The following is a 408,833-nucleotide window of genomic DNA, read 5'->3' on the forward strand; positions in this document are numbered from 1 at the left end:
ACTTGCTTTGGTTTTTGGCCGATCTTGTAGACATTCTGGTGGACAGATCGATGCAAGGGGATGCTGAAAAATGTTTTGATTTTTGGGTTGCCTTTAGTTTTTATGTAAACTTTCTAGGGCCCTTCCCCAAAAACATGAATCTTACAGACGGAAGGGCCATCCAATAAGATGTGTTATCTTGGTATTAAAGGAAAAACTCCATTTTGTGAGATGGAAAAAATCGTGTCTTTATTTCACAAAATATAGAGAAAGGTGTGCCGAAGCATGCCTACTGGACACTATCCTTTTCACGATGACGGTGTAAGATGGTTTGAGGAATGCCCATCTGGAAAAATGATGATGAATGAACCAAACTGAGTTTTCTTCAACACTTTGGGCAGCAGCTGCAATATTTTCAGTTGATCTTTAGCAATATGCATGGGGTTTCGAGGTCGAGTGTTACTGAAGCGTGTATTGTTCAATGCTCCAATTCAATGCAATGGTAATTGTCACTTGACAAATGACAGTTACCGAAATACCTCGTTTAATGAATGCTTAGTTTGTAATGTCAGTTTGGAGTTTTTGTTTTATGCCACTTTTTAATGCAATGGGCGATTTGTAGAATGAGAACTCTTATGATCCGCCGGGTTAAATTTCTTTTTTTGAACGATTTCCTTTTTTCACCCTTATCCGTCACTCGATCCCATTATGAATTTTCATTGTCATTTTTTCGTATTTTACAAAATTTAAAGCTTAGCTGCAACTTGTTTTAGAATAAGAATGGTACCGTCCAGTTTTAAGGTTGCTAACCACACCCTACTTGTCCGCATTAACAGTGCGCTACTGTTTCTAGGCTATAGCGAACAAATGCGTCCGACTTCTTAGAATTGTTTTTGCCAAAAAGGCAAATTTATCGAAATAGAATCAAAGTTTAAACGACCTTCTTCTCTCTGCCTTTAGTTGATCTTTGCTCAACAAGAACATGCATTTTCAGAAGTTAAATATTTTATTGAAAAAGTTGACATATTTAAAAAGTTTCCAAAACCTTTTTTTTGAAATTTAGCTTATCGTTGCCGTGACCACATATGGTACCCAGGTTTTGACATCCAGGAATGCTACGCACCGTTTATGACACAGACATGTTAGCGTTTACCCGACTTTGCTGCTTCGGCTGCTAATGAAGTGGCGGACGAGTTGCAAGTCAAAGTATCCTCAAGTGAGCATGGACACATTTGACATTCACAGTGAGCGAATCGCCGGGCCAAGTCACCAACCAACCAACTAACTAGCCAGTCAGTCAGCCAGTCGGTCGAGGTAAACAAAACAAGAATTTGACAGTCATATGGCCAAATGGTTGAAAGCGACGAGAGCAGGGGAGTGGGGAGCGGGAGATAAGTGCAACATTTTGGCTTGTATTTTGTATTTCGCAATCGGATTGCTTCATATTGGTTCCCAGTCCGCAGTTTGTACTATTCCATACTGGATATCTGGTGGTGGACTTGTTTAGATGATGATTTCGTGTTCATTTAGGCCCAGTTACGTGATGCAACACAAGTAACGGTGAAAAATGCCTGTTTTTCCTCTTTTTACTTGCGAGATTCTACTTCTAATAGCGGCAATGATCCGGCTGATGATGCTACGACTGGCTCTGCTTCTGCTGCCGAGGTGAGATGCCTGCTTTGCCGCATCGACTCAATGCTCAGCGAAATCCATATGCTGGTGATGGCTTTGTTGTTTTGTCCGTTTCTTTGTTGGTTTTTTCGTTCGGTTGTTTGTTTGTCTGCCCGTTTTGCTTGGCTTCTGATGATGCACTTCTCCTGAGAATTGTAGCAAAACATGTGTAGACGTTGTTGCTGTTTACATTGCCTAAAGCCTATTATAAATGGCCAATTCGGAAACGAGTTGCAGAAAATGAAAAGAATTCCCGACTGGTTCTGTTCTTCTAGTGGTTATCCCATTACTGTTATGACCGAATATACCATGTGTGTGTGTGTGTGTGTGAGTGCGTGCGTTTGTGCGTGTTTGTACTGCGACACCATTATTAAAAGTTAATGGATTTCATTATCAAATTGAATTGAACAAATTTGAGTGTGGCCAGAGACGATCAACAATGGCAACAAAGCCGTCGCCACAAGTAACCTCCAGCGCACATTTTCCTTTTCATTAAAAGTGTTAATAGATAAACTCGACATGGGACCATCCATATGTGCCGATTACATACCAAACGGCAGACACACCGACAGACACCCCAACGATCTGTCGGTGCAATTGCATGCAAATTGTGGCGGTTCGCTTCCATCTGCGCACCTGCGCCGATGGGTTGTATCTGCAGCCAGTGAGCAAACAAAGTACAACACACAACATGTCTCTTGCACCTATTGACTCCCCCACACCCCTCCACCCACAGCCAGCCAAGGCATGATCTATTGCAGCGCTGTTGTGGAGACCAACAATGTGTATGTTGGTCAACGACGGCATGCATGACTATTGCATGTGTGGTGCTGCGGCGTTTCCGCCAACCTCCGTCGCGCCGTCAAGGCAAAAGACCACTCGTGCCGAAAACGTGACCCAGCCAATATTAACTTCAACCGTGTACACTTGCACCTCTACTCAGCCAGCCACGGAGGCAGTCACTGTGGCATCCATCCGAACCATCGTTTTAGGCTATTTGCCACCGCCACCATCCATATCACCGCCACCCGCGTTTCGAGGTCTCCGTGTGAAGGTTGCAATCATTCCCTGGTGTAGCGCCAAGTTATATGTACATATTCAGATACATACAGACACTCATTGGCCACAGAGCGATGCATCAGTGGGCCTATGGCGGTTTCTGGGTCCGCCACAACTATTTACCAGCTTTTGCAAATTGTTTATTTAAATACGTCTTGACTGTGGGTTACAATGTTTTCGTGTTGATGTGGATGTTGTTATTGTTGTGGTTGTTGTTGTTGTTGTTGTTGTTGTTTTCAGTTGTTACTTCTGGCCTCCGGGGTGATAAATTGAGATTGCAGCCGGCATGTTAAGCGATGCGGGAGGAGTGGATGTTGGAACTACTGTAACTGCTGTTGTTATTTCTCACTTAGTTAATGTAACCGAATTAATCTCAATTTGGTCATGCTTGTCTCTGCCACAGGCGATCATGTCAATGCATACGAATATGTTTTCAATTTTGTTGCACCAAGGAAATGAAAGCAGGCGCAGATAGGAAGGGGGGGAGGGGTTTGGCTTAAAATTGGCCAAGTATAATTTCCATATTGATGAGTGGTAAGTGACTTAACCAAACTTCCGGAGTAGAATGGATTCATATGGGACGAGATGACTTACAGATAATGATTATAGTTCTGTTCATGCTATAGCATTGTGAACTTTATCGAATATTCAAATATTTAGTTATAAGAGGAAGGACATATTGTCGGCTACATAACCTCAGCATAACCTTAAAAGCCCGAAAAATATTTGTGAAAAAAGGTGAGCTTTGCTGTCCAATTTAGGGAACACGGTACACTTTTTCTAGTTCCCTCCATTCGAAAATGTTGAATTATGTAAGGGCAATAGAATAAGATCTCCGTGGACATTAACACTCGAAGAGTGCAAAAAATTAAAGCAAGGATTTACACATCGTGATATATCAAATCATGGCACAAGGCCAATTGGGCGATTTAGTATCAAAATTAAAAATTAAAAAAAAAATGCAAATATCATACAAGGAAGTGTCCGGATGACCAAACATTTTGCCCAATAACATTTCTATGATTTTGCTTCCAACCATTTAAATTTTGTAAAAAATCGTATAAAAATTCAAATATACTTCTCGAAATAGCCTTGCAACGTTCAAAACAGTATTTGTTTATAGGTCACAAGCTAGGGGTCGCCAACAAAAATCAAGTATCTAAACTAGGGGCATCTTCTCGCCTTTTCAGGTAAATGTCCACTATTTCGATATTCCAATCCAGTTGGCAAATCTCTTCATTCTGCATTGAGCCTGCCAGTGTTACATTAGTGGGCAAAATAATTCCAACATTTTTGCAGGTGTTTCTTTGGTTTTCCTTGGCATTGCAACCTATGCCGTCTGCCATTAATATTCAGTGCAAACGGCATCCAGAGCCTGTGTCATCAATCACAATTAGTGTAAACCACCGAAGCGACAGGGAAACCTACTGCCGCAACATGGAAACGTGGAGAGATATGGGTTGTGATATGTTAACCGATGAACGGCGGACACGCCTTTAATGGTTCATCAATTAACATTTGTGGCGGATGCCAAGTAAACGACTTCGCAGGGGGCACAGTGGTGTGACTTGGTCGCCGAAACTGTGGTGTCAAGAAATTAGGACGACTTTTCCATTTAAGAGATCCCGACTGCTTCAAAGGGCGTCGAATCGGTCATGGTATTGCTTGCATTGCCTTATTATCATTTATCATTTTTGCACAGATATTGTCTTCTGTCGAGCTGACTTTCCTAAATGTGTAGCTTCGGTGATACGCCCATGTACTTAGTCGATTCCCAGTCGCTATATTGAAATATTTTGTAAAAGATTTGCAGATAAGTGCACGCAGACGTAGATTCGGATGGAGCATGACCATGGTGGCCATAGCTATTCACATTCATGCATCGGCCGATGGCTTTCTGTGTGTACAAAGTGGTCGCCAGTAGATGGTGGAGCATCCGCTCCAGTTAGTACCGTCTGAAGAAGACGCATTGCGTACAGGTACTCCCAGCTGTTTGGTGCATGCCACAAAGATTTGTGGCATCGGTTGATGTTTCGCAACGTCATGCCTTGGAAACATACAACTTTATAAAACTGAGCAAGATTCGCTTCATGGCAAACATGAGTTTCCATTGGCGGTTTAAGGTCGATTCGTTCCCGATTTATTGGTTGTGTGGCATCGATCGTACATCCACTATTCTTGACCGCCAGCGACCACCATGTTTGGAGGCATGTTTGGGCGGGCTGCTCTCTGCCGAATGCCGGCCCAATCGGAAAAAAGAAAGTTTTTTATTATTCGCATTATCAAGTGGTGATACTCGTATTAAGGCGATTAATTTTATGCAATTTATCTAAACTTAATGCAGCCGAGCTCAAAGTAGAGCTCATGCAACCTCGATTGCCCATATATACACACACAGAGATGCACCATCCATCCATCCAAGCACTAGTCCATCCTTCGATCGGTCTGTACCTAGCAGTCAGCCAGGCAGCCAGCCACGTATGTGGACGAATGGTTGGTCCAGCAGACGGATAGACAGACATTAACATTACTTAACTCGAACTCCAAGAGCAGCAACAAAACAAAGCAAAGTAAAGTAAAGCAAAAACAACAAGATAAGGAGTGAGGCAAAACAGGTTCAATGGCTTCTCCGCTGGGCCAAGAGAAGCTGGCGGGCCAAGAGGGGCAGACGAAAGCAAACTTTTAAATGTAATTAAATTGATTGCATTGAAAAGCCTTAGGTGGTGGCATTTGTCATCGCCATGCAAAAGACAGACAAACTTAAATCTCTGTTTAAGGCCGGTCCAGTCGAGTCCAGTCTGGTCGAGTCGAGTGCAATTCAGTGCAAAAAGGTTGCAGGTTGCACATGAAAACGGGAGGTGATAGTGGTGGTGGTGTTGTTATTGTTGTTCGACCAACTCTCGAACACTGCCGCTCAGTTGGTACGTTCCAAAGTAAGCCGGCAATTCGCTTTGCCTATTGTTGTGTTCAGTTTTGTTGTGCCCCACTAAAAGGTAAATTTTCACTCATCAACATTTTTTCGAAAATATCTGGACATCAGGGTGGGGATTTATTTGCAATTCATTTCGTCGAGCGATCAGGCTCTATCTGATATGACGGGTGCTGTGGGCTCCCGCAAATTTCCCTTGCTTTCGATGTTCTAGATTGGATGACTTCGACTTTCGGAATCACTTGGAATTGTGTTACTTTCCTCTTTTGTCAGTCATTGACCTAGTCCAGCGTTGGCCAATGTATTGACCGGCAATTGGCCATAAATCTTCGTTGTTTCGCTTCTTATAATCGTTTCGTTTCAACATTCAACTTAATTGTTATCTGCAGTGGTTGCATGCCTGAAATCGCTATAATTACTTGTCCGAAACACGCACACAATCCAACCAACACACACACACACACAACTACATTCAGGTTGTGCGACAACCACATTTTTGAGAGAATTTCTGAGATGGCCTCATTTTGGAAGGAGGAATTTTCCCTTTCCACTTTCGAATATGAAAAGTTAACTGTTTATTTGCAAAGGATTAACAGCATGGTCAGACTTCAGGAACGAACCGTATCAGTGTCCAAAGTATCGAGATAGCCATAAAGATAAATGCTCTGCGCTCCAGGTCACTCACCCAACCCATCAACATGAAACACCTACCTTTCCAGATGATAAAATCATAATTGTAGTCATAACATAAATATGACTGAACGTACACACACACATACACACAAGAACAGTTGAGTGGATGGGTATTCACACACATACACACACATCCTCTAGTCGAACACATCCGCGGAAGAATTCATCCATAAATACCAGTAATTACATAAGAACTCACGCGTATTTTTGTAAAATCACAAGAATTAGGATTTGACTTGTCAAACAAGCATGAAGAGAAACGTCTCCAATATTTCACACAAACCCGCTCTGCCGATACCCGTTCGAGACAAGCACATTTACAGTGAAGTGCAAAACTGTATGGGGTATTCGGTAGCGCCACCAATGTGGGTTTCTGTGCCACAGATAATGGAGATAATCAAGTTCGATCTCGTGTTTGAAATCTTTATGAGCAACCAAATCAAGATCCGTGGAAGCTGGACACTGACAGAGGGAGGTTGAGACGATGAAGTGGGAAGGAGAGACGTTTAGGTTGGAATTATTCAGTTTTTGGTAGTTCTCAGCAATCATTTGTACAAGACCTCAGAGTATTCTAAGACTGCTTCACCGCACACCTTTTCTTGTCTTCGAAAAATAGGGCACAGTTCGAAAAACTGAAAATGAAATACTTTAGCACCGCAACACGGAAATTGGTAGAAAAACTTGAGCTGTTGTGACAAGTCAGTGATGCGAAGAATAAAAGCTTAAAAACAACTGAGAATATTGCTGATATCTTCCCAAGAGTGTCTTAAGAACTTGGTCCGTTAATTTAATTTCGATTTTTTACGAGATTAAGGGTTTGCAGAGCTTTTGCAGTTAAGGAGAGGGAGATGTGATGGACATAAAAGTATTACTATGTTCGATTGATTCGACCACTGTCTTCGCTTTGTATCAAAAAGCCACAATCGTTTTATTCAAGAATCACAATTGTTGACTTCTTGTCATAGAAATTTTGACAAAATCCTTAGCTCAAGCTTTGGAACAAATGGGTCCACTCCTTCTGGTACCTCCCCCTCAAGGGGTCAAAATTTTGAATATCCTCGAAGCTGATAAAACGCGAAAGTAACAACTGAGACCATTCAGTCTTGCCTCAATATTTCTATCAACAAAATATGTTTTATAAAGATGGTAGAGATCAGACCATTCCTTCTGGTACCTCCCCAACAAAGTGTAAAATTTTGAATGAAACCAAAACAAAAAAATAAGCATCCGGTTCTCTTCATGTTTCACACATCCCATTATTTCTACTAATATAAGATCTGCTGTGAAGATGGAATATATCGGCCCACTCCCTCTGGTACCTCTCCCATATAGGGTTAACATTAACCCGTAAAACGGGAAATTAACATTCGATTTCATTCAGACTTGGTACATCTCAATCAACACATAATCTGTTGTGAAGATGGTTGAGATTGGACCATTTCTTCACGTACCTCCCCTACATAGGGATCAAAATTTTCAAAAACAAAACGGTCAAAGAAAGCGAATTAAGCATCCAAGTCTCATCAAAATTTAAACATACAAAAAATTTTGCTAACACAATATCTGTTGTGTTGATTATACATATCCTTTACCTCACCTCATGTCTTTCAACCAGAAACTGGAGATGAATATGGAATTTATGATTTCGATTTTCTGTAATTTTTCCCATACCAATATGTTTATCTGTATTAGATGAAGCATAGAATAGAATATGTGAGTCGACTATACCTTACAACTCACGCACATTTTACATTATCACTTATCTCATATAAAGTAAAGGAAGTAGCCCATATAGTCCGAACCTGGCACATCGCAATATGTATATCTTTTATTTATTTGGGTCCGATATGAAATGTTACAATTTTGGTCCATTCCTTTGAAACCTACTTCATAGGGGGCCAAAAATTTGAATAATCTATAACAGGAGTCAAAATATACTTAAGTAATAGAACATTGGCTGAAGGTATACATCTGTGGGCAAAACCGAAGTAATACTTTCTAACTTGTTAATATATCCTATGTTCATACTGGATTTGCAAGTGGCAAAAATATTGAAATGTGGGAAATTTAAAGGGAATCTCAAATTCGCAACATTTGGTGAGGGAGTTACCAGGAGGAGTGTGTACATTGCATGTGTTAGTGCTGAGGCAATTGTTGACTATATCAAATGAAATGAGCGCACTATAGGCCGAGATAATAAATACAGTATGTGTCTTAAGTCTTTCGTTTTGAACGAATGCTTTCACCATTACCCAATAAATTCAGAAGTAAATTGATATGATTAAGACTTTTGTAATACCTTCCACCCTGTGATGGACGACATATAAATTGCATCATTCGCCTTACAACCCCTCAAAATATTCGCTCAAGACCTTAGATAGTTTGTCTAAGAATGTAGGACCTCTTAATAACATTGGGGTGTAGCAATGGAGCGACATAGAATAAATGCCATTCAAAAGTATATGCTTGCACATTTGCCCGAGACAGTATCGAAAGTACGCTGTTATAGATATGTATTCGTGTTTTGGCTGCGTATGTTTTGAGCTTTTAAATACAATGACAACAACTGTAAATGGCAATGTAATAAAGAACAAATTAAATTAGTTTAGTTAATCTCCTCTAACAAAAGTACACAACAGCCAGCCGTCAGTTAGACAGCCAACCAGCCAGTACACTATTGCCATTAACATCAACAGCAGAAGAATAAGAAGCAGCAGCAGCAGCAGCAGCCATCAGCGGCACACGAACATGAAAAATAAAACGGTGAACCTTAAGCAGCGAAGCGAAGTAGCTATCAACTAGGAGCAGCTAGGTAGGTATGTATGTAGGTAGCTAGCTCAAAGGTGCCTTTAGTCTGTCACACTATGGGAACATTTGTATAAAACCGCTGGAGCTGGGCCCATAAGTGGAGAGGGGTGGGGGATGGGGGTTAGTTGGATGGCAAGAGAGACTCCACTCGCCATAAATACACACATAACAAATGTTCTTTCCCGGCAATAACGCCAAAAGTGATTTAATAACTTGGTAACCAGGTACGACAAGGTGAGGAGAGGTAGGTAGTGGCGGAGCGACTTGTAATTGTTGCTGTTGTTTTTGGCTTAGAACATTGACAAGGAAAGCACAGCACAGCCACAGACACAGCTGAATATGTGGTTTTATCCATAGGTATGTATGACTGAAGCTATTATGGCCTTCATGGTGGCACAACTTCTCGTTCTGGAGGCAAAACAGAACTGGACAAAGAAAAGATGAAGGGAATGGTTGCGGGCGCTTGTTTGTAGACATGTTTATGCAGGGAAACTCCAAGAAATATTGACAAGAATGTTTGCATTTGAAGAGGAAGACAGGTTCGACACTACTTGTTGTTTGTTTTGCAAAAACAAAAGCGAACACTAACAAGTCGCTTATGTAATACCCACTAATGCTGCAAACGCTTTAATTTGGAAGGGCCGAATGGCAAAGTATGTAATGTTTCCCTGTCGATGTTGGTCGGAGAAAGCAGTGGAGGATATTCTCATTCAAGCAATGACCATTACAACCTCATACAGATCCGACTTGTTGGTTTAAGAATGGCAATTATGTTACGTACATCTATCGATCGAATTAAGGTGTTGGTGACAGAACCTTGTAAGCTTTGTAGATTCCCGAGCGATCGGCGTGAATTTCCACTGAATATTAGTAATACCGCCCGCTAGACAAACGCCCACAAAACTGGCATCAGTTGGATGGCAAAGATGAATCAGACGATATGAAGAAATTGATCCATAATCGAAGCATAACAACAAACAACCATTGTCTATGTATTGGTGTGTGTGTGTGTGTCTGTTATATTCGATTGAAATGCCATTACTCATTGATTAGCACGATGTTTGAGGGCAACTGGGTTACATGTCTGCAGACAGAGCATTTGTGGCCAAAAAGAGAACATCCAATTTCTCTTAGCCACAGCTGCATCTCTTGGCAGACATCAGCTGATGACAAAGTCACACATCAATCGAGAGGCGTTCCACTGCAAACCGAAGTCAATTAAGTTCGCCAACAACACCTGTGCTCACCAATGCTCCGGCCTGCATTGCAGTGCCGGTGGAGAAAAAAGAGCGCGTGCGCAGCATCTTCACAAGCACAGCTCTCTTCGGTTCGGCTTGGTTCGATTATGTGCACACACATATCATCCGACTGCTCTCGCCCGATACGTATGGTTGGCTAATGCGCTCCACACCACACAACACCACACAACCATGACACACGGCATGCCATGACTGTTTGTCGGCCTGCTGATGGGTTCGTTTTGGAGGTTTTGTGCTGGAGTTTAACACAATTACTGCACAGTTCCGTCATAAGTCTCCATTAGAGCGGTTCGTCGGCGCGGCTGGCAACATAACTCGTAGAAGTACCCGGTCGCTACACAAAGCCAATATTTGCTTATCTTAAAGAAATAAACAAATGCGGTTAGTTTCGAAAAAGTGTTTAAGAAAGTCTAAGAAAACCTCTCATCCTCTGTGTCGCGGAAGAGTACTCGACCGGATTAGCGCCTGCAGATGTGTACTTGTGCCTCTAATTGAAACGAAAATGAATTGCAAATTGAGGCAGGCCCATCGGCAGATCGGTAAAAAATCAATCTGAAAATAGACATCGACAAAAAGAGAGCAACAGTTGATCGAACTTAATTCCTTGAGTGTACGGATGTTGCTGTCGTTGTGTTGAAAACTAAAAAAGAAAGAAAAGAAAAAGAAAACAAAACAAAGGCAAAACAAAACAAAAACAAAACAAATTGAGTAGAGCGAAAGAAATCACAATTGCCGAACCAAGTGACAAGGTAATTTATTGATAGCCAGCAATTGTTATTATTACATATGAGAGTGGGGGCGGGAAGGGGCCGCTTAAGTGGCCTACGCTTTGCCAAAACGGCCGGAGGGGTGAATGCGTAATAAGAAATCTTTGCTGGCCACAAACGCTGCTCTGCCAACCCAGCAACACTTGATGCTGCCAATGTGGCTCACGGGTGTTATGTGTCAACAACACCAACAACAATGTCTCCTCTTGGTGTTCCTAGCATCTATGCCTCCTCCACACTTGGTATTCCAAGGGGCGGGTTATTTTTTTCTTTGACGAAAGTGAGAGTTTTGATTTTGTCCATGTATTGATGTGTTTCATTTTCGTTATGATTGATGGCAGCAGCACTGATGGCTGGTGTTATTATCCCAGCGCTGCCATCTACAAAACTATGGTGCGGGGGGTGAGATAAGTTTTGCACAAAAAAACCAAAATTTATTATTGGTGACATTGACAGCGTACGGATAAAGTACCAATTAAAATCTAAGGCACGTATAATCTATTACAAAATCCTCAAGAAATTGCGGCAGCATTAACAGCCATCGAAGCCTCTAATAGCTGCACACCATCCATACAAACGTGCAGACGAATGAACGAACGAACGCAGATACGGGCAGCTTGGCAAAGGCAGGCGACCGAACGTCCAAGACAGCATAGTGGCCTTTAAGTACCTCCATTAGTTTTTGTACAAGTGCAGTGTTGAGCAATCGCTTCATTGTTGCTGTCCGTCCATTCTTAAAGACTTTGCACACACACACACACACACACACGCAAATACATACATACATGCGACACAACCTAGGCCTGAAGAGTCGCATTGGCAGGTTTTAATATGCGTGTCACGCAGTCGTGTATCAAGTTCAAACTTCGGTGCACTGTCAACAAGAAATGCAGCAGTGCGCTCCCGTACTTATCATCCCATCCATTAAACCAAAATGGTATCAAAGCCCAGACGGACGCGGACGAGCCGTGAGTGGCAGATGTGTTGACGATACTTAACGACATTGGAGATGTACATAGTTGTTGCTGCTGCCACTGTGGCTGGACTGGGTTGAGGCTGAGGCTGAGATGGAATGGGATGACACATTTTTGTAAAAATATCCTCTTTCTCGAGCTGGGACTAATGCTTTGATTTGTAGCCGTCGTAGCTGGGCACAGAAAACTAGTGTTGAAGTATTAAAATTAACAACGAGCGGGCGCTGATGCAAATTAAGATATTAATCATAAACGACAAAAAGGCGATTCGGGTATGAAGGGATATTCATTCGGATGCAAATCCAAAAGATTCGAGTAGCAACTTGTGTCGAGACATCTGGAAATTATCCAGAAGTATAGACAGGCATAGACTATAGATGGGTACGGTAAGTTCTCAATGAGAATAACTCAGTAACTTCGACAGACAGAACATTCTCTTCCAAGTGCAAATATAGCAAACAGTTTTCGAAAGGACTTCAGTGAAAAGAAAACAGCTGTTTCGCAAATTCAAGACGTCACACTTAAAAATTGTTGAGGAAATCGAATTAATAGTTATTTGATGGTGTCATACAATATTGAAAGCCTCTCATTAGACAAATATTCAAAAATAATGACTCAAATTTTAAAGTGACAAACAAACATCTAATAATTCTGACTGGCATAATTTGAAGGAAACTCTCAGTAGCTGCATTGCCAAAGTTTCTCTCTTCACTCGTTCTCGCTGAATTAGGCAAATTATTGAGTTATAGTACCTTATATTGACCAAATAGTTTAACAACAAACGGTGTATAGAAGTTCATTTTCGTCAAACGCAGTTCAGGGATTTTTTTTGCATAAACTACGTATTGGGGTATAAGGGGAGGACCAACAGGGTCTGGAATTGCCAAAATTCTTCTGTCCCCATCGTTTCTGCCTTGAGTTTAGATTAAGTAAAGAGTTCATAAATTTCTCATTTGGCTGCAGTTGGGCCATAAATTAATGCATAAATTAATAATTGGAGGTATTCCATTTTAATTCATGGCCATTTGTATGTACATATGTAAATGCAGACTAAACAAACTTGGCGATGATATATTCCAATTAGCACCCATCCGTTACCTCAACTAATCCAGCAGAAAAATCTCCATTACTGACTCAATAGGGAGGTGTTGGTGTGGCACCCTTTTATAAACCACACACAAACACAAACTCATACAGACATTTAAGAATTGGATAGGCACTCACAAACACACACACACATACACACACACCCATTCACAGCCATAATCCAGATTGGATAGTTCAATTTAACAAAATGGTAACACAACTAATCTACGATCTTTGATCGGCTTCGTCAACATCAAACACAAAACCAACAGAAAACAAAAAAAATCTGGAAATAAAACGCTCTTTCATGTCGCTGTGGCATCGCGCAAATGTCAGAAAGCAAAAACTCTGCATACTTGAAGCCATGTATGGATCCAAAGATAACAATAAAAGTGCTTTCGGTTCAAGTCGAACGAACTTACAGCTACATAGCCGCACTGCAGTGCAGCAATTCTAACAGGTCGTCCAGCACTTGAAAGGCACGCGCGCTCTCTCTCTCTCTCTCTCTATCTTTCTTCGCCTCTGGTCTGAGATGTCCGGCGAACTTTTCGCAAACATTGGCAACGGAAAAATTAATTAAACGGCACATGTGTGTGCCCCAGCCAGCACACCGGAATGAGAGGAGAGCCGAGACCCACAGTAACCGAATTGCAGCCATGGTCACCAGCATCAGCCATCATCATTTTTGCCTCGACAACTTGAAAGCTATTATCGCATTGGCTGAGCAGCATACATGCGCTCGCTTATGAAAATAAAATGGTTAAAAGAATGTGGCTGGAAAACCTACCCGTTTTCCAACCCTCCCAGCCGGCTAATTCATATAGAAAATATTTGTATATGCTCAAGAGACTGGCCTCATATACTAACAGACATGTTTGTGTGTATGTGAGTGTGTGTGGTTCACCATTTCCTTGGTTGGACAGACTCCATAACGAATTGACGAACTTTTAACTTGAGATTCTAAACTTTACAAATGACCTGGCCAATCGGTCCAATTTGTGCATAAGAATACCACTGGAACAGAAAAGCGCTAGGCTTTATCGTTTTATCCACGAAGGGATAAAAAAAGTAGCAGCCAAATTGTTGGTAAAAATCCTTTAAGTAGAGCCAACTCAGCCATGAGGGAACTTTCTATAGAATGCATTACAAGCACAGAGAGGAAGTAGTGCAGTTACAGACATCCTGAGTTATTAAGAGTAGGAATGTTTCATATTGGACCTGGACCAAAGAGAGAGAGTACATACATATTTCAACAAAATACTCAAAGCCCTTCCGCTGCTGGGCTGGATGCAAACTCAAACACATATCCTCCATTAACGTGCCCGCTATTCAAATAAACCCAATTGCCGTCTGCTCTCCTGGGAAATTGTGTAGATCGTCGATCGTTGATGGTGACTGGAGTATGTGAATGTCCCTGTCGGTTGCTGAAAACTCTTCAAAGATTTTTACTTCATTTAATTTTTATGTGCCGTTTTGTCGTCGTTGTTTTTCTTATTCTTGTTGTTGTTGGGTTTTCATACAGAAACGACAGGCGAAAATTACTTATTGTCTGAACATGGAATCGTTCGGCCGTTGTTGCTGTTGGTGTTATTGTTATTGTTGTTGTTGCTGTTGTTCTTTGGTGATTTTCTTTTTAATTTTTTGTAGTTTGCTGTCGCCGTTGTTGGTGTTACTGCTGCTGCTGCTTTCTTTCTTTCTCCCTCTCTATCTGTCTCTCTCTCTCTTCGTCAATACGCCATAGACTTGGGGAACATGCTTCAAATGTCGACTAATTAGTATACGTGTTTTGTTACAGTTATCATCTGCAGCTTTGAGCAACAGCTGTAGTTGCAGTAAAAGCAGCAGCAGCAACAACAACAACCATAAACCCGACCAAGGACCGTAATATGCGGTCTTGTCAGCTGTATTTGTATGCACTGGCGGCGGTATTGGTCTGAGACAAAACACTTCCAACAGCAGTAGTGGCAGCAGCCGAACCGCAGAACAAACAAACAGACACAGTCAAGAACTGGGAACAACGAAAAGCAATCCAATCGCTTAGCCATTATTATGTTATGCCATTTGTCTATTGGATTTGCCAGCTAATGCGGAAATTGTTTCCTATGTGTCGCTAGAGTCAGAGCAAAAGCACGAGTGTATTCCCAGACACAAACAGATGCAACTTCACTGGCGGGTTCTAATTAATAAAATAATTGCTTTTATTTACTTTGCTCCTCTTTGAATTGAATTGAACTGGTCATAGCCTGACTGAGGGTAGAAACCGTTCGTGTCTAAAGTCTTTTGTTTTGGTTCTGTTATTAGTCGACTCGGGTTAGGCTAATTTGTTAGCGACATTTTTTCCGATTGCACATTTATCGTTATCAGAAGAGCATTTGCTGAAAAAAATGATGCGATCGAAATGTGGATGTCTGATAGTTTTTCCATGATGGATGAATCTGGCCCCTTTGTGAGGAGGATATTATAGCTTGGTTTCAGTCTAAAATTATGGGCCCGCATCTAGACCAAAATTAATGTTCAAGAGCTGCACTAGGTGTGTCCGTAATAATAGTTCTACAATATTTTCCGATTATTATGGAAATAGCCTAATAAAGTTTGAAACTCACAGAAGAGGTAATGTCAGGCATTTAGGGATAATTTGGGCTTATTTTGCATTAACCGTCTCAGTGTTGTCGCTTTCCTAGACGGATTATTTGCAGACTGTCCTCTCATCTACAACAAATCTTTACAAATTCTACGACGAAGAATGCTTTCAGCTGTGTCTCGCAACTAACATGCAAAGCATGAATTGTGTGGGAGGAAGCTTCCACTTCCACACAATCATAACAATAAATTAGTGTGTGTGTGTGTGTGACCCAATTTCACAAGCGGCAGCATCATCTTTTGTTCTGAATGAATTGTATTCCAAAACAACGAATAGTCCAAATAGTTTATGGCTTGATTTATGAAAACCATTTAAAAACACTTGGGATTAGCTTTTCTACTCTCGTGAAAACAAAGCGAACTATCGAAGAGGAGTGAATAACGATTGGCAGAGCATTAATCAAAGGCAGGCGACACCTACTTTTTCAATTAGAAAGAAATACAAAAAAAAAAACACAACATCTGTTCCGAGTGATGCCTACTAGCTGATTCAGCAATTTTTTAACACATTCCCATGATGAACATAAATTTAACCCTCACATGACCGACACGAGTAATTGCCCTAAACGATCCTATGCAAATTAACTAAGATGCTGTTATTTTAGCATTTCTTGGGTCTTGGGTCTGTTAGAGTAGGCCATTACAATATTCCAATACGAAACTTGAAACAATTTCGGTGAATAGTATCGCACAATCATTAAAATACCGAATATGGGGAAGTACCGTTATATGCGGACTATACGAAGAAATAGACCTGCATAGGCAATTTTCTTTTGCGGGTTGTAGTACCAATTGGCAACATCAAATACGAAATTTGAAACAATTCCAGTGAATACTGTAGCTAAAATCATCAAAATACCGAATATATGGAGGTACCGTTATGGGGGACCTATACGAAGACATAGTCATTGACAACTTTCGGTTACAGGATGTAGTACCCATTATGAACTATAATTACGAAATATGAAACAATTCCGGTGAATGATGTAGCTAAAATCATCAAAATACCGAATATGGGGAAAGACCGTTGGGGGCTATATAAAGACCTGAACCTGGATAGACATAGGTCAAACACACATTTGAGTAACATGTTATCAACCTTCTTCAATTCGTTGAAAGGCTAGAGGGACGGACGGATATCGACATAGAATCCATATATTTGTGGGGTCTAAAATTTATATTTCGAGGTGTTACAAACGGAATCACAAACTCAGCACGATGGTGGAGGGTATAACAAGAAAAGGGTAAAGACATTTCATTGGAAAACGGAACGGTTTTAAAGTTGTACCTTACCGCTTCTACATAGAATAAGTCCCGTTTACTTTTTGGATTTGTTCCAATTACATTTTGTAGCGAATCAAACCAAAAAGTATTCAGATTTACCCGGCGCACATTCGGGGGTTAATTAATTAAAGGTTGGTTTATAAAAAACGGCCTAACAATAATAATAACAACAAACATAACTTTTACTTTATGTTTTTCGTTGTTTTTTTTTTTTTCTTTTTGCAGATGTTTATATTTTCTAAGTGGATCTACAGTTGTGTGATAGTCGAAGGGACGGTGTAGATTGCCAGCTAGCCAAAGGGCATGTGTAACATTTCATTTGACTACCAAATCAAAAAAAAAAGTGCGCGAACGCCAATGTAACCAAAAGGCTGATTAATGATTATTAAAAATTAAAAAAACAAATTCAAGAAACAAAACAAAAACAGAACGGCAGCAGTGGCCGAACAAAGTGAAAGAATTAAAAAATAAAACAAAAAGTTTAAAAGTGCAATAAAAAATAGTGAGCAATCGTTTTTCGTTTTTTTTTTTCTTATTTTAAATGAGCAAAAAAACATAAACGCCAAAGATTTCGGTGTAAAGTAAACAACAGCAACAACAACGCTCACAAACCGATCGAATGAAAGGAGTTAATGATACGTTTTTTATGAGTTATGGTGAAATAATTTTGTGCGGCGGCTTTTCAGTAGACTGCGATGGCGGTGGCGATAAGAGTGTATTTGTAGTTGTTGCTGTTGGCAGTAATGAGTGTAAATGAGTGCGTGTGTGTAACTGTGCTATTCAACAATAACATTTAGAGTAATTAAAATGAAAACATTTCGTTGCTTTCTTCATGCAACTCCTAAAAAGTCGATTCGTTACAAAAAGAACAACGACAACAGCAATAAAACTCACATAAAATAGCTGAACTGTAAGATATACCGAAAATAGCAATTGGCCCCAGCAAAAAACAAATCACAGAGAGAAATTGCATTCCACACAGAGCTACAGCTACAGCTACAGCTCAGCACCACATCAGCGTCTATAGATCACCAATTATGATGGCATTTTCACGTTCAGTGTCAATTATTTAAAGTTTACTACTGCCGCTGGTATCTGGAAAACAAGCCAAGCTTCCATCCATCCATCCATCCATCTAGCCATCTATCCATTCAAGTATCGGATGTTGCATCAAACACAACACAACCCAACACCACAGCAAGAGTTCAGTTCATCTCAACGGTAGCCATCATCGTTTCATCCAATATTGTCTGACTGGCTGGCTGACTAACTGACAAGGCCAACAGCTTAGAAAAGCAAACACAACCGCAAAGGAATTGCCACTGCAACAGTGGCAACGAGGGTGGCAGCAGCCGCCACAACGCTTCATCATCTTCATCTGCTGTTTCATTTTCATTTTCTTCTGCACTGCATTTGGTGGCATCCATGACTTAATGAGATTGCCGACTTTCGTGCTCGAAGTACAACGGCGACATCAACGGCAACAACAGTGGCAACAAATTGGTAAGTCAACAACACAAAAAGAAAAAAATAACGAAATTTTTGAACTTCCTTGTTTTGATGTTGGCACATGAGTGTATGTGTGTGTGTGTGTGTGCGTATGTTTCGAAGATGGCTTTGTCTCTAACTCTTGCCTACTGCCTATGAAATTTGTTCAATTTTACGAAAAATGCCAACATTACCCAAAGCCATCAAGCAGAATAATTACAAAGAGACACGTAACATTTCAATGCTAGACTTCTTCTTCTTTGACGCAAACACTCCGACATACAAACATTCACACACACACACATACACGTTAGGGTCTTGTGTGATATGACATAAGTCTGGATACAATTAGCCATTCCCCTCCTCCTCTTCCTCTTGCTCCAGTGCTTGTATGCTGTTGGAAACCAAGAAAAACGCCGATACCTCAGAAACCCCTCAACCTGGATATGCAGGCTGCCGGGTACCTCTTGGATATCAGCTGAACATAATCTGTGGCAGCAATGCATTCATTAAATGCATTTCATCATCATTTCTTTGGCTGTTTAGCGAGCGAGCGAACACAAGACGCCTTTGTTTACATTCCGCAAAACTAAATAAACGAAACAATCACCACCAGCACCGCTACCACGACCATCAACACCGACACCATTATCGTCATTAACATCATAACCAACTGTTGCTGCCGCCACCGCCCCAGCTTTTCGGTGACGTGTGCCGGCATGCGTTGAAGATGGCTTCCCCACCGCCACCACTGCCGCCGCCGACGTCGTCATTAAGCAAGCGTAAAAAGAGAACACCGCCAGCTGGGATGGCGTGACGCACTTGTTAATTTTAATTGGTAGTTGATTATATTCCAATTGCGGCACTTATATTCCGTCATTAACACGATCATTAGGTGAGAGGCTCCCCACATCGACTTTTTGTTCGAATTTCAGAATGACAAGGAACAAATGAAAGCTGTTATTTCTGGGAATAGTGTTGCAGTATTTCGTTACGGTTAGGAAGGAGCAGTGGTCGTGCGGGGCTTACCCTGAAAGTTTAGCAGTGGTGATTCCTGCATAGAATATATGTGTCCACTTGGTGTTGAAATAAGAAATGTTATAAAACCTAAAAATAGGCGCTACACATTCCACTTTCTCACATCCCTTGCTTAGATCTGGTTGGTTCTTACCCTGAGAGGTAGTATTCGAATTTGTACAAGTTTTACATGTGGTTACATATCTATCACGGCCATATCGGTCCACTGTTTCTGAACCTCATATTTGAATCACACTAAGGCCAGGTGCGAAAATGAACGATATCCCTATTTTGGGCTCACTCTCTTTGGTACCTCTCACACCAAAGTTAATTTCTTTGGACAAATAATAAGTCACATAAATAGTGAACAGATTCAGTCCACGGGTCGTACTATTTGTATCAATCTTAGGCATGGTTCGAAAATGGGACTTCCCAAGAAACAATCACAATTTGGAAAAGAATCCTTAGATTTGATAAAATGGAATTCGCCTCATTCAGATAAAATTCTAACAAGTGACCATATTGAAAAAAAATTGTAGCAACGGAAGTAGACTTGTACAAGACGAGGGCTACTATCCTGTTTAGATCCGGTGCGAAGGTAGTCGATAGTTGATACACATCGACCTCTGACGCAGATGACCCCCGGGGTTATATGGCATGGAAGTAAGGGGTCAAAATTCTTCTAATTGTATCTGTATGGATTTGAGAAGAACAAAACTTCATGGTAAAATATTCGAAAATGATATTTTAAAACCATATTCATGTATACGACCAAGGTCTGAGGGTAAACAGAAAAGAATTTTCGATACTCGATGTTCCAAGAATTCCCAAAACAATGAACCAGTACATATTTCCAAAATTTTGGATTTAGTGTGTTGATGTGACAGCAAATAATGAAATACTACTCATATGCTATTTTATTGAATTGGAAACCTCAAAATTAATAATATTAATAATAATTTTTTATGCAGTTCTCAATGCCGATAACGAAAGACCGACCACCTTCCGACATATTAATGGGTTTCGCTTTTTCATAGTCATATATAGCAGTCACGCTATATGTAAAACTTACTGTTCTCAGAACTCCCAATCCATTCAGATCATGTCAGGGACTTCTAAAACACAGATACATGTGCATATGCTACAACACCCTATGCCAATCCAATTTAAATATCGCCAAAAAAATAAATAAAACAACAACAAGAACTTGTCGACCCACTTATTTGCGAATGACAGCTTCAGATAGGTCGTCAAATTTAGGCCAAATTGTATTGCGACTTGGCTTGGCTTGGCTGCGCAACATCGCATCGCATCGCAATGCTTTCATCCAGAGAGCAAACGCTTCATAAATGTTTTAAATGACAAAACAAGCGCATTTTATTGCCGATTTATTTGCCCGAACATGCTTTTTTGGCATGAATAAAGCGAACCACTGCTGTCTGGATAATTTATTTTTATTCATACGTTTTTTACGCATGCGTGACTTATTTGTGTCACTTTAAGCTCAAGCCGAATTATGCAATTCTCAGCGCAAAGCGTTGAGCAGAAATCCACAAACACTGGAGCGCACACACACACACACACGAACAACACGACGACATTGGTGCGCGAGTAAGTGTCACTTTTAAAGCAATTACTTGATTGTCTGGCTGCCTAGCTGCCAGGCTGCCTACCGACGACCTGCTTGCATTCGAACGAGAATCGTGAGTTGAAAATTTGCTGGTCGTGGAAAATAAAAGCTATGCAGTTGTTATCACTTATATAATAATAAAGGTCTATAATGACACACGCATGCTCACACACATACGCACACTGCTAAGGCACATAGTTGTTTCTTCAGGCCATGTTAACGTTGGCCGCTGTGTGATCGGATCGTAATTGTTCTGATGAAACGTTTAGAGCGGTGTTAATTGACAATCTCTGGCGGAAATCTAAGCAAGTTTCAACATTAAGTGGCACTTGGTGCGACTGAAAGAAAGTGAATGACTGACTTTTGTCTACATTAGCCCCGCTGACGCCCTGCTTTGTGTGCCAATGTTTCATAACCTCGATTCCACAAACTACTGCTGCTGGCAATGGCCCTTTCTTGGGGTTTAATGTTGTTGTGAGATTCAATTTTAAAACTCGGAAACAGGGGCGATGAGACACATAATCCAAACAACAAAAGAAACCAAAAAAAGTTTTCCGTTTTGTTGGCTCTTAAATGCAGATGTTATCAGGTCAAGTGTTAAAGTGAACGTACAGAAGACATAAAATATGAAGTAATAAAAGCTTGGCTCGCTGACGGGGAATAGCTTCAAGATTATTTATGTGCGAGTGTGAGAGCTAGTTTAGATTTAATGTAACCGAAATGTAAAGCAACTCCAGATTGATGGGCTCCACTGGAGCTACTTTTTTGGCTTACGAGAGTAAGTTTCTCGGGGGTGAGAAATAGAGAATTTATGTTTGTGTCTTAAGTCTTTTGTTTCGCGTTTGTTCGATGGCTACATTTTCGCAGTTTATGTACTATTTAAGCTACGATTTAGACTATATGTTTGACTGTGGCCAAGTTATATGTAATTTTATTTTATTTTTTTTTCTAATTTTTATATCGGGCAGGTTAATTTCCAAACCACACTTTGCGGTTATGCAAAGTTTGCACTAATTCGGATGCTCACTTTCACAAAGAAAATGTATATGTATGCAAATATAGGAAGTAATTATACATACCGGAAGGAGTAGTGCGATATGGCCCATTGTCGAACCCGATCTAAGTTTTACAAATTTCATTTTGCCATATTTAACAAATAGTTTTGAAGAGAATCGGTAAATCATTACACGTAGAGGAGGGAATAGCGGCTTACTATTGTCAATTTTCTCAGCAGAATGGGTTCGGTGAAAATATTCCTAAGAACTCTATTTTTTATGATTTTTCAAAATATTGACTATTGGTGTAAATTCGCACTTACACGTTCCTCTTATCATGGACTTCGAATGCATTTCTTGCTTGCTTCATATTGTTTTTCCCTTTCCAACCCTCTCCCCTCTCTACTCCTCTGTGTAATAGTTTTCTTCCAATAAGAAGCGATTAACTTTTGCACCTACATACGTGTATGTATGTGTGGATCGAGATAACTACTGATTTGCATTAAAAGTCGACTTCTTAATTGATTGTCGATTTCCCCCATCACACCAGCGAACAACACTTGATTCACCACGCATTTTACACCCTACAAAGTTGCCGAGCGGACAGATCTGCTGTTGCCACAATGAAAGTTACGGTGAAGACGTGTAGCCATCGTTGAAAGCCAATAACGTTTGCTTAGAAAGCATATTTCACATATCGGCGTTATCGAACAAATAAGGAACCACAGCAGCGGGGTAGCTCGATGGCTCCATAAATGGAAAATGTCCGCATCTAAAAGCGTTTTTGATAAGCTGGAGAAACCAAGCACATTAACGCGTGGTCGATCAATAGAAAACGCTCATCATTCTATTAACAACAAGTCGCACTCGAAGCACATCCCCATCCATTCATGGAAGCAACGGTCATGGCTGTTATGGTCATCCATTGTTGGCATCGATTATATCCATCACATCGATTGATGATGACTGATCCATGTGCATGACCATTCACACACCACGCACGCACACACCCTCGTATAGAGACTGTATGTGAGCACGAGTACCTTCGTTTTCTAAGTGAATTCCGACATGGCACCGTTTTCTGTGGTTAATGGCTATGGGAAAAAGTTACTTCCAGCTCCCCCAATATCTAATTGACGTTTAACACGTTAACGATTTATTGATTTATTTGTTTGATTTGGGAAAATGGACATAAGTACAAATGATGTTGTAAGATACTAGATATATGATTTTGGTAAGTTCGTGTCAGAGCAAGCAGGACAATAAATACTGTTTTCATTGAAGATATTTTATTAAAATTAATTTCTTAGAAAAGGAGTAGGGTTTGTTTAGACAACTCAAGGATAATTGGTTTGTGTTTACACAGTAGAAAAATTAGACGGAAAATATTAGAATTGTTTTCAAATCATCTCAAAGCCAAACCGATATTTTATACCTTCTTTTAACGCCCATTCATATGATACCCGTCTTTTCTTTTCATAGCTTCATTTAGTGCTACTTTAGAATACCCTTAGTCTGTACAATTTTTAATGATGGCCATTAGCGGGTCAGGGCTACAAAACCGAGTAGAGGGGAGTACTAAGAATCTGAATCATCAATGAAAGAACAACCTGCTACTGACACAAATAAATCAGCGCCGTTGCGAAGAAACCAACAAGCGTCAAAGAGGCAGACGGATGAATGAACGGGTAGACCGACAAGATGTGTTTATTTACCACACAGAATGAATGTGAATGAGCAATAGCACAGAGAGCGAGGGGGAAGAATGATCGGACGCTGTACGTTGAGTTTATTACAGTCTCAAGATGTGAATGTTCGCTACAAAACAATTATGCCAGCGGTTAAGTTGTAATTACATGTTTTGGCCAAAACAAACAGCCGCCTTTGGCCAACAGCCCACAACAACGGTAATAGGGAAAACCGCAAAGCCCGGTAACCCTATCAACCGTTGGTGTAGACGGCAGCTAGCACATACAACATTGAGATATTCAATTAGGTTTAGACTATTTTTCGAATAGAGCCGTCTTGAATTTGTTGATCTTTGATACATTGGACCACAGTTCCGTACCTGAGTGTTGAACGGCGACTCTAGGAGAGTTCCAAGTTTGTAACACCACACACTTTAAAAATACATGGTGTAAGAATGTCACTCCGTCCGTCCGACAAAAAAACAACATTTACATTTACAAAAATGTGACATATACATTTTGGATCAGATCGTAAGGAAATTGTATGCATGATAAGAAGGATCTTCAAGGAAGGGTTACTATTGTTTAGGGCTCCGAATCGAAAAAAAACATCGGTGGAAACTATTTTTCAAGTACTCGCCTGCCAAAATTGATATATCTATTAAATTGTGATGGCGTTCGAGGTTGGCTGTATTCAATCGTTCTGGTTCCTTCAAAAATACACAAATTGTTAAAGTCATATCTTCCATAAAAGGTGAAACATATCGAAAATATCGACATTTAGATTAATTATAACTCTCCTAAAACCCGTGGTTTGAATATTACAAAAGTGTAGGTCCATTTTTCCAGGTACAAATGGTAAACATTTTTAAAATGAATAGAGCAACCTATTTTCTTGGCATTTCGCTTATCGTATTATTGGTATCTGGTTTAGGTCGCAAAAAACCTAACGAAGGATCAACATGGCTTTAATAAAATGCAAAACGTTGTCACGTTCCTCTCAATATTTTCGTCAGTACTCGACGTCATGTAAAAAATAACTTATGCGAGTTTGCAGTTTTTGCCTGAGGTTGTACTTCCCTTACTGCCTTATTCAATTGCTAATTGTATTCTTCGCAGCTCAGTCAACTCGATTAAAAACTGATTCTGATCGATTCCTTAATATTCTATTTTCAGTCTCCCTTTTGTTTAAGACATTTTCATGAAATTAAGTAAATCGAACCAGCCTTTCAATCCACTTAAATCCCCCCCAGAACATAATTCAAAATAGGAAACTTTAAAAACCAATCTCTCCAAACATATACCTACACAAACACACACACTCTCATACAATTGAAAGTTAAATCAGAATGTGTGTTAAAATCTATCGAGATCTTTTCCGCATATTCAAAATATTATATTTCAATTTTTTCTTTAAAATTTCCAAACAAGCGTTTTTATTTTTCATAACTCGCACTTTTTGTAAACCTTTTCACCGATGCTGTGGCTGCTGCTGCTCTTACTGTTGCTGCAAATGAAGTTATTTAAAAATATCACAACGCAGACACATTTGAATGATTGATTACTCTTTGGGAATATGAATAGATGTTTGTCGGTTATCTTCGGCTTAAGATAAATTGATCGCTCAGTCATTAGGGGTGGAGAAGTTGCTGGGAAGAGAAACTATCATGTTCACATGTACATACTTACACATACATATGTGATGGGAATAATTTAGCCGTTGAAACAAACCCGAAATGGCCAACAAAAGATAGCGAAAGCTGTCCTTGAAAACGAAAGTCAAAGGAATAGACAAAGTTTCACTTTCGTTGCCAGTACTGCGTATGGGGAGTAACGAATTTTTAAGGTGTACGTGACAATGCACAGTATGTTTCCGAAACACTTGGATCGGCCCAATATTTCCGAATAATAATATAATAAAATAATTTCCAAAGAAATTTCGGACACTCTCCCGCTCTCTCTTTCGATTGCTACTTAAAAATGCCTCACAATAACAAAGGAACAAGTTTGTAAAGGGGGTAAAAGAAATTCGGAATCACAATTGACCTTAGCAAATAATATTTTCATTTTTTATACCTCTAAATTACGATTTCCCACGAATTTCCCATTACTTTTCGAAATGTTGGGATTACACCTTCTGGCAGATGGAAGGGGAGCGGGAGGCCCCTCCCCTTTGCGGTAGGCCGTGTTGTGAATCAAAAGTGAAAAGTTACAATTATGGCAACACCATTCCATGTTGCAGATGCTGCACCAACGTAATTTGCTGTGTGCATGTGGACAGTGGAGCTGCCTCCGACTACAACAAGTGCATCAGGTACTGAACCGTGGCGCACAGATTTGGAGTACATCTGCGGAAACATCTTCAGTCTGTGCCAAACAAGGATGGAAGAAGCAATTTATTAATCGCAGACCCAACTGCACGAGAAGCGACTTGATTGTGGCCGTCATTAAATTGCCGTTGATAAACGTTTCCACAGTGGCAGGTTGCAGACGAAACGAATCTGTGCATTGAGCGCCAGTTGGTGGCACCACAAAACAACAAATATCTGAACAATGGAGCCAATAATAAGCGTGCTCACGCAATAGTCTCGTGCTCAATTTGAAAAATGCAACTTACGCTTGTGCAGACAAGTGGCGCAGGGAAGTAAAAACGCGGAGGGGGGTTTGGTGCCCCCTTTAATATGGTTACTATTAAGACTTTTTTGTACTTTTCCGAGGGTTTTTTTAACCTATTACCTGTGAGTCCCCCACGACATTTCGGCATACGCCTCTGAACGAACGGAACAACTTTCGAAATTCCCTGTTAATGTTTTGATATCTTTTGTCGTTTCAGATTCACACACGCTTGGAAGATGAGGAAGCATCGCTATAGTCGACAATGGCTAGTCAGTCAGGGTGAAGATGACAGTGTCAAGGGTCGAAGAGGTGTCCTGCACCAAAATGCCAGACCTGCACCTTCGCCTGCTCAACTGGACATCCTTGAGGTAGTTCATGTCACGGGACGAAGCAAATGTGAACGTCAGGGGTATACCACGCGCACTGCGAGAAGTCACCTCCGGTTGTCGGAAAGATCAGGAGATCGTTTTTACCAAATACTAGAAGTATTATTAGCTATAGTATTAGTCAATTTTCTAGCGTGTAGGCTAACAGACTTCCCAATGGCCGTGGCCGCGTTTGGTTATGGGGCCCCAGCAGCCAGTTTCCCGAGTCACAATTTGCAAGGCAATTTCGGGGGGAGCCATCAACCATATACGGACTCGGACGAAATTGAAGATCCCTATTATCGCCAGGCGCACAGCATTGGCGGATCCGCATTCGGATATAACGGACTGCAGCTGCAACACAACCTGGACGACAATTTGCTGAGAAGTCAAAACTTTAAGATCAGTCCCAAGCCATGTTCGGTGGGCCGCATAGAGGGCACCTGTATGTTTGTGTGGGAGTGTATAAAATCAGAGGGTCGCCATGTGGGCATGTGTGTGGACTCGTTCATGTTTGGTTCATGTTGCGCCCACAATTACACGGACAACATTGTACTGCCCAATACGTTTTCGTACACCCGACCGACTAAGCCCATCGGCATGGGAAGCATGAATCACAGGCCCAGGCCGCCACAGCATCCCCACAAGCCGAGCATAATGTACGAAGCGAACTGCAAACAGAAAATCACATTCAATGCTAATTTGTATTTTATTTCAGAGGTATGACAACCATCGAGAGGCCCCACGGAGCTGGAACGTTAGTCATACGTCCCTCTGGTCCTCATCATCAGGGGCCACTGGTGAGGCCGCAACAGTCGAAACCTTCATACAGCACAGCCACAGGACTGGTCACATCAACCACAACGGATAACCCCACTTTGATTTGGACTTCGAGTGCGGGACAGGGGGATTTACAATCATCGGCCAGTATATCTTCGGCCACCACAAGTAAGTTCTCTTCTTACGTCCTATCTAGCAGTGATGACATTCATTTGAGACCTATTTTCTTTACCCCAGTTAACCACCAGCAACATTGGCACTTGACAACCGAACCGAACTTTATAACCAAGCCTAGACCTCCTGCATGGGATAAGCCGGGAACGTTCAGACCCAAACCTCCGAAGCCCAGTAAAAAGCCCATAATGCCCTCCCAAACAGATTGGCACACCACCCAATCCCAAGTGGCTTACATATCGCCCTCCTATGGTTCATATTCCACCAGGAAACCAACAACAACAACAATTTCTCCCACATTGTCATCAACCACCACATGGAAGACGAATGCAACAAGCACAACAACTACATCAACAACAGCTTTAACACCGTCATCATCAACAACAACGACGTCGTCTACATCAACAACAACAACAACAATGAACAAAACGAAGCCCCAGGTAACATTGTCTTCTTTATTATATCCTTTCCGCACCCTCCCCCCCACTTGTCCTCGTAGCTCACTATGCTGAAGTAGAGGCAGAAATGGCAAAAAGTCCTACGACGCTGTAATAAGCCAGACCCGACCCGCCATTCGCGTCCATCATAATGAATCTGCTGCCCAGAGCGACATTTTATTGTTTGAAAATACCTGATGAAAGATTGGCTTAACTTGGGAGTGGCATTGGCCAGATGACCGCGCATTGCGTCGATGAGCAAATAGAACCCCGATCTTTGTTCTGTCAGTAAACATTACATCTTCACATTTCCATGTCTGCCGCCTGGCTGGGCATTGCGATACCCCTGGAGCGCCAATGCCCTTGATTTAAATTGATGAAGATCAAGTAGAAATGCGCTCACATATATGGGGCTATCCACACGGAATGTGATAAAATATTTATTCTTGATCCTTGGTCGAGTAAAGGTTAGGTAGGTCTCCTTTGGTCCAAAAGTCCAAAGGCACTGCTTAATATAGGAAAAATGCAAGCAGCAACAAACACTAATGCACTATTGAGGAAGAGTGGGCTCAGTGGACCAAAATAGTGCTTCAATCGGTTCTAACTTGTAACGTACCAACGCCGAGATCACATTCTGACTCATTTATATTTATACACTCCACCATACGATGAGAGTGTTAGTTAAATTTGACATTTGAGATCAGTAAAAATCCAAAGTCTATTAAGATCTAGATAGCTTGAGATTTGGCAGAAAAGTTTGTACTCTGTGTAGGATGATTGGTATTGGGAATGGACTTTATTGGTCCACGTCACACCGATTTTATTTATCCTATTTAGCATCTCAAAATTGGCTTAGTTTTAGTAGAAAAGCTCCCAGCAAATTGCGAGGTAGTTCGTCACGAAGTTTAACCTGGTGACTAATCGACATCTTTGGATACGAATAATTTATGGAGAATAAACCATAAGTGGAGCATTGGAAAACTTGATGATATTTTTCTGTATTGTAAATGGGTTTTTTATCAATTTCCGAAAAATATCAACGAATTACCCATTCCAGGGAACGACTCATATGTATATTGTTGGGCGGGGAATGGCGAAATGAAAAATTGATTCTTTGCATGGCCAAGCACATTTGCAAACAGTGCAATTGTTGGGCGGGAGTCATTAGACTGCATCATTATGTCCAAATAACATCAACACTGATGTCCAATTCTTAGTCCCCTCCTTGTTTTCATTTCGTTTTGAACATTTTTTCTTTTTTTGCATTTTCTATCTCTCCCGGGGCAGTTTGTGGGACAAAACAGCAGACCGACAACAGTGCCAGCATCTAGTTTCACCTATGCCAAACCAACCTCAAGTAGTTCGGCAGCAACGACGACGGCGGTAACAACACCCATCAGCACGTCATCCCCGAGGCCTCCGTCATCATCATCAACAGCAACCACAACAACAGCATTCAATACCAAGAAACCGGCGACGACAACGATGACGACGGCAACAACAGCAGGTGTTTTACCCACCAAAACAACAACACAAAGACCAACGTCATCTTCCCGACCGTATACCACGACCAGCTCAACTTCGCCCTCATCAGCGTTGCATACATTGCCCGCCACCAATATTAGCGCCATTGAATCAAACGAAATTGCTGATAACTCCGTTGATGGCGGCGACGTCATAAAAACCGTTTCAGCAGCACGCAGTGGTAAGTCCAATTGGTCACTCACTGTTCCCTAATGTACCGGCAATTTTCGATAAACGACCATCTCTGTTTGATTTAGAATGTGGAGTGCCTGTGTTGACGCGGCCGGAAACGCGTATTGTTGGCGGTAAGAGTGCTGCCTTTGGTCGATGGCCTTGGCAGGTGTCGGTGCGTCGCACCTCTTTCTTTGGGTTTTCAAGTACGCACCGGTGTGGCGGTGCTCTCATCAATGAAAACTGGATTGCCACGGCTGGCCATTGTGTCGACGAGTAAGTACATTTTCTGGTCAATAGATATTCGCCTTATGTCTGAGCCGAATCGAATCGAGTCGAATCAAATGAAAACAGAAAATAAAAGTCATTGTCGGGTGATTAGTAATAAAAGTTTGTGTGTGTTCGTTTGTGGCGCTTTGTACTTTCAGCCTATTGATCTCGCAGATTCGAATACGGGTGGGCGAATATGACTTTGCACACGTGCAGGAGCAATTGCCCTACATTGAGAGGGGCGTGTCGAAGAAGATTGTCCATCCGCAGTATAACTTTTTCACATATGAGTACGACTTGGCCTTGGTGAAAATGGAACAGCCATTGGAGTTTGCCCCACATGTCAGTCCCATCTGCTTGCCCGAAACCGATAGCCTTCTGATCGGTATGAATGCCACCGTAACGGGGTGGGGTCGATTGAGTGAAGGCGGTACATTGCCATCAGTTCTTCAGGAGGTAAATGTCATTGTTTGAACGAAGTGGAAAACAAGTTCAGTAGCTAATAATTATCCCCATTTGAATGCCGTTCCTTTTTTTGTTTTGTTTTGATTCTGCATTTATAGGTCTCAGTGCCCATTGTTAGCAATGACAATTGCAAGAGTATGTTCCTTAGGGCGGGTCGCCAGGAATTCATACCGGAGATTTTCTTGTGTGCGGGTTATGAGAACGGCGGACAAGACTCTTGCCAAGGTGACTCCGGCGGCCCATTGCAGGTGAGTTCAAAAGAAACTATTCCAAATTTTGTACTTCATCATTTAAACATCGTCGTTTCAGGTGAAATCGCAAAATGGCCATTACTTCCTAGCCGGCATCATTTCGTGGGGCATTGGTTGTGCTGAGGCAAACTTACCCGGTGTCTGTACAAGGATTTCGAAATTCGTGCCTTGGATAATGGAGAATGTGACGTGATTGGCCAAAAAGCTGCCAAACTCTAAGCCAGCTTAGTGCGCTTCGCCTTCCACGCTGGTTGCACCAATGTAAATACTCGATGTTCGATAAATTTGTTAATTATTTGTTTTTGTAGTTGTAGTTGTACTCTCTTTGAGAGCTTAACTTTGTCCTTATTTTTTATTGTGTATTTTATTTTAATTTATTTTCTAATTTGTGATTTTATTTATTTCCCAATATTTCGTAAGCTGTAGTTAGCTCCAAACACACAATATTTGAGTGTGCGCCTACCCAAAACCATATTGTAAATATATATTTATTATTATAGAAAAAGAGTCATGTCAAATATAAATATTAACACTAAATCTTAGAGGAAGGAAACGTATGAAATTAATTTAATTAAAAAATAAATAAATAAAGAAATATATCGTCTTGCCCAAAGAAAATAAACCATTGGTTGTTATTGCCAAAAAAATGCATTCGATTTGTAGGCACAGATTTATGAAATTGTATGGTGAACATTTTTTTCCCCTAAATTTTTTGGATATTTTAATTGTTGTGTCATTTGATCATATAAACACCGATATTGACCAAATGGACTAGTTTGCCATTATTGAAGAAATAAATGTCAATCCATAAGTTATTATCGATACATATGAAATTGCTCTTTATTTTATTGCGCGGAAAATATAATAGAACTTCCACAAAAACGGATGATCCGCATAATAATTTTACCTCGACAACATTTTAACAGCATTTTGGTGTAGGTCGTAATTCAGCATAAGCAACTTTATATTCTCTATCCTTTTTTAATAAAATTCTCTATTACTTTTGAATGAAGAAAAATTACTTTGGTAATTCTGAAAGAAGGTAGACACAGCTGGAGATTTGTGTTCCCTTAATTTTTACCGATCTGTGTTGCCTTCTTTTTCTATCGATATTGATAATATTTCACTATTGGAATTATGTCCTCCGATCCAACATTTTAATAATTTTTGTGGATCGAAAACTCCTTCTAATAATTTAGATTAACTTAATTTCAAACAAAGCCATTTTGTTCGTTTGCTTTTCAAAACTAGCAATGTCGAAAATTTGTTAATAATTTATTATGAAAATTAGATCTACTTCTCGAAACATGATACTGTTATCAGTCATTAAGTCATTATGCATCTTCTTGTATTTGTCTTTAGGCTACCACCATGAAACGGTCTAAGCTCAGCATGGCAGCAAGGGAAGAAACACATTGAGTATGGACACATTTCTTTCTTTTGCTACGCGGAACAGATAACAACAAGAAAAAGCAAGCATATCGAAAGAATTCACCCTTGGGCGTAGGGAGTAGCGTGAAGTGTAACTTTATTCCAACATTGGAATGGATACATCTTCTTAGCAATTAATTTTTTGCACACAATACAGCCATAACAGCCGGCTCGTGTACATTTGAACTTGTTGCTTCGTTGTTTGCTATCATCTTTAACACCGCATCTGTCTGCTAGAAATTCAACTCGCAGCGTTTGTCGGCATTTTTTCCGTCGTGTTGTTTCGTTCAGATGAAAATTTCACTTTCTCATAACTTGTCAGACAGATTGCGATTCGTGAATTGGAAGTTGATGTGACATTTGACTTCATTCGATCATTAATCATTGAGATTTACAAAAAACCATGGCAATAACAATAGAAAATCGAATGGAATTATGAGATGGACGCACATAGACAGGTAAGAATTTAGCATTCACTTTCGGAATTTATGTACTTCATGCTAAATGTGTGTTCGTTTACTCATTAATTTGTACAAATAATTACTGGATGTTGTGTGTTTACTCAACAATTGAATGTAAAAGACCGAAGTTGAAACAAGAAGTTACCGAATAAATCATTTTGGAAAGGGAAACTTACAGATTGGATTCAAGTTATTTTTATAAATACTTTTTCTGGAAAATTTATTTCATTTATAATTTTTATTAAAACAGTATGGTCTAATTTCTCTTAAAACAAATAGTCATGATAAATTAAAAGCTCGGGTTTTGATTTGGATTATTAATCACATCGTTTGTTTTGCATTTTTAATAATTAGTTTGGTAACACAGGTCCCCTTTAATGCGGGCTGCTATTTTGTGTAAGAGAATATTTTTGGACTTAGGTTCTTCTAAATAAATGTAAAACTGTTATACAATGTCGTTTAACGTTTAAACGACATTGTATGACAGTTTAAACTTTAAACATCGAAATATATTAAGACGACCCACGCGCTAACGTGAGATGATGCTCATGCCAAACCTACAGTCTTTAGCCCACATCAAGGTATATCATTTAGCATTTGTGATCATTTAAAGTGTATGTGCTACGCTTTAGTTCGACATTTGGGTACGTCAACTTTGTATAAAATAAACCGGATTTGGTTAGGATCTAGCCGCCTTACAACGTGTTTGACTGATTTTAGGTATTCTAAAAGCTCCTCACGATATAAGGCATTTTTAAGGTCAACACTTCCTTTTAAATAGAATGGAATGAAACATACATATTATATTTCTTATATTGGAGGGCACAAAACGCTTGGCCTAACCATTTCTACTTCTATATATAAAAACTCGTCGTGTCGTTCGGTCATTTAATTAACTGAAAAATTCGCGTCGGAACATTTTATAAAAATGCATAAATATCGGGAACATAAAAAAACGTGCTACGCTACAAACACTCTAAACTTATAGAAGATCAAGATTTTCAACTATTACTTTTATACTTAGGAAACATTTTTGTTTTTATAGTAATAATGACTTTATTCTGATTTATTCAGTATCAGACCATATATTTTAATAAATAAAAATAAGTACTTGTCAATTAAAAGAAAAACATGTTAATCTTACCTGTTGGATATAGGTACCATACATGTCCACGAGTATTGCAAATGTATTATGTTAGTCTATTCTAAAATCGTTCGATTTGTAGGTAATTTTCTTCTTGTTAAGCGTTTATTCAACTTAAAATTAAAATATCCAATATTTCATCGACATCAACCATGTAGCCGTAGTAGTCTTAATATACAAGAGTTGCTTCTTTACAAATTTTGAATTTTTTTTTATTATCGTTTCATTTCTCTCGAACTATTTAATTTAATTAACAGCACACAGAATTTACGCATTTATACGACTAATCAACCACAAATGTTCGCTGCAGAAGAAAATTATTTCTTCTTGGGGAATAATGCCTCCTTGGCTTCGTCGTACAAATCGAACACCATGAACTTAACATCTTCTAAGGTTGTGGGGAATTTGCTAATGGGTTCTACAGGCACTTCTTCGCCTGGTTTAACACCCTTCACAAAATTGTAGGCAATAGCGTAGCCTTTGCGTGCTTCGAAGAGTGCCTCCTTGGCAAACTGTTCTGCCTGACGGGGATAACACATAGAAGCTATTGCACCAGCGCCGACGGTAGTGTAGACTACCTTCTTGATGAAACCACCTCTAGCAGCAAAAATGAAACCAGACAAGCCGCCCATGGCTATGGCACCAGTGCGTGGCATCACATTATGTGGCTGATTCAAGTAATCGATAGTAGACTGTGTGTGCTCCTTTGCTGTGTTAATGTAGTCGTTTACAGTGTCTGTTTGCTTTTCCAAAGCTTTGTATCCGGCTTGAATTTCGGTACGTATAGCACGAACACCACCTTCTATGGCATTACGAAGTTCTGATTCCTTTGGAGGATGGGGTCTTCTCTTGGGCCTACAAGTTGTACATTTGGTTTGTGAGATTTCAAAGCAATTTGAAAAATGCAAAATCGACTTACTCATCAAAGGAATGCAGTGGGGCATACAAGGGCAGCTCACTGGGCTTACAGTTGTAATGGGGTTTTTCATCCTGTTGTTTGGCAGGCTCATTAGCTTGCTGAACAGCCACTGCAGCGAAAATGGTTGGTACTACTGTCAATTTGCGGAACATTTTATTTTGTAGGATGAATTGTAAACGGACAATGATAAGTAACCAACCCGATACCAGCCGAAAACTATAAAATATTTTGCCGAAAGTAACCAACAAATGTTCAAATGAAGAAAGCGCAAAAATTAATCATATTATTATGAAAAATGTAAAACTTATCAATTTTCATCTTTACTCACAGTTGTGTAATGAAAAAAAAAATGCAGCTTTCTGTCAAAATACTCTCAGTTGTCAAAACCCATTGTCAAATAATCGAATGAAAATGTAAACAAAATTTTGACAGCTTGAGGTTCTTCTAATCACAGTAGAGGATTTGGCGTTTTTACACCGGCATGCGCAAAAGGTGTAACTAGCAATTGTGAATGAAATCATTTCTGCCATTATGGCGCGTTTACATGCCAAAACTCTACCCAGGCTACCAGTGATGTTTGACCAATCACAATATATTCGAGGCATCATGGTAGAAGAATACAGGTAGTCGCTGGGACAATTAACTGTCAAATGAATTTAGAAATTGAAAAAAAATATTCAAATTTGTCATAATTCTTAAAAAATGCATTTCATAACAATCTTCGATTGGTGTCCTCTAAGAAAACCTATAAACATATACCTATTTAAAAAAAAAACATAAAATGTTGACATATCAATGTTCCCAAGCGTTGAACCGTCTAGATGTATTCTTCTACCATGTAATATATGTTTCCTATAATTACATTTATTGTAATTTGTTAATATGAGCGTTAATATTTCGTACATAAACGTATTACTACATTTCAAAATAATAAAATTTAAAATAGTAAAGATACAACTATCCTTTCAATACAATTACCTTTGCGAAATAATGAGTACCACCAAATTTTCAGAATAATTAAGAAAACAATTCCTCCATCATATTACCCAGCTCTAGAACTGCAAGAATGTAAAAGTTTTCAATACGATAATCGACTTTCCCTTTATGATATCGAAGAAAATTGCAAAACTAGAAGATACTTGTAGGAACTGGAACAGAATAATACTATTTTGTTTGTAGTAGTACGACCATGGCAGAAGAATACAGGTAGATGCATCAACGCTTGGGAGCATTGATATGTCACAAAATATATATGTATATATTTTTTATATGTTTTCTTATACGACGTTATTCAAAGGTAATTTAATCTGGGTTTTTTCAACAATTTTTACAAATTTAAATAATTTTTCATTCAAAATTTTCAATTCCAAAATTAGTTTGACATTTCATTGTCCCAGCAGCTGTGTCAATGCGTCTACCTATATTCTTCTACCATGAGTAAGACAATCCATGCTCAAATTTAGTTGACTGAATAACTTTAGCTATCAGAGGAAAAGTTTATTTTACTGAAAATTTAAGCAACTAAATTGGTATGTTAACATTTCAATGCCCATCCATTTGTATGTAAACTTGCTTTGAATGTTACTGCTCAAATAAACGACGAACCTATTTTGTTTAGGTGTCATACGGTTAATTCACAATGAATGAGAACTATAGGTGATCAGCTGACTATGCTCAAATGTCAAATATCCAGCTGATTGCGTTTCGCTCATGTCTCATTCGTAAACAACAGAGGTACTCGGGCATTTAGCCTTTTCGTTATATTTCATCGTTCATTCCTTTTTGCTTTCTTATTTGTTTCGTTGGGGACGTCTTTCATTTTGTTTTATATCTCTGAGGGTTGCATTTTATATCTCTGAAAATTGTATTTAAGCAATTAAATTGGTATTATAGAAACATGCCAATATTTCAAAATTCACCGGCCACTTTATTACCGGACCATACCACTCACAGCCAGAATGAACAAACGAAAATGTTAATTTAAAGTTACAAACGTAAGTATACGCAGAAGAAATCGATACCAGCCCACCTTAAATCCAACGCTCTCGACTCGAAGAGTACCAAAATACTCCCACTAAAAAAGTGATTGCAAAACCTTAATCGCACACAAGAAGAAGACGCTAGTGTGAGTTACGCGTTGAAAAAAATACTTTTAAAGAAATGTAACCAATATTATTTTTGTGTTTCAGATACAACTTTAGATGGTGTACGCTTTGTCCCAATAATTCTCCCAGTACCAGTAACAATGTTCGCTGTGTAAGGTGGAAGTATTATTATCTATTTCATTCATTAAATTTACTTCGTAACCCCCCAATTATAAAAGTGGAAAATATAGGCTGCTTTAAGAATATCTAACCAAACGACATGGCCGCTGCTACAACACCGATATCATCTAAGTTTAGGTAAGCCAACTAGTTAGTTGTTGGTGTTGCAATCCGATAACTGACTTTTTTATGGCCAGGCATTGATTAATTATTCTACGCACAACACCCATGGGTTATGAAGTACTTATTCTTAGCGACTTAGTAATGGTCATATGAGCAAGTGTCTTTTAAAATATCACATTGCTTGGCTGCTTTCTTTTAGTGGTGGCAAGATTTCCGGCTGATATTACTAACCACAAATATTTATTTTTAATTCACAGCGATGTCGATGAATATGGCTTCAAACGCCCAGAGAATTTCGACTACAAGGCGTACGAACAATTCATGTCAAATTATCTGAAAACACTGGCTAAGCGTCGCAAAAGATGGGAGGAAATTTTAGAGGAAAATGTTGATCTCAGTAACATTAATTCCAAGCTGAAGCGCTACATAAGGAAAGGAATACCAGGTAATTTCTGATTTAAATCCTGTACGCGAGCATGCATTCACTAGCTTTCCTTTTTTAACGTAGGCCCATTCCGTCCTGATGTATGGATGCGCATTTCTGGTGCTTATAAATTACAAGCCAAGTCTCCTGATCTCTACCGCAGTTTATTGAATGCTCCACACGAAAAAGAAATCAGTGATTCCATATCAATAGATCTACCTCGTACTTTCCCCGACAATATATTCTTCGAAACTAAAAAGGATAGTCTTTATAATATCCTTATTGCCTATGCTCACCATAATCGTGATGTAGGATACTGCCAAGGATTGAACTATATAGCCGGCCTGTTGCTTATCGTCACCGAGGATGAGGAGAAGTCATTTTGGTTGCTCAAACACATGGTAGAAAACATTGTGCCACAATATCACACCAAGAATATGGCTAATCTTTTACGGGACATGGCGGTTTTCAAGGAGATGGTGATACGCAGGGTTCCTGCTGTCAACAAGCACATTGAAAACCTAGGTAAGTTCTACTGCTAGGTAAGCAAATGACATTCTGAAAGTGTATATTTAACATTTAACTTTTTTTAAGGATTGCCATATGCCGTAATAGCAAGCAAGTGGTTCATATGCGTATTCGCAGAGGTTCTTCCAGCTGAGACAGTTTTAAGGATTTGGGACTGTGTCTTTTCTGAGGGATACAAGGTAAGGGTGATCCAGGCATATTCATTTAGAGAACACACAAATAAACGACCTTCTTTTACAGATCGTTTTCCGTGTGGCTCTCACCATGTTCAAAACGCACAAATCGGCTATACTAGCAGCCGATGATATAGGCGCATTGGCCAATTTCTTCCGCGAGGTATTAATCCACGACGAAATCGTTACTGACTGCCATACATTTATGCAAAAGGTGTTTGAACTGCGCTTGAAGCGTAGCGAATTGGAAAGTTTACGAAAAGTTTGCGTTGGACGCAACAATACCTAAAAGACTTCCGACTTAATTTACATTATCGCATCGTAACCATGACTAATATTATAATTCTAATAATTTGCTGAACTGCTGCCCAATAATTGAGAGGTTCAAATGACAAAAGACAACATCACACGCGACACCGCAAATAGTGTCACATATTGTAAGCCAAATATGTTTTTCTTCTTTTCCCCCCACTATGATGCCAATTAAATACGCCATTAGTAGTATTTTTCAATTCGTAGTTAAACAATAATGTACCATAATGTGTAATGAGATGGTTACACACATATACCAGAAAAGTATTCATTATTCCCAAAAATTTACACAGCAAAAGGCGATTTAGTTCGATGCCAAGAATAGCCGTACATAATATGTGTATGGCAATTAAGTCGCTGGATGGTCGCTTCACAGTGTAGAACGAAAAGGAGAACAACTAATTATTTCATTAGGAAAGTTGTAGCTTAGATTATTTCATGTTCCGAAAAAAGACAAACAAAATAAACCTATGATGAACCGACAAATTACTAAATGCTCGGATACTGTAAAAATGACTCAAAGTACAATTCTAGTTATTATATATTAATGCTATTTATGTTCGTTATGATTTTTAGCTTTTTACAAATATTAGAAGCGTAGATGTGTTTCTATTGCTGCTTTGTTGGTATGTTTAATTTTGTTAATTTTGTTTTTACAGTTTATTTTCTAACAATGTTTTACTGCATAAAAGAAATGTCAGACCAAAATTCAAATAATTTAAGTTTTATTGCTTCATTGTAATCAATGCCGTAATGCGTAACAGAGATAATAATTATATAAATACATAACTAATAAAAACAAAAAATAACAAAAATACGAAATTGAATTCACTACGTCCACTTATTTTGTGTTGGGTATGACCTAAAAATGGAAGACTAGAGTAGAGTTGAAAAAAAAAACATTGAATCACTGGAAACGTTGCATTTATGGAGGTCCACAGTGTGTTCCACACATAGGTTCAGATGAGAGAGCCAATGATGTCAATAGAGTTCTTCGCCCTGGATGCACTCCCAAATTTTCCCAATTTATCCACGACAAACGGGCAGTTAAATCTGCAATTAGGTTGTACAAATGTTACATTGAAATGTTTACTATTCGAAAAGTGGATCCATACCACTGGTATTCCAATTGGCCTTGTCGGCCTTAATTTCTCCTCGCAAACATTTCTCCACATATGTCAATGGGTCGTAGTCTGATTGCAAAACTTCACGCAGCAACGAAATATATGCAATAGCCAAGCGCAGAGTATCTATTTTGCTTAAACGCTTCTCGTACGGAAATGTGGGTACGTGGACCCTTAACTCATCAAAGGCTGAATTGATACTACTGCAAGGAGGTAAATGACATGGAAATAAGGAACGAAACGAAAAATGTTAGAATCATGTTATACCATAGAGAGGTCTTTTTTACGAAACATAAGACGTAAAACAAAAGGACAAATCTATTTGAACAAATATATATAAAGACCATATATTGTTGTACCCAGTTGGTGCCGACCTCTGGATTCGCTTCCTCTCCCGCACATTCGCCTGCTGCCTTTGAATTTTATAAGACGTCGTGTTATACGAATTGCTGCCACTGTTGTTGGGGCTGCTGCCACACATTAGCGCTGCGGTACTGTTTGAATTCAGTCCGATGTTGTTGCTGGATGAATCCAGTATATTTTCTGCAAATCAAAACAAATTTCATTGTAAATATGAAAGTAAGTGTGTTAAGAGATTGTGCCACTTGCCATTACTTTGTTGTTGTTGTTGCATATACTGCTGTTGAATTTGTCGAAAATTATTCGAATTCATTCGCAAGTTTCCATTTCCCGTGCCAACTGGGCCGCCAGCATAGACGCACGAAGGCAAGTCATTGATCATGTCATCATCAAAATTGTGAAAAGAGATGTGGCTAAAATAAGGATTCAATAAAATTATTTAGGAATCGTTTCAGGCCTATCCGTTCGTCTGCTGTATTCACGTTACCCAGCAAAAAATCCCAATTTAAAAAAGTTGGGTTTAATAAGTATATGGAAGTAACTTCCTACCAAAGTGAAATTAAGAGTCAATAAATGAGTTCAAAGAAGCAGTCGTTATATTTACAGAATCGTTTTCCTGATGGTATCGACCTTCTGATTGATAGTCGAACACACCATGCACTCAGCCACTGTTACAAACATTTATTATTCTTTCAAGCATGTATGTGAGTCGAGTGAGATCTTCATATGTCCTTATAATTTTGTTTGATTCGAAGATGAACAGCATCACCGAAGATGGACAGCATCAGTCCACGTTTAGGTATAACCCCAATAGAAAGCTACCCTCGATTTGGGGTTAGTTGGTGAGTAATTTCGAGATTTTCCCACATACATGCCTGAATTTGGATATTTCGGGTTCATAGTGAGGGATGAACCTTTATAGGGAAAAAATAGAGTGGAGTTTTTTATTTGGTGTCTTGATGGGTTTGACCACAAAGTAAACGATTAATGTTCACATTGAATACTAAAACCCTAGGAAATATTTCTCAGTTTTATTCACTTTTGTTTTATATTTAAATACATATTTTGAATTCATCGACGCTAGAAACGATCACTGCAAAGACTGTCTTTATAGGCCCAAATTTAAATATAGATTCACGGCACGGTACAACATTCCTAATTTTGAAGGTTTTACTTGGAATTTTTATATTCTGCACCATGGAAATGAGGGTATATTACATTTTTAACACCTCCAAATATTTGTCGGGAAACGGGGAATAAAACATAAACATCCGTGATCAGCGTAAAATTCGATGTCGACCTTAGCAATGTCCGTCTGTCAGTTGAAATCAAGATGCAGGGCATGACTTAGAGTTTTGAAATTTGACATAATAGTTTGCATGTTTGCCATGGAAAATGAGGAATATCGCTCCACATTTTTGTACAGCCCCCATACAACGGAATCTCCGGATACTCGGGTTTTTGATGATTTTAGTATTTATTTTCCACAAAATTGTTTAAAATTAACTATTTAGAGTTTGTAATGTGTTCTACCTCCGATGGCATAACATAGTCTATATTGGTACACGGTTTCCTGTAGCTCCCATATAAGGGTACCGCCCGAAATTCGGTGTTTTGATGATTTTATCCACACTTTCCAAGCCACATTTGGTATTCGTTAGGTATGACGCCCATGGAACGCTACCGCCCACTATATAGTATTTAGTAGACCTTGGATTCTCCAACTAATTTCACCGATAATTTCAATTTAAAATGGAATTCGTTCGAATGGTAAATCCAGATACTTTTCTTTGTAAATATTTTCTTTATTTCATGGTGTTTGGGTCGCCCAACGTAACATTTTTTCACTTGTTCCTTTTTAGTGGGTTACAGCATACTTCTATATATCTGCAATACATAGTTAAGGGCATTGTGAAGGCTTTGACCACTTTTTTCCATCGATTTCTCTATTTTCAATTAATCGCATTTTCAACTTTGCGGAAAGTATGAAATGCTCGGTCCATCCAAATATACGACTTTTTCACTTACTCAATATTGTTTTGGTGGTAAATTATGATATTTTCTCAAAATGAGTCACCGATTCAGTTTGAAATCTTTTAAATATCGTCAAAAAACGTCATATTGGTTTCAGGTTTCTCTGCATCCTCAAGGTCCGAAATTTTCGACGAATTTGAGGCTTGAAAACAGCGGTGAAAGGTTCAAACATTTGGTAATCCCGAAATTCCTGCTATTTTTGTTTAAATTCTGATGTTTAATTTTTGACGAAAATTTTGGACTAATGATTAAAATTGGACAGACATTTGAATAATAACAATTTTTTTGTTTTGAAGAAACAAAAAATGTACATCCAAGGATTCTTTAATGTTTCGTATTTTAATTTTTATAAAACAAATTATTTTATTCCAATATTAAAAAACAAACATCTTCACTTTCATTTAGATTTTTTTTCGATTTAGTTTTTTCTTTAATCGGTCACTTTTTTCGTTTAACCAATTGTTGTAAACTTTATTAATTTTATTGAAATACCAACCTAATTGGTGGCGATGAGGATGAGTCCGGTAATTGATTTCGAGACATATTTTTTTTTTAATTTATTTATTTCAAATCTCCAATTATACTATCAACCGCACTCTAATAAGATTTGCAACGAAATAACAGCATCTCCTGGGAATACATCAGCCTTTTATAGCAGGATAATGTTCCAACAAGAATAGCAGAACATCAATCGCAGACATGGGATTTGCAACCCCTAAATGCTGTGAAGGCAGTGATTTCCTTTGCTGTCCCACCTTCTGTCATTGCATTCGTCGATGGCGACCAAAGGGGCGGAGTCTCTAAAGTATATGATTTAATACACAGTAATTATTCGACGAGTATGACAATTAATCTGAAGGGTTTATTTAATTTTTCGTGAGAAGATTTAAAGGAAAAGTGTACATTTTACGTAATTTATATGGAAACAGAAAAGGTGAAAAGATTTTCACATTTCATACCATAATACTAAACATTCCAAGGCCAATGAATAGTATTAATAACGTAATTATGTTCCTAATTAATAACCAAAACTACAAAAAATTAAAAAAATATAAATAATAAATAAAGGGCGTTGGAATGGACGTTATCTTAATTTGCAAGATCATAGATATGTAAAATTTTTGTTTAAAAGATTAGAAAATTCGGGATCTCTAGTGAAATCAATTGGAGAATGCAGTTGAAGTCTTCAAAATACCATACCATGTATCCATTGTGGGTTTAAATCCAAATTTGAAACTCTTCCGTGAAAAAAATGTGTTATTTATTATTATTATTATTTATTAAAAGATTGGTAAATTACAATTATATGTTATACAATTGGCATGTGTTACAGAATAAATGTGACAAATTACTATCTATATTTGGCGTAGCAAGAATGCTGTGTACCAATATAATTAAAATGTGTACATTTGTAAATTTAGAATTATTAAAAATTAAATTCGCGTATTAATAAATGTCTGTACCTAATGCAGTTTTCAAGATATAAGTATAGCGATGATAAATTTGTGTCATTTAATATACTTATTACTTTATCTACACTCATTAAAATTTTATTAAAATATTTCTTTCTGTAAACTTTAAATACTGGGCAGAAACCAATAAAGTGGAAGGTATTTTCAGACTGGTTTGTATTACATAGAGAACAGATTCCATCGGTATTGGCTTTAAATGCCTTTGAGTTTAAGTCAAGCGAACCGCCTCTAGCTTTTATGATTAGGCTGGTTGCACGTGATGGGTTAAATTTGGGATCTCAATATAATCTAGCAGAGGGTACAAATCATGGAACTGAGAATTTCGAGCTGCTACTTCAAAATCAATTCTTTCTTTGGAGTGTAGATACATAATAACACCTTTCCAATTGAAGCATAGTGGAATGCTATTGTTGGGATGTATGTAATTTATGACTTGGCATAGGGTTGTCCATTCGTTAGCCCATGAAATTTTCAGTTCTAAGATGTATTCAGCCAAGATTCGAGGAAGTCGATTTGAATGCAATTGCAGGACTTTTTTAATATAACAGAAATGTGTTTTGAGTGTAGAAGGGAATATGGAATTTAGAGCAGTTTCCAGACACAACATGTAGTTCAGTGTGTTTTTAGGCAGATATAACATTTTCTTTATGAAAAAGCTAAACAATTTTTCCACATCATCATGCTTCTGGTATCCCCAAACCTGAGAGGCATAACACAATATTGATTTAGAGCTAGGTATTCCCTGCCTTACCCCCTGGTAAACATTACCATCGTTCTCCACTAATAAACAAACGTTATTTTTATAAAAACAACAATAAAGGGATAAAGCCTGACCATTTTGCAACAACAAAATACTACGGTATCCCGAACAAACAAGCCACACTGTTCAAGATTCAAATATTTTTAACTTGTTAGATTTGGAAATTTTTGGACTTTTGATATATTTTGACCACGTCGAATTTATAGCAATTTTTGATGAAAAAAATGTGTTTAAAATTATCAAAATATCGGATACTGGGAGGTATCAATTCCAATAGATATATTTTAAATACAACAGAAAGTAGAATCCATTATGATCTCTAAATACCGAATGTTAAACAATTCCGTCATTATCCCCAATACTGGGGGAGATTTTCAAAGCTTGTCTGTGTCTATCCTACATTCCTGAAGCATGGAGTGAAGTCACAGTTACTTATATCACCAAAGCGGGGAAGGACTATAGACCAATAAGTCTCTCATCCTTTCTATTGAAAACTTTGGAAAGGCTGATAGACATAGAGATCAGATCTCTAGTACCCAAGACCGTCATTAGCAATGCTCAACATGCCTATATGAAAGGTAAGTCTGTTGAAACAGCGCAACACGATGTCGTAGGGTATATAGAGAAGAACATGAATGGTTCCTTATTCACCTTGGCTGCCTTCCTCGATATTGAGGGAGCCTTTAACAACGTCACGCTAGAATCCATTCATGATTCCTTATCAAAACTCAAAGTACCCCAACTCCTCATAAACTGGATTGAATCATCAACTCGAGCATTGGGGAAATATCCGTCAGGAAATCGGCCACGAGGGGCACTCCGCAAGGGGGTGTCCTATAACCATTACTCTGGCTTTTGGTCATCAATAATATAATTATGGATCTAGAGGTAACAGGAACGAAAGTAGTCGCATACGCTGATGACGTCGTCCTATTAATCGCCGGGAAATTCCTGCAAACAATCTCGGATCTAATGCAAGGAGCTCTAGTCACCTAGCGTGAACCCATCAAAGACAGAGCTCGTCCTTTTCACTAAAAGACGTAAATACCCTACATTTACACCACCGAAACTAGATGGAGTCAGTTTAAACCTTTCGCTAGAAGCCAAATACCTTGGCACTATCCTTGACCACCGACTAAGTTGGAAGAGGAACACCGAGGAACGAGCTAAGAGAGGCTTAATTGCACCTTTTTCCTGCAAGAATTCTATAGACAAGAGCTGGGGCGTCAAACCGCACATCATCAAATGGATGTATGAGTCAATCGTTCGCCCCATTCTAACCTATGGATCTCTAGTATGGTGGCATTCTTTAAAGAAGTTAACTTATCTACGACATATTAACAAAGTTCAACGGGCCGCATCCTTACTAATAACGGGTGCCTTCAGGAGCACGCCTCAAGCAGCACTGGATACTCTACTGGGCCTAGGCCCACTGAATTTATATGTGGAGGAACAGGCATCCAGGAGTGCTCTTCGACTCAGAGAACTAGGTGAATGGCGCAGTCAACCCTTTGGACATTCTGCGATTCTAAGGCTTGTAAGGAATGTGGGAGAGACAGACTTTGCAAGTGACTATATTTCACCACGACTAAGCTCCTACCCACCTGCCATACACATACCTGACAGAGACACCTGGGCTCAAAACAACCCACCTTTCCGCGGCATAGCTGTCTATACCGACGGTTCAAAGATGGAGTGTGGAACGGGAGCTGGTGTCTTCTGTGATACTCTTAACGTTCGTGAATCCTACAAGCTTGGAAACAACTGTAGCGTTTTTCAGGCGGAAATCATTGCAGTCAAAAAGGCCATTGACCTGCTGGTCACGAGGAACATTGAAGTCAGTAGTCCGGTGACTATATATGTCGATAGTCAAGCGGCACTGAAGGCCTTGAGTTCCTTTACAATCAAGTCTAGGGCTGTTTTGAACTGCAGGGAAGCCTTGGAAAACACTGGGTTGTTCATCAAGCTTTGTTGGGTTCCTGGACATTTTAACATCCCAGGTAACGAGACTGCAGACGAACTGGCCAGATTAGGATCCGAATCAACTACAATTCAAATAGACAACTCGGTTAAACCACCACTGTGCCATTTCCTGCAGGTTATTCACAAACACTACTCTGAGAAAATCCAACAAAAATGGCTAGATGAAATTGGTTGTACCATCCCCAAACGAATCTGGCCCACGCTCTCGGAGAAGAGAACAAGGTCACTGATGGCATTGTCAAAACCTGATTTAAAACTCGTGGTGGGCATCATCACAGGTCACTGTAAGGTGAGGGCTATGACATCGAAATGGGACAGCGACGGCATTGACTACTGTAGGATCTGTCAAGATGAAGAAGAAATCGAGACAATCGAACACTTACTCTGCCACTGCCCAGCACTCATTAATGTGAGGCATAGGCTAGTGGGGAGTTTTGAAATTTATATGTACATTTGTAAGGATAATTTTCTAAGTTCTTCAGGTCAGACTAGAAGATATTCTGAAATAAGAAATATATTGTTATTTTTGATTTTAGACCAACATTCAACGTCAAATACTGGATATATTGATATTCGCCAGAGACTGCAAGATGAATTTAATTGAGTTTTAAAATGGAAATGGAATGCGATGTTAACATGGCAGACATCCGTCAAACTACACAAATCCTCAAAATAAAAATATTTTTATTTCCCACACACTTGGCTCATTGGAAGGAAGTTCTTCGCCAGTCACACCTTGGCCTAAAGCCACCAGCAATGGCTTAATTCCTTCATAGATTTGGTGCTGCAGCAAGGAGACGCAACACATTTAACCCCATATTTGTTTGTGTTCATTGTTGTTGTTACTATTGCTGTTGTTGTTGTTGCTGTTATTGTTGAAATGCGATAATTTAATTGTGGTCTTGTGTTTTCAATTCCTGAGAATTGTTCGATTCCGATTAACAGTCATGTTTACAAGGCTTTCTGGGAAGGGGGTTGTGTGCGTACTTGAATATGTCCTTGTGGCAATTACTCGTGTTCCTCTCATCGAAACCAGCTTCCATCACTTCTGTCCATCCCCCTTGCACCCGAAACACAAGAGGGTTGTTGCGATCGCCACTCAATCGCAGAGATACATCTACATCAAATGCGATTACTGTCATCGTGTTTTTATTGCCGTTATTTGTGCGACAACGACCGGTTGGTTGTGTGCTTCGTCCTTAGACACACACACACAAACACGCGGTGGAGTGAGCGTTGCAGGGCAATTTGCCGGTAATGAAAAGGTTTGTTTCCGTTTCACTGCTCTGCGACATATTGTTCCATTGTTTGGCTTCAGCGGTTTTTCTCGCCTCGGGAAATTTGTTTGCGTTCATCATCGACAAGAACAATCTTGGGAACGTGTGCCGTGCATGCGTTCGTCCTCCGTCCAACACTCGGCAACTTGTTTGATCGTTTCGCAGTGCGTCAAATGAAAGAAGTCGCTCTTTCGCTCACAATGCCCACGCACATGCTGTAAGTCATTCGAAGCAGAGAGGGAGGCGGGCTGGTAGGCGGAACCAGCCAAGTTCATTCTGCCGTCCTGAAGTTGACGTAGCTAATTTGTGTTTTGCTTCTAATAAAATTACAATAATTCTATTTAAACAATTGTCGATGACAGGCAGAAGGACGACGATGATGAAGGGGAGTTGGGCGAACAGATAAATGTAAGTTTGGGTTTCGTTACGCAGAAATGAAATTGCCGTTAGTCTAGAAAGTTGATGTCGTTTACGGTGTCATTGTGTGGTTAACCAGTTTCATGCTTGAGAATTCCTAATGACATTAGGAACATTTAAAAGTTGTGTGGGAAACATTGGAAACTAGAGCAATTGCAATGAGCGGTCTGTGAAGTGTCAATAGATGTCCTTTAGTTTCGATATCGCAGAATAGGAGAATTAAAATCCATCCCTAAGACCTCTGTAGTCATGACTTCACTTTCTTTACTTTCGTAATTTAGTTACAAACATAAATATGAAATCAAAAAAAAAAAAAAAAAAAAAAAAAAAAAAAAAACAAAAGTTCGGCCGTGCGAACTTTACACGATTACCAATTTTTTCTTTATGATATCGAAAAAATTCTTACATTTCTGTAACAGAGCAAATGAATTTCAAAGCAACTTTAACAACCTCTAGCGTCACTTCCTTGGCTCATGATTCTGTAGTCATTTTCTTTCGGTGTAAATAAGCTCCACCTCAAATACACACAACAAACATGCCGTTTCATTCCTACCCCCCATTATTCCACGAAAGTGTGCATTGAACTACGCACAAAACGGAGGGGAAGGGGGTAGACGTTGCCATTTACCTCCATAAATGGAATCTGTCAAAAGCAGACATATACTCACAGTCAGATGTCACCCACTGTATTGTAGGAAATTTTCAAGGATGTGAGTTGATTTGATTTTAAGTAATAATTATTTCTCAGATTTGAAAAGTATTTAAGCAGTCCTGATAATATATAGAAGTATTTTCTTTAGATTTTGATCTAACTCATTTCTCATTAGGACAATAAAAACAAGAAAAAAAGCAGTTAAATTCGGCCGGGTTGAACTTTTAATACCCTCCACCATTTTCTAGGATCTTCAAAAAAAAAAAAAACAGTCGAAAAATACCACTTAAATGAAACCGTTATATGGGTGCTATACTGTAGTATCTATTCCCAACTTCAAATACGAATTTTGACACAATTCCGGTAAATAATGTTGCTAACAGCACCAAAATACCGAATAAATGGAGGTACCGTTATATGTGGGCTATACGCCCACGTGGACCTTCATAGACCATTTTCCTTCGTTGGTTGCAGTATTCATTACGAGCTTCAAACTGTAAATACGAATTTTAAAACAACTCCTGTCAAAAATGTTGCTAAAATCATATCAGGAGGCAAATTTCTCAGAAGGAACTCCTTGTGTGGATTTTGAGACAATTCCATTGAAAAATGTAGCTAAAATAATCCAAATACCGAATATCGAGTGGTACTGTTATATGGGGGATATACGATATCGTGGACCTATATCCACAATTCTCTTCCTTAGAAGGAACTTATTGTGTGGATTTTGAGAAAAACGTGGCTAAAATTATCAAAATACCCAATACCGAGAAGTACTGTTATATGGGGGCTATACGATATCGAGGTCCTATATCGACAATTCCTTTTCAGGAGGTAAATTACCCTCAAAGAACTCCTTGTGTAGAATTTCCTATCCTAATTCGTTTTGACTCTAGCGTGATTACAACATACGGACAGACAAACGGGCGGACAGGGTAAAATTAGAATTTTACGCTGATCAAGAATATATATATAATATTAGGTCTTAAATTAATATTTCGATGAGTTAGAAACGGAATGACAAACTTAATATACAATTATGTATGGTGGAGGGTATAAAAATCTTCCTTCGCCATATCGTATTAACGCTGTTTGAGTTCCGAATTCCATTGCCATTTTCTCGGCAAGCCAGCTGATAGGCAAGCGAAGTTTTAAAGATATCGGGACCTGACCTACTTATGGATATGTATCCCTATAGCAATACGAAAGAGATTAAATAACAATTAAAAACGTGTTATGTTCGACCGGGCCAAACTTTCAATGACCTCCACCATGAAGTAAGGTAAACCTTTAACAATAAAAGAATCCGGATTGAATATTGGGAACATTTCTATTTCTGTCAGTGAAATTGTTTAGTAGAAAGTCTTAAAAATGCCGTATAGTCATTGGCACCGATTTTCTGCTAATTGGTTGGTGTCTTTTGGGAGTTTAAAATTCCAAAATATGGCCAAAATCACCAAAATACCATATATTCGGAAGTAGCGCCTCATGAGTGATAAAACAAATTAGGAGCCTATTCCAGCAGTCTTCTGTCATAGGAGACACAATTCAATACAAACTCTAAATACCGAATTTTAAGCGATTCTCCTGAAAAATGTGGCTAAAATCATCAGAATACCGTTTTCGGGAAGTACTGAAAGATGAGGTGCTATAGCAAAACGTGAACCTACATGGGCAATGATCTACCACAGGAAGGAGAACCCATTATGAACCCTAAGTACCGAATTTTACCCAATTCTATGAACTAAATATAGCCCATCAATGAACTTAACGTGTCTACTGACAAAATACACATGTTTGCAAAATTTTAGCCTTCTATCTCAGCTCGTTCGAAAGATAGCGTGTTACATCGCGAATATTAACACTCCATTGGGTCTAACATTAGTATTTCGAAGAGTTACCCTCCATAGTATGGTGGAGGGTATAAAATACTGAGATACTCCGACTTATCTCCTGCAGCACAAAAGTGTTTAACCGACGCTAAAAATGCATATTTGTCATGGATTATAACCGATGACTTGTGGCTAATGCGGCGAAATAATCTTTTCTTCTGTCTTGTCTTTTGCCACATTGAATTGATCTTAATAGCTCAACTTTTCATTCTCAACTTTTAATTCTGATAAAATTTCGGTCATTACAGAATCGTACAGCAATAATTGGAAAAGAGGGATAGACCCAAATGTTCCCACCAACCAACGCCGCAATTGTTATGTGAAAAGATTTCTTCGGCAATTGACACTAATATCTGTAAAATATCGATTTGTGTCTGTCTGTCTGTCTGCCTGTCTGTCTGCCTGGCTGAGAGTTTGTGTGAGAGTGTCTGTGTATGTGCGTTGGTTGTGGTTGAAGGTTGTGGTTGCATACGCGCTATGAGGATTTAACTGTGGTTAATTGTTTGCGTAACGTTCAAGTCCTGCCGCAAGTCCACTTCTTGTCTGCTTTCATTTGTTTTGGTACTTAACACACTAGCAGTGGCCGCTTGTTGTTCCGCTTGTTTGTTTGTTTGTTTGTTTTGATGCTTACGGATAACCATAGCGAATGTAAGAGAGTGTGCGCTGGCTATGGCATTTATAAGTATGTTTGTTTGTTCTGTGTGTCGCTTTTTCATGGGAAAAACAAATAGTGGGGAAATTCTTGTTGAGCTTTTTTGTTCGGTTTGTGTTTGTGGTAAACGGGGTCTTGACGAAGGTGAATGAAAACTTTTATCTTAACAGCAATTGGAGCTTTTGGGAGCTAAACTTGAATATGTTCAAATGGAAATGTGAACGTTTTACAATAACATCTAACGGTGGGCGGGTAAAGTTTTGACAAAACGAATTGCAGTTATGTATTTAGATTTGTGAAAAAAGTAAACAGCACATTTTATGAAATACGCGATGAGAGTACTCCATGATTTATATTTAATGGAATAAAGGGTTCTCCTCTTTGACGACTTCTTCTTCTTTGATTATAGCGATTTGTTATATCTAAAACTATGTTTTGTAAGAGAATGTTGCATAATCACATGCAGTACGGCTTTACCTCTAAAAAGTGTGTTTACTTTTAATGCATTCCTGCATTTAGGTAAGTTCAAAATACCGGTTTTGAAACAAATCCGATAGAAAATGTCGCCAAAATATCCAATATTAAGAGGTACCGTTATATGGGGGCTATAGGAAAACGTGAACTTATATAGACAACGTTCTGACATAGGATGTAAAACCCATTACGAACTCTAAGTACCGTTAGAAAATGTGGCCAAAAATAGTAGTATAAGGAGGTACCATTATATGGGAGCTACATGATCAATTGCACGAGGTAAACCCCATTGCAAATTGTAAATACCAAATTCAACAAATTTCGTGAAAAAATGTGGTTAAAATGATCAATATATCGAATATCTGCAGGTACCGTTATATGGGCCTATATTAAAACGTGGATCTATACACACTATATTCGGCCATCAGAGGTAGATACAAACTATTGTGCCATATTTCAAAGCTCTACGTCAAATATTGTGGACTATATCGAGACTTCAATAGACAGGCGGACGTCGTTAAATCGAATTTTATGCTGATCATAATTATATATACTTTTTAGGGAAGATGGAAAAGAAAAAAGGCCACACAGAATGTGGTTAACATTTCCGATTAAAATATTCCGAAACTGTAATGAGTAATATTGCCAGAAACCGATTATATCTGGAATTTAAGGATTTCAAGGAACTTTAACGGAAAATTTGAAAACAAAAATAGAGAGGGACGAGGGAACTTGCACCAAATCGCCAATACACGTGTATTCTATTTGTAGTTCTACTTTCATAAACTACTGACTTTATTTCGGAAATTATTAACAAAATTAATTTTCTCGCACATTGAGTTTTTGTCGACTGTATCATTCTCAGTTACCAGATCTGAGATCGTTTTACAGGTCTTGTTGTAAAATAATAAGGATCAATTGTTTTTACCGAATCATTGTAGAAGTTACAATTCTAAAACTTTGACCTTAAATTGTATTCCAATTTATCACATCTATAGAAGGTGTAAGAAGAGTAAGGGCGTGCATATAGCTACTATGTTGCTGTTTTTTTTTATTCCAGAAGGGATAATGTTTCATCAGAATTCAGTAGCACAATATCGAAAGGTGATGATGACGATCACATTAAATATATAACATTTTGTTCGACATCGCGGATTGGGTTGGGTTGGGTTGGTTTAAACACTCATTTCAAAGTATATTTATATCCTCCGTATCCGTTTAATATTCTTCAACCCAAATTATAAAGGAAAAGTAAACAGCCCTGTGTATAAATAACATATAATTGAATTCAGGTTAAATCGATTCGGCGATTAAGGTGTTCGGTTATTTTAAAGTATTCTAATTAAGGAATTGAGCTCAACATTCGTATAGAGGTAGAAAAAATTAATATGGGTGGAGGCAAATATTAAATCAGCAGGTTAAAAGTATGGCAACTTGGGATAAAGCGGACGATCTCTATGACGTGGCATTCATTCTCGTTATATCTGATCTGAAAGAAGAATACATATACTTTGTATTCTTTGTACCATGTTTACTTGGATTCCATGCGGGCAAATATATAGAGATGTGTGAGGAGAACATGATATCACAGTTATGATTATTCAAAATTTGAAGCTACCTGAATGAGACTGAGAAGGATTTAGGGAAGGGATTTAGTCTGCAGAGATGTGAGCCGTTTTTTTTCGAGTCTCACTTTTGACCTATCAAATGATATGGGAGTAACATTTATAGTCACAATGAAGGTATAACCTCCCTCCCCCCCTTCCCATGCATCGTATGGGGCTATTCGAACATATTCACAATTTGATATCCTCATAACAATTTTGTAAATCCAGCAGATCTGCAAGCGTGACAAAAATGTTGAAAAACAACAACAACAACAACAACAACAACAACGACAACAAAAACATGATAACAAATGTCAGCTGCAACAGCAACATGAACGATAACGATCTATCAATGATCGCTAAAACGTTGCTATGAATAATGCTTGTTATTTTAGATTTGCACTTGTTGATGTCGCTGTCATCGCCGTTGATGCTGATGCTGATGTTGACGTCTGCATCTCTGCTTCTGTGTGTTGTTGTCACATTAATTGTAATCGAGCAGAAATGCGAACGATCTGACACTGACGTTTTCATACCAATGCATGTATGTTTGTATGTTTGTTCTTGTGTGGACACCGCTAGCCAGATATCCATCCATTCATTTAGTCGTCCGTGTGGCTAGATATGTGTGACCGTACTACTCTGGGAACGCTGTTTACAGAAAAGAAAAAAACACTCTGGGGGGTACGACGCGTCACCGTGTATGCATGCCTCGTCTATGCCATTCTGATCGAAACGAAAACAAAACTACATTCAAAGGCTATCTAACCAAACGCAAAAGCAAACAGACAGACAGCCTGACAGGCGGACAAACGAAGCGAAAACAAAATTGTTCTCATTTGCCTAGCATGGACACACTTACTCACCGCAATGGGACAGGCGTTTTGGGCCATTTAATCAATTGCCTGGTGAGGCTTAGAGTGCGCCTGGCTACTTTGTTGACGTACAGATCTCAAGCTTCGAGTCAAGTGAAAATGTGCAAAAAAGAAAACAACAACAAAAACAACAGCAACGAAAAACTGAAAGAAAAACAAGCAAACAAAAACCGAGTGGACACATCGCAAATCGCCGCACAGCACAGCACACAGATATCAGTTAAGGTCTACAGTTTTTCTGCTCAGTCTCGAATCTTGAAACAACGGTTACGGACGTTCCATATCACTGCACACAGCACTCGCGCTACAGAAACTAACACGGCACGGTACGGTACGGCACAGCACAACTTTGGTAGACCGCAAATTGGACGAGGCAAAAACAAGAGTGTAAAAAGTGTTGCGTTAGACGCAAATTGCTCTAGGGCAGTAGCGATTGCTGTCAATTGCGAATATTGTTGCAATGGCACCGCTCTAGTGCCCAACAACGACAACAACAACAACCAGTGGCAGAAACAAAATATTAAATCAAGTGTATCGCTGATCAGAAATTAATTAATTCGACCGAGAGAAGATACCTGCCGAATGACAACAACATTGACAAAAGAAAGAAATACCTACAGCAAAAAAAAAAAAAAAAAAAAAAAAAAAAAACTAAAACAAATAAGTGAGAAGAATATCAAAACAAAAGAAGCGTGACGAATCGATTTATCTTCTTTTATACGATCCGATCTTTCGTCAATGAGCATTGTGCGGATCGGCCAATTCTGAATTCATTGAAATTGCAATTTGGGTGCGCAGAGAGCGGAAGATCGAATCTATTGAATTGTAGCAGAGATCTATCGAAGCCGAAAAGGGCTAAAAGATCGGTCGATCGGTTTGATAATTTATTAATTTCCTATGGTCTGTGGTGAATGAGAGAGTGAGTGTAGGGATGTTAATATGTGAAAGCAATGGAATGTTGTAGTTGTTTGCTCCTGGGGATAGATTACTTTTGTTTTTATGGTATTCCAATGAAAAATCAATCATTTCGCCAATGTCTTTAGTGAAGTTGGGATTCGAGTAGTGGGATGTTCTAACCTTTTTTGATGTTAATTTTCAAACGCAAAAATTTTCATGTAAAATGTACCGAAATTATAATCTATCAAAAAATTCCTATTTCCGATAATTATCCTTAATTTTGCAGGACTTTTATCAATAAAATATATTAAACAAGTTAAAGTTTTTTCATATAAAAACATTTCCAAGTGATTTACGTTTCAAATAAAGATAAACTGTTAATCAAATAGTTTGAAATTACCATTAAAATATGTTCTTGAATCTTCCGATCAGCATTTTATTTTGCCTCAAAGAAAGTTTGAAAGTTATATTTTTTCGATGAATCCATTCTACACTATCTCAAAAAAAGTGCTCATATTAGTGTGTCCCAATCTCATGTGGTGCAAGTAGTAGGTTTTGCAAAATTCGAGGAGAGAAGAAATGACACAGTCAACATTTGTATGCCCTCCAAAATCACGAAATTTGATGTAAGTCTTACATGACTGATATCTTAGGAAATAAATAAATCGTAAAGTATCAAATTGCCGCCCATTTGGTTGGGAAACGTGGACCGGAAATTTGAATTAATCACACATTTAGATAACACCCATCCTATGAGAAAGGCCGCAGCTTCAGGAATTGTAATGGGGTGGAATTTGAAATGCTCCTGAGCGGGAGAATAGATATTTTTATTCCAAATTGGATTATAAGTCTAAATGAGCAAAATAAGTAATAATTAATTTTGAGTTCATAAAAGTTGAAATTTGTTTCATGCAAATCTTTGAAAAGACAGATTGCAAGGAGCATATATGTATAGAAAAATAGAAGAATACATGGATTGGGAAACATTAAATTTATAACACAATTATGTTGGCAAATTCATGCGTTCAGGAAATGTTGGGTTTTACACTCTCTCGTGCACCAAAAGGCCGCTCAATCATTACTTTGTTTTCTACAGAGAGACAGAGAGGTAATTGGAACACCCTAATGTAACGATTGTTAGACCAATATGAATCGTTATCAATTTTAATTCCCGTGCTAAAAATACTCGTAAACATATCACAAATCGTATTGAAAGTGACCCAGTGTACGTACGAACAAATTAAAAGAACAAAACAAAATATAGAGCACATGGTCAAATGTGATTGAGATTTGCAACAACAACAACAGCAAACACAAAACAAAACAAAAAGTCAACTACGACGACGACGACGACAAAAACAACGGCCAAAACAATCACGGCTAAGGAGCACGTCATACAACGTCACTGTTCCTCAGCGTGTGAGAAGAAGAAACACAAAGCGAGCAGACAGAGAATGAAAACCCCCCAAATAACAAGTTTCTTTATTGTTTGTTAATCAATCGCGAGCGAGAGAGCGGGGGTTCGTTACGGCTGATAACAACGAGCGTTGAAAAACACCGCAAATCAATTGCTTGAGCTTCAAACACTAATGAGTGCCGCTTTTTGGCGCAATTTAAATTTGAAACGCTGATTTGAGAAACACCTCGTCATAAAATGCCAACAAAACGAAATGCCAGGCGCAACAGCAGTAATGCGCTGGAGGAAGAAGTCCTTGAACTCTTGGGTGGACTGGCGGCAAAGAACACATTTCACACAGCCAATGGGGAGAACAAGATTACAGGTATGTATGTGGTTTGTATGTAAATATGTAGGTGTCAGTGTTAGTTCGCTGTAATGAATGCGAATCTCGCTCGTTCATTGACCCTTACAGCTCTGCACATAAGCTTTTCTTCGTTTCCATGAAGTAGACAATCCTTGGAATTTGACTTTCTCACAAAAACAAACAATTTACATTAAAGACCGCTTCAAATTGTTTTTATTCTGCTACCGCTGTCACCGGCATCGGAACTCGGTTTCGGGTTGTTTTCGTTTGGTTGGTCATGCATGTGACTGCAAGTGAATGGCACATTGTAAACATCTCCATTGCCACTTAAATTCAATTTAATCAATTACATGAACCACTACCACTACCACAACCACCATCATCATCCTCGTCGTGGCCGTCGCTATGTTCATCACACATATGAATTTATATACAAAAACAAACTAATGCCAACAACAATAATAATAATGATAATAACAACAATAATCCATTTGAGACAATACTGCGGTCAGCGACTGGGTTCGCTGTTTTGCATTCGAATGAGGAGGACTCCCACCCTCATTCGCAGAGAGATCGTCCGTGAGTAATTGAGAAATGTGACACATTAAAAGACAGGGGTCACATAGCCTACACATACGTACATATGTATGTGGGAGGTGCAAAAACTTGGGAGCTGCATGCATTGGGAGGTAGTGTAAACAAAGTGCCTTTTACAATAACAGTAACAGTTTGAAAAGAATGAGCAATTCCTTGAGAAAAAGTTGTGATTTAGGGACTCGCCGTCGGCAAAAGAAGAACATCAACTATAAAATACGACGAGTTGTTAATGTAGATGTAAGTGGTAGTGTAAAAATAATGTTGTGTAAATACCCTGCAGAAAACGGTGGAGGTATTGATGAACTGCGAGTGGTGCTACACTGATGTAAAAGTCAGTAGTATCAATGGTTGTAGGCGGCGAGTACTGCTTGACTACTCGCAAGTGCTGCACTGTTTTTTTATAATCGCATCTATTGGTAACACTGTCAGCATCTGATTATGCTTATTTGTGATTTGTGTTTTGTGCATTGTGTGGACTTGCAAGTAAAATATTTGTTTTTTTTTTAAGTGAAAAAGAAAAGAAAAAAATATTGTTTTGAAATAAAAATAGCTGAATGAAAACAAAATCTGTCTTTCATTCTTTTAATTATTTGCAATGGCAATGCGAATAATTACGATCGTGCAGTATGTTCAGTTACTTTCTTTCAATGGCGACTGATGCAAAATTCAGCAGTCGCTCACCCCTCACAAAGCGCTGCAAAAGCGAGTACTGATTTTCACACGACAGTCCAGTGTAAAAGTCAGCAGCTCTTACCGTTAACGGGGAAATGAAGAGCGAGTGGTCGGTATTGCTTGGCGAGTACTCGAGCAGCACTGCGGTACTACTCTTTTTTTCTGAAGAGTAGCTACATCACATTTGGGAGTCTTAACTTGCAATACATACATACATACATATGTATGAATGAGTACGATGTGTAAACATCTAAGCATGAGTACAAGCATTTATAACAATGTATGCGAATAAAAATAATATTGTAAACGGGAAAGAGCGCGAAGAGCACAGTTATGTTTATCTGTAAAGAAACTCTGAAACAAAAATCGAAGTGAGTGAGTATTAATTGAAACTGAGAAGGACGCATGTCAGTGGCGATTATTAAATTAACGACCTTCAGATGTGAAACACAAAAACGAACTTCATGCGGTATACTTAACGTGTGACGACTTCAGCGATCATACGTTTTGGGGGACAAGAACAATCATGGAATAGGAAATTCGATTGCACGATTCTTTGTACGAATAGCTGAATTTTTTTTACATTTTATATTTAAAATAAGTTCAGTTCGAAATTTATATAAGGTACATAGGAATGTGTTGGAAATTATTTTCAAAATGTTAAAATCGATCGATGTAGTAATAGGACAATAAATAAAAAAGTAGGATATTTTTGAATACGGCTTTGATTTTTAATTAAATATACCAAAAACATTTTATCTTAACGAAAACAACTTGGACATTTTATTGTTCTAGCAGCACTTTCGCAGAATTCCAATGGTATGGTATTTAGAACAGATTGGATAATTGGTACCTTTTCAGTGCCAACCATACTTTACGATTTCTATTTCCTGATCTTTGAATACGGATGTTAAAATAACTGGAACATTTTCGTACTTTTTGTGGTAAAAGACAAAAATTCAAGTTTCTGGTTCTACCCCTTTAATTCATACCAATGGAACATTGGTTCTGCACACTCCACAAATTAAATTTTCTTTACCTTTTTTGAACTTTTCTCAATTGCTCAATATCAATAAAACTATAATTAGTACCGAATAGTGGCTTTTGTAGTTCTTTTACGAATTTCCTAAAAAAACGTTTTTTATACAAAATGTTTCCATATAGTTAATCAAATAAAAATATCCACAGCGTTACTCCATCTCTAAGTACAAATAGAATTATTATAAAAAAATAATTGTAGAACAAATTTCTATCAAAACCTATAATACATTTTGGAGTTCTAACCCCCAACACTGTGCCCTTATATAAAATATTTTCGTATTTTTCAATCAAATAATTCTTAGTTTATTGCAATAGAAAGTTACGAAAATCTTACAGAAGAAAAACAAAAACCTGGAATCTATCGGAACCGTTTTACTTGTAATTAATACATTTTTATAGTTATTCCTTAATTAGATTTTGCGGTCACAGATGTTTTGTTTTGTGTGTGTGTGTTTGTGTTTTTGTTTTCTTTCAAAGCCATTGTGTCAAACAATTAACACCTTGGATAATATTCAACGAAATTAACTTTTGATTTTACACTCAGTTAGCGTGACAATATTCAATGCACATCTATGTGTTTGCATGAGAGTGTGTGTGTGTGTGTAGGTTATTTAGCTGCTAGCACCAACAAACAAAGAGTTGGTATTGTATCAGACACCTGTTCAGTTTGCCTCCATTTAGTAATACCGACTCTCATGTCCATTTACCAACCAAACACCCACCCATCCGCCACTCGACATCGTCTTCTATTGTCGAAAAATAAGGCATTAACATTTTCCCAACACATGTTCTGTGACGTTCCGTCGTTCGGGTCGTACATACGGTGTGTATGTGTATGGTTGCGGCGGTGTGTCGCTCTGTGCTCTGCGACACGTTCGTTTGCATCGTTGAATGGCAAGAACCGGCATTCTCAAAAAGCAAACAACGGACGTGGCGCTAATCAGCAGGAATTCCGATATGCAACAGCTAAACAAATTCAATTAGAACATTGTCACAATGAATTGGCTTATCACACCAGCAGGCCAAACATTCACAGCGAAGCACACACACACATACACGCACACACAAACACTTGTTTCGCCAGTATCATTCATGGACATCCGTTTCAACGAAAAAGTCTGTTTCTCACCGAAGAGCATTTCTATTTGGCATCATTTGAGAAACTTAAGAGAAACCAGAAGCAAACTGAGATATTCCCAGTGATGTGTATGTGTGTGTGCGTGTGTCTGTTGAGAAATTTATTTTGGCATCAATCTCTTTGGGTCCAACCGCCTGTTGTTCCAACCACTCAATGAGCCTTTTAATATGAGGCTGCGTTTACTCTTAACTTTTAGCATTTGGGAGAGAATCAGAGCTGGGATTTTATAATTTCAAAATAATTATAAATAGTTATAGTAGTCGGAAGAATTATATTATATACCTACAATTTGAAAAGTGTATGGAAAAAACATCAAAAGCGATGGGAATACTAATGAGTGTTTTTTGAATTTTTGAGTTTTTTACTTTGGCACATGGCACACACAAATATTAAATGTTTTCCTGCAGTACACACTTCCGTATCATTTCCCAAAAAACCGCTTTTCATATTTTTTCAATATTGAAATTTTGCTAGAGCAATGGCGAAATGTCAAAATTCGGACCATTTTATAGGGCACATTTTCATCAATTAGAATCCAAAATAACAAATTTCAGTTTGTTTTGTTTGAAATTGAGTCTGAAACCTTCAATACAAAAAAAAAAAAAAAAAAAAAACCAGTAAGCAAAGGCTACAGTCGAGCGGGGCCGACCGTTGAATACCCTACAACACTATAATAAACGATACATTTTATATAGACGAGATACTCGAAAGAATTCCACAAGATATTGTGACAAATAATAAAAGAAAACCATCAGGTTTCGTTCTCTAATTTTCGAATAATAGCAACATAAACTAATTTGCTAATTTCCAATTTATTGGTAGATGTTGCACGTAAATGGTCTTCCTAGATCTGGAACCAATATTTCCCAAAGACCCTCAGAAGTGGCAAAAAATTAACATTTATTATTGGCTTTTGACTGAAACGCATCTATATGAGATACAGACATTTGACTATATTCTTCCACGAAATCAGCGTTAACGGAATAGTCAGAAGTGTGTCTTTCCTGTATTTGTGAATTCTCCAAAGAGTCACTGGAATGGACATTTTCGTATTTTGTCTACAAAAGTTGGCAAACTATTTCACACATTGAATATTTTTGGATGGCCATCCAAAACTGCTTGGCTTTTGCAATGTGCGGTAACCCCCATTCAAATGTGCGTGAGGATCGGGCGATAATTACGACCTGCTGACAATTTTGCAGTTTTTTTGTCCATTTCAACCCCTAAATATATGGCGATTATCTCCAAAAAGAGTAGGCTTCTATTCTGACCCTCATCTTATCCCCATGCAAAATTTCATAAGGATCGGGCCATAAATGCGATCTGTATATGATATCCTGATATCCTAACTACTTAGTTTTATTAGCTGTAGAAATATTACCAAATGTTTAATTCAAAAAGAAAATATGCCAAAAATGTGACAAAATTGAAAAAAATATGAGAAAATTTTACAAAATCAAGATTTTTTAGACGTTGTTTTTTTCCTGCCAAGAGGCTATTCTGAATTAATGAAAACTGTCGAAATCAGTTCAGCCGTTCTCGACATATAAGAGATTTTTCAAGCATATCTTCTTTGATAAACATATATATCGCACATATTTTGCTATATATCCGTTTTGTTGGATGTTAACATCAATGTAAAGATCAGAGGTAACCTTGTCATGGCTTTGTGATTTCACCGGGATTTAAAATATTCGCGGTTTAATGAAAAATTTTGAATTTTTTCAACACAAAAGATATGGTCTATTTTACCCGCTAAATATTATCCGATGACCACGGTATCGGTAGGCTTCTTCCCCGCCCTAAACTCTAGCTACATGCGAAGTTCCGCGTCGATTGGTCTATAATTGCGACCCGTATAGCTACTGCAAAATCCGAAATTTTTTCAGTTTTTGGTCCATTTCGACCCCTAAATATTATGCGATCATCTCCAAAAGAAATAGGGTTCTATTCTGACACTAGCCCCACCTCCATTCTAAATTTCGTGAAGATCGGGCCATAATTGCGACCTGTAGAGTGATTACAAATTAACATGGACAGACGGACGGACGGACATACATAGCTAGATCGACTCAACTCGGCGAGATAGGATGATCCATATATACTTTCCTATGTGGGAAACCAATATTTCGTGGTGTTACATAATTTTTGGCCCAATCAAACTTATAATACCCCCAACACATAGTGTTGTAGGTTATAACTAGTCCGCATTACCCCGCTATACTAATTATTAAAAAGTTTGTTGATTACCCATCGGATACATTGACACAGAATATCAGTTAATTAACAAATTATCTATTTTTTTAGAAGGCCACTGTTGCCTTGTTGTCTTGGTGTTGCAATTGAATTGGGAAAATTCATATTCCCTCACCTTATGGTCCAACGGGTTATTGTGTTTATTATTGAGTCCAATTTTTTATAATAGACAAATGCAGACCCTACTGTTCATAGTTCTAGTTCGGAAAGTGAATTTCTTCGTAATGAAATGACATGTGGGACATTGAAGGACTTTTCGTATGCCTTTTGGTAAGAAATTCCTTCTCTTTGATAGCTCTTAATACTCATAAATTTCAATACAAATTTTCATTAATGTTCAAATGTATATAAGTCTGCGATCCATATTACGATACCCCAGATATTCGATATGTTCAAGATCTTAGTCATATTATATTTGTGGCTATCTCTACCCTAGCAGAAAAAACGTGGACGTAGATTTAAGTTCACCTTCATATAATGGTACCCATGATATTCGGAACTTTGACGAATTTAGTAAGCCACTATATTGGTGTTCGATGCTTTTCTTGCCACATTTCTAATATTTGCACATAATAATCATTTTGCATCTGTTAGAGTTTTATTTCTGAAATTAGCAATTCTAAATGAATATCTATATTGGATTTTTTGCTTAATGGTGGAGGGTATCCAAAGTTCCGCCTTGCCGAACTTAAGTACTTTTTTACTTTTTTCACCATAGAAAAAGCCACGAGCAAAACTATAGATATAAATCTAGTTTCTCTTTATATTCTAATAACAAGGGTACAATATTTAGAATTTTTTAGCATTTTTTCTATTTTCGAATTTAAAAAATGTCCTTTTTAATAACGACGAAGCCAGGTTAGAGCTATCCTGCTGTACTCTTTGACTCCATAGCCACAATTTAAATATTTTCTTTTCGTAATTCACTATTTCAAGATTGTGGATTTGACTGTGGCATCTGAGCGTTGATTATCATTCACTCTTCATGCAAGCGACTTGTATAGTTTGTTTTAATTATGGATACAAATACCGGTAATTGAAGAGCGTATCCGGTACAATTATGTTGTCACATGTGTTAAATTGGTCATTGAGAAATAAGAATATGTATAAAAAATAACTTATATTTGTCTTCACATCTTTGGCTTTCCGGCCCTGTCCGATTACGAATGAATGTCACAAATGCAAGTGTTAAGTGTTTGATAATAAGAACATTAACTCATTATATTTTTGTGCCTTTTTTTTAATATTTTGCTTTGGCAATATTATGCCATCTGCTAAAAGGTCGCGTATAATTTTAAACGACCGACAGCCTCATTAAGTTAAAAACAAGTTAACAGCTATAATTGCAGTGTGTGTGACTAACAAAAACAAAGCAAAAACGAAAAAGCGAAGCAGTAGTTATTTTTTGCGAAGAGATGGTTAATATGCACACTCATGAAATACCACGGAATCAAGGACGTTAATTGAAATACGGGGGTTCGAAACAACTTTCAACACAAATGTATTCCAAATTCATATTTTTGACACTCTCTGTACGAACGGAATTTAAGAGATTCGTTTGTGCTCTTCCATTCCCTGAGTTGGAGGCACATAGAAAGTAAAAGTGAATTACTTTTGGGGGGTGAGAGGCAAGTAAGAGATTCACACGGTCAACTGAGGGCAACAATGGCTGCCGCACAGCATCCATCCAAGTCAACTTACGCCAAGGTAGCCAAGGCAGACGGGTCGAAATACGGCCCACCGAATAGTACCAATGAGACAGGTGATGTTGGCTGGTGCGACGATGATGCTGCCGATGCTGTTGCCGATGATGTACGCCAACCAAACGTGCTGCGAGTGGCGAGATGTTTGTTGGCTCCATGGGCTAAGGCATCGCAGCGCCGACACATTCACGCTCTGCTCTGCAGCCACAGAGCAACGCATAAAAGTACTTTGCAAAATATCTGAGTTTTCAGTATCTCTCGGGACTCAAATGTGCGAACATCATTGGAACCAACAATAACCAAAAGAAAACAATAAATAATTAATACCAATAATAAAATAGTGAAAGAAACAAACAAACGACTGGCAGGACAAGACGCCAAACATACCAGCATCCGATACGGGCAGATGTTTTCCTTTGTTAGAACAAGAAAAGAAATAAATAAATAAAAATAAATATTGAATAAAAAACGCCAAACGCATATACTCTGCGAAATTGAACGAGAAAAACGACGACAACAACAACAACAGCAGCAGCAGTAACAATAACAATAACAAAACATTAATAAATTGACGCGCTACAAATTATAGAAAAATTCCGGTAATATACACGAGTATTTTCTTCATTCCATTTCGTTTTGTTCTCTTGTGAGTTTTCCGCCCGACAAAGAGTTCAAAGCATAGACAGCATTGATGTCGTCTTTGTCGTAGTCGTTGAACGACTTAGACGATGGACGACGGACTGTGATAAACATTTAATAAAAAATCAACAGAAATAGCCCCCAAAAATGAATTGTGAAAAAAATTGAATAACATCACACATTGTTGTGTCTTTGCCATGGGCACTCCGCCACCCCACTTACCCACCCACCCACAAGATGCTGCCAGACAGACAAATAAACTTAACAAAGTGTACAAAGAAAAAAAAAAAAAAAACAAGTCAACACCGTTCCAAGAAAGGGAACTCGCGTTGTTCACCCAATTGATTCCCACACTATTTGATAGAGACATTTTCCAACGGCAACAACGATGAGAACAATGACGTTCTGTCCGTTGCCAAATATAGCGTTTGTTGTTATTAATACTTTTTATGTTCTCGATGACATTTCATTGGCATAGGTCTGTTCGATTGGGCGCCAGTTGTCATTGTTATTGTTTGAGTACCAGCTGGCCAAGTAATTCCAACTTTACCAGCCACTTTAATTAGCTATGGCGTATGAGCAATAATCCATTTGAAAAATATTTATACCAACCCATGTCCCCCCCCCGAGTGTATGACCCTCATACACACACACACAAACGCTGTGTGTGTCAATGGTTTGCAAATATCCTCCCGCCTTTCCCCCCTAATCAATTAAAGCAATTCCCAGCATAGAATGTGCAATGGCTAAAAGAAATCTACCAACAAATACTCGATGGCACGGTTGGTATATACACACATACACACACTCCGCTACAAACACACATACATTCGCCCATAGACACAATCAGTGTTATTGTGATTAAAATCGTAAAACATAACTTGTTCATCCTGCAAAATAAACGAACTTCCCCACCAACTATTCGTATTATATTCGAACGATTCGATTCGACTCGATTTGCAATCATTGCAAAAACAAAAGCAACAACAACAAAAAACAGAATTGAAACTGAAACAAACCCCAAGGCAGCATCTCAGCAATGTAAATATGCACCCCTTTCCCCGACACTCCACTCAAAATAATCCAGGTTCATCAAGGATGTGTGTTTGTCAAAATCCCATAGCACAGACACACACACACACACACACGCGCACACACAAACAGTCTCACACCCACTTAAGCTTACAAAGAGAAATGAAGAAATAAAATATAAAACTCTCTGTTGTTATTTCCCGTAAGACTACAAATGCCGATGCTGGTGCTTGTTCTTCTTGAAATTCTGTGTGTTCGCATTGCTTGGCTGTTGTTTTTATTTTTGAATACCCTACTCCATGCAGGGAGGTGTGAGTGTGTGGGTTCGAGTATGAGAAAAAACCATCTCAATCTTGTCTACAAACTGCAATTTGCTGAGGATTATCTGTCACATTACCATTAGTTGTCTGTACCGATCGATTAGAACTCTGTTCAGCTGTGTGCTTTAATTTTTTGATATACATTGTCCTCGTGACAGTATCTGGGATGAACGCTTCTCCTAACTTTCTTATTTTTTAGAATAAAACCAGTTCACTTAAATTTTAATCTTAGAAGTCGGACCATGTTCCACTTCCACAACGAAATAAGAGACAGTTTTTTCCTGCAGTTCGAAAAGAATTTTCCCAACGTCTTACAATGTCTTCGAAGTAGGACATCACAGAGTCGGTCTTACCTCCTAAATGGTTTTTTCTACATTTCCCTTCCATGCAGGCTTGTTGTTGTTGTTGTTTTTTTCATTGTTTTTGCTAACCATCTTTCACATCATTTCAGTTCCGTTGTTTTTGTAGCTCTTGATGTTGTTGTTGTCCCATAAAAAATTCTCCTAATGATAATTTGCCTCAAGGACACTGGCAACATGTTGTCTGTTGTCTTTTTCCTCAATGTTTTTGTTGTCACAGATGATGTAGTTGTCCTTATTGTTGTTGTTGATGTTATTGTTGAGCCATTATTCTTCTAAGCCCTTGGTAGTAGAGAGGGGAGTTGGGATTTTCCTGTTTGCTTCTCAAGGAATTGTAACTTCCTTGTTTCTCCTTTTGAAGATGGCTGTGATTTAATGGCTTCCATTTACCCTCAACGCCCCTCACCTCTTGGCCGACACTTGAAGTCTAGTGTTTACACCATGTAATTGTCACACAATGGCATGGCTGGATTGAAATGCCTTTGGAGCATTCTCCAAATTTCCCATCGAACGCACATACACACACACACACACACTCGCATAAAATATCGACGAAGGCTCTTAAACCTATAACATGTGTTCCCAGTAAATGCCAATAACGTTAAGCCGAATGAAAGTGTGGATGTGTGCGTGTGTATGTGGATCTATACATTTGGCCACACTCTCGAGGCCATGGCTTGATTCCGTAAGATGAAGTCTCATTTGGTGTTGTTTTCCACTTCTGAACACTCGTCTGCTTGCCATCGTTGGCAAAGTAAATAAATGGAGTCTTTTCGCCGGCATTTTGACATAAATGAAAAATGGCACCGCAAAGTGGCGGCGGGAGTGGCGCACACACACACACACACATTAGTATCCGTATTTTTGCAGCTACTGTAACTTGAAGAGGCTCACGGCTGAGTAGAAGGAAGAGATAGGAAGAAACTAAAAGGATTAATATTTCTTAATTGCCATTCATTTTAGGTATTTATGACAATTCGTTTAAACACAATTACACAACATTTGTGCGTGTGTGTGAGTGAGTATTTTAATATGTGGCAAATGTTGTTTTTGAAGAAACAAGCAAGGAAACCAAAATGGTTTGAACTCAAATGTACGACTAATTTATCTAAGCAATGGTATCATATGTAAGAATCTTCCGATTCCAGTGCCAAGTGTGTACGACTTTGACTTTAAAATCAAATTCCTATTCATTCTAGGGGAAACCAGTCTTATTATTCATTAATACATTGAAGGGGGTTACTACCTTTGGCATTCTACTGACATTCAGTCAATAATAACTGCTGTCAAATTTTTATACCAACAGAAGACTCCACAAACTTCCTAAAAAAGTAAAAAATGCCTTCTTTTATAAGACAAGGAAGGTCGGACTATAGAATAGTCTGACAACAGAGGGTCAGACTATATAATACTTAGAAATTAAAATATCACATGAAGCTCAGGAAGTATTTATGTGGAAGATGCAGCAGATGGCCTTTCTATACAGATTGGGTCGTTCTTTCAATAGACAAACATGAAGTTTCCTCATCGTAAAGAGAAAGGTCTTCCTATAGGGAAATCGATACTCCCTGATAAATCTTAGAAAGTCTCGGAAGACTTCATCTTGTCTTCTTCCTACTATAGAAGTTCAGACAGTCTTCTTCTTTAGTCAATGACAACATTTAAAACAGAGGTTATTTAAAACATTTTCCATCAGTTCAATATACATTTTCAAAATATTTTCCAAGAAGTGTGTCCGAATCAACCAAGTGGTAAAATATTTCAATTTGGGATTGGCTCTTCAGAATTTGTATTTTTTTTTTTTTTTTTTAATTTAAAAAATCTTGTTTTAGGTTCTAATATCTGAAAACTAAATTAAAATAAAGTTAGAAAACAAGGCGATATGCAATTATATATTGTTAAATATTCTTTGTCTTCCTATAAAACAGGTTCCTCGAACAGGCTTACCGAATGCTAAGAGAGAGTTTGCCCAAAACATTCGTTTTTTTAGTTACAAAAAAAAAAATAAAAATAAGTAAGCAAAGGCTATAGTGGACCGGAGCCGACCATGTGATACCATACAGTATTAAAATATATTTGAAGCCCCTTTCGATTCATTTTGGTCGCTCCACAAATGTTACCCTTGGTGTTTGACCGGGGCATTTGCTCCATATTGGTATTCAAACAATTTTACATAAAAGTTGTGGTCCATTTTACCCGCTTAATATAATGCAGTGGCCATCAAAAATCCTAGAAAAATTATGTATCGATTGGATTTAAATTGTGACCCGTAGAGCGACTGCAAAATCAGGAAAAGTTTAATTTTTTGGTCCATTTGAACCCCTAAAAATACATCTTCTAAAAAAATAGGCTTTTATTCTGACCTTAATCCTACCTATATGCACAATTTCGTGAGGATTGGGCGATAATTGTGATCTGAATATAATCAAACAAACCCAACACATAGTGTTGTAGGGTATAAAAATGTTCACATGTGTTGGGTTAAATTTTTATTAAAGATTTGGAAGTAGTATTATTTCGGACAAATAAAGAGTTGTTATACCCTGTACCGAATATTTGTAACATAAGCTCTGGGCATGGCACAAATGGAGTCTGTGTTTCAGAAATCTGCCACAGCATTCTTAAATCACTAAATATAAATAAATGAGGTTCTATAAATATAGTTTACTTCAAAAATAGGACAACATCAAACAAAAGTAAACTGCAAATGCAATTACCAACTTATAGTTGGTTGATTGAAATAAAAGTTAATTACACAAGGCCTTTGAAATGAATAACTACGAATATATTTTAATCAAAATCGCTGAGAACAAATTCAATTATTCTTATCTCTCCAATCTTATGACCAAGTATTATATTGCAAATCCTCCAGCTGGACCCGTTTTGTTGGCCAACAGCACCTTGACATTGTAAACTTTTATGGCACGTAAATGAATGGCTAAATGAATGCGCCCAACTTTTATGTCCGCTTATCTGTGTGGCTGATGCCGTCATAAATATTTTACGAGCATTTTTAAGGTGTTGTTTATGGACTGGCGGAAATATAGTCATTGAATCGACGTCAACTATATTATATTTTCAATTACATTTAAATATTTCTTTTTGTTTTGCAAACTTAACTCGTTTTTTGTCCAAAACAATGATTCGGATATGGAGGCTGAAGTGACGAAGCTAGGAAGTGAGGGTCAGAGTCAGGTTTGTTGTTACGTTTCAAGTTCTATTGCCGAGCATTTCTTCTGACTTCCCCTTTCACAGTTCTAATTCGATTTATTTTGAATATTAATAAGGTGCTGTTTACATCACGTGCGGCGTTCCATCATATTTGAATATTGAAAACACAAATTTGAAAAAAAAATACACTCTTTCATTTTACTACGGGAAATTTGAAAGCATTTTTTTTTTGTTTTTTCATTCACACATGAACTATGAAACGTCTATCATTAAAATTGTTTAAATTAAAATGGAATAAACAAATTATTTAAAGCTTCTTTCAATGTCTACCATCAGATACACCAGATAATTGATTCTTAGATTAAATGCCATTCGGTCTATACTCAATAAAAAAAGTTTTCAAAAATTATTTAAAACAGACCAAAAAATGAGAAAAGAACAAATAAATTGATTGAATTCGATCTACACATATAATCTTTTATTTCGATTCAATTGCAAATTTATTGCCGAAAAAATCCCTTTGATACGAAAGATTTATTTGGTTTCGCTAGTGTCTGTTTTGTGTGTGAATTTAAATCTCTAAAGAATTATTCATTTTAGTATAAACATAAATAATAGTACCGTCTTCTCCCCCCATCCTCTGGGATCAATAACATGATCCGTAGGTATTATTGAAGCTGAATACCAGTGGAATCGAAAACGTCAAAAGGAAAATCAATGTTCTCATTCAACCATTCAAAATATTGAACTTCTTTAAAAACAGATCGTAACGGCGAAAAGACAAGCAAACAGAAACATCCAACTAATCACCCATACAGAATACAGAACGCAGAACACACACAAACAATCAAACATATCAATTTTGCATTTCCATTTGTTCGGATAGCTGTTGCTGCAGCCAGCCATTCGTTATTTTTATTCAATGAAGTGAATTATTGGAAACTCACCAAATGGCCGATCGTAAAGCTTATTAGTGGAAGAAATTATTTTGGCAGATCTTGGCATATGCAGAAGCTATGATCAACATAAATGGTCTGCCACATTGATCTGTCGACGGTATGGAGGTCACGATTTAAAAGTGTTTAGTTTTGTTTTGTTTTCTTTTTTCTTGAAAAGGTGGGTGGCTTTTGAAAAGTGCCGGTAAAGTTGGCGAACTGCCATGAAGTTCCTGCTATATCGACCAGCCAACCGCCACCTGAGGGACAGCAAGTGCCTGAATGCGTGACACATTGATAGCCACAAGACATTTTACAAACATGCCCAACAAGGCATAAGGTCTGCTCATAATTTTAGGAATTGTGCAGCAGTTGCTTTTTGAGTCAAATATGTCTCTTATTTTGGATTTCCCTTAGAAAGCATGAATTTTTGATGATTTTGACTGTAAATCTGGAGATGGAGATGGGCACTGAAAAGCCGGACCATAAAAATTGTCCACCTTCTAATCCGCAGTCCTTATTATGTCGAATTTGGTTCTCTCAGGGAATGGAAATACTTTGAAAAAATGATCAACTAGTCTTTGACAAAATTGTCCAAACCCATGACAACACATGGGGGAAGTGGAACTAAACGAAAGAATTTTCTATTCGAAAAAAATAAACTTTGACAATTGCCGCATCAGTGCTGTCATTGCAATTTGTCGACTATTCTTTTATGGGGTTTGGACAAATCTAAATTGTTAATTAAAAAGAGATTTATTTTCCAATTCATTTGGAAGATCGTAAATTTTAGAAGATTATTTGCAATAAGCAATCGACAATTTATACTTTTGACAGTGCATCGTATCGCAACGATCCCGGCACTCACTCGCACACATCTCAACTTATCCAGCATCTCGGCTTTAAATGGGTTTGCGACAATAAAAACAAAGCTCACTTGTTTTCTACTCATCGCACTGGCGTCAGTCGTACAGCTTGCCCATTGGAGCGGACGCTGCTGCCGTCACTGGGTGAATGGATGTTGCTCCCCAGCGTAGTTCCCCATGGCATGAAACCGCTTCGGGTGTTATCATTGTTAAGTGTTAATAAATAAATTTCTAGGCACACACACACACACACACACACGAGCTTAGACAACGCTTTAGTGAGTGGTTCTTTTTGTTTATTTTTTAATTTATTTTGCTACTGTGAGAATATAAATTCTTTAATTAATATTAATCGTTGACAGAACTGGATGGGTAACTGGAGACTGGGGAATGAAGCGTGTTTCCAGTGTTTCAAGTTCAAGAAATGTGTCAGCCGATAAAGCAAACAGTCCGCAAAGATCTTGAAATGTTTGTTTTGTGTCAGCGATTATTTATGTTTTCATGTGCGACGCTTCGACCCGCCGAACGGGCATAAATCATATTAATTATTGTTAAATGATAAAAATAGCAACGAAAATGAAAACTGAATTTAAAAAAAAAAAAAAACTCGCAATAAATAATATTGATAAGCCATTAGGAATGATTTTCTATTTTATTAATTTTTATTTATTTATAGAGTTATAGACTGTTGTCGCACCTTGCCTTACCTTTCAATTCTCACTTGACTGCTAGATTTATTTTCACTATTGTCAAAAGAATTTAGATAGAAGGTTGCAAAGCTCTTTTAAAAAGAAATTCTTGGAAGAAAAGAAAAAGAAATTCCCGGAAGCTTTTACACTGATTGCCAGAAAAAAAAAATACAATTTATATAAACGTAAAAAAGTATTTAACAAGTCAAGTCGATTTTGCCGACTGATATATATCCTCAGCAACTAATCGTTTATTTGAATATACGATTAGGAGGTTCCAAAGGAGGGGGCCAATGTGGTGTTATATTTGGGCTATATCAATTACTTCATTCACCTTTTCATGAGAAATGTAGTAATTTTTGGAATATTATGTTATGTGCTTACATAGTGGACCCAAGAAATAATATTGGGATGAGCATCTAACATTAATTACAAAGTTATATTAATGGGCGTAATTAATCAACCTTTAAACCTTTTATGGGGGATGCACAAGATGCCAAGAACCGATGAATTCTGTATTCACATCAGATCTCAGGTTACCAAGTTTTAAAAGAATCGCTGACTTTATCGCAAAATTATACCTATAAATATTGAAAATTGTTAGGCTTTGTGAGAGAGATACCAAAAGAAGTGGGCCGATAACTTTCATCTTTACACCAGATCTTGTGTTAATAGAAATATTGAGATGTGTGAGATTTGATGGGAATCAAATGCTTATTACTGATTTATAAGTATGTTGGTAATTCAAAATGTTGACCATTTGTGGGGGAGGTACCAGAAGGAGTGGTCTGATATATTTTATTTTCACGCCTGATCTTGGGCAATTAGAAGTATTTGAAGATAATCGAATATATATTTTGCAAATTATAAGATATATAAATATTCACAGCGTTGACCCTTTGTGGGGGAGATACCAGAAGGAGTGGACCGACATATTCCACAAGATCTTGAGTAAAAAATATTATTGGGAATGCGAAAATTGTAGATAGTCGGATGCTTACTTCGCATTTATAAGAGCTATAATTATTTCAAACTTTGACCCTTTGTGTGGGAGGTACATGTTGCAGTGAACCGATATTTTCTATTATCGCACCTGACCTAGAACTAATAAAAATATTAGGATTTGCAAAGTTTGCCCAAAATGGGATCTCCTTTTCTTTTTATATAAAAGGAAAATAATTTTCTGTGAATATTTTGACCTTTTGTGGGGGGAGGTACCAGAAGGAGTGGACCGATATTGCCCATATCCGAACTCGATCTAAGTTTGATAATAATATTTCGATATACCAAGTTTGGACCAAGAGTTATCGTGCGATCAGTCAGACAGACGGACGGACGGACAGCGATAGATCGACTCCAAATGTCCAGAAACGGATTTGGTCAAAAGAGACTTAGGGTACAAAACCGTTAAATCGACTAGCCACGTTTTGACCGTATCAAATGATTCTTGGCCAGGAACTATTTGAATTGAGGATCTGATTTCACAATTTAGTAGATTTATTGTGTGTCCAAAAGTTATATTTCCCATTGACCTTAATTTGATATGAATATTACCACCGACCAAACTTGGACCATTTCGAAATTTTTGAACTATGATATGTTATTTTGAACTATCAAAGGTTAGTACCCTCAACTACAGTGGACCGATAATATGGAAAATATGTTGGGATGTGAACATTTTTCAGATGATCGGGAGTTGCTTTTCCACGTTAAGAGAACCGTTGACCATTTGGGGGAGATACATGAATGAGCCATTTGGGCCCTTCGCTCAGAATTAGAATTTGTTTCAATTTTATTTAGATTTATGTGAGAGAGCCAGTAGATAACTTCAATATGGACACTTACTATAACATTGGTAAAAAATGTTAAAATGAGCTACGTTTTTTCGAGAGTTTTGCTAAATAGAATCCAAATCACATGAAACGGAATTCATCCAAATAAACTTTGAATCGAAAACAGTGATTTCAATGAGGAACGTTTGGCCGGCTTCATACCCTCTGTAGGCACTTAGACTTGGTGTATGTAATTGGCTCATTTATAGGACACTTTCATGCTGCCATAATACACCTACTGAGTACATTTTAAATTAGATACAGTATTCAAGTGGCAACAATTTACCTGCTACGATGTTAATTGGTCGGAATTATCCTATAGGACATTTCGCATCCTTCTACAGTATAATAATTCTCTCCATGCTGTTGTTGTTTTTTGTAATTAATCTACAGTTGTCTTTACAAATGCGAAACATAGTCATTCAAGAGTTCACCCACACACATACATACGTGCGTCTGCATATGGATGTAGACTCACACATGTTCATACATATGGAGCCAAACATTGAATAGACAGTTTTTGTTCACTTGGCGGAGTGTTTGCATTTTAGCTCGTTTAACAAAAATTAGAACACATTAATTGCACCGCTGCAGACTGCCGCTGCCAGACGGGGAGGGAGTGGTTCGGTGCTTAGAAATGAGAAGTTCTCACAATCAACTGAGGCACACACGCACACATTTATGACTTGATCCAGAAGTACGCAGAATAAAAGTTTCTGGGATGTGGAGTTAAGAATGTGGACATTAGGGTGTACTGAAAGTGATGCAAACCAATTGTAAATGTCGACAATACAATGGTTATGGTTCTCTATCCCCCTGTAGGGAGCAATCCAAAATTTGGGGCACAGGTTGTTGCTATTTCGAAGAAATATCATTGCATTTTGGAACACGGCAATGAAGTACCAACAAGTCACAAAAAGCAATGATTCACTTTAAAAAATACCTATATGTCCGCCGCATGCACAGGTGCCCACCAGTCAAATTTCAAAGCCCTCAAAATGCATCAACAGAGGAACTGCTCAAACGAAGCTCTTTGCTGCATTTCATTGTTGACGCCAACGACACGCTGTCTGTAAATGACGACAAACAAAACCGAAACTACTCTTCTGCCAGACATGTGGCCGGCTGGTCTGCTGATGGTGGTGACGACGATGTGTCACAGTCAACAGATTGCACAGCATGCACTCTATCAGACGACTGTCGATTTTGATTATTTTGCCACTTGGTGCTTTCGTGTAATTTGTGGCTAAGTGCCTGTCACTTTGCTTACCGGCTCATCCATGTGTGTGAGTGTGTGTGTGGGAGTGGGTGTCTAGTCGACAGTCTGTTGTGACTGCTGACTTGTTTATACAGGAATTGTCAAAGACACATAGCGTCAAAAAGAAAAGAAAACAAAACAAAAAAGCGCCTTTTGCACTCAAACACAAGACGAAAATCATTCATTCAAAACAATATTCAACACTCACACACACACACACTTCAAATTCAACAAAGATTTACATACAGAAGCAAAAAAGACATGTTCGAGTGAATATCGCATGCACATCTCTAAACAAAGTGACTAAATTAAAACAAAGTGCCTAAATTATATGCTAATTATCGCTGGCGTTACAAGACAGCGAGCGTCCCCACTTGAGGTTCATTTGCATATTTCGCACGCATCTCACTTTCAATGATCCGTCCACTTAGTCGATCTAACCAGGCATCACCATCGCCGTCGAATTAAGCAGCTAATCAGCATTTTGTGACTGGCAAATAGACAGAAAACGTGATTTTGTAAAAGGCAGGTCGTGATTATTCACTTAATCGTCGATTCGAATAATTTATGCCGAACATGTAATGTCGGGTTGTAAACTCCGATAAGATCGGAACATCAGCTCATTGCGATTGTAAAACATGACTCCGGTCTTCCACATTTTAGGAGATGAGTATGCCTCGGCGGGTAATTACTGTGGCTGGGAAACGAGATTTCCACAAAACAATGAACATAACGAAAGAATCTAATTCGTTTTTAAATTCAAAATCCATATGAACTTCGAGATGCATGCACCACATCTAACAACAATGAACAACTTCGAGTTATGTGGTTGTGCAAATAGGCATGTAGGCAACAGCGATGGTCTTGTAACGATGACCAAATTTTTGTGAAAACAAAATAGTTTAACGAAGGGATGTTCGAACTAAAGACAAAATAAATTGGAGAGATATGTACCCTCAGAAATTGACTGCTATTTTGATTAGGCCCATTTTGGTCGTATCAAATGATATAGCCCAAGGTGAGGGTATAATGAGATGCTGGATAATTACAAAAAATTTTTTTGGCAATTTTTGTGAAGTAGATGATAGCAAGTATGAACCAAATAACATTGCTGTATATGACTTCGACAAGGATAATATCGAAAACTATTTATTGGTGCAATAGGTGTACCCGACCCAGTTTCATCAAATTGTAAAATTCTCTTGAATATCAGAAAATCTATACAATTTTGCTGTTATTACGTATATGGTGAGCAATAACGGTAAAATCAAACGAAGATGTACATCGAAGCTATAAAAAAAAACTGAACCGATCTCGATAAAATGTGGCAGGTATTTTCGAGCAATATCTGATGCCCGGTATCAAATATCATTGTTGATCGATTGTTGTTACGCATGTGAGGGACTTTAACACCAAATCGGATGAAATATATAGTATATGGGTGCTATAGCTATATCTTAACCGATTTTCACCAAAATTTAAAGAGCTTGCTTCTGGGCTGAATTCCGTCGCATGTGCCAAAATTCAGTCCATTTGGGCTGATATTACCCATTTAGTGTACAATAAACCTGAAATCGGATAAAGATTTATATAGGAGCTATATTCAAATCTGAACCTATCTTCTCAAAACTTTGTGCACTTATTTCTAAGCTGTATCTGATATCTGGTACCAAATATTATTGTTGTGGATTGCATATCACGCATGTGAGGGACCCAAACGTATATATGGGAGCTATAACTATATCTGAACCGATTTTAACCATGTTTGCTTCTAGCCTGAATTCGGTCAGGTCATTTGGACTGATATGGCCAATATCTTGGTGCTCAATTAACCCGGAATCAGTAGAAGATATATATGGAAGCTATGTCTAAATTTCAACCGATTCTCACCAATTTCAATAGGGTTCGTCCTTGGACCAAACAAATCTTGTTTGGATAATTTCATCTCAATCGGATAATAAATGCGACCTGCATTTTGTTCACAAAAATACATGGACCGACGGACAAACAGACTGATATGCATAAATCGGCTCAGAAAGTGATTCTATGAAGATCCTCAAAAGTAATTATGTGTCTATCTCGCTTCCTTCTCCAAATTACAAACAAATGCACAAAGACATAATACCCTTACCAATATGTGTATATTAGGGTATAACAAGAATCCTGTCTCTCAAGAGAATAACTTTTATCAGATCTGTGTCGTTTAGTGTTTCTTTCTGCTACTCATGAGTTCCAACTTTTTTGAAGAGAGAAAAATAAATTTCGAATTGGGTTGTCAGTGAACAAATTCAAGTGGTGCAGTGGATAATGAGACCATTAGGCCAATTCTTTGAGTAAAATTAAAACTTATACTCAGTGATTGGACATACTATTTTTGAGATTCTTTTGAAGGCACATAATGCACTTTTTTGTGTACCGATATTTTATTCAAATATTTTTATGTAACACAACCTCTTGACTGCAAAAGCGTTTATGAAATATGCCAAACTATCCAATTTCATATTTTGTTAACATTTTTCTTCTACTTTCAATTTATGATTGGCCAATGCATTGCACATTTCATCGCCTCACAAAAAATAAAAACCTACATTCATGGCAGACGAACTATTAAATTAGTCAATTTATTCCGTTATTACACCGGCGTTCTTAGCACCGCTTAGAAGAGGCAATAACATTAATAAATTAAACAAAACAAGCCATTAGGCACATAGAGCGCATTCCCGCACTGAAATCGGCCTGCAGTTTGGCCGATTAGCGAGGCGCATTGCTCGATTTGTTTGCTTTCGCTCAGAAACCAAAAACAAAGCAAACCAAAAACACAAATTAGCAATTTCGAACACACATTGTCGGCGCGGTTGTTTAGTCTGAATGAAATGAAAACAAATAAATAATTCAGACAATTCTGGGGGCGCCGCTTGATTTGTAACCAAAACTGGCGTAGATGGCGGCGTCCACCCTCCTGTCAATGGACTGGCACGACAAGCATTCCAAATGTGGCCTTTTTCTCTCCTGTATGGCCAGCCGCCGAATGGCTTTATAATTATTTGAGGCCAAATGGAATTCCGAGCACGGTTTTCTTGTTTTAATTTACGACAGAAGATAATCGAAACAATAAAATAATATTTAAAATGCAAAAGCAGAGTCAGCTGGTGTTCAGGGGGATATGAGTTATGGAGAGCACAAATACGCTTCTTTTTAGCACAACATTGTAATATGCATATTGGCGGGTTCGGTTCTGCGTTCGTTCGTTCGTTCGTTCGTATGTCACTATTGGTGGCGGCAAATCATTGTCAATGGATATGGGAGCAAGAGCGGGGGAATGTGGGCGCCTTTGGCCAATAATCCATTACGATAATGGAATATAATTTAATCTGCGCCGAGTGTTGACACTTTTAGAAATTGTTTACAAATCGTTTTTCGAATTCTAGAGCAATACCAATTAAAGTAAATAGTTGCGGTCATTTGCATTGCATTTTCCCCGCATTCAAGGTTCCATCAAAAGTTGTGCAACGATTCTTATTGTGCATACCAGATGAGATCGATTGAAATGAAATAAAAACAGACAAAAAAAAACAATAACATATTGAAATTCCTGAATGGGATCGAAATTAAGGTATTGTAACCTTTATAACTTATATATAATGTCAAATCGAAAGGAATCATTCAATGATGGTTACACCAGATCGTAGTTCTACGCCTTAGACCATCATTTGACAGAGTGAAAACTCCGTAATATCTGCTCGAATCGTCCATGAGTTTGACACCCACATTGGGAAATTTTTAGAAGGCCAACCATCTATTTGTTAATACAAAAAGGCTACCAAAGTTTTAGCCTCCAGAAAACCGTTGTCCGAAAATTACATATTTTTTAGCATGTTTAGTCACATCTTCGAGATGTGTTGGGCTACACCAAAGTGAGGGTGACATGTTTTTCAGAATGCTCTCTTTTTGGACAACTCCATGTTGAATAGAGATTTGTTGTACCGTTAAATAGCTCTAACTTATCACCCTTCTCCACATTGTGGGAGATACAAAAGAAAATAATACCTCGTCCACCAAACTCCGGAAACTAAACAATGTTAGAAATATTTGCACAGTTCTATAGAATCCTATATCGGTTCCCCACTGTCTCACTGTCTCTTGGCCGTTCATTTAACTTCAAGTACCTAATTGGGCCTTTATTTATGTTTGTCGTGTGTCGCCGATTTATTTAGTTATCATTTTCAAATGAATGATAGACTGAATAGGCGAATTGAATTCAAAAAAGAAAACAAAGAATAACGAACGAATGAATGAATGAAGGAATTAAATAAATTGAGTTAACACCAGGCCAGGCGAGAGCAGACCGTGTTGGAATTTTCATTGTCTATTCGTGACTGTTTGTTTGTTTTTTTTTTGGCTGTCTGTCTCCCGCAGACAACAGTGAGCAACAAGTGTCGCCGTTGTCGCTGCAACAACAATGGAAGAACATGACACGCTTGCCGAGAACACGCTCAGCATCCAGCATGTGGCCAATAGCAATAAATAGCAATACTGACTGTTGACAGTTGGTGTAATCAAATTTGACACAATAACTGCTGAATACAATGTCGGCTAAAACAACAAAGCGGCTGAAGCGGCAAAAGGTGTCTATTTAAATATTTAATTAATTGCAGCCAAGTTTAAATTGAAGTCTAGCTATAACTAATTTGCGAATAATTGTCAGCCATTAGTTTTTATGACAAGGTTTCGGCGATTAAATAGATGTACATTTCATTTCTCAATTATATCCGAATAGTGTCACTGACAATTTCACTCCAAGTGAAATATTCACTTTCAAAAGGTGGCTATCAAATGTTTATATTTTGTATTACAAAATAATCTGGTCCGATCCGATGGTTGCTCCTTTAATATTTTCATATATAAACGAAAAATGTGTTGCTTATTATTGGGGAAAATATCCTATTCGCCACTCTGTCTGTTAAAAAATTATGAATATATCTACAATTGAAGGGACTAACAATTCTTCCGAATCAAAAACTACATAAAGTCAACTAATTTTTCGCGGAAGCTTCCTTCTATACGCAACATTCCATAAATATCCACCATTCTCGTGGCTGTGTGTGTGTGTGTGAGTGTGGTGTTCATGCGGTCGCCCGCTCATGGACAACTGCATTTGTGTTTTATTTGTTGGAATATCCCTTGAATCGTCTGCCTGCGTAGATTGTAGCATTGAGTGGCGTGCACACAGACACAGAAACACACACACACACACACTCTTACATGTACCAAGCAATGGATGGATGACCTTCACTGATGGTCGCCACATGGCCATGGCGGTTCATGCAGTTTGTACTTTATAGTTTAACAGCCATTAACTGTGACATTACATGGATAAAAGAGCGACGCGAGCGAGTGTAAGTGTGAGTGTGTATGTGTGTGTATGTGCGATGGTTGTGTTAAAGTAAACTCAAAAACTGGCCTTTGGAGCCATCTATTATTTCACTTCCTGTCGGTGTCGTTTGTTGCGGTTAATATTGCATTAAATATACCCGACAGGAATGCATTTGTTAGGTAGCGGGATGGATGGAAAACAGCTGTCGTTGTTTATTATCGTCTAAAAGGATAATTAATTATCCTGATAGTAGTTATGTGTAAACATAAGTGGTTTAATGTGACCTAATTAAATTGAATGTTATTTTCTGTATTTATTGGAACAGCGAACTGGATATCGAACAACATCCAGTCGAAACAACCGGTGTCACCATTTAAAGATTTTTTCATGGAAGGAGTTTTAACAGATCGTATAGCCTATATATACATTTTTGAAATAAAGACAGAATCCTAGAGCTTTAGGTTTTGACACTAGAATTCGCATTATAGACATATTTAATATAGGCTACATCGGTCCGGTTAAATTGCAGCTCACATTTATAGGTACCACAATATCCAACTGAACCTGTTGTAATTTGTCATTTCGGGTCCCCAATAGGTTAAATCCCTTTCGGTCAAAAAAGTTTAATGTTCCAAGAGAATCGACCCTTTCTAATAGAAGATGCAACATCAACGTTTCTAATATTAAATAATGTTGGAGTAATTGCCCTTTAGATTCAATCTTCTATTATTATATTTGGATTAATTCGTTTGTAGCATAAAAAGGATTGCAGAATATTTATCCAGCCCTTTTCGCTGTTTCTAAAATGAAACCTGAGCATTGGTGGAACTAATTTGCTAAAACATGTGCGAATTCTAATCACAACCCCTTTCTTATTCCAACAAAACTTAGACTTGAGTTGAACACTCCACTGTCACATAGACGGCTTTGTTAATCCTACATAGCTGGAAAAATTCCAAAAGTCTTTTGAGGACTAGAAAAAAGATTAGAGTTCAACAAAAAAATAACAACACACACACACACACAAAACTAAACAAAGTAAAGTAAAAACAATATCACAAACGAGCAACACGAATTGAAACCAAAGTGAAACTAAGGAACTGGAAAATTCCATTTATTTGAAATCCATGGAGGGAGACGACAAATACAACGACCAGCCATCATCTTCATCAGTGATCCAGAACAAAAAGTCCATTACTTACATTGCTCACGTGTTCGTCCTTTTGGCTTTGTTTAGCGACCACACTCACACACACATACACACAAGGACTACAAATGTGTAACAAATTGATTAACAACCGACCAACAACACAAGCCCCTACCTCGCTCGGAAAAATTATCTTCCGCACATGTTGGTGTGCACTTGTAAGCTATACGACCATCGTGGGTTATGTTATTTACGTAGAAGCCGTGTGGAGTTTTCTGTGGGAACGAAGAAAGTAATCTGAAAATTTTTAGAAAATGTTGAAATGTGCGTGAGTTAGCAGATATAGTCGATCGAGGTATTCCATGCTCATACTTCATCTAATACCGATAAAAATAAATAAAAAACGAAATCTAGCATGTATATCCAATTTTAAGCGAAATCATAAATTCCATATTCATCTCAGGTTTCTGGTTGAGAGAAATATTTAGATATAGAAAATTATAAAGAATCGTTGACGTGTTATGACAGATAAATCTATTGAAAATTGTGACCCTTTGTGGGTGAGGTACCAGAAGGGGTTCGCAGGTATGAATGATCATCTTCACAACAGATCTTGAGTTAGCAAAAATGTTTGTATGTGTACAATTTGAAAAGAGTTGGATGCTTATTTCTCTTTCTTGGAGCCTTTTTGTTTTTCAAAATCTTGAACCCTTCCATCTTTACACCAGATCTTGTGTTGATGGAAATATTGAGCTGTACCAAGTCTGAATGGAATCGCATGTAAATTTCGCGTTTTATGAGCTTCATAGATATTCAAAATGTTGATCCTGTTGTAGATCCTGCAGTAGATCTTGTGTTAGTAGCAATACTCGGATTTTATAATCGTTTTAGTTATTCAAAACTTTGAGCCGTTGAGAGGGAGATACCAGTAGAAATTGCCCGATCTCTACCATCTTTATAACAGATCTTGTGCTGATAGAAATATTGAAATGTGCCAAGTCTAAATGGAATTGGATGTTAATTTCGTGTTTTATGAACTTCATAGATATTCAAAATGTTGACAATTTTGTGGGGGCGAGTGTACCTGAAGGAGTGGGCCTATATATTCTATCTTCACACCAGACCTTGGGATAAAAAGAACATTGTGATATGTGTAATTTGAAGACAATCAATTATAAGAGCTATAATTACTCAAAATGTGGATACTTTTGGCGGGAAGACCTTTTGGGGAGAAGTACCCATAAAGGGTCAAGAGTTTGAATAATCATAACTCTGGAGCTGGAGGTATACCTCTGTCGGAAAATCCGACTAATACTATTTTACTTGCTTTTGAAAATTTCGACCTTTTGTGGGGGAGGTACCAGAAGCGATGGACCGATATTGCCCATCTCCGAACTCGATCTAAGTTTAATAATAATATAACAATGTACCAAGTTTGGACCAAATCGGATATTCCCTTCGAGAGTTATCGTGCACATCAGCCAGCAAACAGACAGACGGATATCGCTAGATCGACTCCATAAATGTCCTGAAACGGATTTGGTCCAAAGAGATCTATATAAAATAAAATTGTTATTTCATAAATACATTTCTTATACATATGCTGAGATACCCTTTGAATTACATTCGAAACTTAACTGTTTTTTTCTGACAAATTTTCATTCATGGGAAACAGTCTTTCAAATAGTCTAGAACAACGACAATAAGTGGAACAATAAACGCGGCTTGTGTTTTTAGAGTTTTCCCTCTTTTTTACATCTTAACAATAAAGGGAATTATCATCGGTGGCACCAGTACCTTCCAGATTGTACGAGAACAGAAAAAGAACATCGAGAAGAAGAAAATCAATTTCGCCATATTTCAAAAACATATTTTTAGATCCTTAATCACAATATTTTTTCTGGATTAATTGCATCCACCTTCTTAGCAGTCACACTTACACACCTACAGAACACCAATATCGACAATAGGATGGCGTATGAGCGTTGGTTGCAAGTACCCATTACTCATACGCCTCACTTTAAATTATTTTTAATCAACCAAGAATAGTCTATAATTCTTCTAAAAATCTTTCCAATATCAAGACGTACACAAATCAATTCACATCTCCAAATGTTCTGCACCAACATTGTCCTCATAGAAAATTAGAAAAAAAAACAACCATATATAGTCTTGAAGTCGTGAAAACTCTCCAGCACACCTTCGCATGCCTTTGGCAAGCGAGCGTATTTAATCTCATTTAATGTGATTGACTTTCTTACGACGGAACAAATCAAAATGGGATATAAGGAAAATCAGGCGGAAAATAAACTAAATAACACAAAAAGGGGGAAATTAGAATTGTATTTAACAGCGGAATTCCAGAGGACGATGAATTTCAAATAACCATTGGTACACACAACAGTCGGAAGAACAGAACAATGGAAGAAAGCACACACATACACACACACGAACATTACAAAGTTTGTGTGGAGTTTTTTCCTTTTGTTCAGATTGCCCGCGTGTGGGTAATCTCAGGTCAGCAGTGGCATTACTTTGTTGTTGTTGCAGTTAATCATCAATCGTTTGTGGTGGCAACGAAGAAAAAAGAAAACCAAATGTTTCTGACATTCGTTCCGAATCTAATTAATGAGAGATTTTGTTTTTGCCAACAATAGGCCTCGAAACTATTGCTAAGACCTACTAAAATGAGGATTTCCGGATTAAAAGTTGTTATTAAGTTAAAAGTTTTCTTTCTCTCTATCCCTCCTCCTCTCTTTGTTCACATAGCGCACAACTGGAAAATGCCAACTAGCCAGCCGTCCTCGTTGGAGCACGATGATGACAGCACAAATCCCAACAAGACTTCCAATCAGGCGGACAATGACCAAAAGAATTCCACAACAACGGGACCCAATGAATCGAACCTAAGCAAACGGGGTTCACAGTCACACAATGCCGAAGAACACAGAGGGTCCGCGGGAAGCACTGCCATAACGCAACACAGGAACAGTGGGTCGAGAGACTCGAACGGCGGCAAGGCCGTAGACCTCTACATACGGGGTCCCGATGGCGGAGGAGGTGGCGGCGGAGGCGGAAGCGACAGTGTCGAAGATGCTGGCGAAGAGACTGATGTTATTGGCGATCTGGTTGGTCATTTCGGCAAGTGGCAGTTCCTGATGACCATACTGCTGTCGCTGTTCCAAGTACCCAACACCTTTCACATATCGTCGTCCATATACCAAGTGCGTCCGTTGACTGACATTTACATAATTCTCTCCCCTTTCTCTAAAGTCTGTTTGTCATGTCTGTTTTAAAGGCGGCCAGCAAGGATTTCTGGTGCAAACGACCCACTCACCTGCAGCACTTGCCCGTGGACGTGTGGCGCAACCTGAGCAATTCCAATGACAATTGCTTTCAGAATCTGGTGGACTGGGGAGGCATTAGCAACGAAACCATGCAGCAATTGCAACAGGTACGTATGGCCGGCCTGTGTGGGAGTGACCACACGGGATTTTCGGAAATGGAAGCTCACATTGTTTTTGTTTTTGTTGGCATTGCCGTCTTGTCTGGTATTGTTACAGCAAGGATCCGTATTCAAGAGTTTCATTGGCAACAATGAGACACGGCGAGCCTGCTCAGCCTGGGAATATGCCGTCGACGATAACGTGGGGAACAGTTGGACCTCCCAGTGGGACCTGGTGTGCGACAAGGAGTATTTGAAAAATGTGGCCGAAATGTTTTTCCTGTTGGGTGTGGCAACGGGTGGCATCATCTCCGGTTATCTTTCTGACAAATTCGGCCGCAAGACCATGCTCTTCATATCGGCTGTGCTGCAGACCATATTCGGTGAGTATGCCTCTGTCAATTGTAGATTGCAAACCGACACGAACGTGCAAGGACATACAAGGACACACATTGAGGAAGCAACCAGTGAATGAGATTCACTGTGACTTTGAACTTGACAGCCTGCTTTGCGGTATTCACCTCTACACCTGGCCAATGACAAAACTGGCACTAGGAAGCACCTTCACTTGAGGTGGCCACAAACAAAAAGACAAACGGACAGACACACCGACCGACAGACACGTGGCTGGCTGAGTCTTCTTAATTGTTTTAATGTCACTTATCAGCCGTACTCGATTCGTTTGAAGAACAAGGTTTAATTGAGAAGGTCCTTTTGATGAGGATGCTACAATGAGTGCTGCAGCATGCATGGCCGAACATGACTGGATTGCAATACCGATGTTGTGTTCCAACAACACCTACACAAACGAGTAGGTGTCCCAAACACCCAGTTGATTGTTCGAACCACAATGTGAATGAATGTTCAACATGCACCCACACACACACATGCACACACTCACACAATCACAACTACAGACTATGCAAAGCAATTACAATTGTCCTTTTGTGATGTCATTGCTATGACTACTGAAGTGGTGGTGCTCTTTCCCAGCAGCACTTTAATGGAAATTTAAAAATAGCCATTATTTAAATTTGTATTTCGATTTGAACAATTCAGATTTAAAATAGAATCGATGTAGGATATATGAAACACACACACACACACGAATACAGGTATACCATCGAACATAAATAAAAAATACAAAAAAAAAACATTGATTTGTTTATCTCTCATTGACATCCTGAATATCCTGTGTATTTTTTATATTTATCGTCATAAATACAGTTATGTTTAATTTCAATTTCAAGGAATTGAGAGGCGTTACTCTGCATCCCCGATAGAACGCAATTGATGCTGCTGACATTATTCAAATCAGCAGCGAAAACAATTCTGGGAAACTTTTGAAATTGATTTTAGGAATCTCCTGAACTGCCAACAAGGAAGATGTGAAGATGTTACGTAAACATTTCCAGGGAAATATTGTTTTGTATTTGTGACCATTTTTTCAATAACAATTGAGTCAAAATAAAAAAGGAACTCCCACCGGCTTGGCACTTTGTCCCATTCTGTGGCATGGTAGGTGTTTCCGCACGTGTTGCATAAGAGGAAAGCTACACACACTGTTAGTGGTTTACACAATTAGCCAAATTTTGATGAGCTAATGTATAGCTCAGAAATTTATGGATTCAATACTTCTAAAAAACATACATATCCACTTAGTCAGAGTAAAATAAATAAACGGCTACAAATAGCATTTGAGAGGGGAAAAAATGTTGTATCTGCGAAATGAGATGATTCCTGCAGAAATTATACTCCAGTGGAGCTGTCCATGTAGTCCGATCAGGTCATAATTCCAGTTTGAAGTTTGGCAACAATTCGTAGCCGACAAATAGACTGACAGCCGACACATAGCTATATCGACTCTGTCCATGGGTATACTACGATCACTAAAAGGCTGGCTTATGACCAAAATTTCGAGGTGTTACGAACTTCACAGCTGAGACATACCCCGCCCTCTCCTCATAGTTGTGTGGCACATCTGGTTCGAATCAAAAATTGTTTCTTTTATTTATGTATTTATGTGTGTGTGATTTTTTTCTCATTTCAGGATTGGCATTGTACTTCCCCCATTCATTCGAATTCTATATAACGCTCAGAGCCCTACTGGGTCTGGTATCAGTGTCCGTAACCTATTCGGGCCTGATATTAGCCATTGAATATGTTGATGGCAAATGGCGTACCATAGCCGGCATGTATAACCTGTTTCCACTGCCAATATCATACATGGCTATATCCGGTATCGCCTATCTGACGCAGGATTATCAGCGGCTTCAGTTGTGCATTGGAATACCGGGCATTTTCCTTTGTTTTTTGTGGTGAGTGGAAATTTTAATTGCTGTAGCTTCCCATAGATAAATGGGAGTAATAAATTATTATGCCATCGTATCGCCCTCTTTCTAGGTTCGTAGTGCCTGAATCGCCACGCTGGCTGCTTGTCAAGGGACGCATCGACGAAGTAAAACAAATTGTGGAAGCCGCAGCCCACTTCAATAAACGTGACTTGCCCAGCGACTATGAGACGCTGCTGAAACCACCGCCCCAGGAGGAGAACTCCCAGGACTTCTTTTACTTGTTCAAATCACGCTACCTGAGGCGAATTACGATTTGTTTCCTTTGCATTTGGTTCACCATGAATTTGGCCTACTATGGCTTCATCCTGAACATGAACACGTTTGGTGGCAATGTTTATTTGAATTCGGTAAGTGAGCTATGGCAGCCGCAACGTACCATCCCATCAGCCCACTCGCATTCATCCATCATTCGCCCAGCGTTTATTAAACACTTGTTGATTTTATTTTTCTTTAATTATTCACACCGAAATGGAGAAAACAATTTCAGATTTCCAAGACATGAATGCTGAGGAGGAAGCGATGCGGGGGAGGTGGGCGGTGGCATAATATTCTAATGGCCTTTTCAATCAGGCAATAAACATCACGGCGATAAACATTTAAAACTTTCAGCATTCAACATGTGGAAAATGTTTACATGGAATGTTTCCCAGACAGTTTTGCACCCTGGCATACACGCACACATACACATAGGCCACATACATAATTGCTTGTATTTTGATATCACAAGCAAAGCAACAATACACGGCTGGCCAATATTTTGGCAAAATGCCCATGAATTGTTAAAAATTATGTTTCGCTGGGTCTCCAAGACAGTGGTTTGCAAATCACAGACAAAGGACAATTTCTCTTTTTGTGAAGGGTTCGACGTAAGCCTTTGTCAGGAACGCCATCTATAATGTAGCTTATTCCAATATGAAGGAACCATTTTTAATACTGCTTTCATGGATAGTAGTTCCGATGGTCAGAAATGTGAAAAGATATGATAGTTTGCGTTGAAGTCTTATTTTAAAATTGACCCAATTTAATACCAAAATGGGGGTTAAAATTTTGACTTTTCGTCAAGAAGGCCAAAAAAGAATTAGACCAAATACTCGTCATTTTCGGAACGGACAGACTCAGAGCGACCTGAAAATGACTTTATTCAAACATATCAGAAACCGATCCATTTATAGTCCTGAGTCTAAGTGTTAAAGGTATTTCAGGGTTGTATAAGACGGGGCTCATAACCAAACGGCGCATTGATTCTTCTGATAATTCTGGAATGATGTCTTACAAGTTATGTTATTTTAATATCAGTTTATTTTTCACCCTTTGTGATAGTTTTGCATAGCTTTTAATTGCATAAAAAAAGACTTTCTATGAAAGACGCTTCCTTACCAATTTGCTGTCGCAGTGCCCCCGTGCTGAATGTCAGTTCATCTGACAGGGGAATGTGTAAACATGGATAAATTGTTGTTGATGCCTGCTCACATTTCGTATTGTTTGTTAAGGAGAAGCATTGCCCATTCACTCCCATCCCCCCGCCCTCCCAATCCTTTATACACATTAAAATGATGGATGGTGACCGCAGGCAGATATTTCTCCTCTTTTTTGTTGCAGACATGTATTTCAATATTTAATTTTTCGTACACAATGTCGAATGCAAAAGTGATGGTCGATGGAGTTTTACACTTAACTAATTATGTGATTTTATTTCTCTTCACTTCCTAATTTAGGCTCTAGCTGGCCTGGTCGAGATACCCGCCATTGCAATTGCCATGTACATCATCTCGAAGGTGGGTAAGAAGTGGCTCTTCAGCGGTACTCTAATTTGTGCTGGCATTGCCTGCTGTTGTGCAGCCATCACCGAGGGCAAGGAGGACATTTTGTGGTTGAAAATCACTTTTATTATGATAGGTGAGGAGGGTGGGGGAGTGGAGTGCGAATAAAGATAATATGAAGTAATTGAAATGCATTTCTTGTGCCTTGCAGGGAAATTCACAATAAGTGCTGGCAACACAATTATGCCCGTTTACACAGCCGAATTGTACCCGACCGCCATACGTAATGTGGGTGTGGGAGCTTGTAATGTGGCTGCTGGCCTGGCTCTAATATTGACGCCGTATTTATCGCTCTTGGTAAGACTGTCGAGAATGTCCAACTTATGCGAATAAAACTTTTTAATGGTTTCGTTTCGTTTCGTTTTATTTGTTTTAGAATAAAATCGAAGATCATTTACTGATGTCACTTCTAACCGCTTGGTGTTTATTTGGCGGATTTGTGGTTCTCTTCTTGCCGGAAACAATGAAACAGCACGCAGCTAACACAAAAACCAAGGAAGAAAAGTAAGAGAAAGTAAAAGTAAAATGGAAAGAGATCCCCAGAAAATGTATTTCTTTTAAAATAGAGAAAAGCTTTTATCTTCTCTCTCTTGCTGATTTTCATAATTGAAATTAAAAATACGTATTTATTCAAATGTTTTTCACGTTTAAACCTTTGGAACGTTGAACTTTAAAAACAACACTTGTTGAATTGAAAAGGACACTACGTTGTCTATAAAATACGAAACAGGAATTGAGTTTTGGACCAAGATCATCATACTATTAAAAGAAGCTCTTTTTTAATTCCCCTTCTCTTTTTTTACAGATGTTAGAATAACAGCGGCGGCACCAGTAGCAGCAGCTGCAAAATGAAGCAATTCATATTTTCCAGTATAGCACGACTTGCTCGGATTTTGGCTGGTCCAGAATATTTTTCAATGGCTTTTACACATTTGAAACGCGCCCCGCAACCTTTTTTCGTTATCGTTATCGTCATCATACATACAACATTTGCATATCAACCTATTTACATACATACATACACATCAACATATGTACATGTGTAAGTCTGTTACTCGCTCATATATTTGTTACTATAATAGAAGAATTCCTTAGATTTTGATTTTGTTAATCGCAAAACCGCAAACAGGCAGGACCTTTAAGTTAAACATTCGCAAACACAAACTTATGCCCAAGTCGGAGGACTTTGATCATATCGTAAATTTGTCAATTGTTATGTAAGATGGAAACCACTCCCACTCCCCCAACCCCAACCCCAACCCCAACCCCAACCAAAACACGTACACACGCTCACACCTAGATTGTTGTAAAGATATTTTGAATTAATTAAGTATTTATATACATACATGTATATATAGTACTCATTTATACATATGTATTTACATAAACACATATACACACACGCATATATATTCATGCAGACAAAGCGATTATTAGTAGATATTTTAAAAGGAAAATGAAATGAAATTGAAAAGCCCAAAACCCAAATACATTTAGTCTGTAGTCAATTATTTACTAAGTGTTCCAAAACACCACACACCCACCCACCCACACAATCAAAACAAAAACTACAATTTATAGAAGAAGCAGGAATAATGTTGTATTTGTCAATTAATCCAAGAAGAATAACAACAACAATAATACACCCACATACATACATGCATAGATAGATGTGTATTAACAACTCAATTCAACTCGAATCAATTCTAATGAAAGAGAAAAACCAAAACAAACCTAATATTTATTATTGTGCATTTCCTTTTGTTTCTAATATATTTTTTTTTATAATAATGTAATCTTAAATCGTATATATATAGATATTTGAAAAAAAAAACAACCTGACAGGTCACAATACATACATCTATTCATAAGTGATGCGGTGCTACTGCCATGCAAAAATGAAGAATAGTCAGGAAGACATAGGAGAAGAGAGGAATGTCCTCTATTCACACACACACATACTTTTTTGGTGGCATCGTGTAGTTGTTAGTCAATTGGAAAATGAAAAGCAAAGCAAAAAATCAAAACGTGAAATACAATTTGAATGTTGTTAACAAAAAAAAAAAAGAAAAAGAAAACTAAACTAATCAGATCTTCGAACGTTGTTGTGTTGTATTTGTCGTATTGTTATTGTAAAGTATTGTAACAACATATGGATGTTGCTTGGCACAAACACACACACACAACAACCCACAAATTTATCTAATTATAAAAAAAAATTACAATGTACTTAAGAAATACAAAAATATATATATCTGACATTCTATAGAGATATATATATAAATAAACACTTAATTACCTGGATATATTTATTGTTTTGTCTACTCCTCTTGTGCCCCTCCACCTTCTACTAACCCACCGTCAAGTCAGACGAACCACCAGCCACCTACACCCACAACATCCTCCAAAGCTCTAATAGAAATTTCTTGTCAAATAATTATGTACTTACAATGTAAGCCAAATAATTGAAAAATTAATAAACAAAAAAAAAAAAAACAAAAAAACTATTTGAAACATATATTTAATTTGAGTGAATGATATTTATCGTATTTTTATGTGTTTTCATTTTTTTGTTTTTGTAACAACATTACAAGAGAAAACAAAACAAATAAAACTACTTGTATAAGTGTTTGTGTAGTTTGCAAATTGATCAAATAATAAAAATAAAAATAATAATATGTTAATAATTAAAATGTTGTTTTAATATTTCGCATCGCAGGATGTTAGGAACACAGAGAGTACATTTCGATCTTCTTTTATTGGGAATACACTGATGAATGATTTACTGAATCTTCAGCAATCTATCCAATCGGAAAAAAGTCTGAAAATTTGTGAAATTTTGTTCCGGGGTCGCATGACAAAAAGTGTACGAAAAGTACTCAGATTTACTAAATGTAGACGGCTTCTAATCATTTGACAATAAGACCACTTTCAGTTCCAGGGAAAAGGTGAAATTGGAGTTTTAGTAAATCATATTTAACACATAAAATAGGTACTAAGAAGTGTTAAATATCTCACCATAAATTAGGTTTTGAAACGTACTGAAAATCACTTGATATAAAGATTTGAATTAGTAAACGTTAAGCCTGTTTATTTACGTCGAAAGAAAACAAAGTCCAACGTCATAATTTTTACATTTTTTTTTACATTTTATTGAATGAAAGCAAAAATTTTGGATGTAGCATCAAATTTTAGAATAAGTTTTGATTTGTTCGAATTGGTCACCTTTGGCACAAATTATGAAGCTGAATGAATAATGAAACCGTCACACACTGACCGAATCTTTTTGGGCCATTCCCCACGAAGCGCATGATTGAGGTGATCGATCTATTGGTAATTTTTAGAGCCAACCTTGCTTTCCAAAATACTCCAGACACAATAGTCCAACGGATTGGTATCCGAAGATGTTGGTGGCCATTGTGCCCTGGAAATGAAGCGAGGAACCTCATTTTGTAATCATTCATGGGTTGCGCGTGCTGAGTGCGATGGTGCTGAGACCTGTTGGAATGTCCATGGTCTGCGGCCAAATGTTGCGTGCCCAAGGCTTTAATACACCCTCCCGAATATTTTCGCTATAATATTTGGCATTTATTCTGATGCCACGGTCGATTAATACGAGCGGAGGGCGACCATTGGCTGTTATGATGGCCCACACCATCACCATGGTCGGCGCTTGAGTTCTGGTGGCCGACCGAAGGTGCACATTTTTAGCTGACCTCTTTGACAAGTAAACACAAACATTTTGTTGGTTTACAAACTGCTGGACAACGAATGTTTTCTCCTCGGAGAAAATCAAATTCGGCAGTTCACCACTTTCGGCCAAGCGAAGCAACTCTTTAGCTCTTTTAAGTCTATTTACTTTCTGTTGCGGTGTAAGTCCTTGCACTTTTTAGAATTTCAACGGTTTTACCCCGAGCTCATTTTTCAATATTTTCCGAATGGAATATTGCGATATGTTCAGCTCACGAGCCATTTTATGGCCACTGCGACCCGGGTTTGGATCAAGTCGCTTCTTTACTTTTCGAACCATTTCTGCCGATGTTGCTGTTTTCTTCCGCCCACTTCCTTGACGACGGGCTACGCTACCAGTGTCACGGTAACGAGCGATGGTACGAGACACAAAAGTTGTATTCACAATTAAATGCCGGAGTGCTCTAATGATAGGCACTTGTGAGTTTCCAGCCAAATATAAAGAAATCACACTAACTTTCCATCACGAATAACTTTTTTCTGGCAAATTCTCACCAAAATGCTTTTGTAATTGTTAACTGGAATAATTTTAACAGCTGTCGGACGAGTGGCTTAGAAATGGCAGCAGTCTGAAGTTGGTTACAGTTTTTTCATCTCACCCTGTACATTTCAAAGGAAGTGGACCAATGTGTTTCATCAACTCGAAAAGCGGTTTCTCAAATGAAAAAACAAATATAAACTTTCAAGCAAACGCTGTACTGAAAATGGCGCCCAAAGTGTTCTTGAGCAGCAACTCAAATAAAGAAATGATTATCTCTCCCAAGAGAATTATTGCCTTAGCTCCTCCGCCCTTGAGATATTTATTCCAAACGAGTGACTTTTATTTTATTCGCATGCTTTAATTTAATCGTCCTCTAATTGGATGCAATATCGTTGGCCGAAATTCATTCTACTGGTTTAAAACTCACTGAACTGAGACAGTTTGCAATGTTTAATCGTTCAAACAACAACTTTTGTTTAAAAAAAAAATAACAGCTAAATAAGCTTTTTAAGCTCCAATTTTTACATTGCGATGGAAAGAGCTTTAAGCATTCAAACATTTTGCAACAGAATTGGGATCGCCAAAATCAGTGGTGTTGACTTGACGTTTTGTGGAGTGTGATTTTTCTCTTGGCAAATTGGCGGCCCCAACCGTGCAGGGTACGAACGGCACGCCATTTATAAACAACGAGGCAACCGTTATCGAAAGTAGATCGTTACCAGCCTTATCGAAGGCAACACAACACCAATTTCAAATTGCGGACCAAAACAAAAAAGGAAAATAATTAACAATAACAACAATTGAATTGAATACAAATATAAAAAAAAAATAAATTATTAAACATTTGAATAAACACACAAAAAACATGAGCGGTGTCTTGAGACGGGGGTCACTAAGTTTTGACCTTGATAACCGATCGAAACGCGGTAGCATCGAATCGAATTTGTATGGCGGATATCGGGATATGAAAAATGCCCCAACTCCCGAAATCAGTGTAATATCCTTTGACTTTCGGCGGCATTCGGCCGATTTGAAAAAAGACAACACCAACAATGGCGACAGCGACCCAATTCATCAGCTGCAAATACCCGTGGATGTGCCAAGGAAACCCAGCGACGATCCCGACAGCGATATAATATCCAATTTCATTGGCCATTATGGCAAATGGAACTTCATTTGGACATTTGTCTTGAGTTTGTTTCAAATAACTCCCACTTTTCAAATGTTTGCCTTTGTGTTTCAGGTGAGCAATAAAATCAATAAGATCGACAACAAAACAACAACAACGAAAAGTGAGACATTCAAATAAATAAATCGTGAACTTAACTTTAACCATTACCTGTACTGAAAATGTCGATATCTTTACACCAGCTGTGAACTAATATTTGTGTCTATGTATGTGTGTGTGTGTCGTCCAATTCCTTGCTATTTAAATCGTTTTACCTTTAAATGGAAAAATAGCCAAGCAAAATGTGCTTTTTGAGAAATGCCGCCGCCAGTTAAAAAAAGTTGTAAAAAAGAGTGTTTTTTTATTTTCTTTAACCAAAAACAAAAAAAAAACGATTAAATAAATTTGTATTTGGAATACAAATGGCCTAATGATCGGCTAATCATTTGGTTCTTATCATCCTCAATGAACGGCAAGACCGTGTCTATCATATCTGAGTGCGTCCAGTTATCTAAGGCCTAATTATCAACAACCGTTACATTGACTGTGGCAAATTGTAACTTACATACGTTGCACATACATACATACGTATATCTGCACATGTTACATATTTCTATTGAGACATCAAAAACCTTTCAAAAAACAAAACAAATTTGAAGTGTTTGCGGTTTGTTTGTTATTGGAGCTGGGCATTGTTTGCACAGCTTTCAAGTGCCACACAAAAAAGTAGCTGCGGCTAGTAGAGGCCAATATGTTGACATTCGAACGACGTCAAACGTCAAGCTAAACTTCCAAGCGCCGCAATGCAAAATATGACCCTTGACTGCGGCCATACCAAATTTTCGAAGACATTAATCCAAAGAATAAACAATTGTTGATAGATAATTGATAAAGTCTGTAGGTGGAAATAGATATGCGAATGTGAATAGTTATTTGACTGGTGATCTTGTAGTGAGCTATAAAATGGGTTCGTGTATGTATATGTTTTCAAAGACTAAGTTCATCTTTGAGATAACATGACTTCAGTCAAATCGCATTTTTCAAATCTGCCCATGTATTTTTCATTATCGTTTTTTCTTCTACAACAGCTTATGTGCCAAAAAATAGTTCATTTAGAGTTTACTGTACAAAATTGGGACTCCAAAGATTTTAGTAAGGATTCCTTTTAGGAAATCCCTGTAAATGTCTCCGGAACCTGCGTATCCCCCATAAATAAATGTCTCCCCATTAATTCCAACCAGATTAGGACATTAAATCTCTTTTCAGCAAATGACGAATAGTGATCTACTATCCACAAAATCTTCAATACAGGTATATGGTATGATAAACCGTACTTATCAACATTATACGTACTCAGGAGTTCCTTGTACTTTAACACAACATTTTTGGTTGGGGAAAGTGAAATGCTGCCATAGATGTTACAATCACATACATGTAGAGATTTTCCAAAAATGTAGCAAGAATACTACCTATGTCATAAATCTGGCGTTTATGATGCCAAAATTAACATTCGGAAACATACTTCTTGTTATAAAAGTAGATAATTAAACCGTTTTATTTTTTTAATTTTTTTTAGATAAACACATTAGAACTTATGGACTATCCCGAAAATTTCCCAATTATTTTTCAACCCAATTTTATAGAACCTTTTCAGTTTTCAAAACTGTCAAGATACAATTTGCATTTCCCAAACAGAGTGAACAACAAATTTCATTTCCTCTCGACTAAAATATTGAAAACATCGATCGAAAATGTTCCTCCCTTCCACGACGTCAACAAACAATTAATTATTCTTAGAATTTTACAATTGCCTTTTCGGCGAGCATTATCAGAGCAATTCTATTTGCTCGGCGTTCTCGAAGTGAAGTTGATTTATCTGAACGTCGTCGTTATTTGTCAATAATATACCTGTCTGTCTGCACTAATTGGGTGGGGAACGGTAGCAAGTGAAGTGTTCGAAGTGGAATCTTTATTGCAAAGAAGCGGTAGTAATGCCCTCTCAAATGTGATTTATGCTGATAACGGGGCTTTATCTCTCTCGTGTTTATTATGGTACTCCAGTGTTGGCATTTGCTTTTATTTTTATGTTGCTTATCACCTGTATCGTCTACACGACTCATGTTGCGGATTGTCACAGAAGATATGCTAAATGAGTTTGCGATTTGTATACCCTGTCTGTTTCAATGGAACAACAATGTACTCTGCTGCTTCAGGGACCAATACCACGTTGTCCCGTCCATTAATTTTTCTATAATTTAATCATGCCAATTTTTGTACAAAATGTTAACTGCTTACCCTTCCCCCCTAAAAAGACAATGCTATACGAATACCACAGTAATTTGCAAAACCAAGCAACCCAATCTTCTCAAATAACAACATCTCATATTCTTCGGTTACATAAAAGAATCACTTGTGGAGGCAAGATTCTCGACTCATACACGCACGCACATTCTCTTCGAAACGACATCATTTATTTTGACAATGACAGTGCAGTGCGGTTAAACTAATACCAGCATTTAAATCTTAATAAGCTTTACTTGAACCCAACTAATGACAGCCATCAATGGCACGCACCCGTCCGAAAACTCAACAAGTTAATCGCAAGCGGGCCATATGTGCGTTCACAATTACGTCGCATGCAAATTACACAAACGAACAAACACACATACATACACACAACAATGGAATACCCATACTACTGCATTGAACAGATGCACTCTCGCACTGTGTGCTCGCTCCCGCATGTTTCAAATGCACGACAAGTTCCGGTAATATATCACCGGCAACAGGTTTCACAAAAATTGACAGTTATTTCGTGTACAGTGAGATGCGATAATAAGTACAGAAAACAAGTGTTCTGTATACGAACTAAAGGTTGGGACACATTAGCAGTTCGACGTCGTAGCATGGCATATTAAGGACACATTATGAAATTATGAAAATGGTATTAATGGCTTTCATGTAGTATGCAGATTGATTGATTTAATAAAAACATAAATCCCATAGGCATATAAAGACTCGTACATTTAGGGTACTATCCATGTTTCATAAAAAAATTAAATGCAATTCTGTGCTGGAGTCTTATATTGTCAAATAGACTTTTACATATGCAACAGTTGGTTTTGTTTATTTTTCATTTTTTAACAAAATTCTTGTATTGGGGAAAACCCGCAAAACAAGAATGAAATTTTGAGGTTATTCCACAATATTGATTGAAATATCTAAATTAGAAGGACAATGCAGTTTTATTTCAAAATTGTACAATGTGTCGTCCATTAACGTCGAAAATATGCATTTATTTTGCAACTGAATTTGAAATAATTTCAAATTATTGTATTTTTTTATTCAAAACAATACACACACACACAAAATGTGTATATGTTTAGACAGAATAAGGGCACCACAAACATGGATTAAGGGGGTAGCTTTGTTAAACCTTCTGTAATTGTGTCATGGTACTAGAATAAAAGAAGATTTTTCATATTAATAAAAAGTGGTACTATATATTGATGAGAAATATACTTGAGTCGAAACATAAATATAAATATATATATTTATGTTCAAGCAATCACCAGTAAATTAGATTTTATCGAGAGGCGCTAAAGAATTAAAAATGTTTGTGCATAAATGGAAGCTTACATTCGTCCTATATTTATTGCTTTGTTTTTTTTTCTTGAATTTCCATTTTTGTCTTGCTTTTGCGGGGTAATTTTTTCGTAGTTAGGATGAATCGTTTATGTCTCAAAAAGTTTGCCGTTGTCTCAAAAATATATACATGCATACATAAAACTGTATTATTGTAATACCAACTCAATGACGCCTACTGTATATCACAAAGGGTGTTGACACACCCCTAACTAATCGCAAATCACGTTATTTTATTGCCATCCACCATGCCATGAAATCCTACATCCAATAATTCTTCATCGAAATTAAAATGTCGGATTTCGTCATAAGTGGCGTTTAATGAAATGAAACGCTGTTCATTGCCTCCGTGACGATGGCATGTGCTCCGCTTGCAGCCAATCGATATCGCTCGTCACCTGTCGACAGTACCGCAGCACGACTTGAAAATAATTTGATAAATGAAATTAATTTACAAACAATTTGGCAATTTTGCAACAAAAACAACAATAATGAGGTGTAAGTAGTGTGACAAAATAATCAACAATGATTGCATAAATTATTATCATTGTTGTTGTTGTTATTGCTGTCATACACAGACCAATATATCTGTGTATGTCTATTAAAACAAAGGTCTGTCTGGTAACTTTTTCTACAAAAAATTTTCATCAACTTCTTTTAGAGAGAAAGAGAGAGAGAGAGAGAGAGAGAGAGAGAGAAAAGGTGGGTCTATTCTATTTAGTAACAAAAAATGGGAAAAAAGTAAACTGGTAAAAACCTGCAAGCACCATAAAAAGAAACAAAGCACTTTTCTATTAATAATAATATTAAAAAAGGAAACAACTAAGGTGTGGATACTAAGCAGCTTGAAGTCTTCGCATGGCATATTTTGCCACATATCATAAAGGTATGCCAGAGCCGCTCTCGAATCCTGTCGTCGTTTCCCCTAATAATTTGACATTAATATGCCTTACAGCAACAATGTGAAAACATTGTTAAAACTTTTGGCTAATCAGACAGACCTAATGTCTGTGCGGAGTATGGTGCGGCGTGATTTAATGATGGTGATTAAAGGCAACTACTAACTAAATTGGTAAAGGATGGTGAACGGTTTCGATTGACAATCATATGTTGCGTATAGATGCACGCACACACACACACACATGTGAGTGTTGTACCGCACTCTGGTATTTGTGAATTTCAAGTTCAATGTCACACTCAAACATTCTCCGTAGCATAGCAGCAGGTTTGCATACGATCTTGCAGTTGTTTTAAGGAAGTGTTTTCCCTCCACTCTGTTGACCCCCTCGACAAACTCTTTGACTGCAACTCGCCATAACTTCCGTTTAATTTAGTTTTGTCAATGATTTTTCGCACTTCAATGTTTGTCAACTTTCTAAAACAAACGTTCGTTCGAACCAAAAATACGCGGACTTACAAACCGGTTGTCATTGATATTGGTACTGGTACCAGTCAAGAGATTACACTTGGCAAAAAGTGAGGTAATATTACAAACATACTTACATTTGTGTGATTAGAGCGCAATAGCAATAACAAAAATAATAACAATAACAACAGCTGGGCATAAGCGTGGTTCATAACTAGCGTTGACCTAATATTCCATAGCTTAGGCTGGTACATAAAGCTGCTGTGCGTCGAAGCACTTTAATTGCCCTGATCCAAATGTCACAGCCTCATTTGGGGGACAGATGAACTATAAAACCGAGAGTTAAACAAATGTGCAAATCTTAACGTGAGACAACAAATGAAAATAAAAAAAAACATTTGCTTTAACCCAGGGGTTGTTCTATTCAGGAAAAGTGAACAAAAATCTACCCTTCTATTTCATTCGAAAATCAAGGCAACAAATTTGCATGAAATATGTCAGTACATTGTGTTCTTTGAAATAAAACTTATACGAAAATATTTGCCCATAAGTCTCATACCAAATATGGATCAGATCAGGTACCAAAAGAAAAGGTCCGATTTCGACCGATCCGATCTTGTCTAGATGAAAGTATTGAGATGTACTAAGTCTGAATGAAATCGAATGTTAATTTCGCGGTTTATTAGCTTCATAGATATTCAAAATCTTGGCAAGTTGTGGGGGAGGTACCAGAAGGAGTGGACCGATATATACCATTTTCACACCAGTTCTTGGGTGAATAATATTGTGATGTGTATAATTTGAATACAGTTGGACCCTTACGTCACATTTTATAAGAGTTATAATTATTTAAAATTTTTTACCCTTTGTTGGGGAGGTACTTGATGGAGTGAACCGATATTGTCCATTTTCCACCTTACCGAGCACTGATACAAATATTAGAATTTGAAAGTTGAAGAAAAATCGGATTATCTTCTCTCTTTCCGTTATTTCGATGAGGCACTACCCATATGGCTTAGGGTATACAAAGAAGTTAGGAAATTGTATCCACCTGATTATAATGTGTAGAGTTTTTGCTAAATTTTAAACCATGCATACACGATAAAGGTTAAATAAACACTTGGTTAACTTCTCTCAGTATAGGGTAGGTTATGGTCAACCCCACAATATTGTTGTTATCACTGAATGCATTTAAAGTCATCACGAGACTACCTAACGGTGCCATCGCCTTAACTTTGTTAGGAAGCGCCGATCACATTCCACACACATAATGGGAGAGAATAATTATTGCCTAATTGACATCTGTTTCGCTCGGTGTAATTGTTTCGAATTCTTCATAAATACCTGCCACATTTGCAATGCACAACCTGGATGACCAATAATTCTCCGAATGTTGGGTGTATCAATTTCATTTGCGAGACTTAATTTATGTATTATTTTTAATGAATTTCATTTGCTAGGTGATTGTGTGTATGTACGGCAAGAATCGATCACTTCACTGAGGATAGATATTACAGGCATTTTATCTAGCGACGTGATATATATTAGGTCATATCGGATCTAGCTGATGAAGTTTTAAGATAAGATAAGTCTGTTGGTATGGCCATTAATTGGCACCGGAGCTATCAAAATGCTGCGATAGCAATTTGCACATATATATTTTCGGGAGGGAACTCTTTTGATCGAGATCATATGGCCTAATGTAGAAGAGACACTCACACCAACATACGTACTTCATACATGTGTGCATAAATCTTTAGATTATTTCTGTTCTTGGCGGCGCAACTGGGGTATCTAACATTTTTCTCAATCAGAGTGTTGTCAGTCGCTAAACGACCTTAAAAGTGGTAAAGTAACACTCAACCAGCTACCCAACGAACGAACCAACGAAAATCTGTGACACCCCAGCACTCGTCCCCCTTCCCCAGTATCGAACGTTGCCCGACGCCATGGCACAAAGTGTAGAACAGCAATTATTTTTGGAAGCTGAGAAGATAGATTTTAGCCAACTTAGCCAAGATGAAATCGAAAGTCTGCAATCGAAGCGTTTATCGTCAATTTTGAGGCATGGTGGTCTGTGGCAAGCCACCTGGTGCGGCATTCTATCCATCTTCCAAGGTGTTTCCACATTTCATATTTTCACCTTTGTCTTTCAAGTGAGTACAAGATATAACCACCAATTCAGCCATGCGAATGGCATGAATGGGAAATGCTGTAGTTCTGGGACTGACGAATTGCCAATGCGAATAATCACGTTCACCACCTACCTACCTGGCCACAAATTCGTCTATCGATTGATTGGTAATGTTAGACTTCTTTTTTTGAATTTGCCGCTTTAATTAGTTGCAGTGTTTTGGTTTTATTGTTGGCTTGCACCCACCAACATCGTGTTGTTGTTGTTGTGATTAATTTTCATGGATATTGTGAGACGTTTTGCAATAAATTGCTGTTGTGTTTTTTTTTTTTTTTTGGTTTGGCTTCATTGCACTTGTTTGTTGGTCGGTCGTTCGCTCGGCTGGTTGGCTGGTTAGTTGGTTGCAAGCGGGAACACCATCGTGTTTGGTTTTTTGTTACAATAGCCCTCACCCACTAATTCAGCAATTGGGGGAAGGGCAAACCAGCCAACGATTTGTAATCAAGGCAAAATTATTAACCACAATTTTTAGAATTAGCCTCTGCCGCACCGGCAACATGACTTCAGCCAACATATTTACTAACTGTTCATTTGTCCAGTGATTTGTGTGTGGTTCTTCTTTTGCCCACTGGTGCTTCGTCAGTTGTTCCTTATCATGGAACGAACGCTTGACATTGATGCCGCAGCAATGAAACCAATCACAGGCAATTAATTATGCGAATTGTTTTCTTGTTTCCTGGCAATGAAATAAGGCTACGACTTTTTTGCGACACTTAAAGTCTGTACTTGCAAAGATCTGGTGAGATTCAAGGCAAGGCCAATCATACAGAATGAAGCGATAAGCCAAAAATGATGCAAAATTCGTCAATATTGGATATGTCTGATTACTTACCCAGTAAGATTTACTCGGTAACTACTAGCCGGAGCGTAATTTCACTCAAATGAAAAAAAGTATGGCAAAAAGTGTGGGGGTGTATTTAATAAAAATAGCTGATTTGTTTGAATAAATATCACCAACGAATGTGATAGTGTAAAGAAAAATACTAAAATACTAAAAAATAAACTAATATTTCAATTATATTTGAAAATAACAGCTGGTTGGTTGAATTTTCTAGATCTTGCCAGAGATCAATTTCTGCCAGAAAATCCAACAGCTCCCAGAACTGCCAAAATATCTCTCTTTATTCACTCTCATCTACTGGACTTTTGAGAAAACGGACAACTGTTTGGTGACAACAAATGTTTGGTAACAATTGTTACAGTAGAAAAGAAATCTCCCACAAACTCTTTCTCTCTTTCTCATATTAGTGGCCACCTATGTCGTAAAGCGAAAACCAGCGAAAATTTGTTAATATGATTATGGTTTTTTCTAGATGTCACATTTTGATACCCTCCAACATAGAATGGAGGACATATTAAGTTTGGCGTTTGTTACACCTCGAAATATACATTTTAGACCTCACAAAGTATATGTATACATTCTTAATCAGCATAAAATTCAATGTCGTTTTAGCGATGTCCGTCTCTCTGCCCAATATAACTGTAATGGCTATACGCGGATCTGATCTGGAGGTACAGTTGTATATTGAGTATACCAACATTTGGATCTTTATAGACAGTTCTATGCAGGGATACAGGAAACGTATACTGGAAACACAAACTGCTAATTTACAGAAAATTCAGTTTAAAATTTTGACAAAAAAAAAAAACCAAAAAGGCTTTTTGGTTTGTAGCAAAATTAGCAGTTTGTGTTTCCAGTATACGTTTCCTGAATCCCTGCATAGAACTGTCTATAAAGATCCAAATGTTGGTATGGTCATCATACAACTGTACCTCCTGATCAGATCCACGTATAGTCCCCATATAAAAATACTCCCCAATATTTGGTATTTTGATGATTTTAGATACATTTTTTAACAGAATTATTTCAACCTTGTTATTTGGAGTTCGTAATAGGTATTTAAAAATGTACTGGGAACTCTGTCAAATACAGAATATTGGTGCTGCTTTTCGCTGTCATTTCTAAGCCACTCGTCCGACAATTGTTAAAATTATTCCAGTGACATCTCATTATATTGTTAACAAGTGTAAAAACCATTTTGGTGAGAATTTTCCAGAAAAAAGTTATATTTTGATGGAATTCAAGCGTGATAGTGTGATTCCTTTATATTTGGCTGGAAAACCATAAGTGACTATCGTTAGACCACTCCAGCACTTAAATGTGAATAAATGTTTTGTGTCTCGTACCATCGCTCGCTGAACATATCGCAAAATTCCATTCGGCAAATATTGAAAAATGCGCTCGAGGTAAAGTCATTGAAATTCCAAAAATGCAAGAACTTACACCGCAGCGGAAAGGAAATGGACTCAAAAGAGCGAAAGAGTTGCTTTGCTTGGCCGAAAGTGGTGAACTGCCGAATTTGGTTTTCTCCGATGAGAAAACATTCGTTGTCCAGCAGATTGTAAATCAACAAAATGATCGTGTTTACTTGTCAAAGAGGTCAGCTGAAAATATGCACCTTCGGTTGGCCACCAGAACTCAAACGCCGGCCATGGAAATTTTGATGCTATTTCCGACATTTTTTGCTTTCATTCAATAAAATTTAAAAAAAAAATGTAAAAATTATGGCGTTTGACTTTGTTGCAGTTTTAAAATCACACCCTGTATATAGGCGACTCCAATTATGAACAACATTTAAAAAGTAAATTGTTCATCATACATTGACAAGAACATATATCGAAAGTCGATGTGCAAATCAAATTGGATCATTTGAATTCTGATCACCTGTTGGCTATTTAAACCGATTCGGGGTATTTTTGCGGTCATGAATCCACAGCATTCTAAAGTATTCAAAATAAAAATATACATACCCGTACATATGTACACTTATGTTATGAATTTTGATGTTTGTGAAGTTATAAACGATTATTGTTTTCATTCATGGGTGCTGCTCACGCAAAACTACAAAAAAAGAGATCATGTCACCGGAGAGGCTTGGCAGAATAAACTTAAGTAAATTATTGATAAAAGCCGCATGACAACGTGAATTCAAGTAAAAAGTTTTCAATCAATTCAGATTGTGTTTACAAAACGAATGTTAATGTACCCGAGTTTGATGACCTAAAACAATCGGAGTATTAATTAAAAATGGATAATAACTTCTTAGCATTATTTTAGTTTTCTATTTCTATTCCTATAAAAGCCAGTCCATTATTCGTGATTAACCTCTTTCCAAATGCGATCAAGTTCAAGTGTACAACTACTTGTACCTGCCTGTGAAATGTTGATAGTTGCACTCAAGTGCCACCGTATTTGGCCATGATATATATTTTTCCCCGTCAAATAATTGCATTGGCACCTGAGTATCTCCAATGCAATGAAGCCAATTAAATATCACAATGATATTTGACGCTTCAAATTATTGGAGTTCCATGGCATTTCTGCAACGTGCAACATTGTGCCACCTTTGACATTTCGAATTGGAAAACTCACATTCAAGTCGACAAACATTCTTGTCTCTCAATAACAAAGAACTGATCTATTTGGTCACGTTTTCGATCGTTATGTAAATTTGATATCTGATACAACTGTTTGTATATTCGTTCGTTCGTATTTGTCACCTGTTGCATGTCAATGGAACGGACTGGACTGGGGAGACCACACCACACAATAAACACCAAAGCCGTTTGGTGGACATGCTAACGTTCATTCAGTTCATTGTTGACACATTTAACAAAAGAGTACTTCCCATAATTGGTTTTATTGATACAGAGTTCTTTAAAAAAATAGTTGCATACATCAAATTACTCAGTTCGTTTTGACCCAATGAAACTATTCGCTATTCCAACTACAAGACTTATATCCACTCTCAAATTCTATTTATAAACATTTTATTTCTGTTCTTGGAGAGAAAACAATTAAATACACAATAAATTCTCTTCTTCCCCTTTCCTCCAAAACAACATTTCTAGACAGCCGACAAAGATTTCTGGTGTGCCCGACCACAAAATATGATGGACATGAATGCCAGCGAATGGAAAAATCTAACCCAGACTACCGATTCGTGCTCAATCTGGAATATTGACTTTAGTTCGATGGACTCCATACAGTCCCTATTTAATTATATGGCAACATCGGATGCCCCGCCAAACTACACCCAGTGCACCCAGTTTGAATTTGATGGAGACCAATCCATGACATTGGTCCAGGAATTTGGTTTGGTTTGTTCAAAGCGTCAGCTGCTGAGTGTGGTTGAAATGTGTTTCTTGGCCGGGGCTGCAGTGGGCAGTGTTTCTAGTGGTTGGATTTCAGACAAATTTGGTCGCAAACATACCCTGATGAGCTTCGCCCTATTGCAAACGACTTTTGGTAAGATTTAGTTTTCCCCCAAATCTATTCACATGTCCAATTAAATGGAATTATCTCTACACACACACCCACAAACAGGCACTCTCTTGGCCTTCTCGTCGTCCTTGGCCATGTACATGGCTTTACGTGTGATAATTGGATTCGCCTCGATGACAGTGGCCGTTGTTAGTTTCGTGCTAGTGGTCGAATTGGTCTCCGGCAAGTGGCGCACCGTGATTGGCATTTTGAATATTCTGCCGGTTGCGGTAACGTATGTTCTGACAGCTGGTATATCCTACTTCGTGCGAGATTGGCGCACATTGCAGCTGGTCATATCGTTGCCATGGTTTGCCATATTATGCATTTGGTGGGTAGCATTTGCTCAAACTTGTCCATGCGGTCAAATTAAATTAAATTTTCATTTTTCTACCCCCACCCCCACAGGTACTGCGTCCCCGAATCGCCACGGTGGCTTTTGGCCAGAGGTCGCCTGGAGGAGCTGTATGCCATTGTTGAGAGGGCGGCTCGTCTAAATGGTACCACATTGCCGGCTAACTACAAAAAATCACTGGAGGCTGCAGTGCCGCCCTCAGCGTCCAGTGACCAAAATGCGCCGACGTCTGTCGTCAATGGCTCTGTCGACGGCGATGCAGTCAATCCCTCAATGAATGATACAAATACCAAGGCAGCGGAGCTGGATGCCAACGCAAGTCCATTGGTTGTAGTTTTCAGCCGAACCTATTTGCGTACCACCTGTTTGACCCTGGTTGTCTGGCTGACTTTGATAATTATTTATTTCGGCCTGACTCTACATCTCAGCAACCTTGGTGGCAACATTTATGTAAATACGGTAAGTGTAATCCGGAATGGCCTCTGGCCCCAACGGCCTCCACCACCTTGCTTTTGCTCGCTACGGCAGGGGGTGATTCGTTCTTGGCATTTACAAACTTATCTGGATATCCCTGATAAGTTTTCTGAATTGAGTGCGGTCGTCGGCAGGTCTCCCTCTCTCTGCTCACATTGGTTTCCATTAATGTTTTGCATTCAAACAAAAACGATGAAATCTATTGACATATGTATTTCAATAACTCAAACTGACACACACACACACAGCTACATGCATATTCATTCACACTTACGTTAAGGATGTTAAATTACAAAATGCACTAAGTTGTAATTTAACAATGCACTATTCCCGATTCAGGATCGAGTAAAATTTTGACACTTTGTGGAAGAGTTACTCGAAGGATTGTTGTCAGGCCTAAATTTAATACGAAAAAATTACGATCCGCTAAGTTTGCATTAAATCGTTCATCGTGGTGTGTGATTATTGAAAAAGTTGAAGAGTAGTTTCATGTATCTCATTTATTCAGATAAGCATTCCCAAGTAAGCAGAGGAGCCATCAACAATTTCTATTGCGCTAAATGTTCCCCCAAGATTTTCCATGTAACAGGTGCATCTGTTTGTGACAGATAATGCCTAAAATTAAATATTTCTAGTTTTTATAACCCTACAAAAACCAATAGGACCGCCATATATCATTGTGTATCATTACAAATTATGTGGGGAAATGAAGATGAAATTGCAGTGACATCGACTTAGTTCGCTTTGCATAGCAGTGTAGTTAGCATCCGACTTCTCTATTGCTGTGACACATGGAAATTGTATACATACTTATCAACAATTTACAAATATGAATTTTCTATTTATCTCTTTTTTTGTGTGTTTTCCTGTGAATTATGAATTTATTTATGTTTTGGCGCCCAAACACACACACACACACACACCGCCACAATCATCTACAATATGCATCTCGAACAGGCCATTGCGGGTGCCGTGGAAGCCGTTTCAATATGCCTGAGCGTGTTTGTTGTCCTGAAATTGGGTATTCGCTTGAATTTAATAGCCTATATGCTGATACCGGGCATCTGTTGTTTGGCCGTCAATATTGTGCCCAAGGGGGATGAGAATCTTATTTATGTGATAGCATTGGCCATGATTGGTAAGTGTCATCTGTGATCCACGACAATACGAGTGTAATAAAAAATTGAATTTCCTTTGAACTTCGAACAAACAGCCAAATGTATTATTGGGGCAAACAATGCCATTATCCCCACCTACACGGCCATGCAATACCCAACGGTGGTGCGTAACTTTGGTGTGGGCATGGGCAATCTGGCTGCTGGCGTCGCACTGATACTGGTCCCATATATGTGGCTTTTGGTAAGACGAATTAAATCAAATTTAGATTTTCGCCCTTTTCGATTGACACAAGGATGGCTTTCTTCTTTTGGCATATTTTCAATAGGAACACATAGATCCCTTGTTGCCGATGAGTATAATGGGAGTGTGCGGTCTTATTGGAGCAATTGCGTTGGCAATGATGAAAGATGTTCATCCGTGATTTGGACACCGACCCGACACTCTGTGCGTGTCTTTGTGTGCATGTGTAACATTAATCATCAACCATCTGTGATAAAAAGGGATTCATAATTTGAGGCACAGAAATAGTTATAACAATTTGTATATTGTTTAACTTTCGATTAAAATTTGCTCGGTATTTCATTCGAGTTCCATAAATGTAAGTGTGAGAATAATTTCATTATTCATAACATATCCGGGACAAAATCTACTTCTTAGACCTAAATTAATGTAGGTGGCTATGTTTACTTTATTTTGTGGTAAAAGGTAAAAGCTATTTGATTTAAGCACTCCCATTGCCCAGTCGGCGAAAATGATTGTTATTCGCCATGGGTTTCAATTCAAAATTGCACCCAGGCTTATGAATGGATTTGTTGGTAAGCCGCCTTAATAGAACATAGTAAGTTAAGTATTCCTATATAGGTATATGTGTTAAATTTTGCCCACCAATTCACATTCATTTAATTTGAGTTAAGAAATATTTTATTTATACCCACAAAAATACTATGTTGATACTTTATTCATTAATGGTCCTTCATAAAATTCAGAGAACGATGATGAAAATTCCAAGAAAGGTGAATCTCGATTCATGAATGAAAATTGTTTTATAAAGCTATTGGTTATTATTTCACATTGTTCTATGTAAATTAAGCTATATGTATCTAGTTTAAGTTTAATTTGTTTATATGAAAATAAAAAGTTTAATTTTTGTTAAAGAAGACAAAACTAAGATTCCTTTACTTAAATGAAATATGCTCAATTCAAAAAGAAAATAAAAATGAAACTTTTAGAACATATCACTTGGTTTGCCTGGGGCGTATATCTCCCCAAACATATAAATGGTTATGTGCTTGGGGCATATGAGTGTAAATGTACGAATCATAAGCCGACACTTATTGCATGTTTTTGAGAGTTATTATTTTTTCAAAATTTTAAAGAAACGCGTAAAGTAATAGCAATAGTGTTCAATATGTTGACCCTTTGTGGAGAAGGTATCGGGAGGAGCAAACTGGAATATTTTGTATTCACTCTAGTCCTAGTTTTTGTAAGAATGGTTAAAGTTTAAAGAGAGTTGTAGAACTTTTGAATTTAAATGAGTTGTAATTATTCAAACTGTATACCCTTTGTTAGGAAGGTACGGGAAAAATGGGTCCAATCAAATTGGATATTATTTTCGATTTCTAAAAGACATTTGATTTTTTTCTTGTAGTACCACAGGAAGTGGAAACATAAATCCATTTTCTCACTCTAGATCGAAATAGAAATATTGTTACGTGCATAGTCCGAAGTAAATCAGGGAATCTTTGCGCGGAATGTTGACTTTTCTTACAAAAAGGAGTGAGCCGATTACAATTTGTAACTTTTTCTGAAAATCTTGAGCTTTTGTGATATAACGAGATAACAATCTTGGTTTTAGAAAAGATGTTTAGATGTGATATGTGTGGATCGTGCCCGTGGGCCAGACAAACTGACGGATGAACATGACTCGAACATATCCAAAGAGACATGTGGTCTAAAGTTATTATTATTTGGAGTCATAGGAAGTTTTTAAGTATTTGGCGGTTAGTCAGCAGATACATACCACCACTTTAATAAACACTTCTATAACCATATTTAGGAATTAAGGGCTCAGTTTTGCTGGCATTAACTATACCTGGTTAAATGTTCATATCTTTGAACGAATCGAAGTTATATCTAAAACACCACGTGTTAGAAAACAAAAAATTTCAGGATACATACACGACTTGGAACAGAGTTATTAAATTTAACGATTTAGGATTCAAATATATAATCCATTTTCCCGCCGGTGCCAAAAATAGCAAACCTCAAAAAGGCAAATTTCAAGTTCCTCATGAACCATAAATATAGAACCGTGTTAAATATATTCGCTAATATTCATTGGAAAGAAAGCTATTTAAATATTTAGAGTGAAAGAGGAAGGTCATCAAAATATTAAATACCTTCATAACATTAACTCTTTTGAAAAGAAATATAATAGATAAAACATATTTTATAGTAATTTTATTAATAGAAAATATTCTAGGCAGGGATGTCAATGTGTCTAAATATTTGGTTTTCAACTGAGCTCTAAAAGTACCAGACTGTTTTTAGAGGTTACATTGCAGCAGCTTTATATCGTTTCAAAAGCTATACCATCAAATAAACTTTTATATTTTTTTTTCATTTTAGACACCAACCAAAAGCTGTTGCTCTTCTCAATATGATTGGACGCAAGGCAAGCTCCATGTATGAAACAACGAAATATACACCACTGCTCAATCGAATAGATTCATAGATTTTATAATTATTTATTGCTTTTACCCCTTAGAGAAGAAGAAATGAGGGCATTTATCGATTACAATGATATAAGTTTATCTTCAAGGTGCTGGGTAGGATTGTTTTAAATATTCTCACGAAAGTCCTAAATTAATTGCCCCGGCATTTTGTACGAAAATAGTATTTTTCATATAATTTAAGGCAATATATAAAGCAATATGAACTTGAATAAGTTTTAAACCCATCTCGGACGTTGTCCAAATTTGCAAAACATAAAAGGATAAACATGAACACATCAGTCTATTGAGTTCAACAAAGTTTATGTAAAATACACAAATTATTGGAAATTTCTGTTTCTGTTTAACATTTCAGAATGCCCTTCATCCGTCGTTTTTTTTTTTTTTTTTTTTTTTGTTTTTTTGCAAACTCCCTTGATGAAATATTCAACCCATAATCGGTGAAATAATGATGTCAGTTACGTCATTGTGAAACTGCGATAGGAATATTAAATCAGTGCGTGAAATAAGTGCTTTCGAGTTGTACATCAACATTTGGCTCATTTAATATTCTCTACGCGCTTGTGAACTGTCTTCATAACAAGTCATTTTCTTATTTAGCTTTTTTCGTGCAGAAAGATTTTATACAAAACCAAATAAACTCGCCGTTGTGGGAACTGTATCGCCACCTCTATCTGTAGCTATATGAATGAATGTGCAAATTACCATCGAAAAGGAAAATTCAAATTCCCGAAAGCCGTTATATCCGTTATTAACACTCTAGATGAACGAATTGGAGCACAATAGTATTCCTCTAGTCAACTCTCTGTGCATTCACACGCCTGCGCACGACCAGGGCTCAAAGAAAGACAACGCCAAAGAAAAGTTTTAAAAGCTCTGGCTGCTGGTGTACAACAGTCGGTAGACGCACTCATTTGAAGCCACGTATAAAACTGCAAAGCTGCCTCAAAAGTAAGACATTTTATCAAAGTGTTTTGTTGGTAACGGTTATAGAGTCCAAAAATAAAATTGAATTGAACAAATTTAGAGCGCTGCCAAGCTGCACATACAAAAAAAAAAACAACAACATGAAATTACAAAATCCCCTGGTAAGTAAGAATTAATTAGCCATTAGCTATAAGTCAGCTGCCAGCAGCCACCACAGCCCAAGCACTCCAAAAACTGGACTACAAAATCGGATTTTGGATATTTTGCTCAAATATTGCGCTACTCGACATGCCCGTTCTAAGTCATGTTTATGGAATGTTGAACCGGATCAAACGTTTTTTTTTTTTTTTTTGGCAACAGCAATCATTAATCGTACGGACCCAAATAATCAATGGCGTGGAGTGCCAACAAAAGTTACCTACCCATTTAACCATTAAGTGCGAAACATGGAATTCAAAATACAAGAATAGCCAATCTTTGGGCTAATTAAAGACATTCTCTCTGTCTAATTGTGTGCGTGTGTGTGTTTCTGTGTTTGGCGGTAATTAGTGTTCCCATTAAAATCTTATCTGAATGCAGTCAATTCAAATCGGATTTATTGTCTCTTACTGTAATTGTTATTATCCAAGCCAAGGTCTAATAACTATTCAACAACAACAACAATTGAAATTTTCGGAATTATTTTATTGTATGCAACAACAGCAAAAATGTAAGAAATAACATTGTTCGGTATGCATACAGAAATAAGTACGCCGTCGTAATAATAAATCCAATAACTGGGTATTGATCACACTTTGCAACCAACCGCTTGTCCGTCACAATGGCCACAGTCAAAGCGGACCCAAAACGAGATCGAGTCAATCAAATGTAAGCAAGCCATCATGTTGGGCCCAAGAGCAACAACAGCACTCAGTCCCATGGAGTGGGGCGGCTACCAATAGACTTGGCCAATTTGTTTTGGTCCATAGCCCGGGCAAGTGTGCGTACCAAGTATGAATGAACGAATGACAGTGCGGACTGAAATATGAAACTGATTTCAATGAATTGACCTTTAAGAGGGGGATTAATTAGTGGAGTGTATTTGTGCCTCACAATTGCTACAATTGCTGGTGGCATTCACTCGACTGGCTGTGTTCCGGCCACGGTTGTTACGCTGGTTACATTGGCCATTTGAAGGTAGCTCATTGTAAAAAGTATTGTTGGAATTTTTTGGCTTTGCTTTAAGAAGCAATTTGTGTAACAGTTAAATGCCGGCTCGCACAGCTACCGCCCGCCACCTGAAGCTCTTTTATTTTGTTTTTTTTTTTTACTTCTCGGGCTAGTTAATTGTTAGTTATTTTGCATTTCGAAGCATAAAGTTAGCAGTCACAAGAATGTCGGTGACTGTTCTCCCATTTCTACTGTGTATCGGAGAATATGAGAGCTGCTCCGCCGCTTGGAGTTCAGTAACTGTTACAGTTTTGCAGAACTGCATTTGTGTTGATATTTACGTTTATAGCTTTACATACGTACGTATATCCATCATTTTGTGAGATTTTATGAACACACCCAAGGACGTCCACACTTTCAAATGTATCTAGATTAATGTATCTGTATTTTACAGAGCTAAAAATGCATATGAGCGTTGCAAGGCAAATGGATCACATTAAACTTTAGAAAAATAAACTATAACAATTACAAGGTAATTCTGTAGAGTGTTTACGCAAATGCGATGCCAGTTTGAAAGCGAGTTCCAAATTGCTGATTAACATCAAGCGGCTTAAAACGATCGTAAACAAATTCAATAATATTACGGCATTATGCCAAGATGTGTGCATAGAATCGCCGAAATTGCTTCAATTTTTCTTAATAAATGTTTAAGAAATATGAATAGTGCTCTCCTGTTGGAGTATTTGTATGTATGTGTACTTCTGTATGAGTCAGAGAAGATCTAGGTAGTTGCGATGCTCCATATCAGTGATTGTTCAGCCATTAATATTACTATTCTGGATTTCTGGCAAAGAGGTTTCCTGGGGGTTGGGTGCACCAGTTGTCTCATACCAAATATAATTCCAAATGTATTCATGTCACCACTTAAGTACATTTCAAATTGAAAATCGAATAAACGATTTATATGGGAATTAAATCTCGATCTGAACATGTATTAACCAAAGTGTCCTGAAGTATTTTACGTATTAGCTTTCTCGTACCAAAAATCTCTGTTTTGGGAAGCATACATGTATATTCAGATAAAACATATATCTGGAAACTATAGATATATCTAAACAGATTAGATCCATGTTGGATCGTTCTATTCGAAATATACTTTGAAGTTCCAAAAATCATCTTTTTCATCTGTTAGGCAGAAGGAGAGTGGAACCGATTTTATGTAAATGCCTCGACTACAAATAAGGTCTCGAATCTAAACGGGGCCAGGCCAGGAAAAGGTCAAATTGACAGAAACATATTAACGGGAGCTACAGTTGCATCTTGAGACCATGTTTGCTAAAATCTGCCCTACTTGGGAGAGTTCTATGTGTAAGAGCTCTATTCAAAAAATTTTTCTATTTTAGCAATTATTATTTGTGTTTTACACCGTGAACTCATATTTTACGAGAGTTATTATTATTATTTGAAATTTAGACCATTGCGAAGGTATCGGATACTTTCTTCTCTTAATATGCGATTTAATTTTTTTTTTTTTTTTTTTTTTTTGTAAAACATTGCCTTTTGTTGGGAAGTTATCAGAAGAAATGGTACATATAGACAGACAACACACTGAGGGCACTTTCAAACGGCAAGGAACAGTAAAAGTATTAGCAAATACAAACGATTTAAGTATTTTACAATTACTAATGTAGACTTTTTACCACTGGGACCGAGTCAATAAAATGTATGCACATGTACACGATACTATTCTGTGAAATTATTTTCTAATGTGTCTTTCCTTAAAGACTTCCGCATGCTCTTGCTTTTAAAGTGTTAGCCCATTAGTCATCCAGCTAAGGAATTAAAAACTTCTTAAGTTAGTCAAACATACATAGATAAAAAAAATAAATAAACACAATCATGTTATGGTAATGCATGTGATCGTAGTGTGTCCCATTAAAAATTCTTTTGAAATAAATGCACTTTCGATTGCCGAGGAAAAGACAATAGCGGGACATGCCAAGAAAATCTGACTGCACAAACCAGTTTCTAAACAATTCATTTATGGTATCTGAAATTCAATTGAAGCTGAAACAAATTAAATCGCAACGTTTGTTCACTGTGTCTGCCGACATCGACAATGAAGTGGTATAATATTGGGCATAGCCAGCCAACCACCTAGCTAGCTAGCTTACTGACCCGTTGGTTATGATGTTAAATATGTTCGGAATGCACGTTTTTGTGGCTTTGCTAGTTGAATTCATATAATTTACCTAAATAAATAAAAATATTATATTTGCCGGAACGATTATGGTAATGGCGTTATGCTTTAAAATATTGCTTAGTTTTTTAATGCTTTATACAACTTATTTATTTCACTTTTATTGGGTTCAATTTTCTAAGGACCATATACATTGTATCGCAAATATTAAAACTTTCGAATTGTTTGCTCATAGTTCGTTGCAATTAGGCAACCTCTAGTGTAGCGTGTTTATTAACCGACCACACCAATCCAAACCATTTTACATATATTTTAACTACATCTCGAGCATCTTTCCAAACCCACATACAAAAACATGTCAATATTATTGAAGAAGTTCTTCACAAAGCAATCAGGGTGTGGGAGAGCTTATTCCGCCAATGAATGCGATATTCAAAACATATCATTGCGTTTTGGCAACAAATTGTAGGCTTGAGCTTAAAAAAAATAAAACAAACAAAAAACAACATTGGTAGAAGAAATCAAGTTCCTTGTTTGTGGTTACCCAATCTACTGGCAATTTTTCCACCTGAACGATTCCAAGTATCGAAAATGCAACTACACCAAATATCTGCGCAAAAATGAAATGCAATGCAATTTATTGAGGGTAACAGCCGCACTCACGGACCAGCGAGCGAAGGGAGGGAACATATATTTTTATGTCGATCAAACTAGTTTTATAATATCTGCTGCTCTAATGCCTTACATTCTGTCTGCATGTCAGTTGGGTTGCTTGCTAGCCAGTCAGGTATTCAATGACGTAATCGTCCAAGCAGTGAATTGATTTAATAACCGAGCCCAAAAGAAAGTTACATTTGGCGAATTCAAATCGAATTGCCTTATGTCTAATGGGGGGAATAAACTGCCACAGAGATGAAAACCCGCAAGTGAGTTGGAGAGCGTGATAATGACATTGGAGGAAAGTCGTTGCAATTTAAATTACATTTCCACATATTTCCTCCAGAAAAACAAAACACAAGAAAAACCAGTCGATTTCCACTTGTCGTCAATGGTAGCCGGTAGTAATGCTGAAAGAAATGCATCAATGGTCAGCTTCCATTATGGGCAGTTCGATGTAGACAAACATTAACTACACATTCAAACTGCATTACGCCATAACATGTCATGAACAGTGAAATAAATCAACCGCCTCAGGGAACTGGTGCACAAACGGATCAGTGATTACAAAAAGTTCAACTTAAAAAATAAGTTTTTCGTTTGCAACTTTAATCTTTGGAAGTATCTGTATTCTACATTCAGTTTCAACAGCAATCCTAGTTGGTTATTACAATTAAGGAAACCAATTGCAGCTTATTTCAATCCCCGTAAAACAGGTTTCTTGAAATTCTGAAGTCATCAGTCACGTACTCGTATTGTCAGACCAAAAAAAAGCCCAGATGCGAACAAATCTATGCCAGTACATTTCCCACTAGATAAATATTTTCAAATCAACCAAACCGAACACCAGCCAATTTAAAGCCAAGACACGCCGTTGTATTTGGTTTCTGCGCGTATGGGTGCTAAGACATTAATTTATGTGAGTGAGTTTTTGTAAAAATAAATCTGTATAAATGTTTTTACAAATAAAAACAATTAGAGGATTTTTTATCCTACACTACACTGTGGTAAAGGGTATTATGTCCTTGAGCCTTGGCTCTTAATAGACAAAAGAAGACATTATAGACCCCTAGTTCATTTAGATAAACTACATGGGGTAACTTTTTAAGTCGATTCGTCCATATGGTACAGATTACAGTCCACTGACGAACACTATCGAACTTGGCTGCCATCGGGTCAGATTTGGAAATAGCTTCCATGCATAATTCACGTTTATTGTGAAATAAATGTGAACCTTTAGCCCAAATAGAATAGGTTTTGGCATATACGACCGAATTCGACATAGATACAGCTCAGTTCGTCAAAGCCACAAAATAACGGTATTTGGTAAAATAAATAAATTTCGAAAAATTTGTATCTGAATACACACTAGAAGTATCTCTTACAAAATTTATCGAAATCGGTTCAGATATACATGTAGCTTTCATATATAATTCCCTTAAATTTGATGTAAATAATTCACAATACCATCAATTGGGGTGAATTTTTAACCTCGCGATCAGATTTTAGTTTACCAAGTCAGAATTTAGTCTACCAAGTCTACCACATCTTGACCAAACCGGTTCAAATAAAACTTTGGTTCCCATATATGTGTATCATCCGATTTTATATTTAGGCCTACTCAAAGTTACGATATTCACTCTATACCAATATTTTGATTGTGTAAGAGTTCCATGTGCCATTTTTACTTTCTGAGGTATGTCTGACATGTCCGAATTTTCCGATATCTGCTTTAATTTTCGAGATGTACGTATTAGAAAACTAAATTTGCAATGCAATGAAATAGATTGTTTAATATTCTATTTAAAAAATTTGATATTTATAGACATCGAAGGTTTCCATTCTTCAGTAAGCCATACTCAATGACATATGTTTCATGTTCTTAAGTTTATCAAAGTTTTCCATTTCTTTTCAATTTTTCAAATTTTAGTCGCTAATTGTGGTCGCAGTTCTAATCACTAGCTGCGTAGTTGAGGCACAGCTGCCGCCACGTCTATTAATACCAGGAGCAATACCTTTGCCTGCCCCACGATCAGCACCTCAAGCACGTCGTACACGTCCACCAACTTTGAGAGCACAAAATAATTTGATTCCAGCAAATATCCCATCACGTATTGAGGAAGCCAAACCGGTCACCGAATCAGGAGAGGATGAAACACCTGACGTATTTTTGCCGAACCTATTAAGAGAACAACAGCTAGCCCAGGCACAACAATCACAATTCCAACAAGCAGCCGCCGCCTTCCTCAATAATGATCCAAGTGTAAATGCTCTTCAAGAACCATCAGTCGACTTTGAGTCATACACCACGCGATTCCCTGATCGCACCTTACCTCCACCAACAGTCCAACCCAGCCACAAGCCTAATTACAATGACTTTGGCATAGGTTCAAATGTCATTAGTACGCCTAGATTTAGCCAGGAAAGACAGGCACCCCCACCACAAGTTCAAGCTCCCGTACCACAACGTGAACGTTCCAATGTAATCAGAAATCGACCAACTGCAGTACGTGAATCTAGGCCTCAGTACGAACCCCAACCAGTCCAAGTAGCCCAACGGCCAAGACCCAAACCCATTCAATCACGCCCATTGTATGATCAAAATCAAATAGAAGATAATCAGCAAAACAGACGCCAAAGGCCCGTCGCACAAACCACAAGGAAATGGCGCGAAGAAAATGAGGACGGCACCATTGTGTGGGGTTATGAAAACGATGATGGCTCGTTCAAGGAAGAAATTATTGGCGTTGATTGCATAACAAAGTAAGTACTTTCACACCACCTCATCTTCCACACATTAACCCAACGAATCTGAATTATTATTATTTTAGGGGAACTTATGGCTACATCGATCCTGATGGTAACAAACGCGAATACCACTATGAAACTGGTATCAAATGTGACCCCAACAAACGTGACCAGACTGATGAATACCAGGAGAACAACTTTATCAACTACGACGACAACAAAGCCGTACTTCCAAACGGCATTGAAATCGATATGACCCAGCTGGGCAAGAAGAAGTCCAAGAGACCCGGTGTAAATTACCGAAACTGATGTGTCCATCGTCTCATGCTAGTTCATAAGTTCTGCACTGTATCCATATCTTGTAATGTTTAGGTTTTATTATTTTATAGAACATACAAAGTCTTACCATTACCATACAAATTGTTCGCATTCAGATGTTGAAATCGTACCTTCAACAATAAATTAAATGATATGATAATTATTGTATTCCTTACGACTAGTTTATTGATGGATTGATTAGTTACTGATTGACAGGCAGGCAGACACACAGCTGTATTGAGTTGTTGTTTTACATAATCTGCAAGAATGAAATGAAGGGAAATTCAATTTTGGCGTAGCACTAGTACGGTCTTTGGCGTCTAATGGGTGGTAGTCGATTTGGTGGCGTGATGGAAATATCCAGAAAGTCGCCGATGCAAAATTTCGCCTGAGCTAATGTCTTGTTGTCGTCGGCACCCTTTTGTCCAGTACATGTTACGCCGATTTCTCGCATTTGAAAGTGGTTATTACGAAAATTAGGATACACAACAGCAAAATCAAAGTAAGTTCCTTTCTTGCGAGTGTCGGGGTTGACGTCGCGCACCAATGAGGTCAGTTCATGCAGTGAAGCATCCATCCATGTATAGATCTGTAGTTCATTGGTAGGAACATTTCCATACATATATTCGGACACCGAATGATGTCGCCCCGTCGAGCAAAACACTCGCAAAAGCAATGGACATGTCTGCAAAGAATCGCATGATAAAACCTTTAGTATTCTCTAATGTTCTGAATGACAATGTTTACCTTTTCACGGTCAATTTGTTTAATTTGGGGCTTCTCTTCCACAATCATAGATTCTACATTAGCCATGTTTTATAGTTGTCCAAAATATAGCTATTGAATTAAATTGTCCTTTATCCTTTGGGGAGCGTGCAGCAGCAAGACAAGCGTCTTTCCTAAATGAACTATGAATTATTGTACGAAAAGAACTATCGGTTGTCAGTCCCGCCCTATCGTTCATATTGTTTCCTTATGCCATGTTCTCACTGAAATAAGAACGATAAATGTCATATTAAGGTGAGAACATGGTAGAAGAATATAGGTAGACGCGTCGACACAGCTGCTGGGACAATGAACTGTCAAACCAATTTTGAAATTGAAAATGTTGAAGGAAAAATTATTTATATTTGTAAAAATTGTTAAAAAAAACGAGAATTATAATAGCCTCCGAATGACGTAGTATAAGAAAACATATAAAAATCTACTTATATTTGAAAAATAGGTTATGGTAGTAAAAACTTTTATGTTTTTGTAGTTCTGGAACAGAGCTATAGAACTAGTTTTTTTATTAGCTTAAGGCATTGACTGGCTTCTTCATAACTATGTGTATGTTCCAGAACTTTCAAAAGTCTACTACTTTTGCAATTTTTTTCGATATCAAAAGGGAAAATCGGTTATCGCAGTAAAACCTTTTAGATTCTTACATTTCTGATGCTATGTTCCCATTACACCTTCAATCACGTTGTTCGCTCTCAGAATTATGTACACGAATTAACCCGTTCATACGGCACGATTCTTAATTCGAAGTAAAATAATTCCCTTTTTCAAAAATTTTGTTTGTTGATTTTAATACGACTTTATACGAATATACGTGAAATTCTCACTAATATGAATAGAAGATATTATTGTTCTTCTCCCAAATTTAACAAATTTCATTCATGATTCAACTTTTTGTGTAAATGTTGACATTTCGAACATATTTTTGTAATTTTCTATATTTAAATTCTGCTGGAGAGACACTTGTCAAACATTTTTTCTGCCGATAAAAGCATTTTGAAAATATTGCCTCTTTTGTTTGCAGTTTTCTGTGGAAATTTCAACTCGTGGACAAAATGCGTACCTCGAATGAGAGAGAAAATTGTCTAAATATGGGTTGAGACATATTTTTTCATTGTTGTGAGAGTGATTTGATTTGAACAATGTACAAATACGAGTGTTCGCTCAGGAAATTTTGTGTGAAGAATTAGGTAGTTTTTTCATAGTTAAGGGTCAAACAACGAATAGAGAGCGAATCAAGTGCAGTGGAAACGCCACATGAAACAGACGTTATGACTTCAACCAGAAAAAAAGCATTCTGTATACTTGCACCTTAGAAAAGGGCTGTAAAGAACAAACCAATTGTTTTTTGCAAGAAAACGCTTAAAAATAATCATATTCCTTGCCCTATGATTTAAAACAAATGTTGCAAATTGTAACTTCAATTCGTCTGTTAACAAAAGAGTAGAGCAAAAAAAGAGCGATTAGTAAATCAGTAATTGCAAACCTTTTTATATTGGAATCCATCGCATAACCTAATGTTAGTAATTATTTTGTTGTTTTTTCAAATTTTAAATGTTTCCTTGCAAATGAGAGTTAAACAACGTTAAATTCTCGGAAAGAAGTTGTTGGACAACTACCACTATGGAAAACCGTTTTGTACGTCCACACTACCCACATACGCCAGGCCCGTACTCTCCCATACGCCAGTATCCTAATATAATCAACTAATAAGGTTGTACAAATTTGACTTTTTCAAATCCATGTCTTATTCATTTCTATTTTCAACACACAAAATAAGAAATTTAAATGTCTGTGTTTAAAATGAAATTGTTAAACTTTGAAATTTCGTACGCTCGACGTATTTGGGTAAAATTCATATAAATATGTGAGTTTCACTTATTTGGTGAAAAACGTCGACCGAGTACGTCGAATTTTAGGTAAAGCTCTTAAGGTGGGAAAACATAAAACGCATTTTTGACTGGTACTACCCCTATGGTTGTTCCATTAACTGTACAACCCTGAAATATATTATCATTAGATGGTCAACTAAAACCCAACTACTACAAAATTAAACAACTGTGTGTTTTTAATGGACGAATAGGAGAGCAAAATTAAGAAAAATATTTCAAGTTGTAAAATATAATTAATTTAATTGTAAAGAATCATACAAATTTGCCAGAAGAATACCTGCTGCGAAGTGTAATTGATTGAATAATATAAAATAATTACAGTGAAATTTGAGAGACTTGTGTAGAAGAAAAGACAAATTACGAATGTTGAAAGAAAAACAAAGATACTACGATTAAGAAAGAGAGAAAATATAGAATTAGTTGTTGAAAGGAGATTGAGAAGATTATTGCCCGCCACTGAACATACCCATCACAGTTTTTTTGCATTGGCCTGTGTTTATTTTTCAATAAAAAAGGAAAAATATTGTATATCGTATTCGTACGGCTGTAAGTAAGAAAATATTATTGCGAGTTTGGTTTTTTTACTGTCAGATTAGCTATGTGCAGCACCCGTCTTATATAAGATGGTGAAAATGTGACTTCGTCCTGTGTGTATTTGATGTCCTTCCAAATTGAAAACAGAAACATTTTCCATACATACAGACGTGGAATCAGTATTGATTGGCGTCGATCGATCGACCTGTATGAGACATTGTTAACGCCAGTAACAGGGAGGGTGATATGTGGGTGTATGACGGCTGAATCGCGATGTGACGTCTTTCGTTTGTTTTACAATAATTTTAAAAGATTTTTTCAACAAGTCTGTTCGGTGTATTGGTGATGGTGCTCTACAACCTATTTCGTGTATTGACGTGCATATGTACGTACAAACGTGGCATAAGTTGAGTTTAGGGGCTATGCTTGGATTGACCTGAAATTTTTACCGCAGGTAGGTATTTGTAACCTGATTACGGCAATATAATTTTTTTGTGGGGGAAATACCCGGTTACCCGGTTATTCGACCCAAAAGTTCGAATACATACTACGTAACCGATATCAATAATATGGGTATCATTTGAAAGCTTATGAAAATATCTATCCAACAAGTGGTCATATGACGGGGTAACTGGAACCTGTTTCGGAGAAATTTAGGAAAATGTGCATTTTTGTATGAGTAATTTTTGAAAAACCCATAAAAACTCGAAAATGGACCCATTATAGGGTCTTAAAATCTATACACAATATTATAGCTAACACTATTGCCTTTCCAAAATGGTGTCATATGTGTTGATATCTTTGTAGTTCCGAAGATATTGACTTTTAAAGTCGTTACTTATGAAAGCAGTTTGAGTGAACCCAAGTTTTGTGTCGGGTTTAACGTTCTTGTTAATCTGCTTTGTTTTTAATTTGGTGTTGTTAGAATATTATGGAACGCGTAGTCGGTGTTGGACATATCCCAGAGGAGAAAATCTTAAGCCCCGGCCGAAGGCCGGCTGCTTACAAAAATTACAATTTTTAGAAAAACTATGGATCGCGTAGCCGGTGTTGGACATACCCCAGAGGAGAAAATCTTAAGCCCCGGCCGAAGGCCGGCTACTTTCGAAAACTACAGTTTTTAGGAAACTATTGATCGCGTAGCCGGTGTTGGACATACCCCAGAGTAGAAAATCTTAAGCCCCGGCCGAAGGCCGGCTACTTACAAAAATTACAATTTTTAGAAAAACTATGGATCGCGTAGTTGGTGTTGGACATACCCTAGAGGAGAAAATCTTAAGCCCCGGCCGAAGGCCGGCTACTTACAAAAATTACAATTTTTAGAAAAACTATGGATCGCGTAGCCGGTGTTGGAAATACCCTAGAGGAGAAAATCTTAAGCCCCGGCCGAAGGCCGGCTACTTACAAAATGTACAATTTTTAGAAAAACTATGGATCGCGTAGCCGGTGTTGGACATACCCCACAGGAGAAAATCTTAAGCCCCGGCCGAAGGCCGGTTGCTTAAAAAAGCTATAAAGGTCAAAGTCAAATGCATCTAGACTGGAGAAAAATATAATTTAATGAATTCAATCTCTTATATCCACGGAACCACAAAAGATATCGACACATATGACACCATTTTGGAAAGGCAATAGTGTTAGCTGTAATATAGTGTATAGATTTTAAGACCCTATAATGGGTCCATTTTCGAGTTTTTATAGGTTTTTCAAAAAGTACTCATACAAAAATGCAAATTTTCCTAAATTTCTCCGAAACCGGTTCCAGCAACCCCGTCATATGACCACTTGTTGGATAGGTATTATCATAAGCTTTCAAATGATACCCATTTTATTGATATCGGTTACGTAGAACCGGATGTTGTATTCGAACTTTTGGGTCGAATAACCGGGTAACCGGGTATTTCCCCCACAAAAAAATTACATTGCCGTAATCAGGTTACAAATACCTACCTGCGGTAAAAATTTCAGGTCAATCCAAGCATAGCCCCTAAACTCAACTTGCTCCCAAACGTTCATAAATCATGAGTGGGGAATTCTCAAATGATTTGTTCGTCATTTGTGATTTTGGGGGAATGTGTACATATACATACCTTAGCATTGGAAATAGAATGCACGGTTTAAGGTATCAGATCTATGACACAATTATGCGGTCCCGGCATGACATGCTGCACATAGCCACTCTGTCTTTGCTTCAGTAGGAAATTCATATACATTCCAAATTAATGCATGTACCCATATTAAAGTGTGACTCTTTTTAGGAAAAATGACATCAACACCACCAAAAAACAACTGCAAATTAAAATCAAGCCACAACAGCAGCGGTTCTCCAAGCATTGAAAAGCTATCTCCAGATCAGGATGTCTTCATAAACCCAACTGATGGCCTACCCAGCCAACATCCCACTTTGCCCGATGGTGAAGTTGACAGTAATAGCGAGCCAGAAGTGGATCCAGACTCGTTCGATGATTTACCGACTTCTATTATTGTGACGAACATACATTCAGAAGTATTTTCCAATCCTCAATTGAAGCAGGAAATGGAAGACCTGTTCCGTTCGTTTTGCGACTCGGCAACGTTTCAGTGGTTGCGAAGTTTTAGACGTTTACGTGTTAACTATGATAATGCAGTGGCGGCTGCCAATGCACGCATTAAACTGCATCAGTATGAGTTCAACAAGAAGACAGTTATTACATGCTATTTTGCCCAACCGGTAACACCCGTGTCAAACAAAAATCTACAGCCTCCAGCTCCAGTGAAACAGTTCCTAATATCGCCTCCAGCCTCCCCACCAGCTGGCTGGGAACCGAGGGAAGAAAACGAGCCACTAGTGAACCATGATCTTCTGGCAGCTTTGGCCAGTCTCACGCCTGGGGAATCTCATGAGCTTCATCCACAAAGTGAAGACCAGCCAGCAATAGTGGTTCACACAGCAATGTTGCCAGAAGCTGCTGTTGAAAGTGCAGTTCGTCCAAAGTTACCCATTGTTCAAACCAAATGTCCGGAAAGGGCGTAAATAGAAATATCTAAATGTACGATTGTATTGTATTTTGATCGACAAAGTGTGGGAGAGAGAGTGAGAGACAAGGATTTTCGGTTGGTTCGTATATAGAAAACATTCTTAGGGCATTATGTTGACTATGCTATGAGCTATTTCTGGATATGGAGGTAATTCCCACATGTTCCAAGAGAAAAACTGTTCCACTTACTTGGCTATTAGCAGATGTTACCTTCTAGTTGAACAGTTCATTCTTCTCGGATCTTGCATTGGAATTGAACGGTATGAGAGTATGTAAGGCTGTTGTTTGTTTTAAAACTAAAGCTGTACACAAATTATTTGAGAATTATTAAAAAAAAAAAACAAACACACACAAATATCAATAACCTTGAGCATTTCCAAAAAAAAAATCATTACGAATCGAATTAGTTTGAGAAGCCTTTGTTTAATTTGGTTAAATAATTTATTTCGACAAATTATTGATTACTTATTGTGATCCTTTTGTTTCGATGTAGATACTGAAATTATAAAATAAAAGCAACAAGAGCTCATAATGGTTCGTGTATAGTTTAAGTTATTTAGTTAGTAATTTATTATTGTACAAATTCACACACACATATACACACTCATATACACTAAACGAAAATGTGGCACAGAAATAAAATAATACGCTGTGCTTTCCAAAGGAATCAGAAGGAAAAATTAGAGAATTATTATAAATTATAAAAAAAAAATTGAAATCCAAAGAGTTATTATCTTCGACTTCCTTTGGAATTTAGCCAATAATTTGCAATTGATTCTAATTTTGCATTGATTGTTATAAGATTTTAAATTATTCAAAATAAAATAGAACTGTATGTATTATCATTAACATATGAACGAATTAATAAAGGCTCTGATTCAAAATATAAAAGGAAATGAATTGATGTCAATGAGAACCGTTTAAATGCAAGTCTGTAGCATACATGCAGTTGGGTGAGTAACGATAATAAAATATCCGGTATCTAACTTTTACTACATTGCTTATTTTTTCTTTTACTTAACAAATGTATTATTTAGTTTACCTTATTCATTTATTGTGTTTTCATCAGCGTCATAATTTCAATTTATGATAGAAACATTAATTTTATTCTGAAACTTTAAATCGCCGGTAAATTACATGTGACCTAAAATCGCGCGATTTTGATTACATAATTACGTTTTAAACAAGTAATAATATTGATAAAATATTGATTTTATGAATAATTGATGTAGCTACAACGACTCTACAAATTGTAATAGTAAAATATTTTAGTTCAGAATGATTTCTACTTAATACTACACGGACATTATTATTTAAATGGTTAAAACGTTTTCTAATATTGTGCTTGCCATAGGTTATTAACATATATAAATATTGTATTATTTCAAGCCATAATATAAACTCTTTGATTTTAAAACACATATCAGCAAGCAACTGGCATATTTCTGGTGAAGCCCGTGTTTTGGAATTACTTACTTATTCGCCGGTCTGAGGCTCTTTAAGAGAATATGTTTCTATGGAACAACCTAAGATCAGTTATTTTTTATATATTAGCTTTTATTAAAATAATCAACGAGGTTTTTATGATATGAGTGCATTTAACGTGTCAGGAGTAGATCGAGTAGACAATGGCCCATCTTCGCTTTAAATCTAAATGCAAGCTTTGGACCAGATTTTCCCTTCCGAAGTTATCATGCACACCAGCCAGGTAGGCAGACATTTTGGCCTGAGTGAGAAGCAACACTTAAATATAAAGTTTGTACCCCATCAGACGGGGAGCAAGGGAATAATTTCAACATTTAGAGACACTCTCACATTATGTACCGGAAATATTTTGATAACATATTGAAATATTTAGCAGATTCTATTAACCGCATCAAGTGAGTGCGAATAATATCTCCACAATACACTTGAAAATTAGAAGTTAATTAAATTTTTTGTATATTTTTCAACTTAAATTCATATAGTTTATTTCATCCAAATATCAATTTATTATTATCTAATTAGAGTAGACCGTAAATATTAGTTCGAACTTTGTATAAAATATTTGACCAATAAAAAACAAGTCTGTAACAATACAATTTACAATGAATGCTTACATATTTATGTAACAAAGAACTAAAAAAAAACAAGAACAGGAATGTATTGGAATGTCCAAAACTAAAAAAAAAACGCTCGGTCTAGGGCAGCCATTTGAGTTTCTGAGTGATATGCGTGTTTGATAGATACCTTTTTACTTCTTCTCAATGGTCTTAAGGGGCACCATTTGTTCCGGATCATCTTGGTAAATTCTATCCCTGTTGGGCTTTCTGCCAGCACACTGACTAAACCAGGTGTCGCCTCGTCCAAAGTTTTCACCATCTTCTATGGACTCGGGCATAGGTTTGTTCATGGTCTCCGGCAAGAACATTACCCACACCCCAGAAATAAGTGCTATCACGCCGAATAGAACAGCAGGTATCTTTGGATCAAAGGAATCGAGCAGTGTTATAAGCGGAGTAAGAGCGCCGGACAGACGAGCACACATGGAACCCAAGCCCATGGCAGAATTGCGCACAACCGTTGGGAAGAGTTCCGCCGAGTAATTGTAGATGACAGCAAAGGATCCAGCAATCAGGAGTTTTCCTACCATAACAATGGCTGTGGATGTGGTGCTACCTTGGGCAATGTAAGCTGCCACAATACAACATATACCTCCGCCAATCATCAAGGTGCTTGTAATCGGTCTCCTGCCCAATCGATCGAGTACCATAACAATGGTAAAGTAACTGGGGAATTCGACCAGGCCCATTATGAACAATATCAAAAATGGATTTCCATACAGTTTGCCAGCACTCAACGACAGACCGTAGTAGACGAGGGAGTTGGCGAACCAGCAGAGACAAACATTCAAAGTTTTGATGCGCAAGTTTGGTGTCTTGAAGAGATCACTTAGACCAGCACTGGACTTTTCCTCTGTTGCTTGTTGGGCCTTTGATTTTTGTACATAGTATTCTTTGTCGACGGGAATGCCAGATCCATTCATTCTTAGACCCTTGGCCACAATATCCACCGCTTCTCCGGCACGACCTTGCATCCACAGCCAACGGGGAGATTCGTCCAAAAGCCACCAATGGGCCAGGAAGAGCACACCATGAAGGCCATACACAACTTGTAGAAACTGTCTGTCCTTAATCAAGGCACCCCATCCAGCAACCAACATTATACCAGCTGCAAAGACGGCCTAGAACAGAAAAATATTTTTAATAGCATGTCCAATACATCAGTAGTTTTTTCATTCGAATACCTGGAAGGCTATGCCACAGGCAGTTCGTTTACTCGGTCCCACCAATTCCATTGTCAGCACAAAGCCGCAAATATAGGCTCCAGCCGAGCCGAAAATGCCCAAAAGAAAACGTGCCACCATAAATGAGAAATATTCGGGAATGAATGCAACCGAAACGCCGATGATCAGCTGCAACAGGGCTGACCAGCAGAACACCGTTTTGCGACCGACCTTGTCGGCCAAGCCGCCGAGCGTAACGGCCCCGGTGAAAACGCCCAACATGAAAACCGTCTGAACTATGCTACCCATCCAACGACGTTCACAGACGAAATTCCAATCGATTGCCCGCGACGTCTCGTAGTAGGTCTGATCGTAAACGTACGAATCGCACGATACAGTGTTGTTCTGGCTATCGTACATGTGACATGAATCCAATTCGCCGTTGTCCTTCAAAGGAATAGCTGCCAAAATGTCTGATGAATTCCATGGGACATAAGAAAAGCTGGAATTGTCTACACCTTCAATGAAGCATCGATGTTCGGGCACAGCTTGTACGGTAACAAGTGAGAGCATGTGAAGACCAGCCGTAAGAGCGGACAAGACTTGCAAGAAGAATTGGAATGCCTGATAGCGTCCGAATTCCCCTGTAAATAGAAACAAACAAAAAGCATTAACAAAGTGAATAAAGTTGGTGCGATTCAATGGACACTACTATATTCTGCGGTATTTCCGATACACATACAAATGAAGGTGTAAGGATTTTTATATAAGTGGTTTTATTCCCTGGTTCTAGTCCAGTGATGGTGTAGTGACGGAAAAGGGTCGGTGCTATTTCATTTGATATTCTCTTGGATCCGCTAAGAAGACAAGCCGATTCAATTCGAGAGAGAAAAAGTTTGTTTGCTTTTTAAAATATTATCAAATCTAAAAAATTCGCATTCTGTTAAAACTTTCAAACAAAATATTGAACAAATTGAAGCAAAATATTAAATACACAAACACACCTAATGTGATTTGCTACAAAATATCACATACAGCTCATTAGTACCACAAATATTATTCAGCTCAGGGGTCAAATTTTTCGATTCGATATCGGAAAAAAGTTCGATCGAAATCAATTTATATATGTCTATTTTAGATTGATGTAAATGAAAATATTTTCAGAAACAACTGGTAAACTCTCACATACGTTATTTAGTCGTTTCTACTGAAATTTTCAATAAAATCAAGAATCGGTATCGAATGGGAGAATGAGAGACCACAGATAAGAATAGAATTAAAAAAAATTGCAACGGGAAGCACTCTTCCTGCTTTTGTAATGTTTTCCCCGCAAAGAGGACTTGATATGCCTTGGATGGGGATATGAGAAAAGTTGTATTTATCAGAAATATGCGTTTTCCAGAACAAGGAGTTTGAAAACTGCTGTTACTATGCTGCAAATGCGCGATTTGCAGGTGCCCTTGGCGTCATTTGCGTCGCATTCGTTATTCAAATATGTCTGCAATATTTGAATATTTTTTTATTCTATTTGAATAGTTTCTTCTTCATTGTTATACAAGCCAAATAAAGCTTGCAGACACAAAAATCATAGGTATTTACATGTGTTCATTGATTTTCTACAAAATTTATTTTATTTCAAAGTGCGAACTGAATGCGGTAACCAACCATGGCGGTGAATCAAGTGTATCGCAGGGGCAGCTTTGTAATTGTAATTTAGATTTCCACATGTCGAACATTTTCGATTTAATTAATTCGGAACATTCGGCATTAGTTTCGCATTTAATTCGCATGATTTCCGATTCGCAAGTGTTGCAGAAGCATGCATTGTTGTAGACGGCTGTCGACACGAATCTCCTTGAGAACTGACCACGGTGACCTTGAATACGACGCTCATTTCGCATTTGAAATGTCAATTTACATTTGTTTTCCAGCGTTGGAATTGAAGTGGCGAATAACGCATTTGGAAGCAAGTGAAGAGCAGAATAACTTTTCAAACTTTCTCCTTATTGTCATTCAGAATGAAATATTTCACCAGAGCGCAATAAGCCAGAGGCTTGTCATAAAGATAAGTGGCATAAAATAGATAATACCTATGCATTATTGCAGGTAGTTAAAATCTTGTCCAGTTATGGCAACTGGAAACAATCTTTTGAACAGATTTGCAAACACTTGGTCTTATCTCTGAGGAGATTGTAATCTTTAGAATAATTTTAATTCTATTATAAGCGTTTTTATACCCTACAGCACTCTGTGTACAGTCTGTAACACCTCGAAAGTCGCAGTTATGATCCGATCCTCACGAAAATTTGCATGGAGTCAGCCTTGGGTTAAGAATAGTTTAGATGGATTACCAATGAATGCAACAATGTACAAATAAAGATTGGGGAAATGAACCTGTTGTCTTAAAAATACTGTAAAGTGGGAGGTACTGCGCCTGTACCACCACATGGACCAAAGTATCGAATTTCGGAAATGCAAAAGGGGATTGGTACCCATTTTGAAATTTGAATATGAAATTGCATATAATACGGTAGAAAAATATGATCCAAAACGAATATGTGGGCGCAATACGAAAACGAACTAAACATGAAACGCAACGGACTTGACGTACATACAGGGTGAGATAAAAAAAAAAACTGCAACAAAGTCAAATGCCATAACTTTTACATTTTTTTAAATTTTATTGAATGAAAGCAGAAACTGTCGGAAATAGCATCAAATTTTAGACTAAGTTTGATTTGTTCGAATTGGTCACCTTTGGCACGAATTATGGCCTTCAAGCGACCAATGATACCGTCACACGCTGCCCGAATGTTGCCCTGCGGTATCTTGGCCCATTCTCGCCGAATAGCTTGCTTGAGTTGATCGACACTTTGGTATTTTTCAGTGCCAACCTTGCTTTCCGAAATACTCCAGATACAATAGTCCAACGGATTGGTATCCGGAGTTTTTGGTGACCATTGTGCGCTGGAAATGAAGCGAGAAACCTCATTTTGTGTGCGATGGTGCAGAGTTGGAATGTCCAAGGTCTGCGGCCAAAATGTTTTCGTGCCCAAGGCTTTAATACACCCTCCAGAATATTTTCGCGATAATATTCGGCATTTATTCTTATGTCACGAGCGGAGAACGACCATCTGTTGTTATGGCGGCCCACACCATAACCATGGCCAGCGAGTTTTGGTGGCCAACCGAAAGTGCACATTTTCAGCTGACCTCTTAGGCAAGTAAACACGATCATTTTTTGTTTACAAACTGCTGGACAACGAATGTTTTTTCATCGGAGAAAACCCAATTCGGCAGTTTACCACTTTCGGCCAAGCGAAGCAACACATTAGCTCTTTTGAGTCTATTTTCTTTCTTTTGCGGTGTAAGTTCTTGCACTTTTTGGAATTTCCCCCAACATCTTGGGGGATCGGCTTTTGCTTGTCAAAAGGGTTTAGGTATAAAGAAATTTTTATGTTTATTTCTCTTTCCTGAACATGTAGTATTTTGGGGTATGACGCCCAACTTTGCTAAACTGTTGTTTTGTTTTTCTTTTATTTTTAATTAAATATCAACTTACTTTCAAAATAATATTCGCATGCCATTGGTTAGTCAATGTTGCTAATAAAATGTACAAATAATGGGAACGACGCACACATACATAGGCACACGTTAAATAGAACTAATTAAGCGAATTAATATTTTCAAGGATCTGTTATAGTCAGCAAATATACGTTCTGTATTCAAGGTAATTAACAAAGCATATTTAATTTTGAAAAAAAAAAAAAATCTAAAAGCAAATAGTTATTAAATTGGCAAATAAACATTCAATGGCAATTGGTGCCTGGTGGATGGGAATTAGTACTCGCCAGGAAAACCGGAAAACCCCTTCAATGTGGAGAGTGTTAAAATAATTCGCATTTCACACAAACAACGAAAACGTCAAATCATTGCCATTTCGCCAGATATGAGCTTCGTACAGCATAATCTCTTGTTGAAGCCAGAAAAATATGCGTCAAATCAACATTTCCATGACAACTTGAATGAACTCTTCAAGGTGAATTCCGAGCTATGATAAGCCCATATCAACAAACAGAGTGGAGAGGAATAGTAAACATTTGTTTATGGTGAAATCATATCAGTACATGGGTACAGGCATGAATGCTCATGTTTTTATGGGGGCAGGAATTTATAAATCAGTCATAAAACAGAAACAAATAACGATTCCTAAAGATCGCAACACAGTAGGGAACAGTTGTATTAATTCTATTGATTGTAGACACCATGTGTTAATGTCACGATAACATAGGACGTTTGAGGATCTTACGAAGATTAAGCTTTTTAGAGAAGGATCCCAGCTAAACCTTTAAATCGTCGCTCAGTGGTGGGTGCATATCTTTCCTCTATTTCAAACGTAGCTAAAAATCTACAAATACAAAAACAATTATTGAAACATAAACTGTGTTGCCGTATATTTTTTCAAATTTTTCTTAGCAACGTCATTGCGGTTTTGAACTAATGAATTGAAATGCAAGACCAACCGCAAAATAGATATTTGAAAGATTTGGTTGGATGCTCGGTTGAATGTAATTCGCCAATCAGACATTCATTCAATAATAAAAATTAAAAAAAAACGACGACAGTCTATTGATTGTCAACTTCATTTAAATGATCGCAAGGCCTTGGCATAACTTAACAACATCGGCGGGAGTTTCGTCAACAATTAAACATTTACAAATGTGTTTGTTTCTACATGTAAGTATGTACTGCTGCCGTTACTGTTTGACATTACACACATATTTACAGAGGGTCGAAAGTGTTTTTCAATCTGACGATATGTTTTGTGCGAATGTTATCACTGTAATTGCCTGCGTACGAGAATTGTTGATATTGGATAGGGGAAACGTTGGGCGCCAATATCAACAATTTGACCATCCATAAACACAAATTCATTTGTATGCGTGCGCATGCTCATGTATGCACATCGCAAGAACATTTAAATCAATTATTTATCTTGCCTACAATCATACAAATTGATTATAATTGAAAAGCTTTGCACTCAATTCAATTGATCAGCTGAAATAGGCCAAAAGTTGATTTCGTTTTGTAGCAATCGACAACAGCAAAAGAATACTTGAAAACGAGAGGTGATACTTGTCACATTTTTTCAACTTTTTCAAAGACAACATTTCAAGAGTAATTGCAACAAAGAACAATTGGCACGTGACATTCACTCCAAACAGAGTACGGAGCAGTGGTTCAAGTATGTCCAGTTCGGGATTGCATAACACTTATTCCTAGCACTCAGTTTGTATTACATATGTTTCCACATGTTTGTCGAAAATCTTCAATGCATTCCAAAAACTACACAAAAAATCACTCAGATCGCTTAAAATTGTTTAACGTTAAAAAAACGTTATATAGGAGAAATTGGTGGATTAAAGGTCTTTTAGTACCCACAATTTCTAATTGTAGCAAAATTAATTCAAAAGTGTATAAAACATCCTAAACAGGTTCTTCTTCACATTTCAAGTAGAGCTCTGATATATACCTATAATTAAGGCTTAAGAGTTCAGCTATAGTAGTCGAATTAAAGGTAGGAGTCTCCATCTGAAGCTGGATTTTGAATTAATTTCAGTCATTCAGAATCCGGCTATAGACAAAACCCTCCACCTCGACTCCGGCTCTGCTACAAAGCTGCATGATTATGAGAGAATTCGGACTAGAATTAGGTCTGTTAATTTTTAGGCCAAACCAAGCGTGTGTAGAGTATCATATGTTAAGCTCGAACGGCTTTTGAGCTTTTCTTGCTGTTATTGTGTTGTAGAAATTTGGCTAAAAATAAACGTTTGGTGTTTGGTGATAAAGAAGGAGGGTGTTGAATGAGGTAAATTTGACTTTTCATCGGCCCTCTCTCTCTCTCCATGTAAGTCACTTTCTTTTAGGGAAAAATATCTACATTTCAACATTACATTGAAATTACTTTCGTCCAATTAAAAGGATGTTTACATTGGAACTATTTGGCGGGTCAAGCTTCTTTTTGAGTATTTGTTTGAAAATTGTGAAGCAGTTTCCAAAGCTTTACATGCATGCGTAAGAAACAAAATCGTTTCCTTTCGGAAATTGTTCACGTCTGAATGAGGACTCAATTGTTCGGCAACTAGGATGCGTTAATTATTTCCATTTGATAACAAAAAAACACACACACACACATTGAACAATTGATGCTACATGTCATGTCAGATTTCCAACTAGTTTTCGAACGCTGATGATTTTTTATGAAAATATCAGGTTATTATCCATCATTGTAATTCGGGGTTTCCAGGTTTCCAATCCAGGTTTCTTACAATTTTCATGGTGGCAGGGTAACTCTCTACTTTCGGGGAGTGGTGTAAATCGCAAAGTTTTACATAATTAATATTACTAGTCACTCATTTAAACCGATCAAATGACCATCCTGTGGAAGCTTACATTTTTCTAAATATTTACCTGAATGCAATTAGGGTTGAACTATAAATCTTAGCAACATGTCTTTTTCGTTTTCGAATGCCTGCTTCATGGTCAGCTAAGAGAGCCATATAAAATCTGTAGCTGACAATTTCAAGGTCTTTTACTGATAACTGCCCAGAATACTGAGACCACACAAGACAATGTTTTATGCGATAACTATGGTAATTACTATTCATTTGATTGTGTTTTTATCGTGTTGAGCTTGTATTTTATTTATTTTTGTACCACTTTAGACGGCCATTCATGTTGTAAAAAGCGCTTAATGCATTTTGTTATTGCTTGCCGTTCGCTCATGCATCATAGGAAGTAATTCAAATTCGAAAGTGAGAGCAAGTTCAGTAAACCATGTTGTTTTCGTGATCTATAAAAAAATGAAAATGTGGTACAAAACTATGATTCATGATTCCACGGTCGATTCTCTTTGATAATTAATAGTTTAATTTGCACGTTTTATTGCGATCATTTCGACATAGCTTCTTCTTCTTCTTCTTTGGATTTTTGTTAAAAAACACGTTGAACAAATACTCACATGTCTGGGAGCTTAAAATTGTTTGACCCCTCGGTTATCAAAATGAAATCATTTTCTGTTGGCGAATTCGAGCGTATTAGCAATGGTATCAGCCGACAATACTCGGACACAAAATTCGTATACGCATACATGTACATGTGGATGGATCGGTGTTCATTTGGTGTCCAAAAATTAAGCCCCCACCCATCGACATATTAAAAACAATAATTGTCGTTTCTAGCGATGATAACTCAATAAAGAAATATAGATTAATTGAAATTAATCAAAGAAAAGATCACTGGAGCATTTGCTCTAGCACGTTCTCATTGATACAACGTTCTCGCCTCTTAGCGAATGTCTGTTTAAACAAAACAAAAAAACATGTTTAAATATTTAATTGTAATTAAAATCGGCATGTTATTTGTGGTATTAGGGTTAGCAGTTCTAATATCCCAGATGGTGTAGTTTTGCCAGCATCTAAATCCAGTGAAAGTTCCCCAAATGAAGTATAGGACTATAATATCTATCAGGGTGTGGATTCTAGTTCTATGAAAATAGGAAATGTAAAATATTTCCTTTATTAAATTTTTCATTTGGCATTTCTTTCCTTTATCAAAGTTTTAATTTCACATTTACATAGAACAAGAATTGAGGCCCAGGTAAAACTTTCGAAGATTTTAAATATTTGAAATTTCCAATTTTCCAGGGCTGTAAGAACTTTGACGATTGGCTAATAATACATTTCGGTATTATAGGAAACCAAGTATCCCCAGATACACTTTAAAATCAAACACAAATGTAATCAAAAGAATTTTGAGAACAAACATTTATAGCCACGATTTAAATTTTCAAACTAAAATTTTTATATTTCAATTGCAGTTAAATTGAAATTACCCAGGTAAATACTTTTACAAAATTCCTGATACCCCACAACTTACCGTTATCGACAGCCCTATTTTCTGATAATACGTACAAGAAATAACAACTAATAGTTTGCCTTTTTCGGTTCATGCAAATTTGATTTAGTTGCTACCTTTCTAATATTCAGTAATTAGCGCCTTCACTTTAATTCTATTAACTATTGGAAACCGTCACCAGTGGCATAATTTGTATGTAAGTGTGGGAATTGATTAAGTGGCTACAAGTCACATGAGAACAAAGCTAATAATGTGATCACTGCTTGACTACGCATTGATGCTGGAAACCTTTGATGATTGCAAGGCTCCATCTCATCTGGTTGCCAACGAATGAATGGATGGAAATTTTAAATCGCAACAGACAAATATAATTAGGATAATACTTTAAGTAGGAAGTTAATCGCACTGATAACGTGGTCTCAAAGCAAACAGCGCCGACACTCTACGCTCAATTCAGACAATAGCATTCCACGGCCGGAGACCAGTCATTACGATAAGAGAAGTGTTTCTAGTGGCTTACTTTCCTTCTCATTGTGTTTTGTTTTACTGCCAGATAAGCAAAACATTTTGTAATCAATTGTTTAGTGTCCATAAATCAGGCGTAGATACGCGACATGCGGATGAAGAGCTTACCTAATTTGCCCATTAAATCTTCCAGTACGAAATCAACAGCCATTTTTGTGCGTTTGTGTGTGGCTGTCTGTTTAGAAATGCAACTTCGTTGAGAACTTCACCGATAAAGTTTATTAATTACAGATACTGAAATGAGTGTTTCGCCAAAAATCACATATCCGGGGTTATTAAACCTTTGAAAATCTGAGACGAACACACGAACCAATCGAAATTATTTACTGTGTGGCCAAGAGTAAAGCGCGTTTTGTTATTGAATTAACATTTAAATCAGCACATAACGTTAATAACGTTCGATTGTAATCTTCTCGGTTTCAAAATCCGTTTCCGAACTTAACTCAAGAAAACAAATATCTCTGAAGTGGCCAATAAGCAGCCAACCGCCGACCGATTCGCGTGCGAAACCTAACGCATTTATAACACAACTAAAGTTCCACAACAAGCAGGTCGCTGGAAGTTGCTGTTGGTGGATCTTCCATAAACAACAGCAGCAGAAGCAGCAGCAGCAGCGAACGAAATAAACAATATCTTTAGCCGTCACATTAGCTGTTGTTTTTCTTTTCCAACTACGCTCATTTATTGGCGATCATTTGATAGTCTCATTGCTTTGTGCGACTGCTTGGTCTTGGTTTTCCATTCTCTTTTCGCCAAAAAGAATTGTTAATTGTTATTAGTTTTCGGACTGCTCTATGGCGTCTAATACCAATCAACCAAGCCTCCTGCTCTCACCCGACGATTGGCACATTAATATTTGGACACATTGTGCTCTCCAATGGGTGTTATGACGCCAACAATGAAACTGGTTTCGCTTGCTGAAAGAGTGCAAAAACAGCAGCACGAGCGTTACTGTTTGCTTATCGATCACATTCATCGCTGTTGTTGGTAACAAAGCAACATTTCTTGTTTAACCGTTAACAGTCGACTGATTCTTGTGGGGCATAGTCATAGATAGGCACAGACATGTGTAGGTAAAATTGTTTGGATGCATTATTATTCCTGCAAAAATCCCACAATGACGACATTTGCGTCATTAACTCCGTCATGACATGAAAACATGAAAAAACATTTTTTACTAACGACAATGTAGGCAGTCATTCCAAAAATGCAAACAGTAACATCTGACGTTCATCCAAAACCCGGTTTGTGGGTATTCCCAAAAACCAATTGAAAAACATTTCGTAAGAAAAAAGTTTGAGTATTTCTTGCAATGCGTTGGAAGAAGCAGAATTCCAGAAGCTTAATTAACAAAAATTCCCATTAAAATAAAATAACATCTGGATAAGATTTACCTTTAACCCCCCCTTGATTGGGAACTGTCTCTAAGACTTTATAACGTTTTACAAAGCGAACTAAATTATTTGTTTTCAATATTTTCTCGAGCTTAAGGCTTATTGTAATGTTATTCTCAAACCATTTTGGTATTTAGGTCTACACTTTGCATATTTTGTAGAGCTTCACATAAAAGTTTTTATGGGGAATTTGTGAGAATTAAATCATACCAACTATGATTATAGTTATAATCCAAAGTCCAAAGAAACTAATATATGAGAGGATTATCCTCCTCTGAATCGATTTCTACTAAAATTGAAGAGGCATTTGTGCCTTTTCAATTCGGTCTTGTATTACACATTTGGTGCACAATTAACATAAAATCGGATAAAGATATGTATGTGAACTGTATTCAAATCTGAACCGATCTCGATAAGATATGGCAAAGGTATTTCTGAGCTGTACTCGATATATTTCCCCGAATATCGCTGTTACAGAGTGCTTTTTTTGGCTTTGGAGAACAAATATAACAATTCGGATGAACAATATATGACCACCAAATTTGACATACTACTTTCTAGACTCAATTTGGTCGTAAGTGCCACATTCCATCCCATTTGGGCTAAAATTACACGTTTGGTGCACAATAAAAGGCAAATCGGACGAACATATATATATCCAAATCTAAATCGATCACGATAAAATTTAGCAAAAGTATTTCTGATCTTTATTTTATATATTTCCCCAAATATTGTTGTTGCAAAGTGTATATTACGGCATCGGATGGCAAAAATAACACATCGGATGAACAATATATATGGGAGCTATATCTGAACCGATTTCGATTGAATTTGGTATACTCATTTCCAGACCTAATTTGGTCGTATGTGCAAAATTGTATTCTATTTGGGCTGATATTACACTTTTGGTGCACTATGAAAGGCAAATCGGACGAAGATATATATGTGAGCTATATCTAAATTGTGACCGATTATCTCCAATTTCAATAGGGTTCGTCCTTGGGTCAAATAAAAGATTTGTGCATAATTTTATCTGGATCGGGAAATAAATGCGACCTGTACTTTGTTTACAAAAATACATGCACACAAGTCGACTCAGAACGTGATTCTATGCAGTTCATCAAAAAAAAAAAAAAAAAAAAAAAAACGATGGGTCTATCCCGTTTCCTTTTGCCTGTTACAAACAAATGCACAAAGCCATAATATCCTGACCACATTGCAATGTAGGGAATAAAAAATTAAATTAAAACACAAAACGACATATCGATTTTGATACTAACATTACAAATTGATAACAACATGTTTTGTTGTTGTCTGTCGGTAATGTCCAAATACGCAAAAATATTTTTAATTTCACTTTTCCATAAAACAAGAATACAGCCCGATAAACTAAAAAAATTATAAAAAATGTCAAAATTTTGTAGCAATTTTGGCACACTAACATATCTTGAATTAGATATTTTAAGAAAAGGATTGATGCTCGAAACAGAATCTGTACATCAGGAGTACTTAACAAAAGCCCGACATGTAAATGATTGCACAGCAAGTATAGGCACAAATGAAAATCAAGTAAGGATTAATTTAAGCAAGCACTTATATATACAAATATATATAGTCCTTATATAGTTGATTCACATAGATAATTGCATGGAGATGTTAAAACTGAATATAGCAAGTTTGGAGGAAGAGTTACTACTCATTGAATGCGATTTGATTGAATGCTCTAAAGTTGTGGAGACCATAGAAAATTCCCAAAATTGTAGCATTTGCAGGTGTCTTGGAATTCCACCAAAAACTGAACGCGAAAAGTTCATGGACTTGTTGCAAAAAACTTCATTTCATATTTGGCAATTATATGATTTTTCATCGCACGTAGAGAAGATTATAAAACATTTTTGTGTTCCAAAGACCACCTACGATATTGTAAGTTTACTGATATAAATATATCGCAAACAACACATGCAAGATCATAAGTTCAGATTTTCTCCCCTCTGAAAAATCTCAGTTGATCATATCGGCTGCTTACTTTCAGATTTTTCGTATTTTAAATTGTCATAATGTCATTTTATGTAATACCGAACGGAACATGGATTTAGTTATGGACAAATTGCTAGCAATAACCAATTATCTAACCTGGAACAAAAGTTTCTTCCGCAGACCACTTGGCAAGCGTACATTGAACTCCTGAAGTACACAACAAATTGAAAGCGGTATAAATTTATGTTAACATCTGTTTACTTTGGAACTATAGTTTACACTTTTATACATACTCAGCATGTAATTATAGATTATAAGAAATATATATGATATACACTGGTGAATGAATAACATTTAATGAATTATGATCCCTAGACTAAGTTATAACAAGCGCTAATTCCTATGCTGTCTCCCGGAAGAAGATTACATCATCAGCAATAACACTAGTGCTGGTCTTTTGATTGCCTTGCTGGTCGGTAATTTCACCATAAGTGACTTTTCCTTGTACCATGGCTCTTTGGCCTTTCCTCAGGTACTGCATTACGGTTTCACGCAAATTTGGTTTGAAAACAACAACGCGATGCCAGTCTGTTCTTTGAGCCCAATCGCCATTTTCGTATCTGGAATTGCATGCAATATTCCAAATTAATTTTTGAATCAATTACATAAAGTCCAAATAATCCATACCTGTAATTTGTGTGAGTGGCCAAAGAGAATGTGACAACGGGATGTTCTGTGCTTCCTCGCGATTGAGGATCGGCTCCAACTCGCCCCAGGAGTGTAATAGTGTTGATAGCTATATATAAAATAAACGTTCATTAGCTACATTCTAAAAACTAAATGCACGAATTCTTTGTTATCTTACTCTTCTCGGTGCGAGCCGGGGCTTCATTTGAGTAGCATCTGTTGAGAGCCGGTATCAATGACTTTGATATCAAAATGGGCCGCATCTATTTGCAAAAATGTAAGTAACGCAGCATTTATTTGAAAAGGAAGGTATTTACCAAGGCTCCAGTCTGTTTGATTAAGGAATTCATCTTTATTTCAAATGTCAATAGAATAAAAACACGAGTAACACGCGTCGCGCCTCCCTACAATCAAAATTACAAAGCACCCAAAAAATCCGACGCCGTGGAAGTCAGAAACCTATGAAAGTGATACCAAGACAATATAAGTAAAAAGTGCTGCCAATTCACTTGTAGAGAAATTTGTATAATTTGGCATCACTTACACTAGTTCGTCCAATGTCCGAAGGTGTTGCCACAAAATTAATATGAAAAACACTAGCGACACTTACAATATTTTTGTAACACTTTTGTTCACTGTTCTTTTCACTGCAATGAAATGATTTACTTGAATAAATTGTAGATGTCGTCCCACAGATGTGTAGTGACAACTGTTAGGAAAACAAAATATATTTAATTGTTTGTTTGATCTCAAAAACTTAAATATAAAAATGCACCTTTTTTAAATCCATCTGCGTTGCTTAACCAACACTTTAGCCGATAATTCAACCAACCGCTCACATTGATGCGGGAATGCGGGGTTGAACTCATCGCTTGTCACAGACGTTGTAGTTATTTTCGTTGGCCTGCGTTTCATGGACAGCCGAACCGTGGATTGAACGATGCCTAAAATCAAACATCTGAATTTGTATTTTTGTGTGTGTGAATGTAGTCATCAAATACATGGACATCACTGCAGAATGATTGTGATGAAGACAGCGGTAGGGGTGTTAAATCCAATGGGCTTGTAAAGTTTGGGACTGGAACTAGCCTAGGTTCAAGAACCGAGTACCTACATAGAAATGTAGATATGTTTCAAAGAAGGGATTTGCAATTGGAGCCCTTTTTCACGCTGGGCCAGGGACAAAAGGTTTAATACTAATCGGAAAGACTACAATTTTTTGTGTCACATATGTCAGAACTTAGCCGTAAGGTAAATTGCAATACTACTCTTAGCATTGTTTTTGGATAAAAAAAATGCTAGATGGAAAAAATACTGACAAACCATAGGTTACTTTCTTCATTGCCAATAGAAAACAATAGAAAACAAGTAGGATTTTTTTAAATATTCTAGTCAAATTAACAAAAATGTGCCTCCTTGAAAACAGGAATTTTTTCATATTTGTATGAAATTCTATTCTTAACATTTATTGAAGATCTAGCCACAACAGCTCGTACGTCTAGCTGGTCCATACTTAATATTTCAATGATATTAACATCGATTTTGGAAATGGACTACATCTTTAAAATAAAATGAGTGTTTAGAAGTAACAAAATAATTAGATGGGAAACATAGTTCTTACATAAAGCGAGCGGAAAAAAACTCAAATTCAAACACTTCCGAAATAAATAAATCTTTTGAATTTTTAAATTAGACAGACATATACTACGTCTCTAAGAAAAACTATAACTATGTGTTCAATTGGTATTGAAAATCGGCTGTAGAAAGCTCTTGCAGATAAACTGACTGGAGATTGATGGAAGTACTCATTTGAGACGACTCAAATATTGAGACTGATATGGGTTTCGCCCAAACAGACTTTTAATATCAAAAGAACAAATAGGTCCCGACATTATCGACAAAATATATGGTAGTACTGGGACGTGGTTAACACTTCTTATACCCTCCACCATAGTATGGAGGATATATTGAATTTGTCATTCCGTTAGTAACAACCCGAAATATACACCCCACAAAGTATATGTATTTGTGATCAGCATAAAATTCTATACCGATTTAGCGATGTCCGTCCGTCTGTGGAAATCACTGTAGCTTCCGAACGAATTGATGTATAGATTAATATAATTTCACTCAAATGTATATTATGTCTGCAGGACTTTTGGTATTAAAAATGGGCCATGTAGGTCAACGTTTTGGTATAGCTCCCATAGAACGGTACCTCCCGATATTCGGTATTTTTATGATTTTAGCGACATTATTCAACGGAATTGTTTCAAATTTGGTATTAGAAGCTCGAAATGGATACTATAGCCTAAGACAGAAAATGATTTTACGATTTTGATGATTTTAGCTAAATTATTCACCGAAGTTTCGCATTTGAATATTGTAATGGCTTATGCCAAAAGTTACCTATGCTGGTCCATGTCGTCGTATAGACACTAATATAACAGCTACATGCTGTATTTTTAAGATTTTAACATAAAATTTTAACGGATTTTATTGTTTTTAAGAATTGCTAAATTCGTTCCAAATGGTGTAGGGTATTCAAAGTTCGGCCCGGCTGAACTTGCAGCTTTTCTACATGTTTTTATTAAGATCAAATGCATTCTATTTTCAATGGTAAGAAAATAGTATATCGTTCCTGAAAAGCATGTCTTCTTAATTGAGCATGCGGGAGGGTAGCTGGAGCCAAATGTTTCCAAGTAATTACTGCGCCAATGTATAAAATACAAATCAGGATCTAAGGTCTCCTTTGACTAAAAAACGTCTACAATATTCTGCAAAGAAGGTGCTTAAAAGTACCATCTTCCAGAATAAATTGACCTAAAATACTACCGTAAAGCCTTTCTTTTCTAGATTAAAATTCTATTGATTTAACTTGAGAATATTTCAAACCATGCTGCAGAAACATTACCTAATACAGCCTTAAGAATTGATTGATGGGTGTATCAGGAATTTAACTTCCTCTTGCTTTAGCACGAATTCATATCGAATATAAAGGCTTTTAGTTTCCCTTAAAATATAGTACACGTGTCTACAATGGTAAAATCTAGATCGGAAAATTAAAGTTAAATATTAAATTCTATGAGATTTTGAGTTAAGATTAACAGCAATTGCAGTAGTAAGTACATTAGCCTTTTTATTAGATTAGAAGGAAATTTCCAAACTCACTCCAGAGCTAAGCCTGATAGAAATATTGTAATATAGTCCGAATTCAGCTCATCATTTAAACCAAAAAAGTCAACAGATGACTTCTGAATAAATAATTCTCCAATCTACGAACCGCTTAAATATTTTATTATTTTTTAAGATTTTACCTTCAACGAGCATTTCATTGCCCTTGAATCCAATTGACTGCACCAATCCAATTTTCTGAAGATCGTACATACTATTCATCTTCTCTCCCTTACCCAATGTAGAAGACAACATTCAAATCTGTAATCTGAAAATGCACAAGCGAACAATACACTTCTGTTAACAATTCCAATTTATTAATTACACTTACCACAATTCCATTTCGTCCAGTAACAACTACAAATGCTCTGATATTAACATCTATTGGTTCACCGAAGACCGACAACAGCTAACGCGTGTCCTTACTTCGCTCACAGTCATTGGCAGTGTCATTGTTGTTGATGTATGACATTGGTGTAGTCATAGGAAAGGGCAACGTATCTCCTGCAAATGTAAATCATATTTTTCATATAAATAGCATTGTTAACAAAAAAAAAGGGGTTAAGTCAAAGGACCTGCAATTATAGCAACATCATTTAGTTAATAATTCTTCATTGGTATGGTGAGATTGTTGATGTTTCGCCAAACCCGCTTTATAGGTACCAATAGTTTAATAATTCTTTGTTTTAACGATAGGTTTAATGATAGGTCACTTTTCATATATTGCGCATTTCGCAATTATGCTGCGAAGGAAATTAAAATTTCTTGAGAATTCTTTTGGTGGATATGTAAATTTCGCTAATTATTTCCACTGCGGTTCCATGAAAACTAGTTACACACAAAAGCATATTCGGCATGTACGATCACTTTCCCAGTAAAAAATTACTCAGTACCATGTACTGAGTGCCATACACTGAGTACCATGTACTGAGAGTTTTTCTCTCTCGCTTGCAGTTATAGAACAACATTTTGTAGAATCCCGCAAAAAACATTTGTTTTATTAAAGTTGTTAAAAAAGGAATACAAATTGCAATATTTACGGTGATTAGATAAAATAAAATAATATGGGGTGAAAAGATTTTCACATTGGCCACAAAACAAGTGACTTTCGATCGGCTGATGATACTGGAGAATAGGTGTGCAAAAAGTAAACAGAAGGTATTATTGCAGTAGCTTGCAACTACTCAGCTGTTTTGTCAAAACAAAGCAATTTGTTCCCCATTTGTCCAGCAAGAATTTGCAAACTATCACTGAAAGAACTCTTAAAATTTCTCTCTCCAACCGCTCTCTTTTGCAGAACCTTTGACCTAACAGACGAGTTCCAGTAACAATTTGTAACAATTGTTACAAATTTTAGGGAAACCAGACACACTAAATTCTTACTGAGCGAATTTCCCCCAGTAAGAGTAAAGATACTCTCAGTAAATTAAACATCCAGTAATAATTTGTACAAATCATATACGCACACATATATATTCCCATTAAAATCTATTTCTGATGGTATGCATCCTTTAATGATGACGTAGGTACCAATCATCAATTTGTACACAGCAAAAATGTACTCCAACACAACATGACAGTTGCTAACAGTTGTACCCGCCAAGGAAATGCACATTCAAATTGAATTCCATGTGGCGGAACATAACAGAACTCATTCCACATTCCACCGAAGCACGAAATATGAATTTATGTGCGATCTCTCGCTCTCTAAATGGATCTATATTTACCACATTAAGAATTTCTCTAATGCCCTTAATATCAACCCCCACCCAATAGCCATTTGTCCATGCATCCATCCACCCAACCATATTTTCTTCTGTTGGTCTTAAAACTATTCCGAATCTTAAAGACCTTAAGAAAATCACCCAAAAACCCTCCAGCCCGTGAGTGTTCACATTAAAGTGAATATCTTTCGAAACCTAAACTCGAATAGAAAACAAAACGAGCACAAAATAATACAAATGAAGTATGTACATACAGACACACATACATACACAAGCGCTCAAATGTCGATATGTATGCATGTCTGTTAGCCTGTATATCCCACATTTATGGTGAATGCTTGGAGGTTGGCAGTTGGATGGCATAGAGAAGGAAAAAACCAACACAAAAATTACGACGACAACAACCCGAAATCGAAAGAAACACTGCCTTTACACGGTGACATTTTTTAACCATGCCATTTTTTATTGTTGGTAAAAGGTGTAGAGAGACAAGGATAGAAGAAAAAATGGCACGATAAGCCACCGCACAGGGTTACATGCCATTTTCTTTGCATTTCTCTTTTTGCTTCTTCTGAATTTTTTATGATTTTGACATTTCATATCGTTTCTTTATTGTAATTTTTGATGCGTTTCTTTTATTGTGATGTGATATTTTTAGTGATTGAATTGTATAGTGAATTATATGAAAATTAATTGGAAGTATTAAAAAGTAAAAAAAGAAAGTTAAAATAAAAGTTAATAATGCAATATTTAACACCTCAATAACTTTTTCCATCATTTCTTCTTTAGATTCACACATTTAATTTTAAATCACTTCTTTATAAATATCTGTTACAAACAATTAGCTCTATACAAAATACTGAATAAAATAAAATGTCAGAAAAAATGCCAAGTACTATTATCGTAAAATGCCACCGTGTAAAGGCGCGAAGATTTACGCAGAAATTTTAAAAGAGAATTGATAAAAATGCCAGCTAAAAATTGCACCGTGTAAAGGCAGTGAAAGAAACTATGGACGACGACTGTGTGTTATGGAAAAGCAGGCAAGCACCAAGCAATTCAACGAGCCAGGCAGCCAGCCAGCCAGCTAGCTAGCAACACACTTCGAACGGAACGAAAAGATAAGGGAGGGCCGCATAAGGAACGAGACATGAAGCACACATTAAGGCATCAAAATTGTGACGGCAGAATGAAGGTACCAAAGAAGAGGGGCCTTTAAGCGATGTCAAGAACAATTCAGTTTCTCTATCTCAAAGAATACTCGCTAGCAATGAAAATTCCAATTAACTCAATTTCGTCTGTTCTGTACTAGTTATAAAGCCGTACTGGTACAAAATGGGTTCCTAAGTAATGCGAAGGGAGCCAATTGACACTTATTTGTCCGCAAGTAAACGGAAAGGCTACAGCTGCGAGAAAATAAAAAACTAAGAAAACAAGTAAAACGAACTGTCTCACTGGTATATGACTGTAAATGTGGAACTAGTAAATCACCAACTACAGGTAATGCAAAGGACGTCAATTGGTTATCTTGTATGGTATTGTGAGGGGTCTTAAGTGGAACTAGTTACTGTAATCCTGAAACTCGATGAGTTTCCGATGCCGTAACGAATAGTAATGATGATAAATGTCATGAAAATAGTCGGCAACGCAAAAAACACGATTTTGTACAAAAACTGGAGCTTTGTTGCGGTATAGGTAGCCATTTGTACTCTCTGTACCAGTAACACTGCCTTTACACGGTGACATTTTTTAACCATGCCATTTTTTTTTGTTGGTAAAAGGTATAGAGAGACAAGGATAGACGAAGAAATGGCACGATAAGCCACCGCACAGGGTTACATGCAATTTTCTTTGCATTTCTCTTTTTGCTTCTTCCGAATTTTTTATGATTTTGACATTTCAAATCGTTTTTTTATTGTAATTTTTGATGCGTTTCTTTTATTGTGATGTTATGTTTTTAGTGACTGAATTGTATAGTGAATTATATGAAAATTAATTGGAAGTATTAAAAAGTAAAAAAAGAAAGTTAAAATAAAAGTTAATAATGCAATATTTAACACCTCAATAACTTTTTCCATCATTTCTTCTTTAGATTCACACATTTAATTTTAAATCACTTCTTTATAAATATCTGTTACAAACAATTAGCTCTATACGAAATACTGAATAAAATAAAATGTCAGAAAAAATGCCAGGCACTATTATCGTAAAATGACACCGTGTAAAGGCGCGAAGATTTACGCAGACATTTTAAAAGAGAATTGATAAAAATGCCAGCTAAAAATTGCACCGTGTAAAGGCAGTGTAAGAAGCACTCGACAGTTCTATTCGGAGAGTAAGAACATTGTTTCTCTTTCGTGTGTACATAGAGGAAAAAAAGTGAAAATACTTCGTTGAGAACCCTCTCTAAGAATAATCGTGAGCATTAACAATACATTGACTTGGAAATTTTTAAAAATTGCACAACATGTCAGAACTTGTTTACTTTTTTTTGTAATTCTCTCTTCCGTTGGGAAAAATATGTATAGCAAGACAAATAAGGCCAGTCAAAATGTTCATATTTCGCTGTACAATATTGCCAATGAGGAAAGTTAGTGGAAAACTCTCCTAATTTTGGTTAAATCACACCGATTACTTCTTGCTATATTTCTTTCGAGGTACTTTACTCTCTCTCTCTCTCTCTCTAGTGGGAAATAACTGAGTCAATATATCAGTTACCCTACAATGTATTCGCCGCATGAACACAGCGCCCCAGAAGGCCTTTTTCCCAAATGAGTCGGCTCATGAACACAACACTCAGCAAATGGAAGAAAATGAACGATCTGAGTTAAACTGAACTGAACCGAACTGAAGGAAAAACCTCTGGAAACAACATAAGCCATCACAAAAATTGTAATAAAAGCAGCTCTCTGCGACACAAATAAAACAACAACGGCAGCGACATCGAACGACGGAGAAGAATAACACCGAGGCAAACAACATTGAGGGTTCCAGAGTTGCCATTAGACCAGTGATACTTCTCGTGGATTGTTTTCTGTTCCAAACAATTGGTCTTTAGGAAAATGTGTGCAACACTCACCCAGATAATAATCATCGTCATGCTTTAGATCTATAAAAACCCTGACACCCCCACGTATTGCCGTGCAGTTTTAGTATTTTTGATATACCCGTATTCTACAATGTTCAAGACATTAACATAAAGTATTGACAACATGTCAAGTAGTAGATGAAGTTCACCTGCGTCACCTAGTCAAAATGTGTTTTTTTGCTTAAGTTATAACACCCTTTAAATGAATATCCGATGTTCAAAAAATCCAAACTTATAAAATAAAACAAGTTAAAATACCCTGAATACCCTCCACCATTTGGAACGAATAATAATAAATGAAAAATAACAGCAAATAAATTAATAAATGAATAAAAAAATTCTATTAAAATCTTAAAAATACCGAATATAGGGAGTTACCGTTTATACAAAGACGTGTACCTGCAAAGGCAATTTTCTGCCACAGGCTGTAGTGGCCATTACAAAGTTCCGCATATAGGGAGGTACCGTTATATGAGGGGTTATACGAAGACCTGGACCTGCATAGACAAGTTTCTGTCGTAGGCTGTAGTACCCTTTAGGTACCATTAGTAGTAGTACCATTGTTACAAATATGCAATCGCATTGGCAACAGTGGCTGGCTGCCATGGCGAATAAACGAACTGAACCAACTTTACTTTACAGCAAAGCAGCCAGCCAGCCAGTCATCCAACCATTCATTGATATTTTTGTACTTTTATAGAGGGAAGTAGGTAGGTATGGATGTGTATATATCTGTGCACACACACACAAGTATGTCTGTATGTATCTGAATATCTACGGATTGTACGAACGTACGTACGTCAGCCAACCCCAGTTTTCAGATATAACAGCGTCGCATCAACCAACCGAGCCAGCACCAAGGCACAGGCAAAACGGCAAAAGCAAGCAAACAACTTATGGAGGGTAGAGAGAGCATTGTACAAACGGGCATTAATGTTGAATTTTTTCATCTGTTTTTTTTTCTTTAGGTTTTCGTAATCAGAATAAAATGAAAACTCACTTAAATGGATACGGTGGGCATGCGATTCACAATGGATACATTAGCTGTTCTCCTGGATGAACAGTTCTCCAAAATTAATTGCAAAGCCATGGTTTTGTATCTGTCATCAGGTGTGCCTCTTCTATCACGGATCTAGTCAGAATTCTGCTCAGAATTGTTCTAATATGCTGGTACTTAGGAAATTTGAGCGAATTTTCAATCGATTTACGGAATTTTGAAATGCACATTCATTACAATTCAAGTTTGGAAAATATTATGTTTTCAAGTATCGCGATTTTGAATTACTTTGATTGTAGGCCAAATAAATGATGGATCTATCTTCGCAACATTCGTAATTTAGGTGCCAGTGTAATTGGTTTCTGTAGACCGAAATTAAAAGCGGTTCTAGCCGACTGCATCCCACTGTACATAATAAAATATCGTAACTCCACTCCAACGTAAATGTCAAGACACACCAGAATAAAAAGAAGCATTTACGTACGTACGGACGTACTTACTTACGTCGATGTTCGTACGGACAAACAAACGTTTCCATGTGCTGCATGGGCGAAGAACTTGCCAGAGCGAATGAGTACATTCAAATATTCACCTCAATACCCGCCCGCCTCCCGCAGCCATCCAAATCTGAAGGAAATTCCATTCTATCAGAGTACACATTTTATGGAGCCATCCAGCCCGCCCGCCAGCCAGTCAGCCGGGCAGGCAGGCAGTCAGCCATCCACAGTTCAAGTAAAAACTTTCTTATACGAATTCGAATATGAACATCGTCGGATGGGCGGAATGGGCGAGTGGTTAGATGAATGCTATAGTGTATACTGTGTGGTACACGCGTATACTTTTGCACAAACAAATGAACTCGTGAAAATGTCGTACTCACAGTGAGTCGAAAGTTTGAATTATAGACGAATTTAAAGACGGCCAACTTCAATGGGGGGACTGTTTAATGCTGGTTGTAATCTGCGGCCGCTCATCTAAATATGTTCTAGACGTAACGTAACTCGGTAGAAACCAAGTTTGGAAAAATCGCCAACGCCTGGTCTCTTGCAACACCTGAACTTTGGGAATCTACAAGATTGGATAGTCCAGAATGAGCCTTCTTAGTTATAAACAGGTCTTGTTCTGTGTTGTCCGTCCATCTGTCCGTCTGTGGAAATCACTCTAGCTTCCGAACGAAATGAAGTAGGTTGATAAAATTTTACTTATATGTATAGGGTTGCCCATATTCTGGCAACGCCATAACTCTTGACATACCGCGTTTGAAGCGTCAGTCCAAGCAGATTTTTACCATGAAACAATATACGCCACGCGAGCGCTCTGAAATTTACATTCAACAGAAGAAGTCAATTGTGAAAACTCAACGTGATTTTAAAACATTAAAAAATTTGAGAAGTGCGCCTTCTACAAACACCATTAAGCGTTTATACGAAAAAATTTCGACTGGTAAGGCTCTTTCTAATCCGAAGAGGCCATATAAAAGTCGACCAAGGCGATCGGCCGAGAATATCGCTGCCGTACGAGCCAGTGTTGAGAGATCCCCAAGAACATCTCAAAAACGCCGTTCTCAGCAGTTGGTCGGTCCACTTTACAACGGATTATTCGCATTTGTTCCGTACAAAATTCAATTGACGCAAAGAATGTTGCCTGCGGACAAGCCTCGTCGATTGGAATGGGCCCAAAGGGCCCAAAGGTCCGTCGAATATGGGCAAGCCGTATATTATGTCAGCAGGACCTTTGGTATTGAAAATGGGCCATGTTGGTCCATGTTTTGGTATAGCCCCAATATAATGGTAAAAAAGCAGTAAGTTCGGCCGGTAAGTTACCCGCCACCATTTGTAACGAATTTTCGAAATTTTCGAAAAAAAAAACAAAATCCGTTAAAAATTCTATGAAAATCATAACCATATAGACATATGGGGACTAAAAGAAGATCTGCACTTGCATAGACAATTTCCCGTCATAGGTTGTAGTACCCACTAGGAAGTGCAAATTCGAAAATTGAAACAAAATACCGAATATAGGAAGGTACCGTTATATGTGGGTTATATAAAGACGTGGACCTGCATAGACAATTATCCGTCATAGGATGTAGTACCCATAGCGAACTGCAAATACGAAATTTGAAACAAACGTGGACCTGTATAGCCCATTTTAAATACCAAAAGACCTGCACATCAAACACACATTTGAGTTGAATTTTATCAACCTACTTCAATTCAATCGGAAGCTAAACTGATTTCCACAGATGAACGGACATCGTTAAATTGACATAGAATTTCATGCTGATCAAGAATATCTGTACTTTGACAAACTTAATATACCCTCCAAACTATGGTGGAGGGTATAAAAATGCAACACACATCTGACAATAAAAATTGATTTGAAAAATAATTTTCCCGGGTATACTTTAACAATTTCCATTGACTGTTCGTAGATGCCAAATGGAAACCATGGTTTTTTCCTACACCACACAGAAGTTGAGCATGGTGGTGGTGGTGGTGGGGCATCATTGTGGTGCGCAATACAATTTCTTGTTGCTGCTAGTGCCCAGCCACCTCCTCCCCCGTCAGTACCATCGTCAGCGTAGCACAACAAAAAGCTATCTAGTTTTGTACAAGGCAAAAGTGGAATTATTTTCTGGAAGGTTATCCTACACTCTACTTCAGGCAACGAGGAAGTTGTATGGATGGATGACTGGATGAGCGAAGGCTTTTTGCGTTTCTCAGGCCATTGAGAAGAGTTCAGCCCTACCCTCGCGCATAGAGTGTTTCGAATTCGTTGTCTAGTGGCCAAAACAAAAAGTTGTTTGTATTTGAGTTGTATTTCGACGATGCGCAGTTTACTTCGTCCCCATTTTTTTTCGTTTTGTTTGTTATGGACGACGACAACAACAAGTTGACGATGATGATGATGATATTGTTGTTGCTCTCGGCGATGATGATGATGATGATATTTCATGGTTATTTCGTAGAATATTCGTACTGTTTATAAGTTCGCAAGGTTTCGTTGTTCACAGCCGGGATGGAAAAGTTAAAAACACTATTGCCGCTGAAAAAAGCGGAATGTTTTCGATCGATAGAGGGCATTGCTAGTTCCCACACAACTTCATAAAGGTATTCGCATTCCATCTGTTCAATTCTGTGCTAGGACACCAATCCATTCAAAACTGATCCATGCTCGAAAAGAAAAAAAAAAAACAAAAGATGGCTATGTGACAACTTCCAAATAGCTTCAATGAAATATCATTAATAGTATTTAAGTAAATATATTTAAATTTGTATTATTTTGTTAATATGGCTATGATGAGATGCAAAACGCATTTCTAAGCGGTACTTTGCGTTCGGTGTAGTGATTTCTTTAAATTCATTAATTTGCCGACTTAGGTCTTCTTATCTCATTTATCAATCGGTATCGCTGTATGTATTGGATTTCGTAAAGGATAGCAGGTTCTTATTGGAGAGTAATTAATTATATTTGGAATATAATTATTTTAGATAGTAGAAGATACAAAAGTTTCGGATTGTAACTACACTGTTGATTAACATGGTATTGGTGGATGTTTTGATTTGTGGAACTTAAAAATGTCTCGGTGGAATTTAATTAAGAATTAATTTGATTTAAATTCTAATTTACAGTTATGAATCAGATGTGCCCTCCCATTTAAAGGCATCGAAAAAATGATATTTTTGAAAGAGATACAAGTGACGGAACTCTCTTAAAACAATCTTGTACTCTTTTAACAAATGAAATGTTAAATAACAGTATTCCATTGAATATAACGAGGAGCAGGATTGGACGAGTCGCAAACCTACTAATGTGCCCTCGTACTATTGCAAAAGAACCTATTATGATATTTTGCTGATTTAAATACAATATATAAGCAGTAAAATAGTATCAGTCGGTTTAGCCAAAAGATGAATAACCCCAACCTTGAGTAATGATTATTCAAACGGTTACCTCTTTATGGGGGGATTTCTGAAAAAGTTGGCCAATATTGACGAATTCGTATCTGACCTTAGACTTATATAAATATTACAACGTGCCAGATTTGGACTATATCGACTACTTCCTAAACTTTATATGAGATATGTGAAGAGATGTGTGATAAATTTTGGGAAAATGTGGAAATATGGGTGAGGTAGCAGATATAGCGGATCGAAGTATTCCGATTTCAGATAAAAATATTGGTATGTGCAAAATTTGTAAATTCATATCCCATTTTATGCGAAATCATAGATTCCGATAAATTACATATTCATATAAGATTTCTGGTTAAGAGAAATATTTAGATATAGCAAGTTGTAAACAATCGCTGACTTGTTTCGCAAGCTATGACAGATATAAGTATTGGAAATTGTGACCCTTTGTGTGAGGTACCAGAAGGGGTCGGCAGTTGTATATTATCTTCACAACAGATCTTGTGTTAGCAAAAATGTTTGTATATGTGAAATTTGAAGAGGGTTGGATGCTTATTTCGCTTTCTTTGAGCGTTTTGTTTTTCAAAATCTTGGACCAGAAGAAATGGTGCGATCTGTACCATATTTTTAACAGATCATGTGAGATGTATCAAGTCTGAATGGGATCGGATGTAAATTTCGCGTTTTATGAGCTTCATGGATATTCAAAAATTTGACCCTTAGTGGGAGAGGTACTTGAAGGAGTGGACCGATTCCATCTTCACACCAGAGCTTGGGTTAGTAGAGAACCGGATGCTTATTTCGGATTTATGGAGGTACCAGAAAGAATGGGCCGATCTCTACCATCGTTATAATGGATCTTGCATTGATGGATATATTGAGATGTGCCAAGACTAAATGGAATTGGATGTTAATTTCGCGTTTAGTGAGCTTCGTGGATATTCAAAATTTGCCCCTTTGTGGGGGAGGTACTTGAGGGAGTGGCCCGATCATGTTCATTTTAGCATCTGATCTAGCACTGATGCAAATATTAGAACTTGCAACGTTGGGGAAAAATCGGATTATCCTTTCTCTTTCTGTGCAGTAAATTATTTTCTTTGAAAATATTGACGATCTAAGTTCGACTTATTGTCGATGTAACAGGTTTGGATCAAATCGGATATTCCCTTCGAGAGTTATCGCCAGACAGACGGCCGGACATCGCTAGATCGACTCCAAATGTCCTGAAACGGATTTGGTCCAAAGAGACCTAGGGTTGTCTAAAACCGGTATTTCGATGAGGATTTTTTGGCCGTATCAAATGATATATACCCTCTGTAGCCATATGGCTGAGGGTATAAAAAAAGAAATGTATTCGAACGTATAAAGTGGCCATTTTGCAAAAACTTTTGCTTAAATGACATTTAAAGGCATTCTTGAATATGTCAGGGTGTGATCCGGAAGCAGTTCCAGTTTCCTCTCTCGAAAACGGTAGCTGTTGTGACCCACAATATCGCAGTCAGTCACAGTCACAGAAATATATTAGACAGACCACTTTCTAAAATGTCTCCTCAAATACTATCTAAAACGAACATCAGGATGAAATATCAAAAACCATTGGAGCCTCACAACTTTCAAAATAAAACGCCCCTGATCAGCTTAAATTAAGGAAACCTCCTACAGGACATATCCTCTTGTCCCGTCTTGCACTATTACAATACAGACTGATAGCTGATTTACATAACTTTCGATACGTAAAATTAAAAAAAAAATGTTCTATTATTTCCATATTTTACGGAAAAGGAACACCATAACTGCTAGTGGGTGTCTTCACTAGTTCTAACATTGGTTTAGGCGAAACTTTTTGATACAGAATACTGACGGCGATCATATTTTCTAAAACGTTTTATTACGACGACATTTCAATTTTCAAAATTAAATAATGGTCCCGCCATCTTAACAGTTCGAATCAAGTGGCGGCGTTGCCATACGTGAAATTGGGGAAAAACCAGATAAAAATTCCATTCTCCGTCATTCGTTGCTGTGGGGTCTGGTGTGGTAATTGAAAAAAAAACTCAAAGAATAACAACAGCAGCAGCGAACGTGTATTTACACACTCACACATACTCACTCGCACACTTAACAACAGAACGGCAACAAATCGAAGTGGACAAAGAATTGAATGCGTCATGCGATGAAACATTCCTCAAGTCCGACAATGTCGTCGTATTCGTCAGCGTGTTATTTTCAGAGGAACGAGGAACGTAGCATTCAGATGAAGGAACGAACGAACGAACGCATGCGAGCGTTACTGTATCCATCCAGACCAGAAGAGCGCCAGCGACACATGCGGCACTCAATGAGTGATACACCCCAACGCTTTGACTTCCATGGAAGACAGAGCACCAGCGAAAAAAACCCCGAATGGAATAACGAAATGAATACAACAGAGTCTTGATGTAAATATATGTGTAGACGGGCACAGAAATGACGAACTGTGTTGGGAAAAAAACAAAAACAAAGTTAACAATACTAATTTTATTTTGTTTAAAAAAAAATGTTTACAAACAAAATTAAAACTAGTTTTATCGCTAATCTTCGAATTAAAGCTAGTCATAAGAGTTTGATAATCTGCAACCAATAGTGTCCGTTTTGAAGTAGTCCGGAACAATATATTTAAAAGTGAGTTGGAGTTTCTGCTATGTGTTAAGATCCTCCAATATTAGAACTATAGTATATTCAATAAGGTAGGGGTGAAATTTTATTTCTAAAATTTTAAAGAGCCTTAAAATGTTTTAATTGTATTTTTAAACTAGCTAAAAAAAAGCTCCAATTGTAAACGGAATTGGTGGACAAATTTTGGAGAATATTCTTTAAATTATCCGGATTAAGCGCGATAATTGAAAATGTATTATCGTAAAATATTAATGAATTTGAAATACCCCGTAAGTATCGACCATCTGTCGGGTTTTTAGGGTCTAATGGTCAGAAAATGTCTTATATTATTGACTTGTTTCCCATGCATCTGAGATTAAAGGCATTCCCGTCTAGCACCCTTTGATATGGCAATTTCTTTTGTGGGTTCTCCACTCCAATAAACATGTTTGACGGCGTCGAAGCCCTTTTCATATAATGTAATAAAACAAATGAACACATCCTACTGGACATCTCCGGACTTCGGTGTTACAACTTGAATGCAGTATAATGCTTCTCTTGTGTCCATTCCTTCTTTAAACCCGAATTGGGTATTTCCCATATGTGCTTCACATTTTGTGTAGATTCTCCCATGGATTATTATTTTTTTTAGATATATCTTCAAAGCATGACTCAATAAGTTTATGAGTCTGAAGTCACTGAAATTCTTTGCATTATTTTTCTTGGAAATCGCGATCGGTCAGTAGTTAGATATTAGGTGCCTTTGATCAGAGTTTTGAGTAGTTTTGAATTTGGGTGTGATAAAGGTATCGGTAATTAATATTTATACATATAAATATGCTGGTATCTTTATGGTAGCAACAAGTTCTATATAAAATCGCCAAGAATATTCATAGTAAATATCACATGCAGTTTGTTATAAGCTCATATATATGGCTACAGAGGGTATCATATAACGTACCCATTCCAAATAACGATTTAAGTCCCTAAATCCTCTTCAGAAGTGGAATTCTCTCACTAATTTTTTGAGTTACCGACAAATATCGGCCAAAATAAAGTAGTCGACAGGACCCTAGCAAAAATTCTGTCAACAATAGTTAGATGAGTTAGATAATCCCACTACAAGACATTTGGAGTCGATCTGATTTATCTGTGTGGCTAGGTCACCCGATAACTCAGTGCTAGGTGATGTGCAGGCTATGCGACCCACTCCGTCCACAAAGGTTTAAGATTTTGAACATCATAACACTTGTGAAATTATCTTCTACCAACACAATATCTGACCCCACAAAGGCTCAACATTTTAAATAATTATATATCTTGTAACATGTTGACCAAAAGGGCGGTTATCTTTAAACTCCGAATATCTCAATATTTTTACCACAAATATAATTTGAATATGGGGTATATCAGACAACTCTTTCTAGTAACTCGCACACAAAGGGTCAATATTCTGAATAATTGTAATTCTCATTAGATTAAATATAAATATGGGGTATGGAGATCCGATCTTTATGGTATGACTTTATAGCTGTCGCAAATCGACTGATACATTTAAAATTTTATAAATTCTATTTTCTGATTAAATTACACAAATTAAATACTGCGGCATATCCAAACCACACAGAATTTCATATTTTTTAACATTTTTATCCTTCCTTACATCCGATACAACCTCGATGACTTCTAGTTCTAAGTTTATGACTTCTAGTTCTAATTTAGTTAACTAAACACCTCATTTACCAAATTTAGAACTTTTCTCACACTTATAATACAAAATTTTTAAGTCAGTGCTATGTACCAATGTGCTTATATACCAAATTCCAATACAACTAGACGATTTGACAAGTGAATCTTTTCGAACAAATATTTACGAATATCAGAAAAATTCTTTACAGGGTTAGATAACTGCAACAATGTCAATCGCCAAATTTTTTAACATTTTTTTTAAAGTTTATTGAATGAAAGAATAAATTAAAATGTCGAAAATAGGATCAAATTTTAGAATAAGTTTAGATTTTTTCGAATTGGTGACTTTTGACAGGGATTAAGGCCTTCAAACGGCCAATGAAACCGTCACGATTAATACGAGCGGTGAGCGACCATCGGCTGTTATGGCGGCCCACACCATCACCATGGCGGGCGCTTGAGTTCTGGTGGCCAACCGAAGGTGCACATTTTCAGCTGACCTCTTTGGCAAGTAAACACGATGTTTTATGCTATATGTTCAGCTCACGAGCCATTTTTCGGTCACTGCGACGCGGGTTTCGATCAAGTCGCTTCTTTACTTTTCGAACCATTTCTGCTGATGTTGCTGTTTTCTTCCGTTCACTTTTTTGACGTCGGGCTACGCTATCAGTGTCACGGTAACGAGCGATGGTGCGAGACACAAAAAATTTATCCACATTTAAATGCTGGAGTGCTCTAACGATAGCCACTTGTGGTTTTCCAGCCAAATATAAAGAAATCACACCATCACGCCTGAATTCCATCACGAATAACATTTTTTCTGGAAAATTCTCACCAGAATGCTTTTGTACTCTTGTAACCAATACAATGAGCTGTCACTGGAATAATTTTATCAGTTGTCGGACGAGTTGCTTAGAAATGACAGCATTCTGAAATTGGTTGCAGTTTTTTCATCTCACCCTGTATGTTTTGTTTATCCAAATCCAATTGTTCAGAAATTCGTATACTTACTTACCAATTTCTTAAACTACCTGCATGCCTCAATACTTCAAACTAATCGTGTGATTCATAAAAAAATTAAAATTGCAGTTCTATACATTTCCCTTATTCAAATTAATCCATTTTCGGAAATTTGAAGTTCGAACTTCTAGAAAACTATGATACCAACATTTATATTCAAGATTTATTTGAATAATAATCAATTTTTATAGCACGAGTCACAGGTCGAGCACAAGTTTTCTCTTCCCTCGGTATAACACAAATAAATTTCAAAGATCTAGCCATTCCCATTTACCCAATAATTATTATATGAATCTCCTTAATAATTAGTAATATCTATACACATATTTCAAACCCACGTCTTTTTTCAACTCTACACAAAAAATTGAATCCTTATTCATTACCAAAAACTATATATATACTTCGAACCCAGACCAAGAGTGGAGGTCTCATAACATTTTATAATTTGCAACAATGGTTTGGATAGCTAATTGGCATCAAATCAGTTCTCATATTTTTTCTGAGAGAATGATTTGGGTGTAGTGTATAACAGAAAAGAAGTCCCACTTTACAATATTCAGCGAGCATCGAAGACCAAACATTGCTCCCTGTCCCTGGAGAAGTTCTGTAGAAAATATCTGTTCTGCGTTTCATATTCATTTTCTCAGAATTAAGATTTTTGCTTTCGAAACACAAAAAAGAAAACTATTTTAAATTCTCCGCAAATACGTTTGAAATATGCATTTTCCATCTTTAAATAGAACGGATACTTTGCGCCATTGTTGTTATGCCTGTCAAATGATACATGCCGATCCGACAACAGGGTTGTATTCTGTGCAGCAAAAACATGGTGGTGCGTTTTAAAGGAGATTTGAAAGTATTAAACTAAAAACAAGAAACAAAAGCAATTCCGCATAATATACCTACCCAGCGCCAAGCAACTGTTCAATTCCAACTGCAACGCTGAATAGCAAGAAATTGCATCCTTGGATTTGAGCACATAGGGTTGCCAAACGATTTTTTTCTCGTCTTGCTTCTATTGCCTCATCGTGGAACGTTTAGTGTTGTCGAGTGCTGTTACATTTTAAACATTAAACCCAACAACAAATGAAAAATTCAATAACGGTCATGGCAAGAGCTGAACCAGCAACCACTGAACCAGCAACGAATAATGAAAAGAGAAAAAAAGCACTACAGGGTGACGCCTAGTTGTTCGTCTGAAAAGAGTCCCCTGTGTATTGAAAATATATGTTGAATTACAGCAGGAACCAATGTCTGGGAACCCTGTTTTTGCTTTCACACAAACTCGCGCACACACACACATACACATTGCATATTCTCTATTTTATTTGAGCAAATGCGACGAACATGAATGTAGAGCTTGAAATGATGTGACTGCTCGCCAGCTAGCTAGCTTGCCAGTCGAACCGACAATGAAACTGCCGCAATATAATGTAGAGAAACCTCCACCATCAACGACACTATTTTTTTGCTGGTAGTAAGACCAGAGTTGCCACAAGGGGCTGATTTTGCTGGATAGGGGGGAAATTCCATTGTTGGGACTTCAAAAAACATGATCCTTCCTTGCGCTTTGCAATTTAAGTTAGTCGTTTAAAAATGGAAAATAACAGAGTTTTAGGTCACAACTTTAGAACTTTAGAACTATTGGGCTGGCTGATAATACGAATGTCACAGGGACAAACTAAGAAATGACGTTCGAAATCATTTTGAGACTACAAAAACCGGCCATAATAATGAAACATTTCAGAGAGTGGCTGTGTCCCAGCTCCTTCACCCATCTGCCTTCGTCGCTGGCAAGACACTTTCTGAAGGAATCATTCCGGTTTCAATTTTCAAAACATATATTCTTTTGGATGGATGACTTGTTATCAACTCAAATACCAATTAACAATCCATTTCGACCCGTTCACTCTCCAATGGCAACTCCGATACATACTACCTTACAAACCTTATATCAAACGCCAGACCGAAAAAAGAAGCCACCCACCAAATGACACAGAACTACTACAGCCCACACCAGCCATTCCACTCTGCATCGTTGGCAGCCATTACACTATGGGACAGGCCGGATGGCACGAGGGGAGGGAAGGTGAGGATGATGACGGCAGCGGTGACGTTGACGGCAATGGCTATGGTTACGATATTGAGTTGGTGAGTTAACCTATTCACCATCTAGCAAGGTAAATATAAAATGTATACACACACCCATACATAGTTACATACACATCACATATACACACACACATACACACTCAGCCACATATAACCAAGGCAATATGTAAAAATACGAATTTATCGAACCGAAAATTCAACCCACCGCCCCCACAGTGTCAGTAGTCACTGCAACGAGCGACAACAACAATTGTTCCGACCAACCGACCCTCCGACTGTCTGTCGGTCGGCCTGAATTCACATCAGACTGACGAGTCGACACCAAAAACCAACAGAACCGAGCGAACGAACATCGGGGGATGCAAGTTGCTTCACAGTATGCCAATATTTAGGGGGATGGTGTGTGTGTGTGTGAGTGTGTGTTTGTGAATGTTGCCATTGGTGTCGGCCTGTCTGTCTATGTGTGTGTGTGTGTGTGTGTGTGTGTGTGAGGCAGTCAGTGTGAGGTCGCAAATGTCTGTGACTCACTCACTGACTAAAGGATACAGATGCGATTGCAGATACATATTCAACCCACCAGCAGTGCAAAGAAGAAACATCGGAGGAGGGGATGGCAAAAGGACCACACAACACAGGCTGTAATAAACCAATATCTAATACACACACACGCACACACACTCACATCCATCTAACTGAGGCATTAGCAAAAGAAAGCAGGGATACCAAACCCCACTGCCACATCAGTAGTCAGCCATGGCATCCTTAGTCTTCTTCTTCTTCTTCGTTGTCTTGTTTTCATCATTTGCAATTGTCTATGTCGTTGCTTCTGTTCCAGCTCCTGCCATGGATTCAGAATCGACTTCCATCCTTCGTCCTAAGCATATTACATTAGAAATAACGACGATAACAATACAATGGGGATAACAGGCGCCCAAAAATCGACTCATTCCGCAGGCCAACAACCCCACACATACACACACTCTCTCAATGGCACAGACTAGCATCCCGGCCCGTTCCAACAATCCATCCAAAAACACAATGCTTTTGGCACACAAATCCATGGCCGACCAGCCCAAGCCCAAGCCCAATGCAGAGGCGACGAGCACAGCAACACAAAGGGTACGAAGGCTATTGCGAATTGCCAGGCCAGGACTGGCAGTGAGGGCAAAGTTGTTGATTAAATTTCTTGCACCACGCCATTGCTTGCCTGCTCGCCTGCCAGATGAACGGACGACCAAAGGACGATAGTGACAACGACAATTGATGAAAATGGAATACCGTGTTTTGGTTCAAGAACACCAAGCTTGGTTCGTGGGATGGATAGATGGATGGACGAACCAAGTGTAAACATCGTAAAGGGAATCTACGAAAAGCAGCAGCAGCAACAACAACGAGAACGGCATGATATTAAGACACCGTAATGTAGATAAGGACACAGATACATACACACTCACACCTACTTGCACACAAAGGATATCTTCTAATGGCCCAACTGATGCAAACCAACAGACCGACCCACAGACTAACAGACAGACCGAAAGACATTCGAATGGATGAAGAAGCTGGATATGGATGGCTGGAGTATATTTGTTGTTGTTCAAGGATGTTTGTTGTCTTTGCGTTTAGATGAAATGTGTAATGTCCTCTCCCCAAATACAAACTGTCGATGTAAATATGTATGTACGGCTGGGGTGAGTGAGTGTGTCAGGCTCTGTGTGCGCCTCAATAATAAAAGAGCTTTTTATGTAGGCATGTCACTGTGTGCGTGTGCGAGTAAATTTATACAATTTGAAGATCTTTAAGCGATGCTTAGCAACTTTCGTTGAAAAGCTTTATGAGCTGTCCAGGTCAACGCCGAACTCGCAAGTGATAGCATTTGCGTTAAACACGATTTAAGATTTGAAAACGTCGCCAAATAGGCTGTTTTAAATATCGTATCCCCGCATTATCCGTCTAGAAAATATATAAGGAATATCATCAGAGTGTAAGATTTGCAATTGTAAGTAAGTAAAGTATTTAGCTTCTTTTTGTCATTTTGAGAATTATCGAAGTCAGCAATTGTGTATATACACTCTCCAAAGGTTTTTGTGAAATGATTTACAACAATTCTGTAAAAATTTAAAATAAATTTGAGACTTTTTTTGTCACGATGGCACTTAACATAGACCAGTAATATACCTTTTCGTTGATGCAGCGACATATTGGACCATCTAAAACATTTGCCATTCCATGTGGTCAATCCAGTAAAATATATCCGATCAAGTTACATCGGACACTTTAGTAAGTAAATTCACAATTTCCGAAATTATCCCTGGTCCGTTAAGAGAGCTAGCTCAATCTATCTTTTAAATGATCATTAAATAAAAAATGTTAATATTACTTGTATTTCGGTACTTGTTATAAACCAATAATTGAGGCGAATGACATTTCATTCTTCTGATTGGTCGAGATTTTGATTTTAAGGATAAAGAGGATATTTTGAAATTTTAACTTGTGTTCCATTCTCGTAATTTGGTAAAGAAAGGTAAAGAAGATCTCTCTTCTACTTGTCAGAACATTATAAAAAAAAAAACGGGAACATAATCGAAATTTCCTAAACATTTTCCTAGAGGCAAATTTTTCAACACCATATGAAAACAAAATATAAATATAAGTTATAGCTCGTCATTACCCAGCTTATTTATCTCAGTATGTAAAAAGCCTAAAGAGCACAAGAGGGTTGCTGGGTGTTAAGGGTATGTCCCCAAGGACATTTTGCGATTCGATCATTCTCTATCAAATCTAACTAACTAATCAAAATATCGATGAGGAGGTTTCATAAAAATGGGGCCAACTAGGCCAACATACAGAGTAAGATGAAAAAACTGCAACCAGTTAAAATTATTCCAGTAACAGCTCAATATATTGTTTACAAGCGTACAAAAGCATTTTGGTGAGAATTTTCCAGGAAATGAGTTATTCATTATGGAACTCAAGCGTGATAGAGTGATTTCTTTTTATTTGGCTGGAAAACCACAAGTGGCTATCGTTAGAGCTCTCCAGCATTTAAATGTGAATAAATCTTTTGTGTCTCGTACCATCGCTCGTTACCGTGATACTGGTAGCGTAGCCCGACGTCAAGGAAGTGGACGGAAGAAAACAGCAACATCGCAGAAATGATTCGAAAAGTAAAGAAGCGACTTGATCGCAACCCGCGTCACAATGGCCGAAAAATTGCTCGTGAGCTGAACATATCGCAACATTCCAAAATCCAACATTCGGAAAATATTGGAAAATGAGCTCGGGATAAAGACATTGAAAAAAGAACATAGACTCAAAAGAGCTAAAGAGTTGCTTCGGTTGGCTGAAAGTGGTAAACTGCCGAATTTGCTTTTCTCCGATGAGAAAATATTCGTTGTCCAGTAGTTTGTAAACAAACAAAATTAGAGGTCAGCAGAAAATATGCACCTTCGGTTGGCCACCAGAACTCAAGCGCCGGCCATTGTGATGGTGTGGACCGCCATAACAGCGGATGGTCGCTCTCTGCTCGTATTAATCAACCGTGGTATCAGAATAAATGACTAATATTATTGCGAAAATATTCTGGAGGGTGTATTAAAGCCTTGGCACGCAAACATTTTGGCCGTAAACCTTGGACATTCCACCAGGACTCAGCACGCGCCACCCAAGAATGGTTACAAAATGAGGTTCCTCGCTTCATTTCCAGCGCACAATGGCCATCAAAATCTCCGGATGCCAATCCTTTGTCGACCCGACATTTTTTGCTGTCATTCAATAAAATTTAAAAAAAATGTAAAAATTGTGGCGTTTGGCTTTGTTGCAGTTTTTTTTTATCACACCCTTACGGATTTCAATACTGAACAACATAACGCTGATGAAAAAACGTATATGTCTCTTTATGGGGTCCCAGCCGATGTGTTACAGTCCAAAATGCCAGTGGAATGTATACAAAATGTGTAATTTTCATTAGTTGTCTATTGATGGGATATTGTCATTATTTTTTTATTTGTTGCAAAGTTAATTCAAACCAAAAATGCAGATGTTTAACAGCAAGACGGCGATAAGAATTTTTTCAATTTCTTTCTTTTAAAAGCTTCTTCTAATAGATCAGATCCGATAGATCGGACTCGTCACTTTCTCAATATTAGGAATACATTTTATTCAGTGGTGATCACACGCATACCATCAAAAACCCAAATAGCATATGCAGGTGTTTAGGTATGAGATTGTACGAAGATGTTTGTTTTTGTTCACACGAATATTGTACGGGCAGGAGAGAAGCAATTTCAAAAACCCCTTAAATTCTGTTTTGGAGAAAAGCCGGCCCTGATTAAAATGTATTTTTCTGAATCTTTGAGAGAAATCAATTGGGAATTGTTAATAGTCCTCTATAGAAAACACCTCAATCGGAAGTTCCCAATATAAGATAGATGGAAATGTAATGGTGTTGATTTCAGCAAATTTAAACTAGTACTGAATAAAGTAATTTAAATACAGATTTTTTACCCAGTTGTTGTCGTTGCTTCTCAGAAAACATAAGGTTTTGCCATTAACCCACTCCCATTTGTATCTAATAATCCTATTTCTCCCTTTATTTATAACTTGAAATAAAACTTTGATTCCCTTTCGCTTTAAAAGAGCAACGAAGGTTTGTGAAATGGACCTCCCACCTTTTTATTATATAAATATCTATATTATCTAGTTGTTCTGAAATCTCAAACGTCGAACGAAAATTAAACTAATAACCAATTCCAATGCAACGCAGTTGTTAACTGCAACTGTTTGCGTATGGCCGACAGACAAATTAATTCAAATTCGAATTCAAAGTCATTCAAATTGTAGAAGAACAGCCCAGCGCTGTTACCTACCATCACCACCACTCGAAAACGAATGGCCCAGTGATGCGTCGTTTAGCAAATTTTGTGAATATTTTTTGTAGTTGCGCTTCGTTTGACCTACATACAAAGAGCGAACACATTCGAACAACAGCTCAAGGATTTCGACTATCCTTCGTCGGAGCACATGTGAGCGAAACAGCGCACCGCACCGCCACACCATTACCAATTGCAAATATGAATGGAGCTCGCTGAAGCCAGAAGGCAGCCTTACAACGATTTTAAAATGCAAACGTCTAGAGGTGGTGGTTGGGCCGGCGTGCAACGACAACACACACACACATACGCACGCACGCACGCACGCACACACTCACCCACCCACCTACAACAAGGAGATGCAAACGATAAACGCAACAAATCTTAACGACAATGCCAAGTGGGAGTGAGTCTGCCGATGGATTATCCTGTTGAATTTCATTGAAAACGAATTTCCCAAGAATTCCCTCACAACCAGAGATGGGCTTCGAATTCCAGTAACAAAAAATATCGAAATGTTCGTGTGTGTGTGTGTGTTTTACTTGTGGATGTTTGTAAAAACACAAAGGCTAAGGCTATCATTTAAATGTGTTGGCATTTCTATCGGCCACACATCAGCTGCTCATACCTGCAAGGCCAGCATTCAGACGACATCCATCCAGATATCGCCAGGATATGTTGTTGTCTGTCGGTCGGTTGCTTCTAACAACTCGACTTTCGATACACGATTCCCGACTCTCGACTATAGTCGACTTAGTCGGGACCATAATGTGTGGAATGCAAACAAAGAAACTGACACACGCACGCACCAATACCCCCCTCCATCGTCTATCCGCCACACGTTTAGGATAACAAACTAAACAAATACTCACATTTATGTATGCATGTCTGCGACGCAAATGCATAGACATGCCACGGTGATAGTCGCCCAGCGATAGACGATAACACCGACGACGACGACAACAACGACTACGGCGAGGACGATGAGTATTTTACCACTACTACGTGGTTGAAATTCACGTCTGGCTGCCTTGCACGTAAGTGGGCCTATTTAGGATGCCCAATATTATTATCGTGGCCCATGAGGAGAAGGCACGACAACGCGTGAGATTCGTGCGTACGTGTGTGAGTGTGTGTGCGTGTACAATCCTTTGGAGAGTCGAGCATGCATCGTGGTGCGTCCTCCTTGCTTCTTAATGAAAGTGGAGTATGTTTACAAATATTCTCGCACAACAACAGCAGCATGGTTCTGGACCCATTTTACAGGCAATCAAGTGAAAGTTGCCGGCACCATGTTGCTGCCCCGTGCCGCACTCTCCTTGGGTCTGCACATTGATTTTTTGGATGAAAAGTGAAAAACGCCACTACAGCTAACTTTTCAATGAGGAATGTTCAAAAGCACACAACACGGCTGGCTCATAAGTAAGCGACCGGACAACGTGTCGTATGAGTGTTTCGGCATTCACATTGATTGCCTCGTTGTCCGTCGTCCACTATCACAACCGGAAGTGGCAACAAGCAGGTCCCCCGAGCAAGTTGGACAGACAGACAGCCAGACAGAGCGGCATACATCCGTGCGGAAGGAGTGCGTTTCATATTTTCGCATCCTAAAATCATTGAAATAAATCAAAGCCTTTGCATTCGTTCATTCAGCCATCCATCCAGCCAGGCAGTCAGTCATTCGGCTGGCGTCAGAGTGGCAGCAGAGGACGTGTACCAACCCGAACATCATCACTCAACCAAACCGCCTGCCTGCCTGCCTGCCAATCTTAATGTTATGCATTACGTATTCTGCTGATTCGGTTACAACGACGCCGTGGCCTTGACTTTTGTCAGGAAGGTTTTTAGCTTCTGGTGGTATGCAAACACTTAGCCCTGAGTATGGCAACAGAAGACGGAGAAGAAGAAGAAGAATGAAATACTTGTCGAGGACTTGCTATTCGACAACATTCGATACACAGGTGTTAAGTTTAATCAAAGTTAGACGATTTGAGGGCGGGGGGTTAGTTGCGGCTATACTCGTTGTGAGGGGATTTCTTTACAAGCCAATACAAAGTAGACACAGTCTCAACGAAATTCTAAATCAATTCACTTTCGCTTTCCGACACTGACGGGATTATATGAGAATTTGGTTCGACGTGTGGCAGATATGAATGCTCCTTTCTGGCCAGTCGGAAATAATTTGTTTACCTCGTCCATGAAGGCTAAAAGCGGACCGTTGTATTCATGTAATTTTTGTTTTCCAGTTTTATCTTATTTTCGGGTCATCTGAAAAGATTTCTTTCGGTTGACTAGGCCAAAAATAAATTTAATTTATTCCTTTAATAAAGTCGTTATTGAATGTTTGAATTTGTTTTTCGTGTCTCTTGGTTGTCAATGAAGGTATGGATGGAAAGAGCCCACCTTATTTACGTCGATTGGGTGCTGTGAAATAATTGTTTGCCAAAAAAAATATATATCAACCAATAAAAGCAGACATACCAGAAAACTTAAATGATGAACTAGTTAAATATTTCTGTGAGTGGCCAATACATTCCCATAATTGACTCTGGTTAACAAAAAAAAAAAAATGGAAGTAACGTGACTGCTTTGAGATTGTGGGGTTAGAAAGCAAGTTGGAATATATGCTTCCAGGTATTTTTTGATTATATCCTTTACCTAATGAAACGGCGAAGTGGGCATTCGATTTGGTCTAAACATTGAATATCGTAATATTTTTGTCAATCTAAGACAGAGTTCGATAAAGAGTCATATTGACCCACTTCTTCTGGGACAATTTCTCCTCTCCACCGCAAAAATTTCAAATTAAAAAAAAAACTAATATAAATCTGGAGTATTCGACTTGGTACTGCGTACTTCGCAAATCGTTACATTGATATCGCACTAAGGTCAGATGCGAAAATCGAGAGCATCGCTCCATTTCTTCTACCAACTCCAAGTGTCCAAATGTTGCGTAATCATAACTTGTATGCTTTGAAGCGTTTCTGCTTCTTTTGAGTCAAAGGCGAATTAGCCAATTTAGACACATGCATTTTTGTGGATCTGATCGCCTGAAAATCTTCAAATCTCTAAGTTCTGTAAGATTCGTTTGTTTGTCGATTTGTTTTCTTTTTAAATCATCGAAACTTATAAATTTAGCAACAACTTTATGCCTTTAAGAACAATTTGGAGCTCCAAGGTTCTAAACATCGAATGACAAGGATTTATCCTCCAATCATTAGTGGCAAAGAATAGAGTAGAATTTTGGTTTCTAAGTCGACTCGTTCATTCAGAAAATGTGTCAATTTTTTTTTTTCAATTTTGCAGCCTCGATTACATTGTAAATGTTAAGAAAAACATATTTAATGTGTGGACTTTCCAATGGAAACCTAGTCGTGCGTATGAACTATGTCTATAGCATAAGGGGCATATCACTAATACGTCCATGTATGCGCGTGTGAGTACCTGCACTAGCCACGTAAACCAAAATAGTTGTCCGTTAAAACAAACTCACCGCTTCGTTTGCAACATTTGATCGTTCAGAATTACTACAACGTTTCACCTGTTCTGCGATAACAATGGAGCAACATCCACATGGACCAGAAGATAACCTAAAAATAACCTGACGATCCTTTTATGCCTTTGTCTCCAGTACATATTTACTAATAAGAACACATACTCACACATACTGGCACTCAAAGGACACCACTTTACAAATACATAAGCTAAAACACATAAAGTGGTTTTATGGCATATATGAGAGTGTTTGTGTGTGTGTGCATACATCCACACATTACAATTACTTTAATGCAAACACGGACACCCACACACGCACACATCCAATATGCCGCAGGTTTGTATTTGAACACAATGTTACTATGTAAAGTATATAACCAGTATTTGTATCTGTATCGGTGCACACATACATACATATTTATGCCAGAAATCCTGTGATCACACGCACTGACACATCAACATATGAGTGGTCTGAAATGTTGGTAATTAATTAAAAAAGACGAGACTTTTAGGTTTTCATTTGCATTGTATTTGGAAGTAGCTCTACAAAGGTACATGAACACTTCCACATTCGCCGCTCACAGCATTAATGTTCTTCTCTTCCTATGATACTATGAGGCTGCATCTCGTTTCAATACTTTACAAATCGAATCACTTTCTTTTTTTCAAATTTCCATCCTGAACTATTGGACATGACAGGATTTTTCCTTTGCCCCCCCCCCCCCCCCAAATCAAACAGATGTTCTAATTTTAGTAATGAAATATCCTTCGTTACACCCAAATGTGGCCAGTAAATTTCACATCCGTTTGGTTGAATGTTGAACTTTACTGAGTTTGATATTTTTGCCATTTAAAATAATTATATATGCACATGCATCAATGCTTTTGTTGTGTCTGTTGGTCCGACTGTCCGGCTGTCGGTCATCATCAGTTCACAATCTCCAATATAATAGACCCAGCCAGCCGGGAGGACAGGACGTTCGTTCATTTCAATTCATTTGAAAACTGGACAGAATAAAAATTAAACCACCCAATGAACGGAACGGTCCATGCATCCATCCGCGCCTTTGTATTTTAAAATATCCAATCAGCCAATTTTGAGGACTGCCAATTATGTGTGATAGTTTTTTTTAATTTATGCGTTTATTGCGTGTATTGGTTGTTGCAGATTATTTTTTCAGATCATGTGAATATCGTAATTTTTCCTATTTTCAGAACACCTTGTTTGGGTCCCTGCGGACCAAGTTTAGCAAGTGGCTTATATTTAATCATAAATTATAATTATTAACAAATTAACTTTTCCATAGTAGAATTTCATGAAAAAAATAATTGTGCGGGATATTTTGACTTGCAACAATTCCGTTTTTCAGACTTAGAGTTTTTAGCCATATTTTAAAAAATGACTCGTTCGAGGGATACAATTACCAAAGTAGTTATCGTATTTTTAACGGCAATATTTCCGAAAACACTATATACCTAAAATGCACGGCTTTCGAGGAATCTTAATCCGAAAAAATACAAAAATGTGAAAGAGGGAGAACTAGTCCCCTCTATTAGGCTACTTTCAAAACGCCGATACACGCGTCTTCTTTTTTAGTTCCATTTTCATAATCTGCTTCCCCGTAATTATTGAAAAATTGAAATTTATCGCACAGTGTAAGCTACTTAAAATTCTGAAATTTATGAGGGAGCTATAGTCCAAGAAAGAGATATGAAAATATCTCACCTGTTTTAAGGGTAATATCAATATTATGATGTGCAAAGCTTGGTTGGTAATACCTATCGGCTACTCCATACGCTTACACGTCACATCGGATATAAGATGGGCAAAAATTATAAAGATTTGCCAATAATTTCGGGTTATGTGAGAGCTATAAAGATTTCGGATCTACATATCCTCTACATATGTTTATACTGCGGGAAATTTGAATATAACTTGAAAATATTTATTTTATGAGTCAAATTTATTCAAATTAGCCAATTATTATTCACAATTTTGAATTTTTGTGTGGAGGGTACCACATTCACACCAGTGGAAGTAAAACATTGCTAAAGGTTAAAAGGAATATCGGTCTCTTTTTTAACCTTATGTGAAGAAGTGTTCGCTATATCCCATTTTTGCACTCGATCTTGTGTTGTTAGATATATTGAGATGTGCCATGTTTGAAAAGAGTCGGATGATTATTTCGCATTTCATAACATTTTTTTTTTTTTCAAAAAGTTAAATCTTTGTTGGGTAGGTTCTAGAAGAAGTGTCTCGACATTGTTCATTTTCGTACCTGACTTAGCATTGATACAAATTTTAGAATTTCCAACGTTTGAACAAAATAGGATGCTAATTTTTATTCAGACGGGCGAACAGATCCTTTCTAAATGTCCAGTAAAAAGTTTCTCAAGTTCTTTAATACCAAGGAACGCCTAATTACAACTTTTTTGTTTAAAAACTGGCCTGAGAACGATTAAATACTTTAAATTGGAATGTTCCGTTATATAAGATATTTAACAAATAGTGGGTCTATGATAAAAAATTCCGACGCCAAAACATACCTGCCAATAGTACTAACTTTAAATATCTTTGAAATATGGGCCTACGTAGTCCATTTCCAAAATTCACCCAAACCAGTCGTGATTCCGCTATTTGGGATGCTTTCAATGATTTTTTTAGCACAACATTGCCGAAAAACGTTCCACACATCTGCAAGAAGAAGAAGAAGAAGAAGAAATAAAAAACACAAAACTAGAATCCACTAATCAAGTGTTCAACCAACAGCATTGAACTCCGATGCGATCAGATTTTCGCTTCGCATCCCAACAACAGCCATTGGTTTTTATGTTGTTTCATTTGTTTCTTCTTTTGTTTTCAGATGTTGCAGTGGCCCGAAATTCGCATCAGCTCTTCGTCACTGCACTCTAACGGCCATCATAAAAACCAAAAACAAAAAAAAACTGAAAATGATTCGAAACCGTGGCTGAATGACGCATCTGTCCTCCATTCCACAAAGCAAAAGCAGAAAAAACGCGTTGTTATTAAACAGAAAAAGCGGTTTTGCGCACAAAATAAGAGAACGACAAAAGAGTGCCATGCAAAAAGTCAGCTAAACAATCACCATTGGCAGCACGCTACACAGAAAGGGGAAGGCAATGGTCGCACCATATCCAGGCAATGTCGTTTGGAATCGGCATAGCAGAAGTTTGAAATACCCTAACGAAGGTGAACAGGGCATCTCTTTGGAATCTTTAATGTTTTTGTTGGGTCGCAGCGTTGCATTTTGACTTTCAGTAGTGCCAAGTTTTTGACGAGGGTGAATACCATCATCAGTTCACATTCAACACACACACGCACACACAAATTCGCAATAGTCGAACAGTAAAGCTCTCCATCTGTATATACGGATATATGTCGTATTTATATACAGACATTCACACATACATATCGGTAGATGTATGTATGGAAATACATTGTATATGGGTGTAGGTATATAGTGCATGTGTTTACGCTACGTACGAACTGGCGAGCAGTGTGAGTGGGTTCAGTGTAGGCTGCTACCACGCAAACAAAACAGCACAGCATTGATGCCAGCAATACCAGATATGGTTGGGATAAAGGGGGGGGGGGGGGGGGGGGGGGTTGTGAGGACGACTGAAATGAATGACAGTCTGACGATTGCGTTTCTGTGTTCGTCGGTTGGTCGTTCGGTCGGCCGAGTTCACCATCATCATCATCACAAGCATCTGACAGGCAGGCAGCCGGTTGTTTGGTCGATGGGCAAAAATACGAATGTATGGCGTTGGCTGGTTGGAGATTGCCTCTGCAGCGCAGCCAAGACCAGTTCAACAGCATGGCATTTACAACATACCGACGACCATTTGGACTTGGACTCCATTCGCATACCAGCCGCCACTGAGCCTGCCATGGACTATACAGTGCAAGAGTGAAGCTCCTCCGCAGAGCAGTTGGTTGACTGGCTGGTTCGCATGCCATCCAGCCTGGCTATGGCCCTGGTGTAAGCAGCTTGGGAAATAAACTTCTTTAGTGTTGTTCGCAATTCGTTTAAACGACACACTACCATGACGACGACAACAACAAAAACTACGATGTTGTTCGATGATGATCATTACTAATGCTATCGTAACGATGGTGATGATGATGATGTTGGTTAGAGCATGGCTTTGTTCGGCACAGCATAATGATCATCACGCTGATGACGATGATGAGGATGTGAGTTGGCATTGTTTGTTAGCAAACACGTTGCCCGTTAATTGAATGAAGCTGGGGGGAAAGTTGCAAATGTTTTTTGGTTTTTTTGGTTTCTTTTGTGAGACTGGCGCATGAGCAAAACAACAAAGTAGATACGTAATAAACGAACGGTTTTCGTTTTGCTTTCCGTCTGTCAGTCACACAGTCAGTCGTTTGCAATGTGTAGCTTGACAGTGGTGACTAGCAAGAGGATGGCTGGATGGCTGGTTGATTCTGGCACCAGTAGGCATCATTCCCGCTGCCCATTTACCCGAGAGCCAAAAAAAACCTTCCAACACATATAGTTTACGTGAAGTTGGTGGGAAGGGTTGACTGTCGGAACTAAAACTCTGGCAGTGTCCTCGAACTCCCTACACGGACGAATATTTGACCTCGACCATATTATTCCAAAAATAGTTAACGCCTTTATAATTTCTGACAGCAGAAAGGATACATTTTCTTTGGTTTTTCATTTCCAAGCAGTTTTGAGATTTTTTTGAAGGAAAAAGCTGGAAAATATACCCTTCAGACTATGTCCATTTTAAATAATCTTTCGACGGATATAGAAAGTTTTTTAATACCAACGATCCAATAGGCTTTCCAAAAGGGGTGGGTTCTTTGAATACCCTCCACAATTCGGAACGAATTTGGGAATTTCCAAAAAAATAAAATTCGTTAAAAATTCTGTTAATATATTAAAACTACCGAATGCAGTCGTTACATTAGGATCTATACGACGACGTGGATCTGGGTAGGCAATTTTTGTCATAAGCCATTACAATAACCAAATGTGAAACTAGAAAAAAAATTCGGTGAATAATGTAGCTAAAATCATCAGAATACCAAATATAGGGGAGTACCATTATATGGGGGCTATACCAAAACGTGGACCTGTACAGACAATTTTGTCATAGGCTTTAGTATCCATTACGAAGTTCGAATACCATATTTGAAACCAAATATCGGGAGGTACCGTTATAAGGAGGCTATGCGTGGAGGCTTGACGTGGACCTGCACAGACAATTTTCTGTCATAGTCTGTAGTATCCATAACGAACTTCAAATTACAAATTTGAAACAATTCCGGTAAATAATCAAAATATCGGGAGGTGCATTTATATGGGGCCTTCACGAAGCCGTGGGCCTGCACGGACAATTTTCTTTCATAGACTGTAGTATCCACTACGAACTTCAAATACCAAATTTGAAACAATTCTGGTGTATAATGTCGCTTAAATCACCCAAATACCGAAAGTAGGGAGGTACCATTATATGGGGCTATACCAAAACTAGGTCCATGTTTTGGTATAGCCCCATATAATGGTCCATTGACATTTTCCCAAATTCAATTCAGGATTTTATTGCCCACAACTTTAGGTGTCCAGCGAATGTCTCTTCAGATATCTGTTATGGGGGAATGTTCGTTCAAGGACATATATATACATAAGGATATGTATATACCGAGAATATAATTTCGTCAAGTGATGAAAAACTTTTCATAGGAATTTTCTCAGAGCGTCTTTAACTTTGAGAGGCATTTTCGAAGAGGAGTTTCTAGGCCATTTCTATTAATATTATGGTTTTCCAGGTGGCTAGATTAAACATAGACACGTTACATTTATAAAATTGTTCACATAGTGAACGAGTAATTTTAACCTTAAAATTTGGGAAAGAGGAGTCCATAGAAGGTATATTATCAAGATATATGATTTGTTCAACGGCGGCAATCGAAACAGAAATGCATCTTCCAAACTGTGTAGAGTGTCGTATTAATGCTGCCACATAGTATTTATGTATGTATGTATGTATGTATATACATAGCTGAAGATATACCCAAATACAAGTATATACAGCTAATGGCTGGCACATAAGTACATAGAGAATATATCTATCCTATGACAGAGGATCCTGGCTTCCATGGATTAATTTGGGCCATCCATCCATTGCCGATTGCACTTAAGAATGGCAATTGGAAAGAAAATAACTTTTAAAGTGGGGTTTGACTGCAGTGGCCTAGTACCGACCGTCGCACGTATCGTGTCTTGTAAATTCGCAAATATTCATTCGGACCCCTCCTCCTCCACGACTACCTACAGAGCGCTATACATAAATCGCAATGTATGCTTGTGTAGCAAGCTATGCTGCAGCTACGTGCTGCATAAAACGATTCGGAAATGTGACGAAGAATGTTCGTTTTGTTTTTGCCACGAAGCAGAAACAGAAACAGGAAAAAAAAAACAAAACACTTGCAGCAGCAATTGATGTTGGTAAGGCTGATTGTATTATTGCTATTGCTATTACTCTGATGTTGTTGTTGTCGTTGTTATTGGAGGTACTGCTGATGGTGGCAGTGTTGTTGTTGTTGGCAATTTTTTGTCAACCAGCGAAAAGCCCCCAGTGTGAACTCTGCACTTCAAGACAGAACATGCAACACGGCGCTCTAGCGCAAATCTGGTTATTTGAATTCACAACTCTTCAGCCGAAGCAGAAATTCTACGTAAATCACGCAAAGCAATTACAAGACCAACAACAACAACAAGAAACAATTTTAGCGGCAATCTCTTTCCTAGGCAGTTCAAAAGTAAAATAAAAACAAACATTCAATTGAAACGTTACATCGAGTAACCCCCCTTTTCGTAGAACCGAACAAACAGACAACGGGAAGGGATTGAGTTTAATGTGTAATTTTTCAAAATCATAAACGAAGTAAAAATAAAACAACCGACACCTAGTTAGCCCGCAAAAAGTCCAAGTAGCCATGTATAATGATTGGACATCACTCCAGTAACTAATTGAAAATGCCGACTGGACCCAAAGTAAGTACCCATCATCTCATCTTCTTGCTTTCCACAGCCTGGTTTTCATTGTTAAAGAGTTTCTGGGGGGGCCGTGCTGTGTCCAGGGCCCATCAATTACAATGTGTGCGGATGTGTGTGTGCCACCCGTTCTCCTCTCATTTCCTTGTCATTCAGTATTCAGCAGGTATACGATACGATAAATAAGGAAGGTCGCGCGCGCCACAACAAAGAAACAAAAAAAGAGTCATAAATCCATCCATAATTGTTATTGCTTTGCTTTTCTTTTAATAGCGGCACATTTTTCCATATTTTGTTTTGATTCTCAATATTTAGCATCGGTTTCCTTTTTTGCTCTTGTCCCCCATATACGACGCTTACACGCACACTTACACACATACCCATCCACATTCACTGAAACATACAAATTCACGGAAATATTAGAGACAACCTAAATTGGTTCGAAACCTGCTATTAATCGCCGACTAACAATTGGCCTTTTCATTAGTTTAGTTGAATTCAGCTGAGTCGAGTTGAGTGGGGTTCAGTTCAATTCGGTTGGATCGCCCATGCTGGTGGTGGTTGGTAGTGGTGTTGTTGTTGGTGGTTCGAAGTGGTATGGGGTTTGTGTTCCGTTCATGTTTTGTTTTCCATTTGCTTATTACACAGCGGAGAGGAATGCGACAACCTACGCCGAACAATAAGCGCATTATGTGTGGCAGAATGAGCGTGTATGTATAGGTGTGTGTGTGTGAGTTTGTAGCAAAACAGAAATAAAAACCAAATCAAATTCCTATCGCTTTTATTAAAACACTTCCGAAGATTAATGGCTTTGGCAGAATGCACACTCATTTGCCTGCCCTCTCGCTGGGACCCCGCCGCCATGCCAAAGCAATGAGGCGAAAATGGGGATCAAAACAAAACCTGAAAAAATAACAACCTCCCAAAAAAGCATCAACAAAAAAGTTGTCGTTGTTGTTTTTTTTGCGCTCGCATAAATTCAATTGAATTCAAAGTAGTACAACACGAAGAGCAAACAACAACAACAACGACCATTAGGCAACTACAGATGGATGCTTTTTGTTTCGGCATTGTAAAATGAAAATAAAATAAAAAGAGCAGATAGCAACCGAACACACGCACACATTCGAACATATTTACATACATATACATATGTCAGTATGTATGAATAGGAACGACGGAATGGCAAACATCACCTAAAACGCTACTGAATTGTGTCAAATATTTGCAAAATGTTGGCGCTGGCGCTTATGGCCGCTCTCATTCTATGTCTGTGGTGAGATAAGCACTGGTGATAGGGTTACACATTACATCGCTCTGTGCACAGTCTGACACTCACATCTACATATCTACATACTTACATACTGGCACTGGCATACATATGTACGTTAATACTACTTACATGTAATTTGGCTCGTAGCTAACTTTTATTTGTTGTTGCTGCGTTCTATATGTTTTGTTGTTGTTGTTGTACCTATACACATGACAACAATATTAAGTTGAGTGTTTGTTTTTTATTTCAGTTTTCACAATGAACTTGAAATAGAAATAGATTTATACGCTGCTTGGCGTTGAGTTCAATTAACTGTGAAGAAAAGCACACACACACCACCGCGGATGAGTGTGGGGAATTTTGAATTTGGTACTAAATGAAAAAGTTGGTAGTTGGTTTGGAAAAGTATTACATTTTTGTAATTTTGAAAAACAAAATCTGGGGATCCTTTTCCAAATAAGTCCGTTAGCATAAAATACAAGTTTTGGTCAGAACTCGATAGAAGAAGACGTAAAATAAGTGTCAATTGAAAACTTTTCGATTTCCAAAACAATACGTATACTTATTATAGGCAGATGACATTACTTATCCGTTGTAGTTAAATAAACATTTCAATTTTGAATTTCGACGTTTTTGCAATGCAGGTTATTTTGTAATTCCTAGAAAATGCTAATATCGAGAATACACGTCTCTAGAAACCAACCAAAATTTCCAAATCGAAGTTGGTATGTTTCCGTGGAGATTATCCACACATTGGTAGGGTAAAAAAATATTGAGTGAAACACAAAGATTTACATGTGTATATTCATGTTATAGCTGGGGTCTAACATGGACCTTGAAGACTAACATCGCTGTGCTGCGCGAATCCATCCTATTAATAATCCCAAGCGCCAACCTAGAATTCCTGTACATTGTGAGATAAAAAAAACTGCAACAAAATCAAACGCCATAATTTTTACATTTTAATTGAATTTTGCGCTTGGCAAAAATGTCGAAAATAGCATCAAATTTTAGAATAAGTTTAGATTTGTTCGAATTGGTCACCTTTGGCACGAATTATGGCCTTCAAACGGCCAATGAAACCGCCACACGCTGCCCGAATGTTGATCTGCGGTATTTTGGCCCATTCCCATCGAAGCTCCCCTTGCTCTCCAAAATACTCCAGACACAATAGTCCAACGGATTGGTATCCGGAGACTTTGGTGGCCATTGTGCGCTGGAAATGAGCGAGGAACCTCATTTTGTAACCATTCTTGGGTGGCGCGGGCCGAGTGCGATGGTGCTGAGTCCTGTTGGAATGTCCAAGGTCTGCGGCCAAAATGTTTGCGTGCCCAAGACTTTTATATACCCTCCAGAATATTTTCGCAAAAATATTCGACATTTATTCTGATACCACGATCGATTAATACGACCGGAGAGCGACCATCGGCTGTTATGGACATCATTGACATCAAATAATGAGATGACAGAGCAGCATTCGGATCCTACCGTCGTTTTTCTTTATAATTTGACATTAACAAGATGTGCTACGATGTCATGGTGATATCAGAAACCCGAATTGTTTATTTCAAAATTTCCACCTTGGGTTGGGTTTATGTTTTTTTATATGACCTTCTACTAATCACAACGAGCTCTAAAATGCCTTTATTTCACTAAATCGTTATTATCTCATATGATCTCAAATCTGCATATCGTAGATGTTCTCTTTAACAAACAATGAGGCCCACAGGGAATATGTACGCGCCATCGGGAGGGAAACTTATTCGGACAATTTAGTATCTCTCGGAGGTCTTGCAAGTTGATAACTGCACCAAGCGGACGACCAAGCAAGCAATCTGCAGTCACAATTGTCTCAGATGTTTACACTCGCTCCACCCAGACTTGGCGTGGGGCTTCTCTCATCCTGATCTTTTAAGGTCCGTAACTTTGAAAAAATATATATATACTTGGGAGTTTGGAAAAATATGTATAATTACCATAGAATTAAAATTCATGCATTTTTATTTTACGGCCACAATTTCCGCGTATTGGAAGCTAATCCAATTCTTTTTATGTTAAACTGTTTGAATTTAAATATTTCAGAAGCCAGACGATTATTTTTGAGAAGTTTTGTGCAATTCCTTTTCATATTCCTTTCGGAATATGTTTAGAAGTTTCGAGCTAGTTCTTTTTATTGGCAGAGTTGAATCAACAAGATTATTAAAATTCTTGTAGAAAAATAAACGGTGGGGAAGACAAATGAAGCAGAAATTGGGAAACTGAGTGGATGCACCAAATCACACAGGGTGTAAAAATTAACAAACATAAAATTGACTTCATACCTCTCCAGAAGACAAGAGACGTGCTTTGTTTACTTTTTTAACTAACAACAAAACCGTTTCTCAATTCAATATTCCTTCAGCACAAGCTGTAAAATGGTCAATGGTAACAGGTGGACAGGCACGGGCGACGATGCCGTCGTGACAATGATGACCCCATAAATAATGCAAAGCGAGTGCTCCACGCTTTAACCAATTTTTAGGCATAAGGACGATGTACTCGTCGACATAGTTCGTGTGGTCTTACATACCTACATATGTTTGTAGGTACATATGCATGCATATTCTCAGTTATGAATTACGTACTCTTTAACGTGGCTGTGTTCCGCTCTCTCTAGCCAAATGTCTTTGCTCGCATAAAGAATTCGCAACAATTTGTTGGCAGTTTTAGAGTGCGCCACGATTAAATAAATCGATTCTGAATGAATGAACGAATGAGGATGCTTTTGCTTCCGCCCGCTTCTGACGAGCGATTGTTCTACCTTGTTGCTTTTCGAACTGCAGAATTTCTAAGCATGCTGACGGCAACTAAATTGCGATACTTGGATGGAATGCATGCATCCGTTCATTGGTCTGTTTGTTCTTCTGTCAGCTTGTCTGACGGCATAATGACCAAGTTTAATCAATGCACTTAGCTACGTGCGTCTATGCTGCTTTGGCATTAAAATATGTAATCAAACAACAACAGCCAATCCAAGGTAGATCTAACAGGTAACCGCATCGGCGAATTGCTACAACAAAGTAACTTTTGTGGTCCCCTCAAATGTCAAAATTGGCATCTAAGGCGAAAAACATAGATTCGCCATGACATTTAAAGGTTGCGGCAAATTTGTTTCAACCAATCAGAAACGAGGTGTTTGTTTACATTTTATTTTGTGTGCCTCTCGTCGTAAACGAACGTCGCAATTTATATTCAATAGAAAATATAGAAAAAATGGTTTAAAGAAAAAAAAAAACATAGCACCAATATCGTTCTATGCAAAATCAGGGTACCAACACTCCGAAGCATATGGCCATACATTCACCACATATTCAATAGCAGCAACAGCAGGATATGAATATCAAAATCTCAATAATTTGGCCAATAGCCAACAACATAATATCCAGGAACAGAATCGCAAAAAATTGGATAGAATTCATTGGAGCCGAATTCTTGCACTACTTCCCGTGATGTGCTTTGGATTAAAATGGTCCATACAAATCATAGATGTTGGGGCTAACTTAATTCCTCAAGCTGCACTCCATTCTAACCTCCTTCCTTTGTCTTTAGGGACACTAAATAGTGTTAAATTTCCATCACAATATTTCTTATTGCAAATCGAGCACTTTTTCATTTTCTTTTAATTTTTTTACTGGTTTCACTCTAAACTTGCTCTTAAATTAATTATTAAATTATTTAGGGAAGAAAACATAAACAAATTTGTTGTTGCATTCATTTAGGGCGAATTCATCATTACAACAATTTGTTTTGACATTTAATGGTGCCGTCAGCTGGGCTGATGCGATTACCTAGTACATCTACCTTGAGCCAATCATCTTGGGAATCTCCTCGTGTGTGTGTTTGTGTGTGGTTTGTTTTATTTTCATTCATTCAAAACAAATTTTTGCAAGTGTCACATCATGTTCATAAGAGGAGGGGGGAAAGGTGTGTGAGTTGCTATCGAACTTCGTGCATGGCTGTGTGTGCCTTTGTTTATTTTTCACCATCCAGGGGGTTAGGTGAGGTCGCGTCTCGTTCGCTGTCTTACTTTTTTACTATTGATTTAATTTCTATACGCGCTCGTTTGCTCTCTCTCTCTGTTTCTGCGGTTCCGCCATGCCATGCATTCTTTGGCTCTCCGTCGCCGCTGTTATAATTTTATTACCGGTGACACAAGTGGTTTCTTTTCGAAACAAACAAATAAAAAATAATACCTATAACATGCTCTTATGTTTGGCTGGGTTTGTTGTCGTTGTTGTTGTTGCTGTTAGCAGTGTGGTGTATGGTGTTGCAATGCAAGTTCTTGCCGTTATTGCCCATGCTGTCATTGCTACACACAGTTAACGAGGAGGCAATGTATCAACGAAAAGCCCGACGACATTCATGTTTCTGTTGTTGTTTTTTTTTTTTTAGAAATATTTTTGTTTGTTTCTTAAATGTGCTCTCTTCGTCACTGACTGACAGACAGGCACACATCCATTGGAACGTACAACATAAGTTTGCACGAGTGGCATGGCATAGCATGGTAGGAATGTATGTATGTGACGTGGTGTGTTGTGTGTGTGTGAGTTTTGTAGTAAGTTTTTGGGAAAGCCTGTTCGGTACATATCATCGACGGTTGTAGATTAGAAAATGCAAAGCAAAACAAAAACCGAAAAAGGGTTTATTTTTTGTTGTTGTTATTGCTGTTTACAATTCATTTTCATTTTATTGAGTTTTTCTACTACATTCTTGTTTTATGTATGGCAGGCAGCCGGGCATGTGGAGCATGGGTTGGGTTCTGCTGGCGCCTCTGCTGCTATGACAGCAGAGTTAGATCATTGAAAATTGAGTCTTTCGTTTGATTTTTTTTCTTCGTTTTGTTTTAAATTTTTGGGCTTAATTTTGTAGTTGTTTTTAAAATGCGTTCCATATATTAATGCGTGCTCTGTAAGACGCCAGCAGCAGCAACAACTACCAACCTTTTCCGCCTTACATCCATCCATGGCTGAGAACAGCGAACGGCCTTTGCACTCTTGGTTCATCAAAGGAAGGGTACAACAACTGAATGAATGAATAAATGAATGGGTGGATAGACGACGGATGGGGATGGATGGATGGTGAACGAATGGTTGGCTAATGGGACGGGGGCTGCTATGTTCTCTGTGTGGCTGCCGGCCACAGCAGCAGAGGCAGCTGCGGCAGCAGCCGAGTGTGGTGAGTGTCTTTATTTATTTAATCGTTTTTTATTTGTCATTTATTTCAGTATTTTTATAATTCAGAATGTTTTTTTGTCGGCAGCATTTCTCATTAGTTTGGCACGCGCCATCGCATGTGGTCGTAGGTCGGGATTCGCTGATTTTTTATGGTTCTTTGGCTGGCGCTTTGAATGTTGTTGGTGTTGTTGTTGTTGTATTGTGTTGCGCTGTGTTTTTAATGATGATTTCTGTGTTTTTGTACTGTGTCCCTGCTTTTGTTTTCGACATTAGTTAGTTAGTCAGTCAGCCAGAGTGTGCCAGCTAACCAGCCAGCCAGTCATTCATTCATGCAGTGGTTGTAGTTGTTGGTAGGTAGGTAGTATTTGTTGTCGAGGTGTTGACAAGTGGTTGTAGTCCGAAAACAAAGTCCATATGCCAGAGCACATAATTACGTCTAATAAATCATTTTCAGCTAATTGTTGCGCTTTAACTTGACTCTTAAAATCTCTAGTTGTTGACATGAATTGGTGGAGATATGAGAGGCGCTATTATGGATGGGTATTGAAATGTAGAACAATTTCAATACTGGTCATTTCATCGTTTATTTACGGGTATAACAAATGTTTAACTAAGTGGTTCAATTACTTGTTGCTAATTCCAACAAATGTGAACAAGCCCAAGTCGCATAAAAAGAACCGCAAACGTATCAATGCGCACTTAATAGGTAGCTGGGATATATTCAAAATATTTCCTAGTAAATAATCTATTAGGAGATGCTGTCCGATTTTAGTTTATATCAGAAATACGGATTCTTATAGTTGTTGAAAAAAATTTAATTTAATTCGGCAAATAGCTACTTACATATATGGAGCCGATACAAATCCTGCACTTAGGTTTAAGGATGCGCGACAGTAATCGGTGTTGGTCGCTTCACTCGGAGACCATTTCGTCCTGCAAGTAGAAAAAAAATATAAGGTTAAAACAGGGGGTGTATAAGACAATATAAGTGAATGAAAGTAAAGATTTAAGAGACTCTAAGAGAAAAGAACAATTTCTGTTTGGCTCATGATCTTCAGGTATATGGTGAAGTCTAAATTCTGACATGGCCGACAACCTATATTCGTTCCTTTATCACGTAGCCCACAATAATTAGATTGAGCACATACCATTCACAGATTCTTGAGCTTGCAGAGCAGCATCCCATAATGACATCAAATGCAATTCTGATCTCGGCCATGTTTTATATGGCTATGGCTCGATATAACAGGGAAGACGAGACAAAAGGCCTAGCGATCGGGTTAATTTTGCTATGTTAAGATTTCTGGTGAAATGAGACAAAGAAGGAACTAAATTCTTTAATTGTAGCATGTGGGACGGCGCATGATAAATTTGAAGAACCTTCAATATTATTAAAGACAATCTACCTCTAATGCAACCAGCCTCGATTTATGATTTGAGATCAAAAATATCAACCATTGGACGATTTCAATGGATATTTTTCAAACATCAACCGAACAGAGAATTTATGACTTCATTCAATAGGTCCAGAAAACAAAATTTAATTGAATTGGGAAAAATTGAAGAACCGAAAAGTCGAATTTTTTTCTATCACTCGATATCAGTCAGTCCTGGAAAACAACAATTAAAGTTATTTTATATGCCTTACGACTATAGCTACATTTTCTAACCGATCCAGTTGTATCATAGAATTTACGCTCCATTACATAGCAAAACTATATGATAACCGTTACAAAAATAGATCCACACTTCGATGCAAAGCCAATTTTTTGTTCCAAAGCCAAGTTTTGTTCCAATTGGAAATACAAGACTAATGGTATTTTCCAGAACTGCAAGAATGTGAAAAGATTTACTACGATAACCGATTTTCCCTTTAGGGTATCTGGAAAATTTTCAAAAATAGTAGAATCTGGAACTGAGCATAAGTTGCACTTGGCTTAAATTTAAAAAATTGACTATGTTTGAACCTCATTGGGAGCCAATTTCATATAAACCATAACTTATAGGTGCCGTTATGTCGCTAAGAAAATTTCCGCGGGAATTCCTACGGGTATTACATATTCAAGGACCTTCTATGTTCGTTTCTCAGACAATACTTAGAACAATTAATTTCAAATGATGTTCTACTTCAGGTCTCTCTGATGATTCAACAGTTATAACTTCCCCTCAGATGTCTCATGCGAATGTTGTTACTCTCTTTGTTTCTTTGGAGAAAGTCATTTTTTTTTTTTGCAGTGACGCAGTGTTTTGTCTACGCCAACACCAATACATCACAGTAGCGAACGGAGGAGGCACAGTCAATGATTTTCCAATAAACATTCAATCATGCCCGAATCGGTAGAACATTATTGTGGCGCCCATAATGCTAACGTCGCTAATTTGTTTACATCCGCAAGTGCAAGTACAAAATGCCACCAGACCAACACCATCACCCACAATCTTACACCAGCGACAGACAGACAGGCAATACCTTTACTAAGAGTTTAATTGCTGCACTCATCGTCCCGGCCAACTACTGATAACACTAACAACTGACCATAAATACCAACACACACACACACTGTCTACATACATACAAACAATCGTTCGTTCATATGTATGTAGGTACTTTGTACTTTTTTTCATTGCTCACCGCTCTTTCTTGGCTGAAATTCTAGTCTGTCAATAAAGGAACACATTCGCTCACTCATCACATTAATCATTCAATGGGTCAGCGAGCGGGGAGGGTTCCGCTAGCGGGTTGACTGGCTGGCTGGCTGACTTGTTAGACTTTCAGTTTCATTCATGATGGAAGTTAGTCAAACACACTTACATACATACAGTGCATATATGTAACATACTTACGTACATATATGTACATATACTTCTGTTGAAACTGCAAAATACCCACATACTTGGCAATGATTCACAGACTAAGAATGTTTCCTCGCGTAACTTGGACAATGAGTTGCTGAATGGATGGATGGATGTTATGAACTCATACATACAGTTAGGTCCATGTGACGAAGATGATGGGGACGAAGAAGAATTAACAGAAATGTTAATTGAAACAATTAGTGGTGACAAGAACAACAACAACAACAACAACATCACAATCTTCGTGTTTTCCTTGCCAACAAGCTGAATGCCTCACAACAACAGAATTAACTCTTGAATTGAATCTCAAGGCAGCAACTCTCAAAAACCCCCACCAAACAAACTCTCACACACTCAGGGACACACACACACCAATTCGCGTTGCCGAGAATGCATTGGCGATGAGAGTGAGCCATAAATACCTGTTGTTATCCCCCAATACCATAAAAGTAATTGCTGTCCAAAGATTGTACGGCCTTTTCTCCAGAACAAACCGAATAACTGTTAACAGTTACTCACTCACAGGCGGGCTGACATTGAGATCGCTATCATTGCAGCAGCAGCAGCAGCAGCAGCTAAAGAAACGGAGCAGGCATAGGCGAAAACTTTATCACATCATTTGTGAGTTTAGAGGAATTTTTCAATTTTGTGCAACTCCAAAACATTGGAGTGTTGTTGCCAAAAAAAAAACAAACGCGCTGCATGTGGACATGTTCGTTCGTTAATTGTTGTACGAACCAACTATGAAAAGTTGCACTCACAGCTGTGCTTAACTGCAACAGCAATCTTCATTTTATTCATCGAACAAAATAAAAAGAGAGATTTCATCAAATAAAGCCACCTCGAGGCAGTCCGATAGCCCCCGAAAATAGGCACCAAACAGAAAAAAACTCCTGAACAAGTAGAAGAATCCAGTCGGGTTTGCGACATATAATCGGTGTATTGCATAAATTCGTGATTTCGGATTTTGAGCAGTCGGCCAGAGAAAATTTCTAAGACTTAAACATTTTAATCATGCCCGCCACCTTGTTACGTTACGTATCCTCGATGAAAGGATAGAGAGTATGTTACACTTGTCCTTCCGTTTGCACACCTCGATGTATTCGAAGACAAAAAGTTAAGTTGATCTAAAGATGGACGGACATCTGTTGACATTATGTTTGAAATGAGTGAATGAAATCAGGCTCAGACTAGAGACTTTAGCCCACATATAACGGTACTTATTGTGTTTTTTTTTTTGTATTTTCAATCTCCAATCACAATTTCCAAACAAATCTGCTGTAATTTAACATTTAAAGTTCTCAGCACAAAATTGTGGTCAATATAGGTTCACTATTTTGTGTGACGGTACCTCCTGATTTGAAATATTATTTAGATCAGATGACGAAAAATCAATCAAAATCAATCAAAAATCAATCGTCGGTTCGACCTAGAGACAACATTCGAATTTAGGACTTTTAAATATCATGGTCACCTGCAATTTTACAGGGTGAGATAAAAACTGCAACAAAGTCAAGTGCCATAATTTTTACATTTTTTTTTTTTTGAATTTTATTGAATGAAAGCAAAAAATGTCGGAATGTCGAATAGCATCAAATTTTAGAATGAGTTTAGATTTGTTCGAATTGGTCACCTTTGACACGAATTATGGCCTTCAAAAGGCCAATAAAACCGTCACACGCTGCCCGAATGCTGTTCTGCGGTATTTTGGTCCATTGCCGGCGAAGCTCTTGCTTGAGGTGATCGATACTTTGGTATTTTTTAGTGCCAACCTTGCTTTCCAAAATACTCTAGACACAATAGTCCAACGGATTGGTATCCAGAGATTTTGGTGGCCATTGTGCGCTGGAAATGAAGCGAGGAACCTCATTCTGTAAATTCTCACTAAAATGCTTTTGTACGCTTGTAAACAATATAATGAGCTGCCACTTGAATAATTTTAACAACTGTCGGACGAGTGGCTTAGAAATGACAGCAGTCTGAAGTTGGTTGCAGTTTTTTCATTTCACCCTGTATATTTATTTGGAAATTGTAGTAAAAATATGCCCTTTCGTTTCTCATGTATTTACATAAAAGTTACCCAAATACGTCGGACGTACGAAATTTCAAAGTTGAACAATTTCAACATTGACAATTGAATATTTTGTATATTTTTTTTTATTGAAAATATAAACAATAATACGTAAAATTTGAATGTTCGTTGGAGAATATTGAGTATCATAAATTTTTACCTGGTTTTAGTTTGTAGATTTTAAGATAAGGACCCCAATATAACTGTAGACAGCCAACTACAGGTATTTTATAAGTCCTAAACTCCGAACGATCTAAAAAACAAATATTTTTCAAGTTTGGACCCAAACCTCAAATTTCAGTGACTGTAAGACAACTCATTTCAATTTCGGCCTTGTCCGAGCTCAAGACTGTGTGCATAGTTGAATTTTTCGAGGAAGTGGCGTTAATTTTATTTTGGAAACTGGAATTCTCACCAGATTAGTTGTTGTTTTGAAATTTTACCCAATATTTCCAACCAACTAGAGTAAAAAATATTCAGTACTGGTGCAGGGCTCGATATTTCCTAACTGATTATGTTGGTCAGGTCCACCTCATGACTGAGGGTATAAACAATTCCTGTTCTAGATGATCCATACTTTTACGTCACCAGAATTAATGTTAAAAGATGACTGAATGAGAATGACGAAAAACCTTTTTAATTATAGAGACTTACGCATGGACCCTTATCTTTTTTATGGACACAATTCCTCACAAGCTCAGTGCTCTTCAGCAACAAAGCATTGAAAACCCCCTCAGCAAAGACTTCACCAAAAAATTAAGTTGGGGATTTTTTGTCGCCAGCAAAAAACCATGACCGAATAGCGTTTCTCCTTCACACTTCCTTACACAGACATACACATATGCAATCAATACATGTGCATTCTATAAAATCCAAGAATGTACCTATGTTTAAATGAATCAACATAGATTTCGAAACAGATGAGTTGAACCGAGTGCAACAACCAAAAAAGCCACAACGTGGATAGAAGGAGCATGCCTTGGCAAAAATTAAGTAAAAAACTCGAATGAAACTAAACAACAAATACACACACTCACACACACGCGCATACAAATATGCATTCAAGCTGGTGTTCGAAAAAAACGAAACGAACTTCTCGATTAGGGAGCCAGGAGTCAGGAGTTCCACCAACTACAAGAATAATAAACAGGACTGTCAAAGTCCATTATTTGCCTCAATCGCATTTTATCCTTCGAGTGGAAAGCACACACAGTGCCAGTTTCCACGGATGCTGCCATCTTCCCTGTAAGGACGAAATCTGGCAAAGTGTCAAGTTGGCGTGAATGTGAATGAGTGTGTGAGCGTGTGCGTGTGTGTGTTGGAATGTCAAAGTGTAACATAGTGTCTGTGTGTCTCCCCTTTGTTTTTGTTCGTTGATATTTTTACTATTCTGTGTAACATTTCCACCCATTCTCGTAACTTTTAGCAAGGATTAAAATAGAAGAAGAATAACACAATGCTGTAAGCCACGAAGAAGGAGGAAGGTGAGGAGGGGAGGGGAGGGGTGGGAAATGGAGCGATACCAAAAACTCATAAACTTGCACACTTATACTACTTATACATACACAATACATACTATACTCCCATGGCCATGGTTGCCAAGTCAAGTCAACCGGTCTTAAAATATAGCTGTCTTTTCAAGGTTCCAGTATTCAAAGGACACATATGTGGAGTAATCAGTAACGTAAAATGAATTGCAATTTGTATTGAATAGTGTTCAAGTCGAGATCGCCTTTGGCTTGGAGTAAAAATCACCAAGTCGATTTTAAGGAATCGCCTTTCGATTTTGTATTCTCAGATTTTTGTTTGCTTTTCATTGCCACTACAATTCGAAAAAAATTGTTTTATACCGGGCTTCAGAAGGTCAGAAGTTGATATACCCTCAGCCATATGCGTACAGAGGGTATATATCATTTGATACGACCAAAATGTACTCAGCGAAATCACGGTTTTAGACCCTAGGTATCTGTGGAACAAATGCGTTTCAGACCATTTAGAGTCGATCTAGTGGTATCAATCCGTCCGTCCGTCTGTCTGTCTGGATGGTGCTTACGATAACTCCCGACCGAAGTGTCCGATTTGGTCCAAACATGGTACATTGTAATATTATTATCAAACTTAGATCAAGTTCGGAGATGTGTAAAATAGGTCCACTTCTTCTGGTACCTCTCCGACAAAAGGTTATAATTTTCTGGTACCTCTCCGACAAAATTTCATAATTTTCACAGAAAATAAAAAAAGATCATCCAATTTGGAGCAAACTTTGCAAAACCTAATATTTTTATTAGTTCTAGATCGGGAACAATATTGGACCACTCCATAAAATGCCTCCCCCACTAAGGGTTGAATAGGGGGAAATTAACGTCCCATTGTCTTAAAATTTCGCATTACTCAATATTTCTAACAATACTAGATCTGGTATAAAGAGCGGAACACTCCTTCTGATACCTCCCCCACAACGGGTCAACATTTTAAACAACCATGAAGCCCATAAAAAATTTGGTGTGAATTTGGAATTTAACAGCTTCCACTTCTGGTACTTCCTTCACAAAGAGTCAAAATTTCGAATAACCAAAATGCGAAATAAGCATCTAATTTTCTTCAAAGTTCACGTATCCCAAAATTTCTTCCAAGGCAAGATTTTGTGTGAAGATAGCACCTCCCCCACAAAGATTCACAATTTGTAATACGCATATCACTTTTTCAAACTTGGTATATCTAAATATAATTTATATAATATTGAATTTACATATATAATTTACACATTCCAATGTTTATATCAGCATTAGATGAAGTGTGAAAATTAAGTACTTCAGTACACTATAACTGGTGCTCACGCCCATTTTAACATTTTCCAAAACTTATCACATATCAAGTCACCGAAGTAGTCGATATGGTTCAAATCTGGTACTTTGTAGTATTTATATAAAATTTAGGTAAGATACGAAATGGACAATATTGACCCACTTCTTCGTAACACCCGCATAAAGAGGGAATAAGGCAGACAAAATATATGTTTGAATGTTTTGTTTGAATTTAAATCGCGTTTAAGGTGGACAATAACGATCCACTTCTTCTGGTACCTCCTCACAAAAGTTAACAATTAAAAATAAATCTAAAAAAACGATGTTGACTTTGTCTGAGTCGAACTTTCTGTACCCTCCAACATGTGACAACTTTATTTATGGTCCAATCGGATATCCTCAAAAAATGCTAAAAATATGGAAGTTACGTGGCGTGGATGCTATAGCTTCAATGCATATTTTTGGGAGGAGTTAAACTACACAATTAGAACCTAAAATATCATATTACAGCTGATTTAATTGGAAATTTGGACCTTCGAACAGTGGAGCTACCACTGTATGAGGACTAAACCATAGAGCGGACCGAAATATGAAATTACAGCTGATTTGGTGGGAAATTCCAAATCCTTAAAAATGCCGAAAATTAGGAGGTAGTTCTGTCTGTTTGGAGTCTATACCTAATTGTGGACTAAGATATAGTCCTTTTTCAATACTAAAAATCTTTGGCGTTTAACAAACATTTCATTTATCTTGGCAACTATAGGCTGTATCTTAATTTCAAGTGACGAACATATGTACTTCGATCCACTCATGAGGTGTTGCAAACGGAATGACAAAGTTAAAATAGCTTCCACATTATAGTGAAGACTATAAAAATCATATTTCAGGTGGATAGCGTAGGAATCATCCGGCGCCCTAATATTCACACCAAACCCACTGCTTCTGATAGCTCCCACCCACACAGAGGGTCAACAAATTCTCTCTCGTAACATGAGAAATTATTCTGCGATTTACTTTAAGCTTTGCTTTTTCTATCAATACCTTTCTATTCCTACTCAATACTCAAAAGTAAAAAATGTGACACAATGGTCTACTTCCCTCCACAAAAGTGCATAATATTTAAGTATCGAATAATCGATGTAGGTCAAATTTAGTACCTCGTAATAAGCGTGATATAAGCTTAAAGGAACAATGTCGGTCCATTCCTTCTCGTATGTCCCACCACCAGAAGCAAACTTTTAATTAACAAAAATTTGAAATTAGAGCCTGATTTTCTTCAAATTTCGCAAATCTTAATACATCTATTTTGTGGGAAGATGGGCCACTCCAGCTGATACCTGCTTTTTGATCGTAATCCTCCATTCAGTCCAGACATTTTAATCTCTAATGTCAAACCATATAATGGGGATGCAAACCGACAGATACTTTCCGACTTATATGAGTTTCGAAGTTAACTAGTCGAATCTATTACACACACACCGTTTTAAAATATTAAAATAAGTTGTTAAAAGGGTCCTGGTTTAGACGAGATTTCTCAGTGGATATTACAAACTCCATATAGTTCCACAATTTAAGTTTACCATTGGTTAATTTATATTTTACTTAGAAATACAGTGGCAACTCTATGATTTCACCACATCGGATACAGCTAAAGTACAAACTTTCAGATACATAACACACACAAAGATATTCATGCACACACATATACGCGTACATACATTTACATCAAAAATTGTTCAAATGTAAGTTTGTTTGTAAACGAAGAGGCGAAACGACAGCAACACCAACAACGTAAAATCTATTCTATCCACCAAAACAGTCATGGAAACGTACTAACGACAACAAAAAATTCCATGAGCGTAGCGGTTTGAACGCTTTGGGTTATTTTGATATTCGTATGACGCTGCTGTGTCTTTGAAGTTGGAAACAAGAACGCAATAACAGAACGACCAACAGAACATTTGGATCCAACCAAAAAAAAGGTCGTTGACACGCCTCTGTGCTATCCACATCTCGTTTTTACGGATATGGACTTTTGTAGCTGCACTCTACATGGGGCAGTGTTCGATATCTCACGTAGAATGTCCTTGCCATGGGCAGAGCATAAGTGAAAGATGTAGTGGGTATGCAGAAAAGCGAAACACAATTGATCGAGGCTTCGAACATCAGAATTGGAATAGTAGGAAGGAGCATACGATTTGGAGGATGCTCTCTTTGGGAATTGCAGTTTGCCATAAAATAGACACTTGTATTCTAATTTTGGACATTTGATAGCATTATTGCAAAAATAAGAGAAAAAATTTCTTAAAAATATGTAAAATATTACTATTTTAACCTGGCTACGTCGGTGACTCACACAATGATAATATCGTGTGCAACAGCAAAAGCACGACTCTCTGCCCTACCGTGACATATATCATTTTATGAGACAAGGATGCCTCATCGATGCAAGGGATTTGGAAAATATGTCTCTTTTTGCGAAACTCATTTCAGGTCATTCGGAGTCGATCTAGCCATAGCTGATAACTGTCGAAACGAGAATCCGATTTCGTTCTAATTTTGCACATCGTAATATTTTTACCAAACTTAGATCAAACTCGATTCTCCCCCAACAAAAACTTAAAACTTTCAGAAAGAAATATACAAATCCCTTATTAAGAGAAGTTCAAAGTTGGCAATGTTAATACTTAAGTCAGTTATGAAAATTCAAATCATTGGCCGACCCAATCTCGTGCCACCCTCTCAAATGGTGGAGTCACGACCGATTTTCCAATATTCAACTGTCATTGGGTGTAGTATGGACGTGTGATATGTCAGTCTACTACCTGTTGCAGTAGAATGTAAATTGTTGCAAAAACGTCTAGTGCTCGATAAACGAGATAGTGCTCGATAAACGAGATAGTGCTCGATTAGGTTGTAACCAAGTACATTAAAATACTTGTATGCATATGACATGGACAGTTCTTTTAATGTCTCTTCCATCCTACAATGTCAAAATTTCAAATAATCATGACTTTTAAAACTTGAAAAAAGAGTAATATTTATATCATACCAATGTTAGATCTAGTGTAAAGATATGTGGGTCTACTCTTTGCGGCACTGTATCCCACCATAGGGTATTGTTTTAGAGTTTTTTTCCACGTTTTCCTTTAGAGACGTCATATTTTGTCAATTTCCAAATCGAATGTTTCTGAGATCAGGAAATCATCTCATAGTTTTCTCCAAAAATCCGTCACCTTCAGCAAATTCCTTATGGATAACTAACTTCCAAAGTAGGAAAGCAACAGAGCTAAACTATATCTCCCATAGAAGTGTACCAAATGCTGTCGGCTTATATCGATCGCATGGCATCGCAATATCTACCTACCTGCCTGTCTGCCTGCCTTTATTTCGACTTGGCCTCTGTTTTTCTTGTTTTCGAACGAATATCTGAATATCTTCTATGCTATGCACACAGCTCTAAATACAAGTCGTCTTGTCATTTATGCCAGAAAAAAACTGGGAATGTGAGAGTGTGTGTGGGGGTATCTGTGTGTGGTTGTTATTTTTTCTTCTTCTTCATCATCGCCGTCGTCGTCGTATTTTTTTCATTATTCGAAAGACGAAATATGTCAGTGATAGAGCGTTGCGATAATGCTGGCATGGCATTTTTTTCTTTTTTTCGAGCGTTTGCTTTTTGTGTTCATTCCATTGTGCGGTGAAAAACAAAAACGTACCCCGGCCCGTTTCCTCCGCACACTCGCACAAACACACACACACGTACGTCATAGCACACAAATATCTCTTCGAACGAACGAACAACCGACCGCCCTTGTCGGTTGACTGTCCCAGTCCCATGGCTTGCTTGCCTGTGTCGTTTAGCCGTACGTAAATGAGCGAGTTTGTATGGATGTGTGTGGTGTGTGTGTGTGTGCGTCCGTTTATTTATTAAAAGAAGCTAAACCCAGTGCGGGCGGGTGACGACTTCAGATGTTTTGTTGTCGAGCTGAGTTGAGTTGATTTGGTTTGGTTGTTGTTGAGGGGATTTATTTTACGTTTTTTCCTCAGTGTCGTTGTTGTCTGCTTCTGCTTCTTCTTCTTCGTCTTCGACGTTTTCTTTTGGTTATGTCGACTACTTCAGCATTGCTTTATTCAATTCCATTTAATGTTGTTGTTGTTGTTCTACTCTATGCGAATGAATACTTATCGTTGAGGAGCGTGTGTGTGTGTGTGTGCGTTCATGTGAGTAGGGGGATGTGTGCGTAAGCGGCAAGTTGTTTATTTTCTATTCGTATCGTAGGTACGACGATGATGTTGCTGTTGGTGATTGTGATGGCAATGGCGTTGTTGATGATGATGATGACGATGCGATAGCATTGGCTCTGGTGATAGTCAGTTGACGGTGATGACGATTGTGACGACGGAGTTCAGTTTAAATTTTGAAATTTCTCATCGAAAAGCTTCTCTGGTTTCTTTGGTGTCTATGCTAGGCGTTTGAAACAACAATGACGGCGGTGTTGATGGTAGGTTTGACTGACGTACACCTATTGTAGGAATGGAGAAACGACTGGCCATCATCACCGTCATAATCGTCATCACCATCTGCACCACAGAGTCATAGCCACCACACACCCCACGCCCCTCTTTGATAACTGTGAGAGGCAAAGCAACTAAAATTCCAACTATCGTTGCTCTCTACTCTGTGTAACGGTGGTAATAACCCATGCCTGATGATGGCTCTGCTGAAGCTGGGAGAGCTCATAGTTATTCTGTTGTTACTGCTTTTTGTTCGGGGAACATTTTTTTAAAGCAACAACATCCGTAAATTTAACACAATTTGGGATACCTACTTGTTGTTGTTGTAGCTGGCTCTACTCCTGGCATGGCTGTTGGTTGGGTAATGCGTTGAAATGTTTCATTTTTTCCGTTTTGTTATTATTGTTGTTGTTGTTGTTGGTGTTGCTTTGTCAAGTTGGGAAACTAAACAAGCAGTAGCAGCAGCAACAACCTCGAAGCTACCGACAATGACAGACCAACCAGCCAGCCAGTAACCAACCAACCGACCGACCGACCGACCGACCGAACGACCAACATACCAACCAACAACCAGTCAACTATCCAGCTCAAGCCTCAATTGCTGTGCTGTGCTGTGCTATTCGTTATTCACAGGCATGGAAATAGTACCAACTTTTGTTGGTGTTTCTTTTTTTTTTTGGACAAAAAGTTTACACTGGAGGAGCCATGAACTTTTTGGCTCTGTAGCACCAGCACAAGAGACAAACATGGCTAACTACATACAGTGTATACATATATGTACCCAACTATGTATGTATGGATGTAGGAACGTCGCAAGTGGCTGTGTGAGTATGTGCAGGTTTATTCGAATGTTTTCCATCGAATCGCAATTGGCAGAGTCGGTCCGCCGATGTTGGGAAGATGGATGATATTTAGTCGTTTGGGTGCACCCAACACAGCCAAGATCGCCCCAATGTTGGTAGGTATGCAATATTCAATTTCGAATGTGGTTACTGGTTACTTGCCAGGTACTCAATTACTTAAAGGTACACACATACATACATACAATGTATGTAGCGAACTTTACTACTAAAACCAAATTAAGTTCATTTCTCAACCAGAAGAGGAAATACATCGATCTGATTAATTATGACGAGGACCCATTCTATCTAATGAGCCTAATCCTATCGAAGGTTTATGAATGGAAAGCATAGAAAGTTAAAGATTTTAAACATTTTTGGTAAGCATGAGGGTGCTTAACTACTGCTATGGTCAGAATATTGAAAATTGTTGAAAAAAGACAAACTCCTGAATTGTTCTTCTACTAGGCAATTAAATTATTGAATCTCCGGAATTCGAAACCAATCAGCTAAGCGGTACATATTATTATGAGTATTGCACACTTTTTTTCTCGATATTTCGTAATTTCAAAATCGATCTTAGCTGATAACAAGTAAAAAAGCAGTAGGTTCGGCCGGGCCGAACTTTGAATACCCTCCACCATTTGGAACGAATTAGGACATTTTCAAAAAATAAAAATAAAATCCATTAAAAATTCTGTTAAAATCTCGGAAGGTGCCGATATATGGGGGATAAACGATATTGTGGACCTATATAGACAAATCTATATCTAGGGATAAAGTACTCACAAATAACTCCTTGTATAGAATTTAAGACAGTTCCGTTTAAAAATGTGGCTAAAATCATCAAAATACCGAATATTGGGGGGTACCTTTATATGGGGGATATACGATATCATGGACCTATATAGTGAAATCCCTGTCAGGGGGTAAAGTGTTCACAAAGAACTCCTTGTGTAGAATTTCAGACAATTACATTGAAAAATGTGGCTAAAATAAAATGGACCTATATAAACAATTCTTTTCCAGTGGGTAAAGTGCCTACAAAGAACTCCTCGTGTGGATTTTCAGACTATTCTATTAGAAAATGTGGCTAAAATCATCAAAATACAGAATATCGTGGGTACCGTTATATGGGGGCTATACGATATCGTGGACCTATATAGATAATTCCAAGATGCCAAGAGATAAAGTGCTCTTAGCGAACTGTTTGTGTGGATTTTCATATAATTCCATTGAAAAATGTGGATAAAATCATCAAAATTCCAGATATCGGGGGTACCATTATATGGGGGCTATACGATATCGAGAACCGATATAGCCTATTTTCGAACTTGACCTGCCTGCAGACAAAAGAGAGATCTGGGCAAAATTTTATCTTTATATCTTAATTCGTTTAGCCTGTAGCGTGATTACAACAGACGAACGGACAGGGCTAAATCGTCTTAGAATTTTAGGCTGATCAAGAATATATATACCTTGTTGGGTCTAAAATGATTATTTCGATGAGTTACAAACGGAGTGACGAACTTAATATACCCTCCATACTATGTATGGATTTCATGATTTTCATGATTTTACTCCATAATTTAGTGCAATTATAGCACGCATTTCCAAAACCACCTCCTTCTCTCCAACCTAGACACCAACAGTGACCTCAATATCAATTTTCAGGATTCCAGCTCTATCCCTTCACCAAATAACCAATTTTGTAATTTTCGAACAATTAAAGTACTCATATCCCAAAGCTCCGCCATATCCATAACACCAGACACCAACAATGGCATCTATATCAAATTTCAGGTTTTCAACTCCTTTACCAAATGCCAAATTAAGTACTACTTTTCGTACCATTATAGGACACATTTTCAAAATCATGAGGATTCCAGACCTATCCCTTTACCCAATACCAAATTTAGTACCATTCAGTACTATTCGTACAATTATAGTAATAGCGCATCCCTATAACTCAAACCCAGACACCAACAGTGACCTCGTAATCAAATTTCGGGATTTCAGCTCTATTGCCCAATTACCCAATTTAGTACCACTTACCAATTATACCACTTAGTACTTTTCGAACAGTTATGGTACACATATCTCTCAACCCCAAAATCACCCCTATATCTCAACCCCAGATACCAACAGAGTACTTCTTGGTACAATTATAGTACACATTTCCAAACCCATCAGATATCAAGAGAGACATCAATATGAAATTTGAGGATTCCAGCCCTATTTCTCTTTTTTTGTACAGTTATAGTACACATTTCCGAAACCACCCCGATATGTTCCGACCAGCAAAACCAAAAGACAATATCTTTTTAGCAACAAACTTTGGATTTTATTAAGTCCATGGCTTACACTTTCCGAATTTTTAAATTTTTGTTTTTTTTTTTTGTTATATAAAAAAATTGAAAATAATGTTTGGAATGGTAGTTTTCGTAAGCACTCAATTTCGTATCGTCATACAGATATTTGCCCTTGGAGTTATTTAGACAGAGTGGCCGGAGCTAGAACCCATTATGAACTACAAATACCAATTTTTAAACAAATCCGTGCAAAAATCATCAAAATTCCGACTATCCGTAGGTACCATTATGTTCGGGGGCTAGAACCCATTACGAACTATAAATTCACATTTTTGGACAATTCCATGAAAAAATGGGGCAAAAATCATTAAAACTCCTACTATCGGGAGTTACCGTTATAAGGGGGCTATACCAATACGTGGAGCTATACATATAATGTTTCGCCCCCGGAGCTAGAATCCATTATGAACTACATATACCAATTTTCAAACAAGTCCGTGAAAATTGTGGTGAAAATCATCAAAATACCGAATATCGGGAAGTACCGTTATATGGTGACTATTCCAAAACGTAAACTAGATACAATACAAATTGTTCTGCCAAATATTTAAGCTCTACGTCAAATAATGTGGGCTGTATCGTGATTTCAACAGACAAACGGACGGACAGGCAGAGGGACGTCGGTAAATCGGTAAACAAACTGAATGATAAAGTTAATATACCCTCCCTTTCAGGGTGGAGGGTGTAAAATGTAAGGCAATTTGTTGTTGTTTTTATACCCTCCACCATAGTATGGAGTATATTAAGTTTGTCATTCCGTTGTAACACCTCGAAACATACATTTTAGACCCCACAAAATATATATATTCTTGATCAGCATAAAATTCTATGTCGATTTAGCGATGTCCGTCCGTCTATCCGTCTGTGGAAATCACTCTAGCTTCTGAACGAGTTGAAGTAGATTGATAACATTTTACTCATATGTATATTATGTCTGCAGGACTTTGGTATTGAAAATGGGCCATGTGGGTCCACGTTTTGGTATAGCCCCATATAACGGTACCTCCCAATATTCGGTATTTTGATGATTTTTATTTGAAGTTCGTAATGGATACTACAGCCTAAGACAGAAAATTATCTGTGCAGTTCCACGTCTTCGTATATATATACAACGGCACCTCACAGATTATTTTTAAGTCTCGCATTTGAATATTGTAATGGCTTATGACAAAAGTTACCCATGCAGGTCCATCTCGCCGTATAGACCCTAATATAATCAACTACATTCGATGTTTTTAAGATTTTAATATAATTTGTAACGAATTTGATTGTTTTTGAGAATTGCCAAATGCGTTCCAAATGGTGGAGGGTATTCAAAGTTCGGCTTTACTTTTTTACTTGTTCTTTTTTTAACTCATATAGCACAGTAGCGTCCACTTCAAGTTGTTTTAAAAGTTTGAACACATTTTCCAACTTAAGTGGCTGAAAGTCCAAATTTAGGGCTTCCAGCGAATATCGTCCAACAATGTGGAATAAAATTTCTCCCTTCTATAAAAATGTCCTCTAAATTTCGTCTCTACCTTCATCCATTGGCAAAATTTGGTCACAAAAATCCCACACTTGCCACATCCAGTTTGCAGTTTCCAATTACGATCGTGCCCGTGATTCGAATTGTACCTATATCTAATAGTTTTTTTTTATTAAGTACAGTTTATGCAAAGATGTTGTGCGACAATTAATTCTCAATGTTCTTCAAAGTGCTTAGAAATGCCTGAAATGTATTTGATGATGTCTATGGTTCCGTTATAGATTAGATTGTCATCACCGTTGTATCCTTAACCGTTATGGTCTGAAAATAACTTTATTATCATCTCTGGATCCTCAGAATCCTTTCTTACAGCTGATTATATAAACCCCCAATAGATCATACCCAGTAGGATTTATGGTGGAGTATGTACATACCTACCTTTGTTGTACTCAACATCCGATTAACTTGTCAACTAGCATTTTTACTTCACACCGACGTTAATTATTGTTCGCTCCTCTTTCAATGCGATCCCAAATGAGTATTTCTAACAATTCAAACCACTTGTTCGAACAGTAATGAGAGCGAGCGTAAAGTCATGCATGTGTTTAGCTGCAATATCTCATGTTTCGAACTAATAAATGTCCTTTGAGATATTCCACCAGCTAACTAGCTATGCAATTCACTTGATGATCGATCGACCACAACAGATAATTATGGCTGCAATCTCAATGAAATGAATGTTGTGGTTCTCAGTGTGACAAGGTTACTCTCATTCGCCATCCTCACAATGAATCCAATCCGAACAACATCACAATCTCTCCTCCAATTATTATCACTTGCCAGCTAGCGAGTGAACAGCATATTTTGCTTCAACACGAACATTATCTCATTGAGAAAAATCTCAAAAGTGGGTTCGTTCTTCGGGCAAAGTCATCTATCTAGAGTCGGCTATCCAACTTTAATTCTGCATACAAATGGAATTTCTCAATTTATAGACCAACTAAAGCAACAGCAACGACAACATCAACAGCAGCGGCAACGGCAGTTAACGATGACAATTCTGATTCATGTCGAACGAACAAACGAACTCATAACGTCGATGTTGTTTTTTTTGTGTTCTTGTTGTTGTTGTCGCCCCCAATATTCACAAGCATTTAGTCCGCCAGTCAGCCATTCATTCCTACAGCCAGACTGCCAGTTTGCCAGTCAGTCAGTCAGTCAGCCAGCTAGCTATGTAAGGCGACCATTTTCGTTTCGTTTGTTGGAGAACAACAAAAAATGATTCGATTTTACCTCGAAATGTTAAAGTACCTAAAAGTATCTTAATTCTTTACTCAGTCCGCAGTACGAGGAACGTTCAGAGTCAGAGTCGTCGTCATCGTCATCGGCACAAAGAAAATTATATTTTGTTGATATTTTTCAACCCACAAGTCTTTCTCTTTTTTTTTTTTGCTGGTGCTGTTGTTGTTGCTGCTGTTTGGCTGTTGTTTTTCAAATCCAACTCGACAATATTTTGTATTCGTATGGCCCGGACTAAGTATAACGAAACGAAAATGAAACGAACAAAAAAACCCAAACCAACCAAACGATGGATGACAACACAAATAGCAGCAGCAACAACAACAACAACAACCCCACCACCAACGGCAAAGGCTGCACGTATCTACCCATGGTTTTAATACAACAACAGAAATCTGTATTTGCTGTTGTTGTTGTTTTCATTTTTGTTATTTTTTGCTTTACTTCTCCGAACATTCATTAGTTTGGGTTTTTGTTGAATTTCATTCCCACATTTCGTAGCATTTACACAAGATATGGTCGTCCGTCGTCGTCGTAGTCGGTTGACTCGACTCGCTACGGTATACGGGAAGGGTGTGTGTTTGTGTGTGTACACACAGAACCAGACCGAACGACCGACCGCCAGGCATTTGGGGTGACACCGTTGGGCAAACAGACAAAAAGCGAACAGGCGGGTGAGACGTCAGGGCTAATGTGTTGTGTGTTGTTTTTGTTTCAACATTCATTCGATTGCTACACTCACTCCGGCCCGTCGTAATCTGCAGCTGTGAGTGAGTGTGTGTGCGTGTGTATCTGTGTGCCTGAGTTGAAAAAGCACAACCACCACACCACCAACATCCATCCATCCGACAGTTCGTTCGTTCGCTGACTGTTTGTTTGCCTGCTCTCTGTGTGCGTGCGTGTGCGGATGTGTGTGTGTGCATCCATATAAAATGTATATAAACATTTTTGTAGGTTATGTGTATATAACAGAGTTTCAAAATGAGGCGGCGACGGCGTCGTACATACTCATTTCATTTGGTATGGTGTGGTATGGTATGGTACACGACTCGGCCGGTCGGGCGTTCATCGTTTGCTCATCACCATCGGCATCGGCACAGCAAAGAGGGCACACGAAACTGTAGAGAAACTCTGTGTGAACAACAAGCGGAGTGGCGAACATTCAACATTCGAGTTGTGTGTATGAAGCGCAGATGTGGACGATGGGGAAGATGAAGGAAGCAAGCCGTGGTGCGGCGGCTTGGAATGAAGTGTATCTACAAAATAAAAACACACAAAAAATGATTAAACGAACGTTGTCGTTGAGTCGAGGCAAATGACTGACGTTCCCACAGTTTGCCTGATGACTGGATGACGGTCTGGCCAGCTTAGCTTATGGTGTTTGTGTTGCTGTCGCTACGACTGCTGCTGCTGCTGGTGGTAGTGGTGGCGGTGGTGGTGAGTCAGGCGAGGCAAAAAAGAGAACATTTTGCTTGGAATGTTACAATAATAAAAGTAGCAACCAGCCAGTCAGCCATCCAAGTAAAGCAGCTCTGTGAAGGCAATAAATGTAGAGCCCAGCTCCATGGCAAATTAATGTTATACCGAGCTGTGCGGAGTGATGCCTACGCTATGTTCAAACAAAAGCGTATATTAAATCCTTTAAATATCCTATCCATACGTACATTGTTACCCTCCCCCCATTTGCTGATTTGTAGTTTTGGATAGTGTCCTAGTAGTCGGCACTTAAAGGTTTTGCCAATCTTCCAAATGCCTCTGTTTCGAATGCAAACATTCTTTCAGAGGAGTTTTTTGTTTAAGTAAAGTAAATATTAGAAATTAAACATATTGAACAGAAATTAAACATAGTAAGTCAAATAGTATCAGTTTTGCCGACATATGATTATACAAACACTCGACTCTTTATGGGGGATGTTCCGTAGCAGTTGGCCAATACGGACCAATTCATATCTAGCCTAAGACAAATATAAATATTAAAACGTGCCAGATTTGGACTATATGGACCTGTGCTTTATATGAGATATGAGAAATTTTTTGGAAAATGTGGAAATATGCGTGAGGTAACAAATATAGCGGATCGACGTTTTCCGTTTTTACTTCATCTAATACAGATAAAAATATTGGTTTGTGCAAAATTTAAAGGAAATCTAACATTTAAATCCAATTTTATGGGAAATCATTAATTTTGGTAAATTACATATTTATATCAGATTTCTGGTTAGGAGAAATATTTAGATACATCAAGTTGTAAAAAGTCGCCGAATTGTTTTGCAAGTTATGACAGATATAAGCATTGGAAATTGAACCAGAAGGGGTTGACAGATATACATTTTCACAACATATCGTGCGTTAGCAAAAATATTTAGATGTGTGAAATGTATGCCTTTGATGGATGCCTTTTTGCTCTTTCTTTGAGCGTTTTGTTTTTCAAAATCTTGAACCCTATGTGCGGGAGGTACCAAAAGAAATGGTGCGATTTCTACCATTTTTATAACAGATCTTGTGTATACGGAAATATTGAGATGCATGAAGTCTTTATTATTTTTACGTTTTATGAGCTTCATGGATACTCATAATGGTGACCTTTTGTAGGAGAGGTATTAGAAAGAGTGGACCAATATATTCCATCCTCACACCAGACCTGGATATGTCTGTGATATGTCTTGTAATATGTACAATTTGAATTCATCGGACTCTTACATCACACATACATTAGAGTTATAATTATTCCAAATTTTTACCGTCTGTGGGGGAGGTACTTGACCGAGAGGGCCTATATTGTCCATTTTGATACCTGACCTAGCACTGATGCAAATATTAGAATATGGACAATTGCAGGAAAATCGGATTATCCTTTCTCTTTTTGAGTAACAAATTATTTTCTTTGGTGTTGGCCGATATTGTCCATCTCCGAACTCGATCTAAGTTTGACAATTTTATTACGATGTACCAAGTTTGGATCAAATCGGATACTCCCTTCGAGAGTAATCGTGCACTCCAGCCACTTTTTTGGCACAATAAACGTGAAATCAGATGAGCTAAATCCATACCTGTAGAGCACTCTATAAAATTTAGCAGAGGTATTTCTATGTATGTATATGTATCTGATAGATGGCACCAAATATCGTTGTTGTGGAGAGCATTTTAACAGTGTGAGGGAGTTAAATATGAAATCGGATGATTTTCACCAAATTCGATACACTATCTTCCAGGCCGAATACGTATTATTCGTTCGTATGTGCCAAAAACCATTCAAAACGGGTATATATTAACCATTTGGTGCACAAAAGACTTAAAATCGAGTAAAGAAGGAATTAGGAACTACATTGAAATCTTAACCGATCTAGTATTTAGTAGTATTAGTATTTTGCAGAGTATTTTGCAGAGTTATTTCAGAGCTTTCTCCGAATCTCGTTGTTACGGAGTGCACATTACGACTGTGGAGGTCAAATCGATCCTTTGAGCTAGTTCATTCTGGAGGAACCCTGGCAACTGTAAAACTTCTAGGAAATTTGTAACCCCATTTAAAGGGCTTAATCAATATTCCGAATAAAATCACAATAGGATTTCACAAAGCTTTAACTGGTGTTATGTTACGTGTCAACGTCCGCTTGGCCTAGGATTCTACTGCAATTGCAATCCCAAACCTGCCGCGTTGACATCACTGGTTGCGTGTGTGTGTGTGCGTGTGTGAATGTGCTTTGGGAGATAGGTTGGAAACATAAAACTGATTCGTTAACTCTGTGTGGAGATGGGAGAGTTGGAAATGTTGGTTGATTATTACAGAGTGGTTTTTTGTTTTACCGTTCGTTTGTACGTCTACCCGTCTGACCGTTTGTCGTTTCTGATACGAATGGCAACAGCAACAACACCAACAGCTATTAGAATGATATTTAAAACCAACTGCATGAACAGCAGCAGATAGATTTTGTTATTTTCACTTCTCACACAGAACAGGCATCCAACCAACCAACCAACAAACCGACCAACCATCCCAGCCAGCCGACAGCCAGAGCTGGCTCGGTATTCACTTGAACTCGCATACCAAGCGACCGACCGACCAGACCAACAAAACGTAGCAAATATTTAAAAACCTTAATTTTTCCAGCAACGGAACGAACGAACCGACCAACGACGACTGCATTGGCAGCGGCAGTGGAGAAAACTATAATGAGAACGGAAAGAAATAAAAAAGTTGCAAATGGAAATTTCGTTATAATGGATCTGCCCAGGCCCCCTCCCTCCTATCGCTCACTCCTCACTAACTCGCATGAACTAACAACCAACGAACAACAATGATGTCGAACTACGAACGATGTATTAGACAGTAGAAGAGGAACAAGAAGCAGGACAAGCACCAGCTGAAGCAAGAAGTCCAAGCAATCCAACTTCTTAAATTCACAACATTCGCAACTCAACTGGTTTAAACTTCACTGGCCTGGCGCTTTTCTTTATTGTTATTAGTGTTGTTGTGGTTGTTGTTGCTGTTGCTGTTGCTGTTGTCGTTGCTATTATTATTATTATTTGTGTCGTTGTTCATAATTTGGTGCCAGGCGAGCGACCAGCAACATTTTCAGTCGTATTATTGCTCAGCTCATCGTTGTCGCTGTCGGACGGTTTGGTTGCTGTGAAATTTAAGTTGGTTGGCGTTTTTGTAGTTGCAACTCTTTGCAATTGTTGCGATGCCAGCGTTGGCCTTAATGTTGTTGCAGTTCCAGCGACTCTTTGACTTTACCCCAATAGCAACAATGGTTGGCGAATGTAGGAAAATTTTTCTTCGTTCGTTTTAAAGTTGAAGGAGAACGAACATCATCTCCGGCATTCTGATGCCGAATGCGACTATTTTTGAAATGCAAAGCAAGTTCTAATTCTAGCTCGACAAGTCTACTGATCAAGAAGATGATGAAGAATAATTTTCAGTTTATTGGTGGAATGAAATGAATGATCGAAAAGTTTTCGAATACCTACTTTCCGAATAACTACGGAAATGCCTTTCGATATCATTTTGGAGAGTTAACATAGATTTTAAATAAAAATTTCTGAAATCAACTAAAAATTTTAAATTTTCGAGGGTCACTACTTCTGGTTTTTGCCGTTAAAAGTATAAATCGCGACAATATCGATCCACTTTTTCAGTATCTTTACCACAAACGGTCAACATTTTGAATAACCCGGACCTGAGGTTTGTGACAGATGTTTGAAATCCTTAAAAATGAAACATATATTTCGTCCTAAATGCCGAGTTAGTTTTATAAAAAAATAAACTATTTTTCTAACTATTCTCCTTAACAACTAATTTGTATACCGACGATAGGAACATGTCCTGCCCAAATTGGGACAGTTGTGCCGACTACTGGCGCAATAGCACCATTTAACTTAATTTGACCATTTTACCAATTAAAATAAATTCATTTTAAGGTTGTCTCTTTTATCTAAATTATGAAGATGAGCGGAATCCTAAGGCGTTTACCCTGATCCAAGCTTTGCACATCGCATTATATCACTATTTTCTCATAACTAAATGATAGTCAACATTAATAAATCAAGAAAATCTATTAAAACGAGTTAAAAAGTATCAGTCATATTCGATTAAATTCTTGAACCCTATGTGGGGGAGGTACCAGAAAAAATGGTCCGATCTCTACCATCTTTATAACAGATCTAGTGTTGATGGAAGTATTGAGATGTACCAAGTCTGGATAGTATTATATGTTAATTTCGCGTTTTATGAGCTTCATGGATATTTAAAACTTTGACCCTTTGTGGGGGAGGTACCAGAAGAAGTGGTCCAATATATTCTATATTTATATCAGATCTTGTGTTAGTAGAAATAATGGGATGTATGAAATAAGAAGAAAACCGGATGCTTATTTCAGATTTTATAATCGTCTTGGTTATTCTAAACTTTGCCGCTTTGGGTGGGAAGTACACGAAGGAGTGGACCGATATATTTCAAATGTTGTGATGTGTGTAATTTGGAGACAATCGGACACTTACATCAAATTTTAGAAGAGTTAAGAGAGTTATGTTGATGGAGTGGACCAATATTGTGTATTTTCGCACCTGACCTTGCACTGTTGAAAATATTAGGATTTGCAAAGTTGGAGCAAAATCGGATCAAATTGAAAATTTCGACCTTTTCTTGGGGTAGTAAAAAAAGGAGTGGACCGATTTTGTCCATCTTCGAACTCGATCTAAGTATGGACCATCGGATTTCCCCTTCAAGAGTTATTGTGCGCCCCAGCCTGCCAGACGGACGGACGAACGACTCCAAATGTCCTGAAACGGACTTGGTCCAAAGAGAACTAGGGTCTAAAACCGTTATTTCGATGAGGCACGTTTTGGCCGTATCAAATGATATATATCCTCTCTAGCCAAATGGCTGAGGGTATAAAAAGAACCCTGTTCGCATTATTTAAGAGAAATTATCTCTCGTTCTGGGCATCAATGATTTTACACAACGAGGATCGCCGGCATGGATGTTAACAATAATATGACAGAGCTTGATAAGTGAGGCAAAGAGAGAAAAAGTTGGATTTGTCCTTATGACGACTACGTTCATGGGTTGTCATCAATGGTCATAACCAAAACGACGATTTTGCAATGCTCAAACGAAGCTTTATACCAACCGAAGTAGGCAGAAATACCTTTCGAAAAGCGAAACAGAAAAATCTGAAAACATCTACCAATTTATCATTTCGGAACAATATGCAACAAGTCTTTGGAATCCCTGACGAAGGGACGCCAGTAATACATTGTTAACAAAAGGTCGAGCAGTCGAAGTGTATCAAAATTTAAGTTTTCTGAAAGTGCCATTTCAGGACCAAGACCTACGGACCACAGCATCGAGTGTAATAACTGCGATAGAAGTAGTCAGCCAATCACGATCGCATTTTGCGAATTTTCTTTTAAGAACATGTTGCAAATCAGACAACGACACAACGAAAAAAAGGAAGCATAATGCCAATAGCAATAGCGCACAGCTACAGTTTGCTAACAACATTGCCGAATTGCTCTTTGCTCATTTCCCCCACTCCCCTCCCTTTGCTCGCTGCCACCTTCTTATCGCACTGAACAAAAACAACAAGACGTCAACAACAAAACTTCAAGGTGATCACAACTTTGCGCTATTTACGACTGTAGTTGGTGTTGCTGTTGTTGCTCGATCAAACATTGAATGCATATTTATTTGCTGGGAATGAGCTGCTATGTATGTAAGTGAGCGGCAGACGGAGAAAGAGAGTGGACAACTGAGAGTGAGAACGACGACGATAATGGGGTTCGTTGCGGCACGAATAACAGCAGCAGGAGCTTAAAAATAGTTCTGTGTGCTTTTGTTCGTTTGCTATTTTGTTGTCGTAACGGAAATGAGATTGGAGCTGAGAAATCCTCCCATAACAACATCCATTGCCCACTGTCTGCTATTTGGCCACATTGAAGCACTCACCATTACCGTCACCACCACCGACAGCGAAATGCTTTCGACAACGGCCGACAAAAATCACCGCTATCATTGCAAAGAATGAACAACGTCGTGAGATTTTCTATTTGTCGAATAGAGCTTGAGATCATCACCATAACCATTGTCGTCTCCGTCCCCGTCGTCGTAGTTGTTGTTCGATCGCAGCTCTTGCCGTTCATTACTCGCATTTTATGATCAGGGTCGTTTGTTGTTGCCGTTTTTGTTTGTTTATTATGTTTTATCTTTTTTTGCGGATGTATTGTGAATTCTCTCTGTAGCCGAATAGCATTTCCTAAAGACCCAACCGAACAGGTGGATTGTTAAGACAAAAATTCAACTTTGCGTCACGACACCACCACGACGACCAGGAACGAGTTCTTCATCATCATCAGCAGCAGCATTTTTGTTTTTATTGTCGTTGTTGTTTTGCTAGTCGTCGCCAATTCTTGCTGACGACTGCCAGGTTGGGCAATTCCGGTTGGAACTGATGTTTGAATTCTGTTCTCATTAAAGCATTCCTGCCAACCAGCCGGGATAACAATATTTGCCGCCCATAAACACACGAACAAAATCTGACTGGCAAAAAAGGGTACCTTACGACGTTGGTGGATGTTTGAATGCCTTTATGTAGCTACGTATGTGCACACGAGTGTATGCACATCACCGCGACATACATCATAGAAAATAAAAATAAGGTGAATAAAAGAACTTCTGTCAGTAGCAGCAGCAGCCATAAACTTAGAAGAATAAACACAGGCTTTAGACACAACGTTGCCATATTTATTTTTAAATTTAAAAAATGTTGACTGTTACAAAATGCATCGCCTTCCTTCAAGAATTCACACTGAACGCCACGAGATAAGAAAATCTACGAATTATATGCTGAGACCTTAAAGGAATGGGTCACGGGAAGACCTGCCCAAATTAGTAAAACAACTTAATATCAAATGACAATTTTTTGCAAAAATGGAACTAATGACTCCTTTGCTTTCCAATAAAATCGTCCACAATACAATGCAATCTGACTCAAGCTTGAATTAAATGTTTACCCGAAGGGGACCAAAAGGTCTATTTTCAAGATTCCAAATTATCGCAAAGTTTCTTCTACATGCAATAAGGGGTACAAGATTTTATTGCCGGGTCATGGTAATTACGTTGATATGGGTTTGTTCTTCAGAAGACGCAATATCAAAACCGTATTGGTTTTTTGAGATGAGATACAGCATAAATAGAATCTTAACGCTTAGCATATCTGCTGAAACCGAAGGAAATGTTTAGGAACAGTTCGTAAATCTGGTTGGAGAGGCCTGCCCCGCCACTTAACCAAATAAAGAAAAATGATTACAAGCCTTTTTACACCGAACCTGTTTTCATAAAAACAGATGGGCAGTATCGGTCCACTCCTTCTGGAAACCCCCCCCCCCAAAAAAAAAAAAAAAATTAAACATTTTCAAAGAAAATTACTTACTACACAAACTTAGATTGAGTTCGAAGATGGACAAAACACAAATCTGATATTTGCACAAACCAATATATTTATCTGTATTAGATGAAGTATAAACACGAAAAATTTCGGTCCGCTGTATCTGTTAACTCACGGAAATTTTCACATTTTCCAAAAATGTTCTCATATCTCTTATAAAGCACAGGAAGTAGTTGATATAGTCCAAATCTGTCACGTTGCAATATTTATATCAGTCTTAGGTCAATATGACTTAGGTCAATATTGGCCAACTGCTTCGGAACCTCCCCCATAAGGAGTCAAGAGTTCGAATAATCATAAGTCAAGGTAGGTGGTGTAAATATGTCGGCAAACCCGACTGATACTATTTGACTTGTTAATATTGAAAATATTTACCCATTTGAAAACAATAAAATCAGTAAATTATGATTTTTCGTTCGAATGATCAACGATAAATCTACCTACACAAGCTAATCCTTTGGTACTTCTTAACTGCTCCTTATATTTGAAATAACTTACTACACAAACTTAGATTGAGTTCGAAGATGGACAATATCGGTTCTTTCCAACAAGTACCTCTCCCACAAACGGTCAAAATTTGGAATATTTTTTAAAATAATTTTAAAATATGATGTAGGAGTCCGATTGTCTTCAAAATACACACATCTTCAAAATACACACGTACATGGAATATATCGGTCCACTCCTTCGGGTACCTCCCCCACAAAGTGTTAAAATTTTGAATGACCAAAATGATCATAAAATCGGAAATAACCATCCGGGTTTCTTCAAATTACACACATCACAATATTTTTATTAGTCCAAGGTCTAGTGTGAAGAATGGATATATCGGTCCACTCCTTTTGGTACCTCCCCTAAAAAGGGTCAACATTTTGAGTGCCCATGAAACTCATATAACGCGAAAATAACGTCCGATTGCATTTAGATTGGATCCATCTCAATATTTCCGTCAACACAAGATCTGTTATATAGATAGAGACCGCACCATTTCTTACCACATAGGGTTCAAGGTTTCGAAAAACAAAACGCTCAAAGAAAACGAAATAAGCATCCAAATCCATCCATCTCCTCTAATTTCACGCATTCAAATATTTTTGCTAACGCAAGATCTGTTGTGAATATGATATATATATCTGCCAACGCCTTCTGGTAGCTCACAATTTCCAATACTTATGTCTGTCTTAACTTGCGAAACAGTTCGCCGATTCTTCACAACTTGCTATATCTAAATATTTCTCTTAACTACAAATCTGATATTTGCACAAACCAATATTTTTATCTGTATTAGATGAAGTATGAACACGAAAAATTTCGGCCCGCTGTATCTGTTAACTTACGGAAATTTCCACATTTTCCAAAAATGTTCTCATATATCTTATACAGCACAGGAAGTAGTTGATATAGTCCAAATCTGTCACGTTGCAATATTTATATCAGTCTTAGGTCAGATATGACTTAGGTCAATATTGGCCAACTGCTTCGGAAACTCCCCCATAAGGAGTCAAGAGTTTGAATTAGCATAAGTCAAGGCTGGTGGTGTAAATATGTCGGCAAACCCGACTGATACTATTTGACTTGTTAATATTGAAAATATCTACCCATTTGAAAACAATAAAATCAATAAGTTATGATTTTTCGTTCGAATGATCAACGATAAATCTACCTACACAAGCTAATCCTTTGGTACTTCTTAACTGCTCCTCATATTTGAAACGCGTTGTCCCTACGACCCAATGCGACAAATGAACACACTAAAAGAGCAACAACAACCGCAAACCCATGCAACGGTTGTAAAATAATCATGCGCTAATTAGCCATAACGCCTCCTTGACGCACAATCATTTTGCATGTTTCCCAAAAAAAAAAAACAAAAACAAAGCAAAAGGAAACACCTGCAACAACTTGTCAATGACATGAATGCATGCTCCGCTCTGCTCCTTAAGACGAATTATTACATTGCACTTGTACGAGCAGCCGATTCATTCATCGTCCGCTAGTCATCGTCGTAGTATTTCTTCTGCAAATCAAACTCAATTTATGTGGCCACGCGATGGTGGCGGCGACGGCGCCTCAATAGCAGCAACAACGAACGCATGCCAGGACACCATCAACAACAATTGCCACAGTGAAGAGGAACTATCAACCAATACTCGCCTCGCCTACATATCTGGACACACACACATAGATACGGATGTGTGATGCAATGTTGTTTGGCCAAAAGAAATGGTCTCAAGTGTGTAGACTGCGACCTCGAGTGTGAACCTCGCACTGAGGTGTTTTTGGCGTTTCTTTAAGCCCTCCGTTAATCATTAGCCATCAACAGCGCCACCCAGCCGAAGTACAAATGAAAAAGAACTAAGTGAACTGTTAACCCAAAACCCTTTCAACAATTATGCCACAGCAACACTGTCTAGAACAATGGAACGCGATTTAACAGCTAAACAACAACATAGCATGACAAAGGGTATTGGTGACCACCACATTTCGCAAGATACTGTTATGATACGAGCCAATCTCTCTCCCAAACAATAACAGATCGATAAGGAAGTCCAGCTGAACAACGAAATTCCAAGTTCATCGACGACGACGGCAACAACTCCAGCACCACTGCTACCATTGCGGGATACAAATTCAAATGCGCTGCAATAAGATCTGAGAAATTTGTCACAAGTACCACAGATTATACGATCGAGGTGCAATAATTTCAACAGTCATGCCCAGCCCTCTTCCCCTAAATCAACAATCATTCATTTTTTCAACGATCGACCCATCGATCGCTCTATCGATCGATATAACAGCCGAGTGGATCAATCGACCCGACCCGATTTGATGCAGCAGACATTGAGAATTATTGTACTTGCTCTCAGTTGGTACTTCGGTCGGCATCAAACTGACTCGTTTGTAGTGTCGCCGACGATGTTTGTTTTGTTTAGCTTTTGCCTTAGATTGCAATTATTTGCGGTCGGCCAGGCCATTCTCGCAAATGAGTTAATGCCGCGCACACAGCGCACAACAAAACGAAAAAAAATTAGAAACAAAAACACAAAAATGTTTCAAGGCAAAAGTTACCTCTGGTCGCGTCATATCCATCGGCAGTCAGTCAGTCAGACAGACGGATGGACGGACGGACCGAGAGACAATCATCAGTTTGTGCTTTGGCTGCTGTCAATGTACATCAGAGTTTGTGAGTCTGTCAGTTTGCATGAATGTACCAACCTACCAGGCAACCAACTGCCAATAATGTATGACTAGCTGGCTGGCAGGCAGGCTGACTGACTATAGCTATAGCATAAAGTCAAGTAAAATAGCACTCGAAACACCAGCAAGTCGCCTTCAACTCTGGCTGTCCAACGGCAATGGCTGGCTCTTTGGCCGGCCAGCCAGCCACTCATTCGGGCCAAGTCAGAAACTTGTGCGATGATCATCATATTTGTTAGCTTTGGCCTGGCAGGGCCGGCCATTATAACTAAGAGGCATTCTTCATACAAAACCCGTCAGAGATATTCCTATGTGTTTGTATGGATGTATGTGTGTGTGTGTGTGTCTGTAGATAGGTACTTTTGTCTTTTTTTCTTCTTGTCTTTATGGTTACTTCATCATCGAACGTTTTAAAGATATGAACGATGAACGAACCGAAAGAAACTTTATCCGTTGTCTTCATCCAGTCATTCAGTCGGTCGATGTTTGTTGTTCATTTTTATACCGACCGAAAACAAGAAAGCAGCAGCAGAAGCAAAAATTCACATTCAGTTCATATGAGTGGAATGGTATGATCCATCCATCCATCCAGCCATTCGTCCGTCCGTCTGTCTATCTGTTGTTGTTTTCCCCCATCCATCCATCCATTCATCGTCCCCCATTGTTCATTCGTTTCCCCCTTGTCCCTCACACCACACCACTCAACACCCAGAGACCGAGTATCTCTTGGTTCCGTAAACGTCTTTGTGAACGAACCAACAAACGGCCTGGCTGGCTGGCTTGCTTGCTTGCTGCTGTATGCTTCGACTGGATGGATGGCTGGCTGGCTGGCTGATTCGAAAAACAAAAACCCACCAAAAAGCATTTTATGCGACGACATAAACGAGCAAACGAACCAAACAGCCATCAAGTATACTCTGTATGCTCTACTCCGGTACTGGTGGTACTCTACTCCATGGCTGTATGGAAAATACAAAAAATCCCAACTGACAACATTCCACACACGTGTGCGGCTGGAAATATATGAGTGTGTGTTTCGGTATGTTTTTCATGAGAGGTTAGCAATAGTAGTTGTTTGTGTGTGTGTGTTTCTGTATTCAAACCCTCCGTACGAAAACTGAAGCTGAGCATATGCGAACTATCCAAGCCCTATTCACAATATATGTATCTGTAACAAGTTAGAAAGTATCAGTCGGTGATTCGACAGATTATACCCTCAGCACTGGTTTAGCCTCTTCGGTGGACTTTTCACCGCTTCTAATGTTACTATAAATATTGCAATGTGCGATGTTTGGAGAGAACTGGGGAATAATTTGGCATTTTATAAGAGTTACGATTACTAACAAATTTTACTCTCAGTGGAGGAGATATAAAGAAGAGAGAGAACAGGCACATCTTCATGCGAGATCTAATGGAATCTCATTGGGATATGCGAACGTTGAAGAAAATTGGACGCTTCGATATTCATAATTTCTAATTATTGTTCGCTTCTGACCTAAGTCTGATGCAGATATCACCACGGACCGATGGATAATATTAATCAAAATCTTTTCCCCAAAAAGTAGTGATCCAATTTTATCAATTTTTACACCTGACCTAAATGTTATTCAAATATTACAATGTGCCAACTTTTACCTGTATCTGGTACTCCTATCGCTCAATATGAGATATGTATTTTGTTACAAAATATTGAATTTTTGTTGGGAAGCTACCAGATAATACCCTTCCTCTAACTTGATAACCTTCCTTTGAAAAATATGACGATGTATTTAGTTGGGATAAAATTGTATACTCCTTCCGAAAGTTATCGTGCAGAGAGATCGTGCAGTTTGGACAGATCAAATTATATATATCCTTAGCAGGATATTAAAAGGAACCGAAATGTTCATACAACATGCATTTATGTGAAAACCTATAGGACTACGATACGAAAGGCATTAAAACCATGGGGATTGGAGTTAGATCCAACCGCAGTACCCATTCGCATTATATGAGTCCAGAAGGGCATAAGTATTGGAAATGTGGGCGGGTCAGACACTATTGGATCAGCATAAAAATGTGTAAAATTGACCGAATGCCTATCTCCTTTACCCAAATATGTGAAGTTTATATTTCGAATAAAAACATTAGCCTCAAAATGGACAACGGGAAATCTGTTAAAATATCGTTGTTTGTGAAATATCCATATCTTTAAGAATACCAATAAGTAACGTCGTAAAAATTATTATTTTTGTTTTTAATGTTCATTCACAATTTTTCTATAATTCGTTTTCCCCACCTGCCTAATAAGTGTGCTTTTAATATACCCTAATTCTGAATTGAAATTCATAGAAACTCAATATTTGAAAAACTACTATTTAGTTTACTGTCAACAGTAGACTTACGGTTCGACCTTCTATGGGTCTAGTGTATTTCGTAAAAAATTCATAAAACTGTTACCAATGGTACGACACACTGAACATGCCCATCATCCTCCAACTTGGGACATTAAAACCCCCACCACTCTTTGCGAGCAAACGAATGAGCACACCAAGGAATCGAAATAATAAAACTAACAACACAACGTTCACGTAAAAATACCCAAATAGTTCCCCTCTAACTTCACTGAAATAGACAATTCTGGGTTGCCACACACTCTAACGACCATTGGCCAGAGACGTACTGCAAAAAGTGTTGGCGGGGTAGGACACTCAACGACGATGCAATCAAATTGCTATGTTTGCTGATGTATTTATATGCGAACGTATGATAGAATCAACTCGATGAGGGACACATTTTTCAAAATTATTTAAGCTGTAAAATATTCCAAGTTCGAGCGATACACATGAAAATCCTAAAAGGGATTATCTACAAACCTATTATAGGAATAAACTCTGATGACATAGTAGACCCCACCAAATGATACTAATTTATAGGAAGACGGAAAACATAAAAAATCTTGGACGGCCGTCACGATGTGATTGTAGGAATTTGCAAGAGAAATCTGCGAGATCCTATCCATTCAAAGACTGACATCCCAGCGATGAGGGGTGGTAGGGAAACTAATACAAAATTATAATAGCAAATCTTAAATTATTTTACTAGGAATTTGTTATTGAAACACTATTGAGCAATATAGGTACCAAGTTATTTTTAATGACTGTAAATGGAGTCTGTGGAAGTTATATATAATAGCTTTCCAAATACCCAAAAGTTGTAATTTCACATTTTGATTGAGTCCTTGGTTTATCAGATTCTATGGAAGAAAGAACTTTCAGTTATTGAATTTTGACTTTATCGTTAAAGAAAAAGTCTGCTAGATGAAGGCATATGCTTTGCCAGAGAAGAGTAAATAGTCTAGCTCCCTTGATTCGAGGTTCATTTTAATTGCTGTCATTAGTGAACAAAATCCTCGACAATGTACGCCACTGTCTCTACCTAAATTACACTGAAAGGCCTGGTAACCCGTGACTCGGTCGCTCGCTCGCTCGCTCTCTCTCTCTCTCTCCGTGGGTATATTTGTTTCTCATCGTCATCGAAATAATCGAATTTCTTTCTCAGCACTGAGTTTTGTTGCTGTATCCGTATCTCTTGGTTTGTCTTTCTCATCGTTGTTGTTTCATGCATTTGCTTTATGTAAGGTTTTTGTTAGTTTTTTTTTGCTCGCCTGCTTCGTTGCTGTTCTCATGTATTATGTAGGAAAGCAGCGGCACAAAACAAAAACCATTTACTCGATGAGTGAGCGAGTGTATGCCAGGCAATGGCTATTGCTTGCTCGCTCACTCCCATCGTGCTGTCGTCTTTACTCGCACACGATGGTTCTTATCCAACTTCCTTTGTGTGTTGGTGGTTGTGGTGATGATGTATATGCACACACTCACACACAGCCACATCCAAGGCAGGCAGAGCGCAGAGTATCTGAACGAACACAAGTATCTGATGGATGTACGAACCGAGGGAGGGCAACGGCGGCAGATGAGAGGGCTGGCTGGTTGGCTGACTGACTGACTGTATGCGGCTTTGAGACTCTGATGAACATATCTTTCACAACGACTGCTTATTTCTGATTTTACTATGGTAGACTAAGTACACGCTCGTTTGTTCGCTCGCAAACCCGCTGGACTAAAATAGAAAATTTTAACGTAAATTGTGTTTACAAAAAGCGCGTATTTTTCGTAACTTCAAAAGTGCGACAGTTCCTCTAATCCGGCAAAAAAAATACAGAATCGCATTCAAGTGAATCACTTAATTCAGCCAAACAAATAAGAAGAAAAAAAGAAAACATTTTTTGATAAATAAAAAATAAGAAAAGAACAAATTTGTGAAACTTGTAAGTGAGAAACATCCCAAGGTGCAACTTGCCATTGAAAGACAGTGATTGAAAATTTTGGACAATTCCAAGAACCAGACAAGCGATAATCATTATCATTAACCAGTGCAACCGAATCCAATTGTTTACATCGCCCGCTGCTACCTGTCAAGTATTTATGTAGTTTGTTATTGTTGTCAACTGTTTCGAGAGTACCACCCCACTACCCATTAAGAGATTCAAATTCGCATTCGCGCATAAAAAAGAAAGAAAGACATAATCAAAACAAACAATTAACCAACAGCCATAAACAACACAATCGAATCAAATGCAAAAAGAAGAGCAGCAATAAGAAGCAGAACATTATAAATCACAACACACAAGATCCAATCGAAACAGCCAACCGACCACCACATTCATTGATCGGTGGTAGACCATCAATGCGCGCCTATGTGCCGAACAACAACAACATCAACACCAACTAAGTGAACTAACAACATTCATGCTTGCTTCAACACATTCTAAGGTACATCGTCGTTATACTACTATCATTCTACAAACCACAACAACAACAACTTCAACAGCGGCAGCAAATCACGGAAGAACCATCCACAACAACATCAACAGCAACGCGTAACTGTCAACTGTTCTTCATTCATAAAGGAGCGATAGCAGAAAAAATGTCAGAATGCATCGTTGCTGCTAAGGTGTTACTGTTGTCATCCCCCCGCCGTCATCCAGCTGTTACTACTTGCCGCCGCCACAGCTACTGAGTGGTGTCGGTCTTATATGCAAAATCCCAGACGAAAAACAGAAGAAGAAGTATTGCTCACTTATCCCAAACAACCAGAGCCACAAGAAACCAACAAAAGTGGACCATCTTCCTATTTTGGATCCTCAATATCAGTTCGCAACGCCACAACAAAGCCTCAACGACTCGATTGTGGATTTATTTATTCGCTTCAATCAAATAATGTGCACAGAGGTAAGATTTCTGAAATTCCCAACAAAAAGAAAATCTCGTTAGAAGTAAGACTATGACAAATGCCATAGAAAGAGATCAGCCCGAATCCATCGACGACAAATAAAGTAGTCCTAAGCCTTTTTTATGTAATATGTATGAATAGTCAAGTCTCTAGATTTAGTAGCTTGTAATGCCGACCCACAAGCCAGGAGCTTTGGTGGATCTGGGGCATATTCCGCTTCTCAAACTTTTAGCTATTGACGATTTGTTAGAAGGAAATTGTTCGTAGCTTTTACTTTAGATCTGTTGTACACCATGATATTGTATGGAAGCCCTTTCTATTTGAAAGGGAAAAGGATGGATAGTTAGATAGGATTTCCAATCATGTCAGATATTCTCTACATATATACAGCAGAAGTAAGGCTATTCCAGCTAGAGTTGTTTTGTCATGTTTTCCTACATATTGTTTGAGGGATTTATTAAATAGTCGGAGAATATCTGGAAATGAAGGAAATGATTTGTAAAACCCCAACATCCTGCGACTTGATTATGTTGTCGGGACTCAGCATGTTGCGTCCTTTAAAAGCAAGTATTAGGCCAACTAACTAACTACCTGTTAGCTGAAATCACAAATTCATGCTGCTATCCATCCCCCCAAATGTAAAGGAATAAAGCACTCATTGGATGGCAGGTCATAGATGCAAATACGCACGTAACCCCAAGCGCACACACTCACAAACACCCACCCACCCACACTTGCAACAACCGCAGAGAGGACGACTAAATTTACTCTAAGCTTTTATTTTTTTTTTTTTTTTTTGTAGCACGTGGTGTTGAGAATTTGCTACACTACGTTATTTATAGATATTTTATTTTGTTGTTGTTGTTTTTTTTTTTTTGTGCAACCTGCTCTTCGTACTGCTCCTGCTGCATTTTTTAACACAACAAATATTGGAAGGGTATTGTGCATAGATTTATGAAAACTAAAAACTTTTGCACCCACTACACACAAAACTCAGACAAACCTCTACGCAACGCACTCATACAAGTTGCATTTCCTAGCTTCCTTCCGTTCGAAACAAAACCAAAACAAACATCTCCTCTTCAAGCCGTGTCGGTATATGCAATGCTTTTAGCACTTGTCATGTCTGCACTTCTCCCGGTTGGCAAGAACAATAATAATAACAACAACAACATAACAAAAGGAACAGCATATGGCCCCCAACCGACAGACAGACCGACCGACCGACACACTGAACCTTAAGGGTTGTGTCTTACGTTATACTTATCGTAATGCCAGACCAGCTGAGAGAACCCCTCTAGGCGTTAGGTTTGGTTGCAGCTACACCACAACGCAATCCGCAATCCAATCCGCAAGAGTCGAGTCAGCTAGTCAAGCAAAACAGCAACAACAACAATAGAATAACCAAATATTGCGCTCATTCAATGCCATCTTCGTGCAACAGTTCGCTGTTTTCCTATTTTACTTTTGCTTTTCATGGCACATTTCCTTCGCTTGTGGAAACTCCACCACCACCAGCATCAACAACAACATTGTCGCTCGTAATTGCATCAATAAGTACCCGCCGCATCAGCATCAGCAACATCATCATCAGCGTTGCCGTCGTCGTCGTCACTAGCACACCACTTTCCGACCGGCATGTTTTGCAGTAAATCTCCTCGTCTTGAGCAAAAGAATCGCCGAAGAAGAACCACCAACAAAAGCTCGCCATAATGAATTCCTTTAAAAGTTTAATTTGTGCTGTGGTGTTCATTCATTTAGTTTGATTTCGGCTCTTCTCCAATTAACACAACCGGAGCAATGTAATTTGTTGCTCTTAAAATTACGCCAGGCCAAATACGAGGACGGCATTGCAGACGGCACGCCAGTCGGTCGTGAAAAGATTCCATCCAAGTTAATGGCATAAAGCAGCAGCATTACATATGCATGTCCATCAAGGAGCCGATACATCATCATCGTAACACCGAAGCCAGATACTTAATATCCCACTCAAACACCCCACCCCCACCGCCCCTCTTCTAGCATTGTCCAGTGAGCCAACTAAAACGATAAACTTTAACCCCATTTAACTGTAGCAAAGCAAAGGCTGTTTGGCCGCCTACCTTCATACGTCTTCAGAATTCCTTGCCATTCAATCTCTGGTCGAGTAGACCTCCACGCTCGGGTAACGGGAGAAGAGATGACGTAAAATATTCATGAATGGTGGCAGAAAACATAAAACTACGTTTTCGTTCCACTCCAGTGACTTAATAAGGCCAGGCCGGCCGAACGTCGCACAAGGCAAAGAGACGTACTTGTTTTCGGGTTCTTGATTTCTTTTCTTAACACCATTCTCCCACTGATAGCCGACCATTTGTCGGTCCTTGGTCCTTATCGCAAGTTTTATTTTGTTTCTGTTGCTGTCGTTTCTTGAATGCCAAATAACAAAAAGGAAGCACACACACATCCACATCCCCACCACCGAAAAGATGTGCCTTTCATTTTCGTGACAGCGGAGTGTTAAATTTAACTGACTTAAGCTGCTGGGAGTGGAGTGGAGTGGAGAGGACGGGTGTGAGGTGTGAGGGGCTGCTTGGCGAAAAACACATTTCCGTATGCTTCGTTATTGCGATTCTTAAAAACAAACATCAGCTGTTATTGCGACCATTAATTGTTGGCCGAATAATTAACCGCAAGACGACGAACCTGTTGAGTTGCATTAAAGGAAGCTGTTTCCGCTTTGCTGTTCTGTGGCGCCCAACGTATGAGCTTGCAATGAGAATGCGGGCAAATACGACTGACCTTCTTTTAATGGTCGTCGAGTGGTGCAAATTCTATTAAATGTTTGCCAAATTTAAAGTAGAATACCTACTTGGGTGTCCAATTTATTATGGACTTGGTCATGTTTGTAGTTTGTCCTTTCATACGTACATCGTCCGCCGTCCACTAGCAGCTTTTGCATGTGGCACTGGATGTGATGGTCGAGTATGAAGAAAACCTACATATCTTGCCCATAGACATGATGAACTACAACAAACGGCGACTCGTCGAAGTGTCGTTCGGTCGGTCGGTCGTTCATTCGGACCTTTGATTCATGCAACTATTGGACATAAGGTGTGACAACAACGCTTACAAGTAATGGACAAAAAATCACAAATCTGTAGCTGCGCAGTGCACAACGTAGATATAACACAATGTTGTATGAATTGTTGTTCAGTCTGTCGTTCTGCCGGCCATTCAGTGACTGTGACTGACTCTGGGCTGATTCGCATTATTCCCTTCCACTTATTGTCATCATCATCATCACCATCGCCATCATGCCAGTCGTCGGAAATAACACCCACCCACTCAAATGTCAGCCAGCCAGCCACCAGTTATCCGCATCCTTCTCCTTCGTTCATTTTTTCCTAACGATTTATCCTCAAATTCATATACCTACCCACAGTCTTCCCCCTTGAATTGCTCCCTTTCTACATATAGCCAGTGTACGACACCCAACTCGCCCTTGTTTCACCCCCACCCCTCAAATGTAAAATATCGTCACTCGACGAGTCGGGTATAAGGCTTTATAACACAAAAACCCTAGCCAAGCACCATTGCCACAAGGGAGGACGAACGTACATACGCCAGTACATCACCTATGTATCTACAAACATACATAAATGCCAGAAAGACAATGAAACAACCAAACTGTGCGGGATGTGTGCGGGTAGCAAAGTAATGGAATATATTTTTGAAACTGCTATAAATATGTGCAGTCGCTGTTATAAAAAGTTATAATTTTATAACACAGTATTCCAGAACGCCAAAATCGTTCCCCGAGGCCTAGTAACATTTACCAATTTCTACTATTCCTTTCAGTTTAGAATACAATTTTGAATTATTTTCGAAAATAATTCACAATGTATTTTTTCTGAAGATATGGAAGTTTTCTCATTCCCCTAAAGTCAGTCATTCAGTCAAATAGAACAATTTCAACCCCTCGTTTACAAATTTCCAAGAATACAACTCTTCAAGAACAGATGTTCCACCAACGTCTCTATCAACATTTAGAACCCACTGTGCCATGGCCAGAAGAATATAATGCCCCTCTTTGCACACAGTACTGCATAACCAGCATTATTATCATCTGATGTTATATTCGAGCGTTCGTTGTTCGTGGATGGTCGCTTGCAATGTATGTTCGAATATTTTGCTCGTTCGCCCGTCCGTGGCTCTTATTTTTCTGAACATTTTCAAAAGCAACTCTACATCATCATCACCATCTTTCTTTGTTGTGTGCGCTGCTGTTATTTTGTATAGCTTGTGCGATACAATGCGGTGCGGTGCGGTGCGACGCTCTGCTGTGCGAGGATCCCCTCTGCATGGCCCGCCCTGAATACATCCATGTTTTATTTTTAACACTGAGACTGTACTTCGTGTACTGTGTGCTGTTGTTTGTTGCTCACAGTCTCTCCTTCATTCGTTCGTTCGTTCGTTCGTTTGGTCGTTCATTCGGTACATTGGACGTCGTTCATTGTGCTCGTTATATGAGTTCAGAAGCTATAATAAAACCAAACATTCCATACTGCTTGCCTGCCTGCCTGACTGTTGGATAGCTAGATAGATGGCTGGCTGGCTGGCTGGCAGTTAGGTTGGACGTTTTTAGTACCGAGTCAGCAACATTGGATGTGGAAATACTTTGTTTGTGTACATTCAGGTTTTATTTTTTCATTCCATCCATTGTGCTGTGCACTGCTGTCGTCGTCGTTGTTTTTGTTGCTGGTGTTATTTTTTTTAACATTTTCAGTATTTTTGTTTTGTTCAAGTCGATTTTCGTTCTCGTTATTGTTGTTTTTTGTTGGTGCTGCCGCTTGTATACTAAAATAATGAGTTTGGATGGACGGTCGTTCGTTCGTTCGGTCGATCGAATAAACAACGCAACCATCCAACCCAACCAAACAGCCAACGAACGAACGACGTATTTTTGTGCGGACTGACGGCGATGATTACAATCCGATGGGAGGGGGAGAGCCATTGTGGCGATGATGAAGGTGGTGGTGGTGGCAAGGGCAGGGGAGCTATATAGAGCCAAGTGAATGCCATGATATCTGACATGACGGCAGCAATGGCGACGTACATCGTTGTTTTGTCGGCAACGGGGTCTGTACATACATACATTTATACTTCAATGCGTTTATTTCATTTTTTTATTCTTCTTTGTCATCTACTCGGAACTTTCAAAATAAGTACACTGTAAATTTGAAAGCGAAACAAAAAAGAATTTTCTTAAATGCATTTAACATTGTGAAAGACTATTGGGTTCAAAACCCAGTCGACGATTATGTTCCTCAAAATAATAGGTACAATTTAATGGTGCTTTGCTATTCCTATATGCTTAAACCCAAAACTCAGAACTCTGGGGTAGCAAATTCAAAACCGACTTGTTTTCTCTCGGTGTAACACAAAATCAGGCCTGAGTTTCACTTTGCAAATTGATGGTGGGGACGGTCGTCGTTAGCTGGCTGGCTGGCTGGATGGCTGACGACGACGGTTTGTTGTTTGGTCTGTCCGCCGTTAACCATCGAATAGCTGACTACTGTTGTTGATTTTGTTGGCTGTAGTAGGTATGTTGGGAATGAAAAAAAAACCAATCTCTGTTAATGTATTATATCCACACAAATACACGACGAACATACCTACGTACGTGCATACGTATTTTGTCCATATGTATACGAGTGCTCGTTGTACGTGGGTATGTTCGAGTGTGTCTGTGTGGTTTAAAAATGTGAAAATATTTCATTTTTCGCATTTTCCACTGGTTTTCATTTAAAGCTGAAATAAAGTTGGTTATAACATGGAGGACTGACGTCGCTTAATGTTTTGATGATCCAACGCTTTTGTGGTTGTCATTCGAAGTAGATGTTTTTGATCATTGAGGTTCGTTCATCATGTGATGAATTAGGTACAAATCTTCGCACAGATCAGCAATGGCATTCTTTGAATCTCATTTCGACATGCCGTCCAAAGGTTAACAAGAGTGATATTCCGATCATTTAAAAGAAATTTGAATCGGACCCTATTCGTCCCTAATGACTGGGTCATTTTGTCCAGACAGGTAAAACAAACAACCATGGATTACCTGTTACAATGAACAAAGGATTACTGGTAACAGGTATCAACTGCAATGACCAGGTAGTTAACGGATATCGAGACCTTGAAATAAAACAAACAAATAAGTATCTTGCTGGGAAGAGATTTTAAGATCCCCGATAGACAACCCTGGCAAGAATTCTCCGGTGATAATTGATTAGCTAAGGAAAACTCTCACAAATATTATAGAGTTAAGAGTAGAGTTGCCACAAACAGTTTGGCTTAAGGAAGGCCAACAGACCAAATAAAAAACAAAACAAACCAGTCGGTGGTAAAATTGCTTGCAAAAATCATCTCGAAATATCATCGCCAGCTCCATACAACAGCATTGATTTTGTTTTATACTTTCATACAATGGACCGACCCGCCAACAGCCAAGTAAATGATGTTGCTCACTGGCTGGTGATGTCTAACGACTTGTGGTCGCATCGACAAGCTGGTTTCTTCGAAACGCGCAAACAAAACCAGTTTCATTGCTTCGAAAACAAAAAGCCATACGAATTTTATAAGAGCTCGAATCAAAGTTCCAGCCGCTTGGCTGACTATATGGCGTTTTTGTTTGTTTCTTTCTTTTCAGCGTTGTTGGCCAACATTAAAAACAAAAAATTCAAAGTCTTTGAAAAATAAGCAGCGCTATTTGCGTTTGGCTGGCTCGTTATGTCCACTAGGGTACTTTGCAAAAACATCAAACATCGGGCAGGTAAAATAGCGTCAGCTAATGTTCGAGTTCGACGAAAGCGGGTTTCACCAACGCCTCAAAGTCGTTCACAACAACAGCAACCGATTCAAAAGATCACTCACTTGGTGGCTGGCTAGCCATTATTGTGCTGTCTCTTTTGTCGGTACAAATCTCTGCCGTTGACGATAACAACAATGGTGTGGTGGTGATGGCAATGATGATGACGATGATGAATTTCGAGTTGGGCTTTTAGACAACCGTTGTTGGGTTGTGCCATTCTGTGATACTCCACTAGTTGTTTTATTGCGCTTTGATGAGCATACCGATCTCCGGCTAGTTCCATTTCCCTTATTTGAACTGGAACCTCTGATCGATTGAGTTCCTACTAAAAATGCTTAGCATTTTCTATTTTCATTTTCAAATGATAGGGCAGGCAAGGCGTTCAATATAAGGATCAACCACCCATCCACACACCCATCTTTGCTTTCCTTCCCTTTACATAATTTTGAAACAAAACAAATGTGCACATTTTTTTGTTCCATTACAACTGGAGTCTGTAATCTCCCTCTCCATCGGCAAGGAATGTCGAATGTAGCAACGTCTCATGATTTGATTAACGTAGCACACACGCACTCACAAAACCTACACAAAATCTTCTTTGGGATTGTTGTTTATGTGCGTGGCTGTGTCTATTTAATGCGTATCGTACAAACGCACCCAGCCACATATTCCCAAAAAGGGCAGATAGAAGAAACAAAAATACATCTCTTCTAAATCATTCATCCACATACATATCGAGACTATCGGCAGAATAAGGGCTTTCGCCTGCTGTTGTATTCTTTGAATACAACAACAGAAAAAAAACGTGCACACAGCGGTACAACAAGCAAACGGGCGACCGACTAAACAAAGGGAGGAAGGCCGTTTCAGTCGAAATAAACCGTTGTGCCTGTTCCGCCTTCATGTGTTAAGCCGACTGGGATGGTAAATTATTTTCACTACTCCTGTGGCAGCATTGTGTACCTAACATGTTTCGGATGAAGTAAGCGAAGTAGGGGATGAAATGAAATTCGATTTCTACCATCATCCCATCTACCAAAACCACCACCATTGCCATCAACTTGGAGCGAAATGCCAAAAAGAACCTTTCCACAAAAGAAGAGCTCGCTCGCACACAAAAAGGCACGTCAAGGAAAATAACACATGCCGTGCCATGACAGCTTAGCCGTCGCAGTAGCATGGATACTCGTAACTAGAACTCTACTCAGAATCGATTCGAACAAAACTCACCCCGTAGTAGCGAAGGGAATTGTAAATGCCGTCGTCGTACCCATAGAACAAAATCCCTTTAAAACTCTCACAGGCAGGCAGGCAGGCAGGCGGCAGGCAATCAGCCAGCCAGCTATAGTCAGAAGTTGGAAATAAGAAAGTACAATAACAACAAGAGCAAGAACAAGAACAGCAACGACAAGATGAACGAAGAACAGCAGGGCAACGGCATATGGCAACTCATAAACACAATGGAAGAAACATTTCCATTATATTTTCCTTTCCTCTGGATGGTGTTTTTTGTTTGGTGAAATGTTGAAATTATTCTCGTCATCGGCGTCGCCGTCTTCGCTGCCACCATCATCTTCCTGCGTTCTACATTAATTTTACGTCTTTCTGTGCCCTTATAATATTGTATTCCGTTGGTCGGTCGTAAGGAAGAGAAGGATGGGTGGATGGATGGCTTAACGACTGTGAAAGCCAGAAAAAAGAGTCTCTAGCATTTGTTCCAACCAACTGCGTCATTGGGCTTAGTGAATCAACAAACGAACCAACCCTCCTGTTGGAATAGGAAAACATTAGGGCAGCGGAACTTTGTAACGGCTTAAAGTTAGAATGTACGACTTTTTGAAATTTGAAATTTAAGAATGAACACGCACTGCTGGAAACCTATACTAAATTGATGTTTTCTTTATTTCTTTTCATTTTAGGTTAATTCCGCCATGGGTCTACAAGCCACAGCCGCTACCAAGCGGAAACACGATTTAACCTTTGACTCCAAGGACACAAACACCTACACAAACTGTCCACCGCCAATTAAAGCCACCAAATGGTCACTAAACAACAACAACTACGCCGACGCTGCGCAAGAGCAGAAGGTTGCACAGCTCACCAATGGCTGCAGCAAATCGGCGAATAACAATAACGAAAATAAAAACTGTCAGCTTTCCTGCAACAGTGCATCGTCTATTAGTCTTAGAAATGGTAAAGAAGTTCCCAAATCGCCAGCAGCCAGTGCGACAATTCTAAACAATCTAGTGGCGACTGCTTTGCCCACTGCTGCAACAGAAGCTGACAAAACCACACCCTTGCCGCCCACCTCTACAACGCCCGTGCCGGAAGACAGCATAGCCAAACTTGAGGTGGTAGCCAATGTAGCGTGCGAACCATGGACGTCGACTCCCGAACCAGTTGATTGCATATCCAAACTGCAAGCGGTGGCTGTGCCCAGCGATCCATGGGGCAGTATTTCCACTCGGTCCACCTTGGCCACCACCCTGCTCAGTGCGGATGAGCTAGATGATGACGACGATGATTTTGAAGATGACTACGAGGAAGAGGAAAGTATTATTCCAACATATTGTCCGCTGAGATACCACACATTCCCCTCGTCAAATTCACCAACGTCATCCAGCCTGCAGGGCTCGCGAATGAATGGCAACTTCCCACCATCGTCTGCGCAAAGCTATGGATCTAGGCCCAACTACTATTCCGAACCCTTCCCACAACAGAACTGTTCCCGAACGGGTAGCCAGCCTCACATGAGAAACAACAGTCCTAATGGTTTTGTTTGGACCAATGCTGGTCCTAACAACTCATCCTTCTACGCCTCGTCCGACCCAAGCTATAGCGCACAACAGCCACAACAACAAACCATCCGCTGTGCAGAAAATGGCAAATCCTATTTGGAATTAGGTTGCAGCAGCCCAGCCCCCAATTCCGGCATCAGCTCAGTTCTTCAGCCCACTTCGCCATTCATGGGTGCAGCTCTCGAGGCCAGACACCCTCCCATGAAACGGTGCTGTGATGGGCGTGGCACCTGGTGCAGCAACAATAAGAACTGCTACAAGGATATTCGACTAAAGATACGCAACTTGTCTATGTTCAAGTTGTCCAGGTTCCGGCAAGTGTCTGAGCAATCGCTCCACAGATCTGTATTGATCTGCAACACACTGAAGAGAATCGATAGGGAAATTGAAGCTGAAGCCAAGGAGATGCACCAAGCCACGGCCCATGCGGCTCAACAGCAGCAGCACCATCTGCAGCATTCCATTCATCAACAGCCTCAGTATCACCATCACCTGCACTCTCACATGCAAATACAGTCGCCCGTGCACAATGGCAATGGTCATCAACAGCAGTCGCTGCAGCATCACCATAACCAACAGCCAATGCTGCATCCCCAGCATCAGGACTATATGCCTGTCCTAAACTGCGGCAGGCTGGGAGGAAATGTTGAATATCACAACCAGCAACAACAGCAGCAGCATCAACAATCCAATTCGCAATCTTTTCACCAGCAACAGTCACATTATCTCTCTGAGCGAGTTATTGACATCTCTCAACCATCCTTCCAAAACTCGGTACAGAAGCCTGCAACTGTCTCAGCTCAGTTCTCTCAGAGTAACAACAGTTGCGCGGTGTCTATGTCCAATGCCACCACAACAACGTTGCATCCTTACGACCACTACCCGTTCCGGGAGTCTAATTCGGGTCGTGTCACCCCTTTCCCCTGCCAATCTGTGATATCAACTCCCCCGCCATCACCTGCCTCAGCGTCTACAGCGTCATCGTCGTCGATGTCATCTTCGCCATCTCAAGCACAATCAGTGAGCACTGGTAGTACCAGCTGTGCGACCGTCTCATCATCCGGCAGCTCACTAATGTCCGATACAGATTCTGGTTACGCGGACGACGAATCGACGAGATCCATTAATTGGAGCTCAGTGCTGAGTCTGTCTTCACAATCCGCCTTAGACCCCCTAAATAATAACGACATATTCTCCATTTTACCTCCCGCCAACCCTGCTACAGCTGTTCCTGTGTCGGTGACGTCCACCGTTGTTACCGGTGACACCAGCACCTCATCATCATCCTCGGTAGCCATCAGTGGTACATTCGCCACGGTGCAATCCTCTGGTGCAGCATTGTCGTGTTCCAACGCTTGCAGTAATGCCTCGACAACACCGCCTTCCGCCACTACCACAGCAACATTCACCACACTCTCCACTATATCGTCGGCGACTCATTCTCTCACTTCTTCGTATGCCAGCAGCATGAATTCCTCCTCGACCTGGGAATATGGTTTCCTCGACATGGAATTCGGTCTGGGCACTGAATTCACCGAATTAGCGCCCAGCTGTAAATACTCATCCGCCGACGATCTGTTCAAGAACAGCCTAACACCGGTTACATCGGCACGCTACGACAATGACCTCGAGCAACCAGCTCACATCATGGTCGGCAGTTAGTATCAGTTGTAAATGGAAATGCATTAATGTCAAAATGGTTCCTGCTTGCACCTCTGCCCTCCACGTCCGCAACAAGTATTTCCCCCATGGATATGCCACCTCAAAGGCAAATAGCCATCTTAATTTTTAATAAACCCTGCATAAGAAACACGCTCAGGTTGTGAAGACATCTGTTTGTGACCGCGGTTCGGTGCTCCGCCCATCCTGGTAATTTCCGCCAGCCCGCCCGCTCACCAAATAAGCACAACACCTTCGCAAATAAGGAAGGGCTTTGAAACTTCCACACTTGGTCAAGAAAACAAAAATGTATTAAATTCCTAATTTCCTAAACTAGTAAATTTTTAGTTTTTGTACATATTTATAGAGGTACCGTTAACTTATTTAAGATTCCAAAATATTTATACGCATACGAGGGAATGAACAATAACTATTGTACATTGTTAGCTGCAATCTAAGATATTGTTATTAACTTAAGTCAGATGACATTTTTAAACCTCTCCAGCAATTCAATGTAAAAAAGTATCTTTGTTTTACCACATTCGTGATATGAAAATTTAATTCATTTGTATATACAATTTAGGCAAGTATTTTTTATTTTATAAGAAAACACTAACACATTTCAGAGATGAAAAAGAACAAGAACAAGAGAAAAACAAAGTTTTATGAAACAAACAAATATTTGGACAAAAATTAATTTAAATTAATGAAATGATAAAGAAAAAGAAAGAAACTCTACATACATTAAAAACAAATTGTTATAAAATTATAAATCAGTTTTGTGTTTTTATTACAAATGGATTGGGCGAAGCACAGGGAAAGTTATGGTGGGCTATGAAAATAAATGTTGGGTGATGAAGATTCGAAGGACTTATGCCCAACTCTTTCATTATGAGCAAAAAATGAATTAAAGAAAAAAATTAATAAGCAAATTGGCAGTTATGTTAAACATAAAATCATCAAAATATCGAAAATCGAAAGGTAGAGTCATATGAAGGTTTTACGAAAACGTGGATAGAATAACCAACTTTCTGCCATAGAAGATGGTAACCATTGTGAATTCCAAAGACCTGGGAAACAAGGTACCGTTATATGGGTCTATGCCACGACAGTTCTTCGCAAGGATTCGACTATCAATTTATGAAAATTCAATTGAAGGCTGTGACAAAATCTATAATAAAAAAAGCGATAATAAAACCTGGTATACCCACCAACCTATATGCCCAAAAAGTATCTAGGTCCTAAAATATGTACATTTCACTAACATTTTATTTGTTTATTTTTCTTTCGAGACATGGTTAATGATCTGAAATTTGCAGTGAGATGGAAAGCCAGAGGGACACAACCGCTACTGTTCGATGCGTCCTTCGATGCGGCCTCGACTCACAAGGCATATTTGGTGCGACGTGCTTTGCTTATGTCGAATAGTTACAAACGGAAAGACAAACTTAATATCCTCCATAGTATTGTAGTGGACATTTATTCTCACACACAAGACTTTACAAAAACAGGCTACTTTAAAAATAAAAAGAGAAAACCTAAAAATTTCTAGAAATACAATCATAACAAAGGAGTTGATGGAATTACATAATCTTATCTCTTCCATTATACATAGCTGTTAACTACAGGTCAGATTACACATCATGTTAGAGTCATATGTATGTCATATTACACATCATGTTATGAGTCATATGATCACGAGAGGTTACTTAAAAGTAAAGCCAAAAATATCTAAATTAGACAAAATAACTAGATGAAAGAACTGGATATAATTACGATTGTTTGTTTCAACTAGTTCGTTCCGAAACGGCACAACTCTAGAATGGATGGATGAAATCCGTTCTGTGGAATTCGAATTTTAGACGATTTTTGAAACTAAAAGTCTTTTTTATTGTCATGTTGTAATCGTTTCAAAATATGCCGTAAAAACATTACATTGAACTCGTTCCAATCTGTTGTTGGTAATACATACATATGTAAAGATAAACCAAATACACAACACACTACTACTGCGATTTAAAAATATGCAACTTACTTGCTTTCTAACGCAATTTCAATCAGTCATTATTTTCTTTGTTGGCCTTTCCTTGATATTCATTTAAAGATTCCAAAAGTAATCCGTATGTTTTGTCTGAGCACCAGCAATTTTATTCCGTATTTTCATTTAAATTCAAGCACAACTTCTCTTTGATTTCGTCTGTTACATGAAAGCCTTTGCCATGACCAGGTATTATATAGGAACATATATCAGCAATTTTGTAACGATTTTCTCTCTGAACTTGGGGATTTTCAGAGCCAGCACTTAACCATATTTCTTGGTTAAAAACGTCTTCATCGCGCTCAAAGAGATCGCCGCAAATTCCGACTATACCACCGAGTTCAGGATCTGCATTGTAAACGACTACTGAAACGCAGCTGAGCGTATGCCCGGGGGTTCTCATAATCACCACATCATCGTTTTCTAACTTGTAGGGTTTTCCAAAATCATAGTCTGGGTATTTGTCACGATGTGAGATGCAACTGCCAACAATATGCCATTCCGCCGATGTAAAAAGATAATTGCATCCAATGTGATCCGAATGCCCATGAGTGCAGACAACATAGTTGATATCTTGCGGCTGCAGACCAATCCTTTGTAAACCATCACAAACCACTTGGCCATCCCAAGCAGTCATGGTGTCCACTATGATGTTGTGGCCACCTGTTGTTTGTATTACAGTGCAGGAGCAATTTGCACGCATATCATTTGAATTTCCGATTGCTTTCGAATATCCTTCAGCCAAAACATGCACCTTGTTAAACATTTTGGCGCAAATAACAACTCTCGAACTAAACTGAAATCTAAAAATCAAAGAGAATGTAAAATTTTCGGTCCAAGGCCAATCCAAAAAACCCGCACACAAGGCGGACTAAACAATACGTCTGTAGATGTTAATTTTCTGGTTATTTTCAATAAAAAATATATTTTTCAACAGCAAAAGAGCTAGTCTTACCGCGTATTTGCAAATTGACTTTTTTATAAAACACCCGATCGAAAGAAAAGCGTCCCGGTGACACTAAAATAATAGTTGTGTTCATAAACTTCTTTTGCAGTTGCTTTTTTTTTTTTTTGTCGAAAAACGCACCTCCCTTTCTACTCCTATTAAATGGGGCTTTGCGTTTGGTTAATTAACTAATTAACGGTAATCATTAATACACCAAATTCTTATTTGCCTCCAATTTCCGCAATCAAATAAATTCTCATAAATCTCCAATGCAAACATCCAAAAAACATCTAATAGACATAACAGATGTTTACAATAACACTAATGGATTGTTCCAGAACTGTAAGAATGTAAAATGTTTTACTACGATAATCGATTTTCTCTTTATGATATCGGAAAAAAATTGCAAAATTAATAGATTCTTACAGGAACTGGAACAGAACTAATATTTTGTACAAAATATTACAAAATGTTGTTCGATAACCCGTAAGTCCAGTAAATGAAAGCGAGAATAATTTCCCCATTAGTCTTCCTGGACAAATTCACTCAGTAAGAATTATCCAGCACCAGCATGTTTCTAAGAAACAAATATAAAAACACCGCCAAGTTTATTGAGGAAATATTGTCAGAAGTTATCGAACACCCCGAGTGCGTTACATTTTGAGATCATTAAGAAAATATAATCAAATTTGCTATATTTTTAGTGGAATACTAGTTACTAAATGGTATCATACAGTGTTTAACGCTTATTATCTGAAAAATAAGTAAATTATTGCCTGAAATTTGTAATTTTTTTTATTTATTTATATTCAGTCACCTAGCCACGGACGGTTCCAAAAACTTCTATAAATGACTACTCTATTGCAACGGCCTCAATACTGGATATTTCTTACTGAGTTAATTTTTGCAAACTCTCAGTAACTCAACATTGCTTTCTTCACTGGAAATATGAGTTATCTTAATAGTTACAAAGCCAATAATTTCATTATTTTTCAGATAATAAACATTGAACGTTGTATTATACCTTTAAAGAACTAATTTTGCGCTATAAAAATTAAATTGCAAGGCATACGTCTGTTTCCTTGCGTAAAAAAAAAATACGCAAAAATGCAATTCTTTAGAGCGGTTGGGCCTTATCCCTGCTTTGACGGAAGATAGATAGCTTTTGCCATTTTCGACTGCGTGTGCGGAAAAAATTGTGGGTTTTCGTGTTGATTCAGGTGTTTTTAATCCTCGAGAATCATACGTTTCAGTGGCTCCAACAACTGTAAAACTAATTGAAAGTCGGAAACAACTCAAATGTATAATATAATTTATTACTGAGAATCACTAGAACTAGAGCTTGAACTGTCTGTAGACATAACTTCAACATCATCTTGGGATGCTTCTTTGTGTGAACGTGTCTCTAAAGCCACTGAATTGCCCGATGAACCCATGGACATATGCAATTCACCCATGTTCGTCCAATTGAACTGATTTTGGAACGCATTGGGAACTTCATTGACGCTGCGCTGATTATCCGTCATATTATTTTGGTGTACAACCCCGCCGCCATTTATATTTAGGTCAGATTTACCCAGAAATCCATTGCGCATTTCAATATCTGTTGGATATGGTCGTCGCACGTCGCCTATGCACCAAGTTATGGGAGCGCTAACAGCATTTGCAGAGCTTATACGATGAGCATACTTAATCAATTCTTCAGAAGAAACAGGCCGTTTGTTGGCTTGTTTGATACTAGCAAGTTTTTGCCTCGCTTGAAAGATAGCCGTGGCCAGAATTTGTTCAGCCTCCTTGAGCGATTTCTGAAGTTTCTGTATTTCTCTGTCCTGAAATATATAATGATCTTGCAATAAATTGCCTCAGAGTTCTCATAGCATCAGTATTACCTGAACATCCACTTTGGCTTTCAGTTCATCCATCTTTTGTTTTAGTTTAGCTTGTTCATCGGCTAATTCCAACATCTTGCGAAACTCCTCATCTTTGGCCACGAGTAAATCAACTAGCGCTGTGTGCTCAGATGTGGACTTTTGGTGTTTCGGCAAAAGATTGTCTATTAATTCTCTGAAATATATTTAATAAGGGTTTGCTGCCATATGACGTACTGAAACTCACTTGGCAATTAACTCCATGTCATCTATTAAGAGGAGCAGCCTTTCTTTTGTGCTTAAATGAAAGGACATTTCGGGATATCAGTGTAAACAATTTAATTTAATGTTATTTCTTCTTCTTCCTAGGTAATACTATTCAGTGAAATAATAACATGCTGTGATATGCAGCCTGAAATGACTACAGAAAGGCTGTAATTTGAGGCCATATACCCAGAGGCCTTTTTAGAGACACACACAGAAGGAATTTTTAAGAATACGATTCTGGGTTAACTCATATTTGATTTCATATTTTTATACCCTACAACACTATGTGTTGGGGGTATTATAAGTTTGATTGGGCCAAAAATTATATAACACCTCGAAATATTGATTTCCCACATAGGAAAGTATATGTCCGTCCGTCCGTCTGTCCATGTTAATTTGTAATCACTCTACAGGCAATTATGACCCGATCTTCATGAAATTTAGAATGGAGGTAGGGCTAGGGTCAGAATAGAACCCTATTTCTTTTGGAGATGATCGAATAATATTTAGGGGTCGAAATGGACCAAAAACTGAAAAAATGTCGGATTTTGCAGTAGCTATACATGTCGCAATTATAGACCAATCGACGCGGAACTTCGCATGTAGCTAGAGTTTAGGTAGGGCTAGGGTCAGAATAGAACCCTATTTCTTTTGGAGATGATCGAATAATATTTAGGGGTCGAAATGGACCAAAAACTGAAAAAATGTCGGATTTTGCAGTAGCTATACATGTCGCAATTATAGACCAATCGACGCGGAACTTCGCATGTAGCTAGAGTTTAGGTAGGGCTAGGGTCAGAATAGAACCCTATTTCTTTTGGAGATGATCGCATAATATTTAGGGGTCGAAATGGACCAAAAACTGAAAAAATGTCGGATTTTGCAGTAGCTATACAGGTCGCAATTATAGACCAATCGACGCGGAACTTCGCATGTAGCTAGAGCTTAGGGCGGGGCAGAAGCCTACCAATTTGCGTGGTCATCGGATAATATTTAGCGGGTAAAATAGACCATATATTTTGTGTTGAAAAATTCAAAAATTTTCATTAAACCGCGAATATTTTAAATAGCGGCGAAATCACAAAGCCATGACAAGGTTACTCCTGATCTTTACATTGATGTTAACATCCAACAAAACGGATATATAGCAAAATATGTGCGATATATATGTCTACCAAAGAAGATATGCTTGAAAGATATCTTATATGTCGAGAACGGCTGAACTAATTTCGACAGTTGGCAGGAAAGAAAAAGCGTCTAAAAAAATCGCATAAAAATATCTCTCTAAAGATGAAAATATTGATTTTGTAATATTTTCTCATATTTTTTCAATTTTGTCATATTTTTGGCATATTTTCATTTCGAATTAAACATTTGGTAATATTTCTACAGCTAACAAAACTAAGTAGTTTGGATATCAGGATATCATATACAGATCGCATTTATGCCCTGATCCTTATGAAATTTTGCATGGGGATCAGATGAGGGTCAGAATAGAAGCCTACTCTTTTTGGAGATGATCGCCATATATTTAGGGGTTGAAATGGACCAAAAAACTGCAAAATCGTCAGCAGGTCGTAATTATCGGCCGACCCTCACGCACATTTGAATGGGGGTTACCGGACATTGCAAAAGCCAAGCAGTTTTGGATGGCCATCCAAAAATATTCAATGTGCGAAATAGTTTGCCAACTTTTGTAGACAAAATACGAAAATGTCCATTCCAGTGACTTTTTGGAGAATTCACTTATGACTACTTCGTTAACGCTGATTCCGTGCGTTTCAGTCAAAAACCAATAATAAATGTAAATCTTTTGCCACTTCTGAGAGATTATAGGTGTTTGGGAAATATTGGTTCCAGATCTAGGAAGACCATTTACGTGCAACATCTTCCAATAAATTGGAAATGAGCAAATTAGTTAAAGTTGCTATTATTCGAAAATTAGAGAACGAAACCTGATGGTTTTCTTTTATTATTTGTCAAAAAATCTTGTGGAATTCTTTCGAGTATCTCGCCTATATAAACTGTATCGTTTATTATAGTGTTGTAGGGTATTCAACGGTCGGCCCCGCTCGACAGTAGCCTTTGCTTACTTGTTTTTATTGATATTAATAAAATAATGTTATGAATTTGTTACATGGTATAAATATATTGTTATCTGTTTTAATTAGAATCTAGCACGCTCTACCACAGGTAACCCTAATAATTGACCATTAACAATGAATTTGACTATAGAAAACATGCACTAAAATTATTATGATTGATCAATTATCCGGGTTAACCCTTGTAGAAACTTTGTATGTAAATTTGCTTTAAATATAACATGCCTGCGTATTTTCAGAAAATTCTTCTAATTTCAGATTTGGATATAGCGTCCTTTATATAAAGGATGTTTTCGTAAAATTTGTTGCTTAAATTGAAAATATATTTATTTATACTTTATCTTGCAAATGTGCTAAAACATATATCTTGATTTCAAACACTTCAGATTTATGCAAATTATATTTAATAATATAATAGAGCGTTTACATATAACCTATGTTAACAGAGATAATTGATCAGTAAAAGTCTCTACCCGGATTAACCATGACAATTGACCTATCACAAGAAGTTTGACCGTAGAAAATATACATTAAATTTATTGTGAATGATCAATTATCAGGGTTAATCCGGGTAGAGATTTTATATATAAACATACTTTAAGTTAAAACTTTTTACATAATATCTATGTAAACTATATATTTAAAAACTTAAATGTTATTTGCCAGAAAAAATATTTAAGTTTTAAATTGAACTTTTGCAGCATCTCTTTGCTCTCCGAATCAATATGTATTTTAAAGAGTTCGTTCCGGCATACTGCTGCATTTGAAGGACCGCTGTCAAGTAGTTTACGATCTATTACACACCACTTTGTTGTGCACAAATTTAAATTTTGTTTCTCCAACAGATCGAAGATATCGAGCAAGTTTTTGTCATTCGATGCCATAGGTATAACTACCTCACAAAGAATTTCTTCCTTCAACGTTGCAATATCAAAATTTTTAGGATATTCGTTTACATTGAGCATTATCCAATTGAATGTGGTCTCATTCCAACAAGAAATCCACAACTTCCCGTTGTGGAGTGTTATGGGTTCATTACCGAATTGCAGTTTATCTAAGGTGTCACAAAGACGAAATCTGTCAAAAAACCATTTCAGGAATGCCTCGCACTCTGTCTCATTGATGTCACCGTCATTGTTTGATGTAACTACCATATATTGACGGTATTCGGGGTGCAGGTTACGGCAGGGATTTTTACTATCGGTAGTTGTAGAAGTTACTCGTGACTGAATTGATGGAGATGATGCATGATCAACTTTGCTAGACAATTTCGAAGTTTTTGGGGTTTCTAAATATGGAGGTTTTGTGGCACATTCAATTTTATTAACAACATCTTGGGTCGAACTTTGTTCGGTTTCTTGCAGAATAGCATTACCCTTTGAATACGCGTCCGAAGATTCATTTCTACAAAGACGTGTGCTTTCTTTGTTTGAACTTTCGCAGTTCGGAAATTCTTCAAGATATTTGCATAAAGTTGGTGAAAGATTATTTTCGGCCGTAGACGGCTTCTGCCTATTTAAAAGAATTGAACGTTCTTGTTATAATATGGTGATCAAAAACATTTCAATGGATCTACCTTTTTGGGTGATTTATCGTCTTAAATAACTTTTGACGCTTCTTACATTCTCCCTCCGAAGAACTATCCGATTCTGTGTCACTGGTTTCGCTTTCAGAATATTCACTAGAACTGGTTGATTCAGAATCAATTATAAGAGTGTCTGTGGCTTTCAATTCCCTGGCGGCTGTAACTTTTTTAGCTGATTTAACAACCTTTTCCTCCATTTCTTGTTGTTGCAACGCCATTTTATCGCTGATTATTTGTAGAAAGCAAACGAAACGGGGCTCATCGTATATGCTCAGATTGTCATAGGAATATAGCAATAGGGTCGATGAACTTTGTAAATCACAAACATCTTTGATAAAAGTCGAATCCCTGCTGTCAAATGATTCTGCTATTGAACGAATTTCCTGGTGATCTGCGGGCACGTTTACATATTGTTCGATTCTCCTCTTTAGCGCTGCTAATGTGGAGTCGTCGTCAATAGGAAAATAATTTGTTTTCTATATGCCATGAATAATAGATAAATAGGTTTTAAGAATATATACATATAATACAACCCTACCTTTTGTGGCGATTTCAGACTTTGCGTTTCCAACTTAACTTTTACGTACATTCTTTGTGCATTGAAAGAAATTATCAATTTGTGGATCTATGAAATGGAGAATGGGCTGATAAAAAGAATTAAAGTGGATAAAGGAGAGAGCAAATAGATGCACGAAATTGCGTCTCTAAATCATATAACGGTTGAAATGTAAACTGGAACAAGTGCAATTTGTACGAGAAAAAGCGATGTTAAGCGAAATTCAAAGTTCCATCTTTAATGGTGCGAGCTCTACCTTCATTTCAGTCGATGGACGGAACAGACGAACATCGTTTAATAGGCTTATAATGATCACGAATATAAGTACTTCCGACGAATATTGCGAAGAATGGTACAAATGCAATGAAAATGTTTTTGAAAGCTGTAAAAAACATAATTGTGATTTGAAATTCAATGAGAGTCGAATCACAATAGTGCAAAAACTACTAAGTTTACTGTCAAAAGTTGACTTCTTGGTCGACCTTATGTAGGCCTTAATAGAAAGAAACGTACATCGCAGGTGCTATTTTGCCAATTTTGCATTGTAATTGAAGCATATAATTTTTAAGATTATATTTTTGAAGGAAAAAGCACGCATTTCTTTAGCGCGACCATGATAAAATTAGGAAGGTAAAGTCATTTCAAATAAGCATTCCCATCTTTGCATTTTCTGTAATTTAGCTTGTCTAATTTCACTACATGGAAAACTCTCCCAGATTTGTGTATGTACAATGGATATACATTTTGACAATGAGATGTTGTCAAATGAATTATTTTGAAAGAAAAATGTAAACATATGATAGCATGACTGTACCTTCTTAATTGTACTATGAGCGCGACAATATTTTCCTCATTTTAAAAATAAAAACAAATATCATATATATGAAAACAACTTGTTGCATAGGCACATGACTGTATTTCTGTAATTTTACCCTACCTTTTTTCTTTGGCATTAAATTTGCTTGGCTATGTGCCAAACTTTATTAATTCATCTTGTTTTAAATAAAATCACCCGTTGTTGCGCTACCATGTCGCAATAACAAGGGGTTCCTGCAAATGTCAAATTTTGTTTACTATTTTTTGGCTGTTGTTGTTTGTTTTGTGATTTCAATCACAATAATTCGTATTGACATTACATTTGGAAATCAGCTGGCTTGACAGGGTGACTAGGTTGATCCCATGTCGCAATAACAAGGTGTTCTTGTAAATTTTAAAAACCAGATTAAATGTCACACTTTGTTGGGTATTTGTTTATCTCTTGTTCTGTGATTTCAATCACAATAATGCATTTTGACATTACATTTGGTAGTCAGCTGGCTGGGTAGGGTGACCTTATACTTGGTTAACATTATACACATCAAATATTATGCATTTTACAATTTTAGGAAATTTGAAATATGCGACTATATTACCTAATATGGAGTCGCTGTTCCTTAATCGCGGTAAAAAGTTTCGGCACCATCGCCGTTCGCGTTTTGTTAAGTATAACAGCGAAATTTTATATTATTAATCAAAAAATATGTTCACATTGCCATTCTGTGAAATTTTATATCAAACAAGTGAAAAAGCAGTAAATTCGGCAGGGCCGAACTTTGAATACCCTCCACCATTTGGAACGAATTAATCCATTAAAAATTCTGTTAAAATTTCGGAAGGTGCCGATATATGGGGGATAACGATATTGTGGACCTATACAGACAAATCTATGTCTAGGGATAAAGTACTCACAAATAACACCTTGTATAGCATACCGTTATATGGGGTTTATACGATATTTTGGACCTATATAGACAATTCCCTTTCAGGGGGTAAAGTGGTCACAAGTAACCCCTTGTGTAGAATTTAGACAATTCCATCGAAAACTGCGGTTAAAATTCTCGAAATACCGAATATCAGGGGGTACCGTTATATGGGGGATATACGATATCGGGGACCTATATAGACAATTCTCTTTCAGGGGGTAAAGTGCCCACAAATAACTCCTCGTGTGGATTTTCAGACTATTCTATTAGAAAATGTGGCTAGAATCATCAAAATACAGAATATCGGGAGGTACCGTTATATGGGGCCTACACGATATCGTGGACCTATATAGATAATTCTCATCCAAGGGATAAAGTACTCACAAATAACTCCTTGTGTAGAATTTCAGACAATTACATTGCAAAATGTGGCTAAAATCATCAAAATACCAAATATCGGGGAGTACCATTATATGGGGGATATACGATATCGTGGACCTATATACACAATTATCTTTCAGGGTGTAAAGTACCCACAAAGAACTCCTCGTGTGGATTTTTATACAATTCTATTAGAAAATGTGGCTAAAATCATCAAAATACCGGGGGGTACCGTTATATGGGGGCTATACGATATCGTGGACCTATATAGATAATTTTCTGCCAAGAGATAAAGTGCTCCTACAGAACTGCTTGTGTAGATTTTTATACAATTCCATTGAAAAATGTGGCTAAAATCATCAAAATACCAGATATCGGGGGTACCGTTATATGGGGGGGCTATACGATATCGTGGATCGATATAGCCCATCTTCGAACTTGACCTGCCTGCAGACAAAAGAGGGATCTGGGCAAAATTTTAGCTTCTATCTTAATTCGTTTAGCCTGTAGCGTGATTACAACAGACGAACTGAAAGGGCTAAATCGTCTTAGAATTTTACGCTGATCAAGAATATATATACTTTGTTGGGTCTAAGATGATTATTTGGATGAGTTTCAAACGGAATGACGAACTTAATATACCCTCCAAACTATGTATGGTGGATCGTATAAAAAATGTATACCTATTGTATGTCAAGAAATGAAATTAAATCACAAAACGTGACACTAGTATTACTATAGAGTCAAATCAGCTGGGGTTTGCTGCTACCTTTAATAATTACACCATAAACAGTTCCTTTTTCAATCTGTTGATCCCTACTAGTTCCGAGAACACCGAGAAACTCCAGTTTTCGATTTGTGAATGCAGTGGACATGGCCAATGGCGAGAGGTTTGCGATAACAAGGAAGAACGCTATTGTGGCGGCAGGTCTAGGACTGTTCATCGTGATAGCCTCCAGACGTGAGCGCATTCTCAGTTACCTCAAGCGCCTTAGGGATCCACTCGGCCATAGGCGGATTGAAATCGTTCAAACGGTCGATGACTGTCACAGGATTGTGGGCGAATTAAAGAAGTGAGTGGCCAGTTTCTTCATCAATATAAATTTGATTCGGGTCTGATTGTGATTTGTTGCAAACTCTTCAGGGATTGTCACTCGTTCAAGGTCTTAGGATTTGACTGCGAATGGGTGACTGTAGGTGGCACCAGGCGCCCGGCGGCTTTGTTACAACTGTCATCGGAAAAGGGACTATGTGCTTTATTCAGACTATGTTGCATGAAGCAGATACCTAAGAGTCTGCGAGAATTATTGGAAGATGACGAAGTGCTTAAAGTAGGGGTCGATCCTCATGGAGATGCAAAGAAGTTGTGTCATGACTACGGTGTGGGAGTGGCAAGCACTTTCGACCTACGTTTTTTAGCTGCTATGACAGGACGAAAACCAGCTGGTTTGGCCAATTTGTCTAAATCGGTATTGAATGTGGAGTTGGACAAACACTGGCGGTTGGTATGTTCAGATTGGGAAGCAACAGAGCTTAGTCCAAAACAATTGAACTATGCTGCTAACGATGCCTTGGTAGCGGTCGAAATATTCAAGAAGTTAACGAAGGAGCTCCTGCCAAAACATTTTTGGCAGCTGTACAAAATTGATTTTGAAACTATTCGCTCAAGACTTGATCCATTCTTAGAGGCATCCTTCAAGGAAGGATACTTTAATCCAAGCACCAAATTCAATGCTAACAAGGTAAGAAAGCTTGCCCAAAATAGCCAAAAGCGGACTGAATCCGATGTGAAAAAGATGCAGCTAAGAAAATATACGACTTCAAGCAGATCTAAAGTTTTATATGACAATTGCCTACTGGAAGCGCCGGATGGAGAGCTACTGTGTACCATCGACAAACGAAAAGCCCAGTGGTACGTAGAAAGAAATCTGGGATCGGAGGTGAATTCTGACCCGTTCACTGTGCGGCTCAACTTTGAGCCAGCTGGACGCGCAGAAGGTGATGTTGGCAAATACTACCAAACTCCAAAAGAAAACCAATGTGTGGTATGTGGTCACAGGGATGCCTATATCCGGAAAAATGTTGTTCCTCGTGAATACCGCAAACATTTTCCAGGTAATTGCACATCGTTTGTTCAATTTGTATTGGGATTTAGAAATCTTTTTGTTTTCAGTCGTCATGAAAACGCACACTTCTCACGATGTGCTTCTATTGTGCCATGCCTGTCACCAAATAAGTAACATATCTGATTTGAAGATCCGACACAAACTCAGTACAATGTGCGATGCTCCGTTTACCCAGGATGATTGCTCCATCAAATTCAAAGAAATACCAGAATTAAAGTAATAACACCAACACCACGCCACTCCAATCTCGGTAACTTGATTGTTTTTTGTTTATATTTTGTAGAAAAGTGAAATCAGCCGCCCGCGCTCTGCTAAATCATGGTGACAAAATACATGAAGCTAGGCGCAAGGAACTGACAAATATATTACTCGACTACTACAAAAACGAGTCGGAAATAAACGTCGAACTGTTGCAGTCCGCATCCGAAATGAATACAAAAGAAAATAATGAAAACTACTGCCATCATGGAGAGAAAGTCGTTCAAATGTTCCAGGAGAAGTTGGGCGGTTTGATCGAATTGGAAAAGATATGGCGAGTCCACTTTCTTAACACAATGAAGCCTAGATTCTTGCCTTTGCATTGGGATGTGAATCACAATGCGAACAGGTACGTACATATAAACATTCATCATTTGTAAATAGAAGTATTTCTATTAAAGATAAATTCATAATCATAATCTAAACATTAACAGATTAGAGATTCGAGCTAACGAAGGTCGTGTTGAAGAGGCGGATTTAAAAATTGCTGGTCTATTGACTGATGGAAGCAGAAAAGTAGATAACACTGGCAATCATGAAAATAAATCAAGAATAACATAGCACAAAATAAATTCGTTAATAAACATCAACAAATAATGTCTTCATTGTTATTGTATTGGGCTCAATTCGACCTTCCTGTCTCGCTGCCGATGCATTTGTCCTATTCTGACCTGACTACATTCACTAAATTATTTTGCTTTGGCCGCATTTATAGTCAGCTATGAATCGGATTAAAATAATATCTTACGAACAATGAAGATTTTTTTTATCATATGGTTTTATTAATTTGCTATTAATAACTACAAGAGATGAGAGAAACCACAATGCGCTTAATTGGTTAAGTTGGAAATGGTTAATGTGTCATTATGGATAGGTTGGGGTTTTTGTTTCTACTTAATCGAAGATTAAAAAACGCAGTCGTTTCCTTACTGTAGATTCTCGGGGTAGTGACAGCGCCCACTTCTTAAGAGCTGTCAATATAACCGAACTTACAACTAGGAAAGCCCCCAGCAGTGAATAGCCAGTAGGCGTCTCGCCGAAGAACATCATTTGCCAAATAAAGGCGAATACAATATCTGCACAACGAGCAATTGCAACGGGTCCCGCTTGCTCAAGTTGTAGCGACACGGTCAAAAGGATTTGACCCAAGAAACTAAAAATGCCCAAGACGACGACCAACCATCGGTCGCGGCCGCAAGCCGGCCAGCAAATGGCTCCAATCGATCCGCAGACGATTAATGTGTATATGAGAGCAAAGGCCCCAAAGTTGGTCATAATGACTGAAAAGTGTAGGCCTTTTAGGGCCCTTAGTAATATGTATACATTGGCACCAAACAGTGTGGATGATATGGCTGCAACTGGACCCCAAATATCATAGTGTTTTCCCTCATACCGTTCCGCCTCCAAGGCTGCTGGTGAATCGCCGAAGACAAATGGCGGCCGTGTAATCAACACCACTCCCACCAGTGTCAGTACGATAGTAACTATGTTGAAAAAACTGCATTGCTCCTTCAGAAACACTCGGGCAAATATGGCCACAAACACCGGTGTGGAGAATATTATAACGCTGGCATCCGCTAAAGGCATGTTTCGAAAAGCATAAAAACTTAACATCAGACCCGTGGTGCCCATAAAACATCGAAGCAAGAGTATGACGCGTTTGCCTTCCGGGAATACTGGTTGCTTGGTGTAAACTAATATGGGTATGGCCGGTAAGAGGACGCCAATAAACCTAAAATAGTTTCTAGTCAGTGACGGACATGCAAAGTGCCAAAGCAACTACTCACCTAAAGGAAGCTAATTCCATGGGATTTACATCCACAAGCCCCTTTACTATCACAGAACAGAGGGAGAAGAATAACGAAGACAATGTGGCCAGAATGATGCCCAAATAGGGACAATTTAGTTTATTCTTCATGCGTACGAACCAACGATTGGAGACTATCGGAACGATGGGTCCGTCCACAAATTGACGCAACTCCAAGTTTTCGGACATTTTTATGGCCCTGTTTTTTCCTGTTTTCTTTCAACAAATCAGATTCTGATTATGGGTTCATAGTATATTCCTTTCGAAACCTCCTCCGGCTGCTGGATAACCACTACAACAACAATAATAATAAGTTTTAATTTGTTTATTCAATATAGAAACATGTGGTATATGGTGGATTGTTGTCTATTTGCCTCTTAACATACCCCTTGATTTTATCGATTTTTTCACCGTCCGTCCGTCCGTATGTCTATTACACTAAATTCTATTGGGTTAGTTAGGTTCTTTCTGGGGGGTATCCGAATTTTTTCAGCTTGCTTAACCGGACACAGCTTCACCGATTCTCTTGCAATGTATTAACTATAAGACAATGAAGTTCTTGAAACATTTTATTTCTACGAAATGAATTCCTCTAGCACAACTTGAAAACTTGCACAAACTTTTGGCCAAACAGGGGTTGTTGGAATTTTCGATAACAAAACTATCTGAAAATATTTGTTACCGTTGCTTCGCTTCTTCTTGCATGCATGGTTGTATTTTAATACATCGAACGGAGTACTGTATGGCACAGTATGTTTCCGGTACTGTACACGTATTTAGTTTTAAAATAATTTATTTCATACAGTACAAAATGTACTATTTCGAACTTCAATTGAACAAAACCAGAACATTTCGAGCAATCGCAATTTGTTGTTGCGTACAATCGATTTGCATTCATCAGACGACATAGCAAGCCTATCTGTAGGGCGATTCTCTTTAAGATATTAAAACGCAAAATATATATATATAAAATAAATAAATGTTCACAGCACTGTTGCTATGGGTAGGACCATGGTAGAAGAATGCAGGTAGATGCACCAACGCTTGGGAACATTGATATGTCAAAAATTTTTAAAATGTTTTGTCAAACATAAGAAGATTTTTATATGTTTTCTTATACGACGCAAATGGGACGCTGTTCTGATATGAATTTTAAACGATATTTAAAAATTCCTATTATTTTTCATTCAAAATTGTTAATTCCAAAATCGGTTTGACAGTTCATTGTCCAAGTAGCGATGTCGATGTGACCACCTGTATTCTAGAATATAGCGGCTACTTTATTTTGGTCACTAACTTACCGAAAAAATTCGTTAATTATTGAAATTATAATCATTTTTATTCTGAAGATTTTTGTCGGTTACCCAAAAAAGAGTTAGAAAATCCCACTATTTTTGCTGTCAAGACGTATACTTTTAATTGAAAATTTATAAGATATATTTTGATATTTCGTAATATTTCAGATAGGTAGTAATTTTTACAAAATACATTAAAAATTTCCAAGTTTTCATGCCACAGTGCCGATAAATATATTTCCGTTTAAAAAAAAATAAACAAAAAAAAGGATTTTCAAAAAAGTTGATGCCCAGCAAATTCGTCCATGTGATTCCTCCTATAATTTTGATGTCCGTTTTGCCTCTTGATCTGGTTTTTTGCATTACGGCTTGGAGTGAATAAAAGGCTGAAGTGTTATTATTTTTAATTGGTCTATCAGTACAAAAATAAATTCTCCATCGATACAATTTTGCAACACAATTTTTTGGACACTAAGTTTCGTTTCATTGATAAGTTCTTTTCCAAAAAAAAAAAAAACTCGAAGGTTTTCTGATTTATGTGTTTGTTTTCTCTTTCGAGAAGGTTTTCAATTGCAAATATTTTAAATGAGTATGGATTCAAATTGAATACAGTCGAAATGGAAATAAAGAAATACATATTTTTAAAACTTGCTTACTTGATATTTTCGCCCGAACATATAACTTTACAGAATTTCTTAATTGTATAGATGGTAATCTTGACCAAAATGTTAATGAGTAAAGTCAAAATTTCTGTTTTTTTTTTCACAATTACGAATCAACTTAGATCAATGCCATAACATGATCGATGATCTTGAAATGTTAAAGAGAGTAAACTTACCTTGCCGAGTAGGTCGACGCCCGAGTCGCATTCAATCATTTGCCGAAAAACCGAACGAAAGAAGGTAAACAATTGGCGTGGGTTTTACATAAAGCGGTGGTACTTTTTATTTACCTCATAATATTTTATTTTGCTATATTTGTCTGTATGTAGTGGTAGTTGTTATAAAACTGTGTTTGCATAAAATAAAAGAACATTTATAAATACTTTTAAAAAGGGATCTTGCTTCAAAAGAATGTTTTTGAAACATATTATTTTACCAAGTAGTTATGTGTGTTGTTGTGTTTTAATTTTCAAAGGGTGTGGGTGTTATGTTAGATTTTAGTTTACTGAAGCCTATGATACAATACGGGGCAAAATTTGCATAATACTTAAATTGTTATTGTTACGGTTATTATTTCATTTCAATATTTCGAAAATTGTATACAAAAGTTTAACATTATTGAGCCAAGATATCGATTCAGCTTTTTTATATGTATGTAGGTATTTAGCATTATAGTAATCGGTCGGTCGGTCATCGGTCGTTCGTTAAGAAGCGTTCCTCTTTGACGATTTTAGTCCTCAGTCTTTTCAAATTTTTTCCAATAACACGAGATAAATGTTTGTCTTTAAATAACTTTAATTTTCTTACTTACTTACATATGGATATGTGTGTGTTTGTCAGTGGTAGGGTGGGTGATTGATTACTTGTTGGGTGAAATATGACGATAGACTGTGATCTGTTCCTTTGACACTAATTATGATGAGGTGATGCGAAGCATTTGTGAATTTCAAATGTAGTAGCACATTTTGTCCGAACAATGGGCGTAGTATGGTGTGAAGATGTGCAATGCCATATAAGATGATTTTGGATATATTTTATTCTAAGCAAATATTTAGAGGAGGAATGGAAATGATGGTAAAATGCTACATCCAAATGCATTTTTTATTTAATAAGAAAATTTGTGAAAACTGTCAAAGAAAATAAGTATTTTTCTGGTCAAAAATTTAGGTAAAATACATCCTTTAGATGTCAAATGAAAAATCGTGACGGATTTAAACATATATTATTCTTCAATGTCCAATTTTTTTTACACACTTATTTTAAACATTTTGTTGAATATCCGATAGAAAAGCTGCTATAGGCAACTAAAGTACAATCGTAATTATTAAAACGCCTGCGATGCACAATTTAAGTGCAGAGTAAGTGGTCTGGATATATCCCTTCTAAATGTATAAATTTAAGATCAGTTGCGAACATTCGGACAATGAAATCTATAAATGATTTTAGGTTTCAAAAGCTTTCTTCAGACTTTTATGACTGGTGGGGTTTGGTGATGGATGCCCTCTTCGCTTCATAAGAAGCTGGGAGAAAAGAGTTTCCTCTTTCTGGGGATGGGCACATATATTGTATATTTGCTGATCTGACCTGATGTCGCACAAAATCGAAACGGATACACTCTCCACTTTCTATAAAATATGCATTTCTTCTGCCTTTGCAGAAGATATGAAAAAAAGATCTAAAAAATGAAAAATACAAATATTATTCTGGGGAATATCGAGTTAGCGATTTATGCAAACAAAAATAAAAAAAAAATGTTTTTTAATTATGATAAAATTTATTTATTTTTTCTTGTATTTTTTCATTATGTATTATTGTATCTCTCTGTTTGTTTCATTGGCTTTGTTGCATGTTTGTATAAAAGTGATATGATGTATATTTATCATTCGTGGGTACATATATTTGTGGTGAATCTCTTCAAAACAAATTGTATAAAAATCAATTTCAAAACGATGATTGTGTTTTACATTTTTTTTATATTAAGTCCACAGTCGGTAGATCGGCCAGAGTGGTTGTCTATTTGTCCAAAATTGTCTGTTTACATTTTAAAATTGAACCAATGTATCAAAGATCGAGTTTATTTTCTTCTCCATATACCGAAAGTGTAGTGTATATATGTATGTATGTATATGATTGTATGTATAAAAGTTAGCAAATTTTTCAAATAATTATTATGATAAAATATTTCTTAAAACATAATTTTAATAAATATATTTATGCGTATAATTTTTATTTTTATAATTATTATAGATTTTATAGGCATAACATTTATTTATGATTTTGGTACCATTCCCGTGAAGGTTTTTTTTTTTTTTGTTTTGTTTTGCAATTGTATTCCAATTTGTTGTTATTCTATAAGACATTAAACCTAGTAAATATTTTAGCCTTTGTGATAAATAGTTATGTATGTACGTTAGATGTCAACTTTATTCGAAAAATATTTATTGCTTTGTTATGCAGGTGATTGAAAGGAAAATACTAAGCAAAACTATTTTGTTCCAATAATGATTGGGTTTAGATTTGAGTGGGAACGCAATATGTACATACACATTTGATGAATTTCGAAAAAAAAGTCTATACCAAACTTGAAGTAGGTTTTCTGGAACGCAATAAATGTCGAACGTTGAAGAAATCATTAACCGTGGATTTATAGAAATAAAACTATCAAAATGCTTCCTAAGAACAAATGAAAACAATGAGGCAAACCTATTTGTTCTAAAAAGCGAAACATGGTAAATATTGTGCGCATTTTGTGTAAAAGTATTTTTTAAATATATTGTATATTAGACTAAACCAATCACATTTTGTATTAACTTTACTTATCATGTAGGTTTTCGATGAAGGACAAATGTATACACACACATACCCGCGCTCGTAGAAGCCATACATACATTGAAATAGCTTCAGACTAGATCCTATGTTGGATTATTTTCTAACAATAACTTTTAATCTTATTTTCTATATGATATATTGAAAATGTGTCCAATGTTGTTGTTGTTTGTGTTCTGGAGCTAATAATTTCTTAAATATTTGCAATTTTCTTTTTTGTTAAATCACAGAACTTCTGATTGTTACACAGAAGAAGAAGGCACATACTCCAGACCGTATTTGTCTGTACGAAGGATTGAATGAAAAGAATAGGAGAGTAAATCGTGACGAAATATCAACTTGAACTTGGTACGCAAGTGAAACGGAACCAGAACCAAACTTGCCTTGCATATGGATGCATGTATGCACGAACATTTGTGTGTGTGTGTGTGAGTGGTCCAAATCATCGATTATGTTAAGGTTAAACTGGGGAATATCGAGTTAGCGATTTATGCAAACAAAAATAAAAAAAAAATGTTTTTTAATTATGATAAAATTTATTTATTTTTTCTTGTATTTTTTCATTATGTATTATTGTATCTCTCTGTTTGTTTCATTGGCTTTGTTGCATGTTTGTATAAAAGTGATATGATGTATATTTATCATTCGTGGGTACATATATTTGTGGTGAATCTCTTCAAAACAAATTGTATAAAAATCAATTTCAAAACGATGATTGTGTTTTACATTTTTTTTATATTAAGTCCACAGTCGGTAGATCGGCCAGAGTGGTTGTCTATTTGTCCAAAATTGTCTGTTTACATTTTAAAATTGAACCAATGTATCAAAGATCGAGTTTATTTTCTTCTCCATATACCGAAAGTGTAGTGTATATATGTATGTATGTATATGATTGTATGTATAAAAGTTAGCAAATTTTTCAAATAATTATTATGATAAAATATTTCTTAAAACATAATTTTAATAAATATATTTATGCGTATAATTTTTATTTTTATAATTATTATAGATTTTATAGGCATAACATTTATTTATGATTTTGGTACCATTCCCGTGAAGGTTTTTTTTTTTTTTTGTTTTGTTTTGCAATTGTATTCCAATTTGTTGTTATTCTATAAGACATTAAACCTAGTAAATATTTTAGCCTTTGTGATAAATAGTTATGTATGTACGTTAGATGTCAACTTTATTCGAAAAATATTTATTGCTTTGTTATGCAGGTGATTGAAAGGAAAATACTAAGCAAAACTATTTTGTTCCAATAATGATTGGGTTTAGTTTTGAGTGGGAACGCAATATGTACATACACATTTGATGAATTTCGAAAAAAAAGTCTATACCAAACTTGAAGTAGGTTTTCTGAAACGCAATAAATGTCGAACGTTGAAGAAATCATTAACCGTGGATTTATAGAAATAAAACTATCAAAATGCTTCCTAAGAACAAATGAAAACAATGAGGCAAACCTATTTGTTCTAAAAAGCGAAACATGGTAAATATTGTGCGCATTTTGTGTAAAAGTATTTTTTAAATATATTGTATATTAGACTAAACCAATCACATTTTGTATTAACTTTACTTATCATGTAGGTTTTCGATGAAGGACAAATGTATACACACACATACCCGCGCTCGTAGAAGCCATACATACATTGAAATAGCTTCAGACTAGATCCTATGTTGGATTATTTTCTAACAATAACTTTTAATCTTATTTTCTATATGATATATTGAAAATGTGTCCAATGTTGTTGTTGTTTGTGTTCTGGAGCTAATAATTTCTTAAATATTTGCAATTTTCTTTTTTGGTAAATCACAGAACTTCTGATTGTTACACAGAAGAAGAAGGCACATACTCCAGACCGTATTTGTCTGTACGAAGGATTGAATGAAAAGAATAGGAGAGTAAATCGTGGCGAAATATCAACTTGAACTTGGTACGCAAGTGAAACGGAACCAGAACCAAACTTGCCTTGCATATGGATGCATGTATGCACGAACATTTGTGTGTGTGTGTGTGAGTGGTCCAAACCATCGATTATGTTAAGGTTAAACTCGCATTAGAGCTATCTACGCGATGAGATTATCAAGCATTGAGGGTTTCATACTTATTATATATTGCTATATAATGATATGAGCGTATTTGGGGGTGGGGGTATGATTTGCACGAAATTAGGTTGACGAATGACGCAAAAAACGTTTTTTTTTTTTTTGGATGAGCGTTCTAGAGGAGTTGGGTGATTAGTGAAATGCTTTTTATTTTTTTATAAGTATGTATGTACATAAATCATACACTGTATGATTTACGCAAGCGTATGCAATGGTATAGATTAGATTTATATGTATGCAATGTATGCAAGTTAGGTATGTAGATTCAATTTTGGGGGGAAATAGTCAACATGTTTCCATGCCATTATCTTTGTCAATTAGAGTAGTTAGATGTTTAATTGTATGTATGTACGCATATGAATACTATAGTTATACGTTGTAGGAGTACAAGAACAAAAACAAACGGAAAATGTGTTTTTGTTTTCTTTTTGGAACATTTACACGGGTGTTCGTCGGCGGCCGGTCTATGGGCTTTAGCATAGGCCTCGCTGGATTTAATGCAGTGGATTGGCTGTGGCATAAAGACAATCCTGGTCGGAGGTCATTGAATAGTTGGCAGAGTCACGGTCTTCTGGTATGGTTGAATTTAAGAGGGTGTTTTCATAGCCGTTTTTGGAAAAAGCATGATGACCTGCTCCCAATCCCAGGTGACCATATGGCGATTCAGCACCTTTTACATACGGCAGACGTCTTAGAATATTGGGATTGGAGTAGCGTACGCCATTGGGCAGTGTGGTATGCGTCACTTGTGACGGATGCTGTGGAGGTGGGGGTGGTGGCGCCGACTGGTCCTGATAGCAATGGGCGGTATTGTTATGACCAGACATGGCCACTCCCGAATTGGCATATAGGGGTGTTTTGAATGAGGTCATATTGGAACCGGCATTCAGTGATTGGGTCATGCAGTGGGCGGATGTGGCATACACGGCCGATTGCGATTGTTGTGACTGCGGATGGGAGAAGTGTCCATTCGACGGCAGCGGCATGGTACTGCAATGTTGCGAGTAATCGAATTTTTGTTCTGGCTGTGAGCGTTGTGGTGGCAGAGTAGCACTATTGGCATTGGCACCTCCGCTGGCGAAGCTGGACATGCGCATATTAGTGCAACGGCCGTAAGGCTCCTCTTGTATAGCGGGCTGTGGGGGCTTGGCAGGTGGCTTACAGGCGGGACGTGGCCTTATAACAACTTCTACTTCTCGTTCTTCGGCAGAGTGGACGCCACTTGACGATTCGGAAGGAGCTCGATCGGGTGGTGAAGTTGTACTTTCTGTGCCCATTGATGTGGTGTCACTGCGCGGTGTTAAGGCTTCCTGAGGAACACCCGAATCAGCACGGCGTAAACAGCGAGGTGTGGAACTTGATGTTATCTGCAAAATATTCAAATTACAATAAACAAAATACTCAAAATATTTTGGAATACTTACATGAGCTTCATTTGCATGGACAGTAACCGTCACAGGTGCCAATGGACTGACTAGATGCTCCGGAGAAGAAATCTCAGGTATGGCGTGTGGGGCCCTGTCCGCTATGGGTGGTGGTGGCGGAAGAGGCGGCTCCAAGTCTCTTGTCGAAGCATATGTTACACTGTCATCCCTCACACAGGCCAGGAGTTTGCCCTCCTCTGAGATGTTATCGTCTCCTAGCATGCCGTTGCTACCACTATTCGGACAATTGACATAATCTCTGTGGGAATTCATAGATGTTGATGTATGGCCGCCGGTTGTTACCATTGATGAGATCAAATGTTGTGGCGGTGGTGGTAATTCTTCATACTCGCTTAGGCGTAAAACGCTAACACCGCCAGCCGGTGGAGCCTTCGAAGAGATGCCACAGCCAATGGTGTTGCCCACTGTTGCACCACCTCCCATCGCATTGGCTGGCGGAGCAGATCTTAGTGTCGCATATTCTCCGTCATCAATTTCCCCCGTAGCACTGGCAAAACATAACGCGGTTCCACGGGCCGTATTGCTGCAAAGCAAATAGGTGTGTATTAGTTATTTAAACGAATTCCTCAACGTGTTTGCATCTACTTTGAGAACATCTCTACAATCAACTAGGACACTGAAACAATGTTTCTACACAAGTTCTAGTTGGATGATGAAAGAAAATGGATGAACGTCTTAAATATGTGGGGTAAGCAGTAACCTAGAAAAATCAAAAATCTATTTTTACATTTTTTGCAAAAGTCTTTTATTACAACTTGGATTTTTCCGCTGCAATGTTGGTTTTGGACACAGCTAGTGACAAATTGCTATCCATATTATTTTTTGATTCTAAATTAGCATGAGAACTTGACTACACCAGTTAATAAATCACCTCTACTATCACCCCCAACTATTAGTTGCATAGATTTCGCTTGCCATATAAAGCGATGCAGCGCTTCTTTGTTCTTCTGCTCCAATGATACCCTATTTTAAATAGTTGTAACACTCTCTCTGTTCATATCAAAAAGGCCTTTTCTAGTAGGTCTCCGCGGGGATCCCTATCCATACACAGCGTCACAGAAGTGCCGCCTAGCTCACCACCGACTAATCTATTGGCTTATAAGAGTCTAAAAAGCCTGTGAACTACTTGTAATCCTTGGTAGCACTTCTGATCTTATCACAGATAATTGTGATGTAACCCGACGCCTTAACCGGATATCGAAAGTTTCTCCTAGGAACTTGAAATAGTTGGCGCTCGGAATCATGGTACAAGCTTCCACGTACGTAACTACCGCTCCACATTGAGGATCTTACTGTGTCTTCGACTTGGTCTTTAGGAATTGACGATACGACTTGCTCAATACATGTCAAACATAACCGAAGATGGTTTGCCTTTGATAAAACAAGTGTCACTATTACTGTTCACATGTGGCTTTTTTGGCTTCGGTTAAAATAACACGCGAATCTCTTCGCATCTGTCACATCTAGTCACGGTGGATATTGTGACTTGTTGTTGTCACAACATTAGAACTGACAATGGAGTAATGGCACCCCAAACTTAATTTAATAATTCATCTGGAAGTATAAATAGATTTGATTTTTCTTTGGGTTACTGGCTTATTTTAAATTGTTAGTTCGGTTAAATGGTTCGAATCTATTTTGTTAGTAGGTGGCAGACAAGTAATTAGATAATCTAAGTAATGAAATGTATGTATGTAGATATATACAATTGAGTTTAATAAGACAAATAAAAATTAAATAACAATAAACAGGCGACAAGCGGAACAAAAATAGTTTCTCAACAACAACAAGAACAATAATTTGTTGGTGCTAAATCCATTATCTTTTTCAATTTGCGTCAAACAGTAATTCATCTTCATCTAAAAGTTCTCTTGGAATGGATTGCTTTGGCGGATGTATAAATGAATGGATGCTATGATGATACACACAAAATGATACCCACCAACAGAGGGCGGTGGGTTAAGTAACGAGTAAACTATAAGATATTGGTATTTGAATATGGATTAAAACAATAATATGTTATTCCATTAGGCCGATGTGCACTGGTGTTGTGGTTGGATTGTGGAAGGGTGGATAATTCAAAACAACAAATTAAATTAAAAAAAAACAAATAATTATTAACAAATCGTGCACTGAGGTTATAAACATGTTAATCGGTGTTATTTATATTTAACAACAAAACAAAAAGGAAACAGGAGACATTTCAAATCAAATCGAAACAAAATCAAAAAAGACCAAACTAGGAACTCGTTCATTTGTATTCACTAGACTGCCGCTAAGCAGCAGCCGAACTCTAACAGTAAAGTGAACCATTGAAGAACATGAACGTTTTTGTGATTGATGTGTGGGCTAAAAAACGATTTTTTACCGCTTGCCATCGTTTTGTTGGTGATGGTCACCAGCAATTAGTCGATGATGATGATTATCATCGTCACACGTACTCGTAACTTCATTGAATGTAACTTTTAACTTTGGTGAACTTGGCTGCAGTTTCGGCCAATAGATATCTTCGGCAGCCATGCTGTCGTTCAGGCCATCTGCACTGGGTGTATTGGTCATGCGACTGCCACAACCAACACCTCCGCCACCACCATGCTCCGAACCATTTATTTTGTGTTCACCGCCACCTCCACTGCTGTCGCCCGTTCCGATTGATGATGTGTTGCCACCCAAATTAGTGGAATTGTTCAAGCTGGCGGTTGTGGTATTTGTTAAACTGCCACGATTATGCATTAGCAGAGGCTGTGTGGTAGCCTTTCCAATGATGGAATATGCATCCAATGGTGGTAATTTGAAACTCCATTTACGCTTAATGGTCAGGCATAGCCAGATCACAATCCAAAGTAGAATGTGCATAACGCTTACCAAGGCTGAAATATACACGAAGAAGAAGAAGAAAAAAGAGAAGAAAAGAAAAATAGTGAAATTAAACAAAGAAACATTTGCCATGTGAGGATAATCCGTAGTTGAACTAATCGGTATAATTATTTGTTTTTTTCTTGTTCAATACAAGTGTTGAGTTCATTCCCAGCTCTTAGAGGAATAGGGCCAATTTATTTATACATAAATACTAGGGATGTGAATTGGGACGTGATTGTTTAACGGATAGACTGAATATAAAACCAACCCATGTTTGGATCCCAATCGGCATCACTACATAGTCGCAAGTCGCAAAGAGAAAAGAGGAAAATCTTCAACTTTGTAATTTAATATGCTTGAATGCTTGAAAAGTCGTTGCAAACAAAAGGCATTCAATTGTTGTGTGGCAATACCAATGTCCGTCCGTACATGCAACACAATTTGCAACAACCGACCCTTTGTGGTTTTTACCCACATCCAACACTCATCGTGACAGTCAAACAGGTGAAAATTGACTGCATTGTCATGGCAGAGGGTGGGGGTAAAGAAAGGGTCTATGTAGTTGTGTGTGAACGCATTTCTTTCTATATGACCTTCATGCCCGGACGCACGTATCTGAGGAAAATAAATGATTTTCACACATTGTATATTTTTCTTTCTCAGATGTATACGAATGAACGTTGTTTCAGCAGGGACTTTAAAGATTTAAACTTAAACAAACTACGAATTAGGAACAACTAACACAATTACAATCACGTATAGTTGCCAGCACAGGAAGCATTCCCGAATAATAAGGCATGTGAAGCGTGTCAATTTCAACCAGTTCTTTAATGTCATATTACGAAATGGAATATTTTCTCTCTCTCTCTCTCTCTCTCTCTTTCAGTCCCCCGATTTCAAAAGATAATTGACCGTATTTCGACTTACCCGCCATAAATGTGGGACAATGCAAATTGTGTCGATAGGTTGCACTTAAATCATTGAGCAGCGGCGCCTTCACCACTGACAATGCCAGCACATAGCACAGCGATGCACAATGGGCAAAATATATCCACGACTGGCTCGACTTTAGGGTGATGATAGAACGGTCTCGCATTTTGGCAGCCAAGCGTCCATGGCCATACAAATACATGATCATTGAGGAAGACAACATTAATATAGCCGAGAGAAGGAACAGGGCAAGCGTAACGGTGGCGTTCAGTATTAAGCCAGGATTTTGGATGGGCTGAGCTTCACTGTAGATTTGCAGTTTGAAGAGATTCGATATTCCAACGAAACTGAAAATGATATCGCATGCGGTGGCTATCATCTGGACACTGAACACGGTAGCAAATGATTTGGCGGTGTTCCAGAAGACGGCTGGGTAACGGACACACCATACCAGCAGTGCGAACACCAGATTCACAAACTCCGCACTGGGCGGTTGAGTAAAGATATTCACATCGATGGGTTTCTCAATGCCAAAGAATAGCTGCAACATTCCGGCAAATCCGTCCAGCCTCACATTGCCATTGTTTGGTTGGAGATCTACATCGGTACTTGGCGTAGATGTATCAATGGTGGTCATCTCGACTAGATATTCGCTGGAATCGTTTAGATTTAAATCTCCCACCAAATACTCGGGTTCGATTTCCACTTGACTCTCTTCGGGGAGTGAAAGTTGGCGCTTGAGTCTCTTCACTGATTTACTTTTAATTTCAATAATTTTCGAATTGCTTGAGACCGGGGTGGAGGGCACAATCTCGGGCAATTTTTCGGGCTTGACGATGTGTATGTTACTGTCGCGTGTTGTCGTACTTATTGTGGTCGACGATTTGGGATATATAGCAGCTCTGGCACGACCAATGTCCAGCTCCTCAAAAGATGAGGGTCTGTGTTCATAGATACGACCCGTTGAGGGATACTCAAATTCATCGAAACGATTGACCTTAGGTGGAAAGTCTTCCAGACCCTCAGGCATATTGGCACTGTTAATTTCACCCGAGCGTCGGCCACCATGGTGGTGAGTTCTACGCTGTGAGGCAGACGAATTGGAAATTTTTCTCTGCCGATGATGGCCATTGTGTCGGCGCGATGATTTGCCACTGTGGGAGCTATGATGATGTTGGTGATGTTTGGTTGGGGCCAAAGCAATTCTCTGAATTTCAGTTGACGTTGCGGCTGAGGGCTGAGTAATGGCGGGAAAGAAGGGATCTCCGCTGCCAAAAGAAGATGTTTCCTCGGACCATGTTGTCATCGCCGAGGTTGTGGCATCAATGGCGATGTTATTATTATTAATATTCTGGGTGGTTAATTTATTTGTTATGGTTCTTGTTGCTGTTGTTTTCATGGAGGGTGTTGGTTTGGTGGAAGTTGGCAATTTTGTTGTCCCAGCAGAAGAAGTTGTTCTTATTAATGTCGTGGTACTTGAAATTGGTGAGGTTGTTGTTTCTGCAGCAGCAGCGGTAGCAGTAGTAGTAGATGTTGTTGTTGTTGCCATCGTCGTCGACGTCGTCGTGGTTCTGGCTTTTCTTATATCATCCTCTATTGTTATCCAGTCATTTCCTTTTGCCTGCCGATTGTCTCCATTTTGACGAATGCCATTTTCTGTTGTTTGTTTTTCCGATGACTTCGCGGTGCCAGTGCCTTTAGCTTTCATTGGTATTTTAGCATCCTCTCCTGCTTTACCCTGGAATTTGTCATACTTTGTGCTTTGATTTTCGACAGCTTCAATTAAATCCGGCAATTCAAGGAATCTGCTCTTGCCAACTGCTGGCAATATGACATTCTTTCGTTTATTGCTGCCATACTGGTGTCGCAAGTCGGTACTCCACAAGCTATTGGCATTGCCACCGGTGATGGTGGCACCGCCCCCACCTCCACCACCACCACCTTCATCACTGAAAATGGTGTCATTCAAATATTCATCATCTTCTTGCGACTCATAAGTACGAGTGTCATTTTGATAAGGCGAAGCCATTACCGACATCACAACGAGATGTCGACGATTGACGCTCATAAAATCCAATTCAGTTTGCCAAATAGTTTCTGAAAGAAAAACAAGAAACATTGTGAGGTGCTCATGAAGGGTATTGGAGGTAATACAATTTTATAGTATTTGTAAGGCATCATATTCCGTATGGGAGTTCTGATGGGACTCTTTCTTTCTAAAGAAGAGGAATGTGTGTTTCCACGAACTAGAACTGTGAGTTGGTTATATCTTAAGAAACAGGAAACAATAAACTAAATTCCAGAGAATCAGATTTGTCCGAAAGTGTCCAATCTATGTTATGTTTCGTCGTATTTGATCCACTGTCCACTCTACGCATCAAGGAATAGCTCGAAATAGACCCCCCCCAACTGTAAATGTTATGAAAATTAACAAAAGCTTTGTATATATGTACACATGTGTGTGTGTTCGTTCGATGAGCACTTTGCGAGTAACTGCATCACTACAAATGCAAAAACCAATATAAATTTCAACGGCCATGGATAGATAGCAGCTTATCTACAAATCATAAAATATGGATCCATGTTAATAACGTCGAGTTGTGAACAACAATATGGAGCAACCAACAAAATACATTTTCCGTTTCTCTTTGTTTTATTCCAGAAAATGAAATTACTGCGGATGTGTACCACACAACGACTCTACTCTACACACAGACAACGGGTAATGGACTCGTTACCCAAATGGATGATTACAACATATTAGGGAGTAATTTACATTTGCATACAAGTCTCGAAACTTTCTCATTCCATGAACGACCCAAAGGCCCTGGTCGAGACTTGTTCAAACTTTGGATTGTGAGTAACGGTAAGTTTGCATATATATGTTTTTTTACTTCGTGGTCAATACCACGAATTGGAAAAGTACGAGTTGCAAGGAAATGATAGAAAAAGACAATAAAAAAATAAAGTGAGCCAAATTACGGTTAATTAATTTGCATTACTTTCACCTTACCAAGCAATGAACAAACGAAGCAAAAATTTTTGCCACAGCTATCCCCACAAAAGTTTAAAAATGAAAAAAAGTATATTTCATAATATGCGTGGGACTTCACGTTTTACTTAAGTCTGCTATGAAGCCCAAAAATATGGGCCTGATTTTCCTGTGCCTCCGCGCAATATATTTAATTTCTTAACAAGAATTGCTCACTATTCTGATACCTCAACAGAAATCGACAAACTGACTGATTCCAAATTGTTTAAACTTTTGGTCAGCACATACTTCCTACAACATGAGCATGTTAAAATAAAGAGTTTTATGATATTTTGTAAATCGGTGCACAAGCTGTGGAAAGCGCAAGAAAAAAAACCAGCAAGGAAAGGTCAAAAGTCGGGCGGGGTCGACTATATGATACCCTACATCACTATGAGTTTGGTAGAGCATATTGGGAATTCATCTGAAGTAGATCATACCGCCTATCAACCAAATATCATTGCTGTATGCTGGAGTTTCACCAAATGGTAAAATTCGGTTGAATATGAAAAAATCTATTCAATTTGGGCTAATATTATATATATGGTGAACAATAACCGTAAAATCGAAGCTATATTTAAATCTGAATCGATCTCAATAGAATTTGGCAGAGGTATTTTCGAACTGTGTCTGTATCTGATATCTGATTATTGTTGTGGAGTTCATATTACGCATGTGAGGGACTTAAAACCCGAAATCAGATGAAACATATATATGGGAGCTATAGCTATATCTGAACCATCTTTGATGTACTTGCTTCTAGATTGAATTTGGTCGGATGTGCCAAAATGCAGGTCATTTGGACTGATAATGGCCACTTGGTGCATAATTAACCCAAAATCGGTTGAAAATATATAAGGGAGCTATATCTCAAATTAAACTGATTCTCCTCAATTTCAATAGGGTTCGTCCTTGGGCCAAACAAATCTTGTTTGGAACATTTCATCTCAGCCGGATAAACATGGACAGACGGACGGACTGACATGCAGAAACTCATATTCCCTTTGAGGGAAAAATCCGAGTCTCAACCTAAAGTGTCATCACTCGCCAAAGCATTGTTTTTGGTTTAAAAATCATCCAATGACCGTCCCTGGCTACCATTTAAAAAAAAACTCCACCCTAGGACACGTTCGTTGCCAGTAATCCTGGTCCACCAATTTATCTAATGTACATTGTTGAGTGTCATGCATGAAAAGGGGTTTTATTTGTGTGTGTGTGTGTGTGTGTTCGTTTGTTTGTTTGTTTGTATATATGTGGATGTGAATGAGATTAGCGGTCGATTTCGTGGTATTATTATCGAATGAATATTAAAGTAACAACAATGGAATAATATTGCCAAGGCAACCGCGTTGGCAGTAGAACCATCCAAGTTTGTTTTTAACACCGCTGATGCTCAGTTCGGTTCTGCTCGGAGTAAGTCTTTTGATTTTGCTACGTAATTTGTGAACAATGTGAACGAACACAATATGACTTGGAAATCCTTTTGATGGATGCAAAGGAACAACTTTCGCTGGCACAAACACAAAGTCGTCGAATGACAAAAGCCATAATCCGTTTTAAGACGGCACAGCCAGTTGCCATGATTGCGCCAATAAAAATGCTCCCCAATTTATTTCAAAGGATTTCGTTTCCTAGGCAATGTTGGATTAGTTCAATGGGGGAGTGGAATATGCGGGCCGTTTGTTCACACATTGTTAGGAAAATTCGCGGTTTTAATCAAATGAAAGTGGTCTGGGGAAGCTCCCAACCCCTACATTCCATTATGCAATTCCTTCGCAAATGTGGTAAATGTTCCAAGTTATTTGGGCTAAGACCTTTGGCAAAAATTAAAAGATTTGATTTAAATGAAGACGTTGAAAACAGGCTCGCTTTTGAATGGTAAGTCAGTGGGGAAATAAAATTAAATTTAACAGAACGTTATGTTTTCCCTACACCTATTGTCTTTTGGGAGATATGTTGCCTATCATCCAAATATAATTTATGGCAAATTGCATTTACATAAGAATACTGAATATCGGAAGCACAGTTCCTTTTTTAAGTAGCACAGTTCTTTTTAACGGGTAGATTAAATTTATTTAGTTTTAGAGTTGTGCCAATCCAGTTCGATCGAACAAACTAGTTCCTTGGACTCCGATCGTTTGTAAAATTCTGCGTATGAGTGATATGAAATATATTAAATCACACATACGTCTTGCAGCTGGTGTACTGAACTTTGAACTAGATTGGCCCAACTCTAGGTAGCTTACCGTTAATTTAAAAATTTTGTATTATAAGGTAATTTTTTATTAAGCAGTAGCTGTATTTGAATCAGTTTACAAGAACAACTATTTTATAGAATTCTCAACACTCTGCTACTACTTTGTATTCCATCCACATACATACAAAGCAGGCTACATTAAATTTGTCATTTCGTGTGTAACTCATCTTAATAATCATTTTAGTTTAGTAATCGGTATTTACAGACATTGCTTTACATAAGTTACTTTCCAAAGGGTAGAGGTTATAAAAAGTTCGGCCCGGTCGAGCTTAATTGCTTTTTAACTTTTTAATGCTTATTTTCCGATTGTAATATTTGCTATTTACAGGGAGAGATGAAAAACACTGCAACCAACATCAGACTGCTGTCATTTCTAAGCCACTTCTCCGACAGCTGTTAAAAATATTCCAGTGACAGCTCATCATATTGTTTACAAGCGTACAAAAGCACTTTGGTGAGAACTTTCCAGAAAAAAAGTTATTCGTGATGGAATTCAAGCGTGATAGTGTGATTTCTTAGCATTTAAATGTGAATAAATCTTTTGTGTCTCGTACCATCGCTCGTTACCGTAATACTGGTAGCGTGTCCCGACGTCAAGGATGTGGATGCAAGAAAACAGCAACATCAACAGAAATGGTTCGAAAAATTAAGAAGCGACTTGATCGAAACCCGCGTTGCATTGGCCGATGAGAAAACATTCGTTGTCCAGCCGTTGGTTGACAAAAAAACGATCGTGTTTACATGCCAAAGTGGTCAGCTAAAAATGTGTACCTTCGGTTGGCCACCAAAACTCTAGCGCCGGCTATGGTGATGGTGTGGGCCGCCATAACAGCCGACGGCCGCTCTCTGCTCGTATTATCGACCGTGGCATCAGAATAAATTCCGAATATTATCGCGAAAATATACTGGAGGGTGTATTGGACATTCCAACAGGACTCAGCACCATCGCACTCAGCACGCGCCACCCAAGAATGGTTGCAAAATGAGGTTTGTCGCTTTGTTTCCCGCGTAGTTCGTGCCAAAGGTGACCAATTCGAACAAATCTAAACTTTTTCTAAAATTTGATGCTATTTCCGACAATATTTGCTTTCATTCAATAAAATTTAAAAAAATATAGAAATTATGCCGTTTGACTTTTTGCAGTTTTTTTTTCACCCTGTATCTCTCATACTTCTTTGCTTATCTATCGGTCTTAGCTTTATCTCACTAACTCGTATTTATAATCACTACCGGATTTATTGGTTTTATGTATGCGTGCATGGTCATTTACGAATGGAGTATAGAAGCTTGGTATTGAATCGCGACATTCAAACGTTGAGTAGTAAAGAGAATAAATAAGGCTGTGTTTTTAGTAACATGTAAACAGTGTAAAGAAAAGACGTTGGCATAATAACAGCCGCTTTTGTTATAAACTATTTCAATTATTTTAAATATAAGGCTAAGGAGAAAAAAATATAGAAATATTTATTGAAATATTGGGTCAATAATAAATTTTAAATCTACAGCTTCTCAATTTTGTATTCGCCTTCCCAGTACAACGCGTTATTAACTCACTCACTGGGCCATTCCATTTAAAGTGAAATGCCACTTGATTATGTCGCATGATTTTAATTTGAAAATTCAAAATTTCACAATATTACCCCGCTTCGTGTCCCTCAATGCAACGCTTCTCGCTGCTTGTTTGCATCTCATGTGAAAAACATTAGATTTTAGATATATATGAATGCTGATTCAATTACCTCTTGGCAAAAGTCCATTTTCAATTATCCGAGCCTCGAGTAGCAGTCGCGGCAGCAACAGACACATGGCGATTACAATGTGGACAAAGGCTGCGGTCGGTCCGCCGTGTGTCCACAGGGCCCGCAGAGTGCCACCTCGTGATTCTTCCTCCAGACCGTCGTGGGGTGCCATGGAGCAGCGTTGCTCCTTAATGCTGGTCGCCAATTTAATTCCGTCATTGGCCATATTGCCAACCTGCAAAGTAGATAACAAAGACAAAGGGCACTTAAAAAATTTCCATCCAAACGAGAAGATACAGTTGGTACCAACTCTCTCTCTCACACACACACACATTGGTATATATATTTTTTTGCAGGTTCGATTCAACCATCTATGCTAAGTGCATTTGAATACATAGGGGAAGTTGGAAACCATGGTACAATGAAGAGAAGGTAGGTCAACTTTGAAAAAATTGCAAGTATAGAGGTCTACCTGTTTGGCTTGTAACGTCAGAAATAGTATCAAAACAATAATAAAATCAAACAACTTGTTGCATTTATTTTGAATAAATAATTGAAAACCGCGAAAACTGAATGAAAGGTCAACACTTCTTTTCAAAACCAGGTTCTATATATCTCTAAAGGATTATTTCGCTACAAAAACTCTAGATTTTGTCGATGCATACGATGAAATAAACATTTTGAAAACATCCGAATTTGAATATTTTCTGAACAATTTTTTTGTTATTGACAAGAAAACATATACAAAAACAAATAAAGATGACATATTAAGCCAAGAAAATAAAAAAATTGAAATCATATGGTATCATAGCCCTACCTTGATATCATTGTACCATGTTGGAAACTATAAATTGCTCCATGTGACATTTAAATGTCACAAGTGTGTCTACACACACCCATTCACACATATGTATGTGATTGAACTTCTCTATAAATTATTTTACTAGTATTGAATTGGAATCCGGTCCATCGACCCACATCATATTCTGTCACATCGGACTTCAGATCATAAGTGTGTGTATGTGTGTGTGAGTGTGGCGGGCATTGTTGTAAAAATCAAATGGGATTTTGTTTATGTAATTAAGAATTTGAAATAACCGTTTTTTTGTTGATCGAAAACACAAACATCCACACAGAGATAGATTGTTAGAAATATTACCCATACATATGTACATATCTCAGTATTGTATGTGTGTGTGGATGTGTACTTCACTTTTAAATCGAACGTTTATCCTGAAATGTCCATTCGGTGGAACTCTTTTGTGACGAATATGGAGGTTGAAGTTATGCTGGTTTGAAAACGAATGAACCTTAAGTACATTATCGGTATGTGAATGAGCTGCAGTCAGCTGTGATCATTGATTGTGGCTGTGAGGAAGCTAACACAAAAACCTACCATACATTTAATGTTTATATGTCAATATTATGCGAAAAGTTACATTAGAGTATTTGGTGGATGTTTAGAATAAAATTGGAGGGATCTTGAGATTTTGAACGTAATTTCAAACAAAATGTGTGATGCATTGTTCCTGTCTAATTGTATAATCATGACTTGAGATGACATATTTTCGTTTTTATTTCAGAAACCGGTGTTAAAATTCAGTACTTTGATTATATAACATGAACTTAAAAGCTAAGGAAGGCAAAGATTCAGAGAAGAAAATATTATTCGCTTTCCCGACAGAAACATACCCTCAGCGTATGACCGTCTCCGCTAGGAGGTCAATTCGATATATTTTAGGAGTAGTAAACCTATACATATAATTCTAATTTCATCTAATTTCGGTAAAAGTATTGGCATATGCAAAGTTTGGGGTAAATCGGGAACTAATTCCACATCTATGACAGTCATGATTATCCGAAATTGTACGTCAATATCTCCAATTTTCGTATCTGAACTAAATTTGACACAAATGTTACGGTGAGCAAAGTTCAGACTTAATTGTGGACTCTGCAAGCTTCACATGCGAGTTATTACTTTTCAAAATTTTGACCATAAAGTGTGGCATAAAGTGGACTGGACTCATTTTTCCACATCTAAATTCGATCTAAATTTAAATATTACAATGTACCAAGTTTGGATTAAAACGGGTATCCCTTTTGAGAGTTATCATGCTAACCGCGGTCAGACAGACTATTGAACGTGGCTAAATCGGCTCCAAATGTCTTGAAACGCCCAAAGAGACCAAATGTCTGAAACAATTATTTCGATGAGACACATTAGCCGTAACTCCAAACAGTTATTTGATAGTAATTTCATGCATATGTAACAAAATAAAACGTTTACCCCTCAGCATATCAGGACTTTTCGATTTTTTTGCCCCATTAACGAGATCTGATACCATTTGGAAGAGGAATTCGACCTCCATAAATAAATTCGACTTTGTTCACAGCCACCCTAATGTCAGTTCCTGGATGGAAAAAATAGGTGTTGAACAGATACATCACTCTGACATGATGGTCAGTTTACACAGATCAACTGCTGAAAAAAACACACACAAAAAACACGCAAAACACACACACACATTTGGTGATGTATCCTTTTGTGATGTTTGAATTTTAAAATGAACGCCTGTAGTTTATTTAAACACAGCTACACTCACACACACTCACACCCAAACATGTTGGTGTGATTGTATGACCATCATAGGATAATGTCGCTGACAGTGGCTGGAATGTTTGATGATTTGTATGACAGTGTATGTGTGAGCATGTGTGTGTGTGTGTGTCAGTGTTTCTCTGTGATCTCTGAGGTGGTTATTTGCGAAATGAATTTGAGTGCTTCAGCTTTGGCTTCATTTATATTGCATCTCCGTGTACACATACACATGTCTTTTTTCTATACATATATATCTGCGTGTGTGTGTGTGCGTGTTTGTGCTGTTATAACACTTGCTGTTAAGGTTCACTTGCCGCTTGTTCCACCGAGCACAAAAAATGAAACACATTTCCCCGAACACCACACAAACTCCTGTTTTAAATGCCCGGTCCTGTACACATCCTTGTTCATATCGAAGCTGGTGTTTGTTGTGTCGGTTAACCAGATTGCCATAATATTTGTTATCATCATTACACATTAATGCACACAAATATAAACAGAGAGAGCGATGTGGAAAACTGACTGACAATATTGGTCGGTTGGACTAGCCGGCTGACTGACTGACTGGCTGCTTGGCTGGCTGGCTGGCTGGCTGGGTGCTTGCTTGTTTATGCTCATCATAAAACAAAAAGTGCACCGAACTGAGGTCGTCTTCTTCGACTGCAATCAGTGAATATAGTTTCTCTTTTGTTCTGTTCATGAACTTAAATGAAGGCTCGTGTTTGAATGCCGGGGTGCTCTACACAAAGTCGATTACGTTTATGACAAAAGCTTGTGTTTCGGCTGACCACTATCTGCCTTGCAGTAAATTACGAAATGTTAATCATCGGGGGAACACAAAGCCACCAACTTGAACAAAAGTTCATGGCCGACTAACTGTTCGGAGTTGCTTTGGCTTGACCCCTCGCGTTTGTCATTGTTCGTTTCTAAAGCTCACTACGTGGCCCAATCACCAACTGAAGATTGATCTTTAGCCACAGCACCAGTGGTCCATTGAGCACAATAATACAACACAATAGCCAATTATAGTCTTTAATTTATATACTTCTCGAGTGGAAAAATATGGAGCATGAACTACTTTAAAAATCCAATAGATAACACTTTTGGCAAGATGCAATTCGAAGCATTTAAGTTGTAACGCAAGAATTCAATTTGTAATTCAATTTAAAACATCAATTGAAAATTTTGAATTTTTAATTCGAATTATTTCATTTGTAATTCCAAGAAGCAAATGTGAATGGGAAAACTCGACCTACAGATGAAACGATTCGAATAAAAATGAAAAAAAAAATCAAATAAAAATAGAATAAATCAAACTTCAATTGTTTTTCAACGAATTTTTAGTATAATTCTCAAATAACAATTTAAACTTTTAGATTTAGAAACAAATTTCATTTCACCAAACTATGTCTAAACCTTTATTCAAAATTGTTCGTCTTATGTGTTCTTTAATATCTGGAATTCAAGACCAACCATGATTACAAAATGTCAAAGTATTACTATACTCGTGTGGGAGGTAAATGTATGAAACCCCTTAAAAAGGCATGAAATTGAAAATATCGCTTTGCTCATAATTCAACAGGTCATTGAATTATAAACATATTTCAAAATTTCTTCGAAATCACATGTAATATGTTATGTGGACCGAATAAAAAATAACGACTGAGTGCTGCACTGGAGTGTAATAATCTGGGATATCTGCTGCTGACACATTTCAAATTTATCATAATCCAGTAAATTTATTCAGACACATCCTTGTTGCCAATGGCGCAAAGGAGGACATCCACCCAAAATTACACATCCACAACCAGGCTTTACAATTAAAGGATGTTGACGTAAGTCTGTTTTCCTGCTGATATTCGTCTTAATGCACTTGTCATCGTATGCAATGCCAGACAGAGACTGGTAGCAGATTTACTCCTCATTCTCCGCCTCCTCCTTGTCGTTCTTCTGCTATTCAGAGAAATGCAATAAGGAAAAATAAACATAATCAAATTAAAACAAACTCAATACAAAGGCAAACAAGTTGGTGACAGACATGTCGGTGTGCGTGAGTGAGTGTATGTGTGTGTTTGTGACAGACTAACCGAAAATCACATAGACCGAAACTAGTTCGATAGACGAGACACATTGTGATGAGAACTTTTAATTAAAGCCTAAAAACGAATTGAACACAGTTGGCGGCGGTGGCCTGTAGTTATGCCAGTCAGGTCCACACTTGCCGATCGATAGTATTGATTGTTAGTTACGGTCAATTGTCACCATTGGACTCGGCTGGTGATGGACATCGTGTGTGTGTGTGTGTGGATTTGTGTTTGTGTTGAGATTGTTAAAACCAAATTTGTCAAACAGAGATTTTATAAAAGGTGTTTCAATTTGAATGTAAACGAAGATTTCTAACAAGTAATCCTGGAAACTGTCCAATTTATATGGGGATTTAAAAAAATATTTTGAAAATGCTATTAAACGATAACAAAGTCTGGTCATTGGCTGAGATGCATGCATTTTTGTATATTTTAATTCTATTCTGAATTTTTATTTAACAATAACATACTCTACAGTAACTTACCCAACAAAAAATTGCGGAACACTAAATGAATTCAAGTGGAAAGAAATATTGAAACCATTGCGATATCGCTCAAGAATAAATGAGTTCCACTCTTTTTAGGTAACGCAATTTTGGGGATATTTTTATCATTAGATGCCTTTGTGAAATACACCAGCAAAGAAATCTGGTCCCCATCCTTTGAAATTTGAATTTTACGCTTTTCTTTCGAAACCAACTTTATAATACAACTGAATTGAATTCTGCAACTGTCTTGATAGTTATCAAAAAAGATCGGCGAAATAAAAACGGCGCTAAAACTGTCACAGCAATATTGCTGTTGTCGTTAATTTGAAAAGAAAATATCAAATACCTCTCAAAATCATTTGCATAATGGGATGTTGCCGAAGATTTTGTTCTAAAAAATAGTTGTAGAAATATGTTTATTCTTCCGTGTTTAAAACATTAGTTTGACAAACGTCGGACACAATCGAAGAAAACAATGTTGAGCCGTAGGAAACACTACTATCTAAGGCCTACACCTCAAAATTTTTAAATTTAATCATTGAACATTTAAAACAAATCTCTTTTGAAATAATGATTGCTTGTGCGTTGCTCTAGAGCATAGAACAACCAGAAAGGTTGCTTTATTTCGAAGGGCATAGGACACTAATGTAGAGTCTTCCTCCTGTTGTTGTATCATACTCCAGAGTAAGTTACATTCCAAAAAGATTCTAATATACGGGTTGGCAGCATTATTAGTGACCCTCACAATCTTTATATCTATGCAACCTCACAGCGTTCTTTACAACAACAACCAGAAAGGTTGCTTTATTTCGAAAGGCATAGGACGCTAATGCAGATTCTTCCTCCTGTTATTGTATCATACTCCAGAGTAAGTTACATTCCAAAAAAATTCTAATATCCGGGATGGTAGCATTATTAGTGACCCTCACAATCTTCATATCTATGCAACCTCACAGCGTTCTTTACATATTTATATTACGCTTTTTATTTTAACATAATAAAATAATTCAAATTTATGTACATTTGTATGTAGTTTGAAACTATTTAAATTCATTCATATTGACTTTTTCAATTCGCTGTTTTTACTTACTTTGAATACGGCGGAAGTGAAGAAGAATGGCAGCAGAATAAAAACCACACCGGATAAAATAATTTGCAAATTAAGCTCAGCCACCGGCTCTATTTTCCATGATATCAGAGAGCAGCCTGCAAATCAAAAAGAGGAGAAAAACAATGTTGAAAATGTTATGGATTAATTGTTCGCATTCAAATGGTCTTACCCAGAAATCGATATGCCCCGTGCACGGCCAAATAGCCCTGGAACAACGTCAGTAGAACGCCATACCAAATGGACCACAGCGAGTTCAAGTGCAAATAGTTGTTGTGATCGGGATACATGTTGGAATACATGTTGTTGTATTTGGCATGTTTTCTTTTGGAGTTCATGTACTTCCCGGGCAAATGATTCCCCTGGAAATTCGGATGCGTCGGAAGCTGGTGATGGTTACCACTTTGGCTTTGGCTGCTGCCGCTGGTTAAAACCGAATTCGAAATGCTCGAATTTAGACTGGATGGCACAGTTTTACCCATAGACTCGTATGTAGCCGTCGACGAGATGCTGCTATTGAAATGTTTCGAATGTAGAATAGATGAGCGTTTCTTAGTTTTTGTGACGATGTCGTTATTGTTCTCATAGGTTAACAGCGAACCCCTTATAGACATGACCCTGTTCGTTTGGCGAAATATTATTGTATTTTGTTGTTGTCTTTTGTCAAATAAAATAAAAATCAATTTGGTTTAGCCATTCCTAGCATGGCCAGGTGATATAGAAAAAACCGACATATTGATTGTCTGCATGTTTAGAAACTTGAGCTGAAATGAAAATTGGGAAAATATTTAAAATTAATTTAGAATTCAATTTAAAAACTTAAAAAAAATTAAAAAAATTGCATTAAGTCTTAGTTTTGAATTCATCAGAATATTGGCATATACCTTAATTCAAGATGGATGATGGATTCACATTGCGTTCAGAAAACAACTTTTCCAAGTGCACATAGACGTATGGATTCCCATATCCCATGAATATTACTCATACGTATCAATACAATAGCTACCACTAGGTATACCAGTATTGGGACTCTCTAACTATTTTTGTTACAGTTACGGACCAAACTCGGCAAAAGCCAGTTGTCAAAATATGTTTTTAATGATATTACTAATAATTTTGACATGAAATCGATAACTAAGTACATTTCGCCCGCTTCGACAGTTATAAGAATGCCACGACTGATTTCAATCAAAACTAATTAAGATGTCCTCGCTGTTCACATCCACTCGTTGTGCAATAAGAATTTCTTCAACATCAGTGCCACATTTTTGCATCATTTCTTCATCACCTTCCACTTTCAGTGGATCTTCTCTTCGAGTCAATGAATGCTAGCTAACCTCTCCCCCACAAATGATTCATGATTGTGCAACTTTTTCTTGGTGAAATGAACAAAAAAAGAACGGAAGAAAAATCTGCCAGTTATGACTGTTTTGCATTTTATGAGCGCAAAAAGAATAAACTTTGTGAACTTTCCGCCATGAACTTTGTCGGGGTTAGTGAATAAATATCAGCTGATGCATATTCATTAACTTCATACAAGCCAGGCACAAATACACATAGACAAACACGAACACACATTGAGACAAACTCTCTCGTCCTCTCTCTCTCTCCATCTCTCTCTTGGGTCTATGATGTTTGCTAAAGTTTACCAAGTAGTTTGTATTCCTCATCGCCGGTGTATGGATATGAATGAAGTTTGTGGTTTTTATTGTCATTTAGCATGCCCAGTCCCTGGCCTAGACCCATACACAACAACTCACCCGAAGAGTCGCGAACACACACACACACACAATCACACACAAGCGTTTTCTCCATGGACTGACTGACTTACCCAAGCGAAAGGAGAAGGGCAGAAGAAGAAATATTTGTTATAAGTTGTTGGCTGTGCGGTTGTCACATTTTGTTTCTTGTGTCGAGCGACTCAAGGAGCGGGAGCTGCCTCCCACCCAACTACCTCATTTTCAGGCCATAAATTATTGTCTATGCCAGGTTTGTGTTACGAATCCAGGCTGTGAATCAAATTTCCTAACAATGGCATTCTTCTTATTTGTCCACTGCAAGCAATAGTCTCCGCTATTTGTTGGTTTGTTTGTCTGTTTGCTTCAGCAGTGACATTGATACATAGAGACACACGCACACTGACACACTCGCGGGTAGGTGAAATGTGTGCCTGTTTGGAATTTGCGGTTGTCTCCATTAATACGCGTGTAAAGCAATCCGCCCCAGGTAAAATGTGCTCAACTAATTGTCTGCACAATGGGTTGAGCAGAAATATTAGAAGTTAACCCATATACTTGTTTCGTGTCTAACAGATAGTTTCGTGGGGAGCTAACAGACTTAAGTCGATTTCTTGTAATTACGTTGACATTAATACGAATTGAGGTGGAAGGCAAAGAGTTGACACAAATGTGTTTTTTATCTCTGTTCGAGATAAGTCTACCATCATAATAGCGATGGATGTGCCCAGGCTTACCTCAAGTAGAAAACAATCATGGACGGACATGGTTCAATTTATTTTTAATTTACGTCGGTCATATTTTTAATAACACAAATTTGGCTTTGATTTGTTATGTAACCTTTGTACACCTTAGATAAGCTATGGACCGTAAATGTTTCGGCTCCGTACAAATTGGCGAATGACTTATGTCCCAATGACGTATTACTAATACGCCACAGAGAAAATCTTTTTGGTTTTTGTTTGTTGTCTGCAAACAACCAACCCACTGTAGCCACCAACAAATCATCAACCATTCTAACCATCATCATTTCTCTCAAAACCAAACAAAAAAAGAATAACAATAATTAAAGTAAGTAAAACTGGGTATAGCCTATTCCAAGAAGTTACCCCAGTGACTGGATAATTGCCTCTTCTCAAGATATTCATTTAGAAATCAGCTCGGGCACAAAGCAGAAAATAAAGAGGCAGAAAACAAACAACTTAGCACTCCCACAAGAAATTTTAATAAAACGTTTGCTGTTTGCGATGCTTGATTTTTTGTTGTTGTACCATTCTCATTATTCTGGAAATGAGAAAGCAACAACAACACAGACAAGCGTAAAAGTAACTTCTAAGCTGGCAACGACGTCTTCTCGGTCGGGCAAGTTACGCTGGCTCCTTTTCAAGTAGCAGTCATTAGCCTAATAACACTTGCCATGCTAAATGCAGCGATGCACTTCGTTTTCATCTCGTTTCGCCATAATTATTTTGCACTCTTCTGATGATTTGTGCACATCATCGGCAAGGACGGGGTGCATGGAATGTTTGAGACATCCTTCCATTTGTTTGCCCAGTGCCACTGCCAGTCCCTTAAATTTCAAGTCATTTCCATTTCATTTGCTTTGCCCAAAGCCGAAGAAGAAGAAAAAGAGGAGGAGACAACGAAACATTTCGATTGGAATAGATTTCTCTTCAAATGAAAATATTGGCCCGGTTTATGGCCCGAACAACACTGCAATTGACACGCAAGTGTCTTGATATGATATTAAATTGTTTAGAAAGATACCACCCCCCATTTGGAGAATAGCAACATAACCCGTTCAGAGGGATTTATAAAATCGCCCCTAACGTTTTTTTTTCTTTCGAAGAGAACTGTTGCAAATGTTTTGAAGTACAAATCAAGATTCTTCAACCCCTTAAAGTATGCTTTGCCACAACATTCCAAAAGGTAATTTAAGTTCTCACAAAAGGCACAGTGGTTTGGGGAAACCCTTTTGTTGTTGAAATGTTTTAATTCAAATGTAGGGAGACATTTTAATACATCGTTTTATATTTAATGTTTTCAATGAAGCGTCTAGTTTTTGAGCATGGCGAACACACATTTATACAAATTTATATTCTTCGCTATTCAAAGAAGACAATTTGAGTATTAAGTTTAAATTTTCATTTTTTGGATTGATTGATTCGATGCCTATTGTCTTCAATTTTTTTTGAATGGAGAACAGGTTATGGTCTTTGATTTGGGAACGGTTCATCAAGTTTACTTTACCACTTGGCCTAATAAGTATATATTTCATGCGTTCAACGTTTTAACTTGAACGTTTCTTTTAAGACCTGTTATTCTTTTCTTCCTTTGTAAGGATACCACGCCAAAAACTTACAAGCAACTGAAGACAAAAGTCTGAATTCGACTCTTTTTTGATAATTCTCAGCAAAAAATCTCATTACCAAATGGCGGATTTTTTGGTATATTTTGGCATCAGTAAGTAGGTACTTACAAAACTACCAATTAATTAAAAAAATAAACGATTAGTCTATTTGTAGACACTTAGAGTTGCATTTGTGTACAATTCAACAACACTTCATAATTGTCGATTTGGGGGTTGAACTCTCTACCTTCTGATACACCAGGCAACCAACCATTATTACGAACATTAATTGGTGCTTAAAAACTTGCGTGGGAGTCGGTAAATACTTCATAGGTTACTTGTTGGCTTACAGGAAATATAGAAAAAAGGCAACTATGCTTATATGTTGGATTTTGGTAATGCATTACTATTAGTGCTGAAAGTGACACATCCACTAGGAGTGACTATCCATTTGACCACTGTACATTTGTGCGTATTACACACATTCCCCTTGAGGGTGGCTTTAAATGAAAATAACCAAAGCATAATCACACACACACACACACACTACACACATGTACTCAATATTCCACTATAACGGAATTTATTGCATTTAAATGGATTTTAACACTCATATGGGGCTGTCTGTGATTCATACTCCCGGCAAGAAGATTTAATTCCATTTCGACACACACCTACGCACACCGAACACACATGCTCCAGAAGCACCAGCATTGTTGATGTTTTATTTTACTTGTTTCTTTTCATTATAAAAGGAAGAACGAGGAGGAATGGAAAACAGAAATTCCAAAAGAAACACTTTGCTAACAAAAAAAAAAAAAGAGACCTGCACCGCACATAGAACAGGAACTGGAACGACATTGGACATTATGTCCAGCAATACATGATAATTATTCAAGTGTTAAGAGACCACATGCACATGATATGATTGAGGAGGATTTTTGGAAGAGTCTCTGTTTCGATGGGCAGTATAACATCGAAACACATGGCTGGCCCTTCGATGCTAAAATATAAAATTTCTCTTGCGTGGGCAATCAAGGAGCCACTTGTAAAAGTGTTCTACAACTTTGCCTTAGCCGCATCAGTAGTTCTTTTGGGGAGGGGGCACATCTGACATTTACTTCCCCATGTCCCAAAGAAATTTACAACATTAACATTTTCCTCAATCATTCCAACCGTAACACATCTTGTTGTTGTTGCTGCTGCTGCTGTTTGCATTTAAGTGTTATGAATTGCCGATTCCAATACCACCGCATCGTCACCACATGCCCTGCTACCAGCTACCTAAACCTTTTCAGATTAGCAATGTGGCACACCGTCAAGGAAGTAAAATTCCCAGAACATTTAAAGCTTTCGCTGCAGACCGTCGTTTCAATTCTGTCCACCACCGCCGATGTCAATGAATTATAGAAAGTCATTTGAAACGTGAGCCAATGTGGTTAAGAGCTTTTAGCACACATTTCTACCGTTTCGACGGAAATCATAGAAATACAATAGTGAAATTGAAAACAGTTAAATGGCTCAAAGTACCCAATGGAAAGGTACTTTTTTGTTGGTATTACGACAAAGTGGATACTGTGAAAAACTACTGCTAAGCTAGCAACAGCAATGGAAACCATCGTCTTTGTTTGTTCAAAGAATCAAATTATTTGAGATTTAATTCAAGCGAAATATCTGTATCACACATCAGGTGCAAAGGTAGACAATTTTTACGCAATACCTCTACCTATAACGAGTCATTTTTTGAAGAAAAAATATATCATAACCCTCAGTCACTAATGACTGATTCGCTTCAAATGTTTGTTTCTAAGCATGATGTGAATGTGTGAAAAAGGCGTAGAAGTCTTAGAGTTTTGTCAGTAAATCATAAAAAGTTCATTGAAATATAAATTTTATCTCTTAATAAATTTTTAGTAAAAATGAATGGAGATTATTCTTGTCCTCATAGCATCCGACTTGAGGTATAATTTGACAGAGATTTACAAAAACTACAACTTTAAGCCAAATATGAGATTTAAAATTTAATCGAATTTTAAAACCCTCCACCATTCTTTGGAGGATATATTAGCTTTGTCATTCCGTTTGTAACTCCTCGAAGTATTCATAATAGACCCTACAAAGTATAGATATTCTGGATCAGCGTAAAATTCAAAGCGATCTAGCGTAATCACGTTATCTTTCAAACGAATTGCGACAGAAGGCTAAAATTACTTAGCTGCTTTTTTACTTGTGGTTTAAACGATTGGACAGAATTATTCTTGGAGTTGGTATTTTAAACATTGCCGAATCAAAAAAAAATGTCTACAATAAAGAAAGTTACATGAAATATTTACAAAGGTCCTTGAAAGGGGTATATTGTCCAATATTAAGGCTAACATTCGACGAACACGTTCAAAACGCGAATTTACCTCATCTTTCACTATCTTTTAATTTTGGAATAAATTGAATTCTGTTGCTCAATGTAAGCTCTTTCTGGACCTGTACGAGGTCCGGTCTTCTACAATAAGACCTTCTTCCGGTCTTCTATGACAAAGGCAAATTCTCTAGCTAGCGACGGCATCTGGTCTTTTACAAGAAGGCCAAGAACGATCTTTTGCTTTTTTTTCTTCGAGAAGACCCCCTTCTGGTCCTCTACGAAAAGACCTTCTTCTGGTCCTCTATGAGAAGACCTTCTTCTAGTCCTATGCGAGAAGACCTTCTTCTGGTATGCTATGGGAAGACCTTCTTCTGGTCTTCTATCTTCTACAGGAAGACCTTCTTCTAGTCTTTTATGAGAAGAACTTCTTCTGTTCGTCGATGAAAAGAACTTCTTCTGATCGTCTATGAGAAGAATTTCTTCTGGTCGTCTATGAGAAGACCACCAGGTCTTCTGTGGGGAGACCTCCTGGTATTCTCTGTGATGACCTTTCAGTCTTCTATCCGACGACACTCCAGACTTCTGTGAGAAGACCTGTCAATCTTCTTTGAGAATTTATCCAGTCTTCTATGAAAAGACCTTCTTCCGGTCATCTATGAAAAGACCTTAAAAAGATGATAACTTGTTATTGCAAGTGGACGGATTGTAAGTTTTCCGTCCGTGAAAAATTTGTTAAAAACCCAATCATTATGGCATCTCTACTCTTTAAGTTTCGCAAAATATTAAAGTCTCTTGTAAAGTAAAACTCCCGAAATAAAAACTTTATTCGTTTAGCCTCAGGATTTGTCCGAATTCGTTTATATCGACATTCATATTGCGTGATGTGTGTGTATTAATTAAATCATATCCTCTCTTACATATGTATTTTTAATTGTATTACAGCTTTTTGGGCCAGCTCGAAACACGCAAAGTCGTTTGCCTTAAACTTGACCATGCGGGGAAGTTTTTGTTTTGAAAATTGGACTTTTCCATTCTTTTTGACTTCTATGCCTGAACTGATACTTAACTGGAAAACCAAGAACTATGAGAAAATGGCCACTGGCACGCATCCAGAAGTCCACAAAATCATCGCTTAATTGAAAGTAAAACATTATTAGTTTCAGATTAATACTTTTAGGGCATTCAGTGCAGAGTGGGGTAAAGTATATTCATTTTTCAATAAAAAAACATGGAATTCATACTTCAGCTGTGGCATGTAATTGTCATTTTGGTCCTTTGGCAATGACAGTTAAATATTTGTTTGTAACTCCATTAGAGACACTTTGTATTCCTCCACCGGCGTTCAAATGTAATTGTGCCACATAAAAGAATTAATTTTGACAAACGTTAAATTCGATTAGCATTTTAAATGTTTATATGTAGGTATGTATGTGTGTGAGTGCGTATTGAGTCAATTCGTTCATTTGCCAAGAAGGAATGATAGAAACATCTAATCCAATGCCAACGACACAGACAAAGAAAACCCGACTGAAACAAAAGGGAATTGGAACAGGAACACACCCTCACGTAATCGCATCCACAACAAGGATAATACGTTTCGTGAATGTTGAAAAGAGGGTTGCAGGAGTTCTTCGGCATTTCCTTTTTTTAGTAGTTAAAGTTGGTCGTCATACCTTTTTCCATGGAAATTCAAAAAAATGGGTTACTTTTGGTAGTATTTTATTTATTGTTGTTGTTGTCTCTCTCCCTCTCCCTCTTTCTCTTCTTTTCTTTTGTCAGCAAGAAGGTCTATTAACTTCCGAGGTTTTGCCTTTTGCGTCTTGAAATAGTTTCCTATTTATTTCATAACATACGTAGGCATTAACCTAATTCTAGGTGGAATTTAAATTTTCTAGAGTCTAATATTCAAGTCCACCTACTATTTTTTATATAACTCATATGAGCAAGAGGGAATATTTTGATTTTTATCTTTATTTTCAAAATTGGCATATTGCGAGATTTTCATAAAAACAGTACTTATTCTAGAAATTTTCAACTTTCCTTAAATACGTTTTAATAGATTCTCAGATGATTAAAAATACGCTTCATAGAAATAATGACTCTACAACTCATGTTCTCTTTGGACGACATTTGGAGTCAATCTTGTCCTGTCTGTAAATCTGGCTGTAATGTGCGCATGATATCTTTCATAGGAAGTATTCAATCATAGATATCATAAAAAGCGAAAAGAGTATCGCACTATCGGTCCAATCCTTTTGATACATAATACATGAGCTACGATTAGGAGTAAACTGTAGATGAAATATATAGGTTTCAAATCCACGATTAAATTCGGAAACAGCTATCCATATTATTTATATCACATTGAGATCATTTAAAAAAAGGGGCAATATAACCCACACCTTCCGATGCAAACCCCCTAGCAAAGGGTCCCGGATTGACTCGCTTCATAAATGGGTCATTGAATGTCTTTAAACTTAGCACTTTCTAACGTAAATACCAAAGTTAAGTGGTCCTACATCTAAAACGAACTTAATACAATCCAAAATTCCCACACTGTAATATTTGTGTCAGACTTAAGTTCCAATAGTTGGTTACGTCGACTTGCTTCCTTTTTCTTTTTAAAGCTGCAGTTTTAATTTCCGTGCAATCGAAACTGTTTTTTTTTTTATTTTTTTTAAACCTTTCCAAACAGAATACCTTTTTCCTAGGTTCAGCTAATAAAACCCCAAAGAATAATTATTTTTTCGACTGCGAAGTTTCAGTTTTTTTTTTAAATACACTACAAGTTGTACGATAGCATTTTTGGCACACCTTCCCTCCCTCCCCCAAAAAGAATCCGATGTCATTTTACAAGCAGTCTCATATTGAATTGATTAACGCCAAGACATTTAAATTTGTTTTCAACAATTTAAATTTCCCACACACAGCCAAATCGCTGGCTGGCTGGCCGTAGTTCACCAATACCCTAATCATCGAAATTGCATGCAAGCGTTTCTCCTTTCATTGTTCCTTTGTTCCGTGTTAGAGTTCTCTTTGTTTTCATTGTTCCCACGAAACATTTTCATTTGTTGTGCGGCGGTGATTCCCTGGAGTTCCCAGTCGCACAAATGAGGAAGATGCCTTCTGGCGGTAACATAAATGCTATGGTGTGTGCGTGTATGTGTGTGAGGGCAAGAAAACGGCAACTAACAACGAATGGTCTCTTTGCGTTTGGCGTCTTTCTGCTCCAGCATCTCATTTATTTATTTATTGGTCTCATCTTCCAGCTTATTGGCCTCATTTGAACAAGTGTGTACGTCCAGTGGATGTTGTTGCTGATTCCGTCCGACCGACCAACCGACTGACCATTTCGAGACGAGACACAGGGTCACTTGGTTATGTAGGCCATTATGGAGTGGTCGATGTGTAATGCTGCATGTCAGCCCTGCCATGTTATGACCACGTAATTCCTGTTGATGTCTTAAGCCGGATGGTAAGCAACATATTTCAGCATCTGGATCAGGCTAGTATCGTTTTATTTTCCATTAGCTTGGCTTACAACTAATATGCCAAGTAATTTGCTCCCAAAAAAAAACGGATATATTCCTGCTGAGCAAATTGCCTGTTCTTTTTTTAGTTTTGGTTTGGTTTGGAATATTATTCACATTTCCATGCCTTCCAAACTTAACACCCTTGTATGAAAATTGTAATTTACCGCACTGCTTTAGGGTCCTTAACGAGCGGCAGCGGAAAATCTACTGCTACTCTCGCATTTTCAAATGTCCCAATTTCCGACAGTAGGCTGTGTAATTACGCAAAAATTTAACTGGAAAGATTAGACACCAGATAATGGCTTGACTTGTCGTTAGCTAAACGGGTTGGAAAGCCCCAGCAGCGATTAATATCAACTAGGAGTAATAATTTAGCTTGAACTGCATGCAAGTATGTTCGTCGACAGACACACTTCCGTCGCTGACACACAGTCTGCCATGTAAGACAATTTTAAGGACATTGAGAGTTTAGAAGTGTGTGTGTGTGTGTGTGTGTGTATGCGGGTTCTATGGAATGGCATGTGCTGCTTTTCGAAACCATAAACATTTGAAGCTGATGCTAAAATATTTCTTCATCTAAGCATGGCGGAGCAAAGTACCGCAACAGTACCTCACCGCACCGCCCCGTATCCCACAGCTTCGACTGCATGATGGGGATGTGTTTGTGGCTGCATTAACGCAAGTCTGCCAAAAAACTGGGTTACACAAATGAAACCGAACCATAAATTGTTTCGGGGAAATAAACAAAGAAAGCACCCATACACATGCATTTATTCCTTCATTTCCCTTTGTAACTTGGGGAAATACATATTTGTTCAATTGTTTGTTTTGTAATTTTTTGCTGCTGTAGTTGTTGTTGTTTTCTTTTTTGCATATTCACGCTCACTCTCATTTCAAAACAAAATTAAAAAATGTACACTGGTAGAAGTGGAAAATCGTGGGAAATGTATTAACGATTCGATATTTTACAAAAAGTCGAATTTTATATTTATAAAATATCCTACATATATCACAATATACAACAAGATGATTTGGCAATATGATTTCCTCCTTTGCAAGTATGCTTCGAAAAATGTCCAATCATCTCTGAAGGATCAGTCCATTTATGCCCGTCAAGATAAATTTAAATTTAATTAGCAAAGACACGAATCAAGGTGATTTTCTTTTCTCCACTTCAGAAATGGTTAATAAAGAAAGAGAGTGAGATAGAGAGAAGTAGTAAACCAGAGAAAAAATAAAGGTATTTTAATTTATTTCAAATTCTTTTTTTACAAATCTCAAAAAAAAAATCAGAAAATACGAAAATTTTCTTAGTCTGAAAGTATATTTGCCTATAAGGTCCATATTTTCGGAAAGTACTCCTCGAAACCTTTCATTTGTGCCCAGTGCCAACACCGCTTCATTTTTATATCCTCTTTTTATTAACCCTTTCTGCCACTGTATAGATACGATACAAATGAACCTTTCATCACATTTGGATACATTATGAATCTCATCCAAGAGCACCACATTTCTAACACAGCCGTTGCCGGAAAAAGTAAGGCAACGAATTTCGGCAAAAATTATAAAGAAATCGTGGTCTCAGCAACTTATTGCCTTTAAACTTTTCCTGTATTTCTTGAGGGACTAAAACAATATTCTCTTTTGTACTTTTTGAGAATTTGCCAACTGATTAAAAATAAGTTCTTATCTGAGAAAAGAAATCTACTCAGAATGTCCTAACCCGCAGTAGCTCAACCAACAAAACTGTTCTCTAGCCTCGCTTTCACTTACAACCTTTAGTTCTCGCCCAGTAATAATTGGTACAACTCTTGGGTTGGCAGATACATCATTTGAACATTTCTACCAAATTTGCCTATTCAAAAGTTCTTTCTGTGTATCCGCGAATCATTACACATTTGTGTGTATTCGTTTTAGATTTTTATTTCTGATGATTACATTGAAGCCCCCCCATAAAAACATTGAAACGCAACTTTACACTCCATTCCGCTGCACACTCACTTACTGACTGACTCACTTTGGCCAGCTTTTGATGCAGCGAACGCTTTTTAGCAGTCACTCACTTAAGTATCATACATATTTTAATAGATGAAAACGTCGTCCGTCGCTGCACGTCGAAATCCATAATGTCCTGGAATGTCCCCTTTTGTGACGGCAAAAGACGTCGCCGCGTGGGGTGGCGAGGAGACGCAACGATAGAAATGTTAAATGAAAGTAAGGGAAAGCAAAGAAAACAAAACGGCAAACTTTGAAGAACATAAATTGAAACTCATGAATGACTAAGTCAAAATCACAAATGGAATTGAGCAAAGTATAAACATGTAAACACTGCCACAGCTCCCTGTCCTGGTGGCTGGTATCCTCAGCTGGTGCTAAGGAAGGAGATCCTATTTCGTTTTTCATATTTTGTTTTTCTTTTTGTCGCAACCCCAAATGTAATGAAAGATGTTTATCGTTATGTGCTTAGGAGTTATAATACCTTGGTAATTCAAACATACAGACACACACACACACGTACATACAGACTCATACGTAACAAACCACAAGATATTTATGCTCTTACATAGATATGTCTGTGTGTGCCTGTGTGGTGATGCTTACCCCTGCAAACATTCTGGGAATTTTCAGAACTTTGATATTAAATTTGAATAGGATTTCTAATGTTTTAAATTTCTTTAATTGTTTTGACTCAGTATAAGGTCTTATTAATATATTTCAATACAAGTGTTTGGTGGCAATTGAAAACGTATTCCCCATACGAATCACAAACAAATCCATTACGCACAAAAAAATGTTTGCTGGTCAATGTTTTTCATTAAAACGTTTGAACATAAAATTTTTCAAATTTTTTTTCCATCTGCCATGATATATATCACACTTCCACTCACACATACACACACACATGTATGTGTGCTTGCAAGTACATAAATTTGGACAGATTTGGAAACAAAAACGTGCAAAATATTATGTGAGAAAATTACAAATCATCATTGGTCGGAGTTTCCACCAAAAGAAAATTGTATTTTTTTTGCAAATAATGTTTCCCAGTGCTCCACAAAATATTGACTGGCGTCGTAAATGTTGTGGCGCACAAGGAGACATTATTTGGCTTTCTGACACTTCTCATTAAAAAATGGTTCTCAATGATCCTTGTTTTTTTCGCAAAGTACAGCTCCCAACGATTTTAGTGTAAACTGTCCTCGGAGAAAATTAACGTTAAGAATTCCGAGAAATGTATTGAGAATTCTCAAAATTTATTAAAAAAATATATATTTTTTTTAATATAAAAACGAGTAAAGAAAGACCAAAGTCGGGCTAGACCGAGTTTATAATACCCTACACCACTTCGCATGCATAGTAGAGCTACATAAAACAAATAAACGCTTTTATGAGAAATTTATGAGAATTAAAACATACCAAATATGATCGTTTTTCAATGGGTATTACTCATCAAAGTCCATCCTATTTCAGCTGATATTATACTTTTTAGGCACAATAAATGTGAAATCGGGCTAAGATGTATAATGGTGGCTATATCCAAATCTAAAGCGATTAAATTTATCAGAGATATTTCTATGCTGTATCTTAAAGTTGGCAAATATCAAATATCGTTGTTATAGAGAGTATTTTACGGGTGTGAGGGAGTTAAATACATAATCGGACGAACCGATCTCGATATAATTTGCAAAAGTATTTCTGATATTGATATTTTCCTCCGAGTATCGTTGTTATGGAATGCATATGGCTATGGAGGAGAAATTAAACAAATCGGATGAATAATATATATCCACCTCCACATTTGACACACTTGTTTCTAAAATTTCAAATTTCAACAAATTTGGCTAATATAACACCTTTGATGTACAATAAAAGGCAAATCGGCAAATCAAGCACCATAATTTTCACAATTTTTCAATTTTATTGAATGAAAGCAAAAAATGTCGGCAATAGCATCAAATTTTAAAATAAGTTTAGATTTCGAAATGGTCACCTTTGACACACCCATGACCTTCAAACAGCCAATGAAACCGTCACACACTGCCCAAATGTTGCTCTGCGGTATTTTGGACCATTCCCGGCGAAGCGCTTTATTGAGGTGATCGACACTTTGGCATTTTTTAGTGCCAACCTTGCTTTTCAAAATACTCCAGACACAATAGTCCAACGGATTGGTATTCGGATGTTTGGGTGGACATTGTGCGCTGGAAATGAAGCGAGGAACCTCATTTTGTAACCATTCTTGGTTGGCGCGTACTGAGTGCGATTGTCCTGTTGGAATGTCCAAGGTCAAAATGTTTGCGTGCCCAAGGCTTTAATACACCCTCCAGAATATTTTCGCGATAATATTCGGCATTTATTCTCATGCCACGGTCGATTAATACGTTCAGCTCTTTTAGACATTAATTTAATGCTGTTATTTTGATGTGTTAAAAACATTTTCTTTCCTGTCATTGTCCCTCTCTATAGCACTACACAATATATAAGAGCAAAATAGTCTGATCTACCATGTCATACCTTCCCCTCGTTACCCTTCTCAAAATATCCAGACAAATCGAATTACATTGCCTGACAAATATTACTTACCTTGTTCTATATCCCAGCTTCCACGTAAAATATTGTAAAGCAGTAAGCCATCTTTAAGGAACACGTCGTGACTAAAGAACGAAATAAACTTTGGCACAGATGTGCAGGAACTTCTACGCAAAATTTGTATGTGCATGTGTGTGTGTGTGAGAGAGAGTGAGAGAGTTCGTTCTCCTGCCAACAATGTCAACCATTACACAATCATCTCCACCATATGAAGTTGAATAATTTCTTTTTGATGACAAACTTTTAGCCCGTTTCGCGTGGAAAACTTCATCTGCTTCTTCTTCATCTGGAAGTTAACAAAAGTTTTTATTGCTGCATTTATTGCTGGCTGGCTGACTGGTTGGCAGTTTCAGGGCACACATATGTTCAAATCCATCGATATATCTGCAAGAGCGTGTGGTGACAAACCTACGCCCCAACCCAGAGACTGCATCGTAACATGAAATTGAAATGGAAACTTAAATCGAACACCCTTTTTTCTCAATTTAATAATTTCGATCTACGCCAAACTTATTGCAGGATTATTTCCTTCATCCCTTCTTGGATTTTCTGCATTTCCTAGAAATGAAACTTGGCGAGTGAGTCACTCGGTAAGCGGGTGAGTCAGAAAAAAGTATTCCGAATTGCATTTCTTGACTGAGAATTAAGACCGCTCCCACCCCCAATTTGAGTATCAAATACATTTCAAAGAAAGGGGGTTGTATGGAAAACATGTTGCGGCGTGTGCTTAGTAATAATTACTACACCACCGGCTAACGAAATGCCAATTCATCCCAAAGGAAACACAACATTTTAATGCAATGCTGTCCGGTGTCATTGAACCCACCCCGCCGTTAAGGCCCACAATGGAATACAAAAGTAATTGGTCAACAGTTCGAATTTGGATTTGTATTTGCATTGAGGGCATGCATTCAATACTAAACAGTTATATAAGACTTAACCCACCCCCGGCCTTCCTCTCCTTCAACACAGTTTATCAGTGACGTTTCTCTGCAAAGTAACATAACATATGACCGTCTAATATGGATCTCACTGAATCATACATTGTTATCTGGCTTAAATTTTATTTCCTAAATGAATTAACTTCAATTATGCCCTCCACACATACGTCGTAGACTCCATAAAGTATATATTTTTTCCTATAGGGAACATATAACGGCTCCCACCGATATTCGGTATTTTGATAATCCTAGTCACATTTACCTACTTAATTGTTTCAAATTTGGTATTTAAGACTAGCAATAGATAACAAACCTTGTAGTATAAAATTGTAAATATAGATTCCAGTTTGGATATGGCCCCTACATAACGGCCTCACCCATTTTTTTTTTTGAAAAAATGGTGGAGGGTAGTAATAGTTCGGCCCTGCCGAATTTATTTTATTCAAGACCCCTAAATCCGTCTTCCTCACTGTGGTAACATTATTGTCATATAACTTTTATGGGACTCGTCTCTTGTATGGAATAACTTGAATTTTTATATTAAATAAATAATTAAAAACATATTCCTCCGAATGCATCGTTTTTTAATTGTAAAACTTCCGTTTTTTTAATGAACAACACTTTACGTGCTTCTGAGTCGGGGACTAGTTTTATTTAATTTTTGTACCAAAAATAGTACTATTTTCTCGACTATCTATTGTATTGTCGACGAAAATGATACTATTTGCGTTACCGTTTACACAATTATTTGGTTAAATATTCGGATACAATTGCAACTATAATTATCATATTTTCCGAAAAGGTCACTTATATCCTTTATGCTACCAAAACAAAACTTTTTTCAATTAATATTCTTTATTGCCCTTGCCCTGCTCTCTATGGGGGAGCCCTATGCTAAATTTCTTCTAGGTCTACCAACGCCACAGTGTTATATTTATTTTAGTACATTTACAATATCCTTTTCTCCACACAACAATTGGCAATGCAATACAGGTATGCCAAGAAATCCTAGCATTCCTTGAGTGCGGTAATTATAGAGTCTGTTGTGGTTGCCCATATTAAAATCGAATTTCAGTATTTTGTTTCCATGGTTTTCTCTTAACCGGTATCGCTGTCCGTACATCCATCACAGGATGACACATTTTTTTGCAGCTTGACCAGCCAGCAACATGTGTTCACATTTTTTTTTCGTTTTTTTTTTATTTTATTATCATACTGGCCATATTATTAAATACAAGTTTGGCGAACATCCATACGTATGCACGTACGTTTGTACAGATGTTTGTATTCATAAGCAGAGAGTAAGCCTGAGAATTTCTGAAAACAAAAACACAATTTTTGTTGTTGTTTTAATCGTCTGAATTAAGTTCTCCTCAGATTTAACACACATTTATGTAGTCGCCCCGGCCACGGAGAGCAGGTGCAAACATTTTATGCCCGCGATTCGAGGAAGAAACAAGATCTAAAAGCTTCACAAAGAAAAGGGTTCGTAATATGCCCGCTACCTGGTCTGCCAGCGAGTTAGGAGGGTTTGTAAAAGCAGCAGTTGTTCATTTTGCGATATCTTTGATTTGAGTGCCACCTGCCACCAATAAAACGGCCTTTTTTTGGTAATTTTTCCTTTCGTTATTTTCAATCTGCTGGTTTGCTGCTCCTGTACAAATACACGGCAAGAAATTTTAGATATGGTTCGAAATGTTGAAAATTACTGAAAAATGTATGCTCCTATTTCGGTTTACATTACGGAATATCACATATTCATACCTTTACCCTAATGACTAATGAGAGTATATTCCAATGAGATTATATGAAACAAAGTGTGTCTCACCAAATAATCTACTTTAGATCCCATGTCTCATTAGATGAATTCCTTTTCTGGACATTTCAAGCCTACCTTGTCGTGTGCGCATTTTTAATATTTCTATCAAATTTAGAAGCGACTTGATCGAAACCCGCATCGCAGTGGCCGAAAAATGACTCGTGAGCTGAACATATCGCAATATTCCATTCGGCAAATATTGAAATATTGAATGAGCTCGGGCTAAACCCATTGAAATTCCAAGAACTTACACCGCAACAGAAATAAAATAGACTTAAAAGAGCTAAAGAGTTGCTTCGCCTGACCGAAAGTGGTGAACTGCCGAATGAGAAAACATTCGTTGTCCAGCAGTTTGTAAACAAGCAAAATGATCGTGTTTACTTGTCAAAGCCAAAGAGGTCAGCTGAAAAAGTGCACCTTCGGTTGGCCACCAGAAATCAAGCGCTGGCCATAATGATGTGTGGGCCGCCATAACAGTCGATGGTCGCTCTCCGCTCGTATTAATCGACCGTGACATCAGAATAAATGCCAAATATTACGCGAAAATATTCTGGAGGACGCAGACCTTGGACATTCCAACAGGACTTAGCACTCAGTACGCGCCGCCCAAGAATGGTTACAAAATGAGGTTCCTCGCTACATTTCCAGCGCACAATGGCCACAAAAATCTCCGGATACTAATCCGTTGGACAGTTGTGTCTGGAAAGCAAGGTTGGCATTAAAAAATACCAAAGTGTCGATGACCTCAAGCAAGCGCTTCGCCGGAAATGGGCCAAAATACCGCAGAGCAACATTCAGGCAGCGGGTGTCGTTTTCATTGGCCGTTTGAAGGCCATAATTCGTGCCAAAGGTGACCAATTCGAACAAATCTAAACTTATTCTAAAATTTAATGTTATTTCCGACATTTTTTGTTTTCATTCAATAAAATTTAAAAAAAATGTAAAAAGTATGGCGTTTGACTTTGTTACAGTTTTTTATCTCACCCTGTATTCAAAAAATGAATGAAATCTTTGGATTTGAGTGTGGAATTAGATCTAAATTTTTATTTCGATTTTGAAATCATTGGCTTTTGGTCGACTTTTCATTTTCTGCGGGTCACAAGCCTAATTTAAAACAAAATTGTTTCATAAAACGCATTATTTATTTTGTAAATTAATTTGAATTTTCTTTTGTCAAATAAATAACGAATCTTCGTAAAATGTAATTTCGGCGTACTACAAAAACTGCAACTATTATTCAAAACTTGAAAAAAAATCTGATAACCCGTTGGCAAAAAAAATCTTGAATCTACTTTTTTTACAACAACGTGTCGCTAGATTTTCGCCCAAAGAGGAAATGTAAACCATATTTTGTTTTTGGAAAAAACTTAACCTCTATATTACCTGCGACGCATTTTTCCCCTCCCTCCACAAACTTCACTACGACTGCTACTGAAATTGATTTACATGGATTTACTTTAGTGGGGCCTTGTACCCGACCCATTGGCCTTTAATTGCTTTCACGTTGTGTTTTTCTTTGTTCCTTTAGTTTTGTTCTGGCCTTCTATGTCCTTCTTCGAAAACATAAAGAAAAACAACAACAACCTAAAACCCCCTAAATATATAATAGGAAAAGTTCGTTGCTGTCAAAGAGGAAGCATGGCTCTGCTGTAGTAACTTGTGTTTAACTCGAAAAACAAAAACCATTTTCAAGGGGAGGGTTGGTTTTTCATTTCGAAAGCTTCTCAAAGGTCATTGGAAGAAAATTCAGCACAAAACAAATCATGAAAATAATAACAATCGATAACACACTTCATGTAGAGAATTTCAAATGATTTCAAGTGCAGACCCATTGTATGTGTGTGTGTGTACGTTTGTATTTATGTTAAACGCAAAAGAATTTGGGATGCCAGCCTTCGACATCATCAGAAAATTGTCATGACTTTTACGCTCTTTTCGTTCTTGACAAATTCAATTTTTATTGAAATGTTCGCGCGGATTTCCACACCACCATCGAAAACAATTTGAAATCGAAATGTGCGTCGCCAAAAGTGGAAAGGTGGAATGTCTGTTAAACAAAACTGTAACCATGATGGAGTTTTTCCTTCAACTGTCGTGTACATTCAAGCGATAGCTTCAAGTGACTGCGTCCAGTAAAGTGTGAGTTATTGTCAAAAAATAAAGAGAGTTCTTTTTTTTGGTACAAAAGTATGAAAACTCATGGCCTCCACTTTGGCTGGAAGAAATGTTGTTACCGTGGCCATGTTCCATATTTTCAGTATTTCCTAGAATCGAAAATTTCGCAAAAACAAACTCTGCTTTATGTTGACATTATCTTTGGGTCCACCATTACTTTGCTATTTTGTTGAACCGGACATTGCATCCATTTGTTTACTTTTCGCTCCACGGATTTACGAAATTTCATTCTCATTTATATAATTTCATTATTTATTACATTTTCAATTGAGTTTTACCTTTTCAACATTCTTTTGGAAAAGCAAAAAAAAAAAAAAAAACACTGCGCAGCAGGGAAATTCCACACAAGAACAATGGTCAGCGTTTGATTTCGAAATAAAAACATGTATTCAGTGATTTTATGCAGAGTAATATCGGTGCTAATGTATTCCCTCCCGTTCATAAATATGGCCGAGCAAAGAAAAATAAATACATTTTCTGCAGTTAATGTAAACAAAACATATTTTATGGTTTTGCATTTTTTATTTTTTAGTGGCTAAATCAAGGAAAAAAGTTTCAAAATATTGTTTTGTTTTATTTTTTTGTCTAATGAGAAACAATAATATATGGGTCAATATCCAGTAGAATCCTCTATTTTAGAAATCGCTATGATTGGTTTACGCAAATGTGAGATCTTTGTGAAATTAACTGAACACGAATTCTGTTTTCTCGTAAAACGATTTCGGGATTGCGGGTTATTGTACATATACAAATATCTGAAAGTGTAATGTAGCAATAAGAGAAGGTGGATTTTGAAAACATTCTCGGACGTGGAGCTGTGCCTCCGATCATATTTTTCTAATTCTAGAGCAATATTATTAAATTCATAGAGCAATATTTCGTTAAAACTGCAATAAAAACTATTTCCCTTTACTTATTGACAATTTATGGTGGAGGTCTTGAAAGCTTTGGTCTTTCAGGTTGATGAGGAAAGTTAATCAGTGTTCCACTGTATCGCCATTGCATATTCATAAAATATGACTCAAATAACTCACAAAGTGAATTTATCAGCTAGTCTGTTTCGCACTTCCTCGTTCGCCCAGCATATTCGTACATACATACATATATTTTTATGCCGAACAGACAACCATAGAAATTGCTATTAAAGTCTCAATGTAAACAAAATTATCTTTAAATAACATAAAATCAAAGCATCTGCTACTTTTTATTGGATAGAACGATGTTATGTTAAAAAGCAAAGATGGTTTCTCTGCACTCACTTCTGGCAATAGAAGTCAGGGATGGGATGGTATAATTGCTTTAGCTAATAGAAATTGTGAATGTCTTGAAGTTAGCCGCCTAAAATGAGTGCATTTTTTCTTGTATACTCATAATAAACAGAGAGTAAGCGTGAGAAAGGGAGAGAGAGGGAAAGAGTGCTCTATCATAGATGGACAAAATTATAAAAGGGATATTCTTTGAAATAACTTTCCTGCTTTGAATTTTAACTCATTTAATAATTTTTAAGCAAACATAATATTAAAATAAACTCAAAAATAATAGTAGAAAATTATTCATATATGTTTGTTGATGTTTTACTCATTACAGAGAATTTCCTAAGACATTGGATAAACCATTCCTAAACTTTTCATTCCTAAACCATTGGATAAAGAAAACATTTTATTTCACAAATACTAGTAAGATAATGCTGTTGAACTTTCCAAAAATAAAAAAAAAATAAAGTAGGTGAGGCCGTTGTATGGGGCCAAACAAAAAAGGGAACCTACATATGCAGGGTGAGATGAAAAAACGGCAACCAACTTCAGACTGCTGTCATTTCTAAGCTATCGTTGGCTATCGTTAGAGCACTCTAGCATTTAAATGTGAATAAATCTTTTGTGTCTCGTGCCATCGATGGTTACAGTGGTAGCGTAGCCGGACGTCAAGGAAGTGGACGGAATAAAACAGCAACATCAGCAGAAATGGTTCGAACCGTAAAGAAGCGACTTGGTCGAAATCCGTGTCGCAGTGGCCGAAAAATGGCTCCTGGCTGAACATATCGCAATATTCCATTCGGCAAATATTGAAAAGTGAGCTCGGGGTAAAGCCATTGTAATTCCAAAAAGTGCTAGAACTTACACCACAACAGAAAGAAAATAGATTCAAAAGAGTTACTTCGCCTGGCCGAAAGTGGTGAACTGCCGAATTTGGTTTTCTCCGATGAGAAAACATTTGTTGTCCGACGAGGTCAGCTGAAAATGTGCACCTTCGGTTGGCCATCAGAACTCCGGCAGAAGCGCCGGCCATGGTGATGGTATGGGCGGCCATAACAGCCGATGGTCGCTCACCGCTCGTATTAATCGAATAAATGCCGAATATAATCGCGAAAATATTCTGAAGAGAAATTTGCTTGGTTACTTTGCAGAGATTTGCTAGATTTTTCTTTTCTTCAAAACCCAATTTAGAATTGTTTCATGGCTCTCGGATTTATAAAATATATACTAACAAATGAACTTCTGTAACTAATACCAACGGTGAAGCTAAGAGGTCCGGAGAACATGGCTATCAAAACATAAGCAGCTTGGCATATTTTGTGGTGATGCCAGAGCCGCCCTCGAATCCTGCCGTCGATTTCCCTTATAATTTTGCATTAAAATGCCTAGCCATGATGCCAAGCTGCTTATGTGTCCTCACCTTAAGCTGGAAATTAGCAACTCCAAGCCAACTTCGAGGTTAGTAATAGTAAGTAGTAGAAAAATATGTCATTTAAAACAAACATGGTATTCCCATCCCTGGAAATGGCATGCAAACTCAAGGAAATGTAAAAGGAGTACATAATTCGATTATATACCGCTGTTAATGTGATAAACAATAAGGTAAGTTCGTCTGTGTGTAGGTACACAAATACATATATGTGAGTAGAGGTGTTTAGAAGAGAACACCGCCCCCACACTTGCCGCCATTATTGTAACAATGTCAATATTATGGTGTTTTTATTGTTGGTGATAAAGGGAACCGTAAGTCAATTAGAACACAATGTTGATGTCGATGATGATGATGATGACAATGACAACCAACCCACCATCTATGTATTTGTGTAAATATGTATATTGGCGATGAGAATGACTGTATATATTGACAATATATTAGATAGACATACTTTGGCGAACAAATTTCATTTCGAAAAGGACAAAGTCATTCGTAAAGTAATTATCAATGTAAACATTTATTCGTGCCAATCTATTAACGATGTGTCACTTATGTCGATGTGAACTTTTTAAATTGAAGGAGTGATCTCTCCTTGTAATTCTTTTTTTTTTTTGTTGTTGACGTGTTATTACCTGGGCAATGGAGTTATAATTGAAGGTAAGAATACATAAAACGCTTTTTTTGACTGGCTTCTTCGGAAAAGAACAAATGCGCTTAGCGTAAAATCGAACAAAGTCAACCTAAAACTACTTTATTCTTCTACGAAGAAGCCAGCCGTATTCTCACTCTAAGATTAAGATTGGATTTCTTTATTTGGAATTTAATGCAGGGCAAGGCAGAGAGCCTCAAAATTTTTTTGTGATTGTATGTGTTTTGAAATAACAAAATATTGCAAGTGCCTTTTTGCCTCTCTTTACAGAGTGAGAAATAATTTGTTATCTTTAAATTTTCAATTTAAAATTTTCTGTTTTCAAAACAACTTAGTTGGTAAAAATTAATATTTTGATCAGACAATTCGGACATATATTTGCACATTTATTTCAATTATTATTCATTTTAAAATAAATAAAAAATATATAAGTTGACATTTTCAGAAATTTTATATAATTTTGATGTTATTTGTGTTTAATAATTTCGGACATAACATGCTAACCATCAAAATTGGCCCTTTAAAAATTAATACCAATTACCACAGGCTGACATACGCAAATAGTCGAAGAATTTTATGCTGATCAGAAACTCATATCCTGTGTTGGGTCCTAAAATATTATTTCTATGAATTACAAAGAGAATAACAAACATCAGATCCTGTTCTTTTTTCTAATATTGACTAAGAACGTACATATCATTTCAGAGAAATTAAGGGATATGAAAATGTACACTAATTTGGAAGGACAATAAATGTATCTAACAATATTAAATAAATTTCTATTCCTAATATGTGAATTCGTATGCAATTTTTGTCAAATAGAAATCAATCAAAAAAGATAAATCTTAAAAGTTGTAATTTTTCAACTTGGCAAATATTTGTTTCAAATATGTAGTGAGATATATTTATGTACACCAATATTTCTAACGGTGTATTCTTAAAAATGTCCGACAGCACCTTCCTCATCGACTGCTCGAACAAAACTAAATATTCTCCCAAAACCAATTTGACAGAAAATTCAAAACAATTTATTTTTCACAATTGTGTTGGTGAACACACAGATATCCCAAGGGATACCCTTTGCCTAGCCTTGATTTAATGTAACATTTTAAAGGCGTTCCTATTCGTTGGAAATTAAAGAAAGCATTAACACGAAAATATATTCTTGCAAGAATTGTAATTATTTTAGAAATAAATATTAAACTAAAATTTCTCTAAGAAAATTATTAGATGTTCCTTCCTCAAAATCAGTATCTTAATCTAGCTATCAGATGCTAGCAAAAAGCTAATAAAAATAAATATTCCTCCTATGAATTGTTCTCAAACTTAACCACCAGTATATAAATGATATTCTCAGAAAGCGAATTTAAAATTGCATCTTTATATATTAAACCATGCATTCCTACACTAAATACCTATGTTCTTTGGTTGTATGCTTCGCAGTCTAAATATATATTGATAGCCATCCTCTAAAAGCCTATTGGTCTGTGAACAAATAGAAACACGTAAACGTTAGTATGTTTTCTTACAAATTTCTTCAACGTTAGGAGCACGACTTAGCCCACAGAGAACACATGTTAGTTGACATGCGAAAACAACGAAAGGATAATGTAAGAAAACGACATGAACAAACATAATTTTAAAGTCCATGGTATGTTTTCCTTAACCAAGATGATCCTTTGAAATCTATTGGGGATTTTTGTGAGGAAACCTCATACGACAATGTTTATAGAAAAAAAAACGTGGAAAATCAAAGTGGTATTATTTGCTCATATCTGGGAGTAGAACGCTTTAAATCCCTGATTGAAAGAAGGAAAACAAATAGAAAGGGCAATCAGAGTTCCGATGATGACATAGATTTAAAGGTTGAAACGAAAGAGAAGAGAGATTTTTTTGTTTTGAAATTGATAGACTATCTATCTGAAATGAAGTCAGTTGATAACGATTAGGTTAAAAATCGTATATCAGCAAGAAACAAGAAATATGGATTTGATCAATCAATAATTGTGGAAAATGAAACGCATACGAAAAATGTTGGCAGAGCCAACTAGCAGGCCCAAAAGCCCCCACGATAAACGTCCCTGCTCACAAATGTATATGTAATGTATTGACCAATTTAAGTGGTCAATTTAATATCATCCATTTATTAAGAGACTTATTAATATTTTACTTACTCGATTTTAAGTGGTTACATTATGTAACAATTATTATATAGAAGAATTGGATTTTTCAACCCAATATTAAGATTCGAAATAGCAGGATACATGTATGTGAGTACCTCCTTTATATAACCTCCTCTGCCATATGCCTACACAGGGTATAAATCATTTAATACGCCCAAATCGAAATAACGGTTTTAGACCCCAATTCCCTTTGGGCCAAACCCGATTCAGGGCATTTGGAGTGTACCTATGGGTGTCCGCCCGTCGTTTTTGTCTGTCTGGTTGGTTCGCACGATAACTATCGAAAGGAGTATCCGATTTGGTTCAAGCTTGGTACATCGTATTATTATTGTCAAACTTAGATCGAGTTCGTGGCTGGGTAATATCGAACAATTCCTTCTGTCAATGAAAATACTTATTAACGACATTTGTCGGAAAGTTAGCGACGAAATCAAAGTAGTCGCTAAGACCTACCGATAGATGTTATTAACCTTAATTTCTTTTTTATATTAAAATTTTGGGTTTCAAAGTTACCAATTTTTGTCGGTTACTCAGAACATGATTTAGAGAATCCCACTACAGATGTCAATATGGAATTTATCGGCCCACTTATTCTGGAACCTCCCCAACAAATGATTAAAATTTTGATTAAACATATTACATAAATTGAAGGAAGTGCGTGTCTGATACGAAATTTACAATATTGGGCCACTCCTTCAGAACCACCTCCATTAAGCGTTTAATAATCTTAACGTCAGAAAATATTTAAATAAATGAACATACATCATGTTTCTATTTTGAAGTTCGGCCACAATTTGCAACCAAATCAGTTGATTTCTGTATGGTTTTTGTTTACAAAAAGGGTTCGATATTGGTCCACGATAACGTACAGATCCCATATAAGATTATCAATAGAAAATCATCAAAAATTTTGTGCAGGTTAAGTACTCGTACAGGTTACTCATATACACACTTTTCATAATGTTTCATTAACAACATCCAACTTTCAAAATTAAATGTAGGCGGAACCTGTGTTCTGTGGCAAAAAAAAACGAATATATATTATTTTTGGTTTGAAATTCCCGGCATCTATATATACTATAAAAACAATTTTTTACATAAAGTAGTAGATCGCGAAAACAATTTTGATTGTAAAATAGCGAAAATTAACATTTTACTTTTATTAATAAAGTTTCCTGATCAGATTTTGAGTGTTTTATGTCAATAGACACATGAGTGTGTAAAAAAAGAATTTTTCCAGCGCGAAAAGCGCTATTCCAGAACTGCACAAATGTTACATTTTATTTTTATATTTATATATATTTTTGTATCGATGTCATAGAGGAAAAATTGTTTATCGTAGTAAAAAAACGGAAACGGAATTGATGTCGTTACAGATTTGCCAAATGACATTAACTCATTTATTCCGCAATTTATTTGCTAAAGCCCCGTATTCTGCCATGTATTTACTACAGTCATGAGGTATTCTGAGTTTCATCGTATCTGATGAACCTCAACAATATTTTTATTGTAAATATGTAAATGTTGCAGAAGGCGTTACTTTATCATGAATCGAGTCCAAGCTATTTAACATTGTATTGGAATGAAAATACACATCGGGATGTCCTTAAGTTTTCTTTGTTTATTCAAAACATCCTTGTCAATGACCGCCCAAAAAATAATCTAAACTGAAATTAAACAAAAGTAATTTGTCGTATGAAAGACACGCACGCACACACACACACAGCAGATATCCCATATGCCACCAGAAATCGTAAAATGTGACACGCATTAAATGTAACTTTCAATCAGAATGTTTTCTTCCCCTCTGCGTTTTGGGTTTCCTGTTGTCAGCAGAGAAACTTCACAGAGACAACATTCTTTACGTTTTTGTTTTGTGGTGAGCTTGCCATGCGTGGCCCTGCTGGTCGCCATTCCAACCCTAAGTTCTGCAGCTACGACACTATACCCAAAATGTGTTCCTCTATCTTTGCTTCGGATTTGGATTGTTTTGAGTAAAAACACTATTTGAGAACTTGGATTTGGAGGATATTTGGATTTTTTACAAATAGTATCCTACCCATATAGCCCTGATTTAATTCTCTGCCACTCAGATAATATTAAATGAAATAAAAAATTGACTTGTAAAAGATTCCTTGGTATAGTTTTTTTTTAGTAGATACCCCTGCTTGTAGCTCGTGTTCGTTGTTATGGTTTTCCCATTACCGTTAAGTTAAAACTGCCAGCCGTAAGTAAGAGGATGTCAACGAACAGAAGAAGCCTGGACAAGCAAAGGGAATAAAAATATGAAATTTCTCTTTTCCTTGGTTTGCCATTTTCTCCTCCTCCAGTTTGTAATACAGCAAAAACTCTATGATAGTGGCAGGCAAGTGAGGCCAGCCAGTCGGTGGGTGGTTGGGGTGGTGTGCTCGCCTGCTGCTGCTGTTTGCTGTCCGTTAATTCAAGTCATTTTGTAGTAGACGAAAATGCGGCAATTTATCTCACAAAAATATATACACATGCTTGTTTCGCTGTATGTGTGTGTGTGTGTGTGTGTTTGTGTTTGTCTGTATGCGAGTGTTTTGTTTTACCGGTAAATTTTTGCTGGCAGACATCTAAAATGTAAATGCCGGCAAGCTTAGCACACGCCAAGTGGGGATAAGTACTTTTGTTGCTGTTGTTGTTAACATGTTCTCTACTCGGCGAGGGCATTCGAAATGCCTACACACAGGATATGTCTGTACAATTCTAATGAAAATGCATGCAAAATGGTCCACAAAAATAGAATAGCCTCAACCAAATGGTGGTACGTACGTACGCACGTAGCGCCGTATGCACTCCGACTTACCCAGACATCCGTTCTACGGGAAAGGATATTCGATTTAAATCCACATTTTAGTATCCATAAGGAGCAATTTTGCCAGGAAAACTTAATAGATACCGAGCACAAATCATTGCCATTAATTATGTTTTGCTATGATACACACACACACGCACTCGCACACAACCACAGGCGCGCTTTGACTTTTTGTTTATTTTTTTGTTGTAAAAAAGACGAATGTTAAATTATTCCAATACGGCACTGGTGCATTAACGCAATTTTCGAAATGTTGGCATTTGTTTTTCTTTTGTGAATTCAATACACACACTTTTTTTCAATATTCGTCACTGGTGGTACCCCCAGTGAAATGGATTTTTGGATTTAATATTTTCTTTTTGTTCTATTATTCGACTAGTGAAAGGTATTCGGCCGCTAGGATCAACGTATACTTCACACACCGACGTTCGTCAAACGAATGAAACTCTTCTCTCGCCGACGTTTGCTTTTGCTTGCCCAAAGAGCTCTGTGCGCATGTTTTGCTCCTGTTTGCAGCTCTTGTTTGGTGGAGCAGAGAACACCGCATACAGTCGGAAAAGAAAATAACTTCAACTGCCGTGTATTAGCGGCACAAGGGACCAGGTAGGTGCTAGTCGGTGACACTCCAACAACATCTTAAGACGAATATATATTTAATGTGTGCCAAATTCGAAGAAGCGAACAGGATTTTCTTTGATTTGAATCCACTCCTATTGGGATCAAAGAATAAGGTTGATGTCTAACATTAGGTCTGTCTGCTTACTAATTCTGCAGGAGTTGTCTGACAACTACTTTCTGAGGGAGTAAGGATGATTTGTTCTCTTGCAAGAAAACGGTGACAAGTAAACAGATAATAAGAAAACAAAATAATTACAGATACATTTAAAGGTTTTCACTGGCTTAAGCTAGCCGGTTATCGTAATAAAAATTTGTCCATTCTTGCAGTTCTGGAACAGAGCAATAAATCATTTTTTTTTTTTTCAAAAATTGATTGACAGTTCCTGGTAACAGCTGCTGTGTTAATGCGGCTATCTGTATTGTTGTATCATGATATGTACTTTTCTCATATACTTTAAAACTAAAATTGTGTCCATGTATCACACGATGTGTGTAACTTCTACATATGGAAAATTTGACATAACATACGTGGTCTGTTCCAGAACTGCAAGAATATAAAACTTTTTACTACGATAAGCGATTTTCCATTTATGATATCGATAAAAATTGCAACTAGTAGTCTGGAACAGAGCATAAAACATCCTGGCTCTGTACCAGAAGCTGCAAGAATCTACTAGTTTTGCATTTTTTTCCGATGTCATAAAGAAATAATCGTTTATCGTAGTACAAATTTTTAAATTCTTGCAATATTGAAGCAGTCCATCCTTCTGATAGAGCTTTTAAGAGTTTAAAATATATTTGGAAGTAGCTCACAATCTCGGAAATGAATATGCGACAGCTTTTTTTAGAGCTGACAAACTATCGAGCTTCAAAAATATTTGGAACTAGCTCACAATCTCGGAAATGAATATGCGACAGGTTTCTTAGAGCTGACAAACTATCGATACCACGTCTTTGACATTTTCGTAGTTCTTAGTAAAAATATGAATACTATCGTTAGTTTTTCATCTGTATTTGGAAGAAATTTTTTCTGATTTTCCTGCCTGTCCGATGTCCAGTCACTGAAAATATGTAGGACAATTATTGTTTGACTCAAGTCATCGCAGGCTTGTTTATATATGGTCTGTTCCAGTGCCTGCAAGAATCTACTAGTTTTGCAATTTTCTTCGATATCATAAAGGGAAAATCGGTTATCGTAGTAAAAACTTTTACATTCTTGCAGTTCTGGAACAAACCAAAAGTTATATTATCTTACTATCGATATTGTCATCGATTGTTTGGCAGCACTAAGATCAAACAATATTATTTATGTTTTTCCCCGACACATCGCTCGATTTGCTTTACTCGGTTAAAGCTTGTTTGCTTAGAGGATCCTGGTTTTTAAAATGGCGGTTTGGCATTGGCTTTTAGGAATCGGATTGACTGCAATTGTCGCAATAGTTACCCAATATCGAGCGTTACCGTCGACGAATTCATATTCTCGAAAGAACGAACAATTTGTAGAGTAAGTAAAGTGCGACACTTTTACGCAGCTAACGAGACGCTTTAACACGATCCTTTTTACAGTCCCGATAATATATGCCCCATTTGCTTTGAGGTAATGGAGTCCAGAGACATGAATTATTTGCCATGTATGCATGCCCTTCATGACCACTGCTTAACACGATTGAAAACGCACTCCAAAAAATGTCCGAAGTGTCGTGCTCCATTTTAAATGTGAAATTAAAAAAAAAACGTTGCCTTAGATGTGTTTATTGAATAAAATTTTTGGTTTCCCGTTCTTTAAAGTTAAAAATAAAGAAAACTGATTTGATCAAATAAAGGAATTAAAAATGGGCAGTGCAACATTGGTCCAATTGTCATGCCATCTTAAATTTTGGAACGATGACATATTCTTTCTGAATATCTCTTTGGACTCGACTAGACTTGGATTGCTAGGGAAATTCTCAAACCAGAACATTAGCTGTTCTGCGAGTTGTTCATGGTTTTGGAATACGAAGCCGTTTTGTCCAGACTTCACCAATTCATGAAGGCACTTGAAATCGAATGCACAAACAGGCAGTCCGCAGCCGAACATGTCAACAACTTTCATTGGCAAGTCCAAGCCACTGGAACTCCAGTGCAGACAAACACCAAGATCCGCTGATGCCAATAAAGTAGGGTAATCTTCTGTATCTAGCCAAGGTGTAATAATTTCAACATGAGAAAATTTCAACTGTTCAATCTTCTTTTGATATTCTTCTTTCTGTGGGCCCTTCCCAGTTATCACGCACAACAGGAAGGGAAAGTTTTGTGGTCTGTTATTTGCTTCTTTTTCGTAAACTGCAATGGAATTTCAACTTTGAAGTTATTTTAACTACTAACTTGGTGGAGAATGTATATATATACCTTTTAAGGCATCTAATAGTATGCCAAAATCTTCATCCGGTGTCCAACTAGTTGAAGACACTAATATCGCCATTCGATGAGGTTTGTGAAGTACCGTACCGTTGCTAAGCTTCTGTGTTAAAGCTGTACATTCCACAACACCAGACTCCTTCAAATCATCGTAGCGGCTTGGTAAAAACTGAGGATACTCCTTGGACAACTTCATAAAAAGCTCATGTTTCTTAGTCAGCTCTATTGGATGAAATTGCAGAGGGGGTCTATCGTATAAAACGGTGACGTTTCTAAAATAAAACGAATAACAAGATAAAACACCTGTGTACACAGCTTTTAAACATCTCCCCTCACCTGATGTTCCAATTATTCGTAAGATCTTCTTTCATCGCCTTCGTAACGCAAAAGTTGGCATCGGCTTTCGATCCGAATTTCCGCTCTATCCACCTGGCTATGCGACAGAATCGATTTTTCTCTCCTCCAGTCATTCCTAGGGCCAATATTGTGTATGTATAATTATGCCAGTCGATGACAAACTTTGTCCGTGTTATGAGACAATACAAGTAGCATACAACTAGTGCAGGAATTCCTGGTGGGTTTTGTAGCAATAAGAAACTTGACCTCCTTATGGATGCAAGAGCAATCATTAAGCTTAATGTTTGCCAGAATGTCTTAAAAATCAGCTTCAGTGTCGGTGTTAAATTTGTAACTGGAACCGGAGATAGTTCATGAATTTTACATCTCGGCAGCGCAGTACTCAACTGCTCCAAGGGCTTGCTTTCTACATATCCAATCAAATCTACGTTATAACTGTGATCCAAAAAGCTGCATGCATGGTACTCCATGCGCGGACTACGTCCGATATCCCCTAGTACAACAATACAGACATTTTTATTGCGAACTTTTAGTTCAGCCATGGTAATGTGTCATTGGTTTTAGAAGTTAAGGCGAATGACATGGAATGAATGTTCTAATGCAATCAATTTATGAAAGTAAATACGTCAACAGAAAACAAATGATGATGACCGGTTGTGGGATAGAGCTGTCGTTCCATAATGAACTGGTTCAAAGGACATACTCGGTTCGTGGAACTATCGGAACTAGATGTCAATTTCTTGTTCATTTAGTTCTAAAGTGTTAGTGCCATGGCTCAATAAAAAAGGTTGCTCAACTTTACCGAAACTAGAAAAATGCAACTCTGTGACTTTAAAATATGCAACAGTTGGTTTTGTTTATTTTTCATTTTTTACACAATTATTATATTGGGGGAAACCCGCAAAACAAGAATGGAATTTTGGGGTTATTCCACAAGATTGAATCTAAAGTAGTAGGACAATACAGATTTATTCCAAAATTGTACAAAGAGTTGCCCACTAACTTCGAAAATATACAACCAAATTTGAAATAATTTCAAATTATTGTATATTTTATTTAAAACAATACACACATACACAAAATGTGTATATGTTTTGACCGAATAAGGGCACCAAAGAAAAAATGTATTTTGGGGGTAGCTTTGTTCTACCTTCTGTGATTGTGCCTTGCATCTACCTTAATACGGCTCATGGTAGAAGAATACAGGCAGATGCATTAACGCTTGGGAATGATTTTCAAAAAAGTATATTTTTATACACTTATCAGAGGTTGTTTAGAAATGCATTTTTTTAAAGTTATAGTTACAAATGTAAATAATTGTTCATTCAATATTTTCAATTTAAAAGTTGCTTTGACAGTTCGTTGTCCCAGCAGCTGTGCCCGAGCGACTACCAGTATTTTCTACCATGGGCAATTCTAAGTGAAACATGTTAACCTTTCGGTTTGTTTTTATGTACATTTACCGAAAAGAAGAAGAATAATAAAGATTTCTTACTTACTTGCTATCACTTCACTTTGAATTACAAGTAAACAAAAACAAAACTCGAAAAGAAAAACATGAAACCATTGGAGTAAAGCCATACGCTAACCAATACAGATTCCAATTATTGCTACCTCTGAACCCCATCAAATGTCGATTCTAGTGAAACGACGTCGCGGTCGTCCCAGGCTCCTCGAGTCCAAAGCCATTAAGAACTTTGATAGTGCGTTGATTGAAGAAGTCAAGAAGTTTCCACTCTTATATGACCGGGAGCACCGAAATTACCGCAATAGAGCAGAGACAACCCGCTATTGGCGGAGGGTTGCTACTTCTTTAAATACTTCTGAGAGTGTTGTCAAAAACAGACTGTTTCAATTGCGAAATCGTTACAATGTGGAGAAACGTCGTATGGAACTAAATCCTGCCACTTATGATGGAGAGTCCACTTGGCCGCTGTATAAAAGTATATCATTCCTTATAGAGTTTGGAAAAACGCGTCCCCGCCATTTATTTATGCAAAATGCACCGGGAACATCAAGCGAGGACGACTGCAATGCAGACGATGACGAAGAGAGGTAGGAAATGACCTAGGTATATAGAGAAAGTTCTAAAAATGAATTATTGTATTTTTAGGAATGATTGTGTCACCAATGATTTACATTTAATACAAAATTCCGAGAATCATTCAGACCAACAAACTATAGTTAACCAAATTACACGGCAACATCTCTCCACTGATAGTGACGAACTCTACGATAAAAAATTCAAAGCATTTGGGGAGTTCTTGGCATCGTCACTTATTGAAATGAGTGAAATGCAAGCTTTACACTTGGTGAAAAAATTCACAACCGACTTGGTTGAGTATTCAAAATTGGGGGATATTAACAACTTGAATAAAAATGTACATCATTCGACTAATGGAAATGAATATTTATTAGATTAAATAAAACCAAATATAGTATAGAGCATCACTTGTATTTTATTTGGAGCAAAACCATTGGATTCGAAACCATTAATCTGGACAGGGGATAAATAGTATAGCGTGATATTGAAATAAAAAAACATTTGCAATGTTAAACAATAAATTGGTCCATATGTATATTTAAAAAATTTTCTAAAAATATAAAATAATATTTTTTGCTCAGAACTGTTTTTGTTCAAGCGCAACTAAATATTCTCACCATAGTCTGAGGAGATATGGAACTAGAATCTAAACGATTTGTGATTCGAGAAAATTCAATTTTAATTTATTTTTTTTTTTTTTTTTTGTAATTTATCTTCTTGTTAATATCAGTTGCTCTAGAAGGGAATTTAATACCCAATATTATATTACCATCTGTATATAGTATCCTTTGTGTACATTAAATACTTTGTATTTGAAGAAAATTATTTAGATAAATGACCAATTCATATTTTATCACAAATGATCCACGTTACAACATATAATATAAACTTGAACTACTTTTTTTTGCGTTTCACGTTATTACAGCATTTTCAAGTTCATTGAAAAATCTTTGGCCTGAGGAGGAGCTTACTGCAAAATCTCAAAAGAGGTAAATTCTATATTTTCATCAAAACATTTACGCAAAACATGTACGCAGTTTGTATGTGTGGGCATTGTTTTTAATAATAAAGTGCAAGTAAAGAAGTGCAAGAATGTAAACCTTTTTTGTAAGATCACCGATTTTTCAATTATTATATTCAACGTTCATGTGAACGTGTTTTCCAATTTTATAAACATGTCTATAATGTAGAATGGGACTCTTCTAAAGACTTCCTATTTCCTTCCAAGTTAATTTACCTTTCTGGATATGTCATGGTTGTTTCTATGTCGCAAAGAGCTTCGTTTCATAGCCACATTATAAAACCGTTGGACGGAGATATTTCTGAATTTTATTTTTCTTGTTATATTTGGTATTTATTCAGTTATATAGGCTACCAATAATCACAATCATAGGCATAATTAATTTTTATACCCTCCATTAACCCTATATTAACTTTGTCATTCCGTTTGTAGCACCTCCAAATATAATTTTTAGACCCCACAAGTATATGTACTTTGTTGTAACAGACAAAGCCAACTTACATGGTTATGCATATGAAAGCATAACAAGTGGAGTGAGATGAAAATGTGGTTGCATAATTTAGAAAATGTTCTAAAAGAATTTTAGTTTAATTAAATTCTTTGGTTCATCTTCTATTTAGCATACGATCTAAAAAAGTTTTTTTGTCGGAACAACAAACTATAGTTTTAAAATAACTCCTGGGGAGAATATCCCAGACAAAAGCCAAGGGAACTGATGAGGATTGGTGTCTCTTTCCGAAACCTAGGTATTCTCTGCCTTACCCTCTGGTAAACATTACCATCGTTCTCCATTAATAAACAAACATTGTTTTTACAAAAACAACAATAATGGGATTAAGCTTAACTATTTTGCAACAACAAAATATTCTTGATCAGCGTAAAATTCTCGATTTTAGTACGTCCGACTGCCTGTTGTAATCATGCTAACTTTTGTACAAATTGAGATAGAATGCAACAATTTTGCACACATATAATAGGCAGGTTAAGTTCGTAAATGGGCCATGCCGGTTTACGTTTTCGTATAGCCCCCATATATATGAACCTCCGGTATTTTGACGATATAAATCACATTTTCTAACAGAATTGTTTAAAATTTGGTTCAAAGAGCTTGTAACGGATTCAACCTCACGTTTTCCTATAGCCCTTAATTTTCGATACTTCTTGATATTCGGTATTCGAATTTACGGTATTTTTAAGACTTTGCCAACCGATTTCGCTGGCAAAAATTAACGTGAACTCAATATTCATATCCGATTTTATGATTTTGAAAGGTTTACTTTACCTCATGGTGGAGCGTATGAAAAGTTTATGTTTTAGTAGATTTTTTGGCAGAAATCATTTGGCAACAAGAAAAACTAAAGTATGATGATATATGATATATGATTCGCCTTAAATTGGCCTTTTCTTCCTTCAAATCTCTATAACTGCAAACTAAAAAGAAAACTAACAAACATAGAATGTATATGTTTTAGACGTTTATTTGGTCGGAACTGAAATCTTTGTTATATATGTCGAAAAAAAAACAATGTGTTTGACCTTTTATATACATCTTGGTAACTATGATGTTAGGTGGATTCTTTGTAATTATATTGAATTATAAATAAGCCTTCAACAAAATACCAACTCTCCTGTGTACATAGTCATATGGAGTAATGTGAACCTACCTTGCGTAATTCTAGTCCTTTTCGATAACAACTTTCTATGCGGCTTTGGGGTAGTTTGAACGGCGGCAAGGCTCGAATCGACTCCTATCTCTGGATCTACTTCCTTTTCGTATTTCACGGTAATTTTTTTTCGTAAAATTATCTACCAATAATTTTTTTGTAGAGAGTGATGTAAACAATTTCGAAGTGATGAGTCCCCCAGCATAGTCTCTCCACGTTCATAAAGGTTACTTTGATTATTACCAGACGTTTTTTGTGTGTCCTCATTGGACCAACCACCAAAAAAAAAAGAATCGAGAAAAAGAATATACCTTTTTTGCGACGAAGTCAGTGAACTCTTATCTGTTTATAATAGAAAAATAGGAATTTTGTTGGCGTGAGAAGATAACTAATCGAGTATGGCTCATTCTGTGCGAGTAGAACGCAGCATACATGAGATGCTAAAGGATACACCGTCCATGAATGAAAGTGATAATGCAGTTCATACAGGAACAGAGGATTCAAGTAGCTGCCCACCCCCTTTCAAGTCGCCACCCACAAGTTTGTCTCTAAGAAACCATTCAGGTTAGTTTTTTTGTTTTTTCAATCCAACGACAACGCGTTTTAACAAAATTATTTCTATGCATTTACAGCACCCACAACGCCTATGTCTCCCCGAAGTCCACATAATGGTAGTGTAGATACCAGTTTACTACGTACCGGTGCCTCGAAAATTGACAGTATAAAAAATTGGAGTATATCTACATACAAGTGCACGCGGCAAATAATGCTCGAAAAGTTGGGAAAGTCGCAGCGTACTGTAGACTCGGAATTAGAGGCACATATTGAACAGTTGCGTGACACACAGCGCAAATACCTGTCCGTTTTACGACTGGCCAGGGCATTTAGTTCTCATTTTCACCATGTAGTCGTAACCCAGCATGCGTTGGCCGATGCCTTTGCCGACTTGGCTCAAAAGAATCCAGAGCTTCAAAAGGAATTCACATGTAACTCCGAAACCCAACGATCATTAACAAAAAATGGGGAACTACTTTTGAATGCCTTGAATTTTTTCATATCATCGGTAAATACATTGTGCAATAAGACCATTGACGATACCCTGCTCACGATAAGGCAATACGAAACTGCCAGGTAACGAACAAATATATATGTGCAAACTGTGGCAGGAATCTTTATTTATGAATTTACCCTTCCAATCTAGAATTGAGTTTGATGCATATCGCATGGATTTAGAAAATAGCAAACCTGAAATACCTCAGTCATCAACAGCAGAGGATTTGCAAAAGAATTACACTCAACACAAGGAACTCTACGAAAAATTGAGAGATGATGTTGCTATAAAAATGCAATTTCTGGATGAGAATAGGGTTAGTTGCTGTTAACAAACACACCAGACTGCGGCTGCGGTTAGAGTAATTTCGATTATAATTTTAATTTCAGATCAAAGTAATGCATAAACAATTGGTGCTCTTGCACAATGCAATTTCGGCCTACTTTTCTGGAAATGCAACTGCTCTTGAAACAACGCTGAAACAATTCAATATAAAGGTTTTAATTGCGAACGCACAACTAATTCAAACTCAAAGTAATATCCCAATAACTTTTTTGTGTTTCAGTTAAAATCTCCTAATTCCGTAACAGGGTCATGGCTGGAACAGTAGTAATCCGTTTTACTGAATATCTCTTCTATAATATTCCTTGAAAAGCAAAACCAAAAGTATTTTCTCTTGTCCATTCATATATTCTTATGGTTAATTAACTAAAGAACAAACATAAAATGAATAAATCGTACGTATATGTATTTTTATGGCTTTTTATGTACTAAATATATTTACGAACTTGTATTTAAATTGTTCTATGTTTTGTGATATACTTCGTGAGTGCTTGCCCTGGGGTCAAGCGTATTACAAATCTGTAATATGTAAAGTGCGTAGCGTATTACTTAAGAATGTCTTATGTCAGCGTCGTAATTTTTTTGTCACTCGTATTCGCCGAGATATTACTACACCTTTGCCAGAAGTAATTCGAAACATTTCCATTCGTTATTCGAATAATCCCATTTGAAATTCGACACAAAAAAATTACAAATGTGTATTTGTCATCGGCTTTGCATTTGGTTTTTTTTTGAATGACAAATAATTGCGAATAAAATAGTTTGAATTTCAAATGTAATTATTGAATAACAATTGCAACATTGCGAATTACAAATGTAATTCTCGAGCTAGAATCAAAATTTTTCAAATTATAAATTGCAACAAAAAATGTTTCGAATTACATCTGAAAAACGTATAGTCTCATAAGAAAAGCTTCTTCTCACCAATCGCTTATCAAAGGTATAAAATAGATGTCTATATTCCATTTAATTAGGACAATACACAGTCTGATCTAAGACTTGAAAATATAAATTTGAATATGTCAGTTGTTATATGTGAGAATAAAATGACTTTATATGAATGAATCTATCTATGGATGAATTCTATGAATGTCCTTAAATAAATATTTTCAAAATTGTATTTTTTTATTTTTGATGAGGAGCTCGAAACACAACGTTACAAAGCCAATTTATGAAAATTTGTATGTTCTATCAAAAATAGTGATTACTTCACACAAGGAACCTCACGGGCACAACCGCATTTCACAGTGAGTGCTGGCGAATCTGAATCAAGGACGGCTATTCCATACAAGCTGTGACAAGCTTCATGAACATGCTTTTGGGCCATAAAAAACGTCTAATTCGTTTCTAATTTTAATTGCGTTAATTTTTCATTCAGTATTCAACTTGATATGTCAAACAAGTTGTTGTAATTCGAATTCGCCGTAGAAATACATAACAGAAATTCAAACATCATAGAGGAAAAAATAAACACAAAAATATAAAAATCAAATTTTGTGATATAATTCAAATAAAAAAAAAACAGAATATGAGGTGCTGTGCTGTTTGCAAAAGAAAGGATAGTGAACAACAAGCAACATTTTTCAATGTACCCAAGGAAGAGACGAAGAGGTTGAAGTGGAGTGCGATTTGTGGGATCACTTTAAACCCAAACGCCAAAATATGTTCTCATCACTTCAACCCAATGTATATAACGGGCATAAGTTGTAGAATGAAATTATTACCATGCGCTGTACCAAAGATGTATCAATTCTATTCTGGTGGTTCAAAAAAGAAATGTCCAGGGTACGTATTTGCTAGAAGTGAGAATATACATTAAATATATAAAATACGGTGTATATATAGCGGAGCCCAATGCAAAGAAGTCGGGAGGATGCTTCAGTGTGAGGCTGGAATAAATAAAAATGACAAAGAAGTTGTTATGCCCTACCATATCACAGAACCATTAATGAAAGATGCCGAAACACAAACAGAGTAAGCATTGTTTGGACATCTCCACACACACACACATTAGGTCTTCCATGGTAGGTACATGTACCTCCTGATACTCCGTATTTCGTATTTCTATAATTATTCGTTTATATAATTTTGCTTATAGCTCAGTAATTTTTGTTTCGGAGAATTATGTAGAAGTTCTAAGGAAGCTCCAAAGCCAAGTCAAAGATTTGGAATTGCAACTCCTGAAGGCGAATTCGGCACTAAAGTCATTGAAAAACCTATTTAGCAAAGGCCAAATCAAAAAACTGGAGACCAATAGCAGAGTAGAGTGGGAGTGGGAGGATATTTCAAATGCCATATGTCTCCACGCTTCCGGCCCAAGAGCATATAGACATTTATATAATAAAGGATATCCCCTTCCTCATATTAATACTCTATCTAATGCTACAAGGAGAATTATTTATTTTATTAAGAGAATACAAAATAAGTGATAACATAACATATATTTTGTATTTTCGCACTGGATTCCGTGCTGTTAAAAATGTCGTGAGGGAGGAACCGGAAGGAGTGGGACGACATTGCCCATCTCCGCATTATGTTTGTTAATAATATTGCGATGCACTATGTTTGGATGATGATCCATTCTACAGCTATCGTACGCACCAGCAAGACAGACGGACGGGTCGCCTCCAAATGTCCTGAAACGGATTTCGTCGAAAGAGGCGTTATTTCGATCAGATACATTTTGGTCATATGAAATTATACAGACCTTCTCTAGCGATATGACTGATGGTGTAATACGTTTACACTTCCAGTTATTGTAGTATTTTCAGTTTATATGTTAAAAAATATACTAATCTCAACTAATATATACATATGAATAAACCAAAACAAACTTATTCAATGTTTCAGAATGAAGAGTTCTGATTGGTGCAAACCAATTTGCCCCAAATTTTATACTTCAAATAAATTCGCCCTGGTTAAAACTTTGACATATCAAGTTTCTAAAAAAGTTGCTTTGTTGTAATTTTCGCCTATGTTGCTACCTGGTATTTCTACCATGACTACACCTTTGCCAGAAGTAATTCGAAACATTTCCATTCGTTATTCGAATAATCCCATTTGAAATTCGACACAAAAAAATTACAAATGTGTATTTGTCATCGGCTTTGCATTTGTTTTTTTTTTTTTGAATGACAAATAATTACGAATAAAATAGTTTGAATTTCAAATGTAATTATTGAATAACAATTGCCACATTGCGAATTACAAATGTAATTCTCGAGCTGGAATCAAAATTTTTCAAATTATAAATTGCAACAAAAAATGTTTCGAATTACATCTGAAAAACGTATAGTCTCATAAGAAAAGCTTCTTCTCACCAATCGCTTATCAAAGGTATAAAATAGATGTCTATATTCCATTTAATTAGGACAATACACAGTCTGATCTAAGACTTGAAAATATAAATTTGAATATGTCAGTTGTTATATGTGAGAATAAAATGACTTTATATGAATGAATCTATCTATGGATGAATTCTATGAATGTTCTTTAATAAATATTTTCAAAATTGTATTTTTTTATTTTTGATGAGGAGCTCGAAACACAATGTTACAAAGCCAATTTATGAAAATATGAACGTTCTATCAAAAATAGTGATTACTTCACACAAGGAACCTCACGGGCACAACCGTATTTCACAGTGAATGCTGGCGAATCTGAATCAAGGACGGCTATTCCATACAAGCTGTGACAAGCTTCATGAACATGCTTTTGGGCCATAAAAACGTCTAATTCGTTTCTAATTTTAATTGCGTTAATTTTTCATTCAGTATTCCATCTTCCTGATCTTCAGCTTTGAACATGTCCTATAAAAAGTTTTTAAATATTGTGACTATTATGGCATATTTGTTCATTTTACTTACAGGATCGTAAATAACTTTTATGATGAGTGAACAGCTAGGACAAGTGGCTACCTCTTCACCCTCCATCAACTCCTCCTATAAAATTATACAATTTGTTTTAAAGCATTGCGCTCAGTGCTACCCTATCCATACTTACTTTGGTAATTTGGAATCGGTCTCCGCATGGGCAGGGATAGTAGTAAATTTCCTCTTCCTCGTCATACTCAAAATCCTCTATTTCAACTTCGTCGTGATAAATACTCATTTTAATTTCCACATTTACCACATTTACAACTAACCAACTAACTATTTATTTACCAAACAAAAACGTGTGATTCATAGAAGTGGCAAACAACCGATAGCAACATCGATTAATAGTTATTTCTATCGATATAATACGATAGGGTGTTTTTGTTGTACTTACATGAAATCGTGGCTCAATTATATGGGCTCTTTTTGTTGTGGCGTTATCTGGAAATTGGCCAAGTTTCAACTTTCTAAAACCAAAAAAAAAAATATATATATGGGCTGTTCCAGCACCTGCAAGAATTTACTAGTTTTGTAACTTTCTTCGATATCATAAAGGGGAAATCGATTATCGTAGTAAAAACATTTACATTCATGCAGTTCTGGAACAGACCGATAATTTCTTCCTTCGAGCGAATTAATCTAAAAAGAGCTGTTCATGGCCCAATTATAAGGTCTTTCTTTGAGCGAATTGATCTAAAAACAGCTGTTCATGGCCCAATTATAAGGTCTTTCTTCAAGCGAATTGATCTAAAAACAGCTGTTATTGGATCAGATGAAATGTCAAAATTCATGCTTAAAATTTTGACTTTTCATACAACCGAGACACAACTTCGTACAACCGTCCCAAAAACGATACAATCTTGAATACATCCTCTCCAAGTTGTACAACAAGTTGTATCGTGTGTGGCTTGCATTAGAACGAGAATAGAGGACTTGGTGAAACTAGTTCCTCGTTCACTGAGTTGTACACTCATAAGCATAAGTTGTAAACAAACGAATGAATCAATCAATGATTGTGGATTATTTTGATTGTATTATAAATAAAAATTGACATGGCAAATTCAAATAAATTAAGTGATAAAAATCTCTATGAAATATTGGGAATTGACTTAGAGGCCGAAGAAAGTGAAATCCGGAAAGCGTATCGGAAAAAGGCCTTAGAATGCCATCCAGATAAGAACCCTGACAACCCAAAGGCAGCCGAGCTTTTTCACGAGCTATCGAAGGCATTAGAAGTTCTAACCGACGCAGCAGCTAGAGCGGCTTACGACAAAGTTTGGAAGGCTAAGAAAGCGGCCGAGGTTCGCCATAAACAATTAGATTCGAAACGACAAAAGCTAAAGGAGGACCTGGAACGAAGGGAAAAAGATGCACTAGATAATATATACTCAAAAAGTCAGAAAACTTATAAGGTGCCGAAAACGGATGAGGAAATACTCAATGACCAAATTGAACGTTTACGAAGAGAGGGGTCCCGCTTACTTGAAGAAGAGCAGAGATTACTCAGGGAACAGTTACAAAACACTTTAGTGGGACATCAAAGAACAGACGACACCGCTTCTAAGCCACATCGACTGAAGATTAAATGGAATTCAAATAAGAAGGATGCTTCAAACGGTGGCTACTCCGACGACAATTTAACAAAGTTTATGAAGAAGTATGGTGATATCATTGCCTTGGTAATGAGCAAAAAGAATGGAAGTGCCCTTATCGAATTCAAGTCACGGGAGGCTGCGGAAATGGCTATGACGTACGAAAAGGGCCTAATTGAAAACCCCTTGCATATAGAGTGGGTGGACGAAACAGCCAAATCGAGTGAGGCAAATAAATCTCAACAAACAAGTAAAACAACACCACAGGACTATGAAGACTTGGTGATGCGGAAACTGAGACAGGTTGAAGAACGAAAACGTTTAATAGAGCAAATGTTAAAAGAAGAAGAAAACGACTAAATACATTGTGGTTAAAAATATGGATATTGTATTGATAGTGTCCTATATTTATTTAAGCAAGACTTTATTAGTTTGTGATGTTCTGCGACCAGTGACCAACACATACGAAAACATGGAGGTCAATAGTATAAGTTTCGTAAAAGTCTATTTTAAATGTGATTTTCTTTCTGTGTTCTTTGTATTCATATTAAATGTTTATTTTGGAGATAAATGTAGGCAAAATTAGGGTTCAGCCAGAGTTTGGACAGATAAATACCTTTAGTGGTCAAAAGCTAAAGGTTAGATTAGGCATATAAATAGAAATGCGATTTTAAAGAGGACTGTAGAATGGAAGCTACGGAGAATATTAATTATATCTGCGCATTAGATACCAGAAGGAAAGACTATAAAAATATCTTCATGCGAGATAATCTTGTATAATTGGGATATACCTAGTTTTCATTTTACTACTGTTATTTTCATCTTGCAACTGTTGTTTAATATTTTCGTATGACCCTTCATGACCAAGTTTAATATAAAATTTTAACACGGGCCAAGCTATGATTGTTGCTCGTACTCCATTCATTATGAGATTTTTGAGAATATGATTTTTTTTTTGAAATTATTGAACTTTTGTGTTGAATTATCTAAAAGAGTAGACCTATACAATCAATTTTCAAACTAGCTCTAACATAGGCAAAACTACTTAAATGAGCTAAGTTTGATGAAAATCTTCCTACAGTTATTATTCAAAATGTTGATGGTTATTGTGTCCATTTTTGCGTCGGAGTTATTGTGCACACAAATGGAGCCGGAATGCCCTGTTTTTGTCCAAAGAGACCTGGGTTCTTAAATCCGTGTTAGCTACCAGCTAGAGATATTAAACAATAACTTAAAGGACATACTCATATTTAAACTGACTTTTGAGAGAAAAGGAGTAGCTTTAGGAAAAAAATGGGAAGTTTTTATTGCCAACTATTATTGTACGTTTTAAGACTAATTAACTCCGTAGTTGCATATGAACATCCTTGGAAAAATAACATTTTAAATGGTTGGTATTGAGAAAGGGGTTGAAACGATGGGATGACCCTTATATAACGGTAGCTCCGGTGGCATTTACCCACGAAATTGTTTCAAATTTGATATTTAAGACTTACAATAGATAACAATCCTTGTGGTGTAAAATTGCCTATAAAGGTTCCTGTTTTGGCATGGTCCCCATATAACGGCTTCATCCACTTTATGTATGGCTTTTTAAACGTTTAACTGCATTAGCCAAACGGTCTTATTGGTATTTGTATTTTAGAGTGGAACTCGTTTGAATCTAAGTACGTTAATATAAAAATGTTTTCTTTACCCAATGATGGGAGGTATTAAAAATTCGGTCCGCCCATTATTATGTTTTTTCCTTGATTTTTCATGGTCGAAATAAAGTATTTTGACAGCCAGTCTGATGATCAGCTGTTCAGAAGCTCCGAGGACCTATAGTTGGGTCACGGTTGAAATCGCAGACGTCAAATGTCAAAACAAAAATCAGATGTTCATTGTTTAGTGTTATGTTTTGTTTGGATGCAATTGGATAGTATTGTTTGTATTATGTGGCAAAATTTAATTAAGAAATAAGCGAAACCAAAACGATTTACACACCTTGTACTTTTTTAACAAAATGGATCGAACGAAAAGAGATTTGGAGGGTGTAATAAACTCCCAAAAAGAACAGCTAGCTCGATATGAGAAAAGATTGAAAGACGTTGTTACTGCATACAAAGGTTTACTCAAGGAGAAAGAGGCATTGGAGACCAGTTTGGCTGCGATTAGTTCCCAAGAGAAGAAAGTAGACAATGGAAATAGTTCTTCCACGTCCGACGTGTCTGGCCAGTCAGAAGCCGAAACTGTTCCACCGCCTGACACAAACAATGATGATAATAATGAGAAAGCCAGCATCCAAGGCCAGATTGCCACTCTAATGAATTCATTGGCAACATTATCGGCCGAAAAGTCTCGCATGGAAGCTTCTTTCCAGGCTGATAAAAAACAACTTCGTGCTCAAATACAGCTAAAGGAACAGCTGATTAGTGATCTTCACTCTAAGCTACAGGAAAGTAAAGAGCGCGCTAAGGCAGATGTTGACGAAGTCAAGGCCAAGTGGATAATCGAAAGACAGGAGCGTGAAAAGGAAACCAACAATCAAATGTTAATGATCCGGGAACTACAAAAACTGTATGCGGACGAGCGACACCTGAAGGAAAACATTGAGATGCAACTGAACAACTTTAAAACAAATTTCGCCAGCAACGAGGCCGAACACTCCCGGGTAAACGAATTGCAAACTCAGCTTAAAGAAGCAAAAGCTCAATTAAAGCAACTTCAGGCAGAAAAAGGAGTTTCTGACAACGCTAAAATTAATGTCAACAGCACGACTCTCTTGAAGCAACTCCAACAAGAAATGCAACAGTTGAAAGAGCAGCATGCTGTGGCCATTAAATCTGAACAGCGAAGAGTTCAGATGGCAGAGGAAGAGTCGCGCAAGCAAGCTATTCTCCACGAAGCGAATTTGGCAAATCTTGAAACTAAATTAGCCGAGCTGAGTAGGACCGTGGGTAACTATGACCGACTTCGTCAACAGGATCAGGAGGCAATTAATGTTCTGAAAAAGCAACTGCAAGACTTGGAAAGAACAACAAATGAGAATTCTTCAACGCTGCACAGCAAGTGTGCCGAAAAGCCTATTCAGGCAAACGATAGCTACAACGACACTGATCTGGGCCACATTGTAGATGAAATATTGCGTTTAAAACGGATAATTATCAAAGAAAACTCTCGCTCGCCGAACCCCATTGATTTGGCCAGCATATTCTCTGTAGGTACGGACCATTCGCACTGTCAGGCAGAATTGTTGGACACTTTGCATCAACTTGATGGGGCTAGAAATGAGATAGAGCAGCTTAAAGAAAAGGTTGAGCAGCAGAAATCGCACATTTCAACGTTGCAAGAAAAGGTCAAAGTTTTGAACCGCAACATAGACGAACAGGAATTGGAATTAAAGCATTACAATGAAAAGTTACAGATAAGTATCAAAGAAGAAAGAGACAAATGGAAGAGTTTGCAGAGTGACATTGAAAATGACTATCGCAATAAATTAAATGAGCTGGAGCAACAACTTCAGAAACAAAGACAGCGGTCACTGCAGCTGTTGGACGAAAAAGAACAAGAAATTAAGGCTTTACAGACGTCATTTGAGATATTTCATGCTTCAAACAATACGGGAATTTCTTTAATGCCAAATGAAGCTCCAGTCTGTGCATCTTCTGACGGTGAAAGTAATGAAGATGTCCCCGCACCCTCCAACGTTCGCAAGGTGTCACTGAAGGCAAAGAAACTTTCTGTAGGAGAAAGTTGTCATATGCTTCATTACGCGAACGAAATCGCCAGGAAGGACATTGAGATTGCCAACTTGAGAAAGGCTAAATATCAAGCGGAAACTGCTATGCGGAAGGCCATCCACGACAAAGTTGTAAGTCAAGAAGAGCTCAGCAATAAAATCGACGCACTGGAAGAGCAAGTTGATAGGTAGGTATTCAGTCAATATTACGAAGTGGATGTACCATTTTCACATTCTGTTTTTCTTAGACTCGAACGATGTCAGACCCGAGAGGGAGCCAATTTGGAATACCTAAAAAATGTCGTCATCAGCTACATTGTATCCAAAGATGCAGATGGCAAACGTCATATGATGAATGCGATAAGTGCTGTCCTACAGTTTACGCCAGCCGAAATGCAAGTCATCAATGCTTCATTCCAAAAGAAGTAAAACTGTATTATTAATAGTGTCTGTTAAACATTCTTAAGATTTATATTATACAATATTGACCAAATTATGCTATCGTACAATTTGTATTACATTTAATGGAACCCATTTACAGGAAATTTTGTCAGATGTTCCTTTAAAACAGCGGGAAACATTGAAAAGAATTTAAATCGGGCACCCATATGATTGGAATGCGTTAGCATTTCGTAGGCTGACTTAATAGTTTCTCGGTTTTCGGGTAGTGCATTTTTTACTAAGGCCTATAAGTGTAAACAAGATGGTTAGTTGACACAATTTATGCATCTGTATGGGGAAATGTTACCTCTAATCGTGCTTTTCCTTCCATTCTATCTAAGAAAACGCCTTGTTCTACCGGCCCAAAACAAACGACTTGATTTTTTTGTTCTGCCACAGTTTTAATTTGACGAAAATCGACATCAGCAGTGAGGTCAGCCGTTCCAGGCGACTTCAAAGGATCGTGCAGAGCGTGTTTTTTGAATGCCTATATTTGACAATAAATGTGAATTTATATTAAAATCGATTTGAAAACATACCCTAAAAGTGTCCTCTTTTTCTCCAAAATGGCCGTAATCCATTATAAGACCAATGCCACCGTCAGATTCGAAACGATCCGCCAGCAGGCCGACCAAACGATCCGCTTCCAAAGAGTACTCTAAAGTCGTCCTTGTTTCGCCAGCTACAGGCGTATATATCTTTGAAAGAGGTGTTTGATTTTTAGATAAAACGAGCCTGAAATCAGTTCCTTTTTCTTCTGCCAAATCGATGAGAATCTCTTTCCACACGCCTTTATCTAGCTGGAACTTATGTATTGGCAACGCATCAAAGAATTCATGAGCCATTACAACAGAAAACTTGCGTGGAACGTCTTCCAATCTACTGTACCAATAGATTTTTGTGCCAGACGCTGTTTCACCTTTGCGATAGTACACGTCGACATTTGGATCGCAATCATCAAAGTTATAGCAGAGAAGTTGTGCTTGTATTTTGCTGAGGTGAGGACTTATTTCCACCATGTGTATGGAGAAGCCGGTGCTGAGTTTGAATTTGGACAATACTTTTATTACATCGCGCATCAGAGTTCCCCTTCCCGGACCCAATTCCACCAACTGAAACGGTGGACTTCCCAGCTTTTGCCATTCACTCAAAATCCAAATGGAAACTAGCTAAGTACTTTGAATCTATAAATTTGTAATGTTGTTGGTCGGGCCTAATCTTACCTCTCCGAATATTTGTGAAATTTCAGGCGAAGTCACAAAGTCTCCCTCTCGCCCAAAGACATCTCTATTCATGTAATAGCCTGATTGAGGGTTTGTCAGCACTTCGCGCATGTATTCGGCCACGGTTATAGGTCCGGTTGCCAAAATTTTCGCCTGGAGATGTTTTGTGAGATCGACAGCATTATGGTTATCAGTAGGACGTTGTATTTCTGTAGCTGGACGTTTCGCTGTACTCTCACCGGCAGCGGGATCCCTTAGTACGTTGGGCCGTCTTACGGGTTTGTAACAGAATTGCCGGCTAGTTAAAAGCGCAAAACGTTTTAAACACTGTCTATGCATAGCTTCCTTTCAATTACACAAGAAGAGCCCCTTCCCGCTTCTATCTGTCATACGAAAAACCATGTTCCCTAAATCAGCTGATTTCTGTTGTCTTTGAAATGTCAAAATCTTCTCTGGCTGTCAACTACAGTACTAAGGGTGTTTTCCGATCTACTTGATTACTCTTTAGCCATCTGCCTTGTACTTGCTGACATCCAGCAAATTCTTTGCAGGCCATCCGAAAAGGAAACAATTACGCCATGGACATGGACCACGCGCATACACTAAGTTTACCAAATGGTGATGTGGTAAAAAAGCCATTTCTTATTGGCGTTGCAGGTGGTACGGCCAGTGGAAAGTCTACGGTATGCAAAAAGATTATGACAGAGCTGGGCCAAACAGATATGGATCACACCCAGCGACAGGTCAGTTCGTTTGTGCGCGTTAACCATCTTATATTTCCCACATCCTGATGAACAAATCACTAATACAATATCTGCAGGTTGTAACAATTAGCCAAGACAGCTTCTATCGTGAACTAACCGCTGCAGAGAAGGCAAAGGCATTTCAAGGTCTTTACAACTTTGACCATCCCGACGCTTTCGATGAACAGCTAATGTATGACACCTTGGAGGCAATATTGAAGGGAGTTAAAGTGGAAATACCAGGTTATGATTACAAAACAAATTCATTGTATGTTCTCCACTGGACTGGCACTGGAGGGTGGGAAGAAATAATTCTGTGTATCTATCTTTCAGAGATTACGAAAACAAATTAACAATTTACCCTGCCGATGTGGTTCTATTCGAGGGTATTTTGGTATTCTACTTCCCCAAGATAAGAGATTTGTTTCACATGAAACTGTTTGTGGATACAGATTCAGACACCCGCTTAGCTAGAAGAGGTATGTATACAACATTACAAATGCTGGTCAAATGATAACATAATCTAGCGTTTTGTGCTTTTATTGTTTACATGAGTCGATGCCAATTATTGCTATGAAAATGCTTTTTGTTCGGGGGAGGGATGCAGGGATAGAGCTAAATTTGAGTTCTTATGAAACTTAAGTCGTGCTTTAGCTTCAGAACAATTATCTTAAAATTAAACTATCGTAATTAATATACATTCCATTTCAGTACCGCGGGACATAAATGAAAGAGGAAGGGACCTGGACGCTGTGTTGACACAGTACATGACATTTGTGAAGCCAGCTTTCGAAGAGTTCTGCTCACCCGTAAGTCCTAAATATTACCATGCATAATACAATCTCTAAGTCCTGATTTTAAATTACAGACGAAAAAGTTTGCCGACGTTATTATACCTCGAGGAGCTGACAATACAGGTGGGTTTTTCGAAAAAAAAAAAAGAAAATGAAATGAAATCACTAGATTCTAAATGTAGCTGCTTGATTTGTTTGTTTTCATCTAACAATCTAACACGTTCTGTTCCTTGTAACTGACTTGAGTTAACTATTTTTATTGATTTCGTTGGTTGTTCGACAGTAAACACAGTAGTACATTTAGGTCAACTATCTCGTTTTATTATGTAACTGACCATAAACCTAGAGTTTGATTTCTACAATATTTTCGTTGTTCTGTTGTTTTTTTATTATATATTTCTTGCAGTTGCAATTGATCTAATTGTACACCATATCGGAGAAATACTTAGACCAGGTAGCAGTGCTATTAATTCGGGTGCCAATGCGTCCAGCAATACGGCTAATGCGCATAATACTACAAATGTTAATTCAACAACTACTTCATCTAGCAATCATACCCCGTCAGCTATGATCCGAGAACATTAAAATAAGCATACTTGCATCACAGTAACAGAAAATATGACGGACGTGCATCATCGATTTTTCCCGGACACACACACCCACACTGAAACACATACAATTTGTCATAAGTTTTGATGTTGCTGACGCTCATGATGCAGCCTACCTTCGTACTTCATCAAAATCAACCAAAAGTGCCGCAACTGATGTCGTCCTATACACCTTATTCCAATTCTCCTTAAAAAGAATACGCATTTAAACACTGTTAAAGGCGGCTTCCCCTTTTGCATTCCTCCATTTAATCATAATCGAGTCGGATTTCTTATTCCAATAGATTGCTTTTCCACTTACATTAATTATTGTTGCAGTAATTAACGTCCCCAGTTTTTTTTTTACATTCATTGACTTACCATTAGCCGATATAGATGTTAAGATTGTTGAGGATCCAAATAAATAGTACGATGGCCAGATAACATCGGTTGAAAGTGTACATACGTATATGCCACAGTAAATAATAATATATCTAAAGATTTGTTAATATTATCTGTGATTTGTGAGACATAACACATTTGCCAGGTGCCCGATAAGACGGAAGAAGGTAAGTTCTAAATCGGGAATTCACATCACGATTTGGGCGGAATGATATATCAATTTGTACAAGTAATTATTAATGCACTCAATAAATAATGAACCCATAGTATTTAGACCTGAAAAGTTTTTTTTTTCGAATTATTTCGTTTCGTTTATTGCAAGAGTAATGCTAATTGTTTCGGTAAGTGCTTTTTACGCTATACCTGTTTCCTTTTGAATGTTTTGTTTCGCATAACAACTGTTGGGCACTCCACCTAAACTGATTGTAAATTAACAAAAACGTTCTTGAATTGTACCTTTCTTTCTAGTTGCCATCGATTTAATCGTTCAGCACATAAGGGACCTTCTCAATAGCCAGTCGTCTTCACGCAAAGGCTCCTCATCCAACATTCAGATAAACATGAATGTCGATCTACAGAAAAATAATGAAACCGGAGGTAAGAAAAGCGGCCTGGTTGTAAAAATTCCACATACTCCAACGACAGCATCCAACAGTAGTTGCTCATCTGCATCCACCATTACACCAACTAATATTAAAATGGGGAGTTTTAGTCGGCCTCACTGATCGAGGATATGGCAATCGACAGCCTCTCCCATACCGGCAAAGAGGAATAAAATAACGCAATGGGCCTGATAGATTGATAGATAAATATACATCGCGCGCACTAACCCACAACAATTCCAACTAAACCTTATGTTTCTTTATGTTTACTGGTTCTGCCTTTTCACAAATATATTCGATATTCTTTCTTTTTAAGATTCATATCGAGCTATCAGAAGATTTTCCACTCTGTGCAAGGAACTGACCATCCAGAGTAATGTTTTCTTCGAAAAGAACTTTAATTTCACTAAGCACTAAGAAGATGTCGCAACACACGCTTGTGACGACGCCTATAAACGCAACGAATTACCTTTAGATTGACATTGTGATTGACCATACCTGTAGTGTACTGAACCAAAGTCATTGCATCGCATCCTTGTCCACTCATTAAAACGTTTAGTAACTTTTAACCACAAATACAATTGTTTTTAAGGATTGTTGTTGTATTTTAATAAATATACAAACATATACATATATAAATACATATTTTCAATAGCACTTGTACATTAAATTGATCTTTTTTATGTCACCGGGGGAGAAGCCTTTGCGCTGACCCATCTTCGAGGCGTCAGGTGAAGACCTGAGGGCCACCAGAGTGGGTTTGCCATTTTTCGAGAAACTGGTGGATCTGTAATGCATTACACTGGCGTAATCATAGTTGACTCCAAACGTTGTCGCCAATGCAAACGGAAGCTTTTGGAAATTTGCCATCATACCGGTCTTGACATTGTCCTCCAGTACGCGTACGAAGCTGTCACGTTCGTAGCGATTCTGTTCGTGATAGAAGCCCAAGACATGCATCAATTCATGAATAGTCGTACCATAGTTGGAAAAGCATTTTGGACTTTCTAGATTAACGACTTGTTCGCCACCCATACGGCCCACGCTTGACCAACAGCCCTCACCTTTGTTGCTAATAACGATGTAATCCCGTTCAATGGTGCGCTTTTTAAAGCGTATGCAAGTCTTCTTATGATACTCGTTAAAGGCGTGATTAATAATGTCCAGCTGCTGAGGCGAGTACGAGCCTTGAACAATGTAGGGCACTATACCATTGGGCCATCGCAGGGAAGGATTTATTATACCATTGCGTTGAAATGACAGTGTCCTATAAATATTGTTATCGTCCTTTATGTCACCCTCTATATAGGGACCAGTTTCTTCGGGATTTTCCAAAGCATTTTCAGTTGAGTTGAGGGTAAAATTTTCGTCGACAACGACAACATCGGCATTGGCGTCCACTTTGGAGTTGAGAATCAAGATTAGTACTAAATACACTTTTCGAAATACAAAGCCCCTCAACATTATACCTATGGAATGGTGTAGTTAATTGTGATGTCAGGTGGGTGTTTGCGGTAAGCATTTTATACAATATTCATATCAGAAGCTGGCGGAAGTTCTTTTGAAATGTTAATATGTTATCGGCAGTTTTATAAAAAGTGTGCGACAAAAAAAAAAAAACATTTTTGTTTAAATGAAATAAGTTATTTCCTTAAAACTGGAGTTACAATGCGTGCGTATGGAATTTAGAAATATATGTCGAAGTAATAGATTACAATGTATGAAGTCTCGATAAAAGTTTACTTCACACAATACGGATACTTTTTTTGCTTGCTACTGCTTTTTGAGAAAGCCGTTTACATTCATAGCTACATACATAGCACATACATGATTTGCATTTCCTGTTTCCATAGTGTCAAATTAGATATCTCGGGTTATCCTAAAATTTGTGACAATTATTGAAATGTCGTCAGTTAACACAAAAAATATGCAAAAGAGAACATTTCAAGAGAAAATTTTTACAGATCTGTTACTCAGAGTTTGCCGAATGAATTTCTTTTTGCAGTCACTTGCAATTCTTCTTCTTTTCCTTTTTGTTTGTATCCGGTGATTTTTGTTTTGGAATTATCAAGGCAAATTGTTTTGTGGGAGCTCAATTGCAAAGTCGCTTCAGAAATCAGGTCATTACTTGCCGTGTTTTTCGCACGGATTGACTTTAAAATTTTAAAACTACCTTACCCTCTCAGAAATTTGTTGGACAATTGCTGCAAGAAAATTAAGCTGACAGATCTATTCATTGTTCATATCAGATCCAGAGGATACACTTCATTCCATTTCCTGTTTCCAAAATGTAAAAATCCAATCGATAGTCATTATATCGCAGACACGAACCAGTCGATATAAGTTATTTGAAATCACAAATAAATCAGACGAGCACCTGTATGGCACGGTAAACCACCTAAACCTTTACCAGTCTCTGGTCGTCTCTGTCTTGTGGTTACCTGTCTAAACATAACTATGGTTAAATGCACACGCTCGCACATTCAACTCGCTGAGCACGGTTGTGTGTGTGTGTTGGTGAGTAAGCAAGACCTGCAAGCACTAGCGCTAAGTGTTAGCGTACTTAACGCTGGCCAGCAAAATCAGTTTATTATCTGTTCTCGAGCGTAATCGTTGCTTAGTTTAGAGTTAAGTGTTGGCCGACCGGGACTTGTGCATCGTTCAAAAATACAAAAAGCCACAAGAGATGGCTGCATGTGATTTGTGCAAGAGCAAGTGAGACGGAAATTCAACCGTGAAATCGGAAATCCTCAAAATCGTGCTGTTGTTTTTTGTTTCTTGTAAATTCAATAAAAGCAAAATAAATTCCTGGAAAATCGAAATTCCACAAATACGCAAGTGATTTAAAAACTATTTAGTGTTTTCGTGTTTCATTTAAGCGACTGATTATGCAAATCAGCCTCTCTCGCCGTAAGAAAAAATTAAGAAAAATATTAATGTTCAGATGAATGAAAGTTAAGTAAAACAAAAAAAGTGGTAACAGCACAAAGCAAACAACAACAACGACGACGACCAAAAACCTCACATATTCACCAATACACTGGCGCGTAACCACTAACACCAGCAGCGACGTCTTTGCCCTACGAGTGTTGTAGATAACCAGTTCTAGATGAGAAAGTGTATTTTTTCTGCTAGCCACCGTTGTTAGCCCGTAAGTGCTGAGAATCTAGCCGATTCACATAGATACTCTTGGCACCCATACCGCTGAAGATCTAAGTGTGTGTGTGTGTTTGTGTGTGCCTGCATTGGTGCATAATTAGATGCAAACAAACTGTTGAAACTGTCAAATTGAAAACAACTGTTGTCATATCAGATACATTTCGCTTTCCCGATGAATGGGAGATCCAAACATTTGACATCGGTGAAAATAACCAAAACTTAAAAATGTCGTCATTATTAATAACACCGCCATCGTCCTCTCCATTGGCCAAATATCAACGCCAACACCAACAGCAGCACAGTCATACAACAAATCAATCACGTCGAAAGCGAAGAACAGCAATAACAAAACACACAACAGCAACAACATTAGCAGCAGGAACACAAGTACCAAGTACTTTCAATTCAACCATGTCCACAGCTTCGACGGTGACAAGAAGGAATGCGTCACCAACAATTATCTCCCTCAACGACATCGATCACAACAAAAACAATAACCACAGTACAAGATCGCTTCGGCCCACTGCGGCTATCACATTGCAGTGGTTTTGCTGTTTTCTAATTTTCCTGCTCTCTACAGGTAAGTGTTGGTTGGGATAACACATTCACAGATGTCTATGGCTAATCACAAATCTTTGGGAAAAATCATAACAATCGAGGGTGGTATAGCCAGCCAAGGCAATAGGACAACTTCTTCAATGTCGTAACTAACTCTGTAACTTCTGCTGAGATAATTAAGTAAAAGCGGACAAGAAAAAGTAGTTTCACCAAATTTAGGCGTTACATTTTTGAAGCCTTGAGAATTCTTAGACTTCAAAATTCAATGTTTATGTGTGGTATAGGCTTATAGTTATCTGACAGAGAGAAGCAAAATTACCAGCAAGAATTCCCAAAATCTCAGTAACTTAACTGTTGCCTTGCTCTACCAACTCGACTTTCCGGGGACTTGATATATATTTTCCAATATTAACCCTACTATTAAGTAAAAATTTCTGATCAATGGCAGTTCTTGAAAGTTTGGAAAATTCTTCCTAGTTATCTGTGTTCGATATATAGTTTTCAATTTGTACTAATTAAAATATTTAAAAATCGAGACATGGATTCCAACTAAAAATATCCCTTTATTTTGACAAGTCAATAAACTATGACTAATTACGCATTATGGTGATTAGCAGAATCTCCGTCCTAGCAACAACAGTGTTAGCTATCATTAATACCCAGGCACACATGTGCACGTAGAGCAGCTACCTGTTTCCAACAGGACACTCTATCGGGGATTTCCATAAATTTTACAACTACACATAGCTGACAAGGTGTTGAAAAGTTAATGTGGCGGCGGCTTACCTACGTGCTAATATTTCCCATTTTATGAGGATTGTTCATTAGGAATTCAAAGAATTTCAATACTTCATAGGAAATAGTTAAACGATTAACGATTTCGTGCTTTTTTGATGAATTTGCCAGAACGATATGGCGGTTCGATTTTGAATAATGTTTAAGGTATATCCAGAAAGCAATGTTTTATGACGGTGTAGGTTGTTAATTTCAATAATAAATTAATTGTAACATGAACTTTAGACGATTATAAACGACGTTAAGTTCATTTTGGCGATCTTAAGTTATAGCCAAATCGGCTTACTTTTAAACCTTAAACATTTGGAAGTTCCGTTATGTGGGGATTTGTTAGATAGAATCCAGAATGTCAATTCACATCTTATTTGGTTGGAAATTGCATTCAAAACTGTTGAAATATCGAAAATCCGGAGATACCGTTTATACGGGCTATACATAAATGTGGACCGATTTAGCCCTTCCTTTTGGTGTCTTAATTATTTGATGTTAAAATAATGGGTTTTTATTTTAAAAGGATAAAAAAATAAAAATCATCTGGCTCGCCACAACATCTGAGTTTTAATTGCCATGCGGACTGTTTCCTTTTATATTAAAATAATTTAAAAACAACCCTTCTATTCCATTTTTTTTTTTTGATTTTTCACTAACATTTTGACAAGGTCTGCATCGATCGGTCGGTCTTATGACGATTTCATAAGTGTCCGTTACTAAATCTCAGTCTGTGGAAATCTAAGTATTTAAAATAAAATATCGATTTCTCACGGACTCCGTTTTTACAAAACTCGGACAATGGTTTAAATGCTTAAAATTGCGCTTTCTCTCTGTCTCTTCCTCTCTCTACTCTGTGAAATCTAACTTCGTGTGGAATATAGAATCTGCATTAAAACAGTTCCCATTTTATTATAGCCTCCAGTAAGTTTAGAATAATATCCAGTCGAAATTCCCCTTCCATAAAAACCTACTTTAATATGCATGAGAATATTATAGAGATAGGTAGATAAAATGTTTTTGCTTTTAAAATTTTATCTTTAAAGCCAAGAGTTTTTTAAGCACCACGTTCATTTCGATATAACTACGAATGAGCGATGATGAGCACCGAAAGACCCATTGAATTTTAAAGCAACACACCCCTTGGAAAAAAAAAACAATCATAGGGGGTGGCGGAGGTGAGAAGAATAGCGATGACCATGGTTAGTTAAGGCGTCCAACTAACCAATTGTTATTTGTAGTAAAATTTGAACATATTTATATGACTGTGATTTACATGCCAGTCGAATAGCCGGCAACCGTACCTACCACCTTGTACATTCGCACCATGTGTGACATGCTTGGTGTGTTTGTAAAATGAAAACCTAATACTCAACCTTAGGCGTAGGTTTTATTGTGGCTGCATTGAAACATTTATATTTACCGTTGGTTTCGCTCGGCACTCATATCGATCGCAGCATTTTTATGGGACCTCGAATTATTGATTGTTTATAGCCAGTATTATTAATGAAATAATTACGTAGTACCCATATAGTGTGTGTGTGTGTGTGTGTGTGTGAGACCACGGGCAAATACCATTCCCCATTGAATGAGAGGGAGAGATAAACAATAGAGTAGAATATTATTTTGTTACGAGAATTTTGGCATCTAGCAGTGTGACTGTGTGTGTATGAGAGTACAACTATGCGTCATCAAAGCCAAACTTAATGTCTATGACAAGCTTTGTTATTTTTTTTTGTTATCGACTGTTTTGGAATGCACCGTCTGTGTTTTTTGTTTTGTTTTTGTTTTTTTTTTCTGCCGCCATGTTACCGCCCTTTTTTCCTAAGGTTAGGTTACTGAACTGATCTTTTACGTTTTAACATAATAAAGGGAACTTTAGTGTTTACCTTAACATTCATGACTGTTGTTGTTGTTGTTAGTGGTGGTGGTGCTTTTGATGTTATTCAGAATTTAGTTATCTACATTAAAGAAGAGGCCCTTTTGTTCACAAAATGTATTGAAGCGTGAGTGCCCGCCATAAAGCCAATGCGACTTGAACTAGCAAAAGTAACATAAAACAAAGTCCGACAGACATAGGTATTTACGGTAGAATGCGGAAACAGGTTTATAAGTTTCCCATTTGTTGTTTTGTTCTGGTGCACACCGATCATCACCACCACCATCACTTCTCTCCACTGAAATTCGGTCAGAACATCCAACGCAGATGTTCACGGCAATGTAGTAGTGTTTGATATACACGCACACACACACACAAAGAAACAACAAATAACTCAGTTTGTTAACACTATACGTGTATGTATGTTTGTAGGTACTTGCAGTCATTCTCACGTCTCACGGGAAAGATAATAACCGAAAAAATGAAATCTGAAAGATGTCAGAAGTACGGTTAAATCTCATCTCATGTTCCAATAAAGGCAGACAAATGGCTGAGCATGCTAACGTGTGGGTATGGGGGAGGGTTTGAAGCAGGTATGGACAAACAAAAAAAGCATCGGCATCTGATTATTATTGTATAACTCCAAACTTTTAAATTGTTCTCTTTGATTGATTCCCCCTTTAATTGATATAAAAATTTTCCCTTCTTATCAATGCCACGATTGAAAAATCTTATAAGAAGGAATACAAAGAAAATTGTTATAGTTTTCTAAATAAGAGATAAGCTAAGGTAGAGAAGAAGGGGACATATGAAATTTCAATTGAAATTTAGGGACGACACAAAGCAAAATTTTTATTGTCAATAGGTACCAATTTTATAAATGGATTTTCTCTTTCTTTTATCCCTGAGATTTGAATGATGGACATACACGTGTGAGATAAACAATAAATAAATAAAATTGACATGGCATGACATTTACTTTCATGTATAACCAACCATACATTATTATGTACAATAGGTAATAGATGTGATATCCCATATTATCTATAATGTAAATGTGGTCCCCAAGCATTTTTATCGGTAAGGGGACCAGTTGTCACAAAAATGATGACTCGGTCATCAGACTCTTTACAAATAACACATTTGAGTGAACATTTTTGGGGAAATATTCAAATACCTACATTGTAATCTATATTTTAGATAGATTTTATTCCATCTTTTACAATTTTAGTTATGAAGGCCAAGAAAACTAATTTTAACAATAAACTTAAAAGTTTTTATGGCTTGACTTTCTTTGAATTTCAAACAACAATAGGTGTGTCTGTTAACTTTTCTTTCAACTTCTTTCTGAGAGAGTAAGGTAGTTTTATTCTCTTTTGCAAGAAAACTGTGAAAAGTAAACAGACGGAATCCTTGTGTCATAAACAGGGATTATTCAGAAATTAAAAATGAGACGAAAAAATAACAGAACAATTAAGCTGTCGGTTTCCAAAATAAACATGTTTTTAAATTGCTTGTTCAAATATAAATGACCGTAAAGAGAAGAAAAGTTGCAAGTGATTGCAAGAAAAAAATTGTCCAGCAAGAATTTGCAAACTCTCAATGAAATAACTGTCAAAATTGTTCTCTCAAATCGCCCTCTTTTGCAGATCTATCGTGTTAACAGACGACTTTCAGTAGCAATTTACAACAATTGTTACCAATTTTAGAGTAACCAGAAACACCTAATTATGTTTTGCACAGAAAACTTGTTAGTCAGGTTGGCTTACTGACCCACCTTTATATGCCTTGGTAGTTATCATTAATTGACTATCCATTAATTTCCAAACAAGTCAACTGCAATTTTGACATTTAGAGTGGTAGTCATGTTCTGTCCTAGCAACAAAGCTTAATATGGTTCTCCTATAACAATAATGACCGCATATAACATCCCTCCCAAGTTATGGTATTTTGTAGGCTTCAGACCCATTTTCGAACCAAATCAGTAGAAATTTCTCTTGATTTTCCTATGTAGTCTCTCAGTTCTGAGGGAACATAATCTCTACATGAGGAACATATAATAGGGGTCTAATTTCTATTATTGCATTCATATTTCGATATTTCTATATCAAAGTTTTCTTTGTTGTGTTATTAGATGACAATTGACCTCAAGAAAAAATATTTGATATTGATCCATGTTTTTAACTTAGTTTCACAACGGCATCTGCCAAGTTTGCTGTAATATTATATTCTAAAACCTTAATGGACACAACATGTGCTGGTGTTTCCAAGATTTGAAATCAGTAGAAGACTATCTGCAGCGATATTCGTATTTTTGATAATAGGTATTTTAATTATACTTGAAAAGGATATAATACTTTGAGACTTATTCGATAGGTTTTTGTATGCTTTGAGTCTCTTTTAAAGTAAAAAGTTTTGAATGAAATCGTGGTTCTATGTATTTATTTTTCAATTTTATGGTTAGAGCATTTGGGACCTATTTTCCAAAAGTACGGATTCTATGGGCTCTCCATTTACATGTTTTACATTTGGCCTCATTCCAATTTTCCAAGTTTCCTTGCATTTAGATAATAACCGATTAAACAGCTGATGATGGGACATGAAAAATTGGCATGGAACTACTAACATATGCCAGAGATGGTGGGCATTTTGGAATTTCGTATTACACGTTTAGTAATCCTTTCAAAATATATTACATAGTACCGTACTGTACAAGTTCCAATTTTGATTTGAAATTGAACAATTGAAAATGAAATCGCCCGTTATTTATATTTACCTCGATGAAATGATGAACGTCGAGTTTTCAGGAGCATTGGCCTCGATTTATTTGAGTAGATTAAAATGAAAAGTCCCTCTTCAATGGAGTTTCTCTTATTCAATCGTTAAAATAAATTATCTGCATTTCATTTGAATGTCTTTGCCAGCAAAAATACATTTCAAAGATAGCAGCTCAAAATGGATAAATGTATCTGTGGGTGAATATCGTTATTTTAACAAAAAATAAAGAAAAAAAAAAGCTACAACAGTAAGCGATAAAAACAATAATAAACTGCTGAAGTTAAAACCATGCAACGCCAAAAATGCTCCTTTCGCTGCGGAGCTGTGATGTTGCATTCGATTCAGAGGCCACGTTGCTTGGCTTGCACGAATGTAATGTAATGTTGGCCATGTGTGAAGAAGTATTTGGATCAGTCAATCGACTGGAATTGTTTGGAGTTTTTCTTTTCCAAAAATATTTTCAAATGGCCGAATGCAATTACAAAAGGCACAATAGGTGTGTTCCCTTACTTACAAATGTATGGAATCTGTTCAGGATAAAGCAAACGATGCAAACATCTGCCAAATTCTTACCTACCACATACGCATTGTTCGCTTGCCCCAAATCAGCCCCATTTTATGTGTTAAGTGCTTTAGATTTTACACAAAATCTTTGTTTAATGGGCACTTTTAGCGAAGTAGAACAAACAAATATTAGCACTTGTGGAACGTGTAAATATGTACATGTGTTTGTACGTTTCTACATAGGAGAGGGGGGAAACACAAGGTGCATTTGTAATGCCCAAAAAACAAAAGGAAGAGAAAAAAACGAAAGCTTATGTCTCGTTACTGCTGGCATGGGCTATTAGATAAATCATTATTAGTTAAATAAAGAAACAAATGTCCGACACCAACAACGAAGTCAACATTAAACGGCAATTTAGCCAAAGGTGAAATGCTGAATACCCTACAGCAAGTGGTGGAAATACCTCTTAACGGAACATATGTGGGTGTAGCATCACTGCTTACTCAATTCCCACAATCACCCCACTACGGAATCACTTTTTGTGGACCTCAATGATCAAAATCAAAAATCTTATCTTCGACCATAGGCTTTCACACGGCAAACCCTGTTATAGCACCGTGCTATGCATTGTAGCGCCACAAGAAGTCCGAGTGTCATAAACAAAATAACAAATTACATGCAACCCCTTCGCATCTGCGGAAAGGCCAGAAAGTGCACCAAGGTAGTAGGAATTTAAAAAGAAAAGAAACAAAAAGTTCTACAGTGCCACTGATCGATGACCTCAAAAGCAACAACATTCATTCGGATGTCATGTTGTTTGTGGTACAGAAAGAATACATATGTATGTATGTATGTGTGTGTGTGTTGGCACATGTGTAATTATGCTGCCACATTACTTGGACATCGAGTCGGTCTAAAGTACTTAGGGAATCACTACATTAACGCTTCTAATGTTCGACGGTCTCTTCTATTGTTGGCCACAAATGCCAAAGATGTGAGTGAGCGTGTGTGTGTGTCTGTGCTTGGCAGTGCCATTTGCCATTCCGTTTAAATGAGGAAGTTCTTATGGGCTTCCACTTTTGACCTGGTAAAAGCATTTGTAACGCGTTTTTTGTTTTGCATTGCTTTGCTTTGCTTTGTGTCCAACAAACGACTGAACAGCAGCAATGGTCGCCCGAAGAAGCCTAAGGTCAGCGTGTTCTTTCCCAACCTTTAGTTCTAGTTTTGTGTTCGTGTTTGTGTGTGCTTTGATTCTCATTCATTCAGTTTTCCCCTCCATTTACAGAATCAACATTTGTTGCGGGCGCTTCCAGGGAAGCCTATTTCAATGGATCGGCTTATCTGCGTTTGTTGTCGCCCATGCCAATCTGGGATCATTCGGCAATCAGTTTTCGTTCGTGCAGAGGTGAGTTGAAGTCGTCGGTGAGGGGTTTACTAAATTAATACTGAATTGGTTTCGAATTTCAGGTGGCGAGATTCTGGCTCAGCAGTACAACAAAAACTCAATAGTCATCTCGGTGATAAATGACTTTTTGCAAATCTCGTTGGCGGGGCCGGCAGTGATAGGGCCCAACAATCGGGTGGACGTCAAGTATTCCTACCATCTGTTGGACAATAAGTGGCACACGATTCAGTTCAAGTATGAATACGGCAATCTGCTGTTGTTCATTGACCGCGAATCAAGGGTGTTCGGTGAGTGTGGAACGATACGATGTTCCCCAAATGGAGATATTTATTTTCTGTTTCTTTTGCAGCCAACTCCACATACAATAGTCAGTTTCTGACCAACCAGGACATCGGCAATGAGGCAGCCATTCTGATTTTGGGTAATTCCTTTACGGGCTGCTTACAGGATGGACCGGGACTGCAGTTCATCAATGATTCAATGACTGTGCAGAATGCCGTATTTGGAGCCTGCCCACTGGGCAGTGGACCTTGTTCGGATCATGATGTTCCTCTGAGAAATCAGGACTTTTGTGCCAACGATCCCTGCATGGGCTACGGTCTGTGCATATCGCATGCCGATGGCTATGAGTGCCGCTGCACTGCCAGATACTCGGGCAAAAACTGTCAAATGGACAATGGCTCACCGTGCGATCGAAATCCCTGCTCAAATGGCGGCACCTGCTTCGAAGACAGCCGAGGCGACTACCAATGCATTTGTCCTCCCAACCACACCGGCAAACATTGTGAGACTGAGATCAACATCAATCCCTTGTGCCAAATAAATCCTTGTTTGAACAATGGCGCCTGTGTCGTTGCTCCCGGAAGTAATGCCATCGAATGCGAATGTCCCAAGGGCTATGCGGGCAGTCACTGTGAGATCGACATGGACGACTGTGCGTCGCAGCCGTGCCAAAACAACGGCAAGTGCGTGGATAAGGTGAATGGATTCGTGTGTGACTGTTCAAATACCGGCTTCGTGGGACCGCTGTGCCAAACGAACATTGACGAATGCGAAATGAAACCCTGTCGGAATGGTGGCAAATGCTTTGACACGAACGGCTGGTATATCTGCCAGTGCCTGGATGGTTGGGGTGGTGACTTGTGCGAGAAACCCATCAGCTGTCAAACCCAGCAATGTCTCAATGGTGGAACATGTGTTGACAAAGCCATTGGATTCCAGTGTATGTGTTTACCCGGTTACTCGGGAGAGCTGTGCCAGCAAGGCCCTCCACCCTGTCCCCAATGTCCAATTGACTCTGAATGTGTAGCTGGGAAATGTATCTGCAAGCCAGGAACCACAGGTGAGTGTACCACAGCTATCGCACATGGCATCCGATCATTGATGTGGGTTGCGGGTCCTAGTCCATAGTTCACACACTACATACATACAAACATATACAGATATGCATATGTATTCAATTCAATAATTCGTTTCATATTCTCATTGTCTTTTCGCCGCAACAAAAAAAAAAAAAAAAACGTGTCAAACTACAAAAGCTTCCGATACAAATGCTGCACATGAAAGTCAAACGCCCTGCGAAGACAGTGGCAAGAGTAAACGCTACATCCCACCAGAGTGGCTGAAGAAGAAGAGATGTGAGCTCAAATTGAGTATGTCGAAAGTTATTGACAAATCTTATGTGTAGACAGCAAATTTTCAGAATAGCATTTCGCTTTTCGATAAGCTAGTTGAATGTTGCAGCTCCACATAGTTTATTTTTAGTATCCCCAACGACTATGAGAAGAATATGTATTGGCGATCAAAAACAATTAATTTGGAATATTTCACTTGTAGAAGGTCAGTCATTGCAAGTTTCTTTGTGAAGAAGATGAGAGAAGGGTCGCACTTTTTTACATCTTCCTTCTCTTATGATATTTAACTTGCAATGTCTGGCCTCTGAGTTACACAAAAATAGGAGTAAAACCATAGACAAATAAAGGTGTAGACTAAAAAGTTTTAAAATTTCCCCTTCCGCCAGTCAAGTCACTCAGGGCTAGTGAAGTCACTCGACTTCGAAAACAATTTATTCATTTTTCTGCTATTTAAGTTCTATATTTTTATATTTCAGGACATATTTGGATAATGTAAAATTAAACAAAGTCACTGTTTCGTTTTTAATCGATAAATAATAAAGAATCAACAAAATATTCAATATTTTGTATTTTGAGAGAATTGAGTGAGTCTACTGAACCTCTCTCACAGCATGAACGACATCTATTGAAGCACTTTTTTCAGAGAGCACAGATGAGACAACTTTTTAGTCTATACCTAATTTGTCTATGGTAAAACCAAACCAGAGAATGTAAGGGAGGTGGGGTGAATAATGAAGAAAATTATATTTATTATTCTTCCACCGCACTCTCACTCTCTTACTCTCCTCTACAAACTGCCATTAGTACCGTATTATGAACGTATGAGTAATATTATTTAGTATTCAATAGTAAGTATACGCTATGGCCCACTCGCTTATTATATCCAATGGCCTGGCCGCCTTGAATAAAAAAAAATTGCTGTTTTAAGATCAAAATTCGTCACACCAATACCTAGCACATTGTCTCATTGAATTCAGAATGCATACAAACGCGTGTCCGTGTTCACGTGACACCGTTCACCTTGTACCAAGCACACATCTGTAGCAATCATCTCCATGTTTATCTATGTTCATGCAAGTTGTTGTTGTCCTGCTTAGGCTTCCTCATACACACCCACTCCTTTTATGGCTTGAATTTGAAATCTAATTTGAAAAATTTTGACATTTTTGAATCACTCATGTCCTTGTAACCCTACCCCACTGTTGGTGCGGACGGTGATCGCAAATGACGACGATGTTGATGGCGCTGTTGGTGTTAATGCTATCCATTCGCTTTTACATAGGGCCCATTGGTCACTGCGTCCCCGTAGACACCAGTGCAGTTGTGGCTGCTCCGCCGCTGGCAGCGAGTAGTAGCACGTCCTCTTCTTCCCTAGCTAATAATCAACAGCTACCCAGATCGGCACAGTTGAATGCATGCTCCTCTGACAAGTGCCTGAATGGCGGTACTTGCCAAGGTTCCGCCACGAACTACACTTGTATCTGTGCCAGTGGATTCAAAGGTTTGAACCTACCAGTATATCAGTAGCACTTAGAATTTGTATTCACGGCACCAAGACAACACACTTTAGCTCTTGGAGGATACACTGGTCGAAGCTAGATGTTTCGCCATTTGACACAACCTCCGCTCTAGAGTTTTTGCTGCAAATCTCACTAAACTTTGTTGCTTTTCTTTTCCCTCAACAGGTTTCAATTGTGAATTACCTCCCGCGGCTGTAACCGTTGGATGCAAGTGCCTCAATGGGGGTACTTGTTCATTGAATGGCACCCACTGCTACTGTCCCACCGGCTACTCAGGAGACCGGTGTGAGAAAATGGAGACCTGCACATTGGCCAACTGCCAGGATCCCATGGTGTGCTCGCAGAACAAATGCATTTGTCCCGAGAACAAAATATGCACACAGTGTGCCTCCCAGCCCTGCCGCAATGGCGGCGTCTGCTCCGACCTGCCCAATGGCGACTATGAGTGCAAGTGTCCTGCTGGCTGGACCGGACGCAATTGCGTCAAGGATGTGGATGAGTGTTCCATATCCCCGAAGATATGCGGCAATGGCATTTGCAAAAACGAAGAGGGCTCCTACAAATGCTACTGTACACCCGGCTTTACGGGCATCCATTGCGACTCCGATGTGGACGAGTGCCTCAGCCACCCCTGTCAGAACGGGGCCACCTGTCACAACAAGGTAAGTTGTTTCGACATGGGTATGTTAGTTGGGGCGGGTTGCAACTAAACAGGAATGCATTACTAAACCATAATAGCTGTTCTTCTTTAAATACGGAAAGCATCGGATTTTGAGACAAGTAAGTTAAGTAGTGGGGGTCTCCCCCACAATACCTGCTTCCCCCGTAGAAGAATGCTATGCCCCGACCATTTGTCATGTAGTTAATGCCACGACCCAGTACGGGTTTGAGAGATTGTTGCGTGCCTTCAACTTCGGAGATTCACCATTTTAATTTTTCCTCTCCAGATCAATGCGTATGAATGTGTTTGTCCGCCCGGATACATGGGTCTCAATTGCGAGACCAACATAGACGAGTGTGCCAGCAACCCTTGCTCGATTGGCTCAACATGCCTCGACCTGATCAACAATTTCACCTGCTCCTGCATTCCGGGCATGACGGGGCGTTTCTGTGAGATCGACATTGACGATTGTGTGTCGGGACCGTGTCAACACAACGGCGTGTGCATCGATGAGCTGGGCGGATTCCACTGCAACTGCAGTTCGACGGGCTACGAGGGACGCTTCTGCGAAATGAACATTGACGAGTGTGCCACCAACCAGTGCGTGAACGGTGCCGAGTGCATCGATGAGGTGAATAACTATTCCTGCAAGTGCCACGACGGTTTTCGCGGCAAGAACTGTGAGTTCGACATTAACGAATGCGAAAGCAATCCCTGCCAGTACAGTGGCACGTGTCTGGAACGGTCCAATCTGACGTTGTATGCTCTGAGCCAGACCATGGATCTGCCGAGCATTTTCAGCCAGCAATTCAGTTTCCAAAACGCCAGTGGGTGAGTAAATTAGCAAATTCCAGTTCGCCAAGAGAATTGACCTAATCGCATTTGCCTCTTCCCTTTTCAGCTACGAGTGCGTCTGTGTGCCTGGCATCATGGGCAAGAACTGTGAGATAAACATCAACGAATGCGAAAGCAATCCTTGCAGTAAACACGGCACCTGCAACGATGGCGTAAGTTTGACGAGTGACCAACCTAAAGGCGGCAAAGAAAACCTAACGTTTCTTTTCTATTGTTTTCTAGATTGGCACCTACACCTGTGAATGCGATCCTGGCTTTGAGGGCACCTACTGTGAGGTCAATATCGACGAGTGCGAGCGTTACAACCCATGCGGGGATCATGGCACATGCATCGACCAAACGAATGACTACGAATGCGACTGTGACGCCATGTATGGCGGCAAAAATTGTTCGGTACCCCTGATTGGCTGCTTGAGTGCTCCCTGCCTTAATGGGGGCATCTGTAAGCCGTATCTGGTCAACGAAACGGATCATCTGTTCAACTGCTCGTGCCAGCACGGCTTTCAGGGCGACACCTGTGAGAAGACGACAACCATTTCCATGGTGGTCAGCAGCTTGATCGCAGTTAAAACGCAACGCGAAGAGGGCTATGATATAAATCTGCAGTTCCGTACCACATTGCCCAATGGGGTACTGGCCTTCGGTACTTCGGGAGGACAAAATGAACCCGTCAGCTATATTTTGGAGTTGATAAATGGACGTTTGAATCTGCACTCGTCATTGCTGAACAAGTGGGAAGGCGTATTCATTGGCTCCAACTTGAATGACAGTAACTGGCACAAGGTGTTCGTGTCCATCAACACCTCCCACTTGGTTCTGTCGGCCAATGACGAACAGGCGATATTTCCCGTGGGCTCTTATGAAACTTCCAATGGCAGCCAGCAGCCCTCGTTCCCCCTGACATACCTGGGCGGCACCATTCCGAATTTGAAGTCGTATTTGAGGCACTTGACACACCGTCCCTCGAGCTTTGTGGGCTGTATGCAGGACATTGTTGTCAACGGCAAATGGATTTTCCCCGATGAAAAGGTCCTGGACAATAACACCAAACTGACAAAGATTGAGAGCGGCTGTCGTCGAACGGAGCAGTGCAATCCGAATCCTTGTCATTCCAACGGACGGTGTACGGATCTGTGGCACACCTTCTCCTGCACATGTCAACGGCCGCACTTTGGCTACACCTGTAAATACAGTAAGTAAATGGTAAATGGACTAATGGTTGCACCTCTCCCCTAACCAAACACCTTTTCGTTTAGATATAACGGCCGCCACGTTTGGGCATGAGAACACCACCCACTCGGCTGTAATTGTGGATACCAATGACGTGGCACGTCGAGCTATACGCTCGGTTCTGGATATTTCCATGTTTATACGCACGCGACAACCAACTGGTCAGGTGTTCTATTTGGGCAGTGATCCTCGCAAAACCAGGGGAGTGGGTAAGTCCTGAAGTAAACAAAGAAGTATGAAGTTCATTACTCAATACATCTCCTTGCAGATACCGGCAACTCATACGTAGCAGCTAAACTGCAAGGTGGCGAACTGTTGGTGCGCATGCAGTTCAATGGCACCCCTGAAGCATACACCGTTGGAGGAAACAAACTGGACAATGGCTACAATCACCTCATAGAGGTGGTGCGGAATCAAACGTTGGTCCAGGTCAAACTCAATGGCACCGAGTACTTCCGCAAGACACTGTCATCGACGGGCTTGCTGGACGCACAGGTGCTTTATTTGGGTGGTCCGCCGCCCACCACTGGCGCCCAAGAAACAGCCGTGGTGCCCGGTGTTGAGGTGGGAACGGAATACGCAACCGTCAAGCCCGAGGATTACTTCAAGGGCATCATCCAGGATGTTAAAGTAAGCAACGGCTCGTACACCATGATTGTCGAACTCTATCCGCTGCAGGAGGAGGATTTGGCTTTGCCACCTTCGTTCGGCACCATTACAATCGACCGCTCCTCCGTGTTGAAGGGAGAGGTGTCCGATGACTTATGTCGCAAGAATCCATGTAGACACAATGCCGAATGCCGCAACACCTGGAACGATTACATCTGCAAGTGCCCAAATGGATACAAGGGCAAGGATTGTCAAGAGATTGAATTCTGTCAACTGGTGACGTGCCCCGGCAGCAGTGTTTGTCAAAATCTGGACTTTGGTTACGAATGTTTGACCAACATAACATTCCGTGGAAATGAGAAGGCACCCCTTTCCTTTGCATTCTACAAAGAACCACAACTGTTGGACGATTCCAAGCCAAAGTTGAAGCCCATCATTGAAATAGCCTACCGGACTCGGACAGGAGGTACTTTGCTCTATCTGGAGAACCAAGACAGTTTCTTTGAAATAGGTGTCAACCAGGGTCAAGTTACGGTCACATGGAAGTTCAATCAAGATCCATTGGGAGATACGAAGAGATTTAGCAAAGACAACTCGGATGGAATCGAATGGAGTCGTATATTTTTGCGAGCCCAAAATGGCAAATTGGAGGGCGGCTGGAAAGGTTGGGAGAGTATGGTAGACCCGTCGCCCTCTTTCTCGGCCGACATTGACATAAATGCATTTGAAGAGTTGATTTCGAGTGGCGCCCAAGTCTACTTGGGCGGCATGCCAACCGAAAGCCACCAGTCGCGCGGAACCCTATCATCGCAGCAGGGCTCTCAGTTTAAGGGTTGCCTCGGCGAGGCCAGAGTGGGAGATCTTCTGCTGCCTTATTTTACCAACGAAGAAATGTATCCCCGCACTGAAAATGTTTCGGTGCAGCCGCATGTGCAATTCCGTTTGAATTCCACCCGGCCAGATGAGGGCTGTATTTTGTGTTTCAAGAGCGACTGCAAAAACGATGGCTACTGCAGTGCACCAACGGAAAACTATGCTTGTACCTGTCAGGCAGGCTACAACGGTGACGACTGTTCCAATAATATTGACGAGTGCGCCACAGCAATGTGTCAGAATAATTCCACCTGCATCGACATGGTAGCCCACTTCGTGTGTAAGTGCTTGCCGGGATACGACGGTCTGTTCTGCGAGAACAACATCGACGAGTGTGCATCGCAGCCATGTCACAATGGCGGCAACTGTACGGACTTGATAGCGGACTTCCAATGCGACTGTACGGATGACTATGCGGGTGCGCAGTGCGATGTGCTGAAGCAGGTGACGTGTGAGAATTTCCCCTGCAAGAATGGGTCCACGTGCCAAGATCGCTACAGTAAGTATCAAAGGGCAATGTTGATTTTGATTTGATTTCGAAATGGAATAGCCATCTGACAATTCTTCACAATTCTCCGCAATTCTTCTAGATGCGCAGACTGGAAATAATTTCACGTGCACGTGTCTACAAGGATACGAGGGACCGCTGTGTGATACGCCCTTCTGTGAGGTGAAGCCATGCGAACATGGGGGCCTCTGCATTATAGCAGACACTAAGGTAGGCGGGATAAACCATAATGGATTCCGAAACAAACAGTATTAAGACTCTACATTTATCCCACAGATTCCAATGTGCCAATGCAGTTTAGGATACACTGGTACCTTCTGTGAGACCGACATTAATGAGTGCGACTCAAATCCGTGTCTGAATGATGGCGTTTGTACGGATCTGGTTGGTGGTTACTCGTGTAACTGTACCGACACCGGCTTCGAGGGTGACAACTGTGAGATCGACATCGACGAGTGTGCCATGAGTGTGGAGTACTGCGGTGGACTGGGACGGTGCATCAACCAGCCGGGTACCTTTAAATGCATATGTCAGGACTCGTTCTGTGGAGCATATTGCAATTTCACCGATCCATGTAAGCAGAGTGATGTGCCTCTCTGCATGAACGGTGGTATTTGCGAAGAAGCTTGTGGCGATGAGGCCGACTACAATTGCAATTGCACTGATGGCTACACCGGCAAGAATTGCACAATATTGGTAAGTTATATCGTAGCCCGCTTTAGCCCCATGACTTATTCCCTATTCTGACGATCTGTTCCGTTTCTATTTAGATCACGGCCAAAGAGGAGCCAAGTACGGCAGATATCGCGATTATTGTAATACCTGTGGTTGTGGTGTTGCTGCTGGTATGCGCCGGACTGCTGGTCACTTTCCTGGTCATGGCCCGCAACAAGCGAGCCACCCGTGGCACCTACAGTCCCAGTGCCCAGGAGTACTGTAACCCACGTTTGGAAATGGACAACGTATTGAAACCACCACCTGAAGAAAGGCTCATTTAGTCATACCAACGCGTTATTTATTTCAATTCATTCCTAGTTACGATAGTTAAGATTTTGAACGCCGAATATTAAGAATATCTTCAAACATTCCGCCCATTTTACGTTTTTTTTAGAAAATATAAACTATTTTATTAATTACGTCTAACGATATACACTTAGATTAATAACAAACTATTTTTAACAAATTTACCCCGTAACGTCGCTGCGCCTTGGTGTGCGTGTGTATGTATGTGCTCGAAGACTAAATCGCTTTCTTTGACCATGAAAAGAAAACGTCTTTAATTGGAAATTGATAATAGGTGCCAACAATTGTTGTTGTTGTTGTTGTTTAATTTTTCTCCCTCCGGCTTCCACCTCTTGGAATATGCACATGCACACATTCAATGATATTTCCTATATCTTCCCTTCAAGATATTTGCAAATAATATATAAATAGATAAAAGTGCCTCCCTCATCGAAAGCAATACATACTCGTACGTGAAACTGCATCTTACAAGAAAAACAAAAGAACGTTTGACAACATATTATATTTAAATTGAATAATACTAAAGCATTGTTTTATTGTCTAATTAGTTATTTCGAAAATCTTGCTTTAATTGAAACATTTGTTAGAATTTTGCAAAGCAATAGGACGAAATTAGGTGTGTAAGAAAGAACACAGACATATGTAAATATTTTTTATGAATACCCCATAAACTCTAAATGGATCAAATCTATAAAAAGGCCTCCCTGAACTTCATGCCTCCCCACCCAACCCATACTCTTGTATCGAATTGTTTATAATAACAAAAAATGTTTTTATACCATTTTGAATAGAACAACTCTGTTTTTTTTTTTTTTTAATTTTTAAATGAATTCAACGCATGTATATGTATTATTATTACTATTTACTATTACCATTACATTTATATGTAAGAAGACTGTATAATATATTTTGAGAATAAATTATATCATAAATGTTAATTTATAAATTAATGAAGTGAATTGCGAAAACTTATTAAAGGGCTGTAATGAAAGGATAATGGCTTAACAACGAGCGGTTAAGTCTTTTTTAGTATGCCTTTTTTAATAAATCTCGAATAAGTGAAATCTCCTGCTGTACCTCATAATCGGGGTAGAGAGACCACATTACTACTGTGGCCAGCTGGCTTGCTGGCTGCTTTGATACCATTTTCCCACTTAGTTGGATGCCACCCATTTGAATTTGCTACTGCTGAGTACTTCGTGGTGATAGAACAGACACTCCAATTTGTTGATACAGTTCTTGCCATAGCGACAGGGCTTTGGATGATAGAAGGGACAAGCTGATTTTGTGCAATTTGGGAAAAATTTACAAGTAGTCGAGGACACTGGACCAGTGACGGCAGCAGACGAAATCGATTTGTAATTTTGCACCGGTACGACTGAAGATGCTGCAGAAGAGAGTAAGGACATTGTAAACTAGATCGACCTTAAGGTATTTTTGCGAAGTAGGACTTACATAGAGGTGGAGCTGTAGGTTCTAGCAGACTTGAACTTCGCGGTCCACTGTGTGAAAAATTACAATCCAAATTAACACAGGCCAGATCGTATTTGCATTTCGGATGTGAGTACATGCATTTATCGGCGTATTTACAGTTCGGGAACGATTTGCAGGGCGCCGTCGGATGATAGAACTCGCAAAAAGACTTGGTGCAATTGGGATGATATTTGCACCTTTCTTTGGGCTTGGCATTGCGGTAGGCCGTCGAATCAACAGGCACAGAGTTTACTGAAATTGCGACAGAGAAGAAAACAAGTAAGACAATCAATTTTCTTAAGTAAATGTAGCTTACTTACATGAACTTGGTATATTTTCATATTTCTTTGCTTCTGCATTTCGTATGGATATTTTCCTTTTCTCTTCGCGTCTTTCGTGGGAAGCAGCTCGTTCGCGATCTCTACTTCTATCTCTGCTGTGGTCTCGGTCTCGAGATGGAGATCGCCTTTTCTTCGACGGAATTGGACTATTTTCCCTCTTGATCTCTTTCTCCTTTTTGTCTTTATTGTCGGCATCCAAATCAAATTTAATTGGAACATGTTTACGCTTCGATGGCGTTAGAGATTCTTTTTGTCGATTTGGTTTAGGTGGCGGCGTATTCGACTTGTTTTCATAGTCTTTAGCTGGCCGTTTTTTGCTACTTTCCTGTTCGGGTGTACGTTTCTTTGTTGGACTCATTTCTTCGTCTTCAGAGTCATTTTTTATTATGATTTTCTTAACCTCTTTTGGTTTTCGATAGACTTCAATCAATTCGGAACGCCTAGGAGGTGTTGTGCTGCCCTCTGCGATGAAAGGGGAAGACTCGTTGTCGTGCGACGAGGATTTGCTGGAAATTCTGCCCTTTATGCTTGCCTTGCGCGTCGAATAGGAGTTAGAAGTTGAAGTTGGCTCTGGGTATTTTTCACGATCTTTGGCATGGTTTGATGATGACGTAACTTGTGGCGGTGGTGATGTTGAGTATCGCGAACCGCCACGGCATTTCAATTTGGGGAAAGTATTCTCTTCTGTAAATATGAAATGTGAGGTGAGGAAATAAGTATACATTTATTGTGCTTACCATTCAGCGTAACTACGAACTGAGTGTTTTGGTCAGGAGTTCGGTGTTCTCCCTCAACTAAGTCTATGTGTTCATAACAGCTATCTGAATCGGCAGTGCTCCAATTCTCTTCGTCATCGAGAGGCTTGCGCGGTTTTATAGACTGTGGTACATACACCATATCCGGATCGGATTCGCCCTTATCGGATACAATCTCCGGTATATATTCCTCATCAGCATTTGCAACCAAACTAGAGGCGTAACGTTCTTTAGATCTTCCATTAACTTCTACAATTAGATTCTGGGCCGTACGGGAGAAAATTGCCCCAACGCTTGCCGTAGACTTTCGACGATCTCTAAAAGACTTTGAATAGAGTTTGGTGTTGCGCTCTGGCACAACTTTGTCACCCAAACGTGCGATTATTTTTGGTTTGGAAGTGTTTAGTCTTTTGAGAATAGTGGATTTCTGGGCTTCGGCCACAGCACGCAGCAGCAAATTTTTCGGAGCCTGTTTGCTGGGCGACACCGTTGCTCGGGGTTTTATTTTTATCACCGAATTAACGGGTTTATCAGTTAGATCTTCCTCGTCGGATGGCTCCATAACCTTCGAAGGAGCTACTATTACCCGCGATCCGATGCGATTTCGCGATGAATTAACATCCGGCGAGTTCTGATCGGAACTGCTGCTGAGCGTTGTTGTGCTTATTTTTCCCACTTGACTAGAACTTCGAATTTCGGGCTTTTCGGGTGTACCCCGTCTTCTATCTCTGTCTTCGACAGATCTACGCACTCGTGAGCGCCCTCGTGACTGGTTACCATCGCTTTCTCTTGACCTTTCCATTCGCCTGTCTGAAACACGTTCCCTTTCTCGTCCCCTATACGGCCTTTCTCGGCTTTGATCCCTATTCACGTCACGTGCTCTTTCTCTTTCCATTTCCTTGCGGCGAAAAGCCGGCACGTAGATTTCTTTCTCTTGCAAATTCCTTCTTCTATCACGGGATGTGTCTTTAGATGATGTGCCGGGACTTCTTAGACCTAGACGTTCGTGCACAGGACGCTTTGGTTTCTCTGACACCGCATCCTTGGGCGGGCTAATACCTCGAGAGCTAGCTGTCAAAGTTGTGAATGGAGGTGTAAAACGGCTACGTTTGTCTTCGTCACGTTCCGAGATTTTTTCTTTCGGTTTGTCGTCTTTTTCAAATACAATAGGGCTTTTAACTTTTGAGCGCTGTGAGTTTGCGGGTGGCGTTCTTTGACTATCGGCTGGCTCACTAAACGTTTCCCGACTCTCATCATCGCGAAGAGTAATAAAGTCTTCATCATACTCATCATCATCCAATTCTCCGATCTGCTTTAGTTGTTTCTTAGCCGCGTAGATCTTTTTCTGAATTTCAGCCAATTCTGCCAAGTCTTTTTCTCGATTTCCTGAGATAATTTTCGGCTCCTTTTCCCTTTCATTTGTCTTGGTATTTGTTGCCCCTGTTGTCGACGATATTTCTGAGATTGTAGGTATGTCAAAGTCCTGCGTTTCGTTTGGCATTTCAGAAGAGATATCCTCTTCCTCCAAAGCGGATTTGTTTTTGTGTTTTTTAATATTCTGTGCAATATCAGTTGTAGCACTTATTTCATGCTTGGCCTTTTCCAGCAACTCTTCGGCGAATATGTCCCGAATGGAACCACTCGTCTTGCCACTAATATTTTTGTCGGGACTTTCCACCGATTCCTTGGGTCTTTTGACCGGATTTTTCTCTTTTTTTATTTGCTTCTTTTCCTTTTTAGATGACGACGACGACGATGTTGCTGCTGTAGGGTCTTCTTTGTGAGACGATTTGCGTTTCTTTGATAGAGAGGCTAAGAAAAGTAATTTTTAATTAATTGTTTTGCAATAGAATGGTGTCTGCATTTAAGCTCACCACTTATGGCCGGCAGTGTTACTTCTTGCAGCTTTTGCAGAACTTCATGGAGCCAGGTGACAAACAACTCTGTTTGGCTGCCTAAAAATAAGTTCAGGTCCGATATCATCTGTTGTTTGCTCCTTTTGTTTGCCACCATAATCATAACATAATCCGGTAATTCATCGTCAATGTAACCAGCAGATCCTCCGGTGCCCAATTCTTGAAGTTTTGCCTTGACGGCACTCTTGAAAGTGGAAGAAGCATTATGCAAAGTTAATGAAATCCGTAAAACACCCTTGCATTCTAGTATTGATTTTTTCTTTTCCGAATGTCCAAATTGATTTTTTCATTCGGTCTACTCACTCTCATTTTCTGTCCTATTTCATTGCCGTAGTTCTCCATGATGGGACTTTGCTTTGCAAGAAGATAAAAACTTTTACAAAAAGTTTTCAGTCACACAGTTATGTTATTATTATATTATTATTCTTATCCGAAAAAAACAAATTTCCAATTTTCCATTTAGTAAGTAAAGTAAACTTTATTAGAGTCTTCTTCTTCTTTTTGGTAAATGGTCTTTTGGTAAATTCCTGCTCAGCCGATTACCACACGATCTGTCATTTAAATTTGAATTCGCTGCAACCAAAACAAACTTGAAAACTATGGTAGAAGAATACAGGTAGTCGCATCGCAAAGCTGATGGGACAATGACTGTCAAACCAATTTTTAAAATGAAAATTTCCAACGAAAAATTATTTAAAATTCTATAAAAATTTTTAAAAATGTATATCATAACCATGGTACAATAAGGAGGTAAAACAATAAGGAGTAAAACTACAGAAATACATTCCTGTGGCTATTTTCAGTTAAAAACCATGGTAGAAAAATAATAATTGTACCATGGTTAAACACCTAGAAAAATGAATGAAAAACCTGGATTTTCTTTCAAAAATATGATGTAGACGGTTCTATATTTTAATTCCACGGCAAAACTGTTGAATAGCTTTAATGCGCGTCTCGCAATTTACGCATCTTCTAATCATTAATTTTGAAAATATTCGGTTTTTATTTTACAAAACCAAGATCATAATAACCTCCGGTTGGTGTCTCATAAGAAAACTTATAAAAATTAACTTATTTAAAAAAATAACATTTTAAAAATTTATACATATCAATGTTCCCGAGGGTTGTTGCATCTACCTAAATTCTTCTACAATGAAGCATAGATGTTATACATACAACAAATTGACAACAAACATATTCGCCGCAACATTCTTCTGTCAAGGCGAAAATATTTATTTTTGTCAAGGCGAAATTTTGACATTTCATCTAATAAAATAACAGCTGTTTTTTATATTAATTCGCTCGAAGGAAGAGCTTATAACTGGGTCATGTACAAATCGAATGGTTAACATGTTTAACTTAGAACTATAGTCGTCCTGTTCTAACATACAGTGAAGGCAAAAAGATACCCAACATACCAGAAATACAATACAGCTTGGGAATAATATAAAAATAAAAATTTTCAACAATGCTTGAGAGACACTTATGTTCCACAAACTTTTCTCAAATCTGTAATTTGTTGACAAATTAGTTTTTTTAATTTTTGTGAAAAATTTCTTTTGCTAAAACGCAAAATAACGCGAACTTCGGACCCATTTCCGGACCGAATTCTTAAGGTAATGGTGAATAATAAATCCGATCCGGTATATTTCAATCTCATTTCAGATAGGAGGGAATTCAATAGAAGTTGTAGTCTTAGTGGAAAAGATGAGTACTGTCGTTTTGTTGTAAAACAGAGCGAATGCGCTCATGGGAAACAAAAATGAAAGACGTCCCCAACGAAACAAATAAGAAATCAAAAAGGAATGCCCATATAAAAAAATAAAGAGAGAGCAAAATCCCCGAGGGATCTCTGTTTACGAATGAGTGTAATGCATAACCCGAAACATGAGGAAAACTGAACACATTCACTAAAAGAGCGCGGAGCTAGCTACAAATTAAATTGAACCATTTCGATTAATGGAATAACTTTTAGTACTCAAAAGTTGTGTTCCAGTACTTTTTTAGTAGTAAAACTAGCAGAAGAGAGAACAGTTCGAAATGTCATTCTCATTTAGGTTTGCTCAAAAAATAAGGGAACGGAAAATTAGCAGAAATGCGATAAAATGTCAAAATTCCAAAAGTTAACAGCCTAAATCGGACTGGTAAAACCTTACTGAAAATATCATTTTCTTTATTGAAATGTATCAATACATTTTTCAACCTTGTTAGCCCTGCCAATTAAATGTTAAATTTACAATATGCACATTTCTGCTCGGCCAAATTCATGTAGCTAAAACAAGCAGAAATGTGCACCACTCAGCGCCATTTTTTTCTCGAGAGAGCTGCAAGTTTTGCTAGTTTTTGGAGTACGGGAACGCGTTGTAGCAGAATTAGTGCTAATTAGTACTAATTTGCAGGTTCTGGAACACAACTAAAGTTTTGAAACTCAAACTCGACAATGGACTTGGGTGAAAACCGAGTACTCGACTATTCATGGACGATTTCAACTTATGGTCTGTTCCAGAACTGCAAGAATGTCAAGTTTTTACTACGATAACCGATTTTCCCTTTATGATATCGAAAAAATTTCAAAAATAGTAGGTTCTTGCAGGCTCTGGAGCAGAGCCAATAATAGAAGAAATTATTGTTTTTACTTCAAATATTTATTTTATCTTTCATTTAACAATTTTCATTCATGTTTTGAAGTGTTTGTATAAATGTGTTGCATGTGGTTTTTTATTTAAAAAAAGAATAAATAATTAACAGCAAGTCCCCGACATGAGATGTTTGCTTGCTGCCGGTCAGGGAAAAATGAACCGGATATGTTAAGCTCGTCGCAGAGGTTGAAGAAATCAGTGTTGCCAACCGGTGGAAAACATATAAGCCAGAGAAATACAACTCTGATGTAGGGCTCAGTAGGCACGACAAAGGTAATGTGATGAATCAGGAAAATTGCGCGAGAATCCCGGAAAATTGTAAATGGCTGCGGCCATATAAAAGGCATAACGGGGGAAAATCGGGGCAGTTTGTTTGGTGTTCAGCAAAGGAGACATTTTTTTTATTTCACCATACCAGAAATTTGAAGAGAATCTCCCAAAAAAAAAAAAAAATTTAATTAAATTTTGTTTTTGTGTGTAATTAACACTTGTGTTTTATTGTTGTGTGTGAATGCGGTTGTGCGAACAAGTTAAAGTGAGTATTGTGTTGTATGGTATTACATTAATGGTGTTTAAATGTTTGTGTGTCCTTTTATATATTGTTTAGGCAACGCCAACATTTACACCAACCGTTAAAACCATCTCTGACCCCTCCGATTCTATGAACGGAGGAGGTCAGCCAATTTATGTTGAATTCCCTGGCGGAAATAATTGTGTCCATGACAGGGTTTAAGCCAAGCCAAGTAACCCGGCTAATGGAACGGCAGCAAATTTCGTCCTGTGTGTGTGACATGTCCGTCCAGCGCCAACCAGAAGTATTCCTTCTGCCAAAATCCGTGTTGTCCAAAAACCTGGAGTGATAAAAACTAAATAAGTATACGCTGACCAGGTAACAATATTTAAAAAAAAAAAAAGAGCTACTTACCGGCCTTGAGCAACATTTTGGTTACAATCTTTATGCCAAGAGACCGAGTGTTTACTAATATCTGAAAGGGAGAAATATAAATAAAAGATTAGAAAATCTGGAAATAACACCGAACTCTTAAACAATCTGCAATAATAGTTATACGTTAGTTTAAGTAAATGTTAGTATTTAGTGATTAGTATATAAGATTTTATTTGTGTTTGTAAAAGTTTTTAACGCCAGATGGAATGCGACAAGTGTAGGGTTGCCCCAGAAAAATCCTATTAGAAATTTGTTTATTGTGGGATCAAATGTTAATGTCCCTTTAGAACCACATAAGAGAGCTCTTTTAGGTGAGGAAATAATTTAGAAAAGCGGCCCAAGTTGACCGAAATTCTATAGGATAAGGCGGTAGTCCGAGATATTGACTTATCGATGTGTCAGGTGTTAGAAATTTAGAATTCTGACAAGAAAATAATGAAGGCAATAAATTGTTTTAATGTTTAAGTGTTTAGATTAAAATGAATTGCTAGTGTTTTGTTTTGTTAGGGAGGAAAATAGGATGATGTTGAAGTGAGGTAAGTGTGTGTGAAAAACGGGGCCCTTACAAAATTGAATTCAAATCTTTGAGAAGGATCTAAGGGTCAAGGTTGGGTGGGCGAAGTGTGGGAATTATTAACATCAATTTCCCGTGTTATGGTCGTATGTGTGTTGTCGTTTTATTTTGATTTGTTTCTTGTTATTTCATGTGTTCCTTTTTGATTGTTCGACCCCTGGGGCTGGTGGTGGCAGGGTTGGGAATTCACCCCCTAAAGCGGTGCCCCGACTGAGCTAGTTGGAACCCCACCATAGCGCCGTATCAGGTGGCACGTAACAATATGGCGCCCAAACCAAAAATTATTGTCCGATCGTCCAAAATTTTTAAGGCAACAAAACATCAGCCACTTCTTTGGTGCAAAAACAAAGACGCTAAAAACATTAACATGACGCGGACAAATAAGTAGATACGTTGTGCAATAACACCTACGCACAGAATAATAGACCATAGGGTGAAATATTTTTAAACATAATATTACATTTTCAAAGTGCTTACGGATATTGCATCCACATATTTTAAAAAAATCTGTGATAAAAGTGCAATATTTAGTTAAGTAATTAGAAAATTAGGATATTATGTTCCATAAGTTAGGGTCTAGTGCAATAGCTCTTGTTCGTTAATTGTAACAATGAATGTATTGTTTTCATGACCTGTTTTTTATGTTTCCTGTCCTTTTTGCATAGAGATACAATAGATTAAGGATGACATATGGGAAGGTGCAATATCTGCTTTGACCATGGGTGTCATTGACTGTATTGTGCAATTTCTCTTAACACGAGATCTTTTTTCGTCTTAATGGAAGAAAAATGCCGTGGTGTTATTTCCTTTAATGTTTTAACGTTTCTTCAATGTAATGTAAAGTCCTGTCTTCAATACGCCATAACAACCTTTTTTTTTAAGGACACTTACTTTTATTATAGCAAATACCACACACTTTATCTCGCATACAACTGAGATTACATCCTATTACCTCCCATATTTGTAATTGTGTTGTGAAAGTAAACTAATTTTGTTTTTATATTGTTGTTTTATATACATATTTTTATATTATATTTTATTAATTTATTATTTAATTTTTATGCTTGTTTTTTAAAACCGTTTATCGTCTGTATGTTTGTTTGTGTCGTATGAGAAAACAATTTTTTTATTGATAGTTTTCTTAAATATTTAAGCTTTCATTGTATTTGTTTATTATTTATTATTGTTTTAGTTCCTTTTTATTTATCGAGCCATATTTAGCAAATGAGTTTTCGTGTTTTATAGTTTTGTGTTACTTTTATTATCCTACATATTTAGATTCGTTGTACTATTTTTAGTTATTAACTATTTTCAGTATATATGTTTTGATTATTTTTATTTTTAAATTCTTGTGCTTCGCAATTTTTTTTTTAATGAGCGAAAAATTAGAAAATAGTAAAAAGAGGAGTAAAAGAAATAGATCACTCACATTCGATGTAAGCAGATCTTCTATTTCTTCGCCAATGCCGAAACTAAATAAAAAACAAACAATGCAAAACCCAAATGCCAATGTCGAACCCACGATTCGGGATCTGTCAGGTTCTATTACCAATTCTGATAACCGACAGCCTGTTTTACAGTCAAATCCATCCACTCATCCGGTCGAAGTAGACAATCTGGTTAGGAGTTTAGTTCAAGAAAGCCTGAACCATGCGACTTCTAATTTACACTCAATGGTACAAGATAGTGTTGCCAAAGAGATGGAGAAGATGTATGGGATCATAGACAAACTAAGTGAGGCAGTTTCAAGGATTTCCGTTGATGGACGTAATACTGCCGCAAATCCAACAGCTCAGCCTGAGAGTACAAGACAGTATTCGCGCCCATCTGAAACGTATAGACCATCTAATGATAACTTTGTACCTCAGTTTCCACCTCAAAATAGGGACTATAACCCAAACCTACATCGGCGAAATACCATCACACCCTCTATTCTGACGTTTTCGAATGGTCCGGGATTAAGAGTCGAAAGGTTTGGCATAAATTTTTCTGGTAGACCGAACAGCCTAAGTGTAGAAGATTTCATATATCGCCTGGAATATTTCCAACGTCATTATGATTTAGCATGGGAAGACATTCTAAATGAATTTCACATGCTAGTATCAGGTCCTGCAGTAGAATGGTTTTGGCTACAGCAACGTAATAATTGTATTTCAGATTGGCAATCTTTAAAACATGGTTTAATCGAGAGGTTTAAAACTAGACGCACCTGTTTCGAGGAAATGCGAGATCTACTCGAACGCAAACAAATGCCAGGGGAGTCAATTGATTCTTTTTTCCACGAAATCAATTTGATGAGATCGAAGCTAGAAAGACCTGTTTCAGAATTTGAAATGATTTCCCTAGTCAAGAAGAATTTACGCAAAAATCTATCGAGCATCGTCTATTCTATGAATGTGTCGTCTCTTGAACAGCTGAGGGTAGAGTGTTTAGAGGTAGAGCGAACCTTTTTTCGACGGGAGCAACCCTCCATACAACCCCCCATACAAGCCCCATCAATACCCAAGCCTATGAGAATAAATGCCATTACCGATGAAAACGATACCAACAATTATCAAGCATTCGAAGAACCTGAGCAAGTTGTAGATGTTTCTGCAATTAGCAACTCATTGGTATGTTGGAATTGCCAAAAACCCGGTCATGTTTTTCGTGATTGCACGTCCTCTCAAAGAGGTTTTTTCTGTTTTAAATGTGGAAAGCCAAATACTACAGCCCCAAAATGCGCTAATTGTAGATCGGAAAACTCGAGAAAGAACGTGGTATCAGCGGGGAACCAACGTTCATCCGAACAACCCGCCGGTGTAAACCCTTAAATCAGTCAATTGGGAGCAATGAAGAAGTAGACTATGCTAAACGTCGACATTATTTGCCATTGGAAGTTAGAGAGGAGAATTATAGAGAAATAAAGGCAAGAATTTTCCAAAATAATACCAATGAAAAAAATGAAAATGAAGAAAGAACTAAAAACATAAATTATAAGAGAAATTTTAATAAGCAACAACGAATATTAAAGCTGAGAAACAAGCGAAATCAATACAAAGCTTTTAAAAACTCTGTTTCGGAGGCTATTTGTGGGTATAATAACAAGAAAGATCCTAGACCGTATGCGACTGTGAAAATCGAAGGCAAAGAAATAAGAGGTCTCCTAGATTCTGGTGCTACAGTTAGTTTATTAGGGAAGAATTGTAGAGAACTAATAGAAGAATTAGGGATTGATTTTGAAACGTGTGTGTCAAGCGTGGTTACTGCGTCAGGACAGCATTATCGGATATTGGGTACTATAGAAGTTGAAATGGTATATCAGGGAAAATCAGCTATGATGAAATTAGTTCTGTGTCCCGATCTTGAACAAGATTTATATCTGGGAGCTGATTTCTGGAAAATATTTGAAATCGCTCCAGCAATATTCCCAGTAGATGAGATAGATTTTGATTTGGTTAAAAAATCCATAAGCCAAATATTCCTAACGAGACCAACATGCACAACTTAACAGAGGACCAATTTAATAATTTGGAAGAAGTCAAGAAAATGTTTCTAACTTTTGAAGAACATGGTTTAGGATGCACAAAACTAGAAAAGCATGCCATTAAATTAGTAGAAGGTGCAAACCCGGTAAAGGATAAACATTATCCCCTGTCGCCAGCGGTACAAGAGATCGTGTACAAAGAGATTGATAATATGCTCGCTTTGAAGGTCATAGAGGAGAGTGACTCAGCTTGGAGCAATCGAACAACGGTAGTGCGGAAACCTGGTAAAAACAGATTCTGTTTGGATGCTAGAAAGCTTAATGCCTTAACAGTAAAAGACGCTTATCCGCTGCAGAATATAGATGGTATCCTTAGCCGAATAGATCAGACCCATTACATAAGCAGCGTCGACCTGAAATATGCCTTTTGGCAAATAGAGTTAGAAGAGGAAGCAAAACAATACACTGCCTTCACTGTTCCAGGTCGACCGCTATACCAATTTCGGGTAATGCCGTTTGGCTTATGTAATGCGGCTCAAAGACTTTGCAGACTGATGGATAAAGTGATACCGGGAAGACTGAAATCTAATGTCTTCATATATTTGGACGACCTTCTAGTTATAGCCGATGACTTTGAACATCACATACGCCTATTAAAGGAAGTAGCGGAGTGTTTGAAAAAGGCTAACCTGACGATAGGGCTAAAAAAGTCATTGTTCTGTTTCCGTGAACTCAGATATCTAGGATTTATAATCGGGAATGGATGTCTGAAAACGGACCCGGAGAAGGTTAGTGCCATCCAGCGAATCGCGGTACCAAAGACACCCAGAGAAGTCCGAAGCTTTCTTGGAACAGCTGGATGGTACAGAAGGTTTATTAAAGATTTTGCCTCCATTTCAGCTTCCTTAACGGATACACTGAAAAAAGGCCAACAATTCAAAATTACCCCAGAAGCTATGGAATCGTTCAAGACGCTGAAACAAGCCCTGACGTCAGCACCAGTCCTTCGACATCCAGACTTCCGTCGAGAGTTTTTCATCCAATGCGATGCATCAGAATATGGAGTCGGAGCCGTGTTGTTTCAAAAGAATGACGATGGTGAGGAAAATCCCATCGCATTTTACTCCCAAAAGTTAAATTCGTGTCAAAAGAATTACTCTGTGACCGAAAAGGAGTGCTTGGCAGCTGTATTAGCAGTAAAGCGTTTCCGTCCTTACGTAGAGCTAATGAAATTCACTATTATAACCGACCACGCAAGTCTCAAGTGGCTAATGTCCCTCAAGGATCTCAGCGGCAGACTTGCGCGATGGTCACTTCAGCTGCAAGCGTATGATTTTTCGATTGAACACAAGAAGGGGTCAGAGAACGTGGTAGCGGATACATTATCGAGAATGCCAGTAGAGTCAGATATTATAATAGAAGAGATTAATAATGACGAACTACTAGATTTTGAAACGACCGCATTTGATAACGAGGAATACTCTGAACTTCGAGAAACGATTTTGCACAATAAAGAAAGGCTTCCGGATTTGAAAGTGGAAGGAAACAAAGTCTACAAACGAACTAAGCATATTGACAATGATTTAACCGAATTCGAATGGAAATTGTGGATACCACTTGACATCACCTACGTTCATATAGAAAAGGCACACAACTATAACAATACGGTCCATGAGGGAATAAATAAAACTCTGAGCCGACTTAGGACGTTTTATTACTGGCCTAAGATGGTTTCCCAAGTCAGACAGTATATACAAAACTGTACTATCTGCAAGGAGACAAAGCCGTCAAACCAACGATTGAATCCTACCATTGGAAGTGAAGTTATTACGGAAAGGCCATTTCAAAAGTTATATGTGGACTTTCTCGGAAAATACCCCCGATCAAAAATGGGAAACGCATATATCTTTATTGTGGTGGACCATTTCACAAAATTCACGTTTTTGCATGCTATGAAGGAAGCCACCGCTCAAAATGTCGTGAAGTTTTTAGAGAGCCAAGTATTTCACAATTTCGGCGTGCCTGAGATCATTCATAGCGATAATGGCAAACAATTTGTTTCCAAAGTATTCGAACAGATGGTAAATAATTATAAAATACAGCATTTAACAACAGCGTTTTACTCCCCTCAGTCAAACGCTTCAGAACGAGTTAACCAATCGGTATTGGCTGCTATAAGAACCTATGTTGAGAACGACCATCGAGACTGGGATTTATATTTACCGGAAATTGAGCAAGCCCTTCGAACCTCCGTGCATTCAGCAACCGGCGTTAACCCCTTCTTCGCTCTATTCGGATATAACATGTTCACAAGTGGCACAGATTACAAATTAGCCAAACAACTCAAGACCCTCACTGATACCCAAATACAACAATTGAACAAAAACGATAAACTGGAAATCATGCGAGAGAAAATTAAAAACAATATGCACCAGGCATTTGAAAGCAGTGCAAAAAGATATAATCAAAGAGCGCGGAGAATTAAATTTCTTCCAGGACAAGAGGTGTACAGAAGAAATCACGTATTATCTGACTTCAAGAACAATATTAACGCCAAATTTTGCAAAAAGTTTTTAAAATGTAGGGTCGTTAGGCCGATAGGGAATAATATGTATGAGCTGGAAACAACACAAGGCAAACCATTAGGAAATTTCCATGTCAAGGATATTAAAATATAAAACGTGCAATAATTCTGTGATATAGTTATTTAAGTGCAATATTAGGTTTAAAATGAATGTTTGTGAACGTCCATTTTTGGCCCTATTGCATTTTTTTATTATATTAGAAATTATTGACCGATTTTATTTTTTTTATAGTTTTTGACTAAGAAATATTTTTTTTTTATTGCCCGGCTTTTGAGACTACAGGGCGTGGGAGTTCCCCACGTTGGGAAAAACATATGAGCGAAATAAAATTACTATCTCCAAGAAAATAAAACGACCCTATAAATCTAAAGGAAAGGACTATCCGATGGAAATAAATATAGGCTTAGCTATCACCACAACACGTCCTGATCTACAAAACCTCCATATTTGTACAAAACAGAAACTATCTAGACGAGTTAACTATTCATAAGGCGCTTCAATTAATTAGCTCACGTGCCTATTCATAGTTTTTTTTTCACAACGATTTTTAATAACCCGAATATAGTGTATTTTTTGTGAAAATTGCACTCCAAATGTGAAACAAATTGCTTTAAATTGCCACATACAAACAAATCTTCAATAATTTCTAACACCGTAACCATAAGCCGCTTATAAACTCGTAGACTACAATATTCCTTGCAAGAATAATCCAGTATCACAATGCGCCAACATCTTTAAAGCACAAATATTTTTTTGTAAACCATGCGTTTGTTTATTGAATCGCTTTTCAAAAAAAAAAAAAAATCACCGCAAGCGATCATGTCCAGGCCACCCATTTGTCCGATGCACAAGACACTGACACATTGTCAGGTAAAACGTGCCATAATTTTCATTTTTCTAAGTTAAATTTTTTTTGTAACCCTCTGACGATACCATTTATTGTTAGCTGGGAACAAAATGCCACAATGACAGTATTTCTCTTTTCAAACCCACCTCATGTTATTTTTTATATATATCAAATGTACAGAAAATGAAATAAGCACTCACCTGAAAATCCCTGTTCTGAATCCTATTCGGATAAATGCGCTCCAAAACACCTTTTTCATCACAGGTAGTGATCTCTAAGAGCGTTCCAATACGCAATTAATCTCCTCCCACAAAAATTCACATTACACCAAGGGACCTAAAAGGGTACATTAAAAATAATTAATAAAAAAATAATTATAGGAATAAATCTATGTCTGTGTTTTAAATTTAATCAATAGATTATTCACAAATTAACAGTAACAATATTTAAATGCAAATTGTAATAAATGCATATCCATTCGGGTATATTCACGGCCCACTGAGGATTTTTTTCTAAAACCATTACATATACTGTTTTGATAAACATTGCAAATTGTTTGTTTCAATTTGTTTCAACCCAAGTGGTTTCACGGGCGTTCCTTTAAAGCTCAATATCATATAATGTCAGTTTATTTGTTCTTCAATACATTGCATTTTTATATACTTTTATACGTATTCACATTATACACGTTAAATATTTCCGTGTTTTTTATATTGTAATTCGTACTATCGAAAAACAAACCACCACCCTTGCGTGTATATAACTGGCACTCTTTACTATTTTCAAAATACGTTTTTCTGTTTTGAAATTTAAACCTCAAGTAATTGTTTTGACCACCAATTGTACAACATACCATTTCTTATATTATATGTCGTTAATATTAAACACGGTTTATCCACATCCGAGTTATGTATTCTGAGTGAAGATCATTAAGTGTTAATTATCATTTCACCCTACATGCACATTCCACATCACCACAATAGTTTTCCATTCTATTTTTATGCGCTAATGAGTTAAACAGTCCATTTTTTACATTGTTTTTAAAGGCACAATTATCATTTGTTTTCACTTTTTCTTCATCAGGTAACCATTTTTTTTTATAAGCCTGTAGACCCAATAGCTTACAATTCTTATGTCAGGTATCACTTTTATTCATTTTAACTATGGGTATAACCAAAACACAATCTCTTCTATCGATTGCTACAAACTTATTTTCATGTTTAAAACACACACCAGAGGTCATGAAGAGATGCACCAATCAAATACTCACCTATAAATTATGGGTTGTAATTGTGCTGCGAAAAGATTTACGAATCCTTTTTGTTGCTCAAGTAGCAAAACCACGGATGTGCCCCCAGATTGCGCACAGTGACTTGTCTGGCTCGGTGAAACATTTTTATGACAATTTCCCACATCAACAAAGTTAAAAATTTATTGCCTGTATATGTGGCCAAAGCATTTGTCTCTGCAACGAAAGGTGTTCGGGCTGGCATTTTAACCATGTATGGTGTTACCCATATGTCGTCGCCAGGTGCAGATGAAATCAATAATGGTACAACACTACCTGAAGCGCAAGGGCGTTTTTGTAGGTAAACGGTGTTTTTTTTTTAAAGAATTCCCTAGAAATAAAGGAAATATTGTAGCAGAAATATATGGGCAATAAATAATTTATACCTACTTACTTCCAAGACGCTGTCCATTCTGTGTGAGTTCCGTTAGTTATGGGAAAATGTGCAATACATTGGTGATGCGTGAAGTGCCGCAATGTGTGGTGTGTATTCAATCCATTCAAAGAAATGAGACGACATGAATGCGTTTAGTTACATTGTGTGAATGAATGAGTATTGTAACACACTCTCACACATAGGTGTATTGCTAACACCGCTTGCGGGTACGCACGAACAATAGATGTGTGGAACCCACGCCACTTTTGAAATTACACACACACACATTCAAATGCCATTTCATTTGTAAAATCTTGCTTATGGTTTTTCTGGAACAGAAACGAAAAAATTAATAATGTATTGCAATTAATTGTTGTGCCATGTAAATGCTTACCTGCGTGTTCTGTTCCATGCCTGTTTTAACTTTTTTTTGCTTGTACATTCCTCGTGGTCACCCAGATCTCCAAGACGGCTCGCCCGATAATTTATATTAGCCTCGCAGTCATTGTTAAAAGAAAAAAAACATGCACATCACCATATCCGTCGTTTTCACTGGATATGGTGAAGTTTTGTTGCATGTGGTTTTTTATTTAAAAAAAGAATAAATAATTAACAGCAAGTCCCCGACATGAGATGTTTGCTTGCTGCCGGTCAGGGAAAAATGAACCGGATATGTTAAGCTCGTCGCAGAGGTTGAAGAAATCAGTGTTGCCAACCGGTGGAAAACATATAAGCCAGAGAAATACAACTCTGATGTAGGGCTCAGTAGGCACGACAAAGGTAATGTGATGAATCAGGAAAATTGCGCGAGAATCCCGGAAAATTGTAAATGGCTGCGGCCATATAAAAGGCATAACGGGGGAAAATCGGGGCAGTTTGTTTGGTGTTCAGCAAAGGAGACATTTTTTTTATTTCACCATACCAGAAATTTGAAGAGAATCTCCCAAAAAAAAAAAAAATTTAATTAAATTTTGTTTTTGTGTGTAATTAACACTTGTGTTTTATTGTTGTGTGTGAATGCGGTTGTGCGAACAAGTTAAAGTGAGTATTGTGTTGTATGGTATTACATTAATGGTGTTTAAATGTTTGTGTGTCCTTTTATATATTGTTTAGGCAACGCCAACATTTACACCAACCGTTAAAACCATCTCTGACCCCTCCGATTCTATGAACGGAGGAGGTCAGCCAATTTATGTTGAATTCCCTGGCGGAAATAATTGTGTCCATGACAGGGTTTAAGCCAAGCCAAGTAACCCGGCTAATGGAACGGCAGCAAATTTCGTCCTGTGTGTGTGACATGTCCGTCCAGCGCCAACCAGAAGTATTCCTTCTGCCAAAATCCGTGTTGTCCAAAAACCTGGAGTGATAAAAACTAAATAAGTATACGCTGACCAGGTAACAATATTTAAAAAAAAAAAAAGAGCTACTTACCGGCCTTGAGCAACATTTTGGTTACAATCTTTATGCCAAGAGACCGAGTGTTTACTAATATCTGAAAGGGAGAAATATAAATAAAAGATTAGAAAATCTGGAAATAACACCGAACTCTTAAACAATCTGCAATAATAGTTATACGTTAGTTTAAGTAAATGTTAGTATTTAGTGATTAGTATATAAGATTTTATTTGTGTTTGTAAAAGTTTTTAACGCCAGATGGAATGCGACAAGTGTAGGGTTGCCCCAGAAAAATCCTATTAGAAATTTGTTTATTGTGGGATCAAATGTTAATGTCCCTTTAGAACCACATAAGAGAGCTCTTTTAGGTGAGGAAATAATTTAGAAAAGCGGCCCAAGTTGACCGAAATTCTATAGGATAAGGCGGTAGTCCGAGATATTGACTTATCGATGTGTCAGGTGTTAGAAATTTAGAATTCTGACAAGAAAATAATGAAGGCAATAAATTGTTTTAATGTTTAAGTGTTTAGATTAAAATGAATTGCTAGTGTTTTGTTTTGTTAGGGAGGAAAATAGGATGATGTTGAAGTGAGGTAAGTGTGTGTGAAAAACGGGGCCCTTACAAAATTGAATTCAAATCTTTGAGAAGGATCTAAGGGTCAAGGTTGGGTGGGCGAAGTGTGGGAATTATTAACATCAATTTCCCGTGTTATGGTCGTATGTGTGTTGTCGTTTTATTTTGATTTGTTTCTTGTTATTTCATGTGTTCCTTTTTGATTGTTCGACCCCTGGGGCTGGTGGTGGCAGGGTTGGGAATTCACCCCCTAAAGCGGTGCCCCGACTGAGCTAGTTGGAACCCCACCATAGCGCCGTATCAGGTGGCACGTAACAAATGTTGACATATAACATATATTTTCCTGTTTTTCAATTCGTTTGGAGAGTCACTTGTCAAACAAATTTTGTCGATACAAACATTTTGAAAATAGTTCCTCTTTTGTTTCCATCTCTCTCCAAATATTCCAACTCCTGAACAAAGCGTACCTCGAATGAGGGAGAGAACAAAATTTACTTTCGTTCATAATTTTCAGTTTCTCTGAAAAATTGGAAGAGTTTATACCATCTTTCTACTTTTGAACTTTTAAAAGACATAATTTGTTTTTTTTTTCTATTTTAGTAGATTTTTATAAGCTTTTCTTCTACGACACCAATCGGGGGATGTTATGATATGCATTTTTCAACAATATTTACAAATTCGATCATTGTCCAAGCAGCTGCGCCGATGCATCTACCTGTATTTTTCTACCATGGTACAGACATTCCGTCCGATAATATTAATAGGAAAATCTATTAATCGATAACTATTTTCAAAATAAAGTATCGATACTATCAATTTTGCAGTCGACAATTTGCCACCCCTATCATCACACAACATCGAAAAAAAACACCAAAACACACGTGTTGAGGGAAACGCTTTTAAATTGTTGAAATTCTCAAAAGTTTTTGAGATATTTCGGCAAAATGCGTATCGAAACGTGTTATTTTTGCTCAAGCAAAATCTACCCTGGTCATGGAGTGCAATTCGTAAGGAACGATTGCAAGGTATGTGAACTATAACATGTCGGTTTTGCATGCACTTGTTTAATTGCGTCTTCTATTTCTTATTTTAGATCTTTAAATTCTGCCGTGGAAAATGCCACAAGGCATTCAAACGCAAGAAGAACCCACGCAAAGTGCGCTGGACTAAAGCACATCGCAAGGCGGCGGGCAAGGAGTTGTCCATTGACCCCAGCTTTGAGTTTGAGAAAAGACGCAACGTGCCCATCAAATATAACCGTGAAATGTGGCAAAAGACTTTGGATGCCATTAAGAAAGTTACAGAGATCAAAGAGCGTCGCCAGGGTCAATTTATTATGGACCGTTTGCGCAAGGGCCGTGAAGTCGAAATTCAAATGGATGTCAAGGACGTGCAGCGCAACATTTCTCTCATCCGTTCTCCGGCTGCTGGTTTAAAGGAACGACGTGCCAAGGAGGAAGCCGAAGAGGCCGCTCTCATGGAACAAGATTTGCCCGAGGAGGAGATTACATATGTCGATGCCAGAGAATTGGAAAAGAAATTGGAGGAAGGTGCTATGGATGAGGATCTGGAAATGATGAAAGTATAGATGTAATCTTCTGTATGCGCATACGTAGAGATAAGTAGTCTTTAAGTAGTAGTTTGATTCATGAAAGTCGTATTCTAGAATCAGCAATTATTTTAGAAAATATTGTACCAACAAGGTAATTTTTTTTAAATAAGATTTAAAATGTGATTTAGAAAAAAACAAAATTGTAATGTGTGAATGTATCTCTTCCATATACCACATGTGGTATTGAAGTGTTGGGATTGGCAGATATAGATGTTTCTTTTCGTCGTTTGGTCAGCACATTTATTGTTAATTGGATTAGGCGAAGAGGGAAATGAAAACAAAATAAATTAGTTGATAGAAAAATTCACTTTTGCGTGGAAAGTTGAATTGTCGACTATGGATTACAGCAGTAAGATTACCTCTTATGTGTTCATCCAAATCGTATAAAAACCAATTTTATTTTTCAAGAAATTTTTATTTTACTCGCCCTTCTTGTCGGCCTCATTTCTATGCTATGGTTTGTCATAGCGGCCTTGATGGAGGAACGTGTTCCGACCCTACATCCAGGCGAATATATTTTTGATTATGTGGTAGGTAAGATTAAAGCAAAAAATACACGAAAATCTGGTAGTTATGTTCCGACTTACATGCAGTTGGGGCTGGAACATGTGGATCTGTAGTCGCATCGATATTGGCCAAGCATAGCAATGCGACAATTTTATTGGTAGAAGCTGGCGAGAAATTTGGCATTCTAAGTAAAGTTCCTCTACTGGCCACATTTCAACAAAAGGGTATCAATGATTGGGGATTTCTTTCCACTTCCCAGCTACACTCATCGAAGGGCCTCGAAGATGCGGTAATTGAATCCAGTGAAAATAGTATTCTTAAATGATTGTTGTTCATTGATTTTTAGCGTCAATGTTTACCTCGTGGCAAAGGGCTCGGGGGATCTGCTCAGCTGAATTATATGCTTCACTTCGATGGCTACGAAGGTGATTTTGAAAGGTGGTCTAATGAATTGAATTTAAAGAGTTGGAATTGGTCTTCAGTGAAGCCTTTCTTGAAGGCTGGTACGGCTAGACCATTCGAACGTCTGGACATTAAACCAGATTATTCGCTGTTGGCAAAAGCTTTCAATGATGCCTCTGTGGAATTTATTGACAAGCCATGGCAATTCCGCAAGGCCCAGTATAACATAAAAAATGGCTTAAGATTCAGTGTGTATCAACGTTTTCTACAATCAGCCTACAAGCAAAAGAATCTGAGAGTGATGCTCAATACTTATGCCAAGTCAATTCAATTTGCACTGAATCAAGATACACAGAAAAATGTATACGCCAAATCACTGTGGCTATCAACAAAGGACGACAAATCGGGAAAGGAATATAATTTCGAGATTAGAATTGGGCGTGAAATAATAGTTTGTGCAGGTGCTTACCAAACTCCTCAACTCTTGATGGTATCGGGGCTGGGTAGGCACAGCGAATTAGAAAAGATAATTGGAAATGTGCCATCCTTCTTGTCCGAAGTGCCTTTCGTTGGCCAGCATTTGCACGATCATTTGAATTTGCCATTGTACGTATCAATAGATGTGGTGGGACCAACATTAAATCAGCGGTCATTGCTGAGCCCATTGTCAATACTGAACTATTTGACGACAGGTGGTGGCCATATGGGAAATTTCGGCGTTTTGGGACATATGGAGAATTTCGGGCGCAATCTTAGTGATACCTATGGCCTTACATTCTTTGGAGCCGGTGCTATCGATGAGTCTGTCCTGATGTCTATATCGAATTTCAAAAAATCACATTTCAGAGCACTGTTCCCCCGCTACTATAATACGTCACAGGAAGGCTTCGTTATGATATCGACGTGTTTGCAGCCTGCTTCCAGGGGAAATGTGAAAATACAAAGTGCAAATGTCAAAAAACACCCATTAATTGATCCAAACTATATGGCGGAGAAGGTGGATGTGGAATGCACAATAAAGGCTATTCGAGCGGGCATAGAGGTAAGATTTGTAGTTGAGTTGAATGCTTTTTCCGAAGTTTATTTTTTTGTTTTGAACTTTTAGGTGGTAACGTCAGATGCTTTCTCTTCACTGGACATAAAAATCCATTGGCCACGCATCAAAGAGTGCATCGGATTGTTGGGAAATAATTTAAAACAAAATCAGCCCACAGACGAGTATTTGGAGTGCCTTATTAGACATGTTGGTTTGGGATCTCATCATCCGGGGGGCACCTGTAAAATGGGAACCACTATTGACAATAGTGTTGTGAATGAACAATTCAAGTGAGTTGACTCAATGCGGAGACACAAAATCGGCTTAGAATTCTTATTAAGAATGATATGTTGAACTTATGTGTCTGCTTCCTTTCGTCTATGAATTCTGCCTCTGTTATTATTTCCCCTTTTGCTTACAGAGTTCATGGTTTCGATAAAATTCGTATAATTGATGCCAGTGTGTTGCCAACGCCTGTTTCGGGAAATCCAAATTCCATATTGGTCGGCATGGCTTTGAGAGGAGCGGCAATGGTATTAAAAGACCATTTGAATGATGCTGAAGACAAATAAAATGCATTGCACTAGGCTCCAGGAGATAAATAACATTTTTTGAAATACTGGAAATAGATGATATGGTGTATAATAAAAACTGGTTCCGCCAGCAACATAGTTTGACCTTGAATTATATAAACTGTGGAATCGTGTTTACATTGTTTTAGAGAAAAATGCATTCATTGTAGATACATATTGTTTTACACTTGGGATTATCTTATCCTCACAGATTTCAATACCATGTAACATAAAGGGGCGCATATTTAACTTCATTCAATTTAAGGTAACGTTTGTCCAATTAAGGAGAATTTTGCACCAGACGAACAAATATAGTCTAGAATAGTTCCAAACGTTTCAGATACTACTACAGCACCCGTATACATGTTTAATTCGATTCACATTCAACCCTTGCACCATACATTTGTTGCTGGAAACACTTCAACTAAATGCCAAGAGTGATGTAGGGTATTGAACAGCCGATTTGGTCCTTTCAATTCCTGGTTTTCTATATAAATATACTAAAATCAATAGAATTACTATTTGTATGTCAGTACATGTAACCTATTTAGCATAGCTTCCCATTGGGTATTTGCAGTTGTCGCCTACATTTTCCAATCGAATCGCATAAAGTTTTAATAATCCTTATAAAAATTTATAAGTTTGACTAATACAAAGCCGTTCGGATCGATCAATAAATTTTGTTTGTTGTTTTAACTCATAGATGACTCAAAACGTTTTAGAAAATGTAAAGGGTAAAACTTTGTTTCTCTTTTGCAAAATTTTTCACTAAATATTTTAAAATGGTTTTGTTTGAAAATATTAAATTGAAGTGCTATAAAAGAATGAATCATCCATCCCAAACAAAATACCCTTTATGGTGGGAAATTTCTTCCAACAAATTATTTTAAGAATGAAAATCGCACATTGACTTAAAGAGACACCTTACTCTTGGACGCATGGCTACCACAGTACAAAATAGCTTGGCATTTCTCGCCTCTCTTCGATCGGACGAAAACGACAGTTGTTTACTTTCGATTGAAATGTGCCGCAGTGTGGGAAATTTGAATGAATAATTTTCACATTTTCACTTTTCATTTTGTCCGTTTGAGAAAACCTAATTTATAAAAAGAAAACGCTAAGAGAGTGAAAGAGAATATTCTTGCAGCAAGTTAAGGATGAGAACAAGAAGACGTTTGTTTACATGTTCTAAGGGTCGCCCCCGTCGCTAGTGGATGCCGGCAGCCGAATAATTTTGAACTTGACATCCATCCATGTGACAACGTCAAGATTAAGTAGCTTGGCGAGGGTGAGTGGGTGTGTGTGTGTGTGCGTCCGTGCATGTGTGGCTGTGTGATATATTTATTTTCTTTTAGCTCTCATTCACAACAGATCTATCCCAATTTTACTAGACGAAAGTATCTGTTGGATTTTCCTGGTTCTTCCTCTATAAGAATGAGTGAGGCGGTACATGTACATCTGTATGTGTGTGTGTGTTTTGTAGAATTTGCAATAATTTTACAGCCAAGATTTGTGCTGCTGCCTTTGTCGTGTGGTTGTTGTTGTTGTTGCTGCTGTACATAGCTTTTCATTGTATTCTTTGCCACCGAAACGATGATGACAGAAAAATCCCACAATTGAACTGAATGACCGACCGAGCGAGGGCTGCCATGCAATGCTTTCGGTGACCGACCACCCTCAGTTATCTATGCGATGCTCGTTAAGATCGGTAGTAATGTGTCCCACCACCAGCCGTAGACGTGACTCTATTGGATACGGTGTTAACTTTTCGCAGCGTTTAACAAGTGAACGGATATACGGAAATATCTATAAATATCCAAAATAATTGGAGGATCCGCTCAGAGAAGTGAAGACAAAAAAAAAAAAAAATCAAAGTTCAAAAAAATCGGCTGCCCTTTCGGCTGACAAACTGGAAGTGCATTGCGTAACGCTTTAACCATCTAAAGTTGTTGTAATTTTTCACCAGTCACTGGTTAGTGGTCGTTCCAATTTTGATGTGATGCTCGATTTTACTTCTGTTGTTTTTGCTGCTGCCGCTGATGATGACGATGTTGCCATTGTGATATAATTACTGCGTTCCATTTAATTGTAAATTCACCCATCGTCTGCTACGACTGCTGCTGATGTTGTTGTTGTTGTTGCTGTTCTGGGTACCTTTAGTTATTCCCATCTATCCTCGTCTAAATATGCTGCGAGCACATGCTGCCCATGTAACCATCACTAGGGGGGTGAGAGAAGGTGAGAGGATTGAAGACCTTCAGAATTGATTTATGTTCTGGTATTTAGAATTTGCGTCCAAAGTGTCATGAGAAAATGACACCTAAATGTAATTTCCTGAAAGTGAAATTGTCAGATTTATGACACCCTACACTCTGCGAGACAAGCTTGAAGCCAGATCGCCACATCCATTCCAATGGGTACCATTCAATATAAAAATTCAGATGTAACTTGACGAAAGGTCAAACATCTCGAAAAGTCAGTCCAACCAATCAATAACGTATGTGCGCACTATAATTTTATTCAGTAGAAGTTAGTCAGGAAATTCTGTTTGGAGAATTTGCTTTCTCACACAAAAAAGTTCACAAAAAAATATCAGATGTGTTCGAGAACCTAATAACTTGTACAAATTTCAGGAATATGGAAAACATGGCAAAACTAGTAGATTTTTGCGGTCTCTGGAATAGAGTACTAATTAAAAAATGTTGTTCGATGAACCAAAGGATACAGTAAGTGAGAGCGAGTAAAGAGAGAGAGAGAGAGAGAGAGAGAGAGCAAAATCTATTATCTGCTGCTGGATTTAACTGAATGTTGTTTTGCTCGATTACCAATTGATCCAATTTACAAAAATTTTACAGAACAATTTTTCCTGCAAGAAAAATAGTTGCAAACTGTCAAAATTATTCTCTTGGCTCGCCCTCTTTTTCTGGACTTATCTGAACAATTTTACTATGAAACTACCGGAGATCAACTACTATTTCTCATATCTCGAAAAAGGCTTTTCTCTTTTGTGTAGATCGAAATTATCCCTCACATATTGGCCTCTGTTCTGGTAGTGAGCCAAATATTCGAACTCACCCACCAACGACCCGCTATTGATTTATATTTATTATGGCGGACAGTAATAAATTCTATTTTAAAACGCATCTCTTTTTTGTGGAATGTAAATGACCAAAAAATTAACCAGACCACAACAAATCATAAGTTTTGCAAACCGTTATTGTCCGAGGGTGTCCATAGAATTTCCAAACCCACACACACACGCACACATAGCGAGCGATGTATGCATTGCAGGACGGACAGCCTGATAAACGAATTATTAGATTTGTTGTCACAGTGAAATTCTTCGCAAGTGATTTAGTAATTTAGCTGATTAAGGAGGTCTGACAGTCAGTCACTTGGTCAGCCAGACGGACGGACGGACAGACCGGCAGACGCAACAAGCTGGCATCATTGCCTTAGTTGCTGTCACCGCTGTGATGATCCATCACACCGTTTTGTGCTCCATTAGCAAAGCGGGAATTAGAAACGGATTGCCAGCGACAACTACGCCAAACAGTTGAGAGTTGAGACTCTGGATGTGCGGAAGCTGACTTCCCATGATTGTGGACAAGTGTAGTTCTAGGTCAACATCGAAGAAGAATAACCCCTTCCATGCCACGGTGAAGGGTTCATCATAAACGCCATTAATATTTCGCCGATGTTCATCATTGAAATGTTGTCTGCGTAGAACTAGAACAACAAATACAACAACAACATTGTCATCAGCAGCGATAGCCGTGGCAATAATGCGGGCGGTAAAGTGTTGTCCATGACCAGGGATTTTGTGCAGATTTACAGCCATATTCAGTGGATGGTGTTGTTCTTGTTGTTGTTGCTGTTTTTTCGATGAACTCACAATTGACATAAATTAATAAATCTCTCTTCGTGCTTTCCCTTTTTCCGCGCAGAATTCTTCTGGTGAAGTGACAAAAAAGTATAAAACTGAATTTGTTGCAATCGAACTTAGTTAGTGTGAATGTTTGACAACACCAGCCACAACACGGACTAAAGAGCGCGCGCCACTGCACAGAGTAAAGAGGATAACTCGAGTGCGTGCCTTTGGTGTTTTTCTTTGTTGTTCTTCTAATTTTTCGTGTCGCCTGTCGTCTGTCAGCCTTGTCAGCATTATCGGGATTACCAGGTCTAACCAGCAAAACGGAGTTGAGCCTAGAGACCATCGTAAGCATTGTCCTCGCACGGACAATAACTTCATTCGCAAGGAGTCAACGAACACAAGGACTGGTTGCCAGTTAGTGCAGCACATTCCACGATGTCGGAAGTAGATTCAATTATTTCGCAGCTCCAGCACTTCACATGGCCCGACTATGTGGTGTTCGTGGCCATGTTCATCCTGTGCATCTTCATTGGTATTTACTTTGGATTCATGGAGAAGTCGCTGGGCGAGTCGGATTATCTGATGGGTGGTCGTAATATGCTGTGTCTGCCCATAGCCCTGTCATTGGTGGCCAGTTTTATATCGGGCATAACGCTACTGGGCCTGCCCACGGAAGTCTATTCGTATGGCATACAATATCTGTACGTGTCGCTCGGGGTCATAGCGATGGGCTTCATAATGTCCATCTACTATTTGCCGGTGTTCCATGATCTAAATATCACATCCACCTATGAGGTAAGTCGCAGAGTGTACTTTCGAACTGTGTTCCTTAAATAAATCGATATAGGAGTGGGTTTAAGATTGAGAAAAAAAGATTTGCGAAAACATTTTTTAAGCTTCGTTTGAGACGGTGTTAAGTGTGTTGGTGAAATTAGTCAATCCAAGCAAAAAATATTCCCGAATTTGGAAGGAGGTATTTCAAATCAGTCAAGTAAACACTAGTTTCCGTTGCTATTTACAACTTTGCCCTCGTGGAGAGAGAGAGAGAGAGAGCGAGATAGTTGTTTGAGTTTCTCACCTTTTGATGGAATATTTCCTTCATTTCGTTTTCTGGTAGTGCGTGGAAAAAAACTCTAAACTAGAAATTGTGTAAAAACCAGGCTTTCGTACAGAATATCTAAGGGATGTACATTTTCGCGGTTCATAAATAAATTTTAATCAAGTGGTTTGCTGGGATATGATACATAAGAGTAACAATAGACCATATTTAGACCGAATCAAGTTTTCTTGCTATAATTTGTATCGGTCTCCTTTGAACTTGCCGCTTCCATTTATACAAGGCAATTTTTTCAGCAATTTTCTTTTCCATTATTTTCTTGCCATTTTTTTTTATTTTTGCATAAAAATAAGAACAAAAAAGGAATTGCCAGAAAATTGCTGGAACGAGAATTTTTGTTTAATTTCCATTTCCTTTACCTTGCTCTCCAACAAACAAAAAATTACCGCCAGAAAACTTGCCTAATATAGTTTCGGACATATCCTACTTCAAATAAGTTCCAATAATCCCACAAAAACAAAAAGTCCCCGTTTTAAAAGTTCTTGTCCTAAAACCCAATCACAAGGGATTGGGAAACAAGTGAAAACGGCCACAATGTCAAAATTTAAATAATTTTTGTAAAATCCTGTAAAAATATTGAATTGAAGTTCCCACAATTGGAGCGCTGCTATTGTATGGGGACTATTCCAAAATACATTGAAAATGGGAATTTACCTACCAACAACTCTTAATGTCAAATTTCAACTGGTCTTGTTGAAAAATGGGTTTCAAATCTTGAAAGAACAAAATAATGGGGAGGTTCTGTTAGGGAGTGGGTCCACTACAGCATATTTACAGGTGTTTTGTTCGGAATTTGGGGTAAAAGCTGACAAAATACCGAAAATCAGGAGATACAGTTATGTAGCTATACCCAAACATGGACATACATATACAAATATTTAATATCAAACATCCAATGGCTGTGGAAAATTTCAGAGCCATATCGGACTTAATTGGATCTGCGATAAATATTCCGAGGTGACACAACGGAAATCATAAAATTGGTATAACCACCTCTTTATTGTGGAGGAAGGATATAAAATTACTCTCTTGACTTTAGACTGATACGAAGTGCTTTATACCGCAAATTTGGTTAATAAATATTATTTTATTGTAAAATCTATCCCATAAATGGAGTTGTCCTTTTTCACTTCGCTTTCCTTTCCTTGAGAAAATACTATGCTGCGATTATAGAAATGTAATAAAAAATTTTGCAATCATTTTTTTTGAAAAAAGGTTAATCGAAGAATTAGTTAAATTTTGTCCTTACAAATATCTGTCAGTCTGTTGGCGGAATGTTCCATCCACGGACAGAAAATTTACTTTTTTAAGACTAAGACTTTGTACACGTCCCATTTTTTTTTTGTTTGAAAATCTATGGAAGTTGAAACTCTGTGACTAAAAGGTCTTTTTTTTTGGGAATAGGAAAACAATAAATTTTACCTAATTTTCAAACTTTTGAGAACCCTTCTTTCATTTCTCATCGTTTACACTATCCCAATTACTTTTCAGTTCTATAGTCACTTCTTTATAGATTTTATGATGTTGCTTTCTTTAAAAGCTGATGAAATGTTGTTTTTGTTCCCTCTTGTGTCTTGCATAGCGGACACGTGTACACACATACATAAACAAGTGCATCGATCTGAGCAACTCTCAAATGCAAACAGAGTACGTCTTTTGTGCCATTCTGCTTGCGGTGTCTCTTTATCGTCCCATTCCCATTTATTTGTTTTTTTTTTTGCCTTGCTTTCATTCACCTACATGAATAACATGTAAATATTTACACACACATACACACACGTGAGCGTACGTGTGTGTATTTCTGTTTACATGCAGTCCAACAAATTGATTCAATTAGCAGCTAAAACAGATTTACTTCTAAACCGAATAGTCCAATTCGATGATGAATAGGTTTTGTGAATGAAAAGTCGCCAAACAGCGGAGCGCCTGTGGCGCTTGTCAGCGCTGTCAGTTGGACTGTCCGTACATGCATTCCTACATATGCACATACATATATGCAGATTTGATTCCCGAAGAATTCAACTCGTGTAAGGAAAACTGACAACATTTTTCGTAGCCTTGATGCTCTGACGTTCGGGTGGGTCGGAATAAAAGTTTCGTGTACATGTATCCATTTACACATGTATGCGTGTGTATCTCTTCTATGACATGTTATACTTTTCCAATTTGGCATACCCACCAATAATTGCTCATCTTGGAAACAACAGTTCTCCGCAACAGAGTTCGGAAATTCAATCCATGTAACAGCCAAGAAATTTAAATTTGAACGCCTGTAGGGTAATGAAGAGAATCCTAGTTGCGTATTTGGAATGTTAATAATCATACGCCAGGTGTAGCTATGGTCAAAACCCAGACAACTTTCTGTTCGAGGGGATGGCACTCGTTACGATCGGTTGCTTAAATGGCTAAAGTACTGACAATCGGGATGGTAAATTGTAAAAGTCAGAATAATGTGAATCCTCTTAAGGTATCTGAAATCGATTTGGAGGCTGTACCAAAAAGAGGGGTGATATTTTCCATTCTCAAATTGGATATAAGGTAAAACAAGTAAAAAAAACTTCGAGCCATACGTTTAATATCTCCACAATTCGGAAATTGTAAATTAAAAAATATATAATTAAAGATAAAAAATCCATTGAAAACAAGTAATAAAGCTGTAAGTTCGACCGGATCGAACCTTGAATATACTCCACCATTTGGAACAAATTTGGCAATTTTCAAAAAAAAAAAAAAAAAAAAAAAAAAAAAAAATTAAATAAAATCCATTAAAATTCTGTTGATATTTTAAAAATACAACTTAGTCGTAATATTTGGGTCTATATGAACACGTGGACCTGCATAGGCAACTTTTGTTAAAAGCCATTACAATATTCAAATGCGAAACTTAAAAACAAATCCTGTGAATAATGTAGCTAAAATCACCAAAATCCCGAATAAAGGGATGTACCGTTATATGGGGGCTATTCGAAGCCGTGGACAATTTTCTATCATAGGCTGTAGTACCCATTACGAACTTCCAATACCAAATTTGAAACAATTCTGGTGAATAATATCGCTTAAATCACCAAAATACTGAAAATAGGGAGGTACTATTATATGGGGGCTATACCAAAACGTGGACCTATATGAACCAATAACAAAAGTCCTGCAGACATAATATACATTTGAGTATAATAAAGAATATATGTATATACTTTGTGGGGTCTAAAATGTATATTTCGAGATGTTACAAACGGAATGACAAACTTAATATACCCTCCATACTATGGTAGAAGGACGCTTAAATTATTAAAATACCGAAAATTGTAAGGTCTCTTCCTTATGACTATACACGTCCCCATATCTGTATGGTTTAATGATGTCCATTACGAACTCTAAATAAGAATTTTGAGATAACTCCGTTCAAATATTGGATCTAAAATCATACAAAACCCCAATATCGGTAGGCACCTAATATATGAGGACGATACCAAAAGTTGGACCTATGTGAACAGTTCTTTGCAGGGTCAATTTGAAGCGAATTCGGTTCAAAACTCTGACTAAAACTCTCAAAACACCGTAAGTCTCGCCGTACCATTATATGGGGGCTATATACCAAAACTTTTACGAACCTAAAATACATATGAGTGAAATTTTATCAACCAACTTTATTTCGTTCCGATGCTATGTGGTTTCCACAGATGGATGGACGTGGCAAAATTTACATGGAATTAGAAATTGGGATTTAAAGGAGTTAACTTAACTTAGCATACCATTCATATTATGGTGGAGGGCATTAAAATAAACATCTGTACACAAGATGCATGATTGGGATGATTTGGGCAGATAAATGGAGATAGGGAAGCTAAATTGAATTAGAATTTTATGCTTTTCAAAAATGGAAAACTTTTTGGGCTCAAAAATTTTCATTTCCTGGAGTTACAAACAGAAAGACACCTTCTCCACAATGTGGGGGGTATACGAGACCTGTTTGGGAACCACTGCATATTCAATTCATTTGGCCAATTGTTCTTTTTGCCTCAATTCAATTGTTTTGATTTACAATTTCAAAATCTTTTTAATTTTTTGAATAATTGATTGACTGAGAAAATTGCGTTGCTGGCGCTTGTTGGACAATCGCCATCACTTTCGTACGTATGCAGTGGAGGTATTTCCAGATTACACACACACACACCCGCACAGAGAAGCTAAAGACAAACTACTCTGTATAGACATTTCACCTTGCCAATTGAAAAGCTGATGTAAATGGCACAGGCATCCATCCCATCCACCCATCATCTTTGCGATGACGATGTGGATCTTAATATAGGCACAGTTGCATTTGCGACCTCCAGATAAATAAATAATCAACTCAATTAGCTTTGCAATGACCGTTTGGGCTAAACAAATTGTAAATCAAAAGAATAATTTATTTAAATACGAAATGGCACCGAGATCGGTCCACCAACATGGATCGGCATCGGTGGCTAAGTAATTGTTACAAATCTCCACATTGACATTGTTATGCAAATTTTATTTTTGAATAAAAAGTCCCAGTTTCATGGAAGTGAAACGAGACCATACCGTCTGTATGCGGAACTAATCCCTGAACTAATTGAATTGAATCTAATGTTGTATTTATTGTTTATTTCCTCTTCCCCATCTCTCTTCTCTTTTCAGTACCTGGAAAGTCGTTTCGATCGCAGATTGCGCATGTTCGGCTCTGTCATGTTCACAATAATGAATGTGAGTTATTTCGCCCGTTGCTGTTGTTGTTGATATTTTTGAAATTTACTAACTTAAATCATGTTTCCTTGTCAAAAAAAAAAAAAAAAACATAATTTTCTGCTCTAGATCGGCTACCTTCCCATTGTCATCTATGTCCCAGCCTTGGCCTTTAACCAGGTGACGGGTGTTGCCGTGCACACCATTACGCCCATTGTCTGCATCATTTGCATTTTCTACACAACACTGGTAAGTAAAACTGAGGAGCTATTTCAAAATCATCAAAAGCTTTTAGAGCAGACAGGAGCGGGTTAGACCACATTGATTGATTCCGACTAAACCGAAAGGAGGAGGAGGAACAAGTTCTTTAATTTTTTTTAAGCTCATAAATATAGCTGTGTTCCAGGGAAAAAGGTCTCTGGGAAATAAATTGTTAGCATCTCAACAAGAAAAAAAATGCGTGCAGTTCGGTCACACCTATCTTTGATACACTACCCCATTCGGGAATGGAAATATTTCCGAGAAATTTTGTAATGTTTTTAAAACATTAATCCTATTTTAGGTGGTACCGTAATCTCAGAACTCTTTTTCCCATGGACCCATGTCGAACATTTTGTGTTAGCGATATCAATTGAAAAGTCGGAATTGTAAATTTAAATGAAACTGGTTCAAATTGAAACGATATCCTTAAAGACAACTGAAATCGGTTGGTAACCGGAATGACCGGTTTTTATAAACTATAGCCTGCCCGTTCATTTCAGAGCATTGTTCCAAGTCAGACCTTTTAATTTTTGTTCCGAAAGGAACTGTAAGTCAATAAAAATGAGCATAACCTAAAACAGTACAGTTACGAACTCCAGGTTCAGTCGGAAAAGTGGATCAAATATCTAAAATACGCTTTCACAATATATTCGAATCTGGGATTATTTATTTTCGTATATTCCCTACACACAGGGCGGTCTCAAAGCTGTCGTCTGGACCGATGTCGTACAAATCATTTCCATGATTGGCGCTCTAATACTGGTGGCCATTAAGGGTAGCATTGACATTGGCGGTGCCTCAAAGGTCTTCGAAAGTGCATGGGAATCGGGCAGAATTGAGGGTCCAGAGTAAGTCCAATGGAATTTCATTTCACCAAAACCAAAATTAATTGCAATCCCCTGTTCTTCAACTACAGCATGGATTTGAATCCGACAGTGCGACACACTCTGTGGTCCCAGCTGGTGGGCGGTGTTTTCTATTGGACCCAAACGAATGCCGTATCCCAGAACATGATTCAGCGTTATTTGGCTCTGCCAACTCTGTCGTCGGCCCGCAAAGCCTTGGCCTTGTTCTGTTTGGGTGTCTTGGTGCTGATGGGTCTCTGCAGTTACAACGGTCTTCTCATGTATGCCACCTACAAGCAGTGCGATCCCCTGACAACAAAGGTAGGTGTATCCGATTTCGGCAAATTGTCAAGTAGACAAATTCTACAGTGTTTTGGTTTCCCTGCAGTTGGCCAAGGCCAGAGATCAACTGTTGCCGCTGTTCGTTATGGAAACTTTGGGCGAATATCCCGGTTTGACGGGCCTCTTCATCGCCGGTGTGTTCAGTGCAGCCTTGAGTTCTTTGTCCACCTGTCTGAACTCCATGTCCGCCGTGGTGTTGGAGGATTTCATTAAGCCCTTCGTCAAGAGGCCATTGTCGGAGACTGCCATTAACTGGATTATGCGTTCGGTGGTTGTATCGGTGGGTGTATTGTGTGTGTTCCTGGTGTACATTGTCGAGCACATGGGTACCGTCCTGCAATTGACCATGAGTCTGGAAGCCATTACAAATGGACCCTTGTTGGGTATTTTCACCATCGGTGTATTCATGCCTTGGATAAATGGAAATGTGAGTTTGAAAAGCAGCTGTTTTTTTTGCAGAGATTCAATATTTCCCTTTTTTGCCTTTCCCCGTTTAGAGTGCCCTCCTTGGTGGTATTGTGGGCGTCGTGGGCATGTCTTGGATTAGTTTAAAGGCCCAATGGGCAGTGGCCTCCGGTGCCATGGTCTATGAAACGAAACCCCTGACAGTGGAACACTGCACCTATCAGTTCGATACCTCTGTGTTGGTGTCAGCGGCCAATACCACCCTGTCGGAGGCAGCCAAAGAGTAAGTCTTACCCCATGAACATTTAATTTCGATTTTTCATAATTTTTCCTCTTCACCCATTTTCCAATAGGGAAATTTTACCGCTCTACCGCATATCGTACATGTGGTACACATGCTTGGGCGCCTTGTTGACCATGGGCATTGCCGTTCTGTGGCATTTCATCTTCGGCGGTAACGATCCCAAGACAATTGACCATTCCCTGTTGTCACCCTGCATACGTAAATATTTCCAAAGCGAAGACAACCACTTGCAGACCAAGGTGAGTTCCCTCAATGTGTCCAAATCAATCAATGCTAACCTACCACCATCTCCCCGGCAGAACCTCCAAATAGACATTCCATTGAAAAACAAATCGGTCGACGAAGAAGTTGCCTTGTAGATCTGCCAGCTGTGTTCCGAGGCGGCCGGTGTACCTGTATGTGTGCGTTACCTTAGACTAGTTGCCTATTTAATTAACCAAATGACCAACCAATTCGGGGACGATTATTGTAAATACCAAATTACAATAACAAATTAGAACAATTGCCTGTGTGCGCGTGTGAACCTAAAAAAGAGTATTCCTGGGGTGTTATTTTAAACTAATCTACGGAGATCCTAAGCTATCTATAATTAATACATAACAATACGGCTACTTTTAAAGACTATCATAGGGGCGGGAGTAATTTGTAATACATGCATACATGTAAACATAGACATGTGTTGGTGCCACATCCACATCCATACACAAACATCCCTACATACATGCATACATAAATGAATAGCAGCTAATATTTAGTTACATAAATCAACTTTATATTGAGAAAAAAAGAAGAAGAAAAAACAAAAAACACAGAAGATAAACCAAAAACAAAGCAAAGCAAATCCAAAGATTATTATTAAATTACAATTGTTGCTAAATTAAATATGCTTAAGAAAGAAGTGTTGTTTATTTTTTGTCTGTTAACAGCTTCCAATCAACAGAACACCACAGAGCATGAATGCATAAGTAATAACAATAATAACAATAAGAATAATAAAAAATAAAACATTAATTTAGCCATAAAAGAAAAACTAAAAAAGGAAAAATTGTCATGTCTTTCAATAGCTGCCGTCACTCGGCAAAATTGGGTTAGGGAGGAGTGGCGGTTTTGGAATTTTGTGAAATGAACTTGGTCGAATGGGAATTATTTTGAGGGAAAACAAAGTTGGCAAATTGTGGTTTAAAAATACTTAATTTTAAAATACCTAAATTTATAAAGGTTTTGGAATTTTTGTGGCAAAGTTCAAATCGAATATATGTTAGAAAATAACAGCTGATTCATTCGTACGTACTACAAAGAGAGTTTTAATACCGTATTTTTCTACTACCTCAAGATAACAATGTCTACAATTTTCCACAAAAAAGGTGGAAAAGTAGCAAGCAAAGTCGCTATACGAAGAATTCAGAATTCTTAATTCAGATTAAGATTCATCGGAATCTGTGCATTTGAGGTATATAGTGTCTTCGGCAATATTCCAAAAAACAATACGAGTAATATTTGTGATCGAAAATGTAAGGCCGCAAATGAGCCAAGCAAAGGAGTCTTTTTGTTCCTTTTTTTAAAAAGAAACTTCAAAAACTCCCTTTAAACGACATCGTAGCAGGTCGAAATATTCCACAAAATTGGTTGTCATAAAATTCTACCATAGGTCCTAGAAGACGTCAGAAGACGCCGGAAATGTATATAAATTAAAGGAGACATTTTTATTAAAAGGAGACATTTTGGGGTTAAAGCTGTACTTTATGTGAGTTTGTGCAAAAATCTCCTACTAAGCATTATTTTAGAATGACGATATCAAAAACAAAAATATGGCACATCCGAACGAATTCTACCTAGGAGCAAGTACATCAAATTTCCAGAAAATCGGTTCGAATAAAGCTATAGCTCCCATATACAGAGTGAGATGAAAAAACAGCAACCAACTTTAGACTGCTATCATTTCTAAGCCATTCGTCCGATAGCAGATATAATTATTCCAGTGACAGCTCATTATATTGTTTACAAGTGTACAAAAGCATTTTGGTGAGAATTTTCCAGAAAAAAAGTTATTCGTGATGGAATTCCAGCGTGATAGTGTGATTTCTTTATATTTGGCTAGAAAACCAGAAGTGGCTATCGTTAGACACTCCAGCATTAAAATGTGAATAAACCTTTTGTGTCTCGTAACGAGCATGACCGAACGACCGTGATACTGGTAGCGTAGCCCGACGTCAAGGAAGTGAACGAAAGAAACCAGCAACACCAGCAGAAATGGTTCGAGAAGTAAAGAAGCGACTTGATCGAAACCAGCGTCTCATTGGCCAAAAATGGCTCGTATGCTGAACATATCGCCATATTTCATTCGGCAAATATTGAAAAATGAGCTCGGGCTAAAGCCATTGAAATTCCAAAAAGTGCAAGAACTTACACCGCAACGGAAAGAAAATGGACTCGAAAGAGCTAAAGAGTTGTTTCGCTTGGCCGAAAGTAATGAACTGAACTCCGATGAGAAAACATTCGTTGTTCAGCTGTTTGTAAACAAACAAAATGATCGTGTTTACTTGCCAAAGAGGTTTGCTGAAAATGTGGGGATGGTGTGGGCCGGGCCGCCATAACAGCCGATGGTCACTCTCCGCTCGTATTAATTGACCGTGGCATCAGAATAAATGCCGAATATTATCGCGAAAGTATCCGGGAGGGTGTATTAAACCCTTGGGTACGCAAACATTTTGGCCGCAGACCTTGTACATTCCAAGAGGAATCAACACCATCGCACTCAGCACGTACCATCCAAGAATGGTTACAAAATGAGGTTGCTCGCTTCATTTTCAGGGAACAATGGCCACAAAAATCTCCGGATACCAATCCGTTGGACTATTGTGTCGAGTATTTTAGAAAGGAAGTTTGGCACTAACAAATACCAAAGTGTCGATCACCTCAAGCAAGCGCTTCCCCGAGAATGGCCAAAATACCACAGGGTAACATTCGGGCAGCGTGTGATGGTCTCATTGGCCGTTTGAAGGCCATAATTCGTGCCAAAGATGACCAATTCGAAGAAATCTAAACTTATTCTAAAATTTGATGCTATTTCCGACATTTTTTGCTTTCATTCAATAAAATTTAAAAATTTAAAATTATGGCGTTTGACTTTGCTGCAGTTTTATTTATCTCACCCTATATTCTATAAACCAATACTTGTACCAAATTTCGAACTTCTAGGGTCAGCTATATACAATTTTTGAACTGCCCTCATATTGTGCTATGGTTGTCACTATTCGAAGCCATCACCGTCAATATTTGTTGAGTCCAAATTATTTTGTTGTAGTACGGCAAATCAATTTGAGATGCTGTACTGTGCCTCAAACCTACTTACTCTTCCCTGCCGCAACCATAATCTAATGGAAACTAATTCTTTTGAGCATTCCTTCTAATCATTCAATTCCAATCATCCGGTGACCCACCCTCGTCGCAGTACCATCATAATTATTTAACATTGAATTTTAGAATTATTATCTCGGCGAATAGAATTTCCTCTTGGCATGTTCACAAGCAATTTGATGCAGAATCTGTTTGAGGAGATTATCAAGATGTTGGTAATGTATCTATTAGAGAATCATTGCCATCATCATCGCCGTCATTGATGCTCGCCAAGAATCTCAAATCTCATATCAAATTTCACTCCCACACAAGCCGGCGAATTGAATTGATTTTTGCTGATTAATCATCATTTGGACAGGCAATGGGCTAGTCTGTTCATACCTGACTTGTTCATGGTCTGTTTAGTTGGGAGCTATGGCATTACATGTCGGTTCCTTAACATTGACCAAAAAGATGACGGAGATGTGTTTTAGCTGGTGTTCAATTACAGCTTGTAATGCTGTTTATTCGCCATTTAATGAGTGCTAAGGTGTTGAAAATTGACTGTATAATCGATATTGAAGGTCTCTTGTTTCGGAGCCCGAGTGGTGGTGTCATGTTCATAATGTAAAATTGATGACATTCTTCCAACGCTCCCAATGTGTGTGGCAATAGAAAATAGCAATTAATTCGTTCGTTGTTTGGTAGTTTTCTCACATTTTTTGGGGGGGGGTTATTAGTAGCGGGTCGATGTTGTTCTTGTGGCTGATGTTAAGCTTTAATTAAAACCCCATCACTGGGCGATGGCTGCGACGACGCATCAGCCAACCAATTTCTCAAGTAATTAATATCAAGTTTGTTGTTCGAGTCTTTTGTTCTGAACTCCAGCAAAAGAAATGATGTGACTGGCCAGGCCTGCCTGTCTGCTTTTAATTTGTCGGAGTTTCCTTGTCAAACATGGCATTTATTTCAATCACAACACCGAGGCAGACAGACATACCCAAGTCAGAATGTTGTCGTCATAGTTTGAATTAGACAGAGCGACTGTCGAAGTAGAAGCGGTGGTGGTTGCGTCGTTTTCGTTGACTGTTTATCTGTTTGTCAGTGTTTTGCGTACCAGCCGAATGACAAGTGCGATTTATGTCTTTGACCTTTAGAACATGGAAAATCGCATGTCACAGCCATTGTTGTTGTTTGTTGTTGTCCAAAAACACAAAAAAACAGCACCATTGTGTTGGGTGTATATGTGTGTGTGTGTTTTCTTCATTCAGCTCATTATCCAGTTCGATGTGATGTCCGCTGCGGCCAATTAGTTGGGTCCACCGCTGTGTGTGGCATTTGCTGAGTTGCCGGACATTGTCTGGTGGTGTCATGTCCTAATTTACAAATGAGTTCCATGTTTGAAAAGAATAATTTCCTTAGAGAGAAAAAAATAAGAAAAACAGACAAAGGCTTAATTGAATTTTAATGACTTCTGATGAGTAGATGTTCACTTTGATTCGCGAACAACGCAGTGCCAATGGGCGGTGAAATTAAATAATAACCTACTTTTTATGTGTATTAAAAAAATTAATTTTAATAGATTAAATATCTTTGGAAAAATTTACATTTAGTCGATTTAATTTGTCCACAAATTTCCCTCCTGGATTCGATACGTTTTACAAAAGCCCATCAGCACATACAGGATGAAATACAGAAAACTGCAATAAAGTCAAACGCAATAATTTTTACTTTTTTTTAAATTTTATTGAATGAAAGCAAAAAATGTCGGAAATAGAATCAAATTTTAGAATAAGTTTAGATTTGTTCGAATTGGTCACCTTTGGCACGAATTATGGCCTTCAAACGGCCAATGAAACCGTCACATGCTGCCTGAATGTTGCTCTGCGGTATTTTGGCCCATTCCCGGCGAAGCCCAATAGGGCCAACCTTGCTTTCCAAAATACTCCAGACACAGTAGTCCAGTCCGGAGATTTTGTAACCATTCTTGGGTTGGGTTTGTGCTGAGTCCTGATAGAATGTCCAAGGTCTGCGCCCAAAATGTTTTGCGTGCCCAAGGCCTTAATACAACATCCAGAATATTTTTGCGATAATATTCGGCATTTATTCTGATGCCACGGTCCATTAATACCGGCTGTTATGGCGGCCCACACCATCACCATGACTAGCGCTTGAGTTCTGGTGGCCAACCGAAGGTGTATATATTCAGCTGACCTCTTTGGCAAGTTAGCACGATCATTTTGTTTGTTTACAAACAGCTGGACAACAAATGTTTTCTCATCAGAGAAAACCAAATTCGGAGTTCCCCACTTTCGGCCAAGCAAAGCATCTCTTTAAATGTTTTGAGTCTATTTTCTTTCAGTTGCGGTGTAAGTTCTTGCACTTTTTTCAATATTTGCCGAATGGAATATTGCGATATGTTCAGCTCACGAGCCATTTTTCGGCCACTGCGACGCGGGTTTCGATCAAGTCTTTTCCTTACTTTTCGAACCATTTCTGCTGATGTTGCTGTTTTCTTCCGTCCACTTCCTTGACGTCGGGCTACGCTACCAGTTTCACGGTAACGAGCAATGGTACGCGACACAAAAGATTTATTCGCATTTGAATGCTGGAGTGCTCTAACGATAGCCACTTGTGGTTTTCCAGCCAAATATAAGGAAATCACGCTTGAATTTCATCACGAATAACTTCTTTTCTGGAAAATTCTCACCAAAATGGTTTTGTGCGCTTGAAAATAATATAATCAGCTGTCGTTAGAATAACTTTAACAGCTGTCGGACGAGTGGCTTAGAAATGAAAGTAGTCTGAATTTGGTTGCAGTTATTTCATCTCACCCTGTATTTTTATAGCGGAACCATTCTTTGTTGATGAAACTTTTTACTGGTTATGTGTACGAAAAAGTACTAAATGTTACTAAATAAGGTAACATTAGTATTATGTCATGAAGTATGGCTTACATTTTTAAATTGGTTTCCTCATTTTCAGTCTCTTTGATCGAAAACTATTCATTCTGCTTCTGATGCAGCTCAGAGACGACCTTTTTTTTGGTCTTTCGAACAGAAGACGTCTTTCATTAATAACGGTAAATAGTGCGTTAACGCATATTTGTCTGCAGACTTCCGAAAGAGGAAACAATTGAGAGTACCGGTGGTGGTGGTGGTAGTGCCACATGACCTTGGGCTAACTTACGCCAAACATATTCAAATGAATGCGGGCATGCTTAGCGGTAATGATCTGCTCAATTTCGAACAACTGCCGTTTCATTGTTCAAATGGCAAATTGTTTTTGAAACCTGACTAGCATTCCAACACAGCGATTTCGAGTTCCCCATTTCTGCTGGTAATGGGTAATGTCTTCTTCTTCTTCTTCCTCCTCCTAACAATTGCCTCTTAAGGTGCTTAATCATGGGATCAACCACAATTGGCTCGGTGTATGGGCCAAACCCTAAAATGGCAATGGCGGCGAGTCGGCAGCCACGGTAGCAGCGAAACGATGATGGAACTATTTTAAATGGTAACACCGCATTAACATATGTATGTGTGTGTGTGCGTGTGTTGTTGTTGTCATTGTAGGGATAGCTGGCTGCTTAAGATATCAATTGATTTTGTTGCCCTGCTTGTTGTTGTTGTTATTTCTTTATTGTTATTTTATTCCGTTCGGAAGACAATGCAAGTCGCTTTTATGAAGTCTTCAGGTCTTATTTCTCAAGTGTTTTGCAAACACCACAATTATCTCCGATGGAAGTGCTTTATTTCGGTTTTTGGTTGGAAAATGTAGATTTATATTTAAATAATGCTATTCATTTAGGCAAAAACAAAAAAAGGAAAAACGACAACTACAACAATGTAATACTTGTGATGCGGTAGATTGGCAAATGGAATTGTGAGGAAGTCACAACTGTACAACTCTGGTGGTTTGTTTCTAACCCAAATTGCTAATGATTTGGCAAAAGGTTGAATGTTTTTTTCATCGCTTCTTGTCAAATTAGACCCTTAAGGGATGTAATTAATTAATTGAAATAGCTTAGAACGAAGACAGCTATAAAGAAAAATTGTATAAAGGCCAGTTTCCACATCGTGTTAGAGTCATATGTAAAGTGATATTAATTCCCAATATAAGTTCTTTTGTTACGGGAGTTCTACTAAATATGCATTGTGGTGTAGGGTATCATATAGTCGCCCCCATCCGACTTTTGACTTTACCTTACTAGTTTAAATATTTGACTTTGGTGTGGCATTTGCACGATTTTTTTGTGATATTTAGAATTGCAATAGAATACATATCCATGTGCTATGATTTATTTCAAAATTTCCAATTGGAGGGATTTGCATGAATGACATATTGCCGAGTTTGTCATAATTTCAATACGAAGAAGACGATTGAATTTTATCTTTGCAATTTTATTAGTTATTGTTATGGATTATTGTTTTGTCGTTTACATTTAAATAAAGTTCACAACAACAATGCAAACACATCACACACACACACACACTTACGTATTTACATACAAATAGTATATGAATTTATGGCTCATTACTGTCATAAATATTTTCTTCATCGGCTACTTTTCTTCTCCCTCTCTCTCTCTCTCTCTCTCTCTCTCTCTCTCTCTCTCTCTTGGCGACTTCAATAATCCTATTTCGTCATTCCAACACTGCACTAATCCATCTTGATGAACCTTCAACTCGACGCTTGTCTTTCCACTTATGTGGCTGCCTCGTTTTGCTTGGAGGGTCTATTGCTGGATTTGGATGGTGGACAATTGAAGTGAATTTGGCCTAGCTGGAGATTGGCAAAATGGGAGAAGACAGTAGCAAACATGATGTTGGCAGAAGCAAAAGTAATGTGATGTGATTTTGCAGACCGAGACACACACGCCGACACTCAGTCTGAGGCTGTGCTGCTGGAGGATTGAAGTTTTGTTGCAATTAAGGTTGGCTGAGACAAACATATGAGCGATTTTCCATGTGGCATTAATGAGGGAGGAGAAAAAATTACATATCTCATAGATAGGGAAGAAACTATTGGATTTGACTTAAAATGTTCACATAATAATATTTGTATCGAAAATCAACAAAATGGCCTTTTCGTTCTGTTGCCACAAATGGATATGTTTCAAATATTCGTAACTCTCTTATAAATACAAAACTTAGATTGAGGGCATACTCTTGCCTTCAAAATCTCCGACTAATACATCTTTACTTTTTATACCATCCACCATACATAGTATGGAGGGTACACTAAGTTCGTCATTCCGTTTGTAACTCATCGAAATAATAATTTTAGACATAACAAAGTATATATATATTCTTGATCAGAGTAAAATTCTAAGAGGATTTAACTCTGTCCGGCCGTACGTCTGTTCGTCTATTGTTATCACGCTAGAGTCAAAACGAATAAAGATAGGAAGCTAACATTTTGAACAGATCAGTCTTTTGTCTGCAGGCAGGTCAAGTACGAAGACGGGCTATAACGGTCCACGATATTATATAGCCCCCATATAACGGTACTCCCCGATATTCGGTATTTTGGTGATTGTAGCCAAAATTTTCAAAAAATTTGTCTAAATATCCACAAAAGGAGTTCCTTCCGAGTACTTTACCCCCAGGAAGAGTATTGCCTATATAGGTCCACGATATCGTATATCCCTCATATAACGTTACCTCCCGATATTCGGTTTTTTATAATTTTAGCTGCATTTTCCACTGGAATTGCTTAAAAATCCAGAAGTTCTCTCTAAGCACTTTACCCTCTGCAAGAGGAGTGTCTATATAGGTCTGCGATATCGTATAGCCCACATACAACGGTACCCCCCGATATTCGATATTTTGCCCGTTTTAGGGACATTATTCACCGTAGTTATTTCAAATTTCGTATTTAGAGTTGGTAATGGGAACTACAGTCTATGACAAAAAATTGTGCATGCAGGCCCGCGTCTTCGTATAGGCCCCATATATCAGTACCTCCCTATATTCGGTATTTTGATGATTTCAGGTAATTTTTTGAAGTAAAAGGTACTACAGCCTATGACAAAAATTGCGTATGCAGGCCCACGTCTTCGTATAGCCCCTATATATCGGTACATCACTATTTCCGGTATTTTAATGCGTTTAGCTACATTATTCACCGGATTTTTTTTTCAAGTTTCGTATTTGAATATTGTAATGACTTATGACAAAAGTTGCCTATGCAGGACCACGTCTTCGTATTGACCCCAGTATAACGGCTATATTCGGTATTTTGAAGATTTTAAAAGAATTTTTAACGGATTTTATTTTTTTTTTTTTTGAAAATGATTCGTTCCAAATGATGGAGGGTATTCAAGGAGGGTATTCTTGGTTTGTCTTTCAACGTTGGGTTTGGTACTGTGTACTTCTTTACTAACTGGTAATGTAAATATCACATTTACTACTATCACATCACATTTACTACTTTTTAACCTTTCCTACCTTGAAATCCAACCTCGTATCAGTTTTCTCAAAACTTTGTGTATGCGTTTGTCTGTAGATAAATGTATATGTATTAGGCTTGTGCATTATTATTAAATAATAACCAACATCTTTCAAGCTAAAAAAACCTTCGATAGAAAAAATCACGCTTCAGGCAAAAAGGAAGTACCGGCTTACAGCTCCAACGGGGTTCGAGTGTTCGGTGTAAATGACATGCATGACATGTTAAAAATAAATAATGACGACCCACTGCCATTCCGTGTTCAACTTGGCACCCTCTTCTCCGAAAAAAAAAACAAAGACGAACCTCGCAACACGAACTCCCACTCAATTAAAGAAGCACTTCGTCGGAATAGACTTTTACTTTCCGTCCACTCGCGTTATAGGCAATATTGCTTCCATTCAGTTGGCGACTGGGCCCTTGTCTAACTGTCAAAACAGCTGTCGTCTTACCGTCATCCCAGTAGCAGAGCAGCTAAATAATTAGTTGAACATTTATTTTTCTGTCACTTTGGAGATTTGATTAGATTTTTGGCATTTGTTTGGACTTGGAATTCACACGGCGCATTTACACAGAGTTATGGGTCATTAAAAATGAGGATCTGAACATTATTTTTTTTTTATTTTACAATGCAGAAGTTGTCTTAATTATTATACGGTGTTTAATTTTCTTTTTTTCGAAAATTTTTACAATAAAAAAAAAAAAATAAATAAATAAAATAAATAAATAAATTAAAATAATTAAAACAGCCTTTGATATCTTACAGCAATATTCCAAAAAGCCACTCATTGACCTTTTGAATTCGTCAATGAAGTGACTCAGTTAGTTCCGTAGTCACATTCAGAGATCAATCATCCGGGGTATAAGGTGATGTGGTCCCATTGAGAGTGTTTGCTTTTTGTCATCAAACTTAATTTCAATTTTTTGTTTCAAAGAGCGGAAAAGAAACCCAATTGTATTTTTAGAATAGAATAATAATAACAAAAAAAAAAAAAAAAAAAACATTAAACAAAATACAAATGTTCTTTGGCGGGTTTGAGGGTGTGTTCGAATGGGTGCGCTCGGCAATAGAAATATGCTAATGTTTTGCTGGCTAAAGAAAAGAACACTGGAAGTGATGGAGTAATGAATGACTGCTGTGACATTGCGACAGAGCTGCGAATTCCTGTTTATTTTTGGAATTGGATTTTAAAATAAATAAACAATTAATAATACAATATTTTTAATGGACACGTTATTTGATTGCAATGTTTTTAAGAGAATTTTTTGAGTGTCTTTGGGATTAAAGTCGATATATGGATCAATTGATAGCTAATCTCTATTGACATATTAAGAGTGGAAATCTATTTCCGTTTCTCTACATTTTCGCCCGAAAAATCTTGAGTACTATGCACAGTGGGAAGAAGCGTGCAACAAAAAAAATTTGGTCAGGCTATCGCCATCAGATTTGAAATATGGACATCTTAAGGCCGCCAATGATTATTGAAGAGATAGAAAGTATCAGGCGGTTAGTCGACATACCATTTTCATACGTATGTATGTATTCATATACATATTTACAAAGTAATACATAACCTACATTTTTGCTTGGAAATCAGACATTTACTTGGAAATATTAATAAGTCCAGTCGGTTTTCCTAAATGATCTGTAACCTCAGCCTATATCCGTTTATTTTCATGTATTCGTACTTGTGTTTTAATTAATCAAAATATGACCCTTTGGAGGCATAGATTACCCAAGAACAAGGTCTATATTATCCATTTTCGATTCTCGCCTATGTTTTCTCTCAATATTACGATATAAAGATGTACAATTTTCGGACCAAAACGGATACTCTCTTCTTGTGCAAGAATATATAGGAATTTTGGTTCTATCAAAGTATAGGGTACAGGGTTGCCCATATTCGACGGACCTTTGGGCCCTTTGGACCCATTCCAATCGATGAGGCTTGTCCGCAGACAACGTTATTTGCGTCAATTGAATTTTGTACGGGAACAAATGCAAATCAATGCGAATAATCCGTTGTGAAGTGGACCGAGCCATGCCCAACTGCTGAGAACGGTGTTTTTGGGATGTTCTTGGGGACCTCTCAACACTGGCTCGTACGGCAGCGATATTCTCGGCCGATCGCCTTGGTCGACTTTTATATGGTCTTTTCGGATTAGAAAGAGCCTTAACAGTCGAATATTTTTCGTATAAACGCTTAATGGTGTTCTTAGAAGGCGCACTTCTCATATTTTTTAATGTTTTAAAAGCACGTTGAGTTTTCACAATTGACTTCTTGTAAATTTCAACTATTTCAGAGCGCTTGCGTGGCGTGTATTGGTTCATGGTAAAAATCTGCTTGAACTGACGCTTCAAACGCGGTATGTCATTAAGCGATGTGACTCCTCTGTCAAAAGTTATATCGTTGCCAGATGGGTCCGTCGAATATGGAGAACCCTGTATATATCATTTGATAGAACTAAAACTGTAGCCTAAAAAGTTTAGAAAATCCATATTTCGGCTCTTGCAATCTTAAAAATAGAACAAAAAAAGAATCTTGGTAAGAATTTCTTTAAAAAAAGGCTTCGGCCGGGCCGAACATTTAATACCCCCCACCTTAGGGTCAGTGGGGTAGAACCCATTATGAACTGTAAATATCAATGTTTATCAAAATATGTGGGGGCTATACCAAAACTAGAATCCATATATACATATATCCTCCACCTCCTTTCCAAGGTGGAGGATATAAAAATCTGTGAAGTTTGGCCTGGATGTCTTTGATTTATGGAAGCTGAACAATTCTGGAATAATATTTTATAAACTGTTCCCAAATCCACGATTTTTTCTGTCCAGGAGTCCTCGTTCGTATCTTTAGAAATTCTTGAATTTTTAAATAATCGATTTTTTTTGGGACGTTATTTCGTATCAAACGTACACCATCGTAACGCCAAGAGTACAAAAAGTATTAGTCAATATTTGTCCATAGAATCCGCTTACGATTTAAAGTACACTTTAACGACATTACATGATTCCCCCTTAGCAATTAAGCCTAGATTCGGCAGCTCATGTTTAACATGACCTCAACCAACATTAACCCTAAATTCCTGAACAAGAACATAGACTTCATTCTCATAAACGTTGCTTGGGATGCAAATCTACAATCTACGGTGGTCTAAAAGTTTAAAGCCAATGTCAAATACAGCTTGTAGCAGATTGCTGTCGACAATTATCAATGCTATTGGTTTAGTTAAGGTAGGTATGGTATGTCATGTAGAGCCTAAGCACCTGCAGAGACGATATTCATACTTTTCAACGCTTGAATAGGGACAGCATAACTCTATCACATAAATATAAGATATAAAAATGAATATATTTCCCTTCCAAAGTTGCGTTATGCAATATCATATGGACCTATTCAAATTATTGGCAGTGTAATTAAATCTATGGATCAGAACGTCCTTCATATGCCGATTGTTAATAATAAAATAACATGCAGCCAGTGAATATTTTGGGCGCACCTGTATGTATGTCGATGCATTCAACAAGACTAGTAGACACTCTCACACACACACACATAGACGTACTTATGTATGGATCGAAACGTACTTAAACTGTAACTGAAACACTTGTCGAAGATACTCATCGAGCCAGCCACAAATAAGAGATGCCATGGCAAGCAAAATACCGACGAGGGGAAAGGCTATCTCGGAATACCAAATCACAACAACAGAAATGTGAAGCTCGGCAAGAGTGATCTCGCTGGATAGCTGACTGGCTGGCTGGCTGACATTCAAGTAAAACTTGATTTTGATTCCTGGTACGACTGCCACACACCGAGACTTGTCTGTTGAGCTGAATCTCCAGAACAGACATTCGTTCTAGTGGCACTCGAAGATCATCGTTTATTTATTGTTCGGGTTATTTGTTTCATGATCAAAGCCAAAAGATTATCCAATTGGCGCGAGGCCTTAAGTACGGTTGCAGTTGTCTTTAATCGGCCCAGCTTTAATACCAATATAAAGTAACAATTTAGAGTAGCCACAACCCAGCAAACCACATGATGGGCGGTTGATTTGTGTGCATAAAGCTTGCATTTTTCTTAGCTTCTCTGAAAAACTCTGGCATCATTTTTTACTTCTTCTCTCTTGGAAGTTACAATTTTGGATGTGTAATGACAATTTTATACGACATCACTTCAGTATTTCGACCAATCTATTGGTCTAATTGTTTTGTCTAATTTTTCGTCAAAATTTACGAAAAATTCGTTTCAGAAATCGGAAGAGACTTTCAACTTCTCCCCGAAATTTCGGTCCGAGAAATTGCTCTTTCTGACTTTTGTTACGAAGTTGGACCGAACGAATAATTATCGGACATTTCTGCAGATTTTCTCATAAAATTCTCTCCGAATTCCGACAGCTTGGTTTGCTGGGAAGAGCAATATTTGCGCATGTAATTGTGTGTTCGATGTTTTTATATGTCAGACATAAAAAATTAAATCAAAATATTTTACTTCTCTATCGGCTGCCTTAATGAGGTGGGTGTGAAGGTATGCTCACAAACTTTTTAACATACCCTGTTGGAATTTTGAGCCTCAGATATTTTTATTTTTTAAGAAATTTAAACATATGTACGGAGGTCTCAAAAATTATGTATTCTCGATCAATAGATTCCAAGAATCGCAAAGTTTTACCATTTGTGTAAGCTTAAGATTGTAGATCCCGTAAAAGTAATAAGAGCTGTAAGCTAATTTAAACAAATACTTGTGGTAAATGGATTAATAGAAAAAGCAGCATGATTGTCAGCTCTTGATTGGGTGAATTGTTGACTTTGAAGAATATCCGTCATCATAGTTTTTTCAAGTCTCCATACTTTCTAGACCAATTAGATCTCTAAGAACGAATCCAATATTACTCTCTCTTTCCCTCTTACTCTTAAAAGTACTTAAGTGCTTACTTCCCAACGACCCCACATTCCTGCAGGGTCGTCTTCTTCTACCTCTGAAAATCACATTGTACCTTTACCTACCTGCTGTTGCTCTGTAAAGATATTCCGATATCACTTTTGAGTGCAATTAGTCGTTTAGGATGCTTCAATATCGGGTCTTGTTTGAATGCCAAGTTCTGTACTTTTTTTCATATCTTTTACTTCACATCCATGTGTTTGACGTTTTGTTTTAGACATTTTTCACCCACCTACAACCAGTCAAGGTGGCGGGGATGGCTGCCAAGTAGAGTTCAAGAATCAAGTATGAATGGCATTCTAGCTTCGGGCGCACAAAATGTGAATAGTTTGCAAAGATTATCGAAAAGAAGACGAAGCAGAAGCTTCTGCCGGTGTGTACTTCTGAGTTCACCATAATTTTGTCGGTTTATTTTGCACTTGTTGGCTTAAATAAACTGAAAAATAGAGGCTAAATTGCGAACATTATAGTTATCGAATTCGAGTGGAGTTAATATGGGAAATACATACAAACACACACACAAATACAAAGGCATTTGTTTTTATGTTTTGTGTTTTTTGGCCAACGAAGAATGTAAACACATGACGTTGGCTTTAAGAGCCTTCTTGGGAAGCAGGGCTTTGAGCAAGTCATGCTCTTCGAAATGATAATGAAAAGTCAAAGCGAAAATAATTATGCTGTCGTTAATAAAATTTGATATTTTACCGCTTCTTCTTCTCCTTGTTTTGTTTCTTAAGCGCATCTAAGCTACCTATTCGGTAGATCTTTTTGAAGTGTGCAATTAATTTAAAGCATCTCAACTGGACATTATTTGGCAGGCGGATTTGAGTTTTCCGCATTTGCTCACCTTCGTTGAAGAGGCTAGAGAAACCATTTTTATTTTATCCAACTTTGCATTTAGGCCAATATTTGATTTGCTAAAGCCTATTGCTGATCTGTTTGTTTAGTCGAAAAGAAGGCCAGCGTTTGCAATGATTTGGAATTTTAAAAAATAATTGAAAAAGGTATTATAGTTGGCAATGATATTATGTTGAATTGAAATAAATTAATATTCAAATTAATATTGTTTTTCTTTGGAGAAGAAGTTTGATTATTTTCAGATCAAGGCCGATGGTCGATGAAAACGTGAAACCTAAAAGTATGATTACACTGGGCGTCGATTTTTTTTAAATAATGGAAATAGCCGAAATGGTTATGAAAGTAGAGCTTAAAATATGGGACACGTGTTTCGGGGTTTTCCCATTTTTACCTTTTATATTAAGTTCGTCATTCTATTTGTATCTCATCGAAATAATAATTTTAGACCCAACAAAGTATGTATATTCTTGATCAGCGTAAAATTCTAAGACGATTTTGCCCTACCCGTCCGTCCGTCTGTTGTAACCACGCGATAAGATAGGAAGCTAAAAGTTTGCAAAAAATAGCTTTTGTCTGGGGTAGGTCAAGTTCAAAGATGGGCTATATCGGTCCACGATAGTCTCCATACAACGGTACCCCTGATATTCGGTATTTTAATGTTTTTAGCACATTTGTCCATGGAATTGTGGGAAATTCTACACAAGGAGTTCCTTCTGAGTACTTTACCCTTAAGAGTATTGTCTATGTAGGTCCACGATATCATATATTCCCCATATAACGGTATCTCCCTATATTCGGTATTTTGATGATTGTAGCCAAATTTTTCAATGGAATTGTGTGTAAAATCCACACAAGGTGTTCCATTTGAGAACTTTACACTCTGGAAGACAATTGTCTATATAGGTCCACAATATCGTATAGGCTCTAAACAACGAAAACCCCTGATATTCGGTATTTTCATGATTTTTGCGACATTATTCACCGAAATTGTTTCAAATTGTGTATTTAAAGATTGTAGTGGGTACTACAGCCTATTAAAAAATGGGTATGCAGGTCCACGTCTCTGTATAGTCCTCATTTAACGATACCGCCCGATATTCCGTATTTTGATGATTATAAGGACATTGTTCACCGGAATTGTTTCAAATTTCCTATTTTAAGCTCGTAATGGGTACTACAAGATAGGATGGAAAATTGCCTGTGCATGTCCACGTCTTCATTAAGCTCACATATAACGACACCTCCCTTTATTCGGTATTATGTTTTTATAGCCGAAATTAATTACCGGAATTGTTTGAAAAATCATATTAAAGTTCGTAATGGAAACTACAGCCTATGACAAAATTACTTATACAGGACCATGTCTTCGTAAAACCTCTATAAACGGTTTTTTGAGCGGTATTTTGACAGATTTTTTTAAAAGTTTTAAAGTTTCTTCAAAATGGAGGATGGTATTAAAAGTTCGGCTCGGCCGAGCTTAGCTGCTTTTTTACTTGTTGAAAATAAAAGTGCAACTATGCATCTGGATTCATACCTGGATCTTAGGGCCTTTTCCTGTTTATGATGATACGAAAATTAATACAAACAAAAAAAAAAAAAAAAACATGCAAAATTATTGATATTTTTTGTGTTAAATCAAAAATTTTAAAAACAATTTTAAAATAGTGTTTTTCGATTGCATTCACTACCCTATCGTCATATAAAAACGGATCTTTCATATTCACTGCTTAATATGAAATTCAGATACGATTTTCCCCCAAATTTTGATATTTTGTTAGAATGGCTTCAGAAGGGGTTGACCTGTAGTGTCTATCTTCGATCTCGAAATAAGTTTGACAGATACAATTCGTTCTGTAAAATTTGGATAGCATCCGATAATCCCATCCTGGAGTTTTCATGGCTATAATTACTCTAAAGTCTCTGACATAGATTTCGTCCAAACATAGGGTAAAATTCACCCTTTGGCCGAATAATGTGGTATATACCCTCCGTAGACAAAATGCTGAGCCTATGAGAAGTATAAATGCCAAGTCCTCCAAATATACATATATTTCATAAAAATTAAGTAGCCTCTTATGAGTACAAAAAACTAAAGAATACATTCATTAGAGATCTTGCTACTGACAGAAAGCACATTCCTCCAAATTCGTCTATTTAAATTGTAAACTGTTCATATTTTTTCAACAGCCAAGAAAAATTCGTTTCACAGCGCATCAGGCCATTCAACTCCTCGTCATTTGCAATGGAAAGAAAATGAAATGTCATTTTTATTCCCCAAAAGTATTTATTGGCATGCATAAAACGCATGTGTATACGCACACACACACACGTATGCAATTGGGTTAATACAAATACAAAAATGTGTAAACGGATATAGTTGAATATTACCACAGATCGTATCTCAATTCGCCTCAAACTGTTTCCGAATACAGTGGCAACCAAAAAAACAAAATAAGTAGAATAGTCAGTCACCTACTTGTGTCAGACTTCTTTCCGTTCCATGGCGAATCAATTGCATCTTGTTGGTGTTGTTGCTGTTGCCCTGGCTGTGGCAGCGGCCGCATTTACTTGTTGCTGAAACTCATCCAAGATACGACTCTGTGGTATATCGGTTTCCACACGGCTACCCAAAATATCGCTGGCGTTCACACACTGCTGTTCTGGATCAAAGAATATGTCGATGATGATGCGCACACCTAGCGCACGACGAAAAAAACGGATGCAAAATGAATTAAACGATGAACGGTAATCTGTGTGTGTGCGGTTGTTCTTACCTGTGGCTGTCTTGGCAATTGTGGTCTTACTTTGATAGGATGTTTCGATCGGATGACAAGTAACTTCCCCAATGTTATCGTTTGACGGCGACACTAAGCGATTCTTCATCGACATAACGGTACGCAAGGGATTTGGTGGTTGGGCGGATGCTGGTGGTATTGATGCAACGAACTCGGGTGTTTTCTTGTATTCTAGACTCTTCTGCATGTCAGTCTGGCTAGAATTCCCTGCAGCCGCAAGAGCATCATTGCTATGTGGGTCAGTGATGGTTTCAGAGCTACGAAACTTTTGGATGGCAGCAGAACTTTTAAGGTTTCGATTCTGACAGCACTGACAAGCTATACAATTCTTGCAGCATCTTCCATTGGTAATGAGGTTGGCACCGATGTTCTCATCGGCCACCGCCAACATATTGGGTTGAGATCGCGGTTTGGCAGGTGAAACTAGACCACCGAAAGATGGCCTGCGACTATGGAGCGTTGTGTGACTTTGTCTGCGGGACACATTGTTGTTGTTGTTGATGGCGTTTCTTGTATTACCATCGTAGTGTCGAATCATATCACGCACCGAAATCGAACCACTATGGTCCGAATCGGAATAGAAGGAGGTATTCCGCGGTACATAGGACCGGCCACTGCCGAATGCATCGTCATCGTCCACACTTTTGATCCTCAAACGTTGAAAGTCCATAAAAGTTTTGTGATGTTAAAAAAAAACTGAGAAATCGAAGAACAAAAATATATTTTTATGTTTGGGGAAGAAAAAATAATTGGAAAAATTCTCCGAGAAAATATAAATTATGAATATTGTCAATTATGACAAATGGGTACAGTGGACAAAAAAAAAAAAATAGATTAAAAAAAGTTAAAACGTATTAGTCGGATGTATACCCTCAGCCCATGTTCGATTATTTAAATATATTTTTACTTCTTTTATGATTATTCAAATTATTCACCCTCTATGGAGTTGGTTCCGAAAGAATGGGCCGATATTGCCCATTTCGTATCTGGTTGGGAGAAATATTTAGACATAGCAAAGTGTAAAGGATCGCTGTCTTGTTTCGCTAGTTATGACAGATAAAATTATTGAAAATTGTGACCATTTGTGGGTGAGGTACCAGAAGGGGTTCGCAGCTATAAATTATCATCTTCAAAAATGTCTGTATGCGCAAAATTTGAAGAGATTTGGATGGCTATTTTGCTTTCTTTGAGCGCTTTGTTTTTCCCCCAATGTGGGGGAGGTACCAGAAGAAATGCTCCAATCTTTGCCATCTTTACAACAAGTCTTGTGTTGATGGAAATATTGAGATGTACCAAGTCTGAATGGAATCGGATGTTATTTTCGCGTTTTATGAGCTTAATGGATACTCATAATTTTGATCCTTTGTGGGGAACGTACCAGAAGGTACCTCACACCAAATCTTGGGTTAATAGAAATATTGTGATGTGTGTAGTTTGAAGACAATCGAACTCTTTAATCACATTTTCTATGAGTTATAATTATTCAAAATTTTGACCCTTGAGTCATATTATATTGCCTCTACTGTAACTGACTCACTATTCCTTACTTACAAAACTTACTAGATATCTCTGATTTAATCCAACTTCTTTAATTCACAACTCTCTCCGAGAAATTTACTGTTATATTCCCGCTGTCTCTCACTCTCTCTCTCTCTCTCTCTCTCTTGCTCTTAAGCAGACAAGTTCTCCAACTCCACATTAACTCTCAAATTATTAAAAAAAACATATTTTCATGCACATCAATTTCAATTGTAGAATATTTACTTTTGTAATACAATGTAGTTTGTTTAAAGTTCAGTTCTTACGGAGATCTCAAATTGGAAATTTGTATAATTATTTATCGGTTAAATATCAAGTCTTTAGCCGAAATAATACATTTTTAATAAAATATTAAAATACAACTTAATATGTTTTATTACAAAATCATAAAACATAACTCTTGGTGGGGGAAGTACTTGATGCAGTAGACCGATATTGTCCATTTTCGCACCTAGCATTGATGCAAATATTAGGATTTGCAAAGTTGTAGCAAAATCGTATTATTCTTCCTCTTCTGTGCAGTAAATTAATTTCTTTGATTTGACATTTTGTGAGGGAGGTACTACATGGAGTATACCGATATTGCCTATGTCCGAACTCGATCTAAGTTTGATAATAATATTACGATGTACCAGTATTTTGGATAAAATCGGGTACTTCCTTTGAGAGTTATCGTGGCGGAGGGTATAAAAAGTTAAGGTGAGAATACATAGAAGACTTTTTGATTTACTAAAGTCAGCAAAGGGTGAACAAGTATGAAGGTGACAGTATATAAAAGGCTTTTTTAACTGGCTTCTTTGTAAAGGAACAAAGGAGTTTTAGGTTGACTTAGTTCGATTTTGGTCCTACGCTCCTTTGTTGTATTCTCACCTTTATTCTATGAGAGTTATTGTTTTTTAAAACTTTAACCTTTTGTGACTGACACTCTCGGTAGCCGCGGTATATATTTGAATTTTATGAGAGTTATGAACATTCATCCTTGTGGTGCAAGTACTAGAAGGTGTGGGGCGACATAGTCAATTGTCCCACCTGATCTAGGCCTATTTATATGTTTTTTTTTTTTTTTTTTTTGAAAATGTTGAACATTTATATTTTGGATTTGAGAAGAAATATTACAATGTAAAGAGGCTGCATTTTATTTAAAGTAATATTCCACCTATATGTTGGATATTTTCCGATCCAAGAGAGTCCATTACTGATTTTCCTTAAATCTGGGAGAATTACTAATGAGTATATCCCTGATATGTAATCTTCTTTTTTTTTAAATAAAAAACATCAGTTTATTCCAAATATACCCTTTTTAATATTTTATTAGTCCTTGAGATTTTTTTGTGCATATTTTTCATCCTAGCAACAATATCATTTTTGAATTCGTTTAATTTGCAGCATCCAATAAATTCATAATCATCTGATTGCAACATCAATGAATCGTTTAACCACCAAACAAAAAACTCTATTTAATATTAATTGTTGCAATTTGAATGGATATTTTTCATTTGAATCGAAGAAAACAAAAAAAAAAATTGGAAATCATTAATCAAATGAAAGCGGACAAAAAAATGTATTGTTGCAAGTCAATTATGATAGTGCAACCAACCGCTCAAATATGTCAGGAAAAAAGTGTGTTGTCATTCTACTTGGATCGTTGACGATTCTGTCATTGATATGCAGTTTGAGGCAAATATTTGCTCGGTACACACACACACACACACACCCATACACATGTGACATATTTATGCATTTACAGTCTGTTGCCAAAATTGACACGAGCAGGCCGAGTGACGTTTTCTCTTTTCTTTTGCGATTTGCGATGGGCAAAAACAAAAACGGAAAGTGAATTGAAAAGAAAAATCAAACAAAAATAAGTAATCCCGAAATGTAGACATTTATCATCATTTTGGCTTTGCGCCATTCAAATTTGTTGTCGTGATAGCCATTGTTTTTTTTGATTTGTGTGTCGATTTGCTAAATTCGTTCATAAAATCATCCCTCGGCCCCAGTCTGGGCAACAAATCTCCTTTCATTCAGTCCTCCATTCATTTATTTAACAATTGAACTTTCGTTTCGAAATTTAAGGATTTTTTGGTGGATATAGCCTCTCTCTGTTGTCTTGCATTGAGTCTTTTGTATTAACGGCCAATGGCTGCACTAGCCAAACGACTATTTTATGGTAAGAAAAAAAGGTCGTGATAGGTACTAGACAGGGCTCTTTGTTATGCCAACAGAAAAACAATCTATCTTTTAAATTGAGTCATGCAATAAGTCACTCAGTCAGCCAGGCAGCCAACCACCACTCGTCTTTTGGTTTTTTTTCTTTGACTGTCTATAATTCGGTCATATATTTTAACAAAATAAAGCATTTCTTTCCCGTTAGTCTCTATTTTTTCTTGTCTCTGAGCGGGGAAAGTGGGGGAGGGGGTTGTACGGTTGGCTCATTCATTTAGCATTAACATCAGCGTCATTGTCGTCATCACGAATATCGGCAACGACATCGACATTGGGCCAGCATCAATCCAACATCCCAGTCTGTGCAGGGTAATCATCAGCCACAGCCGCAGCTGCAGCTTCAGTCAAAGCCATAATATCATAAATGCTGGCAGATGCTGTCGTTACATAACCGAGGAAGACGAATTTAGCATGGATGGTTACTTACTTTCCGTGTCTTCGAGTAAAACTCCCGTATAATGTAAACAGCTAAAAAACCAAGATTCAATTGAAGATGGAAGCTTAGACCATCAAATTCACTTCCATCTTACATACATATGTATATGCCTGCATGGGTTACATACACACATACATATGATTGTGAGTTAATTTGTTGCAAAGAAATTAGATCACGACATAAGTAAGTTGTTGACTGCTTCGGAAATTTCCTCATCATCCAGCCAGCTAATTATTTTCTATTTTATCTATGTATGTATGTGTGTGTGTGAGTGTAGGTTGAAATTATATAAGTTCATTGGATGGTGACCGATTGACAGTTTTGAATTGAAATAAAAATTCAAGTAATGTAACTTCTGCTGAAGAATAGCAGCGGGTCTGGGGGGAGAGTCTTGGCTCAAATTATTCTTAGACTGACGAGGCGATGTTTCGGCGTCCCTAAAAAATAAAGAGGTTCCATAAAGAGGTTCCTTTACAGGGGTGTTATGCGATCACGTGCTGATTAGCGTTGCAGGTTTGCAGTCAGGGTACCGACTGTATTCTAACGAAGTTTCTTTGATACCTGGGCGTCTCAACGGATATCAACTTATGTTACCGAGTCCTTGTCCTGGAGGCTGTGTCATTGATGACAAGTCTTTTCACGACAATGATGACATATGGGGAAAGAAATATTTAGAAAACACCAATCAACAAAGCTAGAAGTGCGAAGTTTATCTCCACTTTAAAAAAAAAATACTCCTGGATCGGACTCGGACAGTAATTCAGAATCGTTTGCTACTACAAAAATGGGCCTACAAAAACGGGAAGTCTGGGAGGCGACAATGGTTTGAAACTGGACAGCGGATAGTAATCCGACAAATAATTGCAGATATGGAACCGTCAAGGCTGAGTCAGGACATCATCCCACTAGGCTTCTGGTAAACCTCTCTGTCTGATGAGGAAGAGGGATGGATACCACGGTAATCCTTCACTAGTCAAAAGTTGACTCCTAATGTAGTCGGCCCGAATTGTCCCAGTGGTCCTAATTCAAGTCCTCCGTTAAGCACCGACAAGTCCACACTCTCAAGGCAAGAGCCCATTGAAGTAGAAGGAGGCCTGGGCGGGGTCTCCATTGATAAAATGGAAGTACCGCCGAGCTTTCCTGACACTAAGAGTGTCAAATCCAAGGAGATTTGTCGATTGGGATTCGTCAAAGCTCACTGATAAGGATCTGCAGTTTATCGGGACGAACCTGAAGTTCGCAAGGAAGTTTGTGAGGATGTGCCTTAACGCAATTTCACAAAGGAGACTGTAACAAAAAAACTTTGAAAAAAAGGCCTCTGATGTGCCAGGGCCGGAGATACCATCCTCCAGAGCAAGGGTAGGTGAAACCCTGGTTAAATCTATCTACCTCTAAAAAGGCTGAGACAAAGAATAGGAAATCGAAGCCTGCTAATCCAGCGAAATTTGCCTATTCCGAGCCCATCAGTTGGTTTATCAACGCAACCCGTTACAACGGAGGAGATAATGAAACAACAGAAAGACAGAGATGGCGGACATAAAGATATCTTGTCTGCTGAGTTGCCAGTCTCGCTAAAAAAGAAGCATCGAAGGCGATCAAATTGCCCCTTACAGCCAGTGACTGAAAAGAGGATGCGGTCTGCTGAGGAGCAGCAACCCAAGGTGAAGAAAATTGCGACAACGCAGACGATTCAACCGTTCGTCTTGTATGCTTCGGTGGTGGCAAAGAAAGATAGTGGGAAGCACACTAATAGAAAGGGGAGGGCAGATCCTGTCGACTAAAACCTTGCGACCCAAACCTGAAGCAGGATCATCAATCCACTTAACAGGTAGTACCGGTTGATCTTGGAGTAGTGGTTTTTGGCCAGTGTGACCCATACGGATTCTTCAGCGAAGATCACTGTCTACTGATTGATGGGTAAATCTAGCTGTCTGAAGAGGTTGAACAGATGAATGTACGGATTAGCTGCAATCTATAACAGAGCCAGGGTCATTACCAGCGAAAATATGGAATATCTTGATTTCCTAATGTTATAATTTTCCCAAATTTGGTTCCAATTTATTATGGTATAATATAAGGGGTAAAGTAGTGCTACCAGGTGATCACATTTTTTCCTAAGTGTGCCCGACTTCTGCCGAAGAAACGTACTTTGCGAGATACCAATTTTTTTTTTCTTCCCAAATATTTAACCATACAAATTTGTGTAAGATCGCGATCTAAATTAGTGAAATTTTTTGAAATCTTAGTTCGGAGGTGTATTAACCCATTGTCCCATTTTATTTGGAACTCTCAACAAAAAAAGATGAATACCTGAAGCTGTCGAAAAAAAACCTAAAAATTTGTCAAATAATTTTTTTTCTTAACAAAAAGTAAATAAATAGATAAATAATAAAAATAAAATAATAAATAAATAAATCTGTATTGATTGGCAAAAGTTTATTTTTAACACAATTGCCATTTTATTTTCCTTTGAGTGATTTGCTAACGAATATAAAACGCTTATTTATTTGCCGATATTAATTTCATCCCCGTCTGTTGTTGTTGTGTTCACGCCATGCAGCAACAAAGGCCCCAAATGTTTTGTGTGTGTGTGTGTGTGTGCGTGTGTGTTTTCTGTTTGTTATGGAATTCAATGATGGCCCACTAACTCGCTCATCCGCTCATCCAAACAAAAAGCCATTGATGCAAAGTCATTTAGTGCATTTATTGCGAGCGGTAGTGGGCCAGTGAGCAAATTGCGGTAACTATGGCCAGGTAGTGTGTTTTAGGCACAGGGGTAGGGGCGATGAGAGGAGGATGTCTAATTTTACAAACAATATGAATACTGGAACTGATACATCCTCAAATGAAGAAGAAGACAAATGAAAAAAAACTAATTTAATGGGCCACTGAAGCCATTCGCCACTTTATTCGATGATTGAGCAAAAGGAGTTTACAATTGCCTGGGAACAATGCAGCCGAAGATGATGACGACGATGATGAAGAAGAAGAATAGGCAAATCTGATTACACAATCAGTCCTCCTTAGCGTAGCCCGTCATCTTTAACAATGCATATGAACAGTTATTTGTTCGGCACTTCAACTTGCCCAGATGGATGGATGGATCCAATTGTGCGATTGTCCATTGATCAATTCGATCGAATAGATCTTTGTTTCCAAGCATTGGTTGGCCATTGTTGCTATCGCCGTAACTTCACCTCCGTATGTTTACCATTTCCATTAGTTTCACTTATTAATGCCTATTAAAATTGTTAAGGTGATGATGCCTTCCCCATTCATGGCCCCCTCGGAGATGAAAATGACCACCGCTTGACATGACAAGCATTACGAAGTTGCAAATTCATTTGTGCTCCAATTTTGGCAAAACGGCATTTGTGGTTTCTCGGTGGCCGATGGTCGATGGCCACATTAATGCCAAAATTTTTGTGGTTGATGGACATAATGGCTGAGATTCGTTCAAAGATACCACCTCCTCTCTCTCCCCTCACTTACACACATGAGGTTGAGATTAGTTTTTGCTGGCGGTGAGACAAATTTCAATAAATCATTGTTTTTACGACGGTGGCGGCGGTGGTTGTAGCGGCGCAGTTGCAAAAGTTTAACTGACAAAAACCACAACTTTGTTAGTTCTGCTATTAGAGCTAAGTGTGGTGGTCTCGGTTGTTGTTGTTGTTATTGTTTTGTTGGTGGTAATGGAAACAAGGCTAGCAGCCCATTTCGATAATTCCATTACGAAGACGAATTGCAAATGGGTGATGGTGATGATGATGATGGGAGAAGGAGAAAAAAAAACAAGTAAAACGGACATTTCTCGCCAAATGAAGATAAATCAAGTAGCACCAAAAAATTATAGCCCCCAATAGCCAATGTGACCGACAAACAATCGTTGGTTGACATATAAGTACATGTGTTCGAAACAATAAAAAAATAATAACTCACGAATGGCAGCACCGTGGTTTGACACTTCTAAAACGAAATTGTGTTCTAAGAGAAATGGCCTTTGAAACACTGGGGGTAAATTTCATATTTTTTATAGAAATTGTGATGAAAGGCAAAAAAATCAAATTAAGAAGTTAAAAAGTATTGGTCAGTTGGCCTACCAATGACCCACTTATAATATATCAGATTAGATATAAAGAGTGGTTTTGGTACAAAATTTAAAATCAATGAATACAAATTCTGTAAAATTTTGTACCTCCTGGTATCCTTAAGGTAATAATACCTTATCCTCACACCTTCACACAAAAGTAAATCCTCATGGAAAATATCAAAGTTATACTAAACGTTGGATAAAATTCCTGCACCTTTTGGTACTTTTTGTTATTCTTAAAGTACGAAACATCTCACATTATCTCAATCTCCTACACTCAAAATATGATCCCCAAAAATGTCAAAATTCAAACTTTTCAAAATGTCTGTGTTCGATTTTGAAAATTCCGTTTTAACGCCACTGTAGTTGGAACAATTTCAAATATCTATTATCTTTCGTAAAGTACGAGTTTCTGATATATCATACCTCTTAACACCAAGTGTGACCCTCAGGGAAATTTCTAAATTCTAGCTCCTACCATTCGTTCAAAAACAAAGTTGTACTATTTTGTACCTATAGTACACAAAGTGCCCTTGTTGTGTGAATTGCCAAAACTCCTCCATATCATCCAAAGAGGATGGAAAAGTTGCATGCGAAGAGGAGTTTAGTAGCTCTTGCCGATCATTTAATAAAGCTGTCGTACTATTTCGGACTTTTCATACACTTTGAGTGCGAATTTCGCAAAATCGTATTTTTTCTCACCCCTTCACACAATCTGTAAACCTTATCTCAAATATCAAGGTTTAAGGACACATTCGATCACGAAATGTGTTAATCCTCGTTTTTGAAATGTACTGCATGTACAGGGTGAGATGAAAAACTAATTTCTAAGTCACTCGTCCGACAGCTGTTAAAAATATTTCAGTTACAGGTCATTATATTGTTTACAAGCATACAAAAGCATTTTGGTGAGATTTTTCCAGAAAAAAAGTTATTCGTGATGGAGTTCAAGCGGGATAGTGTGATTTCTTTATATTTGGCTGGGAACCCACAAGTGGCTATCGCTGAGGCACTCAAGCATTTAAATGTGAATAAATCTGTTGTGTCTCGTACCTTTGGTCGTGACCATGATACAGGTAGCGTAGCCCGACGTCAAGAAAGTGGACAGAAGAAAACAGCAACATCAGCAGAAATGGTTCGAAAAGTGAGGAAGCAACTTGATCGAAACCCGTGTCGCAGTGGCCGAAAAATGGCTCGTTAGCTGAACATATCCCAATATTTCATTCGGCAAATATTGAAAAATAAGCTCGGGCTAAAACCATTGAAATTCAAAAAAGTGCAAAAACTTACACCGAAATGGAAAGAAAATAGACTCAAAAGAGCTAAAGAGGTGCTTCGCTTGGCCGAAAGTGGTGAACTGCCGAATTTGGTTTTCTCCGATGAGAAAACATTCGTTGTCCAGCAGTTTGTAAACAAACAAAATGCTCGTGCTAACTTGCCAAAGAGGTCAATTGAAAATTTGCGCCTTCAGTTGGCCACCAGAAATCAAGCGCCGGTCATGGTGATGGTGTGGGCCGGTCCGCCATAACAGCCAATGGTCGCTTCCCGCTCGTATTAATTGACCGTGGCATCAGAATAAATGCCGGATATTATCGCAAAAATATTCTGGAGGGTGTATTAAAGCCTTGGGCATGCAAAAATTTTGCCCTTAGACCTTGGACATTTCAACAGGACTCAGCACCATCGCACTCAGCACGCGCCACCCAAGAATGGTTACGAAATGAGGTTCCTCGCTTCATTTCCAGCGCACAATGGCCACCAAAATCTCCAAATATCAATCCGTTGGACTATTGTGTCTGGAGTATTTTGGAAAGCAAGTTTGGCACTAAAAAATACCAATGTGTCGATCACCTCAAGCAAGCGCTTCGCCGAGAATGGGCCAAAATAGCACAGAGCAACATTCGGGCAGCGTGTGACGGTTTCATTGGCCGTTCGAAGGCAATAATTCGATCCAGAGGTTACCAATTCGATCAAATCTAAACTTATTCTAAAATTTGATGCTATTTCCGACATTTTTTGCCTTCATTCAATAAAATTTAGAAAAAAATGTAAAAATTATGGCGTGTCACTTTGTTGCAGTTTTTTATATCACCCTGTATGTTAGCATATTCCAATAGAGCTCTTGTGTTTCCGAATATTATCATTATATTTGGATTAATTACAATTAAATTTGAATCAATCATTTTTGTGTTACTTTTCAATTGATAACCTTTCCAACCACTGCTATTCAAGAAACACAAACAGTTTTTTCGCCTTAGAAAAACAAGCGATTTGAGCAGCAGACATAGAAGACACATAACGCCAGCACTGGTAGCTACAAAAATATAGACTGACCATAAATTCTCAATTTTATATTAAACCAAACAAAAAAAATCACAAACAGAGACAAACAATATCGGCTGCAGTAACAACAACAAGGTCAATGCAATTCCATATGGATCTTCGTAACACATTAATAGTTTTTTTTTTGTTTTTGTTTTCTTCTTTGGGGTTGTGTTGTTGCTCTTGTTGTCGTTGCTATTGTTATTGTTGTTGTTATACTTAAGTGGGAAATAACGAGTAGCATCATTGTATGGGTGCCAATTGCATTCTGCCATTCTGTCTTATTTTTAATAAATGTTGGTGGGGTTGGTTGGGTCGGTGTTTCGTTTCAATATTTCTCAATACAAATTACAACTTCAAACCGAAATTCTTTGCCGTGGTCTGGTCTCATGTTACACTTGTCTAGAACGTGGGAATTCCTCCACGGGCAGTGATGCGAAACGCTGCGAAGATTATTGCATTGGTAATTTACCGGTTTCGGATTTATTTTTTTACACTTGGCTATTCTAATTTGACTGGCGAGATACTAGCTGTCAGCGTACCTGCATACAAACACAGAGAGTAATAGCATATGTGTGTAAAACATAATTTGTTAAACTACACCTACAATTAGCCATAAAATAACAAAAAACAACAACTCAATTTAAATTTGAACTTTTGAAAATTAATGTAGCCGTAATAAATGAAAATGAACAGAAATTGGTTCTAATTGATTTAGTTTCCAATTTGCAATAAATGAAAATAAATACTCGAATTTGTTAAAAAACTTTTTGATTAATAACATTTGGTTTTAAATTAAATTAAATTTAAATTAACAAAAACTGGCTAAAATGTTCTGTTTATAATCAGCGCTAAAACAGCATAAGTTCTAAGTTAGTAAGTTTTGGATACTGACGAAAGTGAATACGAACGATTGTGAATTTGGTCAAAGTTTTACAAACATATTCGGATAAGTGAAAATTAGATGCGAAATTCAAGATTGTTCACAATTTTCCTACTAATTTGATAAAAATAAGATAGTTATTAGTCGGTTAGGAGACATACACATGCGATCTAAATCGTGGACTCGCTTCGCATCATATGCTAGTTACGATTTTCCAAAAATTTAACCATTTCTAGGAGCAGAAGTGGATCCACGAATACAATTTTCGCACTAGATTTAGTATTGCCAGAAATACTGAAATATGCGAAGTTTGAAGAAAATCGGAAAATACTACCCTATTACATGAGTAATTATTATTATTAATATTATTATTATTATTATTATTATTATTATTATTATTATTATTATTATTATTATTATTATTATTATTATTATTATTATTGTTATTATTATTATTATTATTCTAACTATTATTCATTAATAATTTTTAATATTTTTATTTAAAATGTTGACCTTTTGTGGGGAAAACCCAGAAAAAATCTATTTCCCACTAGATCTACTATATACGGATTTTTACCATATCCGATGCTTCATTCGATTTGTATGAGATATGGAAAAATATCAATGTATGGATGATTGCCTTTCGTTTGAAACATAAACATTGCATTTAATTCTCGCTCTGAATATTTTCGAGAATTCTTTACTCTATTTCATTTTGAGGGTTAACACTACGCCGTTACCATTCATGTATTAATGCACAACAACAACAATAACAACGATATGTCTTTGAAATTTGCATCTGCCAAAACGAAAGACTTAAGCAACAAACATTCCACCCGCATTCTTTCATTAGTTTTGGTTTGCCACGACCAGCAACATTGTTGCTAAAC

General features: G+C 37.8%; 34 protein-coding genes, 2 long non-coding RNA genes and 1 other non-coding gene across 71 annotated transcripts; 20 read left to right on the top strand and 17 right to left on the bottom strand.

The window, feature by feature from the left end:
* Window positions 1-10,551: 10,551 nt before the first annotated feature.
* LOC101900798 (serine proteinase stubble) lies at window positions 10,552-31,625 on the top strand. 3 transcript variants are annotated; one of them, XM_011295442.3, is made up of 10 exons: window positions 10,552-11,147; window positions 17,375-18,652; window positions 26,801-27,607; window positions 27,667-27,896; window positions 27,966-28,342; window positions 29,627-30,044; window positions 30,121-30,310; window positions 30,463-30,760; window positions 30,868-31,017; window positions 31,079-31,625. In XM_011295442.3, the coding sequence occupies exons 3-10, from the start codon at window positions 26,820-26,822 to the stop codon at window positions 31,211-31,213; spliced, it is 2,586 nt and encodes an 861-aa protein (XP_011293744.2). In that variant the 5' UTR covers window positions 10,552-11,147; window positions 17,375-18,652; window positions 26,801-26,819; the 3' UTR covers window positions 31,214-31,625. The 3 variants fall into 3 exon arrangements, with proteins under 3 accessions (XP_011293744.2, XP_058974010.1, XP_019893377.1); XM_059118027.1 differs by having other exon boundaries at window positions 10,552-10,937; XM_020037818.2 differs by lacking the exon at window positions 17,375-18,652.
* A 2,618-nt stretch (window positions 31,626-34,243) lies between these two features.
* Window positions 34,244-35,458, bottom strand: LOC101898838 (MICOS complex subunit MIC27). The gene is made up of 3 exons (XM_005186448.3): window positions 35,304-35,458; window positions 34,976-35,191; window positions 34,244-34,911 (listed from the first exon to the last, which is right to left on the bottom strand). Exons 2-3 carry the CDS (start codon window positions 35,125-35,127, stop codon window positions 34,374-34,376), a joined length of 690 nt encoding a protein of 229 aa, XP_005186505.2. The 5' UTR covers window positions 35,128-35,191; window positions 35,304-35,458; the 3' UTR covers window positions 34,244-34,373.
* A 1,298-nt stretch (window positions 35,459-36,756) lies between these two features.
* Window positions 36,757-38,818, top strand: LOC101898673 (growth hormone-regulated TBC protein 1-A). 2 transcript variants are annotated; one of them, XM_005186447.4, is made up of 6 exons: window positions 36,757-37,100; window positions 37,165-37,377; window positions 37,620-37,807; window positions 37,871-38,311; window positions 38,381-38,493; window positions 38,555-38,818. In XM_005186447.4, the coding sequence occupies exons 2-6, from the start codon at window positions 37,340-37,342 to the stop codon at window positions 38,774-38,776; spliced, it is 1,002 nt and encodes a 333-aa protein (XP_005186504.1). In that variant the 5' UTR covers window positions 36,757-37,100; window positions 37,165-37,339; the 3' UTR covers window positions 38,777-38,818. The 2 variants fall into 2 exon arrangements, with proteins under 2 accessions (XP_005186504.1, XP_019893378.1); XM_020037819.2 differs by having other exon boundaries at window positions 36,757-36,969.
* Window positions 38,819-39,507: 689 nt separating this feature from the next.
* LOC101896255 (pancreas transcription factor 1 subunit alpha) lies at window positions 39,508-42,934 on the bottom strand. Of its 5 annotated transcripts, none has more exons than XM_020039226.2 (5): window positions 42,814-42,934; window positions 40,539-40,696; window positions 40,268-40,466; window positions 39,915-40,126; window positions 39,508-39,852 (listed from the first exon to the last, which is right to left on the bottom strand). In XM_020039226.2, the coding sequence occupies exons 1-5, from the start codon at window positions 42,858-42,860 to the stop codon at window positions 39,725-39,727; spliced, it is 744 nt and encodes a 247-aa protein (XP_019894785.2). In that variant the 5' UTR covers window positions 42,861-42,934; the 3' UTR covers window positions 39,508-39,724. The 5 variants fall into 5 exon arrangements, with proteins under 5 accessions (XP_019894785.2, XP_005190465.2, XP_019893382.2 ...); XM_005190408.4 differs by having other exon boundaries at window positions 40,298-40,466; window positions 40,533-40,696; XM_020037823.2 differs by having other exon boundaries at window positions 40,283-40,466; window positions 40,533-40,696.
* An 11,634-nt stretch (window positions 42,935-54,568) lies between these two features.
* LOC101893935 (organic cation transporter protein) lies at window positions 54,569-91,966 on the top strand. 7 transcript variants are annotated; one of them, XR_009341455.1, is made up of 12 exons: window positions 54,588-55,297; window positions 56,372-57,056; window positions 84,837-85,291; window positions 85,366-85,521; window positions 85,631-85,895; window positions 87,563-87,830; window positions 87,916-88,213; window positions 89,582-89,762; window positions 89,838-89,983; window positions 90,063-90,190; window positions 90,492-90,728; window positions 90,782-91,966. XR_009341455.1 is itself a non-coding variant. In XM_020037936.2 (11 exons), exons 2-11 carry the CDS (start codon window positions 56,930-56,932, stop codon window positions 90,496-90,498), a joined length of 2,031 nt encoding a protein of 676 aa, XP_019893495.2. In that variant the 5' UTR covers window positions 54,569-54,709; window positions 56,372-56,929; the 3' UTR covers window positions 90,499-91,966. The 7 variants fall into 7 exon arrangements, 6 of the variants coding, with proteins under 6 accessions (XP_019893495.2, XP_019893496.2, XP_011293860.2 ...); XM_020037936.2 differs by having other exon boundaries at window positions 54,569-54,709; window positions 90,492-91,966; XM_020037937.2 differs by having other exon boundaries at window positions 54,577-54,704; window positions 90,492-91,966.
* A 2,654-nt stretch (window positions 91,967-94,620) lies between these two features.
* On the top strand, window positions 94,621-109,715 carry LOC101895385 (organic cation transporter protein). The gene is made up of 7 exons (XM_011295560.3): window positions 94,621-95,160; window positions 106,203-106,599; window positions 106,678-106,945; window positions 107,023-107,428; window positions 108,401-108,581; window positions 108,657-108,802; window positions 108,888-109,715. Exons 1-7 carry the CDS (start codon window positions 94,783-94,785, stop codon window positions 108,981-108,983), a joined length of 1,872 nt encoding a protein of 623 aa, XP_011293862.1. The 5' UTR covers window positions 94,621-94,782; the 3' UTR covers window positions 108,984-109,715.
* A 2,506-nt stretch (window positions 109,716-112,221) lies between these two features.
* LOC101894109 (uncharacterized) lies at window positions 112,222-119,461 on the top strand. 2 transcript variants are annotated; one of them, XM_005186747.4, is made up of 3 exons: window positions 112,222-112,382; window positions 118,158-118,990; window positions 119,059-119,461. In XM_005186747.4, the coding sequence occupies exons 1-3, from the start codon at window positions 112,362-112,364 to the stop codon at window positions 119,282-119,284; spliced, it is 1,080 nt and encodes a 359-aa protein (XP_005186804.1). In that variant the 5' UTR covers window positions 112,222-112,361; the 3' UTR covers window positions 119,285-119,461. The 2 variants fall into 2 exon arrangements, with proteins under 2 accessions (XP_005186804.1, XP_058974013.1); XM_059118030.1 differs by lacking the exon at window positions 112,222-112,382 and adding an exon at window positions 116,296-117,146.
* Window positions 119,331-120,214, bottom strand: LOC101894277 (histone deacetylase complex subunit SAP18). The gene is made up of 2 exons (XM_005186748.4): window positions 120,041-120,214; window positions 119,331-119,978 (listed from the first exon to the last, which is right to left on the bottom strand). The coding sequence occupies exons 1-2, from the start codon at window positions 120,104-120,106 to the stop codon at window positions 119,595-119,597; spliced, it is 450 nt and encodes a 149-aa protein (XP_005186805.1). The 5' UTR covers window positions 120,107-120,214; the 3' UTR covers window positions 119,331-119,594.
* Window positions 120,215-122,132: 1,918 nt separating this feature from the next.
* LOC101894442 (protein sarah) lies at window positions 122,133-126,412 on the top strand. 3 transcript variants are annotated; one of them, XM_020037932.2, is made up of 2 exons: window positions 122,133-122,511; window positions 124,743-126,412. In XM_020037932.2, exon 2 carries the CDS (start codon window positions 124,763-124,765, stop codon window positions 125,510-125,512), a length of 750 nt encoding a protein of 249 aa, XP_019893491.1. In that variant the 5' UTR covers window positions 122,133-122,511; window positions 124,743-124,762; the 3' UTR covers window positions 125,513-126,412. The 3 variants fall into 3 exon arrangements, with proteins under 3 accessions (XP_019893491.1, XP_005186808.1, XP_005186806.1); XM_005186751.4 differs by having other exon boundaries at window positions 122,135-122,511; window positions 124,758-126,412; XM_005186749.4 differs by lacking the exon at window positions 122,133-122,511 and adding an exon at window positions 124,486-124,693 and having other exon boundaries at window positions 124,758-126,412.
* Window positions 126,413-127,483: 1,071 nt separating this feature from the next.
* LOC101894929 (organic cation transporter protein) lies at window positions 127,484-196,115 on the bottom strand. Of its 3 annotated transcripts, XM_020037931.2 has the most exons (6): window positions 196,101-196,115; window positions 184,384-184,473; window positions 144,787-144,959; window positions 144,599-144,723; window positions 128,803-129,425; window positions 127,484-128,739 (listed from the first exon to the last, which is right to left on the bottom strand). In XM_020037931.2, exons 4-6 carry the CDS (start codon window positions 144,708-144,710, stop codon window positions 127,750-127,752), a joined length of 1,725 nt encoding a protein of 574 aa, XP_019893490.1. In that variant the 5' UTR covers window positions 144,711-144,723; window positions 144,787-144,959; window positions 184,384-184,473; window positions 196,101-196,115; the 3' UTR covers window positions 127,484-127,749. The 3 variants fall into 3 exon arrangements, with proteins under 3 accessions (XP_019893490.1, XP_058974016.1, XP_005186810.1); XM_059118033.1 differs by lacking the exons at window positions 184,384-184,473; window positions 196,101-196,115 and adding an exon at window positions 145,031-145,047; XM_005186753.3 differs by lacking the exons at window positions 144,599-144,723; window positions 144,787-144,959; window positions 184,384-184,473; window positions 196,101-196,115 and adding an exon at window positions 137,332-137,765.
* On the top strand, window positions 139,941-140,825 carry LOC105262031 (uncharacterized). 2 transcript variants are annotated; one of them, XM_020037933.2, is made up of 3 exons: window positions 139,941-140,186; window positions 140,244-140,540; window positions 140,623-140,825. In XM_020037933.2, exons 1-3 carry the CDS (start codon window positions 140,025-140,027, stop codon window positions 140,803-140,805), a joined length of 642 nt encoding a protein of 213 aa, XP_019893492.1. In that variant the 5' UTR covers window positions 139,941-140,024; the 3' UTR covers window positions 140,806-140,825. The 2 variants fall into 2 exon arrangements, with proteins under 2 accessions (XP_019893492.1, XP_011293865.2); XM_011295563.3 differs by having other exon boundaries at window positions 139,948-140,186; window positions 140,650-140,825.
* On the bottom strand, window positions 140,835-141,758 carry LOC101895090 (single-stranded DNA-binding protein, mitochondrial). The gene is made up of 4 exons (XM_005186754.4): window positions 141,599-141,758; window positions 141,460-141,544; window positions 141,282-141,390; window positions 140,835-141,214 (listed from the first exon to the last, which is right to left on the bottom strand). The coding sequence occupies exons 1-4, from the start codon at window positions 141,629-141,631 to the stop codon at window positions 140,995-140,997; spliced, it is 447 nt and encodes a 148-aa protein (XP_005186811.1). The 5' UTR covers window positions 141,632-141,758; the 3' UTR covers window positions 140,835-140,994.
* On the top strand, window positions 176,650-231,261 carry LOC101888262 (uncharacterized). Of its 3 annotated transcripts, none has more exons than XM_059118032.1 (2): window positions 176,650-177,054; window positions 227,951-231,261. In XM_059118032.1, the coding sequence occupies exons 1-2, from the start codon at window positions 177,037-177,039 to the stop codon at window positions 230,489-230,491; spliced, it is 2,559 nt and encodes an 852-aa protein (XP_058974015.1). In that variant the 5' UTR covers window positions 176,650-177,036; the 3' UTR covers window positions 230,492-231,261. The 3 variants fall into 3 exon arrangements, 2 of the variants coding, with proteins under 2 accessions (XP_058974015.1, XP_005186192.1); XM_005186135.4 differs by lacking the exon at window positions 176,650-177,054 and adding an exon at window positions 217,815-219,180; XR_009341456.1 differs by lacking the exon at window positions 176,650-177,054 and adding an exon at window positions 224,773-227,857 and having other exon boundaries at window positions 227,951-228,089.
* Window positions 231,262-232,539: 1,278 nt separating this feature from the next.
* Window positions 232,540-233,543, bottom strand: LOC101888537 (metallo-beta-lactamase domain-containing protein 1). Its single transcript, XM_005186137.4, has 2 exons — window positions 233,482-233,543; window positions 232,540-233,329 (listed from the first exon to the last, which is right to left on the bottom strand). The coding sequence occupies exon 2, from the start codon at window positions 233,290-233,292 to the stop codon at window positions 232,636-232,638; it is 657 nt and encodes a 218-aa protein (XP_005186194.1). The 5' UTR covers window positions 233,293-233,329; window positions 233,482-233,543; the 3' UTR covers window positions 232,540-232,635.
* Window positions 233,544-234,767: 1,224 nt separating this feature from the next.
* LOC101888715 (mediator of RNA polymerase II transcription subunit 4) lies at window positions 234,768-235,735 on the bottom strand. Its single transcript, XM_005186138.4, has 3 exons — window positions 235,588-235,735; window positions 235,362-235,536; window positions 234,768-235,301 (listed from the first exon to the last, which is right to left on the bottom strand). Exons 1-3 carry the CDS (start codon window positions 235,653-235,655, stop codon window positions 234,789-234,791), a joined length of 756 nt encoding a protein of 251 aa, XP_005186195.1. The 5' UTR covers window positions 235,656-235,735; the 3' UTR covers window positions 234,768-234,788.
* Window positions 235,736-238,076: 2,341 nt separating this feature from the next.
* LOC101891597 (uncharacterized) lies at window positions 238,077-239,998 on the bottom strand. Its single transcript, XM_011295338.3, has 3 exons — window positions 239,833-239,998; window positions 239,286-239,770; window positions 238,077-239,221 (listed from the first exon to the last, which is right to left on the bottom strand). Exons 1-3 carry the CDS (start codon window positions 239,881-239,883, stop codon window positions 238,342-238,344), a joined length of 1,416 nt encoding a protein of 471 aa, XP_011293640.1. The 5' UTR covers window positions 239,884-239,998; the 3' UTR covers window positions 238,077-238,341.
* A 2,768-nt stretch (window positions 239,999-242,766) lies between these two features.
* On the top strand, window positions 242,767-244,954 carry LOC101888896 (exonuclease 3'-5' domain-containing protein 2). The gene is made up of 5 exons (XM_005186139.4): window positions 242,767-243,046; window positions 243,118-244,088; window positions 244,147-244,315; window positions 244,383-244,706; window positions 244,792-244,954. The coding sequence occupies exons 1-5, from the start codon at window positions 242,847-242,849 to the stop codon at window positions 244,916-244,918; spliced, it is 1,791 nt and encodes a 596-aa protein (XP_005186196.2). The 5' UTR covers window positions 242,767-242,846; the 3' UTR covers window positions 244,919-244,954.
* A 163-nt stretch (window positions 244,955-245,117) lies between these two features.
* On the bottom strand, window positions 245,118-247,898 carry LOC101889077 (solute carrier family 35 member G1). Of its 3 annotated transcripts, none has more exons than XM_011295340.3 (3): window positions 246,551-247,898; window positions 246,145-246,442; window positions 245,118-246,089 (listed from the first exon to the last, which is right to left on the bottom strand). In XM_011295340.3, the coding sequence occupies exons 2-3, from the start codon at window positions 246,351-246,353 to the stop codon at window positions 245,252-245,254; spliced, it is 1,047 nt and encodes a 348-aa protein (XP_011293642.1). In that variant the 5' UTR covers window positions 246,354-246,442; window positions 246,551-247,898; the 3' UTR covers window positions 245,118-245,251. The 3 variants fall into 3 exon arrangements, with proteins under 3 accessions (XP_011293642.1, XP_005186197.1, XP_011293641.1); XM_005186140.4 differs by having other exon boundaries at window positions 246,145-246,456; XM_011295339.3 differs by having other exon boundaries at window positions 246,145-246,445; window positions 246,551-247,897.
* Window positions 247,899-248,375: 477 nt separating this feature from the next.
* Window positions 248,376-300,144, bottom strand: LOC101891768 (protein tincar). Its single transcript, XM_011295341.3, has 8 exons — window positions 299,444-300,144; window positions 271,769-272,360; window positions 271,579-271,694; window positions 265,318-265,552; window positions 258,288-260,387; window positions 256,870-257,371; window positions 254,481-255,024; window positions 248,376-254,423 (listed from the first exon to the last, which is right to left on the bottom strand). Exons 2-8 carry the CDS (start codon window positions 272,208-272,210, stop codon window positions 253,551-253,553), a joined length of 4,812 nt encoding a protein of 1,603 aa, XP_011293643.1. The 5' UTR covers window positions 272,211-272,360; window positions 299,444-300,144; the 3' UTR covers window positions 248,376-253,550.
* A 1,154-nt stretch (window positions 300,145-301,298) lies between these two features.
* Window positions 301,299-301,915, top strand: LOC101889426 (uncharacterized). The gene is made up of 2 exons (XR_009341458.1): window positions 301,299-301,574; window positions 301,637-301,915. It is a non-coding gene; the product is annotated as an uncharacterized LOC101889426 (transcript).
* Window positions 301,807-303,511, bottom strand: LOC101889251 (chitobiosyldiphosphodolichol beta-mannosyltransferase). The gene is made up of 3 exons (XM_005186141.4): window positions 302,804-303,511; window positions 302,459-302,739; window positions 301,807-302,392 (listed from the first exon to the last, which is right to left on the bottom strand). The coding sequence occupies exons 1-3, from the start codon at window positions 303,364-303,366 to the stop codon at window positions 301,884-301,886; spliced, it is 1,353 nt and encodes a 450-aa protein (XP_005186198.1). The 5' UTR covers window positions 303,367-303,511; the 3' UTR covers window positions 301,807-301,883.
* Window positions 303,512-304,312: 801 nt separating this feature from the next.
* Window positions 304,313-305,272, top strand: LOC101891940 (uncharacterized). Its single transcript, XM_005186158.4, has 2 exons — window positions 304,313-304,879; window positions 304,938-305,272. Exons 1-2 carry the CDS (start codon window positions 304,455-304,457, stop codon window positions 305,245-305,247), a joined length of 735 nt encoding a protein of 244 aa, XP_005186215.1. The 5' UTR covers window positions 304,313-304,454; the 3' UTR covers window positions 305,248-305,272.
* Window positions 305,273-307,574: 2,302 nt separating this feature from the next.
* On the top strand, window positions 307,575-309,403 carry LOC101889593 (arfaptin-2). 3 transcript variants are annotated; one of them, XM_005186145.4, is made up of 6 exons: window positions 307,575-307,672; window positions 307,909-308,117; window positions 308,186-308,684; window positions 308,755-308,920; window positions 308,994-309,101; window positions 309,170-309,403. In XM_005186145.4, exons 2-6 carry the CDS (start codon window positions 307,952-307,954, stop codon window positions 309,212-309,214), a joined length of 984 nt encoding a protein of 327 aa, XP_005186202.1. In that variant the 5' UTR covers window positions 307,575-307,672; window positions 307,909-307,951; the 3' UTR covers window positions 309,215-309,403. The 3 variants fall into 3 exon arrangements, with proteins under 3 accessions (XP_005186202.1, XP_005186201.1, XP_005186200.1); XM_005186144.4 differs by having other exon boundaries at window positions 307,596-307,779; XM_005186143.4 differs by having other exon boundaries at window positions 307,597-308,117.
* A 3,043-nt stretch (window positions 309,404-312,446) lies between these two features.
* Window positions 312,447-313,193, bottom strand: LOC101889993 (diphthamide biosynthesis protein 3). The gene is made up of 3 exons (XM_020037712.2): window positions 312,949-313,193; window positions 312,813-312,887; window positions 312,447-312,755 (listed from the first exon to the last, which is right to left on the bottom strand). The coding sequence occupies exons 1-3, from the start codon at window positions 313,054-313,056 to the stop codon at window positions 312,678-312,680; spliced, it is 261 nt and encodes an 86-aa protein (XP_019893271.1). The 5' UTR covers window positions 313,057-313,193; the 3' UTR covers window positions 312,447-312,677.
* Window positions 313,194-313,758: 565 nt separating this feature from the next.
* Window positions 313,759-314,793, top strand: LOC101890156 (dnaJ homolog subfamily C member 17). Its single transcript, XM_005186147.4, has one exon. The coding sequence runs from the start codon at window positions 313,874-313,876 to the stop codon at window positions 314,771-314,773; it is 900 nt and encodes a 299-aa protein (XP_005186204.1). The 5' UTR covers window positions 313,759-313,873; the 3' UTR covers window positions 314,774-314,793.
* Window positions 314,794-316,136: 1,343 nt separating this feature from the next.
* Window positions 316,137-318,643, top strand: LOC101890500 (GRIP and coiled-coil domain-containing protein 1). Its single transcript, XM_005186149.4, has 2 exons — window positions 316,137-318,322; window positions 318,383-318,643. The coding sequence occupies exons 1-2, from the start codon at window positions 316,419-316,421 to the stop codon at window positions 318,561-318,563; spliced, it is 2,085 nt and encodes a 694-aa protein (XP_005186206.1). The 5' UTR covers window positions 316,137-316,418; the 3' UTR covers window positions 318,564-318,643.
* LOC101890329 (protein arginine methyltransferase NDUFAF7 homolog, mitochondrial) lies at window positions 318,578-320,204 on the bottom strand. Its single transcript, XM_005186148.4, has 4 exons — window positions 319,799-320,204; window positions 319,115-319,744; window positions 318,883-319,062; window positions 318,578-318,820 (listed from the first exon to the last, which is right to left on the bottom strand). Exons 1-4 carry the CDS (start codon window positions 320,135-320,137, stop codon window positions 318,656-318,658), a joined length of 1,314 nt encoding a protein of 437 aa, XP_005186205.1. The 5' UTR covers window positions 320,138-320,204; the 3' UTR covers window positions 318,578-318,655.
* Window positions 320,205-320,251: 47 nt separating this feature from the next.
* LOC101890776 (uridine-cytidine kinase) lies at window positions 320,252-323,589 on the top strand. 3 transcript variants are annotated; one of them, XM_005186151.4, is made up of 7 exons: window positions 320,253-320,541; window positions 320,619-320,809; window positions 320,875-321,020; window positions 321,253-321,350; window positions 321,410-321,458; window positions 322,793-322,921; window positions 323,243-323,589. In XM_005186151.4, the coding sequence occupies exons 1-7, from the start codon at window positions 320,377-320,379 to the stop codon at window positions 323,341-323,343; spliced, it is 879 nt and encodes a 292-aa protein (XP_005186208.1). In that variant the 5' UTR covers window positions 320,253-320,376; the 3' UTR covers window positions 323,344-323,589. The 3 variants fall into 3 exon arrangements, with proteins under 3 accessions (XP_011293644.1, XP_005186208.1, XP_005186209.1); XM_011295342.3 differs by having other exon boundaries at window positions 320,252-320,541; window positions 322,793-323,589; XM_005186152.4 differs by lacking the exons at window positions 322,793-322,921; window positions 323,243-323,589 and adding an exon at window positions 321,742-322,607 and having other exon boundaries at window positions 320,259-320,541.
* On the bottom strand, window positions 323,443-325,399 carry LOC101892115 (zinc metalloproteinase nas-14). Its single transcript, XM_005186159.4, has one exon. It carries the CDS (start codon window positions 324,388-324,390, stop codon window positions 323,575-323,577), a length of 816 nt encoding a protein of 271 aa, XP_005186216.1. The 5' UTR covers window positions 324,391-325,399; the 3' UTR covers window positions 323,443-323,574.
* A 126-nt stretch (window positions 325,400-325,525) lies between these two features.
* Window positions 325,526-343,852, top strand: LOC101892284 (protein crumbs). 3 transcript variants are annotated; one of them, XM_020037709.2, is made up of 14 exons: window positions 325,526-326,665; window positions 333,874-333,993; window positions 334,056-334,280; window positions 334,343-335,335; window positions 335,532-335,645; window positions 337,313-337,809; window positions 338,095-338,639; window positions 338,710-338,815; window positions 338,886-339,855; window positions 339,920-340,102; window positions 340,162-341,874; window positions 341,966-342,093; window positions 342,160-342,579; window positions 342,654-343,852. In XM_020037709.2, exons 1-14 carry the CDS (start codon window positions 326,311-326,313, stop codon window positions 342,879-342,881), a joined length of 6,597 nt encoding a protein of 2,198 aa, XP_019893268.2. In that variant the 5' UTR covers window positions 325,526-326,310; the 3' UTR covers window positions 342,882-343,852. The 3 variants fall into 3 exon arrangements, with proteins under 3 accessions (XP_019893268.2, XP_011293645.2, XP_005186217.2); XM_011295343.3 differs by lacking the exon at window positions 335,532-335,645 and adding an exon at window positions 336,910-337,128; XM_005186160.4 differs by lacking the exon at window positions 335,532-335,645.
* On the bottom strand, window positions 343,853-347,945 carry LOC101891066 (zinc finger CCCH domain-containing protein 14). Its single transcript, XM_005186153.4, has 6 exons — window positions 347,695-347,945; window positions 347,350-347,575; window positions 345,458-347,287; window positions 344,700-345,404; window positions 344,362-344,631; window positions 343,853-344,293 (listed from the first exon to the last, which is right to left on the bottom strand). The coding sequence occupies exons 1-6, from the start codon at window positions 347,731-347,733 to the stop codon at window positions 344,061-344,063; spliced, it is 3,303 nt and encodes a 1,100-aa protein (XP_005186210.1). The 5' UTR covers window positions 347,734-347,945; the 3' UTR covers window positions 343,853-344,060.
* A 2,548-nt stretch (window positions 347,946-350,493) lies between these two features.
* LOC109613162 (uncharacterized) lies at window positions 350,494-361,685 on the bottom strand. 3 transcript variants are annotated; one of them, XR_009341459.1, is made up of 7 exons: window positions 361,544-361,685; window positions 360,507-361,469; window positions 360,131-360,441; window positions 359,719-360,067; window positions 358,649-358,784; window positions 350,956-351,016; window positions 350,494-350,881 (listed from the first exon to the last, which is right to left on the bottom strand). It is a non-coding gene; the product is annotated as an uncharacterized LOC109613162 (long non-coding RNA). The 3 variants fall into 3 exon arrangements; XR_009341460.1 differs by having other exon boundaries at window positions 360,127-360,441; XR_009341461.1 differs by having other exon boundaries at window positions 360,123-360,441.
* LOC131800608 (uncharacterized) lies at window positions 361,012-362,048 on the top strand. The gene is made up of 2 exons (XR_009341462.1): window positions 361,012-361,153; window positions 361,226-362,048. It is a non-coding gene; the product is annotated as an uncharacterized LOC131800608 (long non-coding RNA).
* An 865-nt stretch (window positions 362,049-362,913) lies between these two features.
* LOC101891241 (probable ribosome biogenesis protein RLP24) lies at window positions 362,914-363,833 on the top strand. The gene is made up of 2 exons (XM_005186154.4): window positions 362,914-363,106; window positions 363,175-363,833. Exons 1-2 carry the CDS (start codon window positions 363,026-363,028, stop codon window positions 363,667-363,669), a joined length of 576 nt encoding a protein of 191 aa, XP_005186211.1. The 5' UTR covers window positions 362,914-363,025; the 3' UTR covers window positions 363,670-363,833.
* Window positions 363,834-363,912: 79 nt separating this feature from the next.
* LOC101892628 (neither inactivation nor afterpotential protein G) lies at window positions 363,913-366,359 on the top strand. The gene is made up of 6 exons (XM_005186161.4): window positions 363,913-364,042; window positions 364,102-364,227; window positions 364,287-364,489; window positions 364,547-365,644; window positions 365,708-365,928; window positions 366,060-366,359. The coding sequence occupies exons 1-6, from the start codon at window positions 364,030-364,032 to the stop codon at window positions 366,208-366,210; spliced, it is 1,812 nt and encodes a 603-aa protein (XP_005186218.2). The 5' UTR covers window positions 363,913-364,029; the 3' UTR covers window positions 366,211-366,359.
* Window positions 366,360-367,844: 1,485 nt separating this feature from the next.
* On the top strand, window positions 367,845-379,098 carry LOC101891416 (sodium-coupled monocarboxylate transporter 1). 4 transcript variants are annotated; one of them, XM_005186155.4, is made up of 10 exons: window positions 367,845-368,182; window positions 370,158-370,879; window positions 375,861-375,926; window positions 376,035-376,154; window positions 376,860-377,014; window positions 377,083-377,332; window positions 377,400-377,780; window positions 377,851-378,041; window positions 378,112-378,301; window positions 378,362-379,098. In XM_005186155.4, the coding sequence occupies exons 2-10, from the start codon at window positions 370,520-370,522 to the stop codon at window positions 378,419-378,421; spliced, it is 1,773 nt and encodes a 590-aa protein (XP_005186212.1). In that variant the 5' UTR covers window positions 367,845-368,182; window positions 370,158-370,519; the 3' UTR covers window positions 378,422-379,098. The 4 variants fall into 4 exon arrangements, with proteins under 4 accessions (XP_005186212.1, XP_058974019.1, XP_058974020.1 ...); XM_059118036.1 differs by having other exon boundaries at window positions 367,845-368,134; XM_059118037.1 differs by having other exon boundaries at window positions 367,845-368,056.
* Window positions 379,099-395,913: 16,815 nt separating this feature from the next.
* LOC105261731 (uncharacterized) lies at window positions 395,914-397,231 on the bottom strand. The gene is made up of 2 exons (XM_011293630.3): window positions 396,427-397,231; window positions 395,914-396,348 (listed from the first exon to the last, which is right to left on the bottom strand). The coding sequence occupies exons 1-2, from the start codon at window positions 397,115-397,117 to the stop codon at window positions 396,161-396,163; spliced, it is 879 nt and encodes a 292-aa protein (XP_011291932.2). The 5' UTR covers window positions 397,118-397,231; the 3' UTR covers window positions 395,914-396,160.
* Window positions 397,232-408,833: the final 11,602 nt, after the last annotated feature.

This window comes from Musca domestica, unplaced genomic scaffold, assembly GCF_030504385.1.
Source record: "Musca domestica strain aabys unplaced genomic scaffold, Musca_domestica.polishedcontigs.V.1.1 12, whole genome shotgun sequence".
Classification (NCBI taxonomy): Eukaryota; Metazoa; Arthropoda; class Insecta; order Diptera; family Muscidae; genus Musca; species Musca domestica.

Bases quoted from the DNA above. Each gene is read 5' to 3' on its own strand.
- LOC101900798 (XM_011295442.3), top strand. From the start codon at position 26,820: ATGAGGAAGCATCGCTATAGTCGACAATGGCTAGTCAGTCAGGGTGAA. The intron at 27,897-27,965 runs GTAAGTTCTCTT...TCTTTACCCCAG, and splicing joins TATATCTTCGGCCACCACAA to TTAACCACCAGCAACATTGG. The intron at 31,018-31,078 runs GTGAGTTCAAAA...TCGTCGTTTCAG, and splicing joins ACTCCGGCGGCCCATTGCAG to GTGAAATCGCAAAATGGCCA.
- LOC101898838 (XM_005186448.3), bottom strand. From the start codon at position 35,127: ATGTTCCGCAAATTGACAGTAGTACCAACCATTTTCGCTGCAGTGGCT. The intron at 34,912-34,975 runs GTAAGTCGATTT...TACAACTTGTAG, and splicing joins CCACTGCATTCCTTTGATGA to GCCCAAGAGAAGACCCCATC.
- LOC101898673 (XM_005186447.4), top strand. From the start codon at position 37,340: ATGGCCGCTGCTACAACACCGATATCATCTAAGTTTAG. The intron at 37,378-37,619 runs GTAAGCCAACTA...TTTAATTCACAG, and splicing joins CCGATATCATCTAAGTTTAG to CGATGTCGATGAATATGGCT. The intron at 38,312-38,380 runs GTAAGTTCTACT...ACTTTTTTTAAG, and splicing joins CAAGCACATTGAAAACCTAG to GATTGCCATATGCCGTAATA.
- LOC101896255 (XM_020037820.2), bottom strand. From the start codon at position 42,860: ATGTCTCGAAATCAATTACCGGACTCATCCTCATCGCCACCAATTAG. The intron at 40,697-42,813 runs GTTGGTATTTCA...TCCTTATTTTAG, and splicing joins TCCTCATCGCCACCAATTAG to CCACATCTCTTTTCACAATT. The intron at 39,853-39,914 runs GTATGGATCCAC...ACCTAATTGCAG, and splicing joins GGCCAATTGGAATACCAGTG to ATTTAACTGCCCGTTTGTCG.
- LOC101893935 (XM_020037936.2), top strand. From the start codon at position 56,930: ATGCCAACAAAACGAAATGCCAGGCGCAACAGCAGTAATGCGCTGGAG. The intron at 85,292-85,365 runs GTGCGTCCGTTG...TCTGTTTTAAAG, and splicing joins TATCGTCGTCCATATACCAA to GCGGCCAGCAAGGATTTCTG. The intron at 85,522-85,630 runs GTACGTATGGCC...GTATTGTTACAG, and splicing joins CCATGCAGCAATTGCAACAG to CAAGGATCCGTATTCAAGAG.
- LOC101895385 (XM_011295560.3), top strand. From the start codon at position 94,783: ATGAGCGGTGTCTTGAGACGGGGGTCACTAAGTTTTGACCTTGATAAC. The intron at 95,161-106,202 runs GTGAGCAATAAA...CAACATTTCTAG, and splicing joins TGTTTGCCTTTGTGTTTCAG to ACAGCCGACAAAGATTTCTG. The intron at 108,803-108,887 runs GTAAGACGAATT...TATTTTCAATAG, and splicing joins TCCCATATATGTGGCTTTTG to GAACACATAGATCCCTTGTT.
- LOC101894109 (XM_059118030.1), top strand. From the start codon at position 117,123: ATGGGTGCTAAGACATTAATTTAT. The intron at 117,147-118,157 runs GTGAGTGAGTTT...TTCAAATTTTAG, and splicing joins GTGCTAAGACATTAATTTAT to TCGCTAATTGTGGTCGCAGT. The intron at 118,991-119,058 runs GTAAGTACTTTC...TTATTATTTTAG, and splicing joins GGCGTTGATTGCATAACAAA to GGGAACTTATGGCTACATCG.
- LOC101894277 (XM_005186748.4), bottom strand. From the start codon at position 120,106: ATGGCTAATGTAGAATCTATGATTGTGGAAGAGAAGCCCCAAATTAAA. The intron at 119,979-120,040 runs GTAAACATTGTC...GATTCTTTGCAG, and splicing joins AACAAATTGACCGTGAAAAG to ACATGTCCATTGCTTTTGCG.
- LOC101894442 (XM_020037932.2), top strand. From the start codon at position 124,763: ATGACATCAACACCACCAAAAAACAACTGCAAATTAAAATCAAGCCAC.
- LOC105262031 (XM_020037933.2), top strand. From the start codon at position 140,025: ATGTCAAAATTTTGTAGCAATTTTGGCACACTAACATATCTTGAATTA. The intron at 140,187-140,243 runs GTAAGGATTAAT...GTCCTTATATAG, and splicing joins TAGGCACAAATGAAAATCAA to TTGATTCACATAGATAATTG. The intron at 140,541-140,622 runs GTAAGTTTACTG...GAAAAATCTCAG, and splicing joins CAAAGACCACCTACGATATT to TTGATCATATCGGCTGCTTA.
- LOC101895090 (XM_005186754.4), bottom strand. From the start codon at position 141,631: ATGAATTCCTTAATCAAACAGACTGGAGCCTTG. The intron at 141,391-141,459 runs GTAAGATAACAA...TTTTATATATAG, and splicing joins CCCGGCTCGCACCGAGAAGA to CTATCAACACTATTACACTC. The intron at 141,215-141,281 runs GTATGGATTATT...ATGCAATTCCAG, and splicing joins GCCACTCACACAAATTACAG to ATACGAAAATGGCGATTGGG.
- LOC101894929 (XM_020037931.2), bottom strand. From the start codon at position 144,710: ATGTTGTCTTCTACATTGGGTAAGGGAGAGAAGATGAATAGTATGTAC. The intron at 129,426-144,598 runs GTAAAATCTTAA...TTCTATTTACAG, and splicing joins CAATGAAATGCTCGTTGAAG to GGGAATTCGGACGCTATCAG. The intron at 128,740-128,802 runs GTATTCGAATGA...TTTCTGTTCTAG, and splicing joins CCTGTGGCATAGCCTTCCAG to GCCGTCTTTGCAGCTGGTAT.
- LOC101888537 (XM_005186137.4), bottom strand. From the start codon at position 233,292: ATGTTTAACAAGGTGCATGTTTTGGCTGAAGGATATTCGAAAGCAATC.
- LOC101888715 (XM_005186138.4), bottom strand. From the start codon at position 235,655: ATGTCCTTTCATTTAAGCACAAAAGAAAGGCTGCTCCTCTTAATAGAT. The intron at 235,537-235,587 runs GTGAGTTTCAGT...AATATATTTCAG, and splicing joins GACATGGAGTTAATTGCCAA to AGAATTAATAGACAATCTTT. The intron at 235,302-235,361 runs GTAATACTGATG...TATATATTTCAG, and splicing joins AAGCCAAAGTGGATGTTCAG to GACAGAGAAATACAGAAACT.
- LOC101891597 (XM_011295338.3), bottom strand. From the start codon at position 239,883: ATGTACGTAAAAGTTAAGTTGGAAACGCAAAGTCTGAAATCGCCACAA. The intron at 239,771-239,832 runs GTAGGGTTGTAT...CATGGCATATAG, and splicing joins GTCTGAAATCGCCACAAAAG to AAAACAAATTATTTTCCTAT. The intron at 239,222-239,285 runs GTAGATCCATTG...TCTTTTAAATAG, and splicing joins ACGATAAATCACCCAAAAAG to GCAGAAGCCGTCTACGGCCG.
- LOC101888896 (XM_005186139.4), top strand. From the start codon at position 242,847: ATGGCCAATGGCGAGAGGTTTGCGATAACAAGGAAGAACGCTATTGTG. The intron at 244,089-244,146 runs GTAATTGCACAT...TTTTGTTTTCAG, and splicing joins ATACCGCAAACATTTTCCAG to TCGTCATGAAAACGCACACT. The intron at 244,707-244,791 runs GTACGTACATAT...AAACATTAACAG, and splicing joins GTGAATCACAATGCGAACAG to ATTAGAGATTCGAGCTAACG.
- LOC101889077 (XM_011295340.3), bottom strand. From the start codon at position 246,353: ATGTCCGAAAACTTGGAGTTGCGTCAATTTGTGGACGGACCCATCGTT. The intron at 246,090-246,144 runs GTGAGTAGTTGC...AAACTATTTTAG, and splicing joins ATGGAATTAGCTTCCTTTAG to GTTTATTGGCGTCCTCTTAC.
- LOC101891768 (XM_011295341.3), bottom strand. From the start codon at position 272,210: ATGTCTATAAGGGGTTCGCTGTTAACCTATGAGAACAATAACGACATC. The intron at 271,695-271,768 runs GTAAGACCATTT...TTTGATTTGCAG, and splicing joins CGGGGCATATCGATTTCTGG to GCTGCTCTCTGATATCATGG. The intron at 255,025-256,869 runs GTAAAAAATCGT...TTTGCTTTGCAG, and splicing joins CAACAAAACGATGGCAAGCG to CAATACGGCCCGTGGAACCG.
- LOC101889251 (XM_005186141.4), bottom strand. From the start codon at position 303,366: ATGGCTGAACTAAAAGTTCGCAATAAAAATGTCTGTATTGTTGTACTA. The intron at 302,740-302,803 runs GTGAGGGGAGAT...GTTTTATTTTAG, and splicing joins ACGAATAATTGGAACATCAG to AAACGTCACCGTTTTATACG. The intron at 302,393-302,458 runs GTATATATATAC...ATTCCATTGCAG, and splicing joins ACTATTAGATGCCTTAAAAG to TTTACGAAAAAGAAGCAAAT.
- LOC101891940 (XM_005186158.4), top strand. From the start codon at position 304,455: ATGTCGATTCTAGTGAAACGACGTCGCGGTCGTCCCAGGCTCCTCGAG. The intron at 304,880-304,937 runs GTAGGAAATGAC...TTGTATTTTTAG, and splicing joins GCAGACGATGACGAAGAGAG to GAATGATTGTGTCACCAATG.
- LOC101889593 (XM_005186145.4), top strand. From the start codon at position 307,952: ATGGCTCATTCTGTGCGAGTAGAACGCAGCATACATGAGATGCTAAAG. The intron at 308,921-308,993 runs GTTAGTTGCTGT...TTTTAATTTCAG, and splicing joins AATTTCTGGATGAGAATAGG to ATCAAAGTAATGCATAAACA. The intron at 309,102-309,169 runs GTTTTAATTGCG...TTTGTGTTTCAG, and splicing joins TGAAACAATTCAATATAAAG to TTAAAATCTCCTAATTCCGT.
- LOC101889993 (XM_020037712.2), bottom strand. From the start codon at position 313,056: ATGAGTATTTATCACGACGAAGTTGAAATAGAGGATTTTGAGTATGAC. The intron at 312,888-312,948 runs GTAAGTATGGAT...ATAATTTTATAG, and splicing joins ACCGATTCCAAATTACCAAA to GAGGAGTTGATGGAGGGTGA. The intron at 312,756-312,812 runs GTAAGTAAAATG...AACTTTTTATAG, and splicing joins TAAAAGTTATTTACGATCCT to GACATGTTCAAAGCTGAAGA.
- LOC101890156 (XM_005186147.4), top strand. From the start codon at position 313,874: ATGGCAAATTCAAATAAATTAAGTGATAAAAATCTCTATGAAATATTG.
- LOC101890500 (XM_005186149.4), top strand. From the start codon at position 316,419: ATGGATCGAACGAAAAGAGATTTGGAGGGTGTAATAAACTCCCAAAAA. The intron at 318,323-318,382 runs GTAGGTATTCAG...TGTTTTTCTTAG, and splicing joins CTGGAAGAGCAAGTTGATAG to ACTCGAACGATGTCAGACCC.
- LOC101890329 (XM_005186148.4), bottom strand. From the start codon at position 320,137: ATGCATAGACAGTGTTTAAAACGTTTTGCGCTTTTAACTAGCCGGCAA. The intron at 319,063-319,114 runs GTATGTTTTCAA...TGTCAAATATAG, and splicing joins AAAAAGAGGACACTTTTAGG to GCATTCAAAAAACACGCTCT. The intron at 318,821-318,882 runs GTAACATTTCCC...TTACACTTATAG, and splicing joins AAGGAAAAGCACGATTAGAG to GCCTTAGTAAAAAATGCACT.
- LOC101890776 (XM_011295342.3), top strand. From the start codon at position 320,377: ATGGACATGGACCACGCGCATACACTAAGTTTACCAAATGGTGATGTG. The intron at 321,351-321,409 runs GTAAGTCCTAAA...TTTAAATTACAG, and splicing joins TCGAAGAGTTCTGCTCACCC to ACGAAAAAGTTTGCCGACGT. The intron at 321,459-322,792 runs GTGGGTTTTTCG...CTTTCTTTCTAG, and splicing joins TCGAGGAGCTGACAATACAG to TTGCCATCGATTTAATCGTT.
- LOC101892115 (XM_005186159.4), bottom strand. From the start codon at position 324,390: ATGTTGAGGGGCTTTGTATTTCGAAAAGTGTATTTAGTACTAATCTTG.
- LOC101892284 (XM_011295343.3), top strand. From the start codon at position 326,311: ATGTCGTCATTATTAATAACACCGCCATCGTCCTCTCCATTGGCCAAA. The intron at 337,129-337,312 runs GTTTGAACCTAC...TTCCCTCAACAG, and splicing joins CTGTGCCAGTGGATTCAAAG to GTTTCAATTGTGAATTACCT. The intron at 341,875-341,965 runs GTAAGTATCAAA...CAATTCTTCTAG, and splicing joins CACGTGCCAAGATCGCTACA to ATGCGCAGACTGGAAATAAT.
- LOC101891066 (XM_005186153.4), bottom strand. From the start codon at position 347,733: ATGGAGAACTACGGCAATGAAATAGGACAGAAAATGAGA. The intron at 347,288-347,349 runs GTGAGCTTAAAT...TACTTTTCTTAG, and splicing joins AACACTGCCGGCCATAAGTG to CCTCTCTATCAAAGAAACGC. The intron at 345,405-345,457 runs GTAAGCACAATA...TCATATTTACAG, and splicing joins GTTCGTAGTTACGCTGAATG to AAGAGAATACTTTCCCCAAA.
- LOC101891241 (XM_005186154.4), top strand. From the start codon at position 363,026: ATGCGTATCGAAACGTGTTATTTTTGCTCAAGCAAAATCTACCCTGGT. The intron at 363,107-363,174 runs GTATGTGAACTA...TTCTTATTTTAG, and splicing joins TCGTAAGGAACGATTGCAAG to ATCTTTAAATTCTGCCGTGG.
- LOC101892628 (XM_005186161.4), top strand. The intron at 364,490-364,546 runs GTAATTGAATCC...ATTGATTTTTAG, and splicing joins CGAAGGGCCTCGAAGATGCG to CGTCAATGTTTACCTCGTGG. The intron at 365,645-365,707 runs GTAAGATTTGTA...TTGAACTTTTAG, and splicing joins CTATTCGAGCGGGCATAGAG to GTGGTAACGTCAGATGCTTT.
- LOC101891416 (XM_005186155.4), top strand. From the start codon at position 370,520: ATGTCGGAAGTAGATTCAATTATTTCGCAGCTCCAGCACTTCACATGG. The intron at 375,927-376,034 runs GTGAGTTATTTC...TTTCTGCTCTAG, and splicing joins TCATGTTCACAATAATGAAT to ATCGGCTACCTTCCCATTGT. The intron at 378,042-378,111 runs GTAAGTCTTACC...ATTTTCCAATAG, and splicing joins CTGTCGGAGGCAGCCAAAGA to GGAAATTTTACCGCTCTACC.
- LOC105261731 (XM_011293630.3), bottom strand. From the start codon at position 397,117: ATGGACTTTCAACGTTTGAGGATCAAAAGTGTGGACGATGACGATGCA. The intron at 396,349-396,426 runs GTAAGAACAACC...GTCGTGCGCTAG, and splicing joins AATTGCCAAGACAGCCACAG to GTGTGCGCATCATCATCGAC.